At 39.3% G+C, this 487,587-nt stretch overlaps 4 protein-coding genes across 8 annotated transcripts; 2 read left to right on the top strand and 2 right to left on the bottom strand.

Moving 5' to 3' along the window:
* Window positions 1-5,360: 5,360 nt before the first annotated feature.
* On the top strand, window positions 5,361-10,946 carry EVX1 (even-skipped homeobox 1). Its single transcript, XM_009086077.4, has 3 exons — window positions 5,361-6,451; window positions 7,930-8,180; window positions 8,900-10,946. Exons 1-3 carry the CDS (start codon window positions 6,019-6,021, stop codon window positions 9,428-9,430), a joined length of 1,215 nt encoding a protein of 404 aa, XP_009084325.1. The 5' UTR covers window positions 5,361-6,018; the 3' UTR covers window positions 9,431-10,946.
* Window positions 10,947-130,445: 119,499 nt separating this feature from the next.
* Window positions 130,446-216,443, bottom strand: HIBADH (3-hydroxyisobutyrate dehydrogenase). Its single transcript, XM_050971442.1, has 8 exons — window positions 216,325-216,443; window positions 207,960-208,120; window positions 203,550-203,659; window positions 200,930-201,051; window positions 145,843-145,976; window positions 145,224-145,300; window positions 139,163-139,319; window positions 130,446-131,444 (listed from the first exon to the last, which is right to left on the bottom strand). The coding sequence occupies exons 1-8, from the start codon at window positions 216,386-216,388 to the stop codon at window positions 131,286-131,288; spliced, it is 984 nt and encodes a 327-aa protein (XP_050827399.1). The 5' UTR covers window positions 216,389-216,443; the 3' UTR covers window positions 130,446-131,285.
* Window positions 216,444-231,947: 15,504 nt separating this feature from the next.
* On the top strand, window positions 231,948-287,960 carry TAX1BP1 (Tax1 binding protein 1). Of its 5 annotated transcripts, XM_030228699.2 has the most exons (19): window positions 231,951-232,304; window positions 232,748-232,895; window positions 235,121-235,303; window positions 248,532-248,634; window positions 252,098-252,285; window positions 253,931-254,089; window positions 264,844-264,992; window positions 265,127-265,217; window positions 266,410-266,595; window positions 269,729-269,956; window positions 271,245-271,391; window positions 272,598-272,691; window positions 273,992-274,110; window positions 275,244-275,369; window positions 277,195-277,266; window positions 279,713-279,887; window positions 280,221-280,366; window positions 286,088-286,173; window positions 286,814-287,960. In XM_030228699.2, the coding sequence occupies exons 3-19, from the start codon at window positions 235,127-235,129 to the stop codon at window positions 287,013-287,015; spliced, it is 2,448 nt and encodes an 815-aa protein (XP_030084559.1). In that variant the 5' UTR covers window positions 231,951-232,304; window positions 232,748-232,895; window positions 235,121-235,126; the 3' UTR covers window positions 287,016-287,960. The 5 variants fall into 5 exon arrangements, with proteins under 5 accessions (XP_050826528.1, XP_030084565.1, XP_030084559.1 ...); XM_030228696.2 differs by lacking the exon at window positions 232,748-232,895; XM_030228702.2 differs by lacking the exons at window positions 232,748-232,895; window positions 266,410-266,595.
* A 337-nt stretch (window positions 287,961-288,297) lies between these two features.
* JAZF1 (JAZF zinc finger 1) lies at window positions 288,298-475,946 on the bottom strand. The gene is made up of 5 exons (XM_030234730.2): window positions 475,699-475,946; window positions 372,910-372,982; window positions 318,312-318,508; window positions 297,242-297,411; window positions 288,298-290,800 (listed from the first exon to the last, which is right to left on the bottom strand). The coding sequence occupies exons 1-5, from the start codon at window positions 475,811-475,813 to the stop codon at window positions 290,624-290,626; spliced, it is 732 nt and encodes a 243-aa protein (XP_030090590.1). The 5' UTR covers window positions 475,814-475,946; the 3' UTR covers window positions 288,298-290,623.
* Between the last annotated feature and the right edge of the window lie 11,641 nt (window positions 475,947-487,587).

Raw genomic sequence — 487,587 nt, forward strand, 5'->3', positions numbered from 1 at the left:
GATGAAATTTTTGGAAAGTGTGACTGGAAGTTAAGAGGCTAACGTTCCACTCTTCATTTTTAAAACTACGTAAAATTTTCATTCAGCATGCCTTTCATTCCTCTAGTTGAGGTTTTGTATGTGTTTCTTTTGGGGAGAGTTTGAATGAGACAGTGATGTCCGGTAATTAAACGAGCATTTTGCATCAGTGCAACTGCTATTTTTTAGTGAGGAGTGAGATAATTTCCATTGAGATGCCTGCTCTACATGGCTGGGGTTTCCTTTTCCTTTCCTCCCCCCTTCCCTTGCCCCTACCTCTTCCCCCTTTCCTTCCCTTTTCCCTTCCCCTTCTCTTTATACTCCCTTTCCATTGCTTCCCTTTCTTTTTGGTTCTTCTTTTCCTCCTTTTTATTTGCTTGTCTTGCATACAGCTTTCTGTTCCTTGTCATTCTAAACAGAGTCTCATGACGTGTGTAAAGAGAAAACAAGAGGCAACACGCCTGTTCCCATGGGGTCAAATCTGTTCCTTTTCAAATCTAGGAGGAAATCACCCTTTCATTACAAGAGGCACACTCTTGGGTCTCTGGAGTAAGATACCTCCCTCTGGCATCTCCCTAGCGGCGGGAGGTCCCAGCAGAACCTGCACCCCTTGAACAGCCTTATCTCCAAAGGAACTTTCCTCAGGGATTTCTCACACCCTCCCCAGGGATGAAAAGGGTCCCCAAAATCCAGTATACGAGCTAGGACTTTTTCAGTCATTTTCTCTTGGCAAAATTTCCACCTCTTAGCATCAGTCTCCAATGCTCTGAACCACACCTATGCCCCTCTCTGCACTTGTTCATGAGGGTCTGTATAAAAACGTCTTCATCACAGTAAAACTACTGGGGTTTGGCCTATCTGGAGCAGAACCAGGCCTAACGCTGGGAAGCGACAGGGCTGCAAGAGGGCGCAGAGAGCCCCTGGCTCTGGCCGTGCGCCGCTTCCTTACAGCAGACACAGTGCGCTGCAAACGCCCCTCGTTTCAACCATTTCCTTCTGGGAAGGGCCCGGAGACCGTCTCTACGGGACATTGTCGCCTACCCGGGGGCGACAAAGGGAGAAATAGCTGGGTGTATCCGGCGGTGGGATACCGGCCCCCTGACGGGAGGGATGCCGGCAGGCAGCACCGCTCCTCTCGGCCCCTTCTGGGCCTCCAGTTTGTTTTAATAAAGCAGGACACCAAAATACTAAATGCGGTGAAAGAATGTGTGTTCGCCTCTGGCATTCCTGCGGTTTTCTCCTGATAATGCCACATCCCCCATTACGGCTGTTCCTTGGAGCACCCCCTGAAACTCCTCAGTGTTTCTGTAAGAGATGCTTCTGCACCCCAGGTCTCAGGCGACGCCGTCATCCGCGGTGGGAAAATCGCGAAAAATTGCACAGCACGAAGGGCTGCTAGCTCAGTTCTCGTTAAATCAAATCTTTTTTAAACAAAAGTCCAGTCACGAGAAGCACGGGAAAACTGTCGATTTTCATTTACCTGTGCCTCCCTCCGAATAAAATTCACTCCTTAAATACCTTTTTGTTTTCAAATCGGGGAGTTTGCCACGCAGATCATGTTTCTACTGCTCATTCTAACATTAAAAGGCTGCCGCAGTTTTATGGCTCTCGACGAGTCTGGGAGAGATAGGAATTGAAATCGAAAGCCCAAATTCCTCACGATTTACTCACTGTCATCAGTAAAGTAGCAGATTTAGTTTCCACGGTCAAACTTGTCCTGAATGTCCTTTGAGAGAGAATCGTGCACTTTCCACCCCCTCCCCACTCCCTCTTCCCCTGTTTTGGTCTAACAAAGTAAATATCTCCAGAACCTCATGCGGTGACAATGAGGCGTTGCTTCAGACAGCCAACAGTTAAAAACAAACACCCAAAAGAATCCATCCAGAACAGATAGACGCCCTCCGCAGAGGTGCCGGGATCCGGCATTCAGAGGTATCGGGAGGCAGAAATGTGTCCTGGATTGGATCCTGTAAATACCATTACATGCTTTCCTGGGCACATCCCACTCGCGGCTCTGCCCTCTCCCTCCTCAAAGCCACTTACGTGTTACGTGTTGTCATTGTACCTGCTTGTCTTTACACACAAGAATAATGCGCCTATTATTCTCTTCTCTCCAAAGCTTCCACCTCTAATCATGTCGTAAAAAATAGCCTTAATAAAACAGTGATAATTACGCCATTATTGTTAACACTACCCATTAAAAATATAAAAATAGGTTTTCTGGTTTGGTCACCCATTTGAAGTAGGTATCACTTTTTGCGGCACTAAATCGTTCAGTTGTATGTCAAAATTTTCTTCCTTTTTTAAAGACTACAAGACTTCAGGGTTTTTTTAGAGAGAATGATCGTGGACACTATCGGTCAAAAGTTATTGACACCCTGTTGACCGGCTAAGAAAAATAAATACCCCGCGGGGAAGGAGGGTGTGATGCGCCTTTTCTTCTGCAGGCTTAGCACTTTCAAGGAAAATGCCTGATTTATGAGCATATCACTCTGGCAATGTTTAATGTCACCCTGTTACTTCCTCGTTTTGGGAAGGGGGTGTGTGCATTTCGTTTGTTTTTCGTATACGGGGCTACATTTCAGACAGCAGCAAGGCGGGATTCGGTGTCCTGATCCTGCCTTGGCCATGTATCAGCAAGGAGAGCTGCAAAATCGGAGAAATAAATAAGTTTGAAAAGTTTTGAGCATGTTTATGGCATCCTGGCTGTGACCTAGCGAGAGAGAGAGTAGGTATTAAATCTCCGTCTGGAACGTGCAGGAAAAAAAACCCACCCACACCCATAGGGACACACTTTCCACTCTGCCTGGAAATTAATCCCAAATGAGGGAGTCTCTTTCCAAATCGAGCATGACAGATCTGAGAGAAACACTAGACAGAAGGCACTGCGCCGGACCCCGCATTCCCGGTGAGGCAAAACTCTGAGGCGACAGGGAGCAGGACGGGGTTCTTCTCTCCAGCACCCCGTGTCACCGCCTCGCTGACGTGCGAGGGGCTCTTGCGGCGCTATCTTTCCTAGGGGGTGGAAAACCAGACATTTTAAGAAGCCTTAACCAATCCAATCTAAATTGACCCCAAAACTTCCAGTACTCTTTTTTTTTTTTTTTTTTTTCCCTTTTTCCCCCGTTCTGAGATTCCACTCGGGCCTTTAACTTTCTGTGTTTACCCTTGGCAAATGAAAGCATTTGTATGTGTGGGGGGTGTCCGTCTGTCTTTGCGGGGGTGTTCAACACCCTGTGCTGCTGCGGGCTGCGGCAAGGCTTCCGTGGCAATGACCATCGTCTCGGGCTCAACAAAACCTTCGACTCGGGGTACAAGACGGGCGGCTTCTTGGTGGGAACGCATTAAGAATGGGGCGAGGAAGGAGGCAGCAGTGACTCGTAAACGAAGATGATAAAATTCTTGGGGATGGGCCAGCATAATCCACAGGAATCATCCCCAGGGCTCTGGTCTGGCAGATAGAGGATTTCCCATTAACTTCCCCACAATCGTTTCCATCGCCCACTCTGGGAGCACTCCCTTGCACTCAGAATTCAGATCCTGATTACTGTCTAATTTAGAAACAGATATGAATATCCCTCCTCTTACTACCACCAAACTCGTTGTGATGCGGAAATCCTCTCTGTCCGCCAGCTTCTTCCGGCAGGGCTGCTTGGCCGAGCTTGGAAGGAGGCTGGAAACGAGCTTTCTCGGGAAACTGGGGCTGCCGTGGGCCCGGGAGGAGGCTGAACCTCCCCACTCCCCGCAAAGATGCCAAGAACACGAACACAGATCCCTGCTTATTCCAACAAAGCGCAAAAACGACGCCACCAGCCGTGGGAAGCGGCACCAGCGCGACACGGAAAGAGCGCTGCCCGAGCACCCCCGCCCCGCGTTGTCTGGCCTTGCCCCACACCTCCGGTCCGCACCGCTCTGCTCAGCGCTGCCCTTGAGTGCTCTGCTCAGCACTGGAGACGGACTGCCTTATCCATCCATCCATCCATCCATCCATCCATCCATCCATCCATCCATCCATCCATCCATCCATCCATCCATCCATCCATCCACCCACCCACCCACCCACCCACCCACAAGGACCTGGTCCTGCTTCCCCGACTCCACGCTCACACAGCCCGCAGAGCCGAGCCCGGCTGTGGCAGGGATGGGCGGCAGGTCCTCACAGGGCACACGTCGGTCAAGAGGCTGGCAGGGGAGACAAGGGAAAAGGAATTTATCAATGAGTTTTCCATAATTTTTCAAGCTTTGGAGCAGTGCATGCTTCACAACGTGTGGTGAAAAGCAGCTCAGTCCAGAGTGTGCTACGTGCATGATGTGCCTTTGCATGGAAAAATATGTGCATGTATACACAGGGAGAAAAGGATAATGGTGGCTACAGCCCTGTAAAATCTCGTGATTTATCACCCTGAAAACAGTATGCTTATTGCTAGGAGCACTCCTTAATCCATGCATCCAGCAGACCGGGAATCTTGTTTGCTTGTTTGTTTGTTTGTCTCTCTGCATCCTGCTCGCAGAGCTAGACGGAAAATCACAGCATGTTTCCTATTGCGCTGCCTGTTTCCCACCGGAGCGACGTCACCTCAGATATGCCAGTAAATTCCTTACCGGGTTGGGATTGTAATTGGTTGAATGTTTTCTGTATCCTGACTAGCCAATAACACTCCGAGAAAAAAAAAAAATTAGAACAACCTAGTTACGACAGATGGCGAAAAATGACTTGACATTACAAATATGAGGCAATGTTAACTAAAGATGAGATCCTTACCGCATTCATTAGAAATATCATAATATGCCAAAAAGATTACACGTGCCACTGTATTTATGGTACAAGGTCCCTTATTTTCACACAAGTGCTGTCCAAATTGTTGCCCTTGTCATGTGTTTTTCGACAACATCTGCTAGCTAGCATAAGCTCTGGCCTTGATAACCTGCATTTTTCTGAGCCTGAATTACTCTTGGCAGACATTCTTCTTCCATCCCCTCCCCACCCCCCCGCACCGAAAGTAGATAATAAATTGTGCAAAACAATTCGTTAAAAAGAATAAAGGAAAGGAGACATAAAACCCTGATAAAAGCGCAAGAATCATGGAAAAATGGGAAAAGCAAAGGAAACAAATAAGAACAAACGATAAACGGCAGACAGCCGGACTAACTACAGTTACAAGTGAAATAGTTGACTCTTTTCATATGTAAAAAGCAATAATATATAACTGCATTTCCAAATGGTAAACCAACATTTTAATCTCAGTAAACAAAAAGCAATGACAATTATACCGATAGGAACCGATATTGACCCAGAGCAAGAAAACAAAGCTATTTTTACATTCAAATGTCAGCAGCGCATTTCTTTATCCTCAAGTTTGCAAAGGATTCTTAGAAGCCTTATATATGCAGTTAGGCGGAAGCTGATTGCCAGCAATAAATAATGCATCCAGGGAAGAGGCTTGAGTACGTATCTTCTCACTTCCAGGATGCAGCTAAGGATCTTCGCCTCAATTCTACATCAAGGTTGTGGCTTAAAGCAGTCAAAGGGCTATTTAATTGTCAGGCAAGGCTTCCCCCCGCGGAACTCTCTCCGCATGTTACAACATCTTTGCAGCTCCATATGCATCTCTTTTTCACACTTCCCTCTCCATCTCAGGCTCCTACACCCGGTGCATCACGCATTTAGCCCATTCGCTCCGGCTCTTCCTTTCATCTTCCCAATGGCAGACGTTTCTATTTATCCACTGGCAATCAATGTGTGGCGTCACCGGTGGTACTGTAATGACGACTGCACCATTGAGGATGACAGCTTAGAAAGAAGAGGGCAATGGTGATCCCTCCCAGAGCAGCATAGCAGAGTGGAGCGCTCGCATCACAAGGTCACCCTATTTCACCGCTGGCTCCTCTGCATTGGCAGGAGAGGGTTGCTGGGTTTATACAAGGCTAGGGCGGGAGCAGCAGGGAGGGGGGGGAAGAGATCTGGGGTTTTTTTCCTCCCCTCCCTTAAGCAAAGCCACAATGGAAACCAGGAAGGAGATGGTGATGTTTCTGGAGGGGACTACTCTTGGCGCTCTAGTTGGCAAGAGGGTGCCTAATTTGTCCGAAGCAGTGGGGAGCCCCGCTGCGGAGCCGCAGGAGAAGATGATCCATCGGAACTGCATCAGCCCCAGACCTGGCCCCTTGTCGTCCCGGGAGAGAGGAGGAGGAGGAGGTGGCGGAGGAGAAGACGAAGAAGAGGTGGAGGTGCTGCCAGGGACAGGGACGGTGCCGGAGAGCCGCTCGGCGGCGGCAGCACTGCTTTCGGCCGGACAGCAGCCCACCGTCCCGGAGCTCCCCTCCAGCAAAGGGCAGCAAAGCAGCTCGGACACCGAGTCGGATTTCTATGAGGAAATCGAGGTGAGCTGCACCCCGGACTGCGCCACGGGGAGCGCCGAGTACCAGCACAGCAAAGGTACCCAACTCCTTCCCATGCCTCCAGCCCCATGTTCCGCTCCGGGGCTGGGTGGCAGCACTGGTGGGGCGGGGGGGCTCCCGGAGGGGATTTTCCCCTCGCCAGCTGAGCGAGGGGCAAAGAAATTGGGTGTGTGTGTGTCTGCGCGTGTGATCTCTTTCCTGACTGATTGCTCACCTCCCCTGCCACCGGGAGACTTGTTTGGGAGTCAGAGGACACGACACCGGGCAGCCCCCGCGTCCCTGGAGGGGAGCCAGGCTTCCCATCGTGGATGCGTCAGATCAGGGGCTTGTCCCGTAGGATCTTTTTGGCCAGGACAACCACGCGCTCTCCTCTTCAATCTGCTCTATTTTATTTTTATTCTTCCCCATCGCCTAGACAGTGCATACTTCAGGAAATCCCTTACGATCCACCACACCGGCGGGTTTGTTTTTTTTTTTTTTTGTATGTGTGTGTGGGGGGGTAAGATCAAAAGGATTTTCTGGCCAAGAGCTGTTTGTGGTTTTGCAGGGTGAAATGTGCCCGGGCGAGTGCGGAAGCGCCCATAAAGACTGTAAAATCTCTCGCCGACTCATGCCAGCCCCAAGTGCGGGTAGTGAGGGCCTTGTTTGCACGTTGGGGTAAAAAAAAAAAAAAAAAAAAAAGGATCCAAATTACCTTGTCACTTCTATGTCTCAGTGGCGCCAGCTCGGAAATGGTCCCAATGAATTAATTGCCTTTGGTCTCGGGCACAATGAGGGAGAGTTGCATTTGAAAGCAAAGGCAGCGGACAGGCCCCTTTTCCCCCTGCCCCCACTCCCCACTCCCTATTCCCACCTTCCCAGCCCGGCAAAGACGTCCCTACCCTGACAACAACCCACTTCTCCCCCCTCCCCGTTTCTCAATCACTTCAAGAAGCTGGGAAGCGTAGAGAGCGCTGTCTGTCCTCCCTCGCCCCTTAGAGGCTCGTTGAAAATATCCCATCCTGTTATTTGGAGGCTGAGCGGAGATCCCTAAGGCCTCACCTTCCCCTCAGAGAGAACAGTCCCTGTCTGCTGGCTGTTCCACTCCTGGGTCCTTGCTGGCCTGGAGGAAGGAGCAGCGGAGCCGTGCTACATGGATGGCGGGCACACCTGCCTTTTCCGGGCACTCAGGGTCGGGGGATGCTGCGGCGCTCCGGTTTCCCGGTGCGGGAAGCGAGTGGGAGGCTCAGCGAGCAAACACCGCCATTGCGGGGGGCGTGCGTCGGGGAGGGCGGGGGACAGGTAACCTCCCAGACAGAGTGAATAAGCCCCTCTCAAACCGTCAGGCGGTGTTTCATCCCCTTTCTCTCTGCCCACCTCCCCGGTCCTTCTTGAATGTCAGTACCCCAATACCCTCAGTACACCGGGCCAGGCGCGGAAACTCGAAATGGGGTGGAATGGGGAGGCGGACGGCGAGCATCCCTGCGTGCCCGCCCGCCTCCGAGCGTGTGTCTTTGCTCCGGGCTCCCCACGCAGGGCCGTGCTCCGAGGCGTTGGCCGGCAGCCCCAGCGGCGGGGGGGATCACCCCAAGGGCAGCGGAGGCAGCGGAGGCTCCCAAGGCTCGCTGGCCTGCAGCGCCAGCGACCAGATGCGCCGCTACCGCACCGCCTTCACCCGCGAGCAGATCGCCCGGCTGGAGAAGGAGTTTTACCGGGAGAATTACGTGTCCAGGCCCCGGAGATGTGAGCTGGCGGCTGCTCTAAATCTGCCAGAAACCACCATCAAGGTACACGCAGCTCGGACATGTTTCCAATTAGCACGATATAAATCTGTATGGCCAAACTTCCTTGCAAAACTCGGGAAAGCACTTCGCCAGCATAACCCTCCCTCTCAGCTCCCCCCGCCTCCCGCCCCTTTCCTGGCCCTGCCCGCACCCTGCAGCAATGCGGGAGATGGGACACGGTTCCCGGAGCCATCCCGGCCAGCGCCACTAATCTGCCCTCTCCCTAGCAGATTATTTTTAATCCCCCCTTCTGTTCAGTCCAAATCTCGCTCTGCTCTTGGGGGAGGGAAGGGAAAGCCAGTAGTAGATCTTGTTTCGATCTCGCTTTGCTTTGCCTTTTCCAAAACATTTGCACTTGAAAATAAACCCCATAGCAACAATCCCAGGTAGTTCTGGATGCGAAAGGGCAGCAATAAGGCAGAGCTGCCCGGCTGGCCGGAACCCAGGGACAGGGGTTGAGCAGGACAAGCCCAAAAAAGCAAAGAGGAAAACAAGCAACCTGAAAGGGCTTCTTCTCTGGGTCTCCCTGTAGATTTTTATAGGGGCTTAACTGATCCCTCTGTACGTGATGACAAGTCCCTCTAGGAGGGAAAGCTGGCGCCGGTCTCCGCTCTCCGGCAGACCCACGTCCGCCGCACCGCCCTGAGAGTAGGGCCGGGGCCGGCGGCCAGGCGGAGAGCGGCGGAGGCGGGTGACAGCTCTCGCCTCTCCTCTGTCCGCAGGTTTGGTTCCAGAACCGCAGGATGAAGGACAAGCGGCAGCGCCTGGCCATGACCTGGCCTCACCCGGCCGACCCGGCGTTTTATACGTACATGATGAGCCACGCGGCAGCCACCGGGAACCTGCCTTACCCATTCCCGTCCCACCTGCCCCTGCCCTACTACTCCCACATGGGCATCGGCGCCACATCGGCCTCTGCCGCCACCCCCTTCAGTACCCCCCTGAGGCCTCTGGATACCTTCAGGGTCCTATCCCACCCGTACCCGAGACCTGAACTGCTGTGCGCCTTCAGACATCCCTCTCTCTACCCTGCCCCAACTCATGGACTCAGCAGCGCCGGGGGCAGCCCCTGCTCCTGCCTGGCATGCCACAGCGGCCAGTCCAACGGGCTGGCGCAGAGACCCTCCGGATCAGACTTTACCTGTTCGGCCACAACTAGGACTGACTCCTTTCTCACTTTCACGCCCTCTGTGCTGAGCAAAGCCACCTCAGTTTCCATGGACCAGAGAGAAGAAGTACCTTTAACGAGATAAACCTTTGTCTCAGGGTTATTAAATACTCATCCCTTTCTCGGACTTCTCTTCGGGTTAATGTACCTACAGCCCATGTTTATTTAATCGTGTTCTCTCCTCAGCCGCGGACACCCACAGGAAAAAAAAAAAAAAAAAAAAAAAAAAAAAAAGAAAAAAAAGAAGAAAAGAGACTAAAATAGCTCAGTCTTAAAAGGATTTACATTCCAAGGGGTGAAAAATAAAAGAAAGAAGAAGGGAAGAATTACTAGTGATTTATCTCTGAGAAGGAATTTAGGCATGAAGGAGGAAGAAAATCAACTCGAATGAAATATGGTCCAGTCAGCCACATACAGAAATGTGCTGGGACTTTCTATTCCGTGGATAGACTTCTTCCCAAGGGCTGGGGGTTCTGCGGATCACAACAAACCTTATGCACAAATCTATGAGAAGGAGAAGGAAAATCTGAAATACTTGAAAGAAACACTATCTTGATAAAGAAATGGCTTGTGCGCATGAAGAAAGCAAAGATGTAATCCCTCAGTGTTCAGAAAATAAAAACAACAAACAACAAAAACAAACCCCAAAAGGTTTCCGGTTTGCAACTCGGCAGTATTATCCAGTTGTCTCTATGGAAAATAACAGTGCTTTACCATAAAGAAAACCTGTCATTCTGTACATTACTTTTGTAGTTTAATTGCATTCTTTACCCTCCCTTGTCTCGTCCTTCGCTGTGAGCAGAAATCCAGCATTTCATTTCCTCTTTCATTCCAAATTTTATTTTTAAGAGACAGACTGGAACTGGCAGGGGAAAAATACGAGCTCCTGCCTCTTTATGGGTCAGAGCTATTTGTCCTTTAAATAACAATGTCCTATTATCAGTCGCTGAAATGTGCACACACTGACGAAATTAGCAAGTGATGTATATGTAAAGAGGGTTTTTGAATATCGAATGTACAATGCTCTGCGAGCAAAGACCCCGTGCCAAACGCTAACAAGCCGCCAAGGGAAGAGATTAGAGGTGTCAGGGAGCACAACTCCTTCAGACAATCACCAGTCTGTAAATTGGAGCAAAGGCGATTTCCCTTCCTTTGTACTTCAGCCTTCAGTTCTGTCATTGCCTTTTCCTTGCCGTGTCTTCTCTTTATTATTTTTTTAAATTTTATTTTTAAGTAATTATATCATTTGTCGGGTTTTGTGTTTCTTTCTCCATCCCTGATCTTTGCATTTGTGTCCTTCACACTAGTCACTCTTCCTTCTTAAAGAGTATTTCTTTCACAAAGTCACCCACCCGTCTCCTATCCAGAAGGTATTTCGGAAGAAGGTAGCGTAATTGCTTTTGCTTGGATTTCTGTAACCCTGAATTAAAAAAAAACCAAACAAACGCGGGCACGGAGCTGGATAGTGGTTTCTTCCAAAACCGACATTATTTATTTAATTCTGTTTTAAAAGAGCCCAAAAATTTGTTACCATGACGGAATAAAACTTAATAGCAACAAAAATAACAACACCAAAACCGATAATAACGACACGTTTTAACAACCTCTCACCCATATTGTTGTCGTGCTTGTTTAAAAAAAAAAAAAAAAGTTAAAATGTTGCTTTAGACGAATTTCACCGTGCAGTTTCTAATAGTTACAGTTCAACAAGCAGGAAAATAAATGCTGGACAGAACAAAGACTTGTTGACACCTCTGTATCTACTTTGTACTAAATTGCTCAGAAACCTCTGGTTTACTGCCGCACCGGAGACTTCTTGTCTTTAGGAGAGGGAGTGCATAGCAGCGTTTCCCTATAGCGGATGGAGAGCAGGGAAGAGACACGGGCATACCAGGATATATTTTCCCCAATTAAAAATATTGTTTATTACAGCTTTTAAAAATCCCATTCAAAGTCACAATCTCTAAAACATTATTTATTCCACCCTTTATAAATGAGATTTCCTCATGGTCATGGAAAGCAATGGCCCTTTTTGGACACCCACAAATAGATTCTCCCTCCTCGTCCCGTCCCTCCGTTCCCCCCCCCCCCCCCCCCGGAAATAACAATTGTAAACAGCGTCCAAGGGGAGAGCCGAACAACATCGGAGCTTTGCAAGCCTTTCCCCCTCTTTTACTTTGTCTTTTAGCAGACAGAAGAACCAGTCCGATAAAATAGGAGCTGTGGGGCCAGTGTTTTATATCATTCCCCCAGCAACCCCGGGAGAAGGGAGCGCTGAAGAGGTCGGGGGAGGGGTAGGACGGCAGATGAGCACTATCCACCAAAAACGGGGGCTCCTACAAAGCCCACGACCCCTCATTGCTGGGCCGGGCAGAGGCACCTGCTGGGCTGAGAGCGCAGGCCAAGATCCGACCGAGGCTACTGCGGCGATAGCGGCAGCAGCTGGCTCTTGCAGAGCGACCAGTTCAGAAAATGCCATCGGCGGGCTCACAAATAGGTATATTTTGTATATCTAGGAGCGTGTGAGAGAAAAAGAGCATTTAAGCCTCTGACAACCACTTCCACCCGTGACTGGGACATCCCCCCTGAGCAAACGGGAAGCGGGGAGGCAGGGACAGGTAGCGCCCGCAGCCGGCGCAGTCCCCCTGTCCCCGCGGCTCCAGAGCCGCCGTCCCGGTCGCCCACTCCCGGAGGATGGTGCGGCAAAGGGTGGCTGTGAATTTCTCCGAGGCTCGGTCACAGGGCAGAGATTGCCTGCGACAGGTAAATAGGCTGCGGGTCGCGGTAATGCCAAGAGTATTTTCAGTTAATAGGGGAGGGAAAATGAGGTGTCTGGAGCGATATTGGAAAGTACAAGATCGATGATCCGTCCTCGTGTCCAATCAGCAGCCTTTAATTGACTGTATTTTCTAGGTAATTGAGCCGCTGTGCTCCTAAATTGAAGTGGAAGATATAACAATACATCTCAGTGGGAGGAATTACTCATTACTTCATAATGAAATTTTCCATTTGCTGCGTGGGGCCGTTAACACCTTCGCCGCCGGTGGTGGTGTCCGCGGCCCCACGTGGGGCGTTGGCTCCGGGCACGCGTGGGGCATTGACGGCGGAGAGGGCACACACAGGGCACCCAGCCGGCAGCAAGTTCTGCCTTTGGCTCCGAGCCACTGCCACCCGGCAGGCGGGTTTCCATGGCCTTGCCCTGGTCGGGGATGAGACCCTTCGAGGAACTGGGGTGAGGCTCCGGGGAAGCCGGCGATGGGCACCTGGCCCCTTGCCACCAGCGGGAGTGGAGTTTTCTTCGGGGTACCCCATGTGCTACATCGGGTTCGCTCCCTGGCCAGCCAAATTCAGCTCCTAAAGGCGGTCCCTCTCACCCCCCCGCGCCTTGTTAGCGTTTGATTGATTGCCTTATTAAAGCGTGTTCTTGTAAGTGTGACCGAGCTGATTGCACTGCATATGTTTGGGATAATGCTCATTTTAAACAACTGAATAATAATACTACTAATAAAAAAAAGGACCAGAAGAGGAAGAAGATGAGCTCTAGAGAACGGGTTAAGCCTAAACGATCCCGGGGAGCAGCGCTGTAACTCGCGCATTAAATTGGTCCTTTACTATCAAATCACTCAACCCATCTTTGTTGTGTTTTATCTGTCACCTCCTGTACCATTAAGTGAAATAGCAACGAGACTGACGCTTACGTTCCCGTCTCAGCCTATATGTTTTTATTAAGGTTGTATGATTAAACTGGATCGGATCTGCTTTCCCAGCACTATGCTTTACTTCAGCGCCTAAATCATTGGCAAATCGTCTCTCCATATTTCACGTTTTCTGCTGGCTTGTTCGGTCATTTGCCAGCACCTGCAGAAAAGCATGCGGCTCCTCTAGCTTTTTGGCTTGTCTATCTGAAAGAACCTTTTGTTTTCTATTATTCTCCTGCTCGCCTGGCTACTTTATTTTACTACCGAGTTTAGTCCCTGAAAACACCCTCCACCATATGTCGCCCCAAGGCTCGCTGTCCTGCCTCTTACAATAGTGTCACCCTGGGGTAAAGCCCACGTCAGGATGAGCTGAAGTCTCTTTAACACAAATGGCTTCATTTAGGCGCATCAGGTTCCTGGGTGGATGTAAAGAGGGAGAGAAACCAGCTCCACGCGCTTTTTGCTTCATCCTTCTACCCGCAGCCCCTTACATGTTGCCTGCTTCGTTCAGATCTTCTTGCTTCTCCTTCTGTAAGGCGGGAGCGTCCCGTCCTGACCCTGGAGAGCTGGTACTGAGGCAGGGATGCCGTTTCAATAGGTTAGGGTAGATCCCCGCTGGAACTGGAATTGTTTTAGGAAGTTTTCTTCTCTCTCTCTCAGGTAGAAGGAAGAAGAAATAGCTAGTTCAAGATCTCCTACCAAGAAAACAAATATTTCATAACCTCTGGCTTCCATTGCACTGTTCGCTCTCACCCCACTTTTTTTTTTTTAATTTTTTAAAATCACCTACACTGAGTGTATCTACAACCATGAATGTAGTGCAGGTTTACACTAATATTTACAAACCTCACTTTAAAGAATCTCAGTCGGTGTATTTCATGCACATATGCATGCAGAACAAACACATAAAGCTATTTTCCCTGCTGCCCTCTCTGCAAAGAAGTGCCTGGGACTTCAGAGACAGAAATTGCCACTTAAGAACATCACATGAAAGTATTAAGTAATTATTTAAAACAAGGCTGTTTAGAAAAATATTTGTGTTTATTGCAGCTGCTCGATTGGCCTCGTTAAATCTGGGGAGCATTTAAATTGTGTTACAGTCTCATTTAAATCCAGTTTCGTTCCAGCAGGCTGCAAAGCCTGAATAGAACCAATCACTCCATAATGATGATGAATGAGAAATTAATTCAGATACAAGCAAGACAATTTAGGCCTTCATCTGTTTAAATAGCCTTCCAAGATTATTCGCAATTGCAGGTCACAGATTTAATCAATTGTCCAATCTTGTGAAAGTCATATCCTTGCATCTTCATCGAGATTATTTATAGCGCTGCGAAGCCCAGTGAAAGGTATACACTCTTAACAGGAACAATTACTTAAAGGGAAGAGTTTGCAAAATGAAAAACAAATGCCTCCGTGGGCAGTAAACCATCAAACACTTCCTCGCTCTCCCGACACATCCTCCCCGGCCTGAGCAGAAGAACGGAACTGCAGGTGGGGGATAAAGGGGACCATCACCAAACTCCATCCCTGCCGTATCTGCTCCTATGCTTTTCAGCACAACCACCCGCGCTCTTTCGTGGGCCACCCAGTCTAGTCTCTGCGGAGCTGTGCTTTGCTCCTGAGGGCGATGGCCGCAGAAAGGACACCTTAAAAAGCAGCTTTTAATCACGCAAGAATAAGCAAACCGCGCCGCTGCTCAGCCCGGGGATGCCAAGCTCTCCTGCGGGGAGACCTGTCATTTTCTGCCTCTGACTGGCTCCTATGGAGATATATGTGTACCAGCAGCCCTGTTTCAGGCCGAGCCCTGCGAATGCCCCGGCCCAGCCCTGCACACAGCCAGCCTCCCTCGGGCGCGGGGCTCGCCCGGCTCGGGATGAAGCCGGCAAAGAATCATTGCACCGCTCCTGGAAGCGCCGGCTCTTTAGGGCTCGGAGCAGCCTCGCCTGGGAAAACCCGAGGTCCCGAATAACTCAGGGTTAATAAAGCCTCCACAAAAGTTGAAATAAAGCGCTTTCGTAATGTGGAGAATTGTTTAATTTCTCGAAAAAGAGTTGGAAAGCAAGGAGACCTGACTTGTTTGTCAGGGTCCCGGTGTATAACTTCCTCCTCCCACTTCTCATCCTTTCTCCAAACACCTCCCATGTACCTGGAGCCCCCCTGGCACTGAAGCCCTGTCTGGGGCTCTTGCAGACTCCTGCCCAGGCTCGAGGGGTAATCCTGGGCTCGGAGAAACACCTGCTGCCCCAAAGGGGCTTACCCCAGCGCACCGGGAATACAGTGCGAAGGGAAAACCTGGGATATGGAAGGGGTAGGACCCGGCCCCACGTCCTCTGTCCAAGGAACCCTGAAGGTGGGAGCTCCGAGGTCCGCTGGGCAGCGCGGGTCCTCGGGCCCTGTCTCACTGCTGGGGACGAGGGGCTCACCGAAGAACCCCTGGGAGCCGCCACAGTCTGACCGCAGAGAGGGACGGGTTTCATGGGTGGGAGTGTGCGAGGGTCAGCACAGGTGGGTCAACACGAGGTGAGACGTCCTCCCAGTGAGCCCGGAGCCCCGAACCAATGCAGTTCTCCCGCACCGGGAAGGGCAGCGTGGGGCGCACTCGGCCACGGGCACTGCTGGGCTGGGAAACGCGGGGGTTTCGGGCAGCAGAGCGGGCCAGCGGAGTGCGCAGCCCGACACGGGGAGCTGGAGCAGTGTCTAAAACAAAAGCCTGCCTACAGGACCCCCAGAGCTCCAAGGAGCCGGTCTCAGCGACAGACTTTGATGTATCGCTGTCCAATTAGTGCCTTTAATTGGTGTCCTCTGGGACAGGCAACCCGGGAGCTGAGGCGGCGAGAGCTCTCTCGGCAAGCTCTGCCCGCTCGCAAGGTAACAAATAACGCGGCCGGGCGTGAGGAATCCTGTATCCCTCTCCCTTGGAGAAGGAGAGGGGAAACGACCGAGCAAACCCGAGGCCAACTGCTTGCAAACCGCTCTGGGAAGCTCCGTGCCCACGGACACCCGTGTGCTCAGGCAGGGAGGGACGTGGGCTGTAGCTGCTCCCACATTTATCCCGACTCAGGCGATGGACGCCCCCCTCCCCGCCAGCTGCAGAGGGGGGGTCACCAGCGTGGAAACGACGCTGCTTAACACATACCGCACGTTCCTTCCAATTTGGCTAATGAAGGTCGCACGTTAAGCATAATTTTAGAGGTTAAATGAGGCTGACTGCAGATTTAAAGACGCTTGATAAAACGTCTTATTTGAATGACAGCAATTGTATATATAGATGCCATTACAGCGGTCTAGATTTACCTTGGGGGAGGAGGAGGCGGAAACAAAGCAAACTAACAGGGAGGGAGGAAAACGCTTCGTCAATTTATTCTAAACCAAAAATGCTTGGTAGAAAGAAAAATTGATCGCTTCATTCATCAAATGAATAAAATACATTTCTGAGATCAGAAGGTGCTCGAAGAGAGAGAGAGAGAGGCAGGGGGGAAAGTTCGTAGTTGACAAGAACCGTCAAAAGGAGCAAGAAGTCATTGGATGTTCACCTTGAAGTAATTCTGTTTTTCTTCCATTTTATTCTCCTTTTAAATTTTTTTTCTTTTCATTTTTTCTTTTTCTTTGAGTAGTCATAAAAGGTTTTAAGAAAAAAAAAATCACCTGAAGCCAGAGGAAGATGAGATTTTTTGATTAATAAGGAAATCAATTTGGCAGAACGGAAAGGATGCTGACTTCTCAAACTCGCTGTTAGCAGAGGCGTCTCTGGGGAAGGCAAGCAGTTCGAGGCTGTTTCGGGAGCCATCAATCCCTAGTACCCGGGTACACCTCAAAACTAAGCCACCAGAATTTTTACAAGAAAGCATCTCTGATTGATATTTGTAAGCTGAACTATTTTACTTGTTCTTTTGAAGCCGTGATTTCAGTGTTAAAATATTGTTATTTCACCACATGCAATACAGGGTTACATTGGAGGCATCTTTTATGTACAGTCCCCAGGAGCTATGTATATGTGGCTCATGCACTGCCACCAAAAATCACAGCCTGAAAATCCCATATCCCCACTCCTTACAGAGAGACCTTACTTTGCACCGGGATGGGTACTCTCCTTTTCTTATTCAAGGGAAAAGACTCTAACAGTCTGGTCAGCCAGTTTTCTCAATAGCTTGATTTCACCTTGCTAAATTTGTATTAAATAAGTATTTTACTCTCTTTGTCTTGCTTGCCCAGCACCAAATTCTGAAGGTCCTAACTTGTACCAAAATGCATCTTTGCTTACACAGAAGAAGTTTGCTTACTTCTGTTGCAGTGCAGGATCAAAGATGAGTTTCAGAACAAATAAAGCAACTACAAAATCCACACGATTAATATGAATTACTCCTGGGAATTATCCTACAATTATTCTAATGTTTACTCAAGCCTGTGTATTCAGGGATGTAAGTTTTCTCTAATGTGGAGATGCTGAGTCATAGGTTCCAGAATCACTTTCCATAAATGACCTGAAGTAAAATTTAATCCAAACTCAAAAGGTCTGATTTACTATATAGTAGCTGCATAGTACCACAGTCTTGCCTCCTCTCACAACTAAAAACAAAGTAAAAATCATGCAGGAAAGAGAGGGGAAAAAAAAGTAAGGGGGGGGAGGGAAATCCTAACTTTGCCAACGTTTATATTCCCATTTCAGCCACCTGAAATGTGGAATAGGGTCTGTTCTGGAGGCGGGAGAGCACTCAGCCTGTTGACTGGTGCTGGCTTGGCTCTGCTAAACCTGCTCCTGTTTTAGCAGAGATGTGGATTTAGGCAAATGGACAAGTTTGAATGTCTGATCCACTCTCAGTCCCAAGCAGTGCATTACTGCCTGTTTAACTCTGTCTCTTGAGGTACCAAAAAATAGAGGCTACATGACCTTATACGCCTCTCCCTCTGCTTTGGCGGCCACAGCTTCCCACCTGAAAGCCTGTGTGTCATTTGGGTCACAAAGGCAGGTTTTTACAAGGGAACTATTCTGAAGCATTGAGCAACTGAATCATGTGTTGATGGTAAGAAGACAGCTATTCCTGCATCTCCGTGTCCCCATTTAATCTAATCTAACATCAGATCGTGACAACTTCTCCAAGAAAAGGAAATCTGTGGCGTCACTAATTATGATTCCTTTCTTTTGATGTCATTAGGTCAGTCACTATCCCTGTGTCTGACCCATCTACTGATTTTTTGTATTATATTCCAGTTGCCATGTGTATCTCAAGGGCTGTGTGCAAGCATTTGCAAAATAATAGTGCAAGACAGGATAAAAGACCTAATGACCTCCATTTTCTGTTATGTTCTGTTCCATGGAAAAAAAGAAAGCCATGTTCACTAGTGGGAGTTTGCTGTGGGTTCTCCAGATCCAGATGCAGGAATCAGAGATGCTAGCAATTTCTGTGCTGGCTCCCAGTGCTGATTTCCCTGGCATTATCTCAGAAGGTATTCCCCAAATCAACATTCCCCAGCCAAATCCAAATTGCACTTAACACCACAAAGGGGCAGTCACCAGAGATCTGGAGCAAGTGATGATCAGCCACATCTCAAAGTTCTAGTGCATTCAGAATCTTAAGCAATTCCTACAGCCAAGGCCAATTTTTGTGTTTACTTTGTCTTCAGTGACAGTCTCACTTTTTAGCCAAAAGGAAGATATTCCAAGGTCTGACTTTAAGCTTTTCAAAGCCCCGCTATGCAATTAGAGTGACATTTCTACACTGGAATGCATGGCTTCATGGTGTTATGGCAACAACATATCATTGGCATAGAACTCCACCAAGGGCAAAATCATCTACCCTCATAGCCCCAATCACTTTTTTATGCAGGAGCATAATTCTCACAACAGCCTTTCCTTGAAATAGCTGCTGTAAATTAGAGCATCTGTGTGCATGTCGTTTCAGTTTGTCATAACCACCCCTCCAGCAAAGGGATGCTTGATGTCTCCTGTAATGTGGCATGCCAGCAGAAATCAGATTTGCTGTTGCATCATCATATTGTAAGTGCACAATTAGTTATTTCCTAGATTTGTTAAACTTTCGCTTTATAAACTGATAGGTTTAATCTAGAGGAATCCAAGGTTTGATCTGTACATCACAGACCATTAGATTTCTTCCAGTTAACTTTTACTGAGTATGATATATTTGACTTTCAAAACTTGCGCTTGATGTGACCTGACTTACCGGCTTATGGAGAATCTTGATATTATGTGTTAGCCATGATTCATTGGTTAAAGCAAACAGAATAGACCAGAAAAATAGAAAGCCTCCAAGCTTCTTTATTAATAAAAACACCTGTTCAGGAGTTTATCCTTCTGTTCTTCTCAGCTACATTACAGACCTTTCATAATCTAGCATTTTCTGTTAAAGATGTTTGCGTATAGTAGTAAAGTACTTCTCTGTCTTTGCTCTGACAACCTAAGCAAACCTGAAATTTGTGTGAAACACTTTCTCCACTTACTGAGCTCTGAGTGAGGCTTTCTCTTACACTGTCATCAATTAGAGTCACAGTCTCGTCTCTCAAAGCATGAAAGCCATAACTGCCTACACAGTACCAGGGTATTTTGCATTTGTTCCATCAGCAGCCTGTCTTTTTATTTCCATTTAATATTTCTTGTCCAAGCAACCAAGAACTGCAGTAGCCCAAATGCAGTTCTGCAGCACTGGCATAGGTCTGCATGCTCACACATTTCTTCACTATAACACTGCTTTTCTCCACCTTTCTCTTCTTGGGTGTGTTCTTCAATATGTCAGGACTGGGTTCCTAGACGATTATTTTGTATTTTGCAATATTTAGACTAGGTTTTTTTTTTGTCAGCTCAAATTTCTCTGTGACATTCATGCCCCTTAGCTGCAGGACTGACCTGATACCCTGAAAAACAGATTTACTAGAGGAAAATAAAAGGTATTCATAATAAAATACAGGCCATATGATAGTTCTGCTGTATGAACAGTCTTCCAGAGACATGGTGGTAGCTATGTAGGTAGGCAGGTGCCAGATACACAATATGGCAAGTGCATCTTTGACTCAAATTTGATTAACATTTGGTATGTACATATTTCTGACCACCTGATTACAGCAGCCAGTAGTGCTGGACATGCCAGTCTATGCAGAGTCACGTTAGCCATAATCCCATTTCATGACCATGTCTATACCACTGGTACTCTTTTGTGCTCTTCAAATTAGCCTGTTTTTAACTTGCTTTAAATAGTTGCTGGCACCTACTGATTGAGGATACTGTAGGGATAACATATAATATGTTAAGATTAGAATGTCTAGGGGTAAATTCCTTATAGAAGCCTGGCTGAGGCATATATAAACTAACCCCATAATCTCATTAAAATAAATCAGACATGCAATGCCAAGACATATTTTTTTCATAAAGACTATGTTGACTGGCATATTTGGGAGGGGAATGCAAGTTATTAAATTCATATTTTGTCAGTTTCACTGTTATTTTATTTCTTTTTTTAAAGAATTTCCAAATTCTCTGATTATTTCTCTAACAAAGTTGGCATTGTTTAATATTTTCTTTAATTAATAATCTTTTTAAAAGTGCTTTATTTTGGTCTTTTGTTAAAATTACATTACCCTGAAGATTAAGTCTTCAGTTTTAAACTGAATATTTAAACACTGATTTTGCAATTCCAGCTAATATTAGATCCACACTGTTGAGAGGATTTCTTTTGGTTTTGCTATTCTTTAGAGTTTTCACTGCTTTTTACCCCTTTTACTGCATATTACTCCTGTATTTTTCCTGTTGTCTGTAGATTCCCTTGTCAACTTCCTGTGTTTTGTTATTTGTAATGTAGGCTAATTGCTATGTAATACAGTTCTCTCTGCACGTTGTATGGCGATTTTTTACTTCAGATTTTTGCCTTCATTTCTCTCTTTCTGAGGACTGTTCTGGAGTCAGAAACTTGTCCTCCATGCAGATATTTCTCATATGCAATGTATTTCCGGCCTTCAGCCGCCCACCAGTTTCCAGCCTAAAAATTAATACATCATAACAAGATCCAAAAAATATTTTTTCCATGCTAGATAACATGCCTTTCAAGATGTGGATTTATCCACAATTTTTAGAAACTATCAGTGATGGTTTATTGGTAGCTGCATGAGATAAAGTTGCACACATGCTGAACTGAGTTTGTCCAGATGCTACTATTTTTATGCCTAGATATTGCAGACAAATGTTTAAGAGGTAAAGCATCCCATTCTTGGGTTTAATTTGGCAGGTTTTGGCACACACCTGTCATCACCCTGGTCTCTGTTAGTTAGCACATCAATCCATATGCTTTTGAGACCAGCTGGTTGTAAGTTATAATTACCAAGTTGGAATTCCCTCCTTCCTTCCACTGATCGTGTGACTACCCCCATCAGGTGCTAGTGTTGATGACTATTTTCCCACTGATAAAACTTTCCTCTTCTCTGTCTGTGGAATCCATACACCCTACCACTTTTCTAAAATAATCCAAAGAATTAATTTTCTTCATATTCTTTGTTGCATTGATTCAAACTTTGTTGTTCATTGTATCATATTTGCAACTGGAAACATGTTTGTGTGATGCAGCTCTCTTCCTTGGAGTCACTGTACTAAAACCCTCTTGCTGTTGCTCTATCTGATTCCCAGCCACTCCCCTTACCCACGGACAAGACACACTCTTCATGCAACTTCCCTCCTATTACTACATGTTCCATGTTCTTCCACTCAAGCAAAAGTTCAGCTTCAGACCAGAAGCCGAGTCCTGAGAACAATCTTTGTAACCTCTAAAAAGTTCTTATGGATATTCATCTAGCCATCACCTTGCTTTCTTCTCAAATCCCCAAAGTCTTTCTTTAACCCTCTGCCCTCTGCCAGATTACACGTTGCAGATGATGATGCTCACAGGATGATTTCACAAAATTTCTGCTTATGTAGTGCTTTGATTGTCATTTTTTTAGCATGATCATCTTGATCACTTCAATGTCTTTTTGGCTGTTTGCAACTTGACAGATAACCAATTATGGCATTTTTATCTCTGCATCTGGTTTGAAACCCTGCTTTGGAAAGCCTAAGGCCTTAAGCAATTTATTTAGCAAAGGATAACTACATCCCATAGCCCTTAGTCAATGGCTTAGGGATTTGTTGGTATCACTATACTTCATGTCAGTTCTTTTCTGGTGACTTTACATTCCCTAGAGAGTTCACTGATCTCATGTCATTTTATGCCACCATGGAGATCTTCAATGCAACATTCAATGATGACAAATTAGAAGTGAAGGTACATGGATGCACTAAAATAAATTCTAAATTGTGCCTTGAATCTGGATAGTTATCCCAGCATTTTTCTGAATATTCTTCTGATAAATCTGCAATATTTTCAAAGTGAAGATTGAATTCTAATGATGTATTTATGCTACAGATAGTTAAAAATTCTCTCAACTTGTTACCACCATTTAAGTTACCACTATGAACTACCACATCACCTTGGGGATTCACATTCAGTTATTCTCAATCTTTCAGAGGTTTCAGCCTTTCAACTGCATGCTACTCCAGATCCATATCCAGTGATAAAGTCACATGTGGAAGCAGATGTAGGACCACTGACCATGTGATTCAGGTAATTTAATAAAAGTGGTAAGTCCTTAAAATATACTTATGTCTAAAGAAATTCACATTCTTTTCCAGAAATTCCTTCCCTGAAAATATTGATAAAATTAATGAGGTGACTCATAGAAGAACCGGAGGAGCTGTGATGGCTCTCCCTTAGGTGAGGACTGTCTCTTCTGTTGATCTATTAGTTATCTGGCTTTCAACTTATTAAATAAGTGTTACACTCAAATAGTTTACTTTTTACATTACAATCTGGATTAAATCAATGCATTCAGAGTCTGTCAGAAAAATGCAGATATTTTTGCCAAGAAAACATATTATAAAAAGAAAAAAAGGCAAAAACTATTAGGAGAGATTCTTCCTTAAAAAAAGGAGACATAGAAAAAAAACTTTCGTGACAATTAATTATTTTGCTGTCTTTTCATTCTCTGTTGGTTGCATCTTACATTATTTTTTCTATGGCTTTTCCTGGGAGCAGCTATTAAATTGTACTTTATGCTAATTTTTTCCCACCCTCTTTGAAATTGCCTCAGACATATAAAATTTGCGACACGTCTTTATGGCACCCTGTATTCTTCCACGTCCCATGGCATTCTTTGAAAGGAAGACTAGAATTCAATTCCATAGATAGGTTATCTACTCAATTTGATCATCAGTGTTTGCAAACTGCTCTTCAATCAAGCCCACTTGGGACTTTCTATTCCACAATTTCAAGCACTTCTATCTGTTAGCAGGCAGGCCAGAACAGCTTTACCAAACAGACTCATTTTGATCTTGCTACTTGAAATGTGCAGAGGTTTGAGTTTAAATTTTGGGCACAGCACTTGCTGTGATCACATCACATTCTGCTCCACTGTCTATTTGGAATTCACTTTTAATCCATTTCTATGCAGGGTCAGAAGACAACCAGCTATAGAATATACCAGTGTAGATTCAATTAAGAGACTTAGTAAAACTTTTGTTTCATTAACAGAGCTTCACCCTCCAGCTGCATTTTCCTATTGGAGACTGGTGCCAACACCTTTGCATGGTGTCAGTTCTCTGCAGGGGTACTGGAAACACAGCTGGTCCGTGCCCCATGCCTCCCCTTGCAGTCACACATTGTTTGGGCATGTGTTTCCAATCCTATGCTTCATTCTTTCAGTGCTTATTAGATACTTGGATTAAGAAAACGTGCTTTCTGCTGTGTTTCAAATACCTTCAAAACTTTGAATTTGTCTCTTGTATTAAAGTTGTGGTGGCCTAGTTATCCTTTATTTTGTCACAGCTACTTTTGTTTAGTCTGTTAGTCTGTTAACATTCGCGTGATTTGGCTTTACCACACAGACTGATGACTTAATGGGACAGACATTTCAACAAGGAGGTAGTTTCTGCTAAACAGAATTTATTTCCTTGAAAGAGCTGGTTTTTTCATGGCTCTTCTTTTTGATGCTTTGTATAACACATCTAATTCCTCTTGTATTTATCTGCTTCATTTAAAATACCTACATTAAACTTTTCTGTGCTCTAATCATTCACTGGTTTTGCATCTTTCGTCCTTGTCTTTGCAGTAACACAACATTACAGGTAAGAGAACACTACTACTTCTTTCTCCTGTTGTATTTCCAAGGTGTAATTTTAAAATCCCTTCTGCCCCCCCACAAGGCCTGTCTATGTATCAGTAAAGGTACCTCAGGCTTAACTCTAGCAGAGCCAATGTATCTATCCCCCAAAGATCTGTCCAGCAATTTCCTAATCCCAGAAACATTTTATTCAACTGCTGCCAGACCCTAAACATTAACACAAAGAAAGTCAAGGAAACAAGGACTAGGAACTAGGAATTCCAAACAGTTTGAGAGAGTAGGCTGTACAAAATTGGCCCTTTTTTTTTTCCTAAAGGAAACCCTAATGTACAGGCAGAAAGAGTATGTGGTGTAATCCAGTTGGTCCCCAAAGGGAGCACATGACATCACAGCAGTCCTATCCCAGGATGCAGGCTCCACTGAAGGAGGGGATGTCCCTCTGTGCTTGTGCCTTCTCCTCTCCCTCTGTGCTTCTGCCTTCTCCTCTGTGCTCTCAGAAAGGAAGTCCCAGTGCCTAACGCCAGCTTCTGGATTCACTGCTGGGACCTGAGGTCTAAAGCTCCTGCTACCTTTTTTTACAGCAGCTTTAGTATGCCATCATTATTTGTAACAAAGCCTATGATACCAGTCCCTGTTCTGTCAGATGCTTGGGGTAGATTTTCCAAAAGTGTAGTGAAGAGGTACGTGCCTTGAAACCACTCTCAGTCCTTCTCAGTTGATACACACTTTCGAATTTAGTCAAGATTTTTTCATCCCAATCAGATTCAGTTCTCTGCAATACTCATTCATTTCCCTTAAGGAAGCCTTGAGTATTTAGGCTAAACAAATGGTTCTGGTACAACTTTCTTCCTGTTTTTGACAACATTTGCATTTTAAATGGTTTGCTTTTACTCACCTATTTCCAAACCTCAGCATTACACATAACAAATTCTGAAGTATTATTGATAAATACACTATCTTTCAGATCATCCCTGGAGCTTGCAGAGAAATGGCAGGAACAAATAATTGAAACCAAAGTTGGATGAAACCAAACTTGTAAGTGCAACATTTCTGCTGCAGAGAGAGGCCTTCTATTAGGGTAATTAATAATAGTTGTTAATAGCAAGACCAAATTTTTAAAGAAGCAACTTCAGACAATAATGAGAAAATAAGATGAATAATCAGCTCAAACAATAAAGATCAGCTGTGGCATAATTGCAGAACAGCATTTAAGGACTCAGGAGATCTAACACTTTTCTCTTCATTAATCAGAGTAAATATAACATTACAGATGTTACTTATTCAAAGACTGTTGTGTGTGCGTATACAGCACATCTCTGAGAGCAGAAGACAAATTGTCTATGTGTAGGAGAGTCTGATTTTTTATTGCAGAATTCATAAGGACTTAGAAATTCAGACAAGGCATTTTAAAGCTACTATATCACTTTGGTGAAATAAATAAAATATACCTTTCAAATGTTGAGGAAGAACACTTGCAGCTCTCAAAAATCTCACCCAAAAGACAAATTATACCAGAAAGAATTGCTATAACTACACTTGCTTGTGGTACTTCCATCTGGGGAAATTCTATAAAGAAATGATGCAGCCCAGCTTGGGGACACTTAAGCAATGCAACACTTACCTGCAGCTTTGGAGCAGGAGGAGTTTGTAACTGAGTGAGTTGCCATCTCTGTGTGTGTCAATAAAACCCTAAACATGTTTTCCTCTAAACTGTGAGCAGTTAAGCCACTGCAGGCTTTGCAAGCATCCATCAGCTATGACATGTCCTGACAGACCAACCCTGCCTCCTCGATCTAGCCTGGTGGAAACAGTGGTTCTCCTTGCAAGCACAACCTCTCTCCACAACTGCCAGTTTGATACTTAATAGCTTATCTGCATGCCTTTTATATAAGATTTCAGCTTGGTCTTATCATCTTGAAAGTGCCTGAGTTTAAGCCTTCTCTGCCCCCTCCTACTTACTGTAAGGGGTCTTTCACCTGTTGTGCCACAGGACCAGATGAGAAAGGCATAAGGGTCGTAGGACAAGATGAGGAAGGCATAAGGCACATGGGCAAACCTAACCATTCATATTATTTGTTCCCACTTTTGACATCCTGTACCAGCTCACAGCTGAAACTCAGGAAAAATTGCTCCTTTCTATTTGGAAACCAAATTGCTGGCCCATATATTCATGCAGGTAGCTGTCACTCGTGCGCCGGGGTCGGGGCAGGAACAGACGAGAGGCAGGATTGTAGCAAAGGCGAAGAAGGATTTTATTCAAAAGAACGGCGCGGTTTTTATAGAGTGGTATGATAGATTCTGTTCTATTGGCAACTAACAGAAACATCTTTCTCACGCACTGTCCTTGAGAGGAACAGAAAAATAAAGTAGAAAAACAGTACCTGCAAGTTGTTTATAGTCAACAGGTTATCACATCTTTCCAGCTCCCTAAAATTTCTCACGAGCCGCTGTGAGAAACACTTGCCGTTTCTCTCTCCCTGTCCCATGGCATCCACAGATTGCAGTACTATATATTTTCTAAAGAGCAGAGATCTGCTCCATATTCCTTTTACCACACTTACTTTTTTGCACTAGCTCCTTGCTGAAATATGTGGTCAGTGATGTGAAACAGAAAATCTGCCAGTGCATGATGCTCTCTAGCCATGTGTTTTGCTGTAGGCTGGATGGGTCACCCTGCCTGTTACTGTGGTTGCCTGGTATTTCCCATGATACGAGCTTCCTTGGAGTAATTTTCAACTTTGGCAAACACCATAGAAATTTTCTATGTTGGGTGTACAGTGCATGGTGACTTTATATATACACACATATTTATGCAGAAAATAAACTGCTATTTCTAAGAAGGAATATGGAGAAAAACATGGTGTTCTTCCCATGCTAAAAATTTCTGCTGACCTTTTATTTGGAAAAACATAGGTCATCTCTCCCCTATGCTGAAATCTGACAGCCTTTATTAATTTGTGGCTTTTATTCAATGTTGCACCTTTTATCATCCCTTTGAGATGCTCCCCAAACTTGTCATCATGCAAGTCCTTGAAAAATTGTGGCTCTCAAGAGATCTGTAGGAGTATTTTAAGGCTGAGTGGGCTACAAAGCCATAATCTCTTGTGTTCTCAGTCTTTGACCCACTGAATCATGGCTTCTTCCCTGGACTGTGACACAAGAAAGTCCCTCTACCTCAGAACATTCCACAGCTTGGGAACAAGAACATTAGCCTGAGAGGTGTGAGATAGGGGGTGTAAACCTACTAAGGGAAGTAAAGCACAGACACATCCATCTATTCTATCTATCTATCTATCTATCTATCTATCTATCTATCTATCTATCTATCTATCTATCTATCATCTTTCTATCTGTCTAGCTATCAATCTATCTCTATCTCTATCTCTATCTCTATCTCTATCTCTATCTCTATCTCTATCTCTATCTCTATCTCTATCTCTATCTCTCTATATCTATCTATCTGAAAGTAGGCACTGATTTCTCAGCTAAATTTTGAAATGAACTAGGGCATTTCAGATGGAAATGGATCCTCTTGGTGATGGCAGAATACAACTACACCACTTTCGTGACTGAGCCTCTCAGAGGATGTGTGGAGAGCCAGCAGTTCCTGTTCTACTGTAGGAGTCAGATGAGTGATGAACTTTTTAGAACTGCTGACTTGTGACAGTTCTGGGATAGAATGCGCAACTCTTGGCACCTGGGAAATTTTACAATAAAAAATCAAAGAACATACAGAGTTTAGAGATTGTGCTTAGGTCCTGGCTAACTTTTACTTCAAGAAAGGGTCTTTGGATGTGGCTGTAAATTTCCTGAAGATTCTCCTTATATGGAGTTGACACCAGACAGCTTTCCCATCTTGTAGGCCTTCCTACTGCTCAGTCCTCTGTGACACAGAGCACCAAATTTCACTCTTCCACCAAAGCCATCTTCAGTGGAAGACTGACAGTCTTTTATGTTGCAGGAACGTGTTCCCAGGGTCATGAACGTTCTCCTGCCTCAGCAGTATCAGAGCCAAGCTCTCACAGGGCAATCATGACCAGGGATCTATCCCAGATGTCAGAAAGACCCATCCCATGGTCTTCTTAGTATTTGTGATGGATTTGTACCCACACCATGATCTTCTTAGTATCTATGATGGATTTCTACCATCAGCTCAAAAAGTGACAGAGACTTTTTTGTACGAATCATGGGAAGGGCTAGGTGAGAGACCATGGCTGGGTCATCATAATGGGCTGCTGTAGCTGTTGTGAAACTGTGGGTTCTGCAGTGAGAAATATGATGGCAAAGGTAATGAATAATTCCTTCTTCATGGCAAAGGTTTGAATGACATACAGCAAGTGCGCTCTGAGAGCACATGGCAACCAGTGCAAAGAAACAAAATAATAAGTACTTGCTCTTTAGGTCAACAACTTTTTGCCTGAATGACAAAAAATTTCTGCTGAAAAAAACCAGCACATAATCACGTAAGAAAAGGTAGAGTGAAACTGTCTAATATTTTGTGTTTTCTAACTTTGGTTATTTGACCTTGCAACTTCAAAGGTGTTTCTTTAATATTCTTTAATTATCTTAGTTTCCAAACACTGTTTTATGCTTTGTTTGTCTTCTGTTTTTCCCACTTCCTAGGTGCTGATTTCCTTCCTAAGTTGCTGTACTGAAGCTTCTTGGAGCGTGTGCTGTCTTTTCAATTAGTGTCTCTGTGGTATTTAGCACAGCGGGCAACTGAATCTGATCCCAAACACATCATTTACGAACCTCGTTTGGGTCACCTCACATCTGCTCATGTGATTTCTTTGGCCAAACGCAGAGGTAGCTTCTGTGCAGTTAAGAGACTGGTTTGAAAATCGGTCAAGGGGCTAGACAGCACATCAGATATGATGGATCAAGAGTTCAAAGAAAGCCATAACCCAGAATCACTGCTGCTGAACCACTTTTGGAAACCCGATCCATTCACTGCTCCATGAAAGACTGTTCCTTGCCAGAGGTTAAAGGGACAGTATGTTTGTTTACTGGGTGAGATGAGGGGAAAAAAAAAGAAGAAAGAGGAAAGGAAAGGACAGGCAAGGAAAGGAAAGGACCGGAAAGGAACCGGACCCTTCCAATGCACAGGACCGCCGTCCCGCAGGCCCGTACCGGCCCGTCAAAGGCCCGGCCACGGCGCACCGGCCCCTGCACAGCACCGTCCCGGCCCTGTCCCGGCCCGTCCCGTCCCGGCACCGCCCTGCCCTTCCCGCCCGGCCTTCCCGTCCCTTCCCTGTCCCGTCCCCTCCTCCCGGCCACGCCCCCATCCCTGCCCACCGTCCCGTCCCTGCCCCGTCCCTGCCCTTCCCGCCCTCCCGCCCGTCCCTCCCCCGGCCCGGCCCGTTCCCTTCCCTGCCGCCCTTCCCTTCCCTGCCCGTCCCGTTCTTCCCGTCTCTCTGTGCTGTTCTCTGCCGCTCTCGCCCTCCCCTCCCCTCCCTCGCCCTCCCCGCCCCCCCCTCCCCGCCCCCGCCCCTCCCCGCCCCTCCCCTCCCCTCCCCCTCCCTCCCCGCCCCTCCCCTCCCCTCCCCTCCCCCGCCCTCCCCCCCCTCCCCGCCCCCTCCCCTCCCCCTCCCCTCCCCCCCCCCCCTCCCCCTCCCCTCCCCTCCCCTCCCCTCCACCTCCCCTCCCTCCCCCCCCTCCCCTCCCCCCCCCTCCCCCTCCCCTCCCCTCCCGCCCCTCCCCTCCCCTCCCCCTCCCCATCCCCCCTCCCGCTCCCCCCTCCTCCCTCCCCGTACCAAGGATCCATTGTATTGTCTCATCTTGACAGAAAGGACTTAGGTAGGTAGTGAAAATAAATTGCAGTGTAAGAAAACTACCAACATGCTTCACATGTTTGTCAGAGTGAATAAAGTACACAAATAGCCCCCGTGGCTGAGAAACAAGCAAACAAACAAGCAAAATTTCCTGAGAATAATAACTGTGAAGGCTTTGGCCTGGGATGTGAGAATTTCTTACATGTTTGTTAGAAACTGCATCTTTAGCAATAGGTAAACTTAAAAATATGGCAGAAGAAGAGAAAAAAAAACAGAGCCACAGTCATCTACCAAAAATAATTGAAATTTTTGATAAAGTAGTACTATTTTCCAGCAAGTATTGTTTTGAGAATGTGATCTGAAACTCCTTTGGTCTCAGTCAGAAAAGATTGGAAAGGTGTTGGTAATGAAAGGAAGTGGAAAAGTGCAGTGAGGTTTACAGTGGTTTACCACTTCATGATATGCTAATAAGATGCTGGTAAGCATTGATATTTGCATGTGGTATCTGCTATGAAGATCAAGGCAGAGAACATCAACCATGGAGTGAACAGGATTTCAAGGAAGGAAGTGAAGGTGTGGGACATGGAGGGTTTGGGGCTACAGGGAGAAGTGAGATATTTTCACAAAGAGATGTTAAGTTTGACCTAATGCCCACTGAAGTCAGTGGAAATGTTGCTACTGCCTGGTTCCCTCACCCAGTGGTGTAGGGTATAATAAACCTGGTCAGCAGGAGTTGCAAGCCTAATACACAGAGAAACCCAGACAACTGTGAACAGGAGTTGAGGAAACACTAGCAGATCCACAAATAGTTTCATTCCTGGTATGTACTGCTGCTAAGTAAGGCAAGAATTTTATCCCTGAACTTTCCACCCATGTGGAGATGAGTTGAAGTGCACAGCTCTTCTATTTAGTGCTGACACACACTATGAGCCACACAGATGGGCTCTTGGAGGCTTTTTTTGGCTTTCACATGGTGATGTGGTTGGGATTCTTAACAGCAAGAGCAATGCACTTCAGCGTGAAAGGAGACTGACATCTGACTATGAAGTGATGATTTTTTCCTGATGATTATTTAATCAAACAAGAGAACTGAGAGTGTCAAACAAGTACCAGCAATTTATCAAGAGACAGTTGTAGAAGGAAGCATTCTCTGAATCATCAATGTGATAATTACCACTGACATTTCCCCAAGGGAAACTGCATTTTTAATTGTTACAAATATAATCACACTTCTACAGAAAAGTGGGAACAGAATCCTTTTGAGGCCTTTTCTGGAAATAGAAATGTCTAAAGTTTCCATATGGAAACAATTTGTGATAAGAAATTATTGTGTGCACCAGAATAAATATGTCATCGCAAAGGTTAACTAGAATACTGGCTACTGCACTCTAATTTCCAGAAGAAAATATATTTAATAAGAATCTGTGGTTAAGTCCTGGCCCTGCTGCAACTGCAGCTTTTTTAGCTGGGCTGAAGTTAACTTGAATTTTGATGTTGAGGTCTGATCCTGCTGAGTGAGCAGGAGCAGTCTCCAGCCTGTGTGACAGAGGGCATTATTTTCATGGCAGCCTAGGGAAGGACTGCTTGAGTAACAGTCCAAGCATCTCTCAGGGCAAATCTTGACTCAGCCATTCACAGTGGTCACCCTCAGGGTAGTCCACAGCACATAGTCAAAGGCACCACAAGGGCTGGCTCTCTCCCTCAGCATGGTTACATGACCATTCACAATGCAGCCACTCTAAGCTGGTTTTTTCAAGGGGCAGATGAGAACAAATCTGCTAGTTTTTACTTCCCCTCAGCATCTTGTTGCAAACAAAAGCCCTTAGTTACTGATATTCCCCATTTCAATATATCAGGTGTATAAACAGTGGGATTTTTCCTGCCAGGATGCTAGGAGAGTGAAGGTCTTCAGCATAGACATTACCTCTTCAGGTGATAAGGGTGACTATCACTTATAGCCTGATGAAATTAAATGAGTTAATAAAGTATTTGGCCACTACTTGCCAACTACAGCATTGCCTGCATTATTTTAGGTAGCAGTGCTGGCCTGAAGATGAGAGATAAGTTTTGTAGTAGATTGTCTTTTAACTGGACCAGCTGATATGGATGGAAAAACCCTGAAATTTTGTTACAGCAGCAAAGCCTTTGTTTGGTCAGCTGAAACAATTTACAAAAATCAACTTACAAAAAATTAAATCAGGTGTTTTAGGTGTTTTTATATTCTCTGCAAGCACAGAACAGCTTGGTAGGGGAAGGCTATTTAGACCCTCCCTAATAGCATCATATAACACGATCACCATCCCAGGCTTCCCAGCCCTTCCATTTCCCCTTCCACTTATTCAGGAGCTGTGCCTCTCCCTGTATCAGGCAAGGAACAGACAGGCTATTTTAACTAAACTGTGATTTATAGAAAGTTGCAGTCTTGCTGTTCAGAGCTGTTGATTTACCTAACAGATGCTGAACATCAGCAGATAATACAATCTGATAACTGATCTACACGATTTAGGATTGCAGCCTGCAAATTTATGAGGGAAAAAAACAACCCCAAAACTGTTCAGCTAAGAACTATTTGGCTCTACTCCTTTTTCATTAAGGACCTTAGCCCTTCTTCAATTGAAATCAATGGAAATTCAGCTCTAGGTTAAGCAGACACCACTCAGTAACACTGACAGAGCAATGCCAATTTAGCTTGGGCTGAATGTATTCTATTAGATTGCCCTTCATAGCTAAAACCTAAGGGGATGTTTATGTTCTGTGTAAAAAATAGAAGGGATTGCACAGAGAAGACAAACAAACAGTAAAAATACACTAGCTAATCACTTCCTTGGTTTAAGTGGAAGAAATGGTATATTCAGAATTTTCAATAGTTTAAAAAACCTCAGTGAACTGATTACAGCAGGATTTTAAAAAAAGTTTCATATTATTGAACATGATACAAAAATATAAAAAAAAAGCTGAATTTTCATACATTTTTAGTCTAATTTTACAATTAGAGATGGCACGTGCCAATATTTGATTTGCTGTGATTTTTGCGTAAATATTTTCGCAGGCAATCATCTTGGAAATTGTACAAAGAATTCAGGTACATGGGAAAAAAATCCAGAGAAAAAAATGGAATCAAACCAAACTCAAAACCAACCCCCTCTGAACACCCAAACCCAAACAAGCCACTAACCCTCCCTGTCCCAAACCAGCTATTTTTTTTTATGTGTGTGAATAAGACTTAACCTTTTTGCAGATCTATTTTATGATGTTGATTATCACCAGAGTCTCTTCAGTGATGGATTATACTCATACTGAAGGATACCCTCTTCCCCTCACCCATCATCTCAGTCATTGCTGTGAAGCCATATGGATCTTTCCATGTCCAACTTCAGCTTCTGTGACCTTGTGTTTGCTGTGGGTCTAGAGCAGGCATTGGCTTGTGCTAGCAGTGACAGCCCAAGCACTTCACAGGTTCAGGAGTTCTGATCAGGTGAATTCATCCTGTTATCATCAAGTCCTTCTGCTATTGGAAAGGTTACAGCTTGCAAGAAAGGTATTCAAAATGAGGTCAGTAATTCAAAGGGCTCACTGTATGCAAAGGTGTGCAGGTGTACAGGGGATTTAAGTTTCTGCAGTAATGCATGCCACTTACATTTCACAGACCAGTAAAAGCACAAAGTACTTTCAATTATAAAAATACTTTTACAATGATAAAGCCTTGCAAAATAACCCCAAAAACCAAATCAAACCAACAAACAAATTAAAAACCAAAAAACCCCCGAAAACCAAACCAACTAACAAACAAAAACAACAACAACAACATCAACAAAACCACCTGAAGCCCTGAAGAATTTATCAGGAATTTGCTCACTTCAGACTAAAAAAATATTCCAACTTCATACAGCCACTTTTCCCTCATTGTCTTGAGATCTTGCTTGCAGGGTAAAGTTGGAAAGCTATGAGATCATTCTCCTATGAAAAAAAAAATCACTAAGCACTTCATGATGTCAGTAAATTTGACTGATCACTCTTGATGAGATTTGACATATCAGAGAAGTGTGATTCATGAGCTAACAGGGAAGGACTTTTCAGCAATTTGTTCCCAACTTAAGATGTGTCATCAGCGCTTCTTGAAAGTTAATCCCACATACAGTAGGCAACCCATTTTCTAAAGATCCATCTCCATTTATATTGTTCCAGCTAATATTCCTTAGTAAGCCTTCAGACTTGGGTCTGCTTAAAATTAAAACTTTTCTTTTTTTAAAATTATGAACATTTATCTCTCATCAGAGAAGATGAGTGCACCTTCGGAGAGACACGAGAGAAAGATTTGTGAGACCCAACAGATTTGTACAAGAGAATCATGACAGGTATTTCATAATGCAAAGATCCTCAGAAAGATAATTCTTTTGCATACAGATGAGTTTGCTATCTTAGCAGATGTTCACCTTTTAAATAAAAATAAGCTTTTAAGAGATCCTCTGAAATGTCACAGTTATCCCCATTACTAAAAGATATCTTGATTTATACTATTACAGTAGTTGAAACATTACTAAGCAGTGAGTTCTGAAAGCTGTACCTTACCTGACCCACAAGACATTTAATTAATTCCATATTTTCATTGTAGACACTGCAATTAAAATAATTCTTGACTACCTCATGGAATTTTAAACATTTTCATGAAATGAATTGAATACAAGATAGTATGTGTGCAATTCTGCAACTTGGTTTCCCAGCTGTGCAATAAATTGCTGGGAGAAACAATTAGTGTAGAGTCATTTGTTAGAGAATGAACCAAAAATGTATCTAAAAATGCCAGTACTAAATGTGCTGACAATTAAGAGCAAATTACTTAGCAAAGATGCCATGTGTTCATATGGTGCTTCAGCTACATGCATTTGATGTCTAGCACCACATTTTTGTTTAAGATATAATTGCACATTTTGTCCAATTTTGTATCTGTACTGAAATAAGGTGATATGATGCCAACACTTTTCAGGCAGGACTCCCCAGTGACTCCAGTCATCACCATACCTTTTCATTCCAGGGGCAAAAATATTTTAAATTAAATGTGATGCAGGCCTTTCTCATTCATGTTGATTATTTTTCCCTTGCCCCACAGAAAGTTTTATAGGGCAACAAAATGAGAAACGGAAATGACTTAATGTAGAATTGATGCTATATGAAAAGAACTCTCAGGGGAAGCTGTAAGGCTGTCATTGCCCAATCAACTAAAAACTAGATGAGACAAAGCATTTAGAAACCCTTTGCAGAAGACATTCCTGCATTGGTTGGGACTTTTAGGGTGACCTACTGGCTCTCAAGCTCACACTACTCAGGAGAATAATTTGTGGTGAGTCATTCGTTGCATGTTTCAAGTAAAGTGCCAAGACAGACACACAAAATTTGGCTTCACAGTACACAGAAATCATTTTCTTTCCCCCCCACCATACAAAGATAATTTGATAGTATTTAAGTTTACATTTTTCAGATGGGCTTGAGTAACCAGGAACTGACCCCTTCCCTTTAAATAAGGACATAATGTATCTCTATGACTGAAATTGCTTCTTTCTTTGAAGTCTCAGGAACAGATAGCACACTGAGAGAGGCCATTGGCAATGATTCACCATCAACATTTTACAAGATACAGCTTTATTCTCCCACAGACAGCTAAAAGCAATGTGCTCCCACTTACCTGCACTGCAGTATGAACAAACTGCATTTCAGAATGAAGCTGAAATCAAGTTGAAATATGGAGATACAAAGGAAAAACAAAACTAAACCACAATATTTATACAAAGGTAATATAAATCCAAAACTGTGATCCAACTTTCCAAGCAATATCACACTAGAAATACATCCTTCAAATCAAGAGAACTATTTGTAGAACAATAAATCTGCTGTACTTTAGTCACATTTCAGTCTTCTTTCAAGTTAGCTTAACGCACTCCTTCCATATTGGTTTTGAATTTTCTTGCTCTTGAGTCTGGTGTTCTGTTTCCCTTGGCCAAGAAGGATTGGACTAGAGATCACCCAGGTGAACTTGACATCCAGAAGTCCATGGGCCCTGGCAGGATGCATCCAGGAGTGTCGAGAGAGTTGACAGACACCACAGCTTGGCTGCTCATGTTCATCTTTGAAAGGTCATGACCATCAGGAGAGGTTCCTGAGGACTGGAATTAAGCAAATGTTACTCCAGAATGAAGATCCAGGAAACTACTGTCCAGTCAGCCTCACCTCAATCCCTAGAAAGGTGATGGAATGCCTCAACCTGTAATCCATCTCTATCCACATGTATGACAAGAGGAGGATCAGGTGCAGTCAGCATGGATTCACTGAAGGTAAATCATGCTTGACCAACCTGATTACCTTCTATGACGAAGCAAGCACATGGATGAATGAAGGGAGAGCAGTGGATATTGTCTGCCTTGACTTCAGCAAGGCTGGGATGACCCTGTTTAAGCAGGGAGCTTGGACCTGATGACCCACAGTGGTCCCTTCCAGCCTTACTTGTTTTGTGATTCTCTGTGACTCTGTTTTGGAGAACAATAAATGAAACCTACTGGGTCATGCAAACAAGAGTGTTGGGACTGAATAGCACTTCACAGTTAGAAAAGCAGGGAAGAGATCTTTTTTTAGCACTTACAGCAGAGAAGCAACTTCTCTTTGACAATCATTTCTCTGTACATGCTAAATTTTCAGTGGTTTTTTTATGGTAAATCTGGACAATGGGCTGGGAAATTGTTAATAAGGATCCAGAAGAACACACATTTCCAGCCCTGGTGACAAATCTCTGAGGTTTATCAATTCAAGTTATGTCCAGATAAAAACATTTGTATTGTTCATATTGAATAAGTATATTATTGTAGATCTATAGAATAATTTGTAAATATAGTGCATTTAAAGAGAACATAAAGAATATCTTTACCTGCTGTTATTAAATTATTCAGTATTGGTTGGTAATACCATATCTTCAGATGAGATTGATTGGTAACATAATCCATAAGAGAGCTAAACTAGTTTGCCACTGAATAGATTCATTTCTTCCCACTCACAACTTTTTATTTCAGTTTTTAGAAGCTTCAAATTTTTTTACCACCCTGAAAGAAATATAAGCGTTATTATCCTTATCTTCATAGAGTCTGAAATTTCCAGAAATCTTGGCAGAGTAAGGCATAATGTCTTGTAGATATGTCAGTTCACTCCAGTCTTCTTTCCTAATAGACTTGCATTTTGGACAATGAAACAGAGGAGTGTGGTGGGGAAATGGGAAATGGGAAAAAGATAAACTTCCTTTATCTCTGAAATTTTTTTCTGGCTAAAAATATCGGCAATTTAAAAGTCAGTGAGTAGAGTTAGCCTTAGCCTCCCACCTACATAAACTTCTGTCCTGTTAATCCACTCCAACCAACACTTTAATCCGTTTTTCTACAAGGAAGTAATGTTATTCAAATTTTTTATTTCCCATATAATAGGGACTTCTTTGACTCCTTGAGTTTTTTCTTGCCATCAACTTACTAATTTCAAGAGCACCCATCTTTCTTGGATTTTCTCTTGTTGCCATTCATTATCTCCTTTGGTCAGTTTTCATTTTTCCATTTCCCTGTCCCTGAGGACATAAACATGCTCAGGGACAGTCCCATTCCTGAACCTATAGCTGCAGTTGTCTGCGTGGATACTTTCTGCTCCAGAAACTCCTTTTCTCTAAGCAGCCTTAAGACGACTCCAAGTCATTAAACCCTTGCTTATTCTCTTTCTTTCTTACTAATTGTTTCCAAAGCTACCTGTTTTTCACCCTCTCCTGTCCTAGTTAATTTTGCAATCAGCCTTACTATCTTTTCCTTTTTTCTTTTCTCCATTCTTTTTAAAATATATTATTCTGGCAATTATCTTCTTCTAGGAACCTGCAGCAGGCAAATAATTTCTTCTTTCTGTTGTCTATTTTGTCTTCCTTTCAAACCCCAAGTATGCTTCAGACTCCTCATTCAAGTTTAGAAAGATCCTATTTCGTCTCTGTCTTTAGCCATGTTTCATCTCTCACTCTTCTCAATTTCTGCCATTGCAGTTGGTGTTAAGAGAGAAGGACTTGATCAAAACTTCCTTATCTTTCTTTCTTTGTGAATGCAAGTATTCTGACACATTTTTGAATGCAGGGAACACCTTCTTTTGCCAGACTCCTCATTCTCTATTCTTGTTCAAGTTCTTTTATTTTTCCTTTGAAGGATCTTTTATTCCTTCTGGGCCAACAGTCCATGAATCCTGTCTTCCCTGGGCAACTGTGTTAGATTTTTTTTTTCTCTATTTTATTACATTTTGAAAATAGTGCTCTAATTCAGTCAACAATGCACGACTCTGTGCCATCTTATTGTCAGGACAATGCAGTGGTTCCTATTTAAATATATAATGCAAATATATTAATACACATATTAAAATAAACCCATTTTGGCATGGCTATATTCAAATCTGATCCGGATTTGCCATTTATTCCTTTTTCTATTGAAAAATATTTTTCTGTGATAGCTGGCCAATAAACATTTCTCCTGTTGAAAATTGTGTATATTTAGATTTCCTCTATTTATTGAAGAAAATATTGAGAGCTTTTTTGATTGTGATCTATAAATGGCTATGGGTATTTTAATAGAAGTGAGTGCTTTAGACCATCAGGTATGGTGATATTCAACATCCAGAAACTGAATACATACAAATTAAGATGGGAGGTAAGATTCAGTCTTTAAAGAATGAGAGCAATTAGCCTTCAGAATACATTTAATAGGTGTACAACAAATACTTCTCTATTTAAGACCTTTAAACCAGCACTGGATATGTTCCTAAAGTCCCTAGCTCAGAAGTTCTGAGCTTAACACAAGGATTCCTGGATGGGTCATAGGAGACCAGTCAAGGTGGTCATCCTTAAAGTCTGTGAGCAAAGGTTTGGCCCCATTCAAGTAATTGACAACATCCCTTATTTCAGTAGGGTCAAGAGTTTTACCTGGGCATGTATAAAAACTAGGATGAGTGGTGGGCAGACAACACCCAGACCTTCCTCTGCCCTTCAGTTCTCATGGGCCTGTGGTGGAGGCCTCATGCCTTCAACAGTTTCACATGGTTCTCACTAGCACTGATTTATCAAGTGAATTGATGGCTGTAAATGATTTAAATTGCACATCCTATTTTCTTGCCTTGCAGAATAGGAATGGGGTTTGAAACACGCTTTAGGACAAGCAAGTACTTTGCAGAGCTGAGGTAAAACATATTACACCAGCTGGTCAACACTGGTTAACAAGGTGGTTATTTTCTTGTTAATGAAGGAGAGGAGAGGGTATTTTTATTTTGTTTGTCAGGTTAGATTTCCTGAGAGGTTGCATCATGTGAAAGAAACCTTTCAACTCTTTCATGTTGCAGCAGAATTTTGTGTAGTGTTCTGGCCTTCCCATGAGGCCAGAAACATATTCCTGAGTGCAATAACCCTGCATTGAAAGTCTACTGCCTGCCAGCTCTGAAAACTAAAATTCTCTACATAGCAGCCCAGGCTTCTTGCCACAATCTCGCCTTGAAGTGTTCGCTTCAAGAGGTGCTTGTTTTTCACCACATCACTGAGCAGAACACTGCTGAGTTTTGGCTTCTTTGCATGTACCTACCAAATTCAAAGTAGGCTGGATTTTGGGACTAGACATATGCAAATCCAGAGGAGTGCTGAAGAGGAGATATTTTTATTTTAGAAACTAAAATACCTCTGAGGACCTGCACCTTTGATTCTGGGAACAAAGCTAAAAAACACTGTCCAACCAATTTAATGTACGTCTCCTTGAATGGCCATCAGACAGTAGTATCATGGATGGTTATCATTAAAAAGAAAAGTAGACAATGAATGCTCTACTGAGAAATGTGTTTGAATTATTTTAATAAATTATGCAGGGTTTTTTAATGTAGGTGATCATCTGGCAAAGGTTAGGTTGAGCCCATCACTCATCTCACTTGTGACCTGTCAAGCACATTAAAATACGAACATCTACTAGTAAGAAGCTAATGCCTTAGTCTACAGCATCTCCTCACCTTCCTGCTACTCTGAAGTTCCCAAATGAAATACCAGGTCATTTTCAATAATGACCACACAATCAAACAATCAACTATAATTAAAACAAGAGATTAATCATTTTTGCCTGCGTCTGCACTCCTGCTTGCGCACTGTCCACATGCCACTATATAATTAAGCACCTAACTGCCTCTCTTTCTGAATCCAGCATTTCTCTCTTTATATCTCCCTCTCACCCCTCCTGACTTGCATGTTAATATCAGATTGGAAAATGGCAGAGAACCAGGATCTGCTCCCACAGAAGCTAACAGCAAAACTCACACTGGCTCCAAAGCTTACTTCCCCCGTGTGTCTGCATGTTTACCTGCTCATGGCTTCACAGTAAAGATATTTTCCCTAAAAACTTCATTATGTCTCATTTAAAGGAATAACCCCACAACTAATAAAATGGTCTTTGTTGCATATCAGCACATTCTCTTCTCTTTAATAAAAGATTAAGAATCCATTGACCTCAAAACTGTCTAATCTAATCCAGAAAAACGGTGCCTAATGCTTAAAGCTGGCTTTTAAAATGTGAGAGGACAGATAAACTGTCTTTTCCCCTGGGTTGTCTCTTTTTCTTTTGCTTTCCTTTTCAAATGACCCTCCCCAAATAAGAGAACAGCGGTTTATGTTTCAAATGTACCATATGGCATGATGTGAGTGCAGTTTAATTACACATTAGCATATTCTTACAACAAGGGCTGGCTGTTTAAAGCAGCTTGACAAAACAGGAATTAAAAATTTTGAATCAACACTTCTGGAGTAAATATGTTTTAGTTATTACGACAATTTATTAAAACCGTAACTGTGTGATGATCTCACTAAACTTTGACAGTGTGAGATTGTGAAACAGCAAGAAAAAACTAGATCACCCTTTTTCTGGTTGGGATTTTAACTATTATATGAAGCACCATTGAAATATATGAATGACAGCAACTTACATCTTCCTGTGATTACTTGATTTTCACTCTTTCTTCAAATTTTGAGGTAAAAAATAAGAAAAACTACTGATAAGGTCAATATTCCTTTAAACTGAAAAGTAGTGAAATTTGCTGGTCAAGATTTACCCTGCTTTCTGTCTCATTAAGAGTGTTTCTTTACTGATACATTTAACCATCCTTGTGCTGTCCTCAGCACTTGTGGATGATCAATGGCATCATTTGGTGTCTTAAGAAGAAGGAAGCAATTAGCAGCAAATTTATATGAAAGATTTCTCTGAACATGAACCCTCTCCTACACTCTGCCTTCTCTCCTATTATTTCCTCTACTGTTGTCAAAGAATCACGTTTTAAAATGCCTTTTAAACAAAACTAAGTAAAAAATACCTACACAGACTGTGTATCTCACCTACTGCCCTCAGATGGTGCTGGGAACATGGTTGTATTTGTTGACTGCAAACCAGTTGTGGACATTTTTGCAAATGTTTAGACATGAATTCCATGGAATTACTTGTGCTGATAATCACTCACACAAGTAATTTTTTGCAGGCTCAGACCCACATTTGTTAAGTGGTCCAGATCTTTGCTGTACTGACATTTCAACTCCCCAGTGTTCAGCGAAGCAGGGGCATACTCCAAACCTGCTCCTGCAACCATTTTTCAGCGATATTTTCCTCACAGTTTGTCTTGAATTGTTTTTATTTTACTTCCCATGGGTAAAATTCTTGGTTCTCTATGGTCTGGATAAAGCCTACGTACCCCTGAAGTCTACAGAAGAGGGATTATGTGGAATTCATACCGTGCATTGGCTGGGTGCTGGCTCCATGCACATGGATGAATGGCATCCATGTCAAATTTTTAATCTCCCCAGAATGCTCTCTATAGTGATAAAGACAACTCATGTTTCATGGAGATTGGTGGGCAGGCAACATCTGATCAGGCTTTTCCCATCATTTGTTGCAGCCACTGTAGGACTGAATGTTATCTCTGGAGAATTTTTTATAAATATAAAAGGAGCGTTCAAGAGCGTGTCAGTTAAATGTATATCTAATCCAATTTGTGGGATAATTTCTATTTTAAGAAAAATAGATTTTAGGCCTGATTTTAGCCTTGGTTAATTTTCTGTAAGCAGAATAAAAGCTACATTTTTGTATGAGTTGTACAAAAATAATACACTTTCCACTGGTAAGCTGTGTGGGAAGAAGAGCACTGCTGCTGGAAAGAGTTGTGAGGTCAGGAATAGTTAGCCATTTTAACATGATCTCTTTGACAGATGATCTTGGTCCTAGTTACAGAACTTTGTTATTCAGAAATTGTTCTTCTCTCAGTCCTCCGTGTGAATGGAAGTGTCCAGTGCAGAGTAAAGTGCATTTGCTTCCCCAAACCAAAGTGCAAATCATTACTCTTCATGTGCAGAAGTCTCCTTGAGAGTGATCTTCTCTTATGGCCACATGTACTTGGGGGTACATTGTACTTTCACATGGTCCATGCATGGCATGTTGAGCAGGGTCAAGGCAGCTTGTTAGGCAGGGGTGGAGCAGATCTGAAACCACAGGACCAAGGCTCAGCCTCTGCTGGCAGAGAAAGCAGAGAAAGAGGAAGAACCTCTCTGAAAGGTAAGAAGGCATGAGGGCAGAGCTTGCAGTCTGCAAGGCAGAGGGGCTGTGTGTTTCTCAGCAGTCTCAGTCTCACTCCTGTCCCGTGGGCAGCAGCCAGCCTGGGCACTGGCATTAATTTTGCAGACAGGCTCTGCACATTAATTGCATTGGCCTCAGCTATTTGCTGTCCTCCTTTCCTGGTGCCTGGAGACAGATTTGGTTAAGATCCCCAGATTTGATTTAGCCCCACTCAACTGAAAAGTTACCCATAAAAAGCACAAGTAAAATCCTCCCTTTACATGTTTCCCCTTTGGTAGCAGGTTGCAGTCTCCCTCAGAGGACAATGGCAGGAAGGACAGGGAGGATGAGAGGAAGAGGGAAGGATGGTGTTTCCCCCACCCAAAGAGAGAGGGGCAGTGCACTGCCAGATGGGAACATACAGCAGTGTGGTAAAATGGGCAGGGTTTTCTGGCAGACTTTGGGAAAGGACTGGATGCTTTGGATTGTATTAGAAACAGAGCTAGAATGGTGGTGGCAGCAAGTAGTGTAGAAAATAAAAAGATGGAAAGAATTTCCTGAGAGGCAAAGATACAAGAACAGGCAACAAGAGAGATGGAGTGTGACTGTAAGTAAGGTAAGAAAAGGAAAAAACTGCAGGCAGGTGAAAAAGGGTCTTCCCAGTCCAATCTATCTTTGGATTGGGAAGACCTGTTCTCATACAGGTTATAAACCAGCTGCACAGACAGGAAGTGATGCCAGCCTCCAGTCCCAACCTCTAGCCACATCTGCCTGGCATTGACAAACCCCGCTATTCTTTTAGGTGTTCATCACCAAAATTGTTAAAATGAACAAACAGGTGTATTCCCTCTCCTCCTTCACACCAGAGAAGAGGAAAATCTTCCATACACTTGATTTATTCAGGTAGGCCAAAGTGCTGAGATCAACCAGCTGCATTACTAGTAGTTCAACCAAATGAACTTTTATATCAGGACAACTTTGAAAACAGACTGTGCAGTTTGGCATATTCAAAGTTGAAAGCAGGATTCAATTTTGCAGTGTATTTCTGAGACTTTTGCTTACAGCAGAAGAAATCTCACCAAGTCCATTTTTACTGAAGGACAGTAGAGGCAGCTAAATCTGAACCAAAAAAAATGTAAATCAGAACTTGTCCAGCATTAGTTGACGTATGTCTGAATATTTGCAGATGAAATGTGTTTGCTCCCTAAAACAAAGATGAATTTGGGGTTGAAGATTTTGCTTCATCCAGTCTCTTCTAAATGGCTTTTTTGGTGATGTAAGTTATTTGAGGAGTACAAAGTTATGGACTGTATTTATAAATTCTCAGCTCTCAAACAAAGCCATAAATGTACATTCCATAGTTCCCAGACAAAAATAAACAGAGCCTGCTATTTCTAATCCATTCCTCCTCTCCCTTGGTGCTGTGCTGATTAGATTGCATATCCTGAAAGGATGAATTCAGGCTTTTCCAAAGTTTTTTCTTAGAGGTTCATTTGTGATTTAACACAAATGTTTTGTAGATTCGAAAGATATATGGCACAGCTGTTACTTTTGCCTATGACATTTTTTCTGAGCTCTTCTGAAGGAAAAAAAATCAATGCACAGCTATCCGTTTGCCATGGGATGCTGTGGCCTTCATAAAGCCTGAAGAACATCTCATTCCAGAGTCTCAGATAGGGGATGGTTTTGACTACACTTATCTGACATTAATTCCATGTTTAGAATATTGAGGGTTGGTATGTTTTTATCTTCTCTTTTAAAAAAGAAAATACATTTCCTGGGTCAGAATGAAATATATCGTAATGAATTCTGATAAGCCTAGAGTAGCTAAATAAATTTCAAGACTTTACAAGTAATTCAAGTATCAGTGTTTCAAATAAAATAATGTGTAAGAATTTATTTCCGCAAAAATAAATTCCTTGTGTGATTTAGCTGAACCCATTTTACTGGCAACTGTCCACGTTTTCCCCTTGGATGTTACATTTTGTTTCCAAACCAAGTGGCTAACACCGAGCTCTCTGGCTTCCCCTTTGTATTGCTGTCAGCCTATTCACATGTAAAGCAGCACCCCACTGCTTAATCCCTAATCTGCATTGAAATCCAGAGTAGCTTCAGGTTTGATGTTTATGGCTCATCTTTCCCTTGGAACGGCTGTGGGTGGTGCCTCCACATCCCCCTTGCTCTCAGTAGACCATCCTAAGGGATTAGTACATTAATGACCAGAGAAGTTTTCTAAAGGCCAGTGTTTCCAGCAACCTGAAGATAAACCAGTGCTCCTTTGCCATCAGTGATCTGCCTGGCTCAAAGAAAACGCGGACATTTTAGCTTTTCCTGTTGAGCACAAATATAGGCTAGACTGAAGGACAAAGGCATGTCACAGTAGCAAATGCCATGAAATAATGTATGGATTCAGATAATTGAATATGCTATGGAAGTGACAATAGCCTGAAGCCAATATGTTATGTATGCAAAGGCCTCAATCTCTGTTTATTCCACACTTCCTGTCTGTGATTAGACCTTCAGGGCCAAAAAATGTCAGAATTCTGTGACATTTAAAAACATGCATTGATAATAGAAGAGCATCACTGTTGTGCTGTAATCGCACAAACCTCTGATCATTACAAGCACAGGAAATTCGTGGTTAAATTGTGCTTCAAAGCAATGCAAATGCATTAAGGTGAGGAAATACAGGTCTAAGCAATAGCAGCTCTGCCCTTTCCTACAGTGACATGATGGAAAAAAGAAAGTTAGGAGGAAGACAGATTTGTGTTTTCAGTGCCAGACTGATTAAACTAGTTTGCAATCACTTTTTTTCAGACTCCTCTCTTCTTGTAAGGAGAAGAAAGACAAGTTTTGGTATTTAACAGCCACATTCAAAAGAATGTCATGAAATATTAACCTGATGCTATTGTCCCTTCTGGAATCATAAAAGTTAGCTGATGTAATAAGTGATAGTAACAAGTTTCCTCCAAATGTAGCCTGCTATGATGATTTATATTAATTTGAATTGTATTAGAAGTTTAAGATTTAAGGTTTCTTCATTATTCTTTTATTATCATCTTCGAGACTAAAAAACCCTTACAAGTATTCAAGCATTTTCAGATCTATTTCACTGTCAATTAGCAAATGATTAAAAGATCTGTTGAAAATGACAACGAAAACATTCCCTTGCTAGTCTGATGGTACTACAAATAAAGGGAAGTCAACATGTGAGCTTCACTCTGAACAGGAGGGGGTTGATCCTTTTTTGGATGATAGAGCTGCATCCTGCCTTACTGAAGGCAGCAACTACTCCAGACCATTTGTTCTTTGCCTGTGGAGATATTTTTCCTCATTCTCTCAGGCCTTGTTGTATACCAGGGAAATACCACCTCCTCTCAGAGTAAAGAGGTTTTTCTAAATTAATTTTTTGTGTCAGGAGACTCAAAGCAGAGGGAGCATTGTGTTGTATCAAGTACCATGCAAGTATCACGTTGGTATTTTTGGTGAGGCCTCTGCTGTGTTGTCAGCCTGTACCATTCTTTTTCTGATGTCTCCAGAAGAGTCTACATCATCAAAATGCAAGTGTTAGAAAGAGAAGGACATTTGAGCTCACTTGCTCAAGGAAACAAAGTAGACCTGTCTTCCTACTGCCTTCTCTCACCAGCACAGGAGGGCACAGCTCTCATGAACTCTGCACTTCCTTGTGCCCAGTGGAAACAAAGAAAGAGGAAAGGAGCGTGGGTTTCTGGCTAACATCAGGAAACACCTTTCCACTGTGAGGGTGCCTGAGCACTGGCACAGCTTGCCCAGGCAGGTTGCGGCATTCCCTGTCCTTGCAGGTATCAGAAACCTCTCTGGAGATGGTTCTTTCTGGGCAAGTGGGTGTGGGTGGCCCTGCTTGAGCAGGGACTGAGGTGGGTGGTCCTGCTTGAGCAGATAAACATCTGAGGTGCCTTTGAACCTCAGTCATTATGGGAGAAGATTTTGGCACGGGTGTACTTATTTTATATTGGTCTAAGTCATGATTTCAATCCTGCCTTATGAAATCACCTTAATTTTGAGGGTAAACAATAATTTTCACCAGAAGGTTGTGTTATTTTCTAAAATGGATGTTTAGATTTTTTTTTGTTTAAATGATCAATGTCAAAATTAAAAAACAAATATGAAGTTATGGCAAATCTCTCGTACACAGAGAGAGGGGATACATAGGACCTTAAAAATTTTACACAAGCAACATTTTTGTCTTCCATCTTTGAGTGGTATTGGGTTAATGCTCATGAAATGCAATGGAATCATGCATATCATTCACACCAGGGTAGATGTTGGCAGCAAGATCCACCCCCATAAATCATCTGAATGCCTTTTATGTCTCTGGTGGTTCAAAAAGAGTCACTGTAGTGTTGCAAGCAGTGAACTCACAGAAAATCAGATTCTGGACCTTAGGTCAGCTTTTCTGGGCAAATAAATTAAGAAAACTCTAATAAAAGATTATAATCATTTATGTGGGACTGGAACATGGAAAGGTCTGGACTGCATGTATATCAAGGGACTTGATTTCAGCAGATCTTAGCTTGTTCCATCATTTCTTTCAGGTGTTTTACTTACTGCACTCTCACTGATGTAGCCATATGCTGGAAGAACAGTTCACACTGCTCAAAACTAGTCTTGTTCTTCCTTCACAAGCCAGAGAACAAACTGAATAATTGTAGAGACTTAATCCTGTGGAACTCTACTCTATTAAATTTCAGCATTACAAAATAGCTGAGAAAAATTCCCATACTGACATGTGAATAGTGCAAGAGCATGAGTTTTATTAATTCAACCTAATTACATTATTCACCCTTTATCTATGCAACAAGTCAAAATCACTGTTATGCTCCACAAAGACAAGAGTCATAATAAAAACCAAATATTAGAGGTGTTGTTTGACAAGATGCAGCTTATGACAGAAAATGGTTTCCTTTCCTTGGAAAGAATGTAATTGTGACCATGTTCACTGATGATTAATTGTAACCACTGTGTTTTGTTTCACTTAATTCCATCTAGATAGGTTCATTGGATTTCTGCTCTCTGCATTTCTGTGTGAATGTGTTTTTTACTGGAATATGAATGCTGAAAATCTTATGTGGATCTGTTTGGAAATGGTAGCTAGCTTTGTTGAAATTCAGAACACCACCCAGCTGGCTTGGTGAAAGCAAAGGACACTCAAGCTTCAGAGCATTTGAGAGTATGCTTGAAAACCATTTTCTTTACATTTTTTAATGCTTCACAGTATTGCCTCTAGATCATAACTAACGCTTACTTTGTGCCTAATGGTGCAAACATCATGTATGATGGCACTTTATCTGAGGTGGCATAAAAACAGTGCAAGAAATCATTAGAGAAAATGCTAAGCAAATGTGAAAATCAGCAAAGTTTAAAATGAAATGTTCTCTCTTGGTTTCATACATTCCTGGCATAATAATACTGTAACATATCATTATCATTAGTTGTGCTGCTTGAATTAAGGCTATATAAACCAGTTGGGTATCCCCTTGTGTTATAAGGCTTTCTTGGCAGTCTGATTCCACCACAGCTGTTTTAGCTGCACTTTTATAAGAAGCCCTGGAATGAAAGACAATATATCTAACCACCAGTTTGACCCTTGCTTCATTTTGGGTATGGGTTTGCTACAAAAAAACATGGAGAGAAAACTTGCATTTCCACAGCTCTCCAAAGAGAGGCCAGAAATAGGAAGAAATACACAAGTAGCAAGAGATGATCCAGAGCCTGCCTGTAAAGAGTTGAAACCAACTTTCAAATGCTGTCTCCAGTAGCTGTGTTGCAGTTGAATCAGCAGTTCTAGTTGGAAAAGGAAATATTTTGTTGTGATGATTTAAATTTTTTTTCCTAAATCCAAATAGTGCCAAACTCTTCCTTGAGATCAAGGTAGTTGCAGAGAGCAAGGGGCAGGATTGTGGCTCTGTGCATCTATTTCAGCCTTTGAAAACCATGACCGAAAGAATAATGTGCAGGCTAAGTTGTATTTTTACCTCTCATCTTTCCCCTTTTCTCCCATCAAAATAATTAGGAATTTTTGCTTGTGTTCACCATGCTGTTTCATTCCATTCAGCCATTCCATAGATAGCTGAGATACTTGAGTGCAGAGCTAAAATTCCTGTCTTCTGACTGTGATGCATATTCCACCCCCACATAAGCATTACAAATTTAATTTTGCTTGTTTTATACAAATTTAATATAGTTATTAAGCTGGAAAGGTGTACATTACTAGGACCCCCCGCACCCCCAACCAAATAATCCTAACAGCCAAAGCAGTACCGTGCTTTCAAAATTGCAGATGCTACAATATAGGCATTGTCAACGCGTCAGAAAGACTGTTTTCTGAGGATTGTCGCTGATTTCCATTCAGATAAAAATGTCTAGGACCCACTCAGGATACCAATATTTCCTATCACTCTCCCACACAGAGGGCCTGGGCATGTGTGCTGATGCTCACCATACATGAGACGTACTTTTACACCACCCAAACAACTCTCAGCTTGGCACAGGATCTCTGAGAGAGCACTGCACTATTATGTTTCAGAAGAGTTTGCTGTCTTTCAGTGCATCTGCTGCACTCACTGAACCTGCTGACCTAACCTGCTGGGCCCTACTGAAAACCTTTGGGTGTTTTGCAGGGGAGTTTTATATCCAACAACAAAACAATTTTCTTTTTGTGGTAACAATATCCACTACAAAGTTTTCATGGAGTGGTGAAGAACGAGAAGACAGAGAGGAAGCAGAACCTTCAAATACATTTCCTTTCTGCACACTTTCTGCTGGACTGAATTTTAATTTTGTATGGAAAATACTAGCATCATATCTATATTCCGTTATATTCCCAGGCATTCTCTCAAAAGAAAAACCAACAGCACAATGCAAATTTTTATGCACCTAAGTGATATGTGCTCAGAATAGTGATTGGCCCCCTGTGGTATTGGGAAAAAATGAAAATCTTTGCTAATTAGATGCCTTTATAATAAGGAAATTTAATGGTTACTGTTATGCAATCAAGAATGAGAATTTCTGCCATTACAAAGAGCTATTCTTCACTACTATGCCAGAGAAACCACTAATTTTATTTTCAGATCAATTGTTTGTATGTTGAGTTAATAAATGTGAAATGTTAATGCAGTTTAGGCAGCAATTTAGGCCTCTGGGTCCTAGTCACATCCCTTATAATCAGCACACTCTGCAGTGATATATAGGGTTATCTATAGGGACAGAAGAATCATGCAATACAGAGAGCTGCTGTTAGCTCTCGTGATGATTCCAAGCTGGACAAGCCTCTCCAAAGAGGAACTGACCATACAAGCTTTTAAAAATCTTGTTTGCCAAATAAAATCTTTGTAATTGTGAAACTTGTTTTCTCAAGAGGTGTAATGCATATTTATTCTCTGTCTCAGGCCAGTTGAGCTAATAATGGTTGCAATCAATAAGCAAGTCTTTCATGAGTATAGTTTTCTAATAGACACTTTAAGGGTCTCCAGCTATCAGATAAACCTACTTACATCTTGTGGGTAATTTACCACAGACATCTTGCAAGAATTACTTAAAGCAATTAACACTTATTTTCACTTGAATTTCATGAAAACCCTGCAAGATCAAGGTAAAGAAAAAATGTTTTATCTCTGCATTAGAATGGTAACCAAGAGGTTCAGCTTTCAAAGGCCCTTCTTCACAGGCTCTAAAAGTACACATGGAATGGTTGCATGCCAGCTTTCCCATGCAGCTCAACATGAAAACATGAGTTTTCCTATGAAAACCAGGCAAGCAACAACGCATTAAAATTTCAGAGAACACATTTGAAAAATTGCCCTTAATTGTCTAGTGTGCTGTGCTTGCAGATGGATTCTCTGCCAAGGTATATTTATGGGACACGTGAAAGTCATTGTTATTCTCTTTTTGTTTCTCTTGCCTGATTTAGTTGTTTGGGTTCTCTAACATTTTCCATATGCAAAGGATGGAAGGAGAAGGCTTTGGCATGAGGCTGTGGGAATGCCTGTGACAACCAGGCCCCTTCTGGGGGCAAACCCTTTGGCCCTGTGAAGCCTGGGCTAGCAAATTCTATCCTAGGGTGTAAACATGTTGCTCTGTCATAGAGCTGACAAATTTCCTGACTACTCCATGATTCTGGAATGTTTTGTTTTTAATTTGAAGCTGTGAGTCCTAGCACCAAGAGGACCTGTCTTTCCTTAAAAAAAAAAAAACAAACCAAACATTACTTTCCAAATCTCTTCTTTGTGAAGGAAAACTTGAAATTGTATCTGAAAGGCAAACATAGAGTAGGGAGCTTAAGACTCTAAGTTGTTTTTAGATACCCTGATTTCTAAACAAATGTCCTTGTTTTTGGGATTATAAACAGTAATAGTGCTGCAAGTTCTAGCAAGCACACTTTTATTATTAACTTCCTGTTGTTATTTTTATGAATAATGGTGTTTCTATCCCAATGGTGATTTTAAACTTATGTTTCAAAGCCAGCGAAGCTGAAGTACGTTCGCATTAGATTTTGTTTAAACAGTTGGAAACAGTGGTCTGTCTCAAATGTACTACAAAGATATTGTCTAGGATTTTTCATGTAATACCTCTGTAACTTTTTTACTGCAACATGAAAGTAAAAAATGTTGATAAACCAAAACAAAGGTGTAGATGTTAAACCTTTAGGTGTTCCTGCTGAATGTTTCCCCCCATACTAAGTGGAAAGGAAAAACGTTACTTTCTCAACACAGAGAGCCTGTCTTTGCAGACCTAGAGTGATGGCAAATTAATCTGGCCCATTTCCATTCAAATGTGTTGGGGATTCAGTGGCATGATGCACACTTTGCTCTGCAGAGTATAGTGTGTGATAGGTGAATGAGCATGGAAAGAAGTTTTACTGATATGGGACTCTGAAGTTTAAATATGAATGAGAAAGTATTACATCATGATATAGACCAAATTAGATGAAAACATAGCCTTTTTGAATATTTGCCATTCTTTTCCTAACCTGGGTAGCAGGTAAAACAGCTACTAAATGGAGAGAGAATCTTCTATACTAAACACAGTGAATATAAAGCATGTGTACCTTCACATCAGTAAAGTATGTGCAGAGGTTGACATTTTCAGATTAATTAAAACAAATTATCTTCTAAGTACAAAGCACTAATGCAAATTCAGTGACAGCTTTGTAAATGAGTACAATTCTAGCATTGCTACCAAATGGTATGTGATTTGCCTGTGGGTTATCTATTGCAGAGATTGTTGAGACTTAGCAATAGATATAATGGAAGATTCAGTCAGTGGTGTAACTTTCCCATCTGATTGACTCTATGAGTAGTCATGTAGAGTTCAGAGGCCAAATTCAAGACTTGACGGCAAACCTGAGAAAAATTACCTTTCAGTTTAAGAGTCCAGGAGGAATCCAGCCATTGCAACAGTAATTTAGAGTGGCACCATAATATATGTGCCAGCAGGTACATTGATATTATGCTAAAATATAGACTAATGGCAAATGTTAGAAGACAGGAAAGAAATCAGTAATACAGCTTCCAAATAGCAAAACTCTATTGCAAATTATCCATGGCGATTTGAGGCAAATACTGCTTCTGAGCATGGCTGTCCATGCAAGAGAAGTCTTCACATTAAATTATTCTTGGTTACTTACCCACTTAAAAATAACACTAATCTCCATAAGAGCTATACTATGTGAGTCCTGGATGAAACCTTGTCACTTAGCCTAAGTTTCCTGTTGGAAGCTTTAAAACATACCTGCTTCTCACTGTTGACATAGTGACCTAGACAATTTACACTCTAATTTCAGATAATATGTATTTTATTTTGAGTGAGAAAAATGTTTGAATGCTGGTAGGATGTGGTAAGGTGGACTCCAATCCAAAGTATTTTTTCTGCTTTTACATAAAGACCAAGGTACTGACAGAGCTAAGTATCAATTAAGCACTGATGTATAATTAGTTACAGGAGTAATTGAAAAAAAGGGATTTATTATTTATGAATTATGTAATTTTAATTATACCTAGACAAGTCCTAATAGTTCCTTTGAAAGCCTGGGCACTTTACACCTGCGGAAATGAGCCTTCAAAATGACTTTCTATAGACCCGTATGTGTAATCATTTAAATACCAGCACAGTTTTTCATGGCAGTAATTTGCATTAAATTTTGCAATGTCTGAGTTCAGTTGAGAACTCTTTGGACTTTGTTTGCATCCCCAGTGAGAGCAAGAGATTTTAAATTTGACGACTATAACACTTAGCATTATGCTGGGTATAAATAAGCCTGCTGCATCATGAATACTCCTGAGTATCAGTTATAAGTCCTTTTGTAAAAAATATTCCATAAAAAAGAACATTTTAGAGAAAAGAACATCAAGATGTCACTGGACTTGCAGGGCAAAGTTCATTTGCATGATGATTGATGGAAGCTGTGGAAAACTTTTCAGACTACTCTGAAATAACAGCAACCTTACAGACTGATCCTCAGAACATTTAGGCTGAGTTTTAGACCCAAAGGGATGAAGTCTGGGGCCTGGCTGCTAAGGAATTATTGCTTGAGGGGGATCCAAAAATCTGCTTAATGCTTTGTGAAGGAAGTGATTTTTGACCACCTTGCATAGGATTTAGGCTTGCCAATTCTCTATGCAGTGCTGCCAGATCTCTGAGTGACTTCTCCAGCTTCACTGGAGTTTGTGAAACTTCTCATCTGCCTCTGCTTACAAATACACAGTCAGAGAGCAGGGAGGGAGGAACTTCCACCAGACAAGGCTCAGGAACAATTGCAAGACATAACAAGGGGCTAAAGAACGACAAGTCAGCCCATATTCCACATATACTGTGTTTTGTTGAGGGCTGACATTACACATTTAGGAAAAAAAAGGTGTCATTCAATCCCACTCTCCTGATGGAGTCACGTCTGCGGATCTGTAGCTGCCTGACCTGATCACCAATTTAAAGACATTGCTGAGGTTACACTTCTAGACATAATGTTTGAGCAAGAAAGGAAGAAGAAATTTGTTCTTTTTCTGTAGCAGTTGGAAGGAGAAATAGACCAACCATTATGACTTGTTTATTATAGAACACGGTACTCCTTGTTGAGACATACACTGGCAAAAATTTCTTCTGTCCTCTCTCCCCTGGTATATTTGTAGGAAAATATTTACATTGAAAATATTGCCTATTAGTAAACTATAATTTCACAAGAACAAAGCTTCAGCAATTACTTTCCTATCAAGTAATTCTATGGATTTATATCATCATTTAGCAGGTGGCCTTTTGACCTTCAGCCACTGGATTGTTCTATGTGTGGTAAAGTGGTCATCCTTAAAATACACTCTTTATCTGCTGAGAACAATATTATACTATTTATGAAACCACATAATTTCAATAGCCAAACTCAGCAAGATTTTATTGCTGTCTCCACCTGTAATTGTGGAACAGCTGACTCATTGGTCCATAAACACCCCTTACCATTGAACAGAATTGCTAAAACTCTCAAAGTGACTTGTTTTTTCATCATTCCTGTAAGCATGCCACTCCTTCACAATTCCCCCACTTTTCTGATCAGTGTAAGAGTTGCCTCAAAAGATTATGATTAATTACAGTTCAGATTAACAACAGAGAAACATTCATGCAACAAACTCTTCATTGCCTTACTGAAAGATGTGTGTTTTTAATAATATTAAGATAAAATGAAATCCATTAATATCTTAAAAATTACTCATATCTTAGCAATCAATTTATGTTTTGTCTATGGTTTATTAAGGTAAAGATTCCTTCAAGGATGACGACAGTTTCCTTTGTTTTACCTCATTCACTACCACGGTGAATTCTCCTTACCAAGCTTTCATCTGCCTAATTACTTTCCCCATTAAGTCTTTTGATAACAGACATAATTCACTGTGGTTTGCAATATTTGTTAAGGAATCAAACATCTGCTAATCCACAAGTTTTCCTGTTTATTCCCTCCTATATTTTAGTCCAGGGGCAGGGGAGAAATCCTTGCTTTCATAATACCTGAAGCTCTGTATTAATACATGACTGTAGTCTAGCCATGCTTCAGGGTTTTAGTGATTTAGTGGCAAGGATCATGAAGAGATACCAGCACTTTGGTATGCAGCTGGAATTTGAGCTTGTATTTGACTTTCTTTCCTCCTGATTAGCATATGCTGGGGTGGGGATAGTAGGCAGAAAGGCACAGCAGTCTGAGACTCCTTTCTTAGGTGTTTCCCAATATGGGGTGTTCTGACTTATACAGAATCAAGCCATTGACCAGAGCTGCAGTGAGGGAAGACCTGGCAGGACCCCCATTTTTTGCTACATGGAATTTAGGTCACCTGTCAGAATAACCTGTTACTAACACATTCCCTGCCCCCAAGCAAGAAGAACTGTTAAATTAAAGAGTGTGGTCACATGTGCAGAGCAGTAAATTAATGCTCTTCAAAGGACAGATGATTGCAGAACTCACCATAAATACCTCAGACTACCCATTTTCTACTAATGGCAGTCAATCAATGGATTGCCAACCAACTGAAATACTTCACATTCACCCAAGTCATAGGACTCAGTCTGTAGACACCTGCACTGAGCTGCCTGGCTTGTGCTCTGCAAAGTGTCAAGCTGAACAATGTGAAAGATCCCCCATGGCCAGAAGCTCTGTGACTCTGGGGCATTTAATAGAATTAAATAGAATAATAGAATTTTAATCTCTCACTTACACTCTCAAGGGAAGAAAAATAGCATCACAGGGACCCACAAAATGCTGCAGTAGAACTCAGCATGGTTTGCTCAGTAAATCCAGGATCTAGACTACAGGAAGGACTCTCAACAAGGTCAGAGTAGATTTTTTTTTTTTTTTCAGTAGAGCATGTAGCTGTTGTATAAAACCAGATGATCATGACAGGTATTTGTCACTGTCCTCAAACTAAGGGTCAGTTATTACCCTGAAGAGAAAGACTTAACTTTTAGGATTGTGTCCCAAACTCCTACTACAACAACAATTTCTGGAAGCCTTTCTATTATTATTTCAAAAGCATTGCTGAGAAAATTGGGTTTTTCAGATAAACAGCATTCTGCATTGGCAGAGCATGTGAAAGGGCAGGGCTGGCCAGAGCAAGGTATTTTCTGTAAATTCCTTGGCACAATTTTGTCCCTGAATGGAGTGCCTAAAATCAGAGCATTTTCCCTATGGCTGTATTCTATGTCAAAATAACATCCACAGTCATTATTGTATGTTCCATGCTCCTGCATCCTCCATCCCCTACTTTGTTATGCTAAGAGGAAGGTGATATTTGACTTTTATAATTGTCATGCCTTTATTTATTTGAAAAGCAAGTATTTTTTGTATCATTCCCTTTGCAAAGGGACTTACATTTCTGTGGTACTGGCTAGTGGCATGTTCAGATAAACCAAGAGGAACTTTATTTGATTCATAGCTATATCTGAAGTGCTAAGAGGTGCCTGAAGGAAAAAGCCAGAAAGATGGAAAATACAGAAGATTGGGTAAGATTCTCAGCAAGTAATAATCGTCATGTCCTCACTGCTTTTGAGTGAGGTCAAATCTGAAGATTTGACCCAGCATTAAAAATGTTGGGAAAGACATTTTATTAGTAAGCCCAGGTAAATGGAAAGAATGTTCAAAAAAAAAAAAAAAAAGGAAAACACCCTTTATTTGACTTCTTCAAAACATTTTTAGTCTTTATTGTTAATAAGATTAAAAAGGAGATGAGCAATAAAGATATTGGAGCTGGGTTTATTATGAGAAAATGTACACTTCAGGAAGAGTGCTCTCCCACCACTTAGACAGAAAGTTTGTATACACATCCTTCCATTCACATTTTTTTATTGCTGTTTGCCTAGGAGGAAAAAAAAATCCCTATTAAAAGAATGTGAGCAGAAGTGCTCTGCCTCCCATCTCCAGGTTACTTTTGATGCACTGATCCACGTATTTCCCATAACTATGTGATTCTCTGCCAGTCACAATTGTGGACCCTTCAGTGTGTGAAACACAATACTTCCCTTGAAAATAAAACAAGTCATCTGACAAACTGCGTTCCTCGTCTTTTGTGGGTCATTCAGTGACTTTATTTTACTGAGGGAACAAGGGGAAGTTTATAATAGGATCAGTTTTGTTTGCAATTTGTTTCTAATAGATGCCAATAAGCCGGTTAACTAGGCTCTAGTTAATGGAAATTTTATTGTGCTTCCCCCTGCAGTGCACATGACCTTTTCTTACAAGAGTTTGTGATTCTTGAAAACATGTATCTGCTGCCTTGCCTCGGGGTCTGCTTACAACAGCAGGGATATGACCATGGGCTCTTCTGAACTTGTTCACCAGCCCTCTGCTTTGACTAGACCAAAATACTTTGATCATCCTGTCAGCGGCAAATTTACAGCAACATACTGGCTTTAGTTCTTTGTGTATTTCTCCAAATATAATATCTCCCTCAAGAAATCAATGATAAGCTGTTAAACTAAAGAGCACGGTAACATCCACAGAGCAGTAAATTAATGGTCTTTTGTGGATAGATGGTTACAGATTTCATCATAAAAAATGGATAAAAGATTACATATCACACAGAGCGAAACTTTTAATAACTCAACATGACTTTTCTTAATGGGTTTTATTCATTTTAATCATTATAGTGTCAATGATGATTATAGTCTTATTAGATTCTGGTGATTGAGGAGCCTGTTTATGAGATATTGAAAATCTTAGTCTGTTCGGAAGGGGAGTTGCAGTCTGTGTATGTTTGATGTGAAACTTCATCTGCAGAAGTAGGGCTTACCAGAGAGCTTCAATTAATACTTTTACTAAATTGCTCCTGTCTGGTGTGACCTAGGTCACAGATGACTTAAAGATTCCACAACATCAGGTTCTCAAAACAGTAGACCAGCGAGAGTGTAAATCAAAGAGCCAAGGAACTAAAAAAGAAAGGGAAAAAAGAAGGGGAGGAGAATCATGAGGCAAAAGAAATGAATCTGCTTTCCTCTCTAGTAGCCACATAAGTGTCTAGCCTTAAGTTATCACTCTAGGCTAGGTGTTTCTTCCTAGTGATGGAGCTTTTCACATAGACTTAAGCACACATGAGCACTCACAATTAGAATGACTCTTTATATCACCTAGAAAGAACATGAACAGCAAAAACAAAGCTGGTGCAACTTAATACTGTGTAATTATCTTTGCTTTCTGTTATACTACTTTTTAAGAACTGTTTTTGAAAATGTATGTCTATGGTAATTAATTTTAATGCTAACAAGAATGCACCAGACCAACTTTTTTTTTTTTTTTTTTTGGCTTTAGTTTAAAGCTTGTTAAAAGAGTGTTTTTCCTTGTGAGGCCACAGATAAAATCTAAACACTACAAAATAAAAATTATGCCATAAGTTTGTTTATATTTAAAGTGGAATAATTTTAGTAATCACATGTAGCTCTGTCTCAAGAGTGCCAGCTTACTCTTGCAAATCAAGAGCATTAAGAACTATAATATGTTTAGATTAGAGCCACAGAAATTTCTCTAAATCGTCCTGAATGAATTAATCTTTTGGCTTTTGAAAACCCAAAGAGTGCTTCAGATGCATCCTACTCCTTAGCCTCCTTCTGCCCTGTGGGCTGTCCCTGACCTGCAGAACTAAAGGCTAGCCAGATCCCTGGGGGTGCTAGCAGGATGCTATTCCCAGTAACTGCTGCCTGTCCTCAAGCACTACTGGAGATGGGAACTCCTCCTATTCAAGGAGAATTGGCAGGGTATCTTCAGAGCTCCCTGTGTCCTTCGTCCTTCCTTCCTGCTTTGCTGGGTGTGTTCCTGGTACAGCAGTAGCCAAGTCTATAGCACCTTCATCTCCTTGACTGGCAACAGCTTCTTGGCCATGTCATGAGACTTTCAGGTTCTGAAAAAGGATGTCAGGGCTTGTACTGCTAAGGATTAAATCGGACCTTGCAGTGCCAGTGGATGCATTGTAGGTTTTTTTTTTTTTTTTTTTAGTTTTTTTCCTCCCTAAAGCAAGGTCAGCAGTTTTCAAATATGTAAAAGGCACTTCAGCCAGAAAGGAAAGAAGCTTTTCTGTGTCCACTGGTGACAAAAGAGTGAGTGTTGAGTTTAAATTGCAGCAAAGAAGGTTTAAACTAGACATCAAGAAAAAAAACAATAGAGAATGGCTAACAGCACAGATAGCGAGGGATTGCTGTTGGCCATGAGGGGAACTTGTGGAAACATTGTCCCTGCAACTTGTTTTAAACTGTCAGGAGAAAAACTAGATAATTTTCAGTCTGGTTTAGCACTCTTTTTAAAATGATTTCTAAGATTCTCCTCCCTGCTTAAAAGTCTACACTAGTGTGTAGCTTGGTTTCTTTGTTTGGTTGGGTTGTTTGCTTTTTTGTTTGTTTGTGGAGTTGTAGATGGTTGTGGTTTTTTTTTTTTTTTTTTTTTTTTAGGTTTTGGGTTTTTTTTTTCAAGTGTGGGTGGTCAGACAGTTTCTAACTTACTTAAACTTAGACCAGGTTTGAGTTTTTCAATGTGATTGTTTCAGGTACTGCATTCTCTTTTCTATCTCTCTAAAGTGTACCAACAATCATGAACTAGCTATCACTTTCTTAAATCAGTGTATTTTTCACTGAATCACCACATTTGCAATAAAGGATTACAATAACAATCTGATCACAATTACATAAATGGATGCCAGAGGAAACAAACATGAATGAAAAAGTCTGGTGAAAGTCCTTTGGCTCGGCCAACATGAATGACAGAGAATGGCTGGGGCTGGAAGGAAGTTCTGGATATTATCTAGTCTAAAACCCTGGATAAAGCAGGTTCACCTAGAGCAGGTTGCACAGGATCATGTCCAGGTGGGTTTTTAATATCTCCAGGAAAGGAGACTCTACAAAGTCTTCAGGTAGCATGAAGTCATAGTTCCATACAATGGCCATGTGGTTCTATTTGCTGTTCTTGATTCAATCTTCTTTTATTCCATTTGCATTGCAGAGAAATAGTCCAAGACAATAAGTGAATGAGCATTTGCTATTTTCTTATAAATACAGCTAGCAGATGATAAAATAGAGATTAAACCCCTGTAGACTCTCGAGTTGCTTTTCAGCATGCCAGGTGTCATGTATTGCATCAGATGGTTCAGAAAATGTCATTCTTAAATTGCTATATTAAGCAACACACATGTACATAATCAAGGTAAGGAAACAAGCCTTCAGAATTAGCATTTTTACAGCTCATTCACTTTCCTCCTCTTTCTGGCTAAGCCTATGGAAAGGCAACAAATATTTCAAAGGAGGGGGAGAAAAGACAAAACATGTTTGTTTTTAAAAATGTCTGGGGATTTTCTTTAATTAATGTGCCAATCACTTAATAAGCTGCAGGGCAGACTCAGTAGCTGGGACAATCCAAATAAAGCCCACATGCTCCCGTTACAGGCACCTCCCTTTCCTCTGGGCAGACTTATTAACTCAGAAATGGGGGACCAAGGTTTAAAATAGTGCTGCCTGCTTAGAGGTAGAAAACTTTCCAGCTCTGTGCAAATGAAAATTTGAGAATCAGCCTCTCTCTGTCCTGATGTCTGTATCTGGACCATCTTGTATGCAGCTCCTTAGCTAACTTCATGTCCCTCTTCCCCTCCCTTCTTCACTTTTATTTTGCAGGAAGACTGTTGCATGATTTCAGAAAGGAGCAAGAAATCTGGCCTTCAGTTTGCCATGCTGTCTAGGCTCCCTGCAAATGGGGCAAACAGATTTTGAGCCTTGGAAGTGTTGCACTAATTCACCCAGATGGGTTTGGGTCTGCACTGGTGCATGCCAGACAGGGAGCTCCTCCTAAAACACAGAAGAGAGCTGCTCTCCGCTGCCCAGCTCTGGGAGTCACGGAATGATGCTTTTGTCTGTGGCTCTCCCATTAATCAGACAGCAAAGCAGACTGCTCCTGGCCCAGATCACCAGTAAATTACTTCCTGCTGGGGTGCTGGGGTAGGGGAGCAGAGGGCTGGGGCTCCACAGGCTCCTTGGCAGCCTGCTCTGCCTGTCAGGCACAGACAGTCGATGTGCAGGGCCCACCCAGGGAGACTTTCAATTCCTTATTCCCTGGCGTGGGTGCGTGGGGCAACCTTGCCCTGTATTAGCAGGAGACATTCAGCAAATATATCAAAAGCACCAAGGCAGAAACTTGCAAACCGCAGCTTCTTCATCCTCATGGGAAAGACTGATAGCATTTAATAGAAAACACATACCTTTCTGAACCCTCATATCAGGTTTCACAGGGATTCCTACAGACCAGGCTTTGCAGGCAGGCATGGAGATGAACATGGCTACAGGACTCTCCAGAGCAGCATGAAATCCAGCCATCCTTCTAGCTGGCTTCAGTCAACTAATGAGCTCTCAAGGTGTTGTCTCTATCAAACATCATGAGACACTACAAACCTGACCTTGTTCCATCAGAACATCGGTTAAATTTCTCTAATGTTGATAAACAATAGATGAGGATGTTTAGGGTTTGCAGGTATGCTCAAGTCTGTATATGTTACCACCTAGTGACTACCTGGGGTACATTGCAGCACTTTCTGCACAATGTGGAGATGTACTAGGAGACTTGAAATGCAAGCAAATATAGGAGGATTTATCAGAGTGACTGATCAATGCCATTGAATTAATATAGTGTACTGTCAGTAGCAAGTTGAGCAATGCAAAAAAGAAAAAAGCCCTGGTTTCTTTAGAGGGATGCCAAAAATATCGTCTCCAAATATTTGGGTTTTTTGCATTAAGCTCATGAAGCTTACCTTGTTTCCTGGAATTTGGCTGGTAGGTTCACAGTCCCATCTTTTTTACTTTTATTGAGGTAGTAACTAATTGTTTCTGCTCTGTACCTTTGTCATACCTAATTGCCATTTTATTGTTCCCTAAGGTAAATTTTACCAAGACTTTTAAAAAGCTGAATTTAAAATTACTATTGCTGATTAAAAGTAGGAATTCTAGGTTGCAAAGCCTATGACAGCCTTATGCTATTTCCTGTAGCTATATTTTAGGATAATTAAGAGCAGATCTCCCTGCACTGCATTTTTGTAAAGTAACTGCAAGTACATTAAGGAGCAGGCCTACCTGGTAAATACTCATACTTATTTGAGAAATTGGAAAGCTTTTCCCAAATGTTTTTCTAAATTCTTGTTCCATCAGGTAAAGGCCAGTGACAAAGGGTGTTCCTCAGGGGTTGGCACACGGGGTTGGTACTGTTTAATGTCTTTGTTGTTGGCATGGACAAAGGGATTTCAAGCACCCTCAGCATCCATGCCAACAGTACCAAGATGTGTGGTGTGGCTGTGGCATTGGAGAGAAGGGATGGCATCCAGAGGGACCCTGACAGCCAGAAGAGGTGGGCCTTTGTGAACATCATGAAATTCAACAAAGCCAAGTGCAAGGTTCTGCACCTAGGCTGGGGCAATCCCAAGCACAAATACAGGCTGGGCAGGGAATGGATCAAGAGCAGCCCTGTGGAGAAGGACTTGGGGCAGCTGATTGACAAGAAGGTCAACATGATCCAGCAATGTGCACTTGCAGTCCAGAGAGCCAGCTGTATCCTGGGCTGCATCAAGAGCAGGTCAACGCATCAAGGGAGGTGATTGCCCCTCTCTGCTCTGGTGAGACCCCAGCACTGGAGTGCTGTGTCCAGCTCTGGGCCCCCCAGTATAAACAAGATTTGGACCTGCTGCAGTGGGTCCAGAGGAGGGCACAGAGATGATCAGATAGCTGGGTCATCCCTCCTGTGAAGACAGACTGAAAGACCTGGGGTTTTCAGCCAGGAGAAAACAGCTCAGGTCAGGCTGGATGAGGCTTTGAGCAGCCCTGTCTAGTGGAAGGTGTCCCAGGGAGGTTACAACTAGATGTCTATAAGGTACCATCCCACCCAAACAATTCCCTGATTCTATGGCTCTGCATGTATACAAATAAAAGTTTTTTCAGGTGGCTACCACCAGAACTACTTTAAATTCCTTCCCACCAAGAAGTCAAATCCAGGGGCAGTATCATGTCTTATAACAGGGTTTAATCCTACTGTCTCTTACTCACCTGAGCAAGGCTGATGCAGCTTCTAGTGGGGCTGATAAAGGCTCAGAGTGGATTGTCCAATCCAGAACTTGCTGTCCAGCTGGGGAACATTACCTTCAAACTAAAATCTCAGCTATTTCTCTGGGCCTGTCAGCGTCGGTGTCTTTGAAAATCAGGGCTACTAACTTATAAAGATAGTGAGAGATTTTGCATGTCTGAGATTCTTAAACCATGAAAAAGTAGAATGTCAGTAAGTTGGATGGAGTTACTGAGTCTGGTCACTGGGCATGGAAATTTTAGCAAAGAGTCTTACCTTTCATCAGAGGTTGCCAGATTTAGTCTATTTCTGCTTTTAATCCAAGGGGTTTGCTTTTCAATCTGGAATCCACAGCTGAGAAAAATAAAGGTACATGCTGAAAGTTTTTGGAAAGACACTAGTCAGCCGGTGAAAGAAAACTGGCTAAAGTATCATATAAAGGAAATATTTTTATCATAATGATTATGATTTTTTTTTTTGCTTTTCTATGATGCCTCTTTTTAAAGGTACTATAAACATTATTCAAACCAGGTTCCCATTACCAGGAAAGGTCAGAAATTACAGTAGACTCACAAAGTCAGGCTAGCCATTAGCAAATAAGGGTTTATGGAAAACTCATAAAGCACCTAAAGTACCAGCTTATGTAATGTATCTAATATAATAAACACTCTGATGGGAGTCCAGGAGTGGAAAAAATGCAGTTTCTTATTATAAAATATTTGAACATAAGACTAGAAACCGATCAAACTGTGTGAGCCAGAAGTCTTTGTCATGAAGCCTGAAAATCCAGGAGACCTTCAGCTCGTTGGGAGGAAGCATTTTAGCAAACCCTGCAGGGGGAATTGTTAATGCAAACTTATATTCACAGTGATCTCAGAAGTTATGTGGGAGAGTTATTTGGCACAGCCATTGTTAGATTTTTACACTACTGTACAAACAACTGTCTGGTTTTAGATTACAACAAGTACACTGTACTGCCAGTGAGACCAAGTAATGCAGGAGGAACAGAGCATATCACTCATTTCTGTTGCCTAGATGCCTTTTAAACAGAGTTCCTGAGAAAGCCAGCCATTGATGCCTAGTTGGCACGGACTTAGACTGTTTTCCTGAGCAAGGATATTCCCACAACAGCTATAGTCGCCTGGTATTGTACAAACTACCTGCACAGAGGCGTTTGATTTGACACTCCATCGTTGTGCTATTTTTGGCACACTCCTTCCTAATTTGTGATTAACAAGGTTAGGTTGTTTTCACTTTGTAAGGACTATTTATAGTTCAATAGGAGATTTCCCCCCATCCCTTCCCACTCCTACAGTTCATCAATGGCACAATTTTAGTCTTAACATGTGACCACAGTTATACAGTCATGTTAAGCAATTAAAAAAAAGAGAGCTGAATATGAAATACAGAGGACTAACTAGAAGCATATGAACAATGCACTGCATTTATGCAACAAAGGGGAAGTAGACACTGACAGGACTTTGTATGATGCTGGCCCAACTAATATGCCTCCTTCAAGTGGACTATGCTGTTTAGCAGTTCCAAAACAGAATAAAGTCATGTGGGATAGAAACTGTAGAATAAACCTGAATTGAAATAATAGTAGGACTCAGTGACCCAATCATTTTGACCCTGAACACAATGGGATTTTTATGCCTGAATTCAGTGGGAGCAAGAACAAGCCTGGAAAATAGTTATCTGTGATGAATTTGAAAATTCCCAGAAGAGATCAGTGTGACATAATTCAGTGCCCATAAAAAATTAGCTGGAAGGGTATTTTAAGTGGCCTGTGTATAAACTTGATTTAGGATGAAGTTATTAAAAGGACTGAATGCTGGAACCACCGTGCTCCCACTGAATTCAGTAGCAAAAATTAAATTTAAAAAAATAAGTCTTTTAGGAATTATCTTAAAAGTGTAATGTTTGTAAATCTTCAGAGAGGGACAGAACAAAATAGATTTAACCTGTTTTCATCTCTGTTGTGGACCCTCAAAACAACACAGCGATATGAGAGGCAGCAAATAGCTCTGACGAGAAATTACTGCAACATACAGGGTTCATCTATGCTGGTTAATATTAGCTGTACCTTCCAACAGTCAACAGTTGTATTAGGCTGAGAAAGATAGCAAGTGAACCTGCAAATAGCAAAAGGAACAGCTGTGATTTCATGAAGAGGTATTGTACTTCATGGAGCTGTATAAGCACTGTAGTTTTCCCAAGTGAAAGTGCTTTTGAAGAAAATCATCTGGGTGAAAGCAAGGTGAGACATATGTGACAGAGATCTCAGCCACAGGTCCAGGAGAGTGGCTTGCATCAGGCTGCAGATAGATAGTGATCCTGACCTCTTTGACACGTCAGCTATGTGTACTAAGGGTGGGATCCAAATCCTATCCATCTAAAAAAAAGGAGGTTCCTAGTATAAGCCAGTCATTGATAAAATGTGAGGCTTTCATCCCATTGTTAAACAAGCGTGAGAAGAGATGTGATGAGATCTACTCTGGAGGAGCTTGTCTTCTTCCAGGGATGACTGCAGGTGTCTCAACAGCTGAAATGCCAAGCTTTTGGACTGCTCATGGTGCATGAGATGCATCTAACGTCAATGGCTGAAAAATGCCCACTTGGAAGCTCCCATGCTTGTCCACTCTGATGCAGCAGTATGTTGCTAGTGGGTAACTTGAGCCTGCACAGCTAGACAGCTGGGTCTGTACTCATGTCCCTACATCTGCTGTTTGCTCTGCCAGCTGGGCTGTCTTCACACCCACTTAACATGCTACACCAATGCCTTATGCTTGTCCTAGTGAGCCAAATCTGTGCTGTCCTGTTGCAATTCTTGTTTCCTCTGGTTGTCTATCAGCAGAGGTCCATCATCAAAGCTTTGTTTGTGCTGTGGTCAGATAGACTCTTTCCCCATCATTGCCCCATAGAGGGATGTAGCCAGCCTTGCTGCAGCTGTCTGTCTTTGCTGAGCCCCAAGACTGCACTTAGAATAAGCACTGGGACATCAGAGTGCAAAATCCTGGTCGACAGCCCTACATGCAATTGGCAGTTTCCAGGTCTCCATCACCCCTGAGAACAATTCTCAGTTCAGAACTCCCTTTCTTCCTCTGGGCTTTCCTCCCACATTCTCCCGCCTTCCTGGCAGCCTTCAGTCCAGCCTGCTGTCTGCCTCAGGATCTTCTACCAGTGACAGTTTATGCTCTAAAGAGTTGTGGCTCAGAAATGTTGGTTTCAGGCTGCAGCCAACAAAAAGGTGGCCATTGTTTTCAGCTCTTACATCCAATTCCTCCCTATCCAATCCTCGGTCCCTCTCTGTTTTGTCCTCTTACTAGATACGCCCTTTGTTGCAGAGATGCAAATCTCAGCTAGCTTTGATCTCATGAATACAAATGTTGTTTTTATTAACCTTCCAAATGACTCCTGTACTGAGGCACATCCTGCTTTTAGTTAGTCAAATAAAAATAATGTTTCTGCTTGATTTCTTTGCTGTTTTCCAGAAATTTGTGTTGCTTTGATAAAATTTTGCATAACCTTTTTGATTAGTTGGTCACTTACATATTATTCTCCTCCAATGATAATTCTTCACCTTTGCTGTGTAGCTGCCTGCCTTTGCTAAAGAGTGAAACATGGGTAAGAGACACAAGCATAACCAAATGTAATGCAATGTTCTTTAGGAAGTTATTGCACTTGTTCATTTGAATTCTTTATTGCTTGCTTTTCTTGTGAAGTATCAAGAAACATGCAGATTACCATTTGGTTTTATTACTTAAGAGTTCTAGCTATTCTTACTTTAGATTAAAGTCATTGTTGTCACAATAGCTCTTCCACTTCATCGCAAAGGATCGAGACTGCAGCAAAATGCATTCAGTATAAATGGGTTCTGCTGCATCTCCAAGACCTCCTGCCTGGATTAGGATGGGTTTTTAAGCTGGGAAATGACATATCTGAGCTGTGATCAGTTGTGCTATCTAGGCAAGTCTATTTAAAAGCACTTTCCATTTTAAATATAGCAATAAAATACCACACTAGCAAACCTTCTTGATAAGGGTAAAAGCAATACATCCAAATCCAATCTAAATTTGACATTGCCTAGAACAAGAATTTGCATTGATAAGTCAGGACTCATTTACAAGGCCATAAATGGGTGGGTAGCTATAATTTGGGTATTAAACTTGTAAAATATATTGATGGCATGCAAGGGCTAAATAAATAATTTACTACAAGAAAATTGGAAATCTTTACACAGTACTTAATTGACTAGCCACTCTCCCATGTTCTTGACAGTTTCCTATTTTGCTTTTTTTTTTTTCACACACTAAAATGTTTCCCATGTGTATTTTTTTCCAACTTCAGTGGGTGTTCATAAGTCACTATGTTTCTGCATGCATAGCCTGTTTCCATCTTTGTTTCATCAGTCAGTTACATTCTTTTTGACATTTTCATTTGTTTGTTTAAAAGTGTGAATTAATCAAGTGCGTTTTCTGGGCACAGCTCCGCTGGTGTTATTTTTAAGATTAAAATAAAATCACCTCAGTGATCAGGCTAACTTTGAATGTTGGTTAAATCCATTTCCAGTGCAAAGCAGACTGAGTTAATGGGTATTCCAGTGATCACAGTAAGAGTGGGATTGGCAGCTTTATAAATGTTTATAAAAATTCTTATGACCACCTCACTGGCCAGTGTAACTCAAGGTAGTTGCAGTGAGGCCAATGAATTTTGGCCTTAAAGGGATTTTTCCATCCACACATATTGAAAATATGGTGTGAGATTACATACAAGCCCTTGATTGACCTGCCCTTCAAAGCACACCAGTCAAACATACTAAACGTGTAAGATTTTATTTTTAAAACATCACCCTCACTTTTTGTTATATTTCTCTTCTGAAACCACACCTCCATGACACGCTCTCACCACCTTTTCCTGCAACCCAAGGAAGAGAAGCTGGGGCTTTCATCCACCTCCCCAGCTATTGCCATTTCCTTAGATGGCTGTGGAGCTACTGTACATGCTGATATTCCTTGGCTGCTCATCTGGACTCTCCATGTCTCTGCTGGAGGAGTGAGAGAACAAAAATGTGCCTTTATTTACCCCCACCAGGGGTACTGTGGTCTCACTGTGCAGTGACTTTTACTGGTTAAAATTTGTAACTTGAATCACAGACTCATAGAATCTGGGCAACCTTACCTAGTGGCCCATGGTGGGATTCCATGATAGAATAGTTTGAGTTGTAAGGGACATTCAAAAGTCATTTAGTTCAACCCCTGAGATGAGCAGGGACATCTTCAACTAGATCAGGTTGTTCAGATCCCCATCCAACCTGACCTTGAATATTTCTAGTTGTGGGGGCATCTACCACCTCTCTGGGAAATCTGTTCCAGAGCTTCACCACTCTCATAGTAAAAAAGTTTCTTCCTTGTATCTAGTCTGACTATACTTCTTTATTTTCAAACTATTAGCCCTTGTCCTGTTGCTGTGAGGAACTACAAGAAATTTGTCCCCATCTTTCCTATGAGCACCATTTAAGTACTGAAGGGTCACAACAAGGTCTTCCTGGAGCCTTCTCTTCCCTGGGCCGAGCAACTCCAATTGTCTCAGTCTGTTTTCATAGATAGGGGGAGTTCAATTCCATTTGTCCTTTAGTGATCAGCAACCAGCTGTGCTGCTACTATCAAGTACAACTTGATGGCACAACATAACTAATTATGCTCTGAGGCAGTGGTGGTGCTTCCTCACACAGACAGGCTTGGAGTGCTTCCCACTGGAAGCTCCTGCAGCAGAGGCATTTTGCTAGTACAGTCTGTACAAGTTTCCCAGGAGATAGAAAGCAGAGTGCCAGAGGACTTGCAGGAATTAGTGCTTCTCTGTGAGGGTTTTTCCAAGATCAAATGCCATGATGAAACACATGCCTTACCATGCCAACTCATATACCAGACCCCAGGTGAGAAACATAGAAGTAAAGAAGTAAATCCAGAGAGAGTGCAATAAATTTGAGGTAATTTATCAGGGGGACAGAATTGCTCCAGCTGCTCTGAGTCACTGCCATCAGCTTCCCTATTGTTACAGGCACACAGAGACTCCCTTCTAGTTCCACTTTCCACCTGCCTTCTCCAATAACTTCCTTTTAAAATGGGAGTTATTTTTCCTCAAAATATTTCCAGTGTTTTCTGAGGAGCGTCACCCCCTCCTAGCTGGGACCGTGCCCCACAGGTCAGATTGACAGCACTTTGCTTAGCAGCCACATCACCATTTTGGAGCCCAGACTTAGGTTCAGAGTTAAGTATTCTGGAAATGAGGGGAAAGCCCTGTGTTCTTTGAATGCTGGCAGGGTGAGATGGTTATGCTTTTTAAAAAGAGTTGTTGTACCCAAATTCAGACACAAAAAAGCCTCTTGGCTGTAGGAGAAAGGGTACACAGAGGTGGAACTTGCATTCTAGGGAGCCAGAAGAAAGAAAAACTCAATGCTCTGTTTGACATGTGCGCGGGACGCTGCTGCCTGAGGGAGTAAGAGCCCAGTTACAGCCCCACATGGACTACCCAGGCTTTGTCCAGGTGCATGAAGCAAGCAGGGCCACACATCTGCTTACTTCCTCCCCGGGGATTAGAAACTGGAGGGTGGGAAATGAATAGAGCCTGTGGTCCATTCCCTCTGGCCAGCTCAGCTGAGATGGTGAGTGCTTGGTGGGGTCGAGGGAGGAAGGGTGGAATATTATTTAATTTCTGATTTAGGCCAGAGGTAAATGATTGCCTGAGGGAATAGGAGAGGAGAAGGTGTGTTGCTGAGTTACAGTGCCTCAGGGGGTTCCTGCTGCAATGGCACAACTATGTAATATGCCCTCTGGGGGATTGCGTCTGAAATAAAAATGAAGCCTGTTACTTATTGCCATTAATGTTCGCTTACTAATGCCTTTTATTGTTTAACTCTTCTATTTTGGCACCTGAGTAACTACTTGGGTTCTTTTAAAGTCACTGGACCGAATTCAGAGATCACATATCAAGAGACCTACATAGAGTTCACAACTGGCAGAGTAGTATGGATTCAAGCTACTAAATGTAAGAAAGACTATGGAGAGAGTTGAAATGAATGAAAGGATCATGGTAGATAAGATTCCTGCTCCTTGAAAATTATTTCTGAAACTGAGCAGTCTCTCAGGAAAAAGGATACTGGCTCAGAGTCAAGAATTGCTTGTAGGCTCCTAGCACACTCAAGAAACCTCTGTGCAATCTTTATAGAACTTGACTGTACAACATCTTGACTCTCCACTAATATAAAGTTCACAGAAAAAACAACATAATGATAACCTTAGATGAGGCTTTTCATTGATAATCCCAGCAGTAAACCTGTCCTCAACATGAACAGAACTCCTGATATTCAGTACATTTCCGTGATCAAACCTCTACCCTCTATTTCCTTATTTAAGTACCATGAAGCAAGTCACCACCCTGTCTGCACTCTATTCCATAACTCAGACACTATTTTTTTACTGGGTGTTTATCTGAGTCCTTTCTCTGAGTTTCTGCCTACATGTGGGAAAATAACTATGAAACAGTCTTCCTCACTCAGCTCATCTTGGTGGCAGTGAGCTCAATGAGAGTGGCATTGGCTCAACCCCAAACACTGCCCTTGCACAGCATGGGCATGGATGCTGGGGGGGTGCTGTTTAGTTTTCTGGTCTTGACTAGGACACTTGTGGCTGGGTGTTTGCTATTGAGAATGCTGTTTCTTTCCTCAACCCATCACTTGGTGTCCATCATGCTTTTCCATGTCACTTTCCACGTGTGGAATGTCTGCGTTTGCTTGCTCTCTCTTACATCCCTTTCTAGTATTTCCATTTCCCACTTTTCATCAGTATCCACCCTGAAAAAATATTTTACGCTGTCTCATCTATTTTCCTTCAGATATGGAAGGTACATCCCTAAATCCTTTCTAAACGACCTCATTATCTGCAGTGGAATTCTGTCTTGAAGTTCTTCTGTGGCCCCAAAAAGGCCACTGGACCCAGTGGGTGCAATGGTCTCCCCTGCTCCCTCATTAGCATCTACCCATCTGGCGTTTCCTGTCTTTTAAGAGAGAGGGAAAAAAAAATGTTTTTACTGTTTGTACAGCTCCTTGCACCCTGGGACTGACGTCATTGCTCTAGGCACACAAAACACATGTAACAGTATCTTCCCCAAAAGCCACGGCCATCTTCCATAAGATTTGAAATTACATGCTAGCCCAAGGGCCCTCCCATGCTACTGAGCCATCACACAGCTGCTGTGAAGGAGCGGGGGGAAAAGGCTATGTGCAGGTCTCCTCAGTAAGGCAGCAGGAGAAGAACTAGCTCTGTGTATTTAGTTACAGTTAATTATAAGTTTACGACCTTATGATGCAACTGTTGTAACCCTTGCTCAATATAGTTTTCAGGCAGAGCATGCTGAACATACAGAGGGGGTGTTTTTTATGGCTGTAGTGTTTGCTTGAGCTGTGCAGATAAGAGATCTGTAGAGAGGTCTCTGCACAGGACGAAGTGGAGACATTTTGGCTGTGTAGTGTTGGCGGGAGCTGAGCGTCTCTGCCAAAAGAGCTTGTGAATTGTAGGTGTAAACCTCACTGATCTGCCACCCTCTGCTTTCTCTGGAACCAGGGGCTGAAATTGTTCTTGCACTTTAAGAGGGGAGGAAAGCTAAGGGAGGGAGTAGGTGTCATGAACTCATAAGGGAAACCAGAATAGGATTTTTTCCCCCTTAATCGAGGCAGCTTTGGAATTTGACATTTGTTTCACCCAAAGATTTTCAAATGCTGTACATTTTTTTTTCCACGCAGTTAATATATTATGCCCATTTTATGGTTAAGCTAACCAATTCTGAAAGAGTAAATAGTGTGTCATTTGCAGGTCCGTGAATAGATTCAAAGGCCCTTGAAATCTTAATCCACTTGATCCCACTTAATGCCTTCAAGATCCATTAAAAGGACAAAAAGAAGTTTAATCGAAGCGCATCAAACTCAGTTTAGGCACTGTAACTCTTCTATTTACAAGGGTAGCTATATTAGTAAAAATAAGGAAGCATTAGCTTGCATTTCCCTGGAAAATAAGTGAGCAGGAATGCATGCCACATCCTGGCTGGCATTTTAATCTCATCAAAGCAGAGCTCTTTCCCTACTGTGCTTTCCAAGACGCACAACGCAAATGTGGTCTGAACACAACAGAACTAATTGAACAATCACAGCAAAGGAGGTCAAAACCCAACAAACAGTGCAGCATCTAAAATGACTCTGGAGGATTTTAACAGATGGACACTTGTAAATCTAACAGGATTTCCTACTGGTGAGAATGCCTTAGGTAAAATTCAGAATGTCTCATTAAATTGTCAGCCAGCTATGAGGCATTGCTTATGCGAATATGAACAGCTCTGCAGCTTTACTGTAAATACACACAACCCTGTATTAACATAGGCCTGAAAAGCAACATTTGGATGTGAGTTCAATTAGAAAACCCTATCAAAACTGAAGAAGGATCAGATGTAATGTTCCTGGCTGAGATCCATTAGGGAGATGCAGCAGGAAAGTTAAGCCAGGGGTCAGGCTTTTTCTCTGTCTGTTCTCCAAGCTGTACGGCTTTGCCTGTGTGCACTTCCATGTAAATTTGCAAATCAGTTTGGTCTAGACTTCTCTAAGTCCTTTTGCTATTGCTTTCTTGTAATGTCTTGTGTTCTCAGGCCATTGATGAAACGCATCAACAGACCCAGCAGAGGTATAATAGCGCTCTGTCTCCCAAGTAGATGCTCCCATGCCAAGAATTTGAATGTAGGCTACCACAACAACACGGCAGCTACACGTTTCCATTTTTACACGTTTGTTTTACATAGTGCCAGTGATCTGGATAAGGGCAATTAGTCTGTTTCTCACCAGAGAAATTAGTCTGGTTGTGCCCCTTTACCTCCTCCAGCAACTCTACTGCTTATGAGATCTGGGAGCCTGTTGTTCAAATCCACATTCCTGTACAGCCCCACTTTCTCAGTAAGAAATAGTCTCTGCTGGGTTTATTGGCATTTCTCACAGTATCTGAGTTCAAAGAAAATGATTACAAGTTAAGACAGAGCTCTGTTCTTTAAAGCACCACAGCGTATAGATCTGTTGAGTGATATATAACATAGAACAACTTCCAACTGAGGAAAGCTTAACACAGCTCGGGCTAGCTTGCTGATAGCTGCTCAGCTCCTAGAGTTACTGCTTACAAACCATAAAGACCCCAGCTTGAGTTTCATGGAGGGAGGGGGCAGATGTGTGCTGTGCACACCGCAAGTACAGCCACGGGGCGGGTAACCCGCCAACTTCCTAACCTCAGCCAAAAAATCTGGCCACTGCCTGACAGGCAGAGTATGTGTGTTTGCTGTCTATCAGTGGCAGTGAAACAGCCTGAAGTCAGAAAAGAATTGTGTGAGAACACTGAGTTCAGTCGTGCCAAATCAACAGGCTTGGTGTCCGTTAGAACTGCCCTTCACTTCTGTGATATTTTTGGCAAGGAATGGGCTGTAAATATAAACAGATCACTTCTCTCCTCACTGAAAAGCAGGCACCTCAGAGAGAGGAAGCACACTGCATGTTTATTAGAGCCACAGATTCCATACAAGATCTTAGAACTGGTATGCAGGGATAAATTCCTGGTCGAGCTCAGAGATTTAAGGAGGGACAAGCTAACTGTGAGAGAAAATCTTGTGCAGTGTATCCCCTAAACCACAGAACATGCCCCTGTTGGGGATTGCTTGAACTACTGAAAGTGGGGTAATTGTGCCAGGGCAGGACACATGGGTCTGTGATTATTGACCAAATCCTTTAGAACAGAACACATGCAGCACTCCTGGCCTGGAATAATTACCATGGAGTTTTATTCCCACACAGCATCTGGCTGGAGAGCCCTCATCTCCCTAACACCCTCCTCCCTCTCCAAAGGCACTTGTATTCCAGGCTGGAAAAAGAGCATCAAATGCGTATGCAGAAGAGTTTGTTATGGTAAGATGCCCACACTGGTACAAAAATTGATCTTGGGGTCACTGTAATTCAAAAGTAAATAGTGCTTTGCTTCACTAAATGAAGCAAATGCAATCTTCATAACAGCTTTAACAATAACAACAACAAAAAGTAGACCACAAATGTCAGGTAAGATCCCTCAATTCTATGTTATATGAACACATCATTTACTGCAGATGATCAGAAGTGCAAATTACTGTTAATGGACAATAGTGGGGCATGAGGAACGTACTAAAAATCCACTGTTTAAAGACTATCTTCTCTAGAGATTACTAAATTTTCTTCTTTTTTCTCATACCATTTTTTCCATCTTAACTGGCCACTTTTCTGACTTCTTTCATCACCAGTCATGCACTAGTACATTATTACTTCATCAGAAACTTAATGATCCACACCCCTCTTTTATCTTTCGGCATCCATCTAATTTTTTCATACTTGTTTATAAATTGAGCTTTAAGGAAGAAGAAGGAAAATTTCTAAAGTATTAAGATATGCAGCACCTTCCAAGCAAGAAGGCCATGGAAACAGACATGAAGTTGGAAATCCTGTATTTGTTTACCCGTGCCAAGTGTATGTTAGAGGCCTTAATCAGAAAAAGTGTCAAGTGCTTGAAACTCTGTCTTTTGCACTGGGATGATCCTGGTTGTTGTGGTTATGAAGTTGCACTGGTAAATTGGGGGAGAATTAGGTACCAAATCTGGGAGAAGCCTCACTAAGAGCCATCAGAGCTGCAGTGGTATCCAGCCCTGGCATGCTGCTTCCTGAGCATGCTTGGCAGGTGACTGAGTAAGGGCCTTTCTCTGACACTTTGTCAAATCAAAGAACTTAAAGGATTTGTGAGATGTGATTCGTTGTCAAAAACCTTGTTAAGGTTGCCTCTTACCTTCCCTCTTACTACACACTTTTCTGTGAATAGCTACTAACATTCTTTGCTATAAACTCTGCCAGGGTGCATGGCAGGGAAGTCAGGTTTACTGATCTGTAATTCCCATACTTCCTCCAAGAGTCCCTTTTGATATAATCTTTGTTCTTTATATTCATCCTGTGTTGGGATATATTTGATCAGTAATTTACCTGTACCACAATTAAAGTGTTTTTGTACTTTAGTTTGTTTAGACCTCATGTGTAAACATTATCTGTTTTTGAAAATTTCTTATTGTTCCATTTACTGAGTTACCCTACAGCCTGCATTATTACAACTAAAATATGGAAAAGATCCTTAGATTCCTAGAATCATAAAATCATAGTCACAAGATGGTTTGGGTTGGAAGGGACTTTTAAAGGTCATCTTGTCCAGCCCTGTGCAATGACCAGGGGCATCTTCAATTAGATCAGGTTGCTCAGGGTCCCATCCAACATGATCTTGAATGTTTCCAGGGAGGGGGCAACCACAACCTCTCTGGAGGTTGATTCCTTTGAAAAACAGCTTTATAGTGAGATGAAGTCCTCCTGGTGAGCATAAATGCAAAAGATTGATTAAGGTTATCAGTAACAGTTTTATCTTATCTTTTAAATTTTGTTAATATTTCCACCAGGCCTGGTCTTTGGAAGGCATCCTGTTTCTGATAAATTTGTTATTATTAGTTTTTATGGCTGAAGCATAAAATCTGAATCCAGATTTGAACGTTCTGAGATTTTAGAGGTTCAGATTTGGACTATTATAAAAATAGGAACAATATGTGGAGCCTGGGGCAAGGCTCTGAGCCTAGCATTCCTTGCAAACAAGGCAGTGGCCTTGCAAGGTGACTGGGTGAGTTAGCATGGTTCCAGGTATTCATTTTCAGCTCATTTATTCAACATTTGACTACTCAAAATAAAAACTGTATTCTTCATGCTCTGCAAATGAGACACAGGAACCTGGTTATTTTCTCTTCAGGTGTAAACATCACCAGGCCTGCACAAAACTGCCCCCAGAGTACAAGATAGGCTGGAAGTTCTTCACTTGTTGATGATCCCGTAGGAGAAGAAAGGGAGCCACCTGTGAGACAAAGCCTTTATGTTTATCCCTTACAGGTCTGTTGGCCAACAGTTGTTGGATCACCTACAGGGTGCACTTACACATTTGCTGCTTTGTTATGAGCCCCTGCCAGCTTGCTGCAACTGAGCAACTTCTGCAACTTCTGAGCTGACTGCCAGCCATGTAGCCATAGGGAGGGTAATGCCCCAGATAATTAAACTCTTCTGAGAGACCCAGGTAATTAAACTCTTCTGGTTTATTACCACTAAGCTGGGAAGACCCAGCTTTCAGCTATTTTGTGGCGTAGGCTTACATCTGTTTGGATTGCATTTAGGATCTTCTTCCCAACAGACAGATTTATGGACCTGCCCTGAGGAATATGGCTGACTGGCTGACTTCTGATTCTCTTCTTCAAACTAGCAACCTCACTGCCAAGAGTAAAAGATGACCCCTCTGCCAAATATCCATGTGTTTTCTTTGCCATCTTCTTCCCTGGTAAATCCCATGTGTTTGCAGTATGTCAGCCCTCGCTGTAACTTCATTTTATGTCACTGAAACAAGACATACAGGGGAATAAACACTTTAAAATAATGGTGCATTTGGCATGTGCTGGGCTGGTTTTCTGTCATGCCATTTCACATATGGCAGGTGAGTAACGAGAAATTAGGTTTACTTCAATCAACCTAATCTGATGAAAATAAACATGGTAGGCAAGGTTAATTTTGACTGTTTATAAATTAATAACTACATACATCAGCCCTCTAAATATTAAATAAACTCAATGAAAAACTCTCATTGTGTGATTTTTACCTTTCTTGAACTAAACTAAATTATTAGTTGTCAGAAAGATAAGAGTGAAGAGAGGAAGAGAGAAACCAGTCCAAGAGGCTTATTAAAAAAAAATAAAAAAATTCTAATTTGTGATTTCTGCTCAGTCATTACATTTTCCCTGAAAACTCATGGCCTAATATAAGCACAGCAGCACCAAGGACTTGATTTACCCTGCACACCAAATATAGCAAATGTCTTTCCCATGTAAAGAAAAGAAAGCTTTTTTATAATTGAGCTCTCCACAAGAAGAAAATGGAGAAGGCAGGGAAAGACACAACTCCAGATATTATTCACTTCTCACATGCAAATTTAAAAAGTTATTCAGACAACTAAAAAAGCCCTTCTTTTTTGGGTGTTTTTTTGTTTCCTTTTTTCAGGAAAAGAAGCCATTGTTCTGGTAGTAAAATTCATGTATAAAGAGGTAAACTCTGAAGCACTTGATTGGACTTTCAGTAAGAACATTTCTGATAATTCAATAAATACAGAAAGCTTTGTCTTCCAGGAGAAACAGAATGTGGAAGCAATGCAGACACTCTGAAGTAAAAGAATGCTTGTATTGGAGGAGAAGGAAAAGTGAAAAAAGAATCTCACTTATACTTGAAAAACAACTATTAAAAAGTCATAAGACCCTAGTACACTTTTTCTGTCCTATTTTTTTTTTTTAATCCAGTCAAAGAGCTTGCCTCTATTGTCTTTACTCATTCACTGCTTTGCCAGCTCTGAAGAGAGGGAGGAACTAAATTGTATTTCCAACATGAAAGCAGTTGCAAGGAATACATACCATGCTCACCAAGCACCTCATCATCTCAAAACCCTCTCATTTGGCTCTCCTGGGCTAAGGAGCATTCTGCTGAGGGTGCTGATGCTTACAGAGCTGGAAAGCCAAGATCAGTGCCAGACATCTTGAACTTCCACACTACCATATTTCTTGAATATAGTGAGAAAATGTTGGTGCAGAGAGGAGTTTCAACTCCTTGCCACACTTTTCAAGGAGTAAAGTCTTCTATCTGCTCTCAAGCCACAGATAGAGTGCATGCTAAGCAGGTCCTGCATGCTGACAGCAGACCTGTTTTCTGTGAGTGTTCCAAGAATAATCAAATCTCATTGACCTGAACAGGTGAACAAAGTGCCTCTCTGTGGCAATAGTAAGGCATGTGGTAGAGATTTGCAAAAAAATATTTTGGCAATCAATTTATGCTCATAATGATCCTTCCAAATGGCACTAGTGGGAGAAGACCTGACCCTATTGTGATATGTAGACCCATTTGGCTCTCTGATTGAATCCAGGAGCAGCAGAAACCAAAAATGCATTGAGACCATGTTGGCTCCATCAGTTTTTGAAGCTTGAATTAGCTCAGCTGGGACCCAGGCCTGGGAACCAGTACAAAATCCTTGAGGCTACTGAGTGTCCCAAATAAATGATTACTTGAAAGTTCTTGGAGAACTTTTAATTTTCCATGTGAATTCAGTGAACTGTCTCCAGATAGGTGGGTATTTTAATGCCTAATGTTTAGGCACATACCTGCAACACCTGAACACATCTTGTGTAGCTGGCAAAGGTTGCCAATGCTGTGCTTTTGCTTGGGAATCCAGCAATGAGGTCTTTCCTCTGAGATATGAAAGAACTGAGACCAAACCATGCTTCTACCTGCTGAGACATGCATGAACATCCTCTTTGAAAAGCCCCATTGCCCCAGGCAACATGGGAAGTTGGATCCAACCACTTCTGCTGCTGAAGCTGCTCTGCTACGTGTAGGGTAGTTAAACATTCACCTTGAGGAAGAAAGGAGAAAGAACAGCCTATGGGTGGTTGGGGCCAAGCAGAAGTACTGCTGCCTACTCCTCACAAGGTCACAATCTCTTCCTCTTCTTGGAGGTCCTTGTCTGTGCCATGACACTGACTGATAACTAGGGATCTCTAGGGAATCCCTGGATAGAGGTGCAGGATGTGCTGCAGACAGCTGGATGGAAGCTGGGAGGAAGAAGGATCTCCAGCTGCTTCAAGCCCTTTATTTCTCCATTCCAAGGTTTCTACAGGGGATAAAAACATTTATTCTAAAGAATACTTAATTCCAACACACAGTGATTAAGCTTCACAGGAGAAAGAAACGCTTTCCCACCCCAGATCTCTGTGAGAGCAGGTATGCCCTTGTACAGTAACTGCTCAGGTACCCACCTTGGGCTTAAGGCAGCAAAGGCAGGAAATGTGACAGTGGCACCTAAGTCCTCCAGCAGAACCAGCTGTAAGTGCTAACTGGCTGAAAACCACACCCATTTACAGTATTTATATGTGTATTTCCATCTTCCAGATGGAAAACAAATAGAGCAATTAATGTAACTTAAGAAACACTGTGAAAAAAAGTAAAAAAAAAATTTGTGAACAATTTTTTTAACTGCACAAAAATCTTGGAGGTAAAGAAGTAATTAATAATGTTTTGTTTTAAAGAAATGATTAATGATTTTTTTATTTTAGAAAAAGATACAAAATTACCCAATGACATTAGGATAACAAAAATTCTTCCAATAAAAATACATGGTTTCTACTGTAAGACTTTGCCTGAAGTGATCTTAAAGTCCCTGAAATGAATACACACTATTAATATCTCCTAGTTCCATGGGCTGTGACACGTGCATCCATAACAGCTATTGCACACAATACATGTGTAGAATCCTATGCAGCAATTTTGCACCAAGAGAAGCATTCTCTTTGACTTCAGTGGGAATTGGAGAGGGCCTTAAGGAGTAGAAGAGTATAACATCACAGAAACAAAGCTTAGTTTATATGTGAATCACAGCACTGCCATTGAGTTTATGCTCAGTTTAACCTATTAAACAATGTGAGATGAGCAAAAATTACTCATTTCCATACTGCTGATTTTGCAGACTTCAGAAAGCCTGAGTATGAAATAAATAACTTGCTCTTAATAACTTTCTGTGTGGATAATATATTTAAATGCAGGAAGATGTAAATGATGTATTTTTATTGCATTGCTAGTTACCTCTGTATCAATCCAGCTAAATGCAGAAGTTTACAAGGAACTGCCTAAAAAGATTTGTCTGTTCTTCATAAACAAAACAGTGGTTGACTATGCTGTCATGGAAGATTCCAAAGATTAAGTCAACTCTACAGATATGATTGGTACTGTATTTCCTGCATGCCTGGCCTGATTGTATAGCTCTGTCTGTATTATAAAAATGCAGTGATAAAATTGTACAGAGGAAAAGATGGGGTGTCACTCTATGCAAATCTATGTAATATTCCTCTACACCATTCTTCCTTAGATGGGTTTCCTGTGTCAATATACTGTGGTTAATCCTAAAGACAGGGCTCTGAAAAGACGAGATCACTCTGAAGGGCTCTTAGCACTTGAGAAAGGTGAGAAAGCACTTAAGAGCAGCCAAGAGCTGCTGGGTGGATTTAAAAAAGAATTTAAATGAATAAAATGAACATTTCTTAGAACTAATGCTTTGGGACTTTAAAAGAGAAATTATGCATATTGCAAGGGAATGGCAAGAAAATTGGCGATTTGGAAATTCCTTTGCTTTTCTGATGGCTAATTTGTTGATAGGATAAATTTTGATGAAATTGTCCCCAGTCTTGATAGGTAAAGCTATGGTCACTTAATGCATAACTTCTTACCTCTGTGAAGTCCTTTAACCTGACTTTTTCTACTAGACCTGGTTTATGACCATTTTGAACTCGAAATCTTAATCCCACACATAAAGCCAAACTAATAGTAGAATATGCAAAACCCTCCTATCTTTTCAAATACCTACCATGAGCCTTAGTTTGTCCATTTTTTCCCTTTTACTAACTTTTCCTTTCAGGTTTCTTTTCTGGTATCTCTTTTTTTCTTGCCATGACCACAAAGAACAAACAAAGCTGTGCTTACTTCCTGCAGACATATAATCTCTACAGAGAGCTGAGTCCCTTGTACCCATAACCATCTGCCCCAGGCTCTTTCCTTTGCAACATTCCCTGTGAATGTAGCTTCCTCAAAGAGCAAAACTGGGTAATTAGATTCTAAGGAGGCACAAACTGTCCGGGGCATCAGGCAACTGGGAGTATTATTGGGGAGCATTAAAATGCATGAGATTATAGGTCAGTGCTCTTGTAAACATCTCTCAAGCTTAGAAATGAAGCCACAACATTTGCACAAGTTTCCATGTAGCTCTTTGTGAACTTTCACTTTCCACTGGCTGTATATTCCTTTTTCCTGAGCTCCTGCATCATGAGATCTCAATCTGTTTTGGGGCTGGTTTTCTTTGGCTTTGCCTTACTGGGAAAATGAGTCATGTGCAAGAGCAGGAGCTGGGCAAAGGGGATACCTACAACAGTGCTGTTGGCTCTGTGAGTGAAGACAGGTTCAAGCTTGATGGGTGCACCATATCCATCCATCCATCCATCCATCCATCCATCCATCCATCCATCCATCCATCCATCCATCCATCCATCCATCCATCCATCCATCCATCCATCCATCTGTGAGATGCTGGACACTAACAGATTCATGTGGGTCAAAAACCTTTTGAGTACACTGTGACTACCAGGGCTTTGAAAGTATTTAATTTCTTCCTGAGGCTGGAGCACAGCACCCCCCTGAGCTGGACCTGTCCTTGGGCACAACCTTCTGCAGTGCCCTGCAGTTGTGCAACAGCTGGACACGTGCACAGCAACACATCCTGCATGGCCTATTATTTCTGAAAAAGTCAGTGTGCAGAGAGTTGAGCTAAAAATCATAGTGGATAACCAGGAAAGGAAAAAAATACTTAATGATTTTCTAGGAATTGAGATTTTAGTCTCACTGAAAATGAGGGAGAAAAAGGGAGAGAGGGAGGGAGGAGGACATCTCTGTAAGTCTACAGGAATAAATGTCCTCCAGAGCTTTCAGAACCTCCTCTCTCAATATGAATTCTTTACCTTATTTTCAACAAAAATATTGTATTATGACATAGACTAATCTATAAACATATTAGATCATACATGGGCACTTTACACCCCAATCCAATTGTCTGGATTAGCACTGTAATTCATTTGGGTAAGGGCCAAATTACTTGGGAAACAGATGTTGATTTCATTTTAAATAGTTTTTGGATTATTGTTCCCTGTCTGTTAAAAAATATTAAATTAAATTAGATTTTAAGATATAGCATGCTTCATTGTGATATTAATTAAAATTGTGTTGAATGCCTGTTAATTTCCTGCCTTCTTCCTAAAAAAAGCAGGAAAATAAAAATTTTCAATATAGAAAATATTTTTCTGTGTGTGATTTTAAAGCAATGTGTGTGAATGAAACAACCTTTAAAAATAAGCTTGCAAACTTATAGTTACAGATGACAACAAATTTGCAGGGGTCTCTCTGAAGATCTTATTAGTAAGACTGTAAACTTTGTATAGTTCTTTTCAGTTGTGACTTATTTTTTTGGAATGGATGAGGATCAGATTTGCAGCGATGGAACTCATAACAGCTATACCTCATTGATCAAGTGTGTGTACAAAGAGCACTGTGCTTTAGTTGTTGCTTTCTTAAAGTTAAGTTTGTTTTCCATTTGCTCCTTATCTGATCAGCAAGAATATAATGAGACTGGCTGCATCAAAGCTTTCTGAAGGCAGGGTGCCAAGAGGAAGGAGTCAGGCTTATTTTGGTTGTGCCGAGCAATAGGATGAGAGGCAACAGGCAGAAACTGGAGCACAGGAAGTTCCACCTGAACATATGTGAAAACTTTACTGTGAGGGTTAACCTGCACTGGAACAAGCTGCCCAGAGATTGTGGAGTGTTCCTCACTGGAGTTACTCAAAAGCCATCTGGACACACTCAGAGTAACATGCTCTAGGGGGCCCTGAAGGAGTGAGAAGTTTGGAGCAGGTGACCTCCAGAGGTTCCTCCCAACCTTACCCATTGTGTGAATCTGTGTGAAAGGCATGCAGCAAGTTCCTCTACTCCACAGAAAAGATATTGTAAGTGTTAAGGGCTCACTATAAATATTTTTTATCATTCTACTTTGTTACTTTCAAAATTTCCAGTCCTAAATTCTTCTCTTAACCATTCCTTCTTTACTGAACTGGGGTTTTTTGAGTGTCACAGCTCTAAGTTTTTCATTCTGATTTCATTATGAAATTGATTTTGTCTCTAAGTTACTGCAATCTCCAACAGATCCACCAAATAATTTAGATTCTACTTTCTTAAAAATATGGTAACAAAGGTTTTAATAGATTTTTGTCTGCTCCTTTTAAATGGAGGTGATTCTGTTTAGCAAGACCAAATGGATTTTTGTTCACAATATGTGTCAAGAAACTCAAAACATAGTCTCATATATTTCCCACTGGAGTGGCCCCATTAATATTTCCCCTTAATGGTCATGTGCATATTGATGCTCTTCTGGCCAGGATTAACAGGCCTTTCTTGCCACATGAAGCAAGTTTCTGCCATGACCTGCTTGATGCTGGGATGGGAGGGCTAGCTGCAAACTGAAGCACAAGACCACCCACCACAGCCACTGTGGTTGTGGAGAGAGCCTCTGGTCTATCTGCCAGCCAGTTTCAGTCCTTGCTGACACCAAAACAGGACTCCTGTGGCCTGTTGGGCTCCAGAGGCTTCCTGGAGAAAATGTCTCACCCTGTCATGCCTGTCAGGCAAAGAATTTCTTCTTTTGTTTCTCTCAGGCTAAGCCCTGAGAGAATAGCCATTGCTACCTAGTGATGCACTGTCCAATGTAAAAGCTTGAACACTTTCACTGAGCCACAGGGAGGATGTTGGTCAAAAGCACAGAGTGAACTCCCAAATTATCATTAGCACAGTTGCCCCATGTGAGGCTCACAACAACTCACAGATGCTGACTTTAGGCATCATTAAAACATTTGTCTTAAGCCACCTGAGGAATGAAATAAAAAGTCTGAAAATACCTACTGGAGCAAAAGTACCCCTCAGAGACAAATCCAGCATGTTCTGTAGTCTGAAGTAATGGTGCTTTCAACTTGTTGTTGATCTCTAATATAGAAGTGCTACACCTGAGATGGGAGGGACTAGACATCAGAGGGTTACCAGAGGGTTACTAATTCTTTACCTTATTTTAATGGAACCCAATACGTACAGTTATTGGGTTACATTAAAATGAGGTAAAGAATTAGTACACATTATATAAAAATCTGCTTTATTCACTACATGTTTGATAATCTCTCCATGCTAATGGTCTAATGGTCATTACTTTTTCCCTCTAGGTGAAACAGATGAGATTTTGAAGAGGAAAGTTGCATCCAGCAGCAGAAGAGAGAGTTCTCTGAAGTAACAAACCCCAGAGCTTCCTGATGCTGCAATTGCCATAGAAACAGAAAAGCCACTTATACTCCTCTCCCTGCTTTGTAATGAAATATTGCCACTTGAGGGGGTTTAGACGGTTACAAAGGCCTTGATCCTGCAGGGTGCTGAACATCCCTGGTGATGTGCTGGAACCCTGGTTCCCAGGATATATCACATCTATTGATTTTCAAAACCAAAGGAAGCTTGAAGTAAAAAGGCTTCTGAGGATGTGAGCTTTGTGTGCTTTTTAATTCTTGCTGAAAAGTCTGAGGGTTTAGTACTTAAATAATTTCCCCTTGCTACTGTCTGGGACTTCTGCTGTTGAAACAGTGATAGGTCTGGTCTCCTCATAGGTCTGTTGGTGTTTATCTGGGCTTAGAACAGGTCACAAGGCAGCCACTGATGTGGCACAGACAAATGTCAGTGTAGCCCTGGACACCTTGGTTTAACTTACTATTTTCATCTGCCTATTTTAATTCTACCCAATCAAGTGGCTGAAATATTATATTTTCCTTTATTACTGCTGAAAGTACCAGAAACTATCCAGAGCAAGTGGCCAGATAACTGTCTACAACTTAAATAAAATTTGGACATTTTTTAGATCTACAAAGGGATCTAATTTTTTACAGAGAAAGGAAACTAGGACAATAATAATTAAAGTAATATTTAGTCCTTAATAAATGCCTATTTTTATACTGGTGTTAGAGGTTAACAGCACTGTTATTTACTCCTGTGCCAAAAAGTACTGAGGGATATGAAATGTAGCAGCCAATAAAGCTGAGCCGTCAGATAAATAACATTCATATTACTCTCTGACAAATTCTTTTGCTACACGGGGATATAAATAACACTAAGAAAGCTGTTCCTACATTACAAGTTTACTGATGTGTAAAATGTAATTTTAAAAAGAGCCCAAAGCACCAGGAGTGTGACTCGCTGTAGCATGATCTATAGGAAGGGTTATGTGGCACATCTTACACCTGTGAGGAGATGAAACCGGGGAAGTGAGACATCTTTGTGGAGGTGGGATGCAGCCTTGAGGTGGAAAAAACTGAAAAAACTGAAAGAGCAACTCTCATTCAGAGAAGCAATGATAGCTTTATGCACCAAGCAAGGCTTCAGAATAATAATGGCAATGTTTCTGTGGCCACAGTTCTCAGAAGAATGGATTGGCCAGGAACTGCCAGACTCTCAGAGCAAAATTGCATTGCATTTATGTTCAGAAAACAGAGGGTGTTATGTGGTCCTGGTGCAACACAGGAGATTTACCTCTGAGGGGTTTCTTTTCCATAAGCACCCAGGCTGCATCTTCTCAGCAGCAAATAGCCACAGAGAGGGACACAAGAGTGCCAAATTGCCTCACCTCAGGAAAATACTTGCTTGGTTCATCCCCTTAAAAGTGAGAAAGAGTGCTTCTTTTCACACTGGATTTTGGAATGACTCAGTAAGGAGAGAGATACGAAGATACGAGCGGATATGTGGGTAGGCAGATAGAGAGATAGATAGATAGAGAGACAGACAGATAGACAGAGAGAGAGAGAGAGAGAGAGAGATGGATGGATGGATGGATGGATGGATGGATAGATAGATAGATAGATAGATAGATAGATAGATAGATAGATAGATAGATAGATAGATAGACGATAGAAAGAAAGAAAGAAAGAAGATAGGCAAACTAGAATGTGTTTTTTAAACTAATCATACTGGCATTAGAATAAATTACTGGCCCTAGAAAAAATTGCTATGGAAAATGGCAGCATGCATGAAATGAGTGTTGAGGACAAGAAGGAAATGGAGAAATGTTTTTCAGGGTTGTCAGTGCTCCATGCAAACATGTTCCTTTAGACCATGTGTGATGGAAAAAGAAGGAATTGTTGCTTCCCAGAGAACTGTACCATTTCTTTTAATTCCTCTGTCTCTAATTTCTCTGCTGTCCACTTTTGGAAGCCTTTTTTTGTGATGCTTTGGATATGAAACTCTGTTGCTTGAACTACTTACTATGGAGAACACTGAAAATCAGTGAAATCTTCCACTTCTTCTAATACAGAGCGTTAAAACTAAATTCATACCACTATGACAGAGAGGCCCTGCAGCCTATCCTGAGCATTTCTTTTCCTTCTGTGCCTGTCTGGGGAGAGCCAGAGCTGAGCAGGAGGCAGAAGTCCCACTCAGACTCTTCCCTGCTGTGGGGAGTGGAGCTGTTTGACAGTCCTTCAGCTCCAGAGGAGCTCTGGGGGGTGGCTGTGCACCCTGCTTGAAGGGCTATACAGGATAATCCTGTGGATGACTGTTTCTAACAGGTTCTATTCTGGATTTTTACTCAGTTTTACTCAATTACTGCATATTGAGTAATTACATCCCACAAGCAGTCTGAGGTATGCAGTGCAATTTTCTGTATTTTTTGCTGCTTTGTGCCATCAGAGGAAGTTTTTATATTGCGTTGCCTATCAATAAGTACAAAATACAAAATTTTCAGTTTCCTGAAAATCTGGTTTGGGAAATGTCAGTCTTGTCTAATGTTTGCTGCAATAAGTGGTCCTCTCTGGTATCACCTATCAAAGACCCCAGCAACACCTGCTCAGGGCCTGCATTTCATAGGAAAGAGAGAGAGGTGAAAGAAGGACAGAGGGAAAAAAGAAAGGTGGACTGTCAGCTCAGCTGTTGATCTTACAGCTGAGCCTGGCTACTGCTGAGGTGGATGACTGTTTGTGAATAGTCCTGGATTTTGCATTTTTTAATGAGAGATAATAAAAAGATAATTTAGGATTACTGTTCATTATATTAATACTTCACAACTTCTTGGAAATATTATGTTAATATTTTAAGTTCTATGTTTCCAGAATGATTGCATATATATCCTCTTGCTGAACTCCAAATGAACATCCTCAGAGCATTAACAAGCACACAAAGAAATAAAAATAGGAAAGGCATTTCTAAACTGCCAGAAATGTCTTTGTCCAGCTAGGAAAAATTGCAGCACAAACCAAAACAGGCAGAGTTTTTAATCTGTAGCAGCATAATGAGAGGAATAACCAAGTGCACTGGTATTTTGGACTAAATGTGTAAGTAATACATTTCAATCAGGTCTCAACACAATGGGATCATTTAGATTTGAGTGCAAAAATGTCCCTTCAGACTGTTCCTTACTAATGGCAAAAGCATTTTTGTAATCCAATATTATGCTGTCTTCTTCCAATAAAATAAATAAATAATCAAAGTAATACTAATTAAATATATATATGGGAAAGTATGTCTGCAGCAGAGTATTGAGACCTTTCTAATTTCTTTCAAAATGTGTTTCAAACTTGGTATCTGCCATAATCAAAAGGATAAATTTTGCCGACATTATGAGTATATCCATTTGGGAAGTCAAAACAAGTATGATTTAGATCTGGCTTTTGTCAAAGACAAATAGTTCTTTTTGTAGTGAGCCTGGAGCACTTAAAGCAACCCAGCAAAGTCCAATGAAGTGCCAACTCAAGCCAGGAACATTATTATTTATTGTCAGTTAGGACCTTCATCACTTACAGACATCACTGGAAATATTACTGGTGATTGATACTGATGGCAATGATGATTACTCTTGCAATAAGCTTAATTAAAATAATGAAGTACTGTTGCACAGAACTTGGTTGTTGCCCAGGCAGGATAATGTATAAGCAGCACAAGGAAGTCATCAGCTCAGAGTGCTTCATATTTCAAGTGTGACATTGCTAGGGAAGCAAAAAGGCATTGTGTGCCATTTCTTCACTATTTCTGCTCCATCTCCTATGTGTATGCATATACAAATAATTGCTGGAATACACACTGCAGAGATTGCCTTTCAGATATTAATCCTGACTCTCTCCCTTAATGAAGTGTAGATTGGTCATAGTGGTGGTATTGCTGTTTTTATAACATGCTGCAAGCCTCTGAGAAATTCTGATTTCCTTTATTCTTCAGGGAGCTCTTCTCTGACCATTTAGTTGTGGCAGTTTAATTGATCTTCACCTGCCACAGAGTAGCCCATGCAATCAAAGGTTATAAGGGACCTGGAGAGAGGAGAGCAATTTCTGGCCTCTCTTGTTCTAGGTAGTAAATGCCAGCAAAACCCCCCAAGCACTAAGGTGTAACATCATCTCATTATTCTGTTCTATTCTATTAGCTGTGTATTTAAGAGCCCAGAATATAGATGTAAACTCTGAACCATCCAGGCTAGCTGAGCTGATCTCAGACCCAAGTCTCCCACAGCACAGGAAAAAGCAATAAAGATCATGGGCAGCTCCAATTTCAGAGCAGGAAGATCTGCATTTATACATCCCCCCCTATTAAAGGCTTTTTGAATAAGGTTAATTAAGCTGCTATACTGTATAAACATTTAGGGGCAAGTTGATTATAAGGGATTTTATAACGTCATTTCTATTTTTCTTTGGTGTGGCCCAAAATTCAAAGTTAAGGAGGGGGTTATATAAAAATAATTTAAAAAGTAGCACATCTGTAATATTAGTTAAGACATGTATGCTCATTTAGGAGGAAATTACACAAGAGCTTAGGAAAAAGACTGTTCTGAGCAGGTAAATGCAACTGTGCAAATTAGGAGCAAAGTCTAGCGTTACCACCACATTGTGCCATTGAGATAGTCTAATTTTGGATATTCTGTCTCTTGTCCTTTTCCATTTCCTGGTCAAAGATTGATGATACTTAATGTTATTTTGCCTGGAAGTTTGCACCTTGTCCCTTTGCCTGTCCATAGCTTATGAGACATGCCAAGTATTTGTTTTCTTTCCCTGCTACTTTCCACTTACTTTAATTCGCTGAGCACTCCCCTTTGTACTCACACCACTGTTTTGAATATAACCTTTCCCTTGAATGAGAAAATATTGTAAAGCTAAGCAGTATCTTGTATAAATTACACGCCCTGCAAGTGAAAATGAAGAGACAGGTGATGTCCAGATGAAGCAGAAAGGGCACAACTTAGGCACTTGTGTTGCTCACACAGACCTGCAGATCCCTCCAGCACAGCTGAGGATGCCATCCTCACCCTTCCAGTTGTTCCAGCCACCACTGCTCCAGTACCACCAGTGTTCTCTTGATTTATGCCAATAAATTATTTTGTCTGAATAGATAACATTTTCTCATTAGTTAAGCCTGCATCCCATCTCTGTTAAGAGGAAGGGAACCACAAAAGAGATATGCAATCAGCTCAGTAGTGGTGGTTGTAAAACTGGTTTCACATAAGATGATATCAGGGTTTGAATTTTCTTGTGCATACCGAGAAGGTATATTTGCCTTTTCAATGAGGAGTTTTGCCTGCTAAACATCCCATAAAATGCCAGTTGCAGAGTGGGAAACCACCTGAATCCTCTCTTACAGTTGTTACAGGCAATTATAGAGATTGAGGTCTAATATTTCTTAAAGAAGGAAGATATAGTTCAACTAACACAGATATATTTGGCTAAGCATCCTATTTTTGATAGAAGCTGACTTTTTCAGAGGGTGCATTTGACCCAATTTTTCAGCATAATAAAATGCCTGTGGCTTTATGTTTTCATATACCACCAAGAAACTGTGAAAAAGTTTGCCCCATTTAGGCCATTAGACAAACTAACAGGAAAATATACTCAGCAATCGTTTCTAAAGAATTAAATCACAAGTGGAGCAGCAGAGAGACACCAAAAGAGAAAGAGGATGGTGTGGGTGTGGGTGTGAGTGTGCCCTGAGAGAAGAGAATTACACAGAGGAAAGAGAAAGTTTGAGATGAGCAGGAATTAGAAGTCTATTTGGTGAAAGTAAAGAAAACCAACCAAAACTTGAAAGGTTTGAGCTGGTATGAGTAAAGTATGGGGAAAAAAAATCCTAATTAATATAAAGCAGCTCAGTGCTAAAGACTAGAAATTTGTGGGGCATACAAAGCAAAACAGCACTGGGTGCTCAATTTTAAGTAAATGTGCTTAAGTGCTCTATTGAAAAAGAAGAAAATAGGCAAATTTTAAATGTATTTCTCCATAGGAAAGTGGTGCATGTTATAAAAACTAAGACTTCAAAGAGTTTAGACAAAGAAAGTAGTCCTTCCTTCAAAACATTCAAACACAGAAAAGCTGTAAATTTCCCTTTCAAACCCCAAATGTGTCTATGCAGACTTGCTATTCATAACCTGAATTCCTTCCTTTCAATGTTGATCCACCAGTTTTGCCTGCAATATGGTAAAACAAGGAGTCTCAAAATGTGCCATCATACCTGAGAGGGAAATCCCTGTGTAAGATTAAATACATGGACCAGTTAGAGAGTTGAGAAGAAAAATGAAACATTTCAACCCAGAAGGCACCTTTGCAATGTTCTTGTTTAATTGTTTCTTGAAGTGCAAGTTTTCAGCTCTACTGAATGCTTTTTTTAGTGTGAAAAAGAAGACCCTTCAGTAGAAAACTTTGATGACAAAAAGCCCCTTTTTCTAGGTTTGTCAAATTCCTGAAAGTGCTAATTAAAATACCATATTTTCAGTCCTAATGTATTTTTTACACACAGATGTAGACCACTGACATTTCATGTACACATGTCAACAAGAACAATATCTTAGTGTTAAAAATTACCTACCTGTTATGCCTCAAAACATAATTATAAGTGAATGAGAGTGTGAGAACTATCTAATCATATCTGGTTCTGATCTCACTATAGCTGCTCTGCAATCACCTGTTAGCACCATCTGAAATAGCAAAAAGTAAAAGAAAAAAAAAAAAAAGAAAAAAACAGGGACTAATCCAAGGACTATTATAACAGCATGGTATAAATCTTGCCAGAATTCTTTTGTTTTTCTAGCTCAAAGATGACATAACAGATATCAGAGAGCTTGGAAATGGCTAAGAATGATAAGGAGTATGTAAACGCTTCTTATTTTGAGAGGATTTGCATTAGGAATTTACCAGCTCATAACAAAGTACAGTGTCATGTCTAGTGTAAAGGTAGAGCATGCACTTTTTGTTACCCTCTATCCTAATTGAAAAATTACAGGCAGTCAGTATAATTAAAGGGCAACTAAACTTTTAATTTCAATTTGTTTTTTTAACAGAGCCTAGCCAGTGTGACACAGACCCTTGTTTCAGCCAGGTATTTAATTGACTGAAAAAGGAAAGACTGTTTAGCTAGAATGGCTGGCATCATCCTAAACTGAATTTAAAAAAAGGTTTTTTTCCTAGCTTGCAAATAAAACCCCCATGCCCCAGGACAAAACCCAGCCAGCAGACGACAGAGGGCTAACGAGCAGCTTCCCTAACAGAGCAGTTATTCCAGAAGGCCCCAGCTCAGCAGTTCTTCAGTCCCTAGGAAAGCATGTTGAGTGGAAATGTTCAAAGGGGTAGAAAACAATTAGGTGTGTAACTCCCATCCAAAGCTGGGGGAGGAGCAGAGGCAAATGCCAGACTTCCACCAGGCTGTTGAAAATCTTCCCATGCCTGAAGTTAAGCACGTGCTTAAATGCCTTGGACTTTCACGGCTGAGACAGGACCCTGGATTAGAGCACTCATGGAGTGGATCAAGCATGGGGAGCCCTATGCTGCTGTACAATAAAGCTGAAGTCTCCTTTCCTGTTGTTAATCTCTTTCCTGTCTGTTAGCCTCAAGGCACAGTGAAGAGTTAATTGATTTTCATCCAGGAAAAGAGGACTTCACTGAAAAGTGCAGTCATGGAATTTTTTATTTTATTTTAAGCACCAGGCACACCTGCCAGGCCCCCAATTATTCCTCAGGAGGAGAAAGTCTACTGTTTTTCCTGTGAGGAAACCCTCTGATCCAAGCACTTGTTGGAGGTTTTTCCCTCATCTATGCACTGTGTTAATCTGTCTCCCCTTTTAAAACCTAGTTGCTGGTGGAGGTTTTGGGGTTGCCTGTCCTTTTGCGTAGGTGTTTAGTGGTTAAGGTATTTAACCAGGGAAAGATAAAGCCAGACCAGTTTCCTCTTCAGCTGGGGGTGCTAAAAGTCCAAGGAAATGCTCCATGCAGCCCTGCCGGCGGCCCAGCAATGAGGAAAAGTCAGATTTTGGGCCCCTTGGGCTGGGCATGCTTCCTGGGGACTAGCCCAGAAAAGGGGACATTCCTCCACATAGTTCCTCTTTAAAAAAGCATTTTGTGGGGGACCTGACCCTGCTGCTGAGTGCTGGGGCTCTGGAATTGCTCAACTGCCTTAGGGAGTGGAGTTGGTGCAAACATCACATTGGGCCAAAATAACCCTCAGAGATGCACTGGATTTCTGAGATTTGGAATTTGATGATTAGGAAGCACCACGAGGAGCCAGGAGCTGAAAGAGTGTGCTTCCACCATTTTGGGCAGCAGCATTAGATTTAGATGTAAGGTTGAGCTCCTGCACAGGCTGTTGGAGCTGCACTGGGATGTTGCCTTATAGCAAAATCTTATAGCAAAATTTTGGGTAAAAATAAACTGCAAGATCTTCTTTGGGAGAGCCCAGAGTGCTCCAGTAACTCAGGGAAACCTACCCGTGCTTGTCTGAAAACTCTTCAAGTTGCCCCCAGCCCTGACACAGACGATGCCAACATTGGGTCTTCAGTAGAAAAAATGTCCCTCTACAGATCCTCTTCTTTGTATCTCTTTACATGTAGGTGGAGTCTTAAATATTCCAAATCTGTAATTCTTATTAAGATGGCTTGGTCTTTTAAAATTGTTTTTTCTCAGTCATGTTGAGCCCCTACTGCAGTACTCTGACAGAATGGTTTTTATAGCATTACGTGAGGAAATTACGCTCATGTTGCGGAGGCTTGAAATAGCAATGATAAAAGCAAGAAAGCAAAAAGTGAAAAATAGTTGTGCTAAATTCAAAGTTGCACAGAAGGCTATAATGGCTTTACATTTTTTAAAATACCAGAACAGGTTCTGTTGTGTGTCTTGTAGCCACTAATGGATTTTAACTTTATTACTATTCAGTTTTATTGGAACTAATCAGAAGACTGTAGGAATGAAAGGACTCCCACATTACTGAAACAGTTAATTTTTTTTAAAGCCAGGCTACTGAAGAGCAAGTTAAAAGGGAGGAGCAGATCAAATCCATGTGTGGGTCACTTAAGAGCTCAGTCTATTTTTGAAATATAGATTATCAAGGATAACATGAATTCAGCATTTCTATGTAATATTTCATTCATTGATTCCTTAGGCCAGCAGCACTTGGTGGTAGAGAGATACGTAAAATGAGTTTTAAAACTTTACCTTCTTTTAATATTTTATAACCTGTCAAAAGAATCAGTTAGAGGCTCTGTCTTTTCTCAGGTTCTGTTATCATGGCAGCAGGACCTTCAGCAGAAATGTGGTTTTTTCATAAAACTAAATGGTGGTTGCCATGAAAGCACATGGCGAGTCATGACTCCGAAGAAATTCCTGGGTGAACAGTAGCAAAGGTGAAACGAATGGCTAACACCTGCCAAAGCCTGCATGGAGAGTGCTGATGTCATCAGCAGTGCCATCACTTCACAGGCAAAGCCTCCGCTCGGGTCTTGACAGGTAAGGGCAGGAGGCTACGACCTTCAAATAGTCTATTTTAAGATGCATTTTCTGTGTGGCCTTTATAAGTCTCACTGAAGCCTGGGCAGGACCCAGCCTTTTACTCATCAGGTCCTTATTTATGTTTATTTATAAGCTTTTCCATGGACGTCATCTTGTTACTGTGTGAGTGCATTATGTATATTAATGGCCTTGTCCTCAAGCTTTGCTAGGATTGATGAAAGAGCAATACCTTGCTCTGACAACAGGGAACACGGATGCAGGGAGGGGTGAGGTGATGGGCCAAGGTCACACACAGTGTCTTTTGTCCCCCAGCCTCAGCTTTAACTACTGCTCTCCTTTCTGGCTAAGTTTATTTAGCTGTTTACTTTGGTGGGAGCTGAAGCTGAAGTTTCCATGACTCTTTTCAGGGTTAAGTCTAAAATGTTTCTGACATATCAGCAATGTGATAGGCAAGGACACATGTCCACCAATTTCAGGACTGAAGCTTCATGAGCTGTTTCACAGACACCCCCCCAAAGCACTGCTTGGAACTTTCTGTGAGTTATATGGAGAAAATGTCATCCAATAGACAAAAAGCCAGAAGATGAATTTCTGGCTTTGCACCATAGGCTGAGCACTATAGGTTTAGCATGGGAGTATTGGCAACGCATTTAATTGTTTTTGAAGGGTACTGTGAAACAGACATCCTCATGCTACAGGCTTCCTCATGAAGTCATTTTGACCAAATCACTTAGACCAAAAGAGGTTGTTCAGGTTTTTTATCCTCCATGGAACAACTGACTTTGCAAACCTTGGTTACCCTAAGAATTCAATACCATGCCCTAAAACATCATCCTCTGAAACACTGGGAATACCCAGTCAGCAAAATGATGATGCTTCATACAGCTAAGTGTAATATTTTCCTGTTTGCCAAGGCCACTGTTTTGGACAAAACTGCACACAGAAGTAGTTAACCCACAGGACAGTAAAATACTAGTCCTCTATATTGTGGTGACATTTAATTATCAGTCAAGAAAGATCAGAAAACACAAAGCAAATCACAGGTAAGTTGAAAAGAAAAGCATATTGCTCTCATCTCTTAAAAGACTGCCATGCTGTAGAACCAGAACTGAGAGTCCATAATAACTGGCAACTGATTTAAAGTTTCAGGACACACAGCAGCTGAAATTGAAAGTAATGTGAAGGAAGGTGATGTATTTAGCCTCAGGAAGCATGGAATTAAACTGTCTGCTGGTAGGAGGTGAGAGGGGAAAAAACTGGAAATGGAGCATTCCCTTGCTTTGTAACAGCAGCCCACAGGAAGGTGGCAGGGGGAAGGAAAGAGGGGGATGAAACCACAGCAAGATTTCCCTTCAGTGTACCTAGCAGGAGATTAGCAGAGAATATGCTTAATTATTGCTTCCTGCCCACCTGCCTTGTTCTTTCAAGAGCCAGAGCTCACTCAAACAACATTCACTCCCTTGGCAAATGCACTCCTAATGGAATTGGTTACAAATTAACCAAGTCAGTTGCTTCTTTTACCTAGAAGCATTTGCAATTAATTTTGTCTACCTTTTTTTTCAGACCTGCTGGTGAACTTTCCGATTCCAAGGATCAAAATCTGGATGTCATGCTGGGATAAATCAGCGTAACTTCTGTCCAAGGCAGTGATATTGCCTGTATTTACACCAGTCAGTCATCCATCAGTTCTGGATGATCAAATTCACTGTCCTATTTACTGCCTTCGGTAATTCTGTGTTATCCTAGCCAGTGCTAGATTTATTTTGTTAATAATTCATGGGTTGCCTTCAACTTATGACTCTCTGTGCTACACAAATGATATGGAGTAATTAAAATACCTTTAAAGCACCTTGAGTGCTGTTGGCAGGAACAACAGCAAGTATTTAAAAGAATATTTAATATCGTGCACTGCCGGCATGCATGCTGGGAAACAAGCTTGCATCCCAGACCCTACCCTGGGCCAATCACAGGAGAATGGCTTAATTGGTTAATCATATAAATTACAGTCACTTAATCATTTTAATCACCATCAGCCAATTAGCTCGGAGTTATGGGCTCTGAGGTAACAGTTATGCAAATGTTTGCTCCACGGCAAGCTATTAACAGCCATATTTTCTATATCAAGCTGACAGTGACTGATGTGGAAAGGGTAAGTGAAGAAAGGATGAAGAAAGTGAGCATTTGTTTAGTACAAACTTCTCCTTCTGATTAGAATGAAGCACATTATTGGAATGGACTGAAAATGCAGCAGTTGTCTTTTCTCATCATAGAAAAAACCTTCCAGTGGTCATGCTGGAGTGGGCATGCTGAGGTCTTTCTGAGGTGTTTTTGCAGAACATTACCATGATTGCCCCAGTGTCCCAGCATCACTGTCACTTTCAATGAACCACTTCAATAGCAGAATCAGCATAAATCTGACTGGAAATCTGCAATAGTGAGTGAGGGCTAGTTACTGTTTATCAGCAGTGGATTACAGAGGTGTTACTGCATAACTGGGTATGCCCTGCTCTGTCTCTGCCAAAATGATCCCAGTCTTATATCCATGAAAGTAGTGACACCATGCTGGCTTAAGTGGGGATAATTGCTACTCACAGTGAGGATCTGAATTTTTTGCCAGCTCTTTCTCAAAGGTGAAAAAGTGCAGATAAGATTTTTCAATATTTTGTGGCTCATTTGCACTGTTTGGGTAAAATGGGGCTGCATGAGGAAAACACAGAAAGGGAAAATGCAGAGCAGCAGAAGTGTCTCTGATACAGTGCATTGGGACTGGAATATACAAGACTTTTGTGTGATCAGATGTCCATTGGTGTAGGTTCTGTTCAGGAAATATCTTGTTCTGACCCACTGCCAACTTGGTCTCCCTTGACAGTCATGCAGAAGTTCCAGACATTCAGCCCTATAGTAAAGCTGGTGGGGAAAAGTTGGAAAGGAATGAGATATTTGTTAACATTACTATTTTATTTCTTATGTTTATCAGCCAAAAAGCACACTTAGAAGTCTAGCAGATAGAGGGTGCAGCTGACATGATTTTTTGCCGTATTCAGAAGCTTGTCACTAAAAGAGTGACATGTACCTCAGAGAAACACTTGGCAGTTGCAAAGACTCTAACACACATAGAAAATGCACTTGCTATATTTCAAGTGAGAAGCCACAAGTGGTCTATTTTCAAAATCTCTCACTACCATCAAGAAGCTGACCTACATGATATGGAGGAAGATTTCCACGAAACTCGACAACATTTTGATTTTTTGTGTTTTATTTTTGTATATGTGTGTTGTTGTTTTACGACATTTGGGGTTGCAAAATTCCATATTTGAAGCACATAGAGGTGTAGCTACATAGATAGACATATCACTGCCACCAGGGTCATGTATTATGACTTAAATTAAACGTGCCTGCCAAGGACATTAGTAGAAAGAATAACAACAGTTTTATGCTATGGTTTTTTTGAAGCCCGTTAGCCTGTTGTAGTCTATAATATTCAATTAACAAATTATTACAACAACTATTAAAAATTTATTAGTCCTTTATCAGTTGCTCACAAATAGGGTCGTCATGTAAAGCATGATCATTTTGGCTATTTAAATTAACAGTCAGTTTGGGGAAATGGTGCATGAATTATGAGTATGTACTTCAAGACAGAGGGTCTGATCTTGTCAGCTAGGACAGAAAAACCAAAACCCTCACTATATCCAAAATCACAGAACATTCTAGCTTGGAAAGGACCCACAAAGATCTTGAAGTCCAGCTCTTAACTGAATAGTCCACACAGGGATCCAGCCTGTGCGAACCCATGACCTTGGTGTTATTAGCACCACATTCTAGTCAACTGAGCTAATTTAATGGTCATATATGAATCATCAGAGAAACAACTAGGCGCTTGAAAGACTGTTTTCAAAGTGTTTTCACTTTGGAGCAGAGGAGAAAGAAATATGTTCCCGAGTTTCTGCTCAGGTTCAGTGAGGCTATGAGTAAAAGAGCTATGTAGGTACTCTAAGAACCCAATGAAGCAAGTGTTACAAATAGCTTGCTACCACTGAAATGCAAAAACACCTGGCAAAATTGGGTCAAAAAATGCTGCTACAGATGCAGATGGGCCTGTATATGAAAAATGACTCTGATGCCAACCAGTAAAGTCTAGAGTAAAGGCAGCCAAGCTGAATGGCAACCACCCAGAGGGCAATCCCCATCATAATAGGTGACCTAGCAAAATGTATGCATTCAATTTTATGGAGGTAATTGAAATTGAGATTAAAATAAAAAGATGAGACCAACCAGGGTTCTACAGTGCCTACAGAGAGAGGATCTCTCAGTGCCACACCACGTAACCACAGCACTGCACTGGCATGGACAGCACGGCCCCAAAGAAGTTGGTGGTAAATCCCTATCTAAGGATCAAACCTCGGGAAAAAGACCAGGCTAGGAATGACACATGCTCTCCCTGTAAAGGAATGAAATGCCTCATTTTACAGTTCCAATATCCCAGTACTATTTCATCTTTCAACAACCTTGCTTCAGAGATATCCTGAAAAATACTGAATACTTTAAAATTTCTGCCTTTAAGCAATATCTTAGCTTTCTGTAGCACCAAGGAAGCTCCTGTTGAGTAGCAGTATCTTTCAGCTTTGTTGACAGGATCCCCTGGCCTTTGCCATGCCCTTAGCAGAGATACTTATGCCTGGTAAGCACTGCTTACTCTGTCAAGGTCATTCCACAGCTTCAGAGACATGCTCTGCCTGAAATAAATTAGTAACAGAGCACACCTATCAATATTTATTACAATTACTCAGGCAGAATGTAAAACACAGGCTTTATCCCTCAGCAGAGTTGCAGTCAGACCATTGCTATGACCCCAAGACCAGGCCCTCAAAACCTCCAACCCTTGTAGATGGTGTAATGTCCTGTCAGAAGCAAGTGTTGGAGCTGCTCATCTGCTTCTGCCAGGAAGATGGAGCCAGGTAAAGAGTACAAACAGGAGGAGACCTTCCTGCAGAGAAGAGAGTTGCTAGGGCTCTAATTAGTCTTCCACTAAAACATTTCCAAAACCAAAGAGGAAGTGTGTTTGTCTAGGATATTTGTTTACCCTGTTAGGCTGGAATCTTCTAAAATCTTTCTACGACCTACATGCCAGGAGATATCTTTATGATGGTGGCTGTAGAAAACCATTGACTTCTCTAGCCTAATGCCATTCAGCTTTAAAAAATAAATACAGCTGTGATTTTGTATGTGTCCATGCACTCTTTAAAAGCCTTTAGGAGAAGAAAAGCATTATTTTCTTGCTAGTTTGTTGAATGATCACCAACAGTCACATTTTGCATTTGCCACTGGAAAAAAAAAAGTTTTATGTATGTTTAAAAAATACTTTAATGACAGGTTTTCTTCATTCCTTTACTAGTGCTATGGTTTTTCTTTTCCAACATTCATGTCAACCAAGCAGTGCACAAGGAATGCCAGATCAGGCTTCCTGAAAATTAGCCTCAATTAAGCCAGGTGGCCTTTGATTGTTAACGACTGATTAGAAAGCAAAAGAAAGATTTACAGCAAATTAGTCGATACCTGAGTTTTTTTCTTCTTTATTGGTAAAAGAGATCTCCTTTCTGACTGTTGTTATTTTTGTTCTTCCATTAAGGTGCCTGTATTTATGACACCATGTCTCAATAGAAAGGCTTTTTTATTCTATTGACAAATCTGTCACTTAAGGAAGGAGATAATGCTGCTGGTTTTACTGATTAATATTAAGTTTGACTATATTAAATACAATAATGATCTTAATGTATTGTCATTTAGGTACATGATGGTTCTTGGTTTTGCTTGCAGGGAGGTCACACTGTACCACACTATTTTTTTTCATTATTGTGTTGAGGGTGAAGAGGTATGTTGGTGCATAACCCCAGCGCAAAACGATCTCCATTCAGGAGCAGGGCTGTGCAAATGTCTTTCTCTCTGAGGTTTCTTACTTTACAAAGACCATGATGGCTCTTTCATCCATCTTAAGCAACAGAGTGCCTAAGAAGTGGCATGCATCCCAAACTTGATCAGTATTTCAGGCATTTTAGTCCAGACAGGCAAGTTGTGAATATCAGCAAACAAAGGTAGACAACTGCAGTTAAATACAAGAAAGAGCCGTGGGCAGCCCCAGTGCAAGTTTAGACACATTAGGGAACAGTGGCTTTCTGAATTTCAGTTTCTGAACAGGGGCTTTCTAAATATCAGTTTTGGCCTGAATTCCCGTTTGATTTGAAGTTTGAGTGTTGGTACATCCACTAGCTGTACTACTGGTTACAGTTCAGCAACAAGCTAGCTCTGGAAAATATCCCAGCCACTTCTGGTTTTAGAGGGCTTAAAACATTTTTTGAAATCTGGCCACATAATCAGCTGCATAAAGAAGGATCTTAGAGGCCATCACCAAAGCACAGCTGACATGAACAAGATTTTCTGTTGTTCTTCCTCCCCATCTCCTTCTCTGACATCTTCACCAGGCTGCTGAATAGTATCCAAACCTGTACATGAAAGAAGGCTGGTCCTTGCATGGCCTGCAGTTTGAAATCAGATATCAAAATCAGGAAGAAAAATAGTCAAACCCTGTTCTTTGGTGAGAGTTAAGTATGAAAAGCCATGGCCCTACTTCAAGCACCAGTATAACTGGGTGAGCCTTGTTTTGGGCTTGTAAAAGCATTAGGTGCACCCAATAGCTCTTCCCCTTTTCTACAGGACATACTCTCCCAAACTGACAATGCAAAGTCAATGGATGACTGCAGATTTCTCAAAGGCACAAGGAACTGCAGACTCCCCTTTGGCTTTCTACCTTGGCAGTGACTGCAGGTATGGATGTGAAAGATGTTTAAGGACCTTTGGGAAATTAAGACAAAATCACAGCTGTACTACTTAAGACATGTAGGAATAGAAAGGACATGGTTAAATTAATAGGGGTGTTCTGTTGTTCAGATCTGGGAACATGGAATACAAGCCAGGTCTGGGCAGTGAATGTTAAAGCAGCAGTAAAATGGGCAACATTAAAAGTATAAAAGGACTATTATAAACTCCTGATTTAGCCTTCTTAATAAAATCTGAAAGCTTGCATTGCTGCCAGTAAGGGCTACTGAAAGTGTGACTGTGTTAGCACAGGTGGGGCCAGGGAGAGGGAAAGAATGAGAAAACAGAGCATCAGGAGGAAATGTGCTTTTATTGTCTGATTTTGGTTTTTATTAGCAGAGTTTTAAATGCACAAAAGGTAGCTAGATGGCTCTACTTTATGTAGTGAAGAAAAGCCTAAGGAGTCCTCAGAGAAAAGGAAGAGAAGGAACTTATCCTTTTTGGTGTGCTCAACTTTTCATCTTTGAATTCAGAGATCTCAGGCCTCGGGCAACATCTAAACTAAGGAGAAGGCAGAAGAGTTTAATTTCTTCTTTTTGGTCTGGCCATAAGGTAGAGGTCATTTGATGTTTCTTAGTGCTTTTTTACTGTGCACTGATGTAAGCCAAATGACCTTGGACTGGTTATGGCCCCATACCCTATCTTGCAAAGTAAGCAAGATGTTCTTAGTCCGCAAGAAAAATGACTGATCCTCTGAAAGGTTCCCCATCTATGCCTGTGTTGCCTGCACAAGGGCCTCATCAGCTATTCTTTGTCATGGAAGTGCCTTAGCTACATGCTGAACTAAGGTGCTGTGAGCCTGGGGGCACTGAGTGACAAAATGGGAACTCTTGGGATACTGTGAGTGGCTCCTGTCAGTGCCACTTCCACCAGGGACCGCAACCTGTTCTTCATGGATGCTGGATTTCTTGCAACATGCCACCAGTCAGAAATTCAAAGTGCTGAAGGCCTGACCCTACCCTGGACAGTGGCTAGAGACTTTATTATTAGCCTATGACTAAGAGAACTCTGTTCTATTTGCCTTTTTTCTCATACACCATATGTTGAATCAACTGATGAATTGTCCCCTGAAGAGCTCTGTCTTCTTCCCATTGCTCTTTCTCCTTTGACTCTTTAGGATAGCTTCTAAAATAATCATGAACTAGAATTAAAATAGCTAAAAATTAAACAGATGTTGACCCTGATCTTTCAACTGTTCCTTTCAATTTTAGTTACTCTTGTTAAGACATTTAATGAGGGACACAGAGTATTTTTATTATCTTAACTAATTCCAGTAATCTTCTCATTTGTGTCATGCAACTGCTCCTATTGATTAAGTTAACACAGCTTTTTATTCTTAGAAAAAAGTAGGATAGATCTATTTGTGACTGGCCAAGGTATTTGGTTTATTCTGGTGATCAGTGACAGAAATCAGAGTAAAACAGACAAATCATTGAAAGACCATTTCCCACAGTTTTGAGTCAGCAATGGACTTAGACTGACCTAAGTCTTCCATAATGCAGGAGTGAAAGGATCATTGAGTATAATTAATTTTTTCTTCCTCAGTGAACAGTACAAGATATTTGTCTGTATGAAAGTCTGTATTTACAGGACAGGGCTTCATGAATAATTTGGCAGATCAGAGAAATGGTGTGGCTTGGTAACACGAAGAACAGGGTAGGTGGTACACTGAGCACCTGCCCTCTGTATTCACAGAGTGCTCATCACCCTGCAGGATTAATCCCTTTCTGAGGGTTGTTATGATTCACATTTACAATGACCAGCTCACCCTAACAAGAAACAAGCTATGTTTCAAACTTTGATCCAAACGTGAATTGGCTGCTGGTCAATTGAACAGAAATTAGATCATCACTCACTAAGCCAAAGGCATCAACAATATGTTGATGTATTTCTCAATAGCAATTTCTCAGAATCATTCTGCAGCTGTAATCAGAGAAGGCAACAGAGGTTTGTTTCTCTGCTGCCTTTTAGCTCTGTCCCTTTTGGGTCCAAGAAGAGCCAGCTGTGGTCATCTCTAGTGCATGGAGAGAGCTCTGGAGAGCCGATTAAAAAAATCAGGTGAAAATTTGTAAACTGTGGTTCCTGATGCTGCAGTTCTTAACTTGAGCAGGGTGTCATGGATCCTGTGCTGGGAGTAAGAGTCTTAGAGAGCTAGCCAAAAAACACACTACCAGCTCTAAGATAGGTGTGGGCAAGAGCAGGAATTTCTGGACAGTTAGGTCCCCAGAGATTACAAGAGAATCCAAGATGTTATAGGACAAAGTGCTCTGATCAGTCCTTGAATTTCAACCAAAGAAATAACAGACAGAGGTGGGGAATTAACATCAAGTGAGATGCTAGTGCAATAAATACAGTTAATTTTATGTCAAGAACACATTGTAAAAGGCAGGAAAACCAGCTGTTTGATCCTGTGTTCATAAGTAATACATGTCTTACAGGTCTGTGATTGTCTATTATGCATCATGTTCTCAGTATTTCCATTTTTATTTTATTCCAGATAATTATAAATGGCTAATATTCCCACAAGAACAAAGCTACAATGATGTACTTTCATCTCCTTCTGAGGACTTCATGTCATTTGAAGAATAAGAAAACATCCTCTAACTAGATTGTTTACTCCAAACCAGAAATATACCCACAACTGTAACAGAGTACAAGAGTGTCTTCCATTCCAAAGGGTGTCTGAAGATTCCTGTCAAAGATCAAAGGACTGTGCAAAGGGTTGTGTGCATGGGGGAAATCTGTGTGCAGTTTATGCACTCTGCTGGATAAGAAATGCTGTGAGCATGGCTGCAAAAAAAAAAAAAAAGCCCCTTTTGACTGTACTAACCTGTTTTGTACCACCATTATCATAATTTAACCTTTATTTTGAACTGAAATATCAAGAATTATAGAAAGAAAAATAATACTGGAGGGCTGCTAAAATAGATAATTTTCCACAAAGGCTTGCACTTGAGAATGGTAAGATATTTTCAGAGCCTAAATGATGACTGGAAACCGCACCCTGAGTTTCACTGTTCCTTTGTCAGCAAATAATTATGAAAACTGGTAAATATTTCTGGTACGTATCTTCAAGAAAGGCAATGGCTTAGTATTATTATTGATTAGTTGATTAATTCACCTACTCGAGATCCGAAGGTGCAACTCTGATGACTCAGAGAAGTGTCAGTGTGATGGCATATGATGCAGTTTGTTTTTCCATATGCTTTCCTGAAATCCCTAGGAAATTACTCTCACAAAAGCATATTAAAAGGTCTTTATTAATATAGCAGAGTTAATCAGAGTATAATCTAGGAAATGCCTGAAGTGCCACAACAAGCCGACTGTTACTCCTCTGAGGTGTTGCAGACTCCACTAATAAAATATCACAACCAAAATTATAATAAAAAAGCAAACAGATTTTTTTTTGGGGGGTCAGTCATGCTGTGCTCACTTTGAAAATGACTGCATGGTAAGGTGAGATTTTAAAAGTTCCAAACAGAAGCAATTAAGTTGGTGAAAGAAAATATAGCTATTTGCAAATCTGCCTTCTCCTCCTTCACTCTCCAGCACAAGAGTACTCCTAAGGGACCAGTTAATTTCTGCATGTGTATGTACTGTTCTTTAGGTCACAGTACAACAGACTGAGACACAGAAGTTCAAGCCAAAATTGTTTTGCAATTAAGAAAGTGTTGCAAGGTGAAGTTGTGAGGGAAATAATAAAAAGGAGGTCTTTAGTATCATAACTTTTTCAGTGGGTCTGAAACATATGTTTTAATCTAAGATACATGCTTGAGATATATAATTTTGAATTAGGTTAGACTTAGAAGTTTAAGAGAATTCATGAAAGAGGGGCAAAGCTATATACATTGTACACTGTGTAATGTTTTTGGTTTAAGGGTCTCTAGTTATCAGTGAATAAGTCCAATGTAAATTGTTATTAGAGACATACATTAATAATAAAACCTGAGAAAACACCCATGCTTTTTAAGTAGCCCAGATTCTGAGCACTTTACAGCTAATGGAATCCCTGCCTTACAGCAAGGAATAATTTTCCAGCAGGCCAGTGAGATATCAGCACAAATTAAGACTTTTCCACTGTCACAAAGAACACTTTGGATTGAATCAGAGTCTCCTGAGTCTTAGCTCAGCCTTCACAGCCCTAAGCAATTGTAGGTAAACCCCTTCACGCTAACTAAAAATAGGCTAAATACATTATAAATGGCAAGCTTTTGAGAATTGTATTTTCTCAACAACCAGCCATGGAATACAGAACAAAGCAGAGCCCAAGTGTTAATTGCTCCAACCCCATAATTAAATGCAGACATACTGTACTCTGACTGTGATTCTTGAAAGCATGCCCACTCGCTTTTTTTCTGTGCAATAAAAAAGAACTCCATCAATATTTTGTTTGAGTAAATGCAGTTAGCAATAGCTGACGTGACAATAGGTTATTGGCATAGTTATGATCAGAAATGCCTTCATACATTAACCATAAGCTAAAAAAAAAAAGGCAGTAGTCAAGCCACTACAAATTACTCTGCTCATTAGCATCCAGTATACTCTACAAAGCAGTGAGTGCGCATGTGTTGATTTTGTGGTTCTGACAGGGAGTGGCCCTGGGATCAGATTTAGTGCATGCCTGTCTGCATGAGCCCATGCACTGAGTTGGACAGATGCAAGCCTGTCTGGCCCAGAAGTCAAACCCTCACATCAGCACAGTGCCATGAGAAACCTCGTATGTGTTGCTTCTCTGCTGTTATGTCTCCACAGGTCTGGACCAAAGAGTCTGCAGCTGGAGCCAGCGTCACTCCTCCTGCACTCGTGTCCCGTGAGCTGAGCTAGCACCAGCAGCTTCCACTGACTGACAGCCTGCAAGTCCTCTTATCCCTCTCCAAGTCTGACCTTCACTGTTGGCTTTATTTAGGAGCTAAATGAAAGTTGAATATTTATGATTTAAATGTGCCAAGATTAAGACTTTACTTTCCAATTAATTTCAAGTGGTTGGTTTAAGAAACAAGAAATCCTTTCCAAAAATCGAATCAACACGTTATATGCCTTCAGGGCTTGGACCCCCTAGGCTACCTTCTGCTTGTGTTTTATTTGCATCCTGCACATTTGCTTTGTGAGTGAGTGTCTAGGTCTGCAAGAACAACCAGAGTTGAGATTTTGTAAGATTACTTGTGGATGCTAAAGTCAAACATCGAAGCTAATAGACTGCTGTTAAATATGGGTAATAATTTCCATTTCCTTTAGAGGGTGGACAGCATTAGGGCATTGCTCTCATCACCACCTGTATGTTGGTGAGGTCCCCCCCAGAGGGTAGGAAGGCAGGGATGTTGTTGCTTTCACGGGGGGTGGCCCTCTGGGGAAGCCCTGGTGACATGCTTGCTCTTTGGAAGTGCACTGAACCAAGATACAGATTACCTGAACCAAAATGCTCATGGTCCACCTCCTTCCCTTCCCCTCAGCACCACCTATCCTTTGGGCATTTACCATCTGTTTCCAGATTCCCATGCAGAGAGGGGTTAAAAGCATTGCTACGCTTACATCCTATGCTCATGTGGACTTTGTACCACAAAGGTTTCTCCTGTGCCCCAGCAGTACTGGCTGGTAATTTGAAAGTTGCTTTATGATCCCTGCAGAGTGAAATAAACTTGTAAGTGAGAGGTAAAGCCTTGTGCCTGAATAGTGCTATAAAGCTGTTTAACTCCAGTGAGTTATACAATCCCAAATAACATCCCCTTGGGGGCTGAGTAAATTCTTGTGGGAGAGGAGAAGGAGGATCAAGATACTGTGAGGGAAATGCTCCATAGCTGCTCTGCTGCCTGTGGTGTCAGGGCTTTTCCCTGTGATGCAGACCGTGCATCCATTCTTCCTCCTTCTGCAGGCCACTGGCTTACACACCCCACTGCAAAGCCGTCCCCTGAGATTGCAAAGAGGTCTTCTGTCTTTCATTTGAACCTCCCACGTACCTCTAACTCTGATCTGACTATTTCCTGAGCAGGTATACCTGGGGGTTTTCCCTCATTAGTACCCAAATATAATCCAGCTAGTGAATTAATCAATGAACTTTTCCCTCCTGTATCAGCTCTATACCCTACTGTCACTTTTGAATTCTGTCTTACGCATTTCCTTAGAAATAAGACAACCTGAGGAACCTGTGTTTACTTTAGGGAGACTCTGACACAATCCAAACATCTTCCTGGAAAAAAACATAAATTGTTCCTTTCTGATTTTGTCTTGTGGTTTCAAACACGAAATATAATTCTTCTGAAGCTGTGAAATATGATGCCATTATTAAAAGGCAGATGTGTGCTCAACCAAGAGGCAATAGGATCACTTTGAACAGGTAAACCATCCCTGTAAACTGCCTTAGAAATTCTTATTAATACCAATAAATAATACGATTAGTTCTATATCCAAACTGTTTTAGGCCCATGGGAATGCAGGGAGAGAGCTGACTTCACCAGTGAGAACTGCAGCCATTATTTTGGCAGCATTGAACCTAGATTTATGGTATTCCATTAAGCAGGAATGCATTAACTCTACAACTGTCACCACTGCATTGATGTCAAAGGAAGTGCTCTGCCTGGCTTTGCTGACTTGATTGATGGAAAATAGTATATCAGTCTGGTTGCTCTCTCTCTGATGAGAAAGGCAAGTATCCTGGACCCCTGAAGCTATAGCAGAACTCAATTTTTTTTTTCTACTCTTGGCGAATTTTCCTGCATTCTTTGGCCCTGGCCATGGAAAAGGAAAAATAATACAGTTGACTTTTTTTACATTGCCCAGAGAGGAAGCAACCCAACAGGCAGAGCAATGAAGTTGAACCCGTCTCGCCTTCCAGTCCAGTTCAATTTCAAGCTTCAGCTTTGCACAAATGCTATCAAGAGTGGGCCAGTCTTGAACAGCAAACTCAAACAACTGCATACTTGGAGATCTCTGCAGATTGAAACTCAGACAGAATCTGGATTGCAGGACAAAGATTTCTTACCACGGATCCACTCTCCCAACAGACTGAAAAAATATTGGCTTAATCTCTGGTGAATACTTAAAATAGCACCTATTCCTGTAGCCCATTAAAAAGGCACATATTTTTTGTATAGGGGGGAAGTTATTCTCTTGCTCTTGAATAGACTGAGAATTGAGACACACAGGAAATGTCTAGTGAGTAAAATAAGCAGGGACCATGCTCTGGCCCTGAGGCCAGGCAGTACAGCATGGCTCAGCTCTACATACCACAGCCTCTTCGTTCCCTTCCCCACCCCCCAGACCCTGGGTGTTTGAGATGGAATTGCCTGATGGGGATGGACCCTGGCACACGCTCTCTCCTGAAGCGTGTCTGTGTGTTGTTTGGAAGAAGGGCAATCAGCACAGCAGTCCCTGTGCTTGGGAGTGTGCAGGAATTACAGAGCATGGACAACTGCCGGCCTTTCACTGCTGCCCTGCTCTGCCAGCCAGGGGAGGCTCAACAAAAGGAGCTATGCATCCTTTTACAGCCCCTAAAGGGACTTGGCAGAACACCAGCATTCAAGTCTGTGAATATGATCCTTGAAACCTATTGGCATTTCAACTTCCAGCAGCAAGCTGAACCAGGTGGGTAACATTCTGCATCTGGGAACGTTCCTTTGGTTGTGGCAACCCAAGATCTTCGTCTTTCTGCTCTGAAAAACTTCATTCAGTAAGATCATGGAGGGCACCACTGTCAGTGAGGTCAAAAAAGTGATGTAAGGAGAAGGCAGGATCCATTTCATTACATTTGATCCATTGATTACATTTGCAAATGAGTGCACATGCATACATGTCCACACACACACATACACACACTCACACAGGAGGTGTGCACATGTGCATGTACACTCCAAGAGGCAGTGCCCAGTAAAATGTCTCAGCACCATCTACAGCAAACAGGTTCTGCAAAAATGAGTGCCAAGTGATGTTCCCACAGTCACAGAGTGGGGGGGACTTCCCATGTCTCCCCACGTGCTCCCTTCTAGAAGGAAGCTAGAAGTTATGGTGCAGATCAAGGACTTGAAAAATCTGAATTCCTAAAACAAAAAGGACAGGACCAGAGCTAGCAGATTATATTCCATACATAAGAGAGAGAAGAGACAGTAAAACATATTTTTCCAGAGTTATGTTTTCATTTTAGATCAAGAAGTAAATTCCTATTATGGAAGATAACATTTAATCAGCTTCTTGCCCACACTCATTGATGGTTTTGATCCTATGGATGAAAAGAAAATATTAGGATGCTTTCTGTTAGATTTCTTTCTGTGTTATTATTAGAAATCCTCCCTGTGGACTTAAAACTAATGTTCTCTTTACAGAAATAATCTCTATTATTAATATTTTTGGCCTGAAATTAGTCCTTCCACAAAGCCTTCCCATCTCAGCTGGGAAAGATTAGTCTCTTTACTGTCTCCCCTCACTGCCCTCTTCTGTTACTCATCTGCTCATACTTTATTTCATCCAAAAGCAAGAGGATTACATTGAATTAATGAATCAGCGTTTCTGGAGTTAAGATGTGGGGAAATCTCACCCCTGCACATCCTCTCACCATTGCTGTGCTTATCATCATCTTAAATTGGTTTGTCAGCCAGCCACTCACCTCAGCTGATGTTTCATGCTATGTCAGTGTTATAGTCCCTAAAAGAAATCATAAATTATGGCATGTAACGAGGTTGATATACCATTGAGCTAAAAAAAAATCACTCATAATGTTGTTGTTGACATTTCCCTCCCAGCATCTTGTAAAAATGGATGTTTCTAATTTAAGGTTTTACATTTTTTTTTCCCAATCATTTTCATTCAAGTCTCATACTTTTATTAAAAGTGACCTATGGAGCTAACTTAGTTAATTATTTCAGTAATTATTGACACAGATTATCCCAGAAACCATAGTATCTTGATTCTTTATCTTCTAAAACGTATTTACGAATTAGGTTTCTCTAACCAGCTCCCATGTAAGAAGTGGTACTGCAGCAATTTGGTGGTGTTGCTCAGGGGCTACTTGTACTCACTGCATGGCAAGTTCAATGTGAGACACACAGAAAAGTTTATGAACACAACTGTGTACACAAAGGTTTGAAAACAGGTCTTTTCCACAACAGGCAGCAGATTTTTCTCTGTATTTGCTTGGTCATCATCTTGCCCCTTCTAATACACTTAGTCATCACTGTTTTAGAGTACCAAGCAATGTGATTCAGCAATTTTCAGGCAAAACATAGCACAGATGTGTTTGGCCAGTCTGCTGGCTAATTGATAATGTATCAGCTGACAGTCTGCAGGGGCATTGCCTGCAGATGTCTCTCCTTGAGAGTTTGATGACCATTATGAAAGTATTAAGCGTTAAATGTTGTATTTTTTGAAAGAACTCTGGTGAGCTGACGGACATTTAAATACACTGAAATAAATGTGCTAAACATATTCCTGACTATCAGATTTTACGACCAAAATCTGCAGTTACCAGGGCCTTCTTTTTTGCATATTAAGAGAAAGTATTGATGGAAAGGAAGAAGCATAATCTTCATTTGATAATATGTTTTTAATTGTTTGCATAAACCCTGGTAGGAAACCAGAAAACCCTGTGCAGCAACCTAAGGCACACATGCTCATCTCACTGCTTGATTTCAGACTTTCAAATAACCATTGGCAGGACCAGCAGAACACAACGTGCATCTGTGTCTCTGCTTTGCTTCCCATTGCCATGACAATTATCTGTGTGAAACTGGTTCATTACAGTAATATGTGCTCCACCATAACAGACATAGTCAGTTTGGTACAATGGCTCTTCAGAGGATTTAGCTTTTTATTAAGTTGAATCAAAGTGAAAGAAGCAATCTGACTGTATAGCTGACTCTTGAGCTGAAACATGTTTTATCCATTCAGTTTTCAACAAGCTTTCAAAACTGTATTGCATAAAGTTTGTTTTAGCTATCAAAAAAACCCAAACCTATCAAGATGTGTTACTCATTTTAAACAAATGTTCCTATTGTAGTGTCAGATTTACATGTTTTCCTGGCTCTGACTCAGATGGATTCTTCATGGGGATCAAAGCGATAAAGTTCATTACATCAGAAAACTCACTTAGATCAACTTACAGTACTTCAATGAAAGTGAGTTTCCTTTGCTGGAACAACTTAAAGTGTATGCATATATTTTGATGTTCTTGGTTGCAGTCTTGTGATTTTCTCAGCCCGAAAACTCTGCTCTCCAGAGACACTGAAAAAGTCATGCAAATATTCCACATTTACGCCCATTATATACAGGAGGCAATGTTGAAAGCTGTAGATTTAACAGAAATTGAAGATACTTAGCACTCTACCAAGAGCTTGAATGCATCTTTGAGGAAGTTTTTTTACTGTCTTCACAGGGTTCATGATTTTGGCAGCAGGCAGACACAGATTAGGTTGCATATTTAATGAGCTATATAATTTTGGGTCGGGCAGCTTTTCCTGTAGAATATTGTCCTACTGTTTAAATAGCACCATTCCTTTGTATCTCCTCACCTACTCATAAAAATGACAGTAAGGCTGGGTAAAGAATGTTTTAAACCATTTTTAATGGAAAAATGCAGATCCATCCATTGGAATGCTTTATGAGAAGATGTAATTTCCATAAATTTTACAAAGGTTTGAGCGATCCAGAATGGAGTGGCTGGTCAGAAGGAATAGGGTAAATTGTGAAGACACAGGATGAAATTCCCAAACAACCACATTTCCTGGGTTTGTCTCAGCTGTTAAAATGCTGGATCTTCTGAGCTGGAGTTTTTTCCTTCTATTAAAACTGGTTGAACTTGAGGCCTCATTGCATTGCAAGACAAAAGCAAATGACAAACACTGGATTTTTTTTTTCCAGAACAGAATTCTTGTTTCTCAGACACTCCCCCCTCTATGTAAGAGAGGAAAACTGATGACCCCATCATCTTTTATTTGTACAAGATTTCTGATATCATGCCACATCATTTTGTTGGACAGCATTTCTTCCTGAGCTGATCCCCATAGCCAGTTGATTACTAGCCAACTGTGTTTTCAAATAGTTAAGTATTTCTGCCAGCAGTTGCTTATCACAAATCTACGTATCACAAATTGTGATACAGCTGTCTGAGTCTTCCCCAAATTAGCTTTTTCCACCACTTTAATCTCTGGAGGGGAATTTCCTTTGACATGCCCACCTGGCCAGAGCCCCTTTTACAATTGCCAGCTAGAAAGTACTTCCATTCTGCCCCCAGAGACATCCTACAGTAAATGGAAGAGGTGAGGCAAAGACAAGATTTGAGGAATGCAGAGTGGTTCGTGCCATGATTACAGAGAGTATTGATCAACCTCTATATTGCCCAGACTACCAGCCTGTGTGACAGAAAAGTGCTGACCTTGCAAGGATAAGTAAAGTACTCAGCAAAATGGATTATCCCAGAGCTAGAAAGTGATGGGTTAAAGGCATGTGTTTCCCTTCATTCTTAAAGTGCTAACTGTGAGCAATTGTAAATGATGCATGGACAGTTTAGGTCTAAGTCTAAGTGCTGCATAAGTACTTACACAGTTTTGCTTACCAAGTGAGTCTTAAAAATGAGCAGTGAAGACTTGCAGGGTTATGCTAAATATGGGACCAGTAAAGCTACAGGGTATTGTATATGAGTGTCCTCTCTCTGTCCTTCCAAACCCATTTCTATGCCTGGCATTAATACCAAGCCCCAGAGAGACTACCAGGCATGGATCCCTGCTGTCCAGGGCTTAGCACTAAATCATATTGGAAAATTGAAATCAAATCCCTCTGCTCCCTTGTCTTTCACAAGCTGGGGAGAAGAAACCTATTTCAAAATGAAGAAAAATATGAAAACCTCAGGAAAACAGATGATTTCAAGAAATTTTCACAGTGTTGAGATGACATCTCACTGGAGATTTTTATGGAATTTCATTGCCATTAAGCCAGAATCTGAATCTTAGACAGGGTTCAGTCTTTAACTTGAAGTCCAAAGCCTGACTTAAAGGTGATCCTGACCCATATCTGGTCAACAACTTCTGAATTTCTGTCTTAAAGAATCCTTGAGCTAACTTTTCTTTCCTTTTATTGTTGATGTGCTCCCTATTGTAAAGTTAGGAAGAGAGTGTTTTCATTTTATTATTATTATAGTAATTTACATTTATATGGTATTTTTATCCCCCAAATTCTTAAGTGCTTAGGAAACCACACAAAAGGATATCTTAATCCAATTCTGAAAAACAACTCTTAATGCACTACCATACAACAGCTTAGTAAAGGATGTTCACCAGAAGTCTTTAATGACAACAAACAAAACCTTGGTTTAAAGTTTCACCCACAACTCAGCAGCTCCACCAGTGTCCTAAACTCCAGACTGAGCTGGCAGTTCAATTCTAACTCCACAGAGAGACTGCCATGCACTAAATCACAGCTGCCACTCTCACAGCATCAACACATTCCTCAGAGCCCTTCTACTCAAGCCCTTGTCAGCCACAAATCCACTCCAACCCGTGAGATGCAATATGCCTGTGCTGGAAAGGGCACAAAAGGGTGATAAAGGGGAGAAGAATATCAGAGAAAAGATACTTCCCACCAAACAATCCACCTGTCACCCCTACTTTAAGTCATCATCCTGTTTATAAGACACACATAAAGGAACTTGCATAAAACATAATACCACTGAGGCATAGAAGTCAAGCTATTAACACATAAAGCTGAATCAATAAATTACATTAATTCATGTATTGATCACATAATCTATTTTAAAAATAAGTGTAACAGCCCCTTTGGTAATATAAAACATGAACAAACATACTTTTCAAATGATAGCTGAGTTATCCCTCTCCCCAGAAGTACCTAGGCTCATTCAATAACATTGACAATTCACAGAGGCTGTCTATTTTTAATGGAGTGCATCAGCAAAAATAAACTCCTGAATCGACCTGAATATTTTGATAACAAATTATCTAAAAAACCTTTTTGCACTCTGCAAAGACTCAGACTTTGGACCTTAACTTTTTCAGTTACCAATCTTTTAAAAATATGCAGTGATGAAAAGCATTCCTTGAAATATTTGGTTGGCATATATGTATGCAAGTCAAATAATGTAGGAGCAGAAAGTGAAAAAAAATTGTTATGAGGGCAGATGATGAGACCAGCAAACAAAACCAAAATATGTTTCAAAGGACAAGACTTGCAATTGCTGAAGCTGGAGGCTTTAGCAAGGCTGACTATCAAGTTGGGAAGCTTCATTTTTATATGTCCAACTAGATACACCTCTAGTTTTCACAGGAAGTCTTGAATTTGGCACTTCCCATTGCAGCAGTTATTTGAGTATTTAGTCTGAAGAGTGAAATTCTGGGAAACAAAGAATGAATTATTTTTGTGGATTGTATCTGTGATGGAAAAGCAGCAGACAAAACCAAGTCTTTGTTCCAAGTTTGAGACTCAGCCATTTTCCCTTTTCAAGTGGAAGGCCATAAGAACAATAGAGGAATTGGGTCCTCTTGCATGAATCTGGAAAGCCATGAACATTGTATCAGGCTAAGGCAACTGCAGAGCAGGAATCCTGAGTGATAAGCAGCAGTAATGCTGGAATGCAAGAGCTAATGAATTGAGTCAATTGAGTCTCATTTGATTCCCTTCAACTTGTCATACACTTCTCCTGTAAAGTAATTTCTTAAGAGCTTAGCTTGATTGAGAAAAATTAAAAATACAGCACTAAAACAGGATAAGGAGTATCAAGTCAGCTTTTTCCTTAGTAGACTATGCAAAACCTTACTGTACTATTAAGGTACACAATCCAATTACTAAAATATGTAAAATTGAAATAATAAACATGAAGTTTGATTAGAGAGGGATATAAAAGCTGTGGTAGTAAAATCAACATTTGAATCAATCAAGTTTATGAAAATTAAACTAGCAGAGCCTGCATATATTACTTAAGCATGCAAGCGTTACTAAAGCAGTCAATGTTTATCAGGGAAAATACTGGAAGTTTTGTTTTCATCTAGAATGGTATCATACACAGGCATGACCTTTGTCACCTCTTCAGTGCTAAATAAGTGAGCTTATCATGAGGAGAGGTAAAAGACTTTTCATTAATTTTCATTGTTTACTATTTCTCATTTAAAACCCCCTGGCACTGCAATGCATTTCTGGCACTGCAATGTATTAAAATAATCATAATTTTACCCATGGAATGACAAGCATTTATTTTCACTCACTTGGAAAGTGCAAAAGAAGGCCCACCCTGGTCAGACTGCCTAATTCTAGTTGAACACAGAAATGTTGTTTCTGAGCCATGAATGCCTTTTTCTATGACAGAATCTTTCTGTTAGGGAAGTTATTCAGGTTGCTGCCCTGAAGCTTTCTCAGTTTTCAGACTTCAGCCTCTATTGGTTGCAATAGAAAAAGGAAACCCAAAATTAAAATTTTGGGTCAGTCTTATTTAATTGCAAATATTTAATTTGCAAAAAAAGCATTCAGAAAAAATGAATGCACCAAAACAGATGGAATGTGGATAATTTTCCCCCATGTGTTGACATTTCTATCACAAGATTGTTTCATATACACAAAAGCAAAGGGTCATATATTATGCAAATGGCAATAAGAAAAAATGCAGTATCAAGTCTGACAACCCATCATGTGTAACAACACCTTGAGGGCCACTGTCAATTGCTAAAAGAAAAAAAGGTGGATGCTGCCTAGGGATGCATATCTTCTCTGTTTATGGCCCTTCTGCTTCCTTTATTATCCCAAATTGACACATTTTCCTTGATCTCTTTCTCCTGCTCCAGAGATCCATTCAAAGGTTATTTTCCCAATGAGGAAGCAAAGCTTTAGGCTTTTTTTAGGCTTTTTGACTTGTTATCCTGAGTTTAGCAACTGTAAGGCTAATTCATCCCTCTACTTTGAGGGGAGATATCAGCTCATCTGCTGACCACCATAGTCTTTTTTTCAACCCTTTCCTGTGGCCTTTGGCAACAGATTTGAGTCTCTTGTCTTCATATCAGACAAGGTAGGCTATCTCCTCTCAACCCTGACAAGTGAAGCCTGATTGCTTGAGGGTTTAAAACAGTTAAAAGGGAGTTGGGATTTTTTTTTCTTTTTTTTCTTCTTAGTAGCTGCTATTAGCCTTACCCTCATGTTTCAGTGAGTTTTCTCCCAGCAGGGAAACTGCCTGCTGCAGGGTGCTTTGTTGCTTTCATAAATCTCTAATTAGGTCCCTATCTGATTTAACAAGAAGTCAATCCTGTCTCCAGTCATCTCGAAAGCTTTACAAATCTTTGCTTTTTGAAGATCCCAGTGAGAGAACAGCCTTCTACCTATCCCACAACTAATCTTTTCTACTTGCTTTGAAGGTGTTCCCTAATACCTCCTCTCTAAATAAAATTGGAGCAATTAAATAGGAAAACAATGTCACACACATTTCCACACTCAAAGGATGTCTGTCGGGCGGTTAGGAACGGTTCCTGACTGAGCACAAGGCTTTTTACTGGCAACAACAGTACTCACCACAATTCCACAATGCTTTGGCATGGCAGTGTATTACTTGAACTTCAGAACCTTTGGGTTTTTTCTTGGGATTTTTTCGTTTGTCCATCTTTAAAGGGTTAATTTACTTTAATGTTATCCGGCAATCACAATTTTAGAACTGGCAAAAGAGGGCCACCAGTGGAATTTGTTAACATTTTCTCCCCTCAGATGTTGGTTACTCCTTGCTTAGCAGGTATAGGAGAAAAATGAACGAAGCAGCCTTTTTAATGTTGGAAACAGCCTGGAAATCGAGGCCAGTAGAGTACACGCATTGATTGTGTGCCTGAGTTACACCCCTGGGCTTTCAAAAGGAAATGTAACATTTCCAGAGTCTGAAGACATTATTGCTGTACATGTGGAACACAAGTGGAATTAAGAACAAGCAGTTTCCCTGATAGCAAACACTAAAATAGTCATGCTCATGTTACACTCCTCCACAATTTACATGAGCACTTCTTTTGGGCTTTTGACCCCAGGAGAAGCCCATCTTAACCCAGTGCTGCCTGTGAGGCACACCTTCCTCTGCAACTTTAAGGTCCAATGCCAGGGACTTGATGAGATTGATATGTCTATCATGAAGCCAGGCAAAGCAGGTGGTGAGAGGTGCTGAGCACCCTCCAGTCACTGGATCAGGCCAGCAGAAAACTGGAAAAATGTGCACAAAACAGTGAGAGAGTAGGAGAGGAGACTGGAGTAATTTCCTGGCTTGCTTTTCTTGTCATATGCCTCTGTCCACATCCACCACTTACTGCTGTGCATAACAGGAGGCAGAGCTCCCTGGTGCACCTGACCTGGTACTTTTCAGTTCTTACACTCTTGAAAGAGAACTATTTCATAGGAATTGTTTCACTTCAATTATATGAGCAGACATTAACATAGGAAATAAATTACAACATTTATTTCCACAAGGTGCAAGCTTCCAACTTCTATGGATTTCTTCTCCAAGCAATTCTATATCACTCCTGAGTCTGACCAGAGAGGGAGGAAGAAATGGAGACACAGCTGAGAACATAATTAATGTCACTAAGAACTTCAGTTCTTGATATCATTAAGAAGATAGACCCAGAAATAATCATTTCCATCAGAAATGAACTAGTATTCCACGCTTAGCTATCACTGGGTGTTAGTACCACAAATCATTAGTACAAAAACTGAAAAAGCCACCCCAAATCCTAAAGGACAAGAGTATTGAACAGTAATTACTGCATCTTAACAAGGCCAGAGCCTCTGTTTAATACTGAATGCAAAGAAGAAAACAAAGATCCAAAGGTGCTGTCATGCAGCGTGCAGTGATCCTGACTGTGAAACCCAGAGGCTGGGTGACTGAGCTAGCCTTCCCAAGGATGAATTTGTCACTTTTTCTTGTGAACTGTTTGATGATAAATTACTGTCGCTCTCAGCAAACAACACTTTTATTTCCCTCACTTGAATTTTTCAGGCTTCATTGTCAAAAGCTGGAGGGGAACTGGAGGTTGCATCTCTGTGCCACTACCGGACTGCCAGTCTTAAACATGTTGTAACAGGTCTGTTCTTCACCTCATCTTTTGAAAGCCAGCAGGCTCACATTTCCTCAGCACTGCTCTTCAGGACCTTTTCCAAACACCAAGACCATGTTTGTGCAGCAGGATGCCACTGGCATGGTTTCCCTATTCAGGGTCAGAGAGTGAGGTGCCCCTGGCCAATGTAGCAACACTGGCAGAAGCTCCAGAATAGGTGATGTTCCAGCAGTAAAATTACACATCTGCTGGTGTAATCTGTCTCCAGCTGCTCAAAGCACATCTTTGCCTATCATAGTGCATTCATGTGATGAGTATTTTCCAGGTTGTTGTTCTTACTGAATCACTAACATATGCCCTTGTGCATTTGGCCAAAACACTCCTGGAACTTTATCCAGGATCACATCCAACTTTCTCATGTGCGCATATCCCTAAATATCAAAGCTAGCCACCTTATCCTAAAAGTAACACTGGGACATCACCAGCGCTAAGGAGGAGCACTGGGATATTGATGTGCAAATGAGCAGACTCTCTGAAATCTCAGGTTAACTCTAATTTAAAAGCTACTTGGTAGAGAAATTATCAAACACAGCAGGTCACTTCTTTGGAGCTTGCTTTTGCATGTCAATACACAGCATGCTCCCTCCTTAAAGGTAGATGGTTTCTGAAGAGGGAGCATAAGGTGGCCAGGGGCTCTTTGAGGAGAGTCTTTATGAGAATAGAGACTTTTAATTTTTCAGGGGAATAGGGTCTGGAAAATGCCTACACACTGAACATGCAAACTAACTGTGGAATAAAAATGAGATTTCTCACCTGGCACTGTTTTGGAAGTGGATCAAGTCTATTGCAAGGGGCTTGGCCATGTGCAAGTTCTTTTGATCTAAATCAGAAGAAACAAAGTATAAAAGCAGCTCATCAGCACACTAAAGGCCCAGAAATCCTATGGAAAAAACCATAGATACATTCACACATTACAGCAATTCTGATGTCATGTGTGACAGTGATGAGCTATAAAGCAGGGAGTGAAAGAATACACCCATTTGTGATCCCACATAAAACCCTCCTATGAACGAAAGAAAACAAGCAATCTATTACAGTATATTGGATCTATCAAAAAACTTGCATTCCACATTAAGATAATAAAAGAAAACAGTGACATTTCTGCTGCTTGGCTCTTAGCTCCTGTAAGGTACCTAGCATTATTTCCAAGCAATGACAAACAAAATTGAACACTTCTCCAAAGGTCACATCTATCACAGATTTTATTTTCTCATTTGATTCAGTGTATTAGGGTCTTGTTATTTTTTCTATTTTACCTGTTTGGTGAAGTAAGTCATTCTTCCTCTGGAGAGAAACAAAACGTTATTTATAGAGCTGAGTGAATCTTTCACAGTAAATAGCTATCCAGTCAATTCAAATTTTCCTTCTGTTTGTTATTTGTTTATGATCAGTTTGCTATTTGTTATCTCAATTTAGGGATAGTATTTCAGCCTAGACCAATGGAAGATTTAGGCTGTCACATGCAAAATCATCTTACTTCAACAAATTACGAAAAATGAAATTATTGACAGTTAAATTCTAAGTACATTCTTCTGCCATTAGCAGAACATCTTCAGATAACATATCACCACTACATTCAGGGTGGCCTGGCAAAGTTTGCCTTTCACCCTGATTAAGACTTTCACAAGTCATAGAGCCAACAAAAGGAAAAGATGAAATTACAGCACCCAGCAGAGTATCAGGCAAAAGACTTTCCCTCAGTAATAAGCATTTACTTCACAGTTAAGGCCACTGCACAGTAGGAAAAAAAATTCTTAGACCTCTGTCTCCTTTTGCACAGCTAGGCTGGGAACAACTGCAGTTCTTTCACCTGTTTTTTGCTGGTTTTGGTTACTATAGCACAAATAGAACAAGCCAGTTTTATTTTAGAAAGGATAGTTTGCTCTTTCATTGAGGCCCTGGAGATCTGTACAGTTGTGAAGTGGTCCCTTTGTGGGCAGAATGCTACAGTGAAGCCACAGGTTTCTAACCTCACAGAGGAGCACAAAGCCATCTCATTGCAGACCAGCATGCTTGGATGCCTGTGGGAAACACCTTGGTAGAGGATATGCAGAGAACCTGAGCTTGGTCCCTCTTCCTCCCAAGAGAAGCCCTGCCCTTGGGAATTCTGATAAAGTGTAGTTTTGTACATGACAAAACATGTTCTGAAAATGATCCAGCAAAGAGCCAGGAAGATGATGAAGAGACTGGAGCATCACTTCAGTGAGGAAAGGCTAAGCAAGCTGGTTCAGCCTGGAGTGGGGCTAAGTGAGGATCTTACAAATGTACACATGTACCTGAAGTGAGGGTGCAAAGAGGATGGACCCTCTTGGCTTTTTTCAGTGGTGCCCAGTGACAGGACCAGAGGCAAGGTCACAAACTGAAATAGAGGAGGCTCTGTTTGAAATCAGGAAACATTTTACTGATACCTGGCACAGGTTTCCCAGGAGGTGGAGTCTCTATCCATGCAGATATTCAAAAGCCATCTGACATGGTCCTGGGCAACTTGCTGTAGATGGCTCTAGCTGAGGAGGCAGGGTGGACCAGATAATCTAACCTAACCAGAGGTGGTTTTCAACCAGAGGTTGAACTAGATCCCCTAACCACAGGTCCCTTTCAGCCTCAGCCATCCTGGGATTCTGTGATTCTTCACACGCCTGAAGCCACAGGGATGACAGACAGTTATTGAGCTGTGGCTGCAGCTTTCAACACTGGGTAGACCTTGTTTACCACGTGACCTATGAAAATGTTAAATAGCCCATGTTCCTAATTCTGACCCCCCACTTTCACATATCTAATATTTGGCTACCTTTCATCAACAAATTTGTTGATATTAACTTTCAAGTCCAGACAATTTTCCCCATTTTGAGAGAACCTGTCATACACTAATATAAATCAGCAGTCAGCTTCACTCTTCATATACACCATTTCCTGAAAAATTATTTGATTAAATGATACAATTTGATCTTTGTAAAACACCTGACACTTTTTTAAGCTTGAAGAGCCACACTTAAATTTAAATTGTGCCCCCCAAAAATTAATATGGGAGGAAAAGTCACTGAAATATATTGTAAAATTTCCATTGACTTCAGAAGCACTCAGAGTTTTTTACTTGCTTAAGGTAGAATCACATCCACATGGCACAATTCAAGAAGGAAATAAAAATGTGTGCACGCATCAAAATTATCTGTTACAGTGATGAACATGCCTAATGCTTTCATAAGTTTTCCCACAGAGGTAAGGAAGTCCAAAAGATGCAGAATTACTTTCAATATTGTATATTTTTTAGTAAATACTTTTGTAATAGTCTTTTAGTATGGTACAATTTGTTAGGCTTTATGATATGCAGTAAAGTAATAAGGCCTACAAACTGATTTTTACCACATTATGTAGAAATATCCCAGCCATCTTAATGCAATTGAGCAACTGTAAATTACTGTTAACAACTTCTTGAAAGAGAAGGAAGTGGAAAAGTCACCTCCATATTGATGACTGTTTCCTATTCTTCCTTTGTGGCTTCTGGAAAGAAAAGCTTTCAAATAAAATAAATAAATGAAATAAGGTGGAGAATAATGTGTTGGAAACCCTGTGTTACTACCAGGGCTACCAAGGACTTTGTAGCTCATGATCAAAGGAATTCCTTCCAGCTAGCAGGATTGTCAGCCTTTATGTTGTTAAAATACATTTTTCATGAATGCAAATGTATTTTGAAAACTTTTAAAATCCAGGGTCATAAAAACAATCCCCCACAGAGAACAGTTTTAAAATCAAGTTACTATATCTTGTTTCCACAATAATAACCTGGCTAGCTCCATAAGAATACAAAGCTGAGAAAAACACTCAGAAAAATAATTGCTGAGGTCAGTATCAGAATGCTTCTCAGGCTGAGCATTTAAAAAATGCAGAATATAGTCACAGACATGACATTTCACCCAACAGAAGATACATTTCCATGTGGATCTCACTTTAGATGACATAAAGGGAATCCCTGCAGAAGCCCATAAATGTGCTTGGGTATAAAATCAATGTCAGTAAAAAAGGATCACTTCCACACTGCTAAGAGACTCAGGCTTGCAATCTTACATTGATCTGGTGAGGCACAGATACTTCTCAAATGCTAAAATAATAAACTCAGGTTTACAGCATCAGTGAAAAATCACATCTGCTTAAAGGATGTACAGGATCTGCCTACCCCAGCAGCACAGTAGGAGAAAATCTGGAAAACTACGCAGTTGTTTTTGAGGAGCCAATGCTGTAAGTGTTCTACATCTGGAGCTTTTCCCCAGCCCAGCTGCAGTCTGGTCTGCTACTCAGAAGGCCCATGTCTCAGTCATGAGCAGGCCTCAGACAGACCTGGAGCACCATCCTGCTCTTTTGCCTCATTAGAGAGAAAACCCACTCATGTAATCTGGGATCCCTCTGCGATGTGCATGCAAGGATGGGAAATGGGTATTGGCAGGAAATATGCTGCAAAGCAGGTTCCTGCTCTGGACTACACCACTGCTTTAGACACAGCCTTAGAGACTGCTATTGATGCAGCTGCTTTTGAAGGAGAGGTGAGAGGACACTTGATGCTAATTTAGTCAAAAAGCCAATTGAGAGAGCAGGAGTAAGACATAAGATGTGAAAACAAGAGTGAATGTGGTGACATAAAATCCAACCTCCTTAATGACTTGAAGAGTGATTTGGGAATCACTCTTCAGACTGACTGTATAGCCTGCATAACACCTCTGTGAGCATTAAAGGTTGCAAAGCTACAAGAGAAATAAGGTGCAGCTCAAATGGAGCATGAGAGCCATGGGAGACAACCCACACTACTTAACAAGGAAAAAGAAAGGAAAACTAGCTAGGGTGGATTCATCAGCTGCCTTTAGGGATGAGAATGATGGATCTTTGTGGACAGTGTTTTGGGACAAAGAAATGCACGTTCAGATGCAATGGAATAAATGAAAGACCACATGACAGAGTGGATATGGGAGGAGCCAGGTGAGAGACACATTTTACAGACTGTGATCTGGAGGCAACAGTTAAAGACAATTGTCAGAGGGGAGAATGGAGAACCAGCAGCAAGAGCATCAACAGAAAGGTCGGGTTTATACCCACTAAAACTGCAGGCGTTTCTTTGTCTGCCTTAGAGAAGACATGAAGCAGTATGAGCAGATTGAGGCATCCAAGAAGTGGCTGAAGACAGGTGACAGTTTCAGAAAGTTCAGAGAAACACAAGTTCTGTTGGATTTGTGGGACACCTGATGCTTGAAGCCACGTGGGTCCCTGAGCCCATTGCTGCCCCTGCTTGGACACAGGTGGCTGACAGGGGGTGAAGGGAAGGTGACAGTAGCTGTAGACCTCTGGGCTGAGGATGTCTCACAACTTTGTCCCTTCAGGTTCCACTCTTTGCCCTTAGCCATACTCAGCACTCAGGACATCAGAAAAGCTGGGCATGCAGTGATTTGCAATGGATATTGAATAGATATGGTCTAAAGTTGCTAGAGACAAAATAATTTTCTGACAGCTATTTATATCTTTTAGCATAAGGTTTTACTATGTCTTTTGGATAGCTAACTATTTTACCTTTAAAATAATTCCAAGAATTTGGCACGCTGGTTCCCAAGAAGAGAGCAAAGAATTCCAAAAGGTGTTTTACATGCTGTGAAGTTGCAGGTTCTTTCCTTTGTTCTAAATTTACTAGTAATTAATTTCCTCTAGCAATCCCATATTTGAATCTTGGCACTATAAAACGGAGGGGCTGAACACAAGCCTTCAAAGGCAGACGGTTGATGGGCTAATGCAGAGTGGCCTGTAATAATTCTGATTTTATTTTTTGAGGAAGTCATTGGGTAATGTTCTTATCATATTCTACATAAAAAACTAGCATCTGGCTGATGAAATGAACAATGAAAACCAAACTACAGGGAAGAATTTGTAACTATATTTAGCTTGTGAAAATAGTTTAGCTTGTAAAAGTAGTTTCCTCAGTCCAGCCCTTTGCCCTGTGTTTTCAGGCACAAAGGCACTAACCTGAGTTTACTTTCCAAGCAAAAGGGGACCCAAAACGGAAATAACGTAATCAGTGAAAAAGCAGATCATAACATTTTTCATTTTTACTAGGGCAAGGCAGAACTACACAATTTACTTTCCTGCATCCAATGCCAGTATTCTGTTTTAAAACACACACACCTACATTATGTTCTTATTTGTAGACCTGTCACCCCAAAGTTTGTGAGATCATTAATAAAGAATCTAGTCTATAATTTTTAAGACTTTTCCAGCTGTAGCAGGTTTGCACTGAAACTGCTTACAGTTGGTTTCAGGAATACTGTGCATTTTTCTTCCCACTTTTGATATATTTGTTTCCCCATTAGAAAAAAGTTGCAGTTTTCACTTCTTTCTTGATTCAAAGAAAAGGAAACTGCTGGCCAGGCAGAAATCAATTGAGAAGCAACACATTTGAAAATGCAAAAGGCTCTGAAGTTACTCGTAGCTTTTCTATACTCTAGGGTGAATCTCACCATCTGCTGCATTTCTGGCTGAGACTGACCTCCCTTTGTATCAGACAAAAGTAATTGTGGGGATCAAATGAACTTTAAACAGGAAAAATGTGAGTGACAAATCTGCAGGCTGCACACAATCTCTGCACACAGACCAACAAGCATCCACAAGGCATTTATTTTTATTCAAAGTTGATGAGAATTTTACAGCCCAGCCAAACTCTCTGGACTGAACACTCCAGCTCTGGGATCCTTCTCTGCAGAGACAAACTTCTACTTCCCAATCCTCTCCCATGTATGCTCTTTATCCAGCCATCAATGGGAGAGAGAAATAACTCTTCTCCAAATTTTCAACTACCAGCTATTTTTCTAATTCCCACAGCTGTTCACTAGAGAGGGTCAGCAAGCACACCAAACTGCCAGTCACCACTTGCCTATTAACATCCATGCAGAGGAACAGTGCTACTTCCAAATCAGGATCCTGCTCCTTCTCACAAAGCAATTTTCTACTGAGATTTCCAACTAAAAGGAAACCACTAGCCTTCCTGCAAGTAAATAGCTTATTAAGGCTGGAAGTAGGGTTTGTGTGCAAAGACTGTCCTATGCAAATCAGAGCTGATGAGCACTTAACTAATCTGTTTACAGACCAGAGCTGCTGGGCAGGCCTCAGCGATTTTCTATCAAAGCAAAGAACCATTCTTTATGGGCATCTGGTTGTCCCTGAATTGGTAGTTTAAGCATATACCCTTGCTTCAAAGAAAGATCAAAGGATTTATTACTTCTAAATGAGTGCATTATTTCCACTTACTACTTTCTTGTTTGCAATGTGTTATTAACAGCACCATGGCAGGGTTACCTTAAGACTTGAGTTTCTCACAGATCCCTGAATGTGATTTTAGATGTTATATGCAGCCTATAATACACAGGCTGTTACACAGATGGAGAAGGAAGTAAAACACTAGCAAACAGATTAGCGCATCCATGTGCAGGAAACTGATTAAAAAAAAAATCCTGCAAAGCAAACTAGCTATATTTTAATCCCCCAAAAAAAAAAAAAAAAAAAAAAGAGGCTTTTTCATTTTTACTGTAAATTTAAACAATGAAATTGTTTCAAAGTGACAGCTACAGGTCAGTGGACAGAGCCAGTTTTGGCCTCTCTTCATCTGAAAAGAAACCCACATCACTCCTGCTCACAGAAAAAAAGCTGAGATACCACAGTCACAAAGTAGAACAACGATCAGTTCAATGAGCAAATTCCTACTACCCCATAAATGCCTGCCACGGCCATCCTTTTGGCTTACTGTTTATGGCTTCATTTACTTATTAAGTCTGGAAGAAACAAGGGAGACACATTCATTATGTGCTTTCTGGCACTATCGGGAGCACATGGAGTGCAAGTTAAGACCTAGCATCTTATTTGTAGGCATACTGAAGGCCTACAGTCTGCTCGGACACAGAACAGGAAAAAGAATTTTTGGGAAGAAGTGCAGAAGTAGATTTCAGGCAACCAGGGCCAAGGCAGACAAAGCTGCCAAAACTAGAGCCACAAGTGGCCCCAGGGAGAGTTTGGAGCGGCTGGTGTGATGTTTATTGCTCAGACAGCAGAGCTGGGTGGTGTGATGCGGGACAGGAACTACATTCTGCAGGCTGTGACTTTAGTGGTAGTATCTACAGATGCCTGCAGACTCACTGTCTCCATCTTTATCATGGGGCCAGAGGAAGCAGACTGTGGTCCCCTTATCTGTTTTACAAGGAACCACCTTCCCCTGACAGACCCAGTGGGTCACACAGCTCAAGATGCTGCTTACTTCTCCTCTTCTATAAAACACAGACTGTGCTTGCATCCACATAAATGAACACAGTTTATCTACCCAGGGACAAGCAGAGGAAAAAAGTCATAGCAACAGGAGGTGTTGACAGGATCCAATGGCTTTCCAGTGAGAATAACGTGTTGGCATCAGGTCCTGTAACCTACCAATCTCCATTTGCTTAGTGGTGTATTTCTCCCTGTCTCCTGACAAGGACCAGAAATTGTTTTTTCTTGAGCATGAATAGCAAATGTGGCTTTAACACAGTCAAATACAGGAAAAGTTACAACCAACTGACATACTGAGGGCTCTTAGTGCCTTGCAATGTATAGGTTCCAATAAAGTAGAGCTTGTATGAAAACCTTGAAAACAGAAATGGAGAGGAACCCAAGCACATCTTATATCCCAGTGCTGAAGCTTCAGCTTTAGTCACCAGAGTGTGACTGATGTCAGTCTTTTTGAGGACTGCAGTACGACTGCTGCCTGACACAATTACACAACACCAAGGGGACCTCTAGGCATCCTACAGGCAGAGGAATGAGTAACAGGGCACAGACTGCCAGAAGGATGCCGAAAAACAGGCAACACCTACAACACCCAATGCATTACCCTACTAAATATTGGTCATTGAAAGGACTTCATGAAAATAACATGACTGAACAGCAAAAATGGCCCACTGTTGCTAGCCACAAACTAGACAGTTTAGGTACTAAAAACAGCACTGCTGGCCCAGTATTTACCGAGCAAAGCCTCTGGTATTAGGGAGATGCAGATCTACAAATCAGCCACCTTACAGCCAGCTCAGGTATGCCTACATCCAGTGGTTACAGCCCAGTTAATGCTGTTAAATCAGTTGGAAGGAGACTCAGAGCAAAGCAAGCAGCTCAGAGAATTTAAGAAGTATTCTTCAAGTTACTTCCCTACTGCTGCTGGTGCCCTAAGTTGCCTGCTTATTTTCTCATCATGCTCTCAAACTGGAGACGGACAGCAGCAATACTTGATTTTGGCCAAATAAAACTTACACCTGGCCACATTTAAAGCCTACAAATTTTGTTTTACTTGTCTTGCTTCTCCTTTGAATTTCAGTAAGACAAAAATACAACTAATTTATTTTCTAAAAATGCTATAAGGACTGAAATGCATTCTAGCAACATTTGCATTTCTTTCCCGAGTAGCTGCATTTTAGACACAGGCATTTTATGAGTTAGATTTCAGTCAGTTTTGGCCAGTATTCCAAGTTTTTTTGAAGTCAGTGTACTTCATAAAACATATGTTAACACATTTATTATCTCCATATACAGCATTTACTCTAACAAACCAAACTCTGTCGTCACCAATGGAGGCTCAGTAGAACTAAATGAAGAAACAGACTGAGTTATTTCTTACTTCAAACGAAAATCCAGACCTCATCTTAGGGTCAAGGTCAAAAGGAAGAGCTAGGTGAAAATGCAGAAAGAGCCAGACGGCTTTTAATTATACAGTAGTTGTTACGAGACATTGAGTACTTTAGAAAGGTTTATCCACCTGTTCCAATTTGCCCCAAGTGCTCACAATCCATGATGAATGCCAAAGCCAAAAAAAAATCACTGCCATATGGATGCCTAGCTCTATGTCACACATCTATTGAACATACCAGCCATAAAAATATTAATTTTCTGTCCACCCAAGAAAACTTAGTAACCATTGCTATTATTCTTATTGGAAAAAATTTAATGTGTAACTGTGCCAGCGGGCTAGACAGGTTGTGACACAGCATACATGGAAAGCAACAGATCTTAAAAATACCAGCAGCCTTTAAAGACCACACCTCCATTATGGTGTTTCACAGAATGTAAAGCTATTCTTGCTACTGAAAGCTTGAGCTTTTCATAAGCACCATTTAATCTTACTTGTAGATGTTGAAATAAAGTTCAACAAAAAACTAAAGTAGTGCAGAGTACTCTAGCTCCACACTGTGTCACCGCACCAAGGAAACACAATAGAAGTTGCCAAACTGCTTCAAAGTTTCCAAAGCTTACTAGCCAGTCTTACAAAGGCAGACAATATTCTCAAGTTGTCTTGAGGAAAGCTGAGTTTCATCACTTTTTATACGAAGGAGAAGATCATGATGATGTAAAAACAAATCAAAAGCAACAGGTATCACTGCTGATTAAGTTAGTACCCTCAGACTTGTGCCAAGATAGATCTGATCGTACAAGTCAAGCTGGCAGACTAAAAGACATCTACTGCATAAATACAGTAACCCTTGTATGATGGCAGCCTTTCTCTGCCTGCTTCAGGGGTGGCCCCAGTCTTGCAGTTCTGTAAGCCATTTGATAAAAACTCCTTGTGGCAGAGCTCTAAGATGTAAACAGCTGAAAAGACAGGTGCTCATGCAGGCAAGGACAGCAGCTATTTTGCGCTCCTCAGTATCTCTCTCTCTCATCCAGTGTGGCACAAGGCTCGGATGGAGACTGGCAGTACAAACTTCAGTGGCTTGTGCTGGATCATTCCTCTCACAGCCACCACCCCACCTCCTCATAATCCTGATGCCAGTAATGTGGAACAACCCCAGCCCGAGAGATGTGCTTGAGCTGCTCCACAGATGCATCTTGGACACATTTGCAGTGTAATCAGGTGGGCATTCAACACACACTGTGAAATTTCAGCAGTATTGAACTAAATGGCCAAATTCCCACTGATTTAAGCAGAGCCAGAATATCACATATAATACTTTTACTTGGTCAGAACACCTCCTCCTCCTCCTCCTGAGGCTTGTAAGAACCATAAATAAGGTTAAAGCAATATAGTACTCAGAGGTTTTAATAAAAGGCCTCCTCTGTTTAACAATCACCAAAAATAGTTGCTTAAGATGGGTTATACTGAATCATAAATGAGAGAAAGCTGCTGAGGACTTTTCAAAGAAAACATCACTACTTTTATAGGTTGTCAATGTTTTCTTATTAGTCAGTAAATGCATTTGATATATGTGAGTTTCCAAAGTAAGCATGATGGGAGGGCTAGCTTGAGATTCAAACTAAAAAGAACTCAGCCCAAGTTTCCCTTTGAGACATTTACAAAATGCACCATTAATTTGTTGTACCCAATTTGTGTTTATGTACTGGATGGCAATTAGTGTAGAAATTCAACCAGTTTTACCATCTTTCTGTTCAACTCAACAAATTACAGTTTTCAAAACCTGTCTCTGACAGTGACAGAAATAATTTTAGTATTTGCCTATTTCCACAGAGAAGCATACCTCAAGCAAAAGATACATTACAAACATATACACATGCAAAGTAGCCATAGGTAGCATGTTTCATCATCACTACACATATACAGTCATAAAATATTCTCCTGCAGAATTAGTAAAAAAATAAGTGTTCTAAAACAAATCATGTTACTGGCTTCAGGTATTGGACCTCATTGAAGCTTTCAAGGCACTTTCTATAACAACATTTATTTAAGAAGTTGTTTCTGACTTTGCCAAACTAACTGCTTGTTCTAAAACTTTACGTGCTGGCTGTCTGCCCCGAAGCTGGGGTTTTGGCTTTTTTTGCTTTTGTTTGTTTGTTTTTAATTTCAGCCACAATCCTCCTCCAAGAAGGAGACCATGGAACACTTTCTTGGTTTGCCAAAATGGCATTCTGGCAGCCTGTCCTCCAACTTGAGTACTCTGCGCTTTGGAGTCAGAGTTAAAAATTTGATGACAGATTAAGAGGGAGGAAAAAAGAACACCAGCAAGCTTAAGCTACAAGCCTTAGAGAGGAACATAAAAATTACAATGAAGGTTCCACATATTTAATAAAACATTTATACCTGTATGATTTCAGAGGCTAAAAACTTCAAAAACTCTCTTGCTGAGCATATTCTCCTCCCTCATTATATTATATATATATCTCCTCCCTCACTCCCAACAATTATATGTGCATGTAATGTCTTCAGAAAAGGCTTCCTGCAAGCCCAGGTTTACAGGTAAACTCAGGGTTACCAGCAAACACTTTCATGTGTTTGCTGGTCCAGGCTGGGGTGGACAGCAGAAGGAAGTCTCTCATAAATGCTGTGATGCCAGACAGATCTCCAAGCCAAATACAGAGGATAAAAACTGAACGCTCATATAATTCCTTACCTCATCCATTACAAAATATCCAAATGAAAAAGGATCCCACTGTCAAAACCAGCCTTCACTATTGGACCCCAAATTCATAACAAGACTAGTTCTACCCTTTGTATTATGTGAAGCAGGAGTCCTGTAGGAAATAAATGTAGTATGGGATCTTGTTAGCAAAGGTCAGACCACACATCTGCTACTATGGTGCCATGTTGCACCTGAGTGGCTGTTTGTGCCACAGGTAGTTTTGTGTCTAATTTCTGAATGAAGGCAATCCTGTAGAAACAAGACTGTTAACAAGCCATTTTTTAAAAGTACCATTGCTCTCAGTAGTCCTATACTCATATATAACAAAAATGAATCTCAAATCCCTGAATCACCTGGAATGTCAAACAGTTTTCAAAGAAAGCCGAAAGGAGATCAACTACTACTGTTTAATAACTTTTGCATGATGTTACTAATTTGTTGGAAGAGAGTGTCCAAGTTGTCTGATTATTGGCAGAATTGAGCTAATTCAAGCACACAATTTTGATAGCCTAATGTGCATTTATAAAAGGATCCATCACACAACCAAAATGGGAACGTAGATGCATAATTGATCATTAAACATAGAGTCTGAATGTGAGTAGTTCTAGTACAATCAGCATGAGTATTTTTAAAGCCAAATATGTACCTGTACTTTGGCAAGACCAATGGGATATGAATGGTTAGGGTAATATGTATGCAAATATATTTGCATATATTATATATTTGTCTGCATTTCACAACAAGAGCTTTAGAAAGGCTTGGGTTTGCAAAATGATCTGATAATCTGTAGAAAACTCAGCAAATTAGAAAATAAGACCACTTAGAATAAGTTTTGGTTAATACCACGTGTACAAGACTCAAACAAAGAGCAAATAATCGTGCAGCAAGTATTTACCAGTATATATTTTATTTCTTTTCAAAATTATGGGGTTTGTTAAGATTTAAAATACTTTAGTAATTACCTAAAACAAATGTACACTTTGTTAGAACTTCTGGTAAGTGCTGATCTTGAGTTCTGAAAATGTGTGACAGAATACAAGAAAATATAAAATTGGGTTAGCAAAATACAGTAACGGAGCTTTACAAGAGAGACACACATTCTATATTATTTGACTTAAGTCTATCAGGTAAACATGGTGTAACAGCTTTTCACTTAGAACACGTGCCTATAAACTTAATCTGCAACCTGAATCCCGGGAAAAATTAACTTCTGATCAACTCAAGGATACTAGGTCCAAAACTAAAAAAAAATCCATCTCAAGGTGTGTTTCCTCATTGAACATATATTCCCTTTTTCCATAAGGTATTAATTTTAAATTTTAATAGATCACTATATATGATAAAATTGCAATAAAACATTCTCTTATTATTCATGATTCAACTAAGTCTGTAGCCATAACGTAAGTTATTTTATATGTGAACAGTTAAGTGTTTCATAAAAAAAATATTTATTTATTGCATCTAGTGAAAAAAACTTTGATGGTTCTTAAAAAAACAAACAAACAAACAAAAAAGGACTTGCTCTTGGCTAATTGCCAAACAATCCCCCTTCCCTGCGGCTTGCCTTTTCAAGAATTATAAAGAAACTCTGGAGTTCATTGTGGTCTGGACAGCCAAAGATGATTAATCTGTATGGAAGCAGGATGCTTGATTAAATCCACAAACTTCCAAATGAGCTATAAGGATAAAAAATGTGGTTTGTTATTGTGTCCATTTCCAAAGGACAGCTCACAAGCTTTCCTCCTCACGTAAAAACTGGAATACAGCTGAGAAGTCTTTCAGGGCATAGCCTTTGGCACACATCATCCTGTAGATCTGGTGTGCCTGGGAGCCCAAAGGAACTGGTGTCTTCGTGTTGGTGGCAGAAATCTGGGCCAAGCCAAGATCCTGTGGGGGGCAAGAAGAGGGAGGAAGAGTGGAAGGAAAGAAAAAGAGAAAAAGTCAGGGGAGAAACAACAAGGACATAAACAGCCAAGCACATATCACAGGTTATTTGGCTTCCACTGTAACAAGAACTCTACTGCCAACAATACTCCAGCCTTAAAATTTCAGACCTGGAAGAAGCAGGTCTTTTGTAGTTTTTATTTTTTAAAACAGTAATTCAATGTTATTCAACATAAAAACATCAAACTTTACCAGGCAGGCATCACCTTAAGAACAGGAAGAATTTTAGGATTCTAGATCACTATATAACCTGGTAGCAAACTCAGACTCTTTTTCCCCATTGAGTATGTCATCTCTAGTAAGAAAATCTCCCTGGCTATTCACTGAAGCATTTCACATAGATTCTAAGAGTATAATTTAGTTCTTTTGGCAAAAGGAATTTTTTTTTATTTATTGCTATAAACAGGTTAAGAATCAGGCAGAAGAAAATTCAAGAACAAGAAAATGGAAGCCACTTAGCAAATATACATTTACTATAATTTAAACAGTTAATAGCAAAATGAGACTCATAGGTCACTTAGTGAATATAACTGGTTTGCTGCCTAATTGGAAGGATGTTTTCGAGAATTGCTTAGGCAGCAGTCCTGGGTCTGCTATAACTCAAAATTCTTCTTTAATAGAGGCACATAGAGGAGAGTTCCACTGTGTTTTTAAATACTGTATTTGGGTCAACAAAAGGGAGGGAAGGTTCAAAGAGGACAAATTTGAAATGTGTCCTCCTTGGTCAACTACAGCTATAATCTGAAATAAATAGGGCAGAACCCAAAGGTGAGTACCAGGTACTATGACTAACCATAGTTAGCCAGAAATAGTCAGCTGTCAGCTAGGCTGTAGGATGTTTTGAACTCTAAGCTGAATCAGACTTGAAACAACCCAAAGACAGAAGCACTAACAAGGGCCTGGATATATATAAAAAGATCTCTTGACTAAGTAGGAAAGTAATGCCTGCACTGAAGGCTGCCTTTAAAGTCTTGGTAATGAAATCAATGTTTGTGATCTATATTTCAAGAAAGTTGAAAAAGAATCTCCCAAGTATTACTAGTAAATGCCTATCCACTCAGAACTATGGTGGTTTATAGAATCTGCTGTGTGGTTGATTTTTCCCCATTTTTCAGTGGTTTGGGTTGGAAGGGACCTTAAAGATCATCTAATTCAAGCCCCCAACCTTGGGAAAGGACATCTTCCACTTGACCAGGCTTCTCCAGGCTTCATCGAACCTAGCCTTGAACACACCCAGGGATGCGGCATCCACAACTTCTCTGGGCAACCTGTGCCAGTGGCTCACCACCCTCACAGTAAAGAATTTCTTCCTAATATCTAATCTAAATCTACCCTTTTTCAGTTTGAAGCTATTAGCCCTTATCTGTCACTACATTTCCAAAAGTCATACTCCATATCTCTTGCAGGCTTCCTATAATTCTTGGAAGGTGCTATATGGTCTTCTCAGAGCCTTCTCTTCTCCAGGATGGACAACCTCAACTCTCTCAGCCTTTCTTCATAGGAGAGATGACTCAGCCCTCTGACAATCTTCACCACTCTCCTCTACACTCACTACAGCAGATCCATGGCCTTCTTATGTTGGGGGCCCCAGAGCAGGACACAGCACTCCACGTGGGGTCTCACTAGAGCAGAGCAGAGGGGGAGAACCACCTTCCTCAATCCAATGGTAATTCTGCTTCTGATGCATCCCAGGATGTGACTGGATTTCTGGGCTACAAGCACACATTGCCAGGTCACCCTGAGCTTCTGGTCCACCCATACCCCCCTGAGTTTTCCCACCCAGGGCTACTCTCAATCTATTCTTTTCCCAGCCTGTATTTGTGCTTGGGATTGCCCCAACCCAAGTTGGGTTGCACTTGGCACTGTTGAAATTAATAGGATTTCATTTCACACCTCTCACATCTGTCAAAGTCTTTGAGTATCTCAGCCTTCTCCAAATTCTGGGCAACCAAGTCCTAACCCTATATAAGGTTCTGTATCTATAGAAGCTTTTCTTGCTGCTCTTGAAGTACCTGGTCAGATTTAATTTTATCAGGGCTTCAGCTTTGCTAACCTGATTCCTGGCTGCTTGAAAAATTTTTCTGTATTCTTCCCAGCCTACCTATCCTCGTTTCCAACCTCTGTAGGCTTTCTTTTTGCGACTGAATTTGTCCAGTAACTCCTTGTTCATCAGCACAGGCCTCCTGATGGTTTTGCCTGATTTCCTCCTTGTTGGGATGCATTCCTCCTGAGCCTGGAGGAGGTGATCCTGGAATATTAACCTGCTCTCTTGTGCCCTTCTTCCCTCCATGGCCTTATCATGGTACTGTGCCAAGCAGATTCTTGCAGAGGCCGAAGGATAGCGAGCTAGTTGTGTGCCCTCCTTGCTGCCCTAAGGACCTCAAAGTACATTGCTTTATGAACACTGCAGCCAAGGCTGCTCTTGAGATTCACATTTCCCACCAGCCCCTCCTTGCTGATGTGAACAAGGTCCAACATAACAACCTCTCCTTATTGGCTCCTCTGACTTTGGAGAAGGAGGTTCTTACCAACACATTCCAAGAACTTCCTAGATTGCTTATGCTTTGCTGTGCTGCCCCTCCAGCAGCTATCAGTGTGGTTGAAGTCCCCCCTGAGGACCAAGGCTTGTGGATATGACATAGATCCTACTTATCTGTATTTGTCTCATTTGCTCAGTCTTCACATCTGATGGGCTGTAGAAGGTCCCCACTATAATGTCACCTGTCCCTACTCTCCTGTTAACCCTGACCCATAAACTCTCAGTCAGTTCCTCCAAGCAAAGCTCCATGCACTACAGCTGCTCACTGACATAGAGCCTGAATCCTTCCACTCCAACACCCCAGTCAGAGGAGTCATCCTTCTATGTCTCTGTGATGCCAGTAAGATCACAGCCCTGGAGGCATGCACACACAGCATTTGCATAAGGTCACTTAAACTGAGCCCTAATGAAGCCAACTTACTGGCTTGAAATGGCTGTAATTATTTTGTGCTGGTCTTCATGTGCTCTCCTGCTGGACCTGCAATCCACCTCCAGGTTCTGGAGGTGGATTGTTGCTACTGGCATCAAAATGGTAGGAGTGGGATGAATGCAGCTACCCCCTCCCCAAATAACTATAGCTTAAAGCCTTCTTCACCACAGCTCTGCAAGCCTGTAAGCAAAGATGCTCTTCCCCATCTCTGACAGATGGTTCCCATCCTTGATACAGAAGAACTGAAAGACTGTAGCACTGCTGAGAGCACCTTTGACTTCTCAGGGATGACTTACAAGACAGGTCTTTACTTTCTGTGTGTCTGGATTTGAATTAGCACAAGGAAATTCAAGATCTTACTCTACTCTCTAAATGTCACTTTGATCTGTAAATCGGCTCTATAAAGGTCATTCTGATACAAATCAGAATTATAGTTACTTTTCCTATTACCCTCGAATGACTTCAAGCTCTAGGAAAATGGGAAAAACATACATATCAGATGTCACAGAATCCAAAATAGTTCTCATCTACATCAGGGCAGATCATTTCTTCTCTGTTGAAAGACGGATGACCTGACAAATCTAGGAACACTTATTTTAACCTGCATACAGTAAGATATTTCACGACATATATAAGCCCTTTCTGTGAAATCTGTACCCATTTTATTCATTTTATTCAAGAAAGCTTAACTCATGTGATGGAATATTAGAATGGCAAAGTCATCTAATTCCAAACTAGTGAAAGTACTTGGTATTGGCAGTGGTGGCTGTGATCTATTTCTCTCTGAAGAGATATTCACAGAAACAATTCCTGAAAATTTTGAATGGACTGTTAGCACAAATACAATTTCATAGATGTCCTGGTTTTGGCAAGGGACGAGCTTAATTTTCTGCAGTAGCAGTGAGGGGGTGGAGCCTTGCACCATGTGGGCATGGCCAAGACCTCAATGTTATTTGGTACCATCCTATGTCATTGCTGGGGTGGGGAAAGGAACTTTCTCTGGCTTCACTGAAAAAAGGATGCTCCTTTCTGGTTGAGGAAAAGTGTGATGGGTGGGTCTGTCCACCATTGCTTTTCATTGTCCTGGGCTTGGTGAGCATTTTGCATTTAAATAATCCTCTCTTTTGTTATCAGTATGTTGCTGTTACTGTTTATATTCTTATATCATGGCTGCTTCCCATAAATTGTTCTTACAGAGATCAACCCATGATCTCTGTCTCTTATGTCTCTGGCTAGAGGGGGATGGGAATAGCTCACAGGGTTTTTTTTGTGGGAGTACTAAATTGGGAGATAGCATTCCTAAACCAAGACAATAAAGTAGCTCTGTTCACTTCAGTACAGAAAATGTGACTCCAAGATGGTTGAAACATTCAATAACATTTCAATAACCAAAGGGACAAGGTCTTCTGACTGAAATGTAGGAAGGTTGCTTTGCTTTTTTAAAACTCCATTCTATAAATTAGAGCTTTGAAGGGAAAAAAACCCAAGAAAATGTAAGTAAACCTTATCTTCAGCTTCAGATTGTGAAGTATTTTGCACCTTTTCACTTGAGGCTGGAGATTCTTCAAGTGAAATAGTACAAAACAGCTTGGAAATAAATTTCCCTTTGCTGACTTATTTGGAAAAGTAAAAATGAGAGCATAGTTTATGGCTTCTCTCATTCTCTTTGGAACTGACAACATCTTCCAGATGTCTCAGTGCACTGAATATTCTAACACTTTTCCTCAGCTTAGAATAGGGAAACAGATTCTCTTTCACAATTTGCCTCCACTTTAGAATTACTTGGTTCCTTACATTTATTTTGCAGTTGATGTAAATGAAACTGCCATTTGGAATAAAGCTCAAAGGCTGCCTTGACATGACTCAAGAGGAGTATGATATAAATCTAGCTCTTCTAAGGATCCAAAGTTGACATTTAATTAGCAACTGTGCTGTCAATAAAAGATGGACCTTCTGGTCTGCCAATGCTTTGGAAACAAACATGGTGTGGTAAACTAAACTAGATTTTTTTAAAATGTAAAATCTTTAGAGCAGATTTCACAGTGAGTTGACAAAATTGTATGTTTCAGTATAAAATTTCAAGGCCAAAGAGCTTCTCAAACTTTTCTGACCCAAACACCTAAAATAAAGATCCTCTGGCTCTGTTTCAGAGATTTTGATAGCAAAATATTTTAAGAAAGCCTTTGACTTCTACCATCTCTGATATGTGAGCAGGAGCTTGAAGTTTAGTAACGGTGTTTAGTGACTGTTACTGAGGCACTCCTAGATATTTTCACTGTGGAATATTTTCTCCTCAGCCCTAGGGTTTTACCTACCTCTTTCTCCTTTGAATACATTCTTTCTTATTTCTTAAGTGGCAAAATCATTCTCTGCATTTCCCTGAAAAAAAGTCCCCACCTCAAACAATTCACAAACTTCATAGTATGTCACACATTAGGATGAAACGGATGCTAGTAAAAGTCTTTCCACAAACTAAAAGGCAGTGTTTTAGAAGGGGTCACCACTGCACCAAAGAATAGCCTGAACATGATCAGCTGCCTTAGCTACTTAGTCAAGAAATCTTCCATCTGTATAGAAAAGCAGAGCACAGTTCAAGAGGCATGAGAGGAATTTAATGTCTTTCCTTCTTACTGAGGATTCTAGCCTAAAGAAGGCTTCAGGACTGTCAGGAGAGGCAAGTCAGAAGAGGTGAACAGCAATTACAAATCTCTCTGAGGAGCTCTCTCGTTTATCATTGATGCTTTATAACCAAAAGCTGGCAGTTTCAACAGGCATAAACCAGGCTGCTATTCCTTCAATTAAAGAAAGATCTTTCAGGGCATTCTTCCAGGGGAGATGAAGACCAAAGGAAAAAAACCAACCCTTTAGAAGGAAAATTGAAAGGGAGGGAAGAAAATGTGCGTCCCTATCGCATTTATACTATGAGGCTATTCTGGACAAGATTGAGATCTATCAATCATGAGAACAGAGATTGCAGTGTGAAACATGGCACAACAGGCAGAACAGATTCTGAAAACAATATACAACATGGCAACAAGCTTTGAGGCAGGGCCAAGATTACGTTGCTTATCTCTAATTGCCTGGCAAACTCCAAGCAACAACCTAATGCTTTTCGTAAGTTTGCAATTTAAACAACACCTTATTGTCCCCGATGCTCAATGACACGAACACAATGTAAAAACTGCTACTTTTCAATATTTTAACACATTCTTCAAAGAAATGAAAGTTCCTGGTCATTGGTCCATAAACATAAAATGTAGCAGCCATTGAGGGGCTGTGAGCCATGCAGCATTAGCAAAGCTTTTTGGTGCTACCACAGGCAAAACACTCTGGACCCACTCTGAAGAGAAGTTGGATAATTTAACTGAGCATGCAAATGCACCAGTTGTCCTAAATCAACTACAAAATGACATGAACAGTATCAGCAAGCAGCTATTATATACAGGATCTCCAGCACTTTGGAGATTTGCATGGTAATATCTGAGTGCACCAGCTTTGAGAATGCTGTTTTAGTTTTAAGTACTACATTTCCACTTACATGGAAGACCCAAAAATGGACAGAATGCCTAACTGGTTGGGAGCACTCAATAAAGTGGTATGCATAAAACCCATCCCGTATGAACCCAAATGCCTCCCTCAGGACAATATCTCCATGAAATTGATATTCAGTGCGAAATTATTTCATCCACTTAGATGAGACATCTCTTCCAGAACTGATTTTATAATTCACCTTAGGCAATCATTGTGCTTAGTGCAGAAGTAGTTAAAGAGTCAGAGCTCTGTATCTCCTTCCTCCAACTGTGTGTCCTGTCAGTGGGATGCAGAGCTCTGACCTCCTTGCCTACTTTCCTTGGCCTGTAAAAGCTTTGCTTTCCTGACCACAGAGTGACTCAGGACAGTGCTTTTCTTGGAAAAGCCAAAAGCATGGCAATAAGTGCATTCTCCTGGGATGGGATAACTGTAGGTTTCCAACTTCCTACTGCTGAGAAGAACCTAAACCCCAGATCTCCCACTTTGTGGACAAGCAATTTAGATTACTATGTAATTACTCATGAGAAGTCCTTCTTCTGTCATCAGCTAAGACAATTCAGGAGAGCTTACAGAATGGTGCAGAAACCTACAGGAGATCAGCCTGTGGTGGTGTGGGTTGCTTTCTGCATTCCAGATGGCCTTAGGCAGAAGGACATGCACACAAGCATGGCTCTGCAAGGAAGGGCTTGCTAGAGAGCATGCCCAGGAGCACAGTTAAAGTATCTGGAAGAGGGTGGGCCCAAAATCTGAGATGCTTATGCCACTATCAGCACCTAATTAAGTCACTTGGATTTCCCTGAATTCTCTCTTGAACTCAGGCTCATAAATTTTAGAACAGTCATGCAAGAGGCACCTAAATGGTTTGCTGAATGCTCACTATACTCACAGGTCCATTGGGACTCCTTTATTAAGGCAGAACTCAAAAAGATCATTCATATAATCTCACTGAGTGGCTCAGGAGTAATAGTGGCTAGAAAAAAGCTGGAGACTAAGAAAAAGCCCTGTAAATAACTCATTAATTCAGAGCTACAGGAAAAGCTCACCTCCCCTCTATTCACACCTATATATTATCCTGTAATCACAAATTTTCACTGAGAAGACTGTTTGCTAGAAGCCCAGAGAGAAGCAATTGCAGATACTTGACATGCAAGTGTTATGTACCTTAGCCATGAGTGTTGTTCCAAAGCCACCTTGATAATTGTTGGCTGAGGGCACTCCTTCCATCACTCCAGGAACAGGGTTGTACGTATCGCTTGACCAACAGCGACCTGAGCTCATATTTAGGATTTTGGCCAGCAGCTTTGGGTCAAGGCCTAATCTGTCAAAGGTCAAAGAAGAGAAGTGTTAATGTCAAAACGCACAAGACATGGGTGACTTGTTTTATATCTTAGGACCTTACCATCATTCCTCTCCCTTTATTATAAGTCATGAAAAATGACAGAGTATTGATATTGGGGGCAGGGATGCTGTATCTTAAATTAAAGAGCATCAATCCGCCATTTAAGCAGTAGGTTTTCAAAGCTTTTTTCCTTTCGCACTAAGCAAATCCTCTTCACCTAGCAATTTTGAAAGTGCAAGCAAATTAAAGGTCCTTTGAGAACAATAGTTACCTTGTATTTCAATTACTGAAAGGCGTTCCCTGTTCTGCTACCTACTAGGTCACATACTTGCTCTTCATATAAAAATACTCTCTGAGCAAAGCCAAAAAGTCACAAGCAAGTGTGGCAAAATGAAAATGGTTGTGCAATGCATTTATATGTGAACCCTAGTGCATTTCTGAAGTAAACAAGATAACACAACTGATTCTGCTCTTATAATGTGAATAAAAATGCTGCACTTATCAGAAAAACTTTACTGTCATATACAGCTGTGCATTCTTGTCTTTGCTATTATTAAATCTTCATTATATGCTCCTGCTTATGAGGCAAGTCTGCATTTCACTGTGACATATGTTATCTATTCGCAAACATATATTATAGTTCTGGGTCAGCTGCTGATAAGGTTACTGATCCCGATAAAACAAAGCTTGTCCAAGTAGAAACGTCATTTGTTCTACCATGGAGATGATGGCATAAACTGCTGCTCAGTGCAGACCCTGAAAATTCCTCAATATTTTACAAAATTAACCCTCTTATGAATTCACGTTTATGCTGATAATAAGTTGCAAGTGTAATTTTACATCAATTGCATTAATACCAAGGACAAGCAGCAGCAGTTTATCTGGCACTGTACAAATGTTCAGCTACACAGAGGACAAAAGAGAAAGCAAGGGAACTATCTCCAGTGACAAGACAAGACAAGAAAAGGACATTTTATAAGGGAACTTTCCACAAAGTTTATTTAAATATATTTCAATGTTTTTTATGTTAGTTCTCACATCACAGACTTTTGCAGACCCCCATAGCCTAATGGTGCTTCCATGCACCGTAGTACTCAAAGTTTTAATTTGTAGATGAGAAAAGCTCATTACCAGCAGAACAGTTGCTAAAATGCATGTCTATCTATTCCAGTAGGCGCTCTGGATTTGAAAAACTACGTTTAACATAGTCAACCCTACAGCATGGCTCCTACTGCTATAGTGGCACTGTGTCCTGCAAGTGCCACTATAGCAGTAGTGCTGCCTTCCTAATGGTAAGCAAGATAATTTTCTGTATTTTGGATAGCTTTTTAGCAGTAGTGCTGTGCACTCTTATTTACTATTTGCTACAGCAACCCCTGGAATTCAATGGAAAGTCTGGACTGGCCTAAATGGGATCAAGCTTTGTGTTCTTCCCCATTTTTTTTCCAACCCTCTGATTCAATGGAATGCTTATAATGATAGTTTATTTAAAAATACAAACTGCGTTTTCCAGCACCAGTATGTTTTCACAGTATTTTATTGTGCATAGTGCATCAAAGTCCTCACCATAAAAGCCTTCGTCAAGAGCCACTCCAAATAATGGCTTTAATTGTTTTAATCAAAAAAACCCACACTGGGAGCATGCAAAGCCTGAGCTTTCAAATACACAGAGGTTGCTTTTTTCCCTCTCAAACAAATCTCTTGTCTTGTCTGTTTCTTTATCATTGTTACATCCAGACCGGTATTTTTGCCAATGTAATGCCTGCTTGTGCTATATCCAACTGCATGGAGAGGCCTGCAATTACAGCTGTGAGTATACTGCAAGACAGAGAGCTTATTATTTCAAAACACATACATCCCTCCCAAAGAATGCTCTTTTTACAGCGTTCCAACTCCCTCTCTGTGGAAGTATACTTTAAAAGAGATGCATGTATTATACAGATATGTAAAATACTGTCTTGCACTAGACCTGACATATTTTTGCTCTGAGAAAAGAAAAAGGAAGATAGTGTCAGTTTGTATCCCTGCTTCTTCAAAATTCATAGCTCTTAAACACCATGCAGCTTCTCTTCAGGAGACCTGAACCTATTTTTTTTTTTTCTCCTTTGCAGCAAGTGTATCATTAATAAGAGCAAGTTAGAAGTGCTTTGCATTCCATCTTTCTGAAGATTCATCCACTGGTGCATATATAACTGACATTTAAAATTAGACATATATTAAAATCAGTTACTGAAGAAGTCCTCTGTCTTCCACTGTGCCCAAAGCTTGTAATGGTCTGAAACCAGCCAGAATATACAGTAATTGTCATTCAGCAAGAGTCTATCCTAGAAAGTCATGCTTCAGTGGAGAAGACTGAGTTTCCATTTGAAATCAACAAATTAATCCAAGACAGGTATCTGAAAGGGCAAGTTTAATAGGAAGCAGCTACTGGGCTCTCAACCATGATAAAATGTTATTGCTGTTTCCCTGTAAATTGGCTGGGAACATACGATACTCTCTGCATAAGAGCTCCATTGCTGTTCAGGAGATATACTGCTCAAGCTATCAAAATGATGACAGTCTGCCAGTCCCCATAACAACTTGCCATTGGACATGGCAAGAGCTTGTGCATGTGTGTGTGAATTTACAATTACCAAAATGTTCTTCTCCCTTATAAGCAGAAAAGAAGCTCATGCATTAACTGTACTTATAATAGAACAAAAACAATTTCTCCCTCAAATCAATGCTTCTTCAATATCATTCCTAATGAAGTGAACAGCAGAAACTAAGCAATAGATGCACATACTAAAAAAAAAAAAAAAATAAAGATCAAAATAGGATCCCTTCATGCCACAGCTCAAAACTCAAGTTTGCTGAGCTCTAATAAAGCTTCAGCCTGAATTTTTCATACACTCCTCCAAAAGGTCAGTCTGGAACAGATACAGAAATTAAAATAGTGTCTCACAAGAAAGATACGTCCTGGTCTCATTTTAAGCTGTAACAACTGAAGTAGCTGAACTCTTGAGAGTTTCTCATTTCAAGGTGCTTTGGGTAAACACCTTGAGGTGTGAATATGCAAGCAGAACCTTACAACCCGGCTACCACATTTAATAATTACTTTGTCATTGGTGTTTTAAACAAGGTAAGTGCTCTCCAGCATCATTACTAACTTTCATGAGACTTAGCTGTAGTTCCATGCCAAAGACAGCAGAACCACACCTTGGAGTTCCTTTTCAAGATACTCTTTCTAAACTTTGCAGTGGGGATGTGTCCAGGGCTAATTATTCCTCAGCCAGTTGGACACGCTCCTCTCTACTCTGTCAACTCTCATTTCTGCTCATGTCTTACATCCATAGCTCAGGGGTGCTCACAGAAACCAGATCTAGAGACTGAGACTACATTTAAACTTAGCATGAGAAGAAAAATTTGTTTACCGTCTTTTCACTCTATTTATCTAAAAAAACCACATGGGCACAAATCAAAAATTTAGAACTGCATGGTTTATGAAAACATTAGAGAAGAAGTGGCTTATTAATAGAATTAATATCACACTGCTTTGAAGACTTAAGTTTAGAGTATATATTGGTTTATGGAAGGTGTTGTAATATCATCTTGTAGCTACATCTAGTTCTGACAGCACTATTTTGAATAATTAATTGATATTCAAAATCCCTAGAACTCAATTTAAATGATGCAGCAGATATACACAATGCATGACATAAAGACATTTTATATTCTAAATGAAAGTTAAGAACACGTCTAAGTTCCAAAATTCCCATTCCAAATTTTTAGATTTTCAGTATTCTTCATAATTTTTAAGTCAAAGTCTGACTTTCTTCACCAGATATGCATCAATCTAATAAATCAGGTTAAGCTTCCTACTGTCTTCAGAGCAGGCAGCCACACAATCCTTGGAGCTATTGAGTAGAAAAAAACTTCCTAAAATTATTAATATAGCAAAACTTCTAATAATCAGAATGACAACTGTAAACTTCTACATTAGAAATTTTTACACACTCCAAGTGGATAGCACTTATTCTAGCTATAAGCAGAAGTCATCTTCTCAAGATCTAAATCACACTAAATTAAAATCAATGCAAGGATTCTAAATTACTTCTTAAGGCTTTAAATAACAACCTCTGTCTTAAACTTCATGCAGTTTTTGACTAAATGAGATTCTGCAATTTCTATACTTTGGTTTAAAATCAGCAGGTTTCTTCTACAATAAATACAGTTCCCTCTTGATAACTTTAATTGTAGGGCAGGGAGGCTTATATATTGTTAGTTTCACATTGGATTTTTGCTCACAAATGATGAATACAGATTCAGCCAAAATTTAAACTGGAAAAGGAAAAAATTCTAAACACCTTCAAGCTACAATGACTGCAGACATCAACTTGCTGTTCATAGGGCTTACACGCCCCAGAATACCCCTCTTCCAAACTCTTGATTTTATTTTAGTCATTCCTACAAATGTAGATAAAACTGTAACAAAAAATTATTCATGTTGCATGTGCCTTATTAAGTGAATCATGACTTAAAGCAGAACCCAATGCAAGCTTTCTGGATAACACTGGATTAAAAAAGTTGTAAACAATGCTACTGATTTTATTATGGCTTGATGCAGACATGCTTCAGTATATTACAGACTCTCAATTTTAAAATGTAAATGCTACAGGATATTGATAAACCAATTAGCACTGATGCAAAGCAAATTCCTCTTTTATCTCAATTACAACATGACAACTTAATAGGTCAAGACAGTCTAACATCTGAGACAAGGGCAATTCAATAAAACAACTGCATCTTGATATGGTAATTAAGAGGAAATGTGAATCCATTACATTGTCTTGTGTATATGCGCATATGTAGGTGTTTTTTAAAACTTATTTAAGCATTTGATGCCCTCTTGCTGTTTTTATAGTGTATCAAATCCACATGAACACAGTCGAGCCCAGTTGATAAGTACCTACAGTATCTCTAGTTTTAGCAGGCAAATTTTAAGGATGCAACTGTGCAGATAAATAATTCATGAAAAGCCCCTGAAAGATACACAATTGCAAGATAATCTCTTCAAACACAGGACTTCTCTGTCTATAAATTTGCAAATTATTTTGATCTGGAGACAAGAATTTATTAAAGGTTCAAATACCTTGATCCTGAACGTGTACTTGCATTGGAAAATAAAACAAAATGACAAAGACCACAGCAAAATAAACATATCACAATTGAAAAATAAAAATAATTTTGCTCAAATATGATGTCACTTAAAAGTTAGATGTAGCACATCCTAGAAAAGAAATGGTAGCCAGCACTGGCATGAGTGTAGTGGAGTATACTGCAGCTTTTTCACAAACTAGGAGTTTTGGCATTTAGGACAAAGTGTTCTCATAAAGTCAAAGAAAGGTAGATGTTCTGTTTTATGCTTTCATCTTAATTTGATATACACACTGTAGTAGAAGTTTCACTTTACAATAGATCTTGGAACAATTTAAGAAATAAACAAAGCCAATGAGAGCCATATGTGAGTATGATATTCTGAATAGAGTGTACATTAGTTTAGAATACAAACAAAAACTTACCTCTATATTAGCTCTGGATGTTTATAATGAAAGACAAATATTCTTGTAGGATGCACTACAGCAGAACAAATAAACTCTTAACTTCAGACGTAGAATGTAAAAACCTATGCAGCCAATTCAAGAGGGTATTCCCATGCTGAAAACACCTCCTTTAGTTAAATAATCCCTTTAGCCTGGCTAATGGCTTTGTAAGGCAACTTCTGGCAAAAAGTTTACCTATTTCTTTTAATCATCGTCTCAGCAAAAATCAACCATAACACATAAAACTGTAATGGAAAAAATGTTTTTGTGGTGTTCAATCCACCACAAAAATCAAACCAACCTGATTCCAAGATTCATAGCCTCAGCAGTTCCAATCATACTGATGGCCAAGAGCATGTTGTTGCAGATCTTTGCAGCCTGAAAACATGTGAAACCATCAGTTAGTTTATGCATTTTCCTAGAACTAACATACAGGAATCCACTAGGCCCAGGACAATATGATCAAGTATCTTCTGGCAGCTTTCTTCTAGAGTAAACATAGATCTGTGACAGCACAAAGTTAATTAAAGTTGCTCTATGGCTCCTTCACAGATTCAAAAATATCTTTTTTTCTTAGTACTGCTCAGTTAGCATACATGCCATGTAGGAGCTCTTTGTTCTTCAGAACATCCAGTAAATCTAAATTCAGATGAAACAAAATCAAAATGTCTCTCCCCTAAGAAGCAGAATCTCAACAAGTCAGTGTGGAGAAAACCAGTCAGATTTTTATACTAAGTTCCACAACATACTGGACAAAAGTGCCATGATGCTATTTACAAACACAAGGTTAGAGACAAACAAACAAGAATGAAGATATATTATCAAGCATTTAGTTCTTGAGTAAAAGAGTAGGCACCAATAAATAAAAAGCCAGAAAAAGGAAAGACTGAGATAGCTATTAGCTCTTCAGAAAGCCTTACCTGTCCGGTTCCAACCTCTCCACAGTAAATCACATTAGAACCCATGCATGTCAGCAACTCTTTGGCAGCATTAAATTCTTGTTCCACTCCACCAACCATGAAAGTAAGGTTTCCAGCTAGAGCAGCTCCAACACCTGAATGAAGATAACATTGTATTTAATAATACTATTGAAAAGCCTCAAAAATTAGGCAGTTTCTCTTACCAGTAAGGGTCCGATGATGCAAAATTAATATTTCGCTTACAACAAACCTCTCAAATTCTGTGTAGAAGTAACACTACATTCCCAGTACTCAAAGGATCAGCAATCTAAATTCTGAAACATCTGATGGAGATAAAACCACCTTATATATTTCAGGCACAGGAGCAGAAAAGTCATAAGACTTGCATAAAACTGGCAATCCCTTTTTATAGTTTATACAAAGAAACAATCAACTTCTCCTGCAACTTTGCGCTCCACAAAATTCATGGTGTCTGAATTACTAAATAAAACTTCTCTTTTGTCAAACTACTCTTCACATACAACCATTAACAAACTACTGCTCAAAGATAGCTCTGCTTTTATCAGCCTTTCTAAACCTAGGCTAATTTTTATCAGTGCTTCCTGATTTTCACATGATTGAACAGCTAAAAGACACAAGCATATAAAACCAAGTCTTCTGAATTTCTGCAGTTTATGATGTTCTTAATCTGAAGCAAAAGTCACCTTAATCTGAGAAGCTTTAAGTTAGTTTCCACATAAACTTCATGTATTTACAATGATGCAATTATTATGTAAAGACAGTGTACAAATTATTCATACACACATGCAAACACACTACTCCCAGTTTTATTCCTGAAGTCTGTCCTGTCTTCAGCACAGTTCAGTAAACACACACCACAGTTCTTTGAATATACAGTTCTTAAGCCCAACACCAGCAAATTTTTCATGTGATATTTATTACCTTCACTCCACAAAATATTCTATTCCTTAAAAGAAGCCTAATTCTAATATGAATTACTCTTACATCCCTAACTTCCTCATCCCCGGTATTTAATGGGTATAACTGCTAGGAAAATTCAGCCTAAACTGATGAAGAGATCATCTTCCTCACTAATTTTCACTCTGGCAAGAAGCATAGCCACAATAAATTTTCTGTGCTATGCATCAAACATTGGCTGGTTAGGGTGTACAGCTGCAGATAACAACTGACTTTCAAATTAAACATGCCCAATTAGGTACAGTGCCCTGAAGTGCTGTACCACAGCTAAGGAAGTGGTCGGTTTTGGACTTTGTTTACAATATCAAGGATAGTTACACTGCAGCTTTTCACACTGAAGAATTTGTTGACATTTTTTTTTAATTTTTTTTTCTTTTCAATAAAAATTTCAATTGTTGCTCCAACTGTGTGCAACTGCTCTGTGTGGCTATGTCTACAAATGCCCCTTACTGTATCCTGCAAGTGTTTATTTTTCCCATCCTGCCTTTCAACATCTGCTATCTTTTTAAGTCGCTGAAGAATTTCAGACAAATTTGACAGATCCAAGTCTCAAAAAGAGTAAATACCCACCATTTATGCAAAACTAGGCAACACTAAAGATGCTCCCAGTGATGACCTGCTCAGTCTATATTAGAACCTAGAATCACAGGATTTCTGGGGTTGGAAGTGACCTCTCGAGATCATTCAACCCCCCGCTCAAGGAGGGCCAGCTGAGGCATGATGCCTCAGAACTGTGTCCAGTCAGCCTTTGAGTGTCTCCAAGGATGGAGATGCCCCAGCCTCTCTAGGTAACTTCTTCCACTCTTTGCCTACTCTCACAGTAAAAAAAAGTGTTTTCTTGTGCTTCAGACGAAATTTCTTGGGTATTGATTTGTGTCTCCTGTCCTGTCGCAGGGCACTACTGAGCAGAGTGTAGCTCCCTAACTTAATTCCCTCCTGACAGGTCTTTATACACATTGATAAGATCCTCCTGTGCCTTCCCTTCATGCTAAACACTCCCAGCTCTCTCAGTCTCTCTTCATGTGAAAGATGCTCCAGACCCTTTGCCATCTTAATGGCCCTTAGCTGGGCTCACTCCAGTAAATCTGTGTCTTTCTTGTGCTTTTAAGTCCAGAACTGGAGCATCCAGAAGAACTCAGACCCACAGCCTTAATGAAACAATCGGTCTGTATTCAGAACACTGCTGAGGTACTGAAATACATACAGCAGTGAAGATCTTCCTGCCCAGGTTGAGAGACACCCAATTTTCAGCCAATCCTTGATCTCACTTGAACAACTCCTCTCCAGGCAACTCACAGGAACTGGGCAAAGAGCAAAGCCCAAACTAGCTAGCACAAACAGGTCATTGTTGTCTTTTTGGCTACCAGTTCACTATGTACATGACCGCAAAGATTGCTACATTAAGAAACACAATGATCTTCATTCCATTCCTCTAGCTATTTTTATTCAAACCACATAATGGCCTTTACCACTAATCCTGTGATCTGACCTGCAGCAAATTAAGTAGACAATTTAAGTCAAAGCTTACAAACAAAATCCAGTACTATCCATCATAGGTCAATAGCCTTGTATCTAGATTACAGACTGCTAAATAGCTTCAGAGATTCATTTATTAGAGCAAAATTAATGCTGACAATAGTTTTCAGCTGGTTAATCTTCTGACAGCTGCACTCTCTCACTTGTTCAAACACATTTCAAGAAGCAAAAATAAATTAGTTAAGTAGAAAAAAAGAGACCAATTTGTTGTGTAATGCAGAAGGCTTGGAAAATTCTTGTTTTAAAAACAAAAACCTATTTACTTCATGGTAGATTTTATCATCTAGGGTCCTTGCCAACTATCTGTTATTTTATCAGAATCAAACGAGCAAAGCAGCAAATTTTTAAGACTGGCAATTAAAAAAAAAATTGGCATGGAGTCTAGGAGTACAAGAACTGTAACTTCAGCCATAAATAGAAATTAAAAAAAATCATTACACAAGAATGCACAGCCTTCTTTCACAATCACAGCTTCCATACCAACAACACAAGCCAGTTGAGTATTATCACTTAACTAAAGAGAGCAATGGAGTTGCACAGCAGCTAATGCAATTTACATATGCTAACTATTATTTTTCATATTTTGATTTCTTTAAAGAAGTCTTACCACCTAAGATCATGTTTTATGTACCACTGCTGTGAGGGTCAAAAGTTGTTAAAAATCTGTTCTTTCTAAAACACAAAAAGTCTCTTCACATCCTTGGGGAATGGTTTTCAGAGAAACAGTATCTATGAATAGCACGTGTTAAGATTTCCTCCTCTGCTGCATAGCAAGACTGCTGGAGCCCATGGCTGCAGTCTTATACTTGGTTTCTCTAGGATGATAACCCACCCCTATATGCAGAATCCTGCAAGGTCGTCACACCAGCAGATCAACTCTAAGTCTGTTGCTCACAACAGCACCAGAGCTTGTCCCAGAGATACAAACTGACAGGAACAAGATTGCAGCAAAATATAAGAGATCTATCTAGCTGAGGGGATATGCAAGAAAATGACTCTGGGAAAAAATATGGTGAGAAGTTACAGAGTAGCACTGCAGCATGGCATATCCACTTGGAGATGGGTTTCCCACTTGTGTACTAGCAGGTTTTGGATGAAGATCTGCAAAACGAAGTTTTTTATCAAAAGAGGTACATAAAGAACTGCAATTCAAAGGATCCTGTCACATCTGGCTGTGCTACTTGTGGAGTAAGTTCAGCGCAGGTGCTTCTCATTCGATTGCCAATGGATTGTTCAGTGAACCTGCTACAGAGCAGTTCTTAAGTTCAACATTTTAGACAAAAATAGGAATGGAAGCTTAGGAGCCCTCACATGACAACAGGAACTGGTTGCACACACCCTGGAACAGTCTGAAAATGACCTCAAGTTTTAGCATCCAGGCCAAACAGCCTCATTTAACAGACATGCTGACCTTCCATATTCACTTTCTTGTGCTTATTTAAACAGCATTTCATGTTGCTGCAAAAAGCCTAGAAATTTCCCAATTATGTTTTCAGTGCCAAAAAAAGCCCAGAAAGGTTTCAGCTCTACAACTACGTCATTAAAACCACATAGTTTCTATCAGTTTCCTTATTACTAAGAACACAATTTGCTAGAAAAGAGATGTTAATGTAAAGGTGTTAAATGAAATTATCTGCTTTTGGTGTCAGCTTTATTACATTCCTGTAAGAAGAGAGGGCAGATGAGTTAAAAAGAAGTGATATTGTAAGGCTATGCATTACAGCACCATCACAATGGCAATGCTGAAAACAGGAACACTGCTGGCAAGACAATGCACCCAAGCACATCCCTGTGCCAACATATTTAAACCACTGTTGTGCAGCACCTGCAGATAAAAAAACTCATTGCTGACAAAGTTGAAGCTGAAACGATATTCAACTGAACTTCATTTCAGTTGAAGCTGAAATGATATGAACAGAGCTGTTTCAGTCTCTGAAGGACAAGTCAGAGATGAAGGCTGTAATATCAAGAAGCTTCAGCAAAAAATGATCTATTTTGTTCTTTTTCTTCTCAACATTTAGCCGCAATTTTAGCAACTAATTTTGCGATCTAAACTAGATTTAAAAAAAAAGCAAACAAGAAGAGCATTGCTAGAGTTTTAATCCTCTATCTTGTTTTACAGTGTTGCACCTTCAAGCACAGGAGTTGAGGCTTTGCCTGTTCCACTTTGGGAAGCTCAAGGGAACACTGGTCTTTTATTCTGATTATTTTTTTAAAATGCAGTTTAAGTGACTGTAGCTGCCTCAAACAAGCAGGTTCTTGTCATGTTTGCTCTCTTTCACACAGGCTGAGCTTGAGAGGCTGCATCTGTGTACCTTGTGTGAGTGTGTATTTTTAAGGACTAAGCAGATTTTTTTTAAGTACCTGCCAGCTCACACGAAATACTTTGTCTTTGCAACTCACGAAAAGTTAAACCAAGATATACAGGGAAAGATTAACTGAAAAGGTTACTATTGTTTTGCTACATATATAAATCCAAAACCAATTAAAAGGCATGTAAAGGCAAAATCAGCTATAAATCCCTAGTGGAAAAAAAAGAATATTTAAAATCATACTATAAATTTAAAATTACCATGAAGAGACTAGTTATTTTATAAAATATAAGTAGGGTATCAATGTTTTCTACTTGCTTCTTAGACAATGTCTGCCACCATCAATCTATTTCCAGGAAACAAGTAAATGGAACAGACTCAGAAAAAAAACAAACCCACAGTACACTGCCACTCCAAGGGATTGTGTTTCTCCCTATTAAAAAAATCAGCATCAAAGCTAGACCTATGAAGCTATTCTGCCGCCTTATAACTAAAACACAGTAAATCACTTAATTTGCTCAAAAGAACTTAAATGTTGTAACCAGTCTGCCATCAGCAGAGATAAAGAAGAGGACCAATGGGACTGGGCTGCAATGTGAGCCGTCTTTAAAATGCAATTGTTCTAATCATTTTCTACAGATGCAGCCTCACAAGGGGCTGCTGTCACAGGGACCATTTACGACTTGTTATGGTGTCTCTATTGTTTACCAGCGACATTCGCTAAAAAGGCGACAGCTGGGACAGAAAGCTGCTCCTCAACGAACAATATAATCCCGTGAAAGTAATCAACAAATTTAAGGGTGTTAATTAACTTTACACTTTATCATGTTCAATTAGTTGTCCTTTCTCGAAAAGATTGCCGTGCACAATCGGTTTAGAGCGTGCCATGTTTGATTTGTAAGTGATCACTGTTTCTGTTTCGAAGTCCATGTCAGATGTTCTCTTGGGTTTTGGTGACACAGATGAATGGCTCTGCACATGTTAGGGGGTGATCTGGTTTAACATAAACCAGCATAACATAACCCCTTGTTAACGTATCGCTGGCCTTTCCAAGCAGGCACAGAAACGCCCGTGCCCGCGGATGCACACAAACATGCACAAAACCCCTGCGGCAGCACGACAGTCAACGAGTCCAACTTTCGTTTTTGCTGAAACACAAAGACACAAATAAATGGGCAATTTTTCATCATTATATCTCAAAGCAAGACTTGTCTTTTAGGGGCACGCTTGGGATCATTTCTTCCCAGCAAGATCTCTCGTTCTGCTGCATTATGCACTAATGCACAAGTGCCTCCGTACATTTTACATAATGCACGCTGCCTTTTCTAATGGCAGCTGAGCAAATGCTGGGTAGATGCAAGTTCTTCTGTATATAAAATTCTGTGGTTTGTACTGCATTTATAATGCCAGAAGAAAGTTGAATTAACCTATTATTAAAATTTGCCATTTTCCCTTTAAGGTACCATTCCTACTTGCTAACGGGACAAGGCAAAGCTCATGATGAAGCGAGTACGTGCTTGGAAGTGCCCCTTAATGAAAGTCATTGCTGTTTCTCTCTTCTGACCAATAGAGCTTTGCATCACCATACCTCATAAGCTAGTGATTTTTGAGCAAAAATGGAAATGGAGGTTCAGGTCAGCGATTTCAAGATTTATACAACAAGCACTAAAATATTAATCCAGACAAAAGCATGCTTAAGGAAGTAGAAACATCTCTTTTATGGCATAATCGAATTATACAATTTGTGAGATTATGGCTGTACAGAGAAAAAAACCTAGTGGATTTTTATTCTGCAGCAACAGGCAAATTAAATACACGTGATCATCATTATTTAAGCAGTTACATTGTACATAAAAAAAACCTGCAAAAAACCCACCCACAAAACAAAACAAAATAAAAATGCAAAGAAAGCCCAATGGAAAAGTTGTTAACTCTGAAAGCTAATAATGGACTAGGTTAAATATTTAAGAGGAAATTATAGACTATATTAGAAATAGCTGAAACCACAAAACAAAGCAGTATAAAACATTAGTTTTCTGCTAGGAAGAAGATCTGCAGGGAGAAGGGAAGCGGTCGATAGATCCTTAAATTGGACGCAATAGCTGTTCTTCTATCCCAAGTTGGCAGCTGCTACATTTGCAGACCTAGTTCATTATTTACCCATAATGACCATCAAGCTCCAGTCAAAGTCAGATCACAACAACTGTCAGCAGCTCTTTTAATTAGCCTTGTTTGAATTCAGATAAATATCACAATGACCCAGCTTCTGCTGAAAAAGCAACAAGAAGATTGCAAGGAATAAGCTGCCCTGACTTCCCAACAAACAGTATTGTGAAAAAGTCCAGAGAACCAACATTTTTTTTGTTGTTTTGTTTTGTTTTAAATTAAGGAAGGGATGGTGATGTGCACATTATTATTTTTCCTTCATGTGATATTCATATTACTACTTACAATTCCTGTTTATAAGCAAATTTGTGCATCTCAAATGCCAACTCAAAACACTACTCCACAATCTGAAAGGTAAACTTGAAGAGATGGTTTACAGTTATTAATTAAATTCCTAACCTCTGTGAAATCATATGATTTGAAAAACTGGATCAGAATTAAGGAATGCACATATTAACAGGATTATCCTCTCTCCTAATTTATCTCCTTCTGTTTGTTTATCCTCAGGGAACATAATCTTCTGTTGCATCAAGCCACTCTCATTCTCCCTGTGTCAGCAGCAGAATAATAATTCCCTCCTCCTCCTCCTCCACCCCCTCTCCCACAAGCACTGGCAAGAATGAAGACGAGTGGATCAGACTGTGTGCATCAGCATTAATGCTCCATGCAGCTATTTTCCTAGCAGTAGTAGACACTGAAAGAAAGATGCAAGAGAGGTGAGCAATATGCTGCCTGTTCTGGGCAGCCCAGCATGAGAGAGCGTAATTAAACAGATTTTGCCTCCCAGAATAATATGAAGGTAGAAGATGCAGCCAGAGACTGCTCTAAGAGCCTTTCTTCAGCGTTCCGCTTGCTGTCATAGTGGAGTCCCAATTTTGCTAGGTGCTGTCCAAAGACAAAGCCAGTTCCAAACTTTCCAGTCCTACATGCCAATCTGAGAAGTGCTGCTGCATATGCAAGGATACTTGGAGGCCTCAAGGAAAACATATTTAGGGATTTACAGGAATCATAAGGAAACATGCATATAAACAATAGGTACATGCATCTGTTACAGCAGAAGAGGATATCCCTTTTGGGAACAGAAAAAATTATGTAAACATAATCAGAAATGGAAGGCAGAAAGTAGTGGAAGAGGAAGAATAAACAACTGATTAAACAAAATAGGCAAAATGATCATGAAAAGCTTTATGTTTTTAAAAGAAGGCCTGAGTAGATTTGTATAGGGATTTGTACTTGAACTTGGTCATGGATGGTGGAATAAAGATCTTCAATTTGATTTAGATGTATTATAGAATGATGCCAAAACACAGAAAAGAATATGCCCTCTCAATAAATCATGCAAAAACTAGAAGCTGTTGTCGAGGCAGTTTAATATGAGGGGGATGCAAGAGGAAAATTTTACGAGATGGTATTAAGTAGCAACTGATGCCTCCAAGGGATCAGCCAAAGAAAATAAGTTGCAAAAGGCAAATGCACACATAAGATACTTCAACTTTTTCCACAGAAATACAAGCTGAAAGGCCTGATGAAATTGTTATGTCTCCAGCATTTTTTTAAAAGCACTACATTTAGTTCTAGTCATTGTAATGTCAAAGAGAAATATCAAAGCACCTGAAAAGTTAGCAAGTAAAAAGGTTAACAGCAGTGCAATAAGAAAGGAAATACAGTATGATTGATCAACTTATCTGCTTATTTTTACCCAAAATACTGTATTAAAAACATTAAGAAACAGCAGTGCATGACAGTCATCCTTCCCATTCTCCACTTTGATCCATACTCCACCACAAAATCATAGACAACAGAAACATCCTTTTGATGTTGCTGGAGTACCACATTTAGCTACTCCTTTACACATCACTAATATTTAGATATATGGTTCTAAATCTCAACTTCAGACCTATACAGAAATATGAAAACTTAACAACAACAGGTGCATGTATCTACAATTGTGGATAGCAAAACTACATGCACAGAGCTCAGCACAATTCAAAACAAGTTCCTAATTTTTTATCTGAACATTAGCAAGAAGGCTGTACAGCCAGGGATGAACAGAAACAATACATTCCATATATACAAGATCCCAAAATTTCAAAGCAGATTTCAGACAGTCCAAATGTGAAGCATCTGACATTGAGCTGTCTGATTAACTGTTTCTGGGTTCTGAGCAAGCACAGCATCAAATACATGTGAAATATTGAATACAAAAGAAACAAAGAAAACAGTCCTTCTTCAAAGAAAACAAATCTCACTCAGCATTACTGCCTGAAATTCTGGTCTTTTAGGAGAAGTTCAAAAATTTAACATGAACGTGCATGCAGTTCCTCCACTATGTGAGCCAGTGTTAACCCTCCACAACTAAAATTCAGTAAAGACAATCTTGACCAATGAGACTTCAAGTCCTAGAAATAAAACTTTATCCTAATCACATCCTGCAAAATCAAGAATAATTTTTTGGGGTGTTAGAAAGGAGAGCGGCATTTCCAGTATCATCATAATCTCAACTTCTTGAAAAGCTTCTACTCTATGCAGAAGATCAGCAACCAGAAAACAGACTGTGTGACTATAGAAGAAAAAACTCAAAGGGACAGACATTTATGATGCTGTCTTTGAAAAAAAGAAGGCAAAATCCCAGAAAAGTGATTCTTATGTTCTTACAGTTGTTCTAACTCAAGTTCCCAGACTTGAGTTGGAACAACTGTACCAAAATGAACATCAAGCCTCCAGAAGCGTAATGTTTGCATGGAATAACCAAAAGCCGCAAACAGATCCAGCAATCCACCTTGTCATCACAGCTTTTCATCTCATCTGTTTTGACTGAACAACATACATGCAAATGCAGTACCAACAAAACCATATGTGTGGCCAGTCTTGCTGAGCTCTTTAAATTATAAAAAGCAGTCAGCTGTATGTCACCAGGTTTGCAGATTTTGCTACTTGGACTTGAATGTCTCTGGAAAGTATAAAATACTTGCACATCCTACCTTAACTCCACAGCAAAATGCAACCATGTTCACATAGTTCTGTGGAATAGATACATAAAAGCTGAAGAAATCCCTTCATTGTAACAGCAAAACAAAAATCTTCAAGAAAAAATAAACCAGGGACATTTTATATTATTGTCTGTTTCTCCAGTATTAGTATGATTCTAACAAGATACCAATCCTCTTGTACAAATAAGAAATACTTGAAACACTTCAGTACTTTATGATTTTATCATATTATGTTCCTATAAGGCAAACCAAACAAAACATGGCATGTTTTTTTTCTGAATAATGAAGACATTAAGCACATCACTAAAAAGAGAAAAATATAGTCACACTGAACATTTAAATGCATTTTATATATGCATTTAAACTGCATTATTCAACAGGTATGGGTTCAAGTGTTCTAAATAAAAGGTGTGCTTCTTAAAAAGCCAGCTGTAGAAGAGGGTAAATTTCTATTGATGCATTCATTAGTCCTTTCATGACATATAAGAAAATTAAGACAACAAACACACAAAAATGAAACAAAAAGCATTTAAATGGGGTGGATAACATAGCATGTATGTTCTTAAGCATTTCTAGTTTAAAAAAAGCTGAAGATGTAGGAATGCCATATGCCAATCCCAATCAACAGGGGCATATTTACATCCACAACATTTTAAAAAGTACCTAGTATTTAATAGCAGGAATCTAACAAAATTTTAAAATAAAATAGAAATATATAGCCAGAAAGTAGTGTCAGATAGGTAATTTTAAAATAAATCAGTCTCCAGTATTTTCTCCTAGAGCGTTGTTAGCTGAAAGTTTTAATTTTACCTGTTTTGGATACAGTCTATGAGAGGACAACCAACAGAGGTTTACCAAACAAAAATGGAAAGAAATTAATAAATAATAGGACTGAAGATTGCATTGAACATTTTTGAATGAACTTTTGAACTCTGTCCCTTCAAGTGTCATCGGTGGTAGAAGACCAAGAATTTTTCTGACAATCTGAACCATCATCAGAGTGCATTGCTTCAGATATGTCTATGCTTTCTTTAAGCACTTCATCATTGAATCTTGCCTCTGGATACAGACAACAGCCCACACAGTCTTATCTTTCAGCTCCTCCTTTAAAATACATGCTTATTTTAAAGCATGTCTAACTATTACCTACAAAGTAACAAATCACTTTCTGCTGCCTAATTTCAGCATATTCAAAGTTAATCCTCAAAGCTTTAAGGCACTGAAAAGGAAAGCAATACAAGAGCACAAGATTATGACAACTGCTAGAAAAACAGCCTAAATTGGAAAGATTCCATTAAAAGAATCCCTTTGTTTCAAGGCCTTTCCCAGTTCTACTTCCTGTTCAGAGGAATAATTCTATTATTACCTCTCTTGCAAAACAGTACATCTCTTTCAAAGAACTAGATTTAGCATTGCCCTCCAGCCTAAAATGCAATGTACTTTTCAGTGTTCTCAAATGTATTTAATGCCACTTATACAATGGGTTCATACCCTTGTAATTTAATTAAAAGTCATATTTCTTTATGTATGAAATAATTCTAAGTTTAATATGGAAATATTTTTAAGAAGAGATACTATTTTTATTATTACTTTTATTGTTCCAGGATGAGCCAATATGCAATCATATGGTTTAAATTTACAAATGTTTACATGCTCCAAATGCTGTACTTTCACAAAACAAAACACATTTTCGTATTTAGCTGTGCTGAATGACAACTTGAGGAGAACCACTATAATACTTGTGTATCTCTTTTTTCTGTACTACCTGTAAGCATTCCAATGCTGCAACTCTAGGCAATTTTGCACAAAACCAATTTAACCTTTTTTTTTTTAGTGTAAAGGTATTGAAAGTTGGTACTTGGCCTGGCCCTCCATTTAAAAAACAAGAAAAGAAAAAGATTGCATTTTGCCAACGAACAGAATCAAGAGGGTAACAAAGTTAATTATTTCTCATAATCAGTAATTATGATTAGATAAGAGACTCTTTGGTAATGAACTGCTCTAATGATGGAGGACCTCCATACTAAGAAATATAATAGTACATTAACATAACTGTGTATGCAAAGTACATAGAACCGCTGCCACAGTTAACTTGTCATTGAATGATTAAATAGGAATTCATAATTAGAAAAATCCACAGCGTAATTTATTGGCCTTCTCGACAGTTCTGGTTCATTAGAAGTTGATTACCAAATAGTGACCTCTAGCGGCCCACAGCTTTTTCATGTTATCCCCGTTCTCTTGGCAGTTTTAGCAGCTACTTAACCTTAAAAAAAAAAAAAGAAAAGAAAAAAAAGAAAAAAAAAAGGCAGTTTGAGGAATTTAAAATGTTTCCCTTCAAGATATCTTTTTTAAACTTCCCTTAAAATATATAGCATGCTAATTTCTTCATAAAATGGTATCCCATTCTGTAACCATTTATATAAATGTATAAAAATGTACATCTATATGAAAACTCAACAACTTCTCAGTTTTAAAGTTAATACTAGGGATAACATGGTTCTCATGGTAATTAATATTTATACACTGATTGAACATAATGCCTTCTACTAAAAATAAATCATATATTAAAACAAAACACTTTTCTAGTGTCTATTACCAAGACCTTGAGAAACTCACACTTCAGCCACTCCACCTTAAGGTGAAGTGCCTCTAAATTAGCATTGCCTTTGAACAACAGTCAGTTTTGCACTAAAACAAATTACACCGGCTCAGTTGGAGGAGGCAAAGGACAGGAAGAGAGAAAACTCCACAGTTCTCTGCTCCACGTAGGAGAAAGAAAAAAATCCCAACATTTCTTATTATTTGCTGGACACATGCCTTGCAATACTCTTGACTCAAATTCAAATTAAGAAAAATGCAGCTTAAAATTGAGTAAGATTTGCATTTATCTGCAAAACCTTTTAAGCATTAGGGTGGAATTTTCCCTCCTTCAAGTTAGTTAATCCACTGTTAGGCTATTTAGACAGCGTTCTATTTTTAAATTTTCCATTATGATAGATACACTTTTTTTTGAACTAGGATAGTATCTAATTTTTTTTTTGTTGTTTTAAGTATAAATGTTTCTGACAGGAAGTAGCACATATGAAACTAATATAGAAGCCCCTGAAACACAGTATTAAAAAAAAATTCATACTCAATGAATACAAGCAATTTGAATTTCCATTGTTTTAATTTTCCATCTTGCTTTTTTTCCAACACTAACATTGTAGAAATGATGCACATGTATTTTTCTTCGCTTTTGTCTAACACAGAACTGGGTAAAAAAAATTATCCCCCATTTTTGGACAGAAGCTAGAAAATAAATGGCACAATCCTGTTTCATACATAAACAGATTTTTCAGAGAAAACTATTCCAGTCTCTCAAATGGGGAGATGTCCATCATCCTTGCATGCTGGAAACAGCTTTAACAATTGCTATAAACAGAGAAATGGATAGCTACAGGACAGAGATCCCCACCCTGATTTGTGTGTGTGTGTGTGTGTTTGTGCAGATGTGTGCAGGCACACACACAGGACTCTAGCTGTTTGTGGCGATGATTTAATATAGTGACTGGATAATGAGCTGTGCTCCCTGCAGCAAGTGAATCACCATTTAATGCTATTATCAACAGTTCATGACCCACCGGCATGAAATGTCAACCTGATTAATCTGAACACTACTGACCTCAGAGAGGAAAAGCTACCTTATTGTCAGAATTTAATATATAATAAAACCATACACAGAATATAAATACCTTATCAAGCAAGGCCATTAACAGCATATCTACTTTATTTTGCTCTACTGTTTCTTTTAAACTTGCTTGAGCATACATTAAAAAAAAAGAAAAAAAAAAGAAATACTTTTGCCTAGTCAAGCAGGAAGCAATCCATTAGGACTTATTATTTTGATATACAGCGAAACATTTCAAAATGGCTGTCCAAATACAAAGCCCATGTTGATACAAATAAGAAAAAAAATTAGCATATGCTATTGTAGGACTTGCTACTGTCAATTCATATCAGGAAATGATCAGAAATTGTTCTTGCTTTTCTAAGGTCACTGAGGCAATAAAAATCTGATTTGTAAATAGAAAACAGTTTATATGAGTGATGTTGCATTTCAAATTTACAAATCCCTTAGATTTGTAAAATGAATACACTTCAAGAAAATTAGAAACTTGTGCCAGTTATATTCATGAATATAAGGGCAACCTCCCCATTTTTTAAAGTTTATAGCAAAAATGTTTTCTTTTGTAATTCAGTACCATGACAGAGCCCTACACAACAGAATTTTAATATTTTTTTTCTGTTCTATTTGGAGAATAAACCAGGAAAACAAGAAAAAAAATTACATGTTTTACCAGTCACAAAGAGGTACAATCTTGCTATATATTCTCCATATGTCTTTTAAATTTAACTTGGCTAGGAGTCTTATTAAAAGATGCAAAACTTTTCAGACAGCTTTTCAGGATTCTCTCCATAACAGTATATAAATAACCCAGACTGAAGCTGGGAGGACTGCATGGCATTTATCTGTCAAGTTATATTAACTGACACAAGCACAGTAACTACTATGATTTATTGTTAAAACATAGTACAGTTACTTTTAAAATGAAACCCACAGTGGTTTCACCCCTCATTTTTTATCATTGTCACCTGGTACTGAAAGGGCTAAGGGATTTTCAGGACAAGGGACTGGAAGAAAATTGAGTGAAATCCCCAAAACAGCCCACATATGAATGGAATGACTGTGGGTGGGACGAGAATAAACACTCCAAGTACTGACTTATAACCACTAGCAGCCAAGGAAAGAGGAACATGTCAAACTGACTTGACTAAAACTTGGACAAAGCCCTGATGTCTGAATTCCCAGTTGAGAGCTCTGCTGGAAATGTAAAGAAGGAATAAAGGAATTCTGGACACTTAAGCAGGAAAGTAATTCATGCTGCCAGCACAGACACATGTTTAAACTTTGCTTTTCCATTCAGAAACCAAATAGCTCTTGTGTGCCAGTTGACTAGTAAGTGTTGGCCTGTTTTGCAAAGGCTGTCCTGTGTAGCTGCAAGTACTGCTGGCTGCAGTGTGCCTGAAGGGGTAACATCTGACAGCCATTAAAACCTCCTCTAAAACCTCCTCTGCACCCCTCCTCCAAACATCCAGGCAAAGAGTGGTTTGCCATACAGTAGCACAGCCATAGTGCTCACTCTCAGCAACTCCAGACACAGAAATAAGAAGAGTTAACACAGAGGGGCTCTTCTTTAGATCTCCATCAAGCACAAACTGTAAACCTGCTAGGATGTCAAAAATATTTTCTGTTACCTGCAACTGATGACTACCTTTACAATCATGGTGCTCTCTTGGTCCATTGCAGATTAGCTCACCTAGGAGTCTTGCAGCTAGATTGCATCTTCTGCTCCCACAAAGCCATGCAGCCCTCTCCTGCTACGCAAAGCTGCTTTGCCTCTGTGATTCCTCACTGTACACTCATTCTAGGAGCCCTCTGTTTGCCATACACATTTTTGTTCTGTTTGAACAAACCCCATTTCATCCCTTTTGCCTTCTGCAGAAGAAGTGGAATGAGAGATTTGGAATTTGTTCTTCTCCTTTCTAAACAGCTCCTTGACACAACCAAAGCCCAGAAACTGAGCAGTGCCTTCAGACTAAGGTGACAACCCTCCACGGTCCTGATTGTGCTAAGTAGGTGCTACAAGTTTGCAGATCTACACCAAACAGGATATCAAAAACACAACCCATATTAAATAACAGTTTACTCAGAATTCCCACGGTGGACAAACAGATTGCCAAACCTTCTCACAAATATTTTGAGGGTGGTGGTGTGTTCCTATAACAATGGCAACACAAAGTTCACTGATGAACTTTGAGAAAAAGGGATCTGCCCCTCTTGCCTAAAGGCAGGTAGATGACAAACAAATAAACACAACTTTCCAAACTGTGTAGTTCAGCCCACTCTATTTACCTGCTATGCTAGTTTGGCTTTCACTCCTCCTCATCAGAAGGAGCATATAAGAGAATAAAACAACCAAAATAAAACAGAAAGCTTTTACTTGCAATTCAACCATTGTAAAATTGCAGATATCAACTCTAGAGTGAAGGTGCATGTAGTAACTATGGAAAGATACAACTACATTTACAGGGTGGCATGACAAGGATGAAGGACAGAAACTGCATCCTGTCTGGGAATATTGTAGAAAGGAAAAACCAAAAATGATGTAGAGAAGCTACATCATTCATACAGTGGAAGGATAGAAGCGGGCACTCTTAAGAGCAAACAATTTTCTCATCTTGAATCACATTGATTTAATATTTTCAATTTTTTATTTTTGAATTCTTTTGATTTAGAAAAAACAGATTGCATTTGTAATGCATTGAGTCATATGCTCTGAAAAGATACAATTATGGTTAATAATGAAGAAAGAAGACAAAGAGTACTCCAAACCCTCCCATTTCCAAGCATTCTCTAGAATATTTTGGCATATATTGAACCATATAATTGGTTCAATAGATTCAGACTGGTTTTTCCTCCTCACTTACAAAAAAAATAATGAGGAAGCAAGGACATGGAATAAAAAAAGTAATTTGGCTTGCTTCTACTGGGTTTATAGCTATCTATAAAATGCCAAGATCATTCTGAAATGTTAGCAAAAGATAAAACAGTGGCTAGAATAATTTTTGAAAGTATGCTTTTAAGAGCTCTTAAATGAAAAGAAAAAATAAATGTATCTTCACAGGGAGATAACATTACAGTTTCAAATTAACTTCTTAAGTACACAGAAATGTAGATGAAGAAAGAACATAAACACAGAAAATAAGGTTTTTAAGAGCTTATTCTGCAATCTTTCTGGGCTAACTCTGGTCTTAAAATAGGTAATTAGGAAGCATTATTTTTCTTTGTTCCCAAATGTAACTCATGCAGTGAGATGGGCTTTTAGTCATAAAAAATGATAGGAAAACTGGGAAGGATAAATGAACTACAGCAATTTATTTCAAAATTCAGACTTAATTCTAAAGAACACTCTCCAACACCAAAGTTCCCCTAATTATTGTATTTCACCTCTTCTCTAAGAAGAGCATGTCTCTGGCTCCTTCTGTGTCCATTATTCATCCACATACTACAGTTCTGGGAGGACTTCAGTAAGGTGAATAGAGAAAAACAATTAGGTCAGTATTTGGTATAAATTTCTTTGGCTACATATTCAGAGTATCAGCAGGAAGTCAATCTGTGCTTTCTGTACTGAGAAACCTCAAAAAAGCAGCTTTGATGACACCTGCATCTCCCTTTTCCTGGAGAGCAGGGGAAAGAATGAAGAGAGGAGATAGTTATTTATTTAATTCTATGTAATTTAAGATAAATAACTGCTCCAAATTAGAATTTAATATTCAGAATTACATAAGAAATTAAACTTCTGAACCAGCTACTAAGCAACTGGCATAAAAGTAAAGCCTCTAAACCAGAAATCACTAAAATTGGCACAGACTACAAACTAACAGTAATCAGATCTGCTAAACACAGCCTAACATTACATTCTTATCAGGGAAGGTAATCATACCTGCTACAACATCTGAAATACCAGCTTCTTAATCACTTTTGGCTAAACATATAAGGTGCACTTTGGCATTGCAACAATTCATTTTGCTGTGTGAAGAGTACAGTTTTTCAGACTACATTCCTTGTCTCTGGGTAGTCCCTACGAATGTGTATCTAGTACAACTGCTTGCTTTCTTTGTGTAAAATACACACATACAAAAAAAAAAACCCAAAAAAACAAAAAAACAAGAAAGGAAGGGGATCAGAATCGTCTACAGAAAACAAAGACACATAATTTACTCTTAAAAAGGCTATTTTCCGTCTTGTGCCAAGGGTTAGCTAGTAAAATGATCATGTAAGCATCTCCAAAGGTTGCCAAATCTCTTGTCTTGAGGTTGCTGCTCAGTGTTTTGATTAGAGATTTGCACTATTGTGTCAGGAGAGAATGGTCTATTAATGGTATTTCTCAGTAATATTATCTTTAAATTAATGAAAAAACCATTAAATCACAAGTTAATGTCCTAAAAAGGACATTTCTGGCATCAGAGAAAAGTGCATTCAAAAGGTTTCTGCTTATTTATATTATGGACTTACAGGAATTATATACACATCAGACTTCAAGTACAATACCCCAAAACAATACATGTAACAAAAACTCAGGGTGGCAAGGGAAGACAGTTTTGTTGAATATGTTCTTTACATGCCTTTTTTTTTTTAATCTGATGGAGACAAACCAATGATTTTCTCATTCATCACTGCTGTTTGAACAGAAATGCTTTGAGGTTCCCATTCTACAAGCCAAATCTTGTGAGGTTTATGTTGCAGCATCACAGGATTCAACAAAATTTATAACCTGTTATTTCAGCCCTCTTTGATGAACCGATATAAAAATTAATTAAAATGTTTAATGGCATTATTCCACTTCTTTCAAAGTAGAACTTTCTGTAAAATACTTACTGCATGCTAAGCATTTTTTACAGTCAACAAGAAAAATAAAAATGTCGAAAGCCTATAAAACAATCAGAGTGGTCTTTATTTTGACAATTTCTCGTATTCATTTTCCACTCATACAGAGCTCTTTTCAAAAAAGAACCCTTTCCAGACAGTGTCTGAGGTGGTATCAAAATGCTCTTGATTAAAAAACTAAACATGCCTGTCCCTCCATACTGTCAAGCTTTTGTTCATATTTTAACAATCTCATCTACCTCTCCTTGAGACCTCTCCTTGAGACAAAAGGGAACTTATGCATCCTGTAGAAGAATAAGTTGAATGAAATAGACATATTACAATAGGACACCATACAGGTGATTCCAGACAGTGCCATAGGGGCACCAGCCGACTAAAACCAGTGTGCAGTAGGTCAGGTGGGAATACGAGTCTGTTTACAGAGAAATGGATCCAGCACTGAACAGTGTGCTAGAGTAGACTCACAGACTGGATGAATGGGATGTCTCATGAGGCTATTTCACACTGCACTCACCAACAGTCCTCTGTGCACAAGGAAGTCCCTCCTGCCAGCAAGTAATCTGAAGTGAGTTGGGTACAACATCCCCCTTCCTCAAAAGAAGAGTTCAGCTTGACTAAAGCCAGGGTGCAGAAGTCCAGGCAGAAAACCCCAGCCCTCCTGCAGAGGCATGAACCATTAAATTAGATGAGTCTTCCAGGGGTATGAGAATTTTCAAATTATGAAGTGGGGAGGTAAGAAACTACAGCCAGGTCGCCATGACTTCAGAGTGGTAAAGGCATCCAAGCCTTCAGACGACAAAAGGAAGAACCAGATAAGGTTTGTTATAAGGGTGATAAGTGACAGGACCAATAGAGTGAGGAAGACAGAAATCTGGTAGCAGAATTTAAACTGGAAGAGAACAGGTTTAGATTGGATATCAGGCAGATACTGTTAATGGTGAGGGTAGTGAGGCAGTGGCACAGCTTACCCTGGAAAGGTACTCCCTTTTCAGGGTAAAGGGTGGATTCCCCATGCCTGGAAATGTTTAAGGCCAGGTTGGATGGGGCTTTGAGTAACCTGGTTTAGTGAAAGGTCTCCCTGCCCATGCCAGGCTGTTGGAACTAGGTGATTTTTAAGGTCCCTTCCAGCCTGAAACATCCTTTAATTATTCTGTAATGGACTGGTTGGGTTTACAATGCTGAATGCTACTTGTCAGGAAGAAAGAAAGCACAGTTAGAAGGATAGGTCTAATGTTCAGCTTTGACATTGAATTTTTCAGAAAAAACATAAAAGTTAGGGCTACTGACTTAAGAGGACCAGTTGGAACTAGATGATCTTTAAGGTCCTTCCAGTCTAAATCGTTCTATGATTCTGTGACTGGACAGAAGTCCATAGATACCTTGAGAGGCTGAACCTGGAACAGAGACTAGACAGAGCTAGGAGAATAAAGTAGATATTTATTGAAAGGCCTTAAAGGATACAACTTGGGCAGTACAAGAGCCTGGGCATGGCAATACCCAAGATGGATCCAAAATGGTCACAAAATAGACAACCGGTCACGAGGTTTCACACTTTTAAAAGTTTTTGGTCCATTTGCATATCTGGGTTAATTGTGCAATTACAGCTTCAGATATTTAAGTCCCATCCTGCTTGTTTTCTCTCTTCAGTCCACCACTGTTTATGCTTTTTGGGCCTGAAACTTGTAACGGTTGTCCTTGGTCTCAAGCTGGAAAAGGATTATCTTGTCTACCAACTCTGTGAAAAGAGCTTACTAACACTTAATAAGAAGCTCAGAGCTACACATCTAGGCAGCACAGAATCTAAAAACATGAAAGCTAAAACTTAAGGCATCAACTAACCATATGAAAAACCCAGAAACTGACACTTGAAGAACAGTACTAAACACGTCTCTCCTCCAGCCTTCCCAAAATTAACAACTTGGTGAAACAGTAATATCCTTTAGAAATTAGGATGGCTAGGGGTACCATATCCAATAAAAAAACCCCTACTTTTAGTTCCTTCAGATTGGTGGTGTTCTGCAAACAGAAAAAAAAAAAAATGTTCAAATCAGTAGCCTCTATATTAGACAGCAGGCACCTGCTTGTTTAGTTACCTTGTAAACAAGGCAAAGCAACACCACGGAGGACAGAAACAATAAGCAGATGAGAATATGTAACTCTCATTAGTGGTTTTTTTTTACTGTCTTGGGAGTGGAACAACCTGAATTCTAAACTCCTGGTGAACAGGAACTTTCCCAAGTTTGCAAGGGCATACAGAGTTTAAATCCAACAGCTTCGTGCTTGGAGGCTGGGGCTCAAGGATGTTGGGACCAAGCAACTTGGACTAAGGCAGCAATAGATCTAATTTTTTGCATCATTTCTTGCAGGTTGACAAAGGACAAGATTTCTAGTATTATGAATACTATTTTCCTACCCCACAGAATATTTATGCACACTAACCAATTAAAACAGTTGTGGTCTTCATTGTTTCTAATGCCTTCCTTTTACAGTGTATTTCCATAAACTGCTCTGTTTCACTGAACTGCTAAATCTAGAATACAGTAATATCAGTATCCTTGGAAGGGACACAGGAACAAAAGCTTTAGTATTTTCTCTTGTAAAAGCAATAAGCATATAAAATGTATTTCTGTTACTGACTGGGCATGCTTGGTTAGATGCAGAAATATTAGTATTGCAACTAAACATGTACAAACTAACACCAAGTAATAGATTTCCAAACAAAATACTGGAGAACAGGTTAGTGCTGTCCTTGTTAAAGGATGGAAAAAGCTTTCAGGAGGTTCACTCTCAGCGGCAAAGCAGCAGCTATTTAACAGAAGCAGGTTTCTGAAGCATCTTAACAACTCTCACTGGTGACTTGTTACATCTTACCACTTGTCCCTGCAGGTCCTGTACCCTGACAGGCAGAATGAAAAGATTCTCTAACGGGGCCACTGGCTGTCAGAAGCCACCAGCTGGCCTGCCAGGGCTTTGCAATTGCAGAGGCCAGCTGACAGTCTGGGTGTTGCTGACCATGCTGAGAAACGTGCCACCCAGCTGCTGTGTGGTCACGTCCATCTGGAGATCTCCAGCCAGACAAATCTCTGGGCCTGTCAGATCTCTTCAGCAAGCCTTGTTATGCAAATTCAATTACTCAAGTGTGCCCTATTACTGCTGGCTAACTGCTCCTAGAACCAATCTCACACTGACAGTCAGCGCACATTTCTACCCACCAAAAGTACCTCATTTATTCTTGCTCAACTATTCCCTTGTATCATTAAGGCAGAACAGACAGAGTCCATAGTACTGTAACCTCTCTGCAGAGGGTTACTATTCCTTGCAAAAAGCTTAGAGAGAAATTAATTTAAAAACATACAGCATCTAATCAAACATGAGTTAAAGCCACACTACCTACATAATTTACCACAAGAAGTAGGAATTACAAAATTTTGACAGAATGCTAGATCATCTCACTAGTATTTCAAAATGCAAACGAATAAACATGACAGGGAATATTCAAGAAAACAGTGAATTCCAACTGAGGTATTTGCTTTAACACAGGAGTACAGGTAACAAAAAGCAAGATTTCTCATTTTAACTAGCATGCTGGTGTTCAGATTTGTTCACCAAGCGGGCCTGCTGTAGCAATAACTACCTGCTTCTCTCACATATTTATTTACTGAATTTAATTCAGATGTAATTCTGAGCTATCCCTGCATCATCCCCTGATGCAGAGATATGAAAGATTTTACTTACAGAAGCCATCATGTAAACAGAAAAATGTAAACTAGGAAAGTTCGGTGAAGATTTAGAAACAAAGAGTTAAGTATCATATTGCTGATTTCTTCAGCATATAAATCAAAGTTTCTGCTCAAATTATCATTATGAAATTGCATGCCTTCATTCTGAAAAGTTATTCAAAAGCTGACATAAGAAACATTAGCAGATAAAACATGGTTAGCTAGAACAAACTGGTGTAAGTCTTATACCTAGCATTTAAGAAAATATATTTCTATTTCTCAAACAGAAATACTTTTAGCGAAGAAGAATACTGGAGAGATTTTCTAAACCAAAGAATGCAACTACAGTGAGTACAAAGCTACAGCATGGTCCCCCAGCTAGATCAATATTTAGTGTGTTTTATAACAATTCAGGTCTTAGGTCAGATGAAAACCAATCAAGCCACATCTTCCTAACCTATTTCTCTTTCCCCTCATAGGAATGAAGTTGCCTTTCCAAGTGTTGATTCATCTTTTCAACCTCTTTTAAGAGTGAGTTTTGGTAAAGAGAGGAGTGGGGAGAGATTTACTTCAAAAACATATCATTTACCCTAAAAGGTTTTCTCTTCCAAAATGACTGCTAAACAAATTTATAAAATATCAGAGTTGGAAGGTTGTGGGGAAAAATACTAGATGCAGTTGTAAGACAATGACTTGATGAATGTCCAGGAATCTAAGCTTTTGTGCAGGAAGGTGTGAGTCAAGCTTTGGGACAAAGTGGAAAAATCGCACAGCACACTGTGCTGGCAGAACACTTGGCATGAGTGAGAGAGATGGGAAGAGATATATTTGAGAGAGGCAAATTCTGGAAGAAGGAGAGGCGATACAGACTGAGATCAGAAACCAGGAAAAGGATTCCAGGAACACATTTACAGCAGACTGCAAGAAGTGAAGACTTAGGTGAAAGAAAACAGCAGAGAGATAAAGATCATGAGATGCCAAGGAGAAATTAAAATATGCAATTTGCCAAAGCCTGAGGTAACTGGGTCATGGACCATGATCATGCACCATGATCATGCCAATACTATGGGAAGATTCTCAAACAAATCTAAGTGAAACATCTGTAGTATTTAGAACAGACCTAATTTATTGGAAAAGTGGAACAAAAGTCAAATATGATAGCAGGACTGGAGGATGGGAAAGAGAAAATTATTAGTGATGGAGAAAGACATGGCTGACTAAACCGTACAACAGCAAAACTGTTGTAAATTGGTAGGAGGGAGACGGAAAGATGTTTATATAAAACACAGCATGTGATTAAGAAAATAAGCTACATGCAAGTACATTAGAAAAACAATATTGAAATTCATAATAAAAATGTTACAAACAGAAAAAGTAATTTTAAAACAGCCTCATGTTTATTTTCCAATTTTTATAAAGGTACACAATCCAATTAAGCAGGATAATTTAAGCAAAAACTTAACAGTCTTACTGAAGGATCCTAACAAATGGTGTGAATAACCTCAATGAAGTCAGAAAAATAACCATTCCAAAAGATTTTTTTTTTTTGGTTGAGTTGGGCAGGGGTACATAGGAAAAACAGCAGAAGAAAACTACACTGAAAATGCACACTGTTGGCACATCTGGTTTTGATTCAGAAGCATGGATTTTGAAGGAGCTTTAAGAGTCTCACTTCTAAAGAAGCCAGAGATATTTTTGTGAAAATCACTGAGGATGTGCAGTTCACATTTCTCTCCCCAAACTCTCCTTCTTAAGAAAGTGGCACAAAAACGTATTTTCTAAAAATTGGAAAGCTTAATGAAGTTTTAACAGAATACCAAATCTCAAATGAGTTTCATTCTACTTTCTATCTACAAAAAAACACCGTATCTTTATTCAAGGCTAAATTAGCACTCTTGGAAAGTTCTGTTTCCCTGAAGCAATCCTGAGCTACACTTTCCAAACAAAATAATATGGACAGTTCTGATGACACCACCCTCAAATTATTGGTATCTGAGAAAACACATCAAGTTTGCTACAAACTGTCTCAAACAACAGTATAATTGTTGTTGTCAAACTCAACAACAACAGACTCAGGCAATTCTTCTCTATTTATGTGACATTAACATTTATTTGTTTATTACAAACCAAGATGCAACTATATAAATGGAAGTTGAAGAAGCAATACTGTGCCGTGTTCCATTGGCAAAAAAGACACAAACAGATAATCTAAAGACAAGTATTTCAATAAAATGGAGTAATCTGATGTCAGCTAACTCGGTCACTTGAGATATACTTTCAAGATACTAAGATTTCACCACTTGGTATTATCCAGTACTGATCCACCCTAACCATATCAACCAGTAATTTCACTTTCTGTACTGCTTAGCTGTAGAATTGCCAAGCTCCTAATAGTAGGAATACTATATTCTTTTTAGCAATACTATAATTCTTTCTTGCTAAGAAAAAGAATATAGTTACTTCCCAAGAAAATTAATACAAGTAGACATTGGAGAAATAGGTTTTTTTATTGATTCTTTTATCCAAGTATCTTGATCCCTTCCAGAAGTAAGACAAGGTGCACTGCACAGGCATTTGTACACTAAGCTATAAAAGTGTGAAAATGCAATTCTAACAGAAAGTTTTATTCCTGTTTGTGCACTGATGTTTTGTATCACCTTTAGAGCTGACATGGTTCCCATTAAAGATGACTGACTAACTTAATCTCACCTACATATATGTTCAAAAGTTCCAGAGTTAAGAAGAGTTAAACAGTTTTGATTTTCAACCTGAAATGCTGAAATACTACATGAGAATAACATGAAAATTATTTATTCTTAACCTCTATCATTTCCTATGTGCCTGGTGCAGTGATGTATGAAAATGCACATGCCTCCTAAATTTTTATTTAATAGCGTCTAATGAAGCTGTGGATGTTCTTGGTACATGTATATACTGACTTAATTCTTTAATTTAATCCTAAAAAGCTTCTGAGTTAAATGATAAATCAGTGCATTTATTTAACGGATTAATACTCTACTACACTAGAAAAAAATCTGGGTGTTAGTTTTTAGATTGTTTCCTTAGAATTTGGTTGAATATTCCTTTACCATCATGCCTTAAGAAAAGCCAAACATGATGCCAGTGTATTTTCCACTACCACCTAGTTTCAGAGATTAATTTTTAAAAGGAAACTCTTATTATTTTCATCCTTTTACTATTTTTCAAATTCAATTTCAACAGTCTGAAAGCCTCCCCATTTTAGCTGCATCCTTGTGAAAGCAGTAAAACTAGAGTACATTAACCATAAAGCTGTGTGCCAAGTCACTTATTTCTATACTGGATTTACAATTTAGTATTATTTTTTCAGAGCTGCTTCTCATAAACTTAAACATTTATTTATTTTGTAAGCTGATCCATATTAAATAGAAGCTCTCACTAATTAGCATAAAAGGATATACAGGGAGTGGGTGGAAAAAAAAAGGAAATGTCTGAAATGCATTCAGCTAATTTAAAATCAGGCAGCAATGAGGAATTAATCAAGTGTTTTTTCCTTAGTGAGTATCACTTTATATTTATCAACACTGAACTGTATTTGACTCCATATTGCTTAATCCTGCATCTTGATTTGTTGCCTTACAATTAAATTGAATGTACTTTTGCCATCATATCCCCAAAAAAAAGCCAATGTATTATGGTATTTTCTACTCTCTAGTGACCAAAATAATTATTAAGAACCAGTAAGAGACACAAACTTTTTTTTTGTCCCAGATATTGTGTTCCCAATGTGGAGCTGAAATTCTTGGTGCGGGAAAGAGCTCTTACCACCCATTATATTTCTAGATTCATACAGGGGGTAGTGAAAGGTGCAAAACAGAAAGGAAGAATAAGATAGCCGTAGTTCTCCTGTTCTGAAAGCAGAAGCAAATCTCAGAGAGATTAAGAGAAGTAAATCGCTCATTAGATCAGATATGGTTCACTTAGGGCAACTGCCACTGATTAAAGGGCATTTTAAAGGGTTAAAAAGAGCAACCTTTATGTCTAGCAAAGTTGCCAGAAAACATTTGGTCCTCTCTTTTTTGTAATAATTCATTCATCAGGTCACTTAGTGATGCAAGCCAGGGTTTTTCTGGGCTCACTGGAATATTGTTGAGAGAGAAAAGATCCTTTGCACTGAAGTTGGCTTCTGCATTGGGTTGAGATGCTTTTAAACATCAGCAGTTTGGTATCTGCTGTATGCCACCCACATTCCCAGCAGCCACCATAATTCTTCTCAAAGGCTGTTCTTATAAAGGAATTAAGAACAGACCAAATGTATACACAAACAAAAAGAGCAGAGAACAAATAGACCCAGAAGAAGAGCATATATGTATAGATCTGAAAGCAATTAATTCAGTGTTTAATTTGGTGCAAAAATGTAGCTTATCTACTTTTATAAAATTGTACCCCTTTCTATCAAAACACAGCCAGAAGAAGAAGATAAGAAAGAAGGAATGTGCACTTTCCTTGCCTCAGCTCATTATGAGCGGAGTGCTGAATGTTTTCCGTGAAAACCATTTATTTATGTATGTGAGAATAATAATGGAGACTGTAAGGTCATTCTTCAGCAACTTTCAAATTCTCTGAAAACTGAAGTGGTCAAGTCAGAAATATAATCAAGGCAGAAACAGAAGGATGTCTGTGACAAGTGTTCACCTTGTAAAGACACTATGACAAGCAATTTATTCCAAAACAGATGGGAGCCGTTATTTCCATACAGCGAGCTTCCATCCAAGCCACACTAAAACCTGCAAATATAGTTAATCCACAAGACTTTATCACATGTAATCCAGGCAAAAGAATAAAAAATAAGCACTTCCCAACATTTCTCAGAATTTGCCAAAAGATTAACTGTAGACTTGAGACTTAAATAAAAAAAAAATAATTGCAGACATAGACGAGGATATGGCCTAATAGAAGTACCTGTAAAATGGTGGCAATGGACAAAAGTTACTTGGACACTGCGATTAAGAAAACAAAACCAAATTTTACACTGGCTCCCTCCAAAAGACAGACAAATCTCTAATATGCAAAAGGATCAAAAGTTGCTCCATCCTTTATCATAAGGTGATGAGATTTTGTTTTCCCCATTTTTCTCCACAGAATTTGATATTCACGTTTGTCTTCCATTTCACCAACTTAAAAAGAACACTTAAAAAGACTAAAATGTACAAGAACATTTACCACAGGTGTGTTTCTGCAAATTTTCCATGGATACAGACTTCAGTACAATGATGAATATACAATAAAAATGCACTCTCTACTGATGTGGATCTGCCTGGTAAAATTCTGAACTTATTTTTGTGCCAAACTTTGTTTTGTTTAAATTTGACACAGCAATAGTGCCCTATTATCTCTGCTTTATTACTTTGTAAAAGGATGTCTAGGCAACAAACATAAAAGTACACATATTTTTCCTTGCTTTCAGCTCTGCCCTTTGATTTTACACTTATATATTATCAAGACTGGGTAATAAAAACTTCATCATCATACTGAACTATTTTCCAGTTTTTAACCTCATGCCAGTGTCACTAGATTTCTGCTGTGAGTATGTCTACAACACAATCTGCACTTTGTGTCAGACAAACAAGCCAACTGCAAAATAATTTAACTCACAAACTCTAGTTGTACAACCAGAATAAGATAAAGTTCCTGCTTCTTTTTACAGCTAACTACTTTGTTTATGTAGCACAACATACTCTGATGTGCAAGTGCAACTTCAGACACAACTGAAAGTACAATTAACCAAAAATGCATCTAGTTTTTTATGATAATTATCTTGAGAAAAATTGTTATCTGATCAAGATAAAAGCACAGACATACATGCACATAGAAGCACTATTGGGAGCCACAAATATGAGTACTCCCTTCATGAAATATTACAAATGATAAGTCACCCAGTTGTGACACTGATAACAATTATAAAAATACCTTTCAAATTTCAATCCTATTCTCTGGAACAAAAATTCTTGCAAACATATTCCCCAAGGTTTCACATAAAAATATTTATGTTAACTAAACCTAAGAAATTTGGATTTAGCATTTGTTTTTGTTTGAGCAAAAACTACAAGTCACACTTTCCTCTACAAGACTGCTTTGGCCAAACAAGCTGTTATCTGAGATCTGTATTTCAACCACTTAAATAGGAAGATACAGGGGAAGTCACTATCAGTACACTTCTCAGTCCTGACAAGCTCTATCTTCCCTATGGCAGAGAAAACTTAGTTTCTTCATTGAACCCAGCATCTGCTAATGATTTTTGATGAACTGTAGAAAAGCAGCTATGAGTCACAAAGCTGATGAGTAAGGAGACAAATATGGGGGAAAAAAATCTGCATTCTGAGGAACAAAAGATGATGGTAAAGGCTGGAAACAAACTTGTCAATAGGAGATTGAGAGGAGGAAAATGCAGTTACATGAGACTCAGGAGACCCAAGCCACAAATTCGAGATCCAAGGAGACCAAGGAGAGAGACTTATACAATAGGAAGTGCTCCCTGCATGAGAAAACCATTTCCCTTGAAACACTTCAGTTGAAGAAGGTAAGATGATGCCATTTGGCCACTTGGTCAAGGCAAGGAAGAGTGGCCCAACAGAAGGCTATAATTAAAGAGGTCAAAAGACATGTACAATTAAACCATCAAAATGACAGCCATACCACAGATAAGATAACACAGAAAGGAAAAAAATAAAAAGGATGGTGGAATGGTGGATCAGAGAACTTAGTCTTATAGAATGAGAGACAGGAACATTTTAATCATAATTTTCAGTCATTCTAGACAAAGAATGCTTCCTTCTGGCTTCTTTTCAATTTTCTTTGCCACGCATTACAAGCAGTTTTCCTCCCTTGCTGCTTCCACTCTGCAAGTGCAGTACAGCCTGCTGCATCAGCTTCCAAGCAAAAGGAAATCCTACAGCAGGCTTCAAAGCAGGAAGCATTGTATTGAATTTCTTGCTGCCTAATGCGCTCCCTTAAAACATTCTGCTGCACACACAGTGGGTCACAGACCTGGGATAGTACAGCACAATGAACCATGTGCCATGCTCCTGCAATTCCCCCCAAGCCCCTGCTGCAGCAGGCCCATCATAATGCTGGTCTGATACGGCCCCTTTCACTAGAGAAGCCCTTTTGTTCTATCACTCTGTCATCTTGTTTATCTTGATCAAACCTCTGCTCTAGCTGTATTAGCTGAGGGATCTATTCAGCATAACAGCTGCTCTGGCCAGCCCCCCAAAGCTGCACTGAATACCTAGCAACTGCAGCAAGTACAAGAGGACAATAATCATTAGAATAAACACTCTCCAGCACTTCTAGCAAGGACAGAGCTGGAATTGGAAGTGAACGTTTTATTAATTATCTCCCTTCATTCTTGAGAGCAACATTCCAAATCTGCTTCATACGGAATCCACGAGTCTCATTTTTAAAGACTCAAAGTTGATAGTGCTGCTCTTGGTGACAAGGTAGAGGCACTGCCCAAAAATGGAACCCTCAGATGGTTATGTTCCATAAACATCTCCCCAGCCACCAGAGAAGGGAGTAGATGAACTTTGGTAAAGTCACCTTAGCTCTTACAATTAAACTGCATGAGTTATGTACAGAAGAATGCTTGAGCTCTAGGTGTTCTGGAAATACTGGTAAACCTCAGGCACTGGAGGCTATGTTAGGTGGAATGAAGTGAAATATTCCTTAAGATTCATCAGCCTGGCGAGCAACAACATTTACCCAAGCAGTACTTCTCCAGTAACACTTTCAAACCCTTTAAAGAAAAGTTTTCTTTACTGTCAACTCCAACAGTAATCTCCATACCTATGCACAGCACTTTTATTAACCTGAAGAGGCATAGAGGTTCCTTCCTGCAGATCTGCTGGGGAGATTACTTCCCATGAGAACAAACTGTACTGATGTCATCAAACCAGACGGACACCAACTCTTTTCATCACGAGGTACAAAAAACCATCTCTATTATCTGTACTTTAGCTCTGGAGTTGGAGAAGACCCATGAGTTTAATCCTTACCTCCTGATACTCTTAGGTGTTTTTACTGAAGAATGCAGCACTAATCATTGAGATGTTAAATATCATTCTTTAAAACTCTCACTTGAACAGTATTTACGGTCTGTAGGAAAGCCAATGAAATAGCACAGGCTGAAGCATCAGAATTATGCAAAGGGAAGCTCAGAATCACATTTTCTTTATATTTATTCTTGACAATCACCTTTCTCAAAGTTAAAAGGAGGTAAACCAGAACCAGTGCTCAAATCAAATACAGCTGACTGAAAATAAATGCCACTAGCAACAAGTACTCATCTGAGAATATCCGTGGCATTATCCATGGCATGAGTGCTGAGGAGGGCACAAGTAAAGGACACTGTCAGAGCTACCATATCATTCCAAATCTCTGGAATTAGAAGATAGACACCCAGTGTATGAGAAATCTGCCTGTTTGCTGGGTTTTGGACACACTGTAGTAACACAGTGCAGACACAAATGAGGCCGGAATTCCCATGTCACAGAGCACAGGTGGCAACAAAGAAGGTTCATCAGAGAAAAAAAATTCCCACCACACAGCACTATGCAGAAACTCTGATCAACACCCAAATGCACTTCAAAATTATGTAGCAGTGTAAGACACTGTGAGCAAATATGCCTATTCTGCTCCCACTAGTACCCCACTACATTAATCCCTCTTGACCTAAGGTGATTTCACCATCCTTACAATTTTTTCTGGAGATATTCCTAGCTGAGGATTTAGCTATCCAAGAGACATTCTCTTTCGCTGATAAATACAGCCTCTTAACAAATATCATCTACCATTGAACAAAAGTAGATATATGCACGCAAATTATTGAAACTGTAGGGCAGCTACTGGATTTCAATCTGGTGAAAAAAAAAAAGAAAATAATAGGAAGCCACCCAACTACAATGCATTCCAAGCGACAACAGATTGTGTGGTTTTTCTCACATACAAATAAAAATAATTCCTTATAAACTAAGTTCAAATAAAGACATTTATTGTACTTGCTGCTTGCTTTAAAAGCAAAGCAGAAACTGCTCAGTTACATATAGAGGAGTTTTATAAATGAAATTTACAATTTAGGCCCAAGGATTTACAGCTCTTATGCCTCATGTATTGCTCATAGTCAGAAAGGGCTTGACTATCTGACCTGTAGCAAAATACATTGGTACTGACTGGAACGATAACACATCCACCTGCACTGCAGAGAGTGCTACTGCTACGCTCTTTCCAAAACAAGTTCTTAAAATCATCTTGCTTTAGTTCAGGCAGAAATTACCAGAAACTAATTTCTGGGCCCCTACTAGAAGTGCTCATACATAGCATTTTTCTAAATTAGTATTTTTATCCAGCTTTCATTGATTAATCATGTGCCAGTTAATGAAAAAAATTATTTATTTGTTCATCCATTTCTAGAATACTTTAAGGTCAAATGCTCAATATCAATAACTTGCATTCCAACAGACCTCCAAGCCAAAGATTGCATTTTATCTGCCCACTTAGTACCTTCTAACACTGAAAAGCAATCTCAACAGAAGATATTTTGCATTTCCACAAGATATTGGCAGGACGTCAAGCACACTTCTTTTAAAAATCATTTATAATGAAAAGCACTGCAGAATAACTCAATTTGATGTAATTACTCTTGCTGCCAGAGAGCAAAAAACAAAAATGCAGCAAACTAAATTTCTAGGGAAAGATAACAGAGCATATTTCTTAATATCTTCATGTTAAGAGGGTTACTGAAGTATCCCTCAACATACGTAAAAATGTGGTCACAGTGCCATAAATTCAGAATGTGGGAAGTGTTGGTACTAATTGCTGGTATGGAACCTTGACATTAGACATTGCAAAAACCAAGCATCAATTAGACTAGCTCTTTGACAGCGAAGAGATAATTACTAGACTTCCACTACTAAGGAATTCCCAGGACTTATTAATGCTAGCACACACAAAAAAACTGATTGAAGAATAGAAGCTTTTTTCTTTGGGATGAAATGACTCATCTCTAAGAAAAAGGTTTCATATGGTCAGGCCATGAAAGATCCATGTAACAAATGCTTTGTCATGGGTATGCTACGCATGCTCTGATCATATAATTTTTTTACTTTCAGAGAAAGGTGAGGAAGTGATTGACTAAATATTTCAACAGTTCACTGTAGGCTGCCAGAGCCAGAAAAATAATTATATTGCCTATTTATTTTTCTCTGGCTTTGGCACTATCTAGCCAAACAGACAAGCCACTATATTCGTGGCTGAATGCATGCAGTAAGAGGAAGATGATCAAAGAAATTACAGGATCAGGTATCAATTTGTCCATTCTGGATCCCAAACACAACTTGACATGGAAAGCCTATTTTCAAAACTACTTAGAAAAAAAGAATCATAGGTCTAGCTATATATAACTTTGGAACACTGGCAATGTTGCATATTTTAAGACTAATTCTGAGATCAGAACTGTTATGTTTAAAATTCCAGTAATACATCTAGAGTATAGTGTTTATGAAACAAGACACAGCATTTTCATAGCTGTCACACCTCAAAAATATCAGGACAAAAAAAGTGTATCAACAGAGTTTTCATTCTTGTTTTCCCTAGAATTCTGAAATGTAACTCTGGCATCTGTATCTGACCTCTGCATGCTGGCCACAAAACCTCTTTGCTGGGAACAGAGTTTGTCACTGAAGCTGGTTAACCAGACAAGGGTGGTGGAATCTCCACCCTTGAAGATCTTCAAGACATGGCGTGAGAAAACCACAGCCTAAATCAATCAATCTTGGCAACAGTCCTTCTTCAAGGGGGAGGCTGGACTAGAGGACCTCCAGACGTTCCTATAAACCAGGGAATGTCAGAAAATGAGACACCAGGACAGTATGCTGGTATTTCCTTCCCAATGAGTAACAGAAACATCCCCCTTGAACAGACTGGATTTCAGAACAGCCTTGGCATGCAAGAAGCAGTCTGGGATGTGCTAATGAATAGTGCTTTCTAGATCTTCTAGTTTTCTGCAATGTTTTCTCAGGTTGTTTGTGCCCACGGCTAAGCCCTGAGGTGATCATATTCTTATCCAACATGTCTGTAGTCATTAACAAAGCTATTCCTTTATGGCATCATATCTCATTCAGACAAACTCCCAGAAAACCAAGATGCAAAACCTTCCCATTCTTCATTTGGTGAGAGGCATGAACCCCTGGCATGTGGAGTTCATCAGCAGAGAGCTCTCCAAGCCAGCAGCCATATGCATAGACTTCCCTCTCTCCCCTGTGACTGCCTTCCTGGTTCCAGTTAGTAACCCTGGATCACCTTACCTACATGGAAGACACTTCAGGACTTGGGTTTTTTTGGCAGTTCACAGTTCAGCAGTGTCACACTCTTACCCCAATACTCATTATAGTATTTTCTACTTAGATATACTTCTTCAGAGCATACCTCTAGGAGAGCTGCATACTTCAGAGACTACAGAAAGAAAACCATGGGATGCAAAGAGGCATCTTCAGCACGCTGCTCTCTCTTCTTGGAAAAATTTCCCCCATAAAAGTTGAGTACTGCTTGTCCTCAAGAAATTTGATGAGAAAATTTTAGGCTAAGCTAAGCTTTCTAGGACAGTCTTACTTCTCCCCGCTTTTTGGCTTCCTGCCTTCAGAGAACATTCTTCCTCCAAAAGAATCTCCAACATCTTACTTGCCTATTCTTACTGCCTATTCAGTTTTACTGGGAAGCACATACCTTCCCATCCACATTTTTTATCACCATACACACCTAGACATTCAAGTTGAGCTGTCAGAAGAAAACCACACTGTTCAGTAGCTCAGTGTCGTTCAGTATTTACAGCTCTATCCAAGGTGTGGGTGGGAAGTAACTAGAAGACATCAACTGAGAGAAAGTACTGGGTTACTCCTACTCTTTGGTACTCCTCCTGTAGATTATTCTTACTCTATTGGTCTTCAAAGGATACAGATTATTTTCATAATACAGGATACATGAGTGTCACTCAAAAGGAAAATAAAGTTAACAGACAAACATAGACACATTCTACAGTGAAGTGACAGACTAGAAAAACATAAGGAAGATTGTTAAGTATTAAATAATAAAGTCTAATTCTGTGGCAGTGTGATTTCATCTGATATGTGAGATGCAAATGCTGGCTAATTTTTTTTTCAAAACCATCAAAATAACAGGTTTCCTACAGTCTAGCAATACAGATTTTTTTTTTTAAGCTAAAAAGAAATTATATTTTATCTAAAATATTGTAAAAGCTGACACTACTAAAAACCACAAAGTGTTTATACTATATTTAAAGCACAATCACACTCATTCAATACACTTTGTGGAACTGACAAAGAATGGTATTTTTGCAAAAAAAATGGTGCCAAGTATTTTTTCCATTGTCCTATCCTATTAATCTGAGTTTCGTATAATACTATGCATTATAAATATATGCATTATTAATATATAAATAATTTCAAACTTGTCTCAGTCTTTTGAGACCTTGTACTGCTTTTAACCATTAAATTATTTTACACAGATACAAAATTTAAGATCCCAAAGTTGTTACTGAAAAACTGAAAATCTATTAATTCTCCTTTCTATAAAATTTTTATAGTAGTAGCATATAGTAGCAACAAACATTATTTCACTATAGAATCATTAATGCAATAGAAATAATTCAGCAGGAACATAAGGTGTATGCTTCTACAATTACTGTCATTTTATGGCTTCAATACATATTTGTGTTGAAGGTTGAATGCAGTAAACACATGAGAGAATATCTTATTACCCAATAACATACACAGTCAGCTACCTCACTGGCATTATAAAATGGTTATTTTAAGTTCTTGTTGTTGTAAGGAAACTTTACGCATTCTGTTGTTCATTTTATGGGGCCATTTCTGATATATAAGGCAGGGTACTGTAAGATAAGCAAAAAGAACACAGATATAAATATGCATAAGCATGCTATTTAGCATGTCCTATCTACTAGCTCCTGAAAAGAATATAGTCCGTAGGCAAGAACTTTCAACAGTTTATGTACATTATAACTTGCTTTAAACATTATTTCTGAAGTAATTAAAAAAGTCAAAATAGGAACAAGCAATGATGTATTTACAAATTTGAGACTGAGTGTTTTCAGCTTACTGGCTGTCATCTTATTTTACAGGTACTTTATTTTTAAGAAAACAAACAAACAAAAAATACAAATTTGTATCAGCCACATTGTTTACAAACCAGTAGAGAACAGAAATACATGCTCTTCCAGGATGTATAGTATTCCTCCATTAGAGGAAATCCCTCACCTGTTGCTCTAACAAGTTGGGGTTTTTTTCAGTTTTTTTAAAATAGAGTAATAATCTGAAACAGACAACAAAACACACACATAAAAGATCTTGTCTGACACCTTCCCTTTTTTCCTTCTTGTTCATTGAGGTGGGCCACAAGAAGACCATGAAAGAATTAGGATTTTATATTCCTGTTGCTCTTGAATACTCCAAGAGCAGTGTTTCCCTCACTGTTCAACACTGCAACCACTTGTTTCACAGACACTTCAGCCTACACCCCACTTCCCCACAGAAGAGCTTTTCTTATCAGTTACTCAGTGTCCATGCAGGGAGAAGTTCTGCAATCTCGTCACACTTCATCCGGTCAGGCACAGCCCTGAGCAAAGGTACAGGTATAACAACAGGACAAAGACTTCTGAAATGAGTAACAGGACTGACCTTTGAGAAGTTCCCACACTTCTTCTTCTTCCCACACTGCTCTTACCTGTTCTCAGTCCTGCTTCATTATACCTCGTAATCTTCTTATTTAATTTACACCCAAGTTTTAAAATGGTAATTCTCTAATCCCGGAAAATGCTAAATATAGTGCTCCAAGGTGTGTACTTTAAAGCCTGAGGATGTTTCCTAAAAAAGCAGCTTAAATTTCTTCCTCTATATTTACTTCCAAGCAGGTATGAGCTGGAGTATAAACCAGAAATTCACGTGTTTATCATTAGTGTGGTATCTTTATTTTGCCACTAACTAGTGGGTTTTTGTCAATGAAATAAAACTGAATTTTGTTTTTATTTTAGTAGTACGTCCAATACATCTGCTACAAATCTGAGACTTTTTGGAACACACAGACATTTTTCCTCCTTATGAAAAGTCTTTCTGTAACTTTTGAAACTCAGTTAAAACAAAATATACTCGGAACATATGTACATCCTTTCTACACATATAGACATACCTTAAAAACTCCAAATTTTTGACAATAAAGCAGCCAAACATTTTTCAAATTTTCTGAAGGCCATGTGCAACGTATTTAAGTATTTCTATTTTTACTGACTGAAGCTAAGCTATTCATAAATAGGAGGATGAAAATATAGAAGTGTCTATGTAGGAAATAACTCTTATGAAGTTTAAAGCAGTAAGAACACAAATACTATAACAAGACACTCTAAAATGATGGTTGCTGTAAGTGGTTATAGTAATATTGGACACTCCCATTATATACTTGTACTGAATTTGCTAGTTTGAAAAATAAGTTTCTCAAACTGTTTTAAAAACAGGTAAAGCAATACACAGCAGTGCCATGGTTTTGATAGACTAGGTATACGCATACACACATTACTCAGGTCAAATGAAAAGTCTAGTGAAATTTCTGTTTTCTGAAGATATTAAAAGACATTTTATTACTGTGTTCTTATTGTTCCTTCCCCCATTCCCCAATTTTCATCTAGCTACCTCAAGATATCAATCCAGTCTTAAATGGATACTAATTATTCTACATGTCTTTTCTTTTGTCCAGACATTCTTGTTTTGAATTTCTGTGCTGTGAATCCTATAGCAGCTCTCGGCAGAAGTGGTGTCACACTGAATGGAACCATAGACAGGGAATCAAAGCTCTGTTATGGTGAAACAGGTCTAAAAGCAAACTGCTTCAACTTACAGAGATTCTTTCCTCAACAACCATTATTTTTAATGAGGCCAGTTTACTTCAGGAATCTTGGCAAAAACCAGTCATTTACACTAGTCCTAGAGCAATGACTGCAAACTGGGCAAATACAAAGATTACATGCGATGTAAAATCTGCATGTGCATATCATTACAGAAAAACCCATGATGTGCTGGGAAAGGGGCCTGTCAAGCTATCGTGTTTGTTAATGAAAAGAACAGTTTTATTCCAAACTAGTGTACTGTATCAGATTTGATAGAACAAGTGTTAACTAAACATCATGCTTAAAAGCTTTGATGGAAAATCTAACACATTAAACTAAGAAACAGTTCAAGGACAGCAGGAGGCAATTCCAGAACACAGGCGCAATCTATAAAGGCAAACTACCACAGCTTTTTGATGTTAAGTAAGTAGCAATATCAGTATACAACAAAGCTTAGAGGCAGACTGTTGTATCAAGTTTAAAAGTTTAATATACAGGGTCAAAAGCCTCAATTACCTATTCTACTACATTTCTTAGTGAAGAAATCAGAGTAAAAGTTCTTAGTGAAGAAATCAGAGTAAAAGTATGATTTACCAAAAGCATTACCTAAATTATCACATGGGGTTTTGCTTATTCCCTTAGCATCTGAATTTTTAGTATCACAGTTATGCTGCGTCTTAGATACTCAGACTACAGCAAAACACGTATGTTCGGATTTCAACGAGGTGGGAGGTCAGAGACACTTACTTTGAAAACATATACATTCCTTAAAATGGGTTATGCCCATTTAACGGCCTAAGAAAAAGGGCACTAGCTCAAGAGGACTGGCACTTAGTAAAACTGTGGATAAATTACTGCATGAGCACTTTACATTCATACCATGACAACTCAAACCATGACAATACCTTTCAGGAGAAAGCATAAAAGTATATATACAAAAAATACAAAATTGCGGGGAAAAATCCTCCTTAGTCAAACTAGAGATTTATTATGGACTTGACAATGTTGTTTTATTAAATTTGTCCAATTGGATATATGGTACATGTTAATAGCTATTTAATTTAACTGGTGAAATATGGATTTCAAGTTATTTTTCATGTGTGTGTGTTTTCTTTTGTCCATTAATAAGAGAATGAAGGGCATGATTAAATGGGTAATTCAAAATTGATAATGGGAAATGGAGGATAGATATCTTTCTAAGGCAAAAGAAGGAAAAAACCCCATCTTCATAATTGTACTTTTTCATCTCTGTCTAGAATACAATATCTTTGCACTGGATACAGAAAACCACATGGATTATTCTATGTGTTCTTGTATGCCTGTTCCATAGGCATCCTCCATTCCATAGCTTTTCAGAAATTGTGATCTTCACTGTGGATGAACTTAAGATATTCATTAAATAGGAATATAATTCTATTGCTATCATGTTACCAAAGCAAAACATGCTTCATTGATACCCTGACATGACATCTTTAATACTTTTACTGTTGGAAAAAAAAAAAAAAATCTAGAATGAAATCGATCTGGCTTTTCAGAATATTAAACATCATGATAAGATATTATAAATTAAGCCCTAGTAGTTATGGCATATTAATGGGGTGAAGGGAGGAAATGCCTTCCATACAAATCTTTATAAATTATAAATTGTCAATTTGGAGCAGGCTGGGCTGCAATGCCACCTGGTGGTTTCAAAAAATAACAGGATGCTTTGAACAGTGCTTGACGGCTTAGAAAATATGCAATATTCTATAAAAATGCCAAACATAGCAACAATGTTTAAGTTAATAATTTGCATTTCTTCGCTAACGAGTCTTTTTTTTTTCATTCTGTTGCTCCCAGTGCACAGTATTTTAAGTTTTAAAGTTCGCATGTCGAGGTCCAACTTCAACTGGAATTTTACAAGTGATTTCAGTTGTGAGTTGAACTTGCTGATGAGTATATTACACCGTAAAGGGTTGCACACATACACACAGGGTCTAATTCACACAATAAATGCCTAAAGTTGAAGTTTTCCCTACTTGGGGAAAAATCAAATACAGCAGAAGTCTAAAAGAAGGGTTACTGAAATGCTTTGTAAAATTACACTGTATAATTAATTCCATAGTAAGAACGTTTTTATGGTGTGTGTTGGTGACCTTTTATTACCATCAAGTTCACAATGCTGGTGGGCTGCCTTTTAATCCCTCCGCAGACAAAGGCCCTAAATAAACACAGATCCCTTCCTGGGAAAAAGTCCTCTCTGGTTAAATGGTAAGGAAATGAGTAAATCATTAGTAATCTTTAAAGCCAAAGCTATAAACTCAAGTTACCTTAAGTTAAAATGAAAGTGTCCTGCAAGAGTTTCAAAGTTCTGTCACAGATAGAAATCTCCAGCTCTTGACTCCAGACTAGGCGCCAGCTGATAAACAAACAATTTAAGTCAAGAGCTGGAGAATTCCCAGCTTTTTCATTTAATGGCTTTGGCCAAGAGTATTTATTGCCTCCAGTTTTATTCTCACTTAGCTCTAAGAGGAAATTTAAACTCATCATTATCTTAAAGCCCCATATGGGCCACAGTCAGCTCACCTGATAGAGCTCCTTTTACTCTGCCTAAGTTCTACTCCCCACTAGAAGTGATGTAATAGTGTAAACTAATTAAATGTAGTTTTAGGCTGACTTTTTAATAGGCTAAATAAATTTTGTTCAATATGGTTTATATTCCCACTTGGGGCAGTAATGATTCCAAAAAGTTTAACTTTACAGTTTCCAGTCTAAACTACTAGTAGTTTACTCCATAAAGGACAATTGAAACAAACAAACAAACAAACAGTCTTCAGAACAAGGGCAACCAACTGTTAAAAGCAACTGCGATGAAAATTCTTGGCTATAAATTGATCCACTGGCACCAGAACATACACAGGATTGTGAAAAAGCAGACTGTGTGACAGTTCCGATATTTCAAACAAAACATTTCAGGAATGCAAGGACATACAGGTAATTAAAATTTGATGTTTAGTACTTGTTCTGTTTTTGGAATGAAAATAAACAAAGCTATGGAGCTGGAAATTAAATATTAACCAAGCATCCGTGGATAAGTCAAGATGTTGAATGTGGAGAGCAAGTCCAGCATGGAAATATTTTATTCTAACTCAACAGAAAGGTATTATCATCCTGTGCCTCAGATGCCAGCTTCCTCATTCTTTTCTAAACATATATACTAGAGGAGGTTAGACTTCTTTAATACATATTCTAATCCTTATTTCACCTCTAAGATTTTTAAATCCATCAAGATTTAGACTTAGCACTTTCCACCTCGTGCCAGACAACTCCTTCTAATAAAGGATATTTGTCCAGTGTATTAGAATCTTTTCTCTTATATAAATTCCACATTTGCCAGAAATGGAGAGTACTACTACTACGTTTAGGAAGAAGTCTGACTACCATTCCTAAAGAGTTAACAGAAGTCAAACTTGAAACCAGGATGTTGTATTCCCCTCCTCCTGGCCCCCTCCCCACAAAATACTTTCCTAACCTGACTTGGCTGAAAAAGCCAATTAATTGTTCCAGTGTCTGCCAAGACTTCTTATTCCTTTAAAAATGCGGATAGTGTTTGAGACAGCTGGCTATTCCAAACCCAGGTAACACCCCTAAATGTGGAAAGAATGAGGGAACACGAATTATGATTAGTATTTTAAATGGATTTCTAATGAAACAGACAGTGATATCTTAAACCTACTGCATTTCCAGCATGTATTATTTCAAAAGAGCAACACCATGTCTGAAATGCCTCTGCCACTCCACTGAGTATATGGAAGCAGATTAGTGCAAAGTCCATTAAAACACATGGAACTAGTTCTGTCTTTGTTAGGAACTGATAGTAGAGACACCGTGATGTCATGCAAAACACACACACATCAAGCAGCCACCAAATGACAGACAAGGACTCTTCTGAGCCTAAGCCATTGCAATCCCTGTCGAAATTTTAGGTCACGTTAAGGTCATGGCAAAGCAGAGAAAAGAAAACTTTATGACAAACCTTATGCCAACTATTGGGCTTAGTATTAAGCGAAGAACTGTAATTAGATCCTTATTTACATTTCTACATGAATAAGAGATCTGAAATATAATACAGTACTAGGGAAAGCAGGAAAGAAGTCCACAAAACTAATTTTGAAACATTTCTGCTCATTAAGAAGTTCAAACTAAGAAATTGCTGCTAATTGAGCTGTACATGGAGTCAATATAAGGAAGAAGGAGCAGCAGTTATTTAAATTTGTTGACAGCATTTTAATTATCATCAATTAAATACACCAGATTTATTGTATGTCTTAGTCCTGTAACTTCAAACTTATTTTTTGAAATTATCTCCCACTGAACTTAAGCAGAACACTTTTGAAAGTGAAACACTTGGACACTTTTGAAAATCCTTGTATAGTGCACAAGTGCAATTAAACACAGGAAAATTATGAGTCAATATTAACAATTCCTAAATACTGTGAAAAATTTCAGAGATTTTCACAAATATACGAAAATTAAAACACAAAAAAGAAAATCAGAAGCTGTTTTTTTGGGAGCATGTTTACAACTTTCTGGCGATTTTTTAGTTTGTTTACTTTTGTCTGTTTTTTAAAGAAAAGAAATATGTGAAAGCCCATGTGCAACACTTACAAATAGGGCCATCATGGCTGAAATGTGACTTTTGCAGCTTGTTTTTTCCCTTCCAAAGCTTAATTTCCATGCAGTTTACTTAAATCTATAAAACTTATGGAGTTATACCATCACAGTAAGTACATATTTATTGCGACAATAAATTTCTTGGCTTCCCTAAGAAGTATCTGACTGGGGAGGCAATGAAATCATGGTCTGCACAAACTAGCTCCAGAGTTCTAAGGTATTCAAGCAGTACTGCCCTCCAAAAATACATCAGCTTTGGAAGTTCAGATCCAACTGAAGCAACAGACAAGAGGTGACCAAACGCAGGTAGTTACCTTCTTAGAAAGAGCTGTCAGTACAGGGGCATGTTCCAGATAACTCTTGACAAAATTGCAAAGTTTTAGTGGTTTCAATAAGCTACACCAGCATGAGGAACAGTTATAACTCTTTGCTAAAGCCATACATCGATAAAAGAAACGCTCCTTTGAAACTGCAATCCATGCCGTTTACTTACAGAAAAGTACCTTTCAGATAATAAACCTCCAATTCTCCTTTCCCACCAAAATACTGTATTTTGGTGGGAAAGGAGAATTGACTTATTTTGTCATTGGAAATCCAGAGCAACACGTTGAATTTTAAAAATGTGTCTTATTTTATCACCAGTGCGGATGTGACAGAGAATAAAGTGATAAGAGATTCAAGAATACTCACTCCAGCTGTGGCCTCATGAGAAACAGCAGTATTCCTACTGCTGAAGGAAGAAGAAAAATGGACATTATTTCTGCTTCAATTAGAAGGTTAGGAAGTGAGGGACACAATTTAAAGTCATTGCTGGGCTGAAGATAGAGAAATAGAGCAGTAATGAAATGTAACAATTTGCAAAGCCTAAATACTTAATTCTGTTTCAAGGTCATGTTTGCAGATGTGCTTTGAAAATAACTGTAAAATATTTTAGCTCAATATGATCCCATTTCCAAGACAGGAGTATAAGTCATTGTACTAAGTTATATTTCAACAGGGTTTAAAATAATATAGCAACAAGGTTAGCTGCTGGAAATAGCAAACAATAAAACCTTGAACTTAGGTGACACCAAATAAAAAAATCCTGTATGTTTAGTTGGGGATGAAGGATATTGCCAAATGAATGAAAGAATTAGCTTAGTTGCATGAAAAGTCCAGTCAAGTCATGCCCAGGATGTCAATTCTACAAAGTGCTTTGCAACCCTGGAATTTGAAAGACAACAGCTTAGTAGTGTAAGACAGAGAGATTACACCACAGATTCTTAACAGACACCAAGGACACACCTCTTCAACTTGCACTAAATTCCCATTCAATTGGACAGGTTTAAACAGATGTCTAAGTGTTATGTGCTGAATTGGACTTTCTAGATGTGCTCTATTAAGGTATTTCTAATGATTTTCTTTGCCTTGACTGCATATAGCTTATAGTTCTTGATCCTTAGCAATAAAGGGATACCAGGGAAAACGTTATTGAAATATGTTTTGATAGTGATCAACTAATCACATGTCTTGTGATGTTTGCTGTTTATTTAAGCTTCTGTTTCCAGGTTCCAAAGCTGAAAATTGCAGGTTTTAATAAATACTAAACTTTTAGTCTTCTGTGCTTTTAAATGTTAATACCAACAAAATAAAAATAGACCAATAAAACTTAAAATGAGTTGTCCCTAAAGCATTTAAGATTTGGAATGCCTGACCTATGAATTCATTAACCTCTGGAAGCAAGATGGAGAAGACTCTCAAATACTTCAATGGGATCTAATGTTTTAATGATGTAACAAGCTGTTTGTATCTGCTGCCTGTATTATCTATCTGTAATTATACTTACGCTCCCCTTTTACTTTTTGCTAATAAAACAGAAGACAAAATATAATAAAGCATTTTCATTACTTGTCTGTCCAATCAGTAATCTGCACGAATTACCTGAAATAAAAAGATCCCAAAAGGACAAGTACACAAGTAGCTGCCAAACCACATATTCTCTCCCTACTTTGTCTTCCATTGACTAGCTTTTTCTTGTAATTCAATAGCAAAGGAAAAAACCAACAAACACTATTGTACTTTACTGCTTCTTGTGTAATGTGGTGAAAGAACTGACTCAGAAACTTGTTTTCTATTTTCAGCTGTATTATTTGGTCTAATAAAAGCTTCTACCTCTCTGTACACCATTTCCCTTCTTTGTACTCTTAAGTCACTGTGCAAAAGAACAGTGGTACTTCATTACTATGATTAGTACTGAAACATTATAGATACCTATTATTCATGTGGCAAGAATTTAATTAGCATAATAATAGAGTTCTATGGCAAGAACTTCTGACTAAAGTGTTGAAATCCTCTGTGGTTCAGCATTCAGGGGCAAGGGAAAACGGCAACTCATGCCACTTTTAGACTCTGAGAATTACTGCACCCAAGTAGTAATTTACAGAGATCCCACAAGAAATGGCAGAGCCATAGGAAATGCCACTCTTAACCACATAGGGTTGCATTTGACTGACAACTGCACTCAGCCCATCTTTTTCCAATTAAGCTCCATCTGCTTCCTCAGTTGGACTGGTTGGCCTAAGGCCTCTCAACAGGACACCCATTGTATGTTACTTCATCCACTTCCCCAAAAGAGCTTTCTCTGCCAGAAGCCTGGGGATGCTTCCTCAAAGCATGTCATTGGGCAGGGGCAGGCGAGATGGGTGGGTGGACGAGTGGGAGTGGAAGTGTTGCATGTGAGCATTGGCAGAAATCTGAAAAAGCATGGGCTCAGTAACTCCAACACATCCAAGGAAGGTTTAAGTCCCTACAAATTAAAATAAAAAGCACCATTTTTCTTTCATTATATAGTCTGACCAAAAAGCTTCTGAAACCAAAATTAAATAGTGTGTTCCCGTCCACTCCTCAACATACACACTCTAAAATAAATAATGGCCAAACTGATTTAAATGAGATTCTGTAGAAGAATTTGTGCTTGGATGAAAATGGCACATTTGAGCCTGAAGCAAAAGTAAAACCACCAAGTTATAAACCTCTCAAAGGAAGGTTTATAATGGAAATGCCAACAGACCCTTAACTATAGTGGAGCTGTTAGGTGCCAACATATAAATAATTCTAGTTTTTGCGGTCACTTACGATAAATTAGATACAGTGCAAGTAGAAACAGTAGGGTTCTGATTCAGTAAACAGTAACAGCCAAGAGTGCATGTTTGGATTTTTAGACAAGTATAGCATAGATTTGATGCTGGCTCTGAAATGGAGTCTATAAGGACATTTGGACTTTTTAAAGTAGAAAGCAAGCCATATTCTGAATTCTTGAGGGCTTGTAAAATAAAAACCTCCTTAACAAGCTTTGCTGCCTACTGTTTCAATCTCCTAAGATTCCTTTACCCCAGTAACCAAAAAAATGCTTCATTCAAGATTGGTGTAATTGTCTACTAAAGAAAACAACATACCAAGTAAGTGCACATAGCCACATTTCATGTTAAGAATTGCTAAGCATATTAATACAGAGGGAAAAAAGTACCAGTGACCAAACAGTAACAGATTAACCAACTTCTTCTTTAATAGGCGTGCCAGATGTTGCACTACTAATAGAAATGCTTTTCTATGGTTCAGCTTATTCTGCAACTGGAATGATGCATTTAGGTGATCAAGTATGTTCATTTTGGTCCTGGGAGAAATTTGTTGCATTATTTCACAGCAGTTAAGTCCCATGCCTTAAAATGATTTGTTGAGGCAGGGAGAGATGCTATTAGGGCTCTCTGCAGGAACTTCCATCTTGGACAGGGTGGGAGCCCTCTGAGGCAGCCAAGACTCAGGCTGAGGCTGTTAAGAGGATGCTCTATCTCAGGAAATCTCCTGCGTGCCAAATTCACATCAGTTTCTCATTTAGAGCTTCCGCTACAAAAGTCTACCACTGCCCCAGCCTCACCTCTAACTCCCCACTAATATAAATCCTAAGATGAGCATCTGCAGAAAGAGGAAAGTTAGACACACTCCTAGTTTACTCTAACTATATAGGGCTATACCACAACAGCATTTCACTTGCTGATAACCTACTGGACGTCCCTTTCTCCAGCTGTCCTTCAATTTTTAAAAGAGGAAGGAAATTGCTGTTCTTCCTGCACATGCATCATAAAATGTCTTATTCAAGACAAAAAGCATCTAGCTGCCACCAAATACTGCTTTCAGACAACCAGCAATTGTAGCAATTCTGGAAGCAGTTAGATCAGAAAAATGTTGGACCTCAGAAATCAACCAAGTTGGAACAGCTAACTATGTATAGTCATTTGTCTCTACAGATTACCTCCGTGTTAGTTTCATAACAAAATCCATAATTTTAAGCAAACCCAAGGAATATAACACAAATGAAACACAAGTAGTATGCTCCTCAGCCAAAGCTAAAAGTGAATGTGACTTTCCCTGTACTCCCTATGGCAAACACACTAAGAGCCACAAGCCACACGTTCCCACCATACATTATCAGAAAGCAATGGAAACACGGATTGAAAACAAAACAACAGCCAAAACGCACATTTCTGACTGCTTATGGTTGAACTATATGGTTACTGAGTAACTAGGATCTTACACACTTTGCAATAACTCATTAAATAAAGCAAATGGATAATAATTACATGTCAGGTTAGTATTCCTGTCAATTTGCTAAGCTTCACATTAAAAAAAAAAACCCTAATCCTGTTTACCAGCAGACAAACAACATATTGGGATACTATCAATCATATACCACTATGTGGATTTAAAATATGTGAAGAGTTTAAAGTGTTCCACATTGCCCCCATTTTACCACAAATAATTTAACATTCTTCCACAACACAGAATAATTAAAACACAACTGCTTACAGAACTAGGAATAGAAATGGAAGGTATGGCATGAGGGTAACATTTCAATGCATTACTCTGTTCCCATCAAGCCATCTCTTAATTTTCTCCTATAAGGAGATACTGCTTAAAGCTGTATAAGGTTTATGAAATCCCACACAAAGGGATTTTTTCACAGCAAAACTACAGAAAATAAAATAAGAACCAAATTTTAAGGTTAAAATTATAGGTCAAATACAGTGCAGTAAATAATTTTTTTCCCCACTTCAGGTCCTATGTTGTACTTGGCATGAGGAGAACTGTAGTTAAAAACTGTTTCTTCAGCTCTGGAACTGCAAGACTCTCCTCTGTCCTCCACTTTTCAGTAGACTGAAGTGGTGAGCCAACAGAACTAAATACTTTTGGACAAACCAAAAGGTGAACATTTGTGAATAGCTTGTATGCTGAGAGCTGGATTCTAAATGCTTATTAATGGTAAAAGGCAACAGTCTTTCCCTTACTATTTTATTTTATGATACAAAGCATGTTTTTTTAAAATGTGGTTGAAGGAAGAAGAATTAGGAAATCTTGGTATTTCTATGCTCTCCCTGTGGATTAACCAGGAGCTGTTCTGCTAAGGACAAAAGCTCAATCTACTAAATGTCTCACAATGGACAGTACTACACTAAACACTGCAAATATGGAATAATTTTTTAGGTATTTGTTTGAAGTGCAGAGGGATTACTTCTGCTAGAATATTCTCTCCCTTTTTATCTGCACAACTTAAGACTCTTTTCAAAACATAAAATGTCCTCCACTATAAGGCAACATTCTGCAAAGATCCAGTGACTTAAAATGGCTCCGGATCATAGGATAATACTGTCATAAATAAACCCAATAATTGGCCAACTCATCATTATTACTTTAAAAATTAAACACAAGGAACCCAGAATACTAGCATCATCCACATGAGGGTCAATAGAAACTCAACTTTCATTCCTACTCATCCTCAATTCAGCTATTTAGGGGATCAACAAGTGATTTACTTTCAAAGGCCTGTACTTTAAGACAAGGTTAGCTGTCCCTGCCTGCAAAATTTACTCCATGTGGGTTTGGTACTTCTCATTTTTGCTCTTTTAGTTTAAGTGTTTAAAGGCCCTTCAAAGGAGTGTTCTACAACACAGAGCAGTTTGCGCAAATGTGTCCTAAGACCTAAGATGTGTCCTAAGGTTTAGACACTTAGGATGTTAATGTTTCTTTCCACACATCTAGTGTATGATCTGCAGATCTCCCTTGATGAATAAGAGACAAAATAAAACATGTAATTCTATATTGTGACATGTCTTCAGTGGCCCAGTCCATTTAAATAAGTGTTGTGATTTACCCCAGCTGGCAAAGAAGTACCATGCAGCCACTCGCTTATTCACCCCTCACCCTTCCCCAGTAGGATGGAGAGAAGAAACATAAAAAATGGTAAAATCCATGTGTTGACATAAGAACAGTTTAATAACTGAAATAAAATATAATAATTCTAACAATAATATCAATAATATTTTTTAAATGGTGATGAAAAGGGAGGCAACAAAAGGAGAGAAATAAAACCCAAGAATGACAAGTGATACACAACACAGTTGCTCCACTGATTAATGTCCAGCCCATTTCTGAGCAGCAATCAGCCACGCCAGGCAATTCCCCCAGTTTATAAACTGAGCTATATGAGTTCTATGCAATGAAATACAACCTTTTGGCCAGTTCAGGTCAGCTGTCCTGGCAGTGCTCCTTCCTGGCCTGGTGTGCAACTCCTTATTGACAGAACATGGGAAACTGAAAGTCCTTGACTTGCAGTAAGTACTACTTAGCAACAACTAAACCAATGTGTTATCAACTTTATTCTCATTCTAAAACAAATAAAAATTTACATTGTACCAGCTACTAGGAACAAAATTAACCCTATCCCAGCTGAAACCATTTAGTCAGGTTTCTGTGGACTTTTAGGTTTTTTTCCAACAAACAAGAATTCCACACACAGACTGAAAAAACCTGTTTAAGGCAACACTGAATTACAAGTACAACTGCTTTTTATTAAGATTCAGAGAAAACTGCATTTTCTCCAGTGGCACCTCCAAGGCTCATAGCTGGTGGGGCCATCCCCGTGGTGATGGGCACTGCACAGGCACAGGGCACTCCCAGTCTGCTCTGTGCAGCGCCTTCCAGTTCGGACTCCCCGCTCTGGTGTGCCTGGTGCTGGGCTCACTGCTGATATCTGCACCATCCACATTCAGCACAGTGCCGAATCAGGACTCATATGGAGTCAGAGGATTATTAAGGTCTGGTGCTCATCATCCCACTGTCCCAAAAGCACAGGAATCACACTAGGTTTTTTTGGCTATGTGAAAAATACATGCTTTGAACAAGGCACTTCATTGAAAGGACAAAAAGAGAGAAAAAAGAAGCCCATGAATGTTTAAAACCAAAACAAACTTAGTATAAAGCTTCAAAGTCATCACTTCATTCCAGAAACATTCCCAAACACCACCTGCAACCCCTTAACTTTAAACATTCCGTAGGAGAAGCAATCAAAAATTAAAAAATGATATTAAATTAACTTTTATTCCCTAGGACTTATGACAGGCTGGCATTTATAGATCTTTCTTACTCTGGGTATCTCAGAACATTTGACAGGAAGAGGCAGATACTAGCATTAAAGTATCCACAAACAAACAGAGCAGTTATTAGGAATGTGGTAACAGCTCACATGCAGCCGTGAATATTAGAACCATTTTTACTGAGAGAAGGAATGTTGGCTCTAACTCTGCAGTTATTCCTTACTCTTTTTCAAAGTGTGCCACAGGGATTTCTAACTTCCATCTGGACAGTTTTCCTTTAACTGTTTTTGAACACCATGTGTGAGAACACAACAGGATTGTAGACATTAGAGATGGAAAAGACCGATTAGATCATGTAGCCATCTTCCTGCCAGTCATAGATTTTTCCCTACAGAATAGTTCCTAGCACTTTGCCCAGTACAGTTTAAAGCATGTTGAGATATTTGGCTTCAACCATCTCCTTTGGAAATTATTCCACAGTGTATGAAGAATGTTGTTAGGACACTTTTCCTGGTAGACACAGCACACATTTTTCTTTCCTTAATGATTTCCAGCCTATTATTCCTGGTTATGTCCCACTGAGCCAGCCTGAATAACTCATCTTTACACCTTTGAATAAATGGAGACAGATATGTTTCTCTGCATATTGGTCACTATTTGGCCAGACTACACACAATTTTATTGCCAAAATATACAATATGCTTTAATAAAATAATTTATTCCACCCTTTTAGTCATTGCAGGATTGTTGTCTCCACCCCAGTGAACATTTTTAGATGAGACTCTCAACAAATCTGTTTATTCCTCCTTACCTTCTGCTACCTTTTATTTTATTTTATAGGGAATGCAAAAGGCATAATAGGTTTACAGAAAGAAAAATAGCCTTGCAAAGTCAGCACATAAGTAAATATACTACCTAACTCTTCTGAAACAGCAGCTGCTGCCAACATAGTGATATTTGCACAAGGTTTATACTTCCTCCCTTCCCTGTGTCAAAATATACATTTTACCAATGTGCAAGATTTACAAGATCTTCAGTTCTTTACTCTCTCCAACAAAAAAGATCTATTAAACTAGCTTTATTTTGACAGACAAGTATTGTTATACAATTTAAACCATAAGTTATTAGAAATCAGAAGCTTTTTAAGCATCTCAGATTTCAAAATATTTCTTCATCCTCATTTCAGCTTCCTTAAATCATTTCAGCCAGTTCTTCCCTTCTTTGTCATCAGCTACTTTCTGCATTATTTTCTCTCATCTAAATTTCAGAATAACTCGTTATATTTTTCACTCTTTGGTATTAAGGTTGTACATTGTAATTTCTCTTACAATCCCTAAATCACAGACTTTGCAAAAAATGAATATGATCAAATGCATTCAGCAAAAAATGTAAACAGAGAAATTGAGAAAGACATTGGGAAAGAAAAAAACTACACAAGGCATACAGTGACTAAGGAAGAGCAAAGCAAGTGATGTAGAAGTGTATGCTCAGTACCAGGAACACAGAGAACATTGTGGCCATTCTGAGCACACATATTTAGGCTTTAAAAATAAAGCATAATAACATAAATCCAGAAATGATAATGGAGCAAATACTGCTATGCCTTTAGAAGTTTTTCTGTGCCAACAAGAACACCTGCTATTGAGGGAGATAGGTCAGAATTGTTCTAAATTCATGAACCTGCTCTATCTTTATAGTGTTTCAAGGATCCTAACAGATCCAATCACTGCATTACCAGACCAGAAAGCCAAAACCATACTAAACCTCTATACCACTGAATTCAGGACATTCCTTATTTTATTCTTTGTGTTTATTAAAAATACATGATGTCTCAAATTAGAGACTTTGAATTAACCCACCAACTTTTCCTCTCCCATGAAGTCATAAGATTGAACTTCTCTAAAGGTGCACAAAGCTAACGAAACAAAGCAGACACTACTTAATGAAGACAGTTCAAGTAGCTCTACCAAGGCTCCCCAGCAAAGACAGGTCTATTAAATCAGTTTAATTCTGGCAAGGATTTGCATCTTCATTATGAAGATTATGCATCTTCATTATAACAGAAATTACAAGAGATGCAATATTTGAACTACTCATTCTTATCTCCTATTATTTAGTCTAGTCTGAAAGATTCTTTCAAATAATCTTTGCAAATATTGGTGTGCATAAAGTTTTAACTCCTCTGATTCCCTTGAAAAAGGCACAGCACTTTTCCTAAGTGCCTTCAATGTTCAAGTAAGAGAAACACATAACTCGCTTCTCCTATTTTAGGAAAGTGCCTTTTCTAAGAAAAACAAAACAAAACAATCTGGTATCCTGAAATAGATTGCTCTTTGAAATACAATAAATAAAATAAAATATCTCCTGAGTGTTTCAGAGTGTTACTAATATTTTCTTTTCTTTGCTCCACATTAAGTAGAGATCTGGCCATGCAGGGAATAAGTCTGCAATGCACCCCTCAAGGACTCACATTGTATTTTATGTTATCAGTGACCTGAAGTCTTAACTTGTCAGTGTTACTACTACTAGTGTTTCCATTACTTTATGATCAGCTAAAGTTCATGGAAGCAGTACTATAAGATGAAACAGTTTGAAATGACAGCTGGAATAGAAACTACAACCCCTTCTAGCAACCTCCAGTGCACAGTTTCTAAAAAGAAAAAAATCTTTTATTCTACTCTTTATTACCATTTTTGCATGACTACAGTTCTCTATGCAACAGCTGTTACTAACAATTAGCAGTCTGACTTTTTAAATGACTACTCTCTTGTCTGAAGGATCCAGTGAGGAGGAAGACAGATATAAAGTTTACCAGATCTTAAAGAACCAGACTTACTAAAGAGTTGAAAACTTTTTTCATACCTCCAAAACTAGAAAAACAAATCAAGTTGTCACACGTTTTTGTGAAGTTCCAGTAGAATGCACTACAATGTACTTTGAGCAGATACAGAGCTGATAGAATTTTAATAGTCAGTGTAAGGGGAAAGAAGTTGAAAAGATTGTATCTGAACACTAGCAATGCTTACAACATAGAAAGAATTACATTAGAAATAAAGAAAAAAAAATCAGCCTATGTACTTTAGGAAATTAATATCTTGTATTCTGAGTTAAAGAGAAAGAATTATTACAGCAGTCAGTGAAGCCACTAGTGAAGTTAGCTCTGGATTATGAGGTGAGAATCTGTATCATACTTCTACTGAAATCAGTCGGAGGACAAATTTGACACAATTCTTGAAGGCTAAATTTAGATCCTGTACTTAGCCAGTAGAATCTTGTGCCAACAGGAGTCAGTTTTAAATATGCTTCTGAGATAATGTGTGCCTTAAAATACTTTTATACATACCAAGATGAAGAACCCAAACTTTGCAAAGACATAATTTTCCTGTCTGCATAAAAGCAAACAAACAAACAAACAAACAAACATACATGGATTTTGAAGAAGTTTCCCCATTTGTCCCATGCTCACAAAGAGGTCACAAACGAGGGCAGCACTGGGAACCATGACAAAACTTTCTCATGTGGACCTGCAAGAGATCCTAATGCCAGGCTAAAGCGATTGCTATCTCTAGACAGCATTAGCAGCATAATCTGCATGCAACCATAGGGATGAGAAGTATTTTCTGAAGTCACTTAATACAAAGTAATACTATAGTGACTTGGTTCATCAACTTATACTTAATGGGTCCTGACTGTAAGCTGCAAGTAAATGCTGTAGGCCAATCATATGAAGAAGACAGCACTAAGATGGCATGGAGGCCCATCTGAAAAAGATCAAGAGAAAGAATCTTTTGGGGGCAAGACTGCAAACAAGCCTAAAATCTAAAATCAACTAAAATCTAAAATCAACTAAAATCTGGCCCTAATGCCCAAAGATTATTCATTTGCAATGTCAGAACAGGATTAAAATCACTGCTCTCTCTCCCTAGAGTTTACAGACCAGGCAATTTTCAAAATACTATTCAGTTTGTGAATTTGTTCACAGTGAATGAATGTTAACATCAGGCAACACCCAAATACCTAAAAACACAAGTGGAGTTGTCTGCCAATAACAGCTAGTAAACAGAGAGCACTAAAGAGGGACAGTTCAGGCATGCTACTTTCTCTTCCTCCTCCCTATGTCCCACAAACACTCTCCTTGAAATTCCTGCCAACTCTATTGCATTGCACAGCAACAGCATAGTGAGTGCCTGCCAATTTCTAGAGAGCCGAGCATACTTCTCCATTTAGTGTTTTGTCTGAAGGCCAACAATGCAGTCAGGACATATAAAAATACCCCAAAGACTTGATGTGTTAGGTACTGAAAGATGGAAATAACAAAGCATAGCATTAAAGGTTTTTTTCCAATAGACCTAACTTCTCCACATTTCTAGCAAGTGCCCACTTTAAACATGATTTGTACAGAGCACTCCTTGGGCCTCACAAATATATTAAGGACTAGAAAGTCAAGTCTATTCTTTCCCCCTTCTACAGGATACCCCTCAACCTGTAAATGATGCTAGTCACCATTCAGATAAACCACGAACACCAAAAAAGCCATTTGTATTCATACTAGTCAGCTATATGTTATCATATTAACTCTGTCTTGGCCTTACCACTTTCTCAAGGAACAAACCCCCCTAAACAGATAAAGTTCCTTTGTAATCAAACTTTTCCTTTTCTTCTTTGTAGTTATAGTCAGCCTTACACCAAAAACTTAAAGATAAAAATAAATTATAAACATTTCTAAAAGGTAAATAATTCCTTCAGGAAAATAACATGCTTGGCAGAAAGGGATTGAAGAAAACAACATAGAAGTAGGTCAGAACTGCCCAACTGATAAGCAAAAAGCCATGCTGTGTTTAAAAAGAAGGATCAGAGAGATACATAATCTGCCCACAATACAATTTTTCTGTGGTTTTTCTTCCCAGGCTGATTAGCTATCTAGCTTTAAAAAAAGAACTAACATTCTGGCTGGGAAGCAAGAATCTTGTCTTCTCCATTATATTCTTCAATATCACCTACCTGGATCTGCCTACCTTCTGTTCACAATAGAATTTGGATGAAAATTTTGGCTTCTGGTATGTAGTCAAATCCTGCCTTAGTTCCCAGTTGAAAATTAAACAGATTGTTAGTTTTTGCTCATCACTGACATTCATCAGGAAAATAAAGAATTCTCAAAATGCCAGTTACATTAACTTTTAAACCAGACTGTAAAAACCTTAAGATTTTCCCACATAAAATGAGGTTTCCTCACCTTCTAATTCCAGGTGTTTTGGAGAAGAATTCAACAACAGAAAGGAGCAGTTATGGTTTTGTTTTCAAAACATTAATTTTATGTTTCTGCTCTCCTCTGTCCACAATTTGAGAAGTTTTTCCTGCTCTGTATTATTTCTTACAGGAGACTAAATACTCAGAGATCAATAGTTGGCAACTTTTAAGAATAGAGAATTATCATCTATATTCTTCAGTTGTTATAAAACCAGACAAATCTCTGGGGGTTTTTTTGATAAAGAAATCTTATATTCCTCACTTCATTATCTTCTTTTTAATTAATGAAAAAGCAACAGAACTGCTTAATGACAGTTTTTCCCTAACAGGAAGAAACAGATGGAGGCTAAAGAATGTGAGCAACTGCATAAAAATGCAACTTTATGAAAGAAGTTAAATTAAAAGGACCACTGTACCATACCCAAGAAAGCTGCTTCTCCAAGTTTCACAAAAGCATACTCCTAAATCCTAAAAATACTCTTGTATTATCTGTAATGTGATTAGACAACAACAACAAAACAGAATACTGTACATACTGCAAAGAAAAGCAACTTATACCAACAAGGGTACAAATTGCTGACTGAAACTGCAAACAAAGAGACAACTTGTCCAATATAAGGTAAATTGCTAATGAAGACTTACCTCCAGAAACTGGGGCATCCATGAAAACTGCTCCCGTGTTTTCAGCAGCTTTGGCTAATTCTTTTGAAACTACTGGATCTATAGTGCTAGAATCTATTAGCAATGAGCCTTTCTTCACTTTCCTAAAAAAAAGATTCATTATTATAATGAAATTATCATTATTATTTTCAGAAGATATTTGCAACTATTACCGTGGCACTGGCTTCCATTAGCATGACAATGTGCAGACATTTTTTGGTACACTAGTAAACATAAAGTTTTAAACTTTATTGAGCAAGATCTGCTCAGTATGTATACTGCAGTTTTGAACCACTCAAAGCCCAATAAAAGCTGAACACAAAAAAGGATATTCTTCTAAACACTACTAAAAAAATTACACAAAAAGGTTGCACTAGGAAAATCTTCCATTACACAAGTTGAGCAGTATTTAATATAGAGATCACCTAAGATGCATTCTAAGCAACTGCTGACACAGCCTAAAGTTTAATATATAACAATAAAATGTTCTTTTTATATATACAGTATCTTAAGTTCTTATGTCAGAATGGTCTGACTGCATTATTTTAATCTTTCTATAATTTGTTCTACATAAAGACCATAACTAAAACCACAAAAACCCACTGAAGATTTGAAGTGAAGCATGGAGAAAAATGTTTTTCCACTGATAGCCAATACATTTAGGCAGATCTGTATTTCAAACTGTAGATCACAGAAAGCTCTTTATTTGATTAAAAAACATGATAAAATTTTTGAAATTTAAAAAATGTTAACTTTTTTAATGCCCTCCACAACAAAAAAGTTGATTTTTAGCCCTCTTTCCATTGAATTGCACCATGATTTCCAGTCCACCTGACCAGCAATCACCATGAAAATCAAACACCAGAATTTTTCAGTCATAAAAACGTGTCCCATTTAAAGTTACTCGTGACAGATAAAGAGATCCTCTGCACCTTGCATGCTGTTGGCAGTACAGCAGATTTCACTTAATTGAATTACCCAGATTGCTGGAAATAGTCTCTCAACGTGTACATACATTGTGATCCTATTGAAACTCCAGACTCAAACAGTGCCACATACACAAAACTCATCCCTTGTGCTGCTGCAGTTACTTTGAACACATGCAAACAAGAACCAGCACAGCAGATAAGGTACTACATCATCTCCCCTCTATGTTCAGAAGAAGGCACATTGGCACAGCCTCCTTGGTAACACAGTGGGATGACTAAGTCAACCTTTACACACTTCACATTATTGATGTTTTCTTCTGTAAAGCTTTAAAAGCTTCAGAAAATTATGAAAATCAAACTAGTCAGCAAGGACCAGGTCACTCAGGGCCACAATTACTCACTACTGACAAATTACACTTTCTTCTCTTAATACAGAGGCTGAGAAACTGCAGCAGCATAGGACTGCTTTCCACATCCTCAGTTTCCTGCTGGATTTTCCACATCTAGGTACTCAAGAGATTAACTGGCTGTACTGTATCAGTACTAGTGCCAATCGTTCTTGAAACCACTGTCATCATGGGTACAGTTCTCCCACAGCTGTTTCCTGAGCTTTGTGGGGCTGATCAAATTACCCATCTTCCCTGAAGGGTTTAAGCTATAGATACTTAGATCTCCTCACTCCTACCTTACGAGAAATTAAACTACAGACGACAAGGGAAAGAATCAACCATTATTCTTATACAGCAAGAACAACAGAAATCCCTCTTTTCTACCTCCATTTTCTTATCACTGCATCTTAATATTGTACAATCAATACCTAAAAAGGCATCATCATTTTCTGATAATCTACTGTACTTTTGTTTTCTGTATGTTTTTTTCCCTTTACCTTATTAACCTGGATAGCTATTAAGAGCCTAGATGATCCTCAGAGGTATCCGGTAACCTCAGTCAACCTGCCAGGAGCAGTGCACATGTAGCCAGAACAAATTTTTAAATTATATTTATTTTTCGATTTGGCAAGCTCAAAAACTCTGAGCATTAGAATTCTGCAGACTATGGATTTAAGGCTCAGTGGAAATTTTTCCACAAAAGTTAAAAAACACTGTTTCACATAAAACAAAATCTTAAGGAATTTTTTTGTGTAATAAACAGACTGTAAGAGTAGAAATCAAGAAAGTCTTGTCAGCTATTCTATTTAATACACTTTAACAACATAAGACACAATGGTGTCTCTTCAAAACATTTAATTTATAGGATATCAAGTTAAAGGAAATTATTTGTAAAATATATTATATTATATATATTTTTTTTCCTCTATACAGAGAAAATTATAAAATATTTGAGCAAATAATTATTGCCAGCAAATATTCTAGTGGTACTTGAGTGTAGTACATAACGTTATGGCAAAAGAACCATGCAATTAAAAAGGCAGATAATAGTTAAGTTGCCTGAAATGCCCAAAAATTATTATTCTACTGAAAATAAAACAAAGACTTTAGCCAAAAGCCATTCAAAAGCAGCACTGTTTGAGAGAACTTATATAATTAGAAATACCAATAGTGACAGAACAGAGAACATTGAATGAAGTGCCCTGAAGGGACGGGAAGGGTTACAACAACAGCCATCATCAGACAAAGCTTGAGTACGAGTGGAAAACTACAAAAAAGTCTTACTTTAAAATTCCATTTGCTCCTGTGTAAACTTCTTTTGCATGGGGACTAGAAGGCAGCATGGTAATAATTCTGTCTGCTCTTTCTGCTACATCTGCTGGGGATTCTGTTACCTTTTAAAGAAAAAAAAAAAAAAACCACAATATAAGCTTACACACTTCCTGAAAAAGAGATGACAGACACCTTTGATGACTTTGGTTTTAGTATTCACTAGTCACAACTAAACTATTAAAAAAAATACATTAAAACAGAAGAAAAACTGCACTCCTAATGAAAATATAGATTATTTGGATCCAGCAACAGAAAAACAAAGAAAATGAAAAGGATCTCCTGTCATGGAAGTTCCTCTACAACAGCTGCTAAAGGGAACATGCTTTCATCCCATCAACCTATTCATAAATCTTCAATTCACTACAAACCCTCCATCTATAGGAAATATTGCTCTACAATGTTTCTAAGGAGGGACAACATGAAAGGATTACAAAAATCTCACTTTTTCCTTGTCATATAAACAGCATTAAAAGAAACAAAGACTGAGGAAAAAAGAAAAAAATTACTCGATCACCTCTGTGGCTCACCTTAAAAGAAAACAGATAAACTAACTGATGGTTCTCAAAATACTACAATTGGCATTTTTAAAATGGAAAATTATCAGCTCAAGCAACCGTCACAAAAAAGATCTGAACAATTTTCAAAATATATTATTAGGTATTAGTTGTTAAATAATCATACCTAACTTGAAAGGTATATTACCATTCTGAAGTCACTTTCAGAGGCAGGCAGTATAGTATTTAAGATACATATACAACAAATGAAATATTGACAGCTAAGTTGTGAGTTTCACTTGGAAGGCCAGTAAGATTTCTGTCCAGTACTGGTCTGAATTAATAAATTTCTTTAAAATTGCATTGTTAACACATGAATAGCCCAGGGAAAATAGTACCAAACATAGAGCTTATTCTTTTATCTTTAGCCCACAAGGATCAAATCTAATTTCAGCCATTTGTAATTAATGCTGAATTACACCTTGAAGGACTTCTGGGATTCAGCATAAGAAACTTCTTGATTTTTATTTGACTTCTGAACAAAAGAAGGGAAGACTGTACATAGTCAGTGAACAAGGCTCTTGGGGAAAAAACACAAAGAAACTGGCATGGATGGGACCGAGAAACATGCAGATTTTGTTTTGAAAGAATAAGTTAATACTGCACAAAACACCTGGCATACCACACAGTTACAAAAGGAAACATGCTCTAGTCTAAAGAACAAAGGTTAGCAGGAATAAACGGGGCAATTATAAGCAGCAAACCTTCTATATCTGATTAGCTGATTTTATGACTTGCCTCCCTAGAGATGAGAGAGCCTATCTCTTTAAAAAGAAGTATGACACTGCTGTCTTTAGTTCTGTGTATCTCTGGCTTGGTTCAGTCTCAATGAGTATTATTAGAGGTGGAGAGAGGAAGTGTGAAATTGGAACCTGAATATGTCTTCTTATTTGAAACTCTGATCTCCAGTATTCTTAGATGTTTGGAGGGTATCAGCTGAAGACTCAGTGGTCCATTTGCATTTTTCAACCAGAAGTTGAAAAATATACTACATTGGGCATAGAAATGAAACAGTACATCAGCCTCAAATTTCTACCTGGCTACATAGATAGAAGATAGCTGGGTTTTGGTTACAGTTTTAAATAATTCTTAAGCAAAACAGGTACAAAGAAGACAGTACAGTAGTCATCTAAACAGGAATTAATTGATTCTATCCACATCTTTCAAAATAGTAAGATGCCTTTTACATGAAGAAAGTTAGATTAAAAAGGTACACAGACTGGGACAGTACTTCTACAACCACACAAAGGAAAAACCTTCTGCTACCTTGAAGTAAGTAGCAAAACAAAGTGGGAATTAAAAGTGGGAATAGACAACTCTTGGCCTTTTGGTACTGTTAACAAATATGAATAATATTGCCTGAAAAAATATACCTACCTGGTTCAGTGAGCAGCATATAAAACCTTTATTTTATTTGGGACTTTCTGTCTCAGAAACAAAGCTGAATGATTTGAAAGCTATTCTAAAACATTAAGCATTTGAAATCATTAAGAATATGTGCATAACTGTAAAAAACAGACCAAACACTAATTGTTGGTTATCAACATAGACTATACCAGCTCAGAGTAGCAGCCCAGCAAGGTCTGTACATGTTCTGATACTTGTTTAGTTTAAGAAAACTGGATAGGAGAGACTTTTCTGCATACTGCTGGTTGCTGCTACTGCCATTACATGCATCTGCTTGTATTTGTTCCAAACTGCTTCCCTATTTTGTTTGACTTATATTTACAGTAAGTCAATTAATTATTGTTTTCCTGAAATGGCATTCTTACTGTACACTAAAGAAAGCTCTATTTTTATGATGCTTTATGCATCAGGTGACTCCAGTAGCATTCTCAATGTTCTCAATCTGTGATAGGATTCAGATACAAAGACCTGTAAACTGAAGTGTGACACACAGTTACTCCACTGTGAAAGCCTTCCAACTTTCTCCAAGTTTCACCCCAAGCAGTTCCATATGCTCATGCTCAGCCAGTTTTCCTCTTACTATTCACCTTTGGCAGGTGGGTGGCCACTTTCTGACACATACCATCTCCTAGCTGTTTACTTCAGTGGCTAAAAAAATGCAGAGTTGCAGATTCTGCAGATTTATGGTCAAGCATCCTGCATCTGCCATATACCTTGGTAGCAGCACTGGCCTTAAAAGAATGGACATCTGACTAAGTCTACTGTCTCTTGGGGTCATTTCACTTCTGTAACACTCCTGATGGTTTTACCCTTTCAGCCAGACCAAAGACAAAGCAGCCCTCAGAGCCCAATGATCCTTCTACAGCAGTTTCTACAAGGCCCCATGGACCCACAAGTTTTCAGCTCCTGAAGAAAGTGCTGGAGTAGGATTTACACCTAAAGATCAAGAAGAGGAAGTTATGTTCACATATTTTCTTTAAGTGTGTTTTATTTGTATTTAAGCCTAGCCATGTATTCTCTCAGTGATTTATGATCTTAAAACATACCTTGGACTTTATTTTTAAAGGCATTACAGTTCACCTTTATTATCACATGTCATGTCTTGCAGTGAATGCCAAGGATTCTATTACAAAGGCAAAAAGCTATCAACATGGGCAGCCACAGAAAAGAGATCCCACTGCAGAACACAAATTAAAAATACAACCAATAGTTCAAAACAGTCTCTTCCATTTGCCCAGTCTTACTCAAGACACGACTGGTTCCTGCCTGAGGGTCTTGGCTGCTTTAACAAAACAGGAACAGGAGCTAGGAAGAGAGGTGAAAAGCTTACTTTCCCACTTAAGGCCAAGATTCTGTAATTATTCAAAGGGAGCTGCAATTAATTACTAACAGGTGTGTGGTATCATTTTATCTTTCAGGAATCTCGATGTTACCTCATTATTTAAAACAGCTGCAATTAGTTTCAACAGTTTAGACTTTCAAGGCACACAGTTCCTCTATCTTGACTTACCTACAATTTCCTTGCCACTGATGCAGAATTTCCTTCTATCATCTACATTGTTCCATGAGAGGTTTATTTTTGCACTGCACTGCTTTCTTCTGTGTTTTAGCACGTATCCATCTGCCCACAACTGTCTAACTGTGACAGCTTTGAAGTATGTCAAAACCATTCAAATGTGTAACAGACACAGAGAAATGTCACAATCATCTGAGAGACTGGGGTTCTGAGGGTATTAACAGATTAAGAAAAGTAATAGGACTGGCTGGAACAGGGCCAAGATTTTGCAGGGTATATTGCAGGAAGGTAAAGCTCCCTAATAGAATCAATTTCCTTCCCTCCTTTTTCCTTTTCATTCCTTCCTCTTCTCTCAGCATATCCTTCCTCACCTCCAAGAGAATAAGCACTTAAATAATTAGATTTTTCCTCTGCCCCTGAGGACTACACCTTGAAGCAGCAGGAAAGCTCATATGTCCCTATAACCCTTACAGCTATGCCAGCAGGAATTTTTAACTAGGGTCATTTAACCTGAAAAGGTCAAAGCAGGAACAAAATGAAAAGCAGCCCACTGGCCATCTAAACCTGGGGGAGAAGGAAGCAGGAGAAAGCAGGAGGTGATAGAGCAGGCCATCAACTTACTCTCATAAAAAGTGGGGGGAAAAAAGACAGCTAGAGAAGTCTGACAAGGTAGCAATTCCAGCCAACAGCAGGAAAATAACTTGGCATAGAATCATACCTTTGCTCTAAATGAAACCTCACAGATTCAGATTGTATTAATCATGTTGTTTCAGTTCTGATTGTGATCTTAACCAAGACAAAATCCCAGATTATTTAGTTGCATTGCATGCAGGAACCATTCAACACACACAATTATTGCTGAAATAAAGACGTTTACTACTATACCTGAGCACCCAAGTCTTGAAAATCTTTGCAAGCTTCTGGGAAGACATCATACACAATAACTGGATATCCATGTTTTACCAGGTTTTTTGCCATTGGATTTCCCATGTTACCCAGCCCAATGAATCCAACTGGGGTTTTGGAAGCCATAGTCCTAGAACACACTGATTTCAAAACAATATAAATCAATATATTTGTATTTTAATGTACAACAATGACATAATAAAAGCTACCATGTAATCTGTTTACAATTATTTTAACAGCTTTATGCTTAAAAACAGTGCAAATGTGAATCCTATTTTACATAATTTAAACTTTAAATTATAGTGCACATTGGGCCACAAATAGTGTCCAACAATGATTTTTCTACATATCAAAGAAAATGATTGTAATTAGGAAAATGTGAGCGTTTAAAAAAAATACAGTACTTAAAGCTAAGATCCGAGAGGAGCTCGAAAGTAGAATTAAAATATGCAGGATTGTCTGTGTTTTATTATGTGTCTAAATTATAAACTGGATATGCAAAGACCAATTTTATATATATTTTACAGACTCTTTATTTGCAGCCATGGGATGCAGCGTGTGTTCCCTAGAAAAGGACAGAGGCTGCCACTTTATTTCATGCAGCCCTCACAGATTCTTCTGATCCTGCACTCAGATACAAGCTACTAACCTAAAGATGATGATCTCCATAGCAAATAATGGCAAATCCTTTAAGCCATGCAACCACAGTTTAAAAACTGAAAATTAGAATAAAACATAGTATATAAAAAATCATGAAGTCTTTACGGGAATAACCTCTGTATTCTATTTACCATACTACCAAGACAGAACTATAAAGCCTAACCTACAACCTGTGGAAAACTGCAGTTCCAGTCAGTTACTTTTTCCCTGAAGTTAGTGAGCACCAAATTCTGGATAGGAACAGCCTTGCAGGCATTCATCTGCTGCAATCACTATCTCATCACTCTAAACACTCCAAATCCAAAGGCAACACAATTTGACAGTGACTAGATTTCTTTGCCAATTACATAAAATACTTTCTCCTTTACGAAAAAGGAAAAAGTTACGCAGAACAAACACTAAAGTATGTGTCAACTAAGCAGACAGAAACAAAGCTAACTACAGAAATATTGTAGCTCTAAAGTGCACATACAGAAAATGTGCCTAAGCTGGATCAAGACTCTAAGAGGTCTCAATGCTTAGCAAAGAATCCTCTCTAGGCCAATAACACTTGATTAATCATTTTAAAGTCTTTCTGACTTTAAGCTCCTTCTTAGCCAGCAACAGTCATGCTCTTTCATCTGCAGCACTGTTTTGGAAGTGCCACATTTAATAAATCAGGTTTGTTGAGAGAACTTTGGTCTGAGACAGTTTCCACAGATGCCTGCAGCAATTACATAGCTAGAGAAGTAGCACAATTTAAAATAAATCTGTGCTGGGAAAATGCTTAGTGAAAACTGAGATAAGTCAGGAAAAGGGCCCACTGCTTTTTTAAGAAGTGCTACATGTCAAAACCAGGGAACAAATGAACAAAGAGCCTAAACCAGCATCATCAGCCATAACAATCATCTTAGAGTCTTCTTCTCATTGTTTCTATGAGTCAATCTTCCCCAGTCCTTCATTTGCACTAATCTAAAATTGCTCCTTTAGTTAGCTCAAAGCTTCCCACTTCCTGAGGAGCTTCAAGCCCTGGTTTTAAGCATCTTTCTTTCTCTAGCCCTTAATACCAGTAGATCTTATTTACCTTGACTTCAGTAAAGCTTTCAGAACCGCTTCCTCTCGTATCCCAGTAGCCAAATGAAAAAAGCATGGACTGGATGGGACTGCAAAACTGCCTGAAGGAAGAAATACTGTCTGGAATGGTGGGCTCACATAACAGTGATCAGTAGTTCAAAGACTAGCAACAGTCTAGCTACACATGAATACTGAAGGTCAATACTGAAGGTGTTTAAAAGTCTCATTAAAGACTAATGATTAAAAATAAGCACCCTCAGCAACATTATGTGTAACACCAAACTGGGAGGACTGTCTGAAAAATGGCAGGGCAAGGCTACTATTCAGAAGGACTGGAGAAATAGGCCTCAAGCAGTTCAACAAAGACAAATTTATGTCCTGTACTTGGGGCAGGGGATGCCATTACAGGCTGCTGACTGGCTAGACAGCTGGTAGCTCTGCAGAACCTGTGGATTCCCTTCAGCTGGAAGCTGATCATGAGTCAGTAGTGATCCTTGCAGGAAAAAGGTTAATGACATTCTGCACTGCATCAGCAAGAGTAGACGCAGGAGGTCAAAAAAACCAGTCATTCTTATATACAGCAAATACACAAGTGATGTGATCAAACTGCAGACAGCCCAGCAAACAGCAAGTAATAAATATGACCAAGGAGCAGGAGAACATGGCCTATGAGCAAAGGCTGAGAGAACTGTGTTTGCTGAGCTTGGGAGAAGCAAAGGCTGCAGTCTTCTACTACCTATGGTGTGGGAGGGAAGAAGAGTTACAGAGCAAATGAAGCTGAACGCTTCACAGATGTGCACTACAATGGGACATGGGACAATGGCTAAAAGCTGCAGGAAGGAAAAATCTGTCTGGAAATAAGAAAAACATCCCTGATGTGGAAAAAAGGTTCTGCACTGTAACAGGCAATGCAGAGAAGCTGTGGGACCTCCATCCTCCTAGCAACCTTAGAACACCATAAGCAACCTAAGCTACCTTTAAAGGTTTAAGGCTTTTGGAAGCCTTTCTTCCAAACCTCTGTTTTCTTTGTTTCTGTGAATTCCAAGTAACCTTATCAGAAGAATAATTCTGACTACCATACCTAGGCTCATTCTTGCAGACTCCTGACTTTTATCCTGATCTTTTCTCACACTGTCTCATGCACATCTAACCATCACCTCAACCTCAGCATCTTCAGAAAACTTTCTTGATACCTTTTTCTGCTATCAGTGCTGACACCAGCAGTGATGCCTATCACCCACAACAGCCTAAGGGACCATGATCTGCTTAAATCTCACTGATTCATCCATCACATCTGAGATCTCAGCTGCTTCAAAACCTGGTCACCTGCTTCAACAGACATAATTTTGCCTTGATCTTCATGCTGGTAATTGAGAAAGACATTTTGCCCATGCTGCTTTCAATCCTTCTCTGCAACCCGACTGCTTTTTCTCTACAATGTTACATAAGACTGCTTTGCTTTGATGACTTTTCATGACTGTCATAATATCTTAAGACTTCAGCTGGTAATTAGACTGCAGTGACGTGCCTATTGCCAACATGCACTTACACTGTGCCTCTAAGGCAGCTCTTCACAAGGTAAATATCCATAAAATGAACACATTCTTCTACTATAAGGCCTCCCTTAAAAACTGTCACTCTGCAGTATCCCCAAAAAGGCATGGCAAAAGTTAGGCTGTGACACAAGACAACTTGCTGACCAGTAAGTTTTGGGTCATTGTATTCCATTATTTCTCCTTTTGTCTGTCTCTGTTGTCTGACCACGAATCAGAGACCACTTTCTGTTATGTGCTAAAACATATTCAAATCCATGGGAGTTGGGACTGTTGGAGAAGTAGTTCAAATCCTGAGTCAGTTTCTGACTTTATTTTAACTTTTCACAGCCTAGTATTACATAAGGCACTTGAAAATCAAATAATTTGATTAACCATTTTGAAAAATCTTCAGACCTCCAGGTACTCAAACAGAGGAAAACTGGTTTAGAAGATTGATAAAATTAGTTCACAGATCTAACAGAGATGATTTCAATGAAATTTGAACCCACTACATGTAGATGAATGGTGAATTTTAAATGTCTACTTAAGACAGTGGGGATTTGCCAAAAAGAGGATATTTTAAAAGACAAGAATGTTCATGTTTTCCCATTAGATGAACCTCCACAGGTGATTTCACAGAATGTGATGTCCAGCTCACGTATGTTGGCACTTTTTAGCATCTGATTTGTAGCATAAACTCAGCTTTGAAATAACTGTAATTCAAACATCTAAGGACTGATATTCTGAAAACCATATCATCTATGCTAACTAATCCCATCAATTGTATAAGCATTTGCTGAAACTGCCTCTGTGGTATTGATCCCATTTTACTTTGACCATAAAATCCACAGTAACCTGCTGCAATCACATGGCTGGAAGAATGCCCAGTCCACACTTAACTTCTAAGAGAGGTCAGAACATTAGGAGAGGAGCAACAGAATCTACTTTTAAAATAATCACCGATACCATGTGCAACTAATTCTCCTTCCCTGGGAACAGAACCAGCAATACAGATTAATCTGTAAATCAAGCTAATTGTGAGCAAAACCAGCTACAGCTATACCAACTCCAAAGAAACTGGGCTTTGCCCAGACAATTCTTCATTATTCTTTTCAGGGAATATGTGCTTGCAGATCTCATGCCTATGAAAACTCAATTGATGAGAAGACCCAATTATGACACTCTCACCAAATTTGGGCCTTATGGTCAATACAGATAAAATACAGATTTTTTGCATTGAAAAGTCAGCCTATAATAGAAAAACTTCACCTAATGTGCAGTTTCACAAGAATTTTACCTTAAAACCAATTTAATTAAAAAATTAGCATGAGTTATGAATCTCTTGAATGTCTCTTCTTGAACAAAATGCAACTATTAGAAGAGTAACTTCAGAAATGCACAGACCGCAATCCTGTCTTTAGAATACTTAGCCTGTCAATGATGTAAAGCTTGTCTTTTCAAGCTTTATATAAAGATACTGAAAGCAGTTTTCTTTTTGACCTGAATGATGACAAGTTTAGATCATTTCAGATGTTTACATTTCATTTTACACTATCTATCTCCCAAAGTAACGAGTCTTACAGTTTCAAGAATGAATTCCAGCTCCAGTGCTGCCCTGATTTCACTGCAAATACTTGACTGCACAAACACTATAATATGCAGAACTGAGGACATCTCTTTGTAATCAAACAAAAAGGGACTAATAGCTGGGTAGAAGCACAGACAGCAGACTTGGAAAAAATCCAATGTGCTTGTACTCTAACTAGCCAAGAACAAGACTGAGAAACAAGTAATTCTTACTTAATTCTTGGCTTTATAAAACTTATTTTGAACCATATCCACCAAATGGCACAAGGATGAGAGTCCACACAGCCCCGTCCTGTAAGAGCTTCCTAGTCAAAGCGGTTGCAGTTCATATTAATATCTTGATTTCTCTGGATCAGTGAATATTAATGATCTTGATCTCTCTGGATCCTCTTTTCCAATATGTGAGATTTAACAGGATCATGGGAAGATGCTCAGAGTAAGCTCAGCTACTGAAGTTGCTGGTTTTGCTTGGGGCTTTATGGGAAAATACACATACACATGAAGTCACTGGACAAGGAGAAGGAAACACGATGACAATTCAATATGAGCCAGTAAATGAAAGATTTTCCCACGGATTTAGCATCTGAAATCCTGGTACAAGCACAACAGAAGACATCATCCCTTTTCTCCTTCCTACTTTGAAAGAAAGGATCAGAGTGAGCTTCTGTGTTTTGTGGACTTCAGTATGTAATTTATAAAACCCCTACTGAAACTAGATCCTGGGAGGGAACTAGATGAAGAAATACAGAAGTTAGAGAGGCCAAAGATACAAAGGTAGAATCCTTCTGCTCCTAGAAGTTTTGCCAATGGAATTTAAATTGCCCCACAATCACTGACTTTTAAAGGTTATGCAGTGATTTGGAGAAATGCACTCTGCCAAAATAATAATTTAAGAAGATTACAATACTCTAAATTTGGGCAGCTTTACATTGAAAACATCCCACTTGCTTTTTCTTGCCTCTGTAAAGGTCTACTGATCAAAACCAGAGATGCTATCTTGTAACACTCAGAGTCTTGTTATACATCATTTTTCTTATCTGTATCTATACCTCATTAAATGTTTGCTAATACCTTACAGAGAAAATCATATAGTAAGTACTTTTCATCTAAAAAGAATATAAAGTGTACACTTGATTCTTTAACTAAGTAAAGTGCTGGACTTCTGAGCAGCAGATCTTCTGTCATAATCCTTGCTTAGCAATCAAAACTTCTCTGCACCAGAGCACAGAGTCATTCATAGAGTTCAAACAGAGCTCCTGCATCAGAAAAAGTACTGTTAAGCCAAAATACGATTTAATTATTAAGTGAACAGGTCCCCTCCACTCCAACAAAACTACTTGTGAGGACATTTTTCTTCTCTAGCATGGTACTGTGTTCTTTGATGAACAGTTCCCTCAGCTGATGAATCTCCATTCACCAGAAAATCTTCTTTTCTCAGTCACCACAATTCATTAACCTCCTCTTCCCACTCCCCCAGAAGTCCCCAGAAGGGATTTCTCCATATCCATAAAAAAATATTTTTAAGGAAGGTCATATAAACCCTCTCTATGAAACACCTTTGTCAGTGCCTGCCATCTGCAGAACACGAGACTACATAGTCCCTTTCCAGCTGACTAATACACAAACATACACATCCAAGAAGCTCCTCCAAAATCTGCCCTCAGCTCTTTATTTTCCTCTTAGACAATTTAACAATCTCTACTATAAACATACAGAAAAAACAAACCATCATGGTCTGCACAAGCTGCAAAGAACAATTGACCAAGTAACCAAGGAGCCCTCAGTAAGAGAAGGAAGACAGCCTGCTTGCTAGCCAAGCTGAGGTGTTGGACAGCTCTCAGAGCTGGCACAATTCCTTCACCAGGATGGCATTTCACTCAGGACAGATGATGAAATCACTACTCAAACCCCAACTGTCAGACTAAAGAAAAGAATGGCAAACTTAGTAAATGCAATAGAGATAGGGAAGCCAGGACATATAACTAAGCAACAGAGATTAGCACTTAAGAAGGCTTAATGCTTAGACCTTCATCCCATAAACATTTCTCAGAGTCAAGAGTACTTTCAGCACAGTCACTACTGACTAAGAGCTTAAATACTGTGGGTGAAATTCTGTTCTATGCAAGTTTCTTGGGAGAGTCACAATTTCTCTTTAGACTTAGTTACAATTTTTTGCTCAAGTCTTCAGGTAAAGACAAACTGTATTTTTCAACTTTAAGGGCCAGTGTTGGTTTGCTTTTCATACCTATGCTCACCTCCAAGAAACAAGATCCCCACCATCTGCCCTACATTAAACAAGATCATTTGGAAATTGACCATGACAGTGGATTTCAAAGCTCTTACAGAAATACCTGACAGTTACCATGCACAGAAAGTTCATAAATCCTTGAAAACTACTGCTTTCAATTGTGGCATCACAAAAGGTTCTAAATACATAAACAGGTCCCCTGTATTTATCTTTACTAGCATAAGACCAACATGCCTGCTGCATCTGAGCTATTATCACAACATCAGAACCACAGCTATCAAAAAAAAAGCACTAGCAGAAAAGAGACAGTGGAGCAAAAAGAGCACTGCAAGATAACATCAAAACTGTCAGACATTTTTCATTCATTAGTTTAAGTTAGGCTTAAAGGGGAGTTACAAAGTTTTTAAAGTTACCTATTTAAAAGAAATTTAGTAATTCCTGAAACACTTCTTTAAGTGCCAAGATTTAGAACCATATATCATTTAAAAGAATCTATTTCTTCTACTTTGCTAGTTAAAAACTTTCACCTATGTGTTGGGAGCCTAACCACAGACGGACATACATGACCAACAGACTGCAATCAAAATTAAACTGAAAAGACTACTGAAGGTTTATCTTTAATCATTTACTTCAGCAATTAAATTACTTAGGAACAGCTGTATGATTTTTCAGGACTCTGGAAAGGGAAAATATCTAGGTCCAGTTCTACAAATACATTCTTCCTTTGCTTGCACCAACAGGACATCTGCAGTGCTTGCTCCTTCCACTGCTCAGGAACCAACCACAGGTGAGCACCACTGCCTGCAGAGCCGACACAGGAGGAAGAGCCGCTGGATCTGCCTTCGGTTTAAAGAAAATAATCGGATGCAGTGACCGAGAGAGCCGAACAGCCCAAACCTAGGTAAGAGGTCCCGCAGACATGTCACTGCTGCCACAGGAGGCTTTTGCGGGCTCTGATGATTTCCAGGCACACTATTCTAAGCAAATGAGTGAAAACATTTATTAACCAAGCCGCTGCGAAGCTTCGGTGGAGCCCCGAATAAGGCGGCAGCGGTAGCGCGCCGTGCCAGCCGTGACCGCCCGGGGGGTCCGTCACCGGGGGTGCCGCACGGGGAGGCGGCTCCGGAGCCGTACTGGGCTCGGAGGGCCCGCGGCCGCCAAGGGCAGCGCGGCAGCTGCGCGCCCCGGGAAAGGCCCGGCCTTTTCCCGCCCGGCCGGCAGAGCGGGGCCAATGGAGCCGAGAGAAGGGGTAGGTCCTTACCCATCACCCGCCGGTGCCAGCGCCACCAGCCCGCAGGTCCCCTGCGCACCACCGCTGCGGCCATGCTGCGCCCCCGTGCCGAGTGACCTCCGGCCCGCCGCCGCCCGCCGCCACCGCCCGCGCGCCGCGAGCGGCAGCCGCCGCAGCCAACCACGGACGGCGCTCGGCGGAGCGCAGCCAATGGGAGTGCGCAGCGTCCTCCTCGAGGGCGACCGGCCCCGCTCACCGCCCCGTGACGGATGGGGCCGGATTGCGGGGCGGGGCGGGGGCCGGGCCGGCGCTGGAGCTCCTCATTGGGGCGGTGGGAGATTGTGTCCCGCTGCCCGCGGCTCCCGGGGCGTTTCTTTCCAGCTCTGCTTGCCTGTGCCTGCCCGCTGCCGCTTCGTCATCTTGCTTTGCTGCGGGAGGAGGAGGCTTAGCTGAAGCGGCAGAGGAACGGAGCGCCGGCGTTTTGGCGGAGACAGCTTGTGTTGCGAGACGGGGCCCTCGGGGCGGTGGAAAAAGCCGCCTTGCACTGTTTTGCCGAGCCAGGTGGCAAAGAGTTGGCGCTTATTGAGGGTTGGAATTAGATGATCTTCAAGGTCCCCTTCCAACTCAAACCATTCTGTGATTCTGAGACTGGCTTCGTCGTTGTGTGGGCTTTACCCCGGCTGGGCGCCAAGTGCCCCTCAAAGCCGCTCCATCGGTGCCCCTCCTCAGCTGGACAGCGGGGAGAAAATACAGCGAGAGGCTCCTGGGTCGACATAAGGATGAGGAGAGAGCAGTCACCAGTAACTGTCTTGGGCAAAACAGGCTCAGCTTGGGAAAATTATTTTAACTTGTTATCAATGGCGCTAAAGTAGGATAATGAAAAATAAAAACCAAGTCTTAGAACACTTCGTCCCCACCCCTTCCTCCTTCCTGGGCTCAACTTCACTCCCGATTGTTCTACCTCCTCCTCCCTCAGTGGTTTGGGGAGCAATCACTTCATCCCACGTTGTCTCTGCTGCTTCTCCTTCCTCCGGGGCAGAACTCACACTCTTCCCTTGCTGCAGCGTGGGCTTCCTCCCATGGGAGACATCCCTCCCTGGTCTCCAGTACGAGTCCTTCCCCTGGGCTGCAGATCTTCACAAACAGCTCCGGTGTAGGATCCCATCCATAGGGTGCAGCCCCTGGGGACAGACCATTCCAGCGTGGGTCTCCCCTTGGGGTCACAGATCCTGGCAGCAAACCCACTTCAGCACAGGCTTCCCACGGGGTCACAGACTCCTCTGGGCACATCCACCTGCTCCAGTGTGGGGTTCTCCATGAGCTGCAAGTGGATCTTTTCTCCACTGTGGACCTCGATGGGCTACAGGGGGACAGCTTCTCCCACTAGGGTCACAGTGGGCTTTAGGGACGTCTATTCACAGAAGCCAGCCCTGTGGCACCCACCCACTGCCAAAATTTTGTCAAGCAAACCCAGTACAATCGTGCCAAGAGCGCATTTCCCAAAGGTCTAACACAGGGCTTATCGACATCAATAAAATTTGCAAGAGCCCAGCATCTGGAGACCCTGCTGGCAGCTCTGGGAGAGCTTCAGGCAGGTATGTGAGGAAGCACATCAGGCTCTGAGAGAGGGCAGGCTGGAGGCAGCAAAGCTTCAGCTCCAGTCCTGCAACTGCCATGTTCTTCTCTTTGGAACAAAGTTAATTTCTTTTCCTGACAGAAAAGCTTGCCTTGCTTTGTTGTGCCAGGATGCTGGGTGCTCCCTCAGTCATTAGGTTACTGTCATTAGGTCAGAGCTTTTTTTGTAGCTGTTATGTAGTATCATTTACAGACTTCTGGAAGTGTAGTCATGAGGCACAGATCTCAGGTCTCACCATAACGTGTCTTCACTCAATTATATGTTAGCACAGAAAGAATAGGCTAAATATATATGAGCTCGGCTCTCCGATCAGTACCATAATATATATTTTTATATTTACCCATATAAAGCAATACAGTTAAATATAGTTAAAACAACCTAGCTCAACATAAAGGAATTTTGTGGGCAGTGAAGGCAGCTGTGGTCATATAGCAGCTTTACTGTGACATGTGAGAGTGCTACCACTCAGGAGACTGATCTCATACCTTCCCCCAGTTGCTTCTTTCTCTCATTGCCCCTCAGCTGAGCACTGAGACAGAATAAGATGTGAAAAAGAAAAAAAAAATGTCTGTAATTAAATCAATGGAAAGAGACATAACCACAGAAACTCTTCCACTTGATAACACTTTGCAAAACACTGGAAACTCCATGGACTCAATTATACCAATATTTTTGTAAGCTCTCTCATCTCTTTCACTGGGCCATTGAAGGCTGCCAAGTGAATAAAGCTACTGAGCTATGTTTTCTCTTCTCCTCAGTGGGGAAGAGGTTGAATACCATTTTGTATTTGATTTTTATTTTTTGGGATGAGAAGAGGTGTGACTCCTCATTGAACAGCTATACTGGCAGAAATTTGTACTAAGGTATGGTCCAAATAAGGTCTTTGGAAGTCTTTGAAACCTGATATTTACATGTAATCACACAGTACTTAGAAAACATGGAGTTTTTTTGCATTCCAGCCTGCTTCTTCACCACCTTACATTTTCAGAGTCATTGCCCCTTTACCAATTTGGTCTAGACTCCTATCAAATCTGAACTGAGTTAGAAAAGTTATCTCAGTTTTGGGGATTTTTTTGGGGGGGAGGTGGGAGGGAGGAGAGTTAATTGTAGAGGGATGTGCAAAGAGTCTAATGCTGTACTCATTGTGCTCCTCTAATTCTGATTTTTAACTCTCATTACAAGATGCAGCTTCACCTCTGTAGTTGCATCTTTCTCTACACCTTTCTCGTGTCTAAGGTGGTTTTGTCTGTGTAGGTATAAATAAGGCATTCTTTGTTTCAAAGGTAAATGAGGAGAATAAACTTAGTACCAACATAATAAAAATACACTATATTGCTCCCCAAAAACATAGGAGAAAGTGGAAAAGGATAGTCCTATTCATAAAAATGTAGTAGACTTAGCCTTGTATTGCTTTGCCAACACACTTGTGTATAAAGGCTTGTAACAGACATGACCACTATAATACTATAGCTTTTACACTGCTTTTGTACAGAATGTACTTTTGAAGGCAGATAAAATTCCTTAGGATTAGATTAAATGAAATCTCTGTTTACATTATGAACACTGATAGAACTGATATTAGTAGTTTAGTACCACTAAGGTAGCCAGTATGAGAAGGAAGCACTTGTGGGGCTAGATGGTGCAGGACTACTATAATGCAGAGCATTTTCAGAAGGGAGAATTTGGTTTGTGTGTTTATTTCTTTGCCTACCTAATTACATTTTTCCCCACACAAAATGAAGGAAAAAAGCTTTGTTAACTCAAGAACATATTTGGTTTAAGTAAATGGCCATGAAAGCTTTTACTTACATTAAAACCCAGGACATAAATGCTGATTATTTTTCAAACACAAGAGCATGGTATCCTTACTCACACCTAGTAGTGTGTTTCATAAAGATTTGTATGTAATGACTTCTGTAATTAACTAGTTAAAATCCAAATAAACTGTTATTTGTATAGCTTGGTTCTAGAAATTGTTATTTTTTTCCTTGTGTTAAGAATGGAGATAAAACCTACTTTTTAAACCAAAGTGTTTTCAAGTGATGTAAGTCAAGTATAAAATTGTCTAACAAAAGGAAATTCACTGGATATTTATAACTTCCAGAAAAGCTTTCCAAAAATCAGTGATTACACTGCAATCATCCCACAAAGGCACACTCTTAGCAACTGTGCTTTTGCCAGTGGTAGAAAGATTGCCAATGTTTAATTGGCTTTAAAGTTTTTCTTTCATCATGGTGTATTTTGTCTTAAAAGCAGTAATGCCAACCTTATGGCTGAGGCATGAAGTGGGATCTCAAAATATCATACTGATTATGGTTGGAACTATTTTTTGAAGGAGAACTTTCTAGCCTACTTTTTGCTTTAGCACAGGTAGAGTTTGGTTTGTACAACACATAAAAAAGAACAGGACAAAAATTGTACATGACTAAGACAAATAGTAAATATGTAACTGGTGTATATCTATTTTCTTTGGCAGATCTTATGGTCCTTTATAAAAACAGTATCAATATTATTTTAAGAACTGATTTTTTAGCTGCCAAATCCCTATAAATCATTGTTGCTACTCAAACCTAGGTATACCTGGAGATCCTCCCACTCAATCCAGTCAGTTCAGGCTTTTGACATAGGTCCTATACTGGACCTGTGAAATGAGTAGGATTTAAAAAAACCCCCTTCACTGTTTATTCCCACCCTTGCATTACAGTTTATGGCACCCTCAGGCATGCAGATAGAACTGATGTTCACCTTCAGCCTTTCAGTCATGTGTTTTACTGTCTGCTCAACAAATGCTTGCAGTGGCACACTCAGGCCTCACTCTGGATGGACTAAATGGGCCAGGCTTAAGTCAGCTCCTAAACTACTGGGTGTTGGTAATGTAAAACCAAATTATTACTCGTGGGAAGACTAATGAGGTTCCCAGTTCAAAAAAAAGTGTGTATTTACTTATATAGTACCCAAATAATGCTTAGTGATATAGTAAATCTAGATCTTTGTGTTCAAGTGACTGAGATTAATTTTCTTACCCTGTAAGAAGTATGTGTATACCTTAGGTGTACATTATGATTTGTGATAGTGGAACATGGAAATTAAAATATGAGAACTTGCCAGAGCATTTGTAATACAGAAAGCAGCTGCTATTCTACATTAATAGGTAGGTAGCTTTCTAAGTGTTCCTACATGGTGCCCACTAAGTTACAGGACATGTAAAGAAATGTAATCAAACATGTAAATAAAGAGAAAAAAATGTAAAGAAGGCTACTCCTTTCACTCTTAGTGTTGAAAATATGGTCATCTTATTTTTATTTAAAGGTCTCAATATAAAAGGACAAAACAAAGAATTTTAAAAAACCCCACAACTCTCAGAACACAGAATATTTATAGTAATTTTGCTCAACTTTAATTTTCTTACATTTAAGATTCTTTTTTTTCCCTTTAATAATAAGGTACAATAATAAGGAACCTCTGAAAGCAAAGGGAAATTATACAATGTGCCAAAATATGCTTTGGATATCTAGATTCACTTCAGTGCCTGCCCCTGACTTTAACTTAATTGGCATGAAATAATCACATTTGCTCAGAGGTATGACTTTTTTGTTTTGGTTTTTTGTTTGTTTGTTTGGTTGGTTTTTTGCTTTGTTTTGTTTTGGTTTGGTTTGGTTTTTTTGGGGTGGTTGGTTTGGTTTGGTTTGGTTTGGTTTGGTTTCCATTATTTTTGGAGATATCCTTTTCAGGACATCAGGTTTTATAGTCTGGGCTGATAACTAAATTTCCACCGAATTTAGCAAGAGTTGAAAGCATAGGATGCTTATAAAATGGGACCCTCATTGCAGAGTGATATTGAAATTCAGGGTTAACCCTACTTAGTGTAGCCAAAAGAAACTATAGTGGATGCAACAGTACATTTAAAACTTGAATCAAAATTATTTGGCAGCCAAACCTTCAGTGTTCCATTCCTTCTTCTAACCTTTCATCTTGTATTTGTTGCATTTATTTGTCTGCATCAGAAAGCTGTTATAATATTTTTAAATGCAATCAAAGCACAGTGTAGCTGCTCAGGAAGGTCTGAGCTTCAAATAGTTGGAGCTGGGAAAGCATTCCAGAGAAATATCCCAAAGTATTTCCTCTCTGACTGGTCATTTCTGGAGACAGACTACTAGGCTAGAGAGACCTTGGGTCCAACATAATATAACATTCTTCACATTTGTAAATATTTGAGTTGGGATTCTCAGGACAGCATTCATTTCTTAGCTGTGCACATTTTGCTAGATAATGAACTGGAATGCATAAGCAGCAATGCAAGTGGTTATTTTTGCCTACAGGAAAAAAGCTCTTGTGTAACTGGACCTCCTTTATTTCTTGCTGAATCATATGCTATATCCTGCAGTACTATGCATTTTAGTAATTAACCTTGAGCTAAGTATGTGCGAAGTTTGGAATGTTGCACATACCTAAGGGAACCCAAATTCCAGGCTTCTGTGGGAATGCAGTGCCCTGGAGGAACATAGAAGCTTTGTTTTGGTATGAATATGTAATGTCTGTTCTGCCAGAAGCATTTGTACTGTGGTTTGAAAAGCAGCTGCATCTCACTGGGACATCAGGCAAATGTTAGAATGGGCAGGCTACCACAGGGTAGCAATACATACTTATTTGTACTAATTCATACCAAGGTCAGTTAAACACAACAGTTTTTGTCCTCTTCTTAGCTCTGATAAATCCCATTAGGATGTTTAGGCTAGCCTGTACTGACTGAGTTTCCTGGAGAGCTGGCTGAAAAGACTCAAGTACCTATTTCCCAGAAGAATTCAATTGTCCCGTTCAAATTCTCACACAAGGAGGATGTAATAGAGACACTTTTTCTATCTGAATTTCATGGAACATAGTGTGGATTTTCCAAAGTCCCTGAAAAGATTTCACTCAAAGAACTAGTCTTCCTAAGCATTTTGCTAAATGGAATGTGTTGCAGTTCTGATTATGAGCAACTTCAACTGCTACTGTCTTTTACAAATAAGTAGGATGTTTTACGTGGGTGACTGCATATATGTTGTACCATGAATAGACACAAGAAACTGACAGAAGAATGGAGAACTGACACAAAAATATTCAAGTTGTAATTTACCAGTAGAGGATCCCATAGCAATTTTGGATTGATTTAATTTTTGTGTTTTAACTGAAAGATATAGTTAGCATTTCTGATGGATTTAGAATCTAGCAGTATTTATTAAATACCTTATTTTACAAGCTTCTTTCACATGACAGAAGTGCAAAGAGGATGATGACTTTGGTTCCGATTTAGATGGGCATATTCTGTAAAAGCAGCTAAAGAAGGAAACAAAATCCAAAAGAAGTATTGCTATGTATGATAAATATTTGGTATCAGTCATGGTGATTTTATTTTTACTTCTACCTGCTAGAACATACTGATCTGTGTGGGAAATGCACAACCATCAGTCAATGCCCTTCTGCCAGTTATTGGGTACTGATGTAGCAAAAGAAAGTGAACATAGTAGGGCAACTGGAAAAAGCAATGTGGAAAAGCTACATGGTACACTGATGTCAAACCTAACGAATCTGAGTAAGGATTAGGTAATTGTTTCCCAGGAAAAGATGCGTGCATATAAAACGCATCTTTTAGGTTTTTTCCAACCAACATATCTGTATCAGGTTAAAAGCACCAACCTCACATTAGTCTGATAAAATCCTGAACTAACCTCCTTATGATACAGAAAGAGGAAACCTGGCACTAACTCAGTGCTTGGGTTTTCCTACACCAAAGGGTAGGAAACCACATTGCTTGAGAAAGATTGTGTTTATATGGCATGCTCCTGAGCAATGTCTTGACTTCATCCAGTGGGAGGTAATCCTGTTCCTATCAACTCTATTCTCAAGAGTTTGTTCCTGATTTTAGAGGAAGCAACATAAGGTCCCTGAAGGAGCAAGGTGCATTCCACACCACTGGCTTGCTGGTTGTACCCAGAGCATAACCCACTGCAGATCAAGAGAGCAATTAATTAACTTTTGATAAAGTGACACTGTTACTAAAGTAATATAAATCAACATAAAAGAACCAGCTTATTTTCTACACTTGAGCCCTACTGAAAATTTAAAATTAATTCACTCTGTGTAACATTTAAGAGTTTTAAATACAAATTGCACCTTTGTTTTAAGTCTAGCCCTATAATTTCATCACAGACAATGCATATATATGGAACAGTTTGTTTATTATTAATTTTGGTTTACATTTCTGTTATACATTAATGCCTTTCCCTACTGAATTTTAAAAAATAATGTGATTTTTATTGTCTTAAGAGCAACCAACACTAGTAAGAAATGAATTTACTCTGGACACCTTGATTATAACTAAGTATAATTGAAATGTAAATTTGGTCTGTTGTGCCTGCCTTTTGATAGCTGATAAATTCTAGGAAAAGATGCACAAGAAAAAAACATCATGACAAGCTTCCAAAATCCAGAGTTGTTGATATAGGAAACACAGTTTTCGGAGTCAGATTTTTTTCATTATTATAATTTCTGTAAAATTGACATAGCATGCCTACTCATGTACACAAACTAATGCTTTGATCTACAAATAAGACGGAATAAGAAATATTTTCCATTACTGATTTGTTTGAAAGAAAAGTACTTTTTGAATGTTTTTTTCCCCTAGTAACACATGAACTTCACTAAACATGAAATCAAACTTTGATTTGTTACTATTAAAAAACGAAAATAAATGTACCATTATCACTAGACTAATATAATCCTATTATCATCTTATTAGATAAACAGTGACAATGTTGTATTTCTAATAGTCTCTAGAGATACAATAAATCTAGTAGGGGAATGTCAGCTTGGTCCAAGACAGATTAAATGTAGAGAACTGGAGTATAGTTCCCAGTAAACAAACACTTTGAGGTCAGGAGGTCGTACTTGCTCAGCTGTTCCTCATAAGCCCTATTGGAAATAACTTTCATACCATCACTGAATATATTCCATGCTACCTAATAATACTGAAGGCCGAGTACAGTTGTGATATAAATGATTTCTAAGTGAAATGTTGAGTGTGAAATGATCAAAAAGCAATATGTAAATGGAAAATCAGGGTGATGTTAGACATGCAATGGGTGCAATTCGTGAGATTTTTTCGCTCTTTTGCGGGAGAAAATCCATCCCATTTGAAAGCTTGTGCAAACTCCCACTGACAAATGAGTTGATTTGGCCCCAGCAGACCTGTGATTAATGTGGCAAAAACTAAGACTAACTGCATTTTAATTTAGAAAACAACTAGGAAGAATACTCAATTAATTCACTTAATTAATTCACCTCCATTCTGCTGCAATTAGTTGACTAATTGCAGCAGAATGGAGGACGCAAGTCAACAAAGGTCTGGGAAGGAGAGAGAGAAGTACAGAATGAATTTGCTTTTGGCATCTCTTCTATCAGGCAGAAAAATGCCTGGATTCTGGGAATGCTAAAATAAAGATATCAATGTGTGGATTATGATGGGTGAAGGTCTCAAATCTGGTAAGATAACTCAGTGTTTTTCAGACTCGTACATCTGTCACCCAATTTTATGGAAAAGCTGCACTACTTACAGGCTGTAGAAGTAACAGATACTGTTGACAAGTTCAGTCAGGCCTCAGTGGTAGCATCTAAGCAGGCAGCTTCATAAAGCCATAAAAAGTCTCCTTCAGCACAGACATGGTACATTCAAAATATGCAGATATGCAGACCAAATGTTGCCCACTGACATATCCTAGCAAATATAATGGAAACAAACACTGTAAAAACAGATTTTTTACCATGGTGTTTGTGTACAAAACACTTATTACAGGCCCAACAGATCTTTTGCCATGTAGTGAACTAAAGCCATATGTCATGGCTGTAACCTTACTGTGGTTTCAAAAGAGTTGTTACCCATATTAATAATGTAAATTTTATTTTGATTGAAAGTTTCCAGTTCCAAGACACAACAACCACACTTTGGACAACAAAGTATGCTAACTTGGCTGCATCATAATGTAAAATATTTATTAGCAAAAGGGGGAGCCATTTAGTAAATATGTTTGTTTTTGTAGAAAGTACAAGACTCTTCTGTCCTTTAAAAATATTTTTATACAAGGAAATCAATTAGTGAAATAAGAAAAGGTATGAGAGTTGTGTGATTAGAATATATTTGCATTTCTGAATGGTGCTGATAAAATAACACTAGAAAAGTGACGTTATTTTCTGTATGGAAATTTGCATAGCAAATCCAACCTATTCTTCTCTGTACAATGTTAATAAACACTATAGAATAATAAATCATTGGGGGGTGAATTAAAGACAAATTTTCATTTTAGCACTGTGTTTCTTAACAATTGATTTGTATGTAATGTATGTAGCAATATGGTAATTTTTTTTCCCACAGAATTTAGGACCTGATAATGTAAGAGTTTCAGAACTCAAGCAGTAGGAGAAGGTGAGACTCGAGATCTGTTGACAGAGAAGTTTTCTGTACAAATAGCTACACAAGAGCTTTAGACCCATCTCCAAGCTGAAGGAGGGGCTGTGAGGAAAGCAGCATGAGTCAATCTCTGTGCTGAGACCCAGGCCAGGCTCAGCCTCTCACAAGTGCACTGCATGACCCAACAGCCCTTTTCCTTGGTGCCAAGTCAAGGCTGACAAAGAATTCCTGCATCACTCAGGTGGTACTGGTCTTGGCAGGGAACTGCAAGCTGTGAAGCTGCACCAAGCCCCCCAGTGGAGCACATCTGCTCAGGAAACCAAGGAACAAGAAAAACCAGTATAATGCTGGAGACACAACTAGGCTAGAGGAGCCAGAGACAGCATTAGTATGAGGACACAGACATCTTTAGATCCTTTCAGAAAAACATAAACCATTATGAGGAAATAGGAAAGCTGCCAAGCTTCATGCAGATACGGTATACAGACACTGTGTTCTGTCAGTGGTGGCAGCCAGTGCTGGAGGGGGACCCAGAAGGGGATACAAGAAGCATGCTGTAGGCTGCTGTGGAAAGTGCCTTTCTCCTTTCAGTCCCTCAGGTTTAAGTGCTGCACTCCGAGGTACAAGAGCTTTTAAATTCTCATTGCTTGTTTGTTTCCTGCCACATGCAGTTTTCCTGCCTCTGAAAACAAAATGTTGGTCATTTGGGAGCTTCCTATTACTTTCAGATAGAAAAGATAAAAGGCTGAGAGAAACACTAAGTCTACTAAAGAAAACCAAACAAAGTTATTTACCTGTTCTATATCTGCTAAGATTTCATTGACACCTACTCAGTGGTCATTTACATGCCGTGCTGTGTATGCCAGTAAGAGGTATGCTGGAGGGGAAAAAACCCCCTTGCAAACATCATAAATAAGAAATGAAACACTCCCCCAGACCTGGGTCTCCAGTGCACACATATTAATTACACACCAGAGGGTAAAGCCTCAGTATGTGCAAGCATTTAATTCATTATTTGCATTTATTAAAAACATTCCTTTTCACTTTAACAATAAAGTAACCCAACAGTGAAGTAACAGCAATTCAAATGCAGTCATTTACAGACGTGCGGTTTCTTGTGCCCATTGTACAGTGCAGTGCTGCCAAGTCTCACACCTTAGAAGTAAGCTCCTGCTCTCTCCTCTGTCACACACATACATGCACACACATACAAAATTTACATGTCTGCTCTCACCTATACTCTTTTGGGAAAACCCACAAATTTCATCAATCTCACTCTACAGATTTAAAAATCCTGGCAGCTTTTGAATAGCTTTTCTTCATCAGCTGCAATTAAGTGTTGGAAAAGAAATCCAAAATACACAGAGAGAAACTTTCTCCTTAATAGAAAATGTTAGCAATAGTTTGGGATTTCTAATATGTTCCAAAGTTTAGCCACACCATCTTACTGGAAGGCCAAGACTGCATGCCCTGTGATTAGGCTTCCTTAAATGCTGGGCAATTCAGAGTTGTCAGCCATAATATGAAACATTATTTATAACTATTTAACTGTTTTAAGAGTATAGCTAATAGCTTTCTGTAACATGATCTTAAAGAAGTTGATTAAGTGTGCTTTACAACATGACCAGAAAAAGCTTCCGATTAGTGACATCAATATATATATTTTACGTCTCACATGGCCCATACTTTTAAAACGTGGAAGTGTTGAAATAGGAGTCAAACCAAAATGAAATCAAATCATTAGAACTGAAGCATTTCCTTACCACACTTCATCAATATCATCATGTCATGCCAATAGATTGAATATCCACAACATCAAGTACCTGCCTCTGGTAATAAAACCTAGAAGTATAGAATTTTTCTGTCACTCATGCAAAGATGGACCTCAGAGGGGAGAAATTCACAAATGTTCAAAAACTCATCATGGGTTTGGTTCAGACTATAGCAATACAGAAAGTAAACAAATGAAAGAAAAAAAAGTTTGGCTCTGGATTGGGTTAATGTTCACATATATCTAAGGTTAAGCAGATGTGACAGGGATCTATTTTTAATTTCAAGGCTCTAAATTACTGAAGGAGCTCATAGGTGGAAGAAGATAGTGTAGTTATAAAAACAGTGTTTTGCAAACACCCGAGACTGTTCCCTGGGAGTCTGTAATTGCTCCCTCTTTCCTTTGGCAATTCTGGTTAACTGCATGTTTTTATTTCTCATTCATCTCATGCCTGAGGAGGGACTAGTTTCATCCTGGTAAAATCTCAGTATAACTACAAAACAGGGAAATTTTTGCATCTCAAACCAAATTTCAAACTTTTTTGGAATCCAGTGATGTTCAAATCTGGTTACTGAATTCACACACACTTTTTATTTATTTAATATTTCTGTCGCAACCACAATTGTAATTTGCCGTTGCATATTTGTCCTCATATTTATGCACTTCAGAAATAAAGATCCTTTAAAAGGGTTCTGCCAGCTTTTTATTTCCAAGTCAATACCCTGTTGAAATGTATTTAATGTATATTCCTTGGAGATTGTGCATAGAGACACAAAAAGAGAGAGAACAGGGACTTTTTTCAGCCTGTAGAAGATAAGGCCCTATTGCTGTCTACAGCCAGCTAAGGAGAGGGCGTAGAAAAGATGGAACAGGATTCTCTTCAGAGGTGCACAGTGAAAGAATAAGACAAGAGACAAAAGTGGAACATGGGAAATTGATGCAAAGAAACTTTTTTACAATGTTTTCAGTCACTGACAGAGGTTCTTTAGGCGACAGTGGAATATCTCCAGCCGTGGAGACATTTGAAATGTGACTGGGCGTGGCCCTGAGCAACACGCTCCTTTGAGCTGCTCTGGACTTCCTTCCAACAAACATGGTTTTGATTATAAATATATATATATAGTATAATTTAAAAATACTTGACATTCCTAGTTTCTTTTTCTTTTAAATATGCATAAATACTGGCTAAACATTGATACTATGTGTTTAAAGGACATTCTGGTACACATGAAAACCATACCATTTGTGGTAAAATACTGGCTTGAAAAAAACCAGTTTTCTGTTACTGAAATCAGTGGAGTTGGAAATCTGAAAATCAAGCCAGAAGGTGATGGGATTATTGCCACCATACCTGTAATAAGCTTTTCTAATTAGTGTGTTAGTGTTAAGAAAATCTCAAAAGAGTAAGGTTTTGTTAGAAATGCTGATATCAAACATTATTTTTTGTTTTAAATATTTTGCAGAGAATGTAAGCAAGGATAGAAAAGCAGTGTTCAAGGGGTTTTTTTTTTGTTGTTGTTGTTTGGGGTTTCTGTTTGTTTGTTTTTATTTTCTTTCTGCTGAAAAGCAAGTTTCCTGAAAGATTTATATCACATGGATGCATTTCAGGACATAGTATCTGTCTAGCAAATTCAGACTTATCAAGGCACTCAACCATTAATTCTCAGCCAAGTGCAAGTATCACCAGTTCTAGTCACATTTTTCTTGATTCAGATCTTTGTGCAAGGATATTGATTGTTGATTCTGGGATCACTGTGCACCACTTGTCCATTTTGGTCAAGTATTTAATTTCTTGACATGGCAATAAAGAATTAGAAAAGGCTCTGCAGCATCTCTATGTAAAATATCTATAAATTCTAGAGGGATAGGATTGGCATCTAAATCTAGCATGCAGAAGCATACACGAGAACACATTAAACCACACACTTATTTTAGTCAGAAATAGTTTTATATTATGTATATAACCCCCATTTTGTGGTTAAGATAGCAAGTTAAGAAGTTTAAAAATACATTTTCCCGAAAATTGTGGATATAAGTACAAGAAAAGACAAGATAATTCTTGATTTATTTGTCCTAATATTTACACTGCTCAAGTGAATGTCAGCATTTCAGTACTCTTTTTTACCTATTCCATATGCATTAAGCAATAGAAATAATAATTGAATACTGAATTATGAGTAAACCATAACTACCTTTATTGACTGAATGAACATTTATTAAGTAAACATGGAAATATCCCAAGTTTCTTAAAAACTCAGAACTGAGGAGAAGAATTTTTTTTAAAATTAGGAAACAGAGGTGGGTTGTTTGTTTTTCCAGGCATTCACTTGTAAAAATTTTTTTAGCTGCAAAAGAAAATCTTTATTTCAAATTTCCCATCATATTCCCATAAACCTGCATTAGAATGGATTTAAATGAAAGCAGAACTACTTAGTATCACCAACGCTGATATTCCCCAGCGACTGTAAACCTCAAGTTCTTCCTAAATTCCAGCCCACATGAGAACGAACAGAGTCTTGTGACTCTTAGACAGCCCTTTATCATATCATACAGAGCAAAGAGCAGCAAGGAGAAGAATTGCAGGGCTGAGATAAGAAGGAATAGCTCTTCCTACCTCCTTACAAATATTTACTGCCGAACAAGATACTGGTTTCATTTTCCACTACAAAAGTTTGTCTGGTCTTACAAGAGAGATTGCTCTACATACACTACTTGTGTCTTCTAAATGATCAGTTAGTACTATGGAGGGAATGCACTGCTTTCCAGGAAAACATGGAATGTATGGAGGATACAAGAGATTATTCATTGTGGATACAAATCATAAGATAATTTAGTAATCTGTGACACACCTTAAGACACAAGACTGTTTTCAGAAACAAAAATGCAAGTGCAATGAATAACCATAATTACGTAAAGACACTTCCTGTGCACCAGCTTAGTTTCATTTCTGTTAGGACTGACCATGAAAAAACAGGTGAACTTGTCAGAAACCTAACTCAATAATTCTAATGATTAATCATAATATTTATAATAACACTATGTCTCTCCACATAAACTGTTTGTGGAGTGTATTCATGTGTACTGTTGTGGAGTGTATTCATGTGAACTGTTTTCATGTGTATTTTAAACATGTTTGTTTAAAATGCATACGAAAACACCTAAGAAATGGTAGCAGCAAAGAATTGAAGATGATCTTGAAGACAGCTTGTAGTGGGAACCAACACTGGGTGCACTGGGACAAATCCTGCTTACCAGTGATGGGTACTCATCACTGGTTGCTTTTACTGAGCACCGTGACTCTAGTCAGTGCTCTACGAGCTGCTTTTGGATGGAAATTGGGTGGAGCCTGTGAAATAGTTGCAAGCATAGTCAGAAAAGCCTTAATGCCCAAACCATTTAAATCCAGATTGTTTTAAAACTATCAGTTGTGATAAAAGGTATTAATCCTGTAGAAATTGTGGCAACTAAAGCGATTAAGGTGGTGGAGTCACCATCCCTAAAGGTGTTGAAGAAACCACGTGGCATTTAGTGCCACGATCTAGTTGACAAAGTGGTGATTGGTCAAAGGTCGGACGCAATGAGCTCAAAGGTCTTTTCCAGACTAAAGATTTCTGTGCTTCCCTGGTTCTCCGAGCCGATGTTGTGATGTAACACGCTTTCATGGAGATGCGCCAAGGCACCCAGGCAGGACCCTGTCTAAGCGTTTACAGTCGCTCTTATCTCAGCCCTGCGTTGCCCTGGGAAGACGTACAAACCCTGGCAGATTAACGGTGACCTAAAAGGTGACGGCAGCCTGTGTCTTGACGTGGGACGGAAGAGGAGATGATTAATTCGGGGTAAACGGGTGCGACAGAGGTGATGTTGTAATCACGGACAAGACAGGAGGGCACCTTGGGAGCGCTGTACGGAGGAAACAGCAGCCCGGTCAGGTACATGCCCCGTACAGCGCCGTGCCCGCCCCCGAGCCCCACCGAAGGCGTGTGCCCGTGAGAAGCAGAGACCATCGGGCCGCTCCCCGGTCCCCAACCGGATCCGTGTCGGGGCCCGCCCCGTGCGGGCAGGGCCAGGCTGGAAGTGACGCGGGCGGACGGGCGGAGCTGCGCGGCGCTGGTGGCGGAGGCCCCATGTTGATGTCCCCGGCGCCCTCCGCGTCTGCCTAGGTAAGAGCTATCCGGAGCCGGCTGGGGAGCACGGGCAGGGCTGACACGCTCCTTCCCGCCGGCTTCCGGCCGCTTCTGGGCCGGGCCGGGGCGGCCGGGCCATGCGGCCGCGGTTCTGCGCCACCGGCCCCCGCCAGCTGTTCGGGCCGGCCGTGGTCGGCAGGAGAGCGGCGGGGCCGGGCGGCGGGAGCCGGCGGGTCTCCCCTGCCCGCGGGGGAAGAGGGAGGCCCGGAGCCAAGGTGACCGCGTCGGGCAGGTGGCGGAGCAGCGGCGGGGAAGGGGCGGGAGGCGGCGCAGGTGGGGGCCGGGGCTGTCGGGGGCCCGGGACCGCAGCTGGAGGACTCCGGGAGGAGCTGTCTGGGGGTGGTGCGGCTCGTCCTGCTTTTGTTTTTCCTGCCTGACGAGCTTTTCCTCCTTTTCGCCGTCCTTTCCGCTGCGCAAAGCCAAACGCGTCGCTTAGCCTTCCCGTGGGAAGCGCTTGTCATGTCAGTAATGAAGCCTGTGCGTAGCTCTTCCTCCTCCTCTCCCGTTGCCTAGCCCGTAGCTGCGAGTTAAGCAAGCAAGTACCCAGCATCCCCATATCCTTGAACTGTAAGTAGATCTGAGCATCACCTAAGCTCCGGGGATTTTCCTGCTAGGCAACAGTAATCCCACATGATTGCGCTGGTCTGCACAAGTTAGATTTGTGAGCAGTTCTGCTTTGGGGTTGGAAACCAGTCTGCCTTTACTGGTTCCACCAGGGCTGGTACTCAGCTGTGGCAGCTGACAACCAATGTGCAGAAGTGGATAGAAGTGGATTTTTTTTTTCCTTTTGGTGCTGTTTTTTCGGTTTTTTTTTTTTTTTTTTTTTTTTTTTTTAAATACATGCTTAGTCTGAGCTATACAATTTTAAAGACAGACTTCAGACTTAAAAAAATTCTCTTGGTTTTATTTTTAATGCTGTGTTTACTCTTTTTGTACTTAATTCTACCTAATGAAAATTAAATACATTATTTCATGTCAATATTATTTGGCTAAGTTACTGAATTACTAAAAATGAATTAATTGGTTGCAATTGAAAATAACTAAGGTTATTCTTTCTCTATTAGAACCATAGATGCATACCTTTTAAAGTTCAGAGTGAAATTGAGAGAAGCCTATGTTTTGAAATATGTGGGAGTTTTCAGGGTTTTACCGTGCTGTAACATTTACTATTCTGGGCTGAAGCTACATAACTGATAAGATTTATTGTGTACCTTGTTGTCTCTAGAAAATTGTGTTTTGATCTTTATTCAGTTTCTTATGAAAGTTCATTTTTTTTCTTTTATATCTATTAATAGTCACAAGCTTTGTGTTTTATCTTGTAACCCGTGCTGTTCAATATACAAGACTGTTTTTTATTTAACATCTGATACATTGAAATAATGTTGTGGCTGCCCGCCCTTATGTAATTCATATAATACTCTAAGTTGAGCAGTAATAAGCTTAAAATATTGATGGCTTAAAACTAAAAAATAACCCCTTGTATTTACCTTTTCCTTGTTTTGGATCATGGATATGTGTTTACTTCAGAGTGCAGTTTGTTTTAGAAAGCACAAGGGCTTCGCTACTTATTTTTTAACCGGTGAAATTTTAAAAGGCTATAGGAGGTACACAAACACCTTTTCATATTTGAACTACTTGAGGCCTGCAGTGACCTGTCTCCTTTTGGTTTTGGTTTCCATATGTATCTTCAATGAAAGTAACATATTATGTCACGCACTGGGCAGTTACCTCTTTGAAGGTGTGAATGTGCTTGGTCGGTATAAAATTACTTTCAACAGCAATTGCAAGAACAGGATAGCTCATCTTTCCAGAAATGTCAGATACATGAGGCCCTAATCCTCCTAATATCAAATGTTTTGACAAAATTTTGATTATACGATGGAGTCAGACTCTTGAAACTTCTCACTTGCATATATTCTATTTTTGGCAGATATTGCCGAATCTGAGGATGTTCTTGTTCTGCTCATGAAGCGTCTTGTGTTACTGTGCTTTGTAGCACTGTGTATCCTGAATGAGGTGGTGAATGGAGAGCACAATTAAAAGCTTTTGCAGTCTAGCTGATTAGTGTTAATCCCTCCAACTGCATGCTTACTTCAGTGTTCCTGCTATCAATGCAGGCCATTGTTTATGGTAATGAAGCCAAACACGAAAGTATGTGTTACAGTGAGAATAGTAAAAGATGCCCACAGACTGCTAAACGGGGGCAGGAAAACTCTTGAAGTCGGGAAAAAAGCCAGCCCAAACAAAACCCTCCTGTTTACATAAACGTTCTTATTTTTAAGAAATGTCTTAAAATGGAACTTTGATACTTTTACTGAGAGGGGTGGAAAAACTTAATGTATAAAAATGCTGTGAAAAGCTCTGAGCAGTACAGATTTCAGTAAAGTTTAAAGCAGGGAAACTACGGAACTTTTGTTCTCCTTCTTCAGCATGTCTAGAACCATTAAAAATCTTTCATTAAGGTAGAACCCAGCTTTGTTTTCACTCCACTACTTTTATTTTCTGCTTTCTGACTCTGAGAATAATACTGGGGACATTCAGCTAAGCAATGCTTTCTCTCCATCTTGATGTCATTGCTGAAATGCCTGCTCTTTTTATTCTGAGAGATGGTTGTTTTGGAGAGATGCTGAGGCAGTGCACTCTGGTGAATTTAGTCTATGGCTCTCTGTTTTCAGAACAGGGGAACTAAATGTTAGTTTTTTCTGTCATACGTATTTCAACTAGATTAATTTTTGTAACTTCACAATTTCTTCCACTGTGTTCAAGTAATAACTTCTACAACTTTGTTACAGGTAACCATGTCATCCTTTCAAGAAATTCCATCCTCAGCTAGCACTTTGCAGACCTCCAATTTTGCACATGTGATTTTTCAAAATGTCGCAAAAAGTTACCTTCCAAACACACATCTTGAATGTCACTACACTCTGACCCAGTTTATCCATCCTCATCAGAAGGACTGGGTTGGTATTTTCAAGGTAAGTTATGCTTGTTCTATTGATATTTTTCAAACATTTGCTTGCTCTCTTGCAAGTTAAAAAAAATCTCAATAACGGTAAACTTTAAGCTGAACATCACTTAAGTGGTGTATTGGTTCCTGCTGTTGGAGTGTCAGTTTTGTAACAAAGGCTAAACTGGAGACCAAAACTAGAAGTGTGAGTCCAGCTGGAAGTCTGCTGGAATAAAGAGAAGGTTTAATGTGTGCAGAATTGAATGGAAATTATTTGAGAAGAGATGTGTGGTTACAGAGTGACGTTGTGAACAGGACTGAGTGAAGAATGTGATACTGTGCGTGAAATATGCGCGCAAAGAATGAAAGCTAAGCTGGAGATAACTTGTCCCACACCCCTGACTAATTTTTATTGCTAGAATAGGATGAACAGTATAGATCACTAAAATTATTCAAAAGAGATCCTTGGAAAAAAGATATTCGGAGATATTTTCAAAGGTTAATAAAGCTTCATTTATGGGATTAGAAATTGATTAATTCTTATATCTGCGTCTGTTTAAGACATTGATTTGTCTATCTTTTTCACTATAGTTCCTAATAGATGATGCTTAAATTCCTTATTTGCATTTTATTTAATAGTAGTTTTGATATGGGCTTTAATGAAGTGATGCTTTGGCAGTGGGGATGAGAGAAGGGTGACAGGCTAATTTCTTACTGGAGCACTTTTCCCTTAGAACTCAGTTTACTGTAAAAGAATGTAAGTGATTGACTTTTTTGTAATCTGCAGATTGTGAGATAAATTACTCCTCTGCAATATAGAAATACTGTTCTGTGTGACAAAGCAGAAGTTTCTAATGCAATGTGCAGTGACTGTATAGTTACTAAATTGTGCCAGAGAGGCATTGACTTACCAACAGGCACATTTCCCTGCTTACACATGTGTCTTATTTGCAAAGTTTTGACAAATGATGTAACTGAAAAAACACTTGAATATTTAGTTCGTGGCATTCGTGAAATGTAAAAAAAAGTCTTTATTAAAACTTTATAGTTGGTTCTGTTTATGTTGCGTGTAAGCATCTTGAAATTATTTAAATGCAAATGTAATGGCCTGATTGCCTCCCTCACTTAGGTGAGGGAGGCAATCAGGCAACACTCTAGAATTACTAATTAAGTAAAAGAAAAAAAAGAAGTTGGGAAACAGTTTTTCAGTGATTACACAAAATGCTGTGCGCAATGTACAGGTATCTGATTTCATCTTGACTGTGTTGATAGTTTTCTTAAACTATTGATGTTCTACTTTATTCTACTTTAACAGAGGCAGGTAATACTTTGGAAGTCATTTGAGGAACATGTTGAGCTGGCATAAGGTTGTGCTACTGTTCAAAGAAACATGTTTAATGCAGGGTGGTTTGTTTCTTGTGCTTCCTCTTCATGTGAAATGAGATCTTGTGTGGCAAATCAGATTGAGGTTAAGACCAGTGTATTGTGACTCCATGTTTAAAATGGAATTCCCCAACTAAATTTCCAGTTTGCCTGATTCACATCAGTATAAGGGAAGGAAGCATTGCAAGATGGCAAGAATAAAAATGTCTTTCTTTTAGTGGTTATATCAGCTTACACTAAGTGTTATGAATATACTTAGTATAGTTACAGTGCACTAGAGCCAGCTGTCTAACTATATGTGTCTACAAATATGTATGTGTAATGTTTGCAGTAAAATAAACTATGAGAACTTAGTCATCTTGGGATAGATAATAGAAGTTGTACTGTGATCTGAATGTAAAAATGAGTGACTTCTAGAGAATGGATTGTTCATAAGCAAATAAAAATGCACCTGGAGGTGGCTTGAAACCTAATGAAAGCAGAAAGGGGTTTTATCATTTACTTTTCTTAAACACATAAGAAGGTTGCAATGCATGGTTAGTAAATTGAGCCTATGATTGAAAAATAAAAAGGACAAAAGAAAATCTTGATAATTATGAGAACAGTAATTAATGATCTTCAGTATTGGCTGGTATGCAGTGAAAGTGGAATTTCTGTGAGAGAACTGAAAGTGTTGATTCACAGACTGTTCATGTAGAGGGAATAAAGTTCACTTTGTCCATTTGAAGTGCATAAGTTGCTTAGAAAACAAATTGTTCAATCTGGTGTCATTTAACCTTTGTCTGAAATTGCACAGAAGGTAGCTAGTGTTGTAATAGTGAATAGTGGACAGAGGAAAAAGGCACCTAAATTAAAAAAAAAAAAACCTCAGCCAAAAACCCCAACAAACAGTGGTAATTTCTGATTGGTGTGGAAAATAAATATGAAGTAAGATTCTTCTGCACTCTGTGAGCATTGTTGTTTTTGGTTATAATGTTGATTTTTATTGAATTCTAGGGGTCAGTGGCTTCAGCAGTACTCTTTGTTTGCTCTGCTGGCTGGATAAGATTTTTTTTTAATTGAACTGAAAAAAAGCTTAGGTAAAAAATTAGGTACCTTTTTAAGTGAATGGTTTTTATTTAGGAAATGAGTGCTTTTCTTCAGCAGCAATGCTGTCTTGAGTAAATATTAGTTATATATATATCCTTATATTATTGCATTTGTTTTCTTGTCCAGCTGTTAGTGCAGCTGCACAGTGAAATGGATCAGTCGGATGATCTGCCAGGAATAGACAGCCTCTCCTACCTCAGCTTTTGCCATCTTATTTCGTAACTGACTTGGTTCTTGGTTTGATCATGGTGTGGTGCAATGGGCAGCAGTGCTGGTGTCACTGTGATGGAAACAAGGGGACTGGGAGGGTGTGTATGGGAAGGGCTATGCCTGCTTTGTTGGTATGGCTGCTTAATATGGAATGACGATTGCAGCTTCTTTTTCAAACTTTTTTAGAGTTCACTTAATAGCAGCTTACTTGAGGTTGTGAAAGTTAAGACTCTACCAGCTTCTCTGCATATGCTGTAGGTGAAATATGTTTTTTTTTTTTTTGTTCCCAGTGTAAGTTGCTAAATGTTGAACTTCAGTAATAAATGAGGAGAGGCTCTTTGGGGTGGCAGTAACAGGTTTAAAACTCTTCCCAGGCAAGTAATTTTGTATTGCTTAGAAATATGAAGACCTAGAGTTCATAAACTGAAAGAGTAATGTTGCATACAGGAGAATTATTTTAGGTGTACCAGTTCTTTTACAAACTAGATGCATCTAAATGCATACACTAGTTCTGGGATTGGACGTCTGGCAAGAACTGGGAGATGTAGGAATTGCAATAATGAAGATAATATCCTTTAGAGCTGAAGTTCTGCATATGCATTTTTAAATTTGTTTTGTGTTTATTTTTATTACTTGTCCCCTACAGGAGAAGAGTCAAATGCAAGTTTTGATTCAGTCTTCAAGTCTGTTATCTGTCATTGCTGCTATGTGTTTTTTTGCTTTTATGATATTCAGGAGAGTCATCTGTAATCAAGTGCTAAAAGGTCTTGATCAGTTATACCCTTGTGTGTTACCAAGAAAATAAAAGGCATTTTTTTCAGATAAGTACTGGTGTAGTATTTGGCATTGACATCCAGAGCCTGAGTTCCTCTTCATGCAGTTTTATGAGAACCAGAATTTGAGATCAGCTTTCCCTCTACTGAGGGTTTCTGTGCAGGATAACCTGATGGTTCCTAGTGTGAACTCAAAGGTGAGAAGACTTACCATCCTTGATTGATTTCATAGGAGGTCTGTATTCCTAGAGTGATCCAAGACCTCTTTATTTGTTTCTGCTCATCTCTGGTTAATCAGAATCTGGAGAGGCCTCTAATGTAACCCAAATCTAAACCTTTGAAATGAGGAGAAATAATGAATACGTGCACTGCATCTGGTTGCAAAACTGGCCTGTCTGTAGGTAGTCCTAATTTCCGGCGAGGGAAGTCTACATCTCATGACTGTAAAATAAAATAATCATATGGCTGAGTGATATTTTTTGCATTATTAATACATAATGTCCAGATTTGCAGAAGTGTTTGAAATGTCTGCTTGGTTTCTAAGAAGCAGTGCCTACCTTTTTGTCTGGAGCATGTCTGCAAATAGGGCTGTCAGATGTTCAGTAAACAAGAGAGGCTGGTTTACTCCACATCTCAAAGGTACAAGAAAGGGCTCTTCTGGGCAGTGTGAAGATATTGCATCAAGAGAGTAATGTTAAAGGTGTATATCATAATACTTTGTGAATTTCTAAAGATATAATTTAGCTGAGACAAGCATGCTGGAATGACCTGCAATATCAGCACATAAGCAATCTTACATATGTTATGATTTGGTCTTGCTGTGTCATTAATTAACTATTCCATCAAAGCTTTTCTGTTCCGCAGTTCTAGTTGGTACATTTTTCTAAGTAATCTGCATTACCATTCTTCTAGGATATTTACAAGTTGTAGGTTTGCTTTGATATTTACTGTCTCAGAGTACCCCTAAAGAAGAAAAGAAAATAATTTCTTTCTTAATTTTTATGTCTTTAAAATGCGCAATTAAAAATTAAAAATGGAGAGCCAATGTTCTGGCAACCCAACGTATGGAACAACTGAGTAACCAAAATTGGGAAGATCATATTAACTCACTGAACACAAAAGGTACCTCTTGCTCAGAGAGAGTACTCAGTATTTACAAGGCCACATGTGAGTTACTGTTTGTGCATCAGTGCAGCGCCTGTGTTTGTATGCAACTTAATTTCTGTCTTTTCAATGTCCTTATTTATATAAGGTCTCAGAATTAAATTGTCTGTGGTGAAAAACTTTTATAACACAGTTTAACACTGTATTTGATAGAGTCTTCAGAAACAACTTTTTGTTTGCATTTTATCAAGGTAATATAGCTGTATCTTTGAATAGTATTCTGGGTTATTTAGTCTCTTTTGGACTTCAAATAATAGTACAGCTTGTGTGAGTCATTTCAATATCCTGATTTTTCTGTAGATTGATAACTTAAGCAACAATTATTTCCATACAGATTACATCCTGAAGTACAAAACATCTGGATGTGTTATTTGCCACATGCATATAGAAATACCATTTTTCTGGCATGGAATCATCACTGCACAGCTGGCCATGATAGATACAGGAATGTGCAGTGCACAGTATGTCCTGTTGTTAAAATAGTTGGGAAAAGAACTGTTGGAATTCAGAATGTTTTTGAGAACTGCTTTATCTGTGAATTAGAGTGATTCTGTTGGTTTCTGGTTTACTTTCTTTGGAAAGACAAGTATTGTACTTGGCATAAAAAAGAAAGTCCCTGGCAACATCACTTGCTGTTTCTGTATGAGGTGAAGAGAATGATAATCTGGGTTTATGTGATGTTGTCTTTTACAAGAAATTGTAACATTTTTTTTCCAAGTGTCAATAATTTTCTAAAACTATTTGGTGTGGTAGGCTGTAGAATTGGCGTAACCAAGTAGTTAGTAGCTGGTAACAATTTTGAAGTAAAATAATGTGCTAATTGATAGTTCTCGTGAGATGTGGTAGCAGGGGAATAGTTAACTTAAACCCCACCTGCTGCTCTTTTTAAATTCATTTCCATGCTTATCTCCTAAAGTAAACAGTAGCTTTGTTACTCTTTGATCTGTCATACATTTTTGAACAGTAGTTTACATATGTAACAAGTTTATTTTTAGGGAATTCATATTGTTTCTATATTTATTTTGATTTATACCTAATAGAGGAAGTTGATCTTATGGTCAGGCACTCTGTCAATGTCATTTTGACACATTCCTCTGAGCTATGAGGTAGAAATATAATCAACAAGAGGTGATCATAACTTAGGATCCTGATAGTACCTTGATACTGCAACAAATACCATATGTTTGCAGTGGTCCAAATTAATGTATGTGTTTGTAACATTCAGCAGAGATGGACTTCTTCAGGTCTGGGACTGGGAGGACATTTTGAGATTACAGCCTTTCATAAAGAATCTAGAGTACTCTGCAGCCATCTTCTACCCAAGAATGTCACAACCTTGGGGCTCCTGTTGTATAACTGATTTTAATCCCAGTGTGAGTAGCAAGGTCATGTCTGAAGTGAAGGCTTAAGCATCTTGGCTAATTCAAAGTTGCATCTGGTATATAAGGTGATTACAGGCATACTGAAACCCCCAAGTTTTGATTTTGCTTACTTATTTTGAAATGTCTGTGCCTGAATGTTACTACAGTGTACTTAATACTTAAATAAGTACTTTTCCTTATGTCCATGTTCTGAAATTTTTTGTACAGTTTGATTCTTTCAGTACTGCTATCTAGATACCATTATTTGCTGATGATGCTTGTGTTCAAAAGTACATTTCATCCATGGCATATCAGTGTTAACAGTCAGCATTAACTCTCAGTAATTTTGGCTGCTATGAGCTTCCCTGCACCCAGATGTTTTCATTTTCTATCTGCTAGTTGTTTAGAAGGACTTGGTGTTTGTAGCTGCCAGTTGTAGATGATGTGCTACAGTAGCACAGGCATTGCTGTCACTTTCAAATAATGTTACTTTACTCAGGGTTATGGCCAAACCAAGCCTGCTTGGAGAAATCTCTTCATGTGATACTGGTCCCAGTGGTGTTTTGCTTAGACACCTGTGCTGTCTGTGGTTTGGGGCAAAGTGTCTCTTACCATGTGAAACATGACAAGGCTGCTGACTTACAGTTGTCAGTAATAATTAAACTGTATAACATACATCCAGAACCTTATATACTGTCTGTAATTTTGCTTCTTTCAGAGGTAGCATGTTGTCTTCTTGCAGTACTTAGGGTGCTTTGCCAAATTTCTTTCTCAGCTATTTAATTTACTTTTTAAATTAGAAAAAGGACTTAATTTTTACTCTGATAAATTTTGTGGTCGGTCTTTTTGTGTGATTTTTTTTAAAAAACTGGATCGTAATTAGGGATCTACAGTGAAGGCCTGCTGATTATGCCCTAGTTGGTTCAACTGAACAGTGTTTTCCAAAGAAGTGTTTGCTTCTTTGGCTTTTTGATGTTGTGTAGATGGGTCAGGCACTGTTAATATAGCAGAATGAACACTGCTGTTCTTTCAGCTGTGTAACAGCTTTCTGAGGCCAGGGAACAAAATGCCAAGTGAGCCTCCTATGCTGATGGTCTTTCTTTAAGCACTCTGTCTCCAGATGGAATCGATTACTTTACCAAGCAGTTATGAAAGGAAAGAAATTTAACAAAATGGAAAATCAGAAAAAATTTATTTTGCATGTTTATCTCAAACTCAAGAAATGAAAACAAAGTTGGAAATAATTTTTACACTGGAAACACTATGGAGTTCTAAGGTAGAGTTTCACCTTAGAAAAGCTTATGTTCTGTGTAAGATGAACCAGATGAGAGTTGAAAGAGATACAGTGAAATAAAATGGTTATTGTTTTCCCTCAGGTAGATATTGGATAACTCATTATTGCTATACAGACAGACACCTCCCTATTTATGCTCCCTCCCTCATCCTCCCATTTATTTTTCTACTTGGCAAATTTTCTTCAAGCTATTCTGTTGAAACATACCGTGGGTGAAATGTAAATATGGTAAAGCTAATCTCACTGTGTGATGTGACATGGCAGTAAGAGGGGGGCTTGTGTCTGTGGGGCAGCATAGAAGAAGAAAAACCTTTTTGATGACTACATGTCAATTTGTTAGTAGAAGGAAAACCTGTCTAGTGTGAGTATTATGGGACAGCTGAGTTGTCCCTACTTGCCCAACCAAATTGCAAAGTACTTGATGCTGGACTCTTAAACTTTACCAGACTTCAGCATTTCCACCATGGCTACTGAGTGGGTTTATATGACTGAAAAGTCTTTATGATGTCCTAAATTGAAGTAAATATTTTTGCTCAAAAGTAGGAGATAGAAATATCATCAATGTATCACTCTGTAATGGCCTATTAAAGCTTTTTTTTTTTTTAATGGAAGGAAAAATTAAATTAACTGAGGTTTCAGTTATACATTGTACATAATAACCTAATCGGGATATGACCTTTTTTTGTGGTAAACATGATGTGTAGTCATGTTTTGGTTTAAAAACATGGCTGAGAAGGTGAAAATAGGATTTGGTTTCTGGATTGTTAATCTCTTGGGTAACTTCAGGAAGGAAAGCAAGAATGTTTGCATTTATGCACAGCTATCTAATTAAAAAATGTATTTCAGACTGGAGTTTGAAAGAATTAAATGTAGAGAATACGGAAGAATGTGTTGAGTAGCAGATGCTTTATGTCTAATTCAGTTGTAAAATGGATGTTTTTCTGTTGCTTTAGGGAAGTTGCATCATCAAAGTCTTAACATGCTCTTTTGACTGAGAAATAAGAATGTTTCTATTTTTTGAGTTTTGAACTCTGAGCAAAGTATTTTCAGAGTTTTCAATGAATTCTTTTAAAAGTAATGGTATCAGCACAGACAGTCAATGCAGATGGCTGCTGTGCTCATCAGATAATAAACCTGAGTTCAGGCTTCACAACAAGTGAAGTGCAGTGAGTGTAGTTAGACAGGTAATTCTTCATTTTTCTCCTCTGAACTTCAGAAGGTTTTATGTTGGAGTTCTATAATTTGCAGTGTTTGTGTGCTTGTATGTGGATGTTGTAATGGTTGCCATGGCTTGTGCCACATTTTATAAGTTGGACTAATAAACTGTATCTGTTTTGCTCTTCCTGGCTCAGAGAAAATTTCTGTGTTCCCTATATCAATTTTTCATTTACTTAAGATTTCTGATAGTAAGACAGTTCTACTGTGCATCAGTACATATTTTATGTTTTGACTGGAACTTAGTTTCATGTTTGTAGTTGACTTTTTGTTGGTTGTGCTTTTGTTTTGTTTTTGTTGGTGGTGGTGGGTAGTTTTTGGGTTTTTTTTGGTTGGTTGTTTTTTTTCAACTGATACGTAAAGTTAGCTTTAACTTTGGTTTCACATTTTGGTACATAAGAGTGTGTTCTTTGTACCTAAATAGATCTGTTGATTTCACATGAGTCTTCAACAAGAATTAAGTGTAGGTTTCCACATCTTTCCACTTGTTAACGTCTGCTTTTAAGTTGTAATTATTAATGTAAATAAATATGTTTGGTACTTCATAAACATTCATAATTTTCATAAATTTGTAGAACTTGCTTAATAAATGAAAGAAATGAAAAATGATACGGTAATATTGAAGACTTATTTTAAATATATTTTTATAATGGATGTAATTTCTCTCAGTAGCTTTTTTTCGTTGTTTTGAATTTCAAACTCAGGAATGAAATTTTCAAATACTTTTAAGAAGCATTTGTTTGTTTTCTATAGAATGTTTTCATGGGAAGAGGTGCTCAGCGTTAGTTATATCAGCTGTTTTGGCAGTTGAAATAGTCAAACTCTTGTTCTTATCGACTGACAATTTTCCATTTTCCTCCTGTCAGTGTAGTACAGGTAAGGTGTCCACATCGAGTGGGTTCTTGTGGAGGATCTGGGCTCCTCTTCCATTTCAGAGACTAACCTGGACTATAGTCTGTATTATTAGTAGTTGTATTTTGTAGTATTTGTATTAGTAGTCTGTATTTTGTTGGTATCATCAGCAGTAAGACAAATAACCTAGCTTTTCTGATTCTGAAATGAAACTATTTCTCTAAGCTAATATGCCCGATGTTGCTGAGGGTGCCGTTTGTTTTGCTTCCAAAGCTACAGGGTTTTATTTATCATATAAACTCACTGTGGAGCTGCTGATGAATATTCCCATCTTCTCTTCATATTTTTCACTTTTTTGTTGATTTCCCTTATAGCTTTTGCCGCTAGTTTAGTTTCTCAATTTTTATTTACTTTCTCTTAAGAGGTGTTAAATTTTATTCATATAGTTTTAACCCTAGTTAAAGTTTAGACATCTATTGGTTTTCTTTCTGAGCTGAAAGAAATATCTATGTCAAAGATCACATTTAAATCACTGCTGAGCCATCCAGTGTGTGCTGTAGTCTTGTATCTGTGATAGTATAGTCTGGTGCCATAGAGAAGCTTATGACTATGTATATAGTATAGTATGTATATAGTATATTATGTATGTATATAGTATAGTATTTTATAGTTTGGAAGCACTGTGTACTCCATACTAGGCTCATTAAAGAACATATTGACAAAAGATACAAAGTACTAAAGTGAAAGTTTATTAAAACCTGTTGATAAAATAACAGATTTTGTTTTAATACCTACATCCTACACCTAAAACATGGATTACTTCAATTTGTTTTTATTTTATTATTGTCATTATGAGGCTTTGCTGCTTTTTTGTGCCATCTAAGAAATAACCCTGTGAAATTTAATGATATTTATTTTTATGTAGGAAGGATGTTGAAAAATGTTACTAAGTTAACTTTCTTTGCTGCAGAATACTTACCTTCCTCTTTTAAAATGTATTAAGCTGTGAGGAAGATGACATTTATTCATACTTCCTTCTCTGCATTGTCACATTTTGACACGTGCAACGTGTAGCGGGGAAGACCCTAATTTTCTCAAATTCTGTGCAGTCATAAGAACTGTTGGGCAATGCACACCTGCTGATATCTTGCTGGTGCCCATTGAGAAAGGATGGAATTGTCATGATCATAAGAGTGTAAGACAGGGAGCCTCACCAGGGTAAAGAGAGGATGGATGACAGGAAATGTGGGAAATTGTTACAGAAAATATTTTTGGGGTAAACTTCCTTGGGTATTCCCTGCTAGCTCTTGATGTGTCACAATTTTCTCTTTACCAGTAGTCCACAGATTACAGTTATACTTGAAAATACAGCACCTGCTGGGAAACAGACCAAGAGAGTTATTTGTTTTCTATATAGTTATTTTTGTTTGTATCTGTATGGCTAAAGTTTTAAATGACCTCAAAAAAAACCCCCTTTTGTTGATTACTACTACAGGTAGAGTATTGATAAAAATAACTTTTGGTTTCAGGATCAACCACTAAATTTATGAATCAATATGTGATATCTAAGAAAAATATAAAAATATAGAATTCCAGGAATAAACTTTTTATTTTCGTGTTTATGTTCACTGGATTTTGTTTATTCTCTTTGTTTTCCGGTGTTAATTATCATAAGGAACAAAGTTATTTTAGTCACAAAAATAGCATTAGAAGCAGGGTGTGCATATTCTGGTTTTTAACAGATAAAAAGATTATTTCAGTTCTATGCAGTGAAAATTTAGATTCTTTTCTGAAACGAAAAAGATGATGTTGACTTTTCACTCACTGAGAGCTAAATTTAGAAAGCAGTGTGCTTTAGTTTAGGACAGCAAATAATGGTATATGCTTCTCTTTTCTGAAGTAAAAGCAAATTCAGGACAAAAAAGTTTGAGTGGGGTTTGAAGACATGACTAATGTGAAAATTTGTGAAATGTTTCCTGTGAACTTTTTTCGAGAAAAAATTGGTTTTACTACCTTCAAGTTACTGGAAGAGTTTTCCTTGCTGTTTCTGAGCTATTTAAAAGTGTGGGAACAACAACCCCAGGAAGTCTCATTTCATTGACATTTTTAAAAGCTGCTTGATAGGAGATATTATAGAACTTTTCTTTGCTAGGAATAGGCTTAAGATCTGGTAGATTATTCTATTCTAGTGGATGTGTTGAGCATCTGCTCTGCTTCTCTTCAATAAGTTTTGCCTTACAGAAGTAACGAGAATTCCATCTTTCCACTGTTGTTAATCTGTGTTTCTTGAGAATATAAAAAAGTCTCCATCATCTTCAGCATTAGTTTCTTCCATACTTCTTAATAAAAGGTGAAGAAGTGAATGGATATCTATGGAATAATTATTCAGAATTTTTTAAATTAATGCTGTGTATTAATTTGCATACATGAAATGTATGCCTATATACATAGGTAATTGCTGCTTTGCTATTGAATTACTTCCATCTCTAATGTTTTCTTTGCCTATCTAAACATACCCTCCTTTTTTTTTTCTTTTTTAGTTGAAAATTCCTTTAAAACCCTAGCTGTTAATGCTTTTAAAATACGTTGCTGAAATGTATTCTTTATAAAGAAAGAGTTCTACACTTGGAGTTTGGAAGTGTTGCCTATTGGAGCAATGAAAATCATAATTGTTAATTTCATCTTTTCTTGCTTTTTGTGTGTGGGTATTTGGTTTTTTCTTTTTCCTCTTGAAACAGTCTTACCTGATAAAAATTGGAAAACAGTTTATTCCCTTTCCATATCTTAATTCTTCCATGACAGTATTCCCAGTTACTGATAAAGTGTTTGACACTTAGCATTTCATAAGGATTTGGTATTTTTTTTTCATAAGTGGAATAAATCAGATATATTTCTTCTTTACCATTATGCTACTATTAATATCCATTACTTTACAGTAATTGCTTTGGCTTTCTGGTTTAGTTGAATGTATTTCAAGCCTTTTGGGAGCTATGTCTTCAGAGAGTAGAATCATAGGCTCATAAAATGGCCTGGATTGGAAGGGATGTTACAGAAGATGTAGTTTCAACCCTCCTGCCAAGGGCAGGGACCCCTCTGACTAGACCTGGTTGCTCAGAGCTCCATCCAGCCTGACCTTGGACACTTCCAGAGATGGGGCATCCACAGCTTCCCTGAGCGACCCATGCCAGTGTACAGAACTGCACTCTTAGGAAAACTCTGAAAGCAGAGGGGTTTTGGAGTTAGCAGAAGACTGTGCTGACTTAGCTGAGTTATGTTTTCATGCAGATCTGTGTTTTTTCTTTCCTGACATAGTGTGTATGTATGAGAGAGTTAGCATTCAGTGAAGTGCTTGTCGTTAGGATTGCAGAAGTTGTCAAAAAATATCAAGTGTCAATTGTGATCTTTCAGAAGCATAGAAAGCTTTTTTTTTTCCCTCCCTCCTTTTTATTTTCTGATGAACCAGTTGGACAGTGGACACAAAAGAGTCAACACTGGCAGAACCTACACTAAGGAGATTTCTCATAAAAATAATGTTTTTGTATTTTTAATACAGAAATGTGTATCTTTATAGAAAAAAATTAATGTACCAAATAGTTCAACATATAGTGAAAACTGTCTGGTGTTTTACTTTACATAGACCCTTTTATTGCCTTAAACCCATTTACTGCCTTAGGTAACAAGCTTAATAAAATTAATGCTAAATCTTTGACATGCTTGTTAAAATATTTCTGATTGGTAAATATTGTTAAGTATCTTTTAATTGCATTTTGAAGCAGAAATATGCATATTACAGTATGTTGTAAAGGCCAGACCATGATATCTTAACTGTGTATATCAAATTCTTCTGTTTAATGTTTTCTCTTTCTTTTTTTAATTTTTTAAAATTCTTTTTTGTTGTGCTTTATTTAATTTTAGGTTGGTTGGAGTACGGCAAGAGATTATTACACGTTTCTTTGGTCACCTATGCCAGAAAATTATGTGGAAGGATCAACTGTTAACTGTGTGCTGACTTTTCAAGGTGAATATATAAGGCAGCGTCTCTCTATTTTCCAGCCTACTCAGCTTTTTAAGTACTTACTGGTTCATTTAGGTTCTGAGCATTGTATAACAGTTCTGGAGTTTAAAAAAGATAAATTGGAGGATAATTTTCAACATTTCACTGTGGGAAGTTTAGTCTTATTTTAGATGTCAAGGAAAATTGTAAGGAAAAGTATGTGACTTAGTATGTTTTTTACAAAGTAATGGTAGATATTCATGACTGATAGAGAAGCTCTGCTGGAAACTATTAAAATACAATAAGTGTGTTTAATCTTGGCCTCTCTTGGTGCATTGTGTCTTTATATAGTCTTTAGTCTCTGGAGTTTAAACGTTATTGATGTGAAGTGATTCTTGTCAAAGAATAAATAGTGTAGATGGTGGTTTCACCAGAGTTCAGAGTAGTCAAGAGTTGCAAGGGAATTTTTGCTGCAAGGAATTGATGGAATTATCTGAGGCTTTTAAGAAAAGAATAAGGAACAAACCAGAAAATGTTACACCACTGTACAAGTCTATAGTATAACTGCATTTTCAACACCTAGTGCAAGTCATACCTTCTTCCCTCCCCTTTGCAATCTGAAAACAGGTCTAGTGAAGTGCAGCAAAGGAGATCAAAATTAAGAAATAGCTTCTCTGTCAAGGTGTGGAGTTACAAACATGAGGGCCATATTTGTTAAATAGAAAAAAAGACAATGACAATAGAAAAAGAGACAGTGGATTATAACATGGGAAGATTATGTCTGACATTAGGAGGAGCATTTTTACCATGAGGGAGTAATGCAGCTCTTCAACAGGTATCCTGGTTTGGAAGGATAAGAATTTCATACAGTTGTTTAGGCACAGCCACAGTAATCTCAGGTGCTGACAACAGCCTCTTGAGTGGGAAACCTGACAAAATGACTTTCCAGACTTCCTTCTGCCAGGTTTTTCAGGCTGGGCAAGGAAAGTAATGTGCAGTGACTGATCTCTTTAAAATCAGCTACCCATGGCATGAGTGGATTAACCATTCTATATATCCAAAAAAATAGGAACCATTGATGTAAGCTACCAAGTGACAAGTTCAAAATGGAGGTCAATATGATACTTTTATAACACAGTCAACATGCAGAACTTGTTGCTACAGGAGATGACAAATGTCAAAAATATACACAGATTGAAAATTTCATGTGGAAAGAGCTCCTCTGCTAGATTAATGCTTTTCTGTGTACAAACAGAGTTTTGTGTACAATCTTACCTTCTGTTTTACTTGGCAAGAGTAAAAAAGTCTTGCTTTGTTTGTGTGTTGTTTATTGCTTAAAACATATTAAAAAATTAAATAATTGAAGTCCTGAAATGATGACTGTATTAGCTTGTTGTCTAATTAAAGCTGCAAATAGTGATAGCTTTGAGTTCAGTTCTTTCTCTTGCCAGGTCTTTTTTTTTAATCTGGTGCTTTCAGCGATGATCATATCCACATGGTCTGATAACCATTTTATAACCTTGAAGTTGATTGAAAAGTGTGTGTGCTCTGTAGAAAGTGGAAGGAAATCATTAGTTTCTTTTACATTTACCAAAGTTCACTGAATGAATGAAATTGGGTTGGACTGAAATGAAAAGTGATCTTGAAGAGTAGAACCCTTCTGTTCAGTAGAACTGCCATTACCAGTCCTTTGTACACAGAATTTTACCACACATGAAGAGACCAAGTGTCTCTGTCTCATCTGTTATGTTTCATCCTGACAGATCTCCACTTTTATAGAGCTGCCAGATTAAATCTCCATTCAAACAGTCTCCTGGTTGTGTTTGGCAAGATATTTTAATGTTGCTGAGATGAGATCAGTAGAGCTTACAGGAGCTTAATTATCTGAGCTAAATAGTAAATGTTGTGCAGCATGTTAAACGTGGTTGGTTTTTTTATGATCAAGTAATTGTGCTGGAAGGAAATAATCAGAAATCTGTTTCTCCAGTACATGTTAGAACAAGAAAAAAGACTTTCAGTAGTTTTAAAATCAGGTTGTCTGAACCAATAATGAAATGTGCTGAAGCAGCAATGTAGATTGTTCTGCATTTATTTCTGCACAGTTTCACCTTACTTAAGCACTGAATCAGGTAAATTGAACTACAGTGCTATATAGGAAAGTGTAGCCAGGCCCAAAAGCATGAATCCTGATATTTTGAGATTCAGATACTATTCCATGAGCGACTGTTAATAAAGTACAAGATTAATGGAAACATGAAGTTCTTGATACAAATGCTGTCTATACAGCAAATGTAATGTTTTACTGTTTCTAGGAAAGGTAGCTGAGATTACTGGTAAAGGACTTCAAAGAATCTGGAATAAAAGTTGGTGAAAAGTTAATGATAAAGTTAGAAAGGGGAAAGATTGAAATGTGGTGAAGTAAGAGCTGAAATGGGTGACATCACCTCCTGGACTGAACACTAGGTGAGGGTTTATTGTGTTAGTATCATCATCAGGCTGGCTACAGTATCCAAAAATAAGTATTCTGAATAAAACTGGCTGGTTTTCTTACCATTAAATTGGGTAAAGTGTGGGTCTTGAATATACTAATAAAGGTAAAAATGTCAGTAGTTCTTGAAATGATTGGTTTACATTGATAAATCTTACTCTGTGAATCTGGGTCGTGCAAGAGGCTTGAAACTTTAGTGGGCAACAGTTCAGTTGGATAGTTGCACAGAAATTCTTCTCAAATAATTTGCTTGCATAATTTACATTTACATAGCTTCAAGAAAGGATTTATTCTTACCTTGTAAAATCTAGAGGAATTTTTTTTCAATTTTAAAAAATAAGCTCTTTGTTAAACTCCAGGCTCTTGCCTTTCAGCTGGCATCATCCATTCAGAACACTTTTGTGCTTTGGCATTGAAAAAGAAAAGAAAAGAAAAGGAAAAAAAAGGCAAAAAAAAAAAAGTTTATCCCACAAACCCCTGCCCACCAAAACAACAACAAAACCCAATGTACAAATGGTACCCGGTGAAGTGGCAGATAGATATCTTGTCATTGCATATTATTTTGTCTTTTTCTGTTGTATTTGTTTGTGTATGTATTTCAAGGCTGAAAAATCAGTTACTCCATATTCTGTGACTGTACAGCAGTCACACAATAATGTGGGCATGATGCAACTTCATGGCATCTGATTGCCAATGATTCTGTTTCATAAATGTATATGCAGCAACTATTACCTGATGTATGTGAGGTGATGTGTACATATAGCAGCTATTGCCTAACACTGTTTAATCTTTGTCTTAACTGCTAGCAGAAGTTGCTGGGGGATGAAGGTTACTAAATAGGATGACTTTTTCTTCTTGCTGTTTTGATGTTATATTTATGCCATACTGAGGCAATGAGCATGGAATCTGTAAGTCAAAGATGATGTGGTAATCTGTCTACAGAAGGAGACTTGTAAGCTTGTATAGAATATTTCTTCAAATATGAATTTATTTTGATAGGATATTATCTACCAAATGATGATGGAGAATTTTATCAGTTCTGTTACGTGACTTACAAAGGAGAAATCCGTGGTGCAAGCACACCTTTCCAGTTTCGTACCTCTTCTCCTGTTGAAGAATTGCTCACTATGGAAGATGAAGGAAACTCTGATATGTTAGTGGTGACCACGAAAGCTGGACTTCTTGAGGTTTGATACAAATATTCTTAAAATGCTATTTCTTTTTGTACTATATACACACAACCACAGATACTGAAGAAAAAACTAGTAGGAAAAGACCTGCATGTGTCTGTGTAATGTATATATTTCTGGCTTGTTCTATAGTATTTGGTTGAAGTTCAGAACATTTGCAGGTTAAACAAATCAAGATGTAGAAATGTATAGCACTAAGCATGGACAGAGAAACATGAGAGTAGATACACCCCTTCTCTCACATCTGTAGTCACCAACTAACTGGAGGGGAGGAAGATAACCTTTGTGTGAAATGGTGCTTCTTGTAAGGAAAAAGAGTTATGGAATCAGTGTACTTTTATTTTTGCCCAAGTTAAGAGCCCTGGAGACTGTGCTGAATAATTGGAAGTACCTAAGTATATTAGAGTAGTTCTTATTTTATTTAAAGCAGTTTCCTATGCATTGTATTCCTTGCTAGAGAGATGTGATTGGTCTTGTGTTTGTATATCAAGAGTCAAAGGGTTTTACATTTGCTTGTTGCTGTTTGTAGGCTGAACCCTATTTAAACCCAAACAAACAAAAATGAAACCCAAACAAACTTTTGTTTGAGTTGCTTCTTGGAAAATTGTTCAGTGCAGTTCCCTTACTTTGACATCAGACATTTTATCCTGTTAGGTGCATCTAGGCACATACGTGCATGTATTTGATTTATGGCTTTCAAAATGTAGGGATGAGAGATTCAGTACAGAGAAACCTCTGGAATATTTTTGCTTTTCAGATTCGTACTCATAGTACTAACATTAAATAAGTTCTCAAGTATTTTTTATGATCTTTGTTTGTAGAACTGTAGGATGGTTTGGGTTGGAAAGAACTGTATAATGTAATAATATAATAAATAATATAATACTTCAACCTCCTGAAGTGAGTAGGGACATCTCCAACTAGATCAGGTTGCTCACAGCCCCATCCAGCCTGACCTTCAACTTTTCCAAGGGTGTTGCATCTACCCCCTCTCTGGGCAACCCTTTTTAGTGTTTTACCACCTTCATCATAAAAGTTTCTTCCTTATGTCTAATCTAAATTTATCCTCTTTTAGTTTAAAACCTTCACCCCTTGTTCTGTTACTACAGGCCTTACTAAATAGCCTGCCTGTCTTTTTTATAAGCTCCTTTTAGGTGAAAGGGCACAGGGCTTACTTTTCATGTTCCAGGGCTTACTTTTCATGTGTTGGTGGGGTGTAGGGTGTATGTGCATATTCATTTGTTTCTCAAGAAATTCCTCAAATACTGCTGTAGAGAGAATGTGTGTCTCTAGAGTCAGCTGTCATTTTTTAACCAAGCTGCCATCATCAGAATTACCTCTTCCACAGTTGCTGTCACTTGGGAACAGTAAAGGCACTCCATTTAAGGAAGGAAAAATTGAGGATAAATCAGGACACTGCAAAGTATGCTATCTAATGGCAGTCTGGTACTATGCAGTAAAAGCAATTAAACTTCAGAAATTTGAGAATAAGGGGAAAACTGTAATAACCTAAACAGGGAACGTGTATTTTTGTTTCTGCTCAAACAATGGAGTAATTAGTTATCCACTTGTTTGATTAGAATGAAGGGGAGAAAAATTACCAAACCCCATTATTTTCTTTTTTGTTTTTTTTCTTTTACAGTTTAAAATTGAAAAAATAATAAAAGAAAAAGAAGAGCTGTTAAAGGTGACTTCTGTTCTGGAAAAGGAAACTACACAACTCAGAGATCAAGTTGAACAACTGGAAAAAGAACTTAACCATGAAAAGCAGAGATGTGAACAACTGCAAGCAGAGCAAAAGGTTAGTTGTTTAACTGATTAAAGCTGATTCATCATGTCTGTATTACTGCTTTTTCAAGAAACAGTCAAACTGTGAAAATCAGCTATCAAAACCCCTCAGCAGTTAGATAGACATTTACACTAGAATAGGTCAATTTCTATTAACCTCCTGCCACTATTCCTTTTATGTTGTAAAATGGCTAAAATATTTAAGGCTTTTGGTACCAGGCTTGGTAGGATAATCGATGACAACTGTTACCAGATGTGTGATATTTAACTGTGGATTTCATAGTGGAAAGTAGTTGATAATTTAAAGTTTGCTTACATTAATTTAAAATGGAGGAAAGCTTTTCAAAAAACCTCTCCTTAGGGAATAACTGCATAGAACACAGAACAAAATGGTAAAAATTTTTGGTATGAAAAGCAAAGATCAACAGAGAATGCTTCTGCCAAGGTGTGTAAAGAGTGAAAAGGAACTAGTAACTGACTTCTCTTAAAAGGTTTCACAATTCAAAAGGAAAAGAAGCATAAACCTAAAAATTTGCTAAAAGTGTTAATCAATAGTGAAAATGTAAATGTACCCTAAATCAAAGCCAGCTTAATTTGAAATTCTCATGTGGTAAGGAGGAAATCAAATACTATAAAAAGGGCACCTAAAAGTTGGACCTAATCTATTTTTAAGCTGCTGCTTTTTAAAAAACCCAGCTTATAGGAGAAGATTAAAAACATGTGGGAGGGAGGTGGTGACACGGACAAATTTGAAGTAATGAAACCTACATAATTTAGCTGTGGACAGCAGATAATAGACTATTTCTAGGAACTAGTATGTACGTGTCAACAGTCCTGTGTCATACACCTTTAACAGCAATTTTTTGAGAAAACTTGAAAATGTTAGTGCTTTGTAGTATTCTTTTGAACAGTGAATGAAATTGACTGGAGTGTTGGCTAAAGAGAAAAGAAAGGGTAAGATGTTGTTTAGAAAAAGGTTTTTTCTATTAAAAAATGATACTAATTTCACATGCACTAGCTCAAATCAATGAGAGAAGGATATAAAATCACATTTCATTGATTTACAGATCAGAGGTTTGGTGGATAAATCTGAGTAAGCTACATAGATTATGTTCATTGTCCCTTGAGGCTCTTATTTAAAAAAATGTTTGAAAACAACTGTCAGTTCCAATCCATGTTAGCTTTAAAATTCCATTTTAGAACAATTTCTGGAATGGGATTCTGATTGCTGTCACGCAAGGATACAGTTAGACTGCATAGGAACAAAAATGTCTCAATTCTTTCTCACATTTTGCATGAACTTCTCTAATGCAGAATAGTTTTGCTGCTAAGATACCAGAATTTAGCCAATAGAACTTAATTTCAGGAATGTTTGGGTTTGTAGTTTTTACTGTCTCTTTTTTTATCTACTATTGTTGTTCTGCGTTGGCCTTGTATTCTCATTAAGAGAGAATGCAGTGTGACAAACTTCTCACTTGTACTTAGCTACAAATAGACATCTGACCTGAGGCTGATGTAGCTCTGTAGCTCTTTGCCTGGCTAAAATACTATGGAAGTTTTCTAACTTAGGCAATTTTTTTCTTGCTAAGAATTTGATGCTGTCTTATTTTGCCTTTTTTTCCCTATTGTCTGTTTTCCACTTTTTTAAAAAAAGAAACATATCTGCTGAGTTGAAAAAGTGTTAATTTGTTTATGTATATAAGCAGAATATAAATTGAGTGTTATTCCTGAAAATTAAGTGAGCATCAGGTGCACTAAGTTAATGTTTTAAACATTGGAAATTTTAATAAGCAATGCCTTATATGTGGCTCTCCAGTCTTAAAGATGACTTACTCTCCTTGCCTTCCAGCCCAGTACACGAAACACAGCAGTAGATCACAGGATTATGTAATATATGTTTGCTGGGAATACATACAGTGTGTTAATGGATTGATTTAAAGGTTCCTGAGAAGCACTGACACAGCACTCAGCTGGATTTCAGTACCTAGGTTTTATTTTTCTTGTGACTTGTTTAAAAAAATAAAGCATCAACCAAACCCAAAAATCCAAACAAAACAACCTCACAAAACACCCCCATTCCAGCTAACCACTAAGACAGCTCCTGAACACAGCCCCCAGATAATCTAGTGCTCTTTGTGTGATGTGAGTAGTTGTTGCTGGCAATAAACCTAAGCAATGTGTTAATTTGGATATTTTTATATTAGAGTATAGGGGGTAATCTTAGAAGTGATAAGTAATCAGAATGTATTTGTATTTTCTGTAACAGCAAAATCTTCACAGGTGCTTAGTGTGGGCCATGTTGTTTTGGCTTGGCTTATACGTTTTTTTGCCGTGGAGTGGTTGTTTTAATTAAGTATTATGGGGGCTTTTTATTTTCTTCTTTTGTTTCTAGTTCTCTTTTTTCATATGCATGTGAATTTTTAGTTATGCTCTACAAACTTAATACACAAAATAGGTAGTAAGTGGAACAGATGAATCTAAAATCTGTATTTTAAAAAATCTTTAACTTAGGCAAAGGTTTAACTTTTTGGAATTCTACTTAAAAAAATCTTCCAATATACTTCAGAGTGTATTAGACTAATGGACAACAATTAAAACAGAATAGGCCGTATAAGAAAATATAATTATTGTATATACTGGATGTCATTACCATTGTGGTTTAAGGCAGCTGTAATTGATAGCAATGTATTCCTGTTAAAAGTAAAGGTAAGTTACATTGAACCCATGTGTAATCTCTTAACAGCTTTTTGTTTGTTTGTTTGTTTGTTTTTGCAAGTGCTTCCATCAGGAAATACACAGTATATTTCTGCTTGTGCAAAAAGCTCAAAAAAAAATCTACAGTACTACAAAGCACTGTGTTTAAAAAGCAGTAATTTCGTGTGTCAAGGAAATGGATGTGTCTGTACAGGCACATGTATTTGATCCTAATTGAGTGCAGAGCTCTTTATGCTCCCAATGTATTGGCAACTAAAATTTGCTTAATACATTTATATTGTGATAAAGGAGCCCTGGAGTTATGAATCCCTAAATGCATAATATTTGCCAATCTGCCCAATTTCTGAAAATATTTCTTAGTTTCTTCAGAGGAAATTATATGGGTATCTTACCTCATGTGTTTTTTTTTTTTTTTTTAATCAAATCCATTGTTCAGCTATGTTATATTTTTGTAATTGAATTGAGCAGAATGTGGTTAGGGGTTGGAGTACCTAAGTTACCTCAGGGGTTAGGGGTTGTAGTAGCTAAGTTACTTTACTTTGGTGCAGGATGGGAAAGCTCCAAGTTCCTAATTTGAAAATGTTTCCTTGAAAAACAGTTCTGTTAAAATCCAAAGTTTTATTCATATTTATTCATATGCCTTCAGATGATTTTCTTTTTGGTGCTGATTTTTATCAGTACTTGTTTTCAGAAATAGCTCAGAAGTAGTTTGGATCATTGCGAAATGCTTCTGTAGAAGCATTGCTTTCTTAAAATAGGATAGTTGTAGATATGACAATGCCACAGCTAATTCCAGTTAGTGCTTCCCTCCTACTCCTGATTAAATGACCTCTCTTCACACCTAGTTACTCTTACAGAATTCTGGGCAGTGGAACTGGTGTCTTCTCTGTCTGCTTTTTGCTGAGTTGGGGTATTTTATAAGTGGTTGGGGAAAATATTAGGAAGAGATAAGCTTAAAGTAGGTCAGTCTTTTAAGAACATGGCTTTTAAGAGTCTATTCAGGTGTAATACAATCAGTGCTCCATGAAGCTTGACTATTGGGATCTATGCATGTTTTCAGGTATTGAAAAGATTCCCATTTTTTGAGTTTTAAAAATGGGAGAGTTTTGTGTTTGTGGCACTTGAAATTAATTGTTACAGCAGACTACAGACTTTGCTTTGCTAAGGTGCCCTTGCTGTTCAGTTTTGTGTTGTCTTCTTAAAAGGTAGCCATGTAATTTCCTACAAAAGGTAGGAGGAGTAAACACCTTCTGACAAAAAGTCATAATGTGCTATTAGAGTTCCTGAAACTGATCTTCTTGTAACACGTTATTGCACTCTTGTCCCTAAAGGCTTTTGCTTTTTTAGATTTGGTTAATTTTTTTAGTGTTTTATCACATTAATAAAAAAATTCTTATTCAACAGGTGAATGATTCTGCAGACAGGATTTTTTCTTCTTGTTGCCACTGTCACAGAAAAAAAAGATATTTGCAAGGCACACAACTCTGCATTAGTCAGTGTTTGCACTCACAGGGAACATGCTGTCCAGCCCCACTTTTTTAGTGTGTACTTATGGTTTATTACCACTAAGTTGTGTTAATAACCTCACCCTGCCAAAAAGATATTGTAAGATGAAGGACAAATTCAGTCTCTATTTCCTTTAGGTTGATCTTTTCCCTCTTATCCAAGGCCTGCTTAATGCAGTATGTAGTTCTTCTGACAGAATCAGTTTGGAGAGGGTATAAGTGGCCTTTACTTTTTCCTGCCCCCAAGCATGAAAATTTCCTGCCCCCCTCGTTTAGCCCTTTAAAAAGGGCTTGCCATAGGCTTGCTGTATTTTCAGTCAGAAGAAAGCATACTATTCCTTTGCAGCAGTTTTCATGTCAGTTAAACCATTCCTACTTTTTTTTTTTCCCCAGATGACATTAAAATAGTTCTTACTGAGTGTGAAGATTAAACTTAATCTGTTACTACTCTGTGTGGGAATTCAGAGTAAATGCGAAATTATTGGAAATGTTTCAGAAATGTCACATCTTTTTCTCACAACCTTCTGTTAGTGTTTCAGAGTTCCTTTGTTTTTACTAGGGTGATGTTCCCTGGTAGCATACTTTTATTTTGGATCATGCTATATATACAGCTTGCAACTCTAGCAATATAACACTGTTAAAATAATGATGTGTAGTTACACACTGATTATTTTGCTTAAGAAGATGACACATTAAACATGATTACAGAACTTCTTCAGGTTGCATTTAATATTTCAACTTTTCCTTTGGTTTACTTTTGTAAGCTGGTACATAATCAGTGTGTTGAATAACATTATGCTGCTTTTATCTGTATATATTTTGCTTTTTAAAAATTGAAGGTAACAACTTTAAGAAAATGGAACAAAAGCTTAGTGTGTTTTTATTTAGAAAATGATAATGTAAATTTTTCTAATCTTCATCTTAGACATTATGAATATAAAATGTTTATGGCTTTGTACATAATGAGAATGCTTTTTGGTCTTTGTGTTCCCAGTTTTGTGTATACTTAAACCATGTGTAAGGTCTGTGGCAGCAGTGCACTTGCCTACTGTTTTAAGATTCAGTCTTACTGTGCTGAAGAGGAGAAGCATGTAGTAGTAATTGTGTGACTTTCATTGGTCATTCCTTTGATACTCTGCAACCATTCAATTTTGTGAACACTGGTTTTGTGCTTTTGTAGAGAGCAGAGCTTGCAAAAGATGCTTTTGCAGTCATTGGTCTCCCTCTAGTGGGGAGAGGGCACTTCTAAACTGATTTCTTTAATGTGGCTGGTGACAAGTCTTATTCCTCTGGCAGTAGTTTCTATGTTTAGCTTGAGTCAGAAGCAATGGATTTGAAGACTGCCTGTTCATCCTTTGATCTTGTGAACATTTGAATAGTGTTTCTGTTATGATGCTGGCAAAAATTGATGCAGAAGTGAATTTACTGTTAAACTTGTTCTTTCATGCTTTTTGTAAATTTAGTTTACCATTTAACTTTTAAAAAGTGGGCTTATTCATCTGTATGATGGGGAATTTTAATAAGGCATCCATGTAAATTCACATTCTGCTGACAAGTTCTACCTGCACAGTAGCTTTATTTATTAGAGAATTTTATTCAAATATCAGGGATTCATTTAAGCTAGCTTTTGATGCCATTTTATAAGGAGAGTTTCTCTGCTTAGTGAAAAAGGACTGTTGTGCAGTATGATAATGTCAGCAGTATGAGTAAGCAGAGCAAGTGCCCATTTCAGCCTGAGTGCATAGAAGTAAGTGAATAATTTGTTTTTTCAGTGTCTCTTTAGAACAGGCTCTGTTCATACTGTTCATGTGTCCTGCATGTGTGAACATCTGATGGTCAGGAAGATGCATTGTTTTAGGGGAAAAAAACCTCAAAAAATTAAGTAACAACAAACTGTCCAAAACAAAACAACTGTCCAAACAGCAAACTGCCCCCCAGCCCAAAAAGCAAACCTCCCCCCAGTTTCATTTAATTTTAGACACAAATTAAACACTCTGAATTTGCTCAGGTTGGTACCAGCAATTACAACACCCTTGGGTACTATAAACATCATATGAAGAGAAAACCCTGTTTCATGTTTTTTTTTGACTGTTCTGTGTATGAATATTTCTTAAACTGGGCAATTGAAAATTATTTCACTGGAAAATTAAATACTAACTTGAGATATTCTACAATTCAAATTATGTTTTCATGGAAATGACCTTGCAAAATCAATAGATTATAGTGAAATTATAGCACGTTTTAAGAAATTTACATTCTGACATGTAAATACATGCTGCATAATCATACTGTATGTAAATGCTTTAGCTGCCTCCTGCAAAAACTTGCATGTTTGTAGTCTTCATGACAGTAATTGAGTGACTGATGTAATTTATATGAACTCTTACAGACTTAGAACTTAGTTTTGTAGTTTTGATCACTTTTATGATGTTAGTTAAAGAACTAACACTGTGACATCTTAGATTTTTGAAATTGACTGCAGTGCTTTTTGGAGCAGTACTTTCTATTACAAGTCATAGTCACAAGGGTAAAAACTTTATGTCATTGACTTTATTTGGAGTTGGTTTGCTCTTTTACTTTACTGGATACTTAATTTTTTTTAGAAAGAAAAAATGCAACTTGAGGTTTCCTTTCAGAACTTTCATGTTATGTGTTATGGGCAGACTTAGATTTTGCACTAGCTGCAGTGGTGCTGTGTTGTGTTCATCATTTATATCAGAGGTCCTTAAACAGACTATGATGTCAGACAAGTGTTGGAGCTGCTGTGATGTCAGTGGGATAAAGAAAAGGCTCCTGCAGATAATTGATCTAGGCCCCCTAAATTTTCTGTAGGATATCAAGTATAATGGTTCCTCTGATGCTGAATTGCATCCAGATAAATCAATCCAGCTGAAAGGTGGTGCTGTGTTTTTTTTTTAATTTTTTTTATTTTGGTTTTTAAATATATTGCCTTGTATTTAATGATTTGACCTCTTCAGTGTGAGCTGCATAGCTCATTTTTGACTTCTCACCCCTCTTCGTTAGTGTATGCATTCTCTAAAAGGTGAAAAAAGGGGCTGTAGATACTAGCCATTATTCAAAGGTGAATGTTTTAGGTGTGGGATGATTTTGAAAAGGTTGGTATGGAGTTCTGCATGTTATGGAAATTGAAGATGAAACATAAAAAGCGGGGCTGACCATTGCTATGCTGCAAGGTGTCACGTCTGGAAATCGTCTTGGATTGTATTTTTCAAGTATTTTATTCTCTCTGCTGGATCTCTCTCTACCTTCAGTATGTTTGAAAAGTGTCTTCTATGTGCTAATCATAAGAAGGGATGTATGTACCCATCCATTAACCAGACTGTGCTCAGCAACGTTTTACTGCTGTTGTAAAAATCCGCTAGAAGTAAGAAATTAGTAGAGAAAGAATGTTGTTCTACATTGTTGAATGTGGGGATTTTTGCCATGCTTTTCTCTTATAAAAATGAGAAAAATTAGAAACATTATGGCTATTCCATTCTCAAATGAAATATTATTAGTCCTTTTGCAGTGGAAATTTATTTATTACATGGATTTTAAACCTTTTTCAAGGATGACCCCAGACATGATCTTTGCATATCCTTTAGGTAGAGCTTATAATAGCTTTATGAAGACAGTGTAACATGGAATTACTATAAAATTATTTTTAAAATAATCAGTCTTAAATCTTCTGCCATTTTAGAACAGCAGTAAAGATTTTGGAACCCCCATATTTCTTCTTGTTCCCTATCTGAAGGTACATCAGGATTTTCAAAGTGGAATTTTGATTCTAGGAGAATTTACCTTACAGCTCATTGAATTTTTGTTGTTTCATTTTACTAATGAGACTCCTAGTAGTTACAGGAATTTTTGTTTTGATAAATTCGTTTGCAGCAGTAAAGGTGATTTAAGTAATTTTTGGTTGCTTACTCTTGACCCTTGTGGCGCAGTTTGCTTCCCACTTCTACCCTTATGGCTGTTGCAACTCTAGGGAAGGAGATGGGGGAGCTGCATTTGTAACTGGATTAAAAATAACATTAAAATTGTTGAGTGTTTTTAAACCAGTTCATTAAAATGATTCATGCTCTTGCTGTGCTTTTTTTATTCCTCTGTTAAGAAGGTGGAAGAAAATACATAATATTGGTAGATATACTGGATAAGATAAATGAATTAAAGCAATGATTACAGAAAGTAATTATCTTCTTTGTAAGAGGGGTTGTACATTTATTTGATGTGTTTATTATATTCTTCCCCTTTAGACTCCTTCTAAGCACAGTTGACTTTACCTGTAAAATAGTCTAAGAGCACTCATTTTAAATTTTACAGGCTCTGAAACCACTGTAACCAGTGTATGGAACTAGGGATTGCTGCATCTAAATTGAATTACTAAGAATTCTGTAAAATAACAAGTCGTCTCTAAAAATTAATCCTTTTTTTTTTTTCTTTAAAAACTGTAGGGCTTTAGTTGTATCTAAACAAGTTTATTAGGTGAGAATCTGTTAAGTATGGAACTTGTACATTTTAGTACCATGTCCCTTTAGAATAACTAGCAAAGCAGCATCAATTGTAATGCTGTTTGTGGAGAGAATTTTTTTCAGGCTATTAATTCCTTTTAATATATGTTACCTTTGGCAGCCTGTTTGAACTGTTTGTACAGTTTGTATATATGATGTATCAGATTAAATTCTTTTGAAGGCACTTGGGTTACAACAGTTACAGTTATACCAAAGTGGTGTTTAGAGAAAACACAGATATGCATTGAAATAGACTTTTTACTATACTAGGCTTTCAAAACAGGGGCAAGTAATTAGTCTCCACTGCACTAGGGGAGGACAAGCAATTATAAAGTGTGTTGTTGCTGCTGGTTATATAGCAAGTTTTACTTGGAATACTGACTTTTATTAAAATATCCTGCCCTTGTTATACCACGTATTTGTATTTTTGTTTGCAAGAAACTGATAGCTCTTAAAAAATAAAGACTTAATGAAAGTTACGGACTATCTTCTCCAATGCTGTTTTTTAAAAAAAGATGGCACATTCATGATCCCTTGAAATTCTTTTTTATATTAAGACATTAATTTATATTAAGCCATTCAGAGTTCAAATAGTAGTAATATATTAGTCCTTTTCTTTTATGTAGCATATATAACTAAAAATCTACATGCTGATTTAGTATGTAGAGTGAGTCATCAGCTACATTTGCCACTCCTGAATTCAATACCGCCTACTCCCCCTTCCCCCCCCCCAAAAAAAAAATCATAATGCTCAAACTTCTGTTTAGTTGCTTGTAAAAGTGAGGCTTAATTATACTTGTGAACAGTGTATCTTGACAATTAATGACTAAACCCAGTCCTCATTATATTTTATTGTACTTAAAACATTGTTTGTTAGGTTGGAATTTGGTCAGTAGGGGTTCTTTGTAAAGTCTGGCTGATGTGTTTCTCTTGATGTTACAGTACAGTCTTGTTATTTCAGGACATTGAGCTTTGTTTAAAACTGAATAGATGAAGTAGTGCTTTAATCTTCCAAATCTAGAGCAGAAAGACAACTTGTACCTTAGTTGCTACACAAACACTCCTAAGTCATGCTGTAGTTAGGTATGTTGGTCAGTATGTCTTGACATTATTTTATACTTTGATTCATATCACTGTCATGGTTGATAATAAGCTGATCTTTATCATACTTTAATATCAGGAAAATGTGGCATATTATCTCAGTGTGTGTGATTTACTTTAGTGTTACTTTTTTTTCCCAACAAAATAGTTATATTGAAAAAACCCCCATTTTCAGGCTTATTTAAGATAAATTGACTTTAAATGACTGTTTTGCTGCAGTGGAGATGGCACTCAGCTGTCCATTGCCTTAGAACAGTATGGACATTACTGTAAAAATGCAGTACTTAACAGTGGTTTCCCATCTTGTATTTGTCAGTTTTCTGACAAAGGAATCTGTTTTGGGTGTTGTCATTATCCTCTGTCTCAGCTTCCCCGAAATCCTACAATGGTTGCATGAGCTTCCTTGAGCTATGTGAGACGTTCTGTATGTTCTAGCTAGGAGAATGTCATGTAGTAACCAGCTCTAAATCAGAATTTTGTTTTGTTTTGTTTCTCCTTTTGCTTGCAGTTGTCTTTACTGAGGTTTGCTACTGTGGTGTAACTGTCTGGAAAAATGCAAGGTCTCTTTTTAAGTAAAAGCAAGTACAAAGAGAAATAAAAGTTCTTTGTTTTCTAAGCTAGACAGTCAGTGGTTTGTTTGCCTAAAGGAAATAGGCAAATGATAGGAAATAAAGTGTTTATTCTGTACTCTGAAGTATTTGGTAGGCTCTGAATAACTGAATGCTTGTGCTCAAACTCCTTATTGACCCCTTATTAGTATATGAACTATGCATAGCAATATTCAATATATATTTATTTATGTATACTTGAAATGGGCTAGTTATATATTTTAAGGAAGAGATCTAATGGCCATATTTTGGCATTAATTCAGATAGAATGTTTTATTTCTGAAGAATCACGTTCTAAAATGGCATCGCTTTGCATTTTTTAAAAAGGAAAATATTCAAGCATCAGAAGATTTTAGAAGGGAAAATAATGACTTGAAGAAGAAGCATGATGAGGCTGCTTCAAAAGTTCTCCAGCTTGAAGAAGATATCATGACTGTTACTCAAAAAGCCATTGCAAAAGAAACTGAGTTAGACAGGTACTTAGTCTTTTGTTCCTTACATTCCTTATTTTACTTCTTTCTCCCCAAAGTTGTTTTTTTAAACTAACAATATTTTATGCATGGATTTTCTGTATTAATAGTTCTGTACCATTAATTCTTCAATGTTTTAGTCTGAAGGACAAACTGAAGAAAGTGATGCTTGAGAAGGAGCAACTTGAATGTGTGTTAAAGACAGAAAAGGATGAAAAAGAACTTTATAAGGTAACTTTATTACATGTACCTGTATACACTGGAATGAAGTGGTTTGAAATAAAGGTAATAATGTTTTATGGAGAAGTCTAATAAATTGAATTTGTTAAGGAAAAAAGGAAATGGGTAACTTCTGTGAACATATCTTTAAGATACTTATAGATGTTCTTGTATTAAAATGAATGAGGAAAACAGCATCTGAATTCTACCATGTTATAAAAAGGTCTCTAAGAAGGAGGATGAATCACCAGTTTATTAAAGCTCAGACTCAGTAACAAAAAATAATAGATTCTAGTGAGAAAATTCTTTAGTTATATAGTAACTGATTTAACACACTTTTTCATAACTAAAATACTTCTTAGTCATTTAAATTCTCTCCAGACTTTGTTTTCTAAATCCCTCTTCTTGAGCCTTGTATATAACACTGAGAAGCTTTAGTAGATTCTCTATTGCATTGGTTTTTACTGGGATGGCCAGATTTCTTTTGCTGGTATTGAGAGACACCCATAAATAGAATAAAATATACTGCCACCCTCCCTCCCCCCAAAGCAGAAAAAACATCCTATGCTAAAATAATGAAATCCATAGGTTGTGTGAAACAGATCAAGTGTATTTAAAACATTATTTCTGTTCCTAGATTATAAAATCTCAAAGCATCTTTTACAAGCATGGAATCCATTTGTAAATAACACAGATCTTCTGGTCTGAGTGGAACACTACACTTGAGTGTAGGAGCTATTTTGCATTATTGTAGGCAGAGTTGTTAGAAGTAGTTTGCTGTCGTTGAAAATTAATATTCCTCTTCTGATGGAGACCTGTATGCTTAGATGACTGTGGGCAGTTACTACTAGAAGTTTAATTTCTCTTTAGTTTTCTTCAAGTCATTTCTCTTTTGCTTGTCCTTAGTTGTCCAGCATTTGGGAAGAGAGGAGTGAGTCCTGAATAACTTTGTGATGTGGAGAGAAATTAGGGCTTTAACTTCTAACTGTAGAGTGGAGCTGTTGTTAGGTGACCATGCTGAAATAATTCTAGCCAGAAAGTTTGGGCTAGAGGGCAGTGATAATATCAAATATTTAATTTTTCTCTTTACCAGTTCTAATCTGCCTCAAATTAGAATAGATTAGAATTTAGTGAGCACATAAATAGATAGGTGAACAGTAGTTCTAACGTGGAAAAAGTTTGACATGTTTTAGCATCATTGCAGATACACTTGAAGAATACAGAAATAGAAAACAGCAAACTAGTAAAAGAAATCCAGACGTTTAAGAATTTGGATGCAAACAAAGAAAACATGATATCGTATTATAAAGAGGAGGTTGGCAGATTACAGCTATTAATAGCTGAAAAAGAAAATATGAAGAAAGCTATTTTGCACTCCTCATCAGACAAGGTAAGCAGTACTCAATATAATTGGCCTGATTTGAATAAACATATTTAATGTTGTATGTGCTTGACAAAAGAAAGAAAGAAAGAAGTTGAAGAAATTACCAGGGTATAGGCTAAGAGGCACGAGGATTGTGATGTTTTCTGAAGATGCAGAAAATGGTGAAAAGACTGAGATCTGTTCTAGTTTTGCAGCTTTTGAGCTTGTTGAGACTCACATGATGAACTGAGATTAACTATGTTTGGAAAGATAATTTTTGAGTTCAGTAAAAGTGGTGTGCTCCTGCATTGCCTTTAGCTTAGTGAAAAATGAAAGGAGGCTGAGGAAGAAGTTTGTAATGTAGCTGCATTGAGACTGTAGAGGGTGATGTGATGGAGAAGAAAAGAGGAGACTTGGAATGATTGCTAAAGGACTTGTTAGGTTAAATGTGCTGTCGAGCTGCAATACTGAGAACTCTGCAGTGACAGTAGGGTTTTGAAGGAAGAGGTGCCTTAGTGTGCCCTGTGGCAGCACTGTGGTTAGCAAGCAGTGTGGTGTAACAGGAGAGTGAAATTGCTGAAGAACTCATATTTATGCTGTCCATGGTCCACCTGGGGTTGCTTCAGACTTCTAGTTGGATGCTATGGATGCCTGTACTGTGTTTGTGTAGGTTTTGGTTGGGTTGTGGCTTCTGTGAGAAGCTGCCAGAAGCTTCCCCTGAGAGCCAATGGACCCATCACTGGCTGAGGCTGAGCCTGCAGGTGATGGTGGTAGCACCTCTGGGATAACAGATTAAAGAAGGCTATGGGAGAAGGGGAACCTGTGTGAAAGAAATTGCAGCTGAAGAGAAGAGTGAAAACATGAGAGACAGAACTCTGCAGACATCAGGGTCAGTGAAGGAGGGCAGAAGGTTCCAGGTGTTGGAGCAGCCCATGGTGAAGACCCTGCTGAGACAGGCTGCCTCCTGCATCCTGTGGAGGACCCCATGCTGGAGAAGGTGGATGTGCCTGAAGAAAGCTGTGACTCTGCGCTGGAGCAGGTTTGCTGGCAGGACCTGTGACCCCACAGGGGATCTGTGCTGGAGCTCTCTGTTCCTGGAGGACTGCACCCCATGGATGGGATCCTACACTGGAACAGTTCATGTGCAGCCTGTGGGAAAGATATGTGTTGAAGTTTGTAGAGGAGTGTCTCCCATGGCGGGGGACCCTACACTGGAGCAGAGGAAGAGAGTGAGGAGTCCTCGCCCTGAGGAGGAAGGAGCAGCAAAGACAACATGTGATGAATTGACTGCAGCCTCCCTTCCCCACCCTGGCTGTGCTGCTGGAAGAGAGGAGATAGAGAATTTGGGAGTGAAGTTGAACTTGAAAAGAGGAATTGGGGTCTGGGTGTGTTAAGATTTGGTTTTATTTCTCATTATCTTATTCTGATTTGACTGTTAATAAATTAGATTAATTTCCCCCCCCAAGCTGAGTCTGTTTTTGCCCGTGACAGTAATTGCTAAGTGATCTCTCCATGTTCTCATCACAACCCACAAGCCTTTTGTTATATTCTCCCTCTTATCCAGCTGAGGAGGGGAATTGTGGAGTGGCTTTGGTGGGCACCTGGCACCCAGCCAGGCTAAACCCACAATAGAATAACCATTAGGTGTTTTTTCCTGATGTACATCATCCTCCATTTCATCCAAAAGGAATGCAGTTTCTGCGCCCTGAGAGTGTTCTCTGATCTACAGTGTGATAGGCAATAATGAAATTTACTGGGAGTTTTGCTTTACAAATGTGCTCTTGATCCAAATTAGAGAGTCAGTTTAGACATAGCCTTTGAGGCCAGCATGGAAAAGTCAGATTATGCAGGCATCTTTCTGGTGTATCTTGCCAATCTTTTCCCAGCAAAACAACTCGGATCTCAAAAGACTAGAAATTGTTTTAAAGTAATATGAGTTATGAATATAATATTGAAGTGGAAAAGTAGTGCTGTTGAGAATGGACATAGAGTTTAAAAAGGGCATACTGTCTAGCTTTAGGTTACATCTTATTTTAGTCTCTTTCTTGCTTTTTTGTTTCTGAAGGTGTTAAATTACTACTGTGTTTTATTTTGAAGGGAGTGGATATGTGTCAGTACTGAAGCGATCAAACATTTATGTCATTTATTAATCTTAAATTGCTTGTGGTGTTTCTGGTGGGATCATTAATATTTTTATCTCAAATGGTGAAACTGCAGATATTTACTGAAATATGTTACCATTGTATTGTCTGCTGTAAAAATATCTAGGAGACAGGACTCCTGGGCATTTCCTTGTCTATCTATCTTCATAAATGGTTACAAAATGTATTATTATTCCTCTGGACTTATATGATATTAAAAAAAATTAACAAATAATGGACTAGAGATAGCTGAATTTATGTCTGGACTCAAGAATAAGATGATTATGTCATCAGGGAGCCTAGAGGTGGTGACTACTTCATATAGTAGCTTCTTAAAAAAAAAAAAAATTAAAATTTTATTTTGTAATCCTGGCCTTCTTAGAGGAGTGAGGGGCTGGTGGTTCAGCTTGGTCAGTTGGCTCTTGGGTTGCCTGTGTGCTTAGTGCTACATGCTGCAGCTTGCTCTTCATTACTGTTTGTTCTCTCTTCCTTCTGGAGAGCTTGTTGTGTAAGATCTTGGGAAATAGAGCTGTGAGAAAAACATCCCAAAGCTGTTTTACAGTGTTTTACATCAACAAATTGTAGGCACTGTAAACCTCTTGCTCTGTTGATACTTTCAGTGTGTTTCTGTGGGATGAACTTTGCTTTTGATGCTGGAGTCCTACAGTGATAAGAGCAGAGATATGGAAAACAGACTTTTTTTGGTCATACATTTAAAACTGAAGCTGAAATTCCAACAAAAATCCAGAATTGAAACTTCTATCTCTAGTGAAACTATTTCAGTACGAAGTAAAGTTTGCCTTTATTTCACAGTGAAATAAATTTGCGCATCATTGCTGGCAGAGAAGACAAGTGGGGAAAGTAGTGCTTGTGTACTGACTCCTTGATTTAGTAGTTTTGCTCAAGCCACCAGGAAAATGTTGCTTTTTCTTTCAGATGTTTCGCATCCCTATACCAACCTTTATTTAAGCTTTGAAATAAGAAATTATGAATTCTGTTCCATCTCTTCTCTTTCGTAGGACGAGGCAAGTATTTTGAAAGAGCAGCTTCGGAAAGCTGAAGATCAGATTCAGGCTAGCAAACAAGAAGCTGTTCTCATGTCAAAAGAGCTGAGTGATGCAGTAAATGTGCGGGACAAGACGATGGCAGATCTTCACAGTGCACGGCTGGAAAATGAAAAATTCAAAAAGCAACTTGCTGAAGCTTTAGCTGAACTCATAAAAATCACAACTTTGAAAAATGAGCAGGTAAATTTTTAGTATTGAAATTTATCTATATTTATAAAATCTTTACTGGGAATAAAATAGGTTTGCAAATAATTACCAAATTTTCTTTCAGTATTCAATATACTACCTTAAATCAAGTGCATGTTAGCTGATTTGGAAGTTTGGTCAGAAAGGAGGTTTCTGTTCTTACATCTACTTCTCCCCACATTATTTTCACAGAATAGTGCAGTATCTATGTTATTTTGAATCCTCTCCCTGTCCTAATTCTGTTAAGTCAACCACAGTAGCATTATATTCATTCAAATAAGAAAATATATTGGTAGAAACTTAGGTTGTTTTATAATGTTCTTTTGTCAGTCATAGATTCTGTCTGAATTCGTGTAAGTCCTTCCAAAATTTGTAATCAAAGTTAATTTGCTTCAAGTACTTATAAGTATAAAAAATATTAATGTAATGGAAACTGTCTTGACCTTAGTCTTGGATAAAAGTATAGTGAGCTAATACATGTTTCATCATTTTGATTAAAGTTAGCTTTATCAAGGGTCTTGAGTGACTGCAACTCTATTGCATTTATTTGCTGCTAGGATTACTGTAATGGTGTAACTGTTAAAAGAAAATATATTGACCTGAACACAATTAAAATTGTACTGTAATATTACTGTACTCAAAAGAGCTGTTATATTTAAAATGTCAAAGAATTACATATTTTTTTTAAGAGTTTCAGTTGTGTTTTGAAATGTGCTTTGAAATGTATCATGAAAGAAGTAGCAAGTCATCTGAATGCCTCAAATTAGCAGAAAGTATCTGAGCATGGCCTGTGTCGGGTTGCTGGATGCGGTTTGCGTAGCTTGTGTATCGGTGTGGTGGCTCAATGGAACCACTCCCAGGTGAAACCTAGTGAGTGCAAGTGAATAGCTGTGGACTGTGCTCTTTTGCTTTGTGGTTATACTTGTCTGTAGGATAGCTGGAACACCCCCTGGAAGGTGTTCAGACTTTTCCTATGCATTCAGACTTTAGATACACATTAATGAACCCATAAAATAAGAATCTTCTTTACCTACCTCTTGTATTTTACTGGTGCCTGTTTGCGTCCCTCAGTGTGTCCTGCTTGGAATGAAGTTCAGTTCATATTCCGCTTTTCCCTGTGCTCTACTGCTTGTGCTGTTCCTTTCTTTCCCACAAAGAAAACAGGAGCTTCAGTACTTACATGGAGGAGCATTATGCTTTTTTAATTGAAAAAAGACTTTTTAGGAAATAGTGGTATTTGAACAAAAGGGACAACAGTTTCTCTTTGTTTTTTTTTTTTAAGGAAGCTTCAAACGCAGTGGAACAGGAACTGCGCAGAGAAGTTGAAGATCTGAAGCTTCGTCTACAAATGGCTGCTGACCATTACAAAGAGAAATTCAAAGAATGTCAAAAACTTCAAAAACAAGTAAACAAGTTTACAGAACAGGCAGTAAGTAGAATGGGATAAATTGCACTTGCTTTTTTGGTAACATTTCAAAACCAATTTAATTTCCTTCTGTGAAAAAGAATGCTTTAAAAAAGGATTAAAAAGTGTGGTAAGCAATGACTCTTCACCATTTCCTTTCACAAACCTGCTTGTGAAAATACTTCTGTGATTCTCTTTAGGTACTTGTCCAAACCAAGCATAGAATTTATAGTAGCTGGTGTAGAAGCCTAGTAGAGTTTGGATGAACCTATAAGCATAACATTGTTCAAGGAAGAACTGAAGCTGGGAAAATCCATAATTACTACCTCTGTCTGGTACCACCACAAAAAAGCCCAACAAAAAGACCCCAAGCCCAGAAGTGGGGAAATAAAGAATTTGAAGTAGGGTTTAAAAGATGAGTGGGCAAGAAGTCTCCACAGCACAACATGGAGTTGTATTCCATATGTATTTTGTAATCTTAGCACTCTTCCAAGATCTGTTTCATGAATAAATGAATCTTTTGAATGATGATATAAGTCTTAGGCCACCGAGTAACTGAACCTGTCAGCCAATTTCAGATATGAGGGGCAGAGTTTTCAGAGTTTTGTGAAAATTAGAGTTGGAGAGGAGCTCAAACAGGGAAAAGGCCTATGCACAATGTCAAGATGCATAAATATGGATTCTTAAGAAAACCAGACTTAAGTATTTCTGTTATCCACAGAACATTGCATAAAAAACTCATCTTCTCATCCAGAAGGTCAGTGGTGAATGAGGTGTCATACCAGAACATCCATGGCTTTTCCTTAAAAGTCTTCCTTATCTTTGGCAATGTTGAACATCTTACAGCAAACACCAGATTTTATTGCTTTCACTCCAGAAGTCCAGCAGATATTTCTGATACAGACTTGGTTTTTCTAATGGAGTATTAGATTTAAGTTAATGAATTAAAGTGTAACTGGTTCTTTAGAAAATGGGATTTTCTTAATAATTTGCTTAGAATTTATTCTTTCAAGGGAAAAAGATCTTAATCAAGTAAGATGATAAAAATCATAGTCTGAAGCAATTTCAGTCTTTGTAGAATTAAATGTTTTTGTATATTAATTATTACCCATTGTTTAAATGAATGGTTCTGTCTAATTCTGGAGCAAATGATACATTTTGCAAGATACTTTACTTTATGCTTCGGCTTTCATTTAATCAAGTACCAAAACAAAATTTCTTTTCACAAAGAAAACTGCAGGGCATCAACAGAAACTGACAGATGCATCTAACATTGAGACAGCTACTGCCGTCCTTACAGAGAAAAAGTTGTCTGCATCTCCAGGTATCAACAGCTTAAATTTTGTCTGCTTTTATAAGCCTGAAAGTGTTGTCTATGTGAAGTAGTCACTAATAGTATTTGTAGTACAAAGTAGGTGGACTTGTTCTGTTTAATTAAGACATTAATTAGAGATGTGAAGATTGAGCGGAATATTTTGTCTCTTACCGAGTGGTAACAATCATAAATAAGTTCATGTATCAGTTTTGTTGCTAGTTTTCAATGTCAGTAGAACTGAACTCTTGAATTTCTGCTTCATGGTTAACAGAGATGGTTTTGCCAAGCTAAGAAACAGTTTATTAAAAAAAAAAAATCTTACTCAAATTTTCAATACCAGTATAATACCACAGTAATTTTGCAGTCATGTTATTATGACTATCCATTATAACATTCTGCTGTAAAATCATTCTGCTGAAAAGTTCTGATTGTGTGATGGCAAGGTCAAGTCTACTGACTGTTTCCATTAATTATAGGTGTAGTGGTTTATTAGAAAATGTTTATAATTATTATAAACTATTATTGAAAAAATAATATTTTAAAACTTCAATATGTAATTGGTTAAAACTAAAGAAGAAATCTTTCAGTATGAGGCTGGTGAGGCACTGGAACAGGCTTCCCAAAGGAGTTATGACTGCCCCATCCCCTGGGGTGTTTAAGGCCAGGTTGGATGGGGTTCTGAGCAGCCTGGTGTAGTGGAGGGTGTCCCTGCCCATGACAGGGGGATTGGAGCTAGAGGATCTTTAAGGTCTCTTCCAGCCCAAACCATTCTGTGATTTTATCATTCAGTTTAAATTGATAAATGCAAAAAAATGCTGATTAGCTTTTTCTGTGTTATTTTATAACTGACAGATTCTTGCTGTCTGTAAAGACCAAAGGTTGTAATTTCTATTAGTTTCCTCCTGTCTAAAGGAAATTCAAGTGTTTCTGAAAACATAAAATCTCAACAAGCTCAGTGATAGTGTGTGATGAAGTAGTTTGCTGGATACTTCCATGTTTTTATGTAAGAATAGAGTATTTAGAATGATAGCATACATATTTGGGCGCTTACTTTGTTTTCTTTCTTGGGAAAGTACTACATATGTGTGTATTTATGTTGATCTTCTCTTGGTGTGAGAGAACTGAACACAGATGTGCCAGTACAGTTGCTGATAGTACATAGCACATAATGCTGATTGTCCCTGCTTTGGATAACGTAGAGCACTCGGGTTTTGATGCATCAGATCTGGGCTGTCATCTCTCTTACACAAACTTTATGGAAGGAAAAAAAAAAAATCCATGTTCTTGTTTTTTTCTTCAATGTTCACAGTTAGCCCCATTTCACCTGACATAATTTCGGAATCCGTGGTAAAGGAGCAAGTGCGTGAGATGAATAAACAGATTGCTGAGAAAACAGAGAAGTATAAGAAATGCAAGCAAATGTTGGCAGTAAGTAAACAGCTGCTTTGGAAAGCTGAACAAAAAGTAGCTGTAGGTGCTAGGCCTTAAAAACCACAAGGCCTACCCAGCTGAGTTGTCTTCCTTGTTTGTGTGATACACCATGATTATGGTAGAAATCTTAACATTAGAAAACACTTTTTTGTTCAGTCAGCTCTTGACTGTGTATGGTTTTGGAGGGTCCAGACAAGGAGAACCAAGGTACAGTAAAACAAATGTCCCCATGCTTAAGGTTTTAAATACTTTCTGTTCTTACGTTAAGTGTAATTGCTCTTATAAATCAAATACAGCAGGTTGCTGTAAACCAGCTGTTGTTTGGAACAAGTGTGGCAGTGTTGATCTGATACACTGTCCAAAGCAAAGTAACTTTTCCCTATCTGCCTGTCATGGCTTTTACAGTGTTTTCATACCCGAATGGGTTTTGCCAACTACCTTGGACTCAGTCATACAGAGAGGCATTTATTTGGTTGTCTCCACCAAAGTTGGCACTTGATTTTCATTTAACCAGTTTGGATGTGTGTATGATGATGGAGTATTGCATCAGTGGCACTGGTGAAAAGTTCAGAACAGTTTAAGAAATTATGAGTGTTGTCTTGTCTGTCTTCATTTTGTGTCTTTGTTTTATCACAATGATACTATTCTATTTTAGTAAGTTTTCCAAGTTGTAATAACTGTCCTGTAGTTTTGTTCATGACCCTGTCCATGGAGAGCCTGCATTGGCTTCTGCTGGATGTTTATTCCATAGTGGTTTTTGAAGAAAGCTTTGCCTGTGACCTTCTGGATGAAAGATACTTAGATTGTCAAAGTCACTTGGGAAAGGTTTTATATTGAAGTGAGGTACTTGAAAGAATAACCATGGTTAGTAATACTAGGGTACAAAGAAACTTGAAACTGTGAAACTAAAGAGGAGTATCAGCCTGTTGAAAACTCAAGGAAAGAAATGCCTATTGAACATAATTTATGCAGTGTTCTGTGGTTCTGACCATTTCAGAGTCTTGAGTCAGGTTTGTGGAAGCCATTTGTAAATAGTCTCATTTTAAAAGCATGGAGTGACATTTTTGGGGGTGGGAGGGAGAATCTCTTAAGACTGTAAATATTTCATACCATGGTATAAACTACTTTAGGATGAGAAGATGAAATGCAGTGTTTATGCTGATGAATTAGCTAAACTGGAGCTGAAGTGGAAAGAACAAGTGAAAATCAACGAGGGTATAAAATTACAGCTGGCAGCAATGGAGGATCAGTATAAAGTAAGTTACAGGTTTTGTTTATGACAATGAATGAATGGTTACCTCTTCTTAACGTGGCTGCTTATTTCTGATAGTTCAGCTAATGAATAGCTTTAATAAGGAAAGCACTCTAAATACATTTTTGCTGTAAATACAAATTCTGCTCTTGAAGAAACAATACAGTCTTGTAATGTTTCTTTTAAAGTAAAAGAGGTCTAAGATCTACTATCAGCTGGCCATCAGTCTTTTAATACTGTGGATTTAGACAAACCCCTAAATGATGTAGTCTTGTATTACAGGGAAAAAAAGTGCAAGGGATTTCTAATTTCCTGCTGCTTACTGGAATACTAACAGGAAGATTGATTGGTGTGTTTGTCTAAAATCTTCATATTCTGTCTTGGATTACTAGTGTAGTAATGTCTAATGCATTCTATCTGAAGTCAGTAGAGAGAGGGAGGAGTGATCCATTGTTCTTAAAATCATGCAAGAACTTAATTTGAAGAACCTCAACTATAGTCTTGGTAGAATGATGTAACACATTCACCGGAAAGTCAAGCATAAGGGGCAGCTTTAGCTTGCAAGGGGCCTTAATCTTTGAGGTTATGTGATAGTAATGCTTTTGCTGAATTTGTTTTTTAGATTAATAGGGATGAGATAAGAGCAACAAATGTTCATGACACCAGCTTTTCTAGTGGTTCTCAGTCTGATGGTGATAATACAGTTGTCTGTTTTGCCTGGTTCTGCCCATTGTGATGAAAAATGATTAAACTGAACTGTGACTGTATTAGTTCTACTAGGAACCCAATTTTACTAGGAATCACAGCACTTTTTCTTTATGAAATGCTGAATTACTCTGCAGTTTATTTCAGTATTCCATAAGCCATCTTTTTCTGACACTTTCCAAAGCTCTAATTTCAATTTTATAAAATGCATGACTCTTTCCAGTTTATTTTACTAATTATCAGTGACCAGTTGCCATGCATAATTTAATGTGAAGTAAGTTTAACTTCTCAGCAGCAGGTGTAATAAATAATTGGTTCCACAATTAAAAGCATTTTGTCTGCAATTAAAAATCGCTATAATTCAGGAGGGTGCAGGTGGTAGAGAAAAAGTGAGCTTTTCTTCCCAGTCAGGAGATTTTGCTCCATTGACCTAAACTAGGAGAAAGAATTTCAGAATTGAAAAAAATTGATCAGCAGTTATGCCAAGCATTGAGCTTTGATATTAGAAAAGCAGGTGAAGAGGCAATCTGTAAAGGAACCAGAATATAAATAAAATAGTCCTTTGTGGTGAGAGATTATTTAAATCATCATTTTGAAGCCAGGAGGAGTTGTGTAATGTATCAGTTGCAGCTCCTCCCAGAGCACCCAGTAGAGACACAGCATAGATGTTCGTGAAACAAATTTAGTGTCTCTGAGGCAGGAGTAGCTTTTGGGTCTCTCAAGTTCTGTGGTGGGACATATGAAATGTCAAGAGATTTCTTCAGAAATAATAAGATGAAGCTTGCAAACCTTCAGCTGTGTCTGGGCAGCAGTGCTCCTCCTGCCATTGGTGGCACTGATACAACTCCTTGTTTTTAACACGGAATTTTCTCATTCCACAACTGCTTAGTGAAAACTGGCAAGAAAAGGCTGCTGATTAACTGCTGTTGTCCAGCAGATAAAACTTTGTGAGAATGGTTGGGTGGGATTTATAGTAACACTATGTGTTGCATGTAATTCTAGTAGACAAAACTATTTTCATCTGAAAGATTAACTTAATCAGGGAACTTTGTTTTCACGATGTAACATGCAGGGAAATAGTTTCCATTCACTAATACAAGAATCCTAATCTTCTTTTCTTATAGATTCAGCTGGCAGAAAAAGAGAGACAAATAAAGGAACTGGCATCGCAGTTGGAACTCTTTACCAGTGAGAAGGTATTGTCACACATTCTGAAATACTAATGTAATGTAGAAGTACCTCTGAGCTATTATATGGCAATTAATCAAAGCCAAATTTTACTGAAAAGTGAAATAATAATATGTCTTTATAACATTCAGATAGTATTGTATGGTATTGTGCAAAGTTGGTATTTTTCTTTGAAACTTTATTTGATTACTTTACAATTCCAGTATGAAGAATTACTTTGTAAAAACAGTCATTTTAATACTGATAAACTGGAACAAAACCAAACTTTCAGATTAAGCTAGTTAATTTTTTGTAAAACTCTAGATTGTCAAGTAGTTGGTATTTATCTTCTTTTTAAGCCAAGCATATAATTTCTAATAGACCTCTCATATTTTTCTAGTACAAAAGAAATCAAATTTAAGTTTGAGTTTTGGTGAGGCTAGTTTAGGTGGAGGGAGTAATTTTAAACACCGGACATAAGAACAACAACTCTAATAATAATAATAATGTATGAAGCTTATAAAAGCTTGGAACTTTGTCTACCAAATTTATAGATATTTACATTGCAGAGAAGAATCAAAGTGGCTTTCCAGACTGGACCCATGATTTAAAAGGTTAAGCATGGGGTAGTAGTAAACAGCATTTCAATTTATACTCATTATCAGTGTTTGTTTATAAATCAAGCATAGCTTTCTAAAAATGTTCATAGGGTGTCTCTTCAAATGTATGAAATGACTTTGTTTCTGTTTTCTTTACATACTTAGATAGCCTTTGTTTTGTTTTTTTTTTTTTAATCAGTCTCTATCCTAGCTATCCAACTTCTGGCTAAGGTTGTTTTGCACCATTTTTTTACAGTCATGTTAATCTACATTTTGTTTCAATTGTATGTAATGCTAAAATTAAAATATGAATACTACAACCTCTCATTTTAAACTACTTCCGTATTGAAGAAGAAATTGGTTTTAAAAAGGAAAATCTTGATTTCATTGCTAATTTATTGTTCCTGCTTTGAATTGAGTAAAGCTAATTACTGAGATTTTACACACTCACCAAAATGTGCAATCCTAGATTTTTAATCTTACCTGTTTTAATCATATGTTCCTTTTAGTTTATAAATCTAAAGTAAGTCTGGCATAGTTTTATATTGTATCTGGAGGATGGATGCCATCCATTACATGAGGTCTTTTTGCATTTGAGTAGTGTTTTGTTTTTCAGAGTAGTTATTGGTACTTGATTTTTGCATTTTTCTGTTCAAGAGGTTGATCTGAAGTTCACCTGTTGGCAAGAAAAAAATATTAAATTGTTCCTTTCTTAAACAGGCTTTTAATTCTTATGGAGTTGAACTAGGAGTTGAAGCTTTGGTTTTAAGTTGCAATTTAAAGTCTTTCAGGGAAAAGACACACTTCAGTCTTTGATGGTTTTATTAGCATCATGTCAGCAAATACTAAACATGAACCCAGAGAACTCAGAAGAAAATACTAATCAGAAAGAACATTACTGGAAAGCGTGTCTCCCTTAACAGTTCCTATTTTTTAATTATCGTTTTCATATTTATATATCAGAATTTTTTGCTTGAATTTTTTGCTTGGTTCTGAATTTAAGTGGCATATTCCTTTTGTTATTCATGGCATTTTGCTCTCTCTCTCTTAACCCACTTTGTTGAATGGAAGGATGAGAAAGGTTTTTATTGGGATAAATTACAGCTGATGCATTGACCACACTGAAGTCACTTTAATTAGTCTCTTTTAAGATCTATACTGGCTTAGAGTTTTAATGGTTTCTAAGTTATAAAACCTTTTTATAGTTTGTAATTATTATCATATGTATGGTTTACGTGCAGGAACCTAGAATTTTAAGTATATTAATTTTTTCAGGAGTTCTGTTTGATCATTTCTGAAAGAATGATCTGATTCATTTCTGTTAAATATCAGAAGGGATCCAGTGCAATGTATTTAATAGTTCACTAAATATCTGCCACTCATGAATTCATATGGAATTATATCAAGTATGTACATAGATGTGCTCCACATACTAAAATGCTACATTTTTGAATGGTATGATATGGAAAAAAAGAATTGTTTTTTTTTTTTTAATTTTAACTTTTAAAAACTTTTCTCACTGCACATTATCTTTAGTTGTTATTGTTAGTCTACTGATTTTTTACTGATTTAGCTAATTTTTCTTCATTGTAAAAAGGATGCAGACATTTGAAAAACATGGCAGTTCTGTTTGTGTAATTAGAACAAACTGACAACAAACCAAGAAAAAAATAATATCTTTTTAAAATATCTTCTTTGTCTTTTCTGTTCTTCATTGACTATTTTTGGTATTTATGGTATACTTGGCATAAGGTCAAAATGAAAAGACAGTAGGAAGGTTAGCGATTTTTTTTTTTGTAAAAACATATTTCATACACATTTCAAATTTTGCTAGGACTCCATAAGGTAACCACATTTTGAACTTTGCATTATTTAGGAGCTTGGCAGGACACCAGGAGATCAAGCTGGAAGGATGATGGAAGGACAGACTTCACAGCAGACATTACATTTTCGCAATCCGTATTCAGAGGAAAATGGACCAGTTCCTGCAGTGCCAAGTAGACTACCAGTATTGCAATTTGGAAACCCTTATGCAACTCAGGAAAGAAGAGGTAAATAAATTTCACATCCCCCAATATAATTTCTCCCTCTGTTTCAAAAGCAATGCCTCATTGAATGCAGGTTAAGTACCAACAGTCTTCTGACTGGTTTACAGAGCCTTTTCTGACTGATGAACATCAGTATAGGGCCTTTATTTTACGATGGGAATCAATAAGGTAAAGAGAGTTTTAAACACCTTTGCAAGAAGCTGATTCTCTCCTATTGTTTTATATTATCTAAACCAAAAATGTGTTTAACTATTGATTTTTAAAGGTAAGGTAGCATGTATGTAATCTCAAAATACAGTCTACTGAACAAAGATGTCCTAATTAATTTTTTTTCAGATGGAGCAGATGGCGCTTTTAATCCAGATGAGATCCAAAGACCACCTGTTAGAAGTTCCTTTTGGGAGCTAGATGATGTAGTGTGTAGCCAGCCTTCACGCAATCTCAGTCGGCCTGATGGTTTGGAAGATCCTGAGGACAGCAATGCAAGTTACCTTTTTTTCTTATTTCTTTTCCTTGATATGGTTACTGATGAGTTACCAAGAGTTTCACATGGGTTTTCCATACCTGATAAGCCCGGTTTATTCTTTTGTATATTTGGAATTGCTTTTTCTTTTCCCTGAAAAATACTTTTGCTTGCTCTGAAGGGGAAAACTCCATTGATGACAATATACTTGTTCCTCTGATCTCTTGAGTTACTGACAGCTTGTTTTGGTATTAGGACAGTAGCTTCTTAATTTTATTTAAGCACTAAAGTAAAAAAAAAAGTCAAGTAATCTCAATTTAGGATTTTTCTCTCCTGTGTAGTAGAATGAGAGCTCAAAATGGAGCCACATCTTGCTCATTTTATAATAGGAATATAGGAACTAAAGTGGAACAGAACAAATAAAAATGTAGAGGATTCAGATACCGGTATTTTCAGTTAAATGCTAACTGTAAATTGGTATCCTAATAGATACATTATTCTCATCTGTTAATATTTTGTTTTGTCTTCTGCAAATCTTCATTTATTCATTTCCATTTTGAATACTTTTTGCTGTTGGACATGTATTTGAAAGAGCTTAATTGACTGTTGCCTAAAGCTGATTAAACTGAAAGAGATACATTTGCACAGATTTTTTTTAAATTTTTTTTTTTTTATTAGGGCTTTGGATGTTTTAAGTTTCTGGTTAGCTCTTTTTTGTAGGACAGTTAACTTGCACATTCTGGTAAAAAAAATTGGCTTCTGTAATAAATTGGACTGTATGTCTTCATTTGAACAGGAACAGACCTATTACTCTTTCTTATTCCAAGTACTTTTGCACCTTCAAAAATATTAAACAAGAAATACCTTTCTGCTAAGTATTGTGCTCTTTGCAAGTACAGTGGTATCATGACCTGTTTCTCATTTAGTCTAGTTTGCCACATTTAATTGCTATTAACCTTTGCAGAAACTGATCAGTGTTCAGACAGGCATGATTTTAGCCCTGGTGCTCAGCACCTATAATGGAGAAAAATGTATTTCTCCCTCCTGCCTTTTGCTCCCAATGTCCATTACTGTGAATAATTAGAGAAACTGTCAGAGCTTTTGTAGCCTGTTCAAGATCTGGAATGTGAGCTTAATGCTGTCCCCACCTTTACTTCACATTTTGCATATTTAATCTGATCATTCTTGACGTAGCTATTACATCTGACAAGCTCTTCTCTTCTTTAGTCATCTGCTGCAGTTTAATTAGCAGGGTTTTTTCTCTGATCTATGTGCTTTGCCCTCTTGCAAACCCGAGAGAAACAGTGCTAGAGTCTTGTGCTCGTTTGCAGACACAACTTGGATTTTTGTAATGAGGTGGAATATAACAGGCTTAAATAAAGTTCAGCTAGAGAAAAGGTGCCTTTAAATCAAATAACGTGTATCATTATTTTTATTTGCAATTGAGAATCAGTTGCTTGTTCCTCACCCAAATAGACTGTATGTATAGTGTAGAAATTTATATGGAAATGAGAAGCTGCAGGAATCTTTCTAGGGAGACTTCGTAATATGCCAAAGATAAAACAGTCCTGAGGCAGGATGTAAATAAATAACCAGGAAAAACTTCCTGGTTATGGATAAAACATATGTAGGTGATTCATTATAAAGAAGAGTCTGTCATTTGTGCAGAAGAAACAGCAAATATAAAATGATAAATATGAGGAGATTACCATTTCTTGGGCTGTTTTTTAAAATAAGATATTTAAGGTGTAGTTCTCTGCGTTTTTTCAACCAGCGGGATGTAGAGCCTTTTGCTGGAGAAGGATTCCCTCCCAGAAGAAAAGGACTGGTAGGCTTGCTGCTTTGTTTAAAATGCTACCATTGTATGGACTTCTGCTGTCCTCCTGCCCACATTCATATTACTACATATTAGTTTAAGAAATTAAGGGTGTTGTAGTCACTTCCACCTCTTCATGGCTAAAAGATCTGTTATCTTAGATAGATGAAGTAGACATGTTCATCATCATAGGTGAACCACTACCAAAACAGCCATGAAGAGGTGGAAGTGACTACAACACCCTCAATTCCTTAAACTAATATAACACAAGACATTCAAATGCCTCAGAATTTTTGTGCTGTTGTGTTCCAGTTTGGTTTCTTCCAAAACTTGTTTCCTTAGAAATGGGCACTTCCGTGTCTTCGGTTGTCATAAAAACCTTTCAGTTTTGTGTAACTGGGAAGAGTTTCCAGGATTCTTGTAGCTTTGACTTTTGGAACTCATAGGCCAATTAAACTGATTTCTGAGAGGGATAAACTGGTCTGTGTTAATAGTGCCAGCTGGGCATGTGCACAGTGGTGATTTTGTTTGGAGTGGCTGACTTGCCACAAGTTCCTGCTGTCATCTACTCGACACTAACTTTCCATTTACTCATGATCCTGTAACTGACCAAAATGAAATTGTTGGGAGCAAAGAATTCCTAGCAGTAAGGGAGAGATCCATAAACAAAACATACATACATACATACATACATACATATGCATATACATACATACATATGCATATACATATACATATATATATATATATATATATATATATATATATATACATACACACACACACACACATATATATATATACACACCCTAAAATATGAGTTTTAGAAAATGTAGTCCTAATTACAGTTGGCAGCAAGCCCAGAATAACTATCTTGAGACTACTAAACAATGTTTTAGTCATGGTAAATTTGTAGGGGATGCAGAATGTAACTCTTGGCAACTGAGCGGCGGGTCAGGATATTTTTTCAGGTAACTCCAAAATGGCCTTTCTTCTAGCAAAAACCCCCACAATACATTATTAGCCAGATCTGACCCTGGCAGCCAATTACTATATTTTGCATAGGGAGGACATGAAAAGACCAGTTGGTATTCAGGTGTCTCTTGGGAGGGCAGACTGCTTGCAGAAAGGTTGAGAGGCTTAGAGGAGTGAGTTTGATCTCACTCCCACAGCAGAGCTGAATCACAGAATAAAATGTATGTGCCCTTCTTCCCAGTGTACCTGCTCTGCATGTCAGCTCTGTGTCTGTTCATGTGTTTTTTAAGGCCTAGGATGGGCATTGGTTACTTACTACTGCATGTCAGAATGATCTGTAGCACCTGGGGATGGGGTTTTGTACTGTGTCACACAGCTTTCTAATTTCTGTTTGACAATCCTGGAACTGTTTGCAGTTGTAATTATGAAAGCAGTACCTGAGACAGAACTGGTTGGTTTCAGTAAAACTAATCGAGTTGCGCTTCTGACAGTTTCATGTCTGGCTTTCCCTTCTTCCCTGAGTGGCAAATCCCTTTTTTTACCACACTGTAGTGTGTAATACTGTATTTATCTTCATGATTCACTTAATCTGTGGAACTGATTATGGCAGTTTTTTAAAGAGCCAGAGGTACAGTCCAGTGATAATTGTTAAGTTATGATGTTAAAGACGTCCTTTATAATTCATTCACTTAATTATTCAGACTTCTGAGTTCAGGGGACCTGGCACTTGTTCTGCTACAGGATCAGAATGTCAGCCTGTGGGTCTGTGGTACCAGTCTTTTCCTAAGGACCTGAGACTGTGTACCCACAGTGTTACATCACTGCAGGGCACTGTAGAGCTCTTAGACTGAGTGTGCATCAGTCTGGACAGCAAGAAAGGATCTACATAAAGGGCAGATTAAACTGTTTCTTTCTCAAAGTATGGCGTGTGGGCTTTCATCAAAACCACTTGGATGACTCAGCCTCGTGGTATTGAAGTAAGCTGTCTTTGCTTAACATACAGCATAGGCAAGAGGCACTGAGGCCTGGTGTCCCAGGAATTGTTGTCATACTCTCTGTAAAGCAGCTTCAACAACCACATCATTTTGTCTTCTGAATGGTTCTTTTTCTTGGGGAGAGTGATGGGTGTTTAAATGCCAGGTTGAAAAGCACCTGTAACCTTATTTATAAGAATAAAGAATGGGTTGCTGGATGATACTGGGCATTAAGTGGCTGTGAACCAAGATGAGACCCATGTGAACCATGGTGATCAGTCCTCACCCTATAAAGTGCTCTGTTTTGTATGGAATACTTAGGAGTTTTGTCCATAAGAAAATTCAGAAGTAGACAACTGTTGGGAGTCCAGTGCAATGGCACCTTCTATATTTCCCAGAAATTCTGAGTTACCCCAGGGCGCTGCGTGAGAATTTTTAGTTTTTGGTGACTGTATAGTGTTTACTGTAACTTGTAATTAGAATAGCTGGGAAGTCCTCTCAGACTGAAATAAAGTTCTCATGGTTCCTGTTTGGCCATGCCGTGGTTACACAGTAATCTCTGTAACATCTCTGTGAGGTCAGCTCAACACAGGGACATTTGCATTCTTCTTGTGTGGGTTAGGCATCCCAGAAGGTTAAGAACTGATCCCTGTGACTTTGCCAAGAGCAAAAGTACACTGAAGAGACAGACATTCTGTATCGTAACGGGGTAATATCAGTACATACTTAGTATTGACATTCTTGTACAGGGCCTGGGTCAGAAGCTGCTGTAAGGAACACACAGTACGAATTTCTCCATTAAGGGAACTGGGCCACGAGAAAGCTGTAGCCCTAGGACATTCCAAAAGCTTTTACATGTGCTTGCCTTGTGTTGAAGAGAGTTTGTGCAGGTGGCCTATACAGAGGAAAGCATCATCCTTTTTTTCAGATGTTACTCAAAAAGGAACAAGGAGGAGTGTTACATTTGTATGTGGTAGGGTACCACACTTGCCAGAAGCTGAAAGAGGGCAAAAGCTGTAAATAATTTTATCTTACCAAGTGACCAGCTGTAAGCCAAATGCCTTTAAAAAAAAAGGCGGGGGAGGAGGGGGAAAGGGGTTATACTGAAGAAATTAACTAAGACTTAAGTGTTAATTTGGACTGTGTGTGTAGTGGAATTGTTTTACTGATGGAAGATGCACATTAATTTTCTTGGTTTAGTCCTGGCATGCTTCAGTCTGGTATTCAGCAAATTTGTTGTGTTTTTGTACAAGCTGTAGCATTGTAGCCTGAGAGTACTTAAAACAAAATAGTTTTTCTTTCTTAATACATCTATCTTATCTCCTTCATGGCAAAAGGAACGACTGATGTTTTAAAACTCATATGCCCTTTTCACTGCAGGTGCAAAGCAAAAAGACTGCAAGATTATGTTTGTTGCCAGCATCTTGTCATAGCAGGCCCCACTGCCTGCTTAATGGAAATGTTAAATGTTTGAAACCAAACAGGTGTTGTCATAAGAATATTGAGGAAATTTTCCCATCCTTTCCTGTTTCCACTAACCCTTCATAAGGGAAAAAAGTACGCTAACCTAAAACTGAAATATGTTTGCATATGAGTTATCTGTAAAAAACACAGCATGTGTGCTGTTATGTGTGCTCCTTCACACATCATTTTTTGTAGATCAGCTAAATAATTCCTAGCCCTTGCTTTGAATGTATCTTTGAGATAAAAAAGGAGAATGAGGTAGGAGTTGGGAGTTGCAAAGATCTTGGAATGTACCTGTATTTCCACCTTGAAATTACTCCAGTTTGTGCTCTATTATTGAATTGAAGAATAGAGACAAGATGTACAAAAGTAAAACTTAGGCTGCAGAAATTACAGTGAAGGTAAATTTTATCTGGGTTTGTGTTTGATAACAAAAATGCATATTGAAGAAAAAAAAAAAACCAACTTGTTTATAGGGGTTAGTCTTTAAAATACTTTCTCTTTTCAATAGGATGATGACAACACTGTACCTTCTGCTCCTGATCCTCCAAGTCTACTCTTGCGTGAGCGGGGCACAGGCTTCTGCTTTGATTCCAGGTAGATGTTATCTTCTATTGGTCTTTAAGGGCATAGAGAGGTTTCTATAGAACTACCCAAGGGTGGGGGTGGAGGTGAAAAGCTACAAAGCATTTGCAGTGAATGTTTGGTTTACAATTAACTGGCAGAGAATATGCCGTGAGACTGGGCTGGCTGTTCATGATCTACCTTTGATGGAATTTTGACAATTTTTTTAGTAAATGAATGAATAACTTTTGTTTTTTCCCCCTCTCTTGCCAATGTAATTGTGAACCTAAGTTTAGAGCTTTTATAAAGTGTTATGTTTGCTAAGAGCAAGCATTTATGAGCAGAGAAAGGGGTTTCCCATGAAACTGTTTCGCCATTAAGGCATTCAATAGATTTGTATTCAGTGGTAGCTGGAGTAAGGTCAAAATTATGTTGCTTTTAAAATGCCAGATTATTTTGGAATTTGCATGTGAAACAACTCTGACTGTATTGAGTGCTTTTGGAAAAACATTTAAATGAACTGGATGATACTTGGATACAAAGTCCACTCAAATTGAAGTTGGTAGTAAAGTTCTGAATGTCGCTGGCAGCAGGATCCTGCTTTTAGTTTGCATTAACAGAATAAATAGAAATAACTGTTCCCTTTTTTCTTCCTCTCTGCCTCCTTGTGAAGTTTTGATGTGCAGAAGAAATGCCCTCTCTGTGATGTGATGTTTCCCCCAAACTACGACCAGAGCAAGTTTGAGGAGCACGTTGAGAGCCACTGGAAGGTTTGTCCCATGTGCAGCGAGCAGTTCCCACCCGACTACGACCAGCAAGGCTTTGAGAGGCACGTCCAGACGCACTTTGATCAGAACGTATTAAATTTTGATTAAATACTTTGTTTTGCAGTGTAGCTTAAAACCCCACCACTTTGAGTAGTCCATCTCTGAAACAAAAGCAGTGCAGCTTTCTGTAACAGTGCAAACTTCTGATTAAAAGCTCATGTACTCTAACGGGAGCCATGGCTGTAAGCTGCTATGGGGTTATCTTCTCTCTGCCTAACACTGTACTAAGGAAACCCACAACCCCCCAGTTTGTTGTTTATGTAGCTATTTATTCCCCTACTTAGTGGAATTTCTTCCCCTACTTAGTGGAATGCCTAAGGACACAGGAATGACTGAGCCTCAGAAAAAATGAGACCGGCTTCATGGTGTTCTTCAGCTACATTTAGAAAAGATTACCAAAACCACCTGTGGTTTCTCTTAACCTTGATAACTGAGGCACAATTAAAAATGTAATAAGCAGGTGTCTCTCCTAGCAAATCCACGTAGTTTTTCTCTGAGTAACACTTAAATTGGAAAGTTACGTTACTTACCCTATGAAAATATAGTTTTCTAGTACATTTCTGAGATGTAGATGCATGTACTATGAGATTCCAGGCTTGCAACAAGAGGAATGGTAAATACTTCAGTTTCACATGCAGAATGTTTGCCTTAAGGGATAACATTAAATGAGGTACGTTATACTTTAAGGCTGTGGTTTTGAGTTGAAAGAGACTGCTGTGCTTAAATGCCTACAAGTAATTGTTTAAAAAAGTCATTGCCATTATGTTGCAGTTTTATTCAGTAGAAAATATTGTTCTATTTTCACAACAGTGGATTGTGTTCCTTCTGGCTTTTAAAACGTTTTGCGTTTTAACTTTATGTATTTCTTTCCAATAAGTAAAAACATGTGTGTATATCTAAACATTTTATATTTACTTTAACTGTATTAAGTAAATTTGCTTCTCACTTGCTGTACAGTAGTCTTGTTACATTAAAAGCAGAATTATTCATGGAGTCGGTGGTCTATTTTCCCTGCTGCTCATTTTGAAATTAAAGAGTATAGACTTCACTAAGGAGTAAATGATGACTCAGCATTGTATGACAAAGGGCTGCTCCTCACATCTGTTTGTGTTTTTTCTTTGAGAGGGAGACTCTGGGATTAAGACTTAGAGTAGCCTCTGTTGACTGCAGTTCTCTCCTGAACACAGGCAATATCCAGTTAATGCAGGAGTTAACTAAAAACTTCATGATGTAGATGAGTTGCAGTGTCCTGGGCAGCAGCAACTCATCAATGCTCGTATCCCATTTGCAGTCTGAAGATTTTTGTAACTGGGAGCTTCGTACCAAGAGCTGGCCTGAGGTAAAGCATGGATTTTTTTTTCTTACTCAACAGCAGATGAAAACAGTTAGAACAGGCTCCAAGAGTTTGATGATACCAGAGTAAAATAAACAAATAAAAGACTATACACAGCCCAAGAACTTAACTCTAGGTTAGGAATGAGAAAAGAGCAGTCCTTTTAGGTCAGAGGCAGTTTATTTTAAATGTGATTTGATTTACATTTATAAGCAGCTTTCCTGACAGGAATTCTTTAAGTTGCCTTCAGTTCTAAAACAAACCTCTGTCACTTTCAAACTTAAAGTACTTTGTCCCCAACAAAACATATGAAAATATAATTTAAAGCACACTTTTCACAGACACAGTACAATACATTCACTATACACAGTATAACAAAATAGTCCCATCTTTACCTGTTTAATAATACTGTCACAATGAATAGGTAAATAGAAACTGGAATTTCAGTTTTATAGTTGAAAGGAATTTACATGCAACAATGACGTTTTACAACTGTTTAGCTGTTGAACGAACTCGCCCAGCCTGTAGTTCTTGCACTAGGAGCAGAGCCAAAATGTGTTTGCTGGCCAGATCTGTTGCCAAAGCTGCAGAAGGTGGGAAGTGGCCACTTGGGGCCCTGTGTGTACCAGTAACTCTCATGTCTGGATCATCCTTTAAACCCGGCTGTCACGGTCACCTCCTCTGGCATCTAAGAGAGGGATGTTTTGCTTCACTTTGGCTGTTCTAAACACTTACTCATTAGGATGATTCTTACGTGTTTTAATGAGACTTTTACTCTGCTGGAGAAAAGGTAATTGTCATCCTTAAAAAGTTTTAAAGCTTTGGAAAAAAAAAATAGGGAAAGCTCATTCCTCCTTTATGTGAGCTTTCTTTTGCACTTAAAAGAACAGGAACCAAGCCAAGGCGATGACTGTGTTAAAACTGGGAGTTCCTCCTGCACCCTTGCCAGGCAAAGGAGTGTTCAGGCTAGGGCTGGTGGAGGGTGCCCACCTCTGCTCCTGGCCAGCTGAACTCCAGGAATAGCACTTGTGAGAAGAATGCTCAAGGCAGGATGGCAAGCAACAAATGTTCAGGTATGGTCCAGACACGAAGCGCTCTCATGTTGGCTTTTAAGTCACTCTCTGACCACCTGCTGCAAGAAGCACTTAATCTTCAATAAGGCTCAAATGTCATATTTCAGCAAAATTAATTGTAAAGCTAAACAGAGACTTCCAAATGGAATGCGGTGACCTACAATGAGAAGCAAAAAATGCACAAATAAAATCTCAAAACACAATGAACGTGAGGGAGAGGCATTAGAACTCCCTTAGCACAACTAACGGACCTCCTTAAACTATGCGCTGAATTTCTCATTTTTATTTGCAACCGCAGCACATGCTCGTACAGTAGTTGCAAGAATTGGCAACACATAAAACATTAAATCTGTTGGCAATAGAGAACTACAAAGTGCTTCAAAACTTCATCTGAGATGAAGATAATTGTTTCTCACACACACATAAATTTGCACTTAAGTATTTCCAAGTGTCTTTCTAACAGATAGTTCAGGGGTAAATATTTAGTTGGACTGGGATATTGGTCCTCAAAAGTTTGATGGGCATGAACATAATATGGCATCTTGTACAGAGAAAAAAATGTAATTGCTAACACTAAAGTGATTGTTTACTAGTTCGAATGGCAAGGTTTTCAGCATTTCAAGAGGGAGGGAAAAAAAAGATTTGCAAGATAATATAAAATACAGCAAGCACACCTTTTTATGTATGTTATTTAAGTATGAAAATATTTTTAGCATATTATGTTAAACATTCTTTCTTATTTATATTTCCATTACCTAAAAGACTTGCTACTCCACTGATAACTCCGTTATGTAAGGCATGTTAACTATAGTTTGACGAGGGTGGTACTGTTTTGGTTTTGCACACACATTGACAGATGCATCGAAAGTCTTCATCACGTTACAATCTTGAAAGGATGTCAGTGCCAAGCTCTCCTCCTCGCGCTCCTGTCCCACACGTCAGTACAACTAAATACGCAACATCCCCCTAGTTCTGATTTTTTTCTTTTTTTTGGAGAAAAATGTTCTGAAGAACCTATAGCTTTTATAGCACCTTATCTCAAAGTAATGAAAATGGGTAAGATGATAACATGTGCAAATGTACAAAATCATTAACTCTACAAAGATACATCATTCCAAAATTACAGAAAATTTTAAAGCATGCATTTAATTTTTTTAAAGGGTTGCTGAGTGCTTCCCCTGAAAAAGGTGGCTGTTCTCAAAATCAGCAACTGCTGGTGAGGATTTCTTGGCACATTTGTGACCAGCATGTTATTGCTGCATCTTCCTGATGATCTCAGCAGACACGGGGGGATGGAAATTGATTGTGTGGTGCCGCAGGCCCTGAGCTGTCTTGTAACTCTTTCCACAGCGACATTTGAATGGTTTGCGTACGCGGATTTGTGTTCGGTGGCCGTTCTTGGCGTGGTACTTGATACCGTTCACATTCTGTGAGGGAGAAGGGAAAATGTCAGTGCTCAGGTGGGCTGACATGGGCTCTGCTTCCTGTTAAAACCTGAAAATGGATCAGTGTTATCAGCAAAACCCTGTAACTGCCAGGAGCCAGGAGCTCCCACTGGGCATTACACATGGGCTGCGCTCCCAAGGTACCAGGTGGGACAAGGAAAAGAAATTCAAAACTTACCTACCTGGCTAATCCTGATTTTTATCTCCCAATAGACGTCACTTCCCAAAGAATACCATTTAATGGACTCACACATGGTTGCTCTTTGCGTCCTGACATCTTTTTCATATAGCACTGACAAATCTTATTCAGAGGTTCATTTACAAGCAAACAAAGAATTGGCATGAAAACTCAGGTCACACCTCTTTAAAGAGCTGAGACTCCCCCATGGTGGGTCTGTTCTGTTTTGTGTCATTGTTTCTAGATATGTCTTTGAGCTCCAGCAAATTCTGATCGTTTACACATTGCCTCCAAAGAAATAACTGCAGGGAATGCTTAACTCAAAAAAGTTACACAGGACACTTAAAAAATAATCCAGAGAAGCTGTCCTCAAAATGGCTATTGTTTGGGAATACTCCACAGCTAAAACTGGAGAGCTTATCCCCACTAGTGCAAAATACAGCAACACAACACACACCCTGTTACACTGGCAGAAAACAGGCCACACTTCTGCCATGTCAAAAAAATGAAAAACCTTACTAAACATAAATCAAAGTAATTCCCGTCTTCCTTTTCACATATTTCTGGCCAAAATGGAGGAAGCTGTTGTGATCTCAGCAGCTGTTCTGATACTGTTCTGTGGAGTATACTGGAATCTCTCATCTGCTCCCACTAAAAAAGCTCAGATTTTTGGATGGATAAGCAGAGGCATACTGTCTTTCATTTGAGCTTCTCCTAGAATGAAACTGAAGAAGATAGTGTTTGTGACAAAAAGAGACAGTTCCAATGCTCTCCTGTGTTCTCTCTAAAGATTCCAGATATGTATCTCAGTATTTTTTTAAAGATTAAAAAAAAATAGAAAAGAAAAAGCTAAAAAGCTAGAATCAACTAACAGCCTGTATATTAAACGACCCACTAATTAGGTCTTAGGGATTTTGTCTTTGCTGAATGACTGCCTGGTGTTACATGTAACAGGAAGTCCCCTTGGCTCTTTAAACAACAAGTTCTATCAATGTGCAGCTTTCAATAAGTGGAAGCTCCAGCTTGGAACTCACAGAAAAACTGTCTCAAATATGCACCCTGGAAAAGAGGTGCAAGACTGCAAGCAACTACTCCTCCTGCAGAGTCATGCTCCTCTTCTCCAGAGCATCCAGGCAGTGAATCCTCACCTGAAGTTGCAAATCCAGCCTCTGAATTGTCCTTTACATCCTTAAAAATTCTGGACAACCCCTGCACAGCTGTCTCCTGCGATGTGGGAGCTGAGAATCCCCCACCTCCAACACCAGACACAGCAGAGCACTCAGAGGAGGTAGAAAGCTGTAGCAAGACTCCAAGAGCACATCAAAACTACATATCAGCCTCAAGAGGAGTCAAGTGAATTCCCTGCAAGCAATCTGAGATCCTGGGGCAGCTTTTGGATTGTCTTGTGCATAGTTTCAACCTCTAGCACCCACAGGGCCATTGGGGTGAGGGGGCCAGGGTTGGCACTGGGTGGCAGGAGGGCTTCATAAAGTATCTGTGATCATCTGTGTACCTTTAAGGACCTGTGTCTGTGCCATCAAAAGAGAAAATCTGGGGGTGACCTGCTAAACTTTTGCTTGTGCAATGAAATTTTTAAAACAAGCCCTATTACCTATTATAACAATATTTCCCTAACAAAAACCTGTTCCTGTTTTAACTTCTAATTTTTCTAAGAAATCTCTTCTAGATACTTTTGAGCTACTATCAATTGCTACGGACGCCGTAAATCTGCAATCACAAGTTCCCTCACTATTACATGCCAATGGTATTCTTCTCCTGATCCAGGTTTTTAACAATCCATCAGCCCCAGTACACCCATTCCTTGGTAAAAAGGGAGAAAGTATTTTCAGGCAGAAAAATTTAAGGAGATGCTAAAGCAGAAACCCAAAGGGATGAATTGGGCCATGGAAGGTTTGAAAAACAGTAACCACGCAGAGCATAAGGAGCTTGTGTAATGTGAAATTTGACCTGTACTTCTGTCTAAAAGGAAACTGTTGTTAGAATTACAGTGACTCTTTGGCACTTTTTCCACTGCTGCAATGTAAACACTTTGTTGTACGTCTGGGCTGAGTTTGCTGAGGTGCAGCAAAAGCCATGGCCAAACTCGTACATCACTTTTATTGCTCTGGTTACTTAGGTTGATCACTATTTACTCTCACAGATGATTGAGGAAGAAGATGGCCATAGAGAAGGGCACTCTAAAAATCTTGAACAGGAGGAAACAATTATTAACCTGGGACCAGATCAGGAGGTGATAGAGAAGTTTAGACTGGCACTACCTGGTTTGCAAGGACACAAAGTCTCTTGTTGGGCAGGGCTCCTTTTGCACAGCAGGATTCACAAAGGCACTACATTGCAGAGAACTTGCCAGCCCCACTTCAAGTAGGAAAAGACATCTCAAAAGGATGATTTGAGAGATTTCTTGTTTCAGCCTTGGACATTCATACATGTTTTTGTATTCTTGGCTCTACATCCCAAAGTTTTCTTTGTGGGCCCATTTCCTCTGTTTGACTTGCAAGCTCTGGCTTGCTTCTTTCTTTCAAGTCAATTCCCTTGTTTCCCTCTCACTTCAATATTCTCCTTCCCTAAGCTCTGCTGAGTTTCACCACTCATAGGTCAGCCTTCCTGGGGGTTGGTGCTGCCTGACAGGACCCTCATCCTTCCACCTGCCAGACAGACAAGCCCAGTGCCTCAGCAGCCTTGGAAGGTACCCCTTCTTCTCTTGCCCAAGGCCAAGAAAAGTCATGGATATAAGCTACATTCTGTATGCACTGAAATTTATTATTCTTTTTATTACTAATTTTGCACAAACTAGAGAATTTAGGACAAATACTCCAGGGTTTTCTCTATACTAGCATATATGCATTATTTGTGGGGTTTGTTGTATCTACTATGTTTCAAACTTCATTTTCTCTTTGGATGTTGCTTGAGTAAGTTTATCTACACCTTAAACACATTTTCAAAGTCCTTCTCCAGAGCTAGAGACTACTCAGGGGTATTGAATACAAGGAAAACTAATCAACCCTTTCATAAATCCCCTTTTTAGCTCCTACAAGGTGGTATTTTACAAAGCACATTAACTGCTCAATATCCATACATTCTGGACAAGGCATCCAGAAGTGTATGGATATTGAGCAGTTAATGTGCTCAATATCCATACACTAATGTGTGTAAATTTGGATGTGAATCCAAAGTCTGGTGTGGGTGAACTCCACAGAAACAAGGATTATACCTTTGGCTTCCTTGGAATCACATAGATGATTTTCTAAAAAGCAAATTTCAGGCATCAAAGATGAATCACAGGAAGAAAAATTATCCATAAATGGAAAACTAGAAAGTAACTATAACTTTGCTACCTCAAGAAGCACAATTAGAGATGAAAGCAAGCTTCAGAAATTAGTTCCAAGACTTGTGTGTAAAGCACCTAGAAGTTCAGTGTACTTCAGGTTTATTTAGATGTTTCTGACTATCCCACATGCAATTTAAAGAAAAGTATTTCTCCCAGGACCTGTGGCTTCTCAAGAAAATCTCTGTCACACTATATAGACCACTATACAGACTACCAATACATGTTATAAGCAAAATATTTTTTAGAACAAAGTTCCTGAAGAATGACAAAATCTTTATGACTATTTGCACTGCCTATGGGAAAGCGCCAGGAGACAGCAGCTGGGCAGGAGGCCAGCAAGGGCTTCTGATACACATCTGGGCTTGTGTATAAACATGTTCTCCTTACAGTTTCCATTGTCCGCCCCAGCCTGTTCCTTTGGAGTGTTTGTTGATCTCATTCTTGTCTTATTTACCTTTCCATAATGACTTTTCAGTGCAGAGGCCATCTCTTATCCTGGAACATTGTTTGTGAAAAGGTGCCCCATCCCTACTGGGTCCTTTAAGCAGTACTGAAATACAAATAAAATCTCTAAAAATACCATTCTGCTTCTCAAACTTACGTCACCTAAGGCCAGACAAAAGAAAACTGTGTATATCCTCCTTTCCTCCTCGCTCCCTAAAGGAATGCATCCTTTCTCAGCTGTAAAGTGAGCCTGGCAATTACTGTATGTGCATGTCTGTGTTCCTGTTTGGAGCACTATAATTGTTTTACAGTCCTGACTGTGATTATCCAGTACCCACCAGAAAATCCCAGTGCTTTGATCACAGGACTCCCTACCCAGACTCCGTCAGACAAGCGGGTTAAGCAGAAGGAAGATAAAGAGGAAACAAGAAACACAACTAAAACTAAAAGGGCACAACTAAACACAAAGCTAAAAGGAAGGAAACAAAGATAAAAATGCAAAAAGAAAAAACATAGGCTGAAAATAAAAAAGGGAGGAAACAGAGCCTGCAGAAAAGAGAAATGAGGTGAGGCAGAGTTTAAGGAAATGTGCTTTTCTATCAGTACTAAACAGAGGTGAGTCTCTTACAAGAATACGGTACTTTTTATTTACTGCTGTTCCCTGTCAGCCCCTCTAAGGATCATTAATTTGTACCCCTGCCCAGCTGGTCTACCATTAATGGTGTACAAGATATCCCTTATAGACAGTCCTCATGCATTTGAGATGAAGGTAGTGAGATAGCAGAAGCAGGCACAAACAGCTTGCTCATTTGGGCAATAAAAAGACAGAGGGCTGGCAGTCAAACAGAGAACAGACAGGATATAGCAAATTACAGGGTTCTCCTTCCAGACTTTGCCATTAAGCGAATGTTTTCTGCAATGCATAGATGCCCTCTGGGCACACGACTTCTAACAATCACCATGGCTTGTTTGCTTCCTGAGCTAGGGGATTTAGCTTTTTATACCATACCCTCTGTCTGGCACAGCTCCTACCACATGCAAGGAAAGTATTGATCTTCAATAATGTGAGTATATCTGCAAAGTAATGCTTGCAGTAGTCCAAACCCATCTTTCCCTCTGCCCTGGCCCTGGAGATGGTGTTCAGTTTTTCCTGTAACTGGAGAATAAACACTAAATAGTTAAGGATAATCTCAGCAAAAAGACTTGTATGTCCCTAAGCACACTGCTTTCTTTTCCATGTTTTATGAAGCAGTGCTGTCAGGGTTAAGTGGTCTGTACAGGAACCTGAGTCTTGTGATTATTTGATGCTATGGGAGCTGCTGCAGCATCACTGAAACAGGCTTTCATCCACTACATGGTTTCATGCACAGGTTTTCCATTCTTGCCATAACTGTTTTATTTCAAATGCTATTGGCCTTCCTCTATTTCTGTTTCATACTTCTGCTCTCTTTTAAGTCCCTACTTACCAGTTATTTAAAGGACAAGCCATAAAATACAACCAACCCAGCCACCATGGTTTTTCTAGGGTGTACAGTTGGATTTTCCAGTAGTTCATGCAAAAACTTTAGAAAACAACTTCGAGGAAGTGTGCTAACCCACTACTTCCATTATGTCAGTGGTAAGAGAATGCCATACTGAAGTGCAAGATGTTCCACACAATTTCATCTGTCTCTGTACTGATGCATGTGAAGCAACACTCCTGTAACATCCTGGCATGTTCTACAGTGGCCAGCTCAAGGTTCCAGTTTAGAAATGCTTCACTCATATAAAAAAGACAAAAAATTTCTGATGATGGAGAGCAATTAAAGAATGGGGCAGGGTGGGGGTGTCAGGGAATTGTTTCCTAGGGTGTCACACAAAGGGATGCATTGTGGGGTCCCTGATGGCTGTGTAAATGTGTCATGGGAACTTGGACCCAGGACAGAATGATGCCAGAATTTCTGCAAGACTCTGCCTTCCAAGGTGAATTCTGACTTGCATGATGTTAACCACCACATTCCACACATCATCTTTAACAGAAAATGCACCCTGGGCACCGTCTCACTAAAGAGAAGGCAGTATCTCTAGGAGTTAAGCAGAAGGAATTGTTTCTGGCACAGATGGACAGAAGCTTTTTATTTCATATTTCTGAAGGGGACTCAAGAGATTATTTTGCTTGTAGTACCTCCATCATTTTGCAATTAATTTGTCTAAATAATAGAAAGCTCATTAAAAGCTTTTGCTCATATAGCAAGAGTTGCTATATGTAATCTCTCTTGACAGACAGACATCCCTTGTAAAACTGATAAACTTGGCTGTGCTTGAGAAGAAGCTACTGAATAAAATATGCTGCTAAAATATCACAAAAATAATTGTGAAAATCTATTAAATGAGAAGAGTGCAAACTGATTTTAGAGGCTTTCCCCACCACCTACACCAGGAGGAAACGAGGTAGGTCTGCACTATTGCTTACCTTATATCTTTTTTTACATCCAGGAACAGGACAGGCAAAAGGTTTCTCATCCCCTCCATTCATGCACATTGAACTAAGGATAGCTTCAGAGCTGATAGCACTTTCTGTAGTCCAGGACTCATCACTGTCTGATTCTTCATAGTCTACTTCCTCTTCATCATATTCACTACCTAGAAAAGCAGGATAGTCAGATAAAACAAGACTAAATAAGAGCACAGCAAGATAACCCATTCTGCATTTATTACATCAGCTACAATGACTTGTAATTTCCCCACTTTTGTCTTTTCTGGAAGACAGTTATTTTAAATTTTACAACCGTGTCTTTCTTGTAGTTATTTATTCCTTCATAAAGACAACAGTGGTTCTTTTTCTAATAAGCAGGACAGGCATTATTAATATATCTTCATAAACTGTTAACTGCACGGCACAGAAAGTTCAAAGGACTGACTTTAAAACGCAGTTTCATTGCTTCTCAAACACCAGGATCCTTGCATCTTTCCCAGTGCCCTAACAGAAAATGTGCTCCCTCCCCTCCTCCAATTAAAGCTAATTTTAAGGCATTTCTTTATGCAATACAATACTGAAGAGTGTAATTCTACAGATCATAAACAGTGTAAAATAATATGTTGACAAGTCCTAATGCATTTACTAGCCCTTTGGAATTAATAGGAATTATAGCACAACATTAATAAGAATTATATTGTAGCAATTATAGTTGTGAAATTCATTCCCTCAGGTGTGGGTATAAATTGCATTGTGTGGCTGCCCTGAACAGACCGCATTATGTTCCAGATATGCAAAGACACCCATCTGAGCAGCTGGTGCTGAGTTTATTTATTATTTTTAATTGCACTAACTATTAATGAAATCCTCTGAAGAAGTTAAATGTGAAACAAGAGAAATTAGAAAAGCAGAATTCCAACTGTAAAAATACACTTGAAAAAAGAAAAGCAGGGGAGGGAAGAGCCGCAGCTGATTAAAAAGAAAATATATGCACAGAGGGAGAGAGAGGGAAAGCTGAGGGAAACTTCTGTGGTGTCAGCAGGAGGTGGTGCTGTGTTTCCCCTCCCCTTTCTTCTTTCCCTTTCCCAGCTCTGCTAAATTTTATCCTTTCTGCTGAAAGACAATTTGGCTCCGAGTGCTGGAACAGCTCCCGCTATTAAAGACAGTTATGTGACACTTGCATGGCTCTTCCCTCATGTGCCCTTTCAGTGCGCAGCTCTGAGCAGCTCTACCCGCCAAGGAGAAAATGCAGACAGATGCCTCATGGCACTTTAAAACATTCTGAATTCACAGGGAGAACCCATACTGCCAAGTACAATGGGTTTTTTGGGGTGTTTCTGCTTCTGCTGAAACTCCATACTTACCGTCTCTTTGGACTCCCCCTTCCCCAGCATTCCCAGTCAAACTCAGCACTGAGTAACAACACGTGGCAACTGGTAGCTGCCAGCAGCCAGGGCTCCTGAGCTTTGGTCAGGACATATGTCAGGCTGTCCACGTTTCTATCCCGTGGCTCCCATCTGTCCGGGATGGAGCGCAGATGAGGACAGAGGGACGGTTTCCCACCAGCGACGAGCGCCGACACGAGCGCACGCACAGGCCCTGCAGCGCATCTGGAAAACTCTGCCCTGCCGACTGCGGCTCCTCATCCCACTCGGAATGAGCGAGAGCCAAAGAAAGCATTATTGACCTCTTAAAATATTCCTGAACTCTAGGAACAGTTAACCTAAAATGAAGTTAAGAGTTGTTATAGTTTAATTAACTAATAAAAAAATGGAGGCAAAACCACAACTCTGCTTCTACGATTTCCTGCCCTTGATTGTATCTTGATGGAAAAAATTCCTCAAGCTGTTCCTTTCAAACCTTTTAGCTCAGTGGGGTTTTTTTAAAGCAAATTAAACAGAAAACCCTATTGTAAACACACATATGCACTCCTAGGATGACAAAACATACAATTCTAAACACTGATACCAACAATTTCTGTCTTGATAATCCTCCCCCGTTGTGTGCCCCCTTAAGAGCGGGTGATTTCCGCCCAAATAGGATTTTGTCCTCCTGAAGAAAACACCGTTTGAAACTGTACAACATCTCTTAGGGACACCACTCCTTTTAGTGATGATAAGGAGTACGCATTCATAAAGCAACAGTCAGTGCTCTTTAAAACTTAATATGCAATATGATGTATAAATAAAGAGATACACAAAACAGTGGGGAGAAGCTGCAGTTAGTGCTATTTTGCATTTCCTTAGATTTTCCTAAAGGGATTAGGGGGTGCCCTTTTAATTTTTCTAGTAGTTTTGTACAGTAAGATCCAATTCTGTAAAAATGTTTGCCAGTACTTCAAAAGAAGACTCAGTGAAAGAGAGAGACAGAGGAGACCAAACTGTGTGTGTAAGTATGTGGGAGATCACACCACACTTATGGTTTTCTTTTCATTGGCTTACCAGAACAAACATGCAAGATTTGGTCTAGTATACTCTAAGCAGTTCTTTAACCAGTATAAGCAAACGCTCCATTATCTTAAATTTTTAAATTCAGATGTCACTACAGATTTTACAAACACAATGAGCTTTTTCATATGAATGACCACATAAATATGTACTTCTTCTTGAACAAAACAGTAATACTAATGGTGCCATGTGACTTCATATGAAGCTAGAAGTGGCAGTCCATCACTGGTTTTATCTAACAGTGTCCTACTGAACTCAACTGCTTCTACTTTCTTAAAAAAAAAAAAATAGAAATCCCAAATATATTTAAAAGGATCTTGGTATAAGGAAAATGCAAAAAAAATTTACTGCCTTGAAAATTTCATTAGCAATAAAAATTCAACCTTAAAATAATTATGTTGTTTCAGTTGTTATAGAAAAACACCACTGATTTAGTCATGCTTTTAACCGATTCTGCCTCGGAATTTAATTTCCTCAGTTGTCAGTGTCTAAGAGCAGCAACCCATGTGGTGCCTCACCGACTGCGTGCAACACATCGGAGAGGGGGGAAATAAAACAAGAGGAAAAACAAAAAGCACAACGCGCAGGTTGGCGCTGCCATCATAAACAGCCCTGGATGAGGTATTTTAATTAAGTAGCGCAGGGCTGAGCGCGGTGGCTTTGCCAGGCCGTTCCCAGGCGGAGCAGGAGGCACTGGGCTCCATGTCAGGTGTACAAACTGCAACCCGAGCCGGCGCTGCCCTGGCTCCTGGGCAGCATTCCCGGGGACCAGCAGTGCGCCGAGGGGAAGCGCGCAGCAGCGCACTTTGATCAGGACAGAGTGAGTTAATTGCTTGCCTTTCTTTTTTTTTTTTCAAACTTGGTTGGTGTTTCACGATTATATCTGTAAATATTTACTTTTTTAAAAAGAAAAAGGGAAAAAAAAACCCAAATTAAGCGCCTTTGCATCTAACTTATGGCCTGCTCCAGGATGTAACAACTGCCTGCCTTGGGCAGTGTTTGCAGTAACTCTTCAGAGAGGTCCCAGAGAGCTGCCTCGCTGAGCTCTGCTTGGATGCTGCCATGCTCATGGAAAACAGGATGCTCTGCTGGGGCACCCTGCCCTTAGGGCACTGAGCTGAGCCATTCCTGTAGCATGTGGGCCAATGACTTTACCCTTCCTCCTCACGCATGGAAAGCAGACTGAATGTTCCTCCCACTGAAAAATATGAGAACTAGGCTTCAGAAATCTGAATAGCTAAAAAAAACCTCCCCCAAAACTCAACAACACACAGTTCTCTAACACAAAGCATCTAAACATCTGGCTAATAGAGAAGCACATGCTTTCAGCAAGGCACTGTACAAATCTACAATATTATTACCATAACTAAACACTAGTTCTACCATAGCAAAAAAAAAACCAACCCAAAACCCTCTCTACTGGCAATTCTTTTTCTGAAGCTTCTTGCTAGATCATTGCTCTTTAACATAATATCCAGTTTCATCATCTGGCTTTCATTCAGAGACCCTACAGAGTTCTACCTTGGCCTAACCTAAACCACTGCTTTATTATCCAAATAACTCAGCAACATCTACTTAATACTGCACCCGCCCTCGCATGCAATATTCCCTCAGTCCTGGCCCACAAAGCCATTTCCCCACTCCTCATTCTAGTGATCTTGCCAAAAGACTCACTTCATCTGTGCTGCCCCCAGCAGATCAAAAAATGAAACAAAACAAAGGCAAGGAAAGAATGCTAGCTCAGCCTTTTTTTTTCCTTGCAATTTTCCATGCTGAGACAATGGCACTGCTCCTCAAAGGGGAGGTGAATTCCACTAGGCACAGCTCACATAATATGCCATACTGGAGCCAGATAGCACATAAAATTACCTGTTATGAGAGCCACAAAACATGCTGGGTCACAAAGAGTTCCAGCAAGTTACTTCTCTTGTAATTTTCACGCTGCATTTAAACAACCCATCACAAATAAGGAAGCTGTCTATGTCACAGACAAAAGTAAAGACATGCACAAAAAGGGATTATGATTACTGCCTGCAGGGTAAGAAGCCTTTGTAGTTTGACAAAAAGCAAAACTGACCATAAAGACTTGGTCTACACCTCTGCTGCCAGTCAGTTTTCCTATCAAAATCAGTGAGAATGTCACTTAATCCTGCAGCAAACCTCTCACCTGTTCAATGCCCATCTACTGCCTTTTCATTTTTCAGTAGGTGAAGTCAGTAATTTAAAGAGCTCAGAAATGGTTTGCAGAGAGCTAATTCATTTGACATTCTGGAACAGATAACATCCCAACTACACTGCTGAAAATCTGGGGCCTCACCTTTTATATTTCTGGGGTTTATTCTGTATTCACACCACTTTAGCTAAGACAGATTCTGCCTTTTGCATGAGTGAATTCATTCTATCATGAGATTTACAGAGGACTTTCCCCTGAACTTGAAATGAATCTCAGTTCTAGCAGGCGCACAGCATTTGTTGCCACATCGCTTTTCAAATCTAAAGACTTCTCTGCTGTGCCTTTAAATATAAAAAAGACAAAGCTGATTTAAACCAGCACAAGCTTTGTGTGCCATTTTAATGAGCAGGATCTATCTTGACCTCTGATCAAGAACATTATGAGTTCTTCCTTTCTCCTCCCATGAAGAAAAGCAAACCCAAAACATCCTTGCCAATTATTTCTGTGACCAGAAAGCATACATTTAAGTGTACAATGAATAACTATGAGCAAATAGCCTACTGCAGTGGGAACCAACATTGCTAGTGTCACCGAAAGTTCATGGTAATTCCATGGATTTCTCATAAAAATTCTGCTTCACACTTTGTCCCGTGTGAGACTTGCAGTCTGTATTTCATGGAAACAGTTTTATGAGAGCACTTCTTATGGTAAGAGCTTTGCATTCCCATATACTGTGACAGTTTCCTTGATAAAAAAAGTGAATTATTAATATTGTGTGAATTTTGGGTTAACACTAAAGCACATTTATGCATTTGTCAGACTTCTTCCTTCTGTGCCCATGGTTGCACACAGCAGGGACAATGTTCCTACAGCTGATACTCATTGCTGATCTAAAAACATATCAAGTCATTCAAAATGAAATATTCTTCCTTCATATAAAGAGCAGGAAATAAAAGCTCAGAGCATTGAAACACAAACCAGTCAAATAACAGCAGCCACGCAAGTCTTTAGTCTAGAAGCTGCATCAGGACTCTCTCAGCTGAGAGCTGGTACGGGTGGCACAGTGCACTGGCTCTGCAAACTCCAGCCACCAATGTCAGACACTGAACCATCCAGACACACCAAGTCAGGGTCTTTGCTCTCTTGCTTGTGTTGGTGGGTGGAGAGAGGGGACTCAGAGGACAGAAAGCGGTTTTCAGCCTTTGCAAGAAGTCCACTGAGATGAATTTCTTACGTTTTCAAAAGTACTTTTACCATTCATGTCCACAAAGATGATGTAGATGCAACTAAAGAAAACCCAGAGGGGTTTAATAGAGCACTGTGCAGTGCTACAGACACTGGCACTTAGACAGCAAGTGCCATTCCAGTGTTTGGATTAAGCATTTAAGTACTACAAGCACTAGGTTCACCTCAGTGAAGGCCAGAGCACGTGGGTATAAGCACAGGCAGTTGAGCTTTTGCTCTTCTCCCAGTTAATATTCCTGATCCTCATTTCTGGGTGAGGAGGGGCAGTTCTGTGCTCAAAGCCAACTGCATGCTCGGAACTTTGCTGTCACTGGTGGGAGCTGATTGAGATGGTTATGCTTTGTCAAACAGGCACTTGCCAGGGCTGACAGAGGCCTCCATCCCTCTTCATGATCACAGCAGAGCCATGCAAATAGCAACTGGGACTTACCACGGCCCTGGCCCTGTGCCAGGCGGGGCGGGGGCTCAGGGCTGTCCCACTGGCCGCTGCCAGCCCTGCACAGCGCGTCCCGCGGGCTCTGGCTGCTGCTGTCAGCATCCTCCTCTTCCCATGACACCAGTCAGAGCAGGATTTGGCCAGAACAATGTCTTCTGGAGAAACCACCCTTCCTTTTCTCTTTTCCAGTCCTCTCCTAGCTCAGATCAAGTATCAAGCGCTAAATAATGAGCTGTTAGGATGTGTTGCTGCCCAGAAGAACTGATTTTCTATTGTCTCTGGCTGAAGCAAGGCTCAGCTAATGAATAAGCACCAAGAGAATTTCAAAAATGCACCTCATGTAATGATGTGAACACAGATTCAAACACAAAAAGCAGCATGTTTTTTTATCATTAATTTTAGGCACAAGGCACTTGAAAGCTCTAGAGAAAATAAATTAGGCAAAAAAAACCCCACAAAACACTTTTCCGTGTTTGTTTGCTTCACTTGAAGAGTAGCTTTCAGACCACACTTTCAGACCTCCACTGCTATACCAAAGGAGGGAACATTTAAGCATCCAAGGTATGGGAAGGTGTTTCTGGACATCCTCTCCCCTCTCTCCCAGTCAAATGGCAACTGTAGCTTGCACAGTCACAGAGACAGCCTGAAAAGATCCTTCCCCCCCTGCTATTTTGGAGGGTGGTGCTTCAAACAGGATGAACCCACACACAGTTACACATCCAGCACCCCAGTGTTTTAAATGACATGGTAGATAGGTCAATTCCAACACTTCACACCAACTGCAGTTCCCATTTCAGTGTTCTCAGTGTAAGCTCATACTGATTTTTAAGTGACTGAAAATGTATCCCATTACAAGGTTTGGATTCGCTTTGAAAAGCATGCAAACACTCCTACTGCCAAAACATAAATCTGAATGCATTGTATTTTGGTATATAATGATTTTGGCTGAGCTAACCTATATGGGAAATCACCCTAAAATGTTGGAGGTTAAGCTAGAATAATAAAGGTACAAAGTAAACATAAAGTTTTATATTTAAAGTGCTATTAGTATGACATTAGTGCTACATCTTCTTTTTCACTGTCAGCAAAATGGAGAACTATTTACACATGAGATCTGCTCTCCATTTTGGGCTACTAGAGAAACAGAAGTAACATACTCAGGTTAAAAAAAAAAAAAAAGTCCTCCAGAGCCAATACTGGGGTTGGTGGAGCAGCTGGATTCTATCTGGCCTTAGGAGCAACTGTGTGCCATTTTCTTTCTTGATATATCTGTGTCTTGATACTGGTATAGCAAAGAACAGTCTTTAAAGCACTGTAAATCCTAATCCAAAGTTTATAAACCCGCTTGCACACCTATATAAGCAGATATGTTACAACTTATTTAATGTATAAATGCAAACAAAACATACAAGTAATAAGATAAATAAATTAAAAAAAAAATCCACCACTTCCAATTACTTGTGGAACAGCAACTAATCACAAAAACATGCATGTAAAGAACTGATTCTGGAAAAAAACAGTCAACTGATACCACGGCATGTGTTCTGTAGAGCAGGGCTTTCTGAGAACGCTGCAGAGGTGCTAAAGCAAATTGTTATAATGTCACTGCACAATGTGCTGTTGAGGTTTTATGGTCACACTGCGCCAATAGTCTCGGGAAGTTATTTTGCATTCTTATATAAACTTTTTCCCCCAATCCTGTTTTCCACAAAAAAGGGCTTTCAATAATGTACGATCTTGTGTTTATACACAGTACAGGAAAAACATGATAAACCCAAGAACACGATCTCTACTTTAAACATATTTAAAAACTAGATTTCTACAACTTCATGTAAACGAGAATAAGCTGTTAAACACTCACCAAGAAAGAACATAACCTTCCTGTAATTAAATGGCAGTGTTCTGCATGGCACTTTTTAAAAATCATGAAAATAAAAAAAGTAAATAAATAAATCCATCCAGCAGACCCCTCCCGATTTGAGGCTTAACCTGCAAAGTAATGTAACAGTAATAAAACCTATGCCAGCTGGAATCCTTTCTTTTTCTGGCTTTGGCATGAGAAGCAAGAGCAGGTATATGTTTGAAGAAAAACAAAGTAGGACATTTTCCACCTTTAGTCACAGGATGTTAATTGAACTCTGGCAAATGTTTAAAGATATTCGCAAAATGTTCAAAAAAGAATTAAAACCAGTTGGGGCTGAGAAAAAGAAACAATCCATCCTTCCTCCCCTCCCTTCTCTCCCCTCAAACATCTGTTCCAAACTTATACTCCAAAAACCACACCGAGGAACAGTCATAATTAATGTTATTTTGGCTTTTTAGTTGCTAGGCCTGCTTTCCGAGGTTAGAAATACAAAAATACAAGTTCAGGGCACTATTACTGTACTTAAGGACTCTCCTGATGCATGTAAGAAAATTGCAGCTTTTCTTTTCTCTTCTTTACCCCATTTGATAAAGAAAGAGAAGAAAAAAAATAGAAACGGTACCAGGAAACAGTTCCATGTTGAAGATAAAGGATTACAATAAAAAGTACCTACATAAATGAACTACACTTTATGAAGCTATGAAAATACATTTGAGACATGTTTTATACATGCTTTACAGCTGTACAAAAGCTATCCAGCCACTTAGAGTGCGGGCCATAAAACTGCTAACGCTCACGGTCCCTCCGCACCCCAACTGCCGCGCCGTGCCTCCAGCAGCGTGCAAATCCTGCCGGGATGCACTCAGCTCCCACCAGGCTCCCCCTCCCCAGGCATTGCTATCACTGTGCAGGTACTGCCTGCACTACACCTGATTCCAGCAGGATCTGGCCGGGCAGATGTGCTCCTGTGAATGGGCTGCAGCATGCAGCATGCACGTCAGCCCCGGTGCAGCGCACGGAGGACCAGGGTGCGGAAGAGCTGTAGAGGTGCAAGACAGCTCAGTGCTTTTTCAGCAGCTTTGGGCTGAGGAAATGTCATGTTTATGAGGCCCAAGAGGGCTGCAAACCCCTGACCAGCAACACGGGAGGCAATGGCAAATTCTCTACTTCAATGCACTGAAGGGCCGGGAGGATTCAATCTGCATGAACATCCACTGACCACTTCTCCCTGCCTGCCTCTGGAGATCTGACCATCTAGATTTAAGAAACACCGTCAGCATGATTTGGGAGCTAGCCCCAAGACTCAGAATTACCAGTAAGGGCTAAAATGGCTGTCAACTACTGAGCAAGAATGAAGGCTTTTGTCAGTTTAACTACACAAAAAATCTACAGGAAAGATCTGTTGTGTTTTTCATTAATCCTACTTTGTGTTTCTCAGAAAGAAATTAACCCAAGCGTAAGAACACATTTGGTGGGGAGTCATCTCCTCTCTCATATTTAAAAACAAGGATTCTGATAAAATAAAGTGTGCAGTGTGCCTGTTACATTGTCACAAACCTTTCTTTGAGGCTGTCACTGTTTCAATCAGGTCTACAAAATGTATGCTAGCAGGTGTGAGTTGTTTCAGGTGACATATCACTGGGCTGAAATCAAAGCAGTTTTCAAATTGCTACTTTCCATTGCTCCTTGGCTTCTTGAATCCTCTGACATTAGAGGTAGAAATGCTCAGAAATTGTTGTGAATGGCACTGCCATCAAAGTAGTTTTCAAATTGCTACTTTCCATTGCTCCTTGGCTTCTTGAATCCTTTGACATTGGAGGCAGAAATGCTCCGAGACTGTTGTGAATGGCACTGCCTGACAATATATGGAAAAACCTTTCAAGAGGGAGACTGTGCTAGCAAGGACGAAGCACCAGCCTTTATCTTCACCAAGAATTAGGGTGGTATCTTCCACCTGCCAGCCACAAGCACTAAAAAGACAAGAGGATCTTGTGGTTTCAGGGATCAGCAAATGTTTCATGGCTTTTAGCTCACTTGGAAATACACAAAAGCTACAAAGAACTCTGTTTTTCCTAAAATGTCACATACTTTTGAGAATCTTGTACTGGCTAACATCAACTCATGATACACCATTTCCCCTGTGAAGTAAACCTCTCTGGGTTATAAGTCATGGAGTGTGAAGTGGTATGTTAGTCCTTGCTTTTTATTACTTCTGATTTGCTTTGGCCACAATGCAAGGAAAACTCAAACATTTGCTTAAGTTTCATCATCTTCAGCACACTGAAGTGCCGCCTAAATGAGTCTGGCCTTTTTTCTGCTAAACCCTAACACTGCTATCACTGTGCAGACATGCAGCACCAGGGGACATGGAGAAATTTTTTCAGTCCTTGAGGTACTGCAGTGGTACAGATAAATCCCCTTTAATGTTGCAGTGTACTATACATATATGTATATGCATTACATATACACACACCTAAATTTAAATAAACACCTAAAAGCTCCATGTGGCCACTACTGTTTCTAACTTGGAGAAAAACCATTTGTGTTTTCAGCTAGGAATTTTCAAGATAATTAGCAGATTGCTTACAAAGTTAAATAGTAAATAAATAAATAAAAATCCTTCCACCAATTGGCCCTTGCAGTATAAACTCACAAACATGAATGCCATCATTGTTACCCAGAGCTGCTGAAGTAACTTTTTGAGTGTCACACGATTCCTACATTAAACCAGTTATGCCACAAGCTGTGAAAGGCAGACACAATGTGCTTTCTACAAAATGCATAATTTTTTACACATTTGGAGAAAGATAGGTCTGTGTGTGTCAGGTGTGCTTGTATACAAAAATCCCTATCCTATCACCAATTAACACAGAGATAATAGTTACTTTTAAGCTTATTGTACATTTTTTTTTTCCTTGACACTGTTAAAAATGGTTTGCCAGGGTAGGCTGCTACGATGGGGATTATAAAATAGTTCCTGTGCTTGGAAGTACTTTAAATCTACAAGCCATGTTTCTATTGCTGCTTTGTAGCTCAAACCCCAAAACTAGTGATGATTTTATGAGTTGCTGTAGTCTAGACAACTCGGTTACTTTTCAATTAAATTGTTCCTTGGGGAGACTACTGTGAAAATGCCCATACAATTAATTACAGGTATGTGCAATTAAAATACAATTCTACAGCACAGTAGCTTTACAATTGCTGCTGCAGTTTATGTCTGTATCAAACAGGAATGCTCTGAAGGGGCTGGGAAGACAAAGTACAACACGCAGGAGATTACATGTAAAGCTACCTGTAGTGAATGAGATGAAATAAAAGGTAGTGGTAAATTTTTGTGTGCCTTTTCCTCTGGTCAGATTCAGAATTCTACTAGAAAGCACAAAATCTGACAACTGAGCTAATCTTCCCAGAAGATATTTTTATAGCAAACTGGGCTCAACACATTTTTACTGCCAAGTTAAAGAGCAAATCAGAAATTTAACAGAGTTATAATGAAAATGCACCCATAAAGCAGGAAAATGAAGAAAAACAGAAAATGCAGCAATAAGCTGAGAGGAATCATGATTAAAAAAAGGTCAACATGTATTTCCCCTCACAGCAAAGCCTCATTTTCCCCCATTGGTTATTTTCTCATTAGTCTTGCTTTCCTCTATATACACTTAAAAAAAAGTCCTTTTAACTCTAAAAGCAATTTAAATGGTTAGAAGCAACACTTTAAAATAATATAATTCTGTGAATATAGTATAGGCCTTTTTGTATTTAAGTTATAAGTTAGTTTAACATGGAATTAAACAATGGACTGAGCAGGGGAGGTTATCATAGCACATGTCTTTATGCAAACCATAGAAAAGATTAGATCCAGTAGAATCTCCATAATTTTGCTCCATCTTCAAAAGTTTACAGGCTTGGATCAGTGGAAATACCAAACCTCTGAGAAATTAAGACACTTATGGGTCATGTCAGCTTGTTTTGCACAGCCCTGCAGAAATCCTCCAGGATCTGTACCCCAAAGCTACAGGGCTATGAAAGAACTGTAGTCAGGGACTTGCAGCCCTGTGGTCCTTGCAGCCTTAACCAACACTCCTCATTCACCTGGTCCACGTGCACTGAAACAGGTGGACTTTGAGGGGTGCCAAACACCCTGTAAAACAAACCAGATCACTTTTGTAAGGCAAACAGGGCTGGGGTTTGCGAGTCCTTACGACTCTGGGTTTGCCTGGGAGATAAAAAAAAGACACCAGGGCCTCCCTTGTAAGAGACACGGCCATCAAAGTGGGCCACCTTCCATCCTGCCTCCCTTTAGGGTTCAGCCAAACTGCAGAGCAGGTACCCAGGTACTAATTGCACAGCTACAGGTCAAAAAGTGTGCAGCTTTGCCCAAGTTAATGTCTTGGTCTTCAGGATTATTTCAAGCTGTTTGGTTTGGAGCTACAAGTTAGTCTGAGATGCGACAACACTATTGCTGCTCCTACAATATGGAATTATTTCTGCTGTGCAGATCCTCCAAGCCTAAGTCTCAGTATGTTCTGGGAATATAAATCTTCTGGTTTGGTTTAGTCACTGAGTAACCAAGTTATGACACAGTCTTGTCTCTCTAAGGAAGCCAGGCAGTCACCTGACAGCTGATGATTGCTAGGAAAGAAAAAAAAATCAGCTTCTGAGGCATTTAGCTGAGCACAATGATGAACACTTGAACATTTTTTCACTTTGGATTACTGAAGAAAGAGCTAAATATGTACAAGTTTACAACCTGGCTCCCTGGAGTTGGAATGTGACATCTAGCTCTGAAAAAACATCTTTTAGCTGTGGGAACAAATCCCACCTGTTCTAAGAAAACCCCTACAGGAAATAATTGTCCTTTTACTTACAAATTTTCATTGTTTTAGAAACCTTCTATTATAGCTCTATTCCTTAAGGTAGAAACTGGAAACTACTGCAGATTTCTCTTATTATTCATCATCACCTCAGCCAAAAGCTCATGTTAAAATCTCATACCATATCTAAGCACACACATATACTATGATTAAGTCACACATTGATCAACTGTTTTGCACAATGTCATTCATTATTTTTTTTCATTATTTTGTACAAGAACACCCATAAGGCTCTGTTGGACTAGGTGCCTCACACTGCTAAATGCTGGGCAATTATTTGTACAATATTAGTTAGCATGCAGGATTAATATATGGCCCCAAACCTGCAATTGGATGGAACCATTTTGGCTCCAATAAAGAAAGTTCTCTTACTATCTCCACAGAAATGTGAAAACCCTGTAACAGTGAAGCACTTCAGAAGGAAATGTTGTCAGGGATGACAATTCAGTTCCCACAAGATATTTTAACATAGATTTTTTCCTACCTTGCAGGTCTGAAATATCAAATGTATTCAAACATTCATTATGCTGGAGAACTGAATGAGGTCTTCATTTTGTGAAGTATGCCTTACTTATTTGCCCATAGTGTTTATCCAAGAGTGAGTCCATATATTTAATTTTTAATAAAAACATGGCATAAAAGTTCTTCAGTCTCTGAACAGGCAATTAAACAAGTAGAAAGTTCTGAACAAGTAATGAGATGGTTCCTCAGACATCTGAAAGTCTGTTTTTCCAAGCTGCAACAGAGCTTGCTTGATTTGTGCTTTACTGTGCTAGACACCCTGTAAGTCAAACACACAAAAACTTAACACTTCTCAACAATTTAATACAACAGCCCTGGGATTTGATTTAATATTTCTACTTTTCATTATTTTTTTCAATTACATCTGCATGATACTAGGCCACTTTAACATGAAGTGTAATAATTAAATTCAAGCATTTACAGTACGCTAACACAGGTGAAGAATTTTTGAAGTGAATGGCTAAAGCTGGGTTTTCGTGACTACATAAATTCTTGAGCTTGCAACTCTGCAAGTGGTGAATACCCCACTCCAGTCTGACAAAGCACTTGCTATGTGCTCCAAGTCAGGCAGCATTTACCTCCCCAGTATTAGGTGCTAAGCATTCATCATGTGCTTGAAGCCCATGTGACCTCAATTTGGAGCGTGATTTTCAAAATGCCATCAATGTGTACTTGTTCCCACTTGTTTGTCCTCCCAAGTCTAATTTCAAGCTCCCTTAAGATCTAGTAAAGGAATATTTTGCAATCCACTTTGCTTATAAAAATTAGCCCACCACAAAAGAGCAGTGTCTCTCTAGCTGTAGCAATATTGAGTAAATCTTCATTGCCCAAAGAGAAAGCTGTTGCAGATTATCAGCTGAGTAGCAGATTGAATGGTTCAGAGTCTACTCTGATTCAGCCTAACATGGAGTTCAGAAATGCCACCTGCTGACAGCAGGCAGATTCTGCTATAAATAGCAGTTCTGCAACAAATTCAGCTGAATTCAGCTGCGTATTAATAGCACATCCATCAACACAAAAAAGCTTTGAGCACCTAACTCCTCCTCCTGTAAGTCTTCAATTAATTTGGGGGGGGAAAAACCCCTGTTATTTTACATTTCTGCTGTTCACTCTAAACTCACAGAGTAGTTCAGCTGAGCAGATCTCTTTTTCTTGCTGGATTCTGTTTAGTGTGCAGAGTTCCAGCACTCTGTGCAACAGCTGTCTGTGCCATATGATTACTTCATTGTTGAAAGCCTGACATATGGAAACTCTACTGAAATGTTAGCTGCTTTGATACCTATGAAGAGGAATGAGCTTTTACATTACAACAACGCATTTTTTCAACAACTTAAAGTAAAAATAATTAAACACACGTTTAGAATCTAAACCATACTAGTTTCCAGCATATGCCTGTTACTCTGTTTCAGTGCCCAATTCCAAAGGCTGGTTACTATTGTGGTTTTGGTTGCTATTACCAGCAAACAATGGGTGGTTTTCTTTCAGCTTTTGCATTCTTGGAAAAGAAAAGGGAACAGATTCAAGAGGAGGCCCGTGGGATTCCTTCATGAGTTATCCATGAAGGCAAACTGTATACAGCAGAATTACAGGAATGGTATTTCATATCATGGAGATAACAGTACATGAGATAAGGGAAAAGTCCCTAACTGCCACACACTATTTCACTTCCCAAAATCAAAGCTTCCATAACAAACAGCTCCTTAGTGGACCAGAAGAAAGGTGGATCCTTACGGATCAATTTCTGAGTCCCAGCTGCCTTTGGTAGGTAGAGAAAGGGGCTATTTTGCTGTAATATACAGACTTTCCTCCCCTGTAAATTAGTCACCCGTAGAGGGAACAATGATGCCCTAAATTATTTCATCAGCAGCATGAACACTTGTTAACACAGAAGGAAGCTGTAACTTTTTGGTCACTGTTTTTGCCAGTAGTAGCATTTGAATCCTGAACAAAGTCCATCTGAATTGGAGAAGATACTAAAAAGTCTTGGTCACTGTTTTGCCAGTAGTAGCATTTGAATCCTGAACAAAATCCATCTGAATTGGAGAAGATACTAAGAGTCTGAGTTTTTAGGATTTATTAATTTTATTGAGTAAAAATTTATATTTACCTTTTAGAAAATATTCAGTCTTAGAAGATATTCCCTAATGATGTAAATGGGATAAGATTCTTGTTACCTAAACCTGAATCAAACAAAAATATATTTAAAATTATTGCAGACATTTAAGAATGCAATCACTCTAGGTATAAAAAGTACTCTGAACTACACCATGCTCTGAAAATAAGATACTAGGGGAAGACTGATTTTTTTTTTCTTTTGATTGAAAATTACTTGAATTTCACTTTCTGTTGCAGAATGACACATTATATTAGGTTGTGTTTCACCACTAGTATGATTTATTCGACAAAAATTGGTCCATTTCACATAGTGTGTTCTGACTGAAATAGTGCAGCTTTAGGACTACTGACAAAGCTACAAAGCAAGCATGATTTCAGTTTTAGTATATGTTCTATATGTCTACAAAAGCACTCCTTTATTATAAATCTGCCACAGCATCTTTCAGATAGTATCCTCAGATGGCAAATGCAGTAATTTCTACATCAACAGTAATAATTTGATAGCCTCAGTAGTATTTTTTCAAGTCTCACAACATTACTTTGATGAATTTTTAGGCATATTTCATTAAAATATCACTCTTTAGATGTTAGACTTCTTAAAGGTTAAGGCAAATCCTACAAAGCTTTTTTTTTTTTTTTTTACTCCAGATTAAAATGATTTATTACTTTCAAGTTTTGCCAGAAAGGAAAAAAAAACCCAGAATTGTAAAGTTAGGTATTTTCTGTGGGTAGAAAACAGGGTCACATTAATAGATATTGAGACTGGTCTGGTGGAAATTTCAAGGAAGTCTGGCATATTTATGAAAGGTAAAAACTTTCAAATGCAATCAATCAAAAATGACTGAACAAATATGACTCCCAAGAAAGGCATTTATCCCAATTAATAAGACAAACCAATAGTTAGTCACCTACTCAAATGACAGCTGTAAATCAAAATGGGACTTGCCAATTCTCTCATGGGGTCAGCCTATGACCACCCATGAAAAGTGCACTCTTTCATCTCCTTCTCAAGTGGAAGGGCTGAGAAATGGCCACAGCTGTTCCAGGCAACCACAGCATCCTCAAGACTTCATGCCAGGACTGGCTGCCATCCACTGCTCCAAATGATCAGGCAGTAAATAGGTCTATAAACCTATTAAAACTGCATAAATGTTATAACTTGTAATCTGTATAAAATAAAAAATAAACAGGAAAGGATGTCTGAGAGCCAGCTTCTTCACAGCAAAATTAAATGCTAAGTATGAGGTTTTCAAGTACTCCAGCTTTTCTTTTTCTTTCTTTTTTTTTTTTTTTTTCTGCAGAGGAAGGTGGAAGGGCACAAAACTTGGGGTTGAACTATTAAAAAGCCAGTTGGCGGTATTAAACTCTTACTTCAGGATTTATAGGAAGGCAAAAAATTCACTCCAGGCTGAAATTTACTATTCCAGCCCTGGAATAGCTGAAAAAAAAAAAAAAAGGTCATAAATATAAAGAAAAATAATAAACACAAAACAGTGGTTTCAGATGATTTTTGGCATTTCTTCAATGCAGAAGTGGCTTTATTTTCTTTTTTCTTTTTTTTTAATGAGATTCATCACTATGAATTACTTTTCTAACTAAAATTTGCAACAGGTTATTTTACTAATTAATTCCCAATAAGTTACTATCACTGGATCTCTTTTAAAGCTTTTCAGTATGAAGAGATATCATAGCTTTCAAAGGAATGTCACTCCTCTGACTTACACTCAAAAGCCAGGAAGTTAGGAGTGGAAATTTCATCTGTGAGCCACACAGATGTACGAAAACATTCAAAAAATTAACAACGTATGTTAAGGATGCAATGCCAGCCCCATTTTTATCCATAACTAGACTTCATTAGTTTTGTGGGTTTAAAATTGACATTTAAAAATAAAAGCAACATAAGTTTTTGTGACTTAATTGACTGCTCCTTAAATAAAGAGATATTTCAGTATTTGCAGACTGCTAACATCTTTCCAAAATAAGCTGTGTGCTGGTGCTACTTTGCTCTGTTTCCCTCTCACCCTAAGGAGCCTTTATTCCTGATGGAAGCCATTTCTTTTGCTAAATCCTGCCTGTGAACTCTAACAAGACCATTTAAGCCCTACTAAACAAAGTCTCCTGGGAGACACTATTGTTAAAATAAAAACCGGAGCAAATTTTTAAAGTGAACTTTCTGCAACCATTAGAGGATGCAGGTCTTAAGAAGAAGAGAAAACTTGTTATAGGAGAGGGAACAAAAAGCCATATGTAAGCAGAGAGGATATGCCAGCCACCCTGAGGGAACAGAGGGGAGGTATAGAAAATTAACTACTGCATTTCTAATCCCCACCAAAAGCACAAACGGGCCATTTCAGGGGACTAACACATACGGAAGTTGAAGACAAATACATGTCTACCTCATTACCTGAGAAGAGCCTTAAAGAGCACGCTTCTTTGCTGAATGTTTCTGCTTCTCTAGGAATAACCTCCTTCACCAAGAAGCAGGAGGTGCTTTCATGTGCACGTGCAGCATTTGCAGCATGGACGTGGGTCAGTCTGGATGCTGCTCAGCTCTGCCTGAGAACGAGGCCCCATGGTCCTTTGGCACAGGTTTTTACTGCAAAACTTAACAAACACTCTCTGCAGCCAAAACACCTTGAACTGCTTCTTATCACGTTTCACAAGCTGAGTGGGTTTGAGTCTGGTCACTACACAGATGAGAGATCATTAGATGCAATTGCACTCTGCTGAAAACTTACAGCAGTAGCTTAAAACCATTGGGAAGTGGCGAGACATCGCCAATTGGTGGGGACGTGCACCAAGGTGACTGGGATCCAGTCAGCTCCTGGCTTCTCCCAAGCCCTGGGAAAGCCAAGATGAGCAGCTTATCAAAAGGGAGGACAGTACATGGAAAAGGGGACTCAAAAGGTTAGTGTGGTTTTCGCTTTCTACGTTGAATGAGAATGATGAGAAGCCATATGTGACAGACACTCTCTGCTGAAGAACATGTGTTCCATGCCACCTCACCAGCCTGTAGGGCATGATTCCTCTCTGGCATCGGAAGTGGAACCACCTTGGGCAGTGACAGTAATGCCAGGCACACTGCTGAGCCCTCATGAACTATCCAACAACTGAGACAGGAGATAATAAAAGGGAACCAGCCATCCCGAGAATTTCATGAATCAAGTAGGTCAAAGCAATCCCATTTTATTTTTGACCAAGCATAGGTCTAAAGGAGGATGAGGACAAGGATTTCATTTGGATTATAACAAATTCGGGGCATAAGGCAACCTAAGGGAAAAAAGGCTCTTGGTTTTCTCCATTACCACAACATACATGTTTACCTGCATTCAAAGACAAATTACCAAGAGCTTTCTCGGAGTACAAATCAAACAGGATTGCATGGAAGGAACACAGCAATACTCTTCATTCTCACTGGATGCAGTGGAGGGTATGCCTGTAGGGCTTGAAAGATGTGTAGGCACTGAGAAGGTGAAATGTAGGACAGTTTGCATACTGTAAATTGCTTCCCTGAAACAAATCTTGCCTAACTACCCTTGGTTACACCACCTTGCTAGTCAATTGCCATGTATACTTGCACTTGAGGGAAAAAGATTGGCACTGGCCAATAAAAGACACATGAGCTGCATATTGAAAGTTAGTCTGCAACCCCTACTGGGCTGCCTCTCCAGGCACTGCACCCACAGAAACTCAGCCATGGCATGACTCTGACCACCTCTTTTTCCTAAGTTAGAAAAAATCCTACACCAAGTAAACTCTGGGGAAAAAAACTGTGGTTATCAGAAAAAGCTCAATACTTACTGTATGTCCAGAAAAACTTTTAAGATGAGAAAAATGGAATTTCTGGGCTGAGGCTGCTGAAATGCAATGCAGTTATTAGTAAATTTTTAAAGAAGTCTTAAAGAAAGAATATGTGGTTTTTGCTACTAGGACGTTACAAACCCTAGCTTTGGAATAGGGGTCCAAAAGGGAACTTGGAACAGAGGGTGCAGAAAGTGGAAGCTGGTATTATTTATAACCTGGCAGGCAGGACTCGCAGAAATGCAGCCATAACAAGCTGATTCTCTTAACTACAGGTAAAACAACATTCTGAGTAACTTAAAAAGTTTGGAAAATATACAAATAATGGAAGTATTTTGGTAGACAGATGCTGAGTTTTTTTCTTTAGTATTTGATGGAACATGCTTCAAAGAGTACATCACTAGCCAATATTGCTGAGGGACGTGCAAAGTTATACTACCTGACCACATCATGAATTAGCCTTCTCAGGGGGAGCTGTACAAAAAGTAAACAAAAGAAAGAAGAAACTCTTTGCCATCTGCTGCAGCATGTCAAGGAAATGAATCTGTTTGTTTCAAACAGGAGATAATTAAGAAAATCTAAAATTTTCTGAATTATATTAGGGCTTTATCATTTAGCTTTTCTTGACGTGCTTCCTTTTTTCATAACCAGGGACATACTGAACAACCACTTCATTTCACAACTTGCAGACAGAACAATCCAAGGACTGCTACAATTTTTTCATTTAATCATTAATACTAAGACAAGAAACACCTATACAAAAAACATGTGGTGTAAGAGTTTTTCAGGGCAGTGATGCTCAAGTGATTTCCTGCTAAGGAGAATATACTGAACCTGTTTATTACAGAATAGACTAGCCCTATCTTATGCATTTAGCTTTTTAGAAGAAAACCCTTGTATTTAGTCTGAAGTGTACCAGAATTATCTGACAAGATCTCTACTTAAATTAAATCAGACTGACTTAGGCCAAGAGATCTGGTTCAGGATAGCAAGAAATTTTCAGCTACTCTAATCAGTGCAAAAAGATTCCCAGAACTTTTATACCCTGGGAAACCACTGGAATATTAGCTTTTGAAGGAAATATAGATCCCTTTTTTCCTTTATTTCTTTTCATGAATATAGTTTCCTGACAAAAGTCATTTCTACATGATGACAGCAGCAGAACATTCCTCCCTGACTACTTACTATGAATTTCACTTTCCCCCCACCAAAAAAAAAGGGGGAGGGCAATGGGGTAGGGGGAAGATACTGACCACTTCTTTTAAATCTTTAACTGTACCATAGGCAGAGCTCTCCTACTGATACATAAGGGGTCTTTTGCACATTTGGCATTTCTCGTAAGGTTAGTTTCCTCACACAATTTCAGCTGCAACATTTAAAGTTAGCGTCCTCTACTTTAGCAAAGAATTTGGAAACAAATGCCCAAACACATTTTAGGGACTGCAGACCAAATGTAAAATAGCACAAAGCTTTTCTGTTTAATTTTTCGGGGCTCTTCTTACCAATGCCTCAGTGTGTGTCCTGTTCTCCAAATGCCACAGAGCAAAGCTGCTCCCTTTATTTGGGATGAATTAAAGAGCAGGTGCTTACCTGTAGGAGTACTACTGCGAAATGAAGAGGAGGGAGTGATTGGAGGGGTGACTGGAGGAGTAAGGCTTCCACTGCTGTGGCGAGGTGGAGTGGATACATTCCCACGGGACACTGTGCTTGACAAAGTCAAAGAGAGTTTTGGCTGGATCTTTTTCTTCAAGGACTCCTGCTCGCGTCGAGCTGCATCAGTCATAAATCTAGAACAAGGACAATCATGAGGATGAGAGCTTTGAACCACTGTCCACCAGCAAGCTTTAAGGCAAAGTATTTTTTGCCCTCAGTGACCCAATGGAGTTTCAAACTCAGCCACAGCAAGTTCCTCTGCAACACATGAATTTACAGAATACAAACTTCTCCATCAACAGCTTTATGTGTTCAACATCTGGGCCATTTCCTTCTGATTTCAATAAAACTTACATTAGATACTTGCATCATGTGTAAACACACAAGATTTTTAAACTCCAACCAGAGCTGATCATTACAAACAATAATGTAATGATTGTACTCAGTTCTTTACAGTAACTACATTCAATCATTTTGTGAAAAGTAGCTGAGAAAAATGTTAGCAGCAAGTGACCTTCAATCTGAAGGTCAAGGGACAGAATTAACAACTTTGTGTAGATACATAATTTTCAATAGGATAATCATATTCTTTTACTAAGGGTTTTAGACAACTTTGCCAGGCATAAAATATGTCTAATTAAATTGCAATTCCTCAAACTGGAGTTCCCAGCTCTTGAAGACCAGAGGAGGTCTTTCTGTAGAGCTCTGACCAGGCTGCTGAAGGCCTGATGCAACTCAAGATTCATCTCTGTGGGGTGCTGAGAGGGAACCCCACCAGCATGATGCAAGGTGTGCACCACACACAGTGCTGTAATTCCAGCAGTGCAACTTTCTGCATGGGATATTCCATCTGGAATAAAAAGTGCTTTTTCCCGTTTCATTCTGATTACTTTTATAAAGTAACAATTGAAGTGAAAAAGACCACTTTTCTTCCAAGTATACACAAAGAGTTACACCAGAAGACCTGATGCTGCTTTATGCTGACATTCAAAGCATTGCTTTGTATTAACTCTCACTTGAAAAGACTGGGCTTCCCCCACAACAGGATCTATGCAAGTCAGACTTCATGACTTACCATTCAAGAGACATTTTAATCAATCCTCTTTCTCCTCCACTACATATGGATATGTATTAATAATTATGGATATCTTGAAGGATTCCTAAGGCAGCCTAAAGTAAATCACCTTGTCAGTACAGCCCTCTGTCCTTGAGGCTGAAGTACAAACTAGCCTTGCCTGTGAATAAAAAAACCATGCACTAACTCATCATACAGAATAAAAGTTAAGTTACACCCAGGCATTTGTTTGACCATAGTCTCAAACCACTATGGCACAAAATTATAAGTACCATTAGAGCAATAAAGATGCATCCTGTCTGTCCATGCCATGAAGCCATTAATAAGTGGATCTTTGCCATGATAAGTAGCATCAGCACACAAGTATTAATAAACAGGTGTGGATATGACAGCTTATCTTCTCTGAACTGAGACAACAATACATCATGTCAAGCCCAGATGTGGCATTTTTATGAAGCTAATATTTAAAATGCAGATATTCATAGTAACAATTGAGTGTTAAATTTCTCTTCTTCAACCAAGGGTGCAGACAATATTGACAAAGCAGTCCTCAAATGGAAGTCTAAATTTCATTCAAGAAAATATAAGTAAAAGCATCTTCATGAAGTGGTCATTCAGTACACATTTGCTTTCCTGTAACTAGGAAATGTCTAATTCACTATTTTTGCAATTTGTACTATGATGTATGCTTGCTTCTGGATGGGAAGCTTTATTTCTTAAGAAAATGTTATGGTAACATTATAAATCCTTGAAAACTTGGAAGATAACTTCAACTGTGAGATATTAAAAGCAGCAGCATGAAAGTTGCTCTTTAGTACACTCAGCCACAAATAACAATGTTAAAATAATATTGAGTTATAACCACTCTGGTTGAAGTCCATAAAAATCAGGAAAATGTGAAGTTATAACTGAAACTTCTCCCTGTCCTCTTAACTCATTCCCATTTGGGCTAAGCAAGTAAAGTATATTCCAAAATGTCATTTGTTGTCTACACTGTGAACCTGAGAGAAATGGAAGGCAGAGTCTGTTGAGAAGTTCAGTTTCCAACATCTCATGTATGGAATTAACCCTTCCAGATCCAAATAGTCCCATCCATGTTTGCTGAAGCAGTGGCAGTGCTGTGGGTTTGAAAATGAAACTTGCCTAAATGGATTAAAAGTAAACATTTTTCAGTATTTTAACTGAAATGCAGTATTGTACATGTGTCTGACCATGGCAGTGTTCTTCAGAGCTTAAAATATAAGCATTGTAATGATGCATATAGAATGACATTTCCAACTAAGTCTTTAATTTTCACGTTGGAAGTCCATTATGGTTGCAACATCAAGTGTTCACGAATCAAACATGTTGGAGTTAGGGCTGAACACTACGTGCCTGCATACAATTTTCCCTGCCTCATTTAAATGCACAAGATGTCTGGGAAACAGGAAATGAACTGTAACTAAAAAAGGGTGCTGTAAGGCCACTTAGCTTAAATCCCATCTTTTTGATAGTCTGTCTCACCATTTTCAGACCCATCTCTTTGCTGAGCAAAGCTACCTCTGCTATTTTCAAATTATTACCTACATAAACCTCCCCCTCCAGTTCCACCACTGTGCACATTTCAGTCACCTTTTCTGTTGCATGTGATTTTGTTTACACCTCATAATCCTCTCTCCCTCAAACCAGTACATCACATAGGTGCAGTGAAACAAGGAGGATCATTCAGCTCCCAGCCATTCACTGACCCTGTTTTGAAAGGCATGGGGTTTGTGTGCTTTCTTGTGAGCAGTTCATAACATCAGGCAGGAGCAAACTCTTTCTAAAGAAATCTCTTCTACACCCATTTTTTCCTTCCTCATCCTTTCAACCTTCCTAATTATTTAAATCCCTGCTCCAAAAAATGTAGGTGCAGTGATTTCTGAATCTAATGCTTGCAGCAACTTTAATAAACATGAGCAAAATATAGCTCCCCCCCCACCATTCCCTGGAATGGTTCAAGTATTTTTATTGAAACTTTCCCAAGAAATTCAGCCTGAAGGAGACACCCAGCATGGAAAATTTCAGCCCAAACAGATGAATGTTGGCAACATAAGCAACTGAAACAGTCTTATAATGGAAAGTGTTGCACAACCTTTCATATAGGTGGCAATATAATACAAACAGCATTACCTCTTGTTACCAACACAAAAAGCCGAGGCTATGCTCAAATTAAAAAAAAAAAAGCAGCATTTTCCAAACAAACCTTTTCCAGTGTTTTTAGGACTTGTCAACCCCAGAAGCTCTGGAGTCAAGAATGCCCAGAACACAGAACAAGAATGCCCAGTCCTGGAGATTTCCTTATGCTGTTAGCGTGCGCTGCCTCACGATCGCGTGTGACTCGTGTGATGATGTCAGAGTTAGTTTATCATAAAACCATGCTACACACAATGCTGAAGCAGTTACAGAGCTCTGGACTCATACACCCAGACTGAGGGTAAGGGTTATAAAAATGAGCAGCAGGTAAACTGAAAAGGAAAAAAAAAGAACCCAGGTTGCTCTTCAGAACGCATATTCCTAATAGTTCTCATCAGAGTATGAAGTACCCTTTCCTCCTCTTCCTCACTGCTAAATCTTGCTGATGCAGGAAGTCAGCTGCTTGGGCCAGCCCTGTTTCCATGTCCACAGACATTCACACTGACAGTGAAGAAGGTGCATCACAGCTGCCTGGTTGGATTTGAGTAAGAATTTGCTACATTCCTGGTCTCTCAAACATACGCCAACAGAAGATGGGTCACAATCACGAGTCTCCTGTTCTCCAGTTACTGTGTGCACAAGGAAGAGAAGGGAGGGGGATTATTCTGGGTTTGCATAACAAGCAGATTACACCACACAGAGACTGAAGCTCAGGGATTGCTCCTCAACACTGTCCAGCTGCACACAAGCTTAAAAAAAAACACTGTACAGCACTACCTGACAGCAACAAATACACTCTGTCCTGTGCCATACCACTGCCAACTAGTACTAGCCGACAGTGGGGAAAGACAGCAGAACAGATTTAATTACCAGATATTTATGGAAAAACAGTTCTAGTAGCATTCAAGTAATTTTCATGTTTGCCTGATTTGGCTAACCTGCCCTGGGAAAGCCTGTCACCTTTACCAGAAAGTGAGAACGTGCTGAGCTTCCATCACTTGTATTTCAGCAGACTGCTCCTTAGCCTGACACTTGCTCAACTTCAAGATTGACTGGGAAGAGGAGGAAAAAAAAAAAATCTCTGGTGCTCTATTACATATTTATGCTGCCTTGTGGTAGTATCATATTTAGATAAAAAGTGGTCAGATTTACTTGACAGATGGGGCACACACTAGCTTGCTATCTACTAAATTACATACATGCATGAAGTCACACATTAATTCTCTCCCTATTCCTTACAACCACCAGACCAAGGTTCTTGCTGTATCTGTTTTCTCCCCTCAATCTTTTCCCACTTTTGCCTCAAGATGTTTTTGCTATTCTTTGTCTGTGCTGTACCAAGAGAATTAAGGAGGCGGGGGTGGTAATTTTAGCTTTCAGTCTTCCTCATCACATTAGGAGTGTTTAGGGGAAAAAAAAAGGCTATGATGGAAAGTAGTTCTTGTTGTATGGTATTTTAAAACCTCAGGAGATCTCTACTTTGAAGAGGGATAAAGAGAATCCACTTCTCAAGGCATGACCCCATTTCAGTAGGACAGGACTCTGCGGACTCCTCAAGTCAGGAGCTGTCCTCCATACATTTTACTTTATCTTTTCTTGTTAAGGCAGCAATGTGGTTTGACTTTACCAATGCTAGAAAGAAGAGACAATTGTCAAGTTGAACTTCTATTGGGTTAAGGAAAGATCTGGTGAAATCTAAATAGTGGGAGTTCAGCAGCACCTGTTCACAGACAAGTTCATAGACTTGGGCTGTCTTGTGTGCTGGAAAAGATGAAAGGCTTTTCTCAGTTGAACCTGAACAACACTGAGCCAAAACAAATAATCAATATCCCCAGAAATGTCTTGCCACGCTATTTATGTGATCATGAGGAACAAAATATATGAGCAAGTTTTAGACCATTCATTGACTCAAACAATTTGAAGAACACCCTTGAGCACTTTTACATATCATTCTTTGCAGTGTGGGCAAACAGAAGTATTCTGCAGCTCTTTTTAGACCTTCTGCTTCACAGAAGCTAGCAACAAACATTTTCCTTTAGAGATCTTTCATTATAGTTTTAGAAAAACCCTAAAAGAAACATCAGTGTGAAAAACCCCCATTAAAACCATGCCTAATCCCCCACATGTCTTCATGCTCTTTAGATTACAGACTATTTGCATAGTGCTAAAGTACATGATTCATACAAAATCCCCTTTGGATGGTCTTGCTTTTTTCTAATTTCACAGAAACTGTAACAAGTGGGGAAGAAACAGCCCAAAATAACAATCCCTCCCACTTCCCAACTATTCTCTCAAACCTGTATTGGATTTCACAACAGGCACTAACCAGATCAAACAGATCATTAAAGGGATTTCTAAGTTTCTGGAAAGAACTCTTCCAGCCCAGTATTTATGGCAGAAACACCTCACATCTGCATAGGACTTCAGTGGGCTCATTCCCTGAGATCAGCTCCTAGAAGGGAATTCAGAGCTCATTCTCAGCGCCAGTTGTATTCAGACTCATCTGTTGAAAACTTTCCCTATGTCCTAAATATGGAATATTTATGACAAACTGATGAGTATCTTAGACAGACAGAGCAGAATCAGATTTCTTTTTATTATTAGCCTTAGGGGTAATTCATTGCTAGTACAATTCTTTCATTTCCATTATCCAGCCAGTTCTCTCAAGATGTAAAACTGTTACTGCCATGAAATCAGCTACAGAGTAATACATGTTTTTCTCAATATTTGCATCTTAAGCAAATGTAGTAGAGATTATTAGGCTGCACATGTACCTTAAAAAATTTAAATTGCATTTCTGCCTCTTCACTGACTCAAACACAACATTCAATCACACTCATTGCTGTCAGTAGATTCAAGGCTGCAACCTTAGAAAATCTGCTAAATATGAGCAAGAGTTCAGCAGATTTACTTTAGTTATCTGCTCTTCACACATTCCTAAAAGATAAAATAAGACACAATAAAATATTCAACAAGGAGGTATTTTGTGCTCCTAGCGTGGAAAATGGATTCAGAAGATTGAGTAATTTCATATCTAAATGTGTAAGTGGAGATGATGGACAGTGATATGCCAAATAATCTATTACCACTCAAAGAGAACAAAAATAAACCATCCCAAATCATATAATTGCCTAAAGCATGTGCTTTCTCACTGTTAATCAAGATAAGGCAGTGTTAAAAGCAATGGAAAGAAATTTATTATCTCTCTTGATTTTGGGAATACACAAAAACATCAGCGGGAATTACACTTCATACTTCATTTAACAGAAATACCAAACACTGAACATAAACTCTAGCTTTCCATTTTATAATTATTAAGCAGACATAAATAATGTGACATGAAAAGCAACCTCTTAATTTACAGTATTTTTAAACTATTATATTATATTATATTATATTATATTATATTATATTATATTATATTATATTATTATATTATATTATATTATATTATATTATATTATATTATATTATATTATATTATATTATATTATATTATATTATATGCTTGAATGATATTAAATATATGAATTTTAATATTTTATCTTGGAAAGGAACTCTTTTTCATCTATTTTTTTTCTTTATTCTGTTTTCTTTTTTTCTCTTCTATTCTGCTTACACTTTTTCTTATTTTCCTTCTTTTCAAGAAGCACCAAAATAATATTTAGTTTAAAACTAAAACGAACCAAACATGAATCAGTGTTGTATGTTCAGCCCATCACAAAAATAGCTGTTTACTTAAAATTCAGATGGAATTATTTGGAATTATTTTTTATTATTTGGAATTATTTTTTTGGGTTTTATTTTTTAGATTACATGTTGCTTTTGCCTTTTCTTTCTTGAATTTAAGTAATACAGCAAATGAAAAATTGAGGGCTGCATTTTATTTCATATTCTTTTAAAATGTCAGAAAAAATGCACACTGTATAAATAACATTCAAACACTAACATAATCAGGGCAGATGCAGTCTTATTTTAGACATTTCATTCATAATAAAAATTCATTACTTATTCCCTCAACTGATGATGGGGACTCAAGGAGAAGCCCACACTGTCTTTTTGATGTTCTTAAAATACAAAAAATGACATTTCAGTGTTTAAAAGGAAAAAAAATTGGAGCTCACCAAAATCCAAGAGAACAACAGTAATTTCCAAAACATTAGAAACACAGTGCTAGTTCTCTTCCTTTCCCCTCTCACACCCTCCCTGTTTTTTTCCACCCTATCATGAAGTAAATGAGTGAGTTTCAGAAGGGAGCTACAACTTAGCTGCACCTTCAAAATTCTGTAATTTCCATGGAGTGAGAGACAATAGCTGAGCAAAAGATACTTGAAGGAGGTAATTACCAGGAAGGCAGCAACCACTTGATGTAGTTTGGTGTGGTATTTTCACCTCTTCTACAAATGCAGAGAGTTAAAAAGGCATGATAACCCTCACATCTGATGGAAATGCTCATTTTGCTGTGTTCTGCCTCAACATCTTATCAAACTCATCCCAGAGTTTTGCCATTGGTAAAAAAGGAGCATTTGGATGGTGTAAAACACTTGCAGAGTTTCTTGAGGTTGGGGCAGATTTTGGAAGTGCTGCAGCAAACCCCTGCCTTTGGTGTAATGTAGCAGCTCTGGTTTCAGAAATCTCCTCCCTGCACTCACTAAGAGGCTTATTGGGACATACATCAGCCTTGGCTTTGCTTGCAGCCACTAACGAGCCAACCAGCCCTTGCCTGCTGCTAACAGCAGATATTTTATGCATTATTGCCTAATTAATCGTTGAATATAACGTCATGAATCCTTACATTTCAGTTCATACCCTTGTTAATATACAGGAATAATGTAATGTCACACAGCCATAAAATGGTACAGACACCGAAATGAGAATCCTAGCAGACATAAATAATGCGACATGAAAAGCAACTTCTTCATTTAAAGTATTTTTTTAAACCACATAATTTAAAAAATGCACCCTGACAGTTTTAAAATTTGCATCATAGAAACAAAACCCCAGAATTGTTTTTCCTAGTATGACTAAAGACAATCTCAGAGGAAAGAATACTGATACCATCTTTTCACCAATACTCTAACTTAACCTATCAATTATTAAATTTAAATATTTTAAATACTGTTACTTCACATTTTATGACTTACCAGACTACTCTAAGCTTTCACATGAGTGAAATGCAAAATTCTTGAAAGCAGAGTAAAAATGTAACTTTTAATTTAGAGAAAGTGCAGGGTAATACATTGTGTGTGCCTTCTTATCTGCAGAAATTACCAACTTTAATAAATTACTAATGTCTTTGGAGGAAATGGAATTAAGCTGCAGATAGAATAAAAAATAAAGGGTCTGTTTCTTATGTGGGACTAAGTAGTATACAAGCCCTGCTCTGGCTCTCTGCACTGGCTCCAGTACTGTCAGATTGCCTATTTCCAGTGGCATGCTTTATGTTCAGATGTGCTTTACCCAAAATACCGTATTTTTTTCCATTACTGGTCCACCCTCTTTCCTTCTTGAAGCCCTTATTGTAACTATTTATGTAAAAACAATTTCTTTCAGTGAGCCCTACAGAGATGTAGATCTGCGTACGCATGACACACGCTTTTATTGTCGGACTCGGTTTCGTTTTATTGATGCCTCAAGGACTTTTAGCTTTAAGAAGCAGGGAGCTGAAATGTCAGATATTTTATTCTTATAATGTTCCATTTATGTCCAGCTATTCTTGTGTCATTCCATGCTAAGTTCTCCTGAGAATTCAAGTCAACACCCAAAGACAGATTCATCATGCAAGAATTTAAAAATAGACATTATCACAAAGCATTGCTTATTAACTCTAAGGATGTCTAATATCAATCTGCATAAATAAAACAATCTTCAGCATTTTACACAGTATTAATCAAACACATTAACCAACAGATTTTTCAGTCTTTCAGAAATGTATCATGTACAAAATGTCTGCACTGGCTCCTCCAGGCAGTAAGTGATCCAGAATGCCCATTCAACATAAATACAGCAAAAAGAAACTGATAATAAGATGCATATAGCAAATTAATCTCTAAAACCTATGGCTGCAGTTTTTTCTTTCAAAAACAGACACCAAAGTCACAATGCATTCACAGTTTGATTTTTAAAGAAACTAAATCAATTTGTGAAAACACTGATAGAGAACATGATTCTCCAGCTGAGAAAGAGTATTTAGCTCAAAGATGTTCTCCCAAGCTTAAAATGTAAGTGCAGATTTAGATGGAGAAAGGCTTTTTGAAACTGATTTATAAATCTGTATTCAGAGGACTGGGTGGGGTAAAGCTTATAATGGAAAATTGCAGCAATCTTAGCATTAGGAATGTGAAATGTCTGGTCTTAATAAACCAAGTTTTCAGGCATCGTGAGTTGTTTGAAAGGACGATAGCAACTCACAAACAATTCAGCCCCACTAAAATGGTGAATTGAACATTCCCAATTCTTCAGACTCTGCTGCAATGAGTCACACATCTATAAAATTGCTAACACCAAAGATTCCTCCTTGAAGGTAACAAAGTTCAGGTGAAGACAGACAAGGAAAAGTGGAGAAGGAAGAAGATAACCATCACATGTGTGTTTGCTTTTTCAGACAGACAGAATAACGAACTCCCATTTTGGCAATTATGTGCTATTTTAAAAAAATGTACTTTTCTACACTTCAGGCTGATTTGACTGACAAAGTTAACAGTTCATTATGTAATCATCACTGTTTTAGCAGTTTGGGGAGGGGAAAGTACCTAAGAACTAAGAATAGCTCCTGAGGTCCCCTTATTTAGCGGTGAGCTATAAAAGCAGAACACTGATTTGCATTTTAAAATGCTGTCCCTGTTAGTCTTGCAGCATGCTATTGCACCAGACCCAGGCACGTATGGGAGTGCAGCAAATCCCCCAGTTTTGTTCAGGCTGACAGGAAACCATTCCCTTGCATCCCTCACTGGCAGCCACCCTCTCACCTCCAGCTCGAGGGATCTGGTGAAACCAGCAAAACCCTGCTAGGATGCAGAAGAAAAGCACTGACATCTGAATAACTAGCAATGCACTGCTTCTCAGGCAGACAGCAGGGAAGTTCCTTCAGCCCTGTTTGATCTGCTTCGCTGGCATTATTGCAGAAAGCCGGTTTTTCATTAGGTAAGAAAAAAAACAACCCCAAAGTTGTGATGCAGCCTAAGTGAGGTTACAAATGCACCCTAACACAATCATTGAAAATAGATGGTGTAATACAGAAAGGCGCAAGACTTGCAAGTGGAAAAAGTATAAATTACTATTTTAATTAATCTCCTAATGTAAAACACAGCTGTAGTAATGTTGGCAAATATCACCTGCCTGTTTTAAGTTTGTTAAATTAAATCATGCTCTGTAATTGGGTCTTAACATACAAAAGTATGTTTTATTTACTTTTTATTACAATATCAGTATTTTAACTTTCAGTTTGCTTGGGCAAAAGCTTTATAAATTACTTGAATCACTTAAATCTGAATACTATAATCTGCAGTTACAATGTACCAGTTTGAGTTTCAACAATTAAATGCCTTTTTTGTGGACTCCTGCTGCTATGTGAACTAGCTGTAGGCTATTAAAATAATGAGTCCGGACTGAGTCATCTGATCTCAGCCTTGGTGCAAAGCCTAAGGAAAAGGACTTAGCCCACAATTCCTAGTCTGTTTACCAGACTAAGACCAGACTGTTGGAAGCGTTACCCCAGCACTCCCTTCCCTCCCCCGCCCCGGCACTTGGCCGGGGGAAACGCGGTGTCACAGAGCCCTCTGCAGGCAGCGCCCGCCCGCATCCCGCATCCCATCCCACTGCCCTCTGCATCCCTGTCCATCCTCCCCATCACCCCATATCCCTCATCCCATCCCGCTGCCCCCTGCATCTCTGTCCATCCCCATCACCCCACATCCCTCATCCCATCCCACTGCCCTCTGCATCCCTGTCCATCCTCCCCATCACCCCATATCCCTCATCCCATCCCGCTGCCCCCTGCATCCCTGTCCATCCCCATCACCCCATATCCCTCATCCCATCCCACTACCCCCTGCATCTCTGTCCATCCCCATCACCCCACATCCCTCATCCCATCCTACTGCCCCACATCACTGTCAATCCCCATCACCTCACATCCCTCATCCCATCCCACTACTCCCTGCATCACTGTCCCATCCCATCACAGCTACCTGTCCCACCTCACCACCCCAAAACAAGTCACCTGCAATACTCGCCCCTTTATGAAGAGTGGCTTCATCCTGAAAGGCTCAGAAAGGTAGGAGAGGTAAGGTGGGAAAGTAATCACCACAGGATGGCAGAAAACCTGTGCCAACAACATCTGTTAGTTTGGGGTGCCCTGAAGAATTCATTTTTTCAAAGTGTGGGTTTATGATATCAGATGACACAAGGCAAGGGAACTCAGTGGACTAGATAGGTCTCCTCAGCTTGCATGCCACAAAAATACCACAGATTTGGCCACATCAAGGATGCTTCAGATTACAATTTGTCTTCATGAAACCCCATAAATGTGGAATTCTCTGCCAGTGATAGTAATGAGGAACAAAACCTAGTCTTCCCCTACTTCACAGGACCAGAATCATAGAATGGATGAGGCTGGAAGAGATCATCTGGTCCAATCTCCCTGCTTGGGGAGGGCCATCCTACAGCACACAGCACAGGATGGTGTCCAGACAATTCTTGGATATCTCCAGTGAGGGAGACCCAAAACCTGGCAACCTCCCTGGCCAATCTGTTCCAGTGCTCAATCATTCACACAATAAACAAGTTTTTCCTCATATTCAGGTGGCATTTCCTGTACATCAGTTTCTGCCCATTGCCTCTTGTCCTAAACCCTCCATGCCTTCAGAGAAACACTATCAGCATGTAATTTATCTACCCCCTTGATATTTCTGCAGTTTTGATCCTATATGAACAGGTAAGGGAAAATAATTAAATTGAGAACTTTTTCTAATGAATCTCCACAGCTTTTTTTAGTAATTTACCATCATAATTTCCACTTACCACTACTCCTTTTGACTGTGGCTCCTTCTGATCTCAGCCCTCTCTGTTTCATACCTCTCCAGCTTAGGTCTTCTGCCCTAATTAGGAGTCCATGTCCTGAATTTAAGAAGCACTGTATTTCTGCTTGTACATGTGTCCATCTATATCTATACACACACAGAGAGATTCATGGATACACATCCATCTATCACATGCATAAATGTGAATTAAATGCATGTTTGTAAATTAAATATATATGTGTGTTCTTTTTCATTTTAACTGCCAAGTGAAAGCAGTTCTTTTGGGGGCCAAAATAATTAAATAATGAAGTTAAAAAAAACTGTGTGGCCAAGACAGTCTGACTTCTGGGTAGCTGTTACTCAGGCAGCACATACCTAACAGGATTCAGCACACACAATAGAATTAGCAATTCTTGCATTCCTGATGGTTCTCTAAGGTAAGCCCTGATGAAAGAGTCTGTTTTGAGAAGAGGATCACAGCACTTACACAGACAGAAAATGTTCCAACCCATCCTGTAATTTTCAATTTTTGAGACCCTGTTTAAACTCTCGACAAGTTTGCAAATACACCTTGAGAACACCTTAAAAACTCAAAACCCAGAAAGTAAAAAAAGAGAAATGTAACTATTAAGATTTAAAATAACCATAATCAAGTGTGGTAGTGTCTGACAAGATTTTTGAATTTCTGAGGTTGCCAATAATGAGGCACAATGCCATGCATGCAAAACATTAACTTGGATCCCTTTCTGCTTCCAAAAATATTGCCAAAGAGAGGGAACGTGGCAGATAAATTTTAGCAACAGCCTCAAAACACCACCACTATCTACATTCTTCAGCCAGTGCCTAAGCTGCTATGCCACAGTATCTTGCAACACATATCCAAATTTCAATTTTATTTCAACAACCTGCAAAAAAAAACTTAGTCTAAGAAAATGCTTTAAATGCAAATTTCTGCTCATCCTATGTAGATCCTAAACCACACCAACAACCTCAGTGCAAATATTAGCCACATTTAATAGCTGGTCTGACCAACTACAGGGACTGAAAACCTCCATCCCTCTAAACACAGTGGTTCCCATGAGTGCATGTTAGCGGTTCTGTGATGGGTCTACAAAATTACATTTAACAGCAGCTCATTAGAAGCCAGAGGGTAAAATCTGCTGCATTATGGACTAGGAAAATATAGAGTGTTGACTCTGGTCTGCAAAACTGCCATGCTAGAGAACCACTGTCTGGGCTGAAAGGCACATGGCCAAGGTTTTTTCCCATTTCTGCCCCAAGCATCAGACATGAACCTGTATGAGGGCATTTCTCAGCTGTCTGTCTCACCTAAAACCCTGACTTGGGCCAAGCAGTCCCTTGGCAAGGGGCAGTTCTCTCACATCAGCAACACCATGTAGAAAGAGAGAACTAAAAGGCAGACAGTTAAATAACTTTCTGTTGCTTGCTGGTCACAAAAACTTCACAAACTTTCCTTTACATACTAACATAGTACTCACTTTGGTGATGAGGACTTAAAAAAATTCTTTGGCATATTGATTTCCAGATTTAATTTTGCTCACAGAGGCTAAAAAGCTATTAAAACCTTCCCACTCTCCTTTCTGCTCTGTCCACCTTCCAAGTCTGCTTTGGCATATTCCTACCACATAAACTACCCAACAAATACTGAGACTGAAGAGATACATGTCCTTTTCTATTTTCCCCAAAGCCTATGTCAAGCTCCAGAGGAGTAATTTTAAAATCTACAGACCTGGAAAACAACCTGTGGATTGACAGTACTATAAGTCAATAACGGCTACCCTTAACTTTTCATCCATCAGTCAACATCTGTGGTAAAAAGCTTAAAGACTTTCAGTACAATGCACTTACACAAAACACTTTGCTTCTTGCAAATCTTTAACAAGAGTTTTTAATCTTCAAATAACTTAATCCTCAAAACTGTTTCAAAAGCTGTTTATAAGACCATCTCCTTAAAACAATTTTCCCCTTCATTTCTCTATTTATCAATCAAACAAATTTTAAAGGCTGTTTTATTAATAGGATCAAGGTAAACCTCATATCATGGTTCAGAATGGATTTCCAAAACCTATTTTATATAGAAATTATGAAATACAATGAAAACAAATATTGCACAATTTTTCCTGGAGCTGATTTCCTAGAAACCCTGAAAGACAGTTCTAACCAGTCTTTCATAGTGGAGGGGGACAAAGAAACTCTTCGAAGGAAGAATAATTCTTTTTTTAACACCTGCAAATGCACAAGTTGTCTGATGACCTGCCTCCCCTTAATCATTACCTTCTTCCTTCAATGCTAGTGTCCTATTCCTATCCAAACTTATTTTTAAAAATATTTTTTCATTTATGGAAGCCAATTTTTACTTGAACTGTCAATTCTTTATAATAAACTCAGCAGGACTAAACAATATAGGAACACTGTTTTCAACAAATTTGACTCAATAACTTTTAAGGCTACTAGGATTTTTTGGATGCTCAGATAAGCTTGCCCCTTGCTGCAGGTTGCTTTCTCTTGAAGGGAAGAATTCTTAAATAGCCATTGAATAGCATTTTCCTATGTGAACTGCATGTAATCTCTCACATATAATAAAATGAAATACTTAAAACTCCTCTCTACCCTCTGAGTAACTCATCTCTATTGTGCTGCATTAATTGAGAGGAAAGAGCAAGAAAATCCTATATGGAGGGTCCATACATTTTTTTAAATGGGAGGCTCATAAAGGCCTGCATTTTTAAAGGCAAAATTTGAATTTAATAAAAATATTAATTGTAATTACAAATATGAAAATGAGAGTAATAAAAGTTATTAACTTAAATTAAAAAGTTTATTTATATTTATCCCAGCGGTGTCAAAAGACTAAATAGATGCAATAATTTTATTTGCTTTTGCTGCAAATTATTGTAAAGCTCAAAAAAAAAAAAAAAAAAAACCAAACCCAAAAACCCCAAAAAAAGAAATAAAAAACCAAACAACCCACTGAGAAATGTGTGTTTGCAGTTAAAAAACTGTGACATTCAGCCCCAAAAGTTAACTCTCCCTCAATCCCCAAGTTAACTTCTTCCTTCCCCCTTAGGTAATAAACTTCACAGTGATGCAGCTTGATCTGTTGGCAGGGGTGACATGGCAGCCACTTGCTGGAGCTGCTCAGCACCATTTTTATCCTCATCTCCCACTGCCACTGGAGCAATTGAAAACACTGGCACGAGGTGCTCAGCAACTTGCAAAATCAAATACCAACTCTAGCAAGCTTCAGCGCTGCTCGAAGCCTGCAATGCAGCGAAATGAATCCATCAGGGTCACCCCGGCTCTTGAGTGGGAGCCAAGGGGAGTGGAATGAGATGGGAGTGCTGCCACAAAAGGGCTCCACACTCTGGGTGTTCTCATTCTTGTCAGCAGCAGCTCCAGACAGCCCATGGCAACCTGATGGGACAAGAAGCTGCAAAGATGGATCAGAATGTGCAGACTGGGCAGGATACAGAAGTTAGGGGGAGGTCCTGAAGGACAAAGTCCCATGGAGCAGACAAGGAGGGTTAGTTAAAACTCAGCTACTACAGGGAAAGCTCAGTGTTAAGAAATAGCTAAAATGACATTCTGATTGCAAGGAGCTAGCCCCTTATACCTGTCCCTCAATTATCAGGATTAGTAAGGCATTGCCTTAACCTCTGGTTAAAAACTACAGCATGTGTGTGTGCACCCATGAGCTCAGTGAGAAAACTCTCTAGATCACGATCCCTCGAGTCTCCAGTACCTCCCCAGCTGGAGGGGAGCATCTCTGACCTGAAAGTGCACAGCTGAAGAACACTTTGGTACACTGTGTGCCTCAGTGTACCGGAGTGCCACGGGAGCTGGCACAGCACATGGGGCTGCACTGCCAGCACTTCTCCAGACTGCTCCCCCAGACTCACAGGCTATTGCTGCAAATTCTTATGCACCAGAGTGTATTTTCAACAACACCAATGCCTTCCTCATTTCAACATGGGAGAGGACAGGTGATAAGGATTAAGAGAAAAAAAAGTTTGAGTATTTTCAGCACAGCAAGGAAAGCCACACCACAGTCTCACAGTTTAATGGCAGAAACACGAACATGGAAAGCATAAAATTTAAAGCTAACTCTGTGAGAAAAGAACCAAACCCCCTGAACACCAACCCTCCTGTCCCCCAGCCCACAAAGCTCATGTAGAGTGGAGGAGGGAAGCTACTCACAGTAATATTGGCAGTGATGAGCAGGAAAGAGCTAATGGAAGAAACAGAACACTTCAATCAGCTGTGACATCAGGCTATCAAAAACAATCTGGCTGTTATCACATTAAAAATCCATTCAAGGAAGCAGATAAAAAATAAAGATCAGAACAGAAAGCTCAAGACTCAGTTTACCGATGGAGTAATGACTATCATGCTAATGATAGTTCCCAGCTAATGCTGGGAACACTCTAGAAAAACAATCTATGCAAGCTAAAACATTATTATCCATAATAATTGGTTCACTACTGAGAATGCTGCCTCTCTGCCAAAATCTAGTGCTAAACCAGATAGACATGCTCTGTTCATTTTCTTTCCAAGAGTTAATGCAGTGGTTGACTTGTCTTCTTAAGCCTTTGGCTATCACAGCAAATTAGAAATTAGAAAATAACTCTTCATAATTTTTACCCATTAAAAAAAGGAGTCTTCTCCAGAGCACACAAACACCACAACAGCCACAAAAGCTCTTAACTTTTCAAAGAGGAAATTAATGATCATTCACAGTGGATTATAAACATGCATAAAGGCCCTTAAATTGAAATAAACAGAGGGATAACATTATCTAATGGGATGGGAATTGGAAACATTCTGGTTTCAAATTTAAAACCCAACACCTAGTTGACAATAAGGAAGATTTACCAAGTGAAATTAAGTATTTCATTTGGCTTCAAACCAATACTGGATGTTTTTCTAGAATAAACCCCTTGCATCAAATCACAAGTTGCAGAGTTTTCACTCGTGAGAGTTCTAACTCTATATTCACTTTTGCTGCAAAAGAGTACAATTCCTCTGTACATGTGGGTGAGGGCACTTCCTTGCCTGTGTTATGTCTAGGTAACCATAATGATCCATTCTGTACTAGCAAGAACTTTGTAAACCTTGATAATAGATGTAATTTATCAGGGGCCTGTTCACAGCTTTTAATTGTGATTATCTCTCATCAGCTATTTGAGAGGGCTGATACTCCATGAGATGAGCAGGAAAAAACATCTGCACGTTTGGGAAGAACTGCCTTCCCAAAGCAGCTACTGAAATCAAGTTAATCAAGTTAATCTCCACCAAGTCATCTCCATGCAGTACACAAAAACCTCCTCATCCACCTCTCCAGCCCATTTCACTCTCCCATTCTTGCTGGTTTCCTCCACTGATATTGCCCTTGATGTAATGAGAAGGGATTAACTTGGCTAGTCTGAAGTATCTCTTTGAGAAGCACCTCTCTCCTCCACTGATTGAAGAGGGAGGCAGTTCAGCCTTCCCCTGTCAGCCTAATCCCTTTTTTCTGTGACCACCTTCTCAGTAGCAAGTACCAGATACTTATCCACAAGATACCACTGAGCAGACTAGTAAGCTTTCACAGCATGGCTCTCTACATTAGCAGTCCCCTCCACATCCCCTCCAATTTTTAATATAAAATTTTGAGTCAATCTGCCAGGGAACTTGTACAGCGGAGGTAAGGTAGTATGGGGAAACCTGAAATTCACAAATAACTTTACAGGTGAAGTGTACAGATGACAAGCAGTATGTGTCACCACTCCTGAGAATCTACAGAGTTGGCCTCTGAAGGTACGTGTTGCTAGGACAATCCCATGAGACCACAAGTAAAAACTACTTTCCTGTTATCAGATACTTAGGGTAAAGCACTTCCAAGCTGTACAATATGAGGCCACATGTCTGTGCTTCAGGCAAATTCCAGAGAGCCTCCCTTAGCACAGAAGCCATACAGTCAGAATTTTTGTTCCAATTTGCTAAATTGAAGACCATAAAAGGGGTAAAGTATCAATACACAGCTGTCTTCATATGGTGATTCTTCATTGTCATCAAAAGACTCTGCTGTCCCTGTAAAAACTAAAATTAATAATTTAAGTAATGGAGAAGTTTCTAGGTGCAAAACCTAGACTTTTAAGAAACAGGATGAATAGTTGCTTCTGTGGTGGTTTTGTTCCACTTTTTCTTTCTATTGAAAACCTGGGGATAATCAAGACAAACGGCTCAAAGTACCATAAAGTTTTAGCTCTCCATATGTCCTATTTATTTCCACTCTGAAATAAAGTGCTTTCAAATATTCTGCCTATTTCGCCACGTTGTTCTCAGTTTTGCAATTCTTAGTCAAGGAAATGAACATCACTTAGAAACAAGTAACTACATGTGGGTATAAACAGCTGAATCAGAACGTACTTTTCCCACTCCTCTGTCATCATTGTCCAGGAACTGATGAAACAGCCCACAACTGGTTTCTCTGTTGGGATAATCATCACTTCTGGGTCTATTAGATATGATCTTACTGTATTCTTTCAAAAAATAATTTAAAAAAATTTAAAACCAGGACATGCAGAACCTTGATGAGTGCAGGGAGGAGGACTAATTTGAAATTTGTTATAAAGGTCAAGCTGAATCTGGGAAATTCTGAGTTTCTTCTCACATACACCAGTGAAACAGGGGCACACCTCTTACAGTGTGAGAAATGTGAGTGCAGAGAAAGAGGCAACTAATTTCATGTTCACTGGAGGAAACCTCCGCTGCTATCTCAAACAAAACTAGTTTCTATTTTTTTACTTGCAGGTGAGACCACAACACAAGAATGCATCCAAATCTCTCTTCTCTACTCATTTAACTCAAGTAAGGAATGGTCTCTAACTGTGCTGCAGAAACATGGCAGGGGAAGGCAACACCAAGTTAAAATAAGCAATCCTAACCAAACTCAGGGATAACTTGCCCACTGTTTTGTTAATTTTTTTCAGAAATAACTCATTCAGCTGAGTTTTTGGGCGCTAGCCTGGCATACATGCCAGTGCCTTTTTGTATTGTGCTCATAAACCTGATGCATTTTCCTCACTTATTTAAACAGTTCTAGGTTTCCTCTGGCTCCTCAGTAGAGCAGTTCTTATCTAGAAACCCACTGCCTGTAAAAGCAAAGGAGACAAAGCCTACACCAAAAAACCCACTGCCTTCAATGACAACAAACTTACTGCCCAAATAACAAGCTGTTCTGGGAAATTCCCTGGCCGTCAAGTCAGGACTTGCATTGTACTAACAATGTATCTGCAGCACTTAGCATCATCATTTTACTGCAAAGTCATAATAGAATCTAAAAATAATAACTTGATTTAGCTTTCCAATATTAATAGGATTATTTATATATTTAACAGGAAAATAGATTTTCTTCAGGTCCTTCCTAAGTTTAAGGCTCTCTGTTTTCACTTATGGAACAGTCTTCTGCCAATATTTTTTGGTGTATTTGCAACTGCTGAACAATGATGTGAAAATATAATTGCTAATGTGCCCTAAGACTGGAATAAAAACATGATGAATAATATTTTATTTAGGAATACTCATATTTTTCTTAACCTTTACAGAAATCCTGAATCATGGCATATTAATGAGTTTTATTCAATTTCACAAGTGGCAGAAGATGTCCTCTACCAAACTAAAGTCCAAACTTATTGCTGAAAATCCTTTGCAATTCGTGCTCTGATGAAAAATAAACCAATTCTAATGCAGGCTGCTCTAAGTACATTTTAGCCTGATCCACTACAATGGATTTTATTTGGCTCTCAAATTTTAAGCTTTTGCACTTTCAGGACTTGATTATTCTCATATGTTGTAAATTGCATCTGGAGCTAGGCAATGGTGTATCTGTTTTCAGATCCCAAGTTCCTTCTCCACTTGTTCACATGGTCTTCCACTTAGCCAAAAACATTGCAGGGTCCCCACCACTGCCTAAGTAATAGGGCTGGCAAAAGCAAAATCCATTTAAGAAACCCCAAAACCATTCATCCTTAAGGATTCCCCGAATGCTTTTAAGAAAAATAAGATACAGCTTTACATGGGGAACACATAACTTGTCTTGTAATCTCTCTCACCCAGTGCACATAAGAAAACAACACAGGAAAGGTAAGAACACAGTCTCAGGCTGTCTCTGTCCTCCCCACGCTCATCTCTCAAAAGCATCCTAAAGCCACGTAACAAAACCTCAATCCTCAAATAATTCTAAACAGCCTCTGTGCAATTCAGGTATAAATCTGAAAAAATTAATAATAAGCTGCTTTTATGCACTAGATTAGTTTTACTGTTTTTTTATCCTTTGACATCTTTATTATGGGCCACAGCCTTGGGATAACTGAAATTCTGCTTTGCAAATGAGACAAGGTATAGAGTTCTGTAGCTGTTCTTACCTTTTTTCAATTTGCCAGTCCCAAAACTGCAAAATCACCTGCTCCTATAATCTATTCTAGCACTGTAATGCTCTCTTTCCATAATGTTAAATTGTGGCAAATTACAATTTTACTAATGCCTTCCATTGCATGGACCTGCTTTTTTTTCATAATGGAACAGCCAAAATGAATGAATGTCAGGTCCCAAACACAGTCCCTGCAGATGCAGGGGCTACCACAGGGCCATTATTTTGAAAAGCATCAGGCAACAAGAAGACTTCCCCAGGTGCAGGCAGGATTCAGGGGCTGTCCCACCAGTATCTTGTGTGTTATCAGGAGTGGAAGACAGATGTCCATACCATGACCAGGCACCTCATGTGGATGTGGAAATGCAGAATAATTAACGCTAACCAAATTATGTGTATCTGCTAGCATAGCTTTGCTGTAATTCAGTAGTTACATTTAGGTTAGTGACATTAAAAAACACAGAAAACTTCTCCAGGATGTGTTTGGGATTCCAAATACGATGAAGTTAAGTCTGTTTGCATGCATTCCAAAGCTAATGCTGGATTTTGACATGTTTATGGTTTCCAAAAAATCAGCCTCATTGTCAAGTATACTTTGGATCCAGCTAAGAGATACTAGCTGAAGATAATACTTTTCCTGGACATCACCTTTTTCAAACATCACCTTTCAGTAAAAACTAACAGAAGCCTCTGCTGTGCTGTGTTATAAAGATAATCCAAGTATGTCTTATCCAGCTCTTACACCCCCCTCAGCCCTGTGGTGAGCACTCAACTGCTCATGCAGGGCAATGTCTTTTAATAAAGGCTTGTACCCCCAAGTGCAGTGGTCCTATATCTTAAAAAGTGTAGTAAAGGGATCTGGTAAAAGCAAAAAAAAAAAAAGAGAAGAAAAAAGAGAGACAGGAAAAAAAAGCATTACGTTATCAATCATAAGTGTGAGAAATCCATGTCACTATTACTGAATAATTATTGAAAAGCAATTAGTGACATGTAAGTACTTTCAGTGTCACAACAAAAATATTATTTTGATGGTTCTGAGAAGTCCTTAAAAACATTAATGCTGATTATCCCTCTTTAGCAGCTCTCCCTAGATGCAGCCTCTGACTCTCCTGCCATCCCTGCAAAAATGATGGTTTTGCAATCCCCTCGCCTGGCCCAACTCCTCACAAGGCAAATTGTTCCACCTTTCATGCCACACCAACCTGCCTGTTCTCACCACTGTCTCTTCCCAGCAGAAGTGTTTGTGTGCTTGTGGGCAAGCTGGAACATGGACCTGGTCCAAGTGAAAGCTAACCCAACCAAAAGCACGTCAGAACCACAAAGTCAGCACACAAACGAAACAGGCAGCCTGAACAGGGAGAGGCAATCATCCCTTTCTCCAGCAGCACCGAGTGATGCCAAATGAAAGCGATGACAACTTTAGACTGACTTGCCTCATCACAAACACTTTCCACATATTCCTCAATTTTTTTTTTTTTTGTTGCCTAAGTCTTTCCATTGCCTGTTCCCATTTACTAGTTTAGACATTGGGCTGGATGTACACCATGGGAGCAATTTCTGAGATACATTTGAGAAAAGGAAAGGACTTCAACTGTGCAAAAACCGAAAAGCTATTTGTCACCACGTCGTTTCCCAATTGTGAGTCCACTACCCATCTAGCCTAAATTAAAAAGCTCTGTAAAGAACAGAACTAATGAAGCTGGATTTCCTAAGGACATACAAACCACTTCCTTCAAATTCCTACTTGCAATAAACGCCAGCTCCTCCTGTGTCTTCTGTAATTCCATCCTCTCGTATTCATTTTCCTGTGACCCCCTCCCCTCCACATTTAGACCCAGATCTTCTTTCATAGTGTTTATAGTTGTTTCAACCACAACTGTAACCTCAGACAAATGTCTAAATATTCACTGTAACCCTCTGACTTTCAACAGCTACAAAGTTCTCTGAAAATGAGGCCCATGCAAAGGCTTATACAGTGGGGTCCTTCAAACCTCTAGATTTTTTGGAATCCTTATATAAACCCACTCATGGGTGAGTTGATATTGAATCAATGGGTTGATATTGAATCAATGATATTGATATCATTGAACCCAGAATCCCACCAACCTCAGCCAGCACCCTGCAGTTTACAGGTGATGGAATCTGGAGGCACCAGGGGACACAGAGAAGGCTGTGGCTTAGCCACACCACACTGCACACATCTACACATCATGGAGAGCACCGCCCTTTTCTCTGCCTTTCAGACACTTCTAAAGTGATAGGAAATAGCCAAATCCAATAAACAAGTCTAATGGTATGTCATTATTCACATGTAGGTGAAGGATTCTTACACTGTGAGATAACAAAGTAATAGTACCCTCCCCCAAATTTTCTACCAAATTGTTATTTAAAAACACATTACTATGGTAAAAAAAAAATACATTACTATTACACTAATACTTATTATCTAACATGCAATTTCAAGGGCAAATTTTTCACAGAGCATTTAAGATGCTTTCTTAGGAAGTCTGGCTCTTTGATGTTAAATTTATGATCAGTCATTGCTTGACAATCGTAATTAATATGCTAGGTGATTTTCTGACTTGCTGTTCTAAGAGACATTATTATTTGTAGTCTGTCAGTACAACACATAAATTATGAGCTATGTTCACCTGTAATAGACTGAAATGAAACTTCAAAAATGACATTTATGAAGAAAAATGAAAAAGTCCTTTCCGCCATGAGAATGGATATATCACACAGTCTGAAGTAGACTCAGAACAGAAAAAAGTTTAAGTTATGTATTTTGAAATACCTGCCTGCCAAAAATAATTACATGCTTAAAAATAGATTACTCTTTAGTTGCAAGGTCTCATAAACCGGGCAATGTCATGCACGATCAAGGAGGAGTTTTACACACACTGTAATTTTTTTTGCCTGCTGAACAGTAGCATGCAGTCATTTTTCAAGATAGTGATGTATATTAGTACATCAAGAAAGATCTCCTAAAGGAACAAAAAAAATTACCTCCCTGAAAGAGAGCATGAACTATTTGTAAAAAAATCTCCAAGCACATAAGGTTTCACCTTCTTTGAAAAAAAGTTTTAAAAAATAAACCTAGTCTTGTCTTTTCATTAGAAAGCTATACTGAAGTTTTAGATCCTGCATAATATTAAATTTTAAACCAGAATGAATCAAGACAAAACCAGGGCTATTTAAATTAGACTCTTGCCAACTTTGTACCTTGATCATCTAGATAGGAAAAGCATTGTGTAGAAGAACATGCCCAAACTTTTACTAGGTATTAATCTGCAAGTCTAAAACAGCCAAACGTTCTTCAAAGCTGTTGACCATCATGTCTACAAAAAAAAATAAAGGGGTGCACATGCTAGGAAAATTCATTTAAAAATCCTAAACCTTCAAGGGCTTTTACTCAATAATGCAAGTAAATGGAGAATAGGGAGTGTGTACTTTGACAGGTAATAAAAAAAGAGCATCCATTAATTTTTTTTTAACCATCAAAAAAACCAACCAACCAACCAACCAAACAAACAAAAAAAAACCAAAACAAAACAAAAAACCCCAAACCAAATTAAATGCCTGAAGTAAGTGCCATGAGTCTATTTTACTAGAAATGTCTAGGTATGCCAAGTATCCCCATATTCAACTACCTTCAAGTGAGAACCCAGAGGAAGCAACTGCAGCTCTGAAGCTCCTCTGCAGAGCACTCCCACTAGTGGAGGGAAATGCTCTGGAGTCTGGGTGTCCCCAGCCCTAACACACACACTGCAAGGGCACAAGAGAGAAACAGCACCAGCTATGATAACCATATACCAGCAGGTCCTGGGGAAAAGCATCCCTTAAGCAAAGAGTGAATCCTGGTTTTCCCCCCCAAGTGTGGGGTCATCCACAGGTGAGCTGCGTGGATCAGCAGGAGTTTTGCTCCAGCTGAAGTGTGGATGTACTCAATCACTATGTATACTCTTAAATGCAATGTAATAGTGTGATGTTTTAAATTTCTGAGGAAAAAAATAATGGATTGGAAAAAAACCCACAGTTTTAGGCAGACCTAGGCAATTCAGAACACCTTCCACTTAAATAAGAACTCAAACTGTGACAGCTGAAAAGAGCCTAAACCAAAAACATAAACTGAAAAGACCAAAGTGAAAACTAAACCAAATTTTGTTCTTCCCATATTTCAGCCTGAAATAAGTGAAAATACCAAAGTGTAGTTAAAGTTTTGTGCCAATATTTTGGTTTGCTCCCATAAGAAAACCTAACTTTAGTCCTTCCAAGTTTTAAACTAATCAGATCATTTAGACAATTTTAGTTTGGAAAATATGAAGCATACACAGTTCCAGGGAATAACCTTGCAGGGCTTTCATTTTTTTTTTTTTTTTCCTTGTTTACATTATGCAACCGACTTCGGCTCATGCCTTTATATCTGAGTTTGGAGCAAGGGAGTCTGTATCTGTCACTGCTATCCCTCTCTGTCTATAATTACTCCTTCCCTGGCTCCTCACGTGCAACCCAACAGGGCATAGGTACAAAACAAAAATGTCCATCTCTAAGGAAGTTCAGTTCTGCAGACTGAACCCACAGCATCTCTCCTCTTAATTCCCGTGCTGTTTTTTGCTAGCTCACAATCTTGGGGTTACATTATTTGCTCAGGTTGTGGAGACTAAAATAGGAGCGATAAAACCCCTGAAGTCACAGATGCCAAAAGAATTACTGTAAATACCAGGGCAGTAAAAGTTTAACCAAGCAGTCTCAGATTAACAAATACGTCTGCAGCTTTACTACTACTGATAGCGTTATTGGTACTGTAACTATATAATTATTTTTTCCTGGTTTTAAAAGGTTTAGACTTTGAATTAGCACAGCCAATGCATTCAGCCTACAAAAACATGTCTGTCCAGATTGAGGATATTTTTTTTGCACACTTGTGGACAAGATGTTGGCTTCATTTTACAACCAACATCTTGTCCACATCAGGGGAGCGTTCTCACACAGACATGCATACCATGTGGGCTACCTGCTGAGTTTTGGCAAGCTTGGCAGGCTGCAGAGCATAAAGGGTAGGCAGTTGTAGTGGAAAAAACCTTCATGGGAATTTTTTTTTTATGTTGTGAAAAAAGAAATAGGAAAAAAAAGCAAACCGTTTCCCAATGAACCACACTGTGAGCTGGCATAAGGAAGATAAGGGCAGGAAATTAGATGTAAAACTAGTGCATAGGTCCTTTAACAGAGAAGGCACTCTGCAAGTTGCCAATGTGACATACACATTTCTTTTCTAAAATTCAGCCACTTTTTTTTCTTTTTTAATTAGCCATATGGAAAGTTGAAAGACTTGTGAACTTACAGCATCAATCCCACATGTTGAACTTAATTTTGGAGAGGTTTTACTCGATCTTGTGTCTTTAATTTATTTTTATACTCACATTTATACACCGTTGGACAAAATAACACACGTAGAGAGCAAGATATGCCTTATGCTATGAGCATAGCTCAGTATTACTTATATAAAGGTGCTAAAGTGTTTCAAATTAGGAAATGAACTGCACCTGACAAGCGGTTATGTTTTAGTGTTCCACCTTGGTAAATTTTGCAAATATTGGTGCAGCCAACTATTCTTAGTTTCCTGGTATGATCCTGAAAGCAAAGCAGAATGAAAATGATTAAAGCACTAAAAACAGCCACTGCCAAAAGAAAAAATGCAACAGCACCACCTAAGGCCCGTCTAAGACAGTGCAAAAACTCACAGAGGTTTTACAGAACCCTTATTCATATTTATACAGCTGTAACATGCATTATAAAATTATAGCATGGCATTTCTTCATACCTTGGGTGTTGGCTAACCAATTCCTTATACCTATTTATTCACATTTGGATTTCCATGCAGTTCACAGTACTGTGTGAATCAAAGGTTCAACTGTTAAATACATTTAAACTCCTCATTTTTCCACTCTGAAATTAAGTGGTATTGTATTTCAAACACATCATGGGGAAGAAAATTCCTAAACCATTTTAAACTATTGTGACAAATCATCTAGCCTAGTTACCACTGGCAGAGTCTTGGTGCACACAAGTGCCCCCTGGTGCAGAATTTTTATTTTCTACAGGAACTGAAGCATCGAGGTGACTACAGCTTCAAGTGAAGAATTTTCTTCCAGTTTCCACCCTCAGAAGATCCATGAACAAATTTTTAAACATTTGTTTTGCTAGCTATGTGATTCTTTACTTTGGATAGTTCCCTTCTCTGCTTGTTTACTCTTCATACAACATTTATAAAAGCTAAGCTGTTCTCTCCTAGCCTTGGCTAGCCTTTAAAGGAGAGCTAACCTTCTCTGACACGACTTTATTCCCTTCACTATACACCCTTTGCTGCCCTACACCCCATCCCAAACAAGTCACAGTGCTCACTGCAACAGCCCTGGTCTCACCTCACTGGAAGTAGCTCTTCCAACACAATCCCATTTGGCCTTTTCTGACTTACCCCTTTACATCAGTTGCTATGCTATGGGATGACTGAACAGTGCTCAGTAATATCATTAAAGTCTGTTCCTAGTGAGGAATACAAGCATGCTCAGATTGCTTTATATTTTGCTCTCCTATTATTTTATAAGGAATCAATTCATCATAACCTATGGTACTGTATACGTTTAAGATTTCATCAATTCACCAGTGTGCCTGCTACAGAAGACAGACAAATGTTATCTCTTCATCTGACCTGCTTTTTCCCTTGTGTCTAGATTAACACAACATTACCAAACCCAGTGACCTTTCTCACAAACATGCATGCAAATGATGCAACCATTTTCAGAGAGTTCTGCTAATGTACGAGCTGTATTATTAATAGACAATCACAAAAAAGGGAGGCTGGCTCTGCATTTGCTGCCAGTATTCGTACAGAAAAGATTACGTGTGTAGAAAAGATTATGTGTGTCTCTCAGCTTGTCAGCTGTGGAACCTGATGTGTTCAGAAACAGCACTTTCAGAGGAGAGGGCTGTATGCAGAAAGCACTGAGGACACCCCTCCACACCTCTGCTGAGGTAGGTGCAGGTAACACACCGCCACCGGAGTTACAGGCCACTGATCCCACACCACAGGTCTAGGAGCTGGTACAGGGGGAGAAAGGGTGCCTTAACAAGGTGCCCAGGACACAGTGTTGAGATTATGCAGGTTTGATCTCTTATGCTTTCCTCATGTCCCAGGCACTCATCAACCCTCTCTGCTCACCCTCCTTGTTCCATACCTGACAGATCCGAACCTGGGAAACAGCAGCCCAGAGGTTCTGCAGGGTTCAGAGCTGCCAGGCTTCCAGGGAGTGGCCTCCCTTCTTTTTTCTGTTTTATTCCAGGCACAACTCCAGCTACTGTCCCTTGTAGTTAGACTGTGAAAGGAGCTATTTGAAAGCAAATTCCTAAATAATGCCCTCTGAGCAGATGCGATTCCCACCCTGCCTGCAAACACAGCTCTTTCCCTGTGCAGAATTTAGGCTCACACCTCCCCAGGGTTTGTTTATGTTATCAACACAGAATTAATAATACATCAACAATGTTAATTGGACAAATCTGCCCCAGACTTGGGCAGGGTAGTCTGCTGGGCCCCTAAAAGCTGTATTCTATGTTAGTAGTCCTAAGCACTCATTGCAGTTGGACAAGAGCAACCAACTATTTCCATGCTGCAGTCAACCCAGTGCTCTGCTCTCCCAGCTGGCCTTCAATTTGAGCTTTAATATCCTGTGGCCCCAAAATTACAGTCTCTCACACAGTGTGTTGCTCCCCCCAGCAAGGCTGAATGCTATAGTTACACACACTTCTGCCCCCTGCTACTTAAGTGAGGACAATTCATTACCTAGAAAATTAATTATGATCATGATTATAATAATGGTAATAATGACATTCATAGAAGTAACACAAAAAGGTTCCATTTTTCATCGGTTACAATCAGGTATTTCAAAAGATTAAAGACTAAAGCTTTCATTAGGTATACCATGAAAAATAGTGTCACAGAAATTTCAAGTGCCTGATATGAGAGACCTGCTTAATAAAAGAGAGATTCGAGTGCTTTGCTCCCCTCAAACAAGATGCTTCATTACTGATGAACCTAGCAAGATTAATAATTTTCATGACTTCAACAAGAAACATTTTCTAAGTCTGCCTTAGATTCAATATTGAGGAATTTTGCAATTTCTAAGCTTATGACACAGGCAGAAAATCTCTTCAAAAACAGTCATGCATATCTGTTTAGAAAACAATCTATACTCAAAGGTTACTAACGATCTTTAGTTATTGAAAATTATCTACTCATTTTCTGGAAATGAAGTAATACTTCAAAAATTTTTTTTACCGTTGCCATTTTTATATACATAAATATATATATATATATATATATTTCTAAGATTTTGTAACATATTACTTTTTAAAGTGTCTTTCATACACACTTCATTCTCTCAACTGAAATTGAACAAATTTCACAGTAATTGCTCTCCTTAGGCAGGTGCATTGGAGTCCTATCGTTATAAAAAAGGACCACAAACTCTATTTCCAGAACCAAAATAATGAGTTAACCACAAATGCTGCCAAGAGAAAAGTGGAAACATCACCAGCTCTACATGAAATATTCAATGGCAGAAAGCAAATTGAAAAACAACTCCAAAATGCAAGGCTGCTAATATCTCAAAGCTCTCATTTTTTCAGCTGAGACTTCACAGTATTCAGCTGTAGATATTTCAGTAATAACTAAATACTTATTTAAAGTTCTTACAGAGATAAACAGTAAGCTATAGTTTTGTAGCAGAGAAGGACAGCAATATAACAAACACACTACCTAAAAATGGCTGCTGAAGGTGCTAAAGAGATATGGAACACCTTACTAAGAAATTGTATTGTAAAGGTAGCTATAGCATTTCAGCATCTCTTGAAATTTCTTTTTTAAGACAACACACATCTATTAATTATTTATCTTTGCAGTAGCTTTTTTTTGCCAAGGAAACATACTATGTGCATAAATGCGATGTTCTCGTTTGGTTTTGTATCCTTCAAAAACTATAGGTGAATATGGAATGCTGGATCCTTAACATACTAGTTTGTAAATGGATTAAAAACCCGTTTTCCAAGCTGCATATTTTATTAAATAGGCTCCTTTAATTAAATGAAAGTGTCATAAACTGTCCCTGTGTGAATCAAAAACAAGAGCTGTGTTAAATTAAAAATGCAACATTTGACTAATCCTAACAAATTAGGACTGCCTTCAGAATAGAGTATTTCTTCCTTTAATATGTCAAATTATTACGGTGATATGAATGGAACAGTCATGCTAAATCAGCTTTTCAAAATTAATATTTCTTTGCAATCAATTTGCAATTTAAAATTTAAACAGATCCTAAGTACAGATACTCCTGCACAGCATTATCGCCTTTCATAAAAAAGCTCATTTTGGAGATATCATCTTTTTGCCAATATTACATGAAATTAGTATGGGAAGTATTGGAAGAAAACGTTTCTTAAGTACAGCTTGGCCTATAATTTTTTTTTTTTTTTGTAAGGCTGCACTTAATCTTTATTCTTCCATAATCAGTATTTATTGTGTGACCCTGACAGCTTGCGACTGCTGTGATAAATTATCTGACTCAAGTCAGATTAAAAATGCAACCCTGAATTCTAATTATCTTGGCAGATCCGCTTAGTAATGGCGTTTCTTGTCAATTCTGGAATCACAGCATGGGTGTCAATTGCAACAAATGCCCCGGCCCCTCTCTGAAGCAGGCTCCCCAGAACGCTTTCGTATCTGCCATATGTAAATCTCAGATGCTCTGTACCCTTGGTGACCTTTTATTAGCAAACTGACAAAATGATAAAGCTAGTCATGGCAAAACTCCCACTACTGCACAATTATCTGCTACAGTTCCAGTCCGTGGGAGATCAACAAGACATTGTTAATTGTGATGCATTTCATTGACTTCCCCTGCTAACAGACCCTACAGGTCACCCAAACCGATAGGGTTAGGCTTTTATTTCACATCCAAAGGGGATGGCAATGTAATTTTGACCCACAGGAGAGTTTCCATCCTTTATTTTTCCTTTTCAGTGAGACGCCTATCATTTGTTTTTAAAAAGACTCATTAAATTATTTATAGGTATTTCTAACACACAGACACACACACAGGCACACCTGTGTATATATGTGTATGCGTTTTTAAAAAAAGGTTTAGAAAAGAATGATCTGCTTCAAGAACTTAGAAAACTGAGATAGACCCCACAGAGGAGCATCAGCCTGACTGAATCCACAGAGAACTCCCATTGCCTCACCATGCTGCAAACCTTCATCAGAACTTAAACCCTTCAGGTAAGGACTGGATTCACACTCCAGGACATCCAGCTTGGCAACTTACTGTGGCACACAAAAAGAACGTAGGTAGATTACAAAAGCATGAAAAACAAATAACCTTTTCATCCACAAAAAATTATCCAGTGGAGTTAGGATTCCACAAAACACTTCTGCCTGTACGTGCAGGTGTTTTGTACATAAATACAGCTCAATCTCAAGAATCTTCCTGCCAACCTATGACATCTTGCAGTGTCTCCACTGAAATTTTAAACATCCATTAGGCTAAGAAGTAAGGTACAGAGAAAGAAGCTGAAAATTATTGAGCACAGTTCAGTCTTCCTGCTCCCTCAGAGCTTTCCAGGGACCCCTACATCAGAATAGCATTGAAAAAGTTTACAACACACCCTCATATATTGCACTAGAGATTTAAAACTGGAAAAGTCTGCTCTGATTTTTGCAGTAGTCACTCCATTCCAGCTACCTTCTGGCTGGCTCGAGTTGATAGAAGCATCAGGCTCTGCAGGACACATATCAGTCAAAACCCTGTCATTTATGGAACTGATGCTTTGCAATGCAGTTTATTTCTGAAAGCACAGCTTGGCCACTAAAATGACTTAGGATTTTCTCAACTGCACATGAGCTATTTGGAGAGTACACACAGAGCTACAGTCTTGTTACCAAAGATATGGCTGTTTGACCAGTATGAGAAAGAACTACACTGTGATGATGTGGGACATTCAGGGAAGATATTCCTGTGTTACTGACAACTGGTCCTGTGTCATCAGCTCCTGCAAAAGAGATGTGTTCACCATGGAGAAGAGAAAAACGAGAGGGAAAAATATTCAGTTGAATCAATTCCCATTATTCCTTTCCTACTTGAAATTGAATAAAATTCATGTCTTCTTGAAGAAAGGGAAAGACTGATGAATTCTTTGAACTGATTTCAAAGTGAATGATAAACAGGTAGACTATGATATCCCTTCTTACCCTAAACAGAAGCAAGTGAGAAAAAAGGCTTACAGGGTAGACAGGAAACCTATTAAACACAAGGAAAAAAAAAGAAAAAAAAAAGATAAGAAAGAAAAAAAGACCCAAAATGCGGACAATGAATACTTCAATTAAGATATGGAATTCAGAAAAGATCCTAACACAATAAATGTACTTTGCTACAGTTTTGTCTGCAGCCATATTTAGAACAGTCACTATGTCCAAGGTAATTCTCATCTCTGCAACCATGTTCTCTGCCTGGGTTCTTCTTTCCTTGTTTAATTTGGAGTTTACAAACTCCTTATGCCACCAGAAACTCCAGTATTGAACACCACAATGGACTGACAACCAATACTGACACTCATGAAGCAAACCTAAAATACCGCCCAGTCCTGCACATTATTTTAAAGTTAATTTCCTTGCTTGGATAAATGATTCCAAATGCTGTGAAACACGTCCATCTTCCTATATATGAAAAACTTGTGAAGATTGTATCAGTTTATAAATCAAGAAGATGGAACAAATTCAAATGTCTATATCAAGTTGCATAACATTCTTCCAATTACATATCCTCTGAAACAGTCCCACAGCAGAGAGGAATATTTGGTTCAGACGCGACAGCTCTCTGAAATGAAGCAAGAAGTTTGCAATTCCAGCTGCAACTGGGATGAAATAACTCAAAAAATATTGGAAAAGAAGTATGAGAAGCTTTGAAAGAATATATTTCAGCATGGTATTATTTCTTCTTTCTTAAGTGGGTTCAGTGTAACGACCTGATCTTTGTGCCAACAGTTTGTCGAATTAGTACAGTAAATACTGTAATCAAATTTTTCACAAGTTGCACATGTCCTGATTTTCTTTCAGGCTGCACTTTAACCCTCAGCCATCATCCTTTAAGAGTACTCATTGTTTCCTCACAAAGAAAATGTTCTTGATTGCTCTTTAATGGTTGTCTAATTGCTTCCTTTGCTGAACTACAAGCTCATTTCTGCAGCTTTAGAGGCTGGATACCACCTGGGAGATTCACATCATTTTGTCTTCTGACTTTAACCTGGAATATCTCTTTGTTCTTTGGAAGCTGATCTAGTTACTCTGGTAATATTACAACTACCATTCTCTCCAGTATAGCTGACCCAAGAATATTAGATACTAAAAACCATTCAGTATGAAAGAAATATCAAAATCATATAACTAGTCATTGAAATTATATGGATCTAGAAGTTTGGCATCATAGATCTGACTAAACATACCATCCTGTTCCCATTTCTCTTGTACTGACACATATTTCAGAGAAATAATGAAAATGCTTTTGATTTACATCCATACATAGTGAAGAGAAAAATTTGTGCAGCAAACTAGTTGCATCAAATAAAATATTTCTACCGTCAGGCCACACTCAAATAAGGTTTCAATTTGTATTCCCTTAAATATGAGATTACTGAAACCATGTTTGGCATCAAGAAGTGCAGATCTCTCCAGAAAATACCATGCTGTTCCCCTGGCTGCTTGATTTATTTTTCATAAACAATATGCTGTATACATCCAACATGGTTTGTATTCCACAAAATGCATCTCAGGCAACAAAATCTACGGTGTCGGCTCTGCGGGACGAGTTCTTCAGTTAGACTTCAGCTCCATTAGCACAGCTCCACTGGCTCTCCAACACAGCATCTGTGCTCTTACACAAGAAGCAGAGAAGGGAGGGGGATTCCTCAGCTGCAGAAGTGAAAGCCAAAAGAGCCAGAACTGAAAGAAGGCAGTCCTTTCTGGTTTACTGCTTCCTTTCCCCTCAGTAGCACAGCGCATATATAAAAGTTTGCCTTTGACCCAACTCCTCCCATGCTGCTGTAAGACCACACACCCTCGCCTGAAGCTTGTGGATAGAATCCCACTTCTGCCAAGGGATGGGGTGCCTACATACCAAAGTGGAAAAAAAAAAAAGTTTTATAGCAAAATGCTGTATTTGTTAAGCTCACATGCCTGGGAGAACATATGGCTCTTAATCCTTCATGTTTTTTTAAACTATTAGTGATAGAGTTATTAAAATACTTAATGGTCACATCTGTAATTGAGATGAATTCCACTGAAAGCATAAACTGACCCGGTTATGTGAGCTGCTCTTACAGCAAACTCTCAGAGGCACTACCCAAAGAACAGTCCTCATGCAAACTTGGGTTGATCAGCAACTGAGTATTTAGTGACTGATACTCCAACTGGCGTTTAACAGTCAGACACACATGACAGAACAACCAGCCATCTACGCCTGTCTGTAGCTCCTTTTTTTCATTTTGTTTGGGGTTTTTTTGTTATTAAGTCCAGCACTGCTACTACAGATCATTGCAGTGACTGAGGGCTTAGGAAATGCTATGTCCTAGGAAAGAACTGGTAATGGGAAGAAAGCATCTTAGCCCTGAGCAAGCAACGCATCACAGCAGCAACAGGTTAATCACACAGCCTGTGCTGCATTTAGCACCATGGCAGGCAGCAGGTTGAGTGAATCCATTAAAGGCATCTACACAGCACTTGTGAGGACTGATCTGGAAGTGTATGCCCCCTTCTGCAACCCCAGCAAAGAGGCAAAGCCATAGATGGGCAGAAGGGAAGCACGGCTGAGGCTGCACCATGCAAGATGTGAAGAAGCTGAGCAAGCTGGCTGATTTTGTCTCACTAGAAGGTTAAACCAGGCTCTCCTCAGAGATGTGTACACATCAAAAGGGCAAAAGTCAATGGATAAAAGTTTTTTAGCACAGAAAAATCACAGATTTTTTTTTTTTTTCACAAATATTTGAAAAATCAAATATTTGTCTATATAAAACCTTTTATATAGACAAAAAAGGTTTCACAAGGGCACCTTGGCACTGGAAAAGGCTGCCTAAAGAGACAAGCTCCCTAATCATCCTCATCTAACTTTGAGGTTAACCCTACTTAGGGCCAGGGGCTGAATGACAAAACCTCTTGGGATCCTTTCCAACCTAAATTATGCCGTGTCTACAAGAAGGCAGATATCCATCCTTCCCTAGAGGAAAAAGACCTTGTCTTTGCATCTACCACACAATAACATTTATTTATTCAATACTGGATCTCATCTTAAAACCAACATATTAGAACTCAAGTGCCTAAGATACAGATTGATGATTAAAGAATAGTCCTAGGAAGAAACACTTTAAAACTTCCACTGTATTCTTCAATGTGTCAAGAGCCCCAAGCTTCCTGCTAATGTTTGTGCAATAGGATTATCCAGGCTCTAGCAATTACTCTATCAAAACAGAGCTCCTCTTTGATGTTAAGTACTTTAAGATCCCCATATGGAAGGCAAAAAAAGCTCAGCCCACTCTGCTAATGTAAAATGCTACCTAGTGAGAGACTAGTGCACATTATTTTCTTAGCACTGTACTCCTCCTCTGCGGTTTCATTATGTGACATTTTCATTTATTCCAATATAAAGCTAGTTTCAGAGTATTCGGAGTTGTAACACACAGACACATTAATCACCAGCCTAATACATGTCCTGTGTAGTAGCTTTATTATCTTTTCAAAGCAGAGCTGTAAAAACAAAAAAACTGTGATCTTTTATGCTATCCTTTAATAAAGTTATTTTAAAATGCTATAAAAATGGTTTCAGCTTTTTTTTTTCCAAGCTACAGCTTAATGCAACTAACTCTTGTACATCCAAAACAGTAAAGTCCGAATAAGTAGTTTTAAAAGTCCCTGTGGACTTGTAATCTAGCAAGAGTGAAGAACTCTAACCACTGGAGACAGAAATGGGAAGGAATCCTGAGTTTCAAGTTACAGAATATGCCTGTTCTTTTGTCATTCTGACCGGGCACCGCCTTGCAAAGTACTCTCACTTCTGTGATAAATTTTAAATGTCTATTGCTGTATGCCAACAGTTACATACTTAGAGCAAGGGTGGGCTGCATTTTTTCCCCCTTCTTCTTTAGGCTCAGTGTCAGCCTACTTCCTTAAACTAGTGAGTATTTCCCACTCACTGAGATTGTGTCAATGTAACACCGCCTTAGCAGACCTGTGTCCTCTTTCACACAAGGCATGAAATGGACCGAGCAGCTTGTCCTCTGCCAAGACAAACAGCAGGACCTTGAATGCCACAGCACCCTGCCCCTCCATGGAGGAAATGTGCTTCCAACAGTACAGCCTGACACCATTCCCTTCACTCCCTGCTCATCTGTCTGCAGACGAACGAGGACACATCCACACATTTCTGGCTTTCAAAAATACCACTTTCTGAAGATAGACCTGAAACTTCAACTCAGATCTGAATAAAGCCAAAGTGTTATAAAAATCTCTGTCTGCAATAAGAAGCAATTGACAGCAGGCTTCAACATTGTCTGGTCATGATATGCCACTGTCTCCTCTGTGGTCTCCTCGAGTGGTGGCAATGCACACTAACTGAAGAGAAAATAGTATCTTTCAGCTATGTGCAACTTTCACACCTCCACCGCAGGCAAGCCAACACCTCTGGGCAGAAATTGCAAGAACCATGCAATTCCCCCAGTGGGAAACACTGCTGCGATAATTGCATGAGCTGAAGTCAGGCTTGAAAAAAGAAGTGTTCCTAAATAAATAAAGATGATTCATTGGCATAAACCCAGCACTGTTGCAACAGATTTTTACCAATCCAGCAGAAAAACCACTCCTCAGCTCTGTATGAAACAATCACCCACCCACTCCACATGTTGCAGGGTAAGGCTCTGGCCAGCACACTGGTGGGCTTTGTGTGGCTTCTAACCCAAAGCAGGAGATGCTTCTGCCATTTTCTGGATGTTCTCAAGATTTCTCAGCTTTTTTACCCCAGTGAGAACTATAATTAGTATGGTGAATCACAGAATAAAACTTGCACCTCATCAAGTATAATTTTAAATCAATGGATCTCTCTCTCAGCATCCCTAGGCTCAAGAAGTTTCCTTAAGAAGATTCAATGGGATACTACAGGCTTTTGTAGCACGTTTGGGTTTGGGCACAACCAGGGTCTTCATAAAAAACTGACAGAGGTGAAAAACATTTACACTCTCTTAGGGAAGACAAGGACACACATTACTCTGAAGCAGTACAAGGCTCTTGGCCTGAATTAACCACTGGGAAGTATTTTGAGGCAGATGTGATCAGCACCCCAACCACAGCCCGTGACCAAAGCGTCTCAATGGAGGCCAAGTGGCGATGATGGCTGTTTTCTTATAGTACTGCATGGCAAAAAGCAAGTGCTCCTCCAGAATCACCCAGGAGCTGAGGCTGTTAGGCATTCTCTAGAAAACAGAAGTTTCATGTTATTATCATTCATGAGGCAGATCCCCCTATCCCACTTCCCCCTACTTCCCTCTTTGGTTTTTCTTAGCTTTTTTTTTTCTTTTTTCTTTTTTTTTTTTAAAGATCAGAGCTATTCTGAACTTTTGTAAATGAAAACCATTTATCAAAACAAGCACAAAATTTAACTCATACTTTATTGAACCCTTTAATTGGTGGGAAAATGATGAATTTGTTCACTTTTATTTTTACATCTGGTAAAAAGTATGGAATTCAGGTATTCTGTGCCAAGTTTTGACGAGAAATGATTTTTTCACATCCAAGTAATAGATGACTAGGGAAATGGAGCGGCTTAAAATGCAAATGTGGGGATATTAATTATTGTTGTTATTGGGACATTTACAAGAATAGTGTGGCACTATTTTAGAACGAGTAATGTCTAATCTTTTTAAACTACTGTAACAAAAATAGAACTAGAATAAAAATCAAGCATTAAAACGTGAATTCCTATAATGTTTTAGTTTGTTTTGTCTGAAAATTTATTTGAAGTCTGGAAATGCCTGGTGCACATATTCAATATTTTATAACTTAATTTGTTCAACAAGAACGGCAGTATTTTAACAAGGTGAAACAATTTCATGATTAAAGCACTGCCTGCTTCATCACTAGTAAAGAGCTCATGGAAAAATATCTAATCTTTATAAGGCAGAGACTCATAATTTAACTGCTGAGAACAAATGAAGAGTCTAATTCTTATTTTGCTGCTTTAGTGGTAGCATGTGGTGATAGCAAAGTATTAGCATAAGCCAGAACTTGCTCCCACTTTTCTTTCCAGGCATGTAACAAATATCTGATGGCTATGCAAATTTCACCCAAAGCAAAGTTGTCCCAGCTGGCAAGCCATACATTAAAAGGTAAATTACACAAAGCTGAGGCCATCTGGACTAAAAAATTCTCCTGTCAATAGTATTTTAAGCTTGCCAATTCCACACAATGAAGGACAATATATTACATATGTATTTGAGGTGTAGGCTTTTTACCAAGCACTATTTAAAAAAACCCCAGAAGTTAAAAGATAAGAATGGACTACAAACTGATTTTGGTGTTTTCTTGGAATGTAATTTTTAAAGCTTATATAGCTCAGTGTTAGCTGTATTATATACATACCATACATTTAAGTCAATAAATGCCTATTTTCTGACAAATGGCAAGTCCAGGAGGCCAACAGATCCTACCTATTACATAAATGCCAAGCAAAAAGAATTTGAAATTTGAAAGAAGTCTACCAGCATCTGTGCTTTCACAAAGCTGCCAGAAATGCATGTAGACTTTTACTAGAAAGCAGCCCTTGACAGAGCACCTTGATAGTCTGGTTTCTTGTTTGGTTAAACCAGAATTTTAAAGCAAAAGACATGTAAGAAAATAACCAGTTGAGAGCAGAAAAACTAACCATACCTTTCTAAACTACAGCAGAGTCATCACTTATGTTAGTGAAAATTTCTGCATTTAATTCACATTAAATTGCCCGTCTTGTCCAGTCTTGAAAAACTAATCTCTACATTATATATTATGGAATTTAAAGTAACATCTGTGTCTTTGAAATTAAATTAACATAGTTCTATTTGATTAGCTTATTAACTGCAATTCTCAATATGCTGTAGGAACAGACACCAACTAGAGAGATGCAGCTGACACCACCACCTGTCTGATATAAAGTACTTTTTATCATAGACATGGAGGGATCTGTCAGCAGCCAGCCAAAGCATCAGACAGATTAGGAAATGACACAGGGGCAGAAAAATGACTTGCCTCAGATCTCAAAGCAGATAATTGATGGGATGGGGAACAGAGCCTGTGCCTTTTGGCTCACAGCTTCATACCTTTGCTAATGGCTTTCCCAAAAGTCAAATGATGTAAAGAGTGGTTTGTAACTTGCACTACATTTAACAGAGACAGTATTTGAGGAAAAATGCATTTAAATATTTTACATGCTACTGGGAATATTTATTATTCATTCTCTAATTTCCACAGAAAACATTTCCCATTTCATCCCCATATAGGATAAGAAGATCTGAAGGTGTATGTTCACACTTAGTCTCAAGGTTATAATGCATGAACAGAGGTAAAGAATGAATATGGCCTCCTTGTAGACTCCACTCTCACTTTTTTTCCTACCTGGTGAGATCCTGTGCTCCTCTTCATAGCAATGAATCCTTGATATCCTGTCACCACCTTTTAACCTACATGACACCTCTTAAATCACAAAGCTTCTCAACACATTAAATATAAGTTATTAGGTCTGTCACTATTGTTTCAGTGCACTGAGAAATAGAAATGCTCTTAATTTACTCACAGAAAAATAAAACCACCACAGAAGCATAGTCTGAGCTGCATTGATTTAATCTTCACAGGAAATTGGGAGGTGGGGGGAAAGGAAAAAAGAGCACAAATATGCAGTCAGGCAGCAGGAGCTGCAAGGTACTGGTGGCCAGTTCTTACAGCTCTGAGCTGCTTTGGCTGATTTGCTCCCCAGGGATTACCTGGTTTTGTTCTCAAAGCTGCATCACAGACATAACAATGAAATGCTGCTTTCTGTGAACTGTTGCTCTTATGGAAAAGCCCTGCCAGCATGCTGTCTTTTCTCTATGTGCAGTTTTTAGGAAAGTAAATGCTAATGTAATTATCTAGCCAAGTTCTTCAGCATCTGTCGCTTGAAAACTGGGGTTATAGTTCAGATACTGTGGACTAATTGTTGAAAGTTAGCAGAAAACTTTTGGCTACAAAGGAAATTGGCACACAAACCCAGCTTGAACACCCACTATTCAGTAACATTCGTCCTCTCAGATATTGTCCTCTCTCATGGCTCCCAAAGATCCCCAGGCACACAGATAGCCCCCCATGGATCCCACAGCTCCACAGACTTTGCTTGCCTTGCTTGCAAGTCACAGGATCATCAGGAAGGCAGGTGCCAAAGAGACATAACAGGAAGATTTAATTTGGGAGGTTTCTTAGCTATCTGGCTGGTAGTTCTTATTCTAAGTTCCTTCTACAACGTTTTCTACCTTTCACTACTCTTCACAGCTCCTGCAGATCCAAAGCCAGTATTATAGCGAGGCATTTAATTTCTCATAGATATTAACTGAATTCCCCAAGGACAAACCCGCAGTTCTGCCAAGTACTGTGAGAAATATCAGAGTGCCAAACACAAGGCCATAGGGAGTTTTCCACTAGATGATATGGACAGAAGACAAATTGCCTGTGACTGGCAGAAATAATGGAAACCTGCTTCCTCCAACCTCTTATGTGCTAAGGCTACTCCAGAGCTGCACTGCCAGACAGCATTTGGCACCTGTGTCCTTTCCCTCAGTACCCAGAGCATTAATTTGGGTCTTTCCTGCCCAGCCAAGATCTTATTAAATGAATATTAGATTAATTTATCTGACTTTTAAGACCTCTACCCTACTGCTAAGCTTAGTAAAAAAATGGCCAGCAGGTTCCAGAATTCTGACTGGTGAGAAGGATGGTGGAATTTCAGAAACCAGGCTTCCTCCATGTGTCTTGGGAGATTGATTTTTATTTATCATCAGATTTTTTTTTTTTTGGCCAAATATATTTCCACATTGCTACTTAATCCAAAGTTCAGCAGCTTCAAGTGCTAGCTGATTTATTTCAGCATTGTTGACAGAGAAATAAAAAGGGATCAGTTTGTTAGTGGCATTACCTCCAAAGAATGGTACCAAGTCCTATTCAAACGTGCATCCATCAAACTTCTCCTGTGACACGGCTCACAAGGGAGAGCTGCAAGCACCATATCAGCAAGCATCTTCTGAAACAAAGCTTTTAAGTGACCCTCCAGCAGCCAGATGACTTTATTTACCAGAGACAATTAAAAGCAGAAAGCTTTCCTTTTACATCTACTCATCAGGATGCAGAAATAACCCTTCTCTAACTTGTAATGATACTGGCCCCCAACCATCCCACTGAAGAACCCTTGAATTCTCCTTTCCTTGGTATGTTTCAGTCATCCCATAAGCTGACCCAGGTTTTTACTCCCCTCAGATACTTCTATCCCACAATTAAACTTTTTCCCTTGTGTTTCCCTGACTGAAAGACATCCTCCATGAAACTGCCATGTTTGTACCCACAAGATGAAGCATCCTTGCTTCTGCTAATTGACCGTTCCTTGTCCTCTCTTCCCTGTCAACAAAAGACCCACACTGAGTGCACAGTCTGGTCCTTGTCACTTGTACTGTAGCTCAGCAATGACCAAGGGGGAGTTTCTCAAGTGTGATGGGAGATCCTGCCTACATCTGCCTTTCTCCTTTGTGCTTTTGGCAGCACAAAGTCTCTTGCTTTCTGTCTCATTCCTACTTGATGCCACTGTCCAACCACTTACTGCACTTGACTTTTTACATCACTTGACAAGGGCCTCAGCTCCCTTTCACTGAAGTTAGAGCAAGCAACAACCAGCTTTTACTGAAGGCACCAGTAGTGTGAAGTTACTGAAGGCTGAAACCATATGAAACCAATACATTTCTTGTGGTTCTTTCAATGCACAGTAAGTGAGCACAGATTGGCTGCAAATTCAACCCAGACTTAGAAACCTCAGCAAATGTTCCTGTGAACTTGATCCAGCCTTCAGGTTTGTTTCATCCAGTTTCAGGTTTCATCGTGAAAGTTTTGCTCTGCCCTACATGCTGCCCCAATAAACCAAGCCTCAAATGAAATAAGGACATCAGCAAAAATGAAGAACTCGTCAGATAGCGATGTTTTAGTTTTATACCATATGTAAGAACATGCATTGACAAGCAGTATGCATACAATTACTGCTCTTGCAAATCAAAAATTGTTCATGGTAATGGACTTCTACTTGAGTACAATTTCTGCCAAGAAACTATTTTCAAGAAATGTGGATGGAATACCTCTGTGCCATAGTTCTCTTTCCCCATCACAATAATATACTAAGAAACTAAGCCTTTTCATCACAACCTTTGCACAAAACCTCCAGCATGCTTTTTAGACATTCAGGATGTGAAATAATGAAGCCCAAACTTTACTGAAGCCGTATTTTCTGTCTGCATTTACCATCACTGAGGCAGCAATGGGAAAGAAAAAATAATAATGACGAAACTGAACATCTTTTATGGATCACATGAATACAAAGCCAAAATACATGTAATTGCCCAGTTCATTGAACATACCACATATTTTCCTATAAAGCTTATACTACTGGCAATGCTTCCTCACTTCTCAATCATATTAAACCAATACTTAAAATTATTAAAAAAAAAAAAAAAAAAAAGCCTAGACTTACAATACCTTTAGGAGGGCATGTAGATTGTAATTTTATACTGCATTTAGTGTAAGCAGAATTTTAAAAATTTCTTAGTCTGAAATTAAAGCAAAATCCACATTAAGTTTTGGGAATGATTTAATTCCAGCACAAAACTACTGTTGAAGAAAAAAAAATATTCATAATTTTAAATCAGGTAGGAAGATAGTCAACTCTGATCTGTCACAAGCAACTAAGTCACTCCTCATTTATGCACATGGGATTTGTAGAAATATTCAATTATAAACTGTGACAGGTACTTTCCTATAACAGATTTCAAGTCAATGTAGTAGTCAAGGGCTCTTGCTGGACTGCACCTAAGTCTAAATGAAAATCCCTGCTAAGAGGAAGGGATGCAGGTTGGTTTCCAGCAGAGAATTGGTGCTGTCCAGAATCCCCAGCTGAGCTGGGCTGAGTTACACTCTTCTACCTGAGCCAGATGGGTGAAACCAAAACTACCAGCATCATTAAAACATATGATGCAAATGAACAATTATGTGCATGGGACCTTAGGTGCCAATAAGGACAAATGAGATTGCACTTTATGGAGTGTAAAAGAATTTAGAAGTTCTTTACCTATTGATTGCATGCTTCTTTTACTAGCATGAAGGACAGTACATTCATTTTATATAACCCTACTACAGGTTTCTACAAATCTTTTTCCAGCTTTCTGCATTAATTTGCAAAAAACAACAGCAACAACAAAGGACAACCTCTAAGAGCATTATGACTAAGTACTGTGGAAAAAAATCAGTAGAAAAAATTAAAAAAAAATTAAGGCAATATACTTTACATAGGAAAATTACTTGGAACAGGAAATCTAAGTACTCCCCTGCATTTTCTTGAAAGCCCCCACAAAATGTCATTTTTCACAATATTTAGCAGATTATGAGAATTACATTTAGCAAGAGGTATTTTCCTAATTATTTTAAATGGTAACAGCTTGGTTTTCTTTTTATTAAAGAGCTGCTACATAGTGCTGGGTGCAAATTTCTATATCTGTAGAAATAACAGATATACTAGATATCTATTACTATCTATTGGTAACAGATAGTATTTCTGTAGTTGTTCGGATCCCAAAGATCACATTAAAAGCATAAACTCAAAGTTTTTGTGCTGGAAATACTCAAACCAGGCTTTTATACCCACGCTCTGTGGTTAAAAAGTCAGCATCAGCCCTGGTAATCCTCTCTGTGGAGGACAGGAACTGTTCAGCTACCTCTTGCAAACAGCATTGCCTGACTAACCTGGTTTAAATTGCTTCACAACTTTTCTTAAGTACTAACCTTTTAGAAATGGCAGGTGAGCAAATGAAATAGGAAACAGTAGAGAGGGAAGTTGCACATGAATGCTTCGACCCACCTTGAACAGGGATGTTTTGAGCTAGGTTTTTTAACACTTTATTAAGCATATTTCACATTGGAAGCTACTGCAGGGAAGGAAACTGCTTTCAACAAATACTCGAGGAGTTTTGTTGAATTTACTTTACATCGTGTGTAGCAGCAGTGGAACTTACTACCACAAATTGTTGCCAAACCAGAGAAGCTATAGGTGAACTGGTTTTAAGAGGAATGGTCCTGCTATCCACACTATATAAGCAAGTAATAAATCCAGCCTATTCCCAGCTCAAAAGTTCTTGGGAAAGGTTCATTCAAGGCACATGGTCAATCCCCAGCACTGATGGTGGCAGATATCAAATATTATTTATCTGCAGCTTTGGAACAAGTCACCTTTTTTTCACCTCCACCCAGAACCCATAACCCACCACTACACCCTCTCTGTTACGGTGTCTTGCTCTTACATTACAAAAGCTACTCTAATTAGAAATTACTAGATATTAAACACTCATGCAAGGCAAACTCACAGCAATTCCTCAATAAAATCGAGGACAAATCAGCAGTGTCTACCCCTGCAGCCCATCTACACCTGTAGATGGAATTATTGCTGTAATCATTTCCATCTCTGCCTGTATCCTCATATACCACTTGGGGAAATACTTGTGCGTGATTTAATAAAACCAACAAAACTCCACAAACAAACCCCCTAACACTGACAATGAAAGAAAACCTTTCTCAGTTCTCTGAAAAATTGGAACGAGAAATCTAGAGTCTGCAAAATTGTACTGCTTCAGGGAAACCAAGACTCAGAAAGTACTAAATCAGCCTGACTAATTGTACTATAACTGAGCCAAATTAATTAAATAAAGTCTCCCTTTAATAGCTTTTGTTTGCTGAGCCAAGCAAGCCTTTCTGAGTGTTTCAGGTCACCACAATCCAACATAAGTTACTTAAACAATGTGTAATATGTAACATACACAACTATTGTTTAAGCGCATTGAATTAGACTTTAGACTTTCAGAGGTCAAAGACAGGCAACAGTCCACCTCTATTCACAAACATATTCAGCAGCACATCAGAAAAAACCCATGTACTTGCACTAGTTTCAGGGTTTTACTTTTACTTCATCATGCAAGTCCTCACTTTTACAGCCTTGTACATTGTGTTCACTGTTTGAGTTCTGGACAAGACGTTTCAGAAAAATCCAAGGGAAAGATCAGAGCAATCCCTTCTCTGTTTTTACATTCAAAACAAAAGTTCAGGAATCTCTATGGTTTTGCCTATTGTCTCTAAACTGTTAAAAATTATTTTCTGGTTACGTGATACCATACTATCTTGGCAAAATTAGGTAGATTAAACAAAAATCACAGATGATGTGCCAGGGCTCCTTCCTCTCAGCACTTTACAAGTTTAGGAGAGCAGCCCCAGAGGAAAACCAAAAGCCAAAGGAACCTTTTATTCTTTCCTCCATTTTCCCCATATTAAAAGTTCCTTTACTGTATAATACCTGTTCACAACCAGGGCAGTCCAGCTTCACTAATTCCTTATCACAACATATATCCTCACTGCTCTCTTTCATGCTTATGTTTTGTATCCACCAGCTGCTTTCAGATGGCTTCAGTTCTGACCTTCATTTTGTTCTAGCACAAAGCCTGGTCATGATTCCAGTGCACAACACAGGTTCCTTTCAGCTCTCTACTGAAGACTGTGCTTAAAGACTGCTAAAACCTCTGCTATTCCAGTCAGAGACTCAGGAGAACCATCTTTCAAAAGCATTTTACTGATGGACTCCAAAATTCCCTTGCTGGCCTGCTAAATGCACCCTTGGCCTCAATAAGAGAAGAAACCAACTCTGTCGAGCTCTCCACCTGGTCTCTATTTCTCGGGACGCTGGAGCATTGCGGAGGAAGTGGTGGGATAAGGAATGTATCTTTGCAGGATATAAAATTTTCTCTCTGGCTCAGAATCAAACTGAGAGGTCAACCCAACCGCAAACGTATTTAATGAAAATTAAGGCTGAGAGTAACACTTTGGAGGAGGTTTCAAGTAGCGGAAGATGACATCAATGTTCTTTCCTCACGAGCCAAGTTCTCTAAGCACTAAGGATATTCTCTCATCTGCACTTAATCTCTGGTCTAGGCTACAGGCTGTCCTAAAGCATGACTTGGACAGCCTTGGCATGCAGCCTCCAAATTGTGGCCCTACTTTTATTGTCTATGACAATGCATAAACTTTATGCTGTGACTCTGTTTGCTACGTGGTCTTTATGTTTCTAGGACCCATCCCTCACTGAACATAGCAAGACTTTGCAAATGACATGCAAGAAGCCTTACCTGGATTTGTTACATACAAAAATGAGAATGAAGGAGAAGAGAGGAAAACATAAGGCATCTTTAGACTCCTTAGGAATATGGATATGGTTTGTTGCAGTTTAACAAATTAGTGGGATATTATTCACGACTGGAATGAATCTAAGAATACACAATGTGCTCACATAACTAAAAGCTGACCTAGGAAAAAAACCTAATTCAATAATTTGCATTTTGAACTATCAAATTTATTTGAAAATCTAATTTTAAGTCTTTCTGTAGATTAATCCTGTGCGTGCTTTTTTGCAACAAATCAAAGTAGGCAGTTTTACAATGAAATATTGTTACTTTTTAAAAATCAGTGAAATTTTACAAAGAAGCGCAACTACTTTTGTACACAAGGTCAGTGATAAGTAAATTTTAGATTCATAAAAAATCAGGCCACAGTCAATGAAAATTACCAGCAGCTGGTCTGGGCTGCCTTGGGATTCCAGGGACAGCAAGCTTACCAATCTGCAAGTTATCACACGTAGCTAAGACTGTCATGACAAGCTTTTAGCAAAACACTGGACAGCATGAACCTTTCCTAAGGAGTTATCTATTCGGTCTGTAATTTTCTCCTGTGCATGTAATGTTTTGTGGATGGGGATTTAAAGAAAATAAACGTGCCAGGATAGGAGGTAACTAGCTCTATATGTCAGCCATTACCCTACATGGTAGAGACAGGAAAACAGCCACTCCTTTGCAGCCATTTTAACTCAGATTGTACTTAAAAAGAAAACTAACCACAATTGTAAAATTTTTGCTCATCCTTCACTGGTAAATCAAAGCATAATAGTTTCTCCAAGTTCTTATTTCTGCAGAGGATCTGAAACTGGGCACATTAATGTGTTTTCCGAATAGCTCTGCAAATATGTTAGGTAACTTCAATATAAGGAATGAACATATCTTATTACCAGAGTATAGTAAGAATTAGGACCTTATTGTGGTATGACACAGAGAAATAGCTACTGAGAGCCTTATTAGCCCCATAGCTGACAACAAAATATCTCAATAAGGTTTTTTGTGCAGCCACCACACAGTCGTTCTGAGAATATTACAACTGCTTAGGATCAAATTTAAACATCCCAGAAATGAAATGCCCTCCTTTTTAAAGCAAGAGCCAAAGTATTTCCCCTTCCCCTTTGCTAAATGCAGTGACTTGTGCAAGAGACCTATGCAGAAAGCTGGGAATCGAAACAGAACTGGCCAAGACATAAAACAGTGCCAGGAAGACAAGATGGTTTTTTCATCAATTTTGGCATGCCACGTTGACAAAGGATGAAGAAATACCAGGAGAGACAAGAATCCTGAAAATCTTGAGGACTTATACTGACAGCTCTAGTGCTTGGTAACTGAATTACACAGAGGTGTGCACACATTGACTTGCAAGAAATGATGCTGACTTGGCAGTGCTTCTTTCACTTGCTATTCATGGAGTGGAAAAGAAAAGGAAAGGAAAAATCATGAGTCTTGCACAGAAAAATTACCATAAGAAAGCTAATTCCCTCTCAATTTAAAAAAAAAAAATCAACCCCACAACTAAGACATTTTTTCAGTGTCCTACGTTTAAATTCACCATGTAATTTTTATTTCAAGGCATGGCATTAAGGCTTTTCCTTAAAGTGCCAATCTGCTTTTTGATCTTTACTGCTGACATGAAATAGAAGAGCTGTACATCATATAAATCTTCAGCTTTGCTTAGCATGAAACTGGTAAAGAGAGAAAGAGAAAACAAAGCCATCTGCATAAATCCTTCCAAACCAAAAGGCATTCCCCTTACCCTAACCATCATTCATTTCTGCACATCTTGTTTGAATTATCATCTGAAGTTTGTCTTGTTCCATCTCCAGAACAAGTCAAATAGCAGAGCTTAAAGATATGGCTACATGAATAAAACCATATGATCTATTTGGTCACTGTTAACTTAAAAATAGGCTTACACAGAAAAATATTATCTGGCAATTGACATGTTACTTTGATCCTTTTCTTTCTGTATCTGAGACATGCATTCAATCCAGCAGCTACTGGAAGCATTGGCATGCACCTTCAATGTGATGAGAAGCAACAATCCAAAGGAATCACTGCACTTCTACAAAGTTGGGATACTCAGTTCAAATGAGACAGTATCATGTTATGGGAAGGAAAAGTTAAATTTTAAGACAAAGAGGAAGATCTGTGGTACTCAGCACTATAAAATGTAGCAAGCCTCAACAGGTGATACAGCAATACTTCAACAGATTCACAGGCTCATATGTTCCATGCAGAAAAACTCATCTACAATAGAATTCCTGAAATGAAAAAGTCTCCCTTGTCTCTACCCTTCTGTTTCTATATCATGGCATGAGATTTAACACAGTGTATGCTATACCAAAAAAAGTTAGGATGGCTCTTAGTTATACCTTCTTTTTAAAAAAATTGCTTTTTACTCGTTCAAAAAATCAAATTAACTATTTTGAGGGCTTTTATATATTCGTTGGTAGCATGTCTCAATCTGTTATGTACCATCAATGATACAACTTCAAAGTGGAAATATTTGGCCTGAATTAATTAGAAAGACTTAAAGCTTGATCTACTGCTTATCAGGTGAGTGCTGCAGGGAATAGTTATTTTAGAGAAAGATGCTCCAGAATTGTTTCACTTTCCATATGCCTTCTGCAAAAGTAATTACTATGATGGCAAGAAAGGAAAAGCAAACATATTTTTCTCCAGGCTCTTGACTTTCGTTCCAAACTGTGCCCCAGCAGCAATTACAGTGATAGTACACGGGCATCAGAAGGCAAGGAGGAGAAATGCCAGGAAGCTACATCCTACCCCAAACTAATCAATAGTCTTAGGATTAAAACACTCAGGCAATCAAAGGGGAGAAAATTGAATTGTCTCCCAGAAATCACTCAAGCAACATAACGCTTGTGCTCTTAGAAACAAAAAGGAAGCAACAAGATTTTCACTGCGGCTGAGTGAAAATGTTTGATAGAGCACTTTGATGCTCTATCAAAAATGTTTGATAGAGCACTTTGATGGCACATCCAGCCATGGGCTATGACCTCCAAGGGGCTACAGTCTTTCATCAGCTTCTTGTGCAACTACTGCTCATAGTTTACCCCAGGAAAATCTCTCAGGGCTGAACCACAGGAAAAGTGCAATGTGTTGCAGAATCACGTGGTTTGGATGCTCTGCTAAGAAACTGATGCCTAAAGATTTTTAGCTTTTTCATATATTTGTAGCTTTATAGTTATATATATATATATATATATATATATATATATATATAATATATATATTCATATAGTTTTTAACACTTTTTCAGCCTTTTTCACACTTTAGAACAATAGCTAACCCTTTCTAACACATTCTTGAAATTCTGTTTAGTATAACTCTCAAGAAGAGAATTTCTAACATGGACATTTTGTTTTACACCAGCACCTGAGAGACATAACAAGATATAGGGCAAGAAACACCCTGGAGCAACTCCAAGGGGCAGACCCAAGGGTGGGCTGCTGGGGCAACTGGTCCCTTATTGGTTGTACCTGCTAGATATACTAATTAACTAACCTTATAAAAATCATAGAAATCCTCTGCCAAGTGAGCACATTTGTGTATTTCATGTGCCTGAAAGCTTTCATTAAAGAACAGCTATTTATACTACCACTTCAATATTATTTGCAAAAGTTTTTCTTCTGATTCCAGGCAACAAAACCCCAGAGTTGAAAAGTACATTGCCTCAAATCCAAAACCATCCTTCTTGTTACTGCATTAGTAACATAGTGCATACTAAACATAACATTACTTAGAATTTTGCCACTTTTCAAAATAACTTTCAAATAATTATTAAATTCTATGGTGTTGGCTGTTTGTTTTACTCCTGGAAAAAACAGGTAATAGAAGTAGAACTAGTGAGCTGGACAAGACATAGGGAGAGCTTGCAGTGGCCAGAACTTTACATGCAATTAATTTCTTTCACGAACGTATATGCTCACAGAAATGATTGATTTTACTTCTCATGGCATTAAAAAAAGGAGGCAAAGTAAGAAAACTTTGTCTTGAGAAGTCAATGACCGGTGAAATAAAAGGGAAGTGGGGGGAGATGAGATGCCTGAAGCCTATAGGACTTTACAATGGTAACAGTGAGGCAAAATCTTGCTAGTTAAAAATATAAAATCTGGAAGGCGAAGCGAAAATGTTAGATTGGTGCAGAGATGTGCAAGGATAATCTTGGGCTCTTCGTCTAAGAATGCCATCCAATTTTGATCACAGGTTTAATTTGTGCTCCCAGCTGTGCATGAGAATGAAATTTATAGACATTCAACAGTCTCATTCAACAGACTGCCCAGAGGCAACACTGAAAATGTTCTCACCAGTGTTCTCTAACTGCTTGCAGCATTGATGCTTGAAACATATTTTATTATATAACCCTTCTTCTATGACCTTAATTATGAACAGAAAAACACTATTAAAAAGAACCTGGGGTTAACGTAATTAAAGTATTTTGCTAGATTTTAAAAGACTTTAAGATTACAACAGTCTTTATTTTCAACAATTCCCTAATATAGCCATTATGCAATTTGAAGTAGAAACAGTATATAATTATGACTGCTTAGTTTCAGTTGTAGGTGCATACCAGTTTTCTTTTTCCCCATCTGGATGAAACTTTTTAAAACAAAGCAATTACTGTATTTAAGAAAAATGTATTTCATGGAAATTGTAATAAATAGAGAATTAATTGTTCTTTCTATGGTATATGTTTCCAATAATACATGTTACTATGGTACTTCCCACCCTTCGTACTCAAGGTGAAAGGAATTTACCCCAATAATTTATGCTTTTTTCCTATTTCTGATACTTACAATCTAAAAGTTGAAATACCTCCATTAAAACTTAATTGTAAAGAATTTTTCATTCACTAAAGTTGGGAATAAGAGCTTTTTTTTATTATAAACATTTTTTAAATATTATCTTTTCAGGCAAAGGAATTATTTGCATGCCTCTGTTGTCTTCTCACTTGGTCCAGTAATAGTGGCATGCTTGTTTTGCTGTTTTCTAAAAAGCCCAAACATTCCCACAGCAACTGCTTTTCTCATTAACAGGTAACCAGCAGTATCCACATGAAAGGAACTTTCAAATCTGAGAATACTGAAAAATCTCTCTCCATTAGACTGCACCAGTCTAAAAGCTTTGTCTGCATGCTGTAATGCTGGGTAACAGAGCAACCTCGAGAGCCATCACCTCTAAAGACCCAGACCAGCACACCCAGAGGCTCAAACAATGCTATGCAAATTCCAATAAACTCCAAGCAAAATTCAGAGTCATGTTTATTAACTTTAAAGCTATAAACCCTGTATTTAAGTAGCAGTATAAGCAATATTAATCACTGTGGCTAGCTACTGCATTTCAGTGCAGTACAAAATATAAAGGTGTGCTGACCCATCTACAAAGGAAACTCCTCCAGAAAGTACTGGAGGATATGGGCCCAAGAGCTCATTTGCAACTACTCCTGACAGATCACAGCCAGTTTCCCATTCTTGTAGCACCACTGAACTCCTTGCAGACAAACCTCTCCTGTATTAATAGGATGGAAACAGATTAACTGCATCTGCTTTGGCTGTAGTGTGTCTTTTATTGATTCCAATTCTGACTTCTAAGAAACTACAGCAGAAGAAAGCAGGGAATAGCCATCAATACTGGGGACTGCACTAAGGCTACACTAAACTTTGTCTGAGAAAGGGATTTGTGGCAATTCAGTCAGTGTCTGATGGAAGTGTTTGATGTAGCAGTAACAAACCATTATGACCCATAATTTATATTTTGTCCACCCGTTTTAAAAGGAACGTTATCTGTCTACATGAGGATCACACACTATGGAAGCAGCATCTGTGTGCAGTTACTGAAAGCTGTAATGGCAGTAAATCTCCAGAGGGGAAAGAGCTGGAGCCTTACAGATTTAGACATCCACAATCTGAGGGTTGTTTCAGAACTTCAGAGCTCAAACAGTATTGCCAAAATAATATGCCTGAGAAAATAACCAGGGAAAGAAGGGAAATGGAAACAAGAGTATGTTTCAAGTTGTAAACAGAGACTCCAGTACCCTTCCCACTCTACTATCTGTTTTACTGATACTTTATCCTCCCAGCTATCAAGCCAGACAACCCAAATTTATGTTTTGTTTTAGCTCATAATAGCCACTGTACAATGGGGCAATGGGCAGAGCATAAAGCACACCCATTTAATCTTTCTACCACAACATATATTTAGTGTACATCTTATCATACAATTTTGGCAGTCCCTGAGAATCAGCTGTCCCTATTTTCCCAGGCTCCACGAGACCGTATGGCCCACACAGAACATATTGAATATACAAACTTGCAGAGGAAGATTGTTTTAAGGTCTGTAACTCACAGCAGGAACTGAGCTAAGTTCAGTTCCACTTGGAAGCCATAAAAGCATGGGTTTAAAAAAAGTGCAGCAGTATCTGGTGTTTGATATCTAACAGTATGCAACATGTTTATGACATGTATTAGGCTACAAAATCTGAGTTCATAGCCTGGGACAACAAAGCAGAACTCAGCTCTGGCATATGTAGTGGGAAATAGAAAGGCATGTCTCGTACTGTAATGGATATTGCTGCTCCCTCAAGAGCTTGAGTTGCATAGAGCAGGTGGTTCAATGAAAGATACTAGCACTTTGGAAAAAATTAAAATACAACTAAAAGAGCAACTAAATAGCAGCTGGTTCAAGCACAAGTCAATTCAGATTCAGTTTTACCATACAAACAACACAATTCGGGGTTCTCCAGAATTACTTTTCAGAAATGACAAGGTAAGAAAGTTTGGACAAAACATGTGGCGACTAAAACTGTCTCAGTCACACAGAACTCTGTTTAAAGGGTACCAAAATAATGAAATCTAGATTAGTTATCACTTCCAAACTGCTTTAAAATTAGTCTGATTCCAAACTGGATTATCAAGTCCCACTGTCTTAAAACAAGTCCCATGGTCAAGTATGTGGTCTTACAACAGCTTTTCCCTAATTTAAAAAAAAGAACAAACCCAAAACTTTTACCCTCTCTCACATAAAATAACCACAGAAGCAAAAAGAGAAAACACCCAAGTGTATGATGGAAAGAGGGAAACATACCAACATGCACAGCAGCATACCAAGCCTACACATTGGAAAAGAAAGTTTTATACATTAAATGAGATCAGCAGAACTAAGTGTTAAAAAGGGTCATGGCTAATTTCAAAATATGCTTTAGGAGTCGGACTGTCTCCAGGAAGAACAAGAGTTACTTGCCAAGTAGGAAATCATGTCAATGCTGGCTATTCTTAATCATAGTCTCATGTAGTGGAGAAAATGTAGTCATTTCACCAAGTGAACACCACTTCTTACTTCCATACCTTGAAGTATTCTTCCCCCACACACCCACTGACACTTTTTTGCTGCAGCAAACATTATAGAAAGTCAAACAGTGGATTCTGTGTCTTTAAAAGTTTGTTGGTTTTTGCTTTTGTTTCACTTTTTCGCATTTGTAAAACGAAGCAGAATTATAAAGAAAAGTGTTGTGTGACCCAAAAGAGTTTGAATCAACTCAGTCTATGCCAAACTGAATCTTGGGTTAATCTTCCAGGCTTATAGGGTTATGAGCTTGTATCTCATCCTCTAGACAGCGAAATAAAAAAGCAAACTGGTCTTCTATGCATAAAAAGTAATAATCCATGCTGGAGTACCCTGGAGGTTTCAGTACCACCATCAGTCAATAACTAAAAAGCTGGGGATCTGTTACTCAGAAAAGTACTACTTTCTTAATAGCTTTCAAGTTTTAGGTTATACATGGCCAGTAAGCAAGATTTTTAAAGATATATATTGTGGTTGAAAAATTTCTGAAGTTCTGTAAAAAAATCTGTTTATATACTGAACTATTATCAGATAGAGCTTTTTTCAATCATAAGTGAAAGCTTTCTCTACTCACTTGTGTGAAGTACAATAAAATGGAAAACTAAGCCAAGAAAAATTATCTTGTTTGGCATGAGATTTAGCTAAAACATCAAAAGCTAAAACCTCATTCCTAAGTATTTGAGCAGTACAGCTGAAGGGCTGCATGTGCCCTATGCAAAAGTCATTAAAATTTTAGTTAAATTTTAATTCAACTGTTTTTCCAAAACAGGTGTTTCGATAGTGTCATATGCCATGGTGCAAAAGAGTGCATCCATATGCATGCCATTTTGGTAGAATATATATCATACAAACCAAGATCAGTTTCACCTGAAAAATATCCACACTTACCTGTTAATGTAACTTAGAGCAACATAGGTTGGCTGCTGAAGTTCTTGTTTTTCTAATACACGTGGGTCTGTATCTGGAATAAAGAAATACATACATAGAATTCAGCTTTGTGCATTTACACTGAAATTAGGGGACTGAATGGTGCAAAGTAACCTAAGTGGACACAAGAGGTACAAAATAACTCAACCCAGTTTATTCATAGAGTACACTTAGCACAGCTCCATCACTCCCCCATTCATTCATAAACACAGTATTGCGTTACTTTACCCAAGAATTTGAAACATCAACAGTGATGTAATTTCCAACTGTCACACAAGCTTTCACAATCCCCCTCATAAATACTAGTTTTCACTGCTTTCCATGATTTATACTGTTAAATGGCTCAAGACTGCTTCTTTTTTAGTGTAGCTATTTTAACATTTTAAGATGTTCCAAGAGTGATTAGATCTCTTCTGTTGGGTCTTGAGACTTTTCTTCTGCATCTCTGAGTTTTGTTCTCTCCCTTCTCTACAGCTTATTTTCTGAAGCTCTGAATCAGAAAAGTCATACAAAAATGTTCTTGAAGCAAAATGCTTGCCAAGCAGAGCACTGCCCACCAAAAGCCCCGAAGCAAACACATCCAAATTCCCTCAAGTGCTAACTTTCTCACTCAAGTGAAAAAATATGTTTTCAATCACTGTTTCCATTGTCCTTCGCAGTTAAGTTGTGCTTTTATCTAACAAAGGAGTTTTGGTTTGAATTTTTGAAACCAAAGCCAAGGGAGTACGTTCATAGTTTAGACAGCATTCTTCTACCAAAACCCAGGGTTATATTGAAGTTTCAATATAAATTGAAGTTTCAAATACAACTTTGCCCTGCAAAGTTGATAGGCACCTTTAGGAGCTGAGCATAAATAGTCTTCAAATGTTCCCAATGGAAAGTGTGCATCCTGCCTGTGCAGATCACTATAGTCATTAACAACATGTTTTATGCATTACTTGAAAAGCAATTCTGTGTGTAACTTCTGTGTTTTAACTATCAAGAATAAAAACTGCCTTTACCAAATGGCTCCCCACAGCACTGCTGCTCTCCATCTTTTATTTCTCAGAACCATCTACTTTGTGTTTGGTGCTGGGGGGAAGGGCACGAGGCACTCCAAGAAAATCCCATATTTTGGACTGTTCTTGCTTCCTCTTAGAGATTTTAAGCATTGTTAATGTTTAAAAACTCATTATCTTGATAAGCACATTAGTTTCACTTGATCAGTCGCTTTTGGTGGTTTTAAAACATGGTGGGGTTTAAAACATGATACAATTATTTTGAAATCCGTCTCTGCTGCTGTGCCTTAAGGAAGAATTTTAACTGAACTGAATGGGGACGGTGCTTGAGGGTGAGTGCATCTGTCACACCACTGCTGAAGCAGATAATGTCTTTATTCAAGGAGAAGGGAATCCCCTGTCTGCCTCTCAAAGCTCAGACTGATCCCAATCTTTCTCCTTTCACTTGTACCTGCACAGCTTAGGCTGCAGGATTTGCTAACACGCCTTTATCAATATATGATAAATACCACATATTTATCAATATATGATAAATAACTCTATGAAAGTTCAGTGAAGAGGGATAAAAGAACAAGTCCCAGTCCAATGAGCAAACCCAAGCCTATTGCTCTCAAGAGGATAAGATCTTGCTGGTGCCTGGGGAAATTCTGCAGTAATTGCACATCACATTCCATATGAAGCTCACCAAAGACAGCCAAGCATCAGAGATCTCCCATGGTGTCTAATTCATTTTTCTGAGGAAGTGAGGCTCACACAGCATACACAGACCTTTTACTTGCCTTTGTTTCAATAAAACCCATCATCATTTAGCAGGCCAAGCATACAACTACTGCCATGGAGAGCTCTCAGCTTTACACCTCCGTGGTGCATGGCCTGCCATGGAGCTGTCTCCATGCAGAATGTCTGCAGGGCATTAATCCCAGCCAGGACTGTCTGAGAACTGCTGTGATGCCTAGAGAGGCTGCCTGGAACAGAGGCTGGATAGAATTAAAGGAATAAAGTAGGTATTTATTCAAAGGCCTTTAAAGAATACACCTTGGGCAGGCCAAGAGCACAGCCATGGCTCTACCCAAGATGGTCAGTCTGGATCCAGACCAGTCAGGAGTTTTTACACTTTTATAAGTTTTGGTCCATTTACATATTGGTGTTAATTGTCCAATTACAGCTTCAGTCCCATACTCAGAGATTGCTCTCCTCAATCTGCTGGTTTTACTTTTTGGGCCAGAAGCTGCAGTGGTGTCCTTGGTTCTCGGGCTGGAAAAGGTTTGTTTTGTTCAACAATTGTTTTATCTGTGAAGACAACTTGCTAACACTTTATATGAAGTTCAGAGTCACACACTAAGGCAGTACAGAATCTGAAAAATGCGAAAGCTAAAATGCAAGGCATCAGCTGCAGCCCAGGTTCAGGCATCTGTGGTTAAATAACTATGTCTTTGCTGATCCAGTTCTTAAATGGGATTAACCTTCACCTATAAACAACAGTTTCTGTGACTGAAGGAGACAAAATTGGGGCTGGTTTACATCAGAGTGCTGCACATTATCTGTGGGAGAGGACAGGGAAAGGCTCTAATGGAGAGTCCACCGCCCTTCCCGCAGCTTGCCAGCGGCTCCCCCTAACACCAGCTGAAGATGAAAATACAAAGACAAAAACCAAAAGCCCCATAACTTTTGTGGGAGTTTGTTATCAAAGCAGAGAGCAATTTGCCTGCTGGCACCTGGAGAAAGCAGACTCCTGTCTCTCAGTAGGTGCTGCCTGTCACACGAGGAGCACCATGCAGATTCTATTCGTTCTATCTGTCCCTCCCCACTCCATGTATCAGACTTCACACACTTTTAAAGCCAATTATGCTGCATATGCCAATTCCACAAAATAATCCAAGCCATGGTAAAAAATCTTGTATGAATTTAGCCCTTAGAATGCTTGACACATTTTTATTCCTCTTGCAACCAGATGCTGGGTTGCCAGTCATGAGAATGCTGCATTCACTTCTGCACTGCAGCAGGAGCTACACATAACACTGCTGGGTACTATTTCTCTTCCTCAGCTATAATATTAAAAAAAAAAAAAACCACATAAAAGTGTTTTGGGGCCACAGTAAGGCCCTCAGAGAAGAGCAGAAGAGAGGAGAAACAGCTGTGCCACAAGTGGCAGCAGCCCTGTGGCCCTGGCACAGTCCTTCCTCAGTGGAGGGACATTAAGGGGAACACTGGCAGCCCCTCTGCATCCACCTAAAACCTGCATGGCTGTGCTATCCAGGCACATGCACATTTGGCCCACCACTGCCAGCTTTTTTCTCACTGTTTAAAAATGCCACCAGTCCATTCCTTTCTGCCTCCATTCCCTCTTCCTCAGACAGTGCCTTTCCTCTCTCCTGCCCCTTTCTAACTCCAATTCTTCCCATATATCCTGCCCTCCATTGCTCTCAACTGCTTTCTCTGTTCTGTTCTCCTCTCAAAATGTCCCAACATAAGAACAAGTTAAAACTTTGATGGAGATGTTGACAACCACTTGCTCACTCTTGTACCACAGGACTGCACATGGATGCAATTCATTCCCTGGGCTGCCCTCTTTCCTTCTGCTCCTGCCTAACTCTTCCACTCCTTTATTGTATTTTACTTCCAATTTAGGCAGTCTCTGCTTACATTCCTGATGTTAGTTAGCACCTTTTTGAGCAGAGATCACAACCATCTCAAACTTGATTAAAAAACCCCCAGTAGTTAGTGCTTTTTTTTCTTTCTTTTTTAAGGAATAGCAAGTACAGCTACAGTGGGATTAAGCATCAGTATTCCCTGATGCTGAACCTTCAATCCTGGACTTCCAGCACTCTGCTTTTCTCATGCCTAAGCACATTCATACAGACACTAGAAATGTTTTCTAATACCACACATGCTGCCCAAAGCTTTCTTTGAACAGAATGTTAGGCATCAACCAATGCTCTCATTTAATCTGACTTGGGAATGAGGAGCAGGGGAGACAAAAATCTGTTGTCAATCTCACAAAAATGGCCCTGTGTAACGTTACATGTTTAGTTAATGTTTCTTCAAACTCACATAGACCGGTCAAAGTCAGCCAAATGTAGCCTAAATACTTTCCAAAGAGACACCTATAATGGTTTAAACACTCACAAACGACAAATTGCTTCTTGAAAATATTTAAGCAATATAACTTTGGGCTGATCTGAGTTCCCTTTCTTGTAAGAAAAATATCCAGCATATGCACAAAAACTACTCCAGAATTTGAGGGGACTGGTTGACTAACATCACTTTAACTAGCTACCCTCACTTGAGTTAACAAGGGTTACCCAAGGCTCACTACTTCACTGGTTTTACAGTAACACTTTAAATCCGGTAGAACAAGGTGCCAGCTGCTGTACATTAGCTGCCTTCATTACTTGTCGCTTCTTATAAACATTATGTGCCACTGATTTCATTCTACAGTGGGAAGAATTATTTTCTGTAATGCTGTGAGAGTTTTTTAAGCTATGTCCTCCTCATTGACTATGGTGCTAGATTTTTTTTTTTAATGAAATATTAAAATAAAATTTTTATTTTATACTAACTACTCCAGAATTTTGCTCTGCATCCCTTCGCCTTTAAAAGACTGAAGTGTGGATGGTAACATCCATAAGAGAGGCAGAATTACTCAGTCATCTGCAGGATCAGACCCCCTCCAATTTCTCACATCTACAACGTGCTTCATGCTGAACAACTAGACAAGTAGTATGAGTGTATAATTAAGGCTGAGAGACCATAAATTGCACTGAGCCATCTTTGAACTGTTCACAGAAAGCCAGGCATTTTCTGTGGAGTATGTTCTAAAAAAATAAATCACTGCCTACTGAAGCATGCTACGATCACTAATCATCTCACTACACAGAAATAACTTGCACCCTGTAAAATCCTAACCTGGCAAAGCATTTTGAAGAGAGCAAATCATAAACAAAGGCATACACATCCTGTATAAGCACAGTCTTCAATTATATAACTTGGTTCTACATTAATATTTCTGCACAAAAATAGATGCCACCTCTTCATTGTACATAATGCAGCAGAAAGCTTTTACCCCTCAAGATACAAGAAAGTTATCAGAAGCAACTTCACTTTCATAAGAGCCCTGGTTTTAAATCACTGTGAAAGATCACTTTTCACCTTACAAAATGCTAACAAATTCCAGTGGCATTATTTTAAAACCACAAGCTTTCTTCTTACAGGGAACAGGAAAGGTCACTACCACTACCAAAGTGGTAAAGATAGTCTCAGGAAAAAAAAAAATGACCTAAAGGTGGTAAAAATTATACTGCTCTTCAACATTTTGAATATGAATTGGCCAGTTCTGTTTTAACCCCACCCTGGCTCCATTTAACAAATGCAGAGGTTGAGGTCAAGACTAACAGAAAATCCAGGTGCCTAAAGGAGGAGACATGAATCCCTACTCACTTACAAATGCGGTGGCTGGATTGTCAGAATTTTTTGGTACCTGTAATCCTCCAACAGATTTCACAGACCAACAACCTGAGTAGGTCCCTTATGGCTGATAGTTGTCCTTCTATCCATCTTTGTCATAGGGGATACTATGCTTATTGAGTGTGGGGGAACAAATTTCAGCCTAACAAACAAGGTCTCTCAGCGAGTTGCAGTGAGCCTCTGGTGAGAAGTACAAGACAGTTCACTGATGTTGCAGATATTATGTTTTGGAGGGAAGGGTTTAGAGATGTCCATATCTTAAAAAGGCTTAGGTTTGAAAAATATGTCTTCTGTAAGTCTCATCAATTTTATACCAAATAGTTATAACAAAAGCCAAAAGGCAAAACTCCCTTAGCCAGCCCAAGGGCCTTATTTCCATTTCAGTTTAATTTCTAAAAGAGTAACAAAATGCCTTTAATGTAATGAAACTAACAGCCCTGCAAAGGATTTTAAAAGGATTTTATAAGCACATATTTGCAAGGACCAAGGACTTACAAGTCTCTCCCAAGTCACTTGGAGATGTTAATGATAATCTCACCTTTTTGTGCAAGATCACACTGGGGTAAACTGCCAACACAGAGGTTCCCCAGACTCAAACCTGACTGCCAGAACATCCATACTCACGTTCTGCTCACCCACCAGCAGGTTCACAGAGTGCCTGTCTTGTATTTCACTTGGCCTTGAAACTGGCTGATATAAGTCAGCTCAGCTAGTTAATTAAAACCTACACTTCCCTTGAAACTGGCTCGCTTCACTAATGATGCCAAGGCAAATATTTCTGTTGGCTTCCTCAAAAGTCTGCAATTGTTCCTATGTGGATGTAGCTTAAAAAGCCAGAAATAGATAAATTCAATGTTACTGGAAATTGCTCCCCATCTTAAACCTCCATCACAAGGAAACCATTATGAGTTTCACAGTATCAATTCCAAATGCAGCGTTATTCGTGTCTTCTTATAAATAAAAAAAAATCACAGAAAATTTAACACAGTCCCTTAATTATATCTTTAACAGAAAAAAAAAAGTCCTCCTCTTCAAAAAGGAGATTATGCTCTTCACTTCAAAGACAGAACACTGGAAGATGATTCTGCAAGAATTTTAAATCTGGAATTCAAGGGCACCTTTACTATTTAAACAAAAGTTTAGGTTCTTTCCAGGATCAAGGTGTTAAATGCCACAGAGATGGACTTCTCAAAATGTGTGACAGAGATCAGATACCAAACTTTCACATTTCCTCAATAAGCTCTTTAGATGACTTAGCTCTCTAAACAGATGACTAAGAAAGCTACATTCAGTCAAGTACAAACAAGAAAACACTGTACTTATGTCAAGTTTCACAGTTTTGGTGAAGGCTAGAGGCTCCAGAATATGTTTTAGGACAAAATTCTGCCTGCTTGGTCTATCCCAGAGTTGCAAAAATTTTTCATTTAGCTCCAAACAGTTTATTTCCCCCATCAAATTGTACTTAAGTGCATGAAGCCATAAAAAAAGAGACCCTTACAGACACAGGTTACATAAGTAATACCAGAAGGTCATGAAACTGTAGGATTTTTGGCCAGCTGGGGGACAGCTCTGCTGGGCTGCTGCTCAACCCAAGCCTGTGGACTTCCCACACAGCAACTGAGCGACTGCAATTGCTGCATTACAGCAGGAGAATAATGCAGTCCAAAGACAAGGTAAAGCCTCAGAAGTCACAGCCCAAAAGCTGAACTGCTGTGGACTTCTCCTAAAGCCTTCAAGCACAAAAAGGTTCTCATTAATCTTAATAACTGCAAATTACATATTACACATGTAGACAAGTGGTTAGCAAAAGGAAATGTCAAACAGAAGGTTTGTTTAAATGGAGGCTGCCTCAGTAAAAAAACCCAACAAGTATAAATTGGGAATGCACACCCAGGCAGCTGGAAGGCAAAGCAGCAGCTGCTGACTTAACACCCTGGATTAGCACACACTGGCCCCTTCATGTTGGTGCACCTCCCAGGGAAGTGGGGCACTCCTTGTGGAGTTCCCAAGGAAAATGGTAATTTGTAAAAACGGCCTCTTCATTGGAAAGACACCATGATCCCAGGGACAGCACTCCCAGCCTGTTAGCTTCACCGAATCTTAATGAATGCAGAATCTCTGAGATGCAATCATAGGACATCACTGGAAGAGGGAGTATAAAAAAGGGTCAGAGAAGTTCAAAAGCAGAAAATCATTGAAAACTAAAGCACAAAAACTTCTGAGAACACCACGACCAACATCATCCATTCACTAACTCAGACTAACACAACTGAAATTCCATTTTGTAACACAACCCCTGTGAGACACAAGAACTCAGGGTTTTGTCATATGAGAAAATGGTATCTTGGTGGGTGATAAAATAACACATGGTATTTCAGACAACCTACACAGAAACAAGCCTGTGCTTTGATATTACAGCAGAATAGAACCTTTGATATAACACTACCTTGGAGCAATCCTTTTCCATCCTTGCAAGCTGCCACTATTTAATTCAGACTGTGAACTTTTAAAAATAATGGCCATCCCTTATCTTGTGCAGACAAACAGGGTTCTGATTACAGCTTCACATGTATTAATTTAGTGCACAGTTACTAAAGGTATTTTAGCAACACAACTGAGATGATCACTTGACATTTTCAATTTTTAATTTAAAAACCAAATAGACAAGTAAACAAACAGAAGGACTTGCAAACCTGAAAAACATCTTTCATTGAAGAAAAAAATTGTGATATAATCATATGCAAGAAAAGGTTATTTCAGATATGGACAATAGAGAAGAGAAAGAATGCATGGAGTCCAGTCAAGGACCCTGAATATATTAAAAATGTTTTAATTTCTGCAATTAAGTTAATTATTGCACAAGAGTAAGTGACCAGAGTGCTCCTCAGTTGCTGAAAGCAACCTTTGGATCTGTCATGCTGCCTTCAAACAGGCAATTAAAGTGAAAAATGAGAGTGTGCATAACTTCCCAGTACCATATATTATATACAAATAACACACAAATAAGAACTGAAGTTCTCAAACCAAGCACTTGATCAATTCAGTCATGCTTTTATCTGGTTATTTGAACATGTACTGCTTTGCTACTCTTGAAATCCTTATTACAGATAATCTACTGCCTTAAGGAGAATTTTCCCTTACCAGAAATTAAGAGAACTCACCAATTTTCTGTCCCCAAAATAATTTGCATTAACTGAGGCTGAGCAGTATAAAACATTCCAGCTGTGGTCTTTCCTGGTCCTTTTTAGAGTGGTGCTGACTGGAGAGAGAGCCCAGTCCTCGAGGGCCCTCTCAGACCTCTGAACAAGCTGGCAGCCACAGGCTGCAGCTGCCTCTGGCACAAAGAATGGCAACCCAATCAACCCAAATTGAAGTCACCTCCTGCTATCACCTTCTCTGAAAACCCAAACAAATCTCCAGCAGCAACTACAAGACAGAGAGCTGTGTAGGAGGGTATAACCCTAACCCTTTCAGAAAATATTACAGTGCATTGTGATTGAAGACACCCTCAATCTCCTCAGCATAAAAAGAGTAATGCTGTAAATCAGCTACTTAATTTCTATTCAAACAGAACATAATTGCTGGTAACTGGCTGAAAAGCAACAAATGCCAAAAAAAAAAGTCTTTGTGATCTTTCAGATGTAATGAACTGCAAGCACACTTGATGTGCCATGATGCTTTTCCACTTACTATGCTAATTAGTTTTCATTTGAAACACACAATTATTGCTGCAAATAAATGCAATCATTAATGTATTTATTTGAAAGGCAAAATATTCATGAATCAAATCAACAAGCAATAAGCAGTGCTGGAAATGGCCCTCAGAGAAGGAAAAAACCTCCATGACTGCTGCTATTTAATTTTACTTTTTAAATATTCAGTTTTTTAAGCATTTGAAATGTTAACATCTTGCTTGCAATTTCTAAGTGCAAATACACTTAATGAAGCTTGACATAGGGAAAAATTAGAATGCCATTTTCACAGAACTTAACAACATTTAATTCAAGTCATATAACCTCATGATATGCCACTGGAGAGTAAATAAAAGGTCCATTTGCACTTAACAGTCAAGCACAGAGGACATAACATATATCATTAGTAATCTTTAAATGATCCCATTTCTGCAATTAAATGAGCATTTTAATTCCTCACCACATTATGATGTCTCTTTTGGCTGAGAGTTTTAAAAACTCCTGTACTGCGGAAAGGCATTCACTCAGATCGGGGAAGGTCCCCAAAATCAATTAAAATGAAACTTAATTAATGATCTAAGGAGACTATTCTGTACTGAAACAATGATCAAAACCACTTTTGTGACCTGCAGCACTGCCCACACCAACACAATGGTGTCTCTAATCACTTTTGTTGGATTGAAGGACTGCTGATGCCAGCAAAGTGCCCAGGTGACTCCTGATGCCAGCAAAGCCCCTCTGCCTGCATGGCTGTGACTCCCTGGAGGTGACCTGCTACTGGGCTGCCTCTGGGGGGTAAGAGTTTGTCATTCCCTACACTGCCAGACTGGAGAGAATGGAGGAAAAGGAGCAGACCCAGCCCTGCCTGCAGAATTTCTAGGGATCCAGTGGAACTGCTCCATTTCCAGTGTTTCACACATTTCTCCCCTCTCTAAGGTCAAACACACCATTACCCAGTACATCTGGAAGTGACACAAAAAAGAAGAAGAATGAGGAGCATTCATCCTGCTCTTAGCATTTCACCAAAATTCAAAGGAAATAAATTTTTAGAGTTGATGATTGATTGATTGAGGGTTGAGTTCTGTGGGTTTCTGTGAGAACCCAGGCTTTGTTTGGGCAAATCCATTGGGAAGTTTGGCCTTTTTTGGGCAAAACTTGGTAACTAGTAGTTTGAAGAACAATCTTTACATAAACCACAAGGCTCTGTTTTTTCATTGTGAGGTGAGTACATGCTTAAGACTGTATTTTAGGATAAACAGTTTAGCATAAAGGAAGCAGTTATTTCATAAAAGCTGGTTTTCCTACCAAAAAAAATTGAAAATTTATAGGTTTGTGTTTGGCTTTCATATTAATATTACTCAAATACTCAAACCCTTGTTTTCATCTAGTTTTAATAATGAAAACCTGGCTAAACATTCAAAAATAAATAAAACCTAGTATTACTTTATATAAAACTTAAAAAAATATGTATCTTGACAGTTCTGAGGCTTGAGGGGTTTATTTCCCGAAGTAGTAATGATCTTCAGGAGTTAAAATAATATGATTATATCCCAACTCCATGACCAGCTAAACCACAACTGAACTGCAGTGGCACATATTTCATTTGCAATGCTAGAGGATCTCCATTTCAGACTATCAACACAGCACTAAATTTCCAAGTGTCACTGGAAACAGGCCACCTCTAATTTTGGTAGGAAAAACTAAAATGAACTGCTATAAGCAGCACAGCCAGTGTTTTACCAGTTCAAGCTCTTCATCTTTACCAGCAATGAGAAAGGAAAGCTTTTTACTCTCATTTTAACACTGTGTCTTCTCTCCTCTGCAAACAGTGGTTGAGGGAGTTTTTGGTTTATTTTAAGTGAGGATTGTATGAGAAGGAAACAAAACATATTTTTCCTGTGAGTCACTAAAATGGCTGTAAACAGCTTATCTTCTGTGCTACCACTCTGCAGTCTTGTAAGAGACAGGATTCCTAATCTTTGCTTCCTGCTGATAGGGAGTGCACAGAACTAAGCCATTTCTTGTAAGGAAGAAGGAAAGATCATAATTCCCCAGTGTTTCTCAAAAGAAGCTCCAGAAGACAGCAGCCATGCCTGGTGGAGCATGGACAGGAACCAGATGTGCTAGAACACCAGGTGCTCAGCTAACCTTTCTTTCCTGAAATGTCTTCTTCCAAAATTCATTGGTAAATACCATGTCTTACATAATTTTATTGTTTTATTTCACTGGGAATAATTTCACCACCAATATGCCTCATCCAAGGCCATGAACAACTCCAGATTTGTCACCAGAGCTATGAGTGAAACATCCAGCAACAAGCCTACTTGGCAGGGAACAAGAAAAGCACAAAACCATGTATCATATATATCCCTTTCCCAAAGGAAGTGAGGGTGTGGTGTGGGGGTGTCCCTCTCTTTAAGGGGAAGATATCATCACTGAAAATAGTTCACAAATGTGAACCTAATACTCTGAGATGAAAAATCTATTTTTCTGCAAACTAACTGTCAATAAACTTAAATAAAATAGTTATCCCCAAACAGCACGTTTTGGAAGTCTAAGACTTAATTATTGGGATAACAGGAACTGGCATATGAGAAAATCCTTAGGTGCTGTTAACTGTCAGCCTTGAGCAACAAGACTCTTTTATTTGCCCTTAAGTATTAACAGTGGAGCAGAGCCTTTGCACTTTTGTACCTTTGACATCTGTTTTTGAAAGAGAATCTCAAATTATCTTGAGAGTTGAGAAGGTGAAATAGATTATTTCATACACTGGAGTTAGTGAATGGGTTCCAGTATCCCCAGCCTCTGGGAAGCAGAGTGTAGCAAGGGGTTTGGTGCCCTCCATTGAACTAATCTGGCCATCTCAGTCCAGCTCTTAGAAAGGACAGGAGTTTGCAGAGCAGGGAATGGGTGAAGCTTCAAAGCTCCACTGGAACTGGATGCTGCCATGGGATCTCTCACCTCAATGGTCTAAACCCATACAGAACAAAGATAAAGAAGAGGTTTTACCCTCATGCAACCACTCATAAACTGAGGCTTGCAGAGGTCAGCAAAAGCTGAATGGTCAGTTTAAAACAGAAAAAAAAAAAAATATATATAAGCTTAAAAATATCAACATTAAGCAGACATTTAAGGATATAGATGAGCTTATAATCAAAGATGTTCTAAGACCATGGCATGTTCTTACACATTCTAGTTTTACTTTATTACCCCAGTCAAAACCATGCAGCATCCAACAAAGCAAACAAAAAACACCCCCACAACCCCCTCCAAACAAGCAAACAAACCCCCCCCAACCCCAACAAAAAACCCCAACCAACCAAAACAAACAAACAATCCAAACCCCCACATCCACCCCATGCTGACCTCCCCAAAAAACAAAAAAACAAAAAAAATTGCCTGGTGTGAACACATAGGAAACACAAGAAGTTACCAATTCCTTCAAAATTCTCACCTTATCTTTGCCCTCACATAGAATTTGAATGTAGAATAATTAATCCAATAGTGACACCAATGAATACAAAGCTAGCTGACCATAATAATAAAATAAAAGTCTTTACAATGATGACAACAGGAAGAATACTCAGTATAAAAGCTCATCAAAAATTACATGCCATTCTTTGGCTTCCATAGTTTTTCCTGGCATTCATGTAAGCCTGAAGTATCTGTACTTCCTTGATGATTGATGTAATAGGAAGCAACAGAAGGGCATTGCACTTTTTGCAGGTGAAAGTGGTGCTCCAGGTTCACACAAGTCAAGCTCAGGCAGGCTTCTCAGCAGAGAAAGCTCATTTTCTGCTCAGGAGTGTCTAAGGGATCAAGCATTCTAATAAATGCACTGGTATGTCAGAAATCAGTTTTAATTAAGTAAAGGTAAGAAAAAATACATGAAAGAGAAACTTTCCTACAAGAAGTAAAACTTCTTCTTGCACTGAATTATATATTGAAAAAAAAGATTTTTGCATGTGAGTTTGAAATGTTGTTTATTTTTGATGTAGTACTGTAGACAAGCAATGCCTCACTCCTAGCTCAGGGTAACTTTGAAGAGTAGTACAGCCCTGTTTCAAAACACTGTTAAGTTCACTGCATTTAGTCATTTGAAAAATGGAGCATTCAGAATTCCCAGAACACCAGTTATTTTGCCATTCTTATGCATTATAAGTAATTAGAATCAGGAAGGACTTACAAACAGGTAGGGAGGAAAGGACGGCATTCAAGCAAGGCCTTCTCAGATCACGATACTAAAATATCTACTGCATATATGCACACCTTTCAGGGTAACTAAAAAAAAGATGCACATTCTTCTAAACAATCAGGCTGCTAATTTTACAGTCAGTAGCTAATAAAGAAAATTTCTTTCTGAAGTAATGGTATAGTACCTTCTAAATTGTACTGTAACTACTAAACAGCAATTAATTAACAATTAGGAACTGACAGCATTACCAATTATTACAGCAATAAATCTTAACACAATTTTTATTCTGTACTATTCCTCCTCTGATCAATACCCAAGTATGAAACATGAAGAACAAGACACATTTACCAAAATTACTTAAGGGATATGATAAGAGGGAGACAGTAGATAAAGGTTCTGAGGCTGAATTTAAGGACAATTTAAACTCTGATTAATTTGTCTCAATATTTATTCAGCTATGCTGTTACTTACTCTGCTGGAGTTATTTGTAAACACAGTTCTGTAAAACCCTCTAAAGAACATTACATAATTTGTCCTCAAAAGACTATCAGTCAATAGAAAAAGATACTTTCAACTTTAAAAAACCCCATATTTCAATAATGACCTTACAAGTGAAATGGCACCTACCATCAGAAAAACAACATCACCTTTCCAAGTATGTTACTACCTGCAACAGCAGGTTTTTCCTATTTTTAGTCTGTTTCTCTCTTCCCAATAAGTAGTTTTAAAAGTTTAACAAAACCCTTTAAAACATTTCCATCAAAGGCTTATTTTAAAAGGTATGGCCCATTAAAGGGTATTTGTTCAGAGGAAGAGCTTCTTTGGTTTGTTGTTTCTAAACAAACTAATAAAAGAACCCAACTGGCAACAAAACACTTCTCCAGGTTCAACAGACACCTGTATACTAGCATCAGGACAATATAACTGCATTCCTGCCAGGATTAATTCACATTATTAAACTAAAATAGTTTGGAACTCTTTTTATATTCAGCACTAACATGGTGTGCAAGTATGCTGGTTGAATTACAAGAGAAATTAAGACCACCAGCAATAATGCTCCCCCTTCTCCAAAGCAATTTCCCTGCCCCTCAATAAGCCTTTTCTATTCCCTCCTCCTGCCTCTAAATCCATCTACTAAGGCTGTGTGAATTATCTCCCTCTCCATTCAGTTTGGATTTTAGCAAGTTCTAATATTCATTCCTAATGCAGGGTCAGTGTGCTCACCCCTTGCTCTGCAGAGTGGTGTTGATTTGCAGAGAGAAGCAGAGAAATGCCTTGTAACTGCTCCATAATTTATTCTAGCTCTAAAGTTTTCCCCTGCAGTCAGTAGACTACCTAATAGCCTAGTCAAAATGAAGACAAACATCTTCTATGACAGAAAACCATGGGGAAGGTGGCATGAATTAAAGAGCTGGAAAATAAACACCTTAAACAAACCACCTCAGCAGGAGACCGAGATTGCCTGGCAATGAGCTGCAGACAAGATGCTTCGAAAAGCCCCATAACAAAGAAAAAGCTGCATATTGTTCAAAGGTTCCCATGTCAGCACCATCCCTGAAGCCAAAAACATTAGTAACTTTTCTTTTGTTTTTATTCTTTCTGGGAGGAGAAGAGAGTTGAAACCAAAACAAACAAATACAAGTATATAAACATGATTTCTTTTCTTGCTAGTTTATATTTGCCCATGCCAAGTACTAATGTATGATCCTGGGCTTGAAGGTTTCTTGGTTTTGTTTTGAAAGGGGCAATGGAGTCCTACCATTTGGCTGAATAATAAAAAACTTAAGACACTCCTTACCAGAGGCTGTCCACTACATCAGCTCAGCAGACAAGCGTATCAGTTTGATGAGGTAATTGCTTATATCTTTTCCTATCCAGATTTCTCTTTTTCTTCCTTACACACTTGGAACAAACTTTAATGAATTGATTATCAATTAAATGTACCAGACAGTTATCAGAAATGCTCTCTGCATTGCCTTGATAAGCAGAAATTTACTATAAGCAGTCAAAATGTAAGTTTTTCTGCCGTTGTGTCACTGGGGCAAAGACTGACTTTCCAGTGTGAAAGTACAGGCATATCATTCCAGTCAGGATGAGACCCAAGGAGTCTGACAACCCCTTGCAACCTGTATTCAATGGGAAGCAATCCAGTGGACTGTGGAAGGAAAGCAGGGGAAGGTACAGCATGCTGTACCATCCATCAGCATAAATCATCAGCGGACTGGGACAGGGAGGGATGGCTGGAGGCAGACTGCACTACAGTCATGTTGCAGCCTGAGGTAGTGTCTGCTGGGAATACAATAGCTCATTCTCCATGCCTGTGCAATAAATGGCCTTCTCTCTGCAGCTACCAGTTAAGATTATAAATCAGTATGTTTTGCAATATTAAAAGCCACTCCAGCTGCAAAGGAACCAAGATCATAAATTCTTTTCAATGCACTTTTGAACAGCTTCAGACAGTAGCAAGGCTTTCCTGGGAACACAGGACAGCTGTAAAATAGCTGCTTCAAATTTAGGCTCTATTATAGGAGATGGAAAAGACCCGTATGAACTATTTAATTAACAGATCAAGCCACCAAGACCCACGAGGAAAGAATTCAGCTCTTAACAAAAGGTTTTAACTGTTTCTTGATCCCCTATGTGATGTTTTTGAATTAAGTAAAAAATCTGGGTTGAAGGACATCTCCAGACCTCATCTCCCCATTGCTGTTAATGCACACCAAGTTAACAGTGGGGATTAGTAGAATTTGAGGTATTTCTCAGAAGGATGAGCCTGTTAACTAGAGGTCTGAGGAAGCCACACACCAGCTCTGTCTCAAACAGGTATGAAAAAGGTCTTTGCTAATCCATTTCTTTTCTCTTATGAAATCAATGGCTCTTAATCTCCAGCTGATCACTTAATTCACCAAAAAGGAAACAAACTATTTTTTCTGTAACTCAACAGCAGCTATAGTTGCCCAAGTAAATTACCTCTGCTGTTCATCAGACCTGGTTATTTAAGAGCAGGCATGGAGTGGAATGGGAAAGGAACACTGTAGTATCTGCCATGACCAGTAAAGGAACTTCTCAATTCTCTGCAAACAATGATCAACAGCTGCAATTTTATTGCTCAGTGGTTTCCCTGAGACTTGCTTGGGCTCTGCATGTGAGAGGAATGCCATCAGCAAAAACCCACTCTTTTCAAAATCCAATTATGTTCAACGTGAACAAAGAAGGGAGACTGCTAGCTAGCACATTGTGTGGAATGGTGGACATGGAGGGAGTAACAAGCTATGCTGTGTTTCTGCAAGACAGAACCCTTAAGAAGGCAAACAGGGCCAGGACTTGGACTGGATGATCCTGATGGGTCCCTTCCAACTCAGCATATTCTATCATTCTATCCTTTTCTGCTTCCCAAAGTAAGTTTAGACACGGTCCTGGCCTCCAGCACAAGCAACATGTCTTAGGTCTTGTTTTCTGTGCAGGTATAAAAGGACCAGCTTCTTTACTTTAGGTTTAAAGCCCAGTGTGAAAAAGAGCTGTCAGGAAGCACCTTGAAAAAGCATTGCATAGAAAGTGCTTTTAGCCCACTATCAATAATGGCAAAGCTTACGTTAAAGAAAATTATTAAGTACCAAAGTCACTTTTGGTCCCAGTTTTAAATAGGAGAGTGAATATTCTGCACTGGCTAGGATCAAAGGCCTCAAGGTCAATTTCCAGCTTGGTCACAGACTGCCTAACAGTGCTGACACTGTTTGCTCAACTATCATTTATTTTTACTTTTTTGCACTTCCAACCTTCTTCTGCTTGCTGTGCATAAAATTAAAGAAGATTCCTGAGGCTACGTTGTATTTAATGGTGCAATTACATATCTACAGTGAGATGTGAGCATAACTATACTTCAAAATCTTCCCATAAACACACTTTATTTTCCACAGTTCCAACAGAAACAAAGTGCCATTTGCCTTGCTTATTACCAGTAGTGGAAGGCTGCAGGGAGGTCTCCCTGGAGCTTTCTCTTCTCCAGGCTGAGAGAATAGTTGTGCCATTCAGCTTCACATCATCTGCAAACTCACTGAGGGTTTGCTTGATCACACCCTCTGCCACTGATATATTAAGGAGCACCAGTTCCAGGACAGAGCCCTGAGGGACACCATCCATCAGCAGCCTCAGCCTGGACGTAGACCCAAGCTCACAGCTCTCTGACTGCATCAGGGTGCCAAGCAAACAAAGAACTCAGGCTGTAAGGTATACAACACTGAGCAGAAAACACAAGAGAATGTGTATAACTCTAGTCACTGCGTGCATCCAAATATTCAATCACCCACAAGTGCTTGGAGCCACTAAAGCAGAGTGATCAGGGTGGGTGGGGAGGATGACACCCAAAACCACCACTACCACCCTCAAAATAAAAAAGAAGCACTCAGTTTGAGTTCACTGTCATATTCCTGGCAAAATATCTGCTGAAGCACTGCAGAGAATTTTACAGGCCTGGAGGAGACACTGAAGAAATACAAACATATCAATGAATACCAGCAGTGAGAGATAAACAGTTTCAAACACTTCGTACAACTAGAATCACTTTGCAGCCAGATTCATTGCCAAGATGAAGACTTGGAAGGCTTCTGTCAGACTCTTTCCAATTACAGTGTTTTATGAAAACACAGGGCATACAGAATGCCTTGATGAGAAAAACCAGTGTATATATAGGCTCATCATCCTGAAGCAGAAAGCTCTGAGGTAAGTACTAGTTGTTATGGACACGTCTGCATAAGTAATGGGTGTTATTGCAGCTAACCTTCGGGTTTCATTTATTTTATATTGGAGGGTGTGGGTGTGTGTAGAGAGATTTATGGTTTATGTTATAAACTTTCATCTGCCACAAAATCCTGTAGAGTTCTTACAGACTGAAAAAACACCTTCAAGCAGGGAGTTTAATGTAAATTCAGAGGAATCAAATATCTTTAGACAACTTTGAAAATGTTAAAATAACCCACAGTGGTTGCTTATTCTTTTAATCAGTTTGTGTATTGCTCAGAAATTCTTTGATAAGCAATGTTTCTCACTGAGTATGCACAATTAAACGTGAACAGATTTCACAATACGAGATCCACAAGTCATTTGTGTGTTCCTTGTGTCCACTGACCTCTCATCTAAGAGCTGGTTTTTTGATGACTGATGCTATACTGGGGGGAAAAAACCCCACCCAAACATCTTTGATGACCTCACAGTTACTACATGAGGCACACAAAGGCTAGAAATACCATCATATTCTATACATTTTTCTTTGTATGCATAGGAGACAGGAGGAAAGATTCTAAGGACCATAAAACCAACTACCAGCAAAATTCTAAATCAGTTTTGGTACTGATACCTAGTAACATAAAATGAACATCTGAAACCAGGTGTGTGGGTTTAGAGCTTTTTGTGTTGAGTTTTTAAAAACGAATTTTAATTTCAGTTAGAGAACAATGTTACTAATTGAAGATAGTCTGTGTTCTAAGCCCTTCTGTTGAGTAAACCTGACAGCTCCAGTAAAAGTTCATGTGTCTTCTATTTTTAAATGAAAAATACAACTTGTTTTGTCCCATTTAGGTAATATTAACAAAAAACCAAATAATTATACACACACACACACATATATATACACATATGTACACATGGCCCAGCTTGATAGATCTGGAAATCAGTCAAATGAAAAATTAGTCCTAAATTTTTAAACCAACTTCACAAGTTGGACCTATAGAGTTTGGAAGCTCTACAGGTCTCATAGACCATGACTTGAAAAGCAGTAAACTAAATTCAGACCTTGAACTGCTTCCTTGGACCTCTGTTCTCCTTTAAACCCAGTCTTGAAAAGCTTTATCTCCTCTTCTCTCCTCCCTAAAGGCAGTTTGTGCTCACTCTCATTTTTGGTCAGAGAAAAGAGAGAAAACTTTCAGGTTTCCCTTCCCAGAGACTTCAGCAGCCTATCAAAAGAGTTGCCAGGAAGCAATCTTTCAAATTCTTCAACAAAAACCCTCCGGTAAAGAATTCTTAGAAACTTTTGCTACTTTACAGTCGCATTACAAACATCTACTATGCTAAAATAATGAACTATTTCCAGATACTGTAACCTTGCCAAATCTGAACAATTTTCACTAAAAAGAATTCACTTTCCCCTCTCAAGTTCTAAAACTTGCCCCAAGACAGAGATATGGATCATCTGAATGAAATGGGTATAATATCTTTAACACTAGGGAAACAGTTTTTCCTAATTTTGTTTGAAAACGACATGAAGCTTTTTGTTAAAACTCACAAACAAAAAATGCGTTCATAAGCTGACACTGAGCACGAAAACCCCCAGTCCAAATGGTTTAGATGTGGAAAGGATATAATTAAAAACATTCCTGAAGTAGAAAATGGAAGTTCATTGAGAGGTCTTACCACAATTTCTTTACAGATCTTGGTAGCTTGCTGTTTTAAGTTATCTGCTGAACAGGTATAGAAAGAAGGAACTACCATAAACAAAAAGCCTTATTGACAAAACAAGAGAATCTTGACAATATAAACAGAAGGAGATACTATCTAGCATAGCCTTTCTTTCTTCTGCTCTTCTAAGCATTTCTTTAACCTCCTTACTTTGAAACAAGAGTAGAGAGGTACAACGTGCCAGGTAACTTTGCATCTTATCTATTTAATCAATGCCAACCTCTGAAAGGGAAAACTAAATACTTCCCAATTCCCTTCAGAATTTCCCAGCTTAGTGGGTGGTGCCATCTGGCTCCACCAGAATTTTATTTCCTGTTCCAAATTCAACTTTTTTGATTGCTCCTTGAGTTTGTTTCTTGTAAGATCCACAATGTCAGCTACCTCCTTGGGACATACACATCCTTGGACATGTTCTTTGAAGCACAGAGTTGACAAATAGCATCAGTACAGATCAAAAGGACAGCCAGTTCTTAAAGGCACATATTTTCTGATCTCATATCAAGATTACTTTGTCATCAAAATCAGCTGCTGCACTACTACTTCTGCAACATCAGGATCAGCTGAACTCCTTTTAATGTTAGTCCTGCTGTTTTTAAAGCTTTAATGATGTTCCCACATAATTTGTCACAGAACAGAATTCACCACAATACACCTATATATGGAAAGGATGACTGAAATGAAATAATGAAAGAAAACACAGGGAAGAAATTAAAATCAAACTGATATGGAAGTTATTTGAATGGGATTTTTAGCTGCATGAAGAGATTTAGCTAGGAAGGATACTATATCTGTAATTGCAAAATTATGGCACATCCTTCAAAAAGAAATCAACTTCAACATATCACTTAAGTCAGTGACTGAAATCTGTAGCAAGGAAAGACTTTTGTTTTCCAAAAATCATTGCTTTAGTTAATAAAGTGCCTTTTAACAGCTAGCTTAGTTGTATCTTAAAACAACTTATTTATTTTTATATTTTGAACTCACAGACACAAAACCTATAAAATCATGTTTAAAATGCATAAAGCTCTTAAAACTAGCTCAAGAGCATGAAGAAATTTTAAGTTAGAGATGCCAGCCTACTGAAACAAACAGAACTCCTGGAAACACCAGTCTCAAAAGACTTGCATTTTTCAGGTGCAGTAAATTCTTCAGCTCTTCTCCTGGTGAACAACACGGGAGGTTTCCCACGTCCTCAGCAGTACCAGGCCATGCCATAAGGAACTTTTTACTTAACTGGATAAGCAGCAGGATTATGGAAATAGAAATTTCTTCCATTTCTTCCCCCTTCCTCTAGCCACATTTCACAACTGCTTCTGGGAGAAATCCCAGTTTTGGGAATTGGTACATTCAGCATGACTGCTGCATTTTCACTATGCCTGAACTTCATGGACCCCATGAGCTACTGGCATTTGGCTCCAGGTTCAACCAGAAAATACTGCTGTTTGTGAGAACTGCTATAACTCTTATTTATTTTACTCATTCTGGTGTGGTCTCTGCCTCATTCTCCCCACTCCAACCTGCTTGTAACAGCTATGCAGCAATTTACCTTCAGAGGAAACCTGAAGATCACAAAAAAATTATCTCCAATAATGAAATTCAGGTCGATATTCAACCTGCCAAATGAACAGGTTCTTTTACCAAAAGACAAGACAGACATTTGAGCTCTCAAGCACTGCCAGGACAGAGAGCAGCTTGCCTGTTCAGATGTGCAGCCAGTCTTTTGAGACCTCGGAGATAAACCAGACAAATGCTGGCCAGGAACAAAACATACAGTAACAGTATACAAAAGCTGGAGTCTAGGATAAGAACACAAAAGGGAGGGAAATAATTTTGCAAAGCCAAGTTTAACTCATAAAATTAAATTTGAAGTGTAAGATTTTATCCTTCATTCTCTGTGACTTCTGGGAATCTCAGAGTACACCAACATACCAACTCAAGACTAGAGAACAAATTATGGAGAAAACTGTTTGAACTTTGATACTTTCCCCATCACCAGTTTGGAATGGATTTATTATGCAAATTTCATTTCTAGCATGCTCCAGGTATGAGTAAATTCCTGCTTGTTAAACTGTCTCCATTTTTGTTGCTGTTTCCTGCCTAGTATGTGAGAAAGTAGAAAATAAGAGATACAAGAAAGGCACAGGTATTTACAAAACCATTTCCCAGGTAATTTAGATAGTTATTAAGATTGATTTGTTTTATATGCTGTAGCCTCTGGCATAAGCTTAGAAGAACAAATGGCTTGATCTTGCAACCTTTCTTCACACAGCTTAATCTTACTGCCTTTGAGGAGTAACCTACATGATAAGAGGGAAAGCAATGGGGAAAATGAGATCAAACAGCTTAGATTAACAGATACCAAAGTGAAACTAGTGTTAGAAGAACCAAGTCTATCTGGTTAAGAACTAGGTGCAAATAGGACTCACAATATTTATTTTTAAATTCTTGTAACGCACTGCACTCATCTTTCGGGCTGTTGGGCCGTGATGACAGCACTGGCAGCAGAACACAGGAGATGTAGTTACAGAACACTCTTATCAGAGCCTCTCTGAAATAATCACTGACTCAGGCTGCCCTGGGAAATCAGGCACTGCCTTCCACTACCTGCAGGCTGGCGGCACCACAGCGCACGGCCAGTGGTGCAGTGAAAGCTCAACTCTTGGAACAGCTGCCACAGTGGAAAACAGGCACACTGCACTGGGCCACAGTTACAGAAACAGAGCAGAGACTTTACTTTTCAAAATACTACTGCTGTCATGCAAAATGACTCCGGGGTCAGAACTCTCCAGCAAAGGAGTCAAAAATGAAAGCAATTAATTTGTCGTTACTCAGTTTATCGGCCAGGATAAAATGAAGTGTGCAAGATCTGTACCTTATGAAGCCTCAGATAAATGGTAATTTGCTCTGTGAAAAGTTCATGAGGCAAAAACAAGACCTTTGATACACAATAAAGAGTGGCTAAGAGAGGACAAGGGTGGCTCTGAGAACAAGCTTCCTTCTGTGTCAGAATTCAAATTTTCAACTAAGATGAAAGTTTAAACTTTTTATGTCTGCTTATGTTTGTGCTATGTGAAAGGTGATGCAGATGAAAACTTGCAAGAAAATGGCAGCATGACATTATTAAAGAACAGGAAACCAGGAGCCCAAAAAATAACATCAAGAAAATGATCATGAGACACAGCAGTGGGCTAATGCAAGCCCTGGGATATATGAGTATGTCCATATGTCTTGTGAGCTCATCAACTATCATGACCTTGATTTTTGCACAAGATGTTTTGTCTCACTTTCATACTTTCCACTAATTTTCCACTTCCTATGTTTTCAACAGAACTACTTCTTTGGAGGAGAGTCCATATACTCAAACCCCTTCGCGTGGTTCAGGATAGCATGTCACAGCTGCCTAAACTCCTGGCATGGCCTTACACCTTTCAGTACAGCATTATGACATCTTTCAGCAAAGCATTTTTGAGTTTAAACGGTTTGTCTCAAGGCTCTCAGTAGGGAGCTGCAGGGTTTCATGAATCATTGCAAAGATGGAAATACCTGCTGTCAACAAACAATCAGATCGCAACTGTTTCACATAAAACCAGAGGACAGATGTATCCGGAATGGTCCCACTCTGCATTGCTTTACCAGTGGCTCAGAAAGCAAACAGCTGTGCAAGTCACAAGACCACACAGCCTGGATGAATAAAGGGTTTTCACTATGACTGCTTATATGTTCTTTTCATAAAAGTTCACTTCAGTTTTCACTGTTGGGGCCATCGATTTGGTTTCCTTTAGACATCTTGCTATCTGTGTCCTGCTCCACATCACACAGGCTTAACTTCCACATCGCCAAAAAATGTCATAGAAACAACAGCTCACTCCAGCTTGTTTCTTTTAATTATGATGATGATGAGCTGCAATTATGATGAGCTGCAAATGGGTATGTTCCACCAATCTCTGTTGGCACTGGACATTGTCTGAGAGACTGGAGAGCACCAAATCGGAGGAACTCCCCCGGAGACCACAATGTCTCCATGGTGACAGCATGTTTTAGATGTGTTAAACATGATTACTGCATATTATTTTAGAAAAATGATGAAAACCAAGACATCATCAAGCTAGTGAGACAGCAATGAGGTATTTCAATAATTTTAAATACCTTTAAAAATACATACTAATTGGACTGCACTAAGAGTCAACAGAAATGCAACTGAAAGAGCACCAGAAAAAGGGCACTTCCAGTTTTCATAGAAAATTGGTGATGATGTTTTGACAAGATAAGCACTTAGGTGCTTTGTTAATCAGCTTTTGAAAAATGAATTTTAACACTTTGGAGCAAAAAAAATATTTTAACAAACACAGCAGAAGAGATGACGACTGATTACCCATTTTTTTTGTTGCAGTTCTAAAAGCATACATATGATACAGACCTAGCAATGGCTAAGTATATTCCAGAAGTAACTTCTTCATAAAAACATCTTTCAGGGAATAAGTGACAACATTTTGTGTTGTATTAGCACAGGATGGCAAATACTACTCTATGCAGCTGGTAAGTTTTTTCCTGGATTTTGTTTCACGTTCTTCTTCCTCCTTTCCCTCTTATATCCCTAGATTTATTTTCTTTCATGGTTCACATGCTTAGGTCCTATATAAGTCTCAAAACTGTAGTCAAAACTCTGAATTCCAGAGTAATGCAAAAGACTGAGAAATTGAGAAAAAGTTCTCTGTAGTTCTTCTGTAACTTTATATATATATATATATATATATATATATATGTATATATACACATATATAGTAATTTTTAAATATGAAAGAACTTCATTAACCCTTCTCCAAAGTCATGCAGAGGTAATATTACATGAAATAGTTTTCCTCCTTTATATAGGGTTTCTTTTAAGATTAATACCTCAAATACCTGAAGTGGAGATTTAAGCAATGAACAACCACAACCAGTTCTACAAACACCATCTGTTGTCCTTCTTGGGAATAAGAAAACCTTTCAGGGTGCTCAACAGACTTAATTTTTAAGAATCATGATGAAGAGATAACCCACTGTCTGTACAGAGTATTCTACAGATGAAATCTCTGTTCTACACAGATTACAGAGAAATGCACATTATAAACCACATAGTTGTAATTTAATGGAATTAGGAGCCACATCACAGACAAAACATGATGCTTCTCACTATGAGTATAAAAGAACTGGTTTAATCTCTAGGAAAAAAATATAGTTACATAAATACATTATATGGTACACAAGGTTAAAAGAATCTCCATTTCTAAAGTAGGACATTATCAAACAAAGAGTTACAACTTTCTTGCCAGCATTTCTTTCAAAAACAGCACTCTACATCAGCACTCAGGACTCCATAATTGAATCAGGGCAGACAGTACTAAAAGGACACAAGATAAGACAGATATTTGCTGTACAAGCCACACAAGAAAGCAACCACAAAAACTACTGTCTTTTCCTCACAGATCCCTTTGTTCACTTCCCTATCCTCATCCACCAGCATTACAACTTCACATTTTCAGGCTGACAGCTATTATAGTATTAAAGTGAATTTATAGCTTTTATTCTGTTGTATTACACGACAGAGGACAAAATCATACAAATATTTATTTCCTGGAGATGATGTTACAGCAGCAAAGCTACGGTAACAGATGAGTAAAGTCTTTTTTCCAGTTTAAGTAATCCCATACCTGCTACTTTGACACACAAAAATTCGAGCAAACCCTATCACCTAAAAAATGAACTCTCCACCAGCAGTCTGGTTTGAAACACAAAAGTCAGCAAATGCTTTTTTATCCGCCTGGGATCATGCCTCAGGAGACTTATATAGCTATTAAATCTCTCTTCAGGTGCCCAAGGAAGTTAGAAATTCAAATGGCTTTTCAAGAAGAACAAACACATACTCCAAACCTATTAAAACAATTTAGTGAGCACTAAATACAGTAATTCCCTGTTGCAATTATATTAATGATGGTGCAAGGGAATTTCACATCAAGAAGTCTCAGAAAAGTCTAATAGTAGTTAAATACAGTGGAAGGCTACTAAAGGCAATCTGCATTTATTTTATTTAAACCAGCTGCATGAAAGTTCTGAGGGAATAAAATACAGTTATTACCATTAGTAATACTAGAAGTTGCTCAGATTCAATTTGTAGCCATTTTAAACTGAACCATTTGTACTCAAGAGCCCAATAGAAGATGTAATTATCTTTAGTTTTATAAAAATTAGTTTTATTTATTTATTTAAAGTCATCCTGCTCTCCAGTGAAGGTTAACATTTTAAGGAGACTATTTTCAAGCAAAACATGAATGTATTTTTCCCCTCAAGAGTAAAACAATCAGCACAGCAGGTTTTAATCAAGTAGTTTACATTCCCCTACCCAGAACTCTCCAACTACAACCGTCACAAATAATATCTCTGTTCAGATATCAACAGGCTAAGAAACGCCAGTTGTAATTACAAACTCTATGAAGTTGACAAACACATTCATAGTAAAAACCAGTCCTTACCCCCATGAACTCTCATAAACCCAGGCTAAACCTAATGGATCAGCTCCCCTGTAACCATACTCTAGCAGTTGTCAAGAGGTTGTTCGGCAAATTCTTTTTTACAAAACTAATTAAGCAGCATCAGTCTAGCAAGTAATTTTAATCTACAGATCCTGCAATAACTTGAATGAGGGAAATGTAAATTGAAAAGTGATAGCCCTATTATCAAATTAAGAAATACTATAACCAGTAATCTCTCGATGCAGACCTCCAGCAATTATACAGGAAGAGCCATGATTTGTTTCCAAGTTCTGTGTGAATGTGGGCAGCATAGCTGTATCCCTCAATAACAGAATTTCATAGCCCTTGAAATCCACTAAACACCAAATTGCACATTCATTCATCATCACCTCTCAAAACAACCTCCTCAGCTACTTATAGAGTGGTCCTTCTAGAATAAAACCTCTCTGGCCTGAGCCCACAAATTGATCTTCTAAGCTTCTAAGTGGAGTTTGGGGTTAGGCTGTTTTATGTGTACAGAGAAAAGCCAAACTGATTTCCTTTAGATTTGCTGTATGTCACTCACACCCTCTGTCTCCAGTGTTTCACAGTACTACCTCTGCTGCTCTCAGACTTTTCCCTGCCAGTGTCAATGAATGCATTGTAAATCCCACATATGCTATCCTTGGTTTTCACACACATCCCAGGACATCCCATTGCTCTAAATGTGCAATCCTATGCCTGTTACTGGCCAGGCAAAAACAGCCTTGTTTGAACTCCATCCACATCAACCAACTTCCAGATAGAGGGAAACTCCACAGTCCTCCCTCTCACTTGCTCTGCAGAGGCAATAATCCCCCCAACCCCAAAAGATGTATCAAGTTTCTGAAAACCTATTATCATTGAGATATTTTAACTCCACAGTGGAATTGTAGCATGCATCTGCCAACACATCCAAAAGCTATTAGAAGGAGATACAGTGGTATTTAAAATTTTGTTCTGAGCAAACCTAAGAAAATAATCAACTTCTGTCATCTTCCAGGAAGGGCTGGGTAAGAGTTACTGTAATCAATTGTGTGCCCATATTTAAAAAAAAAAAACCCAAACCCAATTGTTAAGCATGTTACTACCTCCACGGTGTATTAATTCCTCCAGCCATAAGCTTTGTAGAGAATGAAGAAGCAATGGTGACTAGACCTGATGTGGCTTACCCACTTCTACTCCCCCATGACCTATTGCAGCATAATTGTAAAGACAAAAGAAGCAGCATTCAAAACCTCAAAACCAGCAACAGCCTGCTCTGGCAGCCTCTACCTTCCTAAGCATGTTTGCAGCAGCATGACTGCCATCCTGGGAAAGGTTTTCCATATGTCTGCTGTACTGTGGAAGCCTCCCCACCTAGCAGTGCACACACACAGTAGCATTCTATTTTTCAGCATGGTACAGAGATGCAGACCACTCTTCTTGTTTTAAGCAAACAGGACAGAATGTTCAGACACACTAAAATTGAGAAATTGTTCCAGCTATTATCTGTTTTCACTCACTTTCTCTCACTGTATATACATACTTCACTTCCCATAACTACAGAACAAATATCTAATGACAAAAAATGCTACTTGGTTGCAAATCACTTGTAATAATTCACCCTCTTGGTGTTGGGATGTGAAGCTGCTGATGGGGGACAAACATTTGACATTCATGTGGAAGTTACAAAGCTGCCTATGAGTCTAACAGCCCTGGCACTCTTCCAGATGTGTTGGGTTACAGAATGACATGGGAAGCCATCAAATTTTACTGAGATGCCAAAGACTGAACAATTTCAAAATATAACTGGGGAAAGGGTGAAAGCTGAACACCTACACTATGTCAAGGATTATAGTGTATTTGTGCTACAAGCTATAGCTGTTTTTTTCCATTTTGCCTCTCTTGCTTCAGTTACAGAAGCAATACAATAAAAAAATACCAACCTCTCTCTCATGATCTTAAATAAGTGTGAGACAAGTAGGATCATGACTCAAGTTTTAAAATTCAGGTCTTGCCTATTCTATCAGACCATAGTGAGGAAGAACTAATGAAACAACAAAATTGCAATATAAAGAAGCAGCAGAGTGAACTACAATTAAACTGTTCCACTGCTTTCTTCTTCTTTCTGAATCTAATCCCTAATCAACACTTTATGAAAGTCATCTGTGTTTAGAGTCAAAAAATTTAGATCCTAAGGTGAAGAACAAGATCTTGCAGTCACAATTTGAGTCCCATAACAGGCTCTCCATTAGGACTCTACCTAATATAATCCCACCAACACTATATGAGGCAGCAAAAGCAATTACATTTAAAATAAGATACCTGGAAGACTAATTATTCCACCTAACTCTCAAGGCAAACTCCTTTATGTTCTCAATTAAGAACTTGAGGCAGAGAACATTTAAAACTATGTTTAATCATTTCTTTAACATTCTATGCTTCAAGATCTATGACATGTACTACAGTTTTAAAACTGAAATTGAAGTGAACAGTTCATAAAATGAAACATCCAGAACAAACCAGGGTTTCTTTCATCATCTGGTGGTTTGCTATGTAGTGATTCTGGCAATGCTGTTCAATAGCAAAGTGCTTATAAAAAGACTGTTGCAGGGAATCACTCTACCCTGCAATACACATGAATGAACCCTCCATTGTTTTAATTTGAAATCTGATTAAAATACTTAATTTTGATGATTTATTACATTCCTTTGCAGGAGTTTTCTGGCCAGCACTGTTGATGAGCAGTTGTTTGCCAGCACTGAACCTTTAAGTTAATTCACAAGAGATGCTTCAGATCCTTATAACAAACTAGTTTTTATAGTGTAAACCTTTATTGTTTCAGCTACTGTCAAACAAAATTCAGCCTTGTGATCCAGGTAAGTTTGTGCAGAACACAGACCAATGGCTAATTCCATGTCTGGTTAATAAATTGTTCTACTGAGTCTGCAAACAACACCTAGAGAGTAAAGTCTCTTAGCTGAGGTTAAATGGTCTTTTATAATCCATATGGTGCAATTCTCATCATTACCTTCTCTCAGCAGACTGCAAAACGAAGATGTCAACATGAAAGAGAGTACAAGAGTACAAGGAAGATAAGAAAAAGATTATCCAGCAAGACATGACTTTAGAAATTAGAAAACCATGGTTCAATCCTAATCTGCCCATTCTAAACATCCAGGACAAACTTCTTGAACTTGCTCTGCTTCAAATACATCCTAAATGATAACTATGCCATTCAAAACACTCTGAATTTATGAGAGGATGGATGGAGAGCATGTTATACAAGAAGCTGCTGTTAGGAGACAAATATGTCAGTTCCACTTTGCACAACTCTTGGCCCTACTGGCTGTATCTTCAGTGCATAGCTTCTTCACATACAACATGCTCACACTTTCCCTCAGAGAAAGGGAGAACAGCAGGACACAGCAGAGATCCTGAATAGAGAAAATGGGGGGAGTTGAGAGACCAAATGGAGTTTCATCATACTGCCCTCTAACCTGCTCTGTGGCAGACAGCTGGCTTGCTTTTTTCCTTTTGAACACAGATAAATCTGGAGATATCCAACAGGAAATGCAATGCTGGTTTCAGCATCAGCAGCACCCAAATCCCAGACTTCCCCTTTTAATCTAAAGGATATCTTCTGGTTAAGGTTTAGAGCCAACAGACAGAGAAAGACAAAGCTCTGTTTATTAATGTAATAAAAATATACTAACTCTGTGTGTCATACTGCAGTAATGGGCACTGAAAGTATGTTTTGCTGCCTAAAAAAAGTATTCTCTTTTAGCACTACTGACAGCAATCGTACCCCAAGAGAAAACACTGCAGCCTTGGCACCACTTAGCTCACCCACCACCAAAGACATCTTTATCAGTTTGGACACATTCTTCCAAATTACTGTCAGAAGTTACTCTGTTTAGTGCATGAGAAGTAGTGGGATACAAACACTTATAACATACAGCCTACATAGTCTATTTCTACTTTTTTTGGTACGGGACTTCTGTTACCAACAGCACTTATACTGGAAGCCCAGCACCAAAATCTCAATGTTTACAATCTGATTTATTTTCAGGCAATGCACAGAATCTCCTCAAAAGAGGCTGGCAAGGATTTCATTTGGGGCTGCAACCCAAAAACCATTGTTCATTCTACAGCTCTAACAGCAGCCATGAAGAATATACAAACACAAAGCTCAAGAGCCCAAGTTTTTTGGGTTTTTTTTTTTTTTTTTTGGTGAACATTTTAAGTTAAAGGAATCCCCCTTATTTCTATTAATTTAAAATTTAAAATGCAACATAATAGAACAATATAACTCTGATATTTCTGCTTCAAGTTGGGATTAGTTGAAACCAGCTAATCTGGTTAAATATTGGAAGTGGAAGGAGAAAAAGAAAAGAAAAAAAGTGAGAAAACATGTGCTGTCCCTTCCTTCCTAAAAAACAGAAAACAAGAAAAATGAGGGAATGTTAAGTAACAGTTAATGTCATCCTGGCCAAAACAGGGAGAAAAGGCTGGAAGAGGCTTTTCAGAAGTACTGAAAAGAATAACTGAGAAAATTCTGTTCTTGTACAGGCATAAATTAGCTAAACCCAAATTAGTTCATGTTTTTCTAACTTCAAACTCTTGAGCTGCATCTTTCCAAGAGGGGAAGAGGATCATCTTGTTCCCAGAGACAAGATGCTGATGTTATCAACCCTCAGCAAGAAAGGCAAATTTGCACTGGTTACAACACCCAAGTCCAAGTGCTGTTCATGGGATCTGCCTTATCTGCCCGAAAGTCTGGGACACAAAACCTGCAGGAAGCAGACAGGGCCAAAAATCCCGACAGGTTGTCAGGCTTCTCCATCTCATACCTTTTCAAAAAGGGCACAGCAACTTTACAACAGTGTCCTTCTGACCTGCTAGTGGAAATAATGAGAACAAACCATTGGTTCTGGACTTCCAAATCTATTTTACTCTTAGTGTCAGCAGCATCAAGGTGGTCATGAAGTGCCCAGTGGATAAATCTAATTTACTTTGTTCTACATTTCTGCCCCTTTTGCCCTGCCATGCTGATTTGGGCAGGCTGCTCTATGCACTTGAGCTGAGCACAACTAAAGCTACCTAACTTCATTACACACTACTATCACTGCACTGTAGCAAACTCCTCTCTCCATCACCACCTCCCAGCCCTGATGACTTGTTAGTTTCAGCAACAGCTTCATGGCAGGGACGGGATGTCTTGGGGTGAAACTCATTTATCTTCACAGAATGACAGACTAAAGGGGGACATGAGGTTTCTTTACACCTCAGTTTGTACAGGGTACAACTCCTCCAACTAAAAACAGCAATATGAAGGTGCAAAGGGTAGAAATACTGCAGCTGATATTACGTGAAGTATTAGTCTGGGACAAAATTCACAGTTGGTTGCTTTTGTCTAGGAGAAAACCACAAAATTTCATTCACTAGGGACTTTACATTTGGCAATCTGTGCTTGCACAGTTTCAGGGTAGGTTTGCAAAACATTTTGAAAGTTTCTATCTATAGTATAACCAGATTTTTATAACATTGCTTTAATCAGAAGACCATACTTCTGCGTACTAATTTTTATTGCCAGTTTCACTTACATACATAAAACAAAAATGCCACCAAAGCCCAATGAAAACATGTATGAAATTTCCCTATGAAGGTCATTGTGCAATGAAAAAGGGTTATAAATGACACAGTCCATCAACATTTAAAGCCTGCAAATAAGAACAATTAAGATCAACTACAAAAGGGAAGTTAAAGAAAAATCACAGGGAAAGGAATCACACCTTCAGTTGATTTAAGAGGGCAGTAGAAACCCTGGCATGTGATTTACTGGCAGAAACTAAACACTCTAGTGTGGGCTAGTTGTAAAGAAAAAATATTGTCATTTTTTTTCCAGTTTGAAGTCTAGTGCACTGAATCTTAAGAAAGTACAGGTTCACCCAAAGTGCAGGCTTCTTTTGATGTTGAAGGGAAAAAAATTAGCCTACTCCATATCTTCTATATTAAAAGTTCATTAAAGAAAGGCTAAACATTTCATTCACTGGGATGGTTCTGGTTTTTGTCATTTTTGCATAGTTAACAAGATCATAATTCACATAGGTCACACATTGTAAATATCCTCACTATATTGTTTTCCTTTCCTCTATAATTAGACCACCTTTTGTTACCAAGAATCCTATAAACTGTTTAACTGTGAATGGTTGTAAACTGCTCGTATTAAAAATTAGGCATCTCCTCCTAACAACTTTGTGCAATGAGAATTGCATTCAAACCCCACCCCCCCAACCTATGGCATATAAAATCAACATTACATCTCTGACACTTCTTTCTTCAGGGGTTTGACCCACATTGCATCATCTGCACACTTTATACAGCTTGTTCTTTTCTCCATCCACACAAACTACTCTAGCCTGGGTATCTACCAGCAAAGGGAGACATGCAAGCTCACTGACAGCAGAACAGATTCAAGCAATTCAGCTGCTGTGGAAAATAAAATCACTCAATCTTCACCAGAGCTGCAGGATGGACACTACAACAGTTATTCCAGTGGCTTCTTGGAGGCAAATGCAAAAGGTGCACAAGTCCTGCCTGCTCAACCAGCACACAGCAGCAGCCAGGGAGTCCAAGAGAAAAGACAAGGTTTCCCAAGAGCCAAAACATCTCCATGTTGCTCTGCCCTTTTGTTTTTTTTTGGTTTTTTTTGTTTTTTAATTTAAGGTGCTTTCCCTGATTAGAAACAAGGTAGTCCTTCAGGGAATTATGGCCCCAATTCTGAATGACCTGAGCCACTGCTGCCCCCCACAGGTATTTCCAAGGTTTTACTCAGTGCGTTCGCTTCCCACTTCTGGTCATCCCCTACTCCTTGAAATCAAGCAGCAGCAGCAGCCACAAGACTCTATATTCTTTTGTATTACAAGTTACAGTGCATATTTTTTGGAGTAAGTAGAGTCAGGAGACATAGGCAGAATTATTTCAGCTTGTGGATATTAAAACCCTATGAACTGACAAGGTTCATTGAAGTAATTAGGAGGATTAATAGAGCCTACCAGTGAATTTTCAAGAAGGCTCCCTATGAAGGGTACAGTTCTCTTAAGAACACAGATTTTATGCAAAGGATTGTTTGAACTGCTTAAAGCTGTCATAATCTGAATTGTTTTCAGCAGTGTCAGTAGTGATCAACAGGCCACAGCAACAGGCTCACATAAACTCTCAGAAAGCTGCTGTGCTTATTCTCAGGCCAAATGGACAAGAACAAGGAATGAATGTGTGCCATCTTAGGAAACACAGCACTTCCAGGTTATTTTTTTTGCTACTTGAAAAGAAAAGAAAAAGGGAAAAAAAGAAAAAAAATGTCGAAGAAATCTGTATGGATGATCCCATCCTTCACCCACCTATTGGAGATTACATTATTTTCCTGCAGGTAAACATGGGTTTGGTGTTTTAATTGTGATTTTGCCAGCAGCTGCTGTTTGACATACTCTGCATAAATTCTGATGCTGTGAGTAAATGTTTTCCAGCAGTGAACTCTCATCCACTATTTAACCGTGGTCTTAAAAACCTCATGTTTGTGCCCAAAAGGATAGATTTTGAATTAACAAAGCACAGTCACTACATTGCAAAGAAAAATACATTTGAGGAAGCAACTTTAGCTCTCTTAGATTCAGGTCACTTGGTCAGAGAGAGATTATGAATTTCCAGAGCTCACCAGGAAGAGCTGTAGGGTTGCAGTCTGCTTTTCTTTTTCCTGGTGGCACTGTTAATACCACAGCTAAGACAGCTATAAAGGAATGTGAAGACAGGCAGGATTGCATAATGGAAGATGGATCTGAATGCCCATAATTAAGCAGGGGAGGGAACCCAACCAAAACCACCCAAGCCTGAAGAATCTATTTCAGATGAAACAGTAATATTACTTAGAAGTAGAATGTAATAGAAGAGAAAATGATATTAATAGATCAAAAAAGATGTTAAATCCTCGAGGGCATTATAGTCTCAATTAAGTAGTATAGAAACAGCATAAATTTTCAGTAAGTACATCTATGCTCTGTTAATTTGCTCAGGACTTTGCCATAACAGAACACACAGAGGGAAAAGCCACAGAGATTTGCATTGCATTTAACTGGCTGCTTCCCAGCACATTTCACTGCAGGAGTCAAACAGCTCCCCTGACCACGGTGGGGGCACATACCAGACAACACATCCCCAGTGCTAACAAAGGCACCTTTAGAGAAGGTGCCAAGTTGCTGCTTTTCCTGGTGTCACAAAGCAACTGTGAAGCTCAGTCCAACATTCATTTGTAAACTTCAAAGAATATTTTTAAAGCGTTTCATTATCCAACTAACAAAAATTCTGAGAAGTTTCCCCACTCCCTGTTTTCTGCCATATTTCAGAGTTAAAGAAAAAAAAAAAAAGGAAAAAAATGGTCCTATAAAAATAAAATAGTATTTGATGCACTACCATCATTATAATAACTAAAAGAAAACAATCTCTACTGCGAACTACTTTCTACTCGTAATAAAAACCTTGGTTTTCTCCTTTTAACCCCCATTAAAAGATCAGAGGGAATGCTGACATACAAGATTTGGCAGGCACTCAAGAAAGAGTGGGTACCCCACAGACATCTCTTGTTCTTAAACACTAGACATCAAGTAAAAAATGAATCTTGGCCTGATATCAGACCTTACTAGTAATCTATGGCAATTTAGCTCTTCATACATGAAAATGTTCAACTTTTTTACATTTTACTTTCAGCAGAAGTGAAGAGAAAGGGAAGAGTAATTTAACATTGAAAACCAGCTCGCTAAACAGGTAATCTCATTGTTAGACTCCTTTAATCTTGCTCTGAGCACCAATATGGTTTATGGATAAGAAACCTGTATTTGGATATAGTGATTTACATCAATGTCTAAATTAACATTATTTCCCTTGAGTCTTGGTTCATATCCCATTTTCAGTTATATTCCTTTGCCAGGTTCTTTTTTCCCTGACACTATTGGTCTCATCTTTCTTAGAGAAGTATTTTCTAATGATAAATATGATTCACCCTAGTCTGTCATAGATTATGAAATATTTTTTGTATAATCAGAAGAAACATCTCAACTAGAAGCTGGTAAATCACCTTTACCTTTGGTATAGTGCAAAGCTTAATACCAGTACTGTAAATCATGTCAGCACTGAGAGAAGGCCAGCTTGCTAACGTGATTAACAACACTCACATATTACAAGCCTTGGAAATTTAAGTTGTTCCAAATTCCCACTCAAGTCAGTTCAGTCAAGCCTTATGCTGTACTCTTCATTTCTTCTGATATTAAAAAAACCCCAAGCCCTTCAAGAAAACCAGGAACCATGAAATTAAATAAAAGCACCCACAATCACTCCAGCCCTAGACAACAGCCCTGTGGATGATTCTTTTGGTAGAATACCAACTATGCATTTCCTAAATGGTTTGGAATTCCAAGGTCTTAATTGATTCTAGAGGAGAATCTGTGACCATTCCTATGGAAGTAGAAAAGGCAGTCTTGAGCTCTTCCAAGCCATGACCACCACATCAGTTGTGAATTTAAAGAATTGAAGTACTTTACACCATCACCCACTCCTAACACAGAGGTAGCTGTGAAGGAAATTAGATCTGATTCAAAAAAAAAATCTTTTTTTTTAAGAAAGAAGTAACTCCAGAAGTACCTCCAAAGACAAAACCAAGATGTTACAGTCAGGTTAGACAATGCTGGAAGTCACTGCTGAACAAACATAGCAGCTGTATTCCTCCCACAGAGAATCCCTAACTTACTAAAAACATATGCAAATACAGACACCTTGAATTTATTACAACCCTGCAATAACCTTAAACACTTTATTTGGCAGGTAATCCTTGAAAGACTTGTTTGTTTTCTCCAGAAAGATAATACTTTATATTAAAGTGGACTTTCCTCTTTCAGTACTGTAAAAAATGTGGACCATTTGACAGTCATTCCAGTATTAACATTGGCAAAATATTAATCCTGAATAACGCAGTGGAATTTAAAAAGAAATTATTAAATTGGTATTCAACATAGCCAATTTTTATACATGGGCTGTACATGTATGTACACCAAGCATATGTATAAGTGCTACAATACATTCCTTTTCAAAGCATGTACAGAATGGGAGTGTTTATTATGGACATTTTCAAGAGCACAACAGTAATCACCTTCCAAAGAATTAATAAAATCAAAAGAAATTGACATTTATCTACCATGTGTATTTCAAAAAACAGTCATCCATCACAATGTAAACTTGAGAATATAGTAACTTCCAAGTATTCCCATCAATTTCATATGGCATTAATGAGCTACCAAAGTTGTTTGGCATAACTGAAATTTTCATTTCATGACAAAAGAAATTTTTTTATGTTTTGCACAGTCTTCATAAGAAATTGCTAGTACTGCAAATCATAAGTACTAGAGATACTTCAGAAGTAGTGGAAATTTAATTTTGAAAGATTGCAAGAACAACTCTTAATTGGGAGTCTCTCAGCAATACAGTCAATAAGCAGTCACGATGGGGTTACTGAATTAAATCACAATTAAAAACCCTGGCAATTACTAAATTTTGCACACTGTGCCCAAATTTAGAATACACAGAGAGAATCAGTAAGTGTTAAGTTTTACAATGAAAAGCAAGAAACTGTTTTGTTTGTTAAATACCTAGAAGCACAACAGTGAAACATACATTATGAAATATTAAGAGATATTTTCTCAATTCCAGGTCTAATTTTCCTTCAAAGCATTAATAAGAAAGATTCCAACCAGGAAGCCCTCAGGGTTCAGTTGAAAATAGCATCATACAACTAAAAGAGGTGTTCAACAAAGAGAGAATATGCTGCTTCTTGTGAGTAGTAGAATTATCCCAAGACATCCATGCCTTGTTTATTTTGGGCAAAACTTGTCCTAAATCACAAGTGCAGACATGTTTAATGCTTCCTCTTCTTCCTGCTGTACTACACTAGAAAGCTGCAAAGGGCACCTAAGAAAATTTTACTGGGTACTCCAGTAACATGGGGTTCCCCAGCCTGCCCTACTGCAGATGTATTACCATCCACAGACCTGCAACAGCTGTAAATTACCTGCAGCTGTAAGGTGGGTGTTCTCAGGATTCATGTAAGCCCCACTCAGAGAGCCCCCCTGCTTTTGCCTCTTACCACACAGATCAGCTCTGAAAGAAAGGTGTGAGATCTCCTGAAGGAACATCACAGCTCCCATCACTCCAGCCCGTAACAGGGGAGGGATTTGCTTGGTATTTCAATTATTACAGTTATCCATGTACTGCCAGCATCCAAGAGAGGGCAGGAAGGGAGGGAATTTCCTTCTAGGACTAACTGCAGAAAGCTAGGAGCAGTTGCAAGATTTTCACAGACACAGTCAAACAGATGAGGAATTTGAACTATTTGGCAGTCACTGCTCAAGAGAGAGCCAAACCAAAAGAATAAAAGTAGTATTTTGCAAGGCTCAGGTGCAGTTGCACCACAAAAGAAACCTGCAAGAACTCATTTTGTACTTTCATCATTAAATAAAAAAGTAATATTTCAAGTAAATATGTTATAGAGAAATATTAGTGGTACTTATAATGACAACAAACTACAGGCTTGAACATTACGTATCTAATACAGAAAGAAATGAGAATTGGTTCAGACCTATAACATAAGATGTTGCTGTAATATTTCACAAATATATTGAAATTGCAGAAAAAAAAAATCAGCCTACAAATTACAGAGAACTTAATAATCATTGCAGTTGTAAATAGTAGAAAAATAATGTGATGTATTTACTAAGGTCCCCAAATATGATTCCCTGACCATCAACTCTGGTAATGGGAGCGAGAAAAACATTTAGCAACTTTCACGTATAAAAGGCTGCAAATGCTGTTAAATTTTTAGCTTTGAAGCAAACAGAATAAGAAAATCCCTCCTCTCAAGATACCACAAGTGGAATTACACTACAAGTGGAAAGAGAGTCATACTTTAAATAATAATAGGATTAAGTTTGGGTGGTGTACAAAATAACGCAAAAGGGACAGGCAGAGAATTAAAAATACCAAAAATATGTTCACCAAATACTGCCAAGAAAAACTCAAACAATTAATTTTGTGTGGTGTGGATACTTATTAAACATTTATTTCTGGCTGGATGGCTGAATATATATAAAAGAAGTGTACCTTTTGCTCTATCTATCAGCTAGCAGGAATACAAAGAACCTCCCCCTCAATGCAAGTTATAAATATAATTTTATACTATCTATCAAAAAATAATAACAAATTTTAAATAAAGGAAAACACATCTAGAATTTCAGCTATGCAAGCAGTTTCTAAATAGTCAAAGAAAAATCAGAGAAACAGATTACTGCTATTATTTGTGTGTGAACAACAAAAAACAGATTTTACAGCTGCCTAAGTTAGCTCAGCTCCCTACAAATTCTGATCACAATTTTCTCTCAGTGACACTTGATTTATTTTCAGTAAAAGAGCACCTTCTTCTACATGGCTGTTACATTACCCCAACATTCACACCAGCAAGCACAGCTGAGATACTAAACACCTAACATTAGGTAAGAAATGTAACATAAGCATGGCCTTGAAATACCATTTGCATGTTTTTGAAAACATTACTGTTCTCTATGACAGTTTGTAAATAAGTCCACTGCTGCTATCAACTAATGCACTCAGTGACCAAAATTCACTCTTTAATATGGTGACTTTGTCAGGAAAAGGGGAAAAAAAATCATTGACAGACTTATTTCTCAGCAGCAATTAAAAGTATTTTAAAGTAAAATGGAATACAGAGAAATACCAACATCTCCCATTCATCTTTTACCTTCTGTAGGTTTTAATGATCTTTTTGAGGCTCTTATGCAGAAAAAAACCCCTTCTACCCCTTCTCTTTGGGCTTAAACTAGACTGTCAAGCGTAACTACCTTGACCTACTCTTCCTTAATGAAATTGGTTTTGGTGAGGTTTTTTCCTTGGTTTTTGTTTTTTGTTGTTTTTTTTTTAACTTGTTTTTTTGGTTTTGTTTGGGTTTTTTTTTTTTAAGAGCAGTTCTTTTCTTCTGCACAAAATAACTGCCACATTATGCTTTTCAGATTAATTTTGGATCCATATTTTGGTTAAAGAGGGCATCAATGATCATGGTGCTCATTTTGTCAGAGCTGAGTTAAGCCACACATTACTGACTTTCTCAATGCAAAACTTGACCAAAAAAAAAGGCAGCACTGCATATTTATTTCTGCCACTAGTTATCTTTCACCAGTGGGTTCAAATGAACCCCCATTCACTTTTTTCCTTTGTATTTACATTTTTTGCTAACTACTTGACACACTTCATGTGTGTACATGAAGTTTACACTCACCTGCATGTTAATATGATTGAACAACACCACAGTCAAATCTTAAGCAAAGCCTTAATTTTATCTTTTTTGGAGAGAAGTGTGCAAGTCAAGTCATATTTTGATTAGAGTGATTCTTCTAGGGAATACTAGGAAATTTCTAGGGAAATTCAATGGGAACTGCAGGTGCTTATCAGTGCATGGGAATAAATAAATTGAAATAAAAAAACCCCACTTCAAGTGTATTTTCAATATTCTCCCATAAGATCAAGCTAACCTTACCTTTCCAATCCTAAATCCACCACACTAAGAGAGATGTTTCTAATTGTTTGGAGGGTGTTGTGCACATGTATTTTGTAGTACTTTGCATGTTATTGAGATAAATCCAGCAATTTAAAGCTGCAGAATAGGCTTTCCATTCAAAGGATGGATTTCTGTTAGGTCCTTATCTGCATATAGATGTTTATTTATGATCCTATTACCTGCAAAATTGTGACCAGTGCTTTTCAAATATTCCTTAGGGCTTCAACTGTGAGAGTTAACAGGCAAGAACAAAAGCAGCATTTTAAATAGCCTGCGTTGAAATTTTATGCCTACTATGAATTGCTCTCTAAGAAGTGCCCCAAAAGTAATTAGGAAAAGAACCCTCATTTGGGGTGGAAAACAGTGTCTAGAGAAAATGCAGCCCCCCATCCCCCTGAATCCTGCATCCCCCAGTCCCTGTCAAAAGCATGGCAGCTCACCCCGTGATAATATATGAACAGGAAACTTCAAAGCAATGTCACAGCTTTGAAACTGTAGTTTAAGGATAAAAGATGGTTGCTTAAAAGCACAAGAAGTTTTCAGCAGCACTACCAAGCAGAACAATAGGGTTAGGCTGCCAATAAATGGTTTGAGTTCTAACCAGCCACAAAATCCTAAAACCAATTAACACCACACACATCCAAACACAGAATTTGACACCAAATTCTAAGCAGTCTTACAATTTCACCTGAATAAATCCTCCTCCTTTAAATAATCAGAAACCTCCTGTCCACATCCATTGTTCTCTCTTCCTAGTCTAAAGAGGTCAGAGGGAATGGATGAAACCAGAGAAGACTCCGGTTACTCCAAAGCAATATACAGATGGTAAACACATTATTACTACTTAAATATCAAAACAACACCAACAAAAGGCTACCACAGCTTATTTTTGTTTAAAAGAGATGTGATGCAGAGAAGTAACAATTGAGCACTTCAGCAAGAGGTTTCTGTTTTAGCAGGATGCTGTATTCACTGGATGGAAGAAAACCCAAGCACCTAATGACATCTTTATCCTCCCAGAAGTATTTTTCAAATTAATATGTAAATAAATATTTAAAAATACAGACATGTTTTGTATCCAGCTTTTTACTGAAGAGTTCACTATTGAAAAATCACCAGAGAACTTTCTCCTTAGGTAACAGCTACCACTAAACACTGCACAAGCTATGAGAGTGCTTTTCCTCTTTTAATTTCTTTTTCTGCTACTATGTTTACCAGAAGTTCTCACTAAGGGCAAATCATATTTCACACCAACATGGAGCATTCACTTCCAGATCCCATAGCAATGCTCTCCCCCACCAAAGCACACGTTCACACGGGTTGTGAAAGACCTTATACATATTTATCTATCTCCATCTATTTTTGGAGTTACACCAATGTGCATGCTTTTTACTGCCTTGAAGGTTATCTTTCCTTCTGAATTTCTTTTAAGTGTCTTTATCACTTCAATGCATCTTGGCAAGCCTGCTGTTTCCTGGTATTTTGAAGTACCTTTGGAGTTTGAAGACTCAAAAGTTGAGAGATTTTTTATAACATCTAACAAGGGAGCATACCTTTAATTAATGTCTATCTATCTTCTGGTGACTGGAGTAAACTTTGTTATGAATAATGTACTACTTTGCATTCTAGTTTTTAAATTGATTTCACAACATTTTTCACTGTTGTGAAAAAATGGATGTGCTAAAATGGATGTGCTAAACTTTTTGAGTGACATCTTTCAACACCACAGATCTCCTTAACATGAACACTGCCCATTCTCAATATCACTTTTTTGAACGTGCCTACTGTATATATTTCTTCTAGTATTTTCTACTTATTCTAGCTTGAAGTTTACCTTGAAACATTCTGGTCTTTTAAACAGGGTACTGCTAGGCACTGACTGATAATAATTTGGTGCCTTCCTGCAGAAACACTGTTATTTGACATCATTCCCCAATTTCCTCTTCAACACTAAAAAGAGACACCAAGAGAAATAAGCATTTTCTAGGAAGTCTTTGACCCATCTCAGCTATCTAACATTTTAGAGGCATCCTCTAAAGTATCACTTATTACAATTCCATCGGCTTCTGCCCCGTTTACTGATAGTAGTGTTAATTCTCCTCTAGAATGGAATGTGACAAAGAAAGCAAATTTTACAAACCTCCTGTTCTTGTTAACAGCTTCCTTACCAATTGAAGGTGCTGAGCAAAAAAGAAAACCTTATACACCTAGGCTTATCCAACTTCAGCCTTTATCACTTTAATTGGTTTATTAACTGATCCTGCTCAGTGTTACCTTGGTTTTGATCCCTGGCATTTATACATAAACTAACTATGTATAAATGCCTTAAACTTGAATATGGGACTTTGCTTGCAAGTATCAGGATCTCTTCCCCATTCAGATCTCTACAACCACCACCTTCCTTGCTTCTTCTCTGAGGCTCTCAAGCTCTATTGCCTGCCCCATAATCAGGTTGCTTCTCTTCCAGTCCAAAGAAGCATTTTCAACCAAAAAAGGTCAGCTCTCATCCACTAAAGCCGAGTTCCAAACACCCATGCAAGACACACAGTGAAGGTACATTACACAAGCCTTCCTTTGCTCTTTTCAGGGAGGGAAGAAAAGAAAATTGAAATTCTCTAAATGGAAGTGCTTGAGGAACCCTAATGAGCCACACTGAACCGCCTCCATATTATGCTATAGAAACTTTTCCTACCATAAGTTTTTGCAGACAGCCTCATGCACAAAACCACAGACACTGCCCAGTGTTTTGAAGTCCACAGTGGTGTTCCAGGGTCAGAGTGACTGACAGACTGCATCTTCGTAAGCACACGTACATACACCACCCCTGAGACTGGTGATCACAGAAATACTGCGTGCAAGGATGTACCATCAATCCAGAACTGAAAGACTTCTTTAATATCTTTCCTGAAGTTAAAACTAAAACCACTCACCATAGAGTGGGCCCTGTAAAAGAAAAAAAACCAACAAACCCTCAACGTGTAGTTATGAAGCCTAGAGACCATATATCTTTATTTTCATAAGATTAACACTAAAGCAGTATTTTCTCATGGGACTGCATTTTCTCCTTTCAAATTTTTCCTTACAACTTTCTGGTTCAAGTCTGCTAAAAGTTACTGCTGCTGGATTTAGGGCTGTATTTCTTAGAGTTTTACTGATCTTATTTTTATTACCTATTTATTGTTATTAATCTAATTTAATTCTCTTACTGGTTTACCATTGGTAAGAATACATGCTGGATCTTCTGATTTTTACAATTTTATTTTGCTGACTGATAAATTACTTTTGTGGCATCCAGAGTTCAGAAAAGCTTAAAAGTGTGATCTCACATGATCATAATCTTATATCTTACCCTGCCTGTATTCTTGCCTCAATGCCCCATAGGTACAGGCACATATAAAACACAGAACTGCATACTATTTCTTGACTTGGTAAAAAATTCTCTTTGTGTGCATACACACACACACACACACACACACACATATATATATATACACTACATTTGTATGTCTATATATATATATATTTATATATATACACACACACATATATATACACTACATTTGTATGTCTATATATATATATATTTATATATATACACACACACATATATATACACTACATTTGTATGTCTATATATATATATATTTATATATATATATACACACACACACATATATATACATGTACAGACAAGATGTGTAGATGCACACATCTATTTGCATGTGCAGGAGCCTTCTTTCATAGGAAAATGGCCTTTATAAGCCCCATGTTTTCAGGACAACCTAAGAGAATAACAGGATTGCAGAGAGAATTTTAGGCATGAGGAATTTCAGGCATTTCTGTGGCACAGGGAGCTCAACAAAGTACATAATGAAAATCTGGAAACCTGGAAAATACAGATGGAGGATTTTGTTTTTAGTGTTTCAATAACTTCCAGCTTTTGCAGAGGTATCCTAAAACTAAACTTACAGCTCAACCATTGTGTAGGCATGCATGTGGAGAAGGGTATTGTACATTAGATAATACAGTTTCAGAGATACAGCTCACAGGAGCACTAAGGAGAAGGGCTTTGCCCTGCAAATGCTAAATCATTCATGCTTGTAACTTCTGCAGATGCTCCAGTCAAGCCCCACAGCAGCAGGAGCAGAGAATTACGGAGCACTGTTGTGCACAGAGCGTGAGGCACAATCAGATTTCCTGCTACTGTGGAAAAGGCAATGTTAAATGTGACGTAAAGCTATTCCCCATAGCCTCCATAAAATATAGCTCCTGCTTAGCCTGTATTAACTGCTGTCAAGTTCAGCACAGGGATTAGAGAGGACAGTCAACCATTTCACATGGGGGCATGCATGTCAGACAGGAGCCATCCCTCGCATGAGAGCAAAGCCCTGTACCAGCATTCATCATCTCCTGCCTGATAGCAGGAAAACAACCACCCTGAGCCATATATCACATTCAGCTAGGAACAGACTTTGCTTTCCCATCTTAACTGGCTGAAAGGCACAGAGGGCTGCCTCCTCTGACACCCTTCCACTTTCTGCCACCCAGGAAAGGATCCCAGCTCTGTGTCAGACAAGCAGCAGTTTGGCAGCCACCTCTCTACTGCACAATTCCTGCTGAGAAAGGGTTATAATCTAAATATATTTCTCTGTAGAGCTCCCAAAGTGTATTTGCTTTGCAGTGTGGAAGAACTGATAACTTGATATGTCAAAGCCATTTTACTATTCTTCCAAATATTTTTCCCTGCAATTCTTTCCGTTTTTTGGTGCCCTCCTGCACTGCAAATATTCTAATCCACAGTGACAGGACTTAGGGCTGATTAAAGTGTTTGCAAGTGATGACAAAAATATGCTCAAATGGCACACAGGTTGTAAGGACAGATCTGCAACAAAGAAAGAAAATAATTTATGAGCATAACCAGCTTTAAATTTGCAGTGGAATCATTACCTTCACCATCCTCAATCCATCAGGAAAGCAAATAATTGTCATTTCAGATGGGACACAGCTCTTGCATATTTAAAATATTCAGTAATTAATTGAGTGAAGGAAATCAAATCAAGTGCAGTAATTTTTTTTTCCTTACACAAAAATGAAACAGATTTAATATAATCCTTGTCTAAAACTCATCCAAATATTTAATATTTGTTGAAATTATATTGGTCTTTAAAGAAAAATCTCACTCCTACACTTTAAAAAATAGCTGCTTTCGACAGATTTAATGAACTTTTACAACACACTTATTTTTTGCCTTTTTGTTTAATGTGAGATTGATAGCACTTTTTCAGCCTAGCCACTGTGCCTGTGGCCAGTGTGCTGGCTTCAACAATTCACCAGCTACTACAGCCCAAAGACAAAGCCTCATCCAGAAGAATTAAAAATGAGCTACTGACTGCACTTCTACTCTTGCCCAAGCTAGTACTGGCTTCAAGACAATCCTATGGTATTGCCTAACACATAGCTCTTGCAAAGGACAGGCTCTCTGCAATGAAAAGCAAACAAGCCATGCTTCACCAGCTCTGGTGAGGCTCACAAGCTGCCCACAAACTCATCTGGGTTGGCAGAAGAAACTTTGACTGGGATGAAAATATGAATGAACACTAGAGGATCAGTATGGAGAGGAACATTGCTTCAGAAGATGATTCTTTGATATTTGATACAGCATTAATTCCTCTGCAATACCTCCCTGTACTTAAGAGCACTCCCTACCTCTCCATCACAGCAGATGACAAAATAAAAGGCACTGCAAGTCACTTCCATCACCTGAGTCTCTCCAGAAAATTTAATGGGAACACCTCCTCTCTGAAAGCTTCATCCCAATGGCAAATTTGGTTACAACCAGCCAAAAGATGAGATGGGACCTCAGGTGAATAACGAGTCCACGCACTGCCAAAAAGATCAGCTTAATCATTCCTTGCAGTTGCTTGAATAACCTCCAGGAACAGAGACACTCTGATTTTCATCCCACCCAAACACTTCTTACTGCAAGTTCAGCTGGTCACTCTTTTTCCAAATATACATTTGGAAGGAACAAAAGGACACAAATTCCCCCCTGATTCTTACAAAGAATTACATTTGACCCACTGGCTGCTCTTCTGGGATCTGGGACTAAGCTCAGCTGGCCCACTGCTTTGTTGATTCAAAACTGGACTTAACCATTTGAGCTCATGCCTTCCCAGCACCACTTACAGCAGTGAAACACAGATTCTGCATTCTGCTTCCCACTGAAGGGGAAAGAGGCTCGACCCCACTGGAAAGGGTCAGGAATTAGTCACCAGCAAAAGACAAGATGGCAGAGGGAACTAATGGTCGAGAGGAGTTTATTGATTTGCTCCCTTTACTAACTCACACCTCCTGCTCCATTGAAAACAAAAGCACAAAATGAGCATTTCATCCAGAATCAAGCTCTCCAAAACCTAGGCTGCCCATCACCATCTCCTTGGAATAAAATATCTCCTGGTTTGGCATTCCTCTCACAGTACATTTGTCTTCACCAGGGCACTCTCTTAAGAAGACACTCTTAAAAGGCTTAGCACAGGGAATTCAAGGGAGAAAGAAGAGATGCTCCTTGTGAAGAACCAGCAGACATTAGGCAAGAACAAACAGCCAAGGTCACTGTTACTGTCTCTGTTATTTGAGGATTTGTCCAGGGTCTCTTGAGAATCTATCTTTTCTCTTACATGTAAGATAGCCAGTATGTAGTTTCTCCTTTCAGCTTTTTAAGAGGTAGGCAGTAAGTTTGGCTTTTTTCTAATTTACATACACACACATACATACACATTTGTAAAAATTCTGGAGATAAGTGACAGTTGTGTAGAAATCACAAAAAACTTCCCTTTCCAACTCATAATGGCAATAAATTAAGCCTCAGAAATGTCTTTATGCAGTAATTTCTGAACACAATTTAAAAGTTTTAATGCTAATAATCATGAATCACAATAAGACAATCCTATCTTTTTAAGCCACTAATGCTATTGATTTAACCAAAGAAACAGCAAAACACAATTTGGTTGCTACCAAATCCCACACAAACTACTCTGCAGCTGGCTTTCTGCTGTGCTTCCCATCCTCATCTGAAAACTGGGGAGGTATCAGAGAAGATAGATTACTTTTTTGTTCTTTTAGGTAAGAAAACTCAAGACTCTGCAAAAGACCATCTTGTTTGCCCTGTCCCAAAAGCCAGTTGATGGGGAAAAAACCAACCTAACAGAGTTTCAAAACAAAAGTTTCACTATCTTTGTTTATACTTTTGTTTTATACTTTGCAACCTACTTAGGCTTAGAACAACTGAGCCACTTTACCAACAAAGGAATAAAAATTAGGGAAATAAATGAAACATGCAGCTGAGCACTATCCCTCATGGAAGAACTTATTCCAGTGAAGTCAACTCTAACAGTGAGCAATGGAAGAAGCAACAAACCAACTTGAAAATTCTAATTAAACAAAGGAGAAGAAAAAACCAAAATGATGAGCCTGCAAGTTTTCCATCCCTTTGCTTTTGGTATCAATGAATCACAGTACGGAAATTAACTCAAGCTGAGACTTCAGCAAGAACAGCACCTCATTGCAGCACTGCCTGTTTTCTAAGAATTCTTTCTATAGACCTGGATCTGTACTGACATTACCCTTTCTTTAACCAGTCAAATCTGGAAAACCTAGTGAACCACTAGGTTTGAACCACTTATGAATTTTCCTGATCTTAGGTTTATGCAGAGACATAGGCACTTTTGACATTTAAAAATGTGTTTTAAGCCTTAATTTGACAATAAATGCTTTGAAACATGAGTATTAACCATGCCATAAAGACAAAGCTAACAGATAAAATAACAGTGAGCTAGTAAGAAATGGGAGTATTTCTCCTAGCATAAAAAAAACCCCAAACAGTCCAACAAAAAGAATCCACCCTCACATAATGTGTGGGAATGACAGATCCACTCTGACTAAAAAGACAAAGCTGACGTGCCTAAAGTACATGTTTAGGATCCTAGACTTGGCTTAACTCAAACAACTTTGACTGGATGGGGTCCCTCAACAGTATTAAAACTGCTCTAATTGCATTCTTCAAGCCAGCTGAAAGCTGACAGCTTCCGCTCTCCCGCTCGCTATCAGGGCACATCAAGGACTTCTGTTATGAGAGGAGCACCTGGTCCAAATTTATTTCAACAGCCCAGAGCAAAAAGGGAAGGTGCTTAATGTTCAGCCACAATGGTGACATTTTTACGATACGTCCAAAGTTCAGAAACAAACAAATGAAGGATTTGAAAGGCGCACGAACAGAAAGGGTGACAATAAAAATTCAACATTAATACATCAATTTTAAAACATATACCACCCATATACTTCAGGGCAAGGCCAAAAGTTCGAAGCAGAGAAAAGAAGAAATCTGCATCACTTGCTTGGAAGAAAAAAAAATATTAATTCTCTGTAACTGTTTGAAAGAAATGTTGACCTTTTACTGAAAATGACACGTTTCCTTCCATCCTATCTTAGACGAGTACAATGAGCACCAGTTATTCCATCCAAAAGTGGTGGCACTTTTCAGCTTTAGCAGAATAACAAGGGATACAGCTGGAAAATCTCTCTGCATTTTATGTTAAATTGTCTGGTTTGTGCCCCTCCCCCTGCCCCCTGGTTAAAAATCAAATTAACCGGAGGAACAGAAAGAGATGCACACTAATGCTATAAAACTAATACTATAAAACCTTCAGATCAGCAGAGATGAGTGAATAATCATTGATAAATTTATCATAGTGTTAAAGAGGCTTGAATAAGTGTTTCTCAATTTATTTGAAAAATACCATTGCTATTTTTAATCAAACCTTTATGAACATGACACTCTTGTTCAACTCAAAATTAGGCCAGCTTTATTTCTGCAGCTACAACTAGGCTAAAATTACAGTCATTATGTAAATTTATAGAAGATTTCTCATGTACAGAATGACTGAAGATTAGTCAATTTTAGAAACAGAAATGCTGAAATTGCTCCACAGTAATCAATGCATGTCCACACAGTAAAGCCAAAATGACAGAAAATCTCACATCTGTGCAGTGACATAGGAAGCATCAATTAACTCTCTATAAATAACAACATTTAGGGACAATTTTAAATGTGTGTTACAAAAACAGGAAACAGATTCTTCCACATTAAGTATTTTTTTAGTATATATAATAAAGACCCTATCTCTATGCCTTGAAAATTTCTATTTAAGTATAAGAATATACTGAAAGAGAGAAAGTAAATTCTTAAATCAGTATATTGGCTTTTGTTTGCAGCAGAAAGCATATATTCCCTCCTTACTTTCTAGTCAGTATGCATGGCCAGATTTGCTGCCACATATGAAGTTATTAGCATGTCCACATGTGGTATTTTGCTATACTAAATAGACAAAAGTTCAATTTAGTAACTGAGCGATTCTGCAGGAAAATCTAAAGTACTAAAAAAAAATGTCTTTCAAGACATATTTAAATACATAACTACACTACAGGCAAAGCCATACCATCTTTAAAAATGAATTCCAAGTAACTTATGGAACAGTTAATACTGCAATTTCTTGTAATTTTATGCTGAAGCTCTGCCTTCTCATGCAATTTCCCCTGTATTCTGCAGGGTAAATTAGAGAACAATACCCAATCCTTCTTGATGGTGTCTGCTGACACCAGTCCTTAGTATTGACTAATTGTGACTATTGTGCTTGATCAGAAGCTTACTCCTCAGAAATATTCCCCTTCTGCTTGCTTCCTCTTAACTGGGACAAGCTTCCTAAAGGTCTTTCTCAGGAGCTGCTTGATTTTAAGAAATACCACGTTTCCTTGTTTTACTTACTGAACACTTACATTGACTTTTTCAGTTATCAATTGTTAGTGCACTAACAGACACTTCCCTTTCACTAAGCAAGTAATGTTTGTTATTAAAAAGCTGTCTGTGACAGGATTTAGTGATCTTTAAAAACCCAAATCCTACCCTGACTTTTGCCAAAATCTGCTAAAGAAATAAAAGTTTTTTAAAAAGAAAACAAAAGGGGAAAACAAAAAGAGGGAAGACATGAAGAAGAAATACATGCACAGTGGAAGAAAGAGTTAACAAAATCTGCAGTGTGCCTCAAAATGAGCTATAAAAGTTCCATAATGAACCTTCTAGTCCTGAACTATCTCTCAGGCGCATTCACTTATATTTCTTTATGCTGCCATCTCTCACTGCAAGTATAACAAGAGAGTTAAAATGTAATTTTACATGTAGGTATATCACCTCAAATTAGCAACATAAAATTACTGACATTTATTCTAAAGAAAGCCCTACTGGCTAGAGGTAAAATGCTGAACTAGCATCTGTCAGTACTGCTAATTGAGGCAAGGTTGGGAACTATAAAGTACTATTAAAGGAGTAAAATAATACCAAATGGAAACGCTGAAAAGGTACACTACCCTTCTGACACTCTAAATTATTATCCCGATTAAAGTAACTAGTATGTTTGACTCCTAAAAGTGTCATGGACAGTAATGTGCTTCAGGATTGCAAGGAACATTTTTATGGGCCACAGTACCTGAAAAAAAAACCCACATTAACAAATTCTTGCAATATAATATCTATATGTTTGATGTATTTTTAATGAAGTATTCCATCTCCTGTATTTTTAAAAAGCATCTGTCTTTTTTAGAAAGTGCCACATTTTCATACCTCCAGCTTCAGCAGCTCTATCCTGGTCCTCTTCAGGCTAAGCTTTGAGCAGATCTTTGGACCACAAATTACTTGCAAGGCTCTTGCCATCATCTTATGAATGTAACAGGAAAAAAATCCAACAACAGACCGAAAGGTAAAACAGTTAAATCTAGAGAAGTATTCATAAAACTCATCCAACTTTATGGTTTTTTCCCTGTTTGGCATATCTACTCCTTTGACACCATGGTGTAGAGTTCTCTGTATTCATTTAGGAACACACAGCAAATTTTACTACAGCATCTAGAAGTCTTTAAATAAATTCTGTTTATCAAACAAGCATTACTGCTTTCACTCTCAGGAGGAATAGCTGGGAAAGAGAATCCAATTTGTTGCTAGACACAGCCAACAGTGTGCCCCTGTGGCAAAGAAGGCCAGTGGTGTCCTGGGCTGCATTAGACTTGCCAGAAGTGCTGAGTAGAGATTGTTTTCCTCCACTCAGCACTGGTGAGGACACATCTGGAGTGCTGTGTCCAGTTCTGGGCTCCCCAGTGCAAGTGAGACATGGACATACAGGGGAGGGTCCTAAAAAAGGTCCACCAAGATGACAAAGAAACTGGAACATCTTGCCTACGAGGAAGGGCTGAGAGCTGAGACTGTTCAGCCTGGAGAAATGTTTTAAGGCTGGATGCAAAGAGGACAGAGCCAGGCTCTTTTCAGTGGTGCCCACTGACAGCAGCAGAGGTAAAAAAAATGAAGGAGATTCTGTCTGAAAGCTGGAAACAGTTTTTCATTGTGGGGGTTGACTGAGCCCTGGCAGAGGTTGCCAAGAGAAATTGTGGAGTCTCCATCTTTGCAGATATTCAGAAGGTATCTGGACAAGGTCCTGGGCAGCCTGCTCTAAGTGACCATCTTTGGGGTCAGAGGGGCTGTACCAGATGACCAAGCTGCAGAGGCCCCTTCCAACCTCAACCCCTCTGTGGTTCTCTAAAGAAGCTCCACAATTTCTATGTGCATTTTACAGTCACCAAGGAACTATTTTTTGTATTCTAAATTACCTGAAAGTCAGTTTTTGTGTGGGAGACATGTGTGCATGCATGCATGCATCCATAATATACATGTATACACACAGATATTGTTACTCCTTTGAAAGAATTGAGAATTGGTACTTAATGTTTTTACTGCTTCGAGAATTCCACATCCCAAGACTTTGCAAAAAAAAAAAAAAAAAACTTAGCTTGAAAAGTCATGATGAGTCTGTAACATATGGACAGTTTTTAAGAGAGGAAAAGGACACAGCTCTTCTTGAGTTAAGAATGTCAGGATAGTCTATCCAGCTAATTAAGGTGTTACCTGCCTTAAAAAAAGAATAAAGAAAATCCTCAAAAGCCACCAAAGTTCTCTCCGGTATTTTGTCAGCATTCAAGTGACATCCACAGATTTAACAGAAATGCACCAGTTAACTGGGGCATTAAAGCAACCTCTGCAGAGCTGGACAGTTTGTAAAGTTCATTAGCACCCAGATTACCTTCCAGCAGACTCTTTGAGCCCCTCACAATCATCTGAAAGATCATTAGATTCTGACACGCTGTTCTTATATATCTAAATGACCTTTTGGATACGCTTTTCAGGTTCTCACTGTTAACACTGCATGCCAAATGTCACCAAAATTCTTCTGAAGGTAAGTGTCACCATAAGACATTTTGACAGGCCATTTTGTTCCTAGATACAGCAACAGAATTGTGCTAAACCGAGGGTGAGGGACTGAAGGGGAGAAAAAGCATCTGATCTCTAGCCAAGTACAGCATTATTTCAGAGGTACCCAGAGAAAAGCTCACGGAGGAGGGAGAGGCCACTACTCCAAGCAGCTCAAGGCTCCTGGAATTCTCAGCCACAGGGGGTGTTTTAAAGAGATTAAGGCAGCTGGAGAAGATAGGCAGCATGGGCTGCACCACAGGGTAGTTCCCCAGTCCTAAGCCCCACCTAGGTTTCCAGCAGCTACCACTTTCAACAAAATGCAGACTGACAGCCTGTTTCCCCAAACCTCACACATGCTTTGGCACAAGATGGTTGAATAATCTCATCTCTTCCGAGAAGAGAGCAAACCTGGGGGCATCCACCGCCTCATGCACCAAGGTAGCTCACATTGCCAGAATGAATATATGACTCCTTCCTGCAAGCCCACTGTACCTCTAGGTGCAAAGCAAGCATGCAAACTAATGCTTTAAGAGGATTAGGGAAGAGAGGAGGGAGGGTCAGGGGACACATTTTTATAGGAGAAGCGGAAAAATGCATTGTTCCGTCTGTACCAGATGTGAGTGTCCTTCTTTTGACTTGCCAGTCTCTCCCTTCCAAAGAACTCCGTGGCAGTAAGATGATCCAGTTCAAACAAACTTCAGAACAAGTCTGCCACATTATCTGAGTCAATCAGTACAAGTGAAAAACCATTAGAAACCTCATGTGAATGAGCAAACAAAGCATCAAAAGACAGGAGTTCATGCACTTTCAACTTTACAGGGACAGCCAGGAACAATTTTCAATAAAAGGAATTCCTAGTAACTTCCAAAAAACCGAAAAATTTCTATGAATTACTCAGCAACTGAAGGAGAACAAGGCTTTGGGTCAGATACACTTTCTAATGCACATCTCCTATCCCTCTGAAGCTGTCTTTTTGCCAGCATTATCTACCAGCATTATCTTTTTGCCAGCATTATCTGGTGCACCGTGAGCACTCAGGACCATGCATCCACATGGCAGAGGCAGAAAAGTTTCCCCATCCTTAGGAGCAGGGCTGCACCTTCCAGCCTTCTCCAGGGACATCTGAAGACAGCTCATCTGACTGCCACCAATGTTACAGGAAGCTCACTCCTCTGAAACTGTGTTGGGAAACCACGGAATTCCAGGGAAGTGGGACTTCTCAGAGCCACACAGTTCACAATCTTATTAGACAAAGAGTTACCAATGAAATTGTAACAAACAGGTAAAAAACAACTGTGACCAACGTGCTGATGAACAAGCCACCTAAAACGACGATCCTTCCTTTTTTTTTTTTTTTTTTTCTTTTACAAACAAGCAAAACATAACATCACAGGACTTGCAAGGAATTTCACATCACACACACTGAACACAGGAACTAGACAGTGGGGTGTAGGGTGGTGTGTGTCTGCTCTACGTGCTACTCAAAAAAAAGCAGACCACCTGCAGCTTAGTCAGGAGGAGACTTTAAAAATACAGATGATAAAAGGAACTGAGAGGGTGGTACAAAGTAACTAGCTTCTCCAAATAAATACCCTTCACAGCTGTAAACGAGACTTTGAGTTCCTGGGTAAGCAAGAACAAATCCTCAGATAAAAAAAATGCCCCACTGACTTAATTAATAGATATGTGGGAGCAAAGAAAGGCTGACATTTCTATAGCAACAGAATTAATGGTGCATGGAAGCATTTAATTCCAAATTTTCAATTAAATTCTCTGCCTTTCACTGGGGTTTTCTTGGTGTTTTTTTTTTTCTTTTTTTGTCTTTTTGGTTGGTTGGTTGGTTTAGGGGCTTTTTTGTTACAATGCAAACTAGGATATTTGTCTGGGTTTGGGAGTACCTAGATTTGAGAACTCAAGCAACAATGTAAGTGCAAATCAGTAAAAGCTGCTTGACTTTATTCCATCTATAAGCTTTCCCCACCCAGAAAAGTTTCCAGAAACATGAGCTGAACCTTGAAATTTGTTAGATGCTCTTTCCCAGGCCTTTTTAAACAAAAAGCAATAAAACGTTGCAGGCAAAGCATTCTGATCTTAAGACACCACGTACAGTACTTACAGCAACCACCCTATGGAAGTCTTGTTATTGCTGCCTATTAAAAAAAAGAAATCTGAAAAGCAGAAAGTTAAAGCCTTGCTGCTGTGGAGTAAAAGAATGGTCTTTTTATGGTGTGCTACTGCTGCCTTAAGGGGTAAATCCTGTTTAGGGCAAACCCTAGAAACAAAAAAGCCCAGCATCACTGTTGTATTAAACAGATCCCTCTTTTTGCTGATTTTATGGCACACATAGAGCAAAAACCTCCTTATCAGAACAAATGCTCAACTACTTACTTGGAGCCAATTAAAAATGATTGTAAGATGACTTTTAAATTAAGGCTTTCAAGATATTCAACCAGCCAAGTAAACTGTGAGAGCCGGATGCACACCCTCAAAAGTTTAGTGCTAGCGTCCCACCACCCACTCCCTCTTGTTTCATAAATAAAGTTATTTAAGATTCCAGGTCCCTTCTTTGATACATTCAAGCTGCTTTTTGGGAGGGTTGGTCTTTTTATTTGCAGATAGAGTGGGGGTTAGGAGAGGAGGAAGCGAGAGAGAGGAGAGAATCAAAGCTACAGAGCTTCAATTTGTGTTACAAACGGAAAAATTCTAGGCTCCTAAAAATCCCAGCCATTAGAAATTTTATGCCAAAAACCTAAAAGTGAATAAAGTGGAGAGGCAATATCAGTAAATCAAGGGAAGGTATCCATCTGAGGTTAACTTGTACTTTAAATAAAAAGAAGCTTAGCTCAATTCTTTATTAAAAGCTGTAGAGTGTCAAAGCAGTGGGACTTTTAGTAATAGCAACAACCCTCATCTTAGGCTCATCTATATTTTTAAAGGTACTTAGAGAAAGAAATTAATTCCTACTCAGCTATTTCTGTCTATAATTCATAAAAATGATAGCTAGACAGACATCTTAATTTTATTTTAATCAGCAATGGGAAAGAACTGGTGAAAGAAGAAATGAAGTTTTCCTTCCCTTTTTCATCAGTCTTTGAAAAGCAGTAACATGCACATCAAGAAAAGATTAATGAAACTTAGGACACATTAACTAATTAAATGATAGTGAGCCAGTTTTACACTACTTGCAAATACAGCCCCATTGGAAGACATGTCACATATTAAGTTCCAGTCATTATCTGCCATATCACCAGGCTGGAATGTGGAAACAGATGCTACCAGTGTTTTCAGTTCTCTTTGGTATCCAAACACTAACTTTACAATGTGCAAAAGCAAGAAAAAAATCTCAAACCTAACCACAACATGTATTTTAAAAAAACCCCTCAAAATACAGAAAAAATTTAATACTGAATTAAGGACTAAGAAACACCATTTAAGTGCTTTCAAATTCTACTGTAGTTTAAGAAAACCCACATCTTATAGTGCTGTTTACCACCAACAGTGCAGAAACCTTTGTAGGACTGTTTTTCTGCATTAGACAAAAGAAACACAAAACATTACCTGTGAGAGGTTTACTTCAGTTCTCTCAAAGTATTTTTAAAAAAATGTGGTTTAAGATAACACATCAGAGGCTGTTTAAAACAGGCTTTAAACAATTCATCCTTTAAAAAAAGACCACAGGTGGATCACGTGACATTTTGCTCATAGAAGTGTATATATATTTACTGAAGTTAACTTAGCCCAGGTGAAGTTCACACCCAAATCCCTGTATTTAACTGAATATATTTTTAATGCTTTTCCCCTTGACCTTCATGCTCCATTGCAGCAGTTGTATTTTATCTATAAATTGGTGTTTAGTGTTGGTTTATGTTACGGATAAAAGCTTCAATGAATTAATACTACAAGCTTTTTTTAAAAGAAGTTATTGCACACTTATTATGTTTTAAAAATATTTATGACAGAAGTCTATTCACCTGAGTATGTGCACACATTCAGACACCCACACAGAGGCTGACTTCCACTAGGGAGAAAAAGGCAGCAACCTTTCTTCTCAAAACTGAAGTAATTTCTCAGCTACAGAAATAACATGCACACATGAAAAATTTGCAAGTTTGGGCTTTTGCCTTTGTTAGACTGTTTTTGGTTTGTTTTTTTTTTAATATATCTGCATTTTCAATGACTAGCTTACAGTCTAGAAGCCTATGGTATAAATTTCATCCCAGAGTGAATTTTTATGATGGAGTTATAAACCCCTAAAGAAACAGGGTTTACAATGGAAGTGCTGACATAACTAACTATAGCAGCACTAGCAGTGCTTCTGTAATCAAGGCACATTATATTTATGAGGTAGGTAAAAGTCTGTAACCATCAATCACTGGAATCATATTGACAGATTCTAAGTTTGAGGTCCAACAGAATTAATGTATTCAGTTTCTCACACCATTGATATGAAGAGAAAAATTTGCAGGCACTTTTATGGGCTTAGGCTTTGACATCTTTACAGAAATCAGTGAGGGGCTGTCTTGCTGAAACATTTCATTAAACTGCGGCCTCAGCATTTCTAGGTTTTGCACCAACCTTTCACAGAAGGTTGGAGAAGAAGATTGTCCAGAAACCAAACATGACCTTATTCACAAAAGCATGCTTCATGAGCTGGTCATTGCAAACATTAATTCTACCTATATCCACCAGACATTTAAAGTTATACCTAGGAATGATTAATCACCCAAAGAATATCCAACTCCTAAATTATAACTCAACATCCCTATATAAAACAATCTAAAATGTCAGCACCTCTGTCTTTATGATATCACACTGTTCCAATAATTCTGTTTTACAAGTAAATTCCTATTATACATTAATAAGTGCTGTTGGTGGCTAAACTTCATGCCTTTGAGTAATGACCAGGTTGAAGGCAATTAGGCCGGCCAGGTGCAGCTGGGTTAGGTACTAATAAAAAGTTTTCAAATTTTACTATTTCCGTTTGGATTTTGGGGATGCATTCCAATCTGCCCAAATTAGGGAGGAAATTGTTTCCATGTTTTCAGCTGTTCCATGGTCTGACTATTACTGACCGATAACCTGCACAGATTTTTTCTTTTACTTGCACACACACACACTCACTCACAGGACCAATGTCTATTTTCCAACTTGTCAGAGCAGCCCAATAGGAAAACTAAGAAACTATTATATAAGTGTGCAGAAAGGCTTTCCAATTCAGTCAAAAGGGTAGCTGGGCTTGAGTGAAATTTGTTGGAAATCAGAAAATCTGGGTTGGTTTTCAATGTCTTTATACATAAATGCAGGATAAGTATTAAAATGCAGCCATGTTATTCACCATTCTTCCTAAAGTCTAGACTGCTGTGAGTGTGTTTTCCATAAAAAAGTTAATTTTTAAAAATGATCTGACAACTTCTGTTTGTTTTTTTTTAAATCAAGCTGGCTTAACACCATTTGTACATATAAAAGCCATGGGTCTATTGAGATGTATGTAGGAAAATGGTGCTAATGCCTATGGGTTTAGTCAGAGGAGGAAGGCTTTCTGATGAGACACCACTGCAGGCAGCGTGTAAGAGTCTCCTGTGTGCACACACACACACTGACACGCACTGTCCTGCCCTCTCCCATGTTTTCATGTGTGATTCTTCCTCCAAAACTCAGCCTGAAGCTGATCGCAGAGAGCAGCACCCAGTCTGCATCCAGAGGTATTAGGAAACTTCCACGCTTTCTCACCAGGATTTTCTCAGAAGGCAGTGGAATTGCCATGGACCTGAAGAACTGGGGGACAGAAGAATTATTCTGTTCCCCCCAAAAAAAAGTCTTGAGATTTTGTACGGCCTGAGATTCTCACCCACATTATAAACTCGTTCTCTCTCACGAGGCTTTACTTTTGCAAAATGGGAGCCCAGGACACAGGTGCATTTTACATTCTCACAGCATCATTTTTTAATTTTCATTTTCTACTTTTAGACCATACAGAGATAGCACTTGGTTCAGGAAGGTCCTGAGCCACATGTCGCAGGTGAGAATCAGCAGGTGAGGATCAACAGATGAGGATCAACAGGTGAAGATCAACAGGTGAAGATCAGCAGAAGCTCTCCCCATTCCTGCTGTCCAGAAAGCATCCTCAATGAAGCCTATGCTAAATGCTGCTTTTAACAGGAACCCCTTTAACAGGGTCTGACTGACTTCAGCCACTTCTGATGAAAGCTCACAGCAAAGCAACTCCACAGAGAACACCCTGCACCAGTGACTGCAGAGACACACTTCTCTCTTCCCAGTGCCCCCAGCTCAGCATTACAGGCTCCTCAAACAACTGATTTGTATTCTGAACTCTTTTTAAGCCCCAGTCAGAAATTTCACCTCAACAAGCTGTAAAAGTCCAACAGCATTAACAAGAAGGCATCACTGGACGGGATTTCGACACAACTAAGCTGCAACCTCTGCTCATTCTGAAGCTTTTGCACAGATTTGAGCTTGGGGGAAAACATCATGAATTTTTGAAACCAGAACAAAAGTACAATTCTACGTGCCATAATTAATTCCTATGACTCTAAAATCTGAAATGAAACATGGCATACTTTCATTTTTTCGAAGGCATTGCTCTGCAGGCAAAATGGAATAGCAGTGCAGCATGCAGGCAGGGACATTAAGGGAGCTCAAAGAAAATTACTGTCTTTGCTTCCACAAGGAAGCAGTGACCTGAGGAGAGCAACCTGTAGGTATGTATTTAAATATGCAGAAAACTGCTCTGAATCACATGCTTTGCTACAAACTGCCTGGCCTTTCAAGGGATTAGTGAAGTGCCTCACACACAGCCACACTTCATCATAAAATGTAGGTAGAAAGACACAGGATATTAAAACGAAGCTCACTAAAAAATGCCAAAGCCCTTGCTTTCACGAGAATCAACAGGGACAAATTCTTAGAATCTGCAATATCTCACAAATTCTTGACTCTAAAGCATTGTCATTTGGTTTAAAATGTTCTTGTATCATGATGTTCAAGAGACAGATAATCCAATACTGATTACACAAGTAAAATGGGAAAAATCAAAAAAATCTGGAAAAAACGCCCATATCTGTTTTTAAATAGCATCCTATTTCCAAGTTATTATATTTGATTTTCCAGTAAGTCAGTCTGACAACACAACTGATTGTGTGATACAAGTGAAACGTGATCCTCAAAACCCTCCCCTGTAACCCTGCACATTTTAAAACTCAATTGCTTAGTCAGATTTGGTCAGTAAACTTAATGAAAATAAATCATGTTAATAACAATAGTAATAATTACAATAACAATAATAATAGTATCAGCTTGCAGAGTTTTCTCAATTACCTACATAAATCTCAAAATCAGTCATACTGTCTCTTAAACAGCAAGGGAAGGAAGACGGTTTCCAATTTAAAGACTTTGAAAGATAATTACAGTTCTTAGAGAAAGTAAGAGTAAAAAGAAACCCACCATGAACAAACTGGAGGCATGTTAAGGCTTTTCATATCCCTAACTGCCCAGTCTGACTTCTCCTACCAGTCCTACTTTTGTAAATGACCTCAAGATGATTTTTTTTTTGTCGTGAAGGATAAACCTGGACTGTAAATAGACTGTTGGGCTATTTTAATGAATAACTAGAGTTTATCTTTAGAAGCCTCACAGAAAATAGCAATCTGGGTAGCATCAGCATGTAAACAGAATTGTAACTTCCGAAAGAGAGTTAACATAATTAGGGACCCGAGTAGCTAGCAGCACCTAAAAGCTAATATATGGCATGATACAATAACAGATAATTATTATAAACACTGTTGTATGACATTAAAACCCCGCGATGGGTAACAGCAGCGGCAGCGGGAGGAGCCGCGGCGGCGGCGGCAGCGCCGGGCCATCCCCTGCCCTGCAGCGCCCTCTGCTGCCGCGCCCGGGAAACGCAGCCGCTCCGCTCTCCCGGCAGGAGCACCCGACACGGGGGCCGGGATATCTGTATCCCACATCCCTCCATCCCGGATCTCTGCATCCCGCATCCCTCCATCCCGGATGCCTTCATCCCGCACCTCTGCATCCCGCACCCCTCCATCCCGGATCTCTGCATCCCGCACCCCTCCCTCCCGGGTCCCTCCCTCCAGGACCCTGCACCCTCCTTGCAAATGCTTAGTTCAAGGAGCGTTAACTGTGGGAAAAGAGCTAAACTGCACAAGGCGCCGCTCGAACGAAATCCCACCGGGAAATAAAAAACCTGCAAAACAACTGGTTCCCTGGGAGGGATAATCCGGCGAATTATCGCAGAATATAAAAATATACAAGGAGGGAAGGTCAGAATTATATTTCCACCTGTTCACAAGACTCCATGACCCCGTACTTCTTTCAGTTTTTTGAAGCTAGAAAGAATGTTAACACCCATAGCCTTAACCACAGAAATTTAGGAATGCATTATTTTATTGCCAAGTCATTTTGTGATCCCTCCCTCCCCCAATTAAAAAAAAATAGTCATACAGATGGATGGATGCTTTCAACAGAATAGTCTTCCAAGGACAAGAGATGCTTTCAAAGCAACACAAAAGGAAAATAAAAAACTGCACTTGACTCCAAATTGAAAACATCATCAAAGCTCCTTCTCCTGAAAACCCTTCTGAGCAGTTTGAAAGACTTGATTAAGCACACATGAACACACATGCAGAGCGCTTCCCTCACCCACACACTGGGGCTCTGCTGGTTTGCTTTGCTTTGCCTTTTTACTCCACAGACACATGCCATGTCTTGAGGAAAAGATCCAGAGGTGGCTCTGCAGTCCCAGGTGCCTGTGTCACAGCTTGAGCACTGCTGCAGATGAGACTGCTTACACCCAGCTAAGCAATTCCATGCTGAAACTTAGGAGCAGCCAGCACTGCTGCACCAGCCCCTAAATTACAGAGCAACACCATAATTTATGGTGCAGAGCTGTACAATTCCCAGACTGTACAGGCAATCTGCAGGCAAGATGAAGTTAGCCCCAGTGCTCATGAAAACACATCCAGCCAGATAAAGCCTTGTCTCAGGACTGCTACTGGGAACTCCCTCCACTCCCCTCAAAGAACAGGGAATGTCAGGAATATTTTGGGCTGCAAACTACAAGACAGACATTGAGATGCTGGTGGGTCATCCAGTGAAGGGCAACAAATGTGGTAAAGAGTCTAGAGCACAAGTTTTATGAGGAGTGTCTGAGGGAACTGGAATAGTTTAGCCTGGAGAAAAGAAGGCTCAGGGGGGACAATCTCACTTTCTACAACTGCCTAAAAGGAGGCTGTAGCCAGGTTGGGGTCAGCCTCTCCTCCCAAGCAAGAAGTGACAGGATGAGAGAAAAAGACCTCGAGTTACCAAGAGAAGTTCAGATTGGCTGTAAGGAAAAGTTTCTTCACTGAAAGCATGGTCAAGCACAGGAACAGACTGCCTGGGAAAGTGGTGGAGCCACCAAATAAAGGCATCTAAAAGATATGGCACCTCGGGACATGGTTTAGAGCTGGACTTGGGAGTGCTGGGTTAGGGGCTGGACTTGATCTTAAGGGTCTTTTCCAATCTAAATGGTTCTATCAACATTCGAACATTTTAGAAACTAAAAGATCCAAGAAGACTTTCTTCCCGTGTCTCTCAAGTTTTCTGTAACTACATGAGAAGGTCATATACTTTTATAATATTAAGACAAGCTTTGCTACCAGTGCTGGAGCAGAGATGTTAGACAATCCTCAGATGGTAACAAATGACTTTGGAAGGCTAAGTTTATTACAATGCAAGCAGTTAAAGAATAATATCTCCAACAACAGACAATTCTCAAATGAGAAATCATAACTGCTTGAAGCTGCAAGCAGGTGCAGGCATTTAAGGTATCAGAAATAATGAAACTGCTCAAACTGAATCAAAATCATTTAAGTATTTTTAACATTAGTTCTCTGCTACACTAAACAAAAACGTACTTCCTTTCCTAAGCCATGTGCATCTACTGGAACATGAAACATGTCTTTCAATTACTGCCAAAAATACTTTCATTAAGTGTCTCTTCCATTTCAGTAAAATATATTCCAGCATTTTCAAGTTATGCTTTTTGCTTTTAGAATTATTATTTTCAATTGTATTTTTTAGTGTTTCTTCAAAATGCCAGACAGCAAAAATATGACAGAATCTTTGTAAAGCAGACAAACTGCTGGTGAATATGAATTTCAGTCACTGTATTTGTATTTTATAACTGAACATCCAGGCAGTTCCGTAACAGAAGCAAAAAATTAAGAGAAGGGAAGAAGAAAGAAAGGAAGAAAAAGGATCCCTTTCTAAAATGATCATTGAAGAATTATAAATGATGCTGTTAACTTAAGCAGGTTGCTGAAAAGCAAAAATAAGTAAAATGCAAGAATCCATCATTATTGCTAGGCATTTTGATCTATCAGGTATGAAAAAACATTTTCACGCTAACACACTGTAGAATTGTACAAAAAGTTCCCTTTCTGAGCAACAAGGTGCAATATCCAGCACATTGGTAGGGGCCACCAACCCAGGCTAAGCAGAGCAACAGCCTGGAGAGGAAGGCAATGATTGGAGACACATGGTCATACTTCACTGAAACACCTTATCCTAAAAAGTGCAGGAAGAGATTTTTCTTTGTTTTCCTCAGAGGACTGTCAGTGTGGGAAAGAAGTCCTGTATAATTCCTTTCCTCCTCTCCTGCAAAGCTGGGGCTCTCAGCTACCTATGAAGATGATCCAACAGTGCACGTGAAAAATAGTACTTCAGAAGTAGGAGTTGCAAGCTGTGTTCTTAATTTAATTTAATTTAATGAAAATAATGCTGGGATAGCCACAACCATTAGAGAAGGAACTAAATTAGAACACATTTCAATGACTAACTGCAACTTGAAATGCAAAAGCTGAGAACTGAGAGATTATTCTCAGGATGACCATCACAGACCAGCAAACACTTGGCCTTCCAGCACGCTCTATTCTTTGGCTGGAGGGTCCTCACACCCGATTTTAACTCTACTGTTAAGGTGTTTGGGGAAGAGTTTCACTTTATCCAAAAAAACCCTCAAACCAAACCCACAGCAGGCAAGATGTTTCTCCCTCTTAGTTTAAGTACATCACCTTACAGTTCATGGAAGAATTCAAAGACAGACAGATGGTTGTGCTGTAAATGCTTTACCACCATGGGTCCTTCCCTCTCTGTCCTCAAAGCTGCAGTAACTTTGCTATGAAGAGAATTAAGTGCAATGGAATGAGAGCAAAAGTAAGACCAGTATAGTGCTTCCTTTAAAATAATTTAATGGAAAAAAAAAGAATGGAAAGGAAAAGCACTGCATGTGTCACTGGCCCCAAGCACCTTATGTCCACCATGTGAATGTCAGAGGCAGCCAGTGCCATCACAATTACGTGGGCCATCAGAGATGGGATTACAACACATGTGGGCATGGCCCAGCAAAATATGACCTTGCTAACTGAGGCAGCAAGCCATGAAAAGCCAGAGGCACCAGCCTCTGTGTGCCTGAGAAGGCCTAAGAGCACCCAGAGGAATTGCTACACAGAAATCTTTTTCTCCACAGCGCTGGTGGCTTTTATACCGAAGGAGGATGTATCAAAACTGTGTTTGGCTACATTATTCACAAAATACTATTTACTTCCTGATTCCATTAGATTTTGAAAGTCCAGTAATTCACACTAAATGGTCCAAAAAGTCAGACTCATAGTATTTCAACCCAAAATCCCTAAAGCTGCAGGTAATTCTCCCCATCCCTGCAGAAGTGCAAAGTTTTGGTTTTTTTGAAAGGAAGCTGTTCAAAAACTAAGTGGAAGTTTACAGAAAGCGCTTCAAAGTATGAACATGGCACAATTTTATCTAAGATGTTTCTTCCTAAACTCTTTAGGAAGATGTTTGAAATCTTTATTTCCCCACACTGCCATAAAAAACAAATACACAAGTTGAGGAGACAGAGCACTGATTATTCACCTTAACCATCTGCAAAGCTCCTCTCCACTGGACAGGGCACTCCTTCTAAAATGACCAACCTGAACTTCATGTCTGAAGCTGTAAGATCAGGACTTCCCGTGCTCTACAGCTTAAAAATTTCACACTTCATTGAGATGAACTTGCAATCCACCATGATCAGACTGCAGTTTAAGCTGATGAAAAAGGAAATGCTTTTCATTACATTCAACGCTTCAACCGAAAATCAGGATTTTTTTTTCTAGTTCCAAGTGTAAATTCATGAGTTCAATCTACTTGTTATTATAAGAGGCCCATTATCAATTTGTGTCTATCTGCCAGACCTGCTGCAGTTGAGCATCTACTTTGACAGTACTTTGGAGCACAAGATATAAAAATATCCCAATGAAGTCATAGAAAATGGGGAAAGGGAGATGGGGGAAGGAGTGAGGGGGGGAAGGAGGCAGTGTGGCAATTCAAATGAGCTTAAATAGCTTAAAATGTCACGAGCCTTTCTCCATCATTATTGAAACAGTATCAACTAACAGTGTTTCGAAACAAAGAAAAACAGAACTAAAAGAGGAAAAGAAAAAGAGAAACCCCACCATCTTTAAACTCTCAAAAACTTTCTTTAATTTTGTTGCCCAAATAAGATAAAGAGCTAAAAGAACATGCCCAATATCTGTTCAAAGGATATTTTTTTAAATGAGAATTACAAATCACTCAAGCAAAAGGTTTAAAAGGAATAAGTAAATTTAAAAAAAAATCTTCAAATGGCAATAAGGCAAAACCTGAAACAGAAAAAAATCATACAAATCCCTTCACAAAATATCTGTTAGCCTTCTGGGGCAAAGTTATTTGATATTTGTTTTGGTTCTCTTTTAACAAATGCATGTGAGTTTCTAAGGATTAATAATATTTACCAGTGGCATGGAAATTAGTCTTATTAATTCCATTGAGTACAGTATTTTGATATTTCTTTTTTAAACAATGTCAGGACTAGCCAAGCCATTTCACATGACATCCATGTATAGAAATAAATTAAAAATACATTAATCCTAATTTAGTCAAAAAATAATCTTCAAGTATTTTCAGAAAGTAATGTGTACTTGTCTGTCTGGAGGTTCAGAAGAGAACTGTACCTATATAAAAATATTTATTCCCCGGGCAGGTCAAGGAGAAAGTTTTTTATCACCTCCTTAATTTTCACAGCTACAATTTTGGCAATGGGACACGTGGCTGCTCTTAACTCTAGAATTATTAACATGAACAAATTTTAAAACCACACTATCTTAAAGCTGACAAATACAGTAAGAGTCCTCTTTGGTCTCTTAACACAGCACATAAAACAGCCCAAAGCATTCATGTTCTTTGACACTGGTATGAAGTGAGGAAGAGGGATTTCATTTGCAGTAGAGAGAAAGCAGGCAGCACAGACAGAGCACACAGGCCACAGAGTGACTGCCAGTTCCTGATCAGTCCAGCATGCCACACTGCATCAGGGATGGAACACAAAGACAGGAGCAGTGTGATAAACCACCCCATGTGGCCAGACTCAACTGAGAGCTTCCCCTGCATCCAGGTACTGCCAGGAGGTGGTGTGGAGGAAACTCTGCTGAAAGGGATTTCATTTTAGAAATACTCTTCTCCAAAGCAGTTCTCAGGAAATTTCTTTTGGAAACTCTCCTGATTGCTATAGACACAGCAGCTCAATTCATTGGAGACTTGGAATTGGCCTGCAGCAGCATCTCAGCAGCATCTCCTTTTTTTAATGTTGGCTCATGAAACTTATTTTCAACAAGTTGAATAATGTAAAGTTTTACAAAATCTCATAGAAAGCATTTGAAGAAAGGTAACAGATAATAATGAATGTATTAACCTGACACTGGCATTGATGAAAGCAGCATTCTATATGTAAAAATAGCAAGGAAGATAATATAACTAGTGCCAGTCAATATGGACTTAAGGACTACTGAATAGCTTTCGAATCGCTTTGAGAATAAGTTTCCTCAGATAAAGTCAGTAACATTTAAATCACAAATGAAACTCCACAGTAGCTTCTTCTGCTGATATCCAGGGATGTGCAACAGGGAGTACCAAAAGAAAACCAGCAACCCCCAAAAAGTATCCTCCAACAGCAAGTAGCCTTGTCCTAAGGGCTGTATATTGAAAGGTGCTCATCTCTCTTGCCTGAGCAAACAGAGGTGAAGATCTGATGGCACAGGTATTGTCCTAAGCCAGACATACTGAACCACTGCAGCAGTCAAAGTAAAACCTTCCACAAGCAGTGCCAAAACAGCCCATGCAAGTCTGGCACCACCAAAATGCAGCTGCCTGTTGCAGAAGTGCCTAAACACCAAAGGCAATCTTTTCCACACCCACAGCTTGCATGTCCCCTTATCTTCCCCAAGGGGTGGGGATGGACTGCAGTTCTACTTGAACAAGGAGCTCATGAGACCAGGCTCACCAATTCTCTTCTAGGACATGAAGCACAGTGGCTGCTTGAGCTCATGAGACCAGGCTCACCAATTCTCTTCTAGAACATGAAGCAGGGATGGACAGCCTGAGCCAAGGGGTGGCTGCTCTGCCTGCTTCTGGTCACAGCCCAGGCAAGGATGGACAGCCTGAGCCAAGGGGTGGCTGCTCTGCCTGCTTCTGGTCACAGCCAAGGCAAGGATGGACAGCCTGAGCCAAGGGGTGGCTGCTCTGCCTGCTTCTGGTCACAGCCAAGGCAGGCACTGACATCCCACACAACCAGGGGCTCCTGGCCACCCCCAGCCCAGAACACAGCCACTGAGCACTCTGCTCCATGCACCAGCACCCAGGGAAGGGGAACAGAGCTCTTCCTGGGTAAGAAACTACACCCACATGATTTCTTTATCAAAGGAGACAAGTAAGGTGCCTAAACCCACTTGATTCACCCGTGCTGCTGTCAGCCTGCAATTCTTCATTCTCTCTCACACAAACATCCCCTTTCACCTGCCAAAAAAACTAACTGCCCATCATGAAGTCTTAAATATTCTACCCTAACATTTGGCAAGGCTGGTTACTCAGCTAACATCTTACCACAGCATATATAAATTTTAAATAGAGTTTTAAACTCAAATATTCACTTCACTAACTGAGCAGACAGAAGGAAAGTTGCAAGTGTGAAATGGTTCTTGTAAGTGAGGAGTCATCCCAAGCAGATGGGCTTCGAGCAGTATTACTGCCACACCAGACCCCAGACATGTAGTATGTGACTTTCAAAGGTTTATGTTATTAAGCAAGTTACTACTGACATATTTGCTGAGGATACAAATCCTGAGATACAGAGAGAAATGGCAGAACATTGCTGATGGGAATCAGCATGAAAGAAACTAAAACTGGCCAGAAGTCACCTTTGGAATGCCTGCAACAGTAACAACATGGAAAAGTGGAGAGGGAAATTCCTTTCTTTTGAAAGACTAAGGAATCAAGGTGGATAAGCTATAAGGTGGTGGGGTGGGAAGGGTGTAATAGAAAAAAAATCAAATTTTAATTCACATGAATTTTAATTCATGTGGAAAAATCCACATGATTTTTATAGCAAGAATAAACACTAGAAGACCTTAGCAAGTCTTAAGATGACTGGATACTAGAAATATTAAGCTCAAAACCAGAAGATACATGCTTTCAGGAAAGTATCGGGCCAAAAAAGTCCTGCAACCAGCACTGGGCAAGAGGCTCAGAGCAGATCAACATTGTGAAGGTCTCTGGTCTGGAAATCAAATTTTGATATCAGTATTCTGTTATGTTTTGGTTTTTTTAAAATAAAAATTTCAAACTTGAAACAGCTGCTACATTCAAGGGAAGAACAGACAGCTAGCTAATACTAGTCTGAAGCCTAAACATCAATCACAGCTGTACACAGTCACTTTTATCTGTGCCTCTGAGCTGGGATAATCTACAGAAGCATGTCAAACAGAGCTGAAACTCCTGCTGCCCAAACACACTATCAAGCCCAGGAAATTCTTACCCCACAACTCATTTCTCTGGAGTATGGGGTCAGCCCTGGAAGAGCTGAGACTTCCTGTATGCAACAGGACTCCAAAACCAGTAAATAAATGAATCAATAAAAAAGGCTTTGCAAATTCTAAAGCAATCCTGACAGATCAGGGAATCCCACTGAACAGAGCAATATTACTCGCCATCCAGTTGCAACAGGCAATGGTTTCTCTTGATGTGAGATATCACCACAACAAGGAGAGTCAGAAGAACCCACACCACAAAGGCATGAACCTCTTCCTGCCTCACTCTAAGCAGGCAAAACCCACCCAGCCTCACCACACTTCTGAGCCATTCCCACGTCACTGATGACACATGATGGCTGCACACAAGACAGCAGCACCCAAATGCAAATGTTTATCTTTCCCCTTGTGCATTCCCACACACTCTGCACAGTGTTTACACCTCTATTATCCCCAGAAGTCATCTTTAACTTCACTCACTCCTACGAATCTGGGAGTGAGTGAAGTTAAAGCTCTAAACAGATGGTGCAGATTTTGCTTCTTGACATTCACATAAAGACATTTCAGTCTATCATTTGCTTCAGATCAGGCAGGGTTTGTTTTTGTTTTTTGCAATATGCTGTAAAGATCTGCCGATCTTCATTATGGACATGGTTTAATGGTGGACTTGGCAGTCTGGCAGTGCCAACTTAACAGTTAGACTTGAAGATCTTGCAGGTTTTTTTCCAATGTAAATTATTCTATGTGGGTGAGAAAGATTGTCTAGATTGCTAGCAGCTCAGCTTTGCCTCAGTGAAAAACCATAACCATAAAAAGGAGAAATCCTCCAGAGATGCACCTTTGTTTATTTACTTTGACAGCTGTCACTGATAACAGTATTCAACAGTGAAGGTGCTGAGGCTGGGAACCCTTCTGATTTCCATGCCAGGTTACACACAGGAAGCAAGTCCCAAAGCAGCACCTAAGCCCTTGCAATATTTGAGGAGTAGTTAATGTTTGTACAGATGACCACTTCAAGCCAGAACATGGCAACCCTGGAGTCTTTACACACACGACAACCACAGCAAGGGTCTTCTGGGCACTGAGTCTTGCTGTAGATCTGTGTGGAGCAGATCAAGAATTATCAACTCAACTTCTCCTGCCAACCCAGTAACAAACTTACCAAATATGCTCTGTAGTCTGGCCTATAAAAGAACTTAAGGAGGAGCAAGATGCTCGCAAATCTACAGCCAAAGACAGAGTAACAGAAAAGGCATTAACTTGGCCTCTGAAATAAGGCTCCAAGCTAAGAACATCATCATCATCATCATTACTAATATTCCCTGGACCTACTGAATAAACTAAGGTCTGTTTTAATACACTCATTGTGGGATTTAAGTCAGGACACGGACTCCCACCAATACTCCTTTAAAAGTTACATTACTGGCAGCTAAATTTGTCATATCAGCCATCAGTTCAGGTCATCCAAATGAGCATCAATACCTAGATCAGCACTTTCTTGAAAACCATATGTGAATTTGTTTTTCCACAACCAAGTGGCCATGGAATTCTAAGAGCACATATTTAAAATACCGCGACTGGTGTAAAATAATCCTTTCAAGACAAGAGTAACATGCAAAGTGCAACACCAAGAACAATGATCAGTCTTCTTGCCAAACAAAGAAGAAAAAGTGCTTTTCTGTGTACCTATACTGAAAACATTCCTGGTGCCCAGAGTCATGACACTTCTCACCCCAGGCTTCCAAGGAAGCGGTGGCTGGCAGCATTCCATCTGATGTACAAGACTTGGATGCCAAGCAAACATCCTCAGAGTAATCAAACTGAAACCTCTGACAGCTACACTTCAATAGGAGCCTGGTGCATGTCTGAATGTGCACGAAAACACAGTCTGTGTGTGTGCCTGGGCATTCTCAGCTGGCCCAAATGCAAGGCAAAAAGCCACAGAAGAACGGAGAGACACCTCTAAAAGAGAACAGAAGTACCTAAAGGACTGTGTGGCTTACAGAGTGCCAGCCTGAGAAAGGTCTGCTGCTTCAACACCCACGGGCATCAACAGTCCCTTGAATACACCAACTTTTCTCTTGGGTAATGGTGTTGATAAGGAACAGAGCTAAGCATGGCAAAAGCTGAAATACAGGCACGCCCACTCCAGCTCTTGAACTATGAAGGAATCTTCCCCTTAATCCTTCCTTAAGAAGGTAAGACTACTGAAAAACAGAGAGACTGTTTTCTACATAAGAAAAAAAACTGTCAGAAGACACAGGTGAAAGATGTGAAACACTGTAAAGGGCATTAAAGGAAGCAGAAATAAAGGCAAGTGAAGCCAGGTGTTATTCATGCTTGCCTGCACAGTAGATCACCTCCCTGCAATAGAGGGAGCTTTGCAAATGGTACCAAAATGCCAGGTAGCTGCTTCCTCTGTAACTGGGCAAAAACAAGAAACAGCAGATGGCAAGAGGGAGGAGAGAAGGAAAAAAAATAAAGAGAAACTTTTAACCCACACCTGGGGGAATCAAGCCTAAGAATCTTAATTGACTCAATTAAATCCGCAGAGAACAGAGATACTGTAAATATTAGAACTAGCTTGAAAAAAGGAAGGGAAAAACCCTCCAAGGCAAAACATTCTTTTATTCTATGATCTCCATTGTGCCATGCAATTCAGAAGACAGAGGTTTGCCCCAGGGCTATATTAAGGGTTATGCTTTGTGGTTTACAATTTTGATATGCCATTTCTGAGGTTTCTCAAGATATCTCATGGGAGAGCAGGATTACAGAGTATGACAGAAACACTTGTTCTATTACAGAAGTTCAAATCTGAAGAACGCACAATATATTGAACTGTCAATCCATCTGCCCATTTTTTCCTGTAAAGGGACAAAGGAAAGCAGAGCCCTTGCTTCTTTTTTTTAAGCTCCAAGTTGTGATTCTGTTTAATAAACTCCATGAGGCTTTTCTCTTTAGTATGTTATCAGTGTAACTAAAGAACTGGGGAGTGCTGTGCCGGTTTTTATGGTGGTACCACAGCTACATAAAACCTACCACAATGATGGTACTTGGAGACAGAAAGCAGTAAGGGACCCAGCAATCCCATTCTAAAGAGCACCCTCACACCAAGCATTAGCTAGGGAATTTTGAGATTTCAGCTCCAAAAAACATACACTAAAACCATGACAGAGCGTATGAACACTCCACAAAATATTACAAGTGTCGGCCCACTCAACGACAGAGGGAAAGACCTGAGTTTAAAGAAAGGTATTTAAGCCCCATGTGTAGTTTATGAACTGTACAGTGAAAGTTTAGCCTCAAAAAACCCGTTATCTAAAACAGATGTCGCCTTTGCAATGCTCAATTTATGATAAATTGTTTTAATATTTATACCTTGCACAGGCACCGCAATAAATCAGGCAAGGGCAAAATATAACGAGCATTCCAAAGCACAGAAATTACACGCTCCCGCTCTGTGAGACCCGTTTGTTTGGAAAGCTGAGGGAATAAATCTCTAAGGGAGTTTTTCTTCACTGGCCGCCTCAAGAACTACGAAGCCGAAACCCAAATTATCACGGGCCACGGCCGAAGGCGGGCTCGGCACCGGGAACCGAGGGCAGCCGCGCCGCGCCGTGCGCTGCCCAAGGCCGCCACGCGGGGGCGCCCCCGCCCGCGCCGCGCCGGCAAAGGGACACGGAGGGAAGCGCGGGCAGGGACGGGGACACGGGTGAGCAGAGTGTTGGTTTCACAGCTTTTTACAGCTTTTAGAGGTGGGCAGTGACCCACCATGTTAAATTAATAACCTTGTTTTGTGTCAAGAGGCTTCACCTCCATCGCCACCTCTCCAGAGAAGTTCAGATGCTGCCAAGGACTGTGGACCTGGCAGCTTTGGCAGCACGTGCTGCATCTCTCTGCATCCTCTCTGTGCGAGAGGATACAGCTCTGGATCAGCGCATGAAATCATGTGAGCTGCTAAGAAGCTGGTACAATACATGGTGCTGGTAACGCCGAGCTGGTGGGCTCAATACCAGTATGGGATTAAGAACTGGACTTGATGATCCTTGAGGGTCCCTTCCAGCTCAGAATACTCTGTGAGTGTGCATATGTAGATGATGTGGAACACTAGTTTCTGCCTGAAACATCTTGCAGGTACCCAAGCAGGAAAGCAGAGTCTTCACCTCCCCAGATCAAAGGGGACCTGAACTACTTCATATCAAGGGTGCCACAACTGCACTGAAATATTCTTTCCAACAAGCTGGACTCTGGGTAAGAAAGTGGGTAGCTTCTCATGCAACCCACTGGGCACAGAAAAAACCAATGGCGAGTAATCAGAAAGGAGAAAATTGCCTGACACAGCTTCAGAACCCACTAGTAATTTGAAGAAGTTTCTCACTTGTCAGCTGTGTCATCACAACCCTGGAGAAGGCCAAGCCAGCTCTCCTTTTGGGTCACATGCTATTTTTACCGGGCATTTGCAACAGGACCTACAGTCCAGACAGCCAGGGAGCCACAGCAAGTAGGGGGAGCTCCTAGCTTTTAAATTTAGGGATTTTTTTGTTTGTTTTACTTTAACAGTTCCCTTAAGCAGATTTCTACTGGCAATATTCCAAAATCAGCTTTAAAAAATAATTAAGAAACTCAGACACAAACAGAACATCATCATTCCCCAACAACAACAACAAGAGCTTACATGCTGTTGGAAGCCACACTGAAAGGGACTTTGATAAGCAGAGACTTTATGTTCTAGGTGCAATTTGCAATGGCCTTTCTCAATGACAACACAAAAAGGTCAGAATAAAAGCAGCAATGAAGTCAGAGCACTGAACAATCCCCTACAGTTCTGTTTTCTCCAGCCCACTTGCAGAGTTTTGCAACTACTCTCATAATTCTGCTCTACACAAGTGGCAGCAACAATGACCCAGCAGCTGAATGAACCAGAGCACTAATTTTGGCTCTATTCCTCTAGAAAATCCCCCAAAACTGCATTCCATTTGTTATCTGTGCCATTTAACCACCGAGGATTCCCTACCACAGGAAAACCGCAGTGTTTTACTGACAAGCCCGTGCTACAGGTAACATTTACTGCAGAGCAACTCAGTTTAAAATGTGAGCAGCCTGCCTGAGGAAGCAGAGATGCCACAGCTGACATGTCCCCTTGATAACCCACTGTCTGCTGGTGCCATGGGGGCTGGAGAGGGCTGCTTTTTTGTGGTTCTGGTTTTTGGCATCCCCACAGGTACAACCAACACCAACAAAACTGACATCCACTCGCAAAAATTGAAACAGACACCAGGCATGAAGTCAGAAAAGAAATGAATGAAGAATGAAGTCAGAAAAAGAAAATCTCAGTCTAAATGTAAAACCTGTTCAAGTAAGAAATCTTTATGGAACTGCAGGTGTTGCTGTATTACATTATGTGCTAGAGCAAGCAGGCAGTACATTTTGTGCCAGGCTGCCACCAGTTTGAACAGCTCAGTTTAGAACAAGAGGTAGTGTCAAAGCCATTCCTTGAGACTGGTATTTTGCTTTTGCATTTGGAATTAGCAGCAAAAGGCAGCCCCAAGTGCAGACACCAAGGGGTCTGAGGGATATGTTTTAAGGCAAGAGGTACAATACCCTAAAAGATCTTCTTCACCAATTTGGACAGCTAATTCAGTCTGGATACTACCAGAATAACCTCATCTGAACTCAGCGCTCCCTTTGAGGAAGCTGGACCTATGGAGGAATTCATTCCAATCCATCCATGCCCTGCATTAATTCCCAAGCTCCCTTCCAATATAAAGGACTGAGTGATCTTTATAGTCTGTGATGATCCAGTGGGGACAGCTTGAGGAGAGGCAGCTGACACACTTCCCCAGCACCAGACAGCCTGTGAGCCAATCCTCACAGGTTCCCAATCTCCTAGGTGCCTTGGAGTTCACTGGCTCTTTCCAGGCACGGCACAGCTCAGGAAGCTGCCTTCACAAGATCCCAAACTTGGTTCCCAGAGGCAGCAAGCAGCTGGGAGGGAGATGTCATCTCTGCAACTCAGCTCTACAACTTTGGATGCAATCAGTCTTAAAAGGTCTTGATGTGGTATCTGTGCCAAAGACTTGGAGGCTACAGAGGTCTTGGCCAGAGGTGTAGAAACCAGGAGTCAGGAGAGAGGACACAGAGCAACAAGCTCCACCACCAGCTTCCTGGGAGTACTCTTTCAGCAAACAAGCTTTTCTTGGTGCTTCTGCAATGAAGCAGAATTTTTGGAGAGTCAATCCACATGTAAACACCATCAAGAGGAGATACTCTGACAGGACTGTTACTCTACTTAAGGCTTGAGGCCCCAGCTAGCTCTGTTTCACAAGCAGCTCATACTCGTGGCACAGCTGGCAGTTTAGCAGATACTCTCCTTAAACATCTGAAAACCAGCCCAAAGAAGGAAAAGTATATGTGGTTAGTTAAAGGACAGAAAGTGATGGTGCCAACTCCCACATTCTGAGATCAGGGTCTCCTATATATTCTCATACATAAGAACCAGATTCCAGAGTAAGGATTGTTTGCATTTTCTGCTGGGATGGAGATGGAGGTATAAGGGAGTAGTTGAAATTTCATTCACACAAGAACTGTGCCAGCTCCAAAGACAGCTATTTCAATAATCCTCTTTTTTCCACTTCATTCAGGAGGAACACAAATAGTTGGTTGTAGAGGGAACAAAAAACATTGACTCATCATCACCCTAACCAAGCATTAGAAAAGTGTACCAAGCAGTACAGTCATGAGATGATGTCAGGCACAGTGCTGGGGTCCAGTTCATTTCCATAGCCAAGACCAGAAGAAAAATATTAAACACTCCTTGTCCCATAGCATAGAGGTATGCATCAAAACACAGGGAGCAGCCAGTCCAGAATCCAGAAGGATACACAGCTGCTGGACATGCCTGCTCCTCAAAGTGATCATCATCATTGACACTGGTCAGACACTGATGATTGACATCACCACTGACTCCTGCTTTTGCTCCTCAAAGTGATCATTGATCATCATCATCACTAGACACTGTACTGGGGTCTCCAGCCACAGAGTCCCCAAGCACATGTCCCTCCCCTCAAAGCCTGGACTTTTGCAGCAACTGCTGCATTTGAAGGGATGCACATTGTGTGAAGGAGTTGGGGTTTGTCACTCCCTCTCACAGTTCATGTTTCTGCCATCTTTTCACACACCAGGACCAACTGTGCAACTCAAGAGCAAGGTAGGAGGGACAGAGAGAACTGTCCCTCTCCACCAGTGCATTGGCAGGGCAGGCAGCAGCCCTCCTCATGCAAGAGAGCTCCCAAAACAGCAGGTAATTTCATATAACAGCTGCCTCTTCTGTTATATGGGTATGAAAATACAATTCTGTCTCCCTTACACACATGCTAGGAAGTATTTCACTTTCTGCAGTATGTTTTCATACAGCCTAATATAGGAAGTGGATATAGAAATACTGTTAAATAATCTTTTTCATAGCAGGGTGCCCAAAATCACTCTCTTGGAAATACAGCAAGAGAATGACAAATAATGATTTAGCAATATCAAGTTCAGCAACCAGCTCAACCTCTTTGTTCCTCTTAGAAAAGAAGTTCAGATTATAAACTGAGCTCCTACAAAGGAACAAATATTATGATGTTGACTTAACATAGCATTATGTCATAACACACAAACATCTAGCATTAAAACATAAGTTAGCAGAATATACTTTTGAATAAAAACTGAAAAAATCAAGTTTTGAGTAATGTCTTAGGGAGCCAAAATCAAATACACATCAGTGTTTGAATACAGCAAACACCTGGTGAACAGTGTTTTCCAATGTCATTAAAAGAAAGACAGAACAAAAAGTCCTCTTTCTGTCCACTCCCCTTATTTTTTGAGCCTAGTCTCAGTACTCATATACAAGTTATCAGCCATTTTCAAAACTTGTGCTGCCTTCTGAGGAAAAAGCTGCAGTGTCAAGAAGCCCAAGAAGACTATTAAAACCTATCAACTGAACATTACTAGAAGTGACATAATTTTCCTTATCATCTGATCCACACATGGAATTCCATCATTATAACGAAGCCAACAAAACCTGCCTTCAATAACCAGCCTTCTTCCCCTCCCATAAACTGAAGACCTTGGTGAAGCACAACCTGCCTGGAGTATTAATAATGTGTATGAGAGCCTTGGAGAGGTCAGCTTTAGGCTTTACTGAGATTTAAAGTTTTCCCTTTTCTTTCTGCATACCCCAAAGTAGCCATGAAGATGAATTCTATATACTTCTATTTCTGTTAGAAATATTGATGCTGTCCCATCAGAGTTCGGGAGGGTAAACTGTGTCTTTGATACACATGAAGCTGCAACACTTTATGGGGATGGAAGCTGGAAATCCCTTTGCTTTCATGTTAGACTGTGTTGCAACCATTCAAACAAAATATGCTGGATATCCCAAGCTATACCCAGTTCCAAGATATATTGAATTGCTGTTAGCAATTAATTATCAAGTAATATGAATATCTGCTTTTAGGGCTACACAATGATGTTTACCTCCAGTGAAGAGGCTTAACATAATAGAATACTCTGATAAAACACAAAGATTGCATAGTCATAAAAAATATTTTAAAAAATTGCTTCCCCCACAATTAAAGTTATAGTAAATCCAACAGGTCATTACTCTTAAAAACCTGATGACTGCAGTAAACATCCAAGACTAATTTCTTCCACTGCATTAAGAGTTCCCTTTGGCTGTCCATTGCTGCTGTGCTTTTATTCATTCTGTGATAGTATACTCACAAAAGAAATTAGCCTTACTAAAATAATGTAAATTTCTGGCTGCCAGCAGGTAGCAACTGAGCCATCACTGAAAATTCTCATGAAGGAGATGCCTACAAACACTGGGACATTTAACACAATGAACACAATTGCACATTAGTCCCTGGGAGAAAGTAAATCCCTTAGCATTACTTGACAGTAAGCAACCTCAGTAACACAAGGAGAGTTCTTTGAAACTAAATCAAAGCAGCAAGTAATAAAATAAACGGCTCTACAAGCATGCAGTAATACACAGTCAGTAAAACACATGTACCAAGTCCTGGGCTTCCTTCCTGAAGATAACCCACAGTGAACACATCAGTGAAAGCACTGCCCTATACTCAGGAAAAGAGCTATAAAGAGGTTCAGAGATTGTGCCTAGATCAACCTTATAAAAAATTGAAGAGGGAGACTTTACTATGAATACAGAAATAAAGAGGGGAACTAGAAGGGGAACTAAGCTCACTTTCTTAATGAGACTTTGCTGGGTCAAGTAACCTATCTAAAGAAGAAGATAACAACACAATTTGCATTTGTGCATCCATTATAAGGTTATTCTCTCCCTTCCCAGAAAAGCAGTGGGCCACAGAGAAACGGTAGTATGACAGAAAAAAAAAAAACAATCCAGGACCCAGAATAAAAGCTTGGCATGTAGAATTATCAGACAAGAACATTTTTTGTGCATTTCCATGACTGCAAAATCAGACGGTGCTTCAATCTCTAGTATAACACTGCTCAGGCATAAAACAAAACAAAATCCCACACCTGTTGACAGAAGTATAAATGAGTCAGATGCCACCACTTAGCACAAGCTAGTAGTACATTATGACCTTTCAATACATAACTACATCCTACAGATCATAGATTCAATGGACAGCATCCCAAAAGGCAACTGCACATGCTTTTTGAGTACTCTACATAAAACATGGCAGCAGTGGAAGGGAGTAAAGTTTCCTGGAAAAGAACAGTCACAAAGTAATACTTGAACAGAACTACTAGACACTTTTGCCAAGTGAAAGTTTCTGCTTTTTGTTAGGCATCCCACCTGAGACCCTGGCCACACTTAAAGGCTCTAAGGTTTCCTACACAGAGATAGCCATTTACAGGAAGTTCCATGCTGACAGCTCTAAGTGCATTCTGTCTCCACCAAGACTTCATACTAAGAAAGATACATGAAGTTATGCTTTGAAGAGAGAGGAGGCAGGACTGAGACACACAAGGTCTCACCTGTGCATGCACACCATGCTATACCCCAAGCTCCTCAGCAAAGTCCTTACTCTGTTCAGAGTTGCTCAGTTTCCTTCCTAGAGTCAGAGGCCCCAAAAGCTGCTGAAGAAATGCATGTTCAAAGCTACCAACACATGAAAATTAGGAGTATGCAAATGAGAATTAGCTGCCTGAGCTCTCTTTCTAACCACATTGCACCCCAGAGGCAAATATTTTATTAACTTTTTTTAAAGACATATAAAACTAGTTGTGAGAAAAAGCTATTTTAATCAGTATTTTCCTGTAAGGAATGCAACAGGTGCCAAGAACTGAAGGAAACCCACATCTGCTCCACTGTGACCGTAGGCCCTGCCTGATCAGATTTTATAATATGTATTTTGCACATGCATGGATTACTTAGAATTTGAGGAATGCAGCCCATACCACTGGGAGACCATAAAAACATAAGGAATCTGCAGTCTTTCCTGCAGCATGGATCTGGAATGCCTGTGCTGTTTAAGCACTGCTACAGTAATAGTAGCCCCAAAACTACTGTCAGTATGATTAATTTCAGTAGTTTTCTCACCCTGGCCAGAGAGCTGCAAGGTTTACACGTCACACTGAGATTTTTAGCTCTGCATACAGGGTAGAAGCCCACCTGCCTACTTCACTTGGCCCTGAAAGTAGAAAGATAAGAAGGACCACTGCTTTTGGGAGGGATTAAAAGGGGATAAGATCAGGCCAGCCCTCTTCCTGGGTTTGCAGAAGTTTGGGTGCCCAGGGATGCTCGTGAGCTACTAACACAAGTAACTGCTGCTATCTTTGTCTAGAGAGCTCACCAGCCTCTGACTGAGTGCCCTGTGAAAAGCTTCGGGGTACATGAAGTGAGAAGGACCATATAGCTACAGCAAAATTGTATTCTGTCTGGTTCAGCAGGGTGGGGAGGCAGGAGAGCCTCTGTCTGGCCTTGTAAGGAGCTACATTCCTTCAACTGCCTTGTAGCAAGTTTCAGGGGATCGCCACATTTATATGCGCCACACAGATAATGCACTTGAAATGCTTTGGGACTGATATGAATAGGAACTATTCTTCCCTTTAATTAGCATTTTTGCCAGATGAACACTGCTGTGGAGTGCCAAGCTGTGGAGTCCTCCTACAAGTTCCAAGAGATACACAACTGACAGCCAGAGCGTATCCAAAATCAGATTTCCTTTTGCAGCTACAATTCGTTTTGCCCACTTGAATGACAATAACACAGTTATCAAAATGATCACCCAGGATAAGGACAAAACCAATGTACTACACAAACCCCGAGAGGTTACACATAAAACTCTGCTAAATTCTTGGGCAGTGGCATGATGTTCTTTGAATGGTGACTAACATTATAAACACTGACCACAGAAAAAGAAATGCATTGTCACTTCCAAAGAGACATCTTATAATAAGAAGATACAGAATTTATGGGTTTTTTAAAAGACAAACAGCTGGTCCTACCTCTGATCATACACAAAAAAAGTAGTCTTGGGTGGTCATTAGACAATTTACAAGAGAATTTCTCCAAAACTTCACCTTAAGTTACAACCAGTAGGAAAACTTTAAATCTAGAAAAGATGTAAGTTATACTGTTTGGGTGTTGGTGTTCTTCTATTACTAGATGAATTGCCAATAGAAGGACAGTATAGATTAAGGGGAAAAATACAAAAACATTGGCTTGTTTCCTAGCAACAGCTCAGCTAAAATTACTTAACATTTCTACTCAATCAAATGTAAATTTGACTATGTTATCCCTTAAATGTTGATTATAACAGGCCTTTTCAAATGCAAATTCAGTGTGTAAAGTGAATGTAAACGTTGACAAAGCTGACACCAAAATCTCCTGATTAACATCATTTGCATGTACACAGCAACATTATTACAAACCTCCTACAGACAGAGGGAAATGCAAACTGGAGGAGAAACACCTTCTGCATCATCTCATTCTTCCCCACTTTAAGAGCAAAACAGACAAAAATGTAAAGCCTTTTGGATTGCATGCAAAATTCCAACAGTTTAAAAGTGCAACACAATAAGCTGTACCTGAATGCTATTCCTTGTGCTGCTAGCAAGTACAATGGGTGAAAAGCTCTGGTTTATTTCTTAGTTGCAGAACTTGAGAATTACATATATAGCACAAGCAGACTGAAGATCATACTACCATGTAGCCACTGGTACCTAGCAAGTTTTTTGCCTCTTTTACCTGCAACTCTTGCATGAGAAAAACAGGAGAAAGGAGGGGAAATGATTATATGTTACTCCCAAAGTTTACAAGTTTGTTCTTTGCAACTTAATCAACTCTGGGATTAAACACCTTAGTTATGCATGCATTCATGCAAGACCAGATTATTTTTGCCTAAAACATGTAGAAGAAGCTTCAGAGAGGATGCTAACACGTTCCTTCTTGTTGTAGCATTTCACAATATGCATATTGAGGGAGGTGTATTATTTTACAATAATGTGCATTACATAAGGTTGGTTTACCAAAAGTCAACCCAAAGTCAACAGGAAGCTGAGAACAGATGCAGTGTTCCTTCAGCACAAAGCAAGGAGCCAGACAACCTCTTAAACTGAGAGCATTTTCTAGGAGAAACCACCCACCACCCTTCCTTCTTAATCATCTCAAGAAGGACACTGGGGGTGAAACACAAGATCTGACATCTACAGACACCACACAGACTTAGCATTGGTAATAGAGATTTTATTTTCCATACTGAGATTTTATTTTCCACACTGATTTTCATACAGACAGGTACCTTGATAGCTTGCTGAAATACACACATCCTCGTCCAGCACATTGACACGATGAGAATTTGCACAGCATCAGCTACAGCAGTGCAAAATGAACAATTTAGCATTCACCAGCCACATCCTAATCTCTCATGGTGCTAAGTTTTTAAAGAAAAGCAGAAACACTTTCTTCCTGCACTGCACAGCTTCTTAATAGAGTTATTACAGGCCTATTGAGGATTATCTTTTCTACCCTGGATTAGAGGTGCTACTTAAAGTATTTTAGACAGGCCATAATCCACTCCCCCCCTACACCCCCAAGCTGCACACTTTAGCCATGTCAGACCCTAGAAGATTTTAAGAAATTTCTAAGAAATCAACAAGCACAACAGCTGTGTACTGGGAAGGCATAATCATTAAAACGTTTACATGCATATCAAGCACAAATCATACCTATCTCAAAAAGCCAGAACCATCTCAAAATGATGGTTCTGGGACAGAGCTGAAAGTGAATTTTGGACTTGGCTAAGGTAGGAAGGGAGAGAAGCCCAGGAAGATAAAGGCAAGAATACTTCATCCTCCCACGTCAGCTCCTGCCTGCTACCCCACTGCTTACAAATTGCTATGTGCCAGACAAGGTTCAAGCTTGTGCTTGAAACAGAGTCCAGTTTTAAAGGCAGAGCTCATGTCTGGAGATTCATTCTGATGACATATGAGCTGGTTTTCTTCAGTGAAACCTAAAGCAGCAGGAGCTCTACATCTTACCCCACTGATCCTTCACCCTCATGCTGCACATTTGCTGCTCCATTCAAATACAGCTTCTGATAGGAGAAACAAGGAGATGCAGACTTTTGGGAAAATCTTGAGAAACTATTTTATTTTTGTTTGGAAACTTTCCAGAGGCACTTTTAGTGCCTTTTAGTATATACACATGAAAATTAATACTGTTCTCTCCTTAATAATACATTCTTTCAAGTGACTTTTACAGTCTGGAAGCAAAGGTCAGTTACACTGGGTTCCAAGAATCCACTACACTTAAAAAGTAACTTTATTTGACCATATGTTACTATAATTAAACATACAGGAAAATAGTCTTTGATCTTACGACTGTCTTGGACAAGATGGATAATAATCCCATTTTTACAAAAGATGATTCTAGTTAGAACCCTAAAAAAATAAATCTGAAATACCTACATCATTGATTTAATGCTTTACCATTAAAAATACCACCCAGGCATGTGATATGGCAGCTGTCTGTTGAAAGATCATTTCCTAACTGGGCTCTCACCTCACAACCCTGACATAAGAGGTTGGGAGCTCATAACCATGACAGTGACTGAAAGAGACGAAGCAGTAGCTGTTGAACCAGCTAGACATTTGTAGTTGGAAACTAATATAAATTACTCTCATGCAGCATACAAGTTCCTGTAGAAAAGGCTCATTAACATGAGAAACATTTGCTACAGAACAAAACTATGTAAACAAAACAAAGCCAAGATGTGCACAAAAAGTTATCTGTTACTCTACACCATATGGGCTATCACTGCCAATAAAGTTCCAGAGACAAAGATTCTAAACAACTGAAACTTAAAAACCAGCTAAAATTAGTTGAATGCAAACAAGGAACCAACTAGCAGCCATTAGTTCTGTACAGAGACTGTAATAGAAAGGAATAGTCTTGTAGGAATTCTCTAAGGAATTGTTCAGCCTTAGGTGAGGTCCAATGGGCACTCCTAAAATTTAAGAGCACTCTTAATCACACTTCACAATACACTAGGATCCACATACTCAGGAAAAATTAAAACACCCTAAATTAACCAATGGCACTACTTTTACAGGAAAAAAACCCTCCAAAAATTGATTCTGAATAAAATGCTTGAAGTCCGTAGCTGTACATGTAACTGCCTATCACATATGCAAAGTGGGAGAATTAAATTCAGTATACTTCCAACAACGACAGATGTCAAAGTTAAATTAAGAAAGGTTTTATTACCACTCATCACACCATTAAGGACCAGAGCAGGTGAAGTTAAAGGTTCCTCCTTGAGTTTCATTTGTAGCACAGAAGTGCAAAAACCGTGGTAAACTCAATGCTGAAACAGGAAAGAGGAAAACTATAAAAGAAAGATGAGAAGAAGAACTAGCTCAGATTTAGACAGGTATTTGAATAAGATCTGGAAACATCACAGAAAACTACTTTTTAAACACTTTGTATTCTTAATAGGAGATCATATCAGCTTTTTCATCTTGTAGGCAAACCTCTCCAGATTTAAGACAAGCAAAAAAAATAAATTATTCCCATACACATCTGACTGTATGTGCTGCTCAGGAACAGAATGGTGACACAGACGCATTGTCCTGCCTCATGACTGAGACAACCTCAGAGACTCACTGTTCATGCTCTCAACAAAAGATTGGGAATATATGGGGTTGGGAGGAGCCAAACTTAAAGTAAATACTCATGAGCAATCCTCATGACATTTCTTAACTCTACCTGGTGGCCTTCAGACAGACCACAATAAGGTTTGATTTATAGAAAGAGAAACTACAGTAGATCCATGCCTGTGGTTTCTGCCATAGCTTCTTTTATGAGCATAAGATAAAATATCTGATTTAAGACTAAGCAGCTTCAGCAAGCCTCCTTCAATTAACCAAATAATACAAATACACTCTTTTCCAGCTACCCCATCTAAGAAAGGCAAAGGCTTATCCTGTATTTATCTTAGTGTGCATAAGCATAAGCACACAGCAAGAGTACAAAGATGGGGAAAACGACAGTAATTAAGGGACTATCTGTTCACCAGTGCCCATTTTGATCTTTAGCAACTTGACAACTGAAGTTAATACTTCTTTCTGGGTGAAAAAGCAATTCATTCAGGAATCAGAGAATGGTTTGGGTTGGAAGGGACCTTAAAGACCATCTAGGTGTCCCACTATGAGCAGGGACGCCTTCCACTAGATCAGGTTGCTCATACAGCCTGGCCCTGAACACTTCCAGGGATGAGGCATCCTGGGCTCTGGGAAACTTGTTCCAGTGCCTCATCACCCTCCACGTAAAGAATTTCTCCCTGATATCTAATTTAAATTTACCCTCTTTCAGTTTAAAGCCATTACCCCTTATCTTATCACTACACATCCTTGCCAGAAGTCCCTCCCTATCCTTCTTAGGAGCCCTCTTTAGTAATGGAAGGTTCTGTAAGGCCTTCTGGAGCTCTCTCTCTTCTCCAGGCTGAACAACACCAACTTCTGTGGAAGTATTCATACAAGGGGTGCTCCAGCCCTCTTGTTATTTTTGTGGTTTCCCCTGGACCCAATCCAGCAGGTGCATATCCTTCTTGAGCTGGGGACCTGAGAGCTGGCTGCATTTCTCCAGGTGGGGTGTCACCAGAGCAGAGCAGAGGCTGGCTGGTCACGCTGCTTTTGCTGCAGCCCAGGACACATTTGGCTTTCTCTGGGCTGAAGTGCACATTGCTGGGTCATGTGCTTCTCCTCCACCCATACCCCAAGTACTTCTCTGTAGGGTTAGTGTCACCCCATTCTCTGCCCAGGCTTTACTTGTGCTTGGGACTGCCCTGACTCATCTGCAGGACCTTGAACCTGACCTTCTTTGAACTTCACAAGGTTTGCACAGGCCTGCCTGTCAAGGTCACTCTGAATGCCATCCCCTCCTTCCAGTGTGTTGATGTAATGGAGCTGACTTGCTGCCTGGGGTGGTTGCAATTCCTTTGTGCTACCCTTCAGGAGCTCTCCTGCTGACCTGCAATCCATCTCCAGGCTCTGGGCATCTCTTGCTGGCACTGACATCAAACTGGTAGGAGTAGGATGGACGGAAGTTTCCCTCCCCCACCAACTTTAGTTTAAAGCCCTCTTCACATCTTTTAAGACAGCTCTGTTTTAAAAGAACTAGCTAATCTGTTCTTACTAGCAAATGTAATCCTCTACCCCAGCATCAAAGACTCCATTTAGCTCTGTTCTTGAAGTTTATGAAGAACTGAAAGGATACATGAGGCATGGAAATTAAAAACAAAATAGAAGAGAGGAAGCAGGCTTGCTAACTGCAGGAAATAGGACTTTTTCTACAATCTCAGCCCTACCACTACTTATGTTTTATTCATCAATTCTACTTGCAGTTTTTCTCTTTAGGCAAAGACAACCTGGCAGCACCACCTTTTTGTTACTCCAAGTCAAATATAATCCCAGATCATTAAAAAAGGGATAAAGTACTCCTCAGACCCTTACTAGAGACTCAGGAACATTGCCTTGTTACCCGTCTGGGGTGCCAATCTCTGGCTCACATTCCTAGGGTTATTTTTGGCACAGTGGACCGGTCCAAGCACACGCAATGGAAGCCAAATCCTATCATTTCACAAGAGAGACAGAGAGGTAGTTTGCTTTTGCTGACCTCTAACTCACAGCCATTTTTGCACTTCCCTGAGAAGCCATCATCTCTCTTGAAACTGTGCATACCTGCATTCAGCATGCTCCTGCTACTCTGACAGCCTCAGGAGTTGTACTCACCTCATACAACATCCTTCTGGTCTTCAAAGAACTGGTGCGCTGTCACTTCTCTCTCCTACTCTCCACCTTCTTCAGGACACAACTTTTTGAATTACTGTTTTTAAAGTATTACTAATGCTACATTACAGCAGCTTCTGGTTATCAGTGTCAAAAAGTCAATGATTTACTGCCAAATCCATGGAGCTATGAGTAAGAATGTGTAATAGAGTCATCAAGTTCTACTGTAGCTGTAGATGATGCATAGTAAAGTTGTTCAATGTTTGCCACATCAAAAGCTCTAACCAGATAAACTTTGGAATAGGAAAATTTAAAAAGAAAGGAGAAAACAGAAACCAAAGAAATACAAGAACGTGAAATGGAAAAGACACCAAGAAATAAACAGAGCAAATAGTAAAGGTAATAAAGTCAGAAATGGTCTCACAGACACTGCTCTGAAATTAAAGCTCACAGACACAACACAAAGCTTAGAAGTTAAAACGCATGGCTGCTGGGATAAATATCTACAGCTCTCCTCACCTGCCCACACATTTGGACCATTTAAGATTTTCCCCTTCAGCACCAAGGTGATAGTTATCAACCTGAGATAGTTAGCAAAGCCTAAGCAGCATGATTTGAATTATAGAAAATAATGTCAAGTTATTTTATCTGTTAACAAAAAAGAAAAAAAAAAGAAAAAGGCCATCAGAAATAGAAGGTATTTAGCTACTCTCTCTAGAGTAAACTCATTTTTGAATTCTGTGATCACGCCTCTCTGAACAGGAAATTTCACTTCAGTCTCTTACCCAAACCAAAACCAAAATATTTATTTACATGTCACATATTTACATGCAGACAAAGGAACTATAAACATCCTTCATGCATGTATATGTTTGGGTTTATATATTTATGTATAGACTTATTTATGAGCCTAGATCTCCTGATATCCTCAATGGAATCTTTGCAGCAGAGAAATCATTCGTCTTCCATCCAAAAGTGTCATGGATCATCCAAAGGTTTTGCTTCTGAGAGCTGCAAATTACATGCACAAATCCTTCCTGCCCACACACCTCCCTGGCATCTCGCAACAATTCCTGTACGGAGGAGAAGATCCAGCCCTGCCACTAGCCCAGGACTGGTTTCACCTCTGCTCCATTGTTTGCTGAGCCATCTAATCCTTGCATTTCTAAATGGAAATAACACATTGACAAACACTAATGCTTATTATTACAGTCAACCAATTAAACTGTAATTCTACCATTGTTATCCACCAACACTCTTCCTGCTTAAGTGCAAGCTATGTTTACTTTATTACTGAGGAGCTCAAACATTTTCTTTCACAATAATGTATTCTCTTCCTCCTCCCAGCTAAGCCAAGGTGAATGCTCATGAATCAGACCAATAACTAGAACGATGTTTCCACTTCTACATTGACATGAACAGATGCAGAAACACTGAGAATTAGTATTTTCACCAGTCTTAGGATCCGTATAAAGATTCTGTAAAAAAGGAAAAGATGGTTGAGATTTAAAAAAAAAAAGAAAAAAACCTTTCTTCTACAGCCCAAACACAACACCATCACATAGAGTTGACATTTTCTTATCTTCTCTTTTACAGTATCACTGATCTGTTAAACCAAATGAAACAGCCACAAAGGAAGAAATTTGATGTCAGAACAAGTAACAGACCTTACAAAACTTCAGACCCATTAGCACCGTATAGATACAAATATTTTGGATTTCAGTCCAATCTGCTTTGCAAAAAGCCTCTCCTCTTACCCCACTAAACAGAATCTGCACCAATAATACTGGTTCACAGTTACACAGAGACAAGAACATGTAAATTCCACTTCTACACTCTATTTTATAAACAGATTAATTTCTTCTGTGGTCCATACATAGACAGAAAAGTGCTGGCTACGTTTTACAGACAATGCTTTATCTGTTCACTTATAGTCAGCAAAAGCAGTCAGAAATAGCAAATAAAAATACAAGACTCCTAATCCTTGATCCAGCTCAACTATTTTGAGAAGTTATGGAAGTTGGAAACAACACAGAAATCTCTAGCTAGTGATCAGGCACTGGTGATTTTAGAGCTCATATTTGGCACCTTTACTTCTTCAGAAAGACTGTATATATGATAAAAAGGAAAACTTAATCCCGAAACCTTGTATTCACAGATAAATATGGAGTGCAGTGCTGGTAACCCACAATCAGGAAGCATGGAACACTGTTTTCATTATCCTATAACCAGTTCAAAATAGCATGGTTAAACTGACACCACAAGTTTACATCACCAGGAGAAGACTGTATTTATTTGAAAGTCTTACTCTGCATCAGAGGACTTCTGTATTTACTGCTCCCTCAAAACTTGAACTGGTAAGAATCAGCCCCAACCACATATACACACTCAGCATGAGACCTGCCGATCACAAGGCATGTAGAAACTTGCTGCTTCTCAGGAAATGTCTACAACTGATTCTCAAATTCAAGACTGAATGTTAAATACCACAAAATACCACTGTGCTGCTTATCTAACTCCTTAAACTGGGACCATCAGTGTGATTATCTGAGCACTTGAACGCAATTGACAAACATGCACTTCACAGCATATCTCATTTTTACTACATTTTTGTGGCAGGCAAACATACTGACACTTCTCTGTTCTCCTCCTAAAAAGATACCTGCTGAACTCTGCACCTGCACAAGACAGCAAAAGTGTTATTCAATCCATTCTCATAAGGTCACATCCTTACAACATATCCTAAGCATCAGAAAGAAAATCACATTTTTTGTGACCAAAGTTCCTACTACATTAACGAATCCAACAAATCACAAGGTATGCATGTTCTTAATCAAATTCTCCAGCGTAGAAACAGCTCTGTGCTCTCCTCTGTGCCATCTCCAGAAACAGCATCCAAGAAAGGAAGATGGAGCTGCCTCCACTCAGATCTACCTCTGGCTACCATGTCTTCACTTTCCTCAGGCCATCAGGTGGGAAAAGCTGCCAGGCTCAGTTTAGTCCGCAAAAGTACTACACGTTAGTACCATGGATCTGTTTTGTTTTACTAAACCATAAATGTCAATTATAAAAAGCACATAGGACGAAAACGAGACACCACAACAGACCACCAGTTTTCAGAAGGTGAAGAGGTCAGCACTTCCTAAATATCAATCCCCTTACAAAATGATGATTATGCAAAGCTAGGATACAAGTTGTCATCCCCCAAATCACAGGTTTTCCCCTCCCAAAATAAAGAAAACTGTGTGTCTACAGACACATGGGAGTGTTACAAACAGAGCAATGCAACAGTTGCGCTTTGCTAGGGGATGGACAGCCCTGCCTGCATCGACCCAACCAGAGGCACCAAACCCTGCTGGTGTCTCAGCATCAGCTGCTCTCTCTAGCCCATAGGATGTCTCACTATGAGGTATCACACGGGCAAGCTGTGTTTCATGGAACTTGCAGGGATATATGCTCAGCTCAAACAATGTTCTGGCCCATGTAAACTTGTATTGCTTAGGACATGATTACTCAGGAGCTCTTTTGTTTGTAGGAACCCTTTTCCTCATCCTACCACACAACCATGTAGAGAACTATGAGACAGGAGGACTGTGACACTTCAGCTTTATCTTCCTAGTAATCGACAACATATGTTACTCAACTGCACTGCAAGGACACAGAGGGAAAGCAGCTCCTCTGCCATGGTCTAAGACATTGTGGGGCTCAAAATACATAACACAGAACAGTCCAATGTGCTTTCAAATGGGGGCTGCCTCAGATACTTGGGAAATAGAAGTCTGTCTTGGAAAGGAATCCAAATCAGGTTTCTTTCTACCCAAATTCAAGCATAAAACCTTCTGGCAATGGTCTTAATGCTTATATTCTGCTCTTCATAAAATGTAAGGGGAAAAATAAACACAGACCAAACTCAAAACAATAGATTTGCTTTCTTGAGTGCTTATCATCAACCCTGCCCACTGGACTCTAAAAACCACCACCATGCAAAGATGTTCGATTGCTTAACACCAGAGGTTCAAAGGTGGGAAGCTTCAGTGGAGTCACAGGGAGGAAATCAGAGTAAGTCCACATTAACAGACTGCCTCCCAAACAAGCTGTCATTAACAAGTCTGTTCTACTAAGCTACCTACCCACAACAAGCCAAAGGGTACCCAAAAAGGAAGACCTTTATGATCTTGACTAGAAAGGTGTTCTACTGTGCAATCACTGATAAGAGAAACGGCAGGAAAACATAAATAAAAAGAAAAGAAAAAAAAAGAATAAAAAAAGGCAAAAAGTCAGTTCTCCTACAATAGCAACAAAATAATGTTTGTTTAGGAAGGATGGGCTACCAGCCCAACATTTAACAAATCCTACAACTCCAAGAAGGACGGTTTTAGAACTGTGCTTAAAAAAAAGGCTACAGTATTCCTGGAAGAACAGGAAAAGGATATGACATATCTGAGAAGGAGATAGCTTACTAGAAGTGCTTCTGCACATACATTCAGTAACAGAACCATGCTTTTGGACTAAGTATTCAGTGCTCAGTATCCTGAGCAGGAAGGTTAAGCAAAAGAATTCAGCTCTCAGATATGTAAAAGCTCTGCTTCAAAATGAAAATAAAGAGGGAAGTTATCTGCATCTAGATCATTAATGTAGCTCTTAAAGAACATGATCTACACAAAATGAGTTAAAAATCAGCAGTGTGACAGGTCAGCTGCAAGGAGGGAAATTCAAAAGAGGTACTGAGGTAGCTTGAAAAGGCAGCTACAATCACCCATAGAATTGATCTGGTATCAGGATATATTTAGTAATATAAACAAGAAAGGTTTTCAGGATAAATCAGATAATGACTTTGTAGGCAATGAACTAAGGATACTTAAAACATCCATTAAAAGCTTTGAACCTCATCAAGTACATGCCTCAAGCAGACTGCCTGAACAGCCCCAAGCATTCAACCCCAGAATGAGTAAGGAGAAAGAGTAGCCTGTATACCTGCTCCAGAATTACACATGTGTCTGCCCAGCAAGAAGAAACATGGTTTCTTTTCAGGCAGGTAGCTCTGCAGCTTATGAGACTTAAAAGCCCCAACCAAGACTTCATTTTAGAAAGCAGACTCCTTTGTTTTTCACAAACTCCTTTTCTCCCTTGCTTCAATTCCAGACTTTTTCATCTTTACTCCTTGCTATACTCTGCTTCTTTATTTTCTCAGGCAGCTTCTGTATTTATCTGGTTAATACAGTGGCCTGAACAACACAAGTATATTATATCCCATTATGTCTGTGTTCAATGTCCTGTTCCTAAGCTACACCTGTTCTACAGAGCACCAAAAATAAATAAATTAGAACAATCAGTATTCCCAAGAAAAGAAGGCTTTGAGACTTCACAGGACTAAGTGGTTCAGTGGTTCCAAGAGAGAAAAGGAACGGCTGTGAGAAAGGCTCCAATCAACCACTCACCTGTGGAGCAACAGGAGAAGAGAACAGAATGAACAATCAGAAGGTGAGCAGCATGTGAGCACAGACACCGGATGGAGACTTTTAAACTTTAGTTATTTAAGCAGTAACAGAACGGTAGACAATTTCTGACTTCCCTACAAAGCCTAAATCAGGTACCCACCAACTCTACCACAGTTAACATCTTTCTAGATGGGTACATTCTCTGCAAACACTAAACAACTTTGGGGCACCACAGTCTGGGGTCTGGGTGTACATACAGCAGAATGCTCTGCTGAGCATAACTCCTTATCAAAAGCCAAACACTGCTGGAGCAGAGTTTCCTCCATGCAGGATTTATAATCCCTTTCCTTAAAGCACCAGTCAGAGCTTGGCAGGTAAGCAGAAGTGTCAGGTGATGACAGGGGGTGAATAGCAGTATAGAACAGAAGAAAGTGCAAAGGTCCAACTTTGCTCCACAGTCAACACTGACAAGAAAAAAAAATTAATTCCAAGCCTGGATTTGTATCATGTTTTTTCAATCATGAAAGGATGAACAACCCCCCACAAGTGTCTTCCCAAAGGACAGATACTGGAAGGTTTGGGTTTTTAATTCCTACCTCTGCAATTTACTATCTTGTATCGATTTCCCAAAACAGAACTAGTATGTGGGCTCTTCCCAACCTCCTCTCTTCAGTTCTCTCTTCTTCTCCCAACTACCTGCAGCTCTTTAAGCTTCTGAAACAAACAATAACTTGGTCTTCAATTACAATTAATATTTTTAAATTGCATGCAGAAAGATCAGCATGAATTGCTCCTAATTATCAATATAGCAAGTCTAATGGCGTACAATGAGTGCATAATAAATTTTAAATTATTACACAATGCAAGCTGACAATACTTTCTAGAGAGCTGTATACTCAGTTCTGTGCTATGGTTCTAGTAACACAACACCATAGAGATTATGAGCAAATACTAACAGGCTTTCAATATGTATGCACACCTGCTACTACAGAACAAGCAATTGCAAAACTGTGTGTTTGGGCTCAATCTTGAATTCATGAGGTATCAAGTGTTTTTAGTAGCCACTTACACCATTGTGGGCAAAACTCCAATCCTTTCCATTATTAAGAGGTTGTGCTTTGTGGGGCAGAGCAAAGAGATTTGGTTTCCAAATGCAGATGTTATGGCTCCCATTTAGGCAGGGTCAGAGAAAAGGCATTCCCTCATTTCCAGAATGTTTGGTGGTAGCAAGCAATCCTGTGGCTGGAACACTGTGCCAGTAGCAGGAAGAGAAGGGTTCACTTACTGTACACCCGCTGTATTTCTGAGGTCAGTGGGATCAAGTAGAAGGAGGGTGACAATGCTACAGGAACTACACTTCCCACTCAAAAAAGAAGCAAAGAAGGAAGTCAGATCACCTCTGAGAAAAAAAATGCAGCTATCAATTAATCCAGTGTATCTCCAGAACATTCATTTAGTTTATAAATGCAAGTCATTTTTATTATATTTGTTTCAATATCTGAAATGCATTTGAGGCCATATAAAAAATTCAGATATAGCAAGAGCAGATATAGAACCTCTTGCCCATCTCTTTCACAATAATTTCTAACTCAGAGTTATGAAAATGGCTGCAGAAGTAAAATTCTTCAGGTAAAGGTTGCTCAAAGGCATTTTATTTATTTTTTTTTTAGATTTCATTAAAATCCAAACACTTAATAAAACACAAGAGTGCAACCAAAAATACCCACAGAAAGTAGCAGCAACAAATTCCTTTTCCCCATCCTGTGCATTCAATTATTGTTACATACCTGAACAAGCTCTTGGTATTTACCCAGGCTCTGGAAGCAGGTTGAGCAAGCCACTAAAACTCCCTGGCATATAACTATGTCCCAGCTCACAGTATCCAGCACAGACTTTATCTCCCCACTCAATCTGGTCTAAAGAGAGCCCTGGGTAACTGCCCCATGGTAACTGTCAGCAAAGATGAAGTATTTGCTTTGTTCTGATGGCAGGCTCTTCACAATCACCCCCCAAAAAAATTAAAAAAAAAAAAAAAACCTGTCAGGAAGAAAGGGCTTATTCTGGATACATGAAAGGAGAACACTAGGCACAGATAGCTCTCCTAAGACAGAGACCAAAGTGTAGAAACCCTGTCAAGCATGGCTACTGAAGACAAAGCATGAGGACTGATATAGCTACAGTGTCAGCACTTCCCATCTATAGGAGAGTATTTAGTCAATTTAAGAGATTTTCCAAGATAAAAAGAAAATACAGTTATTACCAATGCTACGACTGTGTGCAAAGTCCTACAGCACAACTAGAAAGCCTCTCTCAAGTACAGCAAGTGCTCACAATGAGCCCAAGAAAATGAAGACTCCCTAGAGAAGTGCTGCAAAATGAAAGTACATACAAAAAACTCCAAGTAACATTATCTTCCCACCCTCCTCATTCACCACACCACTACCTTGCCTCATGGAGCATAGAGCACTTATAGCTACAGTAAGGATCATAGCCTTCCTAGTTCCTCCCTGGAAGGATCTGCAACCATGGATTTTATTTTAAACACATTTAAGCTGTCCTTTTTCCTCCAAACATCTCAGTACTTACAAGCAATTTTTAGTGAATTTGTTACTGTCAGCTGCCTGGTCCATGCTGCCACATCCATGGCACTCTGCATTTGATGAATAACCCTCAGCCTGGACACACAGAACAGCATACTTCTGAGCCTCTCCCCCTTTCTGGGCTGCCACTGCTGTGGAAATTTTTCACTCCCCTTCCACACATCCATCTTCTTCATATTAACATACTTATTAAGTGAGCAGGAAGCTCTTGCAATGTGGCCTGAAACAATTTATTGGAAAGAGCAGTTATTTGGGATTTTCCTTAGTGGCTTTTCACACATCTTTCTCCATAATCTACTCCATGCAAAAGAAAAACTAAAGAAGTTCACACAATGAAAACTTGATTCCTCAGGAGAAAGGCTCTGCAGATACCCCCAGAGCTTAACAGGATAAACACAAAAGCTCCCTGGTCCCAAACTGAAACAGAGATGAGTATGCGCATGATTCACTGTTATTTTCTGCATCAAAATTGAGATCTTAACCACTCTCATATCACCCAGTTAACCCAGTATAACCATCAGGTAGCAGACTATCCTCAACTTAACAGCAAGTTATAGAAGCTGTAACACCCCTCCAAAATATTGCTACAAAACCAGGTAAACTTCAAGGGCTTCCCTAAAAGTTTGTGATCACATTTACTTGTATCAATGTCAGTTCTTTGATCTGAAAACAAAGGAACCAAAGGTAGGCTTCAGTAATCTGGTATGCAGCTTTCACCTGCCAGCAGGCAAACATCTGAAGTCTACACCAAGCCTTTAAACGAATTTAGAGGTCACTTCCACAGCACTGACACACACACTCTGATGAACATACATAGCAGGATTACATCACAATAAATGACTGAAATAATAAAACAGCATTGTTTTCGACACTGAATGCCCCTAAGGGGCTGAGTTAACATTCATGTATCTCATAGCAGTGAAACTGGATCTCTTGCATCCTAAATGTACCACCTTCCTGTTTCTGGGTTATGGCTTCTATTGGGATAATTCTCAGAAAGTAAGATAGTGACTACATTACACACTGCTGGAGAAACAGGTGATGCTCCTTTCCACTTCATACTGGGGTACTTAGAGGTTCAAATTTTATTTACAGAGTATTTATTATCTGTCAAAATACGATGGGGAAAAAATTAATTTCCATAAGGAACTGAAACACTTGTAGCTTACTCAAGCTTTACAAAGTACTTGGGGCAGGTGTCTCAGAAGTGCCCAAATATACTCTAAAACTATAAAAAGATTTTGTTGGACCAGTTTCAGCAATGCCAGTATTTAAAAATGAAATTGGTCAGCTTTTCAAAAAAAAAAAAACTTAATAAATAAGATGGCCTTTATTAGCACACAGTGAAATCTTTCTCAAAATCAGAAGAAATGTTTCGAAATTCATCCACAATCAAGTTCTAATCCAGTCTTTATCCATAAAGAACTGACAAACTTGGCTTCAAAATCCCATTCAATTTCTCCCTTAACCTGCTAAATTTCTTCTTCTATGTCTACTGCATCCTTTGTAACATCCTTTACAAAGGATGCAGTAGACATAGAAGAAGAAATTAAAAAGATACAACACCTGTATTCAAGTCAGTTCAGTCTTTAATGAATTATAGTGTCTAAAATGAAACTGCACAGTAGTAATATACTCCATCCTGTGCACTTAGGAGAGACACAACAAGTACAGTGTCATCAGCATCTCTGGTGAAAAAAATCCATTCCCCTTGTTTATCACAGCACAAAGTCAAGAAGGAGCCTTTTAGGAATTCAGGGAACACAAATATTAATAGCCAAGAAAAAAATCATTAAACCATACACTGGAATATTTCTTCTATTCTACAGCTCTGAATATTGGTCCATCATCTCGTAACTAAAGCATAATAAACTGTATGTTCTCTCCCAGAGCATTTCTAAAAGTCTCAAGATGGAATTAGGCACTGGGTAACAGGAATTGGTTATTTAATTTTTAATGTGAAGTTATTCACTGAGACAATCCTTTAAAACCAAGGACCCTTTATTGTTAAACACAGCTGATTTATCAAATCAATTCTCTAATTGTCACCATTTCGAATTAACACTAAAATCTTTGTCTCTGCTTTTCTCAAAGTGTACAGAGCAGCTATTTTCTTAGATGGTTATCATCCAAATTTTGAATAACTGGTGCTTACTACAGATAAATACAATGAATTCTCAGTGAAAAACAGCTTATTCAAGAAAAATAATTACAAATAAAGAAAAAATAGCAGGTTCAGGAGCGATACAAAATGCATACTGCAAGCAGCAGGCCTGTACTGCTTCCTTCTTCTGCATTAAAGTATTCTGCAGCTTGACACAAAATATTTCTGATTACTTGTTTACATTTGCAGTATATTCTGGAAGAGGAAGAAATAGTAGGTAAGACTATCTCAGACTGAACAGATGTTTCTTCATCTCCTGGCATCACCCCTTCCTCAAATTATTTTTTACTATACTATTACTATTTTTTTATACGTTTTCATATTCCTCAAGAAATGAAGTGAAAAAAAGAAAATTTGACTGCCAGACACCTGATTATTTTACAGTTCTCATAAGAACTGGAGATTAGCTATGAAAACATCCTTTCAAAGCCTGAAGTGCAGACATGATAATCACTATAAATTTCACCACAAAGGTAAATATGTCCTATACAAGTGAAGTGTAATGCCACTGCTACAAGTTACCTGGTGTTTCTTCAGGTTTTCATTTTCCAGCTCTTTTGTAGACCTGCTGGCATACAAGAACAATCCCTGCCAGTCACATGGATACAGCACTTCAATGGGCCTCACCCAAAGCCAGTCCAGCAAGCAGAGGAAAAAGGAAAGATCCCTGTCGGTTTTATGTGAGACCTTCAATCTTAAAAATTAAAAATTAGTTTGCAGCACGTTCACAGATGTTTGCTTTCAGTCCTTCCTTCCCAGAAAATATATGACTCAGGCTTTACACCATCAAACACTTGATCTCTTATCCTCCATGTACCTCAGAGCAAGAAAAAAATTCATGTCATAGAAGTACAAAAAAAAAAAAGTATAGTTTAGTCTAATTTTAATGACAATTCCAGGTTCCTCCATACAATTAATATATTCTATAATTTGTTAGAAGAGTCACATTTACATTTTAAACCCAAAGAGCAAAAGAAGCCATACATCTAAATGCAGTTATCCAAAAACCTGCTCTGTTGAAGATTACATGAGAGGGATAACAACGCTGATTAGATCTTTTAGTCAAAAAAATACTTTATTTGATAGAAATGCCTTCCTGAGATAAAAAGGCTTTCCTCATCGTACTAACTTGCAAACCAAATAACCAACATCCTTGGAAAACAGATCCTTCCACTTTGCACTTGCTGTGAAATCCATTTTAAACAAAAAACAAAAACTACAGTTGCTGAAGTACTGGGCAGCGAACGAACTTTAGCTAAAAGTAGCCATAAATTGCTTTTTATGAACAACAATTAGTACTCCTGCTGAGGCAAATGCACATATTTGTTTGTTTATTTTGCAGGGACACACATTCGTGCACATGAGTGGCGTGTAAGTATGGCTCTGTCCTCTGATTTTTAGACGCTGATGAGAGCACTCCATGTACCTAGCTGCCACACCACCCCTGGTGTAAAAAGCCTGAGGTTAAGATCTACCACCTTTTCAAAACAGCTGGCCTCAACCCCAAATGTTAAATTACACATTGAGCAAATGCTAAGAGAAAGTTACATGCTGGCAGCCACTTAAACTATGTTCACACTCTTGTGAAGAGAACACAACCTGCCATACAGACTTAGGCTTTCCAGGCCTTGCATAGATGCTGGTGTGTAGCCCCTCATCCTCATCTTTAGCAACATACAACAGTTGCATCTTCTTATGCTTGTTTCACACAACATGCCATCAGCTCCAATATAGAAGCTGCCACCTCTGTCAGACTGCACTTCATCCAAGTCTGGACAACACAGCAGTGGGGAGCAAAGCCCACATTTCAGCAACATCAAATGACATTTTAACATGTGCTCACAGCCAGTGCATCAGTTAACACCTGTAACTATCAAGGTCAGGACACCACACTGTTATTAGGATGCCTGAGAAAATACTGAAAGCAACAACTTGAAGAAAGCGACATGCACTCAGCCAATGGCTTGTCCAACTGCCTGAGCTCTTTGCTGGGGAATCTGGCCCCTTGACTGTATAATATTAAGAACTGAAGTCCCTGAAGGCAGCAGATGTCAAAGCTACCACCAAACATGGAAATTCATAAGACTCCTTCTCCCTCCATATGACCTGAACTTTCCAGATGGGTAGTATTTTATATGCAAGGTTTTGGTCTGTCTTCTGCAATTATTGTTTTATGCAGGAAGTTTTATTTTTCCTGCTAATCCTACCACTTACAAAAGCAGCTACCCCTGCTCCCACAGCAAGTACTGTTCTGTTGCAGGACCCATCCTAGTATTTGGGCATCAGTCAATCTTGACAAAAAGCTTCCAGTTCCAACAGCAATACTATAAAAATACTCCACTGAAAGCTGTCCAGCACTGGGACTTCTTGCAAAGCTCTATGAAATGTTCAGCAACAGCTGATCACCTTTTTTGTGCAATTACTTTATAAGCAGATGGTCTTTTTTTTCTCCCTTCAAATTCCAGTAGTTTCAGTGAAATACAATTATCAAACACTTACAGGTAAGAGTGTCTTCAGATTTATGTTTTTTATCTCTTTCTATCCACTCTTTCACCTCTTCTAGCCCACCACCACATGTTTGGACACTCATTTCATTTGCATCTATTTCCTCAACGCTTGATGAGCCTCAGGAGAAGCAGGATTGCTCATATCAGCCAAAGAGCTACACAGGTACATACACCATGTCAGCACTTACCATGAACCAAGTGACCACATAGTGCCTCATACAAACACCAACCTCACCTGATTGTAAAGTATTTTACTACAAATACCCCGCAAAAAATAAAATTAAAAAATGTTGTCAAGATCTGATGAAGAGATTCAGTTTAAATATCGGTCCTTCAGCATCAGAGTAAACTTCACTTTAGCAACTAAGGTGCTACCTGACTCCACTCTAAAGAGTGCAGTTCAACTGCAGATAGATTGAGGGAGAAACAAACTGGGGGAAATTCTATGAACAGCTCAAAACTCCCCAAAAGACTAAAGTATATTTTCAGAATCACTCTGTGGAAGCAGTTGTGCTGGTCCCAGCATCATAGCTGAAGTCACTATGGGACTGCAGAAATACAATAAAGTCTGCCATGTTGTCACAGCTGAGTATGTAGCAGTTCAGAATTGGTGGGTTTGGGGGTCTTTTTGCTCCTCTTTTGACTTTTCTCAGGGGAGTTGAGTCCATTCCATTTGACAGTCTGAATCTGGCTAATTGTGTAAATTTGGCTTTTTTTTCATGGACTAGAGATGTCAGAAAAGTCACCAAGCTACCTGCAATGGGTCAGAGCGGAGAAGACTAAGAGGCAGGGAGACAGCCTAGCAAGGCAGGCCAAAAGCCCCCGTTCTGAGCACACTTGCAGAGAAGGTAACGACACTTCAGGTTGCTTGGACAACATGCTCGTAGATAAAGCTGGCATAGAAGCCTTTACAAATCAGCAGTTTTAAATCAACATCCATTTCCAGAAAATGTGAACACACTGTTTAGTAGTATTGCTACGGACTGCAGAGCAGTCTCACTGCAGAGCACACCAGTAGGGCCTGGCCTGCCTTATGAATGACCCCAGAGCAGTGCTTTCAAGTGAGCCCAATTCTTCCCAAGTCTTTGATCTATAAATGCAAAACCCAAAAAGAAGCTGATGTGTTGATGCATGCCCAACACCACCTTGGAGTTGAATACTTCATTCAATGGCCACAACTCTCCCAAATACTTATGATACTTTTTCAAATAACCAGTATCTTCTCACTTGGTCACTAAGATGCAGGTGGGAAAAAAAACCCAAACTACACCACTGTACACTGAATTATTTCATTAAAAATATGATTATTCATTAGTTTTATAAGCAAAGAAAGCTGCAGAGTTGCTCAGAAATGCCTCCAGAATGCCACAACAATGTTTCACAGAATGACAGAACCGGTAAGGCTGGAAGGGACCACAGTGGGTCATCTTAAGCAGGGTCATCCTAGAGCACATGGCATAGGATTGCATCCAGAGGGCTCTTGAGTATCTCCAGTGAGGGAGACTCCACTATCACTCTGAGCCACTTGTTCCAGTGAGTAGGCTCCCACATGATAGAGAAGTACTTCCTCATGTTCAGGTGAGAATTCCTGTGCACCACTTTCTTCCCATTGTCTCTTTTCTTATTTTCTTATGTCAAGCTGAGTTTTTTTTCAAAGGCTGACCAAAAAAAAAAAAATCCCTTAAGTATTTGCTCCCACTTTTCACATACACAGTACAGCTCTGAGAAACAACCACACTCCTACCAGCGCTCCACTGATGATGTGAACAATTAACCCATCCCGTGAGAGGTGGCAGAGCAGCAGCACTGCAGCAGCACTGCAGCAGCCAGACCACCTAGAGCCTGAGCCATACACACCTCCCCACACACAGCTGTTTGCAGCATCAAGTTTGTTATCTGGGCTGAAACACCGCCTGCCCAGTAATCACCCACTTCAGTTTAAACTAATAACACAATATAACTCAATCAAGTTTTCTTTATTCCTGCAGCACATGCTGAATGCCCAAAGCAATCTATTTTTACATGGCATGTTACTCTTCACTCCATATGCCAAAAAATACAGTCCGTTTTTATAGCAACCCATTTCAGGGCACATTTCTAGGTCTGTGTGATGGCAAAAGCTGGACACAGTTTGCCTTATCTTCCCAAAAAAGTAATTCCAACAAAAGATCCTATTCAGACAATTAGTCCTTTATTTCCCAAATGCCTTCAGAAAGGTTAATCACCTTGTGGCTGAGCGCTTATCTGTGAGTTTTCATAGATTATCATCCTAAAGGCTGTGGCAGGAGTTTCTCACACACACCAAACCACAGATTGAGCCTTCACATAAGAACTTCGGTGTCACTGGTTCAACTCCCTCCTGATTTTCCCAGTGTCTCATACAGGTAACATAACATTGCCACATCTTGTATTCACAAGCAGGTGAAGTTCAACCTGCTGTCACGCAGAGGTGCAACATTAAAAATGAAGCACGAGCAACCTTATGTCATACCCCAGCAGTTTGTACTCAAATCAGCTGCCTCTGTGACACCATGTGCAGAGCCTCAGATGTGTCTCCTGGAAGCCCTGGCAAATGAAACACTCTATTAATGTGGGAGTGTTCAATCGATAACGCTCTAACTTTGAGAAAAGGTAAAATTAATGAATACTGGCTATAACATTAAATATATAATTATTTAAAATTACAGTATTTCAACATGAAGTTCCCTTCTGGGCAAAGAAGTCTCAGAACTGTTGGTCAGGACTCAAACAGAAACACACAGACCACGTGGGCAGGGCTGTATCTTCTCCGACACCCTGTGGGCTGTGGCACCCAAGGGCCGATAATCCACGCAAGGGACGCGTAAAATTACTTACTAAGTTTCATTTTGGGGAACTATTTCCCGTAAGCTTTTCTGGTGAAATGTGATGCACGGTATAGGGAAAGCTAGGAATCGGAGATTAAAAAACCCCAACAATATCACAATGGTATACCGGCACCATGTGAAGTCATAAATTACACAGTTTTGCGGTATGTGGTTTTGTTACCTCATACTAGGCATCGTGATAATTATGAGAACCACACCTTTCATCTTGCTGACCTATAACGCTACATTAACGTAACGTTACACTTGCAATTTAAGCTTCAGTGATTTTTTTCAGGTATTCAGGCAAGCTTATTAAAACTTCAATTAACTCAAATGCACGCTAGCTTCATCGTTTTGTAGCAGCACTATTTCTTCATACTTCTAGCGAAACACTTAGTCCCTAGGTACTTAAAACTTCTGTATTTTTTCTCCTAGTTTTAAAACTTAGTCTGCATCAAAGAAGCACTTCGTGTTTGATAGTTTAAGCGCTGTATTTTACTAACAAAAAGAGAAAGTCGGGACGATGCGGATGGGAAGCAAGTAGCGCAGCAGCCAAGGCAGCACACCTGCCGAGACGGGAAGGTGCGGGGAGGCGGCAGCGCCGCGCCCGGCTGCGGACGAGACGCTTTTGCCAGCGGACCCTGCGCTCCAGCACGCCTGAGGCCCGGCCGGGCGCGGGCAGGCCGGTCCCGCCGGAGCGGGGAGAGGGAAAGTTGGCGCCCGCGGCCGGCCGGGAGCCGCGCCGCCCCCTCCTCCCCTGGGCGCCGCCCGCGCCGCCGAGGGGCGGCCCCGGCGCCCCTGCGCACGCTCCCGCCCGCCGCCCATGAGGCGCCCGCGCCGGGAAGGCACTGACGAGTCATCGCCCCGCCGCGTCCCCGCCCCCGCGGCCCTGGCGGGACGGGCGGCGGAGGGGAGCGCGGGGCGGCGGCTGCGGGGGTAGCCCGCAGGTGATGCTCCGGCGCGGCCGGGCCTGGGCTCGGCGGCTCGGGGCGGCGGGTCCCACCCGGCGCGGCCGCCTTCTCCTGCCCGCCCGGCCCCGGGGGCTGTGCCGGCCCCGCCGCCGGGCGCTCCCTCCACGCCCACCGCGCCGCCGGCCCTGGGCTCCTGCACGCCGGTGCCTCCGCCGAGAGGCTCCTCCCGCGCTGCGGCGGCCGGAGCGCGACCCGTGCTCGCCGCCACACCTAGCAACAGCGCTGACAGGACGCAGTGGCGGCGGCGGGAGGAGGAGGAGGAGGAGGAGGAAGCGGAATGGCTGCCGCGGCGGCGGCTCCCTCCCTCCCCGGAGCCCTGACAGCCAGCGCCGGGGCGGAAGCAGCAGGCGGCGTGCTGTGCCCGTCCTCCTCCCTCCTCCTCCACCGCCGCCTCCTCCTCCGGGCTCCTACGCTCCCTCCTGCCAATGCAAACTAACTCCCCCTCGCCAGGGCCGGCGGGCTGCACGCCTCCCCCGCACCCACCCATGCCGCCGCGCCGCACGCCGCCGCCTCCCCGAAGAGCGCTCCACGTCGCCCGCAGGACCCGCTCCTGCCACTCCACGCCCGCCGACCCTCCTCTCCCGGCGGCCGCCGCGCCCCGGCTCCCGCTGCACCTTGTGCCCCCCACCCCGCCCCGCGCCGCCGCCGCACACGCGGCCCCGCGCACCCCGCCCGCCCTGCCCTGCCCCAGCCGCGGCCCCGCGGGCACTCACCGATGTGGTTGTCCTCGATGTGCTCGATGAGCTCTGCCAGGGTTGGGAAGTGGAGCCCGCAGCCCCCGAACCTGCAGGCATTGGAGAAGAAGGAGGCGGCGGCGATGCCTGTCATGGTGTTACATCGAGATCCCCCTGCGGTGCCTGCTCTGCCAGGGCCGGCGGCGGCAGGGCGGGGAGAGGCGGGGGCAGGGGGGGAACGGGACGGAGAGAGAGAGATGGGGAGCGAGAGAGAGGGTGGGGGTGGGGAGGAGGAGGAGGTGGCGGTGGCGGCGGCGGCAGCGGCAGCAGCAGCAGCGTCGGGAGCGGCGGAGGGGAGGGACGGGCTGGGTGGGGGGAGATGAGGCAGCCGCAGCTGGGAGGAGGGACCAGCGCGGCTCTGTAACAGCTGTGCTGCCCCGGCGGCGGCCGCCGGCGGCGGGAGGAGCAGGGCACCCGCGCCGCCCTCCGCCGCCGGGGGACACCGCGCCGCCTCGTCCGGCCCCGCGCGGGGCTGGGGGGAGCGGGGAGAACTTTCCCCCTCAGCCTCTCGGAGGCAGCGGCGGGGCTGGGGTCTGCTCCTGCGGCCGGCAGGGCGAGGGGAGATGCTCCGGAGTAGTTGCTGGGGCCGGGAAGGTGGCGCCCGCCCCGGAGGGCTCACCCAGCCGCTGGGAGTTGGCTCCTAACGTGGCCGTCACCTCCACTCTCCCGGGGCGGGGAGCAGCCAGCCTTCGCCGAGGTCGCTAAATTGATGGGCGGTCGCTCCTTCCCCAAGGGGGGCCGAGGCCGCCGAACGCAACCTCCACCTGCTCGGCGACGAGCCGCAGGCCCCGGGCACCTGCTCGAGGTACCGCGGTATCCCCGGCGCCGGGTGGGCTGTGGTCCCCCCCGGCCCCGGAGCTGCCGGTCACAGATCCCTGTGCCAGATCCTTCCCGTCCTCGCCTCCCGCCGAGGCGGGTCAGGGGTGTGAGACTGCGGCCCTGGGGAGAAAAGTTAAACGGGAGTCGCACACTCATCGCTCCCAAATCCTATTTTGACTTTGTCTCCAGAAAGCTATTCAGCAGAGAGGCTGACTGATTAATTGATTTTAATGAAGGTCTCCCTAGGCTCAAATTCGCAGACAGCTTTATTTAAAATTAAAAGAAAAAAAACCCAGATCGCTTGACAGGAAGGCTCTCCTTCCCCCCTCCCCCCCTTCTTCTGTTTTATATTAATCTTTTTTCTATAATTACAAGATTGTACAACATTGTTAATAGTTTTGAGCAAAAGTGTGGCTAAAAAAAGCCTCAGAATCTGCATGAGACTCTGAATTGTATGGACACAAGTGGTTCTACTGATCCTGCTGGCAGATTACAGTCCCAAGCTGTTATCTCTGTAAAATCAAGAATGTGCACAAGAATAAGCCTAGCCCTTGCATATCTTGTTACCTGTATTACACGTAAGGATGTTCCCAGCGTTGCTGTGGGAGCCAAAGAACAGCAAATCCTAAAAATGCCATAGAATGGTTAGAGAATGAAAAAATGAGTGTTTGCCCATTTCCTTAAAGGACGAAAACTCTTGGAACTAGTTCCTGGTATCCTGTATAGCAGAGAACCCATCATTTGTGTTGAGAAAACAAGATTTAGCTTGCAGTTTATTTTAGTCATTTTCTTATGTGTTCACTTTAATATTTTTCTGATGTTTTGCCCTCGTCCACTTGTATTTTTCTGGATGTATAAACCCACTCAGTTTACATCAAAGCAAACAAAGCAAAGACAAAGCCTTTCCAGAAAAATACAATGTGGAGAGAAGCCTTGCTTCAACACTCCACCCAAGCAGGAGTTTGTAAATAGAGTTTTCATAGACATGAGATGCTGAAACATAGAACTATTACTCTTTAAAAAAGAAGTTCACAGTATGTTTTCAAGGTTCACTGTGGTCAATGTATAGTTTAGAAGGTTGGAAAACTGCTGCTTTGAGGCTTTTCATGGAAATGAACAGTTATTTTGAATAATACAGAGGCACATCTGTCATTTGGTCCACCGGTTTCAAGCTTAGCTACTTCACATTTTACTACTTTTCTAATTTCTCCACTGTCTTTCTGGTATTACCGAAGGAATTTGCTTACTGTGAGTTGACTCAGTGAAGGAGGAATTGCTCCTATCTATGATCATTCTGGAAACTCATGCCACACAAGCTGCTGCCATGAATAATACCACAAAGTCACGTTTGTGGAAGTGCCCTTGTAACCAAGACATAAACAAACAAATAATGACTGTGAAAGAGGAGTAAAAAGGAAAGATAAGCATCTTCCCCAATAAATTGAAGGTTTAGAGACTAATTGTAGAACCAAACACCTAGGCCTTTTAAATGTATGAGTAAATGGTGTCTTGGTGTCATTTACCAGCATAATTCAAATACAAATTTTCTAAGGCAGTAAATCAAGATTAATCAGAATGAGTATTAAATATGAGAATTTCACATGGCTAATATATCAAGGTCAACAGATGGTGATTTAGTCTGTTATGAAACAAAACTTTGATGGATATTGTGTTGTTACCAAAACCTTTTAATAGCTATTAACAAAGACACTGGTCACCTACAGAGAAATCAAAGTATGTTTGTGACTGACAAGTAATAAACATTATGGTTAACCACCTGCTAGTAACATACAATGTAATGATTGCTTTCTGATGTGTGAACTTGTCCAGTTAGCTGCAGGTCTCTTTTCATTAATTGTTTGCTAAACTCTCGGGATTTTTTGTGACCCTTTGAGGTAGAGAGAGAGCTTAACTCTTGCAGCAGCCAAGAAGAGCTGGAAAGCCAGGAGTTACTGGTGTCCCAAAGGGATTCCATTCATTATCTTTTGATGAAATTGCTCCTATTCAATAGGGCCTGCTTTTGCACATATTCAACTTTGATGGCTTCAGTAGAAGTTAGAACAGTTAAAGCACTACATATGTTGTTTCCTATGATTTAAAAACTTGGAACACTCTCCCTGTTCTTCTGTAGAGGTGGAAGGGATTTCTCCCTCCCTGTTCTTCTGTAGAGGTGGAAGGGATTTCTCCCCTACACAATGAAGGAGTTTCTGCTCCTGGTTTTGATGCCCAGGCTCATGACAGACAGGCATGAAGAGACACAGTGAAGAATGCCCCCAAAATTAATTCTTCCCATCCCAGATTCACTATTGTTATCATGTTACCATCTGTGTATTACAGACAAAATACATGATGTCCTGATAATAAATGGTGCTTGTACAAAGAACACACACTCTTCCACATGTATTTGTTGTTTTATTCTCTAATACTTGGGAAGTGGAGTAATTTTACCAGACTTCTTATCAGTAGTTTATCTGATCCAGTATGTTTTGAAGTTCTCTATTATGAATGATCACAGTGTGAAGAGCGTTGTTTTTCACGGGTCAGTGTTGGGACTGGCACTGTCTGACATCTTTGTTGTCAACAAGGGCAGTGGGATTGAGGGCACCTTCAGGAAGTTTTCCAACAACCAGCTAGAGGGACCTTGACAGGCTAGACAGGTGGGCCTGTGCATTCCTGAGGGAGTTCAGCAAGGCCAAGTGCAAAGTTCTGCATATGGATCAGGGAGATGCCAGGCACAGATACAATTGGATTAGATTGCTGTTTGCAATCCAGTCTCTGGGCAGAGATTGGATTGCAAACAGCCCTGCAGAGGACGACTTGAGAGTCTTGGTGGATGAGAAGTCTGACATGACCTGGCAATCTGTACTTCATCCCAGAAAGCCAAATGAGTCCTGGGCTGCATCCTGCTTGGAATTCCCACAGGTTGATTCTCCCTCTCCCTCTACTCTGCTCTCCTGGGCCCTCGCCTGGATGAGTGCATCCAGCTCTGGAATCCCCAACATAAGAAGGCTGTGGACCTGTTGGAACAAGCGCACAAGAAGGCCACAAAGATGGTCAGAGGTCTGGAGCACCTCTCTCCTATGAAGTTGGAAGTTGGGGCAGTGCAGGCCTGGAGAAGAGAAGGCTTTGGGAACACCTTTCAGTGCCTAAAAGGGGCCTATAAGAAGGTTGGAGAGGGGCTTTTGACAAGGACGTGCAGTAATAGGAGGAGGGGTGGTGGCTTTAAACTGAAGAGGGTAGGTTTAGTTTAGGTATTAGAAAGGAATTCTTTACTCAGAGTGTAGTGAGACACTGGCACAGGTTGCCCAGGGAAGTTGTTGGGATGCCCCATCTCTGGAAGTGTTCAAGATGGTGTTGGATGGGACTTTGAGCAACCAGGTCTAGTGGAAGATGTCCTTTCCCATTTCAGAGGGAGATATTTAGGGTCCCTTCCAACCCAAACCATTCTATGATTGTATGGGCATTTTCTTATTCAGGCTTTATTATTATAGAGACCTTGTGTATCCATATGACAAACTACCAAAGAGCTCAAAATCTGCCCTGTCATTTTGTTCTGTGGGAGAAATAAATGGAAATTAGGCCCAAGTGATCTGTCAAGCCAGAGCTAATTGCTGGGTAGATCCAATTCAGAGGTGTTAATAGCTACTGTAAAAGATACTTCATATACATGGAGCTGAGAAAAAGCTCAAATAGCTGGTAGGAGCCTGTTTTATTTGTTTTTGAAGAAGTTATGAAGACCCCCTAAGACCTTAGTCTAACAATCATTCCATCTTGGGCAGACTCTTGGGCACAACTGAGAGCAGGACTGCATGTGAGAAGGGTGTGCTGCTATTCAGACCTCCTGTACAAGGCTGAGGGCTGATTAACTGAGTAGATTTCTGGCTCATCTTATTACCTACTTTAAAATGCATGTGTTAGGGCTGCATCTTTTCTTCACCAACTTAATATCTTTGTGCCTCACTTTAAGTCCATTTTATAAAGTAAAGAACACGCTTAGAGCAATTTTAAGTCAGTTCTACCTTAAACTGATGTTTTATTGTCTTGGACCCCTTATCTCCGTGAATAGTCTGGCTCTTAAACACTTTTCAATGCCTTTTGACTGCTGCTCTCTCTAATAAACAATTTTAACTAGAAACTTAGCAGTTAGATTGTGGTAATCAACTGCTGTAACTGCTGGGCCACTCATACTATTCTGGATTCCCAAAAGCCAATTATTCTGTCCTAATTCTCTCTGAAAGCTAGAGGTCTGAATCTGAAAAACTTGGTACTTGCTACGCTTGGTGCTTTGAGGGTGATAAGATTTTTATTGAAAACATCAGCCCCCATTCAAATAGTAAGGAAAAAGTCAATGCTTTCTTCAGAGACTAATTTAAAGCATCATTTAAGTATTTGTTTTCTGCTGTATTTATATTAGTTGGCAACACAAATCTGTGATATTTTTTTAAACCACTCTTTTAAAACCACACGTTCTGACTCTTACACTGCTGAAGTCATACTTGAAAATACCTACTTAAAGAAAATATAAACCAAGGGTAAAAGCATATTGCAAGGAAATGATTGGCCTCACCTTCCCTTAAAAAATTACTGATTCATTCTTCAATAAAATTTTAAATCATTTTCTCTCTGCTTGCCACCGCATACTGGCCATTATCAGAAATGTCACACATTTTGTGAAGATTTCATAACAAAGACATATCACTGCTGCAAAATAATTACACAAGTAAACCATATTTTCACTGCTGCAAAATAATTACACAAGTAAACCATATTTATGCAGTTTGTGTCACGAGAATCCTATTTTTAATTTATACTGCTGAATTAGTTTTCTCTTGGCAGTGTACTGTATAGCTTCAGGGTGCAATGGAAATACAAAATGTTAAGCTGGGAAAACACTGTATTCCCCACTAGTTCCAGATGCCCCAAAACAATAGCTAGAATTCCTGCTTAGTTTAACTTTCTGAGAGACTTCACATTTTCAGAGGACAAAGTTCCATCTACACACCAGATCAAACTGCCTCTGTATTTCCAGTTACCTGAAGCCTATAAAAAAGAAAATTTTCTTGTTTTGATTACTTCAGAAAATTTGAAGCTAAGGTGATATTATAGCACAAATTGCTATTACAGTGTTAGTCTGTACTGGAATTATAAAATGCCAACTATTTAAATAGTCTCTTTTAAGAGCCCACAATTACATAAGTGTTGAATAACCTACTCTCTTCTTACTATGGATTATAGTGGAATACTTTGCCAAAATCTTATATGTTGTTTCACTCAGACAATTGGGGATAATTAGCATGTCAGTTTAAAACTAACTGGCTAGAAAAGTAAGGCAATTTTGTTAGTTTATCTTAATGAAAGGTAAACTTGTTCTTTAATGAAGATTAGTGGTATAGAATGAAGTTTCATTTTAAAGGTTTTTACAGCATCTTAAAATTGCAGAAGTCTGTAATTTTAAATTTTTTTCCTTTTCCACTATTACTTCCTAAATTGAGTTCTCAAGTTGTAACCAGATTTCATGGCATCTGCTGACATCGTCATTTGCAAAGTCAATTAAAAAGACAAGTTCTTTCCAAAGTATACTGAGAATATATTGTCATATTATCATTTTCACACACACAAAAAAAATCTTAAATTAGAATGAGCATTTCTTAGTGTTCTTTCTTTGGAGTAGAAATGTCATCACAAGTGACAGAGCATCAAACTCTCTTATCCTTTGGCCCTGAGGATAATTTATGATACTGTAGTTACAGGGTGGTTTAAAGCAATTATAAGGCTATAACTTACATCAGTGATCTGGAGTCCAAAGACATGGGACACAAATCCCATGTGATTTTTGTGCTATGTCACGTTGTCCTTCCTTTTCACCTATTCCTCTGCCCCAAATCAAAGTTTACTTGAGAATATCCAAGTCCTTCATTTCTGGATTTCCCAGTCACAGGGAGCTGTGCATTTTAGAGCCTGCAAATTCAGAACAGACTCTCTTCTGTTTAGCCTGAAAATTCCCCATTTAAAAATTCTTCACTGAGCCAGGAATACTGGTGACAGGGAGAATTCTGCACTGAGGCATGGATGCCAGCAGAAATCTAGTTGCTAAATCACATGTAGGGTCAGAGAATCCCTGGTGTTCAGTTATTTACTCAGGGAATTCTCCCTCTTCCTAAAAGACATGCCTCTTATTCAACTTAGGTGGGAGAAAAGAAGGGTTTGGCTTAAAATTAACTTACAGCCCTGGGGATGGATGGCAGTTTCTAAAAAAAAAAGAGGACCAGGTAACTTTTAACAGGAGGCTTGGCAGATTTTGGCTGTGGAGCCTGACATAATTGGAAAGGAGATCCAGAGTTCAGAATAAGATTCATTTGCAAATGAAAGAATCGCCCAAACTTCTCAAATGATCTTCTGGACTGACTGAACTGTCAGAAGCTGAGCTGTGAGAATATTGCAAATCAGTCACTATCACCCCCAAGAGTGTTTGTCAAATAGATATGTATTTCTTATGACAGCTTAAATCAGAGATACAGACAGCATGCCTGTTATCGTCACATGGATTGTGAGATGTGAATATGGACACTTCAGTTCTGAACAAAAAAACAAAAAGCCATCAACTAGTGGAAGTTTAGATAATTCTCCAGTGACAGCTGAAGTCTTTTTATAAAGATTCTCGGCCCTCCACTGAGCAGATTGCTACCCATAGTTTATGTGGAATCACCTGTTCAAATCCACAAATACATTGTATCATTGGAAGCAGATATGGAACAGAAATAAAAGAAACAAAATCTCTGGAAAATCTAAATGGAATATTAAAATTTTGCCATGTCAAAAATCCAGAATGAGTAAATCAGGTGAATATTACAGTGCTAGAAAAAATAAAAAGCAATGGGGAGAAAAATACATGAATAGTTACAGAAACATGGGAAAGATGATCAAGAATGGGGATCTAACACTTTTACAGACTATTTTCTGTATGCCATCCTAGGCAAGGGACACAATTCTGTATCACATCAATACTCCCTGAAGAAAAGTGCAAGTAGACCCAAAGGCTCCATTGTTTCCTTCAGAGCTATGCACAGTTAAGAAGGCTTCAAGGACTCTTTTGATACCCTTCAATGTGTATTACATCATAAATCTTATGTTGTTTATAAAAAAAAAAAAAAGAACAAAAAGTTGGCACGTTCCTACAACATTAATCCTTTTCCCCATCTTGATAACAATGTATAAGAGTTGGAAGCTGTGAGATACATAATTACTTGAAACCCACACTCATTTTGTGTACCTTCTGACTCCTGTACTGACTTCAGTGTGATCTAAGGTATTCAGCACTTTGCAGAATTTTGTCTGTAAACAGCTGCAGACACTCCTGCTTTACATAAACAAAAAACTACTCATCCTAGTTGCAGAAAGTCATGTGTTTCTTTCTAAACAAACAAACAAACACAAAAGCCTGTGCATAATGCAGTATTTGGAAAGAAATGTGGACATTACTCACTTTTCAGAACATCTTCTGATTTAGAGATTTCACATGAAACAACCCACCCCCCCAAAAAAAAAAAGTATTACAGGACACAGTGAAATTAAAATCCTTACTCCTGATTTTCTCCTTTATATGGACTGAACAGAACAGATATTATTTTCAAGAATTCACTCATGTATTTGTGCTCTTGTTTGGAGTTCAGATTACTTGTGCCTAATCCATTGCTTATACCAATATGTCTTCCAGTATAAGATCTGAACCCCTAAACCCAATGTTCAACCAGAAAGAAAAGAAATTTGGGAACTTAAAAAACAGAAAACTTGCTTAGCTCTTTTCTGAAAGACAATCACCAATGCATACATATAATAATTTTTTTTTATTCTACAACTATTTGTACTACTTTGTTTTATATAGTTTTGGGGTATACAAGTGTGGGGAGCATAGTCTTCTGTAGAAGAGTAGAATTAGAGGCTTTTTTGTGTTTAACAGGTGTGACTTCTTGTGATGATAGTAAAACTGTGTTCTAGCACTGGCAAGCAAAGTTCACGTTGTCTACAACTCATTTGTGTAGCACATTTCCAGTTTAGCTGTAGCTTGAGGTACCACGTTTCATATTGTATTGTCTTGGAAGTATATATAAATATCACCTCTTAAATTGTAAACCTGAAATGATTCTTTGATATGCAAAAATAGAAAAAAATATTACTTAATTTAAAACTTTTAGTATGTAGCAGTATTTTTTTCTATCTCCTCATTGGATTAACAATCAGATGTTGGCCTTTTGTTTTCACAATTGTTTTGTCCTTTCAGGATTGTCACAATAATTTTTATATGCATACAAGAATAATTAGATCTTGAAACTTAGTTTATTATGTAGATTAGAAAGACTCCTTCAACTGAAGTAAACTATTACAGAGCCATAAAAGTTGTTGGAGCTTTCATTTAGGGTAGGATTTCAGAGAAAAGTCCAGATCAGACTATGAAATGTGTCAGACCTGAACCTCCACACCCCAGTTTTCCACTTGTGACATAGGCCTTGATCACAGAAAGCAGATAGATTCCTTTCCCCCATCACTTAACCAACCCCAGCTGAAGTCAGAGGGGTTCCACACCTACGTGGTCTACATGAAGCTCACAGCTGGTTTGCAGTGCCAATGTTTTCTGTGTACAGTTCTTCTGTTGGATCTGCAGTGTCAGACTTCACAAGATTGGAAGTGGGGAATTTATGATTCACTTTGTTTTGGTTTTGTTCTGATTTTCTTTTGTTTCTGCTGTCTGGGAAAGCAAGAGCCAAATTTTTTTTCCTCCTTTCTCCAGGATGTTGGTTTGTTTGATAAACATATTCAAAGGACTGCTAGTACTCAGGCAATATCCTTGATTCTGCAGTGAGTGTCTTGTGATCCTTTGATCTTGCACAACAATGATGGTGATGGCTCAACTTGGCTCTTGAGAACATGATTTCCTTGATGAAATGATGGGGACAAGTCTTGAAAAGGGTCTGCATGCCATATTTTCCCACCTCCCAACAATGCATCTGGGGCAAAAAAAAGTGAGAGGAAGAGAAAATCCCTGGAAAGCCACAAGAAGCCAATGTAGGTGGTCATATTTCTCTTGCTGCTGCAAATGGGTTGCCTGAATTGGCCAGGAAAAATCTAGCCCAGAAAGAAGCTCAGTTAATTGGTCTACAATAAATGCAGACAGTTTGGTAAAGTGGAAGAAATTATTTTTTATTTTATTCATCACTGTTTAAGTTCCAGAGGGAAGCATTTGACCCGATACTGAGTTGTAAGGACCTCAGTGAATCTAAAGACTGGTTATCCCTGAAACAACTGTTAGTATTGATTTAAGCATGTTACCAGATCTCTTCTTCATTTTACAAAGTGGATTTCTGCAGGCTGTTTTCAGGTGAGAGGTCTATTTCACAGAAAGCTCCAGGCTAAATCTATTTCTGGAGCCATCAGGCCAGACTGATGCTTCTCATGCTTAACTTTCTGCTCTCACACAGCACCTGAATAATCTTAATCAGCAGATTTAATTTGGCTGGAAAAGATAAGTAAGCCAAAACCATCATTGCTCAAGCAAATTGTTTGAACATCCTTCACTGCAGGGAAGCTGCCTCTACTTCATGAGTGATGCTGCTCAATTCTGTCAGAACTGTTCATGTGCAGGAGAGGAGCAGAAGTACAAAGAGGGCCACATATTCATTATCAACATTTTTTGCTGGAATAATAGAAGTTTTGGGGGCACTTCTAATTCCCTTTAATGTTTGAGACTCATGTCCTTTTTTACTTCTGGCAATGTTTGGGAGGTCTTAGGTGCTACACTGGCGGTAGGACCTAATACTTTATTAAGGACCATAAACTGTTGACTTGAAGCACACAATTTCCTTATTGTCTAGTTATAATTCACTGTTAAATATTACCCAATAATCTTCTTATTACCATGTGTTACCTGGTGTTTTTCATTTCAGTTTTGAGGCTGTATGGCAACAGTTAACACACTGCCTTTTGGCAAGAGTGCTCCTTGACCCACATTATTTTGGTTTTGAATAGAAAAGAAACACTCGAGCATCTCCTCCTGGAAGTGAACTAAGATTTGTGCTGATGGTATTAAGCCTCTCACTGCCTTGGATCACAAGATGCTTTTGTCTATTTTGTTACTAATATGGTATGAGGAACCCTTTGCGGGGTAGTATTCTTGCCTGGCTCAGCATTTCCAGGGGCCAGATTGTCACCTTACTGAGATCCATACCTGCTGGTTTCCCTTTGTTTAATGTGTGTAAGTGGTTAATAGAGAGTACACATTCAGTGTCATTTTTACCCCTTTCCAACACTCAGGGACCAAGCTGGCTTTATTAGCAGGAGAAAGTGGTTGTGATGGATAAGGGCCAGCAGTTGGATAAGGCAAGAGTAAGGTGGTACAGCAGCTGGAAGAGATAATGCTGGCTCCTGTCTAATTGATTTCAGAAGATTTTGGACACCTAGTTGCTCATTCTCTGGTGACTCTCTTGTTATCATGAATAGAAGTTGCCTGTTCAAGGATGGCAAGGCTGTATTTTTTTGTGGGGTAATCAATGTAATTCAATTGTAAGACATGAGCCCATGGGACAGACATCACAGTGCAAAGGGGAGCAGACAACTAATACAAAGTAGATTGTACAAAGTGAAGGTGGCATAAATCAGAAGAACAGTGCAGTTCTGTAATCTGTTATACCCTCTGGTCATTTTGTGTAGACTACTCTTGGAAAACTTAACGTCTAACAATTTGGGAAAAAAGTTGATAGTTTTGCTTATTAAAACACATTTCTTTCCCAGCTACATTGTAAGTCTAGCTTATGGTTGGCACTGTCTGCCTTCTGGCTTTTGGAGAAGTTTTTAGCTCTTAGTTGTGATCTGGAAAATCATCAATGACCAGAGTTCCACTTAGCTGAGATATTTACTCCAGCTCCATGATATACTAAATCACCTGAGGCCAGGTGAGTGCCTGGCTTGAAACCCATAATTTTTTCAGTTTTTGTAGATCCCTTAAAGCTTTTGGAGGGACAAATACCTTTGGACTCAGCAGAAGTAGCACAAGGATTC

This window comes from Serinus canaria, chromosome 2 (genome assembly GCF_022539315.1).
Source record: "Serinus canaria isolate serCan28SL12 chromosome 2, serCan2020, whole genome shotgun sequence".
Classification (NCBI taxonomy): domain Eukaryota; kingdom Metazoa; phylum Chordata; class Aves; order Passeriformes; family Fringillidae; genus Serinus; species Serinus canaria.

What these genes read in the sequence shown, in the direction of transcription:
- EVX1 (XM_009086077.4), top strand. Translation starts at nt 6,019, where the DNA reads ATGGAAACCAGGAAGGAGATGGTGATGTTTCTGGAGGGGACTACTCTT. An exon ending in CGAGTACCAGCACAGCAAAG is followed by an intron (nt 6,452 to 7,929) that starts GTACCCAACTCC and finishes CTCCCCACGCAG; the next exon opens with GGCCGTGCTCCGAGGCGTTG. An exon ending in TGCCAGAAACCACCATCAAG is followed by an intron (nt 8,181 to 8,899) that starts GTACACGCAGCT and finishes CTCTGTCCGCAG; the next exon opens with GTTTGGTTCCAGAACCGCAG.
- HIBADH (XM_050971442.1), bottom strand. Translation starts at nt 216,388, where the DNA reads ATGGCCGCAGCGGTGGTGCGCAGGGGACCTGCGGGCTGGTGGCGCTGG. An exon ending in GGAGCAAATGGAATTTTAAA is followed by an intron (nt 201,052 to 203,549) that starts GTAAGACTTTTT and finishes TCTTTTTTTTAG; the next exon opens with GAAAGTGAAGAAAGGCTCAT. An exon ending in GGATGCCCCAGTTTCTGGAG is followed by an intron (nt 145,977 to 200,929) that starts GTAAGTCTTCAT and finishes ATCTTCATTCAG; the next exon opens with GTGTTGGAGCTGCTCTAGCT.
- TAX1BP1 (XM_030228699.2), top strand. Translation starts at nt 235,127, where the DNA reads ATGTCATCCTTTCAAGAAATTCCATCCTCAGCTAGCACTTTGCAGACC. An exon ending in ACTGGGTTGGTATTTTCAAG is followed by an intron (nt 235,304 to 248,531) that starts GTAAGTTATGCT and finishes ATTTAATTTTAG; the next exon opens with GTTGGTTGGAGTACGGCAAG. An exon ending in AAGATCCTGAGGACAGCAAT is followed by an intron (nt 280,367 to 286,087) that starts GCAAGTTACCTT and finishes TCTTTTCAATAG; the next exon opens with GATGATGACAACACTGTACC.
- JAZF1 (XM_030234730.2), bottom strand. Translation starts at nt 475,813, where the DNA reads ATGACAGGCATCGCCGCCGCCTCCTTCTTCTCCAATGCCTGCAGGTTC. An exon ending in CATCGAGGACAACCACATCG is followed by an intron (nt 372,983 to 475,698) that starts GTGAGTGCCCGC and finishes TCTTTATTCCAG; the next exon opens with ATACAGACCCACGTGTATTA. An exon ending in TCGCAGTAGTACTCCTACAG is followed by an intron (nt 297,412 to 318,311) that starts GTAAGCACCTGC and finishes CTGCTTTTCTAG; the next exon opens with GTAGTGAATATGATGAAGAG.